This window comes from Diabrotica virgifera, chromosome 5 (assembly GCF_917563875.1).
Source record: "Diabrotica virgifera virgifera chromosome 5, PGI_DIABVI_V3a".
In the NCBI taxonomy this organism is placed as follows: Eukaryota; Metazoa; Arthropoda; class Insecta; order Coleoptera; family Chrysomelidae; genus Diabrotica; species Diabrotica virgifera.
In genome coordinates, this window is record NC_065447.1 from 147,065,785 (window position 1) to 147,642,500 (window position 576,716).

The 576,716-nt window shown below is 33.2% G+C and overlaps 3 protein-coding genes across 4 annotated transcripts; 2 read left to right on the top strand and 1 right to left on the bottom strand.

Moving 5' to 3' along the window:
• Nucleotides 1-36,723: 36,723 nt before the first annotated feature.
• Nucleotides 36,724-429,690, bottom strand: LOC114336692 (MOB kinase activator-like 2). Its single transcript, XM_050650430.1, has 7 exons — nucleotides 429,316-429,690; nucleotides 390,943-391,109; nucleotides 373,193-373,289; nucleotides 366,541-366,665; nucleotides 364,145-364,465; nucleotides 50,521-50,775; nucleotides 36,724-36,980 (listed from the first exon to the last, which is right to left on the bottom strand). The coding sequence occupies exons 2-7, from the start codon at nucleotides 391,007-391,009 to the stop codon at nucleotides 36,787-36,789; spliced, it is 1,059 nt and encodes a 352-aa protein (XP_050506387.1). The 5' UTR covers nucleotides 391,010-391,109; nucleotides 429,316-429,690; the 3' UTR covers nucleotides 36,724-36,786.
• LOC126884494 (uncharacterized) lies at nucleotides 182,978-241,077 on the top strand. Its single transcript, XM_050650431.1, has 3 exons — nucleotides 182,978-183,127; nucleotides 222,483-222,749; nucleotides 240,872-241,077. Exons 1-3 carry the CDS (start codon nucleotides 183,113-183,115, stop codon nucleotides 240,941-240,943), a joined length of 354 nt encoding a protein of 117 aa, XP_050506388.1. The 5' UTR covers nucleotides 182,978-183,112; the 3' UTR covers nucleotides 240,944-241,077.
• A 21,645-nt stretch (nucleotides 429,691-451,335) lies between the features above and the next one.
• LOC114336693 (centrosomal protein of 97 kDa) lies at nucleotides 451,336-564,094 on the top strand. Of its 2 annotated transcripts, XM_028287053.2 has the most exons (14): nucleotides 451,336-451,485; nucleotides 451,540-451,691; nucleotides 451,965-452,123; nucleotides 456,796-456,897; nucleotides 465,680-465,876; nucleotides 472,153-472,236; nucleotides 492,686-492,888; nucleotides 495,757-495,831; nucleotides 514,351-514,536; nucleotides 530,465-530,762; nucleotides 541,054-541,341; nucleotides 541,840-542,071; nucleotides 557,784-557,918; nucleotides 563,519-564,094. In XM_028287053.2, the coding sequence occupies exons 1-14, from the start codon at nucleotides 451,482-451,484 to the stop codon at nucleotides 563,813-563,815; spliced, it is 2,412 nt and encodes an 803-aa protein (XP_028142854.2). In that variant the 5' UTR covers nucleotides 451,336-451,481; the 3' UTR covers nucleotides 563,816-564,094. The 2 variants fall into 2 exon arrangements, with proteins under 2 accessions (XP_028142854.2, XP_028142857.2); XM_028287056.2 differs by lacking the exon at nucleotides 451,336-451,485 and having other exon boundaries at nucleotides 451,550-451,654.
• Nucleotides 564,095-576,716: the final 12,622 nt, after the last annotated feature.

The window sequence follows — 576,716 nt, forward strand, 5'->3', positions numbered from 1 at the left end:
ATATTTAAAAATGACTAAAAACATCTTTTTTTCTATTTTCATTGCTTATAATTTTAAAGCGATTCATTTTGGAGCTAAGCCGTACAGAAATAATATAATGATAATTGAATTTTCTATAACATACGACTGGTTAAAGATGTTTTAATTTATTACCCTTTCTGCAAAATAGCAATAAATATAAAAAGAAGAGGAAACAAGCCCTCTCTTATTCAATGTTTTCCAACCACTTACATTGCACTTAGAATTTTCATAATTCACCTAGAAAACCTTTATTATTATAATAAAACAGTCCACTAAAGGACCCCGCAACACTCCTTATGGAAAAGTGGTCCCGGTCAAATTTGACGAAACTTTGGTCAATGATAGTCCTCAGTAAGTAGATTAAAAAAGTCCAGGGCACCTAGGTCTGAAAAACTATTATTCTCGAGCTACAACCTGCTGAAATTCTTTAATTCAAGTACCTACGTGGTTTACATTAAGTGCACTAATTCACTGCCAAGTGAATGAAAATATCTATTACTGAAAGAAGACACACTCATTTTCTTCATGTATATTTGCGTGTTGCTTATGAATTCGTGTCCAAAAACAGATGCATCGTATTTTAGTCTTCAGAAAACCTCCGAAAAGTCCTCAGAAAACTGAAGAAGTGCGATAGAAAGTGTCCTGATAGAGTGACATAACAATTACAGTGAAACCCCGATAAGTCGGCCCCCGATAACCCGGAAGTCCGGCTAACCCGGACCGATTTTCATTAGACAAACATTTCAACAATAAAAATGTACTATCGGCGGCAGAGCAACGGTCATTGTCTCGGATTTATCGGAAACAACAGACACCTGTTATTTCTTTATTTATTTCAAACTGTCTTAGCATTGTTTAAACAAGGCAAAAAGACTATTTAAAAAATTCTTTTTTAAACAATGGTCTTAGTTTTCACTTTTCATAACATCGTTCCGATTGTGACTGTATTGTGTGTAGTATAGTCTTGTATTGTTTGCTTCCGTTTGCTTAGGTTTGTGCTTGCGTGTTTTTATTAATTTAGAAGCGTAGGTACTGTGCATATACATATATTTATTTCATGTTATTTCAATTATAACGAAGTTTATCTGTAAGTATACAGTATTTTATTAATTTTTACCATATTCTCCGGCTAACCCGGATTTTCGATAACCCGGATCGACCGCGGTCCCGATTAATCCGAATTATCGAGGTTCCACTGTATCATGTTTTCATGAATGTTTCACACTTATCTAATACCAGCATAGCTGCAGTTCCACCGTATTTTTAGAAAACTACTGAACAGTAGCGGGTTTAGGGAAGGGTATAGGGGAATTCCCCCCGTAACACGGTCCAGAATTAAAGAAAAAAATTTTTGAAACATGGTTATTACACGTTGAAATATGTTAGCTTACATGCAACTTACTAGAAACAGGCAAATTCAACCCAACTTGAATTGTGTACTTGGAGCATTATTATTTATTATTTTCATCAACTATGTAAATTATCTTGAGGGTCTAATTTATTAGGTAGTCTTTTTGCGGATGACACATTAATTGTGTGCAGTGGTGATGATATTGTTGAGGTTGTTAGAAGGATGCAGTGGTTGTTAAAAATAATTGAGATATTTTTAGATGCTAACAAGTTAAAACTTAATGCGAGTAAAACAAAGTCAAAGTCTCTAGTCGGTATAAATTTAACAATATAAGTATGGAAAATTTTAAACTAAAAGTTAATAATGATTTATTTTTTTTCGTGTCCCCCTTAACGAATTCCCTGTATTAAGATCCAATATATGGTAGGGGTACATTTACAGGGTATAAGGTTTCTCCCCATGTGATAATCTGACGCGCTCGAGCAACGGCCAAAATCCCCGCTTAGGCTCCCCTACTAGTTAAACAGTTATCTACCCTATTTATGGCAACTATTATAAAGGACTACATCGACGGAGCACCACGTTTCTGATTATTTCAACATAATATATTTGGATAAAACAGTCTTACAATGGAGCAGAAAATACAATGACAAATAAATTACCATATTATGTTCCGTATAGGCGATCGTATGGATGATGCAATAATAATTTTGAACAAGTTATATCACCCTTCCTTAGAGGTCGGACTAAAGATTAACATCAACAAGACGCAAATAATGACTAATCTGGTGCTAAATCGTGATATTGTTGATGATGGAATAGATATTGAGCAGATTATTATAAGTACTTGGGACATGAAATTCGGTTGGGAAGAGATAACTAAACGTGCGAGCTCCCACGTCGCATAGGATTAGCTTGGGCAGCGTTTGGTAAACTGAACTACAGTCGGAAAAATGAAAGAATACTCATGAACGAACATATAAAACACGCTGTATTTTCCTATCACCGTGTCACAAAGAAAATTGCCCAGCGCAAGTATATATGTAATAATAATTATGACATGTACTTGCGCTGGCCAATTTTTTGTGTGACACGGTGACAGGAAAATACAGCGTGTTTTATATGCTCGTTCATGGGTATTCTTTCATTTTTCCTACTGTATGTATTTAAATCAGACCATATGCCTGAAAAGGAAAATCTTTGACCAGTGTTTATTACCTGTACTCACTTAAGGAGCGGAAACATTAACATAACACTCACAAAAAAGGTAGTGAACAAGATTCGCATAACTCGAGGGCTATGGAGCGCCAGATGTTGGGTGTCTCCCTGTGGGACCGAATCCCAAACGAAGAAATACGTCGTAGATAGTGATGGGTAAATACCCGGTAAATATATTTTGGGTAAATACCCAGGGTTTTTACCGGGTTTTTACCCGATTTGTGTATTTATATGGGTTTTTTTATTAAAAAATTACTTGTTAATAAAAAAAAATTTCAAGAAATTGAAACATTAACACATATTAGGGGAGACCGGGGTTGGTTGTTACAGATTTGGCTAAAAGAATAATATAACAAAAACTATTTTTAAGAAATGTATTTTAAATAAATCAAGCAAAAGTTTAACACTTCTTTTACTTATTAAAGAACTGAAATAAAACTTAAACACTATTGAGTTAGACAAAAAGTGTAAAATATATGCTGACGACAAACGTATCAATCAACCCCGTTATGGGGCTGGTTGTTGTTACAACCAACCCCAAAAGCATGGTTTGTAAAAAATGCTGAATAACTTTAACAAAACTATATTTATTGAACAACTATATAATAAAAAAGAAACATAATATACTGATACATTTACACGTCACAAGAATATTTAATATCATTATGTATTACCAAAGATGTTAACACTTACTTCGGCACATTAAATTTTATTCGTAGGCATGAAAAACATAACCACACTACGGGATTATACGATGGACTGGCGCTGTGTCGTTTGGATATATTATAGGTAACAGACATGCGCGAAATTCTTCAGACTTGTTATGGAGTCAACGACTATTCGTAAGTAATAAAAGCGTCTGTAACAACCTGCCCCTGTAACAACCAACCCCGGTCTGCCCTACATACTAAAATCTAAATCACTGAGATTCTCATTCTCACTAGCTGTTGAGCTATCATCTCTATACGGGATATCCATCTCACTGATCTCACTCTCATTTTCACCCTCATCATCGCTAGTATCATCGCTGAGGTCAATATAGTCATTATTTGGATTTGGTGTCTCTTCAGTGTGGCCTGTTGTCAATTCATCAATTTCATGTTTCCCCTTTTCGTTTTCGTGTAGTAATTTCCAGTTGTGAGCCAAATATGTAATTTTCCCAGCCCTAGTGTTTGTCAAACGATTACGTTTTTTATTGTGGATCCAACTGAACGTACTGAACGATCTTTCAGTTGCTGCACAGCTAGCTGGAGCTGATAATATGCGAACAGCAACTTCCGAAAGACGACTACCTTTGCAGATCCATTTCCACCATACCAATGGCGATACTGATGCTGCAGAAATCCACACAAATTCTTTCCCCATAGCCCATCCTTTGCAATATAATTGGCCAAGTCACTGGATGCCGAAGTGGCAATATTCATTTTGTCAGCAACTTTTGTGAATTAATTCCATTGCGTCCACATGCTCGACTGGCGTTAAATGGCAACCCTGACTCGAGGAATCTAATAGTGCTGCAGCCAAATGAATTGGCCCTAGAGCCATATGCTTCCTCTCTTCAATTTTTTGTAAAATAGCACTCTCCTCGGCTTTTGTAAGTGGGGATTGTGGTAATAAAAGGACAAGATTTTTCTGCAAATCGTTAAAAGCGTAATGCACTTTATGGATTAAACATGCATTTGATTCAAATTGTTTTGTTAAAATTACAATTGGTTGTAAAATTAATATTAAATTCTTAACTCGAATCCAAAAAACATTGTCATCTAATATTCGAGACTTTAGTTCTCTTGGTAAACAGTCTGTGGCCTGTTCATTTACTGCTAATGTTTGCAGTGTGCTCTTGCAAGCAAGAAGGCTTTGTAGAGTATCAAGAAAACTATCCCAGCGGGTTTTCACTGGCAATTTTAGACTGACTGTTATATTTTTCTCTTTGTTAATCTTATTAAACAGGGTATTTAATATATGAACATTTTTTTGGCATTTCCCTATCTCTGTGCAACTGTTGAAGAATGTTTTGTGCTGATTTACAGTTAACTATGTCATTACAGAGTAACTGTAAGGTATGACAAAGGCATCCCAAGGGTACAAGATGGTCATACTTTTCAGTAAATAAAGTATGATTAAGCTCGTTTCAAATTGGCTGCATTATCCCCCATGACGACAAGGAACTTCTCAGAGTTGTATTTCTCAATGATTTCTGACATTTTTCAACACAAATAGTCTCCCGTGTGTTTATTTTCTTCACTAGCAAGAAACTCAACAAAAATCGGATCAGGCTTTGATATTACAAAGTTTACAATACTTTCCTTCCGTATATTGCTTCAGCCATCACACTGAAGATGTAAATTTTTGGCAATAGCCAAATCGGAGCTAAGATAAACTTTCATTTGGTTATAGGTATTCTTTATCCAATAAAGTAGTGGACACACATTTCCTGGTAGGAAGTTTATATGAAGGTCTTAGTTTCTTGAAAAAATCAATCCATAAGGTGTGTTCTACTAAAGATAATGGTGATCCACTTTGGCCAAAAGATTGATTTAGATTGCTCTGAAAACAAAAAGGAAAATATTACACTTTATATTACAAAACGAAACACGGCAATTTCATTATACAAAAGGTATTAAAATAAACTTACATTTTCTTGAGCACTCATCGTGTTCAGAAACCCTTTCAAATCAATTTGTCGTCCAGAGGCACAAGGAACCGCAGAGGCATGAGGTGAACAAGAACAAGATATAGAGCTAGGGGTCCAAGTCCTGTTTCTCATTGATTTCATTGGAGTTTCTGGAATGTGTGTACTTCTAAATGGAATGGAAGACCTTGAAGCACATCCTGACATTTCTGACAAGGATGAAGAAGCTAGACATGATGAGCTTGGAGTTGGACGGTTTTCTCTCGCAGGCTTGCTTGGATTCAAACATTGTGGTGGATCAATTATTACGTATTCATCTAGATCGAGCTGAAAAAATATGTCACCTTTACCTTTACGCCTTTACCCTTTACCTTTTAATTAAACAATTCAATTATTTGATTTTTCACTTAAACATAATGAGCGTGAAAATGAGCCAAGGCTAGTTAGGCGGAGGCCTTAAACCTTGATTAGCCACTGACTAATTGGTCTATCATATCATCATCATCATCATTGGCTCGACAGCCCTTTCTGGGTCTTGGCCTGTTCCAGGATTCTTCTCCACTCTGTTCTGTTTCGTGCTTTTTTTCTCCAGTTTTTTATTTTTAAGGTTTTTATATCATTTTCTATTTGTTCTAAATATCTCAGCTTCGGTCTTCCTCTTGTTGTTTTTCCTACTGGCATCTGTTTGAATATTTTGTTTGGTATTTCGCCTTCTTCCATTCTTTCTACATGTCCCATCCAACGCAGCCGTCCTATTTTAATGAATGTTATGATATATCAAGATTCCCATCTCTAGTGTGGGCAGATCAACACGTGAAAAATCAGGCTCTCTAAAAATTCAATTTTTTGGCGAATAAGAAATAGTTTCTAGTGATTTTAGTTACAGTGTGTCAAAGACGATTAGTGTTAAGTGAAGTTATAGAAATAAACTTTTGAAACAGACTGTAAGTACAATAATATTAAATACAATACATAAACTTAAAACAACAAATACAATTTAATTCAACATCAAGCCAAAAAAGTAGATCATTAGAACGTTGATTACAAGCTCCAGAAACTGGAATTTTGAAAGTTAAAGGTGGGAACTGTTGAATCGAACTGCTCCAAAATAACGTAAAATAATTTAATTTAATTTAATTCAATTTAGGGGTAACACATTCGAAAGAGAAACATATTGCTTGAGAAAATCATCTTCCTCTGGCGCGATAGGTGGGGAGGGTGATTTTATCGCGAGCAATTTCGGTAAGAAAATGAACCCCGACGATTACACATCCGACGATAATCGGAAAAGATATAGAGAAAATGAAGAGCAGTCTTTTTCGAAAAGCAAAAAAGTATCATGAACCCCAGATAAAAGGAACACAGAGGAAGACAAACTAGACCAAATATTAAATATGATGGCAAACTTAACGAAAGAGACACAAGATCTGAAAATTCACGTAAAAGAAATTAAAGAGGAGCAAAGGCAATACAGAGAAGAAATGAGGGAACTCCGAATTGAATTAGAAGAATTAAGACAAGAGAATGGTGAAGTGCGAAGAGAAAATGAACACATGAAAAAGGAACTGGAAGATGTAAAAGTGCGCCTTGAAAGACTCGATAGAGCAAGAAAAGAAAATAATGTTATAGTACAGGGAATGACAATAGATACGGGAGATAGAAGATTACTAAAAGAAACAATGGAGAACTTTATGAAAAAAGAACTAGATATTAATATAAAGATAGAAGAAGCTGTGAAATTAGGAATCAAAACATGTTTAGTCAGATTGCCAAACAAAGAGGAAAAAATAAAAGTAATGGAAAATAAAAGAAAACTTAAAGAAGTAAAAGAAGAAAGAATATATATAAACAATGATTTAACGAAAGAGGAAGTACAAATACAAAAAGAAATAGTCAAAATAGCAAATGATGAAATAAAGAAAGGAAAACGCGTCCAAATTAAGCACAACAAATTGATAATAGATGGACGGGAGAGGAAATGGAATAAGAACAAGAATCAGTTGGATGAGGTTTTTCAAAACGTTTCAAAAAACTAGCAACTGATGAGAGAATACAAGACAATACTTATTTGGCGACGGACGAGGCAAATAAAAAGGAAATGAGTGCAGATAAATTGATGTATCACAAAAAAGAAATAAATAAGAGCAGACAAGGAAACAAAAATACAAGACGAAAACAAAAAAATAAAAAACATAAAGAACTGAAAATAAGCACATGGAATATAAGAACGATGTTGGCACCAGGAAAAATGCTAGAAATAAGCAAAGAACTAGCAAAGTATAAAATAGATATTGCAGCACTGCAAGAGATACGGTGGGAGGGACAAGGACAGATTGATAAACAAGACTTTACACTATTATACTCAGGAGGAAAGAAGCAAGGACAAAAAGGAGTGGGATTCATGATGCTAGAACAGCTAAGAGAAAAAGTCATAAACTTTAAACCGATATGTGAAAGAATTGCGTATGTAAGAATAAATAATAAACCATTCAATATATCACTATTAAACCTATACGCACCTACAGAAACAAGCAACACAGACGATAAAGACAATTTTTATGATAAGATAGAAGAAGAGATGGAAAAAATACCCAAAGAAGATGTTATAATTATACTACGAGACCTCAATGCCCAGATTGGAAAAGAAGATTTTTTACAGCAAATTGCAGGAAAACACACCGTACACAAAAACACTAATGATAATGGTCTAAGACTATGTAACCTAGCAACAAGAACAAACATGATAATAAGCTCAACAAAATTTGAACACCCTAAAATGCATAAAGTAACATGGAGGTCACCTGATCAGAAAACGTATAGCCAAATTGATCACATACTAATAAACAAAAGAAAACAATCTTCAATGAAGGACGTGAGAACTTTCAGAGGTGCGTGTGCGGATTCAGACCACTATATGGTCGCAGCCACCATAAGACAAAAAGTTAAAATCCAAACTAAACAGAAAAATCAACAGAAAAAATGGAATGTCAATAAATTGCAGAATGCAGATATTAGAAAAAAATATGAAGGAGAAGTAACAGTGCAAATAAGAGAGAAATATAAAGCAGAGGACATCAAATCAGAATGGGACATGATCAAAAAGTCAATAGAAGAAGCTGCAAAAAAGCAGGTAGGCAAACACCAGAAGAAAACAAAAAACGAATGGTATAACAACGAATGTAAAGAACTAACAGCACAAAAGGTGCAAGCAAGAATTAAATGGCTGAGAACGGATAAAGAGGAAGACAGAGAAAGTTATGAAAAATTAAGAAAGGACGCTAAGAAAATTATAAGACAAAATAAAAGAAGATGGGCAGATGAAAAGATGCAAGAAATAGAACAGGAAAGAACAAAAAGAAACACGAAACATTTCTATAAAAATATTAAAGAACAAACCAAAAAATACAAAGGTAAAACAAACGGAATAAAAAATAAAGAGGGAATAGTCATTGTAGAAGACACTGATTATAGGCAGGTATGGGCAGATCACTACAGAGAACTCTTGACGGAGGAATACACTGGAGAAGAAATGCACGAAGAGGAAACGGTGGACGAAGATGCAGACGAAATACACATTGCAGTCTCAAAAGAGCCAACAATAGATGAACTCGAGGAAGTAATACAGAAGAGCAAAAATGGAAAAGCTCCAGGAAAAGACGAAATTAACATGGAACTTATAAAATATGGAGGAAAGGAACTGAAGGAAAAATACTATCACTATTGAAAAATATATGGAAGGAAGAGAAGATGCCAGAGGACTGGGAGATAGGGCAGGTAATAACAATACATAAAAAGGGAGACCAACAAATTTGTGAAAATTATAGAGGAATAACACTACTAAGCACAACAGATAAAATATTGACTTCGATAATAAGAAAAAGATTGTCAAAGATCACGAAGAAGAGAGTGGGACAGTACCAATGTGGATTCACAGAAGGAAGATCAACAATAGATGCTATACACACAATAAAACAAATAATGGAAAAAGCAAATGAATACAAACTGCAATTAGAAATGCTATTCATCGATTTCAAACAGGCATTTGATTCGATTAAGAGAAAACAACTAATGATTGCCCTGGAAAAATTAAAAATCCCACATAAACTCAGAAAATTAATAAATATGACAATGAGAACTACCAAAATTAGCATAAAGACGCAAAGAGGCGAGACAGATGAATTCATTATAAATAAAGGAGTGAAACAAGGGGATGCCTTATCCACGACACTGTTTAATCTAGCTTTAGAATATGTACTACGAAATATAAACAAAGGAAACCTAAGAACAAGAGGTGGACAAATAATCGCATATGCAGACGACATTGTTATTATTGCAAAAAATAGAAACATAATGAAAGAAATGCTAGAAGAAATAAAAGAGAAAGGGGAGACAATGGGACTCACATTAAATGAAGAAAAGACGAAAATATTAAGACTAGGGAAACCAGCAATAAAAGGAAAAACCAAAATAGGAAATTCAGAGTTTGAAGATGTAGAACATTTCAAATACCTAGGAGTGACAATAAGCAAAACGGGTGAAAGAATACCAGAAATAAAAGAAAAAATATTGGCAGCGAATAAAGCTTATTTTGCAAATAAAACACTACTTAAAAGCAAAATACTGTCTATTAAAACCAAGATGAGAATGTATAACACCATAATTAGACCAATATTATTATACGCAGCAGAAACAATGACGATGACTAAAAAAGATGAAGAAAACTTAAGAATAGTGGAGAGAAAGATCATGAGAACCATACTGGGACCAATCAGAACAGAGCAAAATGAATATCGAAGCCGAACAAATGCAGAGATTAAGAAAGTACTAAAAGAAGATATCGTGACCAAAATAAAGCAATGCAGAGTTAGATGGTTAGGTCACATCTGGCGGGCAGGAGATGAAGCAGTGACATATGCTATGATAGAATGGAATCCAGGAGGAAGAAAGAAAAGAGGAAGACCAAGATCAAAGTGGTTGCAAGAAGTTGAAGAAGACTTAAAAAACGCAGGAGTCAGAGAATGGCGGGGAAAAACTAGAGATAGGAAAAAATGGAGAGAAATCGTTAAGAAGATAACATAAGCAAAAGGGACTGATCCTCCTAAGAAATAGGATCTAGAAAGCTTACGCGACTTAGCCCCATATCGGGGTGTACAGTCACTATATATATATATATATATATATATATATATATATATATATATATATATATATAACAAGGAGAGGTTAGCGCGAGTTAATAAATATCGGCATGGCTCGCAATAAGTATGAAAAACAAAATATGCACAAGGTGGAATGCAACCATAGACACGTGTTTCTGACTTATTAGTCGTCATCAGTATGATATAGCTAAACAGGAGCAATGCAACCAATTTGTGGCTATAATGTTAGAAGACCCTCAGGATTCGAGAGCAACAACTAACAAATCCACGGAGGAAGCTACAGCTACCTGAGGCAAGGAATGCCAAACGTTTAGAACGTTTTAAACAATCAAACAAGGAGAGGTTAGCGCGAGTTAATAAATATCGGCATGGCTCGCAATAAGTATGAAAAACAAAATATGCACAAGGTGGAATGCAACCATAGACACGTGTTTCTGACTTATTAGTCGTCATCAGTATGATATAGCTAAACAGGAGCAATGCAACCAATTTGTGGCTATAATGTTAGAAGACCCTCAGGATTCGAGAGCAACAACTAACAAATCCACGGAGGAAGCTACAGCTACCTGAGGCAAGGAATGCCAAACGTTTAGAACGTTTTAAACAATCAAACAAGGAGAGGTTAGCGCGAGTTAATAAATATCGGCATGGCTCGCAATAAGTATGAAAAACAAAATATGCACAAGGTGGAATGCAACCATAGACACGTGTTTCTGACTTATTAGTCGTCATCAGTATGATATAGCTAAACAGGAGCAATGCAACCAATTTGTGGCTATAATGTTAGAAGACCCTCAGGATTCGAGAGCAACAACTAACAAATCCACGGAGGAAGCTACAGCTACCTGAGGCAAGGAATGCCAAACGTTTAGAACGTTTTAAACAATCAAACAAGGAGAGGTTAGCGCGAGTTAATAAATATCGGCATGGCTCGCAATAAGTATGAAAAACAAAATATGCACAAGGTGGAATGCAACCATAGACACGTGTTTCTGACTTATTAGTCGTCATCAGTATGATATAGCTAAACAGGAGCAATGCAACCAATTTGTGGCTATAATGTTAGAAGACCCTCAGGATTCGAGAGCAACAACTAACAAATCCACGGAGGAAGCTACAGCTACCTGAGGCAAGGAATGCCAAACGTTTAGAACGTTTTAAACAATCAAACAAGGAGAGGTTAGCGCGAGTTAATAAATATCGGCATGGCTCGCAATAAGTATGAAAAACAAAATATGCACAAGGTGGAATGCAACCATAGACACGTGTTTCTGACTTATTAGTCGTCATCAGTATGATATAGCTAAACAGGAGCAATGCAACCAATTTGTGGCTATAATGTTAGAAGACCCTCAGGATTCGAGAGCAACAACTAACAAATCCACGGAGGAAGCTACAGCTACCTGAGGCAAGGAATGCCAAACGTTTAGAACGTTTTAAACAATCAAACAAGGAGAGGTTAGCGCGAGTTAATAAATATCGGCATGGCTCGCAATAAGTATGAAAAACAAAATATGCCTCAGGTAGCTGTAGCTTCCTCCGTGGATTTGTTAGTTGTTGCTCTCGAATCCTGAGGGTCTTCTAACATTATAGCCACAAATTGGTTGCATTGCTCCTGTTTAGCTATATCATACTGATGACGACTAATAAGTCAGAAACACGTGTCTATGGTTGCATTCCACCTTGTGCATATTTTGTTTTTCATACTTATTGCGAGCCATGCCGATATTTATTAACTCGCGCTAACCTCTCCTTGTTTGATTGTTTAAAACGTTCTAAACGTTTGGCATTCCTTGCCTCAGGTAGCTGTAGCTTCCTCCGTGGATTTGTTAGTTGTTGCTCTCGAATCCTGAGGGTCTTCTAACATTATAGCCACAAATTGGTTGCATTGCTCCTGTTTAGCTATATCATACTGATGACGACTAATAAGTCAGAAACACGTGTCTATGGTTGCATTCCACCTTGTGCATATTTTGTTTTTCATACTTATTGCGAGCCATGCCGATATTTATTAACTCGCGCTAACCTCTCCTTGTTTGATTGTTTAAAACGTTCTAAACGTTTGGCATTCCTTGCCTCAGGTAGCTGTAGCTTCCTCCGTGGATTTGTTAGTTGTTGCTCTCGAATCCTGAGGGTCTTCTAACATTATAGCCACAAATTGGTTGCATTGCTCCTGTTTAGCTATATCATACTGATGACGACTAATAAGTCAGAAACACGTGTCTATGGTTGCATTCCACCTTGTGCATATTTTGTTTTTCATACTTATTGCGAGCCATGCCGATATTTATTAACTCGCGCTAACCTCTCCTTGTTTGATTGTTTAAAACGTTCTAAACGTTTGGCATTCCTTGCCTCAGGTAGCTGTAGCTTCCTCCGTGGATTTGTTAGTTGTTGCTCTCGAATCCTGAGGGTCTTCTAACATTATAGCCACAAATTGGTTGCATTGCTCCTGTTTAGCTATATCATACTGATGACGACTAATAAGTCAGAAACACGTGTCTATGGTTGCATTCCACCTTGTGCATATTTTGTTTTTCATACTTATTGCGAGCCATGCCGATATTTATTAACTCGCGCTAACCTCTCCTTGTTTGATTGTTTAAAACGTTCTAAACGTTTGGCATTCCTTGCCTCAGGTAGCTGTAGCTTCCTCCGTGGATTTGTTAGTTGTTGCTCTCGAATCCTGAGGGTCTTCTAACATTATAGCCACAAATTGGTTGCATTGCTCCTGTTTAGCTATATCATACTGATGACGACTAATAAGTCAGAAACACGTATCTATGGTTGCATTCCACCTTGTGCATATTTTGTTTTTTTATATATATATATATATATATATATATATATATATATATATATATATATATATATATATATATATATGATATATATATATATATGATATATCTGCATCCTGGTATATTTCGTACAGTTCAAAGTTGTACCTTCTTCGCCAAATTCCATTTTCTTTTGTGCCCTTATATATGTGTCGCAAGATTTTTCTTTCAAAGGTGGCTAGCAATGTTTCCTCTCTTTTAGTGAGTGTCCAGGTTTCTGAGCCGTATGTGAGTACCGGTCTTATTAGGGTTTTGTATATTTGGCATTTTGTTTTCCTTGCGACGTTATCTGATCTTAGTTGCCGAATTAAGCCATGATAACTTTTATTGGCAATAAATATTCGCCTCTTCACTTCCTCTGCTACGTTATTATCAGATGTGACTAGGGATCCCAAGTATGTAAAGTTTTTTACCCCCTCAATGTTGTATTCTCCTATTGTTATATTTTGTGGCTGCCTTATTTCTGTGTTTTTACTTACCTGCATATATTTTGTTCTGTTCTGGTTGATTTTCAGGCCACTATTTTGTGCAGCTCGTTCTATCTGATTGAATGCCTCTATCATTTCTCTTCTTGATCTTGCGATTATGTCAACATCATTTGCAAATGCTAGTATTTGCACGCTTTTATTAATTATTGTTCCTCGAGTATTGACTGTTGTGTCCCTCATTATTTTCTCGAGTACAATGTTGAACAAGATGCATGATAGAGCGTCTCCCTGGCGTAGTCCCTTTTTCACATCTATTGTTTCCGTTAGTTCGTTTTGTATCCGGATTTTACTTTCTACTTTTAGAGATTCTTTTATCAGTTCTATTAGTTGTGTTGGTATATTAAATTCTTTCATTGCTTTAATTAAGAATTCTCGGTTTATATTGTCATATGCGCTCTCATATGCGGTCTATCATATAATCATATGTAAAAGTTTATATGCTCAAAAAATTGTCATTTTTAATTTTAGTTGAATTTTAAACCTGCCTGCTCAGTTTTTCTATCTCTGTGCTCAATCTTGGCTTACTCGAAAGTTGAAGCTGATTTTAGGTTGATCATTTTCTTTGCTTCCTTGGGACACTTGAGGCACCTATTTATATGGCCCGTCATGTAACACTTCGAACAGTATTTACAACTAACAGATTTATTCTCGTTAATGTTCCACATTTTACAAACGCCATGCATTTTACGTGGCATGTTTATAACGGGGTAGGTACAAGGGGTGCAAGTGGAAGAATTTTTAATGAAAATAAACTTATAACAGTTCTAATTTCTTACTTGGTAAATATATTTTTGGGTATTTATCCGATAAATACCCGGTATATATGTATATATTTACCTATCGGGTAAATACCCACGGCACATCACTAGTCGTAGAAGAGAAACAACGGACGCCGTCGAAAGAATCGCGTCGCTTAAGTGGAATTGGGCAGGACACGTCGCCAGATTGTCAGACAACCGATGTACAAAACGTATTGTCGAGTGGAGGCCCCGAGAAGAAGCACTACGGAGAAGAGGACGACCACCAACCAGATGGGCTGACGATCTGAAGCGTGTTGTCGGCAACTGGATGAAAGCCGCACAAAACAGAGACAGATAGAAAGAGCTGAGGGAGACCTATGTCCAGCAGTGGGCGCGTACGGGTTGAGGATGATGATGATGATTATAATAGTCCTGGGCAGAAATGACTTAATTTTTCATATTATGATAGAGAGCATCATATGGTAATTTATTTGTCATTGTATTTTCTTCTCCATTTTAAGACTGTTTTATCCAAATATATTATGTTGAAATAATCAGAAACGTGGTGCTCCGTCGATGTAGTCCTTTAGTTACCATAAATAGGGTAGATAACTGTTTAACTAGTAGGGGAGATTAGGCGGGGATTTTTGCCGTTACTCGAGCGCGTCAGATTATCACATGGGGCGAAATCTTATACCCTGTAAATGTACCCCTACCATATATTGGATCCTAATACAGGGAATTCATTAAGGGGGACACGAAAAAAATCTATACTTAGGAGAACTCTAAATCGTCAGATTAAGATAAGGTATTTTAAGTAGGTACATACAGAACAGTGTATATTTAAAAAATCCGACGGTTGAGCGGGGGCGCAAGGAAATGGGGGAGTCACAAAGTTTTACAAGAAAAAAGCGAATATTTCGAGAAACAAACGTCAGATCAAAAAAATAAAAAAAGTGTTCAATATTTTTCAAAAATCTATCGAATGATACTAAACACGATACCCCCCGGAGAGGGGTGGGGGATAAATTTAAAATTTTAAATAGGAACCCCGCGATATTTCGCGAAATGAACACCAGATCGAAAACTGCAAAATAAACATATTTAATATTTTTGAAAAATCTATCGAATGACACCACTGAGTTGGGGTGGGGGGTTGCTTTAAAATCAATGCTTTAAAATCTTAAATAGGAGCCCCCATTTTTTATTACAGATTTGGATTTTTTACGTAAAAATAAGAAACTTTTTTTCGAGATATTTTTTCGAATTATTGATAGATGGCGCTGTAATTGGAAAAAACCATTGTTGAAAATGGAAAATTCAATTAAAAAATGGAAAGTTCCCACTTAAATGGAAAACCTTACTTCACTTTTTTAGTTTTAGGACCTAATCTTCACAACCCAATAGGTCCCCATAACGCTCGAGTAGATGCAAATTTAGCATGCTTTCCTCCCGGGCGCGCGACTTTTCCCCAACACGACTCTACCTTATCGGTAGAGTCTACGAGAAGTGTACGGTAAATTGAAGCTGTAATTATGAAGAAAGAAATATGCATGTCTTTGTACTCACTTTATCACGCTTAACGAATTACGGGATCTGGATTTCAATGCATATTTTTTTTATAATTCTCGTATCAAAGTTACGCGTGAAGTTAGTCGTATTGATGACAGTTGGGGAAACGTCCGCGACCCTTTCCTCCCCTACTATAACTTCGTTGCCTCACTTCACGCTAGTTCAGCATCCATGTCTCGCTTCCATAGGTATGTTATTGTGGGTCGAATTATGGTTTTATAATATATTCTTATTTAGATACTGTCACTAGAGAATAATATGTAGTTTTCTGAATTGACAGCAGCTTTCACATCATTTTATAACTATTTGAGCCGATGTAATCGCTAAGAGGTACTTGATATGAATTCTCTAACAGAATCGAAGTTATGCTTTTTCTCATGAGGATATTTCAGTGCGTCACAGTTTTTCGATTTCTTTCTAGCGCATTAAATTGCATGTGACAGAAAAAAACGCACGTCGGTGATTACATTTCGTCGGTGACATTTATAACATTTATTCTAGTTGTCAATAGATGGCGCTATAATCGAAAAAAAATTTATACGAATTATATAATATATCTACGAATATATTCTGTACAATTTATAAGACTATAAAAATCAAAGAAAATACCATTTTATAAATGCAATAAACACAATTGATTTGATTTTATGCCAAATTGCAAATAAAATGTGACAACTGTCAGATTTAACTAAAATTTCATGTCACTAAAATGTATATTATCACGGACTTACCTTTTTTCCTATCATTTGTGACGCACTGAAAAATGCTCATGAAAAGAAGCATACATTCATTTAAAGAATTTAATATATTATTATTAAAATGAAAAAGAATTGATCTCATTGTTTTATTTTTACGTGTTGAAATTGTTTTTAAAATACAAAACATTAATAACTTAAACACATTTGATTTTTTTACTTGGTAAAAGATTCGTCTAATAATTTTGAAAAATTTGAAAAAAAAAGAATAGATATACACTATGTAGAAAAGAAGGTGTCAGAAATTGGAAAGTATAATATATTACATAGATATAATATAATTTAAAATATCATCAACAAGGCTACTATTACTCTTACTCTTACTTAGATTACTCGCTTATTACGGTTGAATCACTCCGCAGTCAAAGTTTTTTGTATGACTTGGCTTTCCTTACAATTTTCTTTCGCTCATTTCGATTTGTGCATAGTTCCTTCCAGTTTCTCACTTTCAGGATTTTGATATTTCTTGCGCCAGAGAGGGAGATGAGAGGACCAGAATTTCAAATTGGACAGATTAAACTAATTTTCATTAAAGTCAGAATAAATTTTGGCATTTTTTGTTCTGTCCTGTATATGGCTTTTTCGATTATTGTATAATTTGTGTAATTTTCGGGAATTAAAAGACCTCTGTTAATAATAGATACATTTTTATTCAGGGATTTTTTAGGTTATTGTATAATTTCTGTAATTTTCGGTAACTAAACAGATAGCAATTAGCATTAGACCTTTGTTAATAATGTATACGTCTTATTCATAAAAAAACAAAGGAATGATAAGTTTCTTATAAGAAATTAGACTGTAGGTAGTAGTTCTAGTGAATAATTAATTAAACGTTTGGTAATGATCAGAAGCGAACTATCAATATAAATAGTACAAGGTTGACAAAATCAATATAATTTATGTTACACTTTATCAAAAACTTCGAATTGGTTACCCATTGTTTGCTGCACAAGTCTAGATATCAACGTTTTTATCGCTATTATGCTTCAAATTGTCCATTACAGAAGTAAAAACCTGAATACGAATATACCTACTTTGTGGATGTTCATATAGAAGTCACGCTATATAGCGTTTTTATAACTTGATTTAATCGGAAAATATTTATCACAAGTTGGTTTCTCAATCATATATGAGCTTGGAAGATAATATTAATAAAAAATATTGTTTACCTTTTTGTTTCTTATTTATTAAGCGCATTAACCACTTTGGGTTATTAGCGGGAGGACAAACAAAAATTACAATATAAAATTACAATTATTGTTGAAATGTTAATTTAACATTAAGTTCTATTATGTTAAGGTCTATCAATCATACAATTTATTTATAATTTGCTAAGGATATTAATGTCCTTTAGAGAGTTAAGAGTGCGGTGAAGATCGGAGACCAAATCTTTGTAGCAGAAATGGAAAACCTAACGGATAAGCTAAGTGTACTAAAACAAAGGAAAACTGAAGAATCTACAGGGACAAAAGGTGTATATAGGCGTATATGTGTATAAAAATTAGGAAAATGGCAAACGAAGAAAAAGACAAAGGTAATACTACGAAAATAGGATACAGTAACACCCCGCACTTACTCCATAGGTGGGACCAAGTAATAAGCGCGTAAGTCAAATTCGCGTAAGTCGGGGTGTAATTTTGCATATGTATGTATATAAATTATTTTTAATTGGGACCGGAAGCTAAGAAAAATAGCATATACAAATATAAAATTGTCAATTTAATTTATTTTGATGTAGATGGCTGCATAAAATCTAACAAAGAGACAACTCAAAGATTGGTTTTCTCCCTCAAAATTTCTTCATAGCAGGCTAATAATGTTTTTATCCCTTGTTTGGTAGAAGAAATGCGATCTTTGTTATAGTTTATATTTTCTAAAATTTGTAAGCCCTTTTCAATTAAACTGACACCTTCAGTCAGTCAAGTTTCCAATAGTTATTTGATCTTCAGTTTAAACTGGATCCAAACAATCAAGCTCTTCAATGTCTTGTTCTTCCTCATGCATTTCTATGAGGTCATCAATAGTTAGCTCCCGATTGTAGGAATTCAACAGTTCTTCAACGTCATCACTATTAACAACTTCTTTAATCGCATTACTAATTTCATAAAAATAACAAACACCCATTCGCAGAAAAATCTGTATATAAGAAAATACCTAATATATACAAAATAAATTCTAGTGATGTGCTGATTTCGTGCGAAAAGTCCAAATACCTACATTGGATGAGCTGATGAGCAATAATATGTGGGCGGTAATTCTATTTCATCGATAATATCGAGCGACTGTGTGGCGCTCAAATGACTAATTGACAATATTTGAAAATCGCGTAACTCTGGGTTCGCGTAAGTCGGGGTAGCGTAAGTCGAGGTATTACTGTATATGAAACTGGAGATTAATGGGAAGGAGTGGTAATGGGACCATAATAATGAGAAAATTATACAAATTCACAGAAATATCGGGGAAAGGACTCCAAAAAAGTAATAGAAAATAATGAGACTGGACCCACAACTATGACGACCAAGGCAATGAATGGAAAAAGCGATAGGGAAAAAGATAATGCACAGGTAAACAAGGATGAAAATAAGAAGAAGGGGAAAGCTGGATTGCAGAAAAAAGGAGAGATAAAAATGGGAACATGGAATGTGAGAAGCATCAATGGAAAAGAGGAAGAACTGGTAGAAGAAATGATAAAACAAAAAATAGAAATACTAGGAATAACGGAAACGAAGATGAAAGGAAAAGGTCTTAAGAAAATACACAAAGGATATTCGTTACTTTGGGTAGGAGCGAATACAAAAGAGAGAGCAAAAGAAGGAGTCGGGATAATAATTGCACCGAATAGAATACATGTTATAGAAGAAACATATGTTAACCAGAGAATATTATCGGTGAAAATGAAACTGATGGACGAAGAAATATGGACAATAATAACATCCTACGGAGTAAATGAAGATGCAAGAAAGGAAGAGAAAGATACATTTTTCGAGGAGCTCCAAATGCAAATTGATAATGGGGAAGAAACCATAATTGTAATGGGAGATCTAAACGGTAGAGTCGGAAACAACAACAGCGGAATAGAGGAGTGCATGGGAAAAGAAGGAGAAGAAATACTAAACAGAAATGGTAATAATAATAATAATATCGTATCCTTTCGAGATCCTTTCGGAGAGTTCCGGGCCATTTACATCTTTAACCCTGTTTTGCCTTTAACTAGTGCCGATGTACACTAGCCCAGGGGGACCGACGGTATCTCCGAGGCACGGTGAGACGGCTCGTGTCATTATTGGAAATGAAAATGGTCTGTCTTTGGCAGGGCTCGAACCCACGTGCACTGGTGTATGAGGCCAGCGATTATGCCGTTACTCCACGGCCGCTCACAACAGAAATGGTGAAAGAATAATAGAAATATGTATGGAGAACAAACTAGTTATAACAAATACAAAATTTAAACATAAAGAAGTACACAAATACACGAGAGTACAAGACAGCAGAAACGAAAAATCAACCATAGATTACTTTTTGGTAAGCAGCAATAAATGAAAAAGAGTACAGGATACGAAAGTGAAAAGAGGCTCAGAGATTAGCAGTGACCACCATCTAGTAATAATGAGAACGAGAACAACAGAGGAAAAAGAAGAAAATAGAAGAAAGGTAGTAAACGAAAAAATAAAAAGTTAAAATTAAAAGAAAGATATAAGAAGAAATTCCAGGAAAAATTAGATAATACTCTGAAAGGTAGGGCAAAAAATACAAATATAGAAGTGTGTGTGTGTGTGTGTGTCCTTGGTTTTCTTGACTGTGGACTAAATCCATTAGCCGAACTTATTTTGCTCTAGAGACATATGTTTACAAATATTGACTATGTTTTATATCATACTATCTACCGTGATAACAATGATTTACACTTCAATATTTTTATTTACATTTGCAGTTATTTTTAATTACTATGTATATAATCATGTATATAATTATTATTTTTTGTTGTTTATTTATTTTTTTTTTCATTTTTTTTATTATTTTATTTTATTATAATTTTTTATTTATTTATTTATTTATTTATTTATTTATTATTATATTATTTTTTTAACGATTAAAGGAATTAACGAGGAACACAGTTGCTCAGGGGTCTTTCAGAGCAAAAGACACGAACATGACCAGACCACGGAAAATAGGTACACAATTGGGTTAAACAAAGGAATCTTAAATATAGGTTTTCACAATTTTGGTTTAATATTAAGAATGTGTTTAATTAGGATCTCATATGTATTTATATTTTGACTGACAATAAGTGATTGTAAATTGAAAGGTTTTTGTATGTTACTACAGTTAACAATTTGATCAATAAAATTATTAATTTTCTGTTTTTTAATAATACAATTTAATATCATATGTTCTGCTGATCCTAATTCTCCACATTCACAAGAATTTGTTTCCTCTAATCCTATTTTATTTTTATGTTCAGGAACTAAGGAATGTCCAAATCTAAGTCTACACATATAAGAAATAAGTATCTTTTTTCCTTGATAATTATTAAACCAGCATTTAGTTGGAATATCTGGTTGAATATTGTTATAAAATTGCCCTTTATTAGATTTGTTATACCATTCTTTCCAATTCTTGACTGTGGTATTTTTAATATGCGCGAATGAATCATTTAATGTTAGTTTATAATAGCAATTATGTTCTTTTTCGGTGGCACTCTTGGCTAATCCATCTACAATTTCATTATTTTGAATATTACAGTGTGCCTTTACCCAACAAAATGCGACTTGCGTATCTTTGGATTTGAGGTCAATAAAAATTTTTATAATGTCTATAAAAATATAGTTCATACCATCTTGCCCATTTCCCAATTTAAGGAGAACACTTTTACTATCTGTAATATTATTACAAATTTATTGTCTTTGTTGTCTGCAATTCTAGCAATATATTGCATTGCCCTCCATATTGCAATTAATTCTGCTGTAAATGTTGTAGTATTTTCATCAAGTCTTATTCCTTCTTTATACTTCGTTCTAGGATCCCATATAGCGGCAGCTACTTTACATTCAAGTTTTGAGGCATCTGTATAAATTTGATGATACTGCGGGAAGAGTATTTCTATATCCCCATTAAACATAATATTTCTGAGGTTTACTGGATATATTGAATAATTTCTGAGATAATGTGGTTGAATATTAGGAATATTTTTTAGGTATAGTTCAAAATTTAGTGACATTCGTGATATATATAATTTATTTTTAATTTGTATTAAGTTGTTATAACTATCGACAAATAGTAACGTTTGTTTCTTTTTCCAATATTCACAGGTGAGATCGTATAAGAATAGTGTGTGGCATTTATCTCCTATTGAACACTCTTTGGCAACCATTTTAATTATAAACTTTTCAGTAAGGATTTGTCGTCTTATATTTAGAGGCCGTTCATTGCACTCTACACTCAAATTGGATGTTGGTGTACTTCTCAGTGCTCCTATACATAATCGAAGACATTTGTTTGCCAGCACGTCTATTTTTTTCAGGTGTGTTTTGGCTGCTTGATTGTAGAATATGCATCCATAGTCCAAGATTGCTCTAATGTAAGATCTGTACATGAGTAGTGATATATGTATTTGCATCTGCTCCCCAGGTTGTATAACTTACTGCACGTAATGCGTTATATCCTTTTTCAGCTCGTGTAATTAGGTACTCAATGTGCTCTTTCCATTTCATTTTTGTATCAAGTATTACACCCAAATATTTAATTTTAGATTGGATTGGGAACTGTTCGTTTTGTATTTTTGTGAACGTTGGAAGTTTTTGTTTCCTAGAAAATATACATACTTGTGTTTTCTTTACCGATATAGATAGCCCTATTTGGTACAAATCCTCACATAAACGATTATATAAATATGTCATTTATTTTTTTACAACCCTTGTCCACATCTTTTTGATCGACATATATACAGATATCATCAGCGAACTGTAATATTTTGCCTTCATTACTACTTATTATATCTTTCCCTAAGTCTACCGTGTAAATAGCGTACAATAATGGGCTTAATATACTTCCTTGTGGTATACCATTATTTGCAATTCTAGGGCGTATTAACTTGTTGTTAATTTGCAAACAGAGAATTCTGTTACAGTATAGTTTGTATATTTTCCAACAAAAGTTATCTGGTAATCCTATTTTCTTCATTTGTTGACATAGAATTGTGAAGTTAACATTATCATAGGCATTTTCTACGTCTATAAATGTAGCTACCAGCGATTTATTGTTTGAGAATTAATTATATACATCTAGTACTAAGTGTGTTAAGTTTTCCATTGTGGAATGCGATTTTCTAAACCCAAATTGTGTTGGGGACAATTTTTTATTAGTTTCTAACCAAAATTCTAACCTGTTTTTAATCATTATTTCTAATGTTTTTAAAATGCATGATGCTAATAATGTTCCTCTGTAGGAGTCTGCACAGTCAGCAGGTTTATGTGGTTTAAGTACTGGTATTAAAATATATTCTTTCCATGAGCTGGGTATACACATGCCGACCCATATTTGATTTATTATTTTTAGTAAATGTAGTTGTTTATTCATAGGTAGTTTATATAACATCCTATAATGGATGTTGTCCATTCTTGGGGCTGAATTGTCTTTGTTTCTTAAACAATTTTTAAATTCTTCAAAGTTAAATTCTTGAGTAAGGAATATGCTTCCTTCATTTGATTGATTTATTGTAGTGTCTAATGTATGACTAAATCCTTGCTCAGCTGCCCATGGCTTGGCAATTTTGTTAAAAAATCCTTCAGTCCAATCGTTTTCATTTATTGGATTCTTCGGAGGGTTATAGACATTTTTTAGTTTTCTTATCTCATTCCATACTGTTTTTATTGATGTATTTTTATTTAAACTGTTACATAGGGTTTTCCATGAGGCTCTTTTACTATTTAAAATAATTCTTTTTTTACAAGCTTCTGCTTGCTGATATTTTAGATAATTTTCATGATTTGATACTCTTTTGAATTGTAAAAAAGCCTCTTTTTGTTGTTTTATTGCTAACTTACATTCATTGTTCCACCAGGTAAATTTTGAATTAATCACTTTTCTCTTCTCTGGAATACTGCTTCTAATAGATGCATTTAATGATTCATAAAAGATTTGATACTCTTGCTCAATATTTTCAGATATGTCGTCTGTATTCTCGTTATTTAACAAATAAGAGAAAAGTGTCCAATCCGCTTTTTTCATATCCCATTTTGTCCTAAATCTATTAATATCATTATTATCACTATAGCTAGTTGTTTTAATATTGTCATTACTAAGATTATTATTATCATTTATATTATTATTTATCATTTCCATGATAATTGGATAATGATCTGAACCTAAGCTTATTGTTTCTGTGTGCCAATTAAATAAGTAATATATATCTCTAGAGCATATTGATAAATCTATAGCCGATTTATTTTTTTTTGTTCCCCGAATTAATGTTTCGGATCCATCATTTAAAACATTAAGTCCACATTCGTCCATTGCTTCATATAAATTACTTCCTTCACGATCATTTATATCACATCGCCACACTTTATTGTGGCAATTAAAGTCACCACCAACTAGGAAAGGCTTACTTAAGCTATTGAAAAATTTTACCCATTCAATTTTTTGATATACCTAATTTAGGTTTCACATATATGGAGTATAAATACATGACCCTGTTTTTTAAATTAACCTGTAGTGCTATTGGGACCGTGCAAGTTCGGCAAAGCGACCCCTATTTCTACGCTCTATTCGCGGTGTGCAAGTACTTGGAAAGGGAAACGAGAAACGACCGTGCGCGAGTCGCGGAGAAATATTGCAACTATCTTAAATAATTCCGAAATTGTCAAATTGACGTATATTTCATACCTTCTGTCATTGAAGCAGAAAAATTATATATTGCTCCACAATATTGATATGATATGCAATTATTATATAAAGGCAACTTTAAATAATTCTATTTTGCTTGCAGTACTGCATTTTAATAACTAATTTTATTTACTACATACACTTGTTTACGTTTTGATAGCATAACCTGAATCTTATTTTTTCTTCTTATTATTTTTTTGGGCTATGGCCTTGATAGTCTAAGAGCTAGTGAACCTTTTGACTAACGGTCGTCCTGTAAGGCTAAAAATTTGTAGAGTGATAATTCATAGCACACCAAAGCTAAAAACCATGACCTGGCAGGCCTCAGCGGTGCACGTGTGTCTACCAGGTGAATCGAAAAGTGCAAATTTAGGGGGTAAAATAAACTTTCTCCTGTAAGGTTTAAATTTAAGTATGTGTTTGAGTAAGTCATTTAGAAGAAATGTGTACAATGACAGGCGATTCTGAAGAGCATAAGACCTTGCCAGGCGAGGGGAAAGATTAGGGGTTTTTATTAAAATTATTCTTTTTGCATCGAACAAATTTTTTTTAGGCTTTTTGAATCATTCCAAACAGAAAAGGTCCTTAGTTATTTTTCTCTTAAGTTAATAGTTTTTGTTATATAAGCGATTGAAAATTTTGAAAATTGCGAAATCGGCCATTTTTAACCCAAATCGGACATTTATCTAAAAATTTCAATATTGGCAAGGTACACAGATATTCCTTAAACATTGATTGATGAAATCCCGAAGAGTTTTTTGCAATAAAATAACGAAAACCGCTTTGTTTTTTTAATTGCTAATCAAGCGGACGCTACACGAGAGAATGGGCAAATTTGAAGAGAAATCCTCAGACAGGTCGATTTTTATTTTTGAATTAGGACTTTTTGGTATATATATAATACTAGTGACGTCATCCATCTGGGCGTGATGACGTAATCGATTATTTTTTTAAATAAGAGTAGGTGTTGTGTGATAGCTCATTTGAAAGGTTATTTAATTCTCTATTCAGTAATATAAACATTAACATAATTATTTATACAGGGTGTACAAAAAAATTTTTTTCTTCTATTTGTCAAATTTAATCAAAGTTAATTTAATAAAAAAATTTTTTTTGTACACCCTGTATAAATAATTATGTTATTGTTTATATTAGTGAATAGAGAATTAAATAACCTTTCAAATGAGCTATAACACAACCCCTACTCTCATTTAAAAAAATCATCGATTACGTCATCACGCTCAGATGGATGACGTCACTAGTATTATATATATGCCAAAAAGTCCTAATTTAAAAATAAAAATCGACCTGTCTGAAGATTGCTCTTGAAATTTGCCAATTCTCGAGATAATGAATTTATGCCAACTCAAACGTCCTCACTTATACTACAGTGAAGCGTCCGCTTGATTAGCAATTAAAAAACAAAGGGGTTTCCGATATTGTATTGCAAAAAACTCTTTGGGATTTCATCAATCAATGTTTAAAGAATATCTACCTACCTTGGCAACTTTGAGATTTTTAGATAAATATCCGATTTGGGGTTAAAAATGGTCGATTTTGCAATTTTCAAAATTTTCAATCGCTTATATAACAAAAACTATTAACTTAAGAGAAAAATCACCAAAGACCTTTTCTGTTTGGAATGATTCAAAAAACTTAAAAAAAATTTGTTCGATGCAAAAAAATAAATTTAGGAAAAACTCCTAATCTTTCCCCTCGCCTGGCAAGGTCTTATGCTCTTCAGAATCGCCTGTCATTTTACACATTTCTTTTAAATGACTTACTCAAACACATACTTAAATTTAAACCTTACAGGAGAAAGTTTATTTTACCCCCTAAATTTGCACTTTTCGATTCACCTGGTAGATACACGTGCACCGCTGAGGCCTGCCAGGTCATGGTTTTTAGCTTTGGTGTGCTATGAATTATCACTCTACAAATTTCTAGCCTTACAGGACGACCGTTAGTCAAAAGGTTCACTAGCTCTTAGACTATGACAATTATCCAGTAACCAGGACTAATATAATTGGCCAATATAATTAAAAGTGCGAATAAAGTTGCAGAGCGTAGAAATAGAGGTCGCTTTGCCGAACTTGCACGGTCCCAATACTAAAATTCGCACTTTTAATTATATTGGCCAATTATATTAGTCCTGGTTACTGGATAATTGTCAAGGCCATAGTCCAAAAAAATAATAAGAAGAAAAAATAAGATTCAGGTTATGTTATGAAAACGTCAACAATTGTATGTAGTAAATAAAATTAGTTATTAAAATGCAGTACTGCAAGCAAAATAAAATTAATTAAATTTACCTTTATATAATAATTGCATATCATATCAATATTGTGGAGCAATATATAATTTTTCTGCTTCGTTGACAGAATGTATGAAATATACGTCAATTTGACAATATGAATTATTTAAGATAGTTGCAATATTTCTCCGCGACTCGCGCAGGGTCGTTTCTCGTTTCCCCTTCCAAGTACTTGCACACCGCGAATACACATTACATTATTTATATTATATAAATTTAAATTATTTTGATAATTTATGTTTTTCCGGAGTAAAATTGCAATTCCTCCATACCCGTCTAATCGATACTCGCGAAAAACATTATAATGTGAAAATGAAACATTTAATTTTGGTGTTATCCACGTTTCACTTAATAGTATAGCTAAAAATTTGTTTTCATTTACGAATTTTTCAAAATGTCCCTTATTATGTATTATAGATCGTGAATTCCATTGTAAAATTTTACTACTTGTTAGTTCCATTGATTATTTCATTCATAGGAGATTCTGACCAATAAAAAGCTACAGACATGCAAATTAAGGTGAAAATTTTTTGCTCAATTAGAAATCCAATGAAATCAATTAATTTGTGGTCATCTGATTGAATACAACTAATAAAACCAACATTATACTGAAAACAGATCCCATGGGCTGTTTTCACTCAATCATGTAGCTATGGATACCTACATTTCGTTTCATTTCTATTTTGACATTTCAAATATTCAATATTTCAAAATGTCACGATTTGGTTGTAATACTGATGAGAATATTAATGAAATTATCGAATCAAATATACCAAAGAATACTGTTTACAGTAAAAAATTTGTATGGAAAGCGTTTATGGACTTTTGCAATGATAGAAAATATGAATTAGATGGAAATCGGACGGTGGAAGAATTGGCGTCGATTTTAAAGGATTGGGCTGTGAACATGAGAAGAAAAGATGGTACAGAGTTTAAAGAAGCTACTGTCAAAACCATGTGGAACCTAACAAGTAAGCTTTTACAAGAAAAGTATTATAAGGAAATGAAAGTAAAATAAATAAATTTTTCTAATTGTTCCTTTGTTAATTGCACATTTAAATAAATTGTTTCTGCTCTGTATTTTTTTTTCATAACCAGCAAAAAATTTTCTATCCGAATAACCCTCGAACATTGATAAATGCTCAAAAATTTTTTAACAACTTTCTCAAGCTTGTTGCTTACAGGCAACAGACCTCCGCCTACGGCGTCGGTCTGTTTCCAAGCAACAAGCTTTCGAAATCTGTTTTTTTTCGAAAATTTTTTCGAACAATTATCAATGTCCTTGGGTTATTACTACTGATAATTTTTGATAATCTCCCGTCGTTAAGCATATTACGTCAGATGCCCATCGTTGCTACGAAAAAATACATTCAGTGACATTAATGACAAATGTTTTAAAAATTATAAAAGTGATGACTTTCAACCGTCAAATACATATTTATAACAACTGTGTGTTTAATTTCACTAATTGGTACTTACATATCTAAATTACAATAAAATTTTGGTTTTGAACAGTTTTATTCATGAAATAATCGCAACAAATTGCACTCGAACTCTAAAATTAATATAGAATTTTTGCCCTCGTGACACTTTGACATAATTTCACTCGCCTTCGGCTCGTGAAATTAAAACTGCCAAAGTGACATTCGGGAAAAATTCAATAATTTTAGAGCTCTTGTGCAATTACTACTGAAAATTTGTTTAAGATTCGATTTAAATTCTTCCAAAACTTGTTTATTTTGTAATATTATTGAATTTTTTTATAAAATGCTTTTAATTAATACTAATATAGTTTCACTAATTATTAGATATTATTAGTCGTGAATATGGACTTAAAATTAATATGCAGAAGACCAAGGTAATGATAATCGATCGAATTAGAAATAACCAGCCGGAAATACGAAACGTAGCGGGGTTTGAAGTGGTAAGCCGTTTCAATTACTTAGGTTCTGTTATCACAAACAATGGTGGATGCGAAGAAGAAATACGCCGACGCCTTACAATGGCCAGATCAGCAACGGTCAAACTCACTAAAATATGGAAAGATACGGCCATACACATCCTTACGAATGATAAAGGATAGAGGAGGAGGAGTTTCACTAATATTTTTATTTGGATTTTTAGTTTGTTCTACCGTTTTATTGTGATACATTGGGATGTTTTTGGGTACTGGTAGAGACGGAAACGAAGAAGTGCCAGGAGTTTCTAAAATATTTTTATGTTCTTCCATGTATGGATACACTTATTTAGTTTGCGTACCTTCATTCCACTTTCTTTTAGTAGTTATTGTGTATTTGTTTCCTGAATTTGAGGATTGTATGGCTGCCGTGTAACTGTTGGTATATTTTATTTTACCTTCATCAAATGGTAAATTTTCATTTACCATTAAATACTTAATACCTTTCTGTTCTGCAAATTCGGGGCATTTTTCTCTTTCCAGTGCAGAGTGGTTTCCTAAGCAAAATACACACTTTGTTTCTGTTAATTCACATTCTATCAAATCATGTTCTTGTCCGCATTTTCCACATCTTTTCTTGCCCCTAGACTGTGTTGAGCTGTAGCCATACCTAAGACAATTTACACATTGTATCACTCTTGGTATATATGGTTCTACTTGATAAATCATCTTCTCTATGATTACCTGTTGTGGTATCATTTGGCCCCTGAACGTCACTACTATAGTACCCGTCTTTACCCGTTCATCATTTACTTTTCTAAGCATTCTTTTAACATTTAAAACTTTAAAATTTCCATATCTAGGTACAATAATGTTTTTTAATTCAGTTTCAGTTATTTCTTTTTCAACACCTTTTATTACTCCGCTTTTTTGTACAAAAAAGTTTGGAATGTATAAGTCGTATTTTTTCTCTATTAAATTTTTACTCTCTACTAGAATGTTCGCGCTCTCATAGGAATTGCATTCTATTCTGACCTTATTTCTACCAATAATATTAATGTTCACTATACTATCTTTATAATTGAGGGTTCAGCATGCAAAATCATAAGCGCAGTCGCAATGCGATGCAACTTCCCAATGTTTCTATCAGTATTCTGCAAAAATACAAAATATGGACCTTGGTCTCCGCGATTATATTTATTTTTCGGTTGTGAAATTACTGACTGGCCTATTTTATTAATATTGTTGTCGTTTACCTGATTGCTCGGAAAAAAGTTGTTGTTATTTGTTTTTACTACTACCTGTGACTGTGGAACTTGTTGGTTTTGATTAGCAATTGTATTTGTGGTTTGTTTTTAATATTCGTCTAGCTCCATATCATTGATAATCTCTGTTGTCCTTCCTCTGTCGGGGGGGGGTCTTTGCCATTAACACTCGCCATTTCTCAAAACTTAACACTCGAAACACTATACGGACCGATCACACAGAGAGCTGTATACACTTCAACTGTTGAAATCGAACTGTGCAAATATAGAAGAAAAATGGGAATATCTAAAAACCAGCATAATTAAAGCAGCTGAGGAAACTTGCGGGAAAGCAAAAATAGCAAATACTAACATAAGGAGAACGGAATGGTGGACGGAAGAGAGACGAGAGAAAATAAAGAACAAAAAAGACAAATGGAAGAGATACCTAAGCACAAAACACCCGGAAGATTACGAGGCATATAAAGAAAAAAGAAAAGAGGTTAAAATAGCGGTGAAAGCAGGAAAGGAAAGGTCATGGGAGAGATTTAGACAAAAAATGACAAAAAATTATAGGGAAAACCAAAAACTCTTCCACGGCGCATTAAAACAACTCAGACAAAAGAAAGAGCACACGATGCCGAATATAAAAGACAAGAATGGAAACATACTAACAGAAGAAAAACACATAATGGAAAGATGGAGAGAACATTTCAAAGAGCTAACTCATGCAGACACGGACAATATAGGGGAGATACAAGAAAGGAATGAAGAACAATGAATGAGAAAGGAGAAAGGAATGAGAAAGCAATAGAAAGAATAAAATTGGGCAAAGCTCCAGGCAAGGATCATATCACCCCGGAAATGATAAAATTCATGGGGACAGAGGGAATGGATATCATGAAAGAACTAATGAATGATATCATAAATAGAGCAGAATTACCAAATTACTGGAAGAAAGGCATTATATTACCAATACACAAAAAGGGAGACAAGAGAAACTGTAATAATTACCGAGGTATCACCATATCAAGTATTCCTGGGAAGGTATTTGCAAGAATAATAGAGACAAGAATAAAAACCCAACTAGAAACAACTATGGAAGACACACAGTGTGGATTCAGGAAGGACAGAAGCACGCAAGACCTAATATTCACATTAAGACAAGCAAGTGAGAAGGTAATCAAGAAGAATAGAGAGATACATATGTGCTTCATTGACCTGGAAAAGGCGTTCGACAGAATCCGAAGAAAGGACGTATGGAAGACACTAAAAGAAAGGGGAGTCGACAGACACATAATAGAAGTAATAAAGGCTTTGTACAAAAATAATACAAATAGAGTAAGAACCAATAACGAGGAATCCAGAGAATTTACTACAAGTCAAGGCGTCAAAAAGGGATGCGTGCTGAGTCCACTGCTATTCTCAGTGGTACTTAATGAAGCGATAAAGAAAGCTAAGAGAAAAATGAGAAAACTCACATTAGGATACTGGCAAATGAAACGGACTCAACTATCGGAGCTACTATTTGCAGACGACATGGTATTGATAGCAGAAAACAGAGAAGACTTACAGAACAATCTTCAAATCCTAGAAGAAGAATTATCAAACATAAATATGAAAATTAATACAGAGAAAAAAACAATGATAATTTCAAATACGAGGAAGACACACGCAATAGAATTAGACGGGAAAAAACTAGAGCAAGTGGAATATTTTAAATACCTAGGAGTAATAATCGAATGAAATGGTAAACAAGACATGGAAATAAACGAGAGAATGGGACGAACAGGAAGCTTATTTAACGCTATGAAAACAACATTTTTGGGGAAAAAAGAGATACCGGAGAAAGTAAAAACAGCAGTCGTTAAATCAGTATTTAGACCAACAATCATGTATAGCAGCGAGACATGGACATTGACGAGGAGACAAAAATCCAGAGTCAATGCTATGGAAATGAGGTTCCTGAGGAAAATAGCAAACAGAAAGAGGACAGACAAAATATGAAACGAAACAATTAGACAAAAACTAAAACTAGAACCAATCAATGAAAAAATAGTGGAGGGACAACTTAGATGGTTCGGACACGTGTGTAGAATGTCGAACGAGAGGCTAACAAAACGAGTGTTCGAAACGAGAGTGCAGGGGAAAAACAAAAGAGGAAGACCAAGAGTTATGTGGGTAGATGAAATCAGGAACGAAGTCGAGAAGAAGGGATTGACATTGGAAAGTGCAAGAAACCTAACGCAAGATCAGAAAGCATGGAGACTACAATGCTAAACTCAACTTCACCAGCCTTACACCTAAAGGTAGAAAGGCTTAGGACTAAATAAATAAGTAAGTGAGTTAAGGGAGAATCGGATCCTCCTGAGGAAATATTTTTTTAACCATACTATTAGCCTTTAAACAAATTTAAATATTTCTATATGAAGGTTTTACATGCATATTTTTGTTATGCCGAGTCCGCATTGGTAAATTTTTCGAGCGTACCAACTATTCGTCGCAAATATTTGTGTGCTCGAAGTAAATTGTGCTAGTGTGGACGTGTTCGTCGTATAAATCGGACGCAAGAATTTTCGACGCACACAACGCACACGCTCCATCGGTTATCGTTTTCGAACGAAGATCAAATAATTTGAACACCGCGTCCTCACTGGTACAAAGCGACGCAAATTCTTGCGGACGCGCCATTATATGTGACATTTTTTAAATAAAAAAATTATAATAGAATTTATTTAAATTTTTTTTAAAGGATTATACCCATCATTCGGAAGAGCATAGGCGTAACATTGAGGCCAATGCTTTTTAAATGCATTCTTTTTTTTTCGAATATTGATAAGACTCATAAGTATTCTTGAAAAAATTAAATGCAGACTGAAAGATTACATTTCAGGGTTCAAAAAAGAAGAGAAAATTAAGTGTTATTTTTAATTTCAAATATCTCATTAAAATAAAACTTTTTGTTTATTCTAAGGGACTTTCTGCCCTCGGCAACAATGTAATTTTTTATTCTGCGTTTAAATTTTTCCAAAAATATTTAAAATCTAGTTTTTCAGGATTCGAAATAAATGAATGCGTTTAAAAAGCATTAGGCCGAAATTTTGCGCCTACGCTCATAAAGTAGGTAAGGATCATTTCAAACAAAGGTAAAATAATAAACTACATATAAAGAAAATGGTTAAAACAAAAACAAGAACAAAAATGAAAAAAAAAAAAATAAAAGCCACAAACATTATTTACGGCTCTCTGCATCCGAACATTTAGAATGTGTTCAAATTTCGTCACAAATAATAGGTAAATGAATACAAAAAGACTGTATGACTTGTATACACTTCTACATAAATCAAAACGGCAAACGGGTGTATGTTTTCAAAAAACTGATAGGGTGTAAAAACTTTATTAATAAAGTTTTTACACACCCAAACTTTATTAATAAAGTTTTTACACACTATCAGTTTTTTGAAAACCTACACCCGTTTGCCGTTTTGATTTACAAACAATAGGTCATACATCGAATTCTGTGATTATCAAGATCATTAATTATTGACGGGTATTAAAACCCTTTTGGATATTCAAACGATGCTTTATCTTAAGATTTTCTTCGCATTTGTAGACAAGGCGACAACATTGACATCTCGATAAATCATAGAAAATGTTGAAAAGCTTAATTAGATGGGCAGTCATTTCTTTTCCTTGTTCGATTGTAAAACAAGGACGTCTACCCAATTGTGCCGGACATTGCAAGTTGCCGTTCTCTCGAATCTTTTTTGGAATATTTGTCAGGAGATTACATTGAATGGCTATTTTTCATATACCCATTCCCTTAGTCACCAACCTAGCACCCCTTTGGGTCTTTTGATGTTCACGAACCCTTATCGGTTTTTCTTTTCCATGTCCTGGATTCCATGTCAAATTTAAAAATGGGCACAATATTGGGGTAATGGGGGCAACAGTGGCTCTCTTTTTTAAGGGTTTATTCGGCTTCGTTTGCTGGAATAGTAGTAGTACATTCATTCAAGCAATTCACCTCTCAATTCTAAAGACCTTCATGGATTTGTTTGAAATTTTGGCAGTACCTCAAAAATGATACAAATAGCAAACCTGACTTAATGCCAATGTATGCTTTCACCCCGGGGGTGAATTCCACCCTTTCTCGGGGGTGCAAATTTAAAATTTCAAAATGACACCGGGAATCGATAGATAATTGAATTCTATGAAGAAAATATATAACAAAATTTTTTACTTAACTTAATAATTTCTGAGTTATTCGCGATTGAAAATTCCAAAAAAAAACACGTTTTTGAATAGTTCTTCGCAAGTAACTCAAAAATTACGCATTTTCAGGAAAAAATCATCCTTATTAAAATTGAAGCTTATAAGAAAACAAAGAAATTATTCAGTTTTAATTAAATTTTTTAGATAATATTAAGCAAATTATGAGTCATTGAAAACGAATTTTTTGTTTTTCGTAAATTTATGCAAAGGTTTGAGCTCAAATAACAGGAAAATGATTAATTTTTCATAGAAAATATTAATAAACATTTTTAAAGTACTTTTTTAAACCTTCAAAATAAGTTTTGATAAAAGCCTCTATTACCATGAAAATTAAGCAAATTATGATGAAAATTAGTAAAATACCTCGAATTTATAAAAGAAAAATGGCGGTAAAATGTATTCCATGTGCGCCAAAATTAATATTAATCGTAGACGTTGTAAAATTAACTTTATTTATGTTCTGACAACACGTTCCAAACGTTTGAATTATTTAGAACAATTATGTTTTGAAAAAACTTGTTTTAAGTAAATTTCTTTTTTTTTCGATTTTTCAAAAAATATGTTATTTTTTCAAAATATATCAAAAACTATTGGATTTATGAAAAAAGTGTTTTGATTAAAAATTTAGCTTTTTTCTTAATGAGAATTGTGCTTTTTATAACTACCGTAGCTTATAAATTAAGCGAGATATAGGCGTTTAAAATATTGATGTCAATGCAAAAGGAGCGTCTTTTTAGCCCTTTTACATTAAAATTCTCTTAATAAAACGGGCTATAAAGATTGAAACTCCACGATCTTATAGCTTATGAAATTCCCTATAAAATGATGTGAGAGTGAATGCAAGAAGTTTAAAGGGAAGCTGAGTTATTGTTGAAAAACCAAATACATTTTTCTAGAGATAATGTTTGAAAATTACGGAGCGTCTAAATTTTGATGTTTTTGGAGTATTTATTCATTTATACATGCAGCGTCTGCTTTGTATTTACATATCGGACAACAAAACTCTCATTTTTGCTGATTGCGGATGGACAAAAGTGAATAGCACCTTGGTACCAAACAAAGTGACGGATATTTCTGCACCAGAAGAACTACATAAAATAATATTTTTCAATTGCAAAAAAAGGATGTGGCTCAACTTGTGGGTGTCGCAAACTTGGATTATATTGCAATCAATCTTGCGGTTCCTGCTCTGGTGATAGTTGCCAAAATTGTCCTCCTGTCGACCAAGAAGAAAAGGAAGTTGATGCAGAAGAAATACACGAATTTGGGAGTTGAAGTTAAATTATTGATGTATACCTTAAAAATCAGATTAATTTTATACTTAATTTAATGTTGTAAAATAAATATTATTCATTATCATCAAAATGTGAAGTTTAAAAAGTTTAACTTCCCTCGAACGTATATTTTTATTGGATACAAATTTTATAAATATATCATTACATCATAAGCAACAATTAATTTACATTTTCTTAACGAATTACATTATTTCAAGCATTCAAACAGATTTTTTCCCTAATTTTTATGATAAGAGGTAGTTTTTAGAGGTTGAATCAAATTAAAAACGTGTATATGTATCAGGTTTTTATATTTAAATAGTAAATATTTTTTCTATTTAAGATTGAAAATAAAATGATGTCATAATCTCAGCCATTTTTTAAAAAAACTGTATAAGGGGTAGTTTTTAAGGGTGGTTACATATAAAAATATCGAACTATTAGTTACATTGTAAAAAAAATAACAAAAATTTAACATGTTTAAACATATTGATATCTATAACTGCTTCCATTTTATAATTTTTATTTTTTCATAAGTTTCATTCTTAAGGGTGGCTTTTGGTGGTTACATAATTAAAAAATTAAGTGCCAGATTTCTTGTACTTGAAGGAAAGAAATTCTCGTATTACGATCCAAAATAAAAAAATTTCATCTTTCTTGACCATATTTTTGAAATAATTTTTGTATGAGGGGTTATTTTTAAGGGTGGGTGAGCTGTAAAATATCAAAATGTTAAAGTTACGATTTAAAACAGTCAACATTTAACATATTTGAACATAATTATAGCCCATTACCGCTTTAATTCATTAGTTTTCAATTTATTGGAGTAAGGGGTAGTTTTCACCCCTTAAAAATAAAAAGTAAATTTGTGACCAAGTCAGGTTTGAAGTGGAGGGTAAAATGAACTTAATTCCAAATTTTCAAGAAGATCTATGAAGGCAATTAGAATTGCGAGGATTGGATCCATTTTAAGCTTGAATGATTGTACTATAGGATTTAACAAGTATTATGATAATATAGTATAAGTATTATGATTTATAAATTTAAAAATAAAAGACATTTCTTAACAATAATATACCAAAATAATTTATTCATACAAAACAGTTATATTGAATTACAAATTTAATAATAGTGTTTTTTCTCGCAACACGGCAATAAATATAAAACTCCAAACACGATTTCTGTTGTAGCCAGCATGCTCGTCAGAGAATTTAAGATAGTTTCTAATTTTAGAACAGGACTTTGTATGAAAAATGAATACATCAGTGCTGCAACAGTAACCATCGTAAAGAATACGGCGATTGCAGTGACCAATCCTATAACAAAAAAATTTGATTATTATTTCCTATAGGTACAAAAAGGTGTACCTACTATCATGTTAGTGCAGTCACTGAAGGTGGATACGAGCTATTACCTCCGATTTCGGTGACCCTTCATTGATATTCATGAAAATTGGTGAGTGGATAGAGGATACCTCAGGAAAGAAAGTGACATGGTACCAACCTGTGCTTTCATCCTGGGGATGGATGTCACCCTTTCTCGGAGATGAAAACTACTTTATTAAAAGTATAAGGAGTATAGGTATTCGATTTTTTATAAGCTTTAATGTTGATAATGATATCTTTTTTAAAGAACTTTTAGTTTTTAAAGTTATTTATGAAAAACTGCTGTAAACATGCATTTTTTTCAAGAAAAATTAAAATCTCTGATCTTCAATAATTCAAAAAATATTGTAGTCCAAGCTGTGGGTGAAAAATAGGTCGATTTTAGAATATAATTCAGGAATTTTTGAAACCTATCAGGTGTTGTAAAGGACGATGGCAAGAATAACCTACTAAAATGTAACCAAAAATTTTGATTTGGAAAATATCACCAGGGACATTTTTTTCCAATCCTGGAAAAACTAATACATATATGTATATTTTTTTAAAAAATTTAAACGTAGAATGAAAGATTACATCATTTCCGAGGGTAGAAAGTCCCTTAGAATAAACGAAAAGTTTCTTTTGAACAAGATATTTGAAATTAAAAATCACACTCAATTTTCTCTTCTTTTTCACCCCTGTAACTTATGGTAGGGGAGCAAAGTATGCTAAATGTGCAGTAACTCGAGCGTTACGTTGACCTATTGGGTTGTGAAGAGTAGGTCCTAAAACCAAAAAAAGTTAAGTAAAGTTTTCCATTTTAGTGGGAACTTTCCATTTTTAATTTAATTTTCCATTTCCAACAATTGTTTTTTTAGATTATAGCGCCATCTACCCATAATTCGAAAAAATGTCTCGAATAAAAGTTACTTATTTTTACGTAAGGAATCCAAATCTGCAATAAAAAATGGGGGCTCCCATTTAGGATTTTAAAGTAACCCCCTTCCACCTCCGTGAGGGGGGGGGGGTGTTTGGTGCCATTGGATAGATGTTTCAAAAATATTGAATAAGTGTATTTTCAGTTTTTCGATCTGATGTTCATTTCGCGAAATATCGCGGGATTCGTGCTTAAAATTTTAAATTTAACCCCTACCCCTCTCCGGGGAAGCCGTGTTTAGTATTATTCGATAGGTTTTTGAAAAATATTGAGCACGTATTTTTTAGTTTTTCGATCTGTCATTCATTTCGCGAAATATTCGCTTTATTCTTGTGAAACTTAAGGACCCATTTCCTTACGCTCAAATCGTCAGATTTTTTAAATAATATACTGGGTCTATTGAATAAAAAGAAGTATTTGCTTTTACTTATAAATATTTAAGTATTAACTTAATAGTAACGGAATAAAGTCATTTCCTTAATGCTTTGTTCAATTACTATTAAGTCAATACTTAAATACGAGGAAGTAAAAGCAAATACTTATTTTTATTCAATAGACCCATTGTTTTAAATGTACTTAACTTGCTTTATCTTAATCTGACTATTTCGAGTTTTTCTAACGATAGATTTTATTTTCGGCCTCCCCTTAACGAACTCCCCTGCATTAAGAGCCAATATATATGGTAGAGGTACATTTTCAGGGTACAAGTTTTCTCCCCATGTAATAATCTGACGCACTCGAATTACTGCAAATATCCCCGCTTGGGCTCCCCTACCATTATTAGAATAAACATTATAGAAGTTTTAGGGACTTTCGACCCTCGGTAATAATGTAATTTTTCATTCTGCGTTTAAATTTTTCAAAAATACATATTAGTTTTCTCAGGATTCGAAAAAAAAAATGAATGCATTAGCATCGGAGCAGAAAGTTTGTGCCTATTCCCTTAACAATCATATTTAAAATACAGTGCACATAATTCTTAAAATAAAATAAAAATCTTGATATGGTACATATTTATTGTGTAGGTAATACATATTATAAGCGGTACAACGCGTCGTTTTATTACTAATATTCTTAGGACTAAGAAGTATTTTCAATTCAAATTACATCTTAAAATTTCTGTTTTAAATTGAAATCCAAGACACACCAGTAGCGATAAATAGTTATTTTCCTAACTAGTGCGGAAAGTGATACTTTCACGCACGAGACTGCCGTTGGCCCGAACGACGCGATAGGGGAGTTCGGGCAAGCAGTCGAGTGCGGGGAAGACACTTTCCGCATGAGTTAGGAACAATATTTTTTCTAGAGCAGTACGTTTGGAAAAAAGCCACAAAAAATAAAGTCATATCAATTTTTATTTAGGAGTGAAAATACACAAATTAATTCTTTGACAAGGTTGTCAAAACCAAACTTTCAATATAATGGGTTACCACGACGACGATATTGGTTTCCATGACGACGATTTAAAACCATTGTAATTGTCTACTGATTTGACTTTTAAATATTATGTCAAAATAATTTTATTTCATCGAATTATTGCGTTAATTTCTTTAAAACATGAACACAATGAGATACATTTGAAATAAATTAGTAAATAATATCTAAATATTAGTTGATTGCATGTATTATAGTATATTATAATGCCATATTAGAAGGTATTCTACTTTCTCGCACGCCGTGCGGGAAAATTTACTTTTACGCACGCCGTGCGGGAAAGTGCAACTTTCGGAAACGAAATTCGTGCTAGAAAGTGGCTGTTTAGGCACGGCCGTAGAAAAATAACTATTTTCTACAACCGTGTTAAAAATGCAATTTTTAGCACTCCATAGGAGCGTTAAAAATGCTACTTTAAAGCACTAGTGCTTTAAAATTTTTAAGGCACTGCAGTTAAAAGTGAATTGTCAAATTGTGAAACGTCAAAATATTTATATTTCATTTATTAACATTAATATTAATAGTACAACTTGCGCAATTTGAAAAAAGGTGGTTTAAAAGGTTCTTTAAAATTTAATTTAAACTGTATTATTGCATTTTTAACACGTTTGTAGAACAAAATTATTAAAATTTGTTAGAATATACAACAATAAAAGTAGATATTATTCTATAGTTGTTAATTTACGTATTGACAGTATAGGCAGGTTTGATGTAATGTCAAGAAAAATATAAAAATGGAATGTCAGTCAAATTCAAGTAAAAGTTTTTGTAGATATTGTCCTGTAATTGAGAATGAATAAATTATAATTGTTGATATATTAGACGTTTGTAGAAAAAATATTGTATGATATACGTGTTAAAAAGTACATTTTTAAGGCACTCATGTGAATTGCAGAATTCGCTTCGCTCATTCTGCAAACTTTCACATGCGTGCCTTAAAATTGTACTTTTAACACATATCATAAATAACTACAAATTAGTCGAACACGTTAAAAATGGGACATGTTTGATGTCTCGTATTTCATAAACCAGTGGTCCGATTTGAGTGATTCTTTTAGTATGTTATAGCCTTATTATTTAAGAATATCGTTGTAATAATATTGTTGCTAGACAGGTAAATACCATTTTATAGCGGGTGTACCAATCATACTGTGTTTTTTTCTTAAAGTTTGGAACACCCTGTGGAATATTCTAGCATATGTAAAATATTAGAATTAATACTCGATTCTAGACTTAGGATTGCTTAACATTTTCCTTTTCGATTCATTTACTTATGTGCGATAATAAAAAAGTTATGTGCGTTAACAGCTATCCATGTTTTTCATCAATAAATCCTCATAGTAGGGGAGGAAAGTATACTAAATTTGCAGTTACTCGAGCGTTATGGGAACTTATTGGATTGTGAAGAGTATGTGCTAAAATCAGAAAAAGGTTAAGTTAAGTTTTCCATAAAGTGGGGGACTTTTCATTTTTTAATTTAATTTTCCATTTGAAACAATAATTTTTCTCCGATTATAGCGCTATCTATCCATAATTCGAAAAAATATGTCGAATAAAAGTTGCTTATTTTTACGTAAAGAATCCAAATCTGCAATAAAAATTGGGGGCTCCTATTTAAGATTTTAAATTAAATCCCCCACCCCACCTCCGTGGGGGCTCGTGACACCCCACGGAGAGGGGTGGGGGTTAATTAAAAATTATAAATACGAACCCTGCGATATTTTGAGAAATGAAAATCAGATCGTAAAACTGCAAAATATACCTATTCAATATTTTTCAAAAATCTACCGAATGGCACCAAACACAAACCCCCCACCGAGGTGGGGTGGGGGGTTACATGAAAATATTAAATAGGAGCCCCCAATTTTTATTGCAGATTTGGATCCTTGACGTAAAAATAAGCAACTTTTATTCGCAACATTTTTTCCTATTATGGATAAATAGCGCTAAAATCGGAAAAAAACGATTGGTGGAAATGGAAAATTAAATTGAAAAATGGAGAGTCCCACACTTTATGGAAAACTTAACTTAACTTTTTTTGGTTGTAGCACCCACTCTTCACAATCACTCCAGGTCACAAGAACGCTCGAGTAATTGCAAATTTAGCATACTTTTCTCCTCTACTATGAGGATGTATTGATAAAAAACATGGCTAGATGTTAAAGCACATAACTTTTTTATTTTCCAACATAAGCAAATGAATCAAAAAAGAAAATGTTAAGAAAGCATAATTCTACAATCGAGTTTTAATTTTAATATTTTATATATGCTGGAATATTTCACAGGGTGTTCCGAACTTTAAGAAAAAAAACACAGTATGCTTGTTACACCCGGTATAAAATGACATTTACCAGTCTAGCAACAATATTATTACACCGATATTCTTAAATAATAAGGCTATAACATACTAAAAGAATCACTCAAATCGGACCACTGGTTTATGAAATACGAGACATCAAACATGTCCCATTTTTAACGTGTTCGGCTAGTTTTGCCGGTGTGTGTATTATAGTCATCCGACATAAATAAAGACAACTAAGCGCACTCCAAAAAAGTTTTAAGATTAAAAATTAATCAAAAATACTTTATAAAGGGTATATTAATTTATACTAAAAAAGACCCTTTCGGGCTACATCACAGAATGCTTTTGGAATAACAATTCTAATGTATCATAAGTGCTGCTTAAACATGTTTTGAGCAACCAAAAATATCCGGGGAAAATCCTAGTATAAATGGTGTAAATAATACACTGAGCAGACAAATTTCGAAGTTCCTAAACCTGTTGTCCGATTTCAGTGATCTTTTTAGTATGTTACAGCCTTATCCTTTAAGAATATCGATATAATAGGTAATAGTGTTGCTAGATAATAATAGTAAATGCTATTGCAGGGTGTAAAAATCATACTGTGTTTTTTCCTTAAAGTTCGGAACACCCTGTAGAATATTCTAACATATATAAAATATTGAAATTAAAACTCAATTGTAGCCTTAGGCTTTCTTAACAATTTGTTTTTTTATTCATTCGCTTACGTTAGATAATAAACTTTTTTATTATCCAACGTAAACAAATGAATAAAAAAATGTTAAGAAAGCCTAAGGCTACCATCGAGTTTTAGTTTCAATACTTTATTTATGCTGGAATATTCCACAGGGTATTCCAAACTTTGAGGAAAAAAGCACAGTATGATTTACCTGCCTGGCAATAATATTATTAGGTACATAGATATTCTTAAAGAAAAAGGCTATAACATACTAAAAAATCACTTAAATTGGACAACAGGTTTAGGAAATACGAGACATTAAAAATGTCCCATTTTTAAGGTGGTGCATTAATTTTGCTGCTTAGTGTAATATAAAGTATTAAAAAGTTACATTTTTGTATAAAATATTTTGATTTTGGAACTTTTCCTTAATTTTACATCACGGCAATTGGTAACGTCTCGTCAAGTATAATAGTAATAATATCGTATGACATTTTTGCCGGGGAGATCCTTTCGGACAGGTTCCGGCGCCATTTACATCTTTAATCCTGTTTCAAGTAACTAGTGTCGATGTATACACTAGCCCAGGGGGACCGACGGCTTAACGTACTTTCCTAGGCACGGTGAATATCATTTTTAGAAATGAAAAATGAATGATCTGTGCTGGGGCTCGAACCCAGGCGCTCTGGCTTATGAGAGCAGTTGTCATGCCGTTGCGCTACGGCTGTTCACTCTCGTCAAGTAAAATACCTGCACGGTACCAAAAAACAAATTCAGAAAATATGGAAAAACCGAACGTCAACAACAGTGAGCATCCAAATCTCAAATACAAAGTGAATCTGGTCGTTCTGTAGAACCTCCATACAGTGTGAGTTGCTGATCCTGAGAATAAAAAATATTGCTATTTCTTATGTAAAATCAAGGAAAAGTTCAAACACCACAATAATATTTTATACAAAAATGTAACTTTATAATAACTTTATACCATTTAAAATGTTTTCATGGCTCAAAACATGTAAGTATACCTACCTACGTGTAAGCAGCACTTATGATGGCATTGTTTTTCCGAAAACGTTTTGTGTTGTAGCCGGAAAGGGTCTTTAAGAATATAAATATTAAAAGCTTTTTGATTAATAGTGTTACACTTCTTGTAAATATCTTTATTGAACTCGAACAGAAATTACAATACTTTAACAAACTGATAACTGCAAACTTCAAAATCTGAATTACAACCGAATCTGAACTATAAAATGTCAAACACATATATTTATATAGATTTCTGACACCAGACATTTCTGGATTATTCCATGACATCCAGAACATTCTCGTACGTTAATACTTCTTCTTTCGCGTCGAGGGAATCTTTCTATGTAGGATCAATCTACGGAACTGTCATAGCACTGCTCTCTCCTTTATAGTTATTCGCCTCGAATAACTGGTCTATCAGGGTCTGGTTGAAGCCAACAGGGTGGATCAGTTCTATGATATGGGGCTAATCTCTCAATATGAACTACCTTGGGTTTACTTCTAGCTGAAAACTGAATGGGGTAGACTAGATCATTTATTTTCTTTAAGACGGTGTACGGGCGTTTCCAGTTTCGTTGAAGTTTCCGGCAAAGTCCTTTCTTGCGTGTGGGATTGTATAACCATACTGGGTCACCTCTTTCGAAAGTTGTCCCAGTAGCTTGCACATCGAACCTGGACTTGGCTTTATCACTTTGAAGCTTCAAACTTTTACTAGCAAATTCGTGGACTTTTTCCAGTTTTTTTCTTAAGTTTTTTAGGTACGTCAGAGATGAAGGTTCTTCTTCGCAGGTAGGCAATTTTCCGAAAATAAGACGTTGACGAAGCTTCATTTCTCTTCCGGTGATCATCATTAATGGAGAATAACCGGTTGCTTCATGTTCAGGACTTCTGTAGGCTAACTGGAATAGAGGAATTAGGGTATCATAATCTTTTTGATTATCAGCAACAAACATTGAGAGGTATTGACAAATAGTTCTCTTATGTCTTTCGATCATTCCGTCTGATTGTGGGTGGAGAGGCGTAGTTCGAGTTTTCTTAATACCCAAGATTTTCATTAATTCTTGCCATAATTCTGATTCAAAATTTCGTCCCTGATCAGAATGCAACTCTAAAGGAACTCCATGTCTTGATACGACGTGTGTTATGAATGCTTCTGCTACAGTCGTCGCTCCTTGATTAGGAAGGGGTACAATTTCAGGCCATTTTGAAAAATAATCCATTGCAACCATTAAGTACTTGTTACCTCTCTATGTCGTTGGAAGTGGACCGAGAATAACAACTTCAAGTCGTTCAAAAGGCTCTCCGGAAAGATATTGTGCCATTTTACCACGACTTCTTGTTCTAGGGCCTTTTCTACCGTTACATAAATCGCATTTCTTACACCAATCTTCTACATCTCGGCGACAATTTATCCAATAAAATCTGTCTCGAACTCTGGCAGTGTCCTTTTTACTCCAAAATGTCCTCCAGACAGGCTGCTATGAAGTTCTTGCAACACACTTTTAGTGTGTGATCTTGGCAGTACCACTTGTGGAACTATACGTACTCCATCGGGACTTTTCCACTTCCGATATAGCAAACCATTCGAAAGATGCAAGGATTCCCATTGAGCCCAGTATGCCTTTATAGTTCGACTGTATTTAGATATTTCCTGCCAAAGTGGTCTTACTCCATTTTTAAGCCTGTATTTTATATAACATTTACATCTCGTATAACTCTTTCTGTTATCGTATCTGTCTTTTAACTCTTCTTAAGGTTTTCCAGAGAAGTCTGGTCATTATCTTCTTGCTGTTCAACTGTCGTCATCTACACACTTACTTCTTCGGTTACATTCTCTTTTTGTGCTATCTGACATTGGCTTTGAACTTGTAATTCATTTAATGCATTTTGGAATTCTTGTAATTATTTATTTAACATATTTTTATCTTTCATGAGTTTCTGGTATTGGTTTTCATTGGACTGTGTAGTCATAACATTGGTTCGAATTACCTTACACTCTTCTTGCAATATTGACATCTGTTCTCTTAACCTTTCTATTTCATTTTTACTAATCGCTAATTGCTCCTTGAAATGAGTAACTTCAGATTCTAGTGTACTTTCTTCCGTTCTATCGTCAGCTGTAGGAAATCTGTTTCTTAGTGACCATCTATCATCATTTCTAGTGGAACTTTGTGACAGGCTTCTGGATGTCGAACTAGGCGACCTCCTAATCTCATTATTTGATTCTTCTTTCGTCGCCTGGAATTTATTTCTGCAATTATTTTGCAAATGTCCCATTCTTCCACAAATAAAACATCTTCTGTTCTGATTTTGAGATTGTTGTTGCATATTTTGCAGTAAGCTTAATATCTGGGACAAAACTAGTTGTTCGTTATCTGTGGTAGTGACTTGCTTATTTTATGTAAATCTTATTTCTTTTAATTGTGGAAGAGACCTGGAAATACTTTTCGCCGCTTCAAACTCCTGAGCTGAGATTAGTACTTTATTTAGTGTGTTGTGGTGTTGTAATCTAAGAGACTGTTGCATTTCGATATCATATAGTCCATCTATAAATGCATGTATACCGATTTGTTCCAGAAAATCTCTAGGTGCCTGAGGGTACGCCAAATGCAATAGTCTTTTAATATCGGCCTCAAATTCTTGCAGGCTTTCGTTGTGTTTTTGATATCGACTTTCAGTTGACTTTGGAAAACCTGTTTTAGATGTTGCTGCCCATATCTTGTCTCTAAAGCTTGTACGAGAGAGGTATAACTGGGTGTACCCTGGGGAAGAAATTGCAAAACAGTCGCTGCTTCTCCTCGAAGCGACACCACCAAGGAAGCTGCCATTTCGTTTTCGCTGCATAAGTTTCCCACGCTGTTTGGCCATCGAACGTGGGTGGTTTTAAAATTTTGCTACTTCTAATTGTATCAGAGACTGTAGAAGACGATGAAGCTGTTTGCTCTGGTTCTACATGAGTAATGGAAACAATATTAGACAAAGAAGCATGGGTATTAATCTTTTTTTCTAATTCAACTATTTGTCTTTCTAAATTAAATTTCAAATTGTTTTGTTGTTGTTTTATTTTATTTTCTAAATCGTCTTGTTGCTGTACTAGTCTATGCTCTAAATAATTTTGTTGTCGTCTATTTTGTTTGTTAAATTAGTTTTTATTTTGTTTTGTTGTTCTACTAGTTTATTTTCTAAATGGTTTTGTTGTTGGTCTATTTTACTGTCTAAGTAGTTTTGTTGTTGCTCTATTTTGTTGTCTAAATAATTTTGTTGTTGTTCTATTTTATTATCTAAAGAGTTTTGTTTTTCTTCTAATATATCTATTTTATTAGTAATTCGACTTACCTCTAACTGAAAATGTTCGTGAATTTGGGACAAACTATTTATAATTGCTACCTCTGCTTGTCTACGCCTCTCTTCCTTCTGTTCCTCTTCTTGTCTACGCATCTCTTCGACTTCTTGCCTACGCTTTTCCTTCACCTCCTTACGCTGCTCCTTTTCCTCTTTCTCTTCTTGTCTACGCTTTTTTCATCTTCTTTCATTTTTTGCCTACGTTTCTCTTCATTTTGTTTCTCTTCTTGCCTACGTTTCTCTTCGTGTGTGTGTGTGTGTGTGTGTGTGTGTGTGTGTGTGTGTGTGTGTGTGTGTGTGTGTGTGTGTGTGTGTGTGTGTGTGTGTGTGTGTGTGTGTGTGTGTGTGTGTTTGTGTTTGTGTGTGTGTGTGTGTGAAAAAAATGGCTTGGATGCGAGTCCGTTAGCCACAGATTTTTATTTTATTTTTACCTCAATTTATTAGTTTTGTTATATTTATACGTATTTCACTTAAATGATTATTTTGTTTCTTTCAAGTAGTTTATGAGTAATTCAAATTTTTCCATTTTATGACAACTTAGTAGATATTCTATACTAATTGGAAAATGAACTTGTGTTTGTCGTAAATTGTAATATAATTGATTTATATATCTCTCGTTAATTTTGCATTCCAAGAAAATATGGTTTAAATCTCTAATCGAAACATTATCACAAAAACATACTGATGAATTAATTATTCCTAATTTGTGCAGATGTGCCTCATATTTCCCGTGTCGAGTTTTTAATCTGACGATAGTAGAAATATCTTGCTTTGGCAGGTTATATTTAAATATGTATTCAGGTGGCGGAGGAAGTTCTTGATGTAAAGAAAAATATAAATTTTTTGACATGCTTGTAATATTTTTCCATTCTTTTTTCCATATTTTATTTATTCTAACTTTGACGTCATTTATTGCATCTGTCGATAAGATGTGAGTTAGTATCTCACCTTTTTTTATTGTATCTTTGGCCAACTCATCCACTTTCTCATTACCCAGTATACCGGCATGCCCTTTTGCCCATATAAATACTACTTCCACTTTAGACAAATTATTTTTTATATTACATAAAATTTTTGATTTGTATGAGCTAAAATCAGTATTTTCAATTGCATATATTGCAGATCTGGAGTCTGTTATTATCACAGCTGTTTCAATATTATTCTCTTTGATCCATTCTAGAGCTTTTTCGTTTCTCTTCATTTTCTTTCATTTTTAAAAACCATGCTGGAGGTCCGGATGTATCCATTTCCTTAGTAAATTCTGTAGATCTCGTATTAACCATTCAAAAGTAATTAAATACTTCTTCCAACCCACCGCTGTCGCCAAGGTTACACTTCTTGTAAATATCTTTATTGAACTCGAACAGAAATTACAATACTTTAGCAAACTGATAACTGCAAACTTCAAAATCTGAATTACAACCATTACAACCGAAACTGAACTATAAAATGTCAAACACATGACTTTTATATATATTTCTGGCGTTCTAGACGTCACCAGACATTTCTGGGTTATTCCATGACATCCTTCTTCTTCTTCTTCTTCCTTTATTGGGTTATATCCCTCGGGATAATTCGCCCAGCTTACACCAGGGAATATATATGCTAAAGCATATATAATATTTCCAAATATATATGCTAAAGCCTCAATTTTTTTTTTTAAATATAAGTAGAAACATCTTCTTATAGGCCAGACAGTCCCTACAGGAAAGGCAATATTATAACATAAGGGTTACAACTATTATCGTTTGGAGGTCTAATATCTTTTTATATCTTTATCTTCTTAATTTTTTAATTCAAAGTTGGGAATTGATTAATTTATAAGTTAAGTTTAGCTAAGTTAAGGAATTTAAGGATCAAGTTAATCCTACGTGGATTAAGGTTGGACATAAGTAGGCAGATTTCAATGGGGGTAGGGATATTTGTTTTAGCTAATTCTTTATATAGGTCAAAATTGGGTGACATATTTATAGGGCACTCAAAAATCAGATGATTCAAGGACCCAACCCGGCCACAGTCACAATATGGGTTGTCTTTTACTCCTATCCTGAATAGGTGAACTGGAGTAGCACAATGACCTGTCCTCATTCTAATAATGGTGGTTATATGTCTTCTGTCTTGGTATGCAAAATTGTGGTACCAGGGGAGTTTGTCTATCTGACCTACAATTTTAGAGTAAAATGAATTATTTCGATTTTTCCCCTGCCATTCTTGCTTTCACCGATTCCAGATGGAATGCTTGATGTCTGGTAGAAAGTTGGAATAGTGAAGAGTGATACCAGCAGCTACATTTAAGGTTCTACCTATATTAGCTAGTTTATCAGCCACCATGTTCCCTTTAATATTCGAGTGTCCTGGAATCCATGCCAGACTAATATTAACGTTATTTTCTTTCGCTTCAATGATGCCTCTTTTGGTCATGAACGATGAGTGTTCTGTTTCCATAGAATAGGTTGATCTGCCTATTTTCTGTATGGCACTTTTAGAATCCGAGCAGATGATTGCTTGTTTAATCCCATTTTTCAAAATAATTTGGAGGGCATGATTAATTGCGACAATCTCAGCCGTACATATTTGGGTATACTTAGGTAGTTTACTAGTATAAGAATAGTTGATCTCTGGGCTAAAGACACCAAAGTCTGCTGATCCTTCACCATCAACCGAGCCATCCGTGAAGAATTTGATGTGACTAGGTTTATTTAGAATTATTTTTTGGAGTTGAACTGAGGCAAGTTCATCTGAACGATTAGATTGGATATTTATGATTGGAATTGTTGATAATTGATGGTCTAGTTCAGAGTTATGGCATGGGTATAAGTCACTTAAATATAAGTTGGGATAAGTACTTTTAAATTTGTTTTTTAAAAGCACTAGAAATGGAATATTTCTGTTTTTCCAATGATTTTGGTTCCTTTGAATTGCCAAGTCTAACAGGTCGAGAGCGGAAATAATTGGGTTGCCATGACATCCAGAACATTATCGTACGTGACTACTTCTTCTTTCACGTCGAGGGACTCTTTCTATGTAGGATCAATCTACGGAAGTGTCATAACAGTAGTATAATGATGATACTATAAATAAAGAGATAGCATTTTCCAGTATCGAAAATACGTTCGAGTTCGCGCATTGATGACGTAACTGGAGACCGGAAGTTGAATTTGAATTCTTGTTAAAGTTAAATGGGATTTGTATTCATTATGTGATGAAATTATTCAATTAGCAAAATAACATTAAACTTTAATGTATTCGAAAAAAAATTAGTGTCGAGATTCCAGTCAAAATAACTGTCAAAGATAAAATATAGCTTATAACTTAGCTTACAACCGCGAACAATTCAAACTCATCGGACATTACGAATTATTCCGAACCATTACGAACTTGCCGGACTCCACTTACGTGACGACTTCCGGATGTGCAATATATTATCTTGTTATTTATAGTATCATGGTATAAATTATCTACCTACTGTCTTCTGACTACAGGAAATTCTTTTTCCTTGGGGATTTTTTAATTTTAGGTACACCCATAAATCATAAGATACTTAACTACAGTTAAAATTAACACATTAATAGAACAAACAAAGATTGAATAAGACGCAAAAATGTTACTATAAAATTTTATATTGGATTATTGCTAATTTATGTTTGAGAAATTTGACTCTTACAAGAAGCTTAAAACTTTTTGGAGTGCGGAGAGCATTTTCTTGTTTATCCTTGACTTCAATTTAAAATAGAAAAGGAACTAGTAAATAACTCAAAATATATCTACTTACTTCTGTGATTTTCCTTAAATCTTCTAAAAATAAGTATTTTAAGCAATTCTACTGCCAGCTTAGTAAACACAACAGCTGCATCTCTTCCAATGTCAGGAGTATCGATAATACTTTTATATTTGGCTGCAGTCATAATACTTTCACAAGTAGCAAATACCGAATAATAGAAGATGTTTAAGTAAATTAGGCATTCGAACATTAATTCTGTGTCCACATACATCGCTAAAACTGTCAAAACTGCTAATTGCTTAAGATCTGCAAGAAAAAATATTTATCATTGAAAATTTTATCTATATTTCATGAAAACACACTTTATAAAAGATTTAGATACAGTGAGGACGTTTGAGTTGGAATAAATTTATTTTCTCGAGAATGGGCCACTCGGGAGATAAATCTCGAAACAAGTCGATTTTTATTTTTAAATTATAATTTTTTGCCACTTATATCATACTAGTGACGTCATCCACCTGGGCGTGGTGACGTAATCGATGATTTTTTTAAATGAGAATAGGGGTCGTGCGTGATAGGTCATTCGAAAGGTTATTCAATTCTCTATTCATTAATATAAACATTAACATAAGACAGCCTGTGGAGTTAACGAAGACAGTAACAGCAATGGTTACCAGAATAACAAACGAGGAAGTGGCTCAAGCCCTTTAAAAAATAAAGAAAGGAAAAGCAGTCGGACCAGATATTCCTGGGGAAGTAGGGAGAGCATTGGGAGAGACAGGAATAAGTTGGCTAGCAGGTCTATTTAATAGAATTATGGAAGTGTGACAAATGCCAGACGAATGGAGAAGCAGTATATTAGTACCTGTCTACAAAAACAAGAGAGACATACAACAACTTACAAACTACAGGGCTATAAAACTACTTAGCCACACCATGAAAATATGGGAGAGAGTAATTGATAGACGGATACGTGAAGAAACCGAAATATCCGATAATCAATTTTGCTTTATGCAGGGTAGATCAACAACAGATGCAATTTTCATTGTAAGACAACTGATGGAAAAATACAGGAATAAAGAGACCAACGCTCATATGATATTCATTGATCTTGAGAAAGCATATGATAGAGTTCCTCGAGAGATTCTGTGGTGGGCATTCAATAAGAAAGGAATCCCTGGCGAATATGTAAAGATTGTGAGAGATATGTATGAGGGAGTAACGACTAGTGTTAGGACAGGTGTGGGAGAGACTGATAAATTTCAGGTGAAAGTAGGATTGCACCAAGGCTCGGTGCTTAGTCCTTATTTATTCTCATTAGTTTTGGACCAGATAACAGCGAAACTACAGGGTAGCATTCCATGGTGCCTAATGTATGCTGATGATGTAGAGTTAATAGGAAATAGTGAAAGAGACAGAACAAAAACTGGAACAGTGGAGACAAGCTCTGGAGGAAAAAGGTTTAAAACTTAGTAGCACAAAAACAGAGTATTTGGAATGTTCATTTAAAGATGGAGTTACTACAAATAAAATGGTATCTTTGGATGATGAAATGATTGTGAAAAGCCATGGTTTTAAGTACCTAGGATCGGTATTACAGAGTAATGGAGAATAGATGGAGATACATGCAGTAGAATTAGGGCTGGATGGATGAAGTGGAAAGAAGCGAGTGGTGTGTTGTGTGAGAGAAAAATTCCAATGAAGCCGAAGGTTCTATAAAACAGCCATAAGACCGGCTATGATGTACGGAACTGAATGTTGGGCAGTGAAAAAGAAAGAGGAACAACGAATGCATGTGGCGAAAATGAGAATGCTTAGATGGATGAGTGGAGTGACAAAGAAGGATAAAATTAGAAATGAGTATATTAGGGGAAGTCTAGGTGTGGCACCAATTGATGCCAAAATGAGAGAGCATAGGTTAAGATGGTTTGGCATTGGAAAAATACAGGAATAAAGAGACCAACGCTCATATGATATTCATTGATCTTGAGAAAGCATATGATAGAGTTCCTCGAGAGATTTTGTGGTGGGCATTCAATAAGAAAGGAGTCCCTGGCGAATATGTAAAGATTGTGAGAGATACGTATGAGGGAGTAACGACTAGTGTTAGGACAGGTGTGGGAGAGACTGATAAATTTCAGGTAAAAGTAGGATTGCACCAAGGCTCGGTGCTTAGTCCTTATTTATACTCATTAGTTTTGGACCAGATAACAGCGAAACTACAGGGTAGCATTCCATGGTGCCTAATGTATGCTGATGATGTAGAGTTAATAGGAAATAGTGAAAGAGACTTAGAACAAAAACTGGAACAGTGGAGACAAGCTCTGGAGGAAAAAGATTTAAAACTTAGTAGGACAAAAACAGAGTATTTGGAATGTTCATATAAAGATGGAGTTACTACAAATAAAATGGTATCTTTGGATGATGAAATGATTGTGAAAAGCCATGGTTTTAAGTACCTAGGATCGGTATTACAGAGTAATGGAGAAATAGATGGAGATACATGCAGTAGAATTAGGGCTGGATGGATGAAGTGGAAAGAAGCGAGTGGTGTGTTGTGTGAGAGAAAAATTCCAATGAAGCCGAAGGTTCTATAAAACAGCCATAAGACCGGCTATGATGTACGGAACTGAATGTTGGGCAGTGAAAAAGAAAGAGGAAGAACGAATGCATGTGGTGAAAATGAGAATGCTTAGATGGATGAGTGGAGTGACAAAGAAGGATAAAATTAGAAATGAGTATATTAGGGGAAGTCTAGGTGTGGCACCAAAATGAGAGAGCATAGGTTAAGATGGTTTGGTCATGTTCAACGTCGAGACGTTAATCACCCAATATGAAGAATAGCTAAAGTGCAGATTCCTGGAAGGAGTAGGAGAGGAAGACCAAAGAAGACCTGGGGGAGACGATAAGGCAGGACATGTTGGTAAAGGGGATTAACATTGATATGACCCAGGATAGAATTGTGTGGAGAAATGCAATTAGGGAAGCCGACCCCGCATAGGGATAAGGCAAAGAGAATGATGAAACATTAACATAATTATTTATACAGGGTGCTCAAATATGTTTTTTAATTAAATTAATTAAGACAAAAAGAAAAATGTATGTAATTTATTTAATGAAAAATACATTTTACTGTTGTCAGAAACAGAAAAAATGTTAATTTGAAAAATAAACATTGCTTTTCGCTTAAATTAAATGTTCAAAATTCTAAGAGGCAGGTCGGTGGCAGGATTAATATTGAACTTAAGCAAAAAACAATATTTATTATTCACATAAACATTTTTTACTGTTTTCGGAGAACAGCAAAATGTATTTCGAATTAAATAAAATATATCTATACATTATTCTTTTTGCCTTAATAAATTTAATTAAAAAAAATCTGTTGCCGCCCTGCATACCTAAATAATTATGTTAAGGTTTATATTAGTGAATAAAACATTGAATAACATTTTGAATGAACTATCACATGACTCCTATTCTAATTAAAAAAAAATCATCAATTGCGTAGTCACGCCCAGATGGATCCCGTCACTAGTATGATATATCTACCAAAAAATTATAATTTAAAAATGAAAATCGACATGTTTCGGAATTTATCTCCAGAGGCTTCCATTCTCAAGAAAATGAATTTATTCCAACTCAAACGTCCTCACTGTGTATAACACCAAAACAATTTACAATTTTTGTAAAAACGAAAAACCTTATGAGTATTTAAGCAAAGTTACTAGGGAACAAATAAATAATTTTGTTTAGTTAAAGAACTACACCTGTGATTTCTTTATTTATTTATTAAGCTTAACAGACCTCGTAGGCCTAAAAACGTAGCCGATAAAACGTTTACATTTCTGATTACATTTTATTTTAGTCTTATAAATTTTGTTTAATTACAATTCAGTCTTTTTATACACTCCTTCACCACCTCCCTCTATCTCCTTTTGTCCCATGCTAGTTCTTTCCATCTGTCAATGTTATTTTTCTTCATGTCTTCGTACACACTCTCCTTCCATCTTTTTATTAGTCTGCCTTTCCTTCTCTTTTGTATTGGATTTCATGAGAGTACCATTTGTGGCATTCTTTATTGGTTCTTCTTCTCCACTGCCCTTCTATTTCCACACCTCCATATATTCCTTTTTGCATTTTCTCTCCCATCTTTTCTGACTTTCAGCACCCATGTTTCCCATGCGTATGTTACTGTAGGTCTGATATTGTTCGTCCGCTATAACTTTTTCCATTCGTCATGATTTATTTTCAAACAAATTAAGTCAAAACATAAAGTGAAACGTACGCCGATGTGTGTAGTATATAGTATACAGTATACAAAATGTATATACACATCGACGTTCGTTTCACTTTATGTTTTGACTTAATTTGTTTGAAAATGAATCGTGATACATGGGAAAAGTTATAGCGAACACCTGGTATTGGTCTTGGTCTTGGTATTGCGCTCCCGGTCTTGGTCTTGGTCTTGCAGCAAGAGTCTTGCAAGTCTCGCAGTTGCCCATTAGCATATTGCATATCTTAGAACAACGTAACAGAGTAGGTACATTTTAAGATTGAATATCATAGCCATAGGAAAAACCATCCAAATTAATAAATATCTGACACCGGGTGGGGTTTGAACTCACGGTGTAAGTGATCCGTGTCCATATTCTAACTATCTAAAGTTTATTAGAAACATGCATTTTTTAGTGTATTTGCTATTCACTATCTGTGATTTGAAAAGCATTCAATTCGGTAACAGATCTGCACAGTATGTTAATGCCAGTTCTAATTTTTATCCACTACGTTGGGTTGGACAGACCAGTATGGGTTTCAGATTTTATGGCACGTCAGCTGCTTCACAAGCAGAGTGAAACTTACTCTTCAATATCTCACTTGTTAGCCTTATATATAAGGCTATATAGCCGTATTCTTTAACAATATCGCTGGAAAAATATTGTTGCTAGACAGGTAAAGTGTCATTGTATACCGGATACCGGGTATACCAATCAAACTGTGTTTTTTTCTCAAAGTTCGCATTATTTTGTGGAATATTCTAGCATATAAAATACTGAAATTAAAACCCAACTATAGTCTAATACTAGCCATGTTTTTCATTAATACAGGGTGTTTTTAAATAAGTATGGCAAACTTTAAGGGGTAATTCTAACGAGTCATGTTAAAATGACGTATGCATGCCAATGGTGAATATTAAATTCTTAATTGTATGTCAAAAATGCGCAATAACTACCTCATAAAACTCACCAAATTTCATTTGCATATCTCAACCGGTTTTAGAGCAATAAATAAATCCTCAGTTTGTAAGAAAAATTTTAACCCGCGAGTAGTCGGGCGGTGAGATAGAATCTCAATTTTTATCCTTTTTCGCGATAACTTGATGAACAATTTTGCAATTTTGAAAAAATTTCGTAAGTGCCTCGAGGAAGGGTGTAGTAATGCGTAGGAATTTTTTTTCTTCTTCTTCTTCTTTTTGTGGAATTTATGGCTTTGGGGAGAGCCAATTAGCTTTAACCCGCGAGTAGCCGCGCCGTTAGATAGAATCTCACATTTCATCCTTTTTCGTAATACAGTAAAACCTGTCAGTAACGGCCACTAAAAATGAAAGAATTATTGGCCGATTTAGAAAGGTGGCCGCTATTGCCAGTTTTTGTAGTCTACATATAATTGGTGTGGGAAATTTTTAAACTGGCCGTTAGGACAGGTGGCCTATGCTGGCAGGTGGCCGTTAACACAGGTTTTACTGTACAGTATAATTTGTCAGTAACGGTCACTAAAAATGAAAGAACTATTGGCCGATTTAGAAAGGTGGCCGCTATTGCCAGTTTTTGTATTCTACATATAATTGGTTTGGGAAATTGTTAAACTGGCCGTTAGGACAGGTGGCCGATGTTGGCAGGTGACCGTTAAGACAGGTTTTTTAATAAAATTGTTAGAAATACATATTTTCAATATAAAAAGTAGATAAAAATAGTACAAAATAAAAATTTGTTTTAAATTCGTGTTTTGAGATAGAATCTCACACGCGACTATCGACGTTACAGTAGTTAGCGCGACTACTCCCGGGTTAATACCCCTATTTTGGAAACGAAGCATTTGCGGACATACCCTCCTATTAGAAGTGAAACTCACAAAGTGCACTTTTTTGAGATTTTGACATTTTCATCAATTTGAACTCAATACGGTACTGTCCAGCTCTGAAGAAATCAACTGGGGCTCTATTCTAATTGCTGAGATCATTTATGGTATACTTCACTAAGTACATGATTGTGAATTTCGGTTTCAAGGTAAAACTCATTAAAACTTATTATTGTCCTTAGTGAATTTTTCCTTACAATCTGGAGTGCCGAATCGGTAATACATATTATTTAGTGATCTTTCAAACAATACATTATTAAACATAACTGTTTATTATTTTTGTGTTCATTATCTATTCGGCGACTGATTAAAGAAATGAGCTTAAATTATTTCTTTGTAGCAAATATTTTACATAATCTATTTTGCGATCAAGCAGGCGACTTGTGTGTTATATTGTATTGTTGAAACTGTATATTATTCGTATGCATTATCTGTTCTGTTCGGCGATTGATTAAAAAAATATGGGTTTAAATTTCTTTGTAACAGATAGCCTACACATAATGGGTAACATTATCTATTTTATGGTTAACACTTTAACTGCCAGGTAAATTCAGAGTAAATTTTTTACCGGGTTTTCTGGGCCAAAATATTTTTTTCATCTTAGTTACTCTATTTGTGTTTGTTTTTAGCAAAAATCATAAAATCAGATTTATTTTTTGGTTATTTTTGTAAAAATTGCTGTGTCCTCATTTGGTACACGCGGCCTGCGATTGTGAAATTGTTCCTAATATCTAGTTGCAGGCCATGAGTACCATAGATGGACACTTAAGATCAAATAGTCTGTTATCTTAGGGAAGGTCCTAAAAGAAAACGTGCAGCCATTGTTGAGTACAATAACGCAAAAGCATTTGTGGACATGTCAGATCAAAAGACAGCTTACTCAAACTGCTTACAAAAATCTCTCAAATGGTACAGAAAAGTGGTATGTGAGATGATTACTGGTACTTCACTGGTGAATACTCTAATTATTTTCAATAACATCACCCAAAGCAAAATGTCAGTTATAAAATTCAAAGAAAATGTGTGCATGCAACTTCTTCAAAGTAGTAATCTACTTCTTCCTGTACAAGTTCAAGCCAAACATGAACTTACTCAAAATGCTTTGAACAAAAAAAGCAGATGCACGATTTGTTTAAAAAAAAAACTATGAACTCCATGGTCGAAATTATGCTGTAAAAAACAAAAAATGAATAACATGAGTATGCAACGGATGTGAAGACAGCCCTTTTATGTGCTTAGAATATTTCTTTGCCAAGCATGTTTTCACAAAAACATAACTAAAACAAACTCAGTACCTAATTTTCTAGTTCAAAAATACTACATTCTATGTTACTTTTGATTATAATATGCTGTACTGTCATAAAAATAAAAAAAAGTTAATGTATAGTTAATTTTCATTTTATTATCTCTTATACCTTTAAAAATTAAAAAAATCGCAGGATATTTTTAAATGTTACAGTTCTACGCCAGACTTAATGATATTCCCATTTAAATACACGATAAATGTGTACCAACCCCGGACACATGGCTGAAACGCAGACAAAACCTGTGTCCAATATATGTACACATGTCAGAGAACTAAAATTGCATGTGTCCATATATGGTACACATGGCAGTTAAAGTGTTAAGCAGGCGACTTGTGTGGCTGTCGCCGAAAATAATGGCATTTATTTTCAAACAACGAAACTTATTGTTAATTTTTTAAAGAATAGACTGTTATTTTTGATAGATGGTTAGTAGTTGTAAGTCAGCAAAATTTTGTATAGGTACCTTTGTATGTATAAAATGGATGTTGATATTTTAACAGTAACATTACTTCTACTTCTGTTTTTATCACATGTGATTTTCTGTAGAGGCAACTGTTTTGTATAAACTTATTTATGTACTTAATAATTATTTATTAACATTGTATTCATTACCTATTTCATTTTGAATCCCAACGTCATGATACTTTATGGAGATAAATTCATTAACTTCTCAATATCCAATAATTGTGTTCATGAAAAAACTCATGTACAAAGTGTAGCTATTGAATTTTACCTCTAATAGGACATACCTATGTTTATAAATCAAATCAAACTGTCATTATTTTTCGTGCTGAATTACCCTGTAAGGTTACCATACTTATTTAAAACACCCTGCATTGATGAAAAACATGGCTAGTTAAAAAAGTACTTAAGTTTTTTATTATCCAACATAAACGAATGAATTAAAAAACAGAATGTTAAGAAAATATGTATTTAAAAACACAGTTTGATTGGTACACTCGTACCAAAAACCTGGACAATTAAGTTCAGGGCAAAGAAATCGTCTGCTGTTAAAGATGTGCAAAATATTTTATTCTCCTATATACTCCCTAAAACGACTTTCAGTTCTAACCGCAAGAGTCTCGCAGGCTTAGTCTTGTTCTTGCTTAAGTCTTGCATGCTAAGTCTTGGTCTTGGTCTTGCTAAAATTAGGCGGTCTTGGTCTTGGTCTTGCGAAAACGCAAGAACAAGACCAAGACTGCAAGACCAAGACCGATTTTGGGCAACACTAACTATAACAATCTTATAAATTCTGATTTTTTTTCTTGATACATATTTGGATTGCATTAATGTTCGTAATGCTCCATATTTTTATTTCCTTGAGCTGTTTTTAACTTTATCTCCCATTCCTCATGACCATTTTCGTATTTTGGATCCCATGTAATTAATTTCTTTTGCTCTTTTGAACGAGTATGTTTTTTCTCCATATATTTGTAATATGATGTTATTTTGTTTCTTTTTGAATCTCTCCCATTACCACATACTTTGTCTTTTCTTCATTTATTTTAAGTCTTCTTTAATTTTTTAGCTTCTGTTATTATGTTTTTCATAAAATATCTTATAACACATTACTATATTTTTCATTTCATCTACTCTAAACTAACTATATTGCACCGTTCCGGCCTGAGATTGGACAGGGTGAGCTCTATAGTAAGTAGGACTTCATGCATAACAGACTGGATGTGAAAGTTCTTACCCCTTAACAGGGCGTGTTACGATGATTAATAGGGAACTACATACGGATATATAGGACAATATGGCATGTATGAAAAAGATATAATCAAATAAACAGCAACGAATCATCTAAGAAGGTGACATAAGGATAACAGCTAGGCCATGAAGACAACTGTAGCCTTCTTGATTCATAAATTCATAAACACACACAACTACAAAATAAACATGTATCATCAACATCATATTTATGTACTCGCCTAATCACCAGATAGCAGCGCCATAACTGGCTTATAGTACGGCGACATTTTTGTGCTGCGACTAAGTATGTACCTACTGCATCCCCAATTACCATATCAATGCTACAATTTGCCAGAGTTCCCCAAACTCTCTGAAACATAGTCTTGACAACACTTTTTAACAAGTAGGTAATTCTTTCGGAAAACAGACTTATTAACACGCAGGTTTAATTAAAATAAAAATATATTCTTTTATCCCAATTCAATAGAATAAAATCAATGTAACAAAATAATAAAATAATATTTTATTCTTCGCTTCTGCTCGAAGGAATTTAGGAATTGCGACAACCTTGATTCGAAGAGCGCAAAATGCTAATGACCGAACTATGCTCATTAAAGGAAAATGTCTTAGGAGTAAACCGTCGCCGATGCAACCTGCAGGAAGAATGTGACCATCTGCTGTAGAAAAGCATTGACACACGACACCAATGCGTTTGAGGGGACCACGCCAAAAATCTACGGAAGGAAGCATCTTCTTGTCAGTCATCCAAGACCAATTTGCGAAGTTCCAAAGGACCGAAAAAGACTACAACGTTGATGGGACCACATCATGTAGGAAAGTGATGTTTGTCAAATCAAAATGTCTTCAGTCGATACGTCGCCAATGAAACTAGCAATAAAATTTGGATCCACCGTAGAAAAGCCTTGGCCCACCACTGTCCCAATTAATGTGAAGGGACCTCGCCTAAGATCTACACAGGAAAGAATCTTCTTGGCAGTAATCCAGTTCACGAAGCGAAAGCCGATAAACACCGTTTAAAGAAAATGCCTTAAGAGTTGCAGCCAGCAGAAAGAATGTGACCATCCGCTGTAGACAAGCATTGGTACACTGTCCCGATAGATTTGACGGGACCACGCCTAAGATTTACAGAAGCAAGCATCTTCTTGGCAGCCATCCAAAACAAGTTTACAAAGAAACTAAGAACCGACTAAGGCCACACAATTTATGGGTCCAAGCCGTGTAGCATACACGCCACAAAAAAGTATGCTACTTTTTTTTGTTTTCCAAAGAGAAGAGGATGTAACTATTAGTATGTAACGATTAGCGATGTAACGCCCGCAGGAACCGTACGCGCATCGATACCAACGCAATCCCACTAACTTCCACCAAGGAGTGATGGGCCACCGAGAGTGTATTTAAGAAGAAAACCGAGGAACATGAAATCAGTTCCAAATAGCGTACTGAGCTGAACGGAACTCAAGGCGGCCAGCCGGCGGCCACCCAGTAACCCAACTGATTGAGTTGTAAACAAACCGCAGTGATGCAACAGATTGAGTCGGAACCGGCTGGTGCGGAGCAACTCTATATTGAAGAGGCGCTTCGCTTGTAACTGTAACCGCGTAGTGAGTGGTTGCTTTCATCTCCGCTCCGTAGTCGTTGTATAGGTATCTGTGTATATATTTGTTGATACTTTGATTCCGTGATGGCGAGAGTATGTGTAGTTATACCGAATTGAGGTATAACGAAGCTATGAGTCAGTGTGTAATTATGTATACCTACATTTATTCCGTATAGCGGAATTGCTTTCTGTATTGTACTAATATTTTTATGGCACTTTTGATAATAGTAATTATTTTTCTTTCACCGACGGGCGCCAATGGGGCTTTTTTGGGGGCGGAGCGAATAACCGTTTATTGTTTTATTTTATCATTTTGATTTTACTTTGTATATAAATATCCAGAATATATTTATTTGTTTTGAACCTGTGTTTTACTGAGTCTGTTGTCCGAAAAGAACTACCCGTTACAAATCAACTGCACGAGATCAGCATCAATGGTGGAAAATAGTAAAACGGTCAAGAGTCACCTAGAAATGTATAGCCGATGTTAATCATGATGATAATCTTAATGATGATTATTCAAATCTGTCATATAGCATAGAAGGTTTCCTATTAGACATTCTAACGTGACATGCCGAGAATGAAAACTTCTCCACCCAGTCTGTCCCCTGAGGAGTACTAACCTGAGGAGTACTACTCAGTTTAGAACTCCCCGCCGGCATGGCCCAAAGATATTTAAAGATATTAAATATGTAGTTAATTACAAAAGTCTCAACAGAGAAAATGTGACTTGGTAATAATTTTTTGATAGTCACATAAACAAATCAGATACAATAAGCACATAAAATTAAAAATCATATAAAAAATAGGATAGAAACTAAAATAATTAGGGCTAATTTAGATGAGATGATGAGTAGAAAGTAATAAATCAAATACATATTCTCATTATAACGGAAATAAGTCCATTTTGAAAAAGCTAATGTCTTTTATTATTTGTCTAAAAAAGCCTTTTAACTCAGAAGCTACTCAATATAGTTCACGGGGCTAATGACCGACCGGTCATTGCAAATTACATGGAAATAAAAAGAAAATATTGTCGTACATTTATAGGTGAATCCAAATATCGAACCATTGTTGTGAAATTACTTTGCTATGGCAACTGATGGACATATCGTGAAATAAATAGAAGGTGTTCTACCCTTTGTTCATAGAAAAATATTTTTATATATGAAATATATGAATAATTTTCTATATAAAGGCATAAAATTCCCGATAGTGACAAAAGAGACAAATAATCAACTTAATAAAAAAATATGAAAAAATATTTTTAAGAAAAGCTTTTCTTTAGTTACGAGTGACTAAAATTAAACATAGTATAAAAAAATCAATTAAAAAGCAAAAAATAAAAAAAATTGAAAAAATCTAACACACTCGTCAAACAAAAGCGTCAAAAACTCGATAAATAATCGACTTAATAAAAAAATATGAAAAAAATATTTTTAAGAAACGCTTTTCTTTAGTTACGACTGACTAAATTTAAACATAGTATAAAAAAATCAATTAAAAAGCAAAAAATAAAAAAAAAATTAAAAATCTAACACACTCGTCAAACAAAAGCGTGGCGGTTCTTCATCGAATAAACGGTTTTCGCACCACGCTTTTCTTTAACGAATGTGTTAGATTTTTCATTTTTTTTATTTTTTGCTTTTTAGTTGATTTTTTATAATATGTTTAATTTTAGTCACTCGTAACTAAAGAAAAGCGTTTCTTAAAAATATTTTTTCATATTTTTTTATTTTTTACTTTTAAGTCTTACACTTTTCAAACATTAAAATATATCGTCATGTTGATTAAAATATGAATAAAACATATGATGTACAAACATGAAAAGTAGTCGGAATCAGCAAAAAATTTGAAATTTCATTTTTTATTTATGAAGCATAACGTAAAAAATTACCGTAAAAAGTGAAATTATGTATAGTTCATATAATTAGCTACAATTTGTAAAAGTTTCAAGTTTCTTCATTTTAAAAAACAAGAGAATTTAAGATTTTTAATTCTAAAAGATTTTTAAATCGAAAACTTATTGGTCCATTTCCTTGGTAACACCTCCAAGGCTTCTAAAATTTGCAAGCCAAATGGATGCTGAAGCGAAGAAGACAAGAGCGAATTCAAAAAACTTACAATTCACGACCCCGTGTGTTCAGCTGGTAAATTCCAACAGAAAATGGACCTAGTTACTCGAAGGAGTAAAGACCAATATAAAAATAAAATAAAAATTTTATTTTTAATTCAGTTGCAATGCGAAGGCAAAACAATCTTACTTTTCAATTAGAATACGGAGCGCAGTCCAGTCCCTTGAATAGCGATTTTCGGCTCTTATTGGAGCCTTATCGGAAAGAACGTAGGCTTGTTCTTCATATCCCAATTGATCCGCACTGAGAGGTTTTCCCACCCATTGCAACTGAAGTGAAAATATTAGGTGACTAGCGTCATCTGGCAATTAAAAGATGAAGTTTTCGATCCTAATAGCATTATTAATAATATCTAGAAAATATTAAAATATTACTAAAATATTTTTAAATCGAAAACTTATTGGCCCATTTCCTTGGTAACACCTCCAAGGCTTCTAAAATTTGCAAGCCAAATGGATGCTGAAGCGAAGAAGACAAGAGGGAATTTAAAAAACTTGCAATTCACGACCCCGTCTGTTCAGCTGGTAAATTCTAACAGAAAATGGACCTAGTTACTCGAAGGAGTAAAGACCAATATAAAAATAAAATAAAAAAAAATTATTTTTAATTCAGTTGCGATGCGAAGGCAAAACAATCTTAATTTTCAATTAGAATACGGAGCGCAGTCCAGTCCCTTGAATCGCGATTTTCGGCTTTTATTGGAGCCTCATCGGAAAGAACGTAGGCTTGTTCTCCATATCCCAATTGATTCGCACTGAGAGGTTTTCCTACCCATTGCAACTGAAGTGAAAATATTAGGTGACTAGCGTCATCTGGCAATTAAAAGATGAAGTTTTCGATCCTAATAGCAATATTAATAATATTTAGAAAATATTAAAATATTACTAAAAGATTTTTAAATTGAAAACTTATTGGTCCATTTCCTTGGTAACACCTCCAAGGCTTCTAAAATTTGCAAGCCAAATGGATGCTGAAGCGAAGAAGACCAGAGGGAATTCAAAAAAATTACAATTCACGACCCCGTCTGTTCAGCTGGTAAATTCCAACAGAAAAAGGACCTAGTTACTCGAAGGAGTAAAGACCAATATAAAAATAAAATAAAAATTTTATTTTTAATTCAGTTGCAATGCGAAGGCAACACAATCTAACTTCTCAATTAGAACACGGAGCGCAGTCCAGTCCCTTGAATCGCGATTTTCGGCTCTTATTAGAGCCTCATCGGAAAGAACGTAGGCTTGTTCTCCATATCCCAATTGATCCGCACTGAGAGGTTTTCCCACCCATTGCAACTGAAGTGAAAATATTAGGTGACTAGCGACATCTGGTAATTAAAAGATGAAGTTTTCGATCCTAATAGCATTATTAATAATATTTGGAAAATATTAAATATTACTAAAAGATTTTTAAATCGAAAACTTATTGGTCCATTTCCTTGGTAACACCACCAAGGCTTCTAAAATTTGCAAGCCAAATGGATGCTGAAGCAAAGACGACAAGAGGGAATTCAAAAACTTACAATTCACGACCCCGTCTGTTCAGCTGGTAAATTCCAACAGAAAATGGACCTAGTTACTCGAAGTAGTAAAGACCAATATAAAAATAAAATAAAATTTTTATTTTAATTCAGTTGCAATGCGAAGGCAAAACACTCTTACTTTTCAATTAGAATACGGAGCGCAGTCCAGTCCCTTGAATCGCGATTTTCGGCTCTTATTGGAGTCTCATCGGAAAGAACGTAGGCATGTTTTCCATATCCCAATTGATCCGCACTGAGAGGTTTTCCCACCCATTGCAACTGAAGTGAAAATATTAGGTGACTAGCGTCATCTGGCAATTAAGAGATGAAGTTTTTGAACCTAATAGCATTATTAATAATATTTAGAAAATATTAAAATATTACTAAAAGATTTTTAAATCGAAAACTTATTTGTCCATTTCCTTGGTAACACCTCCAAGGCTTCTAAAATTTGCAAGCCAAATGGATGCTGAAGCGAAGAAGACAAAAGGGAATTCAAAAAACTTTCAATTCACGACCCCGTCTGTTCAGCTGGTAAATTCCAACCGAAAATGGACCAAGTTACTCGAAGGAGTAAAGACCAATATAAAAATAAAATAAAAATTTTGTTTTCAATTCAGTTGCAATGCGAAGGCAAAACAATCTTACTTTTAAATTAGAATACGGAGCGCAGTCCAGTCCCTTGAATCGCGATTTTCGGCTCTTATTGGAGCCTCATCGGAAAGAACGTAGGCTCGTTCTCCATATCGCAATTGATCCGCACTGAGAGGTTTTCCCACCCATTGTAACTGAAGTGAAAATATTAGGTGACCAGCGTTATCTGGCAATTAAAAGATGAACCTAATAGCATTATTAATAATATTCACAAAATATTAAAATATTACTAAAAGATTTTTAAATCGAAAACTTTTTGGTCCATTTCCTTGGTAACACCTTCTAAAATTTGCAAGCCAAATGGATGCTGAAGCGAAGAAGACAAGAGGGAATTCAAAAAACTTACAATTCACGATCCCGTATGTTCAGCTGGTAAATTCCAACACAAAATGGACCTAGTTACTCGAAGGAGTAAAGACCAATATAAAAACAAAATAAAAATTTTATTTTTAATTCAGTTGCAATGCGAAGGCAAAACAATCTTAATTTTCAATTAGAATACGGAGCGCAGTCCAGTCCCTTGAATCGCGATTTTCGGCTCTTATTGGACCCTCATCGGAAAGAGCGTAGGCTTGTTCTACATATCCAAATTGATCTGCACTGAGAGGTTTTCCCACCCATTGTAACTGAAGTGAAAATATTAGGTGACTAGCGTCATCTGGCAATTAAAAGATGAAGTTTTCGATCCTAATAGCATTATTAATAATATTTAGAAAATATTAAAATATTACTAAAAGATTTTTAAATCGGAAACTTATTGGTCCATTTCCTTGGTAACACCTCCAAGGCTTCTAAAATTTGCAAGCCAAATGGATGCTGAAGCGAAGAAGACAAGAGGGAATTCAAAAAAATTACAATTCACGACCCCGTCTGTTCAGCTGGTAAATTCCAACAGAAAAAGGACCTAGTTACTCGAAGGAGTAAGTAAAGACCAATATAAAAATAAAATGAAAATTTTATTTTTGATTCAGTTGCAATGCGAAGGCAAAACAATCTTACTATTCAATTAGAATACGGAGCGCAGTCCAGTCCCTTTAATCGCGATTTTCGGCTCTTATTGGAGCCACATCGGAAAGAACGTAGGCTTGTTCTCCATATCCCAATTGATCCGCATTGAGAGGTTTTCCCACCCATTGCAACTGAAGTGAAAATATTAGGTGACTAGCGTCATCTGGCAATTAAAAGATGAAATTTTCGATCCTAATAGCATTATTAATAGTATCTAGAAAATATTAAAATATTACTAAAAGATTTTTAAATCAAAAACTTATTGGTCCATGTCCTTGGTAAGAAATCCAAGGCATCTAAAATTTGCAAGCCAAATGGATGCTGAAGCGAAGAAGACAAGAGGGAATTCAAAAAACTTACAATTCACGACCCCGTATGTTCAGCTGGTAAATTCCAACAGAAAATGGACCTAGTTACTCGAAGGAGTAAAAGCCAATATAAAAATAAAATAAAAATTTTATTTTTAATTCAGTTGCAATGCGAAAGCAAACCAATCTTACTTTTCAATTACAATACGGAGCGCAGTCCAGTCCCTTGAATCGCGAATTTCGGCTCTTATTGGAGCCTCATGGGAAAGAATGTAGGCTTGTTCTCCATATCCCAATTGATCCGCACTGCGAGGTTTTCCCACCCATTGCAACTGAAGTGAAAATATTAGGTGACTAGCGTCATCTGGCAATTAAAAGATGAAGTTTTCGATCCTAATAGCATTATTAATAATATTTAGAAAATATTAAAATATTACTAAAAGATTTTTAAATCGAAAACTTATTGGTCCATTTCCTTGGTAACACCTCCAAGGCTTCTAAAATTTGCAAGCCAAATGGATGCTGAAGCGAAGATGACAAGAGGGAATTTAAAAAACTTACAATTCACGACTCCGTCTGTTCAGCTGGTAAATTCCAACAGAAAATGGACCTAGTTACTCGAAGGAGTAAAGACCAATATAAAAATAAAATAAAATTTTATTTTTTATTTTTAATTCAATTGCAATGCGAAGGCAAAACAATCTTACTATTTAATTAGAATACGGAGCGCAGTCTAGTCCCTTGATTCGCGATTTTCGGCTCTTATTGGAGCCACATCGGAAAGAACGTAGGCTTGTTCTCCATATCCCAATTGATCCGCACTGAGAGGTTTTCCCACCCATTGCAACTGAAGTGAAAATATTAGGTGACTAGTGTCATCTGGCAATTAAAAGATGAAATTTTCGATCCTAATAGCATTATTAATAGTATTTAGAAAATATTAAAATATTACTAAAAGATTTTTAAATCAAAAACTTATTGGTCCATGTCCTTGGTAAGAAATCCAAGGCTTCTAAAATTTGCAAGCCAAATGGATGCTGAAGCGAAGAAGACAAGAGGAAATTCAAAAATTCTTACAATTCACGACCCCGTCTGTTCAGCTGGTAAATTCCAACAGAAAATGGACCTAGTCACTCGAAGGAGTAAAGACCAATATAAAAACAAAATAAAAATTTTATTTTTAATTAAGTTACAATGCGAAGGCAAAACGATCTTACTTTTCAATTAGAATGCGGAGCGCATTCCAGTCCCTTGAATCGCGATTTTCGGCTCTTATTGGAGCCTCATCGGAAAGAATGTAAGCTTGTTCTCCATATCCCAATTGAACCGCACTGAGAGGTTTTCCCACCCATTGCAACTGAATTAAAAATATTAGGTGACTAGCGTCATCTGGCAATTAAAAGATGAAGTTTTCGATCCTAATAGCATTATTAATAATATTTAGAAAATATTAAAATATTACTAAAAGATTTTTAAATCGGAAACTTATTGGCCCATTTCCTTGGTAACACCTCCAAGGCTTCTAAAATTTGCAAGCCAAATGGATGCTGAAGCGAAGAAGACAAGAGGGCATTCAAAAACTTACAATTCACGACCCCGTCTCTTCAGCTGGTAAATTCCATCAGAAAATGGACCTAGTTACTCGAAGGAGTAAAGACCAATATAAAAACAAAATAAAAATTTTATTTTTAATTCAGTTGCAATGCGAAGGCAAAACAATCTTAATTTTCAATTAGAATACGGAGCGCAGTCCAGTCCCTTGAATCGCGATTTTCGGCTTTCATTGGAGCCTCATCGGAAAGAATGTAGGCTTGTTCTCCATATCCCAATTGATCCGCACTGAGAGGTATTCCCACCCATTGCAACTGAAGTGAAAATATTAGGTGACTAGCGTCATCTGGCAATTAAAAGATGAAGTTTTCGATCCTAACAGCATTATTAATAATATTTAGAAAATATTAAAATATTACTAAAAGATTTTTAAATCGAAAACTTATTGGTCCATTTCCTTGGTAACACCTCCAAGGCTTCTAAAATTTGCAAGCCAAATGGATGCTGAAGCGAAGAAGACAAGAGGGAATTAAAAAAACTTACAATTCACGACCCCGTCTGTTTAGCTGGTAGATTCCAACAGAAAATGGACCTAGTTATTCGAAGGAGTAAAGGCCAATATAAAAATAAAATAAAAATTTTATTTTTAATTCAGTTCCAATGCGAAGGCAAAACAATCTTACTTTTCAATTAGAATACGGAGCGCAGTCCAGTCCCTTGGATCGCGATTTTCGGCTCTTATTGGAGCCTCATCGGAAAGAACGTAACCTCTCAGTGCGGAACAATTGGGATATGGAGAACAAGCCTACGTTCTTTCCGATGAGGCTCCAATAAGAGCCGAAAATCGCGATTCAAGGGACTTGGCTGCGCTCCGTATTCTAATTGAAAAGTAAGATTGTTTTGCCTTCGCATTGCAACTGAATTAAAAATAAAACTTTTATTTTATTTTTATATTGGTCTTTACTCCTTCGAGTAACTAGGTCCATTTTCTGTTGGAGTTTACCAGCTAAACAGACGGGGTCGTGAATTGTAAGTTTTTTAAATTCCCTCTTGTCTTCTTCGCTTCAGCATCCATTTGGCTTGCAAATTTTAGAAGCCTTGGAGGTGTTACCAAAGAAATGAACCAATAAGTTTTCGATTTAAAAATCTTTTAGTAATATTTTAATATTTTCTAAATATTATTAATAATGCTATTAGGATCGAAAACTTCATCTTTTAATTGCCAGATGACGCTAGTCACCTAATATTTTCACTTCAGTTGCAATGGGTGGGAAAACCTCTCAGTGCGGATCAATTGGGATATGGAGAACAAGCCTACTTTCTTTCCGATGAGGCTCCAATATGAGCCGAAAATCGCGATTCAAGGGACTGGGCTGCGCTCCGTATTCTAATTGAAAAGTAAAATTGTTTTGCATTCGCATTGCAACTGAATAAAAAATAATTTTTTCTTATTTTATTTTTATATTGGTCTTTACTCCTTCGAGTAACTAGGTCCATTTTCTCTTGGAATTTACCAGCTGAACAGACGGGGTCTTGAATTGTAAGTTTGTTGAATTCCCTCTTGTCTTCTTCGCTTTAGCATCCATTTGGCTTGCAAATTTTAGAAGCCTTGGAGGTGTTACCAAGGAAATGGACCAATAAATTTTCGGTTTAAAAATCTTTTAGTAATATTTTAATATTTTCTAAATATTATTAATAATGCTATTAGGATCGAGAACTTCATCTTTTAATTGCCAGATGACGCTAGTCACCCAATATTTTCACTTCAGTTGCAATGGGTGGGAAAACCTCTCAGTGCGGATCAATTGGGATATGGAGATCAAGTCTACGTTCTTTCCGATGAGGCTCCAATAAGAGCCGAAAATCGCGATTCAAGGGACTGGACTGCGCTCCGTATTCTAATTGAAAAGTAAGGTCTTTTTGCCTTCGCATTGCAACTGAATTATAAATAAAATTTTTATTTTATTTTTATACAGTCGAACCCGCTTATTGGAATAACCTTTGTGCAAGGCAAAAATATTCTTATAACCGGGATATTCTAATAACCGATCATTGGTGGCTAGTCGAAATAAGTGTTACCGAATATACGTAATAATATTATTTACATACTGTGCCAATGTGTAGTTTTACATACTATGGCAATATGTAGTTTTATTACATACTATGCCAATATGTATATCATATTATATGTACCTACATATTCAGTGTATGTAAATGGTTTTAGGTCTTTTTATGTCAATAATACAGTAGTGTAACTAGTACTTATCTATGTATGTGTTAAATACCAAATTACATTACATGTATGTGAATGAATACATTATATAATTAATATGAAATGTATGCAATATGTAGATATGTAAATATTTTCTTATTAAAATGCATACCTATATAACAAAATTACTTTTTTTTCTTGAGAAATTATTGGTAATTATAGCTTTTTCGTTGTTAATCCGTGTTGTCATCCTTAATCCATTGGTTGAATAGAAGTTTTATTGGCGTCAAGAAATGGATTGTTACATTCTTGTTCTTTTCTCTTCTTTTCGAATTTAACAAAGCCATAATTCCATCTTGCAAACAAGTAGGTACTCTCTGAGTGAATTCTAACTAAACTGCTTCTAACAATTTTATAACAGGCAACAGTGCCTTTGTGTAGACAAATAAGAATTATTTTATGACCCATGCATTTGTCGGCTATGCTAAAGATCGAATTGGTATTCCTAACAAAGTAATAAATATTTATTACCCTAATAATATCTAATCCAGCACTACCGGCCGTTGACGACAAACCATAATACCAAACATAATTTAAATTTTTAGTAAATTGTAAAAAAAAATATTCTTTGACCTGCAAAATATGCTAATAAGCGGTATTATCTAGTTAGATCCTATTCCAATAAACAGATAAATTTATTAAGGAGTAAATGGAAATGTTTCGGGAACTTGAATTTATATTCCATAAACCGGGATATTCCTATAACAGGGATTCTAATAAGCGGGTTCGACTGTATTGGTCTTTACTCCTTCGATTAACTAGGTCCATTTCTGTTGGAATTTACCAGCTGAGCAGACGGGGTCGTGAATTGTAAGTTTTTGAATGCCCTCTTGTCTTCTTCGCTTCAGCATCCATTTGGCTTGCAAATTTTAGAAGCCTTGGAGGTGTTACCAAGGAAATGGACCAATAAGTTTTCGATTTAAAAATCTTTTAGTAATATTTTAATATTTTCTAAATATGATTATTAATGCTATTAGGATCGAAAACTTCATCTTTTAATTACCAGATGTCGCTAGTCACCTAATATTTTCACTTCAGTTGCAATGGGTGGGAAAACCTCTCAGTGCGGATCAATTGGGATATGGAAAACATGCCTACGTTCTTTCCGATGAGGCTCCAATCAGAGCCGAAAATCGCGATTCAAGGGACTGGACTGCGCTCCGTATTCTAATTGAAAAGTAAGATTGTTTTGTCTTCGCATTGCAACTTAATTAAAAATAAAATTTTTATTTTATTTTTATATTGGTCTTTACTCCTTCGAGTAACTAGGTCCATTTTCTATTGGAATTTACCAGCTGAACAGACGGGGTCGTGAATTGTAAGTTTTTTTATTTCCCTCTTGTCTTCTTCGCTTCAGCATCCATTTGGCTTGCAAATTTTAGAAGCCTTGGAGGTGTTACCAAGGAAATGGACCAACAAGTTTTCGATTTAAAAATCTTTTAGTAATATTTTAATATTTTCTAAATATTATTAATAATGCTATTAGGATCGAAAACTTCATCTTTTAATTGCCAGATGACGCTAGTCACCTAATATTTTCACTTCGGTTGCAATGGGTGGGAAAACCTCTCAATGCGGATCAATTGGGATATGGAGAACAAGCCTACGTTCTTTCCGATGAGGCTCCAATAGGAGCCGAAAATCGCGATTCAAGGGACTGGACTGCGGTCCGTATTCTAATTGAAAAGTTAGATTGTTTTGCCTTCGCATTGCAACTGAATTAAAAATAAAATTTTTATTTTATTTTTTGGATATAGAAGAGTTTTTTTTTCTACCTCATATATAGGATTGATTTTATATCTAATTATGTTTTTTGTTTTTTTAAGTATATTTGTATATGCTAGTGAGTAATATGGTATGACCTTGTTTCTCCAGAATCTATTGTTTGCATTTATTGCTTCGTTTAGCTTATTTAGACTCTTCACTATGATATTGTTTTTTTCAGGCATTTGTTTGAGTATATATTTATGTGCTCTAGTTTCTCCCTTCTAACTTTTAATGTTGTTACTGAACATTCTGCTTGCAATATTAAGATGGGTGTAGAACGTAGACAACCCGTTACGATTCTCAAGGCAACATTTTATACTTGTTCCAACCTCATCATCAAACTTTTACTGCAGGGGTTTAAAAGATTGGCTGCGTAATCTAAATGAGATCTAACTATTCCTTTGTATAAACTCAAAAGGATGTTCGGGTCAGCTCCCCATTTTGTACCACAAATTGCTCTCATGACATTTATTCCTTTGTTTGCTTTAGTTATCATGTCGTTTATTTGAATTGTCATATTCAAATTGCACTGTAAATGAAATCCCAGATACTTTATTTCATTTTTCCATGGAATTTCCATATTTTGATATATCAAATGTGGGAAGTTATAAGCCTGAGTTCTTTTTCTAAATATTATTGCTTTTGATTTGTGTGCTGAAATTTTAAAGTTGTGTTTCTCAAACCACTCCTGTAAATTTATTATATGGGTATTTAAGGAATTAATTAACTTGTATATATCAGATCCTTGCATCAAAATTACAAAATCATCTGCATATTGAAAACACTCCATCTCATGGTTTATTAAATCATGTAGGGATCTAGTATAGAGATTAAATAATATGGTGTGACCCTTGTGGCAATCCAGTGGATGCTTGCATTGGGCCTAATATATTATTTGATTTGTCTTTAATGTAGATATTTCTGTTGAGCAAAAAGTGCAAGATCAAGTTTGCATAAGTTATTGGGATGTCATACTTTAATAAATATTTATAAAGCAAATATATATTGACTGTATCATATGCCCTACTCATATCCAAAAAAATTCTAATTGTATTTAAATTTTTACTTAATCCAGTTCTAATATAATTAATTGTTAAAGCTAAATTATCGTTGCATCCTTTGTTTCTTCTGAAACCTAACTGCTTAGGGCTCAATGTCGATTTTTTCCGTTATTTGTTCTATTCTTAATTTAATTATATTTTGCAAAATTTTGCCTACACATGACTCTAGAGCTATGTTTCTATAATTATCCTCACATAGAGGGTCTCTATTGGGTTTTAAAAAGGGAATGTCAAGGGTGTTTTTCCATTCTTGTGGAAGACCTGTTTCTTTTAACTATTTGATTAAATATTTTTGACAATGCATCTAGCGCCACCTGGGGAAGTCTGTTTATCATGCTATATGTTACAAGATCTTAACCAGTAGCCTTATCCTTTTTATTTATGACACTTAATATTTCTTGCCTTGAAATGTCCTCCACATCCTCTTTAGTTAGGGTAACCGTAAACTCAGGATCTCTTATGTCAATTGTCAAATTATTTAATATGTTCTGAGCTATGTGTTTGTTGGGAAGTTTTGCAGGGATTACAGCATTTTGATATGTGGAGAATAATTTAACTGTTCGCCATATTTCAGTTAGAGGAGTGTCCCTTGTCAATCCATTGCAAAAGCTTTTGAAGCTATTTCTTTTTTTTTTGTTTTAAATATTTTTTTACTGTATGCAAATATTTTTTTGATTTCAATATAATTTTCATTGCTTGCTTCTTCCTTATATTTCTTAATTTTTTCTTTTCTTGTTTTTATTAAATTAGAGCATTCCTTATCCCAACAGGGAGGACTTTTCTTTTTTCTTATAAATTTTTCTGTTTTCAAAAGAGGTATTTCCTCATTGCTCACCATTTCCATAATTTGTGTAAATGAATTATAGTCTTCACACCCATTCTTCATCAAGTCTTCTATTTTTGAAGCATAATTCTCCAATTGACATTCTTTGTATTTCTTTTATGACTTTTTGTATTACTATATTTTCATTTACAATTGCGATTTTGCAAGAAGTTGGGAAATGATCACTGCCTCCAGAATCCTCTAACACATCCCATTGGCATATAAACTCCTGGACAAAATTAACGCACCACTCACATTTTTCTCAATAATCTTTATTTCTTGATAATTTACTGTACAACAAGTTGCCTATGGACCTTGTTTGACAGTAACAGTTGTTATGTAAGCTAATAATAATCTTATTTTAACAATAATTTGTATTAAACTTCGTTTTAGACTAAAAGTGAGTTAAACTTTTCATAAAAAGTGTCGATTAAAGCAAAGTTTTTGTGAGAAACAAGCTTTTTCTTGTGACATTTTTCATCACATGCATGTTTGGAAGTTCATTTGCATAAAAATAAAATAAAAAAAGGAACCACCAAAGAAATTTGTAAATGGAGGAGGCAGTGCGAGCATCGACTGTCCCAGATGAAGGATATTCAATGCGATACATTGCAGGTTTGTTAGGAAGACATCATTCCAGCATCAGTCGCAAGGGGAGGTGATATAATGAAACAGGGTCGTACTATCGAAGACCATGGCAAGGGCGAAAACGTTGCACTAATCAAATTGATGATCGTTTTTTGAGACAACGTGCTCTCAGAGATAGGAGAGTCACCAGCAATTTGCTAAAAAATTAACTAGCAGATGTTCGAAATGTCGCGATATCGTCTCGAACAGTTAGAAGACGTTTACATGAAGCAGAATTGAGCAACAGGAAACCGGCCAAAAAACCCTTGCTTACCAGAGAACACAGGGTTCAGAGATTGGATTTTGCAAGATTGCATCAAAATTGGACCATCGATGATTGGAAACGAGTTCTTTTCTCCGATGAGACTAGAGTAAGCCTAAAAGCTCCAGATGGTCATGATCGTGTCTTGAGAAGGCGAAGAGAAAGGTTTGCAGCTCCAATATCTCTCCTAAAGTACCTTTTGGTGGTGGCTCTAAAATGTTTTGGGGGGAATTTGTTTTGAAGCTCGTACGGAGTTGGTCCCCATACGTACGAGATCTATGAATGCCCATTATTACTTAGACAACATTATTGTCGAACATGTAATGCCTTTTGCTCCGTTTCTTGGACCTAATTTTTTATTCCTGCAAGACAACGCTCGTCCTCATGTGGCTAGACAGGTTATTGGCTACCTAAATGATGTTGATATTCCATTATTAGAGTGGCCACCTAACAGTGCGGACACGAATCCTCTAGAGCATATATGGGACTATCTCAAAAAAAAGATTCGAAGTCGTAGACCCCCTATTGCCAATCACAACCAACTCATTGAGGCCGTTATTGAAGAATGGGAGAATATTCCGCAAGCTTTTGTTGAACATTTGATATCAAGCATGCCTCGACGCATAAATGCAGTCATAAGAAGTAGAGGAGGGCCTACACGCTATTAGTGTTGACCCAGATGCATTTTATTGTGTTAATTTACTGATTTCTTTCTTTTTGCAATTTGGAGTTACGCTAGCTTATTTACGCATTTCCGACAAAACAAATTTTTAAAGAAACAATAAGGCAAATTAAGGTCATGATAAAGTCATGTTGGACTTATTTGTAGGTGTTTATTATTATTTCAATGTAACTTAGTTTTATTTTGTGTTCATAGTATAAATATTTAGATTAATTAAAGTGGTGCGTTAATTTTGTCCAGGAGTTTATTTGCAATTTCCGAGGAAATTAGTGTTAGGTCTACCGCTGAGGCATTCTGTCCAGGTAGGGTAATCCGCGTGGGTCTTCCATCATTGCAGCAAACTAGATCCAAATCCTCTAAGGATTCAGCAATTATTCTTCCATTAACATTAGCAGACACTTCACTTCCCCAAAGTGCATTATGTGCGTTCATATCCCCCATTAAATTTTTATTTCCCCTGATTTTATTTATGCGTCCAACCCAACCATTTAAATTTATTTTTGCCCTAGAATGGATATAAATATTAATAACTGTAATGTCCCAATCTATTATTTTTGTTGCTAAAATTTGAATTTTACTAACGTTATTATTATACCTGTATACTATTTTGTGATCCAGACTATTATGAATCACAGTAGCTAGGCCACCATAACCATCCCCTCTATCCAACCTATGTATTTCATATCCTCTTAGATAGAAGAGATGATCATTTTTTAGCCAAGTTTCATTTAATGGAATTAATTTGGGTCTATGTTCGCTTATGAAATATTTTAGACTGTTATAGTTACTGCTTAAACTTTTTATGTTCCATTGGATAATAAGTGGATTCTTGATATCCATCTAAATCTAGCAACTTTTGGTTCGATGAGCTTTCATGTATAAATAGCTGGTTCAAGTAATTGATTATATGTTCCTTATGTTTCCAATCTAGTTTTTTTATTATCGCATTCAGTGTTTTTTCTGTGTCCCTCTCCAGTTGCTCTGTACGGGAACATCCAGGAGTCTCATTGTTTACTGCACGAGCTCTCTCTTCGCTTCTCCCATTTGGAGATAATAAATATTGATTGTGTACTTCTTTATTGTATGTCTTATTTGTTTCATTAGCCTTTCTTTTATTTTTGTTTGAGTTATTCTCGATTTTTCTACTAAACAGGTGTTCAGGGTTACTCTTTACATTTTCTATCCATCGCTTATTAATGGGAATTGTCTCTAAATTATTTGTTTGAGTTTTATATAATGTTGGGAATTCCTCCTGGCTCATTCTGAATGTATTATTCTCTTGCGATTTTCTAGTAGAAACATGAGGAAATTTCTCGCATGCCTCGTAGTATGAAAGATTGTCCAGAGACATGACAGCTTTAATATTCCGCTGTCTCACATACTCTGGACACTCCTCATAGGTACTTTTATGAAAGCTGCTATTACAATGAAAACATTTCATCGAACATTCCCCTTCATGTATTTTGTCCGCACAGTTTTTACATTTTTCTCCCCCTCTACATTGATTTTTTATGTGGCCAAAAAGAAAACACCGATAACATTGAACCACAGGTATCATTTATGGTTTTACCCTAAAAGGGATCCCATATATATTCACTTCCTTCGGGATTACTTTTCCCGAAAAGGTAAACGCGACTGTTTCTGTATCAATATATTTCGTCTTGTCGTATTTAGACTTCCGTTTAAATCGTCTTATCTCTAGTACTTTAATGTTGACCGAAGCCAATCCCGAAAATTTGATTAGATCAGCATCCGATATACTAGTATCTACATTATTAACGACTCCCCTACATGTTACGTTATTTGCCGGAATAAACAATTCATATCCATCATTTCTGACCACGTCATTTAAAACAAATTTAAAACAAATTTATTAGTATCCTCCCATTTCTTGAAAGCAACGCTAATTCGGTTTTTTCCTTTTTTGTTAAGTTTAAGTACATTCTCGATTTTTTTGTCATTTATGTATTTTGCTAATTTCAAAAAAATTATAATTACCAACGTTATCGCCTTTTGATTCCATATATACCTCAAATTGACCGGTATTTGTGTATTGATAAAAGAAATGTTTTTTTCCTTTTTTTGTTTCATTTTTATTAATAGTATTTGAATTATCATTGCTATCAAGTAATGGTGTATTATTTAAACTAATATTATTTTCAGTGTTTTCTATATTATCTTACATCTCCTCATCACCGGGGGTTAGTCCCCCCGTGCTATCCCCCATAAATATCCGTGTAATGCAAAGCTGTCTCTTTTTTTACCTAACTAGATAATGTATAATTTATTTTATTCCAAGAAAGTACAGGAAATTTAGGAGTTCAACAGATAGGAAATTTGTTAGTTACCTCTATTATGTAGTTCCGATTTTGTTTTTGCCGCCTGCGTTTTTTGAATCTCTATCACTTCCACACTGAACTGTCACACAACCGTACGTTACGAAAGCTCATACAGAAGTCCACACGAATTTTTTGAATTCGAGTTTTGGTTGAAGTTTTGTTTCCTATCGTATTGAAATTTGACACGAATAAACGCCGATTTATATATAAACAAATATATGAGCGTTCAAAATTTGAAACTTTATTGTTTATTTATGAAGCATAACGTAAAAAATTAACGTAAAAAGTGAAATTATGTATAGTTCATATCATTAGCTACAATCCGTAAAAGTTTCAAGTTTCTACATTGTAAAAAACAAGAGAATTTAAGTATTTTCCATTAAAATCGTTTTTTTTTATTTAAACAATTAATAAACATCATTTTAATTTTATTGACTCTTCGTGTATTGTTCCCGCGAATTCACATGTCTGCAAATTTTCATTCATTTGCATTGAAGAAAAGTCAGTCAAATTAACGTCTAAATATTTGATGCAAACTATTGAAGTAAAGAAAAGCGTTTAAAAAATGGAATGTTAGATTATTGAAAAACCCAAAAAAGCAACAACAATACCAGCATATGCTGCCCAAATAAAAATTAACAAAGTCAGATAGAAAGATACTGCGAAAGAGGAATCTTCTTCTTATTGCGCCGTCTCCTTTCGAAGTTTAGCGATCAAAATGGCAATTGTATTTCGGAAAATACCCCATGAAAAATTTCTGAGGATGAGCGGTTAAACCAGCTTCTTAGGTCATTCAGCCACGATGAAGAGGTGTGGAGACTTGGAAGAAACAAGTACAAGAAATCCTAGATGATACAGAATAACGGACACGAAAGCAGAACATTCTACAAAAGAATAAAAGAGAGCACAGTCATTTCGGCCAAGACTGATAATATGCAAAGACAAAAACGGAGAACTACTAACAGAGAAACAAAAGATTATAAATAGATGGAGAGGATACTTCGAAGTAAATCTAAACAAAGCAGATAATGAGAATGAACAAAACAAGACAACGTAACATTGCGGAGCAACATTTTGAGAATCCGAGTTATGAAGAAGTGGTACATGTAAAAAAGAAATTAAAGAAAAATAAAGCCCCAGGGATGGATGGAATTTCGGCAGAATTATTAAAAGACGGAGAATCTGAACTGTGAGGAATAATCCATTATTTAATAATATTAATTCGGACAAAGAAGCAAATGCCGAAGATTGAGCAGTTGGCCCTATAGGTACAGCTAATATATGTATATACCTACAAAAGGAGATAAGACGGAATGCAAGAATTGTAGGCCATTTACATTGAAAAATATAGTAGATATACAAAAAAATTTCTGGTATAATCTATATTAAATTATTAGAATATTCAGGGAATATAATCGGCGATTGTCAAAGTGGATTCAGACTGACTAGAGCCACCACAGACAATAATATATGCGTATTATGTACTAACAACGATTCAAGAAAAAGGTTATAAATACAACATAAATATAATTTGCCCTACCCATGGGGGGGGAGGGGGAGGCGTGTCGCCCCTAGCTTTTCGATTGCTTTAAACTATATATTGTCATTCAATGTATACATACAGGATGTTCACGTCTGGCCCCCACGTGCAACATCTTCACGTCTGCTCCCCTAAAAATTTTTATATGAGCACCCTTGATTGTGTCATATTACTGTCAACAAAAAGTTGTTGTAGACTATGATGGTTGTAGACAACAGCCAGCTATAACTGGAGAGGTATGAGGGTGGATGTTTTTTCTGCTATGTGATACATCCAATTCTGATTAATTTGTGTATTTGTGCAATAAATCTGTGTGTTATGTGATTCTGTATTTGTAAGTGTTCATAACAATGAGTTTTTGAGGTAAAAAGTTGTAAGTTAATTTTATGTATGGTGTGTTGCATATGTGTAGTGTATGATGGAGATAGGTATGTACCTCATATTTCCCTGTCCTCTATGATTGGTATGTTCTTGTTTTTCACTTCTTTAATTTAGAAAATCTCATTATAAAGAGCAAGTATTTTCAAGAAAGTCCTGTGTGGAACGTTTCCATCTACAGTGCGTAGTTTTTTCACAATATTGAATTGAATGGAAAAAGTCGCCTTTTTTGCTTGAATGTTAATAAAAAATCAGGACGCAGTTAAAATTTTGATGCTTACGAGATGGTACGCCTTTTCTATTGACTTTGTTAAGATATTCCAGTTAATAAATAATATCGGCCAGTAATTTTTCGATTTTTCAAGTTCTTTCCCGGCCTCGTTTCTTGGCATAGGTAGGTAAGTATCTATAATCGTATTTAAATCAATTGAATACTCTTACACGGACCTTCACATAGAAAATACCATATAATATTTCCAATTTAATTATCTTTCGAGTTAACCTTAATTTGATTAACAGCTTGGCTGAACATCAAATGATATAAAACGAATTCTGATTCTAATTTCATAACTAAAAATCAGATCTATGTAGTGTAATTGGTGCGTTGCCAAATACTTAATGGATGATTACTCCTCTATTGTTTCTGAATACTTTTAAAAAATCATATGTATCTTTTATATCATTAATAATCTAGAAATATTCCAAAAATTATGTATTGCTGATTATGAATTTCGAGGGTGGATTTCAATGCGAGTGGTCAAAAAATTATTATAAACAATTTAATTGTTAAGTTTTTTATAAGGCTCTAACTCATAAACTAGAAGAGATAAAAATTTTTTTTCAAATATAATTTGTTCCGTAATAAAAAACAAAGTAAATGGTGTTTACCAAACTTAAAAAATCCAATAATTAGAACTCAAGATATTATAAAATTAGTGCCTAATGCAAATTGCAATTTGCAAAATAAATATTTTGCTAATAACTTGGCTTCTATGCATGCCAATGAGCTTTACAATGTTTCATTTTAAAGCTTAATTCATAAACTTTGAAGTTATAATAATTTTTTTGAAGAATTTGTAGAAGAATGTCTTCAACCGACTTATATACAGGATGTCCCGAAAGATTGGTCATAAATTATACCACACATTCTGGGGTCAAAAATAGTTCGATTGAACCTAACTTAGTACAAATGTGATCATAAAAAAAGTTACAGCCCTTTGGGGTTACAAAATAAAAATCGATTTTTTTCAATATATCGAAAAATATTAAAGATTTTTATTGAAAATGGACATGTATCATTCTTATGGCAGGAACATCTTAAAACAAAATTATAGTGAAATTTGTCCATCCCATAAAAATTTTGTGGGAGTTTTGTCCTTTTAAACCCCCCCAAACTTTTGTGTCCGTTCCGAACAATTCATTATTGTGGTACCATTAGTTGAACACAACGTTTTTAAAACTTTTTTTCCTCTTAGTATTTTTTCGATAAGCCAGTTTTTATCGAGATGCGCCTTCTTTTTTAATATATTTGCATAAAAATTTTATGGGGGTTTTGTTCCTTTAAACCCCTCAAATGTATGTGTACGTTCCAATTAAACTATTATTGTGGTACCATTAGTTAAACACAGTGTTTTTAAAACTTTTTTCTTCCTAGTCTTTTTTTGATAAGTCAAATTTTATAGAGATGTGGCTTCTTTTCAAAATACACCTAAAAATGTAAATTATAAAAAATACATTTTCAGTGAAAATGACCATTAAAAAGTGTCTGCTCCCATTGTTTAAAAATATACAGGGCGAGTTATTAATTTTTACAGAAATTTGTATTTGTCATAATTTTTGAACGATAAGGTCGATGTGTCTCTTATTTTGGTCAATCGTTACACTATTACCACCTAATCAACTGATTTATTCAAACTAGAAAAAAATCGGGTCCGGCTTTAAAAAATTAGTTCGTTAGAGTCTTAGAAAAAATTTCACCCTGTAGATATACGGTTTTTGAAAACTCTAATAAGAATTTTATAAATTAGACAAATAAGCATTAAAACGTCATATATTTATTTTTTCCCACACGATTACTTAATTTTTTATAAAAAAATCAAATTTGACTATGAATTAAAAGTTTGGTGAAGTGAACCATAGATTTGAAAAAATTAACTTTTATTACAAAAATTAATTTTTTTAACAAATATTTAATTTATAAGTCACTACCCAATCAACTGATTTATTAAAACTAGATAAAAATCAGGTCCGGCTTTAAAAAATTAGTTCGTTTTGGTCTTAGAAAAAACTTCACCCTGTATACGGTTTTTGAAAACTCTAATAAGAACTTTACAAATTAGACAAATAGGCAATTAAAATGGCATATTTATTTTTTCCCCACACAATTACTTAATTTTTTATTGTTGTTCTGAAGCTATTTTCTTGTGGCATTTTTACAATTTTAACTATTTAATGGGAAATAAGCCACAATATTATTAAAAAAAAATAATAAAAATAATAAAAATCATTTTTTTAATAATATTGTGGCTTATTTCCCATTAAATAGTTAAAATTAATTTTTGTGCTGTGCGCATGCGTCAGAGAATGTAAAAATTCACCCTCGTGCCTAGAGAAGTATAACTTCAAAACTACAAAAAAAATTAATTTTTGTAATAAAATTTAATTTTTTTAAATCTATGGTTCACTTCACCAAACTTTTAATTCATAGTCAAATTTGATTTTTTTATAAAAAATTAAGTAATCGTATGGGGAAAAAATAAATATGCCATTTTAATTGCCTATATGTCTAATTTATAAAATTCTTATTAGAGTTTTCAAAAACCGTATACAGGGTGAAATTATTTCTAAGACCAAGACGAACTAAATTTTTAAAGCCGGACCTGATTTTTTTCTAGTTTGAATAAATCATTTGATTGGGTGGTAATAGTGTAACGATTGACCAAAATAAGAGACACATCGATCTTACCGTTCAAAAATTATGACGAATACAAATTTCTGTAAAAATTAACAACTCGCCCTGTATATTATTAAACAATGGGCGCAGACACTTTTTAATGGTCATTTGTTATTCCCCATGGGGGCCTCCATACAAGGTAGGAGTATGTACAGTTACTCATGACTCACCCGGTATAGGTAAGTAAGGTTCAAACTATTTTTGACCCCAGAATCTGTGGTATAATTTGTGATCAATCTTTTCGGGACACCCTGTATACAGGGTGTCCAGAAACTCTACCGACAAACAAAGACAGGAGATTCCTCAGATAATTTTTAGACAATTTAACCCAATTCATCTACGAGTAGTCCAAAAATGCTTCCTAAAGGAGCTAGAGCTATTTGGCGTCTGGTAATTAGTTTTTCTTAAATATCTCCAGAACGCTTCAATTTAGAAAAACGAAAATTGGTGCACATTTATCTTCTAGAGGTAAATCGATTCCATCCAAGGAAAATTTCTAGTACCGGTTATAGGCGTCTGTTTTGTGTAGGGCAACAGTTATATTATCGCATAAATTTTTTGTTTTTAATTTTTAAGCATTTTTGAGTCTGGATTGTTAAAATGTAAGGTATTATAGTAATAAAAGCTACTCTTACTTTGCTTTAAGTCGATAGAATACAACGTTTTCGGGGAAAATAGATTTGGAAATTTTTGGTTTTTGAATATCAAAAAGAATTAAAAAAAAACTATTTAGAAAAACGAGAACTGGTACGTTTATTTATATTCCAGAGATGAATCGATTTCGTTAATTGCGAATTTCTAGTACCGGTCATATGCGTCCGTTTTGGGTGGGTCAACGTTATTTTATCGCAGAACTTGTTGTCTTTAATTCTTAAGAATTTTTGACAATAGACTATTAAATTATGAAGTATTCTAATACTAAAAGTTACTCTTGCTTTGAGTGGTAAAATACACCGTTTTTTTAATTTATAATTTTTTTTTTCAAATTCAGGAAACGAAAAATTTTTAAATCGATTTTTCTAGAAAACGGTGTGTTCTACCGACACTACACAATACCGACAATAGATGGAATCGATTTATCTCTAGAAGATAAATATGTGTAGCAATTTTCGTTTTTATAACTAGAAGCGTTCTGGAGGTATTTAAGAAAAACTAATTACAAGACGCCATCTTCAAAGAGCTCTAGTATTCGTTTGTAGGTAGAGTTTCTGGACACCCTGTATATTTTCAAAAACCTTTTTATCACATAGTGGTGTAAGGCGACAATACATTACATTATGTTACATTATAATACAATACAAAACAACCTAATCTTAAATTTAACTAATAACTGCTATACATTTATATTAAGTACAAATTTGACCCACTCCTTCTTATTTCTAGCCAGCGTCCTTGCTTCTATCCACGCTGTTCCCCTTTTCTCGAATATTTTGCCTAGTGTTCTATCCCATGTTTGTCGTGGTCTACCTTTCTTCTTTCTTCTTTGCGTTTTTGCCTGCCAAACTTCTTTCACTGGTTTTGTCTGATCCATTCTCTGAAGATGACCCCACAAACTGAGTTGCCTTCTCTCTATAAATTCTAACGTTGACTCTATTTCCAAATCTTCTCTTATTTGAGTGTTCCGTAGTCTATCTCTTTTGGTAACTCCTCGAACTCGTCTAAGGTATTAACTTCTTTTTTATTTATGAATTTATTACTCATTGCATGGTATAGGTTAATGGTTCTTTGAATTCTATTATTAATTTCTGTTTCCTGTCTTCCGATGTATTCTAATTCTACTCCTAAGTATTGGAATGTTCGTGTTTGTTCTATATTTACTTCTTCTATTTTATGTTTATCTTTTCTTCTTCTTCCTTTTCCCCCATGACCATAACTTTTGTTTTATTTTTATTAATTGTCATTCCATATTTTTTTAGTGTTTCATTCCATATTTCTATATTTCTTTGTAGTTATTTCTCATTTTCGGCCAATATGACGACGTCATCGGCTAATGCTCCTTCTGAAATGTCTACTCTTCTTAAATTGCTATAAGCCACATGCATTTTTTTCACTTTTACTTTACATTATTTAATTATCTCATCCATTTAAATTATAAGCAGTGTTGGACTTAATCCTCCTCCTTGTCTCAGTCCCTCGTTTGTAGTAAATGGTTTTGATGTTCTGTTTTGGCTGATGATATAATTCACATTTTTGTTGTAAATGTTCTTAATTACCCTTATTATTTTGTTACTTATACCTCTCTTCTCTAATATTTCCCATAATTTTTGCCATGGTACCGTGACAAAAGCCTTTTCAAGATTTATGTAAGCCATATACATTTTTTCTCCTATTGCTGATATTTTTCTATTATTTGCTTGATTGTAAATATATAATCCTGGGTGCTTCTTCCTTTTCTGAAACCGCTTTTTGATTCCTCGAGTGTGCTGTAAATTTTTCCGATTTTTCTTTTGTTCAGTATTTTTTCGTATATTTTCAAGGCGGTGCTTAACAGTGTTATTCCTTTGTAATTGTTGCAATCTGTTCTATCGCCCTTTTTATAAATCGGCACTATCTGTGCCTTCTGCCAATCCGTCGGTATCTGTTCTTCCCTCCAAACTTCATTAAATATTTTTAATAACAGCTCTGTTGCATTTTGTCCCAATTTTGTTATCACTTCACTGGATATTCTGTCATACCCTGGTGTTTTTCCGTTTTTCATTTTCTTTATGGACGAAATCATGATAGAGTGCACACCACAACTAAAGAAATTGCATGTAGGGTACAGGAATCTCCATAGCGTAACCATTTCGGAATGTGCATTCGCAGATGATGTAGTAGTTATCTCAGAAAAAGAAGAAGACCTGCAAAATAACCTGCAAGCATGGAATCACGCATTATGTAAACAGGGTATGAAGATAAATACACACAAGACGAAGACAATGGTAATATCGCAAGAACCAGTCGTAATAAATATGCAAATTAATGAGGAGGCAATAGAACAAGTAAACCATTTCCAATACCTGGGCGTTACAATCGAAAATAATGGAAGGCAGGACAAAGATGTTGAAGAGAGGATAAGTAAAACATCAAAACTATTTCATGCAATAAAAAATAGCTTCTTAAACAAAAAGGAAATCACAAGAAAAACCAAACTAACTGTATTCAACACCATATATAGACCAGTGCTCACATACGGCTGTGAATCATGGATACTAACTAGAAAACTAAAAAGCAAGATACAAGCCCTAGAAATGAAGTATTTACGAAGAGTTAGAGGAGTGACAATGAGAGACAGAATAAGAAGCACAGATATACGCACAGATCTTAAGACGAAATCTGTACTTGAGTATATTGAAGAAAAACAACTAAGTTGGTGGGGACACATGAAAAGAATGAAAGACAACATACCGGTGAAGAAAATATGGGAAGCCAGGATACAAAAGAAAAGAAGTAGAGGAAGACCTAGAGAAGATTGGGATACAGTAGTCGCTAAAATCATCCAAAGGAAGGGGAAAACAATAGCAGAAGCAAGCCGATTAGCATACAATAAGAAACAATGGTCAACATTTGTACACACGTGAAAGGATGTGCCAGTCCCGACACTGAAAAGTAAAAGGGACTCAAAAGACTATATGTATATGTTCTTAATTACCCTTATCATTTTGTTACTTATACCTCTCTTCTCTAATATTTCCCATAATTTTTGCCTTGGTACCGTGACAAAACCCTTTTCAAGATTTATGTAAGCCATATACATTTTTTCTCCTATTGCTGATATTTTTCTATTATTTGCTTGATTGTAAATATATGATCCTGGGTGCTTCTTCCTTTTCTGAAACCGCTTTTTGATTCCTCGAGTGTGCTGTAAATTTTTCCGATTTTTCTTTTGTTCAGTATTTTTTCGTATATTTTCAAGGCGGTGCTTAACAGTGTTATTCCTCTGTAATTGTTGCAATCTGTTCTATCGCCCTTTTTATAAATCGGCACTATCTGTGCCTTCTGCCAATCCGTCGGTATCTGTTCTTCCCTCCAAACTTCATTAAATATTTTTAATAACAGCTCTGTTGCATTTTGTCCCAATTTTGTTATCACTTCACTGGATATTCTGTCATACCCTGGTGTTTTTCCGTTTTTCATTTCTGCAAGAAAGCTGCTTGGTATGCTACCCCTGACTGCTACCAAACAGAATTTAAAGAGAATTGCCCAACTGTAATAAAGGAAATGATTGCTAGAAAGAGAAAAATAAAGGAGGAGTGGCGAAGAAAAAGAACACCTGAGAACAAGACAAAATTAAATAAAATCACCAAGGAACTTAAACTACAATTGCATAATATCAAAAATAATAAAATACAAGAATATCTTACAGGTTTATCAGCAAACGCAGATAGTGAATATTCCCTTTGGAAGGCCACGAGAAAAATCAAACACCCGAAACAACAAATACCACCAATACGGAACCAAGAGGGAAACTGGTGTAGAAATAATAAAGGAAAAGCCGAAGCATTTGCAAATCACCTCACAAATGTATTCCAGCCACATCCCATGGAAGATGGTGACACAGAGGAAGAAATAAATGACTTCCTGGAATCGCCCTACCAGATGGACTTACCTATACAAAAAATCACCACTAAAGAAGTTAGAAATATTATCCAGCATAAAATCAATCCAAAAAAGCTCCAGGGTATGACCTGATCAACGGGAAAGTACTGTAGCAATTGACCTGCAAAGGTCTGAAAATGATAACGCAAGTATTTAATGCAATATTAAGGCTAGGATACTACCCAGAACAATACAAAGTTGCTCAAATTATTCTCATACCTAAGCCAGGGAAAAATAAAACTCAGGTGACTTCATACAGACCAATAAGCCTGCTACCTGTTCTATCAAAAATCTTGGAAAAACTTCTCCTTAAACAATTATCCTTAGTTATAGAAGAAAGGAAACTAATTCCCCAACACCAATTTGGGTTCAGAACACAACATGGAACGATAGAGCAGGTACATAGACTGGTAAAACACATCAGAAGTGATTTAGAAAATAAAAGGTATTGTTTTGCTGCATTCCTGGACATTGGTCAGGCCTTCGACAAGGTATGGCATGCTGGTATGCTCTTTAAACTAAAGAAAAACCTTCCCCATCCTTTTTATCAAATCCTAAAAAGCTATATTTCCAACCGACATTTCTTAGTCAAGCAGGATAATGAATACACAAGCCTAAGACCAATAAAAGCCGGAGTACCACAAGGAAGTGTCTTGGGACCGAGATTGTACTTGCTCTACACTGCTGACCTACCCACAAGTAACAGAGCAACGTGTGCAACTTTTGCTGATGACACTGCTGTACTAGCCTCTCACCATGATCCAAATACAGCATGCGGAATCCTTCAGAAAGACCTTAATAATATACAAAGATGGCTTAAAAAATGGAGGATAAAGGCAAATGAGAGTAAATCCATCCATGTAACCTTCACCATGAAAAGACAAACATGTCCATCTGTAACACTAAATGAAACGCAACTCCCACAAACCGATACTGTCAAGTACCTAGGAATCTATCTTGATAGGAGATTAACTTGGCAAAAGCACATTTTTACAAAAAGAAAACAACTAGAAATAAAATTCCGAGAAATGTACTGGATCATCGGTCGTAAATCTCAACTATCTCTTGAAAACAAACTGCTGATATATAAATCTATATTAAAACCAGTGTGGACCTATGGTATCCAACTTTGGGGGACAGCCAGTCAAACTAACCTAGAAATACTGCAGAGATTCCAGAACAAAGTCCTTAGAACAATGCTGAATGCCCCTTGGTACGTGCCAAACTATGTGATAGAGCAAGACCTCAATGTGCCATCCATAAAAACAGTAATAACAGAATATTACAAAAAATATTCCAAGAGACTAGAATCTCATCCAAACAAGTTAGCCAGCAACCTCACTGATGATCACAATGATGTACGACTCCTGAAGAGATTCAAAGTAGTGGACCTAGCAAGAAGATTCGAATAATCTGTTATAACTAAACTTTTAACTTGTTTTAATTTAATTTATGTAAAGAGGGTGATCACTGGATCTCCCTCTACAGGACAAATTTTCAATTTTTGTCAAAGAATTTACCTATTGTTCTCAGTTAAGGACAGATTGTAAATATTACAACAATAAAAAAAATTTCTGCAAGAGCTTCTTGCAGTTTATTTATGGTTATAGGGCCTACATTGTCTACTTCTATTCTTTGGTTCGCTACATGGTTTTCTTCTTGATAGCAGTGAGATTGTAGGTTTACTGTAAAGAGACCGAAATAATTAGACCGAAAGGAGTAGACCGAACTCATTAGACCGAAAAGCACTTTACCGAAACGTCACTAGACCGAACAGTAGGAGACCGAAAAGCAGGAGACCGAAAAGCATTAGATACACAATACAGGGTGCTCAAACAGGATTGTAATCTGAGCAAGGGTAACACCAACCTTCTTTCACCCTTTATCCATAGTGATTGTTGTCATAATCATTAAATTTAAATTAGAAGCAAATAAAATTTACCCTTAATTTCTTTTTACTTGTCGCAGTAAAAAAGACAAATGTAATTACAACTAAATGTTATAGGTCTGGATCCCGCGTATGAAAAAAAAGTTGATTAATAACAAGCTGAAAATTTGTTAATAGCTTAAGGGTGTCTAGTCGGATAAACTTTGATATATGGGAACACTGGAACAGGGGCAGTTTTAATTTCGGAACAGGTTAAAAATTTGGAACGGTCAGACCGCGAAAACGGCACATTTATTTTGTCCGACAGAATAGACTTAAACTCTCCGAACAGAGATTAAACTCTCATGCAAAAATCAGACTGCTATTTATCACCTGTCATAATTCCTGTCATTTGACATATTCTACATGTTCCACTCATTAAAACGCCCATTTAGTGATAAATAGCAGTCTGATTTTTGCATGAGAGTTTAATCTCTGTTCGGAGAGTTTAGGTCTGTTCTGTCGGAAAAAATACATGTGCCGTTTTCGTGGTCTGACCGTTCCAAATTTTTAACCTGTTCCACAATTAAAACTTCCACTGTTCCAGTGTTCCCATATATCAAAGTTTGTCCGACTAGACACCCTTAAGCTATTAACAAATTTTCAGCTTGCTATTAATCAACTTTTTTTTTCATTCGCGGGATCCAGACCTATTATTTGGATGGTTATTAGAAGTAATTAAAATTAATTTATTTTTTCTACAACCGTGTTAAAAATGCAATTTTTAGCACTCCATACAAGCGTTAAAAATGGCACTTTAAGGCACAAAAATTTTATGGCACTGCAGTTCGTATTGACCGTATAGGCAATTTTGATATAATGTCAAAAAAATATAAAAATGGAATGTCAGTCAAGTTCAAGTAAAAGTTTTTGTAGATATTGTCCTGTAATTACGTTTGTAGAAAAAATATTGTATGATATGCGTGTTAAAAAGTACATTTTTAAGGCACTCATCTGAATTGCAGAACTCGCTTCGCTCTTTCTGCAAACTTTCACATGCCTGCCTTAAACGTGTACTTTTAACACTTATATCATAAATAACTATTTACCTTCACGAATTTGTTTAACGGATGAAAATTATTTCATATCAGACTGTACAGTACAGTACTGTATTGTACACAGCCCATATATAAAATAATACAAAAAAAAAACACAATAAACAAAAAGACAGATATACAAAATCTTAACATAATTTACTGCAATCTTTTTTAATTTATGTATCATTTCGGTCTAATGCTGTTCGTTCTAGTGAGGTTTCGGTAAAGTGCTTTTCGGTCCAATGAGTTCGGTCTACTGCTTTTGGTCTAATGATTTCGGTCTAATTGTCATGTACCGAGTTGGTAGTATCTCTTGGAAATATTCTCTCCATCTGTTCATTATCTCATTTTCTTCTGTAAGAATCTCGACAGTTTTATTCTTTATGTTTTCTATTTCTTGAATTCTTTCTTTTCTCATTGATTTTAATACTCCATAGAACAGTTTTTGATTCTCTTTTCTGTTTGTTTCCATATTTTCTCCAAATTCTGTTCATTTGTCCTTCTTTGCCTTTGTAACCAGTTTTTTTACTAGTCTCCTGTGTTTTTTATATTCTTCATAGTTTTCTGGTGTTTTGTTTTGTAAGTATATTTTCCAAGTATTTTTCTTTCTTTTAACTTGTTGTTTTATTTCTTCATTCCACCATGCAAATTGCTTTCTTTTATTGCTCTTTTTACTTGTTCCACATATTTCTGTCGCTATATTTAGTATTATCTCTTTAAAGTAGTTCCATAATTGTTCAACGTTTTGACACTCTCTATTTTCTTTAGTATTTTCTAGTTTTTGATTTATGATCATCTGGTACTTTTCAGTGTTCTCTGTATTTCTCAACTTATATGACCTAATATTTTCATATTCTTGCTTCTTTTCTTGCATTTTGTGAGTGTTGTTATTATTTGACATATTTTGTTTTATTTTCATTATTACTAAATAATGGTCACTTCTTATTTCTGGATCCCTTCTAACTTTTGTGTCTGTTACATTTTTTTTGTTATTTTTTTTTGCTAACTTGTAATCAATTATCGATTTTTCATCTCTACTTTTAACTTCTCTTGTGTATCTACTTATGTATGTTTTTGTGTTCAAAAAATGTATTAGTTATTACTAAATTGTGCATCATACAGAAATCTAGCATTCTTATACCATTATTGTTTCGTGCTGTTTCTCCATATTTTCCTAATACCTCTTTATATTCCTGGTTATTTGCTCCTACTCTGCTATTAAAGTCTCCTGCTAAATATATATTTCCTTTTGCTTGTTCCGTGACCAATGCTAATTCTTCCCAGAATTTATCCTTATTATTAGCCGAGTCGTTTTCGTTTGGACCAATTATTATTGTTTTTAGATTCATGCCTGTATCTTTCATTTCAACCGATAGTATTCTCTCTAGCCAGGCTTTCCAATTACTTATTTGGTCTGTTAATCTGGTGTGCACTATGCATCCCACCCTGCCGGCTGCTCTCTTGTTTTCTTTTATTCCACTATATATTAAGACATGATCATTTTCTGTTTTTACCATCCCTTGTCCTTTTTTCTTAGTTTTAGTTATTGTTAGTATATCTAGTCCTGTTTCTTCAAACTCCATCTCCAGTTCTTTTTCTTTGCCTTGTATACTTCTAATATTCCAGGTTCCCAGCTTCCACATTTCTTTTCTGTTTTCCTCGTTTCTTTCTTCCTCTTTTCTTTTTTGTACTTCTCTTTCCTGTCGATTAGGATTTATTGTACTTATATCTTTATCCATTGCCAGGTTCGTTACCTTATGTTCCAATCTATCATTTACTCTTAGTTTTTTGTTTGTTCTAGTTTTCTTTCGCTCCTGTTCCATTTCCATTCTTCCTTTCCTATAGTTAGTTTGTTGAACCCAATTGTCACTAGATTCCCTTTAATTTTTTCTTCCTTGGCTCTTTGTCTTATATTTTTCTGCATTTCTCTTTCTGTTGCAGTTAGGTCTTGATTGATATACAGGGTGATTGATTAGTAGGGTAAAGCTCAATAGCTCCGCTATAGTAATAGATAGCAATAAAAGTTAATAACAAAAATTTTAGCCACCTTTGAGCTTCACATTACAAAATTAGTTAGAATGTTACAGGGTGTTCGATAACACAGTGGCAGACCTAACTTATGTTTTTTTAAATAGAACACCCTATATTTTATTTTATATTCGAAATCCTGTTAACTTCTCCATCACAAAAATATAAAGGTTTGTAATGTTATACAGGGTATTTACAAAGTTATAACCAATTTTGTATGAAAATCGTAACAAGTTCAACTCCCTGTATAAATAAAAATAAGCACAACAGCAATGGTTTATTAATTCCATATTTTTTATTTATTGTCAAAATTTTTAAGAATTATTGATATTGCTAATTTTTTTTATATCAAATACAGGCTGAGTCAAAACGGAAGTACATTATTTTCTCAGTAATGTTAAATGGAACACCCTGTATTTTATATCATTATTAAAAAATAACATTAACGTACTTTAATTTTTAAATAACATTCCCTATGCCCAAATTTATTAGTTTTCGAGATATTTTCATTTTTCAGAGCAAATTATTTTAGGTGTTTAAATTTATCTAAATTTTAAGTAAGCCATGACTGAATTGACAATTGAAGATTACCGATTATCAATTCGGTAATCAATGTAACACTGTAGCAAATAAAGAAATAAAAATAATTTATTAGTAATACATTTTACAAACAAAAACACAACCACTATATGCAACATTTTTGAAACAATTAAAAACTATCTTTTAATGTAAATGCAACGAATAAACAAAGAAAATTAGTAATAAATTTTACAAAAAAAACACACAAACACAAAATACAATATTTTGTGAAGACAATTAAACACTGCTTTTGTATGTAAATGTTACAATGTAACAAATAAAGAACGAAACATAATTTATCAGTAATACATTTTGCAAAAAAACATGTTTGAAAAAATTAGAAGTTACTTTTAATAAAATATTTTTAATATTTAATTACATAAGGTATTCAAAATTATCTCCTAACACATTTTTGTACGCCTAAAAACGATCATTGAATGAGCTACTTACTCTACGGAGCATTTGTAAATTAACACATCGAAATACACTTTGTATTCTATTTTTCATCTCATTCCTTGTTGTTGGAGGTATTTTATAAACTTCATTATTAACGTAACCCCAAAAAAATCAGTCCAGTTTATTAGATTCTGGTGATTTGGGTGGCCACGCTACTGGTCCATTGAAAAATGAAAATATCTCGAAAACTAATAAATTTAGACATAGGGAATGTTATCTAAAAATTAAAGTACGATAATGGTACTTTTCAATAGTGATATAAAATACAGGGTGTTCCATTTAAAATTACTGAGAAAATAATGTACTTGCGTTTTGACTCACCCTGTATTTGATATAAAGAAAATTAGCAATATCGACCATTCTTGAAAATTTTGACAATACGTTAAAAAATATGGCATTAATAAACCATTGTTGTTTTGCTTATTTTTATTTATACAGGGAGTTGAACTTGTTACGATTTTCATATAAAACTGGTTATAACTTTGTAAATACCCTGTATAACATAACAAACCTTTATATTTTTGTGATGGAGAACAGGATTTCGAATTTAAAATAAAATATAGGGTGTTCTATTTAAAAAAAACATAAGTTTGGTCTGCCACTGTGTTATCAAACACCCTGTAACATTCTAACTAATTTTGTAATGTGAAGCTCAAAGGTGGCTAAAATTTTTGTTATTAACTTTTATTGCTATCTATTACTATAGCTGAGCTATTGAGCTTTACCCTACTAATCAATCACCCTGTATATGCGTTGGTCTCTAATTTTTTGCAGCTTGAATTTATTTTGCATGATTTTCTAGAATCCGAATAAAAGAATCCGAAGATTAAACAGGACGAGCATATCAAGGAATTAAGAAGAAGAGTCTGAGTGATGACACAAATTTGATCATCCCAACTCATAGTGTGAAACGAGTAGATAGCTTGCTTTCTATCTTTGTTTGTCTTGAGCTTACCACTATCTTCAATGCAGCGAAATATGTCATAGAGTAACACTAGAGTACACATACTTGAATATTTATGCATTTTAGATGCATAATAGTAGCAGTCTCCCATCGCCAGTTGGACACAAGTATTCCTTTACGAGATGTCTTTCTTGAGGCGGCATAAAAAATGGTACACAACAATTAGACCGAAATCATTAGACTGAAAGCAGTAGACCGAACTCATTAGACCGAAATGATACATAAATTAAAAAAGATTGCAGTAAACTATGCTAAGATTTTGTATATCTGTCTTTTTGTTTCTTGTATTTTTGTTTGTATTATTTTATGTCTAGGTAGACTGTGTAAATTGTTACTCTGTACAGCCTGGTATGAAATAATTTTCATCCGTTAAACAAATTAGTGAAGGTAAAAATAAATTAAGGGTAGAGTAACGTTAACACCATTTGAACTGTTTCTAATAACAATCAAAATAACATTTACTTGTAATTACATTTGTCTTATCTCTTACTGCGAGAAGTAAAAAAGAAAAAGAAAAAAATGAACAAAAACAAAGCAAAAAACAACCTCTAAAGTTGCCAGTACTTTGTACTGCCAGTCTTAAGTCTGGGTAAAGGGTGAAGGGAGGTTGATGTTACCCTTGCTCAGATTACAATCCTGTTTGAGCACCCTGTATTATGTACCTATTGCTTTTCGGTCTCCTGCTTTTCGGTCTCCTACTGTTCGGTCAAGTGAGGTTTCTGTAAAGTGCTTTTCGGTCTAATGAGTTCGGTCTACTGCTTTCGGTCTAATGATTTCGACCTCTTTACAGTAAACCTAAAAAAATGGAATATACAAATATCAAACAAAGAATTAAATTTTGAAACTAGAAATTAAGTGTGAGCTTATATAATTGGTGGCTGGAGAAATAGATCCAATGTAAATCTTAAAAAATTTTGCCAAATAGAAAGAAAAATTACCGGTAGCCAAAGCTAGATAGAACAGGAACGTTTAAAAATGTGTACGATGAACGATATGTACAAAGAAGGTGTAAACGAGATGAAAATAATAAAAAATACTGTCACATAAAAAGGATGTAAAAAACTTATTATATAATAATACTATTATGTTCTTTTATTATGTTTTCTTATTGTTTCTTTGCGAATTTCTGTTAAAAAATGTCACCATTGAACAAATCACAAGGGTGCCAGGGCGATATTTTTGGGCAGACTATCAACACTAGGGATGGACTCGACTCGAGCCGAGTTTTTGACAAGCTCGGCTTGAGAAAGTTCGACTATAGGAAACTGTAGCAAAAAAACTAAAAAAGTCAAAATACAAGCAGACAAGGTGCCAATGACAACTGGATACAAAAACAATAGAAACAGAAACAATAGAAATAATATAAAGAAGAAGATATACTGGGATCAGTAAGACAAAATAGAAAAACAGAGAGATACAGGTCATTTAAAAATAATTGATATTCATTGATTCATAAAGATGTAAGATGAAAAAGACCGAACTCAACCAGGTCCATCTTGGGAAACTACAAATTCGACAGTATGAGAACGGGACATCAGATTATAGGATATGCTGAAATGAATAAACGTGGTAATAGATAAGAAGCGCAAAGTCGAAAGAAATATTAAAGTAAATGAATCTTCGTTAGAAGTGTTTAAAAGCAGAATAGGAATACCATAGGCCATAGAGATATGTGCTATATTTCCCAAGTTTGATTTCTATTCTAAGGAAGTGTTTAGCGAAGCTTTATAGAAAGTAAATGCAAACCAAAAATTAAGCTAATTGGTAGGTGGTGTCAAATTTTAGTAGTAGTCCATAGTACCACATAGTCTGGGAGGCAGTCTTAAATTTTTACGGTGATTTTAGCACGGATTCTATTGTTATATGGCGGAATATATTTTGGTACTTGTATGATAGCGAAAATGTCTGTCAGCTGGCGTGACACCGGGGCTTTTAGACAAGAAAAGATAAAATATGAAAGTAGATGGAAAACCCTGCAACTTATATGTCAAATATTTATCTCTATGGCTTACATCCATAATGGTCTAGTGCAAGTGGTTAGAGTACCTGGCTCCTGGCTTTCACCTAGGCGAGTCGCGTTCGATTCCGGGCGTAGGAAATCCTTTTTGTTTTTAAAATTGACATTTTGATTTGAAAAATAATTGTTTTTATAATACTTTTTATATTGTGTCGTATAGGTATATAATAAACACCTGGTATTATAAAAAGTGTTTTTTATAAAAGTGTAAGTATTATTATTATTAATTTTTATAATTAACCCTCGTAAGGCGGTGCGGGGTGCAGCTGCACCCCAGACCTCGTTTTTCTCACCTATCTTTTTTAAATTTTTTTTTTATTTTTGTTCATTTTTTATTCGTACTAAAGGGTACCCCCCGTTAAGATAGGCAAAATGCCCTCACTCTCAGAATTCAATTTTTTAAATTTTTTTACGTTCTGTGCAATTAAAAAATAAGATAACGCGTATTTTTAGCTCGCCACCCCCCTTACCCCTCCCCCCAGAGCCAAAAACGTAGATTTTTAGATTTAATTTTTTTTAGTTGAGTTGCAATTGATTTAAAAATTTCAAAAAATTCACACGTGTAGCTGAGGCTTTTACAAAACATCCATTTTTTATGGACCCTTAGGTCGAGTGTACATAACCTCAAATTTTTTTTTAACTTTTTTAAAACCTATAACTTTTTTTGGAGGGGGCTGCAGGTCCAATTTGTTTTGAATTTTATGTATTTTATCTAAAGCTTTCTCTCTGATTTTTTTCAGATTGTTCCGTCAGGTGTGCCATCTTGAAAAATCCGGAAAACTGTTTTTTTAGGGGTTTTTTTTGGGATTTTCTCCATTTTATAGACTACAACATAGATCAACTCAAGGTTTTGTTAATAGATTATGTATAATTTGAAATAACTGATATATTAGGATATTCAAAAATTGGGCGAAACACTTTTAAACCCCCCAAAAACCATGTTTGTTTAAAGTTTTGTAAGGATTTTTGAGGGTCTAATTATTTTTTTTTTTTGAGGTCGATACAGCCTGAATATATTTTTTAATTTTTTTACGTTCTATATGATTTTAAAAAATTAGGACTCAACGCAATTTTAGCTCACTTCCCCTATTTCCCCTCCCCCACAGTCAAAAATATCAATTTTTCGATTTTATTTTTTTTTTGCAATTATAAATGTTGTTCTGAAGCTATTTCTTTGTGGCATTTTTGTAATTAACTATTCTAAATGGGAAATAAGCCACAATTTAACTAAAAATGATTTTATTTTCCATCTGTAATGCGATAGAGAGAATTCGATAATCTGTGACGCACTGAAAAAATGGTTTGGGACGATCTATATAAATAAGTTAGATTAAATTAAATTAGAATATTTTTTTACAAAACAACATTTTTGTTTAATTTATTAATATTTTGTATTTTGACAACGATGTCCGTGGCGGACATCGAAACGTTAATTAAATCATTTTTTAGTTAAATTGTGGCTTATTTCGCATTTAGAATAGTTAGTAATTATTAAATTATAAATTATAAAAAATTCACACGCACAGCTGAGGCTTTTAGAGAACATCTGTTTTTATGGACCCGAAGGTCGAGTGTACATATTATAACCTCATTTTTTTTTGTTTTTTAATAGGTACGTCTAACTTTTTTTGGCGATGGCTGCTAATTTTTTTGTGTTTTGTGTATTTTACAAACTATCTACGTTTGGCTCATAATGCAAATAGTCCCCGCTGTATGCTTGTCCCGTTAGGTAAATTATTCCGATTAATTTTTTTGCACAAATTTACTCAAAAACAGGTCTTTATAACAAATCCACAAGGTGCCAGGCAATACCGCGGTAGGAAATTTTTTTAAACATTTTCTTAAACGAATTCAAAAAATCATTTTTTTTTCACTTCGGACAAATTTGTTTTAGATTCTCTGGATCACGCTGAGCAAAAAGGGTATCTTGTGATTTTTCTATAAAATTGACTGTTGTCGAGTTACATGTAATTTTAAATTTGAAAAACGCGAAAATGCCCATTTTCAAGGCTTAATAACTCGATTAAAAATTATTATTATGAAAGTCATAAAGTGACCAACTCAAAGTTTAAAGCCTAAAAATAGCCTTTAAAGCCTGCAATAGCCTAAAGAAATTTTTGTCATTATTTTATTACTAACTATTATTTTTAATAATTAAAAATGAGCGCTAAGCATGTATTGAAGCGGCCGTCCGCGAGAGAGAGATGTACAATATTCATTGGACGTTTTAAAAAAATATCGATTGAAAGTCAAAAATACGTTTTAAAAAAATAAAAAAGGAATTTTGAGGTTATATGTATTGTACACTCGACCTACACGGGTCTATAAAAAATAGATATGTGTTGTAGAAGCCTCATAAAATTTTTAAATTAATTGCAACTTTAAACAAAAAAAAAAAAAAAAGAAAAATTGACGTTTTTTGTGGGGACAGGGGGAGGGGGTGGTGGGCTAAAAATGCGATTAGTCTTATTTTTTAATCCCATATAACGTAAAAAAATGAAAAAAAAAATATTCAGGCTGTATCGATCTCAAAAAATATCATTAAGCCCGCAAAAACCCTTACATAACTTAAAAAAACATGTTTTTTTTTGGGGGGTTTAAAGGTGTTGTGCCCAATTTTTGATAATCCTTAAATACTCATTTATTTCAAATTATACATAATCTATTAACAAAACCTTGAATTGATCTATGTTGCAGTCTATAAAATGGAGAAAATCCCTAAAAACCCCCTAAAAAAACAGTTTTCGGGATTTTTCAAGATGGCGCACCTGACAGAAAAATCTGAAAAAAATAAAAAAAAATTGGACCTGCAGCCTCCTCCGAAAAAAAGTTATAGGTTTTAAGAAAGTTAAAAAAAAATTTGAGGTTATGTACACTCGACTTAAGGGTCCATAAAAAATGGACATGTTTTGTAAAAGCCTCAGCTACAGGTGCGAATTTCTTGAAATTTTTAAATCAATTGCAACCCAACTAAAAAAAATTAAATCTAAAAATATACGTTTTTGGCTGTGGGGGGAGGGGTAAGGGGGGTGGCTAGCTAAAAATCCGCGTTATCTCATTTTTTAATTGTACAGAACGTAAAAAAATTTAAAAAATTGAATTCTGAGAGTGAGGGCATTTTGCCTATCTTAACGGGGGGTACCCTTTAATTCTAAACGTATTCCACCCATTACAGCATTTAAAACTCTTGGCGATAACGTGCTTTTTTGAAAAAAAAAATGACTTTTGGGTACAAATAATGAAAATTTCGCATCCTGAATTGAACGTTTCTGATGTTCTACCTGAAGCTAACAGATCTACGGGACAAGGAGGTCGGTGTTAATTACTATGTCAGAGAAAAAAAACCGAAAATTACGGCATAACTGTAGTGTGTAAAAACTTTGTGTTGCTCATTCTGTGAAAAATTTCATGTGTTTGTCTTGCGACGATAATAATTTAATTTAAGAAGAAATGAGTACTTTTTGTAAAATTATGTTTCGTTCTATAATAAATAAGTCCTAATTATCTTTCAAATTAATTTCCCCGACGTTCACATATAAAAAAATGGATATACAGATGGGGTGCAAATGCACCCCACACCGTTGTTTACGTAAGAACGTAAGCACCGTATTACGAGGGTTAAACAATTATTTTTTAAATCAAAATGTCAATTTTAAAAACAAAAATGATTTCCGACGTCGGGAATCGAACCCGACTCGCCTGGGCGAAAGCCAGGAGCCCGGTATTCTAACCACTAGGCCATTATGGATGTAAGGCAAGGAGATAAATATTTGACATATAAGTTGAAGGATTTTTCCATTTACTTTCATATTAATTTTATCTTTTCTTGCCTAAAAAGTCCCGGAGACGCGCCAGCTGACAGACATTTGTTATCAAACAAGTAGTATCTACCTCCCTTTTGACATTTAACATTTGACACTACCTCCCAGACTAAATAGTAACAAGAATAAAAATCCGCCAAACGCCGTAAAAATGAGTGGCGCATACAATATTCCATTTACAAAAGATCTGATATGGATATGAATATTACGTGGCGCGAAAATGTATTTTCATTTTGATGCAAAACAAAATTCTAGTTTTATTTTAAAATATTTTTCCATAATGTTTGCTAAATTTGAAGTAAACGCGCCACAAAAGAGTTTCAAAATTCAAACTGTATCAAAGTTACTCTTTTGTGGCGCGTTTTACTTCAAATTTAGCAAATATTATGACAAAATCTTTTAAAATAAAACTAGAATTTTGTTTTGCATCAAAATGAAAATACATTTTCGTGCCACGTAATATTTATATCCATAACAGATCTTTTGTAAATGGAATATTGTATGCGCCACTTATTTTTACGGCGTTTAGCGGTTTTTTATTCTTGTATCAGGAGTTTTTAAAGTTATTTATACATTAAATGTATGAAGTTAAATGCAATGTTTCTCGATTAATCGTTAAGCTTTATAAATAGTCGCCTTTGTCGCATTATCTCCCAAATGATCTAGTATCCATCAAATGTACACTAGATTCTTTTCTATTCGAAATAGATTGAAAAAAAATATTGAAATGGCCGGTAAATGAATTCGAATTGCCCGTTGTCAGATCAAATTTAGCTTCCTAACCACTACAACTACATAAACCATTTAGGGAATAATCGTTAATTGAATTATACTTTTGTAGCTTAATAACTTCTAAACGGCTTAACCGAAATCTAAGGTCAAGTATGATAACTGAAGCTATTACAGGAATTATTGAGCTTGAAAAACCCTTTTTTGGTTTAATTCAGATCGGTTTAATTTTTCCACATACATACTGATGTGATCTTACTTTTAAAATTTAATGATTTTCTCAGATGTAATTTATCTTAATTAATTAATCAATAATTATCTCATCAATCAAACAGATCAAATACCAATATAGTGTCAATCTCAGGGCTAAATTATAATATCAATTACTTACTTTCGTGGCTTCAAAGTATTTCTCAGTGGATTCCTAATCAAGATACATAAAAGAGAGTAAAATAATACACACATACGGATTTCAATTAGAAATTATAAAAATCGATTATTTTATCTAAATGGCAATAACTGCTTAATATTTCTTATATCTTATCTTTCTATCTTTATTTAATACAACAGTTACAAAAATGGGAATCTTATTTCTTTATGTCTCCAAATTTATTTTACAGTCGAACCCGCTTATTAGAATCCCTGTTATAGGAATATCCCGGTTTATGGAATATAAAAACAAGTTCCCGAAACATTTCCATTTACTCCTTAATAAATTTATCTGTTTATTGGAATAGGATCTAACTAGATAATACCGCTTATTAGCATATTTTGCAGGTCAAAGAATATTTTTTTTTACAATTTACTAAAAATTTAAATTATGTTTGGTATTATGGTTTGTCCTCAACGGCCGGTAGTGCTGGATTAGATATTATTAGGGTAATAAATATTTATTACTTTGTTAGGAATACCAATTCGATCTTTAGCATAGCCGACAAATGCATGGGTCATAAAATAATTTTTATTTGTCTACACAAAGGCACTGTTGCCTGTTATAAAATTGTTAGAAGCAGTTTAGTTAGAATTCACTCAGAGAGTACCTACTTGTTTGCAAGATGGAATTATGGCTTTGTTAAATTCGAAAAGAAGAGAAAAGAACAAGAATGTAACAATCCATTTCTTGACGCCAATAAAACTTCTATTCAACCAATAAATTAAGGATGACCACACGGATTAACAACGAAAAAGCTATAATTACCAATAATTTCTCAAGAAAAAAAAAGTAATTTTGTTATATAGGTATGCATTTTAATAAGAAAATATTTACATATCTACATATTGCATACATTTCATATTAATTATATAATGTATTCATTCACATACATGTAATGTAATTTGGTATTTAACACATACATAGATAAGTACTAGTTACACTACTGTATTATTGACGTAAAAAGACCTAAAACCATTTACATACACTGAATATGTAGGTACATATAATATGATATACATATTGGCATAGTATGTAATAAAACTACATATTGGTATAGTATGTAAAACTACACATTGGCACAGTATGTAAATAATATTATTACGTATATTCGGTAACACTTATTTCGACTAGCCACCAATGATCGGTTATTAGAATATCCCGGTTATAAGAATATTTTTGCCTTGCACAAAGGCTATTCCAATAAGCGGGTTCGACTGTATTTATAATGAACTATTATGATTTATCAGTAACAAATTGATTTAGGTTTGATGAAATTTTTTTAATAGTGATTGTGTGGCTCAATTTTCAATGTGGTATTTAATGCACAAACCATACATTCATGTCATAACAAATTAGACTGACCTTTACTGATGATTTGACAATGTCTTCACACAAAACACGTTTCCTATTGGCTTGGGTTGCGATCCAACGACTCGTCCAAGTCTCCCAGTAATGCCTCGGCTCCTTTGAAAACTACGCCTCGTACAGCACTCGTTCCTGCCTTCTCCTGATGCCGTGTTCCAACTTTTTTAAACACTTCAACAAACCGGGATACTCTAGACTCCTGGAGTTATACACTATCTCCTCTCGGCCTATCACTCGTTCCACGATATCTTACTTTTTAATTTTCAAAAACAAAACTAACTAACCCGGCGTTTCACTTTTTTGTACACTCTTCTCGAAAACTGGACTTCGCCTCTCGATCGCTCAAAACACACTGACTCTCATTGCTTATTCATTCTCCTCCTTCCAAAATACCCCTTCCAGCATTCAAAAATCAACCAATCCCAAGCAACTTTCAATTATCCGTATTTACCAACACAAACTTTCCTTTTTCTAAATATCTTAATGGATTTCAAGAAAAAATAATATTCCCCATTTCAGTTTTACTTTCCACATTAATCCTCTTTACAAATTTAATAACCTATTATCTTATTTACTAGAATATGAGTTATCGGTGGTTATTGACAACCTTTCCACGAACACTGTCTTTTTAAACATCACTCTAATTGTTTACTTGAGTCGTATTGTTCCTGAGATTCGTAAACACTTCTCCGAAACACTTTCTTAAAAACTACCTATACAAAATTTGTTTTTTACAGGGTGTTCCAAATTTACATGCCCGCGGTCGAGAAAAACGAAAACCTTTATTTTTATTTGAATTTTAAATATAACTATAGACTTTTATTTCTTATGTCAAATAAGAATATAACAAATCCCCGCCTTTGTATTCGATAAAATTTATCTACATCTTCAACTAAATTTTCTCGAGGCAAAACCAACTCCCCGTATATTACCTTGCTTTAATCTATGTCTTATACCCTAACTTACTATCTACTTTATGCAGTTCTGTCTTTTATTCGTGATATTTGTACACATCATGAATATTATAAATTCCTCGGATCTTTTCCGAGTTCCTATGCCTCAACTCATAACTGTTTATCCCATCTTCATTATTCACGATGTACGGGCCTTCGAAAACAGGCATTAACTTTGCGCAAATGCCCCCAGGAAGATTTGATACTCGTAATGCCCTCACAAGTACTTTTTCACCCTTTTGGAAAGTCACTGGTCTTCGTTTTCTATTATGTTCCTGTCTTTGGATATACTTTTCATTGCTTCGCCGCAATCTTCTCTGTACTGTTTCAATCACCTGTTGATATTCCTTTGGCTCTGGGTCTTCCCATGGCCTTATCGGCATTACACCCTTCATGATGTATTCCGGGGTCTCTTTTGTTACTGTGCTCGGAATGGTATTTAGATACATTTCTATTTCCGCCATTTTCCTGTCCCAGTGGCGATGTTGACCATCCGTTGCAATGCGAAGAAATTTCGTCACTTCCTGTATGAATCGCTCCGAAGGATTACTCTGGGGATGCCTGATGCTAACAAAATTTGTCTCTATTCCCCGTTCTCGAAGTTGTCCCTTGAAACGATCATTTCGGAAATACGTTGCATTGTCTAGTAGAATCTTTTTTGGTGTTCCTACTGTGGCTATAAAATTGTCGATTTTTCTTAATATTTCTTCCCCCTTTGTGGTGCGGCAACTATATAATTTTACGTATTTTGAAAACACATCCACCATCACCAGAATATGTTTGTTCCTTTTAGTGGTCATAATTAGATCGCTTAACATATCTATTGCTACAATGTCCCATTTGTTCCGGGCTTCAATATTTTTTGCAATATTTTCGTATTTGAAATTCCTACTCTTATATTTTTGACATACATCGCACTTCTGGGTAATTTCCTTTGCAATGCGGTAATCTTCTCGGCTGATGTAATTTTCCCTAAAAACGAGCCAAACCTTTCTGCTACCGATATGTCCATTGTCCTCATGTAATTTCTTTATTATCTTTTCTGCCAATGTCTGTGTCACTAAATATAGTTCCTTTCCGTCTATTCTCTTAAAAAATATGTTATTTTCTACCTCCGCTCTTCTTTTCTCTCTTTCCTCTAGGTCTTCCTGGTTTGTCCTTATCTCATTTAACGAATATACCCCTTCTTCTTGTATTAATCTATTTAGTCCCACCTGTAGAGTAATTGTTTCCTTTTTTCCGGTGTCCTCATCCCGTGTTATAGCGTCGGCTATTATGTTGTCTTTTCCTTTTATATATCGGAATTCAAAATCATACTCCTGTAATAATAGAATGCCTCTATGTATTATATTATTTACTAATCGATTCTTCATGATATGTACTAAAGCTGCATGGTCTGTTTCGATTGTGAATTTCGCTCCCAATAAGTAAAACCTCAATTTGTTTACGCAATATAGTACACTGGCAAACTCCAATTCTGTTACACTATATTTTATCTCAGGTGTTTTAGTCACTCGAGATATAAAGCATATCGGCACTTCTTGGTCGTTTTGTATTTGAGACAAAACTCCTGCAAATTTCTGTATGGACGCATCAGTTCGGAGTATAAAAGGTATATTGTAAATGGGGTGATATATTTTCGTTCCTTTTGCGAATTCTCGTTTTAATGTTTTGAAAGCTTCCTCCTGTTCTTTTTTCCAATTCCATTTTATTCCTTTTTTCAGCAATTTTATCAGAGGGATTTCCTTTTGGCTCAAATCGGGAATCAGCTTTTTAAAATAATTAATCGTGCCAAGAAAACCTCTCAATGTTTTCAAATTCGTTGGCCTTGGGTATTCATCTATGAGCTTGACTCTGTCTTCGGCTAATCTTACTGTTTTGGTGTCCAATTTAAAACCCAAATAAATTACTTCTTTTTGAAAAAATTGACATTTTTCAATGTTTAATTTTAATCCCGCTGTGTCCAATTCCTCCAGAATTATTTTTATGTGTTCCAAATGACTCTGTGTATCTTGTGAAAAAATTAATAAATCATCGATATAATGAAATATGAAATCTTCATGGCGATTTAAAATGGTATGTAGAGCTCGTACGAGTGCTGCACAAGCACTCTGCAATTCAAATGGCACTACCTTAAACCGGTAGACAATATCATCAATTGAGAAAGCGGTATAGTTTCTACACTTTTCAGCTAAAGGTATCAACCAAAAACTGTGTTTTAAGTCAATTTTAGAAAATATGTGTGACCCCGTAATTCTTCCAAAAATGGCCTCGATGTTTAGAGGTGATTCATATTGTGATACAGTGTGCTGGTTGATATTCCTGGCATCTAAACATAATCTCAATTAAAAATGAATAACCATTTTCAATTTCGTTGCAAAACGAAAATACAGCCGAACCATATTCCAGTCCAATCAGAGAGTGCTGCAAGCACCCCTACCGGTTTCGAAACTTATTAGTCTCTCATCAGGAGGCACATATGCTGCTCTCCCCGATCCAACCAAAACAAACCCCAGCGTGCAGTCCCGAATTGCAACGAACGAAATGGCATAGATGCCCTAGCGGCAACTGCTAGCAAAAGACTAAGTTTTCACTCTAATGGCATACAACATATCCCACCAGAATGAAAACAATGGGAACCTTCTCTGGTTACACCTCCGAGGCTTCTACAATTTGCAAGCCATACGGATGCTGAGACTAAGGAAGATGAGGGAATTCTACAATTTGTAGAATTCCCTCATCTTCCTTAGTCTCAGCATCCGTATGGCTTGCAAATTGTAGAAGCCTCGGAGGTGTAACCAGAGAAGGTTCCCATTGTTTTCATTCTGGTGGGATATGTTGTATGCCATTAGAGTGAAAACTTAGTCTTTTTTCTTTTTATAATCTCAATTCTCCATTGCTTTTCTTTACTATCACAATTGGGTTAACATACGGTGAATCACATCTTTCGATGATTTGATCTTCCAATATTTTATTAATTTCTTCTTTCACCTCTTGTCGATACTTATATGGAATCGGGTAAGTCTTTGATCGAAAATTTCCCAAGTTTTTAACCTCAAATGAATGTTCGTACTTTTTAGCCACTCTGTTTTCCTCATTGATCAAAGTTTCATAGTTTCTTAACATCAACCGCAATTCTTTTTCTTTTCCTTCTCCACATAGAGTTGCACAAGTTTGACTTGAATGTTTGAACTTGACTTGAGTTTGACTTAATTAAGTCAAACTCAAGTCAATCCTTCTGTCAATTAATTCAAGTCAAGTCAAACTGGTCAATGGTTAGAGGTTTGAAAATTCAAACTGTTTGTCAAACTAGTTTGAAAGAGTTTGAAAATTAATTTATTAAATAGATATACTTTTCCTCGAGATAAAAATGTTTAGTAATTTTTCAGGAACGCAACTCATAAATATTGGCAGTATCATTTGAAAGTTTTCTACTTTAAAATGTATAATATTATATGTCTGAATTGCCGATATAAATGAGTCAGATTAAATAAATTATTAGAAGAATTTTTTACTAAGCAACAACATTTGTGTTTAGTTTAGTAATATTTTGTATTTTGACAACGACACCCGATTTGGGCGTCGAAAGTGTTTGAAATGTGGTGCCTACGTCGAATACATAGAATATCATGGATGGACAGAGTCAGAAAGGAGGAAGTACTAAGAAGAGCCGGTTTACAGGATAGGGAACTTTTTAATTATGTTAAAAGTAAGACTACATACTTGGGGCACATACTACGAGGACGACGATACACTTTTCAGTAACTGATACTCGACGGAAAGATAGAGGGTAAGAGAGGACTGGGACGTAAAAAGATGTCATGGCTGCATAATCGCCAATGGACAGGAACCCACAGCTATGAAATGCTTCGCAATGCTGCTAAAAACAGAATTATGTAATCCTGACTATCTAACGTTTCACCGTCTATGCAGAAATGCACAGCATCTTAAGAAGAAGAAGAAATATGAATTTATAATTGCCAGACATTTTTGCACGTTTTATGCCTGGTTGCACCAACAGATCTTAAGCTCCAGCTTAGCTAAGCTCTACTTATAGATAGGGCCTCCTTGAGTATCACTTACGTTGCACCATAATTTTAGATTCTTACCTTATTATCAATTATATCTATTATTATACAGGGTGTATCCAAAATACAGGTCATAAATTAAAGTACGTATTCTGGGACCAAAAATAGTTCGAATGAACCTAACTTACCTTAGTACAAATATGCACATAAAAAAAGTTACAGCCCTTTGAAGTTACAAAATCAAAATCGATTCTCTCGAATATATCGAAAACTATTGGAGATTTTTTATTGAAAATAAGCATGTGGCATTCTTATGACAGGAACATTTTAAAAAAAAATTATAGTGAAATTTGTGCACCCCCTAAAAATTTTATGGGGTTTTGTTCCCTTAAACCCCCCCCCCCCCAAACTTTTGTGTACGTGACAATTAATTTATTATTGTGGTACCATTACTTAAATTCAATATTTTCAAAACTTTTTTTCCTCTTAGTATTTTTTCGATAAGGCAGTTTTTATCGAGATGCGGCTTCATTTTTTAATACGTTTACATACAAAATTTATGGGGGTTTTGTGTCTTTAAACCCCATAAATGTTTATGTGTATGTTCCAATTAAACTATTACTGCGGTACCGTTAGTTTAACACAGTCTTTTTAAAATTTTTTGCCTCTTTGTATTTTTTCGATAAGGCACCTTTTATCGAGATGTGGCTTCTTTTTTAATATGGTTCAAAATATACCTAAAAATGTAAATCATAAATAAATTTTCATATTATTACCAAGTGTCCATAATCGTACTTAACCATATACAAATATGTGGTGGATTTGACAAATATTCAAAATATCTCGATAAAAACTGTTTATTCGAAAAAGTACTAAGAGGCAAAAAAGTTTTAAAACATTGTGTTTAACTAATGGTACTATAATAATAATTAAATTGGAACGTATACAAAAGTTTGGGGGGGAGGGGTTTAAAGGAACAAAACCCCCATAAAATTTTTGAGGGATTTCCAAATTTCACTATAATTTTTTCTTAAGATACTACTGCCATAGTAATGCCACATGTCCATTTTCAATAAAAAAGCTCTAATAGTTTTCGATATATTGGGAAAAATCGATTTTCATTATGTAACTTCAAAGGGCTGTAACTTTTTTATGTGCACATTTGTACTAAGGTAAGTTAGGTTCAATCAAACTATTTTTGGTCCCAGAATATGCGAATCAATTTATGACCTGTATTTTTGTTACACCCTGTATATGTTATGTATTATGGTATTCTTATTGTATTGTAATAACCTGTATTATGGTATTCTTATTGTAATATATTATAATTATATTATATTAATTCTTATGGTATTCTCGACTTAAGCTTTTGCTGTGTTTCATAGATTATAACAAGGCCTTTGATAAAGTGCGGCATGATCATCTAATCAGACTCCTGGCAGAAAAGAATTTAGATAAACCAGACATCCGACTAATAGCAAATATGTACTACAATCAGAAAGCAGTAGTGAGAGTAGAGAATAATACCACTGAAGAAATTGAAATAAAGCGAGGTGTGAGACAAGGGTGTATACTGTCACCAACCCTGTTTAATCTCTATTCCGAAGACGTAATGAATAGAACACTCTCTGAGCAATCCATAGGTATTAAAATAAATGGTGTTAGATTAAACAATCTGAGATTTGCCGACGACACCGTTCTGATCGCAGAAACACTTGAAGAGCTACAGACATTGGTGAATAAGATAGCAGACTGCAGCGAAGAATATGGACTATCTTTGAACATAAAGAAAACTAAATTTATGGTAATATCGAAATCAACACGAAATGTCCAAAATTTATATTTACACAATGAAATTATCGATCGAGTTAGCAAATACAAATATTTAGGTACTTTTATAAATGAAGACAACGATAGCTCAGCAGAAATCAAAATAAGAATAGAAAAAGCCAGATCCATATTCACTAAAATGAAGAGAGTGTTCTGTGGAAGAGATTTGAGCCTTGAAATGAAACTTCGCCTGATGAGATGTTACGTACTTTCTGTGCTGTTCTACGGAATGGAGTCGTGGATGCTGAAAAAGATTGATACCAAAAAATTATAGGCATTTGAACTGTGGATGTATCTCAGAATCTTGAGAATATCATGGACGGAGAGAGTCACAAACGTCGAGGTCTTGAGAAGAATGAATAAAGAAAAGGAAGTCATATTTACGATCAAAAAACGAAAACTGCAATACTTAGGACACATTACAAGAGGCGAAAGATATGAACTGCTTCGAATAATTATGCAAGGGAAGATAGCAGGAAATAAAAGGTCCATAGGAAGAAGACGAAACTCCTGACTAAAGATTCTACGGGAATGGTATAGCTGTAGCAACAACGAATTGTTTCGGTCAGCGGTTTCGAAAATACGTATAGCCCTGATGATCGCCAACCTTCGGAACGAAGATGGCACTTGAAGAAGAAGAAGACTTAAGCTTAAGATCTGTTGGTGCAACCGGGTATTATTTATCACAAACTATTAGTTGATAATGATAGATTTAAATTAAATATTAATAACTAAAATTTATCGTCAAAATTTTCAACAAAATAAAAAATACCGGGATAAATTATTTTTGTTTTAAATTAAATAATTATAGAATACAGACAGGACAAAATGAAATTGAAGTCGTATCAAAATTTATGCTTATATTTAAGAAAATGACATACATATCTTTATTATTTTCTCATTTTTTTCCTTGCAGAACACACATTGCATTTTTTAGCTATTATTGTATTAAAATTTCACTTTCACTAACAAGAAACACGACTTTAAACTCAAACAGTGACTGGCCCATTTTAAATACATGTGCCTTCCCGCATTTGTCGAAACTTGGGTAAAAATGGGTACCTGTCAGTAAAAGGTTCTTTGATATTTTACAGTATTTGTTGCTTTATTGTTGTATAAAAAAATCCTACTATTCTTTATTCTATTATGAAAACGAATTGGCAGAACGATGGTCCAGAAATACACTTTGGTAGTTTTATATTTGTTAGATGACTAATAAAACTACTGCCATTAAGAGTATAAAGTACCTGGTATATATAGTTATAGGAATCGTTACAAATAGTCAAAAATAATGAAAATTTACGTCACTGCTAAATACATATTATTTTTAAGCTTTTAAATCCATCTGGCTGGTGACTAAAACCGAATTAAGTCTGGTAATGCACTTATTTTTGTACATATACAAATATTATAATATTAAAATTATAGACCTACAAAAATAATTATTAATTGTTTAATTGTTTATTTAAATTTTACCATTAAATATATTTTTCATAATTCATTTGTTACTTTCTTAAGTTGAAATTTTGAACAAGTACTTAAGACTTGCATAGAAGTCACCTGTTGCAAGAAAGCGGAGGGTTAGCAGCATTCTTTCTTTAACAGTACAGTAGAACCTCGATTATCCGTCAGGGCACCGGACCAAGGGTATGACGGATAATCGAAAAGACGGTTAACAGAACATTAAAAAAAATTGAGAATTCATAGTACAACTCTCAAATTTCATTTGTATGGTTTGTTTGACAATATAAGAGGGATTTGTGTTCATACAATCGAATCAATTTAAAATATTCTGAAATCTGTATTTGTTTTACTGTTGCTTCACATTTTGCGACGGCTGAATTTCTTAATCGGCATAAGATCATGCAATCTACTTTTTCGGCTTCTTCTTGTTGAGAATACCACTCAATGAATTATTGCATATGCGATGCAGTTTCTCTAGATTATTAACGCATCTTTGTCAGTTACAATAGGTGCATCAACATATCTACAGTCAAATTCCAAGTTTGTGTCAGCTTCTGAATCGGTTTGGTCCGCCTTTGCTGCCATTTCAACAATTTTTTATCTATTAGCAATGGATAGCCGTTTGTGTCCTCATCACAAATCAAATTAACTTTTTTTTTTTTATTTTTTTACATTAAAATTTTTGCTTATGTAGTCAATACAACTTCTGTATGTGCCCTGACGGTTAACAGAGGTGACTCCAAATCTTCGATAGACATTCTACAGAAATTTGTAACTTGGAATAAATTGTTAGTCATTAAATCACTTAACAAGGCATCGCCTCCTCCTTCTTTTCCCTTTTGTAACAAACTCGAACAGCACACTCTCTTCTTCCTTTTTTTTCAGCAAGTCCTGCAATAACTGTAAAACTAGCAACGCTAACAATTATATCTTCACCTGTATCCGACAACATTGGTTCGACAACATAGTAAATATAAGATACACATCATAGTAAATATAAGTATATATTAGAATATATTAGTATATATTAGATTAGAATAAACATAATATTAGATTTTATTATTCTGTGGTCCTACTTTGTAGCGAACGAATAACCAAGCGAACACCTACGAATTCGTTCCTTCGTTCGTTCGTTCGTGTTCGCTTTGATTTAAATGCACCTTCAGATGTTTTAAAGAACTACATAGTTCCACTATGTCATTTTTATAACACTGTTTTTATTTTTACATAATGTACACTTTGCAATTTTCATTGTTTTGGAATCGCCTGCCAAAACATTAAATAAATCAGTATACCTACATATTTATTTTTCCTGTTAATTAATTCTGCTTCGTCTACAGATTTTTCTCTCTTAATTGTTGCAGTGGGGAAATTTTCAAAATCATACTCACTTTGTTCTGGTACGTATTCTGAGCGTAAAAAAGTTCAGGTTCAGACATTATTGCACAAAGCACACCTTTCAAAACTAACGTATTACAACAAACAAGCAAAGCGTATGCTTCTAAATATGAATATAACCTATAACCAATATAACTAATTTGCGGACTAGCAGAGTACAGGTAGCAGTGTAGCAGAAAACCAAATCCGCAGAACAGACAACATAGATGAAAAATTGAAGTATATAAACACTATAATAAGAACTACGGGAAAGAAACACCTAACCAAATCTACAAAGAATCATAAGGTGTGGATGACATCAGACATACTAGAACTAATGGATGAAAAACGCAAATTGAAGAATAATTCAGAAAAATACAGAGAGGTTGATAAGAACATAAAGCAAATAATAAAGAAGGCCAAAGAATCATGGATTAAAGAACAATGTGTAGAAATGGAAGACTATGAAAGAAAGTATGACACATTCAATATACATAAAAAAGTAAAAGAACTGACAGGAACCCAAAGAAGACATGAAATAAGTTTGCTTAAGGACAAAGACGGAAATATTATTCTAGACTTAACAGAAAAAATTAATAGATGGAGTGAATACATAAGAGAATTGTTTGAGGGCAACATAAATAACATTGTCCAGGTAAATGGTGTAACGGGACCTGAAATCCTAACATGTGAAGTAGAAATGGCACTGAGAAATTCCAAAACTGGAAAGGCAAATGGACCCGATGGGGTTCCTACTGAATTACTAAAGCTCTTGAATGATGAATCAATAGGTATAATATTGCACTTATTTAACACAGTATACAATACTGGTATTATACCTCAAGAGTGGCTGCTGTCTACATTCGTTACACTGCCAAAAAAATCCAATGCAAAAGAATGTTCAGAACATCGAACAATATCTTTAATAAGCCATCTACTAAAGATATTTCTAAAAATCATCCACAACCGAGTTTATCAAAAGTTGGAGTCAGATATTAGTAATACACAGATGGGGTTCAGAAAAGGACTAGGTACTCGAGAAGCTCTCTTCGGTTTGAATGTTCTTGCACAAAGATGCCTAGACATTAATCAAGAAGTAGATGCATGTTTTATCGATTTTGAAAAAGCGTTTGACAGAGTACGCCACGATAGGCTAATAGACATTCTTGAAAGAAAAAACATAGATAATAAAGATCTGCGAATAATTCTCAACTTATATTGGAATCAGAAAGCTAACATCAAAATAGAAAATGAGATAGAATAGAATAGAATAGAATAGAATACTTTATTTGTCCTGCAAGATCATTTACATGATATAGGATACGTCAGTTTAAAATACAAATACATATATGCATATATAAAATATTACTTAAAAATTATTATAAGATAAAATACAAACAGTACATAGAATTAATTATTTACATCACCCATATATTCGCTTACACTATAGAAACAATTTTGCAATAGGTACGATTTTAGTTTGCCTCGAAATTTATTTATGTTTATTTCAGATCTAATACCATTGGGAAGATGATTGAAAAGTCTTATACCCATATAATACTGGGATATCAAAAGCAATAGAAATACGTAGAGGAGTAAGACAGGGATGCATTTTGTCAGCACTGCTATTTAATGTATATAGTGAAAGCATCTGTCAGGAAGCCCTTTTGCAAGCAAATGAAGGAATCGTAATCAATGGAGAGGTTGTAAATAATATTGGATACGCAGACGACACTGTACTAGTTGCAAGAACAGTAGAAGAATTACAACGATTACTTACAAACATAAATATTACTTGCAACAATTATGGCATAAACATTAATATCAAAAAAACCAAGTATATGGTCTTCAGTAAAATCATGACACAACCAGCATATATTAGTATAAACGGCATTCAAATTGAAAAAGTATCAAGTTACAAATACTTAGGAACTTTAATAAACGAAACTGGAGACGAAAACAATAAAATAAAAAGACGTATCGAAATTGCCAGGGCCACCTTCATAAAGATGAGAAAATTCTTCTGCAACAGAGATATAAGCATCACTCTACGATTAAGAATGCTAAGAGGCTACGTATTTAACACGCTATTATACGGTGTAGAGGCCTGGACTCTCAAACAGAACGACATAAAGAATATTGAAAGTTTCGAGATGTGGTGCTACCGTCAAATGCTGAAGATAAGTTGGGTTGAAAGAATCACAAATCTTGAAGTAATACGAAGGATAGAAAGAGACCCAGAAATTTTATTAACGATAAAACGAAGAAAACTCGAGTATTTGGGTCACCTGATGAGAGGTCATAAATGCGCATTACTTCAAAATATAATGCAAGGAAAAATAGAAGGAAAACGGAATCCAGGCCGTAGAAGAATGTCATGGATGCGGAATTTGAGAGAGTGGTTTGGCTGCACCACTAATGAACTTTTTAGGTCAGCTGTAAACAAAGTCAGGGTAGCCTTGATGATTTCCATCTCTGATAGGAGTAGCACAAGAAGAAGAAGAAGAGTACAGGTTCAGATCTGTCCAAATAAGTCAAAACAAAAGGCGGAATGCTGTCAATTAGAATTAAAAATAAACACGTTGCACAATATGATATTCAAACTTCAAACTGTTTGAAGAAGTTTGATTTCAAGTCAAACCTAAAGATATCAAAATCAAGTCAAGTCAAACTTTTTTACAAAAAAAGTTTGGTTTTCAAGTCAAGTCAAGTTTGTTGAAAAAAATCAAACTAGTTTGACTTGATGCATCTCTATCTCCACATATCAATTTTCTGTCTTTTTCCTCAGATTCTTCACATATGTTTACCGTGCATTCTGCATCCTCGTTTGCATATACCTCCTCTTCAAATACCACTGCTTCAATCATATTTTTTTCACTTTCATTTGTTAGCGTTATTTCTTCTTCTCCTGAGCTCGTCTCTTCTTTTGAGGAATCCCAGGTTTTATTTTCTTTTATCTTTTTCTGACCTTTTCTCCTTTTTCTTCTTTGTCCTTGCTTCGTTGCCAAATTCATTTCCACTGTTTGTTCTTTACCTGATTCGTCCGTATTTTGTTCCCCATGTTCCTTGTCCTGTTATTCTTCTTTTTCTTCTGTTAGTTTCATCGTATTATTTTTAAAATCTATCACTACATGTTTTTCTGCCAATTCGTCAACTCCTACTATCATGTCATGTGACATGTTTGGCATTATTACACATTGTAGTGCATACATATTCTTACCCAGTCGTACCATTACTCGTATGCCTTCATTTATAGTTGCCAATGTCCGTTTGTTTGCGCCCACTAAATTTACCCTAGGTATTTTGTAAATTAAATTTGTTAAGTTAACTTCTTCTATTAGTTTTCTGTTGACCAGTGTTATTTCAGATCCAGTGTCTATCATAATTTTAATTGGTTTCTCGTTGATAAATCCATCCACAAATTTTAAATTAACTACATTTTTCTTTTCGTTGTTTCCTGCCAATTTAATAAACTCCTTGGGGTGACAAAATATTCCTGTTTGGTTTTTTGTTTTTAGTGAGCGCCTTCGTGAAAAGACGCCGGTTGCTCCCCGTTGTTTATATTTTCGTCATAATGTCTCTCTCCGTCATATCCTTCTGTCTGGATATTATTTACCTCTCTTCTATTGTCTCTTGGTCTGTCGGATCTGTTTCGGTTTTCTCGATATCCCTGTTCATTTTGTCTACCATTATTTCTGTTTTCTTGATTTGAGCGTGTGGTGTTTCTATTCTGGTATTCTCGATTTCTGTCCTCATTCTATTGCCTATTTCTTTGTTCATAATTTTCTCTTCCGTTGTCTCTATTTTCGTTTTCCCTTCTGGGATTAAAATCTCGTCTTGTATAGTCCCTCCTATTTAGATTTCTATCTCTGTAATCCTGTGTTTCTCGGGGCCTGTAATCTTCTCGCGACCTTCTTGATTTTCTTTCTCTTAGACGTGATTCTCTTATTTGTAGGAATTGGCATAAACTATCTATGTCTTTGTAGTTTTGCAATGTGATATGGTCTTCCAGCGTTTCTTCGAAATGTCTTGCAATCAGTTCGACTAATTGTTCTGATGAATAATTATATTGTAAATGTTTTGCATTATTGTAAATTTGTAATGCATATGTCCTTTCTGAGATACCCATCCTATCATTGTATTTCCCATTTTGCAATTCCTTGTTAATTTCCAATTGTTGGACTTTTCCCCAGAAATAATTCAAACATTTTTGTTCAAATTGTTGCCAACTGCCAAATTCTTCTTCTTTGCTATCAAACAATAGACCTGCCTCATACTTAAGGTAGTTTCTGATTGTTTCTTTAGCTGTTTCGAAATTTCCGATGTGCTGTACTTTCTTTTTCAGGCTATTTATGAACGGCACTGGGTGTAATCTTCTTACATCCCCGCCAAACCGTATTTTCACGTCATCTGTGCTATGTATAACCATTTCTCTCTTTCTCCGACATTTTGTTGAGTATTGATTTGCGCAATTTTTCTTTCGTTTTCTTTGATCTTTCTTTCCACTTCTTCTATGTCTGCTTGAATAGCGTTTTCCAACTTGTTTTCCAAATTTTCTATTTCCTTTTTCTGGCAATTCGTTAACTCCTTCATTTTTTTTGAATTTTCATTTCTTGTTCTTTCATCTCGTTTTTCATTGTTGTCAAACATGCTTTCATTTCCTTTTCATATTTTCCTATGCGTTCCTCCATTTTCTTGTTGATTTTTTCTATTGCTTGTTTTGTTTCCTCCTGATTTTCTTGCATTTTTTGTTGTGTTTCTTCCATAATTCGATTTGCTTCTTCCTGATTTTCTTGTATTACTCGTTTTGTTTCACGTTGATTTTCATCCATTTTTCTCGATGTCTCTTCCATGGCTTGTTTCGATTCTTCCTGATTTTTATCCATTTTTCTCGATGTTTCTTCCATGGCTTGTTTCGTTTCTTCCTGATTTTTATCCATTTTATGAGACTGGAGTTGCATCAGTTGTAATATCTTTTCTAATTCTGATAATTCTTTTTTTCCTGTTTCCATGATTGTTGTGTCTAAAATATCTTCTTGGTCTAAATTTTTCTCTTGATCTGAATGTTCTTCTTGTTTTTTGTTGTCTTTGCTTTTGCTTCTTGTCACGGGCATTTGTTTTCAAGAAGTACTATCCCCGCCAAATATGAAATTTGAATAATATGTTACCAAGACGAATTTTTCTCACCCAAATTTAATAAATTGTCAATAAATATATCAAATGTAAATATCGATAAATTAAATCAATTATGGCAAATTTGTACCTAAAGAGATCTAAAATTTTATGTCATCAAATGTAAATATCTCACTTTTTACCACGGGCATATAAATTTCCAACCACCGGCTTTTCCCTTTCTATTCCTTCAAATTTGCCACTAGAAATACTTTTCAATGCTTTCCACTTTGGGCGCCATTTTGTTGTGATCTTACTTTTGAAATCTAATGATGTTCTCAGATGTAATTTATCTTAATTAATTAATCAATAATTATTTCATTAATCAAACAGATCAAATACCAATATAGTGTCAATCTCAGGGCTAAATTATAATATCAATTACTTACTTTCGTGGCTTCAAAGTATTTCTCAGTGGATTCCTAATCGGGATAGATAAAAGAGAGTAAAATAATACACACATACGGATTTCAATTAGAAATTATAAAAATCGTTTATTTTATCTAAATGGCAATAACTGCTTAATATTTCTTATATCTTATCTTTCTATCTTTATTTAATACAACAGTTACAAAAATGGGAATCTTATTTCTTTATGTCTCCAAATTTATTTTATTTATAATGAACTATTATGATTTATCAGTAACAAATTGATTTAGGTTTGATGATATTTTTTTAATAGTGATTGTGTGGCTCAATTTTCAATGTGGTATTTAATACACAAACCATACATTCATGTCATAACAAATTAAACTGACCTTTACTGATGATTTGACAATGTCTTCACACAAAACACGTTTCCTATTGGCTTGGGTTGCGATCCAACGACTCGTCCAAGTATTCCAGTAATGCCTCGGCTCCTTTGAAAACTACGCCTCGTACAGCACTCGTTCCTGCCTTCTCCTGATGCCGTGTTCCACCTTTTTTAAACACTTCAACAAACCGGGATACTCTAGACTCCTGGAGTTATACACTATCTCCTCTCGGCCTATCACTCGTTCCACGATATCTTACTTTTTAATTTTCAAAAACAAAACTAACTAACCCGGCGTTTCACTTTTTTGTACACTCTTCTCGAAAACTGGACTTCGCCTCTCGATCGCTCAAAACACGCTGACTCTCATTGCTCATTCATTCTCCTCCTTCCAAAATACCCCTTCCAGCATTCAAAAATCAACCAATCCCAAGCAACTTTCAATTATCCGTATTTACCAACACAAACTTTCCTTTTTCTAAATATCTTAATGGTTTTCAAGAAAAAATAATATTCCCCATTTCAATTTTACTTTCCACATTAATCCTCTTTACAAATTTAATAACCTATTATCTTATCTACTAGAATATGAGTTATCGGTGATTATTGACAACCTTTCCACGAACACTTTCTTTTTAAACATCACTCTAATTGTTTACTTGAGTCGTATTGTTCCTGGGGTTCGTAAACACTTCTTCGAAACACTTTCTTAAAAACTACCTATACAAAATTTGTTTTTTACAGGGTGTTCCAAATTTACATGCCCGCGGTCGAGAAAAACGAAAACCTTTATTTTTATTTGAATTTTAAATATAACTATAGACTTTTATTTCTTATGTCAAATAGGAATATAACAATACATATCGACAAACATGTTCCCCTTTTTAAATAAAAATTGAGTCATATTTCTGAGCTCGGTAACTTTTGAATGGTATAACCGATTTTCAAAATTGGACATGCGTTAGAAAGGTAATGATCAGTAATATCAGAAGCCGTAAAGGTCGGAGTTAAATTTTCGAAGTTTTTGGGAGTTTTGGGGACGAGAACGAAAAACAGACCCTAAATAGGAAGAGCCGTAAAATCCACACCCGTGGACCAAAATGGATGGTTGACATATGAATAGGTGAGTCTTTTCCTGAACATTAAGATGGGAGTTGGCCCAATTTTCAATTCAGTCAGATTTAGAAAATCGAAAATTTCGTGTATATATAGTGTCGTGTTTAGGGGAGTGTGGATGTGCGCCACTGGCGAGAACTGCCGTTCTCTGGTAATAAACACTACTCTATTGAAGCTTCAAACTTTCATGGACACTCTCTTTTCCAAAACTAAACTGGTAGTATCCTAGCAATACAAAAACACACTGGAAATATAAATAAGAACCTAACCGATATTACTGAAATATTAAGGTATCTTACATCTGTGGGATAAAATATGTATAAGTATGCCAATAGTTTATGTGTGCCATTTACTCACGGTTTTTGCTCCGGATTTTAAAAAACCGCTTGGATTGACATGAAATTTAGCATACACATAGCTAACATATTAACGAAAAAAGTGGCATTGTGCCGATGTCTGCTTTTGCCTTCTTGGGTGTGAAAAATTATACATTTACAAGTTCTGAAATGGATAAACTGACTACTTCTAAGCAACTTTTGTTCTGTAGACCTTTCACTAAGTCAATACTTTTCGAGTTATTTGCGAGTGAATATATCCATTTTTTCAACAAATACGGTTTTAGTTTATAGACGGTTTTTTTATAAAAAAAATCGTGAAATGAATTAGCATCCCAACTGAAACTAATCGTTGCCTCTTCACAAGTTACTTTACTTGTATTGTTTATATATGATCTGTAAGTTTCATCGGTTCAAAGTGCCTATTTTTGAAAAAAATTGGGTTTAAAGTAATTTTTTTTATTTTGATAAAAAAATGCAAATTTTTCAAAATATCTTAAAACGATTAATTTCGGTGATAGCGAAAATCTCAAAGAGTAAAAAAATATAGGTTTTGCTTTTCTAAATATTTTAGATTTTTGTTTTTCTCTGAAACAAAAGTTGGTTGAGAAATGTCTGTTCAAAATTTGTATACTCTCGTGATTAGCGAATCTTTGAAGCCCTTTCAAATACAGTTCTTTCAAAAATCATCACTTTAAACCGATGAAACTTAGCGATCATATAAAAAATATTTAAGTAAAGTAACTAGTGAGGCCGTAACAAATATTTTCATTTGAGATGCTTATTAGGGGTTATTTTCATGGTTTTTTTACCAAAAAAAAAAGGACCAACTTTATTTTGAGCGTAACTTGCTTACTTTTGATGCTAGAAACTTAAAAAACAAAAATAAAGCTTTTTTAACACTATACAAATTTGTGATGAGTATTTCCCGAAAAGTGCTTCATTTTTTGAATATTTCACGTTGAAGTATTCGATTTGGAATTGGGCAAATAATAACCTATTTTTCATTAGCTACAGCCCTCCTTGTACTGGGTCAACATACTTTATACATACACTTTTTTTATTTTTTTTATAGGCTATATTTTTGCTAATATTTTTTTGGTTGAATACTTACTTTTTGAGTTATTTACAAACACCCGTCTAAAAACGTGCTTTGTTTGTTGAAAAATGAACATTATTCACCTGAAAATAACTCGAAAATATTGACTAAGTGAAAAAACTTTATATACCTACCAAAAAGTTGCTTAGACTTAGTCAGGTTTATCCATTTTTGGACTTATCCAAAACGTATATTTTTTCACCCCCGAGGAGGGGTGAAATTCGCCCCCAGGGCAAAAGCACCCATCGGCGCAATATCACTTTTCTTCTTTGGCATGTAGTCCGTTCTTTAACGGTAAAATATTGCAAAACCTCTAAATTTTAAAGAACCGCTTGGATTGACATGAAATTTGGCATACACATAGCTAACAAGTCAAAGAAAAAAAGTGATATTGTGCCGATATGTGCTTTTGCTCTGGGGGTGGTTTTCACCCCCTCTTGGGGGTGAAAAAGTATTCGTCCAAAGTAAGTCAGGAAATGGATAAACTGGCTAATTTTAAGTAACTTTTGTTCTATAGAGGTTTTTCACTGAGTCAATACTTTTCGAGTTATTTGGCAGTGAATATGTTTATTTTTTCAACCAAATAAGCACGCTTTTAGACGGTTTTTCGCAAATAACTCAAATAGTAAGAATTTTGTCGAAAAAATATTCTTAGCAAAAATATAGCCTGTAAACAATTTAAAAAAATGGTGTATATATATCACGTCTCTACACCTAGTAGAAGCAGAGTTATAGCTAATGAAAAATAGGTTCATATTCGTCAAATTCCAAATGGAATACTATAAAGTGAAATAACCAAAAATGAAGCACATTTAGGGGAAAACTCATTACAACTTATTTGAAGTGTTTAAAAAAAGCTTCATTTTTGTTTTATAAAAAAAATTTCTAGCATCAAAATTAAACAAGTTACGCTCAAAATAAAGTTAGTCCCTTTTGGTTTTGGTAAAAAAATCGAGAAAATCACCCCCTACTTAGTATTTTAAATGAACTTAATCGTTACGACTTCACAAGTTTCTTGACTCGTGTATATATTGTTTATATGATCTGTAAGTTTCATCGGTTCAAAGTCCTTATTATTGAAAGGGCTGTAGTTAAAAGGGGTTGAACGAGTCACTGATCACGAATGTATGCAAATTTAGAAACACCAAATCTTAATCAATTTTTGTCTAACAAAAAACAAAAAATACATGATATTCAGAAAAGCAAATCTGACTTTTTTGTTTTTCGAGATTTTTGGTATCTCTAATAATTTTTAAGTTATTTAAAAAAAACATATTTTTCAAAATTTTAATTTTTAAAAAAATTTTTTTGAGACCATATTTTTTTCAAAAATAAGCACTTTGAATCGATGAAACTTACAGATCATATATAAACACAACATAAGTAAAATAATTTGTAGAGTGGTAACGATTAATTTCATTTAAGTTGCTAATTAGGGGGTGGTCTTCCCGATTTTTTTTTTGCAAAAACAAAAGGGACCAACTTTATTTTGAGCGTAACTTGCTTAAATTTAATGCTAGAAACTTTTTGTAAAAACAGAAATAAAGCTTTTTTCAACACTTTAAAAAAGTTATAATGGGTTTTCCCCAAAAAGTGCTTAATTTTTTGGATATTTCACGTCGAAATATTCTATTTGAAATTTGGTGAGTATGAATCTATTTTTCATTGGCTATAACTCTGGTTCTACGAGATCCAGAGACCTAACGCGTACACTATTTTTTTTACTTTTTTATAGGCTATATTTTTGGTGAAAACGTTTTTTCGACAAAATACTTACTTTTTGAGTTATTTGCAAAAAAGCGTCTAAAAATGTGGTTATTTTGTTGAAAAATTAACATATTCACTCGCAAATAACTCGAAAAGTGTTGACTTGGCGAAAAAGCTCTATAGATAAAAGTTACTTAAAATTAGTCAGTTTACCCATTTCCGGACTTATTTTGGACATATATTTTTTCACCCCCAAGAGGGGGTGAAAGTCACCCCCAGGGCAAAAGCACACATCGGCACAATATCACTTTTTTTCTTTGACATGTAAGCTATACGTATGCCAAATTTCATGTCAATCCAAGCGGTTCTTTAAAATCTAGAGCAAAAACCGTGAAAGAATGGACTAATGTTAGCTATGTGTTATGCCAAATTGCTTGTCAATCCAATCGGTTCTTTAAAATCCGGAGGTTTTGCAATATTTTACCATGAGTGAATGGACTATAGACGCTCCTTATCAAAATCAAAAGGAGATAATAATTAATTTAGATTTATTATATTCTCTGTGAAAAATTGGTTTACAAAAAAGTGTAGGTATTTTTATTATTTTAAGCGGAAGTAAAATATTTGTCTATAACTTACTTTATATAAATCCCAAAATATTTAACTGACTCACAATTTTTTTTTGCGGTTCAAACACATAAATTTTTCCGTTTAAAAAAGAAAATATTACTGATGACCAGAAACGTTAACATAGATTTACACCGCAAACTACATTCTCCTAATTAATTACACCTTTCTAGATTAACACTGATAACCGATTAACCATGGTATTTAAATATTGATAGAGTGCTATGCAAGCTTATAGCGGGAGGAGTTATTTTTAAATAAAAAGGGGCCTATTTTTAGACGCGTGTTTTACTGGATATATTGACAGCAAGGTTCATACATCTTTGTGAATCGTGTGTACTCAAAGAAATGAACACTACTTGCAGTAAATAAAGAATTTTATTTTTTCTAATTTCTGTTTGAGTAGGTTCCTATTGTAGTAGTAAAATAAACAGTATTAAGTTTGAAACAATATATTTATTTATCTATCAATGTATAAAATGAATATGTTTAAAAGAAGTGTGCAGTGTAGCAGCATAAACAAGGTTCACAGCCAATTTGGCTGATGCGATTTTGTTAATAAAAAAAGGTTCACAGAACTCTAATTGAGCATTCTTAGTTTTATTCAGTATTTAGTTTTGTAATATTCATCCGAAACTGATTTTGAAGCGAAAATGTATTTTATCATTGTCTTTGCAAGCCTCATCTTTGTATGTATGGTATGATTGTTTTTGCAAGCCTCATCTTTGTATGTATGGTATGGTTTTTCATATTTTGGTGAGCTTTGTTATTCCTTTTTGGTGAGCTTTGTTCCAGAGTTGGTTATGAAAGGATTCAGGTACGTACACAAATTAATTCACCACTGCGATGCCAGTAATTCTTCCCATTTCTAGCTGGTTCTTATTATTCTTATTATTTATTATATTATGATCGTAATCTCTGTTTTAGATTTATTAATGAACAGGCTATCTTCAAAACTCACTCATTCTACTCGCTCTAGCAACTTCGTCAATTCCTGCAAGGATTTGGCGAAAAGCGGTATATTATCTGCGAACCTACCTTATTCTGCCGTCAAAAGATATGCCATCTTATCCCAAACAATTTTGAAAATTCTCCATGTAGCCTCACTTTTGTCGACCCAGAGTAAAATACCCTTGTATTTCCACATTTTGTCCCATCTGACACAGTTAAATTCTTTACCTCCTGTATTAAATTCAGGCCAACTATTTAGTACTTGCATTTAACCGATTATTGAAATAATCGTCACAAAATCGTCTGGACGATTACAATTTTTGTTGGAAAGACGATACGATGAACGAGCATTTTTTTGTTGGAACGTATTTTGTTTACTGCGCAGGAGTGTGATATGTATATTGAAAAATGAGCGAATCAGAATATGAATAAGCAAATTTGTCAGAAAGCGGGTCAAAATGAAGAGATAAGTCGTAAGTAATAAGTAGAAAAAGGATTCTATTTTATACTTGAATAAGTAAGTGTTCTAGCTTACAATCAATAAGACAATTGTTTGTTTTTTTTACTTTCACGTTATTATTTTTAATTCTCGATTGTATTCACATGTGAAAAATTATAGCAACACAAATACAACGCCGCTTGAATTATCTCGATTGTGCACAGTTTGGTCAGTTTAGCGCACTCGAGTTAACTCGAGCGTGCACGTTAAGGGGCTAGTATTATATAATATCTCAAAAAATCATAATTTAAAAATAAAAATCGACCTGTTTCGTGATTTAATTGCAAAATCCCCCATTTAAGAAAAAATTCATTTATTCCATAATTTTGCCACTCTCTCTATATTGTAGATTAAATGCAGTCCATTCAGTTCATAATTAATTTATACATTACTACTTTACATTTCAATGCAATGCATTGAACAATCGATGTAATGAATATCGTCTTTTAGTCCAGGGTAATAAGGTTTTTTCCATGACACTTGAACAGCCAGGGTACTGAAGCGTTTTTTTTGACAGGTAATACCTATAAGAGCAAATTGTAACTATTTCCTGCGGAGGATCTGTCGGCCATTTTTATTTATAAACAATTAAGTGTCAAAAAATGACATTTTTCACTTTTTTTCAAATCAATGGAAAACAGGTAAACTTATGGTTTTTTTAGTACAAATGTCTTCGAGATTATGGAAAAAGCTTTAAAATGACGTATTACAAAGTTTGATATACTCATTTATTGTTAATATGATTGCGAAAATTGGTCGGAATTGCAAAAAATTATTTTCGCAATAACTGTTGTAAAAATTAGTGTACAGCTTTGAAATTTTTGTCAAATAAGGGTTCTTTGGTGTTTAATATGTGATAAAAATTTCAAAGCGATTTATTCACTTGTTTAAATTTTATTCAAATTGTTTATACCAGAGAGCATTTTTTTGCAATAACATAAGTCAAAGGAAAATGACGTTAGAACCATTCCACAGATGACAAATGAAAGAGCATGAGCTATATTTTTAACTTGGTTTAAATAAGTGAATAAAAATTTATTAGTAATAAATAATCATGCAAAAGTATCGTAAATCTTTCCTTATAAACTTTTTATTTTGTTATATAAGAAATTATACATATTTATTAAAATTTTTTATCAATTATAATATAGATAACATTACTTGGTAGTTGTGCACTTAAAACAGGGTAAAAAAGTTAATTTTTTTGGAGAAAGTTATTCAAAAAGTTTATAAAGAAAAATTGACGATACCTTTGCATAATTATTTATTACTAATAAGTGCATTTTTTATTCACTTTTTTAAACCATGTTGAAAATGTAGCTCATGCTCTTTCATTTGACACCTGTGGAATGGTTCTAAGGTCATTTTTTTCTGACTTATGTTATTGCAAAAAATGCTCTCTGGGATAAACAATTTGAATAAAATTTAAACACTTAAATGAATCGCTTTGAAATTTTTTATCACATATTAAGCACCAAAGAACCCTCATTTGACAAAAATTTCAAAGCTGTACACTAATTTTTATAACAGTTATTGAGAAAATATTCTTTTTGCAATTCCGACCTTTTTCTCAATTATATTAACAATAAATGAGTACATCAAACTTTGTAATACGTCATTTTAAAGCTTTTTCCATAATCTAGATATTTGTACTAAAAAATCATTTCACTGTTTTCCGTTGATTTGAAAAAAGGGGAAAATGCCATTTTTTGACAGTTAGTTGTTTATAAATAAAAATGGCCGCTAGATCCTACACAGGAAATAGTTATAATTTGTTCCTATAGGTATTACCTGTCGAAAAAACGCTTCAGTACCCTGGCTCCTGAAGTGTCCCGAACATGGCATATTTTTGTCTTATTATCCTGGCCTATTTCGTCACTGCCTGATATTTACTGAGTATACAGTAAATCTAATTCCACAAATGGACACTGATATACGGAAACATAGTTAATGAATGCAATTGTACATCTTTAAAAATACAAAAACATACCATTCGCCTTGAATTGCTCAACGATTTACTTCACTAACATTCTCTTCGTGATGTTTCTACTTATCTACTTATTTTTTTGTAATCAACGTTATCATGTATCGGGATATACCTACTCTTGTACATATCAGGCAGTTATTGATTATGTCGTATTCTTTATTAAATTTTTATCTCTACTATAATCTCCTGTTGATATGAAAGTATATAAGCGTATAAATTGAAAGCGCAAGTATAAGGGAGTCAATAGAAATTTTGACTACGGAAAAAATCAAACAAGATAGAACTCTTTGTAATTTGATTAAGAAATGTTTAACAATCAACATATCAAAAAGTTCTACTCCAGAAGTGGGTGCATCATTTTTTATTAAACAAATGAACTGCGAAATTAGATGTTTTTTTAAATACATAACTACGAAAATATAAATCTTAGAAAAAAACTGACTAGACCATTAAAAAATTCAGAAAACATTACATAAAACACCTTTTATAAAGTTTTTTCTAAAATTAAATCTATAGCTTCTATAATTTTTTTATTTATAACGCTATAGCCACCCTTCTCACAAACATTGGCGCACTGTAGGTATACTAGCGTTCGGCGAAGCGCACGGTTAAGTAATTTTAATATAATTCTCCAACTAATGGATCAAATGAAATTTTACAAACTAGACATGAAAGAAGAACAGTTAGGCTATCTTATAGCTATAATAAAAATAAATAAAATGTTTGAGTACTGTGTACTGTGTGGGCGGAAATTGAGACTTACCTACGTGAAATTTGTTTAAAAATGTGTAACTACAGTAAAACCTGCGATAACCGAAACATCGTTTAACCGAAACGAGCCGTGTGAAGTTGGCACCTCTAAATACGATTTTTTCAATTTTTTTTTTATTTTTTAATTGTCCATCAAATGTCCACTCTTGTCCAGCAAAAATTTTTTTTGTCCACCTTTTGTTTACGAGATACTAAAAAAACGTAAAATAAGGCCCAACACCCCGAAGTCAAAAAAACGTCGTAAAAACTGATAAGTTTGATTGTCCAACTTTTGTCCACACTTGTCCAGGCATTTTTTTTAATAGTCCACCTTTTATTTATTTAAATTAGCAATAATTATCGTTTGTTAGTAAAAATTCCAAAAAAATGAGAATTTTTGGAATTTTTTTTCACGTTTGATTGTCCGTCCAATGTCCACCCTTTTCCAGCAAACATTTTTTTTGTCCACCTTTTGTTTACGAGATACTAAAAAAACGTGAAATAAGGCCCAACACCCCGAAGTCAAAAAAAACGTCGTAAAAACTGATACGTTTGATTGTCCAACTTTTGTCCACACTTGTCCAGGCATTTTTTTTAATTGTCCACCTTTTATTTATTTAAATTAGCAATAATAATCGTTTGTTAGTAAAAATGAAAAAAAAATGAGAATTTTTGGAAATTTTTTTTCACGTTTGATTGTCCATCGAATGTCCACCCTTGTCCAGCAAAAATTTTTTTTTGTCCACCTTTTGTTTACGAGATACTAAAAAAACGTGAAATAAGGCCCAACACCCCGAAGTCAAAAAACGTGGTAAAAACTGATACGTTTGATTGTCCAACTGTTGTCCACACTTGTCCAGGCATTTTTTTTAATTGTCCACCTTTTATTTATTTAAATTAGCAATAATTATCGTTTGTTAGTAAAAATGAAAAAAAATGAGAATTTTTGGAAATTTTTTTTCACGTTTGATTGTCCATCGAATGTCCACCCTTGTCCAGCAAAAATTTTTTTTGTCCACCTTTTGTTTACGAGATACTAAAAAAACGTGAAATAAGGCCCAACACCCCGAAGTCAAAAAAACGTCGTAAAAACTGATACGTTTGATTGTACAACTGTTGTCCACACTTGTTCAGGCATTTTTTTTAATTGTCCACCTTTTGTTTATTTAAATTAGCAATAATTATTGTTTGTTAGTAAAATGCCAAAAAATGAGAATTTTTGGAAATTTTTTTTCACGTTTGATTGTCCGTCGAATGTCCACCCTTGTCCAACAAAAAGTTTTTTGTCCACCTTTTTTGAAAAAAATTGTTGAAAAAAATTTTTTGGACAGGGAAGAAGTACAAGTTTCCGAATTCGAGAAAAAGTTGTCAGGACTAACAGCTTTGGATTGTCCAATAGTTGTCCATTCGTGTTCAGACATTTTCATTACTTGTGAAACATTGGTTTTTTCTCAGCAATATTTTTTAGTTTGGTAGCAACAATTGATCATGAATGCGAATTCCAAAAAATGATATTTTTATTCAACGCCGTGTAGGAACGGTTACTTTTCCACACGCTCGAGCGATGCAATATTCGCATTTTCACACATTGTTGAATAAAATATCGTTCTTAACTAGTGTGGAACAGTTTTTTTAACTCATCTGATTACAATGCTCGCCTTCGGCTCGCATTGCAACCCTCAGATTCGTTTAAAAAAACTTTTCCAGACTAGTGAAGAAATATATTATTGTTTGTCTGATGTTTTTAACTTTTACTATTGCTTAGCAAGAAAATTTTCGTTGTCCATTTTTAGCCTAAGAAATAATTAGAAAATGATACATATATTTGACCCATAATAAGGCCAAGCACCTGGACTTTGAAAAAAGGTCGTAAAAACTAATAGATTTGACTGTCCAACTAATGTCTAGACATATTTTGGCATTTTTTTTATTTGTACACTTTCTATTTTTTTTGTTGATCGCAATTGCGATCATAGCGTAAAAGCTATGAACAGGCAACTTGCTCATCAGTTATAGTTATTTGAAAAAGTGTTCAATTCACTTCCTAAAATATATATACTTGAAAATATTCTATTTAGTTATATTACATGTAAAATAGTTCAGTTTTTTATCCGCAGCGTGGACGAAAGTGAGATTTTTAGCCTGTGTTCGAATAAATATTTCTTCGCATCATGGACAGAATTTTTATTCACTTGTATGATTATTTCATGTGTACATACGAACACAACTTTTCACACATGCAAAAGAAAGCATTTTCATGCTTCAGCCACAAAAAGCGTGATTTTTGTACGTGTGCGTAACGCAAAATCACAATTTTTGAGCCTTCACCATGAAAAATTATGTTCGCACCTGTGAGCAATCGTCGATTTAGGCTCAGACGATTTTACGGCTCGGCTACGCCTCGCCTTAAAAATTTCGTCTTCGCCAAAATCGACTTTTTGCTCACACGTACGAAAATAGCTTTTTATCCGTGGTGCAAAATGTACTACCATTGATTTTGTTTGACTAAGTTACGACCAAGATATTTAGTCTCTTGTAAATATTACTGAATTTGGCATTATAGTTGCTGAGAATATACATCTTAATTACCGTTGGGGCAAGCTTCTTGGATAATCATACCTTTCGATTTTGAACGGCTATTTCCAAAGTCGAATTGCTGCGCTTTTTGTCAATCTCAAAATATTGTTGAAACCATATTTTTCATAAACGGTCAACAAAAAAAACTTCTTGCTGGACAAGAGTGGATATTCGATAGACAATCAAGCGTGAAAGACAAATTTTTCAAAAATTTGCATTCTCTGAAGATTTTGATAACAAATTAAAACTATTAAAGATGGACAGGTATATATTAAAGATGGACAGGTAAAAAAAATGCTTGGACATGTGTGACATGTATGTGGAAAACTGTTGGACAATTAAACGTATCGGTTTTCACGACTTTTTTTTTCAATTCGGAGTGCGGTTATTTCTTGTTTTTTTTTTAATCTCTTGAACAAAAGGTAGACAGAAAAAACTTTTAGCTAAACAAGGATGGAAATTTGATTGACAATCAAATATAAAAAAAATTTTTAAAATAGTATATTACATAACTAGGACTTATTTTATTTACACAGGAGTGTGAAGTTTGTACACAGAGGCGAAGCCGAGATTTACAATCATACGAGTAAATATTGGATTTGCTTTTTTTTGTCTCGACATTTTTATTAAAAAACTACAACTATTCCTATAATGAAGAAAAAAGTGGAAAAGTAAAAAAAAATGCCTGAACACGTGTGGACAACTATTGGGCAATCGAAACCTGTCAGTTTTGACTTTATCTCGAATTCGGAAAACTGTACTTTTCCCGGTCCGAAAAATTATTTTAAATTATATTTTTCAAAAAAGGTGGACAAAAAAACTTTTTGCTGGACAAGGGTGGACATTCGACGGACAATCAAACGTGAAAAAAAAAATTCTAAAAATTCTCATTTTTTGGCATTTTTACTAACAAACGATAATTATTGCTAATTTAAATAAATAAAAGGTGGACAATTTAAAAAAATGTCTGGACAAGTGTGGACAACAGTTGGACAATCAAACCTATCAGTTTTTACGACGTTTTTTTTACTTTGGGGTGTTGGGCCTTATTTCACGTTTTTTTGTATCTGGTAAACAAAAGGCGGACAAAAAAATTTTTGTTGGACAAGGGTGGATATTCGATGGACAATCAAACGTGAAAAAAAATTTCCAAAAATTCTCATTTTTTGGCACTTTTACTAACAAACGATAATTATTGCTAATTTAAATAAATAAAAGGTGTACAATTTAAAAAAATGCCTGGACAAGTGTGGACAACAGTTGGACAATCAAACGTATCAGTTTTTACGACGTTTTTTTGACTTCGGGGTGTTGGGCCTTATTTCACGTTTTTTTAGTATCTCGTAAACAAAAGCTGGACAAAAAAAATTTTACTGGACAAGAGTGGACATTTGATGGACAATTAAAAAATAAAAATGTATTTGAAAAAATCGTATTTAGAGGTGCCAACTTCACACGGCTACCGAAACGGCTGACAGTTTCAATAATTTCGTCAATAAAAAGTAATTTTTTATCGCAAAACTGAAACAATTCAATGTTAATTTGTCAACATCTCAACATTACTTTCATACAACTAAAGAACGCAATTAAATATACAACACATGAAATCACCTCACAGTATTTTTTAATATCAGCTTTGACCAAACATACTCTGTAATTTGATACAGGAAGAATACAAAAAACAATGTTATTTTTAACCGAAATTCTTGTTATCCGAAACGGCCTTCCCCCAATTATTTCGTTTAACAGAGGTTTTACTATAATACAGTTTTACTTATATAACTCTCAAATTTGCACAACTTACCTTTCAAACATTTTACTAAATAATGTTTTATTCAAAAAAAATCTCAAAAATTTAATTCAAATGATACGACGTCTCAAAAAATGCAATTTTTGAAAACTTCGTAGGTTTACAGAATTATTTCCATTTTAAGAGTGTATTACTCAAGTTTGAACAGATATATTACAACTTTATAGGTGTTTTTTAAAGCTTAAGATGTAATATTTGAAATGCACTACATTATTTTACTTTAGAGATAAAATAAATAACTTCTTTTTGAGAAAATTAAGAAAGATAAAAAATGTAATACAAAAACCGAAAAATATCAGTCAAAAAAAATTTTTGTACACAGTCATCAAAACCTTTTTCTGTACAACTTACCTAAAATTCGTTTAATAACAAGCTTAAAATTTTTTTGAGCCCATACAATGTCTGCGTAACTTGGAACCTATTGATAATTTTTTTATTATCAGTTTTACGAAAAACAGTTATTCCTTATAAAATGCTTTGCATCGTATATAATCTAAGATGCAACCATCAGATATATCAAGGTTTATTAATTTTATACGAGGTATGTCAAAATATATGAATTTCGCTCAAGAGTAAAGCAAACAGTAGAGCGTCGATTATCCGAACTAATTGGGGGACATGGGTGTTCGGAAAACCGATTTGTTCGGATAATCGATATAGTCATACATATTTATCCACAAGTGTATATAAGCCATATTTATATACCTACATATTTATTTATATCTTGATAATGACAAATAGCAATTAAACAAAAAAGTGCAGTCTTCGCAACAACATATTTTTGGATACAATATTGAAGAAAATTGAAGATATTTTAAGCGTTAATTACTAACGCTTGCTGGGTACTCGAGTGCGGGGCGCGGTAGTCGGGAGTTCGGTTAACCGGTCGTTCGGTTGATCGACGTTCGGATAATCGACGCTCTTCTGTACCTTTATATTTCACAATATCAAAAATTGTTATTAAGAAAAGTTGTTTGAAATTAAGAACCATGTTTCAATATTCAATGACATCGTTCTAATTGAAATATTGTGAACTATAAAGGTATCTGCTTAGCTGTTAAGCGAAATTCATATTTTTTTACATACAGATTTTAGACTAGGTAGAGCATTTTGTAAAGAATAGCTTGTTTTCGTAAAATTGATAATAAAAGGTTTCCCATCATATGGTTCCTAGTTACGCAGACATACTGTGTAGGATCTCAAAATTTTTGAATTTTCAAACTGTAATGCCATATTCGGATTCAGCATAATCAAAAACAAAATAGAAACATATTATTTTATCAAAGTAAAATGATCAATTCAACGATATTCTTAAAATTATTTATACAAAATAATTGTTATTGTTTAAACAATTAATAAAAAAATATGAAAAAAAAATTTTTAAGAAACGCTTTTCTTTAGTTACGAGTGACTAAAATTAAAAATATTATAAAAAAATTAACTAAAAAGCAAAAAATAAAAAAATTTAAAAAATCTAACACATCCGTCAAAGAAAAGCGTGGCGCGTGTTCATCGAATAAACGGTTTTCGCCCCACGCTTTTCTTTAACGAATGTGTTAGATTTGTTTAATTTTTTTTATTTTTTGCTTTCTAGTTGATTTTTTTATAATATTTTTAATTTTAGTCACTCGTAACTAAAGAAAAGCGTTTCTTAAAAATTTTTTTTTCATATTTTTTTACTTTTTACTTTTTAGTCTTACACTTTTCAAACATTAAAATATATCGTCATGTTTATTAAAATATGTATAAAACATAATGATGTACTAACATGAAAAGTAGTCGGAATCGGCAAAAAATTTGAAATTTTATTGTTTTATTAATGAAGCATAACGTAAACAATTAACGTAAAAAGTGAAATTATGTATTGTTCATATCATTAGCTATACAATCTGTAAAAGTTTTAAGATTTTACATTGTAAAAAACAAGAGAATTTAAGCGTTTTCCATTAAAATCGTTTTTTTTATTTAAACAATTAATAAACATGAAAAAAAACTTGTATTGACTATTCGTGTATTGTTCCCGCGAATGCATATGTCTGCAAATTTTCATTAATTTGCATTAAAAAAAAGACAGTCAAATTAACGTCTAAAGATTTGACGCAACCTATTGAACTAAATAAAAGCGTTTAATAATAAACAACTAGCGGCTAAATCTATGAGTAGAACTTTTTACTTTAACATGTATGACCTACATGACCTACCATGAACTAACAAAACATGTTTTAGAAAAATATAAGCTTGTTTGAATTTTTCCAAAACAATGCATGTTTTCGTTCTTTATTGACTCCCCTAGTAATAAAATAAGCTGCGAGGCATAAGTTAGGGATATAGAAAATTATGCTCATTTTCATAGTTAATTTTTTTGTGAATAGATTAACGGATTCTGGGGTGCACAAATTTCACTATAATTTTTTAAAGATGTTCCTGTCATAAGAATGCCACATGTCCATTTTCAATAAAAAATCTCTAATAGTTTCCGATATATTGAAAACATCGATTTTCATTTTGTAACTTCAAAGGGCTGAAACTTTTTTATGTGCACATTTGTACTAAGGTAGGGTAGGTTTAATCGATCTATTTTTGGTGCCAGAATATGTGATTTAGTTTATGACCTGCATTTTGTTACACCCTGTATAATCTGTATAATAATGAAATAAAATAATAAGTTATATCTTAGTCTCATTTAACAAAAGAGGACTGTATGATAATCAGAATTTCTTGGTTGATTGATATATATGTCACGCTTTTATACAACACGACAGTGTCATTAGTAATACCATCATTTTATTATTTATTAACACAACAGTGTCAACGCTCGCATATAGGTATATGAAACGGATACCGGAAATGTATGTTAATAGTAAATCAAAACTTATAGTAAATTAAAATCATACATTTCCTCTCAACAAAATAATGGAACGTTTAAAGTACGTCTTCTTCTTATGGTGCCGAAACCCCTTGTCGATCGTTGGCTCTCATGTTGCCCAGCATATTAACAATCATTATTGTCTTATTTACAGCCGCACGAAATAGTTCAGTGCTAGTTTTCCCAAGCCATACTTCTTTTCCCTTTCCCAGATATTACTCTGTCTGTTTTTCAATGTGCCTCTAGTAAGTTCCATTCCATTATTTTCGTGGTCTTCCCACTGATCTTCTTTCTATTGGGAAAGACGATCTCGCCGTCCATACTACTCTATTTGTTGTCATTCGGCTTATGTGGTCATTCCATTCTACTCTTCTGTTTTTACCCAGTTATTAACGTTGTCCACCTTGCATCTCCTTCGTATATCTGCACTTCTAGCTCTATCCCACATCGTCTTACCATCGATTTTTCGCAATGTTTTCATCTGTGCTGTTTCTAGCATTATTTTTGTTCTTTCTGGATCAGGTCGTGTTTCTACCGCGTATGTCATTATTGGTCTGATAACTGTTTTGCAAATCCTGCCTTTCACTTCTTTTCCGATATTTTTATTTTTCCATATTGTTTCATTCAGGCAACCTGCGGCTCTGTTTTCTTTATGGTAGGGGAGCCCAAGCGGGGATTTTTGCAGTTACTCGAGCGCGTCAGATTATCATATGGGGAGAAACGTGGTACCCTGCAGATGTACCTCTGACATATATTGGCTCTTAACACAGGGGAGTTCGTTTAGGGTGGCCCGAAAAAAAAAATCTATCCTTAAAAATACTCGAAATTGTCAGATTAAGATAACGTAAGTTAAATACATGCAAAACAGTGTGTATTTAAAAAATCTGACGATTTTAGCGGGGCGTAAGGGAATTGGTGGGTCACAAAATCTCACAAGAAAAAGGCGAATATTTCGCGAAATGAACGTCAGATCGAAAAACTAAAAACTACACGTTCAATATTTTTCAAAAATCTATCGATAGATAACAAACACGACCCCTCACAGAGAGGGGTGGGGGGTAAATTTTAAATTTTAAATACAAATCCCGCGATATTTAGCAAAATAAACATCAGATCGAAAAACTGCAAAATACACTTATTTAATATTTTTGAAAAATATATCGAATGGTACCAGACGCTACCCCCCACGGAGGTGGGGTGGGGGGTTACTTTAAAATCTTAAATGGGAGCCCCATTTTTTATTGCAGATTTGAATTCTCTGCATAAAAATTAGCAACTTTTATTCGAAACATTTTTTCGAAGTATGGATAGATGGCGCTATATTCGGAAAAAACGATTAATGGAAATGGAAAATTAAATTAAAAAATGGCAAGCGCCCGCTAAAATGGAAAATTTTACTTAACTTTTTTTGGTTTTAGGATCTAATAATCACAACCCAATAGGTCCCCAAAGCGCTCGAGTGACTGCACATTTAGCATACTTTGCTCCCCTACCATTATTCACTTGATCTTCCACCTCTGCTTCGAGCTTTCCGTAGCTAGATAGTGTGATGCCTAGATATTTAAACTCCATCACTTGTTATATTATTTGACCCTAATTTACACCTTATTGGATTTGCTGTTATAACCATACATTTAGTCATTTTTGGGGAAATTAACATATTAAATATTCTAGCGGTTATACTAAATTGTTGCAGCATGCGTTGTAAATCATCCTCATTTTGAGAGATTAGTATTGCGTTGTCTGCAAAGCAGATTATTTTAAGTTGTTTTTCTCCCATCTGGTATCCTTTTTTTGTTCTTACTTTTTGTATTATTTCATCCATAATCAGGTTGAACAATAGAGACTCGGGGAGTCTGCCTGTCTTATCCCATTGCCAGCTTCAATTGGGTCAGTTAGTTCTTCATCTACTTTTACTTTTATTGTGTTGTTCTGGTAGATGTTTTCGATCGTTTTAATTATTTCTAAAGGTACCTCTCTACCGTATAATAAATGGATAACATCCTTTAAAATGCCTTCTTAGTCTTAAGGTCCACGAAACATAAGTATGCTGGTTGAACCTCATTATAAATATAGCGTCGGTGCATGATCTTCCCGGCCTAAAACCTTGTTCTTCTGCTAATGTTATAATTTTATTTAGTTTGTTTATCATTTTGGTCGTTAATTTTAGTGTTGTGTTTAATAAATTAATTCCTCTGTAATCCTCCGAGTCCGATTTTTTCCCTTTTTGAAGAGAGGTATTAGGATGCTTGATCTCCGTTCTTGTGGTATTTTATTTTGTTTTATTATGTGTTGGATTAGTTTTAATAGTTGTCTGTTCAGGTCTTGTGTCTTGTCCTCCGTACTTTAACAGTTCATTCGATATTCTGTCCTCTCCTGGAGAGTTTCTATTTTTTAATTTCCTTAATAATTCCTTCGTTTCTTCGTTTGTTGTACCTTCGGGTGTTGGTGGTTGGTTATCGTCACCTTTAGCAAATAGAAATCGAAAATAGTCTGTCCAAGTTTCCTTCTGAATATGTTTCGTTTTTATTAGTTCGTTCATCTCTTTTCTTTGTCCCCTGCTTATTCTCCATATTTCCTTTTGTGTTCCATATAAGTTATGTTCCATCTGTTTTGAGAAGCACTTCCAGTGTTCCCTTTTTATTTGTCTAACTAAAGTGCTCGTTTCTTTTCTGATTCATTTATAGTGGTTGTATTCCTGTTGTGTTTGTTTTGTTCTGTATTGTGAAAAGGCTTTCTTCTTTTCTTCACATTTTACCTTCACTTTCTCTCTAAACCATGGGGTTTTCTTTTTTGACATATTAGTATTCGTTATTTTTTACTTTCCAAGTGATTCCGTTGCTGCGTTAATTATGTTACTTTTGATTTTTTCACACCTTTCCTCGATGTTATCGTTTTCTAATATTCCATTCTCAGCAATCTTCTCTATATATTATTTTTCTGTATAAGTATTACGTGGATACCGTATTTAGTCATTCAAGCTATATGGTCTAAACTGGTCTAAGTAGTCATTATTTATATTAACCATATACGCCATTATACGCACACCCAAAATTGTTATTTGCATTTCTCTTAATAAAATCGTCATTGTAAAAAAACGTTCTCTTTAAAATTCGCATTCATAATTTTTGTGTATAAATATTGGTAATATTCCTATTACTGTCAATTGATATTTCCTAACTGCTGATAGTTCAGGATGTATGCTCGCCCCCGTAAGGTAAATTATTCCGATTCGTTTTTTTGCACAAACTTACTCAAGAGAATCCGTATAACAAAACAAACCCCAGGGTGCCAAGCGATACCGCGGTCGGAAAACTAAACAATTTTTTTTAAACAAATTCAAGATATCAATTTTTTCACTTCGGACAAATTTTTTTAGTCTTTGGCTCATTCTGAGCAAAAAAGGTGTCTTGTGATTTCTGTCTAAAACTGATTGTTGTTGAGTTATATGCTATTTAAAATTTGAAAAACGCGAAAATGGCCATATTCAAGGATTAATAATTCGATTAAAAATTATTATTATGAAAGTCAGGAAGTGACCTAATCAAAGTTTAAAGCCCCCCTACAAGATCCTAAAGAAATTCTTGTCATTATATTATTACAAAGCTATTATTTTGAGCGCTAAGCGCGTATTGAGGCGGCCGTCTGCAAGAGAGATGCACCATTGGACCGTTATGTTAGGTAAATTATTCCGATTCGTCTTGTTTTTACGCAACTAAATATAAACGCCACAAAATAGTTATTTATGAAACAGTTCGTGAAGTATGCTTTTTGCGAACGCACGCGATATTTAGAGCACGAGCGACAGCGGAGCGAGTGCTATACATCGCGTAAGTTCGCGAAAAGTACTTCACGCACAGTTTCATACAATATTTTATCTACTCTACCATAAACAAATAAAAAAACTGTAACTCTTCGTCACTGGAATTTATCTCTATTCTACAATTTTTAGAACTTTGACATTTAAAAATTCTAACTTCTTACACATAATATGACATAGAGTAGATAAATACGAGTTAGAATAATAAGCTCCTTTCTTTCAGAGTTGTCCATCATTATACCTAAAAAGCATATAAAGATACTATTTTAAAACTTTTACGTTTTGTTATTACACCAACTTTACTCCAATGAATATATTATAATGATATTATGTTTTCCTCTCATATAAGAGAAATAGTGGTATATTGACGTTGGCTATAGAATATACACACAACGCAAAAGTCTAAGGATATTTTAATAATTTGACAATACCAATGACAGAAATTTCATGATCATATTTTCCTTGTACTATAAAATTGTTGATACAGACACTCACTTCTTATCAAAAAAAATTGTAAAACTGATAGCAATACGTGTTTTAGAATGTTTTTTATAAGGGACAAAAAAATCGACATTTTTATAAGTATTTTGTTTATTTTTAATTTTAGTCAGTTTATACCATTTTTGCTTAATAGGTGAGCTAAAGATATTGTCTTTTTACCATGCAACGACAACATTTAACGTTGGACGAGATGAATAGAGCCGTGGGCCTCCTTCAAGCTGGTATGCGACAAACTCAAGTTGCTGACCAGCTGGGTGTCTCCCAAAGCGTCGTAAGTCGTTTTGGCGTCGGTTTAGAGACACTGGGAGTCCAGCCGAGCATCATCCAGGACGTGGTCGCTCTACAACCGTCGCTCAAGATCGATATTTAATTTCAAATGCCAGAAGGCAGCCAACAATCACAGCACCCGAGCTGGTTAATGAATTACAGCTTGCACATAATATAACAATTAGCCGCAGTACTGTGAGGAATAGTCTCCATGAAGCCAATCTTCGTAGTCGGCGACCATTGAGATGTCCACCTCTACCTAGAGGCAATCGCCCTGCAAGATTAACCTGGTGTCAAGAGTTTCAGAATTGGACTGACAATGACTGGGCCACAGTTTTGTTTAGTGACGAGTCTAGATATGGATTTCATCCAGATTCTCGTCGGACAAGAATTTGGAGACGACCCGGAAATGGAGAACGATTACGACATCTTCAAGAAGTGTATGCATACAGAGGTGGTACATTAATGGCATGGGGCGGAATCATGATTGACGGAAGAACTGACCTCATTTTCCCACGTGGCTTTCTCAAAAGTCAGCAATATTTGAACACTATTCTTGAACCTGTTTTGCGACCGTTTGCTACTGCTGTTGGAAAAAATTTTTACTTTATGCATGATAACGCTCGACCACATGTTGCGCATATTGTAACAAACTGGTTGGATAACGAGGGTCTTGATGTATTGCCGTGGCCAGCACAATCACCGGACTTGAATCCCATTGAGCATGTATGGGACATGCTCCAACGAAGAATTACTCCACGTATGGGCAATATCTACAATGAGTTTCAATTAAAAAAGCTTCTGAGAGAACAATGGACACAACTACCTCAAGCAGACATTAACAATGTGATTCGGAGCATGAACAGTAGATGTAGAGCTGTGATAAACCAACGTGGTGGCCATACTTTATTTTAAGTTTATATTTCGTATTTTTGACATTGTATGGTGGTATGTGAAACATGGGTGATTTGCAATATATTTTTTTTTGCGTTGTGTGTATATACAAAAATTTATTTTTAATTGATGTATTTTGTACCTATAGTCGAGGAAACGGCAAAAAGGAAACTGAAAAAATGACAAAACCTCGCCATTTTTTCGTCCAGCATCGATTTCTACAAAAATTTGGGATTAGGCTCATTTCACACTCTAGTTCATTTTCTATATTGAACCGTTGTACGCTTTTGGTTTTTAAGGGTGAAAACTACCCCTAAAAAAACTACTTGTAAAAAATTATAAAATAACAGAGAAGGTTCCCATTGTTTTCAGTCTGGTGGGATGTGGAATAACATTATGTTGTTTTTTATGCCATTCGATTGAAAACTTAGTCTTTTGTAGCAGTTGCCGCTAGGGCATCTATGCCATTTCGTTCGTTGCAATCCGTGATGGCACGCCGGGGTTTGTTTGTTTGGATAAGAGAGAGCAGCATATGTGCCTCCTGATGAGAGATTAATAAGTTTCGAAACCGGTAGAGGTGCTTGCTGCACTCTCTGATGAGACTAGAATACGATGCGGGTGTATTTTCGTTTTGCAACGAAATTGAAAATGGTTATTCATTTTTGATTTACATGTTTACTCTGATTGGAGTACGAAGGGAACCATTCTCGTTGGAACTTTACCGCGCTGAGCAGATGGGACGTGAATTATAAATTGTAAAATTCCCTCATCTTCCTTAGTCTCAGCATCCGTTATGGCTTGCAAATTGTAGAAGCCTCGGAGGTGTAACCAGAGAAGGTTCCCATTGTTTTTAGTCTGGTGGGATGTGGAATAACATTATGTTGTTTTATATGCCATTGGATTGAAAACTTAGTCTTTTGTAGCAGTTGCCGCTAGGGCATCTATGCCATTTCGTTCGTTGCAATCCGTGACGGCACACCGGGATTTGTTTGGTTGGATCAGAGAGAGCAGCATATATGCCTCCTGATGAGAGATTAATAAGTTTCGAAAACGGTATGGGTGCTTGCTGCACTCTCTGATTGGACTAGAATATGATGCGGCTGTATTTTCGTTTTGCAACGAAATTAAAAATGGTTATTCATTTTTATAAAATTTAAACTTTAATATTGTCAACATTTGGTTCTTATTAGTTACATAATGATTGTTTTATGCTTTAAGATATACTCTCATAATATTTCAACCCTTCAAACCACCTTTGTTGGAGCTATATATAAAAAATTACTTATCCCAAAAGAATAATTTCGGCTTGCATCGATTTACATAAAAATTTGGAATTAGGATCATCTCACCCTGTACTTCATATTCTGTAACATCAAGCTCAAGGGCGTCGATTCTTTTTAGGGGTGTACACTACCCCTTATTTTCAAAAATTATATAAAAACATTGTAAACTTTAATATGGGTAAAATTTGGTTTTGATTGACTAAAAATAATGATTGTTTTATGCTTTAGGATATAATATCATAATATTTCAACCCTTAAAACCACCCTTAAGAACATTACAATATTTATAAGTAGATAATTTAATAGATCTATACAGAAAAAAAAGTAGAATTAAAAAATTACAAAAACATTTATTTACACAAAAATACTAATTTACAAATATGTAGAAGTACAAATGCAAATAGTTTTTAAGTCATCTTTCAGTATACGAACCAGTTCTGTGGTATTATAAATACATGCATTGAAAATGTTCCATAAGCGGACTATTCGAATATTTCGAAAAAAAAATCGTTTTATAAATATAGCTCCTTTATTTTTGGCGATAGAAAGTTTTTTCAAAAATGATTTTGTTGGATTTTTGAAGAGCTATAATACTGTGTATATTAAATTCCGTTAGATCCCTTAGTATTTAATTGGGGTGGGTTTAAAGGACTCGAATAAGGGGGTGTTTGCTCGTAAATAGAGGTTTTAAACAGCTATATCTCGCTAACTATTCACCGTAATGAAAATATATGCACAATATAATTTTAGCTATTAAAAAAGCTACAATTTAGTAGTCTACTATTTTTTCGTGTCTCCAGTATTTTCGGAGATATTTTAAAGTAAAAGGTGAAAAATACGAAATTGCAAAATATCTTTTTTCCTTTGAACTCCAATTTTTCTAAAATTAGGCCTTTTAAATAAGTCAAACTTCTTGGTTGTATTAACAATACAAATATACATGGAATTGCAGAAAGGTGAAGATCATTTTTTAATTAGAAGGGTAGTTAGGGGGATATTTTCACTGATTTTTTCGTAGAGAAAAGCAGGTACGGACCATTTTTTTGATCATAACTCGCTCTATTTTCATGTTAGAAATCTTTATTATTCTTCTTTGAAAGGTATAATTGTATACTTGAAGAAAGATAATTTAAGTTTTCCTAGAAAAATGCAAAGTTTTCCCGTTATTTGGCTTTGAATATTTCAAATTATGCATTTGACGAGAAAAGCTAAACTTTAACATGCCGTATCTCGGTTTGTATTGGTACTAAAGATATAGTTTAGTTTTTGATGCTAAAAGATACAATTTTGTTATCTACAGTTTTTTTGATTAAATTCATATTTTTCGAGGTATTCTCAAAAAACCCTCTAAAGTCGATTTTTTCGACGAAAAACTGTTACTTTCAAGCGCGAATAACTCGAAAAATATTAGTTTTACGAAGAAAATGTAAAACCATTTTTTTCTTAGAATTACATTTTACATCGATTTACATGGTTAAAATGTAATAAAAAATTCCCACACCCGAGATGGGGTGGCAACCACCCCCAAGGTTTTAGCGTACAGCGGCATGATATAGAAAATGATTCTTGGACTATTCCCTACCTTCTGTGAAAATTTCAAGTAAATCCATGCTGGACGAAAAAATTGCGAGCCAAAATGCTTCATTTCCTCGACTACTAAATTTTAGTCAATTCACTCACGGTAAAATATTGCAAAACTTACAGATTTTAAAAAACCGCTCGGATTGCCATGAAATTTGGTATGTCGTTTAAACACAGCGATAAATCAAACAACTTATCAAGGTCAATCGAGTTGTTGCAACTTATCATTGTGTGTAAACGGTGCATCGCACAACTTATCAAAGTTGGAGTTGAGTTGAAGGTGGTATCGCATTGAATCGCAGCGTCTAAACAGTGTTTCAACTTGTCATCACAACTAGTTGCTGTGACTTATCGTTGTGTTTAAACGACGCTTAAGCATAGCTAACATGCCAAAATAGTCCAGAGAAATAAGATTTTTCTCGTGACACATCCCCCTCCAGGCCGAAACCAAATTTTTTGATTAGTATGGGCATCTATATTATTAACCTATATATTTCCTGCAGCCGATTTTGATGATATACATAGTTATAAACAAATTAAGATCAAAAAACTCTAAATTTTCGCTTTTTTCGTCTATTACCAAAAAGTTAAGCATTTTAAACAAATTTGAGTGTAAGAAACTCATAAATCTTATAAAAAAATTCAATATGGCGTTCGCTGAATATGTCCATCCTTATTGGTTGCTTAGAAAATTGCAAAATAAATCATAAATTTTGAGTTTTTAAAAATATTCATAACTTATGTAAAAATTAACTTAGAACCTTCTTATTACACGGAATGCTGATACTTCCTGTACTTAAATTATATTTTTAATTTCAAAGCAATTGGTCAAATAGTTTAAAATTTATTTAATTTGTTTATCCCAAATTCATTTTTTTTACAACACTACAAGTCAGAAAATTATGAGGCTACAATCATACTTCGGACAGTTTATGAAAGAAGAACATTTATAATATTACCATTATTAAAAATAAATGACAAAAAACAATTTTAAATAGTGTAAAATTATTTTGAAAAAACTTGTCGATTTTTTGCTTATTTATAAACAATTAGAATAACTTTTTAACTGTTACCTGTAGAAAAATTATTTTTTCATATTTAGAAAGACTGAATTTTTATACACATTTAGAAAGAAAAACAACTGTCCTAGGATAATTAGGGACAAAGTTAGCCCCCCCCCCATTTATTTAATTCACATGTTTTTGCAAAATAATTTTGCAATATTTATAATTATTTTTTGTTATTTTTTTTTAATTAAATTAATACTGTAAATTTCCTTCTTCCATAAACTATCCAAAGTATTACTGTAGCTTCATCATTTTCTGACTTACAGTGTTGCAAAAAAAATAAATTTGGGAAAAACAAATTAAATAACTTTTAAACTATTTGACCAATTTCTTCGAAATTTAGGGTATGAATTAAGCACCATAAGTCTCAGCATTTCGTGTAATAAGAAGGTTCTAAGTTAATTTTTACATAAGTTATAAATGTTTATAAAAACTCAAAATTTATGATTTATTTTGCAATTTTCTAAGCAACCAATAAGGATAGACATATTAAGCAAACGCCATATTGAAGTTTTTTTATACCGTTTATGAGTTTCTTACTCTCAAATTTGTTTAAAATGATTATTTTCTTAGTAATAGACGAAAAAAGCGAAAATTTACCGTTTTTTGATCTTCATTTGTTTATAACTATGTATATCATCAAAATCGGCTGCAGGAAATATATAGGTTATTATTATAGATGTCCATATTACTCAAAAAATTTGGTTTCGGCCTGGAGGGGGTTGTGTCACCAACAGGCTATTTTTTTTCCTTATTTCTCTGAACTAAAAAAAGAATTATTATGCCAATGTGTAATTTTGCCCTGGGAGTAAGTTTCATCCCTTCTTGGGGGTGAAAAACCATACGTTCAAAATAAGTCCGGAATTTGATAAACTTACTGGTTCTAAGCAACTTTTATTCTATAGAGTTTTTTCACTCTTTTTTCACAAGTCAATATTTTCGAGTTATTTGCGAGTGAATATGTTCATTTTTCAACAAAAAAGGACACGTTTTTAGACGGTTTTTCGAAAATAACTCAAAATGTAAGTATTTTATACAAAAAATATTATTAGCCAAAATATATCATAAAAAGGTGAAAAAAAGTGTTGTATGAAGTCTGTAGACCCAGCAGAAGCAGAATTGTAGTAGCTACTGAAAAGTAGATTATTATTCGTCAAATTCCAAATCGAATATTTCACCGTGAAATAACCAAAAAATTAAGCACATTTCCGGGAAAACTTATTCTTATTACAATTTTTTTAAATTGTTTAAAACAAGCTTCTTTAAAAAAAGTTTTTTAAAAAAGTTTCTAACATAAAAAGTAAGGTTACGCTCAAAATAATGGTTCCTTTTTTTGGTAAAAAAAGTCGTGAAAATCGCCCCTAATTATAAATTCCCAAATGAAATTAATCGTTACCGCTTCACAAGTTATTTTACTTTTTACGTATGTATTGTTTGCATGGTTTGCATGATCTGTAAATTTCATCGGTTCAAAGTGCTTATTTTTGAAAAGGTGGTATTTAAGAGGGATCAAACGAGTCACTAATCACAAGTGTATACAAATTTTGAACAGTCATATCCTTAACCAATTTTTGTCTTATAGTAAAACAAAAAATCCAAAATATGCAGAAAAACAAAACCTACATTTTTTTACTCACTAATAATTTTGAAGTATTTAAAGATTTTTGGTATCACTAATAATTATGGAGTTATTTTTAAAAAAAGATTTTTTTTTAATTAAAAAAACTACTTTAAAATCAATGTATTTCAAAACTGAGTACTTTGAACCGATGAAACTTACAGATCATATAAATAGGTCTGGATCCCGCGTATGAAAAAAAAGTTGATTAATAGCAAGCTGAAAATTTGTTAATAGCTTAAGGGTGTCTAGTCGGATAAACTTTGATATATGGGAACACTGTAACAGGGGCAGTTTTAATTGTGGAACAGATTAAAAATTTGGAACGGTCAGACCAAGAAAAACGGCACATTTATTTTGTCCGGCAGAACAGACTTAAACTCTCCGAACAGAGATTAAACTCTCATGCAAAAATCAGACTGCTATTTATTGCCTGTCATAATTCCTGTCATTTGACATATTCTACATGTTCCACTCATTAAAACGCCCATTTGGTGATAAATAGCAGTCTGATTTTTGCATGAGAGTTTAATCTCTGTTCGAAGAGTTTAAGTCTGTTGGATAAAATACATGTGCCGTTTTCGTGGTCTGACCGTTCCAAATTTTTAACCTGTTCCACAATTAAAACTTCCCCTGTTCCAGTGTTCCCATATATCAAAGTTTGTCCGACTAGACACCCTTAAGCTATTAACAAATTTTCAGCTTGCTATTAATCAACTTTTTTTTCATACGCGGGATCCAGACCTAAAACAGAAGACATAAGTAAAGCAACTTGTGAAACGGTAATGATTTATTTCAGCCGGGATGCTAATTAAGGGGTGATTTTAAGGATTTGTTTTTACCAAAAAAAAGGACCATCTTTATTTTGAGCCTAACCTACTCACTTTTGACAGAAACATTAAAAAAATAAAAATAAATCTTTTTGAGCTAAATAGCTCAATGTTGCTAAGGGCAATCGACACAATAAATCACAATCATAAAGAAACATAAATCTCCACTCCACTTTAAAAATAATTTTTAATAATTAAATGTAATTTTCTTTTAAAATATTTTTTATTTTAAGATAATATAAAGATAAATTATTTCTTTAGTCAACGACTGTGAAATAATTTCTTAATTGTTATACATAAAGTGTCTACGACTTAATAAAACAAAAACAATTATCTCGGCTTCAATTGGTCGTAGAAAATTTTTATTTTGTTAACAACAATCTGCAAGTTAGAAACTCATAGAAAGTATAGGGTCCGTTTCAGTTCTAAATGTTTATAACTAAATTTGCCCCCTTACTGTCAAACCCGAAATAAGAGGTTTAAAAACGTTTTATACATTTATTTATATCAGAATATGAAAATATAAGTTAAAATATAATTGAAAATGGTTATTCGTTTTTGAAAATATAAGTCTTTAGAAGGAGAGTTGACCTAGAATTAACTCTATATTTTTTTATTTTCAAAAAGTTATAGCCTTCGACATTTGACCTCTCGGGGTAAACAATTTATAATATCTAAGCAACAAGTTCGGGCTTTACAATTTTTTTTATGTTTAGAATTGAAAGATTTGCATTTTGAAGTGAATAAAAAAAATTATTTTTCTACGGCCGTGCTAAAAGAGCCACTTTCACGCACGCATTCAGTTTCCGACAGTTGCACTTTCCCGCACGGCATGCGTGAAAGTAAATTTTCCCGAACGGCGTGCGGGAAAGTAAAATACCTTGTAATATGGCATTATAATATATTACAATACATGCAATAAACTAATATTTAGATATTATTTACTAATTTATTTCAAATGTATCTTTTTGTGTTCATGTTTTAATGAAATTAGCGTGATTATTTCATTCATAGGAGATTCTGACCAATAGAAAGCTACAGAAATCTGAATTAAATCGATAATTTTTGATAATCTCCCGTCGTTAAGTATATTACGCCAGATGCCCTTCGTTGCTACGAAAACATACATTCAGTGACATTAATGACAATTAATGTTTTAAAAATTATAAAAGTGATGACTTTCAATCGTCAAATAATATTTATAAAAACTGTGTGTTTAATGGTACTTACATAAATAAATTACAATAAAATTTTGGTTCTGAACAGTTTTATTCATGAAATAATCGCAAAAAATTGCACTCGACCTCTGAAATTAATATAGAATTTTTGCTCTCGTGACACTTTGACATAATTTCACTCGCCTTCGGCTCGTGAAATTAAGACTATCAAAGTGTCACTCGGGAAAAATTCAATAATTTCATAGCTGTTGTGCAATTACTACAGATAATTCGATGAAGTAAAATTATTTTGACATAATATTTAAAAGTCAGATCAGTAGACAATTACATTCGTTTTGAATCGTAGTCACGGAAACCAATATCGTCGTCGAGGCAACCCATTATATTGAATGTTTGGTTTTGACAACCTTGTCAAAGAATTAGTTCAGTTCTAAATAAAAATTGATAAAACTCTATTTTTTGTTGCTTTTTTCCAAACGTACGGCCCTAGAAAAAATATTGTTCCTAACTCATGCGGAAAGTGTCTTCCCCGCACTCGACTGCTTGCCCGAACTCCGCTATCGCGTCGTTCGGGTCAAAGGCAGTCTCATGCGTGAAAGTGTCACATTCCGCACTAGTTAGGAATATAACTATTTTACAATAAATAATGCAATTGCAAAAACGGGCATTTTGAACCTTTGGCAGGCTGCTTTGCAATAACAAATTAACGAAATTAAATTTGCCATAGCTCAAATTGTAGGTTTTTAAATTTACTTCTATTGAGAAGTGTTTCTGTAATAGTTATTTTCCTAACAAGTGCAGAAAGTCATATTTTTCCGCACGCGACTGCATTTTGCCGAACGACGCGAAACGGGAGTTCGGCAAGCAGTCGAGTACGGAAAAGAGATTTTATGCAAGAGTTAGGAACAATATTTTTTCTATGAGTCTTTAAAAAATGACCAAATCTTATTTAATTAATTTAATTAATATAAAATACATACACAAATTAATTATTTGACAAGGTTGTCAAAACCAAACTTTCAATATAATTAGTCACGATGACGACGATCTTGGTTTCCATGACGATGGTTCAAAATGACTGTTATTGTCTACCGATTTGACTTTCGAATATTATGTCAAAATAATTTTATTTCATCGAATTGTCGCGTTAATTTAATTAAAACAGGAACACAATAAGATACATTTGAAATAAAATAGTAAATAATATCTAAATATTAGTTTATTGCATGTATTATAATTATTTTAAGGCCATATTAAAATATCTAAACGCGTGCGGAAAAGTAAAACGCGAACGGAAAAGTAAAACGCGTGCGGAAAAGTAAAATGCGTGAGGAAAAGTAAAACTTTTTAAACTAAAACGCCTGCGCGAAAGTAATTAAAAATCTTTACAAATTGCAAATTAAGCAAATGAAAACTGTCATAAATAAAAAATTTATTATTATATCCTGAAAGCGCCTTATTTTTCACCCACAGCTTGGACTATCAATGATCTTGAAATTGGCTTGCACGATTTTTATAGATTTTGGTGTGTAAAGGCGCGTATCCACTACCCTTGTGCTTTGGGCTCCCTACAACTACTCCAATGCATGCGGCATGCGCTCCTCTACCTGAAAAGCCCACCCTCCTCGTGATACACGAGACGTACGCACTTCGTAAATATCTTGCTCGGGTTCACAAACAGACTGAACGCACTGTTGCAGGGAGTGCGGAGCGCCAACATAGTAAGGTAATTATCCACTATGTTGGTGCTCCGCGCTCCTGCAACTGCTCCACATAGCGGATATGTTTGCGCTCCCCCTTGGTGCAACAGTGCGCGAGCCGCCTCGGTGCTCCAATCCGTGGCGGTTTATATGTAGAGGAGCGCATGCCGTATCGATTGGAGCAGTTGCAGCGAGCACGAAGCACCAACCTAATGGATACGTGCCTTAAGGGTCTTCTAATGCGGCTGATCTTATGGTGGTATTTACGTTGTTTACAAGTATATGTTACCTATACAGGGTAATTGATTATTGGGGTAAAGCTCAATAGGTCCACTATATTAATAGATAGCAATAAAAGTTAATAACAAAAATTGTAGCCAATTTTGAGCTTCACATTACAAAATTAGTTAGTATGTTACAGGGTGTTCGATAACACAGTGGCAGACCAAACTTTTGTTTTTTTAAATGGAACATCCTATATTTTATTTTATATTCGAAATTCTGTTAACTTTTCAATCACAAAAATATTTGTTATGTTATACAGGGTATCTACATAGTTATAACCAATTTTGTATGAAAATCGTATCAAGTTCACCTCGCTGTATAAATAAAAATAAGCACAACAGCAATGGTTTTTTAATGCCATATTTTTTTATTTATTGTCAAAATTTTAAAAAATTATTGATATTGCTAATTTTCTTTATATCAAATACAGGATGAGTCAATACGCAAGTACATTATTTTCTCAGTAATGTTAAATGGACCATCCTGTATTTTATATCATTATTGAAAAGTAACATTATCGTACTTTAATTTTTATATAGTGCGGCAGATTCGTGCAAATATTATTAGAATTGTGAATTTAATGATAGAAGCATATAATTTGGACCACATATTATACTACACATATAAACGTTCAAAATTAGAGAGGAAGCCCTCTCAGATTTTGCCTTTTAGAAAAATGGCGGGGATTCAAAATGGCGACTATATATATGTGACTAATAGCACGATAACTTTTGAACGAGACTTCAGATTTTAACCAAATTTGGTATATAGGTTCTTTTTTTGATGTATAAGATCGAGGTTGTGAACCGGAAGAATCGGTTTACCAGAAGTTGTGTTTTTCCTGGTTTTTATGTAAAAATATGTTGGTTTTTTTTCAATTATTTCACCCTGTATGTATTAATTTTTCAAATAGTTAATACGGCCATTGAAAAGAAGGTAATAATCTTTTTTAGGAAATATTTTTAACTTTTTAGTTATGTTAATTACCATTTATTAAGTGCAAAACGTATCTTCACATGTACCTATATGCGGCAGATTCGTGCAAATATTATAAGAAATATTGTGCATTTAATGGCAGAAGCATTTAATTTGGACCACATATATTACACATATAGAGGTTCAAATTTAGATACGAGGCCATCTCAGTTTTTGTTCCTTTTACAAAAATGACGGGCATTCAAAATGGCGACTATACATATCTGACTAATAGCACGATAACTTTTGAACGAGATGTCAGATGTCAACCAAATTTGTTACATAGGTTCTTTTTTTGATGAATAATATCGAGGTCTTGAACCGGAAGAATCGGTTTACCAGAATTTGTGTTTTTATTGTTTTTTTTTTTATTTAAAAATATGTTGTTTGTTTTTCAATTCTTTCACCCTGTATATATTAATTTTTCAAAAAGTTGATACCGGCGTTGAAAAGAGCGTAAAAATATTTTTTAGGAAATATTCTGAACTTTTTAGTTATATTAATTACCATTTGGTGATGGGTGAGGTTCCCATCTCTAATTGAATTGGTAAGACGTGTTTATGAGTGCTCGTAACTTTTATCCAGTTTTGTGATTATTACGGATATAATTAAAAAGCTTTTAAAGCGCCAAAGAAACGATAAAGTGACAAAGTGAAATTGTGCATAAAGTGAGCCAAGAAAACAAGCGGAATAATTTGTAAGTACAATTTCTTATATTTACATTGATCATTTATTGAACAGAACAAAAATATCGCTTGCAAATTAAAGAACTATAAAAACCAGAAACTAATTAGTTCTGATAAGGTGACTTGATTTTGAGCCATCGAGGCGGGCTCGCCACTTTTTCGCAAACCGAACTGTTACAAAATAACGATTGGACTATTAAGTAACGGGAGTGAATATAAGTAAGTGAAAATAATCTGTATGTGTACAATTTCTTATATTTATTGGGAAAGAACAAAAATATCGTATGCAAATTAACGAACTATAAAAAACAGTAACTATTTAGGTTTGATAAGGTGAAGACCCTCCGCGCTTTTGAGGCGGGCTCGGCACTTTTTCGCAAACCGAACAGTGACAAAATAACGATTGGACTATTAGTAACGGGAGTGAATAATACATGCACGCTGCGCCACAAAAAATGGCTTCGAATTTGTTAACACCGGTAAAAATAATGGATAGATACAAAGTGGATTCGGACGACGACACATCCGAAGACCATAGAAAGAGGAACAGAGAAGGAGAGGAAGAATTGTTCCGAAAAAGTAAAAAAGTGTCTAGATCGCCTAACAAAACCCGTAACGAAGATAATAAGCTCGATCAAATTATTAAAATGATGCATGACTTAACCAAAGAAACAAAAAATTTAACAACGGAAGTAAAAGAGATAAAGAATGAACAAAGAAAGTATTGGGAGGAATTAAACGACCTGAAAACAGAATTGGAGAAAGTTAAACAAGAAAACCAAACTAAACACAAGGAGAAGGAAGAAATGAAAAAAGAACTAAACGATATGAAAATACGTGTACAAAGACTAGAAAAGGAAAGGAAAGTAAATAATGTTGTAATACAAGGCTTGCCAATAGATACAATGGATAGAAATGCACTGAAACAAACTTTAGGAAACTTCATGGAAAAAGAAATGAATATCAATGTTCAAATCGAAGAAGTTATCAAACTGGGAGAAAAAACATGTTTGGTCACACTACAGAACAAGTTTGAAAAAGAAAAGATCATGCAAAATAAAGCTAAACTAAAACACATAAAAGGCAATAAAGTATATATAAATAATGACATAACAAAAGAAGAACTATAAACACAGAAAAAAATAAGACAAGTCGCAAATGAAGAAATTAATAAGGGTAAAAGTGTTACAATAAAATATAATAAATTAATAATAGATGGAAAAACACACAAATGGAATCAATAGAGCAACCAGCTAGAAGAAGACCAGGGAAATCCAAAAAACTAACAGAAGATGAAAATACACAAACAAAAGCACAAATCACGACAGACAAGGCACAGAAAAAGGAATTGAGCAAGGACGAAAATAGAAATTTTTAGAGCAAAAACGATAGATAAACATGAAATAGACATAGGTGACCTACAGCTAATGATATATTCTGTGAACACGGATGTAAATGACAAACACGAAAAGGGAGTGGCAATACTGCTAGCCCAAAAGGGGAGAAAGGCTCTAGTAGAGTGGGAACCAGTGTCAGAAAGGATTATTTGGGCGAGACTGAAGTTAAGCTATTATAACACAATAGTAATAAATGTATATGCTCCCACAAATAAAAACGACGAAAATGAGAAGGAAGAATTTTACGAGCAACTACAAACAACGTTTAATAGGATTAATAATAAATATAGAAGAGATATAAAAATAGTAATCGGAGACTTTAATGCAAAAATAGGAAATGATAATAAAGGACATGAACATGTGATGGGAAAGGAGGGAATCGGAGAGAGAAACGACAATAAAAATCGATTAATCGAATTTTGTGAGCAAAATGAAATTTTAATAGGCGGAAGCATCTTTAAACATAAGCGGATACATAAGGAAACATGGAAATCACCGGGAGGGAGATACAAGAATCAAATAGACCACATAATAATTGAATATAAATGGAGAAGCTGGCTGCAAGATGTCAGGAGCTTAAGAGGTGCTGATGTGGGATTAGACTACATGGTAATCAAAGCGAGACTAAAAATGAAATTAGCCAGAGATAAAAACCAAAAAATCAGCAGAAGGAACAAGTACAACGTTGATGCCCTAAAACAAGAATGTATAAGAAATAAATTCAGTGAGAAACTGGCAATTAACCGAACAGTATCACAACAAACTGGAGAGTCAGTCGAAGAAACATGGAAATATTTTAAAGAATTGATGATGAATACAGCAAAAGAAACAATCGGATTAAAAAGAAGACAAAATAAAAAATGGATTACCAAAGACACTCTATTACTGATAGAAGAAAGAAAAAAAACCAAAGAAGAAATTCTACAAAAGGAAGGATCGGAAGAAGAGAGGGCACTTGAAAGGAAATACAAGGCAAAAAACGCAGAAGTAAAAAACAAGCCAGAAAAGATAAAAGAAACTATATAAATGAGATGCTAAATATATCAGAAGAAGCAGCGAAAGAAAACGACTTACGAACACAATATACAATCATACGAAACTTAACAGGAAAAGCACAACGAAATATACGAGAAGTAAAGGATAAAAAAGGAAATAGAATAAAAAATGAGAAAGAAATAATACAAAGATGGAAGGAATACTTCGAAGAGATATATGTTAAGCATGAAATAACTCAAATCATAGAAGATGAAGTAGAATCACCAGAGCTAGAAGTGAATATTGGAGAAATTACAATGGAAGAAATTGGAAACACCCTAAAACTACTAAAAAATGGCAAAGCCGCAGGAATCGACAATATACCCATTGACATAATAAAAGCAGACACCGAGCAGTCAGTAGAGATGCTACATACACTTTTGAATAAAATATGGACGGACGAAGAATTGCCAAAGGACTGGAAAGAGGGATTGATTATAAAAATACCCAAAAAAAAGGAGACCTGAGCAAATGCAACAATTGGCGTGCAATAACACTACTATGTGCCACATCCAAAGTGCTGACCAAAATCATTTTGGAAAGATTGAAGCCGGAACTAGATAAAAAACTGAGAAACAACCAAGCAGGCTTCCGTTCCAACCATTCCACTATTGATCACATTTGCACCCTTAGAATTATCTTGGAACAAACAAATGAATGGAATAAAGATATAGATGTGAGTTTTATCGACTTCGAAAAGGCCTTTGACCGTGTAAATAGGGCACAGATGTGGAAAATCCTTAGATTATATGGGATACCACAAAAAATCATAAACTTTATTAAACTCTTCTACGAAGTATACAAAGCCAAACTAGAACATGCAGGTGAAGTAACAGAAGAAATATCCATAGAAAGTGGAGTCAAACAGGGTTGTGTACTATCCCCTACCCTATTTCTTATTATGATAGATTGGGTAATGAGGAAAGTAATCGACGATCGAACAGGCATCAGGTGGAACCATGGTACAAAGACGCCAGGTACGATAGCCGGAATATCCGAAATTCTGATGAGTTCGCGCATGACGTCACAATGAGAGTGATTTTAAATATTCCCTATTTAAAACATTAGCGCTCGCGACACAATTAGTTTTAAATTGGTCATAAAGAGTCATTTTAATAGATTAATATAATTTCTGTTTAAGTATTTCGGATTTATTGAACTGTAGGTGTCTTAGTATTTTGATTTAAAAAATTAATTAACAATACAATGAACTAAAATAAATTTCTAAAATAAATTTGTGAGTTATATTTAAAAATTTCTTTGTATTCATCGATTTTTAAATAAATTTTACGATCTTGTTTTTGATTGGCTTGTCTTATTGGGCGCCAGTGTTAAGGAGGGGATCGAGCCATGGGCGTACATATAAAAATTTGTAGGGGGGCTAGACGTGAAGATATTGCACATTACATTTTGTATACTTTGGATGACAATATATAGTTTTAATCTCCCGAAAAGCCATGGGAGGCCACGGCCCCCCTACCCATATGTATGGGCGCCTATGAATCGACCCTTCATTTAGTTGTACGTAAACAGATGAAAATAATTGATTATTAATGGTCTCAAACAAAATCACAAAACAAATAAAACACAAGACTTCAAGTTACAATTTTCTTTAATTTTCTCCTATTTGTCATATTTTTCAAGTGTTAAGTTTAATTTCTTAATTCTAAAATACATGCGAGACCAAAAGAACAGGTGTTAGGTTTTGTAATCACATTCAATCTTTTCAGACAAATCAATCAGTCTTTGTAAATAATTTTTCCTTGACTTTAACTGAAGTCCAGATCCATTGAAATTATTAAATATAGTATCCAGTTGATGCATTTTTACCACCAATTTTTCTGAAGGTTTCTTTAAGCCCCCTTCGGAGACTTGATCAATCCACGTGTAAGTGGAAGTAACCGTACTTTCAGGCAAATCTAATTTCATGCAGATATACCCACTGACATATTCCAATACATCATATTGTAATTGGTTTAATTCTTCGACATCTGCATCCACTTCTTCTTTTTCTGCTTCTTCATATCTGAGAAGTATGTTTTGCATAAAAAAACTTCACCTAAATTATCGATCGGACCATCCCTGACCTCATCAGCTTCTGTGTTACCAGCTTCGAATAAAGTCCCTTCATTCCTTCCCAAAATATAGTTTTTAACGCGGTAGCGAAATTCCACCGCATCGGGATGGTCATGTAAGCCACCAGCCCTCCTCATGTTGCCAAAAAAATTCTCATGTACCTACATCTTGGTTTAGATTGTACGTATAGAATATATTTTATACCGACTTTGGATTTTATATCCCCAAATAAACCTTTTTTTAATGCGTTATTGGTTTGAATTACTCCTAAAAGTAATAACGGAATTAAATTTAAAATCAAAAGGGAGATAACATTTATATTGATTATTAGCTCCAAAAAATAGTTTTAATTAGAATAAGTTAAAAGCAAAACAACTTACCTTTCTGAAAAGGCAACAATGATCGTTTTCCTTTAACTTTTAAAGCTTTCATAGCTTCTGTCATCTCGTCAATAATTTTATTTTTACCTTTTTTATTGCCCAATGCCCAGCCGGTGTTGAGTCACTGTAAGACGATATTTATTTTTTATCAAATAACGTCCAGTCGGAACTACTGATAACTGATATGAATTTATGTCAGAATTTTGTTTTGCGATAGGGCAAAATTTGATGAATAATAATTATTACTTTAGTCTTCAATATAAACCATATTATACAATACCACAGCAATTTTGAAATTTGAACTACTTAGCATAGGAAAAATATTGAGTAGGTATATACCGACATATATAGCGTAAATTGTAATTAAGAACATTGGATATAATTTATAGAGTATATCAAATCATCAAATCACGAATATAAAAATATATATCTTTATCCATCTTTAAGTTTCAATAATTTCTGTAAAATTCAATAATTTGTCGACCCAATGAAATTTCGAAAGTAATTTGTACATTATTTATTTATTTATTTATTTATTTATTTATTTATTTATTTATTTATTTATTTATTTATTTATTTATTTATTAACGACTTCCATTTACAAAAGTTTTAAGAAAGCTATACTTTATAAACAATAAATTTTAAACTATGACACATCTCAGAATAATAAACTACAACAAACTTATTTTAAGATACCCTTCAGTTGTTTCTTAAATAAACTAATTTTGGAGACAATACATTAAGGGGTAAATAATAATTCTTTCACACTAACAAGCCTAATAAACAACTTAAATCTCTCAAAAATCTCCCCAAAAGCTAAAAAATCGATAAAACTTCCATATAAACATATGTATTCCAACAGCGGATACTCTCATTGTGACGTCGACAGAACGTGGTCAGCTGATAGTCGAATGCGCAATATCGTACCTGAGGTGGAACCTTTTCAAACAGTTAGAAGATCTCGAATTTGCAGATGACATCTGCCTGATAACTGAACACCGAAATGATATGCAAGCAAAAATTGACAAATTGGCACAGTACTCCGACACGATCGGACTTCGAATAAACACAGAAAAAACTAAACTTCTAAAAAATAATAACCATCCAAATAATAAAATAATGATAAACGGTAAAGAAGTAGAAGAGGTTCACATATCTGGGATCTGTCATGGAAAGGAGCGGGGGTGTAAAAAGGATAAACAGACGAGAATAACAAAGGCGCAACACGCATTCAACGCTTTAAATAGAATTTGGCAAACAAACGAAATATCGGAAACAACAAAAATTTAAATCTTTAAGCCCGACCGCACATCAAAGAAACATGAAACGTAAATTACGTTTCATGGAAATAAACCACTGCTAAACAAATATACGACCGGCTATTTATGAGACTATCCGAAAATAAAAATGTGTCATGAGCATGAATCACATTCGTTTCATTGATAGCCGGACTTTGAGATTTTTTTAGCAGTGTTTTAGTTTCATGAAACATGTTTTTCGTTTCATGTTTCATGTTTTTCGTTTCATGTTTCTTTGGTGTGCGGCTTGGCTTACAGTTGCATTAAAAGTATTCTGCTCTATGGAGCAGAAACATGGAAACAGGACGAAAATACAATTAAAAAACTACAAACATTTGTAAACAAAACTCTAAGAAAAATCCTGAAAATATACTGGACAAACAAAATAACTACCCCCTCCGTGGCTCAGTGGTAAGAGCGCCTGCCTTTGGATCGAAAAAATCCGAAAGGTTGTGGGTTCGAATCTCACCAGGGTCAGAAATTTTTCATTTATTATAAATTAATGGATGAATATAGTTTCTGTCCTTGTGGGATCGGTACTCACCGGAGGGACCGCAGACGTTCGGATACAATTAGCGTCTCTTTGCAAAGACAATGACGTCGACTTTGCAAAGTAACAAGACACTTACTCAACACACACACTACACATGACACTAGGTACCTAACTGTTCAAAATTACCGTACCTACCATGCCAATGGCCATTAGTTGTCGAGGCATTAGCTAAATAAAAAAAAAACAAACAAAATAACTAATACAGAACTATGGGAAAGGACAAAGCAAACTAACGTATCTACTACAGTAAAGGAAAAAAAATGGAAATGGATCGGCCACACTTTAAGGAAAGACCAAAGCAGCATAGCAAGACAAGCACTTGAATACCAACCAGAGGGGAAAAGAAAGAGGGGCAGACCAGACAACAGCTGGAAAAGAACAACAACGAGAGAACACGAAAAAATTGGACTAAGATGGGGCGAAGTCAAAAAGAGAGCAAAAGATAGAAGAGAGTGGAGGGAATTAGTTCACAATTTATCCAGAGAGTAAAAACAAAAGAAGATGCGCTGTCCCGGCCAGACAGTAATCTTACACTTTTGGCCAAGAAACGCATAAGCGCCCAATACTCCACAAGTAGGGATGGAACGAGAGAGAGAGAGAGAATTACCATTTAATACATGCATAACGTATCTTCATATGTAGTTACCTATGTGCGGCAGATTCGTGCAAATAATAATATAAGAATTATTGAGCATTTAATGGTAAAAGCATATAATTCTGACCACACATACTACACATACAAAGATTCAAATTTAGATATGAGGCCATCTTTACAAAAATGGTGGGCATTCAAAATGAATCTGCCGCCCATAGGTACATGTGAACATACGTTATGCATTTAATAAATGGTAATTAACACAACTGAAAAGTTCAAAATATTTCCTAAATACACTCTTTTTAATGGCGTTATTACATTTTTGAAAAATTTATATATACAGGGTGAAAGAATTGAAAAAAAAAACAACAAAGGCCATCATTTTCGAGGCCTCGACTTTTGCGCCCTCTATGATATTAGTGTACGTGCATAAATGACAAAAGATATATTTTTTGTACTCTTTATGAGTTAGTTATTAATATGTAAAAAGTTTTATGTTCATTTTTGATAAAGGTACTGAGAAAAGAATTCTTGAAAAAAAAAGATTATTTTTGGTCTTGTAAAGTGTACGAGTACCTACCTTTATCTAATCTGAATAAATTTTACAGTTTTCTTTTTCTTCAGACCTTCTTTGGATTACCTACACCATGCTTACGGGTAATAAAATTTTAACAAGATATGAAGAAATGAGGGAAAATTTCTTAGTTCTTAATTTGGTAAAAAGGTGACAAAACAATTTCAGCAACTAAACGAGATTTTACGCTACTAGAAGTTTTTCGCAAAAAACTAGTTTTTTTACTACACCTGAACGTACTAGGTCGTGATTAACAACCATCAATATGTATTTACGTAGTTGTTTATAGATTAAAAATGTAAAATAACACAACTTGTTGTTTGTCGCCTCCTTGGAACATTCCACCAATCAATCAACTTTACAGTTATTAGTTTATAACAATTAAAAAAACATTAAGGGCAATTAAAAATAAATCAATAGCCGAAGCTGTAGAGAGCTGTAGATATGTAAATAAATGATTTTGAGCATTAATTAGTGAATTATTGACCAAGCGCGGCTCCTCCTTAGGGTCAATTGGTCAATGACCCCCCTAAAATAATCTCATAAAAATACCAATTTTATTAAAAATATCTTTTATCTAAAACTTCACTCTGAAATATAAAATTCTCTCTCAGCAGTCTGCATTGGCAAAACAAATATAATAGATATAATAACGTCGCGCCTCGCGCTATACACAAGCCCGTGGCTGGGCCGTATTTTAAATTGTCTATATACAGTTCTTATGGCTTATGGACAAATGCATGTAAAATAGAAAAGAGACGGCAGATAGCAATTTCGTGGGCGAGAGTGGGAGTGACCTTTCCGTCGTATACCTCTAGTAGAGTCGACGGCCTCACGTTTAGTTAGTTACCGTCTGCTGACCGCACTTCACGGCAGGTCTATATCGATCGCGGCGTATTTGCGTAATTTATTTTGTTTTGTTGGATTTTTTTGTGATTGTAACAAAAACAAGATGAGTGTTGTTGACGAAATAATTGCCTTAAAATCTGCTGGAACACTAAATTATGAACGGCGGCTTGAGAAAAAAGAAAGTGGTCGACCAAAACCAAACATGAATTTAAAACAAACAACAAAGGATAGGGGTAAGGACATTCAAAGATATTTTAAAGAATCAATGTACAATTTGTGTGATTGGATTTGTGGCTGCAGTGTGAGAAATGCATTTTTTTGCTATCCGTGTTTACTGTTTTCGAATGACGCTGTATGGGCGAAAAATGGAGTAACTGACATTAAGCATTTAAAAGTGAAAATTACAAAACATGCCTCTTCAACTACTCATATAAATTCATCAATGAGTTACGCAAGTTTAGGACGTGTTAACATAAGACAGCAACTTGATAGTGTATATCGTAAATCTGTGCATGACTTTAATGAATTGGTATCTAAAAATAGGTATATTTTAAACAAACTAATCGACTGTGTAAAATTTTGTGGAGTTTTCGAAATTGCATTGCGCGGTCATGACGAAAGTGACAGCTCCAATAATCGTGGAATTTTTCTGGGCCTTATCGATTTTGTTTCTGAACTGGATTTAATGTTTAAAGAACACATTGAAAAAAGTACAGTATTTAAAGGAACATCGAAAACAATTCAGAACGATATTTTAGAATCAATGTTAGCCATTGTGCATACTCATATCATGAAGGAGATTGGCCAGACAAATTTTGTGGCCATTCAAGTAGATGAGACCACAGACAGCTCCAATAAAACGCAGATGATTATCATATTGCGATATGTATTAACTGGTATTGTACATGAAAGATTTTGGAAATTTGTTAACCCCCTAGGTACTACAGCACAACATTTAACTAATGTAATATTGGAAGAACTTCAATTATTAAAAATTAATGAAGCACCTGAAAAATTGATTGCCCAAAGTTACGATGGTGCATCAGTCATGAGCGGTAAACTGGGAGGAGTACAAACAAAAATTAAAGAAATATACCCAAATGCACACTTCATTCACTGCTATGCCCATCAATTTAATCTTATCCTCCAAAAAGCGGCGAGTCAACACAAACCGATAAAAATATTTTTTGCAAATTTACACGGATTTTCGTCCTTTTTCGGCCGATCTCCAAAACGTACGATGGTTCTGGATAGAGTGGTTAAAGTAAGGCTACCTAAAGCTGCGCCTACTCGATGGGCTTTCAATACAAAATGTGTTGAAATTGTATACACTTATAAAGATGATTTAAAATCTTGCTTAGAGGAAATTATTGATGAGGAGCAAGATGGTAACAATATAAATCAAGCAACTGGTTTAAAAAGACATTTGGAAGATGAGCATTTTTTATTTTGGTTAAATTTTTTCCATAAAATAATGCCCCATGTTGATATATTGTTTAAACAATTGCAAATGCGAGACATTGATGTTATATCTGTCAAAAATTGTATCCTGTCTTTTAACAACAATATCCAAATAATTAGAAATACTATTTTGGAATCAGAAGTACCAAGCACATCAACAGCAAAAAAAAGAAAAACTACTGCAGAGGATCCAAAGCGACGAACTGCACTTGAAATTTGTGATATTATTATATCTGAAATAAATCACAGGTTTAGTTTCAATGATCATCTCATGATTTCACAGTTATTCTACATAGAGAAATTTGAAGCATACACTACCAACTTTCCGCAAAATATTTTAAAAATGGTGACGGCTAATTATCCCACAGTGAATATTTCCAAACTAAAATCGGAACTTGAAGTCTTATATTGTCGTGAGGATTTTCGCAATAGTGCTGGTGCAGTAGCCATACTTCAGCTTTTTATTAACATGAATTTGTCTGAAACATTTTCTGAAGCAGTGAAGTTATTAAATATTTTGTGCACACTCCCTATGACAACCGTGGAAAGTGAGAGATGTTTTTCTACTTTAAAAAGAGTAAAAACATTCCTGCGTAATACGATGGGACAACCTAGACTTAGTGCCTTGTCTATGCTGAGCATCGAGAAAACGCTTGTCAAGAGCATTCCAAATTTCAATGAGAAGGTCATAGACTATTTTGCAGAACTAAAGGATAGAAGAATTGACTTAAAATATAAAAATATTTAAAGTAAGTTTCGTTTTAATAAATTTACAATTTATTATACTATAAATATTCCTATCTATATATCAGTCAATAACCTGTTCATACCATTTTTCCTATATTTTTTAAAAGATTTACTCTAAAAAAAGACAAATTTAATTTTCGGAAAACTAGGGTAAATAGTATTGAGTTTTATCTAAGTCTGTATTTTTTATCTAAAATATAAATGCTAAAAGATCTTTTAAATACTTTAAAAAATCAACAGTTTGAAGTTTTCAAACCAAAATGACCCCCCTGAAGATTGACCCACGAGCCGCCGCTGTTATTGACACTAGCACAGCGTTATAAAGCACATACAGTGCCTGGAGTAACCTCCAAGTGCAGGTTACTCAAAAGACACGTATAAGGTGCAAAAATGATGTATTTTAATATTTTTATTGTATCATATCAACATTTTAGGGTAAAGTACGTACAGTTGACAGATTCTAAAGGTGCTGGTGGGGGATGGCGTCCATGTCCAGTATTATAGATGGTGTATGAGAGAGAACGTATTCGAATTAATGGAATAAAAAATGCTATCTTATTTGTTATTTCATTATTTCGAATACTTTCTCTCTCATACACCGACTATAATATTGCGCATAGACGCCTTCCCCCACCGACACCTTTAGAATCTGTGCACTGTACGCGTGTACGTACAGTATGATAGTCTGGGCAAATTATCGGTAAATAGGCCATTTTCGGGAAAAAATTGTTAACCAGCAATTTTATTGCTGCAATCGAATCGTCTATATTAATAATTTATTTTGCTCAACAGGCCATGTAGGCCTTGGGCGTGGAAAACACAATTACATTTTCTTTACTATACATATCTACAATATACAATATTAATTTGTCTATTAAAAATACATCATATAAATATATACATATTTATATAGCTCTCATTTTACAATCCATGGCACATTCTTTTGTTACAATTTCTCTTGCGCTCTTCTTACCACTCTGTATATGCCCTCTTAATTCCTTTATTTTTGCCTTTTTTATGACGTGGCAACGTGGTAGTTTTATACCAATATATCCACATATCATCATACGATAAATCCCAGTCGCCTACAGGCAGTCGGCAAGCAGTTGCTCAAGAAAAGGCTCGTAAAGGCATACGCGTCAAAACACCACGGCTTGGGCGAAACAATCCCATCTTATCGTGCATATCTATTCAAAGTGTCGTGTCGTGTTTTATCAAAAACTTTAGACAGTTCAAGTGTAACGGACTTATCTTATATTTTAGTGTTTAAATGTTAGTGCCTTAAAGATAATAAAGTCAATATTCTTCACACGTTGTAATCACTTAACCAGCATCTTTTACGAGTTATTTATCGCGTTAAACTCATCGCGTTTATCGTGTTAACTCAGTCAAATTCATACGGTTTCGATCCGTTTCCATGGTCCTTAACGAGCCAAATAAATACTTAACGTGAAAGAAGAAGATAAAGAACTTTTCGAACGTGCCTTTTAAGTGCGACAAAAACAATATAGAACTGGCCGACTGCAGATCTTAAGCAACGTTGCGAGCGGCGAGCGACGGCTAACGCGATCCAGATGTGCATCGTACTCTTATCTCAAAATTCGAGCGTTAAGAACACTTGTTTATCTGTGTTGTGGTTTTTTGATGACAGCATTCTGGAAACCATGGTGAGAATTCCTTCATTTATGACCAAATTTTTCCTTGCTTTGTTTGTATAGTCAACGAAGGGATTTGAATGAACGCTTGGTGGGCAATTTTGAATAAATTGCAAACATTTCATTTATTAATAATTTGCGGATTTATTTTGAATAAATTATATTGTCATTTTGTCGAATAATCATTTTTGCGGGTTATTTTGAACAAATTACATTTAACAGTTCATTTATTAATCATTTGTGGATTTATTTTGAATAAATTATATTGTCATTTTATTGAATAATCATTTTTGGGTTCTTATTTTGAATAAATTACCTTCGCAATTAGTTAGATAATCATTTGCGATATGGAAGGTTTTAAAAGAAAACGAGGCAGTTGTAAAAGCAAATTAACGATTTTTAGCAAATATATTTCTCCATTACATGACAAAATAAAAAGGGTGACAGCATCTCCGACTTAGAAGTTTTACAAACGATCGAAATGCTAAGTAGTATTGAGAGCTTAGTTGAGTTTGATGAAATTCAGGATCAAATCGAAACTTCGGTCCAAGGAGATCAATTACCTACGGATGTTCTTGAGCGGGAGGAATTTTATAACAAACATTCTTCTTTAGTAGCGATTGCGCGAAAAATCATCCGCGACTATGGGGCGATAAAGCTAGTGAGCGCTCTAAAAATTCATACGCGGGTCATTATATAGAGCTCAAACAGATATAGCTACAAAAATTTAACGGGGATATGAATAATTGGCTAGAGTATGCAAATATTTTTGAGTCATTGGTCAACAAGAATGAGTACTTAGATGATATTAGGAGCTTTCATTATTTACGAAGTTCGCTACAAGGCGGCGCGGCTCAAGTTATACGAACTTTAGAATTCACTGCGGAAAATTACGAGATTGCGTGGAAATTAATCAGGGAAAGATACGACAATAATAGACTATTAATATCTAATCACGTCAATGCACTATTCACTATAGAACCGATAAATAAAGAGTCATCTAGTAGATTGCTGCAGCTAGTTGACATTTTTTCAAAACATCTATACGCAATAAAGCAACTAGGCTTACCTACAGGATATTGGGATGTTCTCCTCATTCATATTATTTCGAGCAAATTTGACACATATACTTTACGCGCGTGGGAGAACAGCAAAACGAGCAACGAAATACCTAGTTTCGACGATTTTAAGACGTTTTTAAAATCAAGAGCGGACCTCTTAGAATCAATTGAGGCAAATCAAGCGAAAAAACAGAATACGCGAAATAATTCGCAAGCGGGCGCATATCCGCGAATTACAAAACATTCGCAGAATACTCACGGTCTATACTCATCGATGGACACGCCAAACAATACAGATAGTGCGAGATGTTGCCCTATGTGCAAAGGGGAACATGCTATATATCAATGCGGCGACTTTTTAAGGCTTCCATCGAAGAAAAGATTCGATAAAGTACGAAAGATGAACCTTTGCACAAATTGTCTCAAGGGGGGACACTACTACAGGCGGTGTAAATAATCAACGTGCAAGAGGTGTTCTTCTAAGCACCATACGTATTTGCACCCCGATAGGTCAAGCGAGCGAAACACACCTTCAATGCGACAACCTGTTGTAAACGCGAGCGAAAATCAAGCGGTAAATGACCTACAAGGCACTCTAAATACTACCAATTTGACAGCTTCTGCTGTTAGCAGCAAGGCCAGCCCTGAACAAAGCATACTATCTACAGTATTGGTCAATATTGTCGATGGCCGGGGCAACTCATACGCGGTGCGAGCGCTACTAGACTGCGGCTCGCAGAGTTCATTTATCACGGAGAATTTATGCGATCGACTTCGAATTAAACGAAGCAGAGTGGACATCTCTGTCTTAGGAATAGACAACGCGTCATCTCCCGTTCGTTTCAGGTGCGCAATAAAAGTACAATCCCGTAGCAACACGAGCTTTTGTACAATGTTAAGCTGTTTCGTAATTTCGGAAATTACAGGCTTCATACCAGCGGTTAAAATAGATATTAGCGATCTAGGGATACCCAGTCATTTGCAATTAGCGTATGATTACTTCTATAAACCATAACGGGTCGAATTATTAATAGGAAGTGATCTGTTCTGGCAAATTCTGGGCACGAATAGAATCAGTTTAGGGAAGAATAAACCATTTATGCAGGAAACTTCATTTGGTTGGATCATAGCAGGGCAGTACTCTACCCGAAATACCTCAGCAGGAAACGGAACAACCAAGTGTAATTTTGCCAACACTATGGAAGTCACAGAGCAGTTAAGTAAGTTCTGAGACCTAGAAGAGGGTTTTAGCGAAAAACCGGCCTTCTCAAGCGAAGAAGTTGCGTGCGAGAAACATTTCGCGAATACCGTAAAACGCGATGCAGCGGGAAAATTCATAGTATCCTTACTGTTCAAGGAACCGATAAGTTCACTCGGAGATTCTTTTCGGCAAGCAAAATATCGTTTTTGCGAAAATTAAGTAAAGACGCTGATTTAAGAACTCTTTATAGCACATTCATTGAAGAATATAAAGAATTAGGTCATATGAAAAGTTTGTGTAAAGTTTCGGAAGCGGTAACAGACTTTAGCGAAAAGGGCACATTTTACTTTATGCCACATCATCCAGTTCTAAAGAAAAGTTCTCTGACCACACGTTTGCGCGTCGTGTCCGATTGTAGCGCTCCAACAACAAGCGGCGTCTCATTAAATCATATTCAAATGGCTGGGCCAACCCTGCAAAATGATCTACTCTCCATTTTATTGCGGTTCCGAACCCATCTATATGTGGTGAGTGCCGACATAGAAAAGATGTACCGCCAGGTGTTGGTTGAAGACGAGCAGAAATCTTTGCAATGCATTTTGTGGCGAAATCGTCCGAAAGAGGCTATTGAGGTTTTTCAATTGCAAACAGTGACGTATGGTATGAAATGCTCTTAATATTTGGCGATAAAGTGTCTAATGATATTGGGTGAGGAGCTAGAAGCTAAGAACCAGGACCTTGCTAACATTATAAGGAACAATTTTTACGTGGACGATCTATTAACGGGTTTTAATTCAAAACAAAAGGCGTGCGAAACCTGTAAGCAACTTTTTGAGGTCCTCAAGACAGGAGGATTCACATTGCATAAATTTTATTCAAATGAACCGGAAGTATTAAGAGATATTCAGGATACTACTGTCGCGGGCTCGGTTATTCAATTCGGCGAAAATGAAAACGCGAAAACTTTAGGTTTGTTATATTCACCTCAATCGGATACTTTATTTTATAGTATAAATTTGTCTCTATGTCGTACCATTACGAAGCGAATTTTATTATCGGAAATAGCTCAAATTTTCGATCCCTTGGGTCTGTTAGGCGCGTGTACAATTACCGCAATTAGGCTGCAAACGCTATGGCTGGAGCGTCTTTCGTGGGATGATCCCATACCCGAGCATTTAGCGAAAAATTACCTGCAATTCAGGAGCGCACTACGGCATTTAAATAAGTTAAAAATACCGCGGCACGTCATATGTTCTCGTGAGGTCAATATTGAACTGCATGGATGTTGTGATTCATCTGAAAGAGCATACGGCGCTTGCATATACGTAAAATCTATCGATACGTTAGGTAATCACATTCATATTTATTATGTGCGAAGAGCAAGGTTGCGCCCGTAAAACCCGTTACCTTGCCGCGTTTAGAGCTCTGCGGAGCAATAATTTTATCGCGTTTGACCAATAAGGTCAAAATGTCATTAAATGTTCAATTTAACGCATGCTACCCCTGGACAGACTCCTCAATAGTGATTAGCTGGTTGAAAACCCCGGCTAATTCATTGAAGACGTTTGTGAGCAATCGCTTAGCCGAAATACAAGAAACCACGTCATTTGCGCAATGGCGACATGTTCCCGGTAAAGATAATCCTGCAGATTTAGTGTCCAGAGGGGTGGAGCCAGAAAAAATAATGGAATGCAACTTATGGTGGCATGGACCCGAGTGGCTCATGCAAGAATCTGATAAATGGCCAAATTTACAAGTTGCGCCTACTGAAATAAGCGAAGAGCGAAAAAACATAAAGGTTTTTGTCAACAAGCTGGACGCAACACACAATGGGGAAGTATTTTCGTTTGAGCGCTTTTCCAATATTTTGCGATTGAAGCGAACCGCCGCGTATGTGTTCAGATTTATTCACCTTTGTAAAAGCAAAGAAAAGACTTCCGATCCCCTTTCGGCAGAAGAAATAAATTCCGCTTTTAATGGAATTTTAAAAATATGCTAGGCACAAACGTTCTCTAGCGAAATTGGTCGTTTGAGCCAGAAAAGGTCTCTGGAGAAAAACAGTAAGCTCATAAACTTGTCTCCATTTCTTGATGGTCAGGGCATTCTGAGAGTAGGGGGTCGTTTAAAACATTCGGAATTTGCGTATGATAAAAAGCACCCAATCATTTTAGGGGCAGATCATGTAGTTACGGTTTTAATATTTAATAATTTTCATAAGGACTTAATGCACGCGGGTCCTCAACTTTTGCTCTCTACAGTAAGAGAAACCTTTTGGCCCATATCGGGTAGAAATTTAGCACGACGTTCAGTGCATAAATGTGTGAAATGTTTTCGTTTGAAATCTAAGCCCATTCAGCCAATAATGGGAAATCTACCTGCGTCGCGCATAGCAGGTGGTCCACCGTTCATCGTGACCGGTGTGGATTATGCGGGACCTTTCTTAATTCGCGATAGAAAGGGTCGAGGTTGCCGATTAATAAAGAGTTATATGTGTTTGTTCATTTGTTTCTGTACGAAGGTCATACATTTAGAATTAGTTACCGAATTATCTAAGGAATAATTTCTGTTGGCTTTTAAAAGATTTATTGCGCGTAGGGGCAAGCCTCAAAAGATGGTTTCCGATAATGGAACCAATTTCATAGCAGCTAGTTCGGAATTGAGAGCGTTGAAAGAGTTTTTAGAGCAGCACACTCCAGCGATAAGAGAATCCTTGCTTCCTTGCTAAAGGATGATATTTCGTGGTCTTTCATACCTCCGTATTCTCCTCATTTTGGCGGCTTGTGGGAAAGCGGGGTAAGAACAGTTAAGCATCATTTACATAGAGTCTTAGGAAATGCCCACCTAACGTTCGAGGAATTTTATTCGTTGCTTGTGCAAATTGAGGCCATAATAAATTCCCGACCTATTCATCCTTTATCCTGTGATCCTAATGATCTCTCCCCCTTGACTCCTGCACATTTTCTCATCGGAAGACCACACTACCAATCCAGATCCAGATCTTCGTCATATTCCAGTTAATCGTCTCTCGAAGTTTCAACATATCCAGCAGCTTTCCCAGCACAGGGAACGCTGGAACAAGGAATACATCTCCGAACTACAGAAGCGTACCAAGTGGACTACTACTCATGGTGAAGTGACGGAAAACGCGTTAGTGCTTATTAAAGAGGACAATTTGCCTCCATTAAGGTGGAAGTTAGGTCGCGTGATTGAGCTGATTCGCGGCAACGATGGTGTAGCAAGAATTTTTAAGATAAAGACAGACAATGGTATTATTACTCGTTCCTTCGCCAAAGTGTGTCCGTTGCCTATTTCGGACTAAGTTAGTTAAGACATTTGAACAGTTGTTTAGCGGTATTTGTTGGCAGTGTTTGCCAAGGCGGGGGCCATGTTTATGCCCTCTTAATTCCTTTATTTTTGCCTTTTTATGACGTGGCAACGTGGTAGTTTTATACCAATATATCCACATATCATCAGCGTACGATAAATCCCAGTCGCCTACAGGCAGTCGGCAAGCAGTTGCTCAAGAAAAGGTTCGTAAAGGCATACGCGTCAAAACACCACGGCTTGGGCGAAACAATCCCATCTTATCGTGCATATCTATTCAAAGTGTCGTGTAGTGTTTTATCAAAAACTTTAGACAGTTCAAGTGTAACGGACTTATCTTATATTTTACTGTTTAATGTTAGTGTCTTAAAGATAATAAAGTCAATATTCTTCACACGTTGTAATCACTTAACCGGCTCTTTTACGAGTTATTTATCGCGTTAACTCAGTCAAATTCATACGGTTTCGATCCGTTTTCACACTCCTTTCATTTCTCTTCTGTCTAATACCTTGTTTCTCCAGTTATCTATTTTTAATTCTCGTAAATCTGCTTGGACGCTGTCAAACCATTTTTTACGGGGTCTTCCTTTCCTTTTTTTCCCTACTGGTCTCCTGTTCAATATCATCCTGGTCATTCTATGCTTTTCCAATCTTTGACATTCCCAGTCATCTTTAGTGCAATCACTGAAAGTGGATATGAGCTATTACCTCCGATTTCGTTGAACCTCCATCGATTTGCATGAAAATTGGTGAGTGGTTAGAGGATATCTCAAGGAACAAAGGTGACATGGTGCTAACTTGCGCTTTTACCCTGGGGGTGGATGCCACCCCTCCTCCGAGGTGAAAATTATTTTATTAAAAATAACCCCACAATTCGATGGAGGGACAAATTATAAGCAAAATTTGTTATATAAAGTTATTAAAATAAATCAAAACTTTTTGAATTATTAAATATCAAAGATTTTAATTTTTCGTCAGAAAAATGCATGTTTTTAACCGATTTTTCATAAATAATTCAAAAACTATAAGTTTTTACAAAAAAGTTATTATTACTAAAATTGAGGCTAATAAAAAAACAAATAAACTCCCTACTAGAGAAACTTTTCAATATTAAGTAAAAGTGAGTTATAAGTAATTGAATATATATTTCTTTCGTCGAGTACCCAAATCTAAGTATTCAAGCGAAAATAACGGGAAAATGATGCATTTTATAACATAAACTTATAAAACATTTGTCAAAGTTCTTAGAAATATCTATCAAATAAGCCCTCGAACAAGTTGATAGCATTAAAATTTATGCACCAAAATGTTTCAAAATTTATCTTTTAAAAATGTTTCCAAAAAATGTTATTCTTTTTTGTAAATAACTCCGTTAATTTTTAAGATATCAGGTTTAACTAACAATTGTTTAAAATATGATTCCAAGAGCTATTAAAAAACGTCGAATTTAGTCTTTTAAATCTCTTACTTTTTTTAAAAATAAAAGGTTAAATGGTCCCGGTTACATGGTTCTCGCAGCAAAATTTAAATTTTAAACGTTTCTATCTCGGTTATTTTTTACTCTATGGAAATAGTAAAATAGGTAAAATATTTCGAATAGAAAGAGATAAAATTTTGTTATTTATCATTTTTTACGTATATTGAGTATTTTTGGAGCTATTATCAAAAGAAAATGAAAAGTACGATAATTTTAAAAACTCTGATTTTTTAAATTATATCTTTTTTTTCAAAATTATGCATTCTAAACCAGTCAAAATTGTGAAAATCATTAACTATGTTAACCTAAAGAAATTCTTGTGAGGATTACTACAAATTTAAATTTTTGTGGAAATGGCGCATGTTTTATTTTTCACTTTTTCCTAAAAAAATCGAAATGGTTCTCTTATTTTCATCATAACTTGCTTAATTTTGATGATGTTTACTTTTACTGGAGCTCATTTGATAGGTATTCCGAAGTACTTTGGGAAGTGTTAAACAAGTATATTCTATAAATTGCATCGTTTTCTCGTTATGTAAGCTTGAATATTTAGATTTGAGTACTCGTCGAAAAAAATTTACATTCAATTACCCATAACTCACTTTGAAATAACATTAGTCTAGTTCTTTAAATGAGAAAGGTATTCAATTTTTTATTATCTTTAATTTTGGTAATAATAACTTTTTTACAAAAGCTTATAGTTTTTGAGTAATATGTGAAAAACAGCTTTAAAACATGCATTTTTTTCAAGAAAAAATAAAATCTTTGATATTTAATAAATCAAAAAGTATCGATTTATGTTAATAACTTTATATAACAAATTTTGCTTAGAAGTTGCTCCTCTCTATCGATTTCTGGTATTATTTTTAATAAAAAAAAAATTTACCCCCGAGAAGGGGTGGCCTCCACCCCCAGGGTAAAAGCGCAAGTTGGCATCATGTCACCTTTGTTCCTTGAAGTATCTTCTAACTACTCACCAATTTTCATGAAAATCGATGAAGGTTCAACGAAATCGAAGATGAAAACCTTCAGTGACTCTACTACTTATTCTATGCGCCTTTATTATATAGGGTGAGGCAGATAAAGGGCCTATTAGAAATATCTTGAGAACTAAAGGTAAGAGAATCATGAAAATTGGAATACAGGGGTTTTGAGGTATGAAATATTTAATGAAAATATTTTGGTCTCTTTGCTACTTCCGGTTATACCGGAAGTTGATTGTAACTTCGTTTTTTCAAATGGGACACCCTGTATATTTTTACATTTTTGGATTCTGCTCGATGTCTTCTTTCTTAAAATATGAGGTTTTGTAATATTATACAGGGTAGTTTAAAAGATAATTACGGTTTTTTATAAATTTTGTAGCAAACTTAACACCCTGTAGAATTGTCCTGATTTGATATCAAAAACTTTATTTATGTTCGAGTGATTTTTAATATAGTCTATTATTATAAAAAATTATTAATATAGCGAAATGTTTAATTTTAGTATACAGGGTTGATCGAAACTCGGAATGAGTATTATCTGAGTTTTCTTAAATGGAACACCCTGTATTTTAGTATTGTAATAAAATGATATTTTATAGTACTTTTTTATTTCTTAAGCATTCCCCATACCTAACTGCTTTAATTTGTATGGTATTCGTAGTTCTTTAAGGTGATACAGTAGCGATCAACAGTAGCCAAAACGCGTTCCAAGATTGCGGCTGTAATTTTGAATATTTTTTCGAGATATTTGGCACACGTATTCGTAATATAATAAAGAATGGCGGTACAGAGCCCAATTTGAAAAATATATTAATATGTGGAAATTACTCTGTAATTAAATACAATATTAAAAAAACGAGGCTGTACCGCCATTAAGAAGAAAAAAAATACATTTTCTTCAAATAAACTTTTTTATCCGATGCCTAGATTTTGTGTCATTTTGGAACTACTAATGAAATAAAAAATTTTAGTAGTTCCAAAATGACACAAAATCTAGGCATCAGATAAAAAATTTATTTGAAGAAAGTGTATTTTTTTGTTCTTCTTAATGGCGGTACAGGCCCGTTTTTTTAATATTGTACATAATTACAGAGTAATTTCCACATATTAATATATTTTTCAAATTGGGCTCTGTACCGCCATTCCTTATTATATTACGAATAAGTGTGCCAAATATCTCGAAAAAATATTCAAAATTACAGCCGCAATCTTGGAACGCGTTTTCGCTACCTGTTGATCGCTACTGTTTCCTCTTAAGCCAAACATTAATTGCAACAAAAATTACGTGAAATTTTATTAAGTTTGCCGTGAAAATAATCAATCATAAATAATTTTTTTAAAATAAGTACATGTTATTCTAGAATGACCCTTAATTTATTAATATTGGATAAGATACCAAAATGCCTACGTTGTTAAGATGTTGGTGCATAAAATATTAATTAAACCATACCATTAAACCATTTAAATAAAAACAAACCATATTCTACCCAGTTGGCTATGGCTTTGACACTAAACTTGATTAAACATTAGACATTATATTATTTTTATAGTTCCAGTTGCTTTGTTACCATTACTAATATAAATTTTTGTAATGGGGAACTGATTAGTAAAGTTTTTGTTTTAGGAGAGTATAACAAAAATGTATTACTAGCAATAAGAATTTATCATCTGCATCTCCCTGATAGATGACAGCCAAGAAGAGAAACTTTTCAAAGTTTACTAGAATAGTTTCGACGTACTGGATACTTAGATTACGAGAACGTTCATACTAATATGCAGATTCTCAGTAATACTAACATTTAATTCATTTTAATTTCAATCATTTAAAATAGTTTTTGTTCGATCAGATTTCTCGTAATCTAAACTTCCAGTTCGTCGAATCCGCTCTAGTAAATTTTGAAAAGTTTCTCTTTTTGGTTGTCATCTATCATGGAATTGCTGATCATAAATTCTTATTGCTAGTAGCACATTTTTATTTGTTATGTTCTCCTAAAACAAAAAAACATCTAAATCAGTTCCTCATTAGAAAAATTCATATTAGTAATGGTAGCAAAGCAACTGGAACTTCAAAAATAGTAGAATGTTTAAGCAAAGCAAATGTTTAAGCATATTTAGTGTCAAAGTCATAGCCAACTAGATAGAATATTGTGTGTTTTTATTAATATTAAACACACCAACAATCTTAACTGCGTAGTTATTTTGATATATCAACCAGTATTAATAAATTAAGGGTCAGTCGAGATTAATATGTATTTATTTTCGAAAAATTATTTATGATTGAATATTTTCACGGCAAACCTAATAAAATTTCACGTAATTTTTGTTGCAATTAATGTTTGGCTTAAAGAACTACGAATACCATTCAAATTAAAGCAGTTAGGTATAGGGAATGCTTAAGAAATAAAAAGGTACTATAAAATATTATTTCATTACAATACTAAAATACAGGGTGTTCCATTTAAGAAAACTCAGATAATACTCATTCCGAGTTTAGACCAACCCTGTATACTAAAATTAAACATTTCGTTATATTAATAATTTTTAATAATAATAGACTATATCAAAAATCACTTGAACATTAACTGGGTTTTTGATATCAAACCAGTACAATCCTACAGGGTGTGAAGTTTGCTATAAAATTTATAAAAAACCGTAATTATCTTTTAAACTACCCTGTATAATATTACAAAATCTCATATTTTAAAAAAGAAGACATCGAGCAGAATCCAAAAATGTAAAAATATACAGGGTGTCCTATTTGAAAAAACGAAGTTACAATCAACTTCCGGTATAACCGGAAGTAGCAAAGAGACCAAAATATTTTCATTAAATAGTTCATACCTCAAAACCCCTGTATTCCAATTTTCATGATTCTCTTACCTTTAGTTCTCAAGATATTTCTAACAGGCCCTTTATCTGCCTCACCCTGTATATAGGGTGTCCCAAAAGTAGCGGAACGGTCGAATATTTCGCGAACTAAACATCGGATCGAAAAACTGAAAAATACGTTTTTAATCATTTTCAAAAATCTATCCAATGACACCAAACACCAATTCCCTCTACACCCCCTGGAGGTGGGGTAGGGGGTAACTTTAAAATCTTAAATGGAAACCCCCGTTTTTCTTGCAAATTTGGATTCGTTATGTAAAATTAGGCAACTTTTATTCAAGACATTTTTTCGAACTGTGGATAGATGGCGCTATAATTGGGAAAAACGATTTATCCTGATACCATAGGTAAAATTATAGAAACGGTCTAATATCTCACGACGTAGACTTCCAAATGAGAAGCCAAAAAACAGATTTTTAATCTTTTTCGAAAACCTATCGAATAACACCAAACATGACCCTCCAACCCACCCTCTGGAGGTGGGGTGGGGGGTAACTTTAAAATCCTTAATAGCAATCCCCACTTTTATCGCAGATTCGTATTCGTCATATAAAATTAAGCAAAATTTATTCGAAACATTTTTTAAAATTTCTGATAGATGGCGCTAATAAATCGTATTTTTCCAATTAAAGCGCCATCTATTAACAATTCTAAAAAATGTTTCAAATAAATGTTGCTTAATTTTTCATGACGGATCCGAATCTGTAATAAAAAGTGGGGGTTGCTATTTAAGATTTTAAAGTTACCCCCCACCCCACCTCCAGGGGGTGGGTTGGAGGATCACGTTTGGTGTTACTCGAAAGGTTTTCGAAAAATATTAAAAATCTGTTTTTTAGTTTCTCATTTGGAAGTGTATTTCGTGAGATATAAGACCGTTTCTATAATTTACCTATGTTATCAGGATAAATGGTTTTTCCCAATTATAGCGCCATCTATCCACAGTTCGAAAAAATGTCTTGAATAAAAGTTGCTTACTTTTACGTAACGAATTAAAATCTGTAAGAAAAACTGGTGGTTTCTATTTGAGATTTTAAAGTTACCCCCCACCCCACCTCCAGAGGGTGTAGTGGGGGTTGGTGTTTTGTGTCATTGGATAGATTTTTGAAAATAATTGAACACGTATTTTTCAGTTTTTCGATTCGATGTTTAGTTCGCGAAATATTCGACCGTTCCACTACTTTTGGGACAACTTGTATATTAATAATATAGGTATGCAAAGTCCGCAGATAGTGTGCTATTCTTTTATAAACAAAATGTCGCTCGCAAATCGTGTTTTTTTTTTCAATTATTGCTCTATAGTCTATAGCTACGAAAATTTTAACTTTACATCAAAAACACCCAAATAAAAATTCACCGTAGTCACCCATTCTGCATAGGGACATGTTTTTCCCAATTTGCTTCGACGAAAATATTTCTCGGAAAATGTTGGTTTTCCCAACAAAATCTTTAATTTTCAACTAAAATTTTAGGTAAGTAATTATTTATTAATAATTAAATAACTTGGAGACATAAAGCCTTTTTAGTATAGATTATATTTCCAGAAGCCGATAGAAATTGAATAAATAGTTTAGCAACAATTACTTACTTACTTACTTAGTCCTAAGCCTTTCTACCTTTAGGTGTAAGGCTGTTAGCAACAATTAAGTTGTTAATTAACAGTTTACAGTCGCAATAATAACCATAATAATTACGATTCATCAGAGTAACTGATTGGCACTAAACCTGCCTAACTTACTTCACCGAATTGAAATTCGACTATTTAAGCGGTCTTAGGAATGTTTTAGAGAACTATAAACAATTTTTTGGCTTATTATATAGCAAACATTAGGTTAAAGAAAATAGAATCTTAAAGTTCAAAATCGGTCTACGTTAAAAATATATATTTTCTCGGCTTCTGATGGAGCAATTTTCTTCCCAAGTAACTCGAGTAGGGCCACCTAATTAACGCATTACTATCTGTCAAAGTTGCTTTAATTTTGTTATAATAAATTTATTTATTTATTATAACAAACATTTTTAATTTGTTTAAACAAATATTGTTTAAATAATTATACAGCTTTCAAATGAGAATATTTGTATTTGGAAGGTTAAAAGGTACACCTGCGTTAAGGTTTCTTTTTAAAGTCCACGATTGGAAAAAATATGTTTTAAGGCGGGTTGACATTACTAGTGAATAACGAACGTGGCTCACGCTTACGTATTTTACCTGTGCTATTGTTAGATATTTTATTATCTATTTTAAAACTCGAGCAGTACATTTTGTATCTATGCATTGCATAAATACAAATGTACTTCTCTAATGAGAGATATATAATTTTATTTTTAAATTAAATAAGCATATTAAGTATAATTCAAAGAATATTCAAAAAAAATTCAAGAAAAAATATTGAAAAATAAGCCAACGGTGGCAAATTTTTTAAAGTCACCTCTAAAGAACAATGAATTTTGCGGTGGACATCATAATTTATCATTGGTTCATGGTAGACAAAAAATTCAAAAAGATTTTATTACCTTATTAGTTTCTCGAGGTAACGCTGTCAAGTTTCTTTTAGGTTTAATGATTTTTGACTTTTTAGTATCATTCAGAAATCAAACGAACGAAATTTTTTACAGAAAAAAAGGGTGAAAATCAACATATTTATTATTGTTAAACAAAATATAAGCACAAAACAAAAAATATCTCGACAGTGTTACCTCAAGAAATGTCTAAAGGAAAATATGTAAAAAATTCCAGGTGAGTTGGTCAGGTATTTACAATGTTACAGGCTTGAAAAAAGCAATTTTGAGAAAAACGCTTTTAAAGTATTGTCAACATTTATTTTCAATTTTTGTTTGTCTGTCAAATCGTAAAGTGATCCATACCGGAATATGATTTTGAATCGCGGGGTAATTTACGAAAGAAAATGAGAACAGCTGTTGACCGTTTCTCACTACGCTCAATCGAGCTAGCGCGAAGATGCTGCAAAACGAGTCGAAGGTAGGGAGATAGTGTTGAATATCGCTATCTTCGACTCGCTTTGCAGCAGGTTCGCGTCAGCACGCTTGCACGTAATGAAAAACAGTCAACAGATGTTCTCATTTTCTTTAGTAAAGTACTCCGCGATTCAAAAAGATATTCCGGTGTGCATCATTTTACGATTTGATAGACAAAAAAGAAATTGAAAATAAAAGTTGATAATACTTTAAACGCTTTTTCCTCAAAACTGCTTTTTTAAAGGCTGTAGACATTGTAACTCAAAAACTGCTTGACCGACCCACTTGGAATTTTGTATATATTTTCTTTAGATATTCCTTGAGATAACGCTGTTGATATATTTTTTGTTTTATGCTTATTTTTTGTTTAACAATAATAAATAAGTTGATTTTCGCCCGCCCCTTTTTTGTGCAAAAAATTTCGTTGTTTTGATTTCTGAGTTTCGTTGTTTTGATTTCTGAGGGATACCAAAAAGTCAAAAATCGTTATAACTAAAAAACTCGACAGAGTTATCTCGATAAACATATAAGCTAATAAAATCTTTTTGAATTTTTTGTTTACCGTGATCCAATGATAAGTTCAGATGTCCACCGCAAAATCCATTTTTTTTGAGGTGTCTTTAAAAGTTTGCCACCGTTGGCTTACTTTCAATATCTTTCCTTCAATTTTCTTGTGTATTCTTTGAATTACATTGAATACGCTTATTTAATTTAAAAATAAAATAATTTTATCATACTATAAAAAAAATCACACAAATGTGCTTGAAATGTTGATTTCAATCCCTACGGCCCCCTTAAGGATAGCTATGACACGATTTTGATAGACAAGCCATGCTAGTCGTGTTTGTATCTGTATGAAATTTAATAAAAAAAATGTTTCATCCGGCAAGCAGATGGGTACATTTAGACCTCCTATTCGGATCTTAGACTATAACAAGTAATAATTAAGGTATGTACTAGAATTACAAAGATCAAAGAATAATACCTAATGAGAAGAGTATGTAGACGACAAAAAAGAGAATATAACGAAAAAATAGTGCAAGAAATAGATGAAAGATTTCAGACAAAAAATATTGTCATTTTATCAATACTTAAAAAACTGAAAGCGTAATTTTACGCAGAGCCGATTCAAATATACCGGTCTTAGCCGGTGCCATGCGCGCACGTCCAAATGTCTAACAAAGCATATCAGTTGGATGTCAGTCAGAGATATTGCTACACGTGCTTACGAATTTCGGTTGTTATGGAGACTTTAATAATAATACATAGATTCCTATAAGAAATAGCCGTGCAAAGTGTAACAAAGTAAGCGTTAATCTTTCTTGTAGGGGAGAGCGGGTATAATTGTAACGCGGTACAAATGTAACATTGCTCATAAACATGTTGTTTCTGGTCTACTAAAGCTGGCAACGCTGCATGTGAGAAAGTATAGTGATGGAATGTTGACCGTAGTTTGGCGATGTTAAGTGAGGGAGTTAAGTTGTTAGATGAAAATATTGGTTTTTATGCCTGGCAAGTAAGATTAATTAAATTTTGTATTTTTTTGGATTATTTCATTCATAGGAGATTCTGACCAATAGAAAGCTACATAAATCTAAATTAAATTGATAATTTTTGATAATTTCCCGTCGTCAAGTATATTACGTCAGATCCCCTTTGTTGCTATGAAAAAATACATTCAGTGACATTAATGACAATTAATGTTTTAAAAATTATAAAAGTGATGACTTTTAACCGTAAAATATTTATACCTGTGTTTATAACTGTGTGCTTAATTGTACTAATTTGTACTTACATAAATAAATTGCAATAAAATTTTGGTTTTGAACATTTTTATTCATGAAATAATCGCAAAAAATTGCACTCGATCTCTAAAATTAATATAGAGTTTCTGCCCTCGTGACACTTTGACATAATTATTTGACACAATTAAAACTGTCAAAGTGTCACTCGGGAAAAATTCAATAATTTTAGAGCTCTTGTGCAATTACTACTGATAATCGTTCTAGTTTTAGAGTTATTTTTTAGAAAGAGTGGCATAAGAATTGACTTATATTATACATTTATCAATATATTTATTAAATTGAGATTAGATTTCGTGATGTGTTATAAAATTCTGCTAAACCATTGGCATGTCGTTGTGGTACAATTGTAACACTAGCAACTGGTACATTTGTAACATTGTAACGTGTATTACCCATACCAGTATTTATATACATACGCATTATATTATGTATGTTTCATTATGTATGTGATATATGTATGTATGTGTATCACTATGTATGTGAAATACATATGTAGTATATTATATATAATGTTTGTGTGTTTTGGAATACAATTTTGATTTATATGTTCATTTCAAGTAGTAGTAAGTAGGTCTTTATGTAATATTTAATTGTTTATTCGTTTACAAGACACCTGTTTATAAATACTTATTTTGGGAATAGGTTAGATAAAATTCGATGATCTTGACATTGTTACATAATTTGTCCCATTTATGTGTTACAATTGTCCCTCAAATGGGTACAGATGTAACACTTGTTAAGTTAAAATGATGCATTTTTCTAGTTACCTAATCAATAAGACTTACAAAATAAAATTGGACATTGAAGTTAAATGTTCAAGCTATATTCCCCTATTTTTATATCCCACTTATATGGAACCCATTTTTCAATAAAATATTACAAGTAAAAAATTTGACAATTGTACCCACTCTCACCTACTCTTGTTTTTATCTTATCAGATGGAAACATGATCCTTACTGGGAATTTGTTTGTTAATTGTATGTTCATTAGAATAATAGGCTTTCTAATATTTTATAACATTTAAGTACGTAGTTACTGTTGTATGGGGTAATATTACGCACACAAGATTAAATTTCTAGAAAATGAAACTGAGGAATCGGAATATGACGAGAAAGATATATGTGATGATGATGAACTAGATTACTAGATGATGTGGATCAGACTAGCCCCGAGGACATCTGCCTGATTTGTGGAGAATTCGGGAAGGACAGAGATTTGTGCATCTTGTTTAGGTTGGGCCCATGTCCCTTGCACTGCGAGAGAAAGTTCGAAGGACTATATATTATGGCATATGTGTTGAATAATTACTCAGTTTCAATTATAAAATGTTTTGAAATAAAAAAATCATACTATATAATTTTTATAATTTGCGTAAATTTGCCCGATACACTGCGTAAAATTACACACATAGATGGGTAATTTTCCGCATCAACCAAAAAAATTTAATTGATAATTTTAGAATGTGTATTTACCGTTTGAATCTGTGTGTCTTATTTACATCTAGGATTAACTTTCGTCAGTTGACTATATTAATTTGAATAGTTTTAATAATTTAATAAACAACAATAAAGACGATTTTGCTAAGTGCGTAGAATTCCCCCACCTTCCCCCATACATGAAAAAAAAAAGATAGAACACTAACGAGTGAAAAAGAATCAGTGATGGGTATATGGAAGCGACATTCCAGTGAACTACTGAATTAGTAAAATATAGATGAGAATGAAAATTTCCTTATAGATGATGATAGCATAATAATAGATCTGCCTAGAGAAGCAAAGATTAAACGTATAACCAATGTGCTCAAAAATTACACAAGACTGGGAGAAAACGAAATACATAGCTGCGAGATGAACATTACCAACAGTCAGGATTAGTAATAAATATGGATAAGTCAGAATACTTCATAGTGGGAAACGAAGACATTGAAAACCTACCATTGGAGCAAGGACATATTGTTGGTGTGAAATAATGCAAATATCTGGGAGGTATATTTAACAAACGAGGAAATAGTGAAGACGAAATACAACACAGTGTCAATAAAGGTAGAAGCATCACTAGATCCCTCAATTCAATCTTATGGGATAAAGACATCAGAAAGGAAGCTAAGAGAAGAATATATGAAAGTATAATGAAGAATGAAGAGCGCTACAATCTATGGTGCAGAAGTTTGGGACATAAGTGCAAGAAATAAAAAGAAGCTACTTAGTACAGAAATGGACGTTTTAAAGAGAAGTTGTCAGGTTTCGAGATTGGAACATGTAAGAAAAGAAACAATTAGAGAACGTATTAAGGTGGAAAAAACTATAATAGACGATATTGAAAAGAGACAGCTGACATGGTTCGGTCACGTTTAAAGAATGAATGAGACTCGCTGGTGGAGAAAAATATTAGAGTGGGTCCCACCGGAGAGAAGAAGAAGAGGACGACCACGGAAAAGCTGGAGGGACACTATTCAGGAGGCAATGGATTCGAGGCAGTTAGATGAAGATATGTGTTACGATAGACAAAATTGGAAGCTGGGTATGGAGAGGCGGCGACAGCTGTAGAAATCCATTATATATGATATTTAACAAGTTGATACCTCTGTAGTTTTCTGGCTGCTTTTTATCTCCCTTTTTGAATAGTAGAATTATTTCGCTCGTTCTCCATTCTTCCGGTATTTTATTCTGTTTTATGATTTTGTTAATTGTTCTGTCATTGCTGCTCCTTAATATTTCAGTAATTCGTTTGATATTCCATTCTTACCTGCAGCTTTTCTGTTCTTCAGCTTTTCAAGTTTTTTCCGAACTTCTTGTGTACTTATATTAACATCTTCATTTGTGGTAATTTCTAGTGTTTCCGGTTCTAGCATCATTTGTTCTTAGTTTCCATTGTTTATTATATTTCAAGCAATTATGCTCTTTTAAAAAAAGATTATAAGTCATATATATGTGGTGGAATTTATTAGGTTTCAACGAATGCTTGTAGTTTATGGGAATGCATGACGGCCTGCTGAAGACCATTAAGTATCATTGCCCAATGAATCGAGATCGAGATCAATGCAACGGCTTTGTCGGACAATATAAAAACACCACCAAGGAAGGATAGTTCTCAGTCGCTTCTTTTTCTTTTATATCGGTTTTACTTTGTCTATTTATTGTGAATAGTTTGAGAATAAAATGATGCTGTACTTGGTAAGTTAAAATCATATGAATTCAAATATATGGAGATCTAATACAAGAGCAAGTCTTAATCTTGTGGTAGAATGTAATATCGTTTAGTCTTAATTTTTGCGGTGTTCATGTTTAGCATTATTGGCTAGCGGTTATCCCCATAAGCAGAGCATAATCCGAATAATTCTTTTATGCATTTCCACCACACCAAACAATTTTGTGGTCCGGAAATTGTTCAAAAGCAAAAAAAACAATTTCCCGAATCGCTGCGAATAAAATTTTTTGAGCGACTCCCATCGAAATAAATACTTTTAGTCCGGTAAATGAACGGGAAATAAGGCGATACCGTGTAATTTTTAGGGTCAACTCCGAATTGCATGAAAATTTGGCTTTTGGTTCTACTTACCTTACCCTCCGCTTCAAAGTTGAACTTGTGCCGTTGGGTGCTTCTACTTGGGGGTGACAGTTAACCCTTTTCGGGGGTGAAAAACGCGCGTTTAAAATAATCCGGAAATGGATAAATTGACTAATTCTAAGTAACTTTCGTTCGATAGAGTTTTTTTAAGTCAACACTTTTCGAGTTGTTATTTGCGATTGAAAATGTTTATTTTTCGACAAAAAAAAAAAAGATTTTCAGGCGGTTTTTCGCAAATATCTCAAAAACTATTTTATCGAAAAAAGTATTCTAAGCAAAAATATAGAACAGAAAAAAACGAAAAACATTGTGTATCCGTGAAGTCTACAGACCCAGCAAAAACGAAGTCGTAGCTCATGAAACATACCTTTTTATTCGGCAAATTCCACATCGAATATTTCAACGTGAAATAACTAACAAAAAAATTAAACACTTTTTGGGAAAAAACCCCATTAAGTGTTTAAAAAAAAGCTTTATTTTTATTTTATATAAAAGTTTCTAGCATCAATACTAAGCAAAGTTAGACCTAAAATAAATTTGCCCCTTTTTTTTGGTAAAAAAAATCGTGAAAACCGTTTCGCACCCCAAATAAAATTAGTTGTTACAAACAATTAGCTTTACTTATGTTTTTTTATACGATCTCTAAGTTTCATCGGTTTAGAGTGCTTATTTTTGAAAGGGTTATAGTTGAAAAGGCTCGAACGAGTCACTAATCACGAGTGTATGCAAACTTTGAACAGCCATATCTTAACCAAATTTTGACTTAAAGAAAAACAAAATAAAACTAGCATATTTATAAAAGCAAATCCTACACTTTTTTATTCTTGCAGTTTTTTCGTATCACTAATACTTGTTAATTTATTTTGAAAAAAGAGCATTTTTACTATAAAACCAATTTTTTTTTAAATAAGCACTTCGAACCGGTCAAATTACAGATCGTATAAGCAATACACATACATATAAAGTAAATGGTAAAGCGGTAACGATTAATTTTATTTAGGGTGTTAAATAGAGAGAGATTTTCTTGATCTTTTTTTACCGAAAAAAAAGGTAAACTTTATTTTGAGCGTAACTCGTAGAGTTTTACCTATATAAAAAATAAAGCTTTTTTAAACAATTTACAAAAATTGCTTATTTTTTGCTTATTTCACGTTGAAATATTCAATTTGGAATTTAACGAATAAGAACGTATTTTTCATGAGCTACAACTTTGCTTTTACTGGGTTTGGAGTTGACCCTGAAAATTACACTCCCAAACGTTCATTTACTGGGCTATTTTTTTTCTTGGTAATTTTTCGAAAAATGTTTCCTTTTCGAGTTATTTGCAATTTTTTGGTTATTTTGCAATTGTTTTTCTAAAAAGATACTAAATGAATTGTAATCTTTATATTATTATGTAAGCTTTATAATCTTTAAACCTTTAAGTACAAGTAAGAATATTTTGGGAAGGATAAGTTGTTTCTATCTTGCTAAAAATATAGTTTTAAATTTAAACAAAGATTTCAGCGAGAGAGAAACTATTGATCCTTGACAAAATATACTTACCTGCACTTTAAGGTTTATAGATTATACCTAAAAGTTTTTGTACAATTCATTAAGGATTTAAAAAAAAATCCAAAAGTCACTAAAAGGCATTTTTTCAACAAAAATTTGCAAGTAACTCGAAAATAAGGCATTTTTCAAAAAAGTTACCAAGAGAAAAAAGTATTTATTTCGATGAAATTCGCCTAAAAAAGTTTTATTCAAACCGTTTCGGGAAATTGTTTTTTTTTTGGTAAGTTATTTGTTAATCTCAATTTCCGGCATTGAAAAAATTTAACAAAAATTTTTTGAGCTTTAATGTTTAGTGCGGTAGAAATACAAAAAAAATAGTCTTTTTAGGGGTAAACCGCTCGCCTAATCACCTCATAGGTAATCCTCTTGGTAATTTCTTCGTGTCACATTTAATAGGTTTTTAATTAATTTTATTGTAAGTTCTGGTCTATCTATTGTATAGACATGCGAGGTTTTCATGTTCACATCATAACATCTTATATACTCCGTGACAATAGAAGTGTGACACCCTAAACGAATAATTTCTTTAACTTAAATTTTTGGTAACATGGTAGATGTACATCACAAATTAACATGTAGGTAATAAAAAAAAATAGGAATATGTTTGGCGACCCCGTAGCTGAATACACTCCTGTACACGTCTAGGCATTGACAAAATGAGATGATCGGTGTCTGCTTGCGGCAACTCGTTCCAAGCAACTTGAACTTCATGGATTATGAAATATATTGAAGAACAATATGAATGTCAGTCAGAATGCAACTGAATAAAAATGGTATACATTTTTATTTAATAATATGAATATAATGAAGAATATTAAATCCGGTGAAGGGAGTGGCCACGGCAAAACATTAACGCCAGCTTCTTGGAGACAGTCAATAGTTCGATGAGCAACGAATATGTCATCAACATAACGCGCAGCTTTCATACTGCTTCGAAAAGTGATGATCGGCTACCATACGTGCCATAGGCAATATCCTCACAAACCATGATATGCCGTTCAACAGCAAACCTGATATCTCGTCACTCTCCACGGTGGCGTCTTACCAACCTACGACCATCGTGCATTCCTAAACAAAATCGCGATTCATCGCTGAATGCTACATGCTACATTATGCCGTTCTGCCACCCAATGCTGACGTTCTCTGCACCAATTCAAACGTTGATGACAGTGGTCCACAGTTCAAAGGAAGCAATTAGGGCTTTTTATTTACAGTCATTTGTTTCGAGCTTCTGTCATATGTTGTATAATCTGTGTATAATATTAATATATATGATCGATGAAAAGCCCTATAGTCCGGAGCCGAATAAAACCAGTCCAAAGGCTCGAATGCGACGGTATACGCTGTGAGCTCGTACGTAGAGGGGATATTTAAAAATTCGCGAGCGCCAGTAGTGACAAGTCTGTAAACGTTTACTGGAAATTTGACATAAATGTCTAAGTGATTATTTTAAATTTAAAAATAAAAACATTAATTATAAAAAATATTAGTTGGTCAAAGCTGTGGTATATATTTTTACCTTAACTATACTTACGTTTTAAATACTGAATTTAAGTTTTTTTAATGTTCCGTAATATGTAATTATAAATTAATCTATTAATCTTAGCGCCATCTACACGATAATTGTGAAAGTATCCGAAGTAAGAAATTAATATTTCATCAATAGAACGTCAAAATGATAAGCAAAATCTTAAAAAAAATCGATTACAATTTAATTACTTTTTTGCGTTGTAAATATTAAGCGATAACAATTAAATAATAAATTTAAAAATTACTGGTGAAAGTTGCATTACTATTCCGCTAGGAGCGACACCAGAGAAACTCAGAGCGTATACGCTCTGAGCTTCGCTGGTGTCGCTCCTAGCGGATTACTAATGCAACTTTCACCGGTAATTTTTAAATTTATTATTTAATTGTTATCGCTTAATGTTTGCAACGCAAAAAACGTAGTTAAATTGTAATCGATTTCACTACGATACTTTCACAATTATCATCGTTCTATTAATAAAATAGTAATTTCTTACTTCGGATACTTTCACAATTGTCGTGTAGATGGCGCTTAGATTAATTTATAATTACATATTACGAAGTATTAAAAAAACTTAAATTCAGTATTTAAAACGTAAGTATATTTAAGGTAAAAATATACACCACAGCTTTGACCAACTAATATTATTTCCTATTAATGTTTTTAATTTCAATGTTTTAAATTAATCACTTTGACATTTATGTCAAATTTCCAGTAAAAGCTTACAGACTTGTCAATACTGGCGCTTGCGAAGTTTTAATTATCCCCTCTACCTACGAGCTCATAGCGTATAGTGTACGATTGCTTAGCGATTTGACGCGTAGTAGCAAGATGGGGTAGCGGGTAGACTCTCTTTACGATCCCAGTAAAGACAAGTCTGCTTCAGGGATGCGCCCCTGCCCTTGCGTACGCGAGCTCGGCTTTTTCTCCCAATCCTCTTCCGGGAGAGAAGCGGATCCTAGTCCCTATATCCTACCCACCAACCCAAACCTACCCAAATCCTTCCCTCCTCAACCCGCACTGGACCAGCGTGAGGAGATAACGGTCCAAACCTTCAAGTCAATGGATAGCACAAAAAGAAAAGGCCCCCAGTCCCCAGCACTTCCCAAAGTCTTGATCAAGGCAGCGATCAAACAACAGACGGAAGAGGGGGTGCCAAGAATCCCTGGGCAGGACCCGGCTTCCACAAGATGACAATTTGGCTATGTTCTTACAATATTCGAACTTTGACGGACGACAATAGATTTCCAGAAATAGAAAATGAGCTAAAGGATATAAAATGGGATATCCTGGGTATATGCGAAACCAGAAGAAAAAGTGATGAGTATGTAATACTAAAAAATGGCACACATTTTATGCATAAAGGTGGCGAATACACTGGAGTGGGATTCTTGGTAAAACAAAACCTCACACAGTGTATCGAAGAATTCAAGCCCATATCAGACAGAGTAGCATACCTTATCATCAGAATTAATAAAAGAACCACTCTGAAAGTGATCCAAGTATACGCCCCAACCAAAAGCCACGATGAAGAAGAAGTAGAAATATTTTATGATGAAATAAGAACAGCTATAAAAACAAATAAAGCAAACTACGAAATACTATTAGGAGATTTTAATGCTAAATTGGGCAAAAAAAAAGAAGATTATGAACATTTAATTGGCAAATATGGCTACGGGCAAAGAAACGATAGAGGAGAAATGCTTCTCAATTTCATGAATGAACATAACATGTACTCAATGAACTCCTTTTTCAATAAAAAACCAAGCAGAAAATGGACATGGATGAGCCCCGATAAAAAGACAAAGAATGAAATAGATTATATCTTAACGAAAAATAGAAACCTAGTAAAAGACGTATCGGTATTAAATCAGTTTGACCTAGGAAGCGACCATAGACTAATAAGAACAAAACTAGTAATAAACAAAAAACTAGAAAGAAAAAGAATACATGAAAAAAGATACAAATGGACATCTGAAGAAATAAAAAATAGTGAATTTAATAAAAAGATAATGCATGCATTAAATCAAGTTAACATGCAGCAGATAAACTCCAATGATATTGATGATTTGAATAACCTTATAACCGAAACAGTGAACAAAAGCATTCTGCAACTGAAAAAACCAAAAACAACACACAATGAATTAGATAAAGAAATATTACAACAGATATAAAAAAGGAAGATCTTAAATAAATCTAACAAAAAGGGAACCGCAAAATATAGAGAACTTAATAGGCAGATTAGAAAAGGAATCAGAAAACAAAAAAGAAAAGAAGAAGAAAAATTAATAACAACAACTATTGAAAAAAATAAGAGTGTGAAATGCCTCAGACCGACACTAGGACGACGTCAGATAATATCATTAATGGGAAAAGACAAAAATGAAATTACAACTAGAGAAAACATACTGAAACGAATAGAAGAATTTTACACGGAACTCTACAGAACACATCAACAAGACGATGAAATGAGACCAGCACGGAAATTAATAAAAAATGTTGGATCGGAAATAATGCCAAAAGTAACAATTTCAGAGGTAACTACAGCATTGGGAAACATGAAGAGAAATAAAGCTGCAGGAGAAGATACTACAGATATGATATTAGAAGGAGGTGAGGAACTCATTGCAATTGTAACTAAGCTTATAGACAGTTGTTTACACCAGGGCAAAGTCCCTAAGAGCTGGAACAACTCTAAAGTAATCTTATTACACAAGAAAGGTGATAATCGAAAGTTGAAAAACTACAGGCCCATCAGTCTATTGTCACAACTATTTAAAATACTCACCAAAGTCATAACTACCCGACTAACAAGAAAATTAGATGAATACCAACCACATGAACAGGCAGGTTTTAGAAAAGGCTATTCAACTTCCGATCACCTGTTAACCACAAAAATATTAATAGAAAAATGTAACGAATACAAGTTTCCAGTTTTTATAGCATTTGTAGACTACGAAAAAGCTTTCGACACTATAGAACACACGGCCGTAATAAACGCAATGCAAAATTGTAGAATAGACAGCAGATATATTAACTTAATAAAAGAAACTATGAACCAAGCTACAGCTACATACTACCTAAAAGAAAATGAATACTCGAACCCTGTACCATTAAACAGGGGAGTCAAACAGGGAGACACTCTATCACCCAAACTGTTCACCTTAGTTTTGGAGGACGTTTTTAAAAATCTAAATTGGAAATATAAGGGAATAAACATCAATGGCCGCTATCTCAGTAATCTACGATTTGCGGATGACATAATCCTGATAGCTACTGACCTACAAGAACTGCAAACCATGCTTTCAGAACTACACACACAATCTTCTAAAATAGGACTGAAAATGAATTTAAACAAAACAAAAGTCATGCACTCCGAAGAAACAATGACAATAATAAACAACAAAGTTATAGAAAAAGTTGAAGAATATATATATATATATATATATATTGTTATATTTCCATTTGATATGAAAATTAAATTTTGATAATTATAAACAGAGTTCAATTTAATATAAAATATTTTCAATTTTCTCAACCACGGGCATATAAATTTAGAACAACCTGTATACAACAAATTGTTATATTTAATTTTAAGACGTGATTAGAATAAGCGTACGAAACTCGGAACAATGTGCTTAGATAAACAAAGTGAATGACGCGTGCCATTATCGTTCTTCTCGGAAGGTCAATCATTAGCCTATGCTAAATAAAACTCAGTGAAATAGATGATAGTTCATTATCGTTTTTCGCGGAAGGTTTCGATCATTAGCCTATGCTAAATAAGACTCATTTGAAAGAGAGAATAGGTCATTAAAATTTGTAAATAGTTAGAAAGTATTTTAGAATGGGAATTAAATATTTTCTTTTGAAATCCATTAAGCATATTTAGAAAGATTAAAAATTGGTTTTGAGGAATATTACGAATGAGAGTTGGTGGTGGAAGATTGATTTGTGAATCTGGAAGGGATATTTAGAAAGTAGGGGAATGGATGACAAAGTGAGATCAGAATGTTTTGAGCTGTCGAGAAGTGAAGTCGAGTAGTAGACGGTAGTGTTCGAGGAGTGAGATAGCCGGTGTAGTTCCGTGAGTGTGGAGTATCTATCGTGGAACGAGAAGTAGGCCAGGTCGAGAGTAAAAGAACCTCCTTGAGCCCAGAATGTCCCGGTAGCTGATAGCAGTTTCGAAAAAGGTAGAACACAGCATCACGACAAAAGCAGGAACGAGAGCTATTCGAGCTAGTTTTTCAAAGGAGAACATCACTGGAAGCCAGGACGAGGTTTGATCGCAGCCAAGGATAGCAGGAAAGGTTTTTGTGTGAGGACATTTTCAGTTCACCAGGAAAAGGTCAGTCTCATTTGTTTGGACATGAATGTATGGGTTTTTCGTATTAAATTCCACATAAAAAATTGAATAACATAATCAATAATATCAGAAAAGCTTCATCAAACTTAAATAGAGTTGTTCCTAATAACTCCTAATAGTTAAATGTTAATAAAAACTTTCAATTGAAAACCAAAAGGAAATAAGATTCCCATTTGTAAATGTTATGTTTAAGAATAATAAGAAATAGCAAATATCAAGCATTGATTGCCTTTTAAATAAAATAAAAAATATTTTGATTATAATTGTAACCCAGATGTGTATTTTTTTTACTCTTTTCTTTTCTATCCCGATTAGGAACCATTAAGAAATATTTAGAAGCCACGGAAGTAAGTAATTAATTTATAATTCGCCCTGAGATTGAAAACATATTGATATGTGATTAAATTAAGTAACATATAAGAATATTATCTCATATCAATAATCAAGATCATATCAACTGTCGTCCAACGTGGAAAGCATTGTAAAGTATTTCTAGTGGCAAATTTGAAGGATAGAAAGAGTAAAGCCGGTATTTGAAAATTTATATGCCTGTGGTAAAAAGTGAGATACTTACATTTGATAACATAAAATTTTAGATCTCTTTAGGTACAAATTTTACATAACTGATTTAATATTTTATTTTTACGATATTTACATTTGATATATTTATTGACAATTTATAATATTTGGGTAAAAAAAAAAGTCGTATTGGTAACATACTAGTAAAATTTCATATTTGGCGGGGATAATACTTCTTGAAAACAAATGTCTGTGACAAGAAGCCAAAGCAAGGATAACAAAAAACAAAAAGAACATTCAGACCAAGAAGATATTTTAGACACGACAATCATGGCATCAGAACAGCAAGAATTATCAGGAATAGATAAACTATTACAACTGATGCAACTCCAGTCACAAAAACTGGATGACAATCAAAGAGAAACAAAACAAGCAATGGATGAAGCAAAAAGGACGATGGATGAAAATCAACGTGAAACGAAACAAGCCATGGAAGAAACATCAAAGAAAATGGATAAAGTGGATCAAAAAATGGATGAAACACAGAAAAAAATGGATGACAATCAAAAAGAAACAAAACAAGCAATAGAAGAGAACAATAAGAAAATAGAGGAACGCATAGAAAAGTATGAAAAGGAAATAAAAGGATGTTTGACAACAATGAAAAACGAGATAGAACAGCAAGAAATGAAAATTAAAGATCACATGCAAGAACAAGAAATAAAAATGAAGGAGTTAACGAATTGCCAGAAAAAAGAAATGGAAAGTTTGGAAAACAAGTTGGAAAATGCTATTCAAGTAGACAGAGAAGAAGTGGAAAAAAGAATCACAGAAATAGAAAAACAAGTCACGGAAAACAGGACGCAACAGAATGTCGGAGAAAGAAGAGAAATGGTTATACATAGCACAGATGACGTGAAGATAAGGTTTGGCGGGGATGTAAGAAGATTACACCCAGTGCCGTTCATAAATAGCCTGAAAAAGAAAATACAGCACATCGGAAATTTCGTACAGCAAAAGAAACTATCAGAAACCATCTCAAATATGAAGCAAGCCTATGGTTCGATAGTAAAGAAGAAGAATTCGGCAATTGGCAACAATTTGAACAAAAATTTTTGAATTATTTCTGGGGAAAGGTCCAACAATTGGAAATTAACAAGGAATTGCAAAATGGGAAATACAATGATAGGATGGGTGTATCAGAAAGGACATATGCTTTGCAAATTTACAATAATGCAAAACATTTACAATATAATTACTCATCGGAACAATTAGTCGAACTGATTGCAAGACATTTCGAGGAAACGCTGGAAGACCATATCACATTGCAAAATTACAAAGACATAGATAGTTTATGCCAATTCCTACAAATAAGAGAATCACGTCTAAGAGAAAGAAAATCAAGAAGGTCGCGAGAAGATTACAGGCCCCGAGAAACACAAGATTACCGAGATAGAAATCAAAATAGGAGGGACTATACAAGACGAGATTTTAATCCCAGAAGGGAAAACGAAAATAGAGACAACGGAAGAGGAAATTATGAACAAAGAAATAGGCAATGGAATGAGGACAGAAATCGAGAATACCAGAATAGAAACACCACACGCTCAAATCAAGAAAACAGAAATAATGGTAGACAAAATGAACAGGGATATCGAGAAAACCGAAACAGATCCGACAGACCAAGAGAAAATAGAAGAGAAGTAAATAATACCCAGACAGATGAATATGACGGAGAGAGACATTATGACGAAAATATAAACAACGATGAGCAACCGGCGTCTTTTCACGACGGCGCTCACTAAAAACCAAAAATCAAACAGGAATCTTTTGTCACCCCAAGGAGTTTATTAAATTGGCAGGAAACAACGAAAAGAAAAATGGAGTTAATTTAAAATTTGTGGATCGATTTATCAACGAGAAACCAATTAAAATTATGATAGACACTGGATCTGAAATAACATTGGTCAACAGAAAACTAATAGAAGAAGTTAACTTAACAAATTTAATTTATAAAATACCTAGGGTAAATTTAGTGGGCGCAAACAAACGGACATTGGCAACTATAAATGAAGGCATACGAGTAATGGTACGACTGGGCAAGAATATGTATGCATTACAATGTGTAATAATGCCGAACATGTCACATGACATGATAGTAGGAGTGGACGAATTGGCAGAAAAACATGTAGTGATAGATTTTAAAAATAATACGATGAAACTAACAGAAGAAAAAGAAAAAGAACAGGACAAGGAACATGAGAAACAAAATACGGACGAATCAGGTAAAGAACAAACAGTGGAAATGAATTTGGCAGCGAAGCAAGGACAAAGAAGAAAAAGGAGAAAAGGTCAGAAAAAGATAAAAGAAAATGAAACCTGTGGCTCCTCAAAAGAAGAGTTGAGCCCAGAAGAAGAAAATTTGAGAGTATCAGAAACAAAGGAAACCTGGGATTCCTCAAAAGAAGAGACGGGCTCAGGAGAAGAAGAAATAAAGCTAAAAAATGAAAGTGAAAAGAATATGATTGAAACAGTGGTATTTGAAGAGGAGGTATATGCAAACGAGGATGCAGAATGCACGGTAAACATGTGTGAAGAATCTGAGAAAAAAGACAGAAAATTGATATGTGGAGAAGGGAAAGAAAAAGAATTGCGGTTGATGTTAAGAAACTACGAAAATTTGATCAATGAGGAAAACAGAGTGGCTAAAAAGTACGAACATTCATTTGAGGTGAAAAACTTGGGAAATTTTCGATCAAAGACTTACCCGATTCCATACAAGTATCGACAAGAGGTGAAAGAAGAAATAAATAAAATGTTGGAAGATCAAATCATCGAAAGATGTGATTCACCGTATGTTAACCCGATTGTGATAGTAAAGAAAAGCAGTGGAGAATTGAGATTATGTTTAGATGCCAGGAATATCAACCAGCACACTGTATCACAATATGAATCACCTCTAAACATCGAGGCCATTTTTGGAAGAATCACCGGGTCACACATATTTTCGAAAATTGACTTAAAACACAGTTTTTGGTTGATACCGTTAGCTGAAAAGTGTAGAAACTACACCGCTTTTTCTATTGATGGTATTGTCTACCGGTTTAAGGTAGTGCCGTTTGGATTGCAGAGTGCTTGTGCTGCACTCGTCCGAGCTCTACATACCATTTTGAATCGCCACGAAGATTTCATAGTTCATTATATCGATGATTTATTAATTTTTTCACAAGATACTCAGAGTCATCTGAAACACATAGAAATAATTCTGGAAGAATTGGACACAGCGGGATTGAAATTAAACATTGAAAAATGTCAATTTTTTCAAAAAGAAGTCATTTATTTGGGTTTTCAATTGGACACCAAAACAGTAAGATTATCCGAAGACAGAGTCAAGCTCATAGATGAATACCCAAGACCAAGGAATTTGAAAACATTGAGAGGTTTTCTTGGCACGATTAATTATTTTAAAAAACTGATTCCCGATTTGAGCCAAAAGGAAATCCCTCTGATAAAGTTGCTTAAAAAAGGAATAAAATGGAATTGGAAAGAAGAACAGGAGGAAGCTTTCGAAACATTAAAACGAGAATTCGCAAAAGGAACGAAAATATACCACCCCATTTACAATTTACCTTTTATACTCCGAACTGATGCGTCCATACAAAAATTTGCAGGAGTTCTGTCTCAAATACAAAACGACCAAGAAGTGCCGATATGTTTTATATCGCGAGTGACTAAAACACATGAGAGAAAATATAGTGTTACAGAATTGGAGTTTGCCAGTGTACTATATTGCGTAAACAAATTGAGGTTTTACTTATTGGGAGCAAAATTCACAATCGAAACAGACCATGCAGCTTTAGTACATATCATGAAGAATAGATTAGTAAATAATAGAATACATAGAGGCATTCTATTATTACAGGAGTATGATTTTGAGTTCCGATATATAAAAGGAAAAGACAACATAATAGCCGACGCTCTAACACGGGATGAGGACACGGGAAAAAAGGAAACAATTACTCTACAGGTGGGACTAAATAGATTAATACAAGAAGAAGGGATATATTCGTTAAATGAGATAAGGACAAACCAAGAAGACCTAGAGGAAAGAGAGAAAAGAAGAGCGGAAGTAGAAAATGACATATATTTTAAGAGAATAGACGGAAAGGAACTATATTTAGTGACACAGACATTGGCCGAAAAGATAATAAAGAAATTACATGAGGACAATGGGCATATCGGTAGCAGAAAAGTTTGGCTCGTTTTTAGGGAAAATTACATCAGCCGACAGGATTACCGCATTGCAAAGGAAATTACCCAGAAGTGCGATGTATGTCAAAAATATAAGAGTCGGAATTTCAAAAACGAAAATGTTGCCAAAAATATTGAAGCCCGAAACAAACTAGACATTGTAGCAATAGATATGTTAAGCGATCTAATTATGACCACTAAAAGGAACAAACATATTCTGGTAATGGTGGATGTGTTTTCAAAATACGTAAAATTATATAGTTGCCGCACCACAAAGGGGGAGGAGATATTAAGAAAAATCGACAATTTTATAGCCATAGTAGGAACACCAAAAAAGATTCTACTGGACAATGCAACGTATTTCCGAAATGATCGTTTCAAGGGACAACTTCGAGAACGAGGAATAGAGACAAATTTTGTCAGCATCAGGCATCCACAGAGTAATCCTTCGGAACGATTCATACAGGAAGTGACGAAATTTCTTCGCATTGCAACAGATGGTCAACATCGCCACTGGGACAGGAAAATGGCGGAAATAGAAAGGTATCTAAATACAATTCCGAGCACAGTAACAAAAGAGACCCCAGAATACATCATGAAGGGTGTATTGCCGATAAGGCCATGGGAAGACCAAGAGCCAAAAGAATATCAACAGGTGATTGAAACCGTACAGAGAAGATTACGGCGAAGCAACGAAAAATATATCCAAAGACAGGAACAAAATAGAAAAAGAAGACCAGTGACTTTCCAAAAGGGTGAAAAAGTACTCGTGAGGGCATTACGAGTATCAAATCTTCCTGGGGGCATTTGCGCAAAGTTGATGCCTGTTTTCGAAGGCCCGTACATCGTGAATAATGAAAATGGGATAAATAGTTATGAGTTGAGGCACAGGAACTCGGAAAAGATCCGAGGAATTTATAATATTCACGATGTATACAAATATCACGAATAAAAGACAGAATTACATGAAGTAGATAGTAAGTTAGGATATAAGACGTAGATTAAAGTAAGGAAATATACAGGGAGTTGGTTTTGCCTCGAGAAAATTTATTTAAAAATGCAGATAAATTTTATCGAATACAAGGCGGGGATTTGTTATATTTCTATTTGATATGAAAATTAAATTTTGATAATTATAAACAGAGTTCAATTTAATATAAAATATTTTCAATTTTCTCAACCACGGGCATATAAATTTAGAACAACCTATATACAACAAATTGTTATATTTAATTTTAAGAAGTGATTAGAATAAGCGTACGAAACTCGGAACAATGTGCTTAGATAAACAAAGTGAATGACGCGTACCATTATCGTTCTTCTCGGAAGGTCGATCATTAGCCTATGCTAAATAAAACTCAGTGAAATAGATGATAGTTCATTATCGTTTTTCGCGGAAGGTTTCGATCATTAGCCTATGCTAAATAAGACTCATTTGAAAGAGAGAATAGGTCATTAAAATTTGTAAATAGTTAGAAAGTATTTTAGAATGGGAATTAAATATTTTCTTTTGAAATCCATTAAGCATATTTATAAAGATTAAAAATTGGTTTTGAGGAATATTACGAATGAGAGTTGGTGGTGGAAGATTGATTTGTGAATCTGGAAGGAATATTTAGAAAGTAGGAGAATGGATGACAAAGTGAGATCAGAATGTTTTGAGCTGTCGAGAAGTGAAGTCGAGTAGTAGACGGTAGTGTTCGAGGAGTGAGATAGCCGGTGTAGTTCCGTGAGTGTGGAGTATCTATCGTGGAACGAGAAGTAGGCCAAGTCGAGAGTAAAAGAACCTCCTTGAGCCCAGAATGTCCCGGTAGCTGATAGCAGTTTCGAAAAAGGTAGAACACAGCATCACGACAAAAGCAGGAACGAGAGCTATTCGAGCTAGTTTTTCAAAGGAGAACATCACTGGAAGCCAGGACGAGGTTTGATCGCAGCCAAGGATAGCAGGAAAGGGTTTTGTGTGAGGACATTTTCAGTTCACCAGGAAAAGGTCAGTCTCATTTGTTTGGACATGAATGTATGGGTTTTTCGTATTAAATTCCACATAAAAAATTGAATAACATAATCAATAATATCAGAAAAGCTTCATCAAACTTAAATAGAGTTGTTCCTAATAACTCCTAATAGTTAAATGTTAATAAAAACTTTCAATTGAAAACCAAAAGGAAATAAGATTCCCATTTGTAAATGTTATGTTTAAGAATAATAAGAAATAGCAAATATCAAGCATTGATTGCCTTTTAAATAAAATAAAAAATATTTTGATTATAATTGTAACCCAGATGTGTATTTTTTTTACTCTTTTCTTTTCTATCCCGATTAGGAACCATTAAGAAATATTTAGAAGCCACGGAAGTAAGTAATTAATTTATAATTCGCCCTGAGATTGAAAACATATTGATATGTGATCTGGTTAATTAATTGGATTAGTATTAATACATTGATTAAATTAAGTAACATATAAGAATATTATCTCATATCAATAATCAAGATCATATCAATATATATATATATATATATATATATATATATATATATATATATATATATATATATTTAGGACAAAAAATAATACTAAATAGGGAAATTCAAACGGAAGAAATAAAATGAAGAAGAAAGTTAGCATGGGCAGCATTCGGCAAACTGAACTATATACTCAGAAATCAGCAAATTCAACTACATCTTAGATCTAAAGTCTTTGATGCATGCATTATTCCGATATTAACATATGGGGCACAAACATGGACAATCACAAAAAAGAATATGAACATACTCAGAGTCACTCAACACGCGATGGAAAGAGCAATGCTTGGCATATCACTTAAGGACAGAAAAACAAACACATGGATAAGACAGAAAACCAAAGTCACCGATGTGGTACAAAAATCACTAAAATTGAAATGGGAATACGCTGGACATGTAGCTAGGAGCGATCTTAACAAATGGCACAGAACAATTCTAACCTGGAGACCATACGAACACAAAAGACCCAGAGGCAGACCTCCTATGAGATGGACAGATGATCTTAAACGAACTGCCGGGAAAAATTGGCTACAAGTAGCGTACAACAAAAAACAATGGAAAGGAAGACTTGAAGAGGCTTATGTTCAGATGTGGACCTGAATGGCTAGACGAAGAAGAAGAAGAAGAAGCAAGACCTGTCACGTCTAATGTCACTGAGTAGGTATATTTCAACTTTCTGAGTGCTGGGTGTTCTCGTGTCTCTAATTCTGTTTCTAAATTGAATTCGTCTAATGGTTACCACTTTTATTTTTATTAGACTGATCATCCTCTTGGTTTATGATATTTTAATTATTCTAGTTTCGACTACCTATGTTAGTGTTGAATATAAAGATTTATACGTATGTCAATTTTAAAAGGTGACACCCTCTATAATTTGGACCCTATACAAAATCTAAAAAAATGAAAAACACGTCAAATTTATTTGTGAGGGGACATTTTGTAGACCAGTTTTCAACTAAATTACATCATTAAAAATATATAAACATTTTCAATTTCTTTGCAACCTGAAAGTCGCGGAGGTAGTAACCAGAGAGTTTCCATCTGTTGTCACTCTAGTGGTATGAGAACGATGTTTATTGTCGTTTTCTGTACTACTGGATTGAGAACTTAGTTTGTTTCTTAGCAGATGTCGCTACGATATCCGTGATATTTCTTTCTTTGCAATCTGGGAAGGCACAGATCAAGGTACCTGGTTGAATCGGAGAGAAGAGGATATGGTACTACTGATGAGTGGGCAAAAAACCCCGATACCGGTATAGACTCTTCCTGCACTCTCCGATTTAACTAGAGTATAATGCTGCTGCATTTTCAGGTTGCAAAGAAATTGAAAATGTTTATACAATTTTTTTTTTTTATTTTATTTATTTTTAATAATTAAGAAGCGTAATTAATCTCAATTTAAAAATAAATTGAAATTATAATTGAATAGAAAAAATGAAATTTTATTATATAAATTTTAAAAGGGCTTGAACTAAAACTCTGTGAGATTTAAAAAATGCGGCTGTACTAGCTAAAGTTCAAAAATTGAAAAAAAAAACTTCAAAATACTCCAAGTTTCTGAATCTTCGTTCTAGTTAATGGATTTTTAATTTGTATGTACTTTTCGCGTACATTAGAAATATGAAGTGTGTTAATATTAGTATTAATAAATAAACAACGTAATTTGTTTAAATATTGAAAAAACCAAAAAGATTCAAATTTGTTATTGTATTTATAGTAGGGGAGCAAAGTATGCTAAATGTGCAGTCACTCGAGCGCTTTAGGGACCTATTGGGTTGTGATGAAGGTCCTAAAACCAAGTACAGTTAAGTTTACCAAGTACAGTTAAACCAAGTTAAGTACAGTTTTCCATTTTAGTTGGGACTTTCCATTTTTAATTTAATTTTCCATTTCCAACAATCGTTTTTTTTTTATATTATAACGTCATCTATTATTAATTCGAAAAAATGTTTCGAATAAAAGTTGCTTATTTTTACGTAAAGAATCCAAATCTGAATTAAAAATTTGGGGCTCCTATTTAAGATTTTAAAGTAACCCCCACCCCACCTCCGTGGGGGGTCGTGTTTGGTACCATTCGATAGATTTTTCAAAAATATTGATTAAGTGTATTTTGCAGTTTTTCGATCTAATGTTTATTTTGCGAAATATATATCACGGGATTTGTATTTAAAATTTTAAAATTACCCCCCACCCCTCTCCGTGGGGTTCATGTTTGGTATCATTCGATAGATTTTTGAAAAATATTAAAAAGCTATGTTTTAGTTTTTCGATCATTTTTCGTTCATTTCGCGAATTATTTGCTTTTTTTTTGTGAAACTTTTTAACTCGCCCATTTCCTTACGCTCCGCTCAAATCGTCAGATTTTTGAAATATACACTTTTTTGCATGTACTGAACTTACCTTATCTTAATCTGACAATTTCGAGTATTTTTAAGGATCGATTTTTTTTCGGGTCCCCCTTAACGAACTCCCCTGTGTTAAGAGCCAATATATGGTAGAGGTACATCTGCAGGGCACCAGGTTTCTCCCCATATGATAATCTGACTCGCTCGAGTAACTGCAAAAATCCCCGCTTGGGCTCCCCTACCATTATAACTTATACAGCGTGTCAAAGCCAAATGGTAATAAATTCATTATTTCGTGGATGAGCGACTTTAAAAATAAATCTCCAAACAAGTTGATTTTTATTTTTAAACTAGCTGTCCCGGCGAACTTCGTACCACCTTAGAAATATATAAAATTTACTAAAGTTCACATGCTTTTTAGTTCCCAAAAATTGCGCTTTGTTTATCGTCATGGTAAAAGCCAAGGGCACGGCACATTGTAGATATCTGAAATCAAATGGCAAATCTGTTGGAATCATCGGAATACGCGGGACAAAGACATCCTCTCCTTTGTATTTCTCCTTGGTGATTGTGGCCCAGCAAATTAATAATAAATTTACTTGAGGGTTACATTGAGAAAGTAAACTACCAATTAATCGCCACTACTACTTTCGATACATAAACAACTGTATTGCTTTTTACTGAGTAAGAAGTGACACCATTAGACGTCTATTGGGATGACTGGTCTTTCAACTGATAATTATTACTGGTCAGTTATCGAACTCGGTTAGAAATTATTAAGTTACTAATCTGGCTATTAACAAATAAGAGTAGGTCATAAAAGGGCAAAAATTCAGTGGTGTATGTATTTTTTAATTACTCTTGTTCCTTGACACCATAAACCTATATTGGTCTCTGCCTGTATAGTTATGTCCTTGTCCATTGTCATACATTCATAGTTTTCAGGTCGTCTTCAACGTCAAACAACCATATGGTTCTAGGCCTTCATTTATTTCGTTTTTATGTCGACATCTATTGTAATATTTTCGTTATTGTTTTTGTATCTTCTTGTCTCTAGACATATACCAGCCATAACAGTCTTTCACTTCTCACAAATTTTACAATATCGTACCCTCCATTGAATTCATTAATTTCGCCGATTCTCGATACTCGCGGAGTTGGCATATAGGTTCATGACTTTAATTAAGATCATCATACGATCAAATGCATAGTTTGCGAGTCTATAAGGAACATACATACATACATACATACATACATACATACAAACATTCATTTTTATTTATATAGAAGAGGTAATATTTAGATAGCTGTTAAAAAATAACGGCTGGTGATAGAAAAGTGAAAATTTAGGATTGTATGTATCTTTTGATTCTACATCATATAAAATTAACAAAGAACAGTTTGTCCAAAAAAATAAAAAATAATTATATGGGGGCAAGCCCCCTTTTTACTTAGATTGGTAGTACCAACTCAGAAACCACCCCGGGTTCATGTACAACAACTTCGATTAAGGTCATCATACGATCAAATGCATAGTTTGCGAGTCTATAAGGAACATACATACATACATACATACAAACATTCATTTTTATTTATATAGAAGATGTAATATTTAGATGTCTGTTAAAAAATAACGGTTGGTGATAGAAAAGTAAACATTTAGGATTGTATGTATCTTTTGATTCTGCATCATATAAAATTAACAAAGAACAGTTTGTCCAAAAAAATAAAAAATAATTATGGGGGGCAAGCCCCCTTTTTACTTAGATTGGTCGTACCAACTCAGAAACCATCCCGGGTTCATGAACAACAACTTCGATTAAGGTCATCATACGATCAAATTCATAGTTTGCGAGTCTATAAGGAACATACATACATACATACAAACATTCATTTTTATTTATATAGATTATGAGTTTTTGGCATATGTATCATATTAGTGACGTCATAACGTAATCGATAACTTTTTAAATGGGAATAGGGGTCGTGCGCTAGCTCATTTGAAAGGTAATTCAATTCTATATTGAGCAATATAAACATTAACATAATTATGTATACAGCGTGTCTAAAAAAAATTTCTAATTAAATTAATTGACACAAAAAGAAGAATGTGTGTAATTTATTTAATTCAAAATACATTTTACTGCTGTCAGAAAACAGAAGTAAAATGTTTATTTCTCAAATAAACATTGATTTTAGCGTTGATTGAAATATTGATATACCTCAATCAACGCTTTTAGCTTAAATTCAATGTTCAAATTGCGAATAGGCTGGTGGTTGGCAGCTTGAACATTGAATTAAAGTGAAAAGGAATGTTTATTTGAGAAATAAACATTTTACTTCTGTTATCTGACAGCAGTAAAATGTATTCTGAATTAATGAACGCACAATATCTTTTGTGTCAATTAATTTAATTAAAAAAAAATTGCACACCCTGCATAAATAAATATGTTATTGCATTGATTAAAAACTACCCACTACTGTGTAGTTATTAATCAATGGTTATTGTTTGTATCACTGAATAGAGAATTTAATTACCTTTCAAATGAGCTAACACACAACCTCTATTCTCATTTAACCTTCGGATGACCAAGTGGGATAAATTTTGACCCCAATGCATGTTTTTATTTATCTAATAAATTCAGAAATATTTTCAATTTTTAACTCATTACTTTTTTAATTTAACTTTAATATCATTCTAGATATCCTCATATTTTGTAATAAAAAAAATTCCCTATAATTTACGAAAAAAATATTTTTTTTCTGAATTTGCGGTCAAAGACGAACTCCCTTGGTCTTCCATGTTCCAATTTTATATTAAGTAAATACCGTTCTATTATGTGGAATTGTATGTAAGAAACATTATAATATTGAAAAAAATTGTTTGTTAAACCTGTGGCGACGTAAATTAGTGTATATTTTAAAATTTCTTTTGTTCCAAGTTCAGAATGATGATTCCTGTTTTTGTTCAGTTGTAATTAAAAATATGTTTTACTAATGTTTTTTTATCATTTATTGATACAATAGTAACATTAAAATTACGAATACATTATTTTATTTCTTAAAACAACTACATTTTTTGTCAATTGTCATTTTTAACTAGGGGTCATTTTTGACCCCCGTTGGTCATCCGTGTAACAAAAAAAGGTTGGTCATCGGAAGGTTGAAGAAAATAATCGATTACGTCATCACTTCCAGACGAATAAAGTCACTTGTGTGATAATATACCAAAAACTCATAATTTAAAAATAAAAATCGACCTGTTTCGGGATTTATCTCCAAAATCGCTTATTCACAAAATAATGAATTTATTCCATTTGCCATTGACACATTGTGTAGTTATAATAACTTTAAATATTTATGTTTAAAGTGAGACTTATTGATTTTCTTAATTATTATAAACAAATTAGCCTGGATTTAACAAAATCCCAACGTAGGTATTATCTAATCGTACGAGAATAGATAACTTTTTTTATTTAAATTGGTGGAAGGCCAAAATTTGTTTATCACTACAAGACTCCGCTTTAAGAGCAATCACAAAAGCTTTTAACCCTCGTAAGGCGGTGCTTAGATTGTTACGTAAACAACGGTGCGGGGTGCAATTGCACCCCATCCGTATATCTATTTTTTTATATGTGAACGTTGGGGAAAATGATTTGAAAGATAATTAGAATTGTATATTATACTATGAAACATAATTTTACAAATAAGGTAATTATTTCTTGTTTAAAAAATAGTTATTTTCCTAACAAGTGCAGAAAGTCATTCTTTTCCGCACGCGACTGCAGTTTGCAGAAAGACGCGAAGCAGGAGTTCGGCAAGCAGTCGAGTGCGGAAAAGAGACTTTCTACAAGAGTTAGGAACAATATTTTTTCTAAGAGTCTTTAAAAAATTACCAAATCTAAGGGCCGGTTGTTCGAACGCTAATCAAGAAGTTGATTATCATTAAGTCCCCTTAACAACCATCAAATAGCAACACCCATCATTCGTACGTCAATCATTTGATTGTAATCAATTATGTTAATTATCATTATGATAATTAACATAATTGATTGATTAATTAATTATTAATTAATAATTAAAATAACAATTATTACCATAATTGATTAATAAATCTCATAATTGTAATCAATTATGTTTTCAGCAACCCAAACAAAGTTGACATTGACAGTTGGTGACAGTAATTAAATATTTGATAATGATCAGTTGATTCCATTTTTGATTAGCGTTCGAACAACCGGCCCTTAATCAATTAATTTAATTAATATGAAAATACATACATAAATTAATTCTTTGACAAGGTTGTCAAAACCAAACTTTCAATATAATTAGTTAGCATGACGACGATCTTGGTTTCCATGACGATGATTCAAAATGACTGTTATTGTCTACCGATTTGCCTTTCGAATATTATGTCAAAATAATTTTATTTCATCGAATTGTCCCGTTAATTTCATTAAAACAGGAACACAATAAGATATATTTGAAATAAATTAGTAAATAATACCTAAATATTAGTTTATTGCATGTATTATAATTACTTTAAGGCCATATTAACATATCCAAATTAACACGCGTGCGGAAAAGTAAAAACCGCGTGCGGAAAAGTAACACGCGTGCGGAAAAGTGAAACTTTCTAAACTAAAATGCGTGCGCAAAAGTAGACATTTTTGCACGCTCGTAGAAAATAGTTATTTTCCTAACAAGTGCAGAAAGTCATTCTTTTCCGCACGCGACTGCAGTTTGCCGAACGACGCGAAGCGGGAGTTCGGCAAGCAGTTGAGTGCGGAAAAGAGACTTTCTGCAAGAGTTAGGAACAATATTTTTTTAAGAGTCTTTAAAAAATTACCAAAATTAATTTAATTAATATGAAAATACATACACAAATTAATTCTTTGACAAGGTTGTCAAAACCAAACTTTCAATATAATTAGTTAGCATGACGACGATCTTGGTTTCCATGACGATGATTCAAAACGACTGTTATTGTCTACCGATTTGACTTTCGAATATTATGTCAAAATAATTTAATTCCATCGAATGGTAGCGTTAATTTCATTAAAACAGGAACACAATAAGATATATTTGAAATAAATTAGTAAATAACATCTAAATATTAGTTTATTGCATGTATTATAATTACTTTAAGGCCATATTAACATATTTAAATTAACACGCGTGCGGAAAAGTAAAAACCGTGTGCGGAAAAGTAACACGCGTGCGGAAAAGTAACACGCGTGCGGAAAAGTGAAACTTTCTAAAATAAAATGCGTGCGCGTAAGTAGACATTTTTGCACGCTCGTAGAAAAAATTAATTATCGTTGCAAGACAGACACATGAAATTTTTCACAGAGTAAGCAACACAAAGTTTTTACACAAAATACAGTTATGCCGGGACTTACGGTCTTTCTTCTCTGATATAAGTAACACCGATCTTGTCCCGTAGCTCTGTTAGCTCCAGCTGGAGCATCAGAAACGCCCAATAGGGAACTTGCACTAAAAAATTTTTTTGCATAAAATTGTTAATTTATGTTTTAAAATGTTATATTCAAAATATTACGTCTTAACAATGAATAGTGTACGTACAACATCTGATCAAAGTTCCGCGCCAAAAATTTCCGTTTCAAACAACTTCAAAAGCGAGAGCTGGGGTCTGACGTCATAGGCCACTCGTATCGTTTGCCCGTTCGGTGGGCTATTGCATTTAATGTAGTTTGCCCATAGATAAATAATATAGTTGAAATATCTTGTTTTACTCTGTGGCAAAAATTATTTTTTCTGTGACATGCAAAATATTAACATTTTATCTCTGTCGACATGTATCAAAAAGTTCTTTTTTATGAAATTACTTTTGTCGTTTCTTGTGTTGAAGAACAAAGAAGAAACAAGTAACTTAAAAATAAACAAAACTTTTAGTAATAAAAGTAAGAGTAACTAAAAAGTATTGGTGCTACTATAGTATGCGGTCTATAGTCAGGTTTCTACTATAGCTTGCGGTCTACCGAGGGATGCGGTGTAAGTAATGATTCTTCTTATTTATGCGTATTATTAACTTTGTAAAGAAGGATTTTGTTGACTATGTACACGTTCTATCGGTACGTCTGCTAATCATCATAATCTTTTCTCAGAAGGCTTTGAACACAATAATGAAAGGCTCCAGTAGGTACTAATAAACATTACAATAAAATATAATCTTTATTATAATGCAAATTACACCGTAATATTTTCCAGGATATACAAAATCCTTCGATTAGAGGTAGGTAGATCAAACCCACGGGGTAAACCGTGTACTATAATATAATGGTACATACCAAACTATTGTTATAAACGGTTTAAACATGCTTATTAATAACTCTTACTTATTTGTCTTGACACCTCGCATTTCTCCAATAGAATAACTTTCACTACTTTTTATAAAAATTGCCACCATGAAGACATCAACGGTAGGTAAGTTGTCAGACTTACCCTCGCCCGTCATATTATGTTTCATAGATGGATATTTATTCATTTAAATATGTTACCCTAATATACAATCAATGTAGAGAATAGATATTACAAATAATTTACAAAATCGAATATAACTAAGCAACATCAAATGAAATTGAAACAAACTTTAAATAAATCCCATAAAACCCATAAAATCCATTATGCGTTTTAACCTTTAACTACCCGCGCATCAAGTTATAACATAACTACACGCGTGGCACACTTTGTACGCCACAAGAAAATCCACTTAAAAACAGCGGATTTTTTTTAAATACACTTAGTTGTTTGTTATAAACCTTATTCGGCATCAATGAATACTTGGAGTTCCTTCTCAGTAAGATAATTGGGATTTATAACTGGAATCATGGAATAACTGGATTCCATGATAAATAAAATTACCAATAAAAATTTTTTTAAAATGTGATTTTTTACAGGAGAAAAAGAATGTTTATAAAGAAAAATATATTTTGTGCCATAATGACCAAAAAACAATTGAAATATGTACTTATATTACGACTTATATTAATATAATCGTGACGTATATTGTCCACCACCGGAAACAACAAATAATAAACTGTAAATTACGATCTTCCCAGAACGCCGATTATAACGAAACTAAAACCAAATTGCAAAGCACATTCCAGTAATAGGTTAGGGAGATAAACAAGGTCAAAAATTAAATTTTTAAATATATTTGCAGTAGAATTCTTATATCTGGCGTACAAAATACGCCAGCGCGTGTAGTTAAAAGTTAAACTCTTTACAAAGTAGCACTCAACTTTATCAATTTCAGTTTAAAACTAAGCTGATTGGGGAACTACTTATTACAATATATAAGATGAACATAAATAATACCTAGGAATTTTCCATTCAAGACGATTAAAATGTAATATACTCGTGATACCTACCCTAATCGCGTTGTTTCCGACTGCTAGCCCGTGGCCTGTGACGTCGGACCAATAGAAGGACGTTCAAGAGCCTCCTAAGATATTTTATAGCATTTTCAAAGCGTCGTAATTAGCGGACGGGTTAAAAATATTTGTTTTTTTTTTCGCATGCAAGTGTTTTAAGATCATGTTACCTTATGTTTTTAATATCATTTTAATATTTAAAACTTTATGCAAGTTCCCTATTCAGGATAATATGAAATTTTCACCATTTGCAGTCTACACTCATTTTTCCAAAAAAAAACCGTAAACGCAGATTTTTAAATGCTGTAATGGGTGGAATGTGTTTAGAATTGAATTTAATGCGAATAAAAAAATGGACAATAATAAAAAAAAATATTAAAAAAGATAGGTGAGAAAAACGAGGTCTGGGGTGCAATTGCACCCCGCACCGCCTTATGAAGGTTAAGTTAATTTTTACAGAAGGTATAAACATTTAACCATTTTACCATATTTTGCTGTTTTTGGAGCAGTACATTGATTTAAAAAAAGTTATATTACGTCATTTCGAAGGTTTTTTTCTTTAGCTTAAATGCCTAGACAAATAAGGCCATTGGCGTGGCACCGTTGATTTCGCAATCAGATTATAGTGTAATTTGTAGTGTCTGTATTGAGTAAACGTCTTGTTGCTAAGTAAAGTCGACTTCATTATTTTTACAAGGAGACACTAATTGTATCCGAACGTATGTAGTACTCACTATCTCATAAGAAATTAAATATTTAGTTTTCAGTATAAATAGATACTTTTAATTTTGAATAAGCGAAAATTTAAAAATATCGCATTTCTCGCACAAAGTTGGCGATAATTAAAAAACAACGTAAAAATCGCAATAAACAAAAATGTAATCTTAAAAAAAACTCTAACGATTTCTCACAGATATACACAGAACTCAATACTAAACATAGTAAAAAGTGGTGTAGTGCATTATTTGACGGTTTTTGCTGTAAATTTTAAAGAACCGTTTGGATTGACATAAAATTTGGCATACGCATAGCCAACATGTCAAAGAAAAAAAGTGATATTGTGCCGATGTGTGCTTTTGCCCTGGGGGTGAGTTTCACCCCTTCTTGGGGGTGAAAAACATACGTTCAAAATAAGTCTGAAATTCGATAAAATGACTAATTCTAAGCAACTTTTATTTTATACAGTTTTTTTACCAATTTAATACTTTTCGAGTTATTTGCAAGTGAATATGTTCATTCTGCAACAAAACAAACACGTTTTTAGACAATTTTTCGCAAATAATTCAAAAAGTAAGTATTTTATCGAAAAAACCGTTGTTAGCAAAACTATAGCTTGTAAAAAAGTGAAAAAAATGTTGTATACATGAAGTCTCTAGACCTAGTAGAAGCACAGTTCTAGCAAAAGAAAAATAGGTTCATATTCGCCAAACTTCAAATAAATATATTTCAACGTGAAATAACCAAAAAATGAAGCACTTTTTGGAAAAAACTCATTACAACTTTTTTAAACAGTTTAAAAAGCTTTATGTCCATTTTTATAAAAAAATATTCTGGCATCAAATGTGAGCAAGTTACGCTCAAAATACAGTTGGTCCGTTTTGATTTGGCATAAAAAAATCGGAAAAATCACCCCCTAATTAACAACTAATAGAATTAATCATTACCGCTTCACATGTTGCATTACTCATGTTGTGTCTATTTGATCTGTAAGTTTCATCGATTCAGCGTGCTTATTTTTGAAAAAAAAATGGTTTTAAAATAAAATTTTTAAAATTTTTAATTTTGAAAAAAATGCTCTTTTTCAAAGTAACTTAAAAATTATTAGTAATACCAAAAATTTCAAGAAGTAATAAAATGTACGTTTTGCTTTTCTTAATATTTTGGACTTTTTGTTTTCCTGTTAGACAAAAATAGGTTATGCTATGGCTGTTCAAAGTTTGCATACACTCGGGATTAGTGACTCGTTCAAGCCATTTTAACTACAGCCTTTTCAAGAATAAGCACTTTGAACAGCTGAGACTTACAGATCGTATAAAGAATAAATAAGTAAAGTAACCTGTAAAGCGGTAATGATTAATTTTATATGATATGCTAATTAGGGGGTGCTTTTCGCGATTATTTTTACCAAAAAATAAAAGGTACCAACAATATTTTGAGCATAACTCACTTACTTTTAAGGGTATAATTTTTTTTAAAAAACAAGAATAAACTTTTTTTAAACACTCCGACAAGTGTTTCGTTTTTGGGGTTTTTCTCGATGAAATATTCGATTTGGAATTTGACGAATAAGAACCTAATTTTCATTAGCTACAACTTTGCTTGTACTGGGTCTACAGACTTAGTATATGAACCATTTTTTTCATTTTTTATAAACTATATTTTTATTAAGAATATTTTTTTCGACAAAGTATTTACTTTTTGAGTTATCTGCAAAAAACCGTCTACAAAACGTGGTTATTTTGTTTAAAAATGAACAAATTCACTCGCAAATAACTCGAAAAGTATTGACTTGTTGAAAAAACTCTATAGAACAAAAGTTGCTTAGAATTAGTCAGTTTATCGAATTCCGAACTTATTTTGGACATATACTTTTTCACCTCCGAGAAGGGGTGAAACTCACCCCCAGGGCAAAAGCACACATTGGCACAATATCACTTTTTTTCTTTGACTTATTAGCTATGTGTATGCCAAATTTCATGTCAATCCAAGCGGTTCTTTAAAATTTAGAGGTTTTGCAATATTTTACCGTTAAAGAACGTACTAGTGGGGGAGCATTTATAGAATTGAATCTTGTTTCCGATCTGCCCCAAATTTTATAATTCTAAATGCAATTTCCTATAATTTCTTTTGCACAATTTTTTTATGCGATCAATATTTTTCGAGAAAATAGCAATGAGAAAATAGCAGTGGCGGCTCGTGATTTTTACAATAGGGGAGGCTATACCTAACTGTAAAATATCTAGACAAATTTGCACTAGCAAAAAAATGCGCCAAAAAATGTAATTTAAGGCCCCATTTTTTGACCATTTTTTATTTACATTTCATAATATCATCCTAATTCATAATTTCATGATATCATATCATTTTAAAAATAGTTAGTCTAATTGTAAAAGTTTAATACCAAAGTTTGTGTCGTTTATTTGTTAACAATTGTGTGTGTGTGTTTATGTTTTATTGGCACTGGTTTAAGCAACCAACTGGCCAGTCAATGTGTTTTGAATTCTCTCTTTTACAAAATATATGCTTAGTATCTAAATTTAAAACTATTAGTACTACTGTTTTTTTTTTACTCTGTTTTTTTTTTACTCTGTTTTTTTTATTATTTTTTTTTTATTATATTTTTTAACATTTTTTTTATTACATTTTTTATTTTATTTTTTTTTTTTGTATATTTTTTTATCGCGCTAAGACCTAAACCCGATTCAACCTCGCGGAGGTTTAGATCTTAGTATCTTTTTATTTTATTTAATTATTTTTTTTTTTTTTATTTTTTTTTCTTTTTTTCTCAGAGCTTTAATTTTAAACAATTAACATGGTTGTACAAAATTTTATAAACATCTAGATTGTTTGATTGTAAAAGGTATATAAGATTAAAAGGAAATTGTACATTAACTTGAACTAGATTGGCAAAAAAGTTTGATATTTCAATAAAATGTAAAGGACATTCTAATAGCATATGTTGTAGATCAGCTAGCTCTCCACATAAACATTCATCATTATCTACAAGTCCTATTTCTCTTTTGTAGACTGGAGTCAGACAGTGATTACTTCTTATTCGACAAATAGTTTTGATAAAGCCTTTGTTGGAAACTTGATTAAACCATGTCTTGATGGGAAGTGTAGGCTGGATTTTTTTGTAATAATTTCCTTTGTCTGAATTATTGTATTGTTCCTGCCATTTCGTCCGTTTGATAGATCTCATAATAGAAATTATGTCTCCCATAGGAAGTTGATAAGTATGCAGAGTGGATCCCTTCGTTGTTGCTTTTTTAGCCAGATCATCTACTATTTCGTTGTTTTTTATACCAATGTGTGCTTTTATCCAACACAATATTATATTTTTGCCCGATTTCAAAGCTTCACTGTTCATTGCTATGATGTCACTGATGATATAATTTTCTGCAAAATTATGTACATTATATTTCAATGTCTTTACAATGCTTTGGCAGTCTGTAAATATAACATAATTGAGTTCTTTTTGATTAATACATATTTTGTATGCTTCTTTGATTGCAATGAGTTCAGCTGTGAAAATTGTCATTTTATCAGGTAATCTGTTGTTTATTTTTATACTTTTTTGTGGGTAATATATAGCATATCCAACTTTTCCTTCCATTTTTGAACCATCCGTATATAATTTCTGATAACTCCCCCAGTTTTTTTGTACACACTGAAGGTGGTCTATTTTAGTAAGGAAGTCTGTCGCACGAATATTACTTAAATGACAGTTAACTGGAGATAAATAATCTTCATAATTTAGCTTTCGAGACGAGCTTTGTTCAATTTGGTGTATGTCGCCAATGGAATTAGAAACGTTGAGGAAGCTTTCCACAACTAAAAGCAGTTTCTTTTTTTCCCAGTAATAATGAGTTAGGTATGAGGTGGTTAAATGAACAATTTTATTTAATAGCAGTTTATCGTTAACCGCTGTTTTAACTATAAATTTCTCACTTAGGTATTCCCTGCGTAATGAAAGTGGAGGTTCATTAAGCTCACATTCCATGACCAATATAGGTGTGCTACGAAGATAACCAGTGCATAACCTAAGTGCCTTATTTTTGATCCTCTCGATTTTTTGGAGTACAGAGTTTGATGCTGAGCCATAAAAAATAGATCCATAGTCTAAGATTGATCTTATCAAATTTCTGTATAGTAATATTGATATGTTTGGATCAGCTCCCCAGTTACTGACACTTACAGTCTTCATGATATTCATTGCATTTTCCATTCTTCGTAATATGTAATTTGTGTGTTCTTTCCAATTTAATTTGGAGTCTAAAAATACGCCAAGAAATTTTATTGAAGTTTTATAAGGAATACTAGTATTATCAAATTGTAGATGGCTTTGAGGAACATATCGTTTTTTAGTAAAGGTAACAATGGTTGATTTACTCTCTGATATTGTTAAGTTATTATCGGTAGCCCATTTTTTTATAATATTCAATGTCGATTTAAGGTAGTTATTACATCTATCTATTGACTTATTTTCTGCATATATCGCAACATCATCAGCGTACTGTAGGATTTTTATGTGTTGAGGAAGTTTAGTTTCTAAGTCAGCAGTATACAGTATATATAATATAGGACTTAGGATGCTACCCTGAGGTAGTCCCAAAGATGTGTATCGGGAGTTAGATTGATCTCCATTTAATCTAACGTGAACTGCTCGATTAATGTATAAGTTAATGATGTTCCATGTTACTATCTCGGGTATTCCTATTGCCAACATTTTCGCGTATAGTATGTGAAGATTAACGTTGTCGTAAGCCCCTTTTATATCTAAGAACAAAGCACTAACTGCTTTCTTATAAGTAAAGGAACTATAAATGTCTATTAAAAAGTGGCAGAGGCTATCTTGTGTGGATTTACCTTTTCTAAAACCAAACTGACTTCTTGGTAATAGGTCGTTCTTTTCTAGCCAAAATTCCAGACGGTTTTTAATAAGTCTCTCATATGTTTTTAGTATACAGGAAGCCAGACCGATTGGACGGTAAGAATCCCAATTCTTTGATGATTTTCCTGGTTTTAAAACCGGGATAATAGTGTAAACGTGCCAATCGTCAGGAATCTTTATGCGGCGCATCCAAATTTCATTATATATATTTAGTAGTGCAGCCTTACCAATTCTTGAAAGATTTGATAGCATCGAGTAATGGATATTATCGGCACCTGGTGCTGAATTTGAGTTTTTCTTCAACGCAAAGTTTAGTTCAGTGGCAGAAAATGGTTTGACTAGGAAACGGATTGGTTCTGGATAGTCGTATAGAGCATTTAGTTGTAAATCAGGAATTACTAATTCTGCAGACGGCGGTGTGATATTTTGATGGAACTCTTCTATCCACGAAGCTTCCGACAGAATAACAGGGACTTTGTTCTTTGTTTTTCTATTTTTTATTCGGTTAACTTTTGACCATACATCTTTAATAGGGACTGACCTATTTAGGGATCCGACATAATCTCTCCAGCTATTTCTTTTAGTTTGTTTAGTGATCTTCTTGACATGTGCATCATCTTTTTTATACTTAAGTAGGTTTTCATGGTTTGGATTTTCTTTGAATATACAAAAACTTTCCTGTCTTTTCTGACTGCTTCTTCACATTCTAAATCCCACCAGTATTTTCCTCTGGAAGTCGGTTTTTTTATTTTAAATTTGGGGATGCAGTAGGATGCAGTTGTATTTATATTGTGCAAAATTTGTTCATAAGAATTTATATCTTTAAATTGAGAGAATACATCTTCCGAATACTGTTCATATAATTTCCAGTCGGCATTCTTTAAATTCCACTTTTGTGAATATGGATTATATGTATGAGTTGGTTGATCCTCTAACTCTACTCTTATAGGTGTATGGTCTGAACCAAATAGGTCTTGAAGTGTTTTCCAAGTGATCAGGTGGTTTAAGTCAGGAGTACAAATGGTCAGGTCTATTGCCGATTTCGAGAAGTTCCTAAAGAAAGTAGGAGAGCCATCATTTTTGAATATTAAATTATTATCGTCTATACAGTCCATCAAGATTTTACCTTTCATATCTGTTTGGTTGTCTAGGCCCCAGGCAATGTGGTGAGCATTAAGGTCACCTCCTATTATAAATGGTCTTTCTATAGATGTTATGAAATTGTTCCATTGTTGTAACAATAACTTGGTTCCTGGGGGAACATACATAGATATAAATGTGACAGTATATGACTTAAACTTTATTTTTATTGCTACTTTATTGACGTTTATTAAATCTACTTTCATGGTGACTTCCTCGTAATATAGGTTTGAATTTATTAAAATTGCTGAGCCACCGCCAACAGTTACTGAAAAGCGGTCGTCTCTGACAATATTGTACCCGTGAAAGTTATAATACTTTTCTGGTTTAAATCTAGTTTCTGATAATAATGCGATATCAACTTTCTGGTCTTCTAATAGGTGGATAAGGTTTTCTCTATTAGAGTTAGCCGATCTACAATTCCATTGACAAATTACCAATCTATTCATTATTATATAAGAGAGAACTTAAAACTGATTGAATTGAATTTACTAGAACTGATTTTTCTGGAATTTCAAAATTTTTGTGATTTATATTAGAGATAATACTTGTAACTATATTTGATATTAATTCTGTTAATTCTTTTGATGGTTCATGTATTTTAGATCCTTGTTCTGGATTAAATGTAGATTGATACGAAGAAGAGGTGATAATACCACCAGGTCTGTTGGACATGGGGTTTAACTTTATTATTTTTTGATGTTCCATTGTTACTTGGTCTGGTGAGGAAGAGATAAGTCGTTTGTATTTTGGTGGTTTTATTATTGTATATCTATTTGAAACTGAAGGTAGAGCGAACTGATTGGAAGATGTTTGAGACGTGGACAATTGAGTAAAGGAATATGAAGAGGATGGTGCATTCATATTTGGAGTTTGATGAGAATTTATTGAGGAATTATTGGCTGCTATAGATCCATAAGTTATCTTAGGAAAGAGTTTAATTGTTTCCTTAAAAGATAAGCTGTTTTCAGACATATAATGTTTTATTTTCTTTTGGCGATCAAATTCCGGGCATATCTCCCATTCATTAGTGAAGTGTTCACCTTCACAGGATAGACATTTTTTGTTAAACGATGATAAAGGACAAGAATCGGAAAGGTGAGATTCATGACACTTAAAACAGCGAGGATTACTTTTACACTGCTTACTCATGTGCCCATACCTATAGCAGTGGTAACAGATAATTACCTTTTGCTGGTATTTTTCAACAGTGTGTAAGACATGATTAATTACTACATACTTTGGTATATTCTGGCATTTAAAAGACACAATAACTGATTTTGTTGGATTAAATATTACTTTGTCATCTGCTACTATTTTTCTTGTTATTCGTTTCACATACTCAACCGAGAATTTGCAATGGTGATCAAATTCCTTTATTCTATTTTTAAGATATTCTTCCGATATATCTGAATCTATATCCCTTACTACACCTAGTTTAAACAATTGAAATTTTGGAATGTATGCGGTCAGATTTTTTTGAATAAGGAATTTGGAAGTAACTAAAGCATTTGCGCTACTATAATTTTTAAATGAGACCCTAACTCGGTTGCGTCCGATTGAGTCAATTTTTTTTATATAATTGTCAATTTCTGGATGTAACGTAAATAGGATCTCGCCTATTTTAACAGCGTTTAATTTTCCTGTAAAATTTAAACTGGAGTTTTCAATGAAAATGTAAAAAGGTCCTAAATCAATTTTTTCGTATAAATAAACAGGCCTGGTTTTTTCTGGTTGATCTGAGTTTACTAAAGTATTTTGTTTTTCATTAATATTGTTAAGATTAATACTACTACTTATCTTATTTTGAGGCTGGTTGGGTAGAAATCCATTTAAATCTTGTAAATCACAGCTACTATCCATCGAATTCTCAATATCAGGCGGTTCGCCTCCACTAGATGACTCCATAGAGGAGTTTTCAAGTAACGTTTAACTTATGAACACTTTCAAAATGTAAACTAAATAAGGAAAAGTTTAACAAAACTAAACAAACTAAATTAGAACGGTATAAATCAAATAATCCGCCAAAAATTAATATTTTTCGGAGAGATTTCCAAATTTAAATTAACTTTGACAATTATTTTGACGTATCTGTTTGTTAACAATTCCAACTATTTGTAAATAGATACCTCGCATATCAAAATAAATACAGATTTGAAGTTATGCAGTCCATACATAATGAAGCTTCAAATTTTTTAAGATACTCAACTGAATTTTTTTAATTCTAAACGCGGCCTACTGCGAATTCAAAAACACCATAAATTACCGATATTTTGCTTTGAGTTAGAGATATCGGAAAAAGTTATTTGAGCAAGTTGTTCCAAATATTATTATAATTCCACATGCCAAATTTCATAACAAAATTTGCACTTTTAGATTTTTCATTATTTTTAGTCAGGACCCTAAAATTCGTTGTCCCGAGACGCACGCAACCACGCAACGGAGCCGAGAAGCTATTCTGCCTCCCTTGGTATATCTCCGGGCAGCGTGTGATGGCACCGTAGATGCCACTGTTAGGAGACCGGGTCTCCTTAAACGCCTGCTGCGCTGCACGGAGCATTAGCAACGGAGACTGTTGGGCTTCTCGGCTCCGTGCTCCGTTCATGCATCTCGGGATAACCCAGGGTCCTGCCTACAATAATATGTAATAAAACTGAGACGCGATCATGCGAGTTGTACTTGTTGTTTTCGCGATTCATGATAAACAAAACAGTGTAGAGTGTGTAAAAAATTTATGGGGAGGCTGAGCCTCCCTTGCCTCCTCTGACTGGAAAATAGTGGAAGCGGAGGGGAAGCATAATTATTGAATTGTCTCATTTATTATCAACTTTACGACATATTGTACATAAACAAAAATAAAGATAATTATATTTTATAGAATTTTTAAAACTTCCAATGAAACACCAACCAAACTAAGTACATAAAAGATATAAATAATAACTTTTATACATTAAGTTCACTTAATTTTATTAACTAGCGGGTTTTATTGGTTCAATTTGTCTGTCGATATTTTAAGTTTCATGTCAGTTTTTTTAATGTTGAACCCTGTTAGGGGGAATAGCGCTCCCTCGTGGATTCGCCACTTTTTCTCTCGAAAAATTGTAGTTAATCGTAATTGCAACAATTTAAGTCCTTACACTTTTTTTTCGAAAAGTTGAAAATGGCGGAGATATTCAACAAAAACAATTGCTATAAAATATATCGGGTCTTACGCTCGCACCTTTACCAAATAAGTACTACCTTAAATATTGATTTTATCAAAAAATGAAGAAATCAAAATTATACAAAATTTAATTCTCTTCATTTTTGTATAGGTACATATTTGTTGTAAAACTAATAATAAACGAGATAATTGAATAATTCAAGAATTATGCTTTAACTATGACAATTTTCCCCCCATAACTCGGAACATATCGACCGCACAAAAAAATTATAATAAGCGAAATTATGGAAAATTGCATTTTCAACAATTTTAGTTTCTACACTTTTTGTCGAAAATTTGAAAATGGCGGAAATATTGAGCAAAAACAGTTCAACAGTTGCAAAAACGCAACGGTGAAATTTAGTCGAGAGTTTAAATTTACACTACTATTGACCCCCTTAAAGATTAGAAAAATAAAATTTGTGGCAGCTCGTAATGCAAGGTCAAATGCTATCCCGACTGGGCTACATAGTTACTGTGAAAATATCAACTAAATTAGGATGGAATTCGGAGTCAAATAACGACATAATTTTTGTTAGTACGCTACTTCCGGTTTCACCGAAAATACCCTGAATTTATTTAATTTGAATGGGACACCCTGTATATGATTTCAGAAGATTTTAAAAGAACTTGCTATTATGCCTCAAGCTTGTATGCGTAATGCTTCGAAACGTACTGAATGGTTTCCTAACGTCGTTATAACTTATGTGAATGTCGTGTTACGTGAATGTTAGGTGCTTCATCAGGACTCAGTTTTTCAGTTTTGCAGAAAAAAACTTTGATCGTGGAGTACCTACTATTTTAGGTCATACGGAAAAGGTCCAAACTTAAAATCGACAATGGCTTCAGCAACCTGTCACACGGCAAGGGAGTATTTTCGAATACTGCGCGATCATTATGGGAGATCTCCACCACATCTCTGCTCACCAGACTTAACGCCACCTGATACGTACATATGGGGAATTCTGAAGGAGACAGACCGATCCACCGTCTAAACTTCCAGAATTGCGGACTAGCATTAAAGATTTTTTTCGTGCCAGAGGAGAGGCCATCTTTAACATCGGTTTTATTGGGAAAGTCGTCGTGAATAATTTTTGCAAAGCTATATTATTTATAAGTACTAAATATACAGGGTGTTTCATTGAGAAACGAAAATACTTGAACGGTGAATAGAAATCACTGAGGCTGTTCTAGATATACCACATTTATTGCCTCACCGATTTTTATAATTGAGTTACAGAGTCTTTTTTCGATTTTGTCCATTTCTTTCTGGACCCATAACTTTAGAACCACCCAGTATATTTTTTGGTACACATATGTGTCATTTACAACCCAAAGAATCCAACTACTAAGCACAAGAAAAATCCAGGTCCAGACTAAAAATAATTATAAATTCATTTTGACTTTGAAACAACACCCTGTATATTGAAATGTTTAAAAACTTAGTTTGATGGTTCGCTTAAATTTTTCGTCAAGACAATTTAGTGACTTTAATTTTGAAACTACATATATTGAAGTTTTTAAGAACTCTTAGATTACAAAGCAGATACATATCTACATATTATAATAATAAATTATTAAAGTTAATGAACAAATACTCATTGTAAAAATAATCAATATTTATTTACTACATTAGAACGACCCATTTAATAATGACAAAAAAATCCAGGTTCGGATTAACAAAAAAATATATAGTAATTGTAACCTTGAAACAACACCGTATACCGGGTGGTGAATTGGAAAACGGGTTGAATTCCTGCTTCCCTAATTATTTTACATCAAAAGTCATGAGAAACTATTTGTAGAGGATTAAAATCTGTATTAAAAACAAAAGTTAAAATTGTTCTACGATTTAAACAGAGTCCAAAATTTTGAAAAATAGAATGCATTTGCCATACCTAAGTAAGTGCGTAAAAGTAAGGCCACACGTTACTATTTCTGACAGTACGCAAACTATTGACTGAATAAAACATCTTTATTATTACTACTTTCTCCTCAACTGAGGACATCTTTTCGACTTTATTGTTTTTTAAACAATAAAAACGATAAAACAAAAATACTGACAGTTCAAAATATTGTTATAGTCGGTTCGTTAAACTCAGACGCAACTGGCTAGATATTTTAGTCGATAATTTTTTTGTTTTTTGCCAATTTTGCAAAAACTGGCAAAATTACTAACTATTTAGTGATTATTAAGTATTTAGTAATTTTTTGTGGCAATTTTGCTAAAATTGGCAAAATTACCGACTAAAATATCTAGAAAGTTGCGTCTGAGTTTAGCGAACAGACATAATATAATAATTTCATTGTGAGCGAATGCAACCTTATACACATTCTTTCACTGTGTGTGGCCTAAATTTGGCAAATACTTTGATAAAATTTATTATATTTTACAAAATTTTGGAATGTGTTTAATTCGTAGAACAATTTTAACAATTGTTTTCAATAAATATTTCAATCCTCTACAAATAGTTTCTCTTGTCTTTTGATGTAGAATAATTAGGGAAGCAGGAATTCAACAGTTTAGAATTTTACATTGAGTTTCCTATGGCCCGTTTCCCAATTCACCACCCTGTATATTGAAATTCGTTTGAATATTTGAAAAGAGCACAACAAATTGAGTTTATAGGTTCGCTTTAATTTTTTACGCAGAAAATTTAATACCAATATTTTGAAATTATATCGAAATTTTTGTTGAGTTCTCAGAGTTCTTAAAAATTTCGGCATAATTTCAAAATTAAAGTCATTAAATTGTCTGCATAAAAAAATAGAAGCTAACCATTAAACTTAGTTTTTTGTGCTCTTTTCAAATGTTCAAACGGACTTTCCATATACAGGGTGTTATTTCAAGGTCACTATTACGTTATATTTTATATATTAATCCGGGCCTGGATTTTTGTTGTGATTAGTATATGGGTCATTCCAATGTAGTAAGTAAGTATTAATTATTTTTTTAACTTACTTACTTTTTAACTTTAAAACTTACTAATTCCTGCTTTTTAATCTGAGTTCTAAAAAATTTCAATAGATTTAATTTCAAAATTAATTATTTCAAAGTTATTAAATTTTATGCGTAAAAAATTTAATCGAACCTATAAACTCAGTCTTTTGTGCTCTTTTCAAATGTGCAAACGATTTTTGAAAATTTTAATATGCAGGGCGTTGTTTCAAGGTCACAATTACTTTATGTTTTTTGTTAATCCGGACCTGGATTTTTTTTGTCATTAATAAATGGGTCGTTCTAATGTAGAAAATAAGTATTGATTATTTTTAAAATGAATATTTGTTCATTAATTTTAATAATTTATATATTAAAAGTTAATAATACCTGCTTTTTAATCTAAGAGTTCTTACAAATCTTTAATATAATTTCAAAATTAAAATCATTAAATTGTCTGGCCGAAAAATTTAAGCCAACCGTTAAACTTGGTTTTTGTGCTCTTTTCAGGTATGCAAACGGATTTTGAAAATTTTAATATACAGGGTGCTGTTTCAAGGTCACAATAAATTTATAATTTTTTTAGCCCGGACCTGGAGTTTCGGTTATAAATGAGCCATATGTGTACCAAATATCAAAAAAATTTACAGGGTGGTTCTAAAGTTATGGGTCCAGAAAGAAATGGGTAAAATCGATAAAACACCCTGTAACTCGGTTATAAAAATCGGTGAGGCAATAAATGTGGTATATCTTGAACCGCCTCAGTGACCTCTATTTACCGTTCAAGTATTTCCGTTTCCCAATGAAACACCCTGTATAAATAATCATAAACATTTCAATATTTATTTCAGTAGGTACTTATTTTACCGCTGTTTATTTTGTATTATTTATTTATTATTTTTGTATTTACTGTATTGTAGTATTTTGAAATTTTGTTGTCGGCGTCATGAGCATAGATATAATAAAAATATATTAGGTAAAGTATGGACCGCTCTGTGCATCGAGGTGTAACGCCGATATCAATGACGTCATTGGTTGATATTCACTTTGAGTGGTCTAGCAATCTTTGTCACATGCGCGGGATCGCTTGGTTAAAAGAGATAGATAGATAGACCACCGATCGACTGCCCCCGTGTTACGCTTTTTAGCTCAGTATGCCTTGTCTATCCTTATTATGTCTATGGTCATGAGTCCATTCTCGTGACGACTTCATTTAAAAAACATCATTTGATTATGAGACTAACTTTCACAAAATAATCTCTATGTATAGGTTATATTTACATAAAAATCGCACTTTTAAAAATTACATTTTTTCTTAAGCTTCAGTAGCTTAAAATTTTGCTAAGATAAAAATCTAAAATGTTTTTGTTTTAATCAAGTATATTCAAATGGGAAATAAGCCACAATTTTACCTAAAAATGATTTTATTAATGATTTTATTGACAACGACACCCGACTTGGGCGTCGAAACGTTAATAAAATCATTTTTAGGTAAAATTGTGGCTTATTTCCCATTTGAATATACTTGATTATAAAAATGCCACAAGAAAATAGCTTCAGAACAACATGTTTTTGTTTGTTTAGATTTTTGCCAGTTTGTTTGTTACCTATGCATCAGCTGCTCCCGGATATGGTTATCATGGTCTGGATTTATATTCTCCACCAATTATACACGAACCTATCATCAAAGCTCCACTTATTGCACATGCACCGCTTCTAGCTCATGCTCCCATTATAGCTCCAGCTCCTATAATTAAAACAGTAGCCCCAATTCCAGTAGTAAAAACAATTTTACCCGCTACAAGCCATGCAAGCGTTGTTAGTTACCATGTAGCGCATCCGGTTGTTAAGGTATGTATACTAAAATTTACCTGATTGCTATAAAATTTTAAAAAAAAATGTTGGCTATAGATATTATTTTTCTCATAGGCATCTTTCAGTGCGTCACAGTTTTTCGATTTCTTTCTAACGCATTAAATTGTATGTGACAGAAAAAAGGCACCTCCGTGATTATAGACATTTATAACATTTATTCTAGTTGTCGATAGATGGCTATAATCGAAAAAAAATTATTTACGAATTATATAATATATCGACGAATATAATCTGTACAATTTATAAGACTATACAAATCAAAGAAAATACCATTTTATAAATGCAATTAACAAAATTGATTTTAGGTCTGGATCCCGCGTATGAAAAAAAAGTTGATTAATAGCAAGCTGAAAATTTGTTATTAGCTTAAGGGTGTCTAGTCGGACAAACATTGATATATGGGAACACTGGAACAGGGGAAGTTTTAACTGTGGAACAGGTTAAAAATTTGGAACGGTCAGACCACGAAAACGGCACATGTATTTTGTCCGACAGAACAGACTTAAACTCTCCGAACAGAGATTAAACTCTCATGCAAAAATCAGACTGCTATTTATCACCAAATTGGCGTTATAATGAGTGGAACATGTAGAATATGTCAAATGACAGGAATTATGACAGGTGATAAATAGCAGTCTGATTTTTGCATGAGAGTTTAATCTCTGTTCGGAGAGTTTATGTCTGTTCTGTCGGACAAAATAAATGTGCCATTTTCGTGTTCTGACCGTTCCAAATTTTTAACCTGTTCCACAATTAAAACTTCCCCTGTTCCAGTGTTAATATATATCAAAGTTTGTTCGACTAGACACCCTTAAGCTATTAACAAATTTTCAGCTTGCTATTAATCAACTTTTTTTCATACGCGGGATCCAGACCTATTTGTTTTATGCCAAATTGCAAATAAAATTTGACAACTGTCAGATTTAACTAAAATGTCATGTTAGAATAAATGATATAAATGTGTATTATCACGGACTTACCTTTTTTTCTATCATTTGTGACGCATTGAAAAATGCCTATGAAAAGGACCATACATATTATATTTACTTTCTGTAGTTTTCCGGGTTTGACTCCGCGTAGAATAATTTAGGTTTTGAGAAAAACCATTATTTTGACGACGTTTCGACAAGATCACACTTGCCATTATCAAGTCAGGTAGTTCCGCTTCTCGCAGCTGCTTGAAGTAGACTGAATTTTTATTTACGATATGGCTACTTACATAGTTGATCGTGATGCGTTCCCTGGCCTGCACGGTATCTGGCTGTTGTTATTGGCCCAGTATACGTTGGAGGGGCAGGTCGGGTAGTACGCGTCGATGCCGTTGGCTGATTTATTTTGGTCTTTTTCTTAAGTACCGATTTCCATGTTGTAGGAAGCCTTTGAGCATCATCTCTTTGGTTAAGACTGTTGGGATTTTTTTCTATTTCTATCGATTCTCTGATTTTTCACGTTTTCTTTTGATTTCTATGTTAGCTAGGATCGTCGTTTGGTTCAGGTTTATTGTATGTCCTGTATTTGTGGCATGTGCAAAGGATGACGATGTTTCTCCCCTTTCGATGGCATTTCGGTGTTCTCGTCTAACATGAATTCTTCGGTTGGTCTGCCCGATGTATGGCTTTTCACAATCCCACATAGAATCTCATATACTTCTTGGTTTTCTAACGATATTTTAGTTTTTGCTGTTGGTAAAGTAATTGAGATTTTTCTCTCCGTGTTAAAAATCGTTTCTATTTTGTGGTTTCTCAGCACTCTCCCTATTTTCTCGGTTGTATCCTTCACATATGGCAGAATGGTTTTGCCTATCGATTTTTCGTTTTCTGTTTGGTCCCTAATTCTTCTCCGAGCATTTTGAGCTTTGTCGATGGTGTATGTTAGGAAGCCGTTTTTTCTTAACGCTTTTTTCACATTATGCATTTCTTCATTTTGATGTTCTTGGTCTGTCTTTCAAATCTTGTAATCAAGGTTTTGATGACTGAATGTAATTGTGCAGGATGGTGATGTGAATCAGCATTTATATATCTGTCGGTATGTGTTGGTTTCCGATATACTGTATGGCCTATGTGTCCGTCTTGTTTCTTTATTTTTAACACATCTAAGAATGGTATTTGATCGTTTTCTTCCAGTTCCATAGTAAACTGAATTTTATGGTGGATATTGCTGATGTGTTCTAAAAATGCCTTAAGTTTTTCTTCTCCTTGGGTCCAGAGAATAAAATTGTCATCCACATATCTAAGCCAAAGTTTGGGTTTGTATTCAGCTGTTTCTATTGCCCGCTGTTCTATTTCTTTCATAAACAAGTTCGCTATTACTGGTGACAGTAGGGAACCCATAGGTGCTCCCTCAACTTGTTTATATCTTTGTTCCTTATAGATGAAATATGTATTATTTAAGCAATGTTTTATTAGGTTTAGAGTATCCGGTGGTATTGGATACGAACGAAATGGCTCGGGTGTCGTAGCCACATCTGCTAAGAAACAAACTAAGTTCTCAATCTAGTAGTACATAAACCGACAATACTCGTAAATATCGTTATACATACCACCAGATTGACAACAGATGGGAACCTCTCTGGTTACATCCTCCGAGGCTTTTAAAAATTATAAACTATGCGGTTGTCAAGACGATCAGAAGATGAGGGAATTTTAAATAATTCACGTCCCATCTGCTCAGCGTGGTAAAGCTCCAACGAGAAGGTTTCCTAAGTACTCCAAAAAGAGTAAATAAATTAAACATTAAAAATGTATAAACATTTTCAATTTCGTTGCAACCCGAAACTGACTACCCTAGAGAACCTACTGTCTTACTCGCCGAAGTCAAAGATGCAATTAAATCACTAAAGAGAAATAAATCCCCAGGCATTGATTCAATACCATGTGAAATACTACAGTTACTAGGTGACAAAGGATTACATATCATCCATTCTATCTGTGTCGCTGTTTGGAATTAAGGAAAATGGCCATCTGAATGGTGTACCTCAATTTATATTCCACTACACAAAAAAAGGAACTACTACCAGATGTGAAAACTACCGCACACTGTCACTAATAACACATGCTAGTAAAATCTTGTTGCATATCATCAAAAACAGATTAAAAACCTATCTACATTACCAAATACCTCAGGAACAAGCGGGGTTTGTAAAGGATAAAGGTACAAGGGAACAAATCCTGAACCTGAGACAACTCATTGAAAAGTCTAGAGAATTTCAAGTACCTATGATTATATGCAATTCAAGACCGAGAGAGGTGTTAGACAAGGATGCGTGTTGTCACCTGACTTATTTAACATTTATGGTGAACATGTCATGAGGATGGTTTTAAAAGGATGGGCCGGTAGTAACAGTAGCTGGTAGGAAAATCTCCAATTTAAGATTTGCTGATGACACTACACTTATAACAACAAATGAGCAAGAAATGGTTGATCTTCTGCGAAGAGTTGAGTACGAAAGCAATAAAGTTGGTCTGAAAATCAATAAAGCTAAGACAAAAATAATGGTGGTCGACAGATTCGATACTATTCAACTGACTAACATGTTACAGGAATACCAGATACTAAACACCTTTGTCTATCTCGGGTCTAGTATAACTAACGATGGTAACTGTGAAGCAGAAGTTCGGAGACGTATTGCTATGGCGAAAAATGCGATGAGTCGCCTAACTAAAGTTTGGAAAGACAGATCTGTCTCTCAAAATATCAAGATAAGACTGGTGAATGCCCTTGTATTCTCAATATTTCTATACGGAGCAGAGACTTGGACACTTCACGTATGCGAGAACCAAAAAATTGATGCCTTTGAGATGTGGTGCTGGAGAAGAATGCTACGCATACCTTGGATAGCTCATAGGACAAACATTTCTATTCTAAACCAACTCAATATTAAAAAAAAAGGCTGTCCACAATATGTCTGCAACGAATTCTGCAATTCTTTGGTCACGTGGTTCGCAGAGGTGACGACAGTTTAGAGAGATTAATTGTTTCTGGAAACGTTCCGGGGAGAAGATCAAGACGACGATCACCAACTAGATGGTCTGACCAAATAAAGCATTCAGCTGGAAATTCATTCTACGAAGCTCTTAAAGCAGCTGAAGGTAGAGACCAATGGAGAAACATTGTTAGGAATATTGGAAGAAATCACGATCCTCAGTAATGGGGAAACGACAAGAGAAATAGAGATGTACTACTAGATTGAGAACTTAGTTTGTTTCTTAGCAGATGTCGACACGACATCCGAGCCATTTCGTTTGTTGCAATCCGGGACGGCACGCATCGAAGTACCCTGGTTCAATCGGAGAGAAGAGCCAGATATGGATCTACTGATGTTGGGGTAAAAAAGCACCGAAACTGGTATAGACTCTTCCTGCACTCTCTGATTGTACTAATCTTTTTCTCATGAGCATCTTTCAGTGCGTCACAGTTTTTCGATTTCTTTCTAACGCATTAAATTGTATGTGACAGAAAAAACGCACGTGCGTCGGTGATTACATTTCGTCGGTGACATTTAAAACATTTATTCTAGTTGTCAATAGATGGCGCTATAATCGAAAAAAAAATATTCACGAATTTTATAATATATCTACGAATATAATCTGTACAATTTATCCAATTTATACAAAATCAAAGAAAATAATACCATTTTATAAATGCAATAAACACAATTGATTTGTTTTTATGCCAAATTGCAAATAAAATGTGACAACTGTCAGATTTAACTAAAATGTCATGTTAGAATAAACGTTATATGTATATTATCACGAACTTACCTTTTTTTCTATCATGTGTGACGCACTGAAAAATGCTCATGAAAAGAAGCATAGAATATAATGCTGCTGCAGTTTAGGGTTGCAACTAAATTGAAAATGTTTATACATTTTTAATGTTTAAATGATATTAATGTTTATATTACTGAATAGAGAATTGAACTCCTTTTAAAATGAGCTGCATCAAGACCCCTATTCCCATTTAAAAAAATCATCGATTACGTCATCACGCTCAGATGGATGACGTCACTAGTATGAAATATATGCCAAACAATAATTGCAATATAAAAATAAAAGTCGACCTATTTCGGCATTTCCTTAAAATCTAATAACTACTGCCAAATATCAAGGTGGACTTTTTTCTTTGGCCTACCCTGTATAGGTACACTGTATTTTACAATTAAAAAAAAAGAAGGAGAGATGAAAAAGATCAAATAAAATCAGAAACGTGCCCAAAAACCACTTATTTATTTTAATAACGTATGCTAGAAAATAATTGAGCAAAGTTGCTCAAAGTCCACCCGATGGAAGAGATATTGAGCAGACTGCATCATATAAGTAGGTAGCTAATTAGAACATCAAATTCGGTTGCATAGAGATAGCCGGATATGTGAGCTCCCAAGTCACATAGGATTAGTCTGGACAGCGTTTGGTAAATTAAACTATATCTACTATTTAAATTGGACTTACTCATATGCCTCAAAAAAATCTTTGACCAGTATGTGTTACCTGGTTACCTAGGGAGCGGAGATATTATCACTCACAAAGAAAATTATTGAACAAGATTCGCTTGACTCCAAGACGGCTATGAAGCGCCAGATATTGGGTGTCTCTCTGAGAGACCAAATCCCAAACGAAGAAATACGGCATAGAAAAAAAAACGGACGCTATCAAAAAAATCGCGTCTCTGAAATGGAATTAAGTATGTCGCCAGATTATCAGATATCCTTTGGACAAATCGAGTGGATGCCAAGACAAGAAGCACTACGGATCAGAGGATGCCCACCAACCAGATGGACTGCTCTGAAGTGTGTTAGCAGTAACTGGATACAATCCGCTTAAGACAGAGGCCGATGGAAAAAGCTGCGGGAAACCTATGTTCAGCAGTGGACGCGTACAGGTTGATGTTTATGGTATATTTATAATATGTATCGTCTCGACAATTCAGTTGTACTGAAATCTGTGAGGTCTACTAACTACTACTAACTCTAACTTTTAACTTATGAGTCGATAAGAGCTTGGAACTGTAAATCGTCCCTTAATTGGCAGAGCACAACAAAGTAACTCTGCTTGAAGTTTCAGGGTATAAATGAATTCTTAGTAATTATTTTGCTGACAGTCTTGCTAAGGAAGAGCAAATAGTTCTTTTATCGGGCCAGAACTATTCTGCGCTGACCAAGTAACAAATATATCTTCTAATCTAAACGGATAATACGCTTTAGATCTAGATAATAGACTCATAGATCTATTGGACCGAATATAGATGTAGGGGTAGGTATACACAAAAGTTCTTACAGGTCGCACTTTGCAAAGATCTACTAGTACTAGACCAATCGATTTCTCTGAAATCTAAAATCTATAATCACAGCTAATCCAAATTCAGGTTATTGCAAACGATAATTTAAGGAAAATATACGTAAAACCCAGTAGAAGTCTAAAGGCCGGTTTTCACGCTACGTCTTATTGTACGTTTTGTTGGATAGGACAAATCCTATACAATAAAACGTAGCGTGTAAACAGCAAAATTATGGTAGGGGAGCCCAAGCGGGGATTTTTGCAGTTACTCGAGCGCGTCAGATTATCATATGAGGAGAAACGTGGTACTCTGAAGATGTACCTCTACCATATATGGGCTCTTAACACAGATAAGTTAGTTAAGGGGGGCCCGGAGAGGGGTGGGCCGTAAATTTAAAATTTTAAATACAAACCCTGCGATATTTCGCAAAATGAACATCAGACCGAAAAACTGAAAAATACACTTTCAAAATGTTTTTGAAAAATATATCGAATGGTACCAAACACGACCCCCCACGGAGGTGGGGGGATACTTTAAAATCCTTAATGGGACCCCAACTTTTTATTGCAGATTTGGATTCTTAACGTAAAAATAAGCAACTTTTATTCAAGACATTTTTTCGAATTATGGATAGATGGCGCTATAATCGGAAAAAACGATTGTTGGAAATGGAAAATTAAATTAAAAAATGGAAAGTCCCCATCCCACTAAAATGGAAAATTTTACTTAACTTTACTTTGGTTTTAGAACCTAATAATCACAACCCAATAGGTCCCCATAACGCTCGAGTGACTGCAAATTTAGCATACTTTGCTCCCCTACCATTATGTTATTTTTGCTGTTTACACGGCACGTTTTATTGTATAGGATTTGTCCTATCCAACAAAACGTACAATAAGACGTAGCGTGAAAATCGGCCTTACAATGATTTCATAGTTGTTTAATTTGTAAAACAGAATTTTTCTGCATAGGTCAATGGAGATTGTTAAATATTTCCAACTTAGTTTAAATAAAAACCAAATAAAATTTTTATATCAATCTGAGTTTTTACGAAATTGATTATTTCTTGTAACCTAATAGTCCATTCTTTCACGGTTTTTGCTCTAAATTTTAAAGAACCGCTTGGATTGACATGGAATTTGGCATACGCATAGCTTACATGTCAAAGAAAAAAAGTGATATTGTGCCGATGTGTGCTTTTGCCCTGGGGGTGACTTTCACCACCTCTCGGGGGTGAACAAATATAAGTCCAAAATAAGTCCGGAAATGGATAAACTGACTAATTTTAAGTAACTTTTGTTCTATAGAGCTTTTTCGCCAAGTCAACACTTTTCGAGTTATTTGCGAGTGAATATGTTCATTTTTCAACAAAATAACTACATTTTTAGAAGGTTTTTCGCAAATAACTCAAAAAATAAGTATTTTGTCGAAAAAAACGTTCTTAGCGAAAATATAGCCTGTAAAAAAGTAAAAAAAAAATGATGTACTCGTTAGGTCTCTGGACCTCGTAAAACCAGAGTTATAGCCAATGAAAAATATATTAATATTTTTTAATATTTTTTTAGCCAAATAGAATGTTTCGAAGTGAAATATCCAAAAAATTAAGCACTTTTTGAGGAAAACCCATTTTAACTTTTTTAAAGTATTTAAAATAAGATTTATTTCTGTTTTTATAAAAAGTTTCTAGTATTAAATTTAAGCAAGTTACGCTCAAAATAAAGTTGGGCCCTTTTGTTTTGGCAAAAAAACATCGGGAAGACCACCCCCTAATTAGCAACTTAAATGAAATTAATCGTTACCGCTCCACGAATTATTTTACTTATGTTGTGTTTATATGATCTGTAAGTTTCATCGATTTAAAGTGCTTATTTTGGAAAAAATTTGGTTTTAAAGTAAAATTTTTAAAAATGTTAATTTTGAAAAATATGCTTTTTTTCAAAATAACTTAAAAATTGTTAGAGATACCAAAAATCTCAAAAAATAAAAAAAGTCACCATTGCTTTTCTGAATATCATGTATTTTTTTGTTTTTCTGTTAGACAAAAATTGATTAAGATTTGCTGTTTCTAAATTTGCATACATTCGTGATCAGTGATTCGTTCAACCCCTTTTAACTACAGTCCTTTCAAAACTAAGTACTTTGAACCAATGAAGCTTACAGATCATATAAAAAATACATACACGAGTCAAGAAAATTGTGAAGTCGTAACGATTAAGTTCATTTGAGATACTAATTAGGGGGTGATTTTCCCGATGTTTTTACCAAAAAAAAAGGGACTAACTTTATTTTGAACGTAACTTGTTTACTTTTGATGCTAGAAATTTTTTTTTGTAAAACAAAAATGAAGTTTTTTTTAACACTTTAAATAAGTTGTAATGAGTTTTCCCCGAAATTTGCTTCATTTTTGGTTATTTCACGTTAAAATATTCCATTTGGAATTTGACGAATATGAACCTATTTTTAATTAGATATAACTCTGCTTCTACTAGGTATAGAAACGTGATACATATCATTTTTAAAAAATTTTACAGACTATATTTTTGCTGCAAATGTTTTTTCGACAAAATACTTACTATTTGAGTTATTTGCAAAAAACCGTCTAAAAGCGTGGTTATTTTGTTGAAAAAATGAACATATTCACTGGCAAATAACTCGAAAAATATTGACTTAGTGCAAAAACTCTATGGAACAAAAGTTACTTAAAATTAGTCAGTTTATCAATTTTCGGACTTACTTTGGACGAATACTTTTTCACCCCCAAGAGGGGGTGAAAACCACCCCCGGGGCAAAAGCACATATCGGCACAATATCACTTTTTTTCTTTGACTTGTTGTTTTTTGTTGTTTGTTTGGGTTTATATGACTGCGGACACTAAATCCATTCGCCAATTTTACTATTTTTTATTTTATTAGTCATTTTTTCGTATCTTATCCTAAAACTAATACTAATATAATAAACAATTCTACTAATAAATAATTATTTTTGTATTTTTTTTTAATAATTTTTTATATATATATATATATTTTTATTAATTTTTTTCCAAATGATGTTCTCAGAGTTCCACAGTAAAAACTGCAACATTCTTCTTTAGCCCTCTACTTCATTCGAAAGCTATTTTACTATGGACTGTCCAAGTTCGTCATTCATTTTTATCTACATATTTTTTTTATATTTTTTTAATTATTATATTTTTTTTCTATTTTTTTTTATATATCTTTTTTTATATTTTTTCTTTCTTTTTTTTTTATTATTTTTTTATTTTTTTTTTTTTTTAATTTTTATTTTATTATTTTTTTTTATATATTTCTTTTCTTTTTTTTTTCTTTTCTTTTCTTTTCTTTTTCTTTTAACATATAACAATTTACAAAAAATACTTACTCTATATTTTACAATTACAATTTAAGCTTAATATCTAAAATATGTTTATACAATAGTCGGTATACCAACTCATTATTTTCTAATGTTAATAAATAATTTAAATTAATGGGATGGTGGACATCAGTCAAAGAATACAGTGAATTTAAAAACATATTAACTTTATTAGAGATAAGAGAACAGGTCAAAATTTTGTGTTGTAGATTGCCCAACTGTCCACAAATACATTGTGGACTATCAGCTATATTAATTTTAAATAAATATGATGGAGTAAGACAGTGGTCAAATCTCATTCTGCATATGGTTCTTATCATATCTTTTGTCGACTCCATTTTAGAAAACCAAGGTTTATCCGTTATATAGTTTCTGATTGATCTGTAGTGGTTTCCTGTATTTACGTTTTCATCAATATACCTTTCTTTCCATTCTTTCTTAATCTCTTTGAATAAATTTGATTCAATATCTTTTGGCGTACAAAGATAATGAGTTAATACTCCTTGTGTCACCGCGTTTTTAGCCAATTCATCTACCATTTCATTTCCAGTTATTCCACAGTGGCTTTTAACCCATGCCAACTTAACAGACTTTCCTTGTTGCTGAAGTTCTTTAATTTTATTTATGATATATAATTCAATGTAGTTCACTTTTGATTTAGGATTTATAGCACTAATTTTACTAAGAGAACTTTTACTGTCACTAAAAATTATAAACTTTGAATGATTTATATTAGATAAATATTTTAGTGCTTCCATTATCGCTATTAATTCAGCTGTGTATATACTCATAATAGAATTTAGTTTAAACATTTTACTAATTTTATTACTGCTATCCCAATAGGCACATCCCACACCTTCAATATTTTTTGATGCATCTGTATATAGCATACAATAATCTTTGAACATTTGTGAACTGTCGGAGATAAACACTAATTTTCTTAAAGATATAGGCAACTTGCTATAGTCCCTTAAAAAGTATACCTGAACTTGTTCCATACTATTAAAGTCAATATTATAATTTGGGTTTATGTCATATTTATAAAGTTGTTTATCATATATTGTCATTTTTGAATATAAATCTACCATATTTAGAGTTTTCTTTTTTATCCAATATTTTTCTGTCAAGTCTGCTAAAAACAGTTGATGTATTTTGGAAATTAAACTTGCCTTTTTTTCATACAATCTAACTAAAAGGTTGATGCCAAGTTTTTTTCGTCTTATATCCATCGGCATTTCACAGCATTCAACTTGTAGATTATTTATCGGTGTACTTCTTAGGGCTCCTATACACAATCTAAGGGATTTATTAATGATTTTGTCTATTTTATTTAAATGACACTGTGATGCGTCACTGTATAATATTGATCCGTAGTCGAATATAGCTCTTATATTATTTTTAAATAACAACAAAGAAATATTTGGATCTGCTCCCCAACGTAAGTGTGATACGAATCGAAGAAGGTTTATTCCTTTTTCTGTTTTTTTAACTATATGGTCTATATGTTCTTTCCAGAGAAGCTGTCTATCCAGAGTAATACCCAAATATTTAACATAACTTTGTACAGGATAGGATATATTGTTTATTAAGATGTGATTGGGTATTTCTTTTCGTTTTCTTGTAAAAATACATAATTTGGTTTTGGAATCAGATATATTTAGTCCATGTAATTCACTCCATATTTTAATATGTTTGTCTCCTTCTTCAATGGATTTGACTGCATTTTCTATTTTAATGTTTTCTTGATAAATAACTATATCATCTGCAAATTGTAAAATTTTTGTTGAGTTTAAATTTTTTTCTATATCAGAAGTGTAAATTAAATATAACAAAGGGCTTAATATTCCTCCTTGAGGTAAACCACCCATCGCTAGTCTTGGACCAAATGTGTTATTATTTACCGATATATAAATTTTTCTACAGTCATACAATTTTATTATTTTTTGACAGAAGCATTCTGGCAGACCTATTTGTATCATTTTGTTATATAGTATATTTAAATTAACGTTGTCGTATGCTGCTTCAACATCTAATAAAAGAGCGATTACTGAAGAATTTTTCGTAAACGCTAAATTTATATTTGTTACCAAATGACTCACAGCTTCCACAGTAGAATGATTTTTTCGAAATCCAAATTGTGTTTGTGATAATTTATTGTTTTTTTCTAGCCAACTTTCGAGCCTAAGTTTTATCATTCTTTCCAGTGTTTTTGTTATGCAGGAGCTCAATGAAATACCTCTATAAGATTCTGCTGAATCAGGATTCCGATTTGTTTTGAGAATAGGAATCACCCGGTACTCTCTCCAGTTATCTGGAATATCTTCTGATAACCATATTTGATTAAAAAAATTTAATAGTGTTTCTTTCCCTTTTTGATGTAAATTGGCCAACATAATATAATGTACATTATCTATACCTGGAGAAGTATTTTTCTTATTCTTAAGGCTTATTTCTAATTCACAGAAACTAAATGGAATTGAAAGTGGATGCATAGAGTTTTTTCTTTCCATTACATTAATTTTTGAAAATATATTATCTGGACATAATTTTCTTAAAAACTCCTCAACCCATTCTCCTTCAGTCACTGGATTTACTTGTGGTTTAAAAATGTTTTGTAATCGTTTGGCTTGATTCCACATATCTTTAATTGGTGTATTTTTGTTTAAAGTTTTACAAAAATTTCTCCATGCATTACGCTTACTCTCTAATACAACTTTTTTGGTTTTCGCTACACATTTATTATAATTTATATAATTTTGTATATTAGACTGTAGTTTAAACTTGCGTAAAGCTAGTTTTTGTTCTTCTATTACCTTTTTACAATTGTCATTCCACCAAGTTTTTCTAAATCGTGGATTAGTCCCTGTTCTCTTCTCCGGTATACATATCTTACAATATTCGTTTAATTTATTTATAAATTGTTGGTAATTTAAATTATTATCTATTTCCATGAAATTATTAGTGATAGAAGAGAAAAGAGACCAATCCGCTTTATTTATGTTCCATTGGAATTTTGTATTTACACATTCCGCTTTATTAACATTAATATTTGACTTAATAATAATAGCAAAATGATTTGATCCTAATGTCTCGTCCACAACATCCCAATCGAAAAAATGACTAATATTTGCTGAGCATATTGTAAGATCTATTGCAGATTTATTATTGCTATTCGGTCTACGCATCAAAGTTTCTTTACCATTATTTAAAATTACAAGATTACAGTCCTCAATAGCTTCTAACAGATTTTTTCCTATAGTATCTACAGTACTACAACCCCAAACATAATTGTGGCTATTAAAATCACCACCAATTATAAAAGGCTTCTCTAGACTATTAAAAAACTTTTTCCATTCATTTAGAGTGATTTTAAGATTTGGTTTTACGTATATTGAATAAATGTTTAACTTTTTTCCGGATTGAATTTTAATTGATATGCTATTGCACATTATGTCATTAATTTGGTAAAAAGTAGGACTGTTGTAAAATTTTATTAATTTTTTCAAAAGGATGGCTACTCCACCATATCCATCATCTCTATCATTCCTAAAGACATTATAACCAGTAAAGTTAATAAAATTACTTTTTTTTAACCAAGTTTCTGATATTAATCCTATATCTATTTTATTGTCATACAAGAATTTTTCTAAATAACCCTTATTTGTTTTAATTGATCTCGCATTCCATTGAAGAAATGAAACGTTAGCCATCACGAGGTAATAATAATTGTGAAATATTGTTTTTTAATAATTCCAACGTTTTTTGATCTAAATTGTGATTAATTTGATTTAATGTTGCTGAAATAAAGTTTACTATTATTTCTCCTATATTATTTTGATTATCGTTTTGTGTTTGTGTTGTGTTAGAATAAATGGGATTATTAAAATTATAACAAGGCTGACTTTGTATTCTTGGTGTTTGCAAAATTTTTCTGCGTGCTTCCATTGTTTCTTTATCTACACTACTAGAATCAATACTACTTGATCTTTTTCGTTTAGATATTGTATATTTATTTGAAGTATTTTCTTGGTCTTTACTTACTGTTGAATAACATTTTTTATATTTATTATTAGCTTCATAATATGTTATATTTTCATTATTCATAACTTTTTTAATATATTCCTGTTTTTGTCTTTCTGTACAATCTGCTCCCTTGTCAGTAGCGCTGTGTTTTCCTTTGCACAATACACAAAGTAAATTATTCGGATTGGAACAATTAGATTTGTTGTGTTCTTCGCCACATCTTTCACACCTATCTTTTCCTCTACATTGGGCACTTATATGCCCAAATCTCAAACACTTTAAACATTGGATTATTCTGGGTGTATAATTTTCCACCTCGTATATCATTTTTTCTATTATTACATTTTTTGGTATAGACTGACCTTTAAAAGTGACAATTACGGTTCCTGTTTTTACATAATTAGTATTACCATTATCTTGAATCACTTTCCGCATAATTCTTTTTACATGTAATACTTCGAATTTAATTCCAAATCTAGGTTTAATTAATGATAATAAATCATTATCTTCTATCTCTTTATCTACCAATTTTATAACACCTTTCTTTTGAGTAAAAAACGTTGGAATATATGCCTCATACTCTTTGCTTTTAAGAATTTGAGAATCAATTAATTTATTAGCACTAGCAAAATTATTTAGTTCTACCTTGATTTTATTTCTACCAACTACTGTAATTTGTGTGATATTATTTTCAATTTCAGGTACTGCACTTAAAATCAAACGGGCCGTGCCGATCCTGTGTAATCGACCAATGTTACCGTTTTTATTTTCTATGTGTACTATATAAGGTGCATTATCTCCAAATTGATATCTATGTTTTAATCTTAAATTTATTAAACAAAAATGAATAACCATTTTCAATTTCGTTGCAAAACGAAAATACAGCCGAACCATATTCCAGTCCAATCAGAGAGTGCTGCAAGCACCTCTACCGGTTTCGAAACTTATTAGTCTCTCATCAGGAGGCACATATGTTGCTCTCCCTGATCCAACCAAAACAAACCCCAGCGTGCAGTCCCGAATTGCAACGAACGAAATGGCATAGATGCCCTAGCGGCAACTGCTAGCAAAAGACTAAGTTTTCACTCTAATGGCATACAACATATCCCACCAGAATGAAAACAATGGGAACCTTCTCTGGTTACACCTCCGAGGCTTCTACAATTTGCAAGCCATACGGATGCTGAGACTAAGGAAGATGAGGGAATTCTACAATTTACAATTCACGTCACATCTGCTCAGCGCGGTAAAGTTCCAACGAGACTGGTTCCCTTTATACTCCACACAGAGTAAATGTAAAACAAAAATGAATAACCATTTTCAATTTCGTTGCAAAACGAAAATACAGCCGAACCATATTCCAGTCCAATCAGAGAGTGCTGCAAGCACCTCTACCGGTTTCGAAACTTATTAGTCTCTCATCAGGAGGCACATATGTTGCTCTCCCTGATCCAACCAAAACAAACCCCAGCGTGCAGTCCCGAATTGCAACGAACGAAATGGCATAGATGCCCTAGCGGCAACTGCTAGCAAAAGACTAAGTTTTCACTCTAATGGCATACAACATATCCCACCAGAATGAAAACAATGGGAACCTTCTCTGGTTACACCTCCGAGGCTTCTACAATTTGCAAGCCATACGGATGCTGAGACTAAGGAAGATGAGGGAATTCTACAATTTACAATTCACGTCACATCTGCTCAGCGCGGTAAAGTTCCAACGAGACTGGTTCCCTTTATACTCCACACAGAGTAAATGTAAAACAAAAATGAATAACCATTTTCAATTTCGTTGCAAAACGAAAATACAGCCGAACCATATTCCAGTCCAATCAGAGAGTGCTGCAAGCACCTCTACCGGTTTCGAAACTTATTAGTCTCTCATCAGGAGGCACATATGTTGCTCTCCCTGATCCAACCAAAACAAACCCCAGCGTGCAGTCCCGAATTGCAACGAACGAAATGGCATAGATGCCCTAGCGGCAACTGCTAGCAAAAGACTAAGTTTTCACTCTAATGGCATACAACATATCCCACCAGAATGAAAACAATGGGAACCTTCTCTGGTTACACCTCCGAGGCTTCTACAATTTGCAAGCCATACGGATGCTGAGACTAAGGAAGATGAGGGAATTCTACAATTTACAATTCACGTCACATCTGCTCAGCGCGGTAAAGTTCCAACGAGACTGGTTCCCTTTATACTCCACACAGAGTAAATGTAAAACAAAAATGAATAACCATTTTCAATTTCGTTGCAAAACGAAAATACAGCCGAACCATATTCCAGTCCAATCAGAGAGTGCTGCAAGCACCTCTACCGGTTTCGAAACTTATTAGTCTCTCATCAGGAGGCACATATGTTGCTCTCCCTGATCCAACCAAAACAAACCCCAGCGTGCAGTCCCGAATTGCAACGAACGAAATGGCATAGATGCCCTAGCGGCAACTGCTAGCAAAAGACTAAGTTTTCACTCTAATGGCATACAACATATCCCACCAGAATGAAAACAATGGGAACCTTCTCTGGTTACACCTCCGAGGCTTCTACAATTTGCAAGCCATACGGATGCTGAGACTAAGGAAGATGAGGGAATTCTACAATTTACAATTCACGTCACATCTGCTCAGCGCGGTAAAGTTCCAACGAGACTGGTTCCCTTTATACTCCACACAGAGTAAATGTAAAACAAAAATGAATAACCATTTTCAATTTCGTTGCAAAACGAAAATACAGCCGAACCATATTCCAGTCCAATCAGAGAGTGCTGCAAGCACCTCTACCGGTTTCGAAACTTATTAGTCTCTCATATGGTTCGGCTGTATTTTCGTTTTGCAACGAAATTGAAAATGGTTATTCATTTTTGTTTTACATTTACTCTGTGTGGAGTATAAACGGAACCAGTCTCGTTGGAACTTTACCGCGCTGAGCAGATGTGACGTGAATTGTAAATTGTAGAATTCCCTCATCTTCCTTAGTCTCAGCATCCGTATGGCTTGCAAATTGTAGAAGCCTCGGAGGTGTAACCAGAGAAGGTTCCCATTGTTTTCATTCTGGTGGGATATGTTGTATGCCATTAGAGTGAAAACTTAGTCTTTTAAATTTATTACTTTATTTAAATTTTGCTTACCTGACTTATCTGTTTGATTTAAATTTGTCAAAGTTTCATCGTTATTGCAACTAAATTTGTTACTTACCTCAATAGTACTACTTGTTTGGTTTTGTTTGTTTGTTACCTTATTATTTACTCTATTGTTATTTTTATTTAATTCCTCATATTCCATCATCCCATCTCCTTCCATTTCTACATAAAATTTACCTTTATCTGGAGGTTCGGGTGGTATACCTTCCATATTATTTGTTTCCTGAAATTTAACTTCTAGGCGCTAAATTTCACACTTTCTTACAGATCACTGGTTTAGTACTTCTTTATACTACTCGTAATACTCAAAAAGTTAAGAAAAAACCTTAAAAATTAATAATTTTTAGGAGAACTTCTAAATAAACTGCCTTTCAATTTGACGTTTATTTTGTTTCTTTGACTTGTTAGCTATGTGTATGCCAAATTTCATGTCAATCCAAGCGGTTCTTTAAAATTTAGAGGTTTTGCAATATTTTACCGTTAAAGAACGTACTATAAATCAAGTTAAATGTTGTTTATATGGGATTAAGCACAGTTAGGTTGCAATGACAATTACCTATTTTACCAAAAAATACTTAAGAGGCAACAATAGCGCGCGGAAAACGCGGTCCAAGATTGCGGCTGTAATTTTGAATATTTTGTTGAGATATTTGGCACACATATTCGTAAGATAATAAAGATTGGCGGTACAGAGCCCAATTTGAGAAATATGTTAGTATGTGAAAATTACTCTATAACTAAATAAAATATTGCACATAGGAGCCTGTACCGCCATTAAGAAGAACAAAAAAATAAACTTTCTTCAAATAAACCTTTTTATCCCATACCTAGATTTTGTGTCACATTGGATCTACTAAAAATCGATTTTCTATAACAAGAAATCGAACGTGACTGACTCGGCAACATTTAGCGCGCCTATGAGTATAAAAAGTATTTTTTTTGATAGTATAATGTCACTATCAGTGTCGAATTACCGACGCACTGTTGCCTCACTGTTGAAAGTTCGCAGAACTTTAGAAAAACAAAAATATTGATGACGCGCTACTGTTTACTCTTAAGGTTTTGGTGGTGGTACATACCTTGGAACCATGGAAATCGAAACGTTAAGTATGTTTAGGTAAAACATGTAATTGACATTACAACCTAACTGTGGCTAATCCTATATAAACATACCATTTTATTTAAACATGCCACAAGTCAACAGATTTAGAACACTGGATCAAGTTATGATGAACTTTACAAATTAAGTATAGTCTTATTTTATTTATCTATTGTATTTTTCTTTTTTAGACGATTGTGGCTCATCCACCAATTTTGAAAGTAGCAGCGCCCCTTCCCCTTTACCATCATGGATTCCATTAACTTAATACTGTAATTACTTAATTTAGTACCTAAATAATGTAATTAATGTAGATATTAATTATTTTTGTTACCTATTTATTACACAGAGTGTTAAATGTTAGGCACAGAAAATTTAATAAAAAGTTGGCAATTAATTGTTTTGTGACTAAACTCTGCCGTTCACAGGAGGATATGGTCTGGGCAACAGAATCGAAAGGGGCGACAGTCTTATCGAATTTTGCCAAAACAATAATTTTGTCATCACTAATAGACATTGTTTAAAATGCCATTAAAATCTACATTGTTTAAAATGCCAAAGAGAAGACTATATACCTGGAAGTCACCAGCAGATCAAGAAGGAAGAATTGTAAGGAACCAAATATATTATGTACTTATTAATTAGACAGCCAAAATTCAGATCTATCCTGGAGAACAAGGTGTCTCTAGACATTCCACTAAAAACCAAAGAGGACCTTTTTCTTGCTGTGGAACAACTAACTACAAATATCCAATCAGCTGCCTGACAAGCAACACCAACAATACAAAATAAATGCATAATAAATGACTGCCCACAAGTTGTCAAAGAAAAAATTTTGTAAAGAGAAGATTGAGGAAAAGATGGCAACAGACCAGAGATCCTGCTGATAAGCGTAGATTCAATAGTGCATCAAAGGAATTAAAAAAGCTCTTCGAAGATCTCAAAAACCAATCACTTCAGTACTACTTGGAAAATTTAGATTCCACTAAAGATACCGATTATTCGCTATGGAAAGCCACGAGAAAACTGAAACAACCCTAGAAACCGTCACCTCCAATTAGAAAATCGGACAGAGAATGGGTTCGTAGTGCACAAGAGAAAGCAAGTTGTTTTGCAGAGTATTTCTCCGAAGTATTTACTCCCAATCAAGTGAATTCACCTGTGGAAGTAGACGTATTCTCATTTCTTCAAAGTCCATATCAAATGAGTTTGCCTATTCCGAAATTTAAATCGTCCGAAGTCATCTTAGCTATTAATAATTTAAACGATAGAAAATCTCCAGGGTAAGATCTGATCAGTGGAAAAGTGTTGAAAGAATTACCTATCAAATGCATAAAACTTATAACGTTTATATTCAATGCCATATTAAACTTAGGTTACTTTCCTGATCAATGGAAAGTATCTCAGATAATAACCATCCTAAAACCGGGAAAACCTCAAGAAGAAACTACATCGTACAGGCCAATCAGCCTCTTGCCAATCACGTCTAAAGTTTTCGAAAAACTATTAGTAAAAAAACTCGAACCCTGGATCAAAAATCTAATTCCAGACCACCAGTTTGGATTTCGATCCCATCACTCAACAATCCAACAAGTTCACAGAGTGGTAAAACATATAAATGCTGATTTTGAGGCCAAAAGGTACTGTTCAGCGGCATTTCTTGACGTTAGGCAGGCATTTGACAAGGTATGGCATGAAGGCCTCCTATACAAGCTAAAAAGGACATTACCGCACAGCTTTTACATTCTTCTTGAGTCATATTTGTCAGGTAGGTGTTACTTTATTAAATACCAAGATGCAATTTCCAAACTCTATTCTATCAAAGCTGGCGTACCACAGGGTAGCGTGCTGGGACCTACCTTGTATCTCTTGTTTACCGCAGATATACCTCAAACTCTTCAGGAACCACTAGAGGAGAGACCACCTACAGAAGAAATGATGCTAGGAACATTTGCCGACGATACTGCAATCCTAGCCTCACACACAGACCCTATTTATGCCTCGCATCTCCTTCAAGCGTATCTAGACAGAGTACAAGTTTGGTTTTTGGAATGGAAAATTAAAGTCAATGAAGGAAAATCTATTCATGTTACATTTACAACACGAAGAGGAACTTGTCCTCCTGTAACTTTAAACAATCACCAATTAGCCAACGAGGTAAAATATCTTGGTATTCATTTGGACAGAAGTCTCACATGGAGGAAACATATCTGGACCAAGAGAAAGCAACTAGGTCTCCAATTCAGAAATATGTATTGGTTAATGGGCCGTTCATCAAGACTATCTCTGGATAATAAATTGCTGCTCTATAAGGCAATACTTATGCCAATCTGGACATATGGGTTGGAACTATGGGGAACAGCCAGTCACTCCAACATCGAAATCATCCAACGCTTCCAATCAAAAACCCTCAGAACCATCACTAATGCACCTTGGTACATCAACAACAGAATTATTCATCGAGACCTTAAAACTGATATGGTACAAGAAGTCATCACAAAACGTAGCGCTGCATACATTGCCAAGTTGGAGGATCATGAAAACCAGTTTGCACTTAACCTCCTAGACAATTCCCAAGAACAACGTAGGTTAAAGAGGTTCAAACCATTGGACTTACCATTTAGAATAAACTTTTAAACTAATTAGTTAGTAGTTATGAAATGTAATTATTTTGTACACAACTTTATAAAAATTGTACTTTGATTTTGCCAGTGGGTAAAATCTTTCTTGTCCTTAGTCAATGTAATTACTTTTGTTTATTGTTGACACTCAATAGATTGCAAAATACTTTTAAATAAAAAAAAAATTAATTAGACAAACATACAAGAACGGAAATGATATGTAAACATCAATACAAGTAAACTAAGAAACCCACTCATAAATCAAAGCCTGACAGATGAAACTAATAACCGATTAATGAATGTTAAAGAACAAATTCTACAAAATACTGAAACGGAGACAAAATGGTTGTAACGAGGTCGTTGCGTTGTTGCTCCAGGTAACTAAATCAGTCGAAGGAAAGAGTTCGCTTTTTAAGACATTTTTATTTGGAATAAAAACGTACAAACGATAAGATTTTTTTTTGTGTGAATTTGATGGCCTTGGCCGTGCCAATAAGCCAGACATTTTGTTATTTTAAAAACAAACAATTTTGTTTTTTCAATCAGAGGAATTTTTTCTGTATTTCTAACTCTAAATACATAACAAACTAACATATTACATACAATTATTATCTAAATAATACACTGTTTTGGTTGTAAATATTTTTTTTGTACAAATTTATTTTTTTGTATTTTTTATATCTTTATTTTTTTGTTTTTTATTATTTTTATTATTATTTTTTATTAATTGTTTTTTTACTACGTTAAGACATAAACCCGATTCAACATCTCGGAGGTTTACATCTTCTTAGTTTTTTTTTTTCTTTTTTTTTTGCTTTTTTTGCTTTTTGCTTTTTAAAGATAAGATAATTAGCCTTAATTACTCGTTAATTCCGTTAATAATATATGTTTATAATCTACGCATCGAGCTTTCTGTTCGGGCCGATGTGACCATATTTTGTACATGAATGAATGATTTTGACGATCGCGTGAAATAGGAATTGCTTTTATTAATACGACAGGAATGTATAAGGAAAGGGAAGAAAGGTAATCTCGCTCAGCTCGCCAGATGAAAAGACATATTAGGGATATACGATCACCGCTCGTATAAGGATAGGTAAGAGGAAAACTGTCGGATTCGCTCAGCTCGCCAAAACGACAGCGGAAAATGGTCGGGAACTACTACCTACATAAACTCACCTCTTATACCTCGCAGTTGTTTATTATTCTTCGATCAACGCTCCAAGAATAATCATCAACTAGGCTTTTCGATCCGACTTTTATATCGTCCAAGACGGTACAAAAACACGTTTTACTTAATTCATTGGCGTACTCTAGACGATAAAATTATATTATCGTCACATGGTTATTAATAGAGACGGAGGAAATCTTAGATTTAATGGAAGAATAAGACCTCAGCATAAAAACAAACAGAATCAGATGTACAAAAAATAGTTTTAACACACATAAAAAAATTAAAGAATTAACCCAGAACAACAGAAAAAGAAAACCGGGAATACCAAAAGATACAAATGGGAAACTTGTGTTGAGTACTAACGAAAAATTAAAGAGATGGACAGAATACATAAATGAATTGTTCAAAGACAATAGAAACAGAACAGATGGAAGTCGAAATAGAAGATGATATGGTTTTAAATATATTAAATGGTAAAGCGGTAGGTCCAGACCAAATACCAGTAGACAGCTTAAAAACTTAGACATTATCGGAGACTTGTTTAACACAGTGTACAAAACAGGAAACATACCAAAACAATGGTTACTCTCCACCTTTTGTGCTATTGGGACCGTGCAAGTTCGGAAAGCGACACCTGGTTTCTTCGCTCTGCACTTTTATTCGCACTTTTAATTATATTGGTCAATCATATGGTCCTGGTTACTGGATAATTGTCAAGGCCATAGTCCAAAAAAAAATAATAAGAAAAAATAAGATTTAGGTTATGTTATTAAAACGTAAACAATTGTATGTAGTAAATAAAATTAGTTATTAAAATGCAGTATTGCAAGCAAAATACAATTAATTAAATTTACCTTTATATAATAATTGCATATCATATCAATATTGTGAAGCAATATATAATTTTTCTTCTTAAATGACAATAGGTACGAAATGTACGTCAATTTGACAATTTCAATTGACAATATGAATTATTTAAGAAAGTTGCAATATTTCTCCGCTATTCGCGCACGATCGTTTCGCGTATCCCTTCCGAGTATTTGCACACCGCGAATACCTAAAAATACAAATGCTACAGATTGCAGTAAATACAGAGCAATACCATTAATAAGTCATATTCTTAAATTATTCTTGAAAATAATACATGGTCGTATAAATAAAAAACTGGAAGAAGGAATAGATGATAGTCAGTTTGGGTTCAGAAACGGACTAGGAACCAGAGAGGCGTTATTTGCTTTTAATGTGTTAGCTCAAAGATGCATGGACATGAATGTGGATGTGCATGTTTGTTACGTTGATTTTGAGAAAGCATTTGACAAAGTAAGACATGAAAAATTAGTCCAAATTCTAAAGACAAAAACATAGACAAAAGGGACTTACGAATAATATCACACTTTTACTGGAAACAAAGAGCACACATTGTAATAGATAACGAACCCAGTCCAGAAATTGAAATCAGGAAAGGAGTTAGGCAGGGATGTATTATGTCTCCATTACTCTTTAATGCATATAGTGAAGCCATTTTTGAAGAAGCATTACTATCTCAAAGTGAAGGAATAATAATTAACGGAAGATCTATTAACAACATAAGATATGCAGATGACACCGTGATTATGGCAAGCTCTGCTGAACAACTCCAATTTCTACTAAACAAAAACAGTTTCTGTGAAGAAAATGGACTAAAAATAAATATAAAAAGACCAAATACTTAGGAACCTGGATTTCAGGGAAAAATGATCAACAACAGAAATAAGAACCAGGATAGAAATAGCAAGAAATTCATTTGTAAAAAATGAAAACAATTCTCTGCAACAAAGACTTTAGCTTACAGCTGAGAGTAAGAGCTTTGAGATGCTAAGTATTCTCTATACTGAAATATGGACTAGAAAGCTGGACATTGAAGCAAGAACACATAAATACAGTCATTTGAAATGTGGTCAGGGACGGATTTAGGGAGGGACAGGCTGGGCAGCTGCCTGGGGCCCCCACATTTCGGGGGCCCCCACAAAGAACCAAACGTAAAAAAATCAGCACCTTATTCACATAGAATAATTTTTGTCAATAAATTAACTGTGATATTTCGTTACATGGAAGTTTTCACTCCTGTTAAAAGGTTTCTCAAAATTTTGCCAAATCAAGGTCATACAGCAGAAGATTTATTTAATTATCTAATGACATTCCTGCAAGAACATGATATCAATTTGAAAAACTGCAGGGGACAGCCTGTGACAACGCGTCTGTTATGAGTGGAAAATATAATGGTGTTCAGTGTTCAGGCTAAAATTAGAGAACATAATATCTTGGCGTTGTGGATTCCGTGTGCCGCCCACTCTCTAAATTTAGTTGCAAAAGCTTTGTGATTTCTTAAGGCAGATCCACATCAATAAAAATTTATGTTGTGCGCTGTATTTGACGCAAATTTGCACGAGTGCGCTGAACTTTTTGTTGATGTGAATTGTGCGCCGCATAGAAAAACGCAAAATATTTTCGTGGCGAACAACGCACGCTATCCATCGTGCTGTCAGTTTTTCAGTCGACTTCAAAGAAATTTGCGCCGCACAGCGATGTTAGTGTGAATTTTATTATCCACTTGTCGCTAAGTGAATTAGGCGGTACAACACACGAACTAAATATTTACGTGGTAAAAATACTTACCAGATTTAAATGTGCGCCACAAATATTTTGTCTCTATTTTAAAATACAACACATACATTTTTCACTTTCTCTACATATGTATAGATACAACTTGATAATCTAATGTTTAAAAGCTGCGTCTTTAAGCAAGAGCAACGCCGACCATGGCAGAAATATTATTATCATCTAGAAAGTGATGCCGCAAAAGTACTAGTCGAGGAAATGAAGCATTTTGGCTCGCAATTTTTTCGTCCAGCATGGATTTACTTGAAATTTTCACAGAAGGTAGGGAATAGTCCAAGGATCATTTTCTATATCACGCCGCTGTACGCTAAAACCTTGGGGGTGGTTGCCACCGCATCTCGGGGCGGGAATTTTTTATTACTTTTTAACCATGTAAATCGATGTAAAAAGTAATTCCAAGAAAAAAATGTTTTTTACATTTTCTTCGTAAAACTAATATTTTTCGAGTTATTCGCGCTTAAAAGTTACAGTTTTTCGATGAAAAAATCGACTTTTTTAGAGGGTTTTTGAGAATACCTCGAAAAATGTGCATTTGATCAAAAAAACCGTAGATATCAAAATTGTATCTTTTAGTAACATAAACCAAATTATTTTTCTGTAATATCTTTAAGACCAATACAAACCGAGATACGGCATGTTAAAAGTTAGCTTTTTTCGTCAAATGCATAATTTGAAATATTCAAAGTAAAATAACGGAAAAACTTTGCATTTTTCAAGGAAAACTTAAATAATATTTTTTCAAGTATATAGTTAGTACTTTTAAAAAATAATAATTAAAAGTTTCTAGCCTCAAAATTAAGCGACTTATGGTCAAAAAAAGGTCGGTAGTTGCTTTTCTCTATGAAAAAATTAGTGAAAACAACCCCCTAACTGCCCTCCAAATTAAAAATTGGTCTTCACTTTTCTGTAATTCATTTTAAATTTGTATTATCAATACACCCAAGAAGTTTGACCTATTTAAAAGGGCTAATTTTATAAAAATTGGAGTTTAAAGAAAAATAAATTTTTTGGAATTTCCCATTTTTTACCATTTGCTTCAAAATATCTGCGAAAATACTGGAGATACGAAAAAAATGATGAACTACTAAATTGTAGCTTTTTTAATAACTAAAATCCTTTTGTGCATAGATTTTCATTACAGTGAACAGTTAGCGAGATATAGCTATTTAAGGCCTCTATTTACGAGTAAACACCCCCTTATTCGAGCACTTTAGACCCACCCTAATTAAAAACTAAGGGATCTAACGGAATTTAGTTTACACAGTCTTATAACTCTTCAAAACTCCTACAAATTGATTTTTGAAAAAACTTTTTATCGCCAAAAATAAAGGAGCTATGTTTATAAAACATGTTTATTTTTTTTTTTTCGGAAAATTCGGATAGTCCGCTTATGGATAATGTTCAGTGTATGTATAATACCACAGAAAAGGTTCGTATACTGAAAGATGACTTAAAAACTATTTGTATTTGTATTTGTATTTGTACATATTTATAAATTCGTATTTTTGTGTAAATAAATGTTTTTGTAATTCTTTAATTCTACTTTTTTTTCTGTATAATATAATAAAATATCTACTTGTAAAAACTGTAATGTTATTAAGGGTGGTTTTTAAGGGTTGAGATATTATGATATTTTATCCTAAAGTATAAAACAATCATTATTTAACCAATCAAAACCAAATTTTACCCATAATAAAGTTTACAATGTTTTTATATAATTTTTGACAATAAGGGGTAGTTTACACCCCTAAAAATAATCAACGCCCTTAAGCATAATATAGAATATGAAGTACAGGCTGAGATGATCCTAATCCCAAATTTTTATGTAAATCGATGCAAGCCGAAATTATTCTTTTAGGATAAGTAAATTTTTTATATATAGCTCCAAACAAGGGTGGTTTTAAGGGTTGAAATATTATGATAGTATATCTTAAAGCATAAAACAATCATTATGAAACTAATAAGAACCAATTGTTGACAATATTAAAGTTTAAAATGTTATTTTATAATTTTTTACAATTAGGGGTAGTTTTCACCCTTAAAAAACCAAAAGCGTACAACGGCTCAATATAGAAAATTAACTAAAGGGTGTAATGAGCCTAATCCCAAATTTTTGTACAAATCGATGCTGGACGAAAAAATTGCGAGGTTTTGCCATTTTTTCAGCTTCATTTCCTCGACTATACTAGTTAAAGGTTATAATCAGATTATAGGAGCATAATCCAAAATTTCAGAAGACGATGAGCAACAATTTAAAACTCGTAGCTATGCAAATGGTTTGTATAATCGAATGTGTTAGTGTTAAACTAGAAACAGGAATATTTGCATTGTTTTGGAATGAAATCTTAGAGAGGATAAACAGCACAAGTCGTATACTTCAATATTCAAATATTGACCTTAATTTAGGAGTGACACTTCGTTTATATTTGATTCTGATATTTTTCTGATGCTAATTAACTCCAGTGAAAAGAGATCATTCTCAAAACTTAAGTTAATTAAAAATCGACTTCGGTCTATGATGGGCCAAGAGCGTTTGAGTCATCTCTCTATTATGAGCATTGAACACGATGTCTTAAAACAACTAGACATGTCCTACATAATCAAGGAATTTTCGATTAAAAAATCTGGGAAAAGTACCCGAACTTTAACCATACATCTATGTTTATTTTAAAATAAATATTTTTTTGTAACAAGATACAGTATTTGTATTTTTTATTATTTAAAAATATATTTACAAAAGTAGATCAACATTTTTTTTATTTATAAAAGGCAAAACCTTGTAGTTGGCTGTATACCATAGTTATAATAAAAAAAATGTTTTTAATGGTAGGAGGTAAGGCCCCACACCAATTCTTTTCAGTGGCCCCCACTGCCTTAAATCCGGCTCTGATCAATTGTAATATTATTAAGCTTGGGCGCCAAAAATTGTAACGCCATTAAGCACTAAAAATGTATTCTTTAACCAACCACATAATTTTACCGTGACCCGACATCTCGTAACGCGACAGTTCGTAACGGCGACAATTCGTAACCGCGACAGTTCGTAACTATACATATTCGTTACTGACAATTCGTAACGTTAATAGTTATTTATTATATAAGTGTTAAAAGTACACGTTTAAGGCACGCATGTGAAAGTTTGCAGAATGAGCGAAGCGAATTCTGCAATTCACATGAGTGCCTTAAAATGTACTTTTTAACACGTATATCATACAATATTTTTTCTACAAACGTCTTATATATCAACAATTATAATTTATTCATTTTCAATTACAGGACAATATCTACAAAAACTTTTACTTGAACTTGACTGACATTCCATTTTTATATTTTTCTTGACATTACATCAAAACTGCATATACTGTCAATACGTAAATTATAACAACTATAGAATAACATCTTACTTTTAGTGTTGTATATTCTAACAAATTTTAATAGTTTTTTTCTACAAACGTGTTAAAAATGCAATAATACAGTTTAAATTAAATTTTAAAAAACCTTTTAAACCACCTTTTTCAAATTGTGCAAGTTGTACTATTAATATTAATGTTAATAAATGAAATATAAATATTTTGACGTTTCACAATTTGACAATTCACTTTTAACTGCAGTGCCTTAAAAAATTTAAAGCACTAGTGCTTTAAAGTAGCATTTTTAACGCTTCTATGGAGTGCTAAAAATTGCATTTTTAACACGGTTGTAGAAAAAATATGTTTATTTTTGTTAACGTGAAAACTAACTTTTATTAGTTACAGTTACATACCTACGATTAAAATTTCATTTATCAATGTAACGAACGAGTATCAGGATAAACATTTTTAACACATTTTATATTTCGTATAGAAATAAATTTTTAAAATTGTCTTAAAATATAATATTATTTTAGTGCGGTAGATTCGTGCAAATATTATAAAAATTGCGCATTTAATAATACAAGCATATAATTTGGACCACATATACTACACATATAAAGGTTCAAATTTAGATATGAGGCCATCTCAGATTCTGCGTTTTACAAAAATGGCGGGCATTCAAAATGGCGACTATACATATGTGTCTAATAGCACGATATCTTTTGAATAGTCTGATTTCAACCAATTTTTTTACCTACATAGGTTCTTTTGTGATTTATAAGATTGATGTCGTGAACTGGAAGAATCGGTTTACCAGAAGTTGTGTTATTCCTGATTTTTTTTTAATATGTTTTTTTTTTCAATTTTTCACCCTGTATATATTAATTCTTTAATAAGGTAAAGCCTCCATTCAAAAGATCGTATAAACACCTATTTTTTAGGAAATATTTTGAACTTTTTAGTTATGTTAATTACCATTTAATAAATGCATAACATATCTTTACATATATATTCTTATGAGCATATTTTTCTGTAAACTACACATTTTAAAGTAAACCTAAGTTGGGTAAATGTATGCATTGAAAATTATAAATTATTATGGGTCGATGGGAGGTCCAATAACAATTGATAGGAGAGAGGTCGGTGGGGCAACTTCCCCAGATGTAAAATGCTCAAGGGAGTTTCATGTTCGAGTGTCAAGGTTCAAGAAGCATGTTTTTGCGACAGGGTTATTAAAAGAAGTAATTTAATCATAATACATATATTTATAATACTCTAATTATAACAAAGTGGACTGAAAGATACAATGTATAAAGATAAAATTCGAAGTAATATGTGATTGGAAACAAATATCGCCATAAACACAAAGTGCGGTGCACTGCAAGGCAGCCTTATTGCACCGACACTGTCGTGTGCAGCCTTTTTTGCAGCCACACCGAGTTAATTCTCTGCATAATTGGTAAGCCTTTGGTAATGATAGGTAATGAGAAGATATGTGTCATGACGAGTAACTTCATTAAGATTCCTGCCATCAAAACAAAATGTAAATTCACCTGACTTTTTCTTTACAAGCAGAACCGGACTACACCAAGGACTGTTAGACGGTTCTATAACTCCAAGTTTGAGCATCTCATCTAATTCGCGATTTAAAATATCAGACATGTAGGGAGACATAGGGAAAGTACGTTGTCGAAAAGGTTTCGCGTCGCCAGTATCAATAGTCATTTTGATCTTATCTGTTCTTCCTATTCCATTATTTTTGTCTACCTCCTGAAAACTATGAATTACAGCATCCGCTAAAGGTCTCAACTCGGGAGCAAGGGAATCAATCGAGCACAAAGACTGTGGAAACAAAACATCACTTTCAGGTTTTGAAGATACTATCTCGCAAAAAGGATTTCTGACACTCCACCTATTTTGTTCAAAAATTATCGCTAAAGAAAATTTTTGAAATTTTGAAATAAAGTTACTTCCTAGAATAAAATTTAGTGGCAGCGATGGCACTACAAGACAACTAATCACATGACAAACTCCATTCGCCACAAACGGTAAATCTACAATATCAGAAACTCTTTTACTCGATCCATCGGCTAAAGATACATTCTGACTATATGATAAATCGATCTGAGTGTTATTTTTCTCAAGAAAATCTAATCCCTTAGATCCTACTACCGTGGTTGAACAACCCGTATCTAATAAAAGTGTAAAGGTTTGCGAGAGAATTTGGACCTCTAAGTAAGGTCTGTTATCGACTAGCTTTGAAGAGATGACCGGAGACAATGTCGACGACTGTTTATAGGAATTTTTTACTTTACTTAGCCACTTGCACTAATCAGAGACATTAAAATTTTTTGAAAACCTACTATCGGCCACAAAACATGTATGTTCGGATTTTGATATTTTATTGTGAAGACTCCTACGGAACCCTGGGGTGTTTTTTACTGTTTTTTTTTGGAGATTGGAGACAATTCGTGCACGATTTCACCGTTACGTCGTCCGCACCGCACCGAAAACAAAAATATCTGTCAAATATTTGTCGACATTCATTAAAAACATGTCCCTCCTTTCGACAATTAAAACAAACAACCATTTTCGATTTGTTTGGAGTATTTTTAATCGGGTTCTTTGCCTCGGAATTTTTAGAAGTGTTTGCCTGGGAGCAATCGTCATTACTCTTAAAATTTGCCTTCCCTGTAGGAACATTGGCCTGGAGGGACCAGGGGAACCATGACACACATAAGCGACGGACGTTTCCTTCTTGATACTAGACGGAACCACATTATTCTCTAATTTACGAATGACAGTAGACAATTCCTCAACAGCATTGGTATGGACTAATGCAATTAACGGAATATATTCAGGGAGAATATTTTGCCTCATATGTTTCACGGCAGTTTTCTCCAAAGGCTGTACCGTCAACTGTTTTGCTAAAGACATAACTTGTGCTTGAAAGAAAGCGAAAGACTCATTTTTCTTTTGTTTTCTGGATTTAATCTGGCTCCATAAATTATCATCATAATCTTGGGGAAGAAACGTAGCCTTCAAAAGACCAACCAAATCGTTCCATGACGAAGCAATACCACGAACACTCCTGAACCACACAGCGGCGCTACCTGTAAATAGCTTAACAGCTGATCTAAAAAGAACTTCCTGTCCTACATTACGGGATTCAGCCAGGTCTCTAATTTTCTCTAAAAAATTGAAAACTCCTTTGGAATCTCCATTAAATTTGATGTTCCAATCGGCTAAATTAATTGGATGCGACACCTGAACGACGGGAGCTGGAATATTTACGACCGGTTGTGAAGAAATTACATTTGAAGAACCAGATGGCCCATCAAAAACGATTTTGTCATCTAATTACCCTTCTAAAAGTAAACAATCCGCAGAAGCCTCTGCCTTATACTCCTCTTCTTCTTCAAACTCGACAGGTCACCTAGCTATTCTAAGAGATAAATGAGTAAGATGAGCCTTTGCCCTACGATAGACCGAATCTCTAATATCACCTTCGAAATCTCCAATTAAACTACGGACGTCAGCGGCGGTTGCATCTATCTGCTTCTTCTCATCAATGAATGTTAACCTATTTTCATCTAAATCAAAACTAGCATTTTTATTAAGTAGTATACGAAGCATTGTCTTTTTATCACTAAGATTTTTCTTAGTTTTAACCCCTCGTATAAATAATTCATAGTCAATTTCCTTATTTTTCAAATATTGAACCACAGAGGATTCCATTTTGAACTACATATTTTTAAAATAATGTAAAAAATTCTACAAAAAGATATTTTCAAACTCAAAATTTACTGTCGTAATTGAAATTGAAATCTAGCAGTTATTAGTTTAACTTTTGGAATTTCTCTTTTCATATTCACATGATCAAAATAAATACTATCTATTGTTTATTTGCACATATTTTTTAAAATTCATAATGAATCAAAATCTCTGTACAGACACCTTTAGACAGCAATGAGCCATATATCAGTACGGGGAAAATATCCTTTACATGTAAAAAAAAACTAGAAAGAAAAGAATTGGCATGACAATGCAAGCGTCATTTCTATGTAGGTATTAAATAACGAACAAAAACAAAAAGAATAGAGGCCTTACTGGTTGGCAGCGCCATTTGTGTAGCCCGCCTAGACACGTTAAATTAAATAAACAAAAAAATATATTCAAACAGTGTAGTTATGTAGCAATCCTAACCAGGTGCAAAATTTATGTTGGTCATAGGCATGATGTTTTTGGTGCTACTTTTCGGGATGCCCCGGTAAGCTACGGTTTTCAGAGGTTGAAAGGGGTGAGTTTTTAAAATAACAATTATTATTAAAAGATATTATTGGCCGCCATTAATAAATCAAAATAATAATACTGCAATGTGATTATCCAAAATTAAAGAAAGTTACTTGCAATGTCGTTCCATCTGATGTAGGTTGGTACTTACCATTTCGGTCGTAAATTGTCTGTACTCCTGTCCAACAATAAGGATAAGAGATGTAGTGTGCAAAAGAAAAAATACTGATAAAAGTTATAACATAATAGTCGTTTATTTATAACAAAAAATTAAGAAGGTAAAAAAGAATTGTGTAAAATTAAGTCCTTCGCGAGTATGATTGTTCAAAAGAAAGAATAAACAGTTTATTACGAGTACCTGGTGACCTGGGACTGCATTGATGATTAGAGCTAACGTGGATCTGGTATAGCTCAGCTGGAACTATTGTTACCCAACACTTTTCACTTGACACTTTACATTTGTTTGAATCAGAGTACTGCTTCACAAAATTTTGTGATATAAGAATAAAATTCCAAAGTTTTCGTTTTATTTTTACAAAAAGGTAACTGCTAATTATTGATTGTTAATGGAACATTCCAACATTGGAATGATGTAAACACTGTTCACTTGAACATAGCAAAATTTTGAGTTTTTTTTATTTTATAACAAACTTGGAAAACTCGCTCCGCGAATTTGTATTAATTTTTTCTTAAGAACAACATAACAGACTGTTCCTTCTAATACACGGAACTAGACACAAAACATACTATCGTGGTATTCACTGTAAAATACTAAATAGATTGGACTTCACTCCATCTGGTAACTCAACTTGTCTTACAGACAAAAACCAAAACTGTCTCGCTGACTAGACCAATGAGCCCGCGACGCTACTCTGTCGTAGCTAGATCTTGACTCCTTCTCTCGTCCCAATTCAAGACAAGATTCCAGATAGTTATCCAATTAAAAGAAACCAAAAATTTCTTCTACCAATAAAATAGCCAGGATATGTTACTAAGTCACACCCCACTAAAAGTTGTAAACCAATAAGAAAATACTCAATATTCGTAAGCAGTTTTTTTCGGTTCTCACCAAAATGTCAACTCAGCTCAGTAGAATAACCTCGACTCAAAGACACTTGAAAATCTTATCGCTTCTATGGAATGTATTTGTATAAACATTCTAGCTCTAAAGTAAATAGAATTCAGACTCTAAGACGCCTCATTGAAGAAATTATGACCAAAATGCTTTTGTAGCTTGCCGCGCTAACGAACTTAAAAGATAAATCATATATACAGACCGTGGGATATAAAAAAAAAAGGATTTCGCGGTATTACACATGCGTTTATTATTCGCCACTACAGGATCTGGGCCTCGATTTTTGACCCTTCGCTTCGTTATCAAACGTATTCGTTTCGTATGTGTTTAGTATATGAAGCGAATACGTTCGATAACGAAGCGAAGGGTCAAAAATCGAGGCGCTGACCTGATATATTTATACGACGATAAAAATATTCATCGGGACCGTTACAGCACATTGAAAAACAGACAGAGTCATGTCTACACAAAAAGATAAAGAAGAAGAAGATTAGAGATGGTCAAAAGCTCGAGCATAGCTTGGCTTGGCTCAAGGTTCGGCTCGTTTGGCGAGCCGAGCTTCGACCTCAAGCCGGTTTGTTTCTTGCGAGTCGAGCTTCGAGCCGAATCAAATGTTTTCGAGCCGAGTCGAGCTGAATTCGAAACGAGCCGAGCTTTTCTTAACGAGCTTGTCAATATTTTTGCTAATACCGTTGATTATTAAATACAGATTGATAAATATACGCTAATGCTCTATAGTCCGTGGAAATGTTACATTTTTTAGGCTATACCTTGCATTTGTTAGAGGAGTCAAAAAGCTTAAGTTCCAGTTTTTGGGGTCGCCACCCTTGTTCCCCGGCCGCCATCTTGGAAAAGGTGTGCAAAAAAGGGTTTCGCGCTATATCTCGTAAACTACCAACCCTATGGAAAATCTAATAAACATAAAATGTAGCAAATTAAATTTTATATAATTTTGTTTCTATTACTTTTTATCGTCAAGTGACCAACAAAAAAGATCTAAACAAAAATAAGTAAAAAGTTTTTAAGAAGTTTCATTTTGGAGGTTATAACTTTTTTTCAGTTCATTTTAGAATAAAATAACATTAGAGGAATTTTGTAGAGGGTTTTTCAGTGAACAGTTTTCAGTATAAAGTTGTTTAATTCTATTTATTTATCTAGGCTTTACAGCGCTCCAAACTTGACCAGATTCTTGATTGCTCATAGGATACAATAAAAACAAAACGTTAGGCTTATTTTTCTATCTATTTATTTTTTTATTCATACAGTTTATTATGATTTTAACATTCCTATGCTATTATTAATCTATTTTGGACCTTTCTCCCCAGTATAACACTTAGAACCCTAAGCATATATAGAAACCGCTCAAGAAGTGGCTTGAATACAAATTCGCCGGTCCAGAAGAAGAATGACGCAACCGCAAAATGCAAAATTCTTCAGAAGAGCAACAAAACAATTTTTAGATATTTAAAATAGGGATTAAATGAAGAGTAATCGTCCAGGAGTATCGGTATGGCGTTTGTTTTTTGACAACGGTGGCTTTTATTTTCATCGATATTGGTTCGAATTTTATTATCTTAATTTAATCGCCCCATTTTCAACCCTATCTACAGTTGCGTAATTATGCATCTGAAACAAGGTTTAACATAGCGTGTATTTCAGTAACGACTCAACTACCCTATAGCTCAACACATTTTTACAGTTCGGTCGTTTCTGTATCATCTGTACATAGTATTTTAGAAGTTAATTACGCAATAAACAGGAATTGACAAAATTTGCAGTTACGTCATTATTCTTCCGCACCGGACTGAATATCTGCCTGCTATTACTTTTATTATTATAATTTATCCTAGGTGGCACAGCAGTCGGTTCCCCTCTACTTAACTTATTCTTACAGTTGTGCTACCTATTTGGCCACGTGCAGTCGTATTAAAAATTGTGAAAAGTATTTTGAGTTTTATAGATAATACTATTGAGAGTCTTGTGGGTAGAATTTATATTTGTGTGATTAGATAAGCATTTTGGGTTTTTTGTAAGCGCGCATTATGAGTGGTGGTTCTTTTATTTGTAAGAAACCTCTGGGGAAAATTATTTGTCAGTGAGAAAGTCGAGCCATCTTTACTCACTGTTGTCGGCGAACGTTTTTCGTCTCTTTATATGGCGGAAATAAAGACGATTCTCTGTAAACCCTGAGATACAAACGATTCGCTAAAACAATGACAAAAAATGCATTTAATCTCTTTTCACTACCTTCAACACAAGATGCAGCCCGTTTCCATAGACTCCGAGTGTATCATCAAATTCAGTCATGGCTCGGTAAACAATGTGGTCTAGAAGTTTTGGGCTGGAAAAAGCATGGAAAATTTTGGATACCAATTCCAACTTCCAAGCCTCCAGTACCCCCGATCTTATTAAATTCATCTTTTGCAGATGCAATGGAAACTGGAAGTGCATGTGGTTGCCGAAAAGCAGGCCTCAAATGTGTGGTGAAAGTTGAAGCAACATCGTAGACATATCAACATTATTTATTGAAGAAAATGAATTGAAAGATTAATTACCGACAATGACGCCAACTCTAACTCTAATTATACCACAAAAATTCACCTCGTATACTTATTCATATCTTGACTAATAATAAATAATATTATTTTGTCTAGAAATTGTCCGTGGATTAGGCCTATTGGGGATATTATACAAAAACGCCTCTCTAGACTCTACTTCCTAGGTGGCGGGTAAAAGAGTCAAAAATAGCTTAATAATAGCATAGGAATTTTAAAATCATAATAAATAAATATATAGATAGAAAAGTAAGCCTAAGGTTTTGTTTTTATTGTATTCCTATGAGAATTCGAGAATCTGGTCAAGTTTGTAGCGCTGTAAAACCTAGATAAATAAATAAAATTAAACAGCTTGTAGTGAAAATTGTTCGTTGAAAAATCCTCTACAAAATCGCTATGATGTTATTTTACTGTGAAATGAACGGAACAAAAGTTATAACTTCCAGAAGGAAACTTCTTAAAAAATTTTCTCTTATTTTTGTTAATAACTTTTTTGTTGGTCACTTGACGATAAAAGTAATAGATATAAAATTGAGGGATTCGACCGTTACTATCTATGGAAATTAATAAATTGAAAAATACAGATATAATTCTGAATGACCAACTCGAGACAAACACCTCCCCACTCCTCAACCTCTTCAGTTAAAGACTTTAAAAAGGCAAAAACATAGTAAACTAGATCACTTAAGAAAGGCACTCTGCCGAAACAGCTGTAGTCACATAGTTGTAATAAATTTTGTGGAAGTATAGAAAACAAACCATTTCAGTATTTTATTGTTAGATATAAAATTGTAGAAAATTTAATTTGCTACATTTTATGTACGCCATTAAAATGTTACATTTTTTAAGCCGTACCTTGCATTTGTTAGAGGAGTCAATTTTATTTCTTTAATGTGTAGAAGGGGTCAGTAGAAGCTTAAGTTCAAGTTTTTGGGGTCGCCACCCTTGTCCCCCGGCCGCCATCTTGGAAATGGTGGGCAAAGGGGTTTCGCGCTATATCTCGTAAACTACCAACCCTACGGAAAATATAATTAAACATAAAATGTAGCAAATTAAATTTTCTACAACTTTATTTCTATTACTTTTTATCGTCAAGTGACCAACAAAAAAGATATAAACAAAAATATGTAAAAAAATTTTAACAAGATTCCTTTTGGAGGTTATAACTTTTTTTTCAGTTCATTTTAAAATAAAATAATATTATAGCAATTTTGTAGAGGGTTTTTCAGCAAATAATTTCCACTATAAATTTGTTTAATTCTATTTATTTATATAGGTATTACAGCGTTCCAAACTTGACCAGATTCTCGAATGCTCATAGGGATATAATAAAAACAAAAGTTAGGCTTATTTTTCTATGTATATATATTTTTTATTCATACAATTTATTATGATTTTAACATTCCTATGCTATTATTAATCTGTTTTTGACCTTTCTCCCCACTATAAAACTTATAACCTGAAGCATATATAGAAACGGCCCAAGAAGTTGTTTGGGGACAAATTCGCCGGTTCAGAAGAAGAATGAGGCAACCGCATATTGCAAAATTCTTAAGAAGAGCAAAAAACGAATTTTTGTTATAAAATCATAAAGTATGATCAAAATTAGCCATTCACCACACCGTGGTCAGGATCTCGAGATATAAGCATTTTTTGGGGTGTGCCGCTTGTTTATGAAGTAACATAACTTTTTTCGTATTGTATATTTTGACTTAAAATTTTCCAAAAAACTTCTTCATGAATTATATTTTATTGTTGTGTTGGTTAAAATTATAAACTAAAAAGTTTGTCACTCAACTTTTTTAAGTAAACATGAAACTAACGAAATATGATGACAAAATGTTTAAAAACTAACAACTCCTTTTTTAATGTGTTTAAATATTTAGGACAAATCCCATTGTTATCTACATACTTCAGAGATAAAACAGTAAAATTTTCAAAAGGCAGCGACCAAAGATACAGCGAGGTAAATTTAAAAAATCATCAAAATTGATTTTCGGCGTTTTTGTACAAAATTTGATTTTTGAACATGTTCCACCAAATCTACATAAAAATAAACTTCATATTCAGATTCAGCGACCTCGAAAACACAAAAATAGACCAAAATTGATCATTCACCTTAAATTTGATTTTCGTGGTCGGCATAAAGATTGCTGCCACTCGACTAATATATAGATAGAAAAGTATTTTTTTTATTGTATTCCTATGAGAATTCGAGAATCTGGTCAAGATTGGAGCGCTGTAAAACCTAGATAATAAATAAAATTAAACAACTTTATAGGGAGAATTGTTCATTGAAAAATCCTCTACAAAATCGCTATGATGTTATTTTATTGTGAAATGAACGGAAAAAAAGTTATAACCCCCAAAAGGAATCTTCTTACAAAATTTTCTCATATTTTTATTTATAACTTTTTTGTTGGTCACTTGACGATAAAAAGTAATAGATATAAAATTGTAGAAAATTTAATTTGCTACATTTTATGTGTAATTAAATTTTCTGTAGGGTTGCTAGTTTAGAAGATACAGCGCGAAAATACTTTGCACCTCTTTTTCCAATATGGAGGCCGGGGGACAAGGGTGGCGATCCCAAAAACTTGAACTTAAGCTTCTGCTAAACCCCCCTATACATTAAAAAAATAAAATTGACTCCTCTAAGAAATGCAACCTAAATGTAACATTTTAATGGACTAATGTGTAATAAAATTTTATGTATGGCTGCTAGTTTAGGAGATACAGCGCGAAAGCCCTTTCCACCCCTTTTTCCAAGATGGCGGCCGGGGGACAAGGGTGGCGACCCCAAAAACTTAAACTTAAGCTTCTACAGAACACCTCTACACATTAAAAAAAATAAAATTGACTTCTCTAAGAAATGTAACCTTAAATGTAACATTTCAATGGACTACTAATACTTTTTCTAATTCATTTATTTTTGCTACGATTGATACTTTTGTTTGAGAATAAGTAATTCAGGATATAAATATATGTATTTACTAATATACAGTGTGTCCAAAAATTGCTACGAATGTTACATTTTATATTCATTATTATGTTTTCAAGCTCGGCTTGGCTCGAACTATTCGAGCCGAGCCGACACGAGCCACGATCTCAAACTGCAGTTCAAAGTTCAAGCCGAGCTTCTATCTCGAACTCGGCTCGAAATTTCGAGCGCAAGCTTGTCAAAGGCTCGGCTCGGTTTGGCTCGAGTCCATCCCCAATTTTGTACCATTGTACTTTGGTCTTGTAAATTTATAAAAATAATAGTCTCCCATTTTATACCACTGACGCGGTTTTGAAATTATAGCAGGGTAGTCTGCTGTCTCTAGGGCCTACGGTATACAAGAAGGTAACATGGGCAGTGCTACGCTTCATGTGTCTATTATTACCCCTGGTTTTATCCAAGGTATTCATTTTGGTCGATCGGATAGCTCAGTGCGACTAGCGGCTGACCCACACTTCACTTCGCCGTGAGGTATGTGCGTTCAAGCCCAGCCCAGGCCATCGCAGAAACAAAAAGGCTAACGCGTCAGTATAAAATTCTAGATGTGAATGTGGCGCTTAGACTGGAATATGCGGGCATCTGATCGACTTATGAGGGAGCAGTACGGCAAGGGAATAAGGGCTTGCGGCTCGGTGAAACTCCCCCATAGATCCGGCGTTGACGCCTAAGAACGGTGTATACATACATTCATTTTATTCAGGCTGGTCGACCTGAGGCCTATCTTCTTCTTCTTCACGTGTAATATCAGAATTATCCGACGTTGGCGATCACCAGCGTGAAGGCTTCTCTATCTTCTGCAATTAAGAATCAGTTGTAATATTTTATATCGATTTCCCCTCACTGTATGTCCCATATACGACATTTTCTACATTTTTTGACCCTACTTAGTACTTCTTCATTAGTTTTTCTTGCTGTCCAAGGTATCTTCAGCATCCGTCTATGAATCCACATTTCCAATGCTTCAATTCTGTTTATGATCGATACTTTTAGCGTCCACACTTTTGCATCATACAAAAGTACAGACCAAACAGCACTTAACCTGGGGCCTATAGACATTTTAAAAATGTCTAGATTTCTAGATGTTCTCGCCGGCGCTGCTGCACTGGGATTCAATCCCCGGCCTACCTGCTTGGAAGTCAGAAATCCTATCGCCTGAGCTATCCTGGTCTAATAAATTTATGATTTGGATATTTTGACCTGAGTAATGAATGACGTCTTCTTCTTCTTTAAGTACCGTGCCCAAATTTTTAGGCGTGGGTAGATCCATGACTATTTGCCGATATCGTTCTCGATCTTGTGCGGCATGTAACAATTGATCTGCTGATAAGCCAGTCCATTGACGAAGGTTTCGGAGCCATGAATATTTCTTTCGACCAATTCCTCTTTTTCCGTCGATCTTTCCATTGAGTATTAACTGCAGCATCCTGTATCTGCTACCTCTCATTATATGCCCCAGATATTCAAGTTTTCTCTTTTTTATCATCTTCATTAAGTCACCTTCGCCTTGACCTACTCTGTTTAAGACTTCTCTGTTTGAAATGCGTTGAACCCAAGATATTCTGAGCATTCTATTTACGACCACATCTCAAAGGCTTCTAATTTGTTCATCATGTTAACCTTCATGATCCAGGTTTCACATCCATATAGTAATACAGAATACACATAACATTTTAGGAACTTGATTCTTAGTTGTAAATTCAGCTGAGAGTTGCTCAGAATAGATCTAAGTTTCATAAATGCTCCTCTTGCAATTTCTATACGAGTTTTAATTTCTTCATCCGGATTTAGTGTCTCGTTTATCCAACATCCTAGGTATTTAAAATGGTTAACTTTTGTTATTGATTCATCACTGACAATTAGTTGCATAGGGCCGACGTCTTGTTTACTAACCACAAGTAACTTTATCTTTGTTGCATTTATGTTAAGTCCGTTATTGGAGCATTCTCTAGTGACTCGATCAATAAGGAATTGAAGATCTTCGATATTTTCAGCCATGATCGCGGTGTCGTCTGCATATCTGATGTTGTTAATAGTTTCTCCCCCGATTCGAACTCCACATTGTCCTTCCAAGGCTTCATTAAAAATTATTTCTGAGTATACGTTAAACAAAGTTGGGGATAACACACAACCCTGTCTGACATCTCTTTGAATGCAAATTTTGTCTGTTTCTTTGCCGTCTACCAGAATAGAAGCTTCTTGATTCCAATATAGATGTTGTAAAAGTCTCAGATCTTTATCATCTATTCCAATCATTTCTAGATATTCAAACAACCTATCATGTTGAACTCTATCAAACGCCTTCTCAAAATCTATAAAGCAGACGTAAATTGGTTTCTGTACTTCCCATGATCGTTGAAGTAATGTTAACATTGAGAACAAAGCTTCCCTTGTTCCCAATCCTTCTCTGAAACCGAATTGTTTGTTTCTCATTGTCTCTTCACATTATTTCTGCTTGATTCTATTAAGAATTATCTTAAGAAGTAGCTTGAGAGAGTGGCTCATGAGACTAATTAGTCTAAAGTCTTTACATGATGATGTATTAGGTTTTTTTGGGAGTGGAATAAATGTAGACTCCAACCATATCTGTGGCATCATGCCAGTCTCGTATATATGGTTATAAATGTTTGTTAGTTGTGAGACATTGTCGTCATCCAGAAGTTTGAGCCAGTCTGATGGTATTTGGTCAGGGCCTGGAGATTTCCCATTTTTGCTCTGTTTGATGGCTTTCTCTACTTCCGCTTTTAAAATACTAGGACCAGTATTCGTATACTTTGTGGTGTTAAGTGGTGGCCTCGTATCCAGGAAGAGCTCTTTTATATAGTTAGTCCATTCTTCCTTTTTTTCATCCAATTGGAGAATTATGTTACCTTTGGAGTTTCTCATAAAGTGAGGAGTTCTTTTTCTCTGAGTGTAGGTAATTTCTTTAAGCTTTTTATGTATATTAAACTCGTCATGTTTTCTTTGTAGTTCTTCCATTTCACGACATCTTTGTTCCATCCAGTCCTCTTTTGCTCGCTTAACCTCGTATCTTATTTGTCGATATATCTCTCTATACCGAATCTCGTCTTTGTTTTTCCAATTTCTTCTTTGTTGAATAAGGTCTAGTATTTTATCGGTCATCCAATCCTTTTTCTTTATTGGGTCTTTTTCTGGTTTCAAAACTTCGTTTGCTATGGTGACCATGGCGGAATTCATGATATCTAGATTTTGACCGATATTTTCTTGTTCAGATCTTTCTAACTGTTTTTAATCTCACGATTTATCTTATTTCCGAACTCATCTGCTATTACGGCATTTCTTAGGAGTCGAGTATTAGGTTTCTTCTGCGTTGTGGGGGCTTTTATTCTTTTTAGTTTTAGTTTGAATCCAGCACAGAGCAGATTATGGTTAGTTGCTGCGTCTGCACTTGGGTATGTTTTTGCAGATGTAATACTGTTTCTAAACCTTCTATTAATGATAATGTAGTCAATTTGATTTCTGACTATCTTTCCCTCTTGATCAGCTGGAGATTTCCAGGTATATAGTCGTCTTTTAGGTTGCTGAAACAAAGTATTTGCTATAATGCATTTCTCTTCTTGGCAGAACTGTATTAGTCTTCGCCCTCTTTCGTTCCTTTCTCCAAGTCCATACTTTCCGGTTATATCTTGTGTGATTTCGGCACCAACTTTTGAGTTGAAGTCTCCCATAATAATTGTAGCTTCATGTTTTTTTGTGCTCCGGAGAATTTGTTTAATTTCGCTGTAGAATTGCTCAATTTCTTCATCTGGTTTGTCAGCTGTTGGTGCATAGACTTGTATTATATTAATATTCAGCAGTTTATTTTGCAGCTGAATTATCATGATACGATCATTGAAGGGGACGAAATTTCGGATACAGTTACGAATTTCTTCTTTGACAATGATTGCGACTCCGTTACGTCTGGGTCCTTCTGCCTTTCCCGAGTGGTATACAATGTATCCATTACTCTCAAATATGTTTGACCCTAGCCATTTCGTCTCGCATATACCTAGGATAGGAATGTCTAGTCTGGCCATTTCTAGTTGAATATTTTGTAATTTTGCACCTTCAAACATAGTTGTTACATTCCACGTAGCTATCTTGTGGATTTCCACGACACGGGGTTTTCGTGTGTTGACGACCTGAGAGGCCCCGTGGTCTCGTTGTGATCTTCCTCCCCTGCCGGATCTTGGATTCCATGATCATTAAATGTATGTATAGTTTCCTTATCTGTCATGGGAAGCTGTACTAGAGATATCCACAAGGATCTTTAATGTAGTGGTTTCTCCTGGCCTTCTACATCCTGATGCCGTTGACCATTTCCTGGTTCCTCCGCCTTTGAGACCGATTTCTCGGTCTCAGGACAACAGAGTGCCCTACCACTTCCCAACTCATCCGCCCGAAGCCGTTGGTCAGTAAGTGGGGGATTGCTTATACCGGCAATCATTCGGTGAGAAGTATTGATAGAGTGATAGAAGTAAAAAATAGTGACCCGTCTGCCCTCGGAAACCTAATAGCCATTCGGGGTCGGAAAAAGTAAGAATTGGCCAAGTGAGGCCGATAAGAAAGATTAAAGAAATTTTACTCAAGACAAGTTGAAAGAGAGTAAAATGTGAAGGCCCTCATGACTCGCCAGATGCGACTCATGAGAGTATGAGTATTTTTCACCTTTTGTTCCCGCTCATACATCGGGGTGTTGACTACAGACTGTATGGCTTGTCCAGCGTACCATAGCATGATGCAACGAAATGCATGCACTCCCATATAATTTTGGAGCCCACACATTCCCAACATCATGGCCTGACTTGAATCTTTTATTTTAGTATTGTCTAAAAAGTCCATTATTTTATAATAATTGTTTCGACTCGTAAACATATTGTTTATCATCATCAATCATCAATCATATACAGGGTGTCCAGAAACTCTACCGACAAACGAAGACAGGAGATTCCTCAGATAATTTTAAGATAATTTAACCCAATTCACCTAGTCCGAAAATGCTTCCTAAGGGAGCTAGAGCTCTTTGAAGATGGCGTCATGTAATTAGTTTTTCTTAAATACCTCCAGAACGCTTCTATTTAGAAAAACGAAAATTGGTATACATATTTACTTTCCAGAAATGAATCGATTCCATCCATTGCCAATTTCTAGTACAGGTCATAGGCGTCCGTTTTGGGTAGGGCAACGGTTATTTTATCGCCTAACTTTTTTGTCTTTAATTTTTAAGCATTTTTGACTCTGAATTATTTAATAGTGAGTTATTCTAGTACTAAAAGATACTCTTAGTTTAAGTCGATAGGATACACCGTTTTCTAGAAAAATCGATTTGAAAATTTTTCGTTCATTGAATTAAAAAAAAAGATTCAAAAGAAAACTATTTAGAAAGATGAAAACTGGTACATTTATTTATATTCCAGAGATTAATCGATTTCGTTAATGGCGAATTTCTAGTACCGGTCATAGGCGTCCGTTTTTGGTAGGTCAACAGTTATTTTAAAGCATACCTTTATTGTCTTTAATTTTTAAGTATTTTTGACACTAGATTATTCAATTATGAGATATTTGAGTACTAAAAGTTACTCTTGCTTTAAGTTGGTAAAATACATCGTTTTTTTTTTAATTTTTTTTAACTATTTTTTTTAAATTGCCAAAACTAAAAACTTTCAAATCGATATTTCTAGAAAACGGTGTATCCTATCGACTTAAAGTAAGAGTACCTTTTAGTACTAGAATACCTCACAATTTAATAATCCAGTATCAAAAATGCTTAAAAGTTGAAGACAAAAAAGTTATGCGATAAAATAACCGTTGCCCTACCCAAAACGTACGCCTATGACCGGTACTAGAAATTCGCAATGGATGGAATCGATTCAATTGAGGAAAGTAAATATGTATACCAATTTTTGTTTTTCTAAATAGAAGCGTTCTGGATGTATTTAAGAAAAACTAATTACATGACGCCATCTTCAAAGAGCTCTAGCTCTTTTAGGAATCATTTTCGGACTAGGTGAATTGGGTTAAATTGTCATAAAATTATCTGAGGAATCTCCTGTCTTCGTTTGTCGGTAGAGTTTCTGGACACCCTGTATATTATTGATCATGTTTTAATTTATAATTCTCATGCGCTCCAATAATTTTCTAAATTTCTTTCAATTACCTACAGAATAATAAATTTCAGTAAATTTTCTTGTACAAAAAGACAATTAATTAAAATAGAGCCACAATTAGGGCAGTTAATGAGGGTATTTGGCTCCGAATTCCATCCTACTACATCGATTAACTTGATATTTTCACAGTAAGTAGGGAATAGCTCAAGAAATAAAGTCTACCCTATGCCGATGTGTGCTTTTATCTTGGGGTGGTTCCCACCCCTTCTCGGGGGTGGAAAATTTTTTGGTTAAAATAACTAGGGTAGTGGCTAGAGCACCTAATTCTAAGCAAAAACTGTTCTATAAGTTTTTTTTAAACACAATACTTTTTGAATTATTCTTGGTAGAAAATTGGTCATTTTCATTGAAACAGTAAGCGAATGGGATCAGTAAGCGAATGGGATTAGAGATTATTGTTACTAAAGCTGATAAAGGTAACTGCCTCATTATTATGCATCATAGTATTTATATTCAAAAAACTGAAGAATTTTTAAGAAATAACAACTTTGATATTTTAGATAGAAGCCCTTTAAATAAATTAGTTACCAACTTAAAAGTTACCTTATCTAAACATAAAGATTTCCTTCTTTTACATAAGATGAAAGAAAAAACCTTCATTTTGTCAAATCCTCAAATACCAAGACTAGGGGAGACCGGGGTTAGTAGGCCCACTTTTTGGATTTTGATTTTTTACAATTACATGAAACTAGTTTCATGAGACATATTAGACAGAAGCATTTGTCCTCTTCTGAAGATGAATCTATCTCTTTAGCTTTCGTTTTTTTAGAATATATCTCTTTTTACATTGTTTAAACGTGCTTTACTTTGCTCTGTATTCTTCTTTTTTCTCTGCTGCTTCTCTAACTCAAGCTCATCTTTTATTGGTGTATCCGTCAAAATTGCTGTGGTTCTACGTTTTCTGCCTCCTGTTTTACTTGTTCTCTCCCGTGCTTTTGGTAAGGGTCTGATTTCTTCCAAAGATATCTCACAAATGGGAGAAGGAACATGTGACGGTCCGGCTTCACAAATATAAAGAATGGAGGGATACTGTTACCTGAAGCCGAAACAGCTACTGCTAACGTAAGAGTTCCTCGCTCTCCAGATGTAATTCTGCCTATTTATTTAAAACCCCGCCTAACTTCTACCCTACTTGGTTTTTGAACATTAGTCAAGCCGGTCTCGTCCATGTTCCAAATGTCTGCTAGATCAAACTTGTGCCTCTTAATAGAGAGATATCGAAACCGTCGTTTGGTAATAAAAGATCCTTTATTTTGACACTTTTGACATATAAGCATGGTTATTTATGTCAAAATAAAGGATCTTTTATTAAAGGACGATGTTAAATAGGGTTTCGATATCTCTCTAATACTGTTTCCAAATTGTAAAAAATTTTTAACATTCGTTGGGTTGAAGCTAAGCCTGCAACATGAGCCTGACTGGTTGCCTCTGGAGTTCGAATAGATAAAGAGGGATTTCTCTGTAAGAAATTGGAAAACCAGTCCTCTCCTGCCATCTTTTTATTTTTCCAAGGCTCAGGAAATATCGTGTTTATTTTGGATGCATATTCAAAGGCAAGTTTTCGGACGTCTTTAGGGCATGGACCATAATAATTATCGTTTTTTAAATAACCACACAAAAGTTCTTCCTGTTCAGTAGAAAATACCTACAAATTTTAATAGGCTGAAGAAAAAGAGAACAAAATTAAGTTAAAGATTACCTGTCGGCTTTTAACTTAACCTATTTGAATATTTATCAAATTTCCATTTTATTCCTGAACTGCCTTAAATTTTTTGCAGTATTTTTCTAAGGTTTTTCTTGATATCTCAAAATTTTTTGCAGCTTTTCTGACCGAATAATTTTCTTCAAGAACGGTCTTCACTGCTCGCTTCATAATATCGTCCGGGGTTTCACCCTTCGCTGTTTTCCTTTTGTATGTTCTCATTTTTTTTTTCTAAAAAGTAAAATATTTCGTTTTGTATGTAAGCACAATAAAAGAGCAGGGTTTAGTTCGCCATATGGCTAACTAACCCCCGCTAATATGGGCCAACTAGCCCCGACTAGAATACTTTACAAAAATGGTAGCCAGTTAACAAAATAAGCGATATTTTAAAACTACAATTCTACCAATATATTACAATCGTAGCATGTATTTGCAGATTTAAAAATAAAAACTTCTAGAATACCTATACCCACACAAACATAAAAATATAACAGAGGTAGAATTTACTCACCAATTCGAAAAACACTTAAACAGCGGTATGCACGCAACAAAGTCTTATAGAGAACTAAAACGGAACTCGCAGTTGCCGAGCGAGGTAACAAAGGTGTGGTCAAGCCATTGGCGCATTATCGTGATTTACATCGGAAATACGGCATGTGGGCGAACTTGCCCCTATGGCACACTAACCCCGGTCTCCCCTATATGGTTTACCAAAGATTCATAAACCAAATGTTCCTATGAGACCAGTGGTTAGTTTTTATAACACTCCAGTTGTGACACTGTCTAAATTCATTAATACCACTTTACAATCTTCAATATCTTTGCAACCTAATTATTCTGTTAAAAATTCTACTGATCTAGTTAATAAGTTGTCAGTTTTCAATTTACCCAGAGATTTCTTTCTAGTTTCGTTTGATGTTAGTAATTTGTTTACGAACGTACCAAGAGATGAAACCATTCCTATAGTGGAGAATTTACTTATTAACAATAACATTAATAAAGATACAATTTCCCACTTATTGGGTTTACTTAAAATTTGTTTATCACAAGATTTCTTTTCTTTTACCAACATTATTTATAGACAGGCACAAGGCCTTGCAATGGGAAATCCATTATCACCTTTTCTAGCAGATCTATTCCTTAACAACCTTGAGATTAATATATTTGATAATAATTCTTCAAATCACAATCCTTTACAAAAAATCTTGTATTGGTTTAGATATGTGGTTGATGTGTTGGCTATTATAGAAGGAAATTCCTCAGATGCAGAAAATATTCTAGTTTCACTCAATAATTTACATCCAGCCATAACTTTCACTTTAGAAACAGAGTCTAACAATTCTATTAATTTTCTAGACTTAACATTGACTAGAATAGAGAACAAATTAAGTTTTTCAGTCTTTAGAAAACCAACTCAGACTGACCATACTATCCCTAGATCTTCGAATCATCCTTTTCAACAGAAGATGTCTTCTTTTTATTGCTATATCCATCGTTTACTTACCTTACCATTATCAGATACAAATTTTACTTCTGAATTGGATATTATTAAACAACTTACACATAGTAACGGTTACTCCCCTACTTTGGTTGATAACATTCTCAACAAATTAAGGAATAAAAGAAACAGATCTCTAGCTTATATTGCGACCCCAGACAACTCCAACTCAGCAGTTATGTATAGATCTATATCATACATAGGTTATCCTTCAGACAATATAGCAAAAATCTTAAATAACATTCCTAACTTAAAACTTTCATTTAAATGCAAAGATAACATCAAGTCAATTTTCTCTCATACTAAAGACATAATTAAAAAACTTCAAAAAGTGGCATTTATAAATTGTCATGTGGTGAATGCCCTGTGACTTACGTGGGTAGAACGATGCGACCTTTGGATACTCGTATCAAAGAGCATCTATCAAAGATCGATAAATCTAGCTTTGGTCATCATTTACATGCATCGAAACATAGCTTTAGTTCACAAAGAGATAGTAGGATCTTACACAGCATACCTAATAATAACTATACCAAAATGAATCTACTAGAAGATCTAGAAATAAGTAGAGAAATGAAAAGAAACCCTCAAAACTGTGTTAACACCCAGATTCAATTAAATTGTAAATTTGATCCTATCTTTAAGAAATTTCTTTAATAATTTTGGTTTAGTATACAGTATACCCAACAATTTATGAAAGTTTTTTGAACATTACTTTTAGGTATTCTTGAGTTTTCGTTCATTTTTTACATATTTTTAAACAAATAAATATTTGTTATTTGTCTGAATTAATCAAAACGATTTTTAAAAAATTTTTTTAAATAACAGCTTTCGAACTCTGAGCTTGTCAAATGATATTTCTCCTAGGTATGATTTCATCTAACTTCTTCTACACTTGGTCGAACTATAACAGTTTTGTTTTTGGGAGAATTTTGATAACTTATAATATACACGTTAACATTTCACTTCAATAGTAATAATAGTAATCTTTTGAAAATTTAACTTTAAAATTTAGTATCTTAACTTTAAATTCATTTAACCTATACATGGCTTTTTAGTCATTTTCAATTTTTTAATTAATATTTATGAATATAGAGGTCGCACAAGATTGTAGTTCCTTCTTTACCATTTTAATAAATGACAGTCTTCCTCAGCTGATCTGCTATTCACGTGGGCTCAAAATGGTCTGACTCAGCCATGTTGTCTTTATAAATTAATAAAAGAATTTAGACGTGATTATATTCACTGTAAAGGGTTATTATACCCTATATCTGTGGCTTTTGCCCAGTATTCATGTTTTTTGTTGTGTTGTTAAGCAATTGCTCTTCTATGAAGGTATTTTAAGAGGACTTAAGTTTCTCACTCATTTTTTATATGAAAAAAATCTTATCTTAAATATGTCCTTTTAGGAAGCTCTGATGATGGCACGTTATGTGTTGAAAGTACTTAGCTGATATAAAATATATTTTTTACACACTATCAAAAGTTTTTTTGAAAACATACACCTGTTTGCCGTTTTGACCTATTTAGAAGTGTGTACAAGTCTTACAGTCTTTTCCAATTTTTAATACCAAAAAGACCAAATTCATGATCATCTCCAGAAACTTGAATGCATTTGAAAACTCCACCATAACACTGAATACTAAGTCCATTGAGAGAGTGAGCAAATTCAAATACCTAGGAACGTGGCTTTTTGAAGACTGGGCATCGGACAGGGAAGTAAAATGTCGCATTGAGCAAGCTCGACAAGCTTTCGTAAAATTCAGGAAGGTACTGACCTGCTCAGAGTTCGACCTTACACTGAGACTAAGGTTTACTAAATGCTACGTGTGGTCGGTGCTGCTATATGGCATAGAGGGCTGGACACTCAAAACGAGGGATATAAACAGATTAGAAGCCTTCGAAATGTGGCTTTATCGCCGTATCCTAAAGATACCATGGACGGCGAAAGTCACAAATGTGGATGTCCTTAAAAGAATCAACTAAGAACGTCAGCTTTTCGAAAACATCAAGAAAAGAAAAACGGCGTATTTGGGTCACATCATGCGAAACGAAAAATACCAGTTCCTTCAACTTATAATCCAGGGTAAAATTGAAGGCAAGAGAGGAACAGGACGCAAGAAAATGTCCTGGCTCCGAAACATAAGGCAATGGACAGGGATTAACGACATACAATCTCTGATACACATTGCAAGAAACAGAGAGTTAATGGAAAATGTGATCGCCAACATCCATTAGTGGATTTGCATTTGAAGAAGAAGATTGAAAAATGACACCTTTTCGGACGGTTTTTTGCGAATACCTTAAAAACTATGCACCTAACGAAAGAACTATATAAAATATTCTTGTAGCTTATAAAAAACAAAGAGATTAGTTTCTTCATAAATCTTCTAGTTATAATACAAAAAGAGATATGGTAGGTGAGATGAGTTTGTTTTTTTGTACATGCTCATATCGGTGTATTCAACTTAAAATACCAGAGAAACGGTCGATTTTGGGTGTTTAGTGCTACCAATACCTTTTGTAGTGCTTGAAAAGACCTTTAAAATGAGCAATATTAAATGTCGATTACATTCTAACTAAGCAAGATATGCTGAAAAAAAATTGATGACTAATGTATTTTAAGAAAAAATGAGAAGTATATTTAACCCCTCATCCATCAGAATTTAAATGGACCGTTTTTCTTCTACAATACTTTTTCTTATAGTGTTATTTCTATGTTTAAAGAGTTGGACGGGTTTAAAATGAATGGTTTTTGAAAAAAAAATAAGATCAAATTAGAGAGCGTATTTTTAAATTTTTTTAAAAATCTTTCTTATTCTCCATGTAACTTGAAAATGATAAGAGATACGAAAAAAAGATACCGCACAAAAATGTACGGTTTTTCTAGATAAAAATTTTGTTTTTGTTTTTCATTACTGTATTTCTTATAATTTTCAAGTTACACAGAGAAAATGGAAAATTTTTAAGAAAATTTAAAAATGATCAGTAGTAATTGCACAAGAGCTCTGAAATTATTGAATTTTTCCTGAGTGACACTTTGACAGTTTTAATTTCACGAGCCGAAGGCGAGTGAAATTATGTCAAAGTGTCACGAGAGCAAAAATTCTATATTAATTTCAGAGGTCGAGTGCAATTTGTTGCGATTATTTCATGAATAAAACTGTTCAAAACCAAAATTTTATTGTAATTTATTTATGTAAGTACCATTAAACACACAGTTTTTATAAATATTTGACGATTGAAAGTCATCACTTTTATAATTTTTAAAACATTAATTGTCAGATTTAATGTTAATTTAATTCAGATTTCTGTAGCTTTCTATTGGTCAGAATCTCCTATGAATGAAATAATCTCTATAATTTTCTTATTTTTTTTTTTTCAAAAACCATTTATTTCAAACCCGTTTAACTTTTTTAACATAGAAATAACACTATAATAAAAGATGTTGTAGAAGGAAAACGATGCATTTAAATTCTGGTGAATGAAGGGTTAAATATACTTCACATTTTGTCTTAAAATACGTAAGTCATCAATTTTTTTGGAGCATATCTCGCTTAGTTTGAATGTAAAGGGCCTATAATATTACTCATTTAAAAGGTCTTTTCAAGCCCTATAAAAAGTATTCTTGGAATTATAACCTAACATCGACTGTTTCTCTGTTATTTCAAGTTGAATACACCGATTTGAGCATGCACAAAAAAAACAAACTTTCTCACCTACCATATCTCTTTTTGTGTTATAACTACATGATTTATGAAATATCGAGTTTCTTTGTTTTTTTATAAGCTACAAAAATGATTAATATAATTTTTTAGTTAGATGCATAGTTTTTAAGGTATTCGCAAAAAACCGTTCGAAAAGGTGTTGTGTTTCAATGAAAATGGCCAAATTTCAACCACGAATAACTTAAAAAATGTTAAGTTTAAAAAAAAAATAGAACACTTTTTGCTTAGAATTAGGTTCTCTAGCCACTTCCGTGGTTATTTTAACCAAAAAATTTTCCACCCCCGAGAAGGGGTGGGAACCACCCCCAACATAAAAGCACACATCGGCATAGGGTAGACTTTGAATTAGGAGATAAGGAGAGGCTCCTCCCAAAATTTCATTAAAATCCATGCAGTAGGATAGAATTCGGAGGTAATAGCCTATTCTTGCTCCCATTGACTGGCGTAAATTTTGGAGTTTAGCTTTATGATGCAATGCGAATGTAAACATTTAAATAAAGGCAAGAAGGGTATGTTACAGTAAACAAACACCATTATGTAAAAACCATTAATGTGATCACATGCTTTAAAATAGCAAAACGTAATATTTCGCCATTTTCTGCAAAGTAAATTTCTAAATTCATTAAATAAACTTATTAATGACAAATGCTTAACACAAAATTAAATGGAATCTTTGTGTGGATGTCGAAAATGGATTAACAATTTCATACAATAACTCGAGCTGTCACAAAATGGAAGGGATTTTTAATAATTAAATCTTACTCAAGATATAGTTGACAGTTGCATATTTATCATTATTATTATTTGTTATAGAATTAGTTGTTCACGTTTGTCTGAACCATTATGAAAGTATAAAATTGAATACTTAGTTAAAAAATTCAGTGTGACTGAAAATGACGTCGAAAGTAGTTTTGGTTCTTGTGTTAGCGGTAAGTAGCCAAAAATACAACCCAGTTTTTCGGTGTACGTTTTATGTTAACGTACACTAATAAATATGTTAAAGTGAATTGTTTATTATTTAAATTATTTATAGTTCATAGTTCATACCTTTTGATTTACATCACACTTTTACTTTTCTCTAACTCTATCCCTGAGTTTAAACATTCTAAAGCCATTACCTTTCATTTCTGGTCACCGAGTTTTAGTAAACATTTATGATCAGTTTATTCTTATGCATTTTTAGTGTGATAAAGCTCTGTAGACCCGCTATAGTAATAGATAGCAACTTTGAGCTTACAAAATGAGTTAGAATGTTACATAATATGTCGATATGTTCGGACCAAACTTATGTTCTTAAATGCAGTTTATTTTATATTCGAAATTTTCTTAACTTCCATATCACTAAAAAATAAAGGTTTGTTATTTTATACAGGGTATTTACAAAGTTATATTCAATTTTATATGAAAATCGTAACAAGTTCAACTCACTGTATAAATAAAAATAAGCACAACAGCAATTGTTTATTGGTGCCATATTTTTTTATTGATTGTCAAATTTTTTAAGAATTGTCGATTACTAATTTTCTTTATATCGAATACAGGGTGAGTCAAAACGCAAGTAGGTACATTATTTTCTCAGTAATTTTAAATGGAACACCCTGAACTTTATGTCACTATCGAAAAATACCATTACCGTACTTTAATATTTGTTTAATATTCCCTATGTCTAAATTTGTTTTCGAGATTTTCTCATTTTTCAGAGCAAATTATTAATAAGGTGTCTTAATTTTTCCAAATTGTAAGTAAGCCATGACTGAATCCTCTAGAACTGAGGGTTACTTACTGAGTCGACTTAAAGTCGACTTTACACTACATGATATAGCATGTGATTTATCATATGATTTGGCTCATGACGAGCCACATGACAATGCTTATGATAAAACACAATGCTTATGACAAAATCATATGACAAATCACACAGTGTAAACATGTAAATTTCACTCCATGACCAAATCATATGACAAATCACATGATAAGTCATGTAATGTAAAGATAAAATCTATTGACAGAGAGATTTCTTCGATTACGGTCTTTTATTTTTTAGATGAAGCTACGTTTCATAAAAACGGTTCAGTTAAAGGCATAACTTTATTATTAGGTTAGACACCTAATTAATAATTTGCTCTGAAAAATGAAAATATCTCGAAAACTAACAACTTTGGACATAGGGAATATTGTATAAACATTAAAGGACGATGATGGCACTTTTTGATATATATATATATATATATATATATATATATATATATATATATATAAAAATGGGGTTGAGGTTTATTGGGTATACAGCTGAATAAAACCAAGTGGTACTCTGTTTAACAAATCGTTATATTTCGCTGATTTTCATCAGCATCATCAGACGAAAGCTACAATATTTAAAAAATGGTACAATGTTATAATATGATCTTTTTTTAACAATTTTTATCTTACCTAATTGAGGTTAACGGTATTAAGATATTAAGATGACATCGAGATACTGCAATTTTGATATAAAATGGATGAAATTTTGTTAATAGTGATGTATTAGGATTAATAAATAGCATTTATCATTCAAACAGATAACTTAATAAATAAAAAATCAGACGTCGAACATCTAAGTGAAATTTATGCTTATTTATTACAATTAGAAAAACAACATCAATAAATACATATTTTAAATAAATAATTAACATACAAAAAATAATATTAAATTTTCCAACTAAAAGAAAACCGATATAATAGATTTTATTCAAATAAGCTTTTGTGACATTAACGATTTATACCTAACTTATTTCTCACATAAAACACTCAATAACATTCAATATTTAGTATATCTAATACTTCACCTTATTGACATTCAATCAACTTCAAATCAAAAAATTTTCCTTCTTGTCAATATAAAAATAATTTAAATTAATCCTAATACATCACTATTAACAAAATTTCATCCATTTTATATCAAAATTGCAGTATCTCGATGTCATCTTAATATCTTAATACCGTTAACCTCAATTAGGTAAGATAAAAATTGTTAAAAAAAGATCATATTATAACATTGTACCATTTTTTAAATATTGTAGCTTTCGTCTGATGATGCTGATGAAAATCAGCGAAATATAACGATTTGTTAAACAGAGTACCACTTGGTTTTATTCAGCTGTATACCCAATAAACCTCAACCCCATTTTTATCTACCAGGTCAGCTGTTATCTTAAAAAAAAAAAAAAAAAAAAAAAAAATATATATATATATATATATATATATATTTCATTTGTTTGGTTTATATATATACAGTCGAACCCGCTTATTGGAATAGCCTTCGTGCCAATAAAAAGTATTCCTATAACCGGGATATTCTAATAACCGATCATTGGTCACTAGTAAAAACGTTTCGGGACCTCAAATTTTTATTCCTTAAGCCAGGATATTATTTTAAGCGGTATTCTAATAAGCGGGTTTGCTTTACTATATATATATATATATATATATATATATATATATATATATATATATATATATATATATATATATATATATATATATATATATTGTTATGCTCTACTTTATCTCTTTTATTAGATTGATTATCAAATTCTTAATTTAATTAATCACTCAATTATTTTAATTTCTGCCTATGTAAAAACAAAACCAAATTCAAATTAAATTTTCTAATAAACTTTATTCTCAGGGCTAATTTTGAAGTCCATGTCACCAGCCCTCCCTTTTTCAATTTGGGGGTCAAAAAAAGCTCATTCGTTTGTATTGCGTTAGTACTGGATTGTATCACCCTTCATTCGTTTGTACTGCCCCCACCCTTTTAAATTTGCCTGGAGGGGCTGGTGACATGCCATCCCCTCTTTTTCGATTTGAGGGTCAAAAAAAAGCTCATTCGTTTGTATTGCGTTAGTACTGGATTGTATCACCCTTCATTCGTTTGTACTGCCTCCACCCTTTTAAATCTGCCTGGAGGGGCTGGTGACATGCCATCCCCCCTTTTTCGATCTGAAAGTCCGGGATGGGTATGTTCGTTTGTACTGCGTTAGTATCGGATTGTATCGTCCTTATTTTGTTTGTACTGCCCTCACCCGTCTAGATTGGCGGGGGGGGGGGCAGTGACATGCTACCCTCTACTCTGCACTTTTTGCCTTTTGAATGTCGAAAATAGACTATTTCGTTTGTACTGCGTTAGTACTGGATTGTGTCACCCTTCATTCTTTTGTACTGCCTCCACCCTTTTAAATCTGCCTGGAGGGGCTGGTGACATGCCATCCCCCCTTTTTCGATTTGGGGGTCCGGGATGGGTATGTTTGTTTGTACTACGTTAGTATCGGATTGTATCGCCCTTATTTTGTTTGTACCGCCCCCACCCGTCTAGATTGGCCTAGGGGGGGCCAGTGACATGCTACCCCTCTAATCTGCACTTTTGCCATCTGACGTCGAAAGTAGGCTATTTCGCTTGTACTGCGTTAGTACTGGATTGTATCACCCTTCATCCGTTTGTACTGCCCCACCCTTTTAAATCTGACTGGAGGGGGATCCCTTTTTTCGATCACGGGGTCTGGGATGGGAATGTTCGTTTGTACTGCGTTAGTATCGGATTGTATCGCTCTTATTTTGTTTGTACCGCCCCCACCCGTCTAGATTGGCCTGAGGGGCCAGCGATTGTTCGATTATGGTTTTTGGATAATCTTCATTAACAAACCATTTCGATCCATTTAATTTCCATGTAGCTTTAAGAATTTCCGTTCTTTTATTCCCACTTCTTAGCTCTACCAGGACCGGTCTTACAGAATTTCTAGTTTTGTCTCCTATTCTTCTAATTTCTGTGACCTCTTGGTTGGCTTTGCAAGGTATTTACATTTTTTTAATGATGTCTTGTACTTTGTTTACCAACATTTGTGTGTCCTCATCGCTTGTTTCTTCAATGCCGTGTATTATAAGGTTTTTTCTCTTCATATCTCTTTCTATTTGTTCTATTCTATTTTTCTGCTGATGCAGCTCTTGTTTTAGAAGCGCATTTTCATTTTTTAGTTCCTGATTCGTATTTCTTAGTTGTTCAAGCTCACTTTGGATCTCATCTAATTTTTCTTCTATTCTCTTTGATAGTGATATGAAATACAGGGTGTTCCATTTAAAATTTCTGAGAAAAGAATGTACTTGCGTTTTGACTCACCCTGTATTCTATATAAAGAAAATTAGTAATATCAACCATTCTTAAAAATTTTAACAACCAACAAAAAAATATGGCAATAATCAACCATTGTTATTGTGCTTATTTTTATTTATACAGGAAGCTGAGCTTATTACGATTTTCATAGAAAATTGGTTACAACTTTATAAATACCCTGTATAACATAACAAAACTTTATATTTTGTGATAGGGAAGTTAAGAGGAGATACGCCTGAGGCCGGCGCGGCGTAGCGAAGCGGTAGTGTGCTTGGCTCGCGTGCCGGTGGTCCGGAGTTCAAATCCTACCGCCCCGGCAAGAACAACTAGACATTTTTAAAATGTTTATAGGCCCCAGGTCGACTCAGTCTGAATAAAATGAGTACCTTGGGTAAAACCAGGGGTAATAATAGGCGGTTGAAGCGTAGCACTGGTCCTGTTACCTTCCTTGTATACCGTAAGCCCTAGATATAGTAGACTACCCTGCTATATACTCCCAAAGTCACAGCGGTATAAAACGGGAGACTATTATTATAAGAACACCCTGTAATATTCTAACTAATTTTGTAATGTGAATCTCAAAGTTGGCTATAATTTTTGTTATTAACTTTTATTGCTATCTATTACTGTAGTGGATCTACTGAGCTTTATCACACTACTTAATCACCCTGTATGTATGAAATTATTTTATTTTTACAGTGATTTGATCATAATTTCCTATTTTATTCATACGAAGCTATCAGATTGGGAGGGGATTATGCCTCTTCCCAAACAAGCATTGAATATTTTTTTAAAACATTTATCAACGTTTTTCCTCCTTCTTTGGTTTGTTTAATGACTATCTTATTTTCTTCAGGTTGTAAGGGTTTATCAACATCCAAAATTAAGATCAAGACATATTCATTTAATTCTTAAATGTACTAGAAACAAAACCAAAACATACACATTTGTTTACAATTAAGTAGGTCACCTAGACTTGTTAGAAACATCAGTCAGCAATAATGCATAGTCAACTAATCCATATTTTCGTAAGTCATGGCCAAAGCTGAGTCGGCAATATAAACAAACTACATGTTACAAGTTTGTTTATATATACATGAAGGCATCGTGATTCATTCTAATTCATTCGTTTATCAATTATCATTCTTAATTCAGATGCACTCGCAGATGGTTTTACCGTGAGCACATCAACTATTTACTGTGGTCTTTATAGTTGGTAATAAACAAGTAGTTATCAATAGTGTTTAATTCATCAACCCCTAGTGGTCGGGGGTAACTACCCTAAGATGTTTTCCGAGGGTGAATAGCCGCATAAGGTGATTGATTGATTTCAATCAGATTTTCATTTGAGATCTCTTTTTATTTCCGCCGTTGTGATACCTGGTATTTCCCCTGAGCTTACATTTTAGACTTTAATACTTGGCTCTAATCAGGATCTGGACATTCTCCTTGTTTATATAATTCTTGCTTATTTGTTTTAATGTCTCCCTCTTTACCTACAAGTTTTCAAATATTTTTCGATTCCTCAGTCGTTTTCTTATTTTTACATTGTTGGTTCTTTTTAAACAATGAGTCCATCTTATAGAGCCAATAGAGACTTATATTCTTTATATATAACATAGCGTTAAAATCGCCCATTATAGTTATGTGGTTGTTTTTATCTTTTCCACAGCTTTATAGGTATATGCTTTCTTAAAATTTTCCGACTTCGTCATCACTATGGCCAGTCTTGTATAATTTTAATATAGTCTCGTTTTAGTCTCGTTTAATATATTCTAGTTTAGTTTTAATATGAGGTATACACCTCTTGAGCTTATACTCTCTATTTTATAAATTTTATCTTAGTGTTTCTTGTACACGATATACCCTACACCCTCAACTGCTTTATCACTTTCTCCAGTGGAATGCAATAGATGCTCAGATTTGGCACTCGCCTTTGCTATTGACTGACACTCTTCATTAAATCAAACTTTCTCTTGAAGTCGCGTCGCCCTTAACTATTTTCCCTAGGCTTTTCCTATGGCAGATTTAATTTGTTTCCAGACTTGCTCTCTTTGTAAAATTTGGTCACACTGTTGGAGAATTTTATTTATTTCTTCTATATTTATTTTTTAGTTCTTCTTTCTTAAATTTTTCAATATTGTACTTTTCATTCGATTTCACTATTTCTTCCTGCCTCCTCCCATATGTAACTTTAGGGAGATAACGGTCCGAATCGATTTCCATCATAACCTGATCTATTTAATTCACCGTAATTCCATGTGCCTTTATATATCTCTTTTGGTTTTAGTTGTGAGCTTGTGATTACCATGTTTTTCTCCATCTCAAATCCAATAAGTATTTGACCATTATCATTTGATACCTCAAGTTTTACTGTGATTACCAGTTACTGCAGTGTACTGAGGTTCTTTTCCCATCACATTACAATCATTGTAATTAATTAATTACCATCAATTCTTTTCCCATTACAATCTATTTTCACATCATGTTTAGGTGGGCGTTCGTATTAATCATTTAGCTGTTCGTAGTAAAGATCTTTTATTTCGTCGTCCTTATCTTCTGGCGGTTCATGCATTTTGATAATACTCCAATTTTTTTTATTACTTTTAATTCGTATTGAACACATCCTATCAGAGACAGGATAGAAAGCTATCACTTTTTCCTTGATACATTTAGCTACCAAAAAACCAGTGTCGAGCTTTCTCTCTTTTCTTCCACTTTTAAAGAGCACCATATCTTCTATTTCAGTTATTTCCGACCCTAATTATTTTGTTAATCTCCGATAACGAGGATAATCTACAGCTAATGGCACAAACTTTCAATACAGTGGCGAAGAACTACAACATAAAAATATCAACAGCTAAGCCAATATCCCTGGTAGTGTCAAGGGAACCCATAAGATGCAAATTAGTAAATAACAACGAACTAATTGAACAAGTCTCGAGATTCCAATATCTGGGAGTCGAAATATGTAGTTATGGAGATGTTAAAGAGAGCGTCCGAAAGCAAGCAAATAATACCAATCACGTGTCAGGAGGTCTGAGGGATGTCATCTGGAGAAACAAAGATATGAGGCTGGAAGGAAAAGTAAGCATATACAAATCATGTGTAAGACCGATAATGACGTACGCGATAGAAACAAGATGTGACACAGCAGAAACCAAGAGGATACTGAGAACATCAGAAATGAGAACGTAAAAGTCAATAACTGGAAAAACACTGAGAGACAGAATACCGAACGACAGAATAAGAGATCTCTGTAACATACAAGATATAGTACGGTGGGGAAGACAGAGACGAGGAGAGTGGACGCATCTGTCAGCATGTGACGAGAATAGACAGCGAGAGAATAGCCCGTATAGCCAGGGATTCGAAGCCAACAGGCAAGAGACCAATAGGAAGGCCCTTTAAAAGGTGGCGAGATAGCTGGCAGTCAACATCACAGCTACGAATACAAGCTCAAAATCGGTTAAGAACATGCCAAGAGGCCTAATATAAGAAGAAGAAGAAGAAGAAGAATAATTATTTTGTCTCTTTCAGAGCCATTATATTGATTTTTTACTTCCTTGCCTCATTGACTATTTCCTTTTACGCACCTTCCTAAAAGGTTCCTCTGACATTCATTGTTGCTAACTGTAGCTTGTCCTTTTTCGGCTTTTCTCTTTTATTCTTGACTTGTTTTATTTCATTTCCGTAGTTCGTAATCCTTTTCTTCGCATTGTTCGTCGCCATTTGTTTTCTTTTTCTACTGGTGCTTAGCTTTTGCTTTGGTCTCTACCACCAACGTTTGTTTCATGCCATCCCAGCGACATATTTCATGATCTGAGTACCTACAGGGTGATTGATTAGTAGGGTAAAGCTCAATAGCTCCGCTATAGCAATAGATAGCAATAAAAGTTAATAACAAAAATTTTAGCCACCTTTGACCTTCACATTACAAAATTAGTTAGAATGTTACAGGGTGTTCGATAACACAGTGGCAGACCTAACTTATGTTTTTTTAAATGGAACACCCCATATTTTATTTTATATTCGAAATCCTGTTAACTTCTCCATCACAAAAATATAAAGGTTTGTAATGTTATACAGGGTATTTACAAAGTTATAACCAATTTTGTATGAAAATCGTAACAAGTTCAACTCCCTGTATAAATAAAAATAAGCACAACAGCAATGGTTTATTAATGCCATATTTTTTTGTTCACTGTCAAAATTTTTTGGAATTATTGATATTGTTAATTTTCTTTATATCAAATACAGGGTGAGTCAAAACGCAAGTACATTATCTTCTCAGTAATGTTAAATGGAACACCCTGTATTTTATCATTATTGAAAAGTAACATTTACGTACTTTAATTTTTATATAACATTCCCTATGCCCAAATTTATTAGTTTTCGAGATATTTTCATTTTTCAGAGCAAATTATTTTAGGTGTTTAAATTTATCTAAATTTTAAGTAAGCCATGACTGAATTGACAATTGAAGATTACCGATTATCAATCCGGTAATCAATGTAACACTGTAGCAAATAAAGAAATAAAAATAATTTATTAGTAATACATTTTACAAACAAAAACACAACCACTACATGCAACATTTTTGAAACAATTAAAAACTATCTTTTTATATAAATGCAATAAATAAACAAAGGAAATTAGTAATAAATTTTACAAAAAAACACACAAACACAAAATACAATATTTTGTGAAGACAATTAAACACTACTTTTGTATGTAAATGTAACAATGTAACAAATAAAGAACAAAACATAATTTATCAGTAAAAAAACATGTTTAAAAAAATTAGAAGCTACTTTTAATAAAATATTTTTAATATTTAATTACATAAGGTGTTCAAAATTATCTCCTAACACATTTATGTACGCCTAAAAACGATCATTGAATGAGCTACTTACTCTACGGAGCATTTGTAAATTAACACATCGAAATACTAGGTCTGGATCCCGCGTATGAAAAAAAGTTGATTAATAGCAAGCTGAAAATTTGTTAATAGCTTAAGGGTGTCTAGTCGAATAAACTTTGATATGTGTGAACACTGGAACAGGGGTAGTTTTAATTGTGGAACAGGTTAAAAATTTGGAACGGTCACAGCACGAAAACGGCACATTTATTTTGTCCGACAGAACAGACTTAAACTCTTCGAACAGAGATTAAACTCTCATGCAAAAATCAGACTGCTATTTATCACCAAATGGGTGTTCTAATGAGTGGAACATGTAGAACCTGTCAAATGACAGGAATTATGACAGGTAATAAATAGCAGTCTGATTTTTTCATGAGAGTTTAATCTCTGTTCGGAGAGTTTAAGTCTGTTCTGTCGGACAAAATAAATGTGCCGTTTTCGTGCTGTGACCGTTCCAAATTTTTAACCTGTTCCACAATTAAAACTACCCCTGTTTCAGTGTTCCCATATATCAAAGTTTATTCGACTAGACACCCTTAAGCTATTAACAAATTTTCAGCTTGCTATTAATCAACTTTTTTTTCATACGCGGGATCCAGACCTAACACTTTGTATTCTATTTTTCATCTCATCCCTTGTTGTTGGAGGTATTTTATAAACTTCATTATTAACGTAACCCCAAAGAAAGTTTATTAAATTCTGGTGATTTGGGTGGCCACGCTACTGGTCCATTGAAAAATGAAAATATCTCATGAAAATATCATAGGGAATGTTATCTAAAAATTAAAATACGATAATGGTACTTTTCAATAGTGATATAAAATACAGGGTGTTCCATTTAAAATTACTGAGAAAATAATGTACTTGCGTTTTGACTCACCCTGTATTTGATATAAAAAAAATTAGCAATATCGACCATTCTTGAAAATTTTGACAATACGTTAAAAAATATGGCATTAATAAACCATTGTTGTTTTGCTTATTTTTATTTATACAGGGAGTTGAACTTGTTACGATTTTCATATAAAATTGGTTATAACTTTATAAATACCCTGTATAACATAACAAACCTTTATATTTTTGTGATGGAGAAGTTAACAGGATTTCGAATTTAAAATAAAATATAGGGTGTTCCATTTAAAAAAACATAAGTTTGGTCTGCCACTGTGTTATCGAACACCCTGTAACATTCTAACTAATTTTGTAATGTGAAGCTCAAAGGTGGCTAAAATTTTTGTTATTAACTTTTATTGCTACCTATTACTATAGCGGAGCTATTGAGCTTTACCCTACTAATCAATCACCCTGTATATTTTTTATAACAACGCCTACCCTATATACTATGGCGCTTTTATCTTGGGGCGGTTCCCACCCCTTCAAGGGGGTGGGAAATCTTTTGGTCAAAATAACCACGGAAGTGGCTAGAGAACCTAATTCTAATTAAAAACTGTTCTATAATTTTTTTTAAACTCAATATTTTTGAGTTATTTGTGGTTGAAAATTGGCCATTTTCAATGAAAAATGACACCTTTTCAGACGATTGTTTGCGAATACCTTAAAAATTATGCATCTAACTAAAAAACTATAAAAACATTTTTGTCGCTCATGGAAAAACAAAGAGATTCGTTCCTTCATAAATCTTCTAGTTATAACAGAAAAGGAGATATAGTAGGTGAAAAGTTTGTTTTTTTGGTGCATGCTCAAATCGGTGTATTCAACTTGAAATAACAGAGAAACGGTCGATTTTAGGTGTATAATACTACCAATACCTTTTTTAGTGCTTAAAGAGACCTTTAACATATTATATGTCGATTACATTCAAACTAAGGGAGATATGCTGCAAAAAAAATTTATGACCAACTTATTTTAAGAAAAAATGAGAAGTATATTTAACTCCTCATATACAAGAATCTAAATGCATCGTTTTACTTCTACAGTACCTTTTATTATAGTGTTATTTCTTTGTTCAAAAAGTTCGACGAGTTTAAAATGAATGGTTTTTGAAAAAAAAAATAAGAACAAATTAAAGAGCGCATTTTTAAATTTTTTTTAAAATCTTTCTTTTTTTTCCATGTAACTCAAAAATGATAAAAAATAAGAAAAAAAGATGCCCTTCAAAAATGTGGTGTTTTTTAGATAAAAATTTTGCTTTTATTTTTCATTACTGTATCTCTTATCATTTTCAACTTACGTAGAGAAAAAAGATTTTTAAGAAAATTTAAAAATGCGCTCTATAATTTGATCTTTTTTTTTTTTCAAAAACCATTCATTTTAAGCCCGTCCAACTTTTTAAACATTTTCCTTTTAGAAGGAAAAGGATGCATTTAAATTCTGGAGGATGAGGGGTTAAATATATTTCTCATTTTTTCATTAGTCATAAATTTTTTGCAGCATCTCGCTTAGTTGGAATGTAATCGACATTTAATATTGCTTATTTTAAAGGTCTTTTTAAGCACTACAAAAGGTATTAGTAGCATTATATGTACCTAAAATCGACCGTTTCTCTGTTATTTCAAGTTGAATACATCGATTTGAGCATGCACCAAAAAACAAACTTTTTTCACCTACCATATCTCTTTTTGTATTATAACTAGAAGATTTATGAAGGAACGAATCTCTTTGATTTTTTATAAGCTACAAAAATATTTTATACAGCTTTTTTAGTTAGATGCATAGTTTTTATTGGTATTTGCAAAAAACCGTCCGAAAAGGTATCATTTTTCAATGAAAATGGCCAATTTTCATTCACGAATAACTCAAAAAGTATTGAGTTTTTAAAAAAATTATAAAACAGTTTTTTGCTTAGAATTAGGTTCTCTAGCAACTTCCGTGGGTATTTTGACCAAAAAATTTACCACCTCGAGAAGGGGTGGGAACCACCCAAGATAAAAGCGCACATTGGCATAGGGTATACTTTGTATTAGGAGATAAGTAGAGGTTATTCCCAAAATTTCAATAAAGGCCTTGCAGTAGGGTAGAATTCGGAGGTAATATTCTCTTCTTGCTCTCATTGACGGGCGTATATAGCCTACGTTCACTTTTCTCCCTTCCTTTCTTAGTTCTTGCGCTTTATGTCTGACATATTTCTGTACAATTCTGGGGTTATTCCCAAAATTTCAGTAAAGGCCTTGCAGTAGGATAGAATTCGGAGGTAATATCCTGTTCTTGCTCTCATTGACGGGCGTATATAGCCTACGTTCACTTTTCTCCCGTCCTTTCTTAGTTCTTGCGCCTTCTGTCCGACATATTTCTGTACAATTCTGTCGTTCTTTGATAGGTCATCGTTGATATGACTTCCTTTTAATTTCATTTAATTATCGTTCCTTTTAATTTAATTATCTTCTTTTTAATCTTCTTCTTCTTTTGTTGGGCTAAGTAGGGCTAAGTAAGTCTTGGGTTTTGTTTACGATGTTCGACACGACCTGGCCAAAAATATAATAATTTGTAAGTTATCAAATACGGAACGTAGAAGTACCCCGTATATTATTTGAAAGGGCAACAAGATTTGGATTGTTTGTCTGCATCCCTTTTTTTCATATTTCTTCTCAAGTTCCATGCCACTTCCGATACCTGTGTTCCATTCTTATATTAATCCACTAGATCTCGCTTTCTTCCAGTACATACCTAATATTAAATATAATTTTTCCGGTGCTCTAGGTGCACTGTTTGTCCAAATGGGGTTTAACTAAATAAGATTTATATAAAAAGTTTAATCAAATAATTTCGATACATATTGATCTGCTAAATGTTGTTGTTATTCTGTGTAACTAATGGTTGCAATAGCAAAGTTACATTTTAACAGAATCACAGTATAAAGAGGAACCTCTTTATACTGTGACAGAATATTCTATACCTACTATTTTCAAGATAGGTACTAAAACATGACTTACTAGTGAATATTTGTGTTCGAGCACAAATAATTTTCAACGCAATTAGGTAAAAATATTACCGACTATAATCTTTTATATAGGGTGTCCCAAAAGTAGCGGAACGGTCGAATATTTCGCGAACTAAACATCGGATCAAAAAACTGAAAAATACGTGTTCAATCATTTTCAAAAATCTATCCAATGACACCAAACACCAATCCCCACTACACCCCCTGGAGGTGGGGTGGGGGTAACTTTAAAATCTCAAATGGAAACCCCCAGTTTTTCTTGCAAATTTGGATTCGTTACGTAAAAGTAGGCAACTTTTATTCAAGACATTTTTTCGAACTGTGGATAGATGGCGCTATAATTGGGAAAAACGATTTATCCTGATACCATAGGTAAATTATAGAAACGGTCTAATATCTCAGGAAATACACTTCCAAATGAGAAACCAAAAAACAGATTTTTAATCTTTTTCGAAAACCTATCGAATAACACCAAACATGACCCTCCAATCCACCCCCTAGAGGTGGGGTGGGGGGTAACTTTAAAATTTTAAATAGCAACCCCCACTTTTTATTGCAGATTCGGATCCGCCATAAATAATTAAGCAACATTTATTCGAAACATTTTTTAAAATTTCTGATAGATGGCGCTAATAAATCGTATTTTTCCAATTAAAGCGCCATCTATTAACAATTCTAAAAAATGTTTCGAATAAATGTTGCTTAATTTTTCATGACGGATCCGAATCTGTAATAAAAAGTGAGGGTTGCTATTTAAGATTTTAAAGTTACCCCCCACCCCACCCCCAGGGGGGTCACGTTTGGTGTTATTCGAAAGGTTTTCGAAAAAGATTAAAAATCTGTTTTTTAGTTTCTCATTTGGAAGTGTATTTCGTGAGATATTAGACCGTTTCTATAATTTACCTATTGTATCAGGATAAATGGTTTTTCCCAATTATAGCGCCATCTATTCACAGTTCGAAAAAATGTCTTGAACAAAAGTTGCTTACTCTAACGTAACGAATTAAAGTCTGCAAGAAAAACTGGGGGTTTCCATTTAAGATTTTAAAGTTCCCCCCACCCCACCTTCAGGGGGTGTAGTGGGGGTTGGTGTTTGGTCATCGGATAGATTTTTGAAAATGATTGAACACGTATTTTTCAGTTTTTCGATCCGATGTTTAGTTCGCGAAATATTCGACCGTTCCACTACTTTTGGGACACCTTGTATATTAATTTTTTATGTAAATTATATTTTATACTTTTTAGATTAAAATAAATTTTTCTTATAATATCATTTATTAACTTTTAACTTCTGGCTTTAACCGCAGCAGAGAAGCAAGAAACACGTTCAAAAGAAATCGAAAATGCATTAGATGGCATCTTCCGATCATTCATACCCGCAGAAATATCTTCAAGAAACGCTGAAGAACACCTTCGAAGATCTGTCGATTCCCAAATTGGTACAGATATTAACAACACTGTAGAGAAGCTTGTGGAGGCAGTTAGTGAACTCATACACATCAACGTAGAAGTAAATAATAATCCCCAAAGTCGAGATCTACCTCTCAAAGCTGCCAGAGATGTTGTCTTCGAGATTACTTCAAACTTAAATGAGTTAGTGAAGTTCATACTCAACTATTTCCTTAACAGCTTAACACAAATGATTGGCCAGCTGATATTGTCGCCTGTACGATCATTACTGGACTATCTTTTGGACTTTATGCTACCATGTGGTGTAACCTGCACCGTTTTAGCTGATTGAATATTTATTATTTAATGAAAACGTTATTAACATTTTAGGGATGATTTTAAACATGCCATTAAAGTAATGATATCAATTGTTTTTATAATTTTTGACTCATTATTGTCTAAGTACCTCCCAACAGTTCTTTTTTTGGTTTTCCTCTCGTCCTTTTTCCAGACACTTTACACTGAGCGCTTCTTTTTATTAAGTGGTTATGATTTTGAACTTGAGCCAATCCTAATTATCTTATGTACTCTCTTAGCTTGGCATCAACTGATGCAACACCTAGACGTTCCTAAAATGTTATTTAGTTATTCGTTCTGTTTAACTGTCCAACATTAAGTGCCAAACATCATAGATGGACTAATAAGAATCTTATAGAATTTGCATTTCAGTTTCATTGGAATTTTTTTCACCAACAGATAGATAGGGTAGGGTGGGTAGTTTGGTACACTTTTTATGGGGAGCTTACATTTTGGTACTGTTTGTATTAGCAAGTCCAGTAAACATGGGAATATTAGTATGATGTCTAACGGTATTATTTTTTTGTGAAATAAGTATAAATTTTTAAATAATTTATGAAAAAAATTAAAATAAAATTATGTACCTACATTATTTTTCCAATGTGTCCCATGGTGGGTCAGTTTGGAACAAATAGTCTCCAACTGTCCCAATTAATGGTGAGTAACATGGAATTAATAATAAAATTGATCTTTTTGATAAAGTTTTTTGTGATTTTCATAAAACAACACGAAGTGTATAAAACAGTTCAAAAACGAAACAGAAAAGTTTAATAATATAAGATGCCAGGCTTCTGGTATTCCCTGGTACTTCATTGGGATATGGCAATTTAGCTACAATAGCGTTTGAGTATACCTAGAGCTAATATCATTCTGTATCGTGTAAAAAATCCACAATTTTGCTTGAGGGGCAGTTTGATATACTGTACCAATCTGCCCCCGTCTATTTAATCCAATCTGTCCCAACTGACCCTGGCGTCCAAAAAATTAAGTCGTCAGTTTACAATGCACTCTACAGGACCGCGCCGTCCACGTGTGCAATGTGTGCGGCGCACACAGGCGCCAGCAATGAAGGATAGCAACTAGAGTGGTTACAAAAATTTTACGCAGGTCAAAACAACACTTACCCATTTAACGACCTTGCATATCTCAACTTCAAAGGTAGGTAAATTACGTATTGATTTATACAATCTGCATAAACAAGGAAAACCCTGTAAAGACGTATAGCCACCAGTCCAGCAGAATTTATGCTTTAAAACCATTGCACAAAAATTTGATAAAAGTGTATGATGCTTTATGTGATATAACACATTCGGATAAACTTAATCTTAATTGAAAATATCAACATTTATATTAGGAGATAAAATATCAACATTTACATTCACATGCTCAGTCCACATAATAACAGGTATGGTATGGTATTATGAAGTATGGTATATATAGGTATGGTATGAAGTTCTGATGAAAGTTAACTTCGTCAGCAAAGTTTTACGATCAAAAACAATGATTATGCAGCCTACCTTAATGCTTTACAAGAGTTAAGGACGTAGGAGCAAATTTTTGCGCCAATTTGTTTTAAATTCATTTATTTTTTTTTTAATTCTGAGGAAACAAATAGGTGTTTTTGAAAAATTTAAACCTAGAATGAAAGATTGCATTACCTATTACCGAGGGCCGAAAGTCCCTGAAAACTTCTATGATGTTTATTTTATTTTATTTTATAAAAAAAATTTAGTGTAATTTTTAATTTCAAATATCTCATACTTTTTGGTTATTCTAAAGGAAATTTCTGCACTCGGTAATAATGTAATCTTTCATTCTGCGTTAAAATTTTTTAAAAATTCTTATTAGTTTTCTCGGACTTAGAAAAAAATGTATTCATTTAAAACACATTGGAGCGAAATTTTGCGCCTACGCCCTTAAAACAATTATTGCTCTAGTTTCGGATAGATAGCAAATTTAATGATGTTATTACTACAGCTGGCGACTAAATGGTCGGGAGGGCCTCGGAGCGGGTAGAGGATGTCCAGGCCTCTACCCCATTAAAACTCTGAGAAATGCCCACAGTGTAGCAAACACTAACCGATAAACCCTACCCCCACGTCCAAGAAGGCATGAGCCGCGTGGTCGCTGGGCAATGCACGGCATGCAATGGATGTATGTCGTGTAGCTGACGGGGGAGGGTGAAAGGCGAGTCTCCGGCGCCTAAAAACAGGAGCAGCTGGACTAAGGGAGAAAACCCTGACAGAAAATCCCGTTCCTACAGGATGGAGGTTGAGGCGTTAGACTAGCTCTCTAACACTCTTAAAAAGTTTTATTGCTAAAAAACCTAACGAGAAGCCTCGGAATCGATCTGATGTTAATGGTAATCGACACACGCAACGACAAAGGACATTGAGAATTGGAACCTGGAATGTCCAGGGAATATCCACAAAATACAAGGAAGTAGTGACTGAAGCGAAACGATATAAGATGGACTGCATTTGCCTAACGGAAACTAAAAAGAAGGGACAAGGAAATCAAAATCTTGAAGATTACGTACATATTTGGTCAGGTGTTCCCAAGTCAGAAAGAGCAAGCTCTGGAGTAGCTATTCTAATTAGGAAGACTTTGTTTCGGCACATTATTGACATACAACATGTAAATGAACGAATTTTACGAATCGTGTTACAGAAATTTGGAAGGCAAATTGTAATCTTCTCAATATACGCGCCTACCGATGACGCTTCAATACAAGTAAAAAACGATTTCTTCCAGGAATTATGCGACCAATTGGATACTGTAAAAAATGAACAGTCTTTATATCTAGCGGGAGACTTTAACGGGAGAGTAGGTATACGAGATAACGACGATGTTGTGGGACAATATGGAGACCCAGCATTCAATGATAATGGTGAACGAATAATAAATGTATGTAAGCAGTACAATTTAAAGGTTAGCAATACATTCTTCCCACATAAGCGTATACATCAATATACGTGGACACGGCCATCACTTAATCAGAAGTCTATAATTGACTTTGTTATTACGAGACAAGTATCGAAGGAAGTGGTCAAAGACACAGTGGTAAGAAGAGGGGCTAATTGCGGGTCTGATCATCTCTTAGTACGGTCAGAAATAGCTTTTCCCTTCTTTAGGCAACTACACCCCTGCAATGCTCAAGGAAAAAGTAATGATATAAATATCCCACAATACAATATACACCTCACTAGAGACGAGACTACTAAAAAGCTATATGAAAATAGACTTCAACAGCAGCTGGAGAATCGTGAAGTGGTGGACGACGTGGAAGAAGAATATAATAATTTGTTAACAGCGTTACATCAAGCCGCCAATGAAGCCTTTGGACAAAAAAGTAAAACGAAATACAATCCGCTCTGGATGTGTCCTGAAATAGAAGATAAAATAAAAGAAAAGAACAAGCTTTATAATACTTGGCTATCAAATAGTACACAAGAAAATCGAATAAAATACAAAACCATCCAAAGGCAAGTTCGAAATGAAATAAAGAAATGCAAGAATGAAATGTGGTCTAGGAAGTGTGCTGAAGTAGAAAGCAAATTAGGTGGCACCCAATCGACAGAAGCCTGGAGACTATTACGAACGATGAAAACTAATAAAACAGATAGACGCCCATCCACAATCCGAACTCAAGACTGGAAAGAATACTATCAGGCCTTATTTAGTGAAGATCGACAAGAATTTATAAAGCAGGCGACACAGGTTGTACGTAGAGAAGAAGATAGCCTTATAATAACTGAGGCAGAACTAGTTAAAGCACTTAATTCGATGAAAAACGGCAGGGCTCCAGGCCCAGGAGGAATCATGATAGAGATGATTAAATATGGAGGGAAAATGCTTATAGAACGCTTAACTAAGTTAATGAATAGATGTGTTGCAACTAATTATTTTCCTCGAGAATGGAAAATATCCTACATTTCGAGCATCTACAAAAAGGGGAAACATAGTAATCCGTCTAATTACAGAGGCCTTAGTGTTAACAGTACTATTAGTAGACTATTTAGCAGAATAATAAAGAACAGATTAGACGTAGAGACAAGAGGGAGAATAAGTGAAGATCAAAGTGGTTTTACTGCGGGACGCTCATGTGTGGACAACCTTTTCGTCATCCAACAACTTATAGAGAAAAGGACGAGCGTAAATGAAGAAACTCACATTGCCTTCATAGACTTGGAAAAGGCATATGACTCCGTCCCTAGAAACAAGTTGTGGCATGCCCTTGTTGAAATGAAAGTTAGTCCGGCTATTATACATATTATCAAATCATTGTACAGCGATAATGTGGGATATGTCAAGATTGGCACACAACTATCTGAAGGAATAAAAATAGAAAAAGGACTGAAGCAAGGGTGTAGCTTATCACCGTTGCTATTTAACATATACTTGGAAGTCGCTTTAAAAGAATGGAAAAGAAGTTGTGGACTAATGGGAATCATGATCAGAGATGACTGCCTGTTTAACATCCACTTTGCTGACGATCAAGCAGTACTGGCACAAGATTCGTATGACATGGAATTCATGTTAACCCGCCTGTATTCAACCTACAAAAAATGGGGATTAAATATAAATATAGAAAAAACAGAATATCTAGTCGTGAATTCTGACGCCCACTTTGAAATCCTAATTACAGAGAACACATCAATTAAACAGGTTGAAGAATTCAAATATCTGGGAGCTGTAATAAACAGAGAAGGCCTAGGCAACAAAGAAATTCAAAGGCGAGTTGAACAAAGTAGGAAGGTAGTAGGTTGCTTGAATTCCGTGTGGTGGGATAAAAATATATCCAGAACTACAAAATTAAGAATAGGGAAGACATTTGTGGAATCGGTACTCATGTATGGAAGCGAAGTCTGGACATTAACAGCAGAGTCCAGAAGAAGGATCAATGCTGTGGAAATGGACTACATACGTAGAAGCGCTGGAATCTCCCGATTGGACAGAATACGTAACGAAGAAATAAGAAGAAGGATGCAGGCACACGATACAGCGGTAGACAGGCTCGAGAGAAGAAGCCTAAAATGGTTCGGTCACTTACTTAGAATGGACGACCAACGATGGCCAAAGAAACTCCTGAAATGGAAACCCCCAGGTAGGAAGAAAAGGGGAAGACCAAGACTATCCTGGAATGACACGATAAGGAAGGCCATGGAACACCGAGATTTGGAAGAGGAAGATGCCCAGGATAGAAATAGATGGCGGTTAGGTGTGGGGATGCGGCGTCAGCCGATATGACACCCCGGATATATATATATATTACTACAGCTAATAAAACTGCAGAGAAACTGGATTGGAGCTCAGTTTTCAACCAGGCACACAATTCGGCGTCGGAATAAAAGCAAACAATTCGATTACGAACATAAAGACGAACCGATTTTGTATCCTAAAATGTCATACAAAGTTCATTTCTTTGATAGTGTTCTCAACCAAGCATTAATTTCAGTAAATGAAAGATTTTCCATCCTGTTGAATCTTTCAAATTTTTATATAATTTAAACGACAGTACAGAACACTCACAATTAAAACTTTTATGTAGTTTGTAAAAAATGAGATTTAATGATCATCTAGATATAGGGGGAGACGAGTTAATTGAAGAAATTATTCAGCTTCAGCATTTGTTAAAAGAATTAAATAATGTTAGTACAATTTTAAAATTCCGTAAATAAAAAAAGGGCGGTTGATAAATTTATCTACCATCTCTATAGAGTCGTCAGTATTAAATCAAATTGATATTCAAAGATTTATTTTTACTTAATTATTATAATTTACTTTATTTTCCTGTTACATGTGTAAGAATTTTTAGTTATGTTTTTTGGTTACAATAAATAATTGTTCATTTTGGGCGCCATTAAACGTTTTGCACACAGGCGCTACCACGTGCTGGCGCGGCACTGGCACTCTATACTTGAACTTAAATATGTAATTTAACCTATAACCGTCTTAGATTATTTCATTAAGTCACGAATAGCAGCACTCTTAGTTTTGCGGACTATATTACCATATGATAAAATGATAGATTTACTTTTGACGCCTGAAATTTTCAATAGACCAGACATTTTTTAAATGTACCCCTATGCATACACGAGTTATGATGGCTTCATGTCGACTGACAGCGCGCCCATAACTGAAATACCGGAAAGATTGGATTGCATTAAGACGGTAAATTCGAATTGTCTCATGGTGACCCACCTACCAATGTACCCCACTCTACGGTAATAGAAAAAGCGAGGGAACACAATAGGTTCTCTCCTACACCAATGCTGCTGTTTCATAGATTACACAAAGGCTTTCGATTCAGTAAAATGGGATCTACCCGGAGCGAATGAAATCGAAACCATTACCATCACCGAACGATTATGCCGGATAATCACCAAGTGGCGAATTTCGAAGTAGTAGACAGATTTGTATACTTAAGCTCACAGAAAACCAAGAATACGCGATTGCTCCACATAAATTAAGCGTAGACTAGCAATGGCCCGAACCGTAACAGCTAAATTAATTAAAATATGGAAAGACCGAAGAATAACAAAAAATACTAAGCTTAGGTTGGTCAATGTTTTTATTTTTCACATTGCTAATTACACAGCTTAAACCAGGACTCTCAAAAAAATCGATAGAAGTATATTTAAGCCTTCGAAATGTGGGTCTACCCAAAGAATTCTTCCATTGACATATTAAGCGTAGACACGGCATACTCACCAAAAAAGCGTAACGCGGAAACAGCATGGAAACAGTCGATCGGTGGTCTATCTATCTCTTTTAACCAAGCGATCCCGCGCATGTGACAGACAAATATGACTAGACCACTTAATCCTATGTCGGCATTACAGCTCGATGCATTGAGTGGCATATGACTAGCTAGACCGGTCTATCCTTAACATGTCTCTGAATTCTTCGCGTATCCTGGACAAAACACAGAACTAACCTGTCAATTCTGAAAGAGCTTCATATAAAAGACAGGCTATTAAAAAAAGTAAATCGGGTATACCTACAATACTTCGGCTACATAACAAGAAGAACGCGGAATAGAGACAAATATGACTAGACCACTTAATCCTATGTCGGCATTACAGCTCGATGCATTGAGTGGCATATGACTAGCTAGACCGGTCTATCCTTAACATGTCTCTGAATTCTTCGCGTATCCTGGACAAAACACAGAACTAACCTGTCAATTCTGAAAGAGCTTCATATAAAAGACAGGCTATTAAAAAAAGTAAATCGGGTATACCTACAATACTTCGGCTACATAACAAGAAGAACGCGGAATAGGGAAATATGGATACCAGAAGGAAAGATAAAAGACCGAAGACCAAGAGGAAGATCTTCAACACGATGGGTCGACAAAATAAAGACTCTGGTGGGAAAATTTGGCCCTAAATAACATGGCAGATACTTCAAAATACGGTCGGTTCAGACACCGGTTCAGATTCATGAAATATCTGCCAATGGTGTATTTACAGAACAAAGTCAATTTATTAGGTCGTGAGATATATTGGAGAGATTCTAGATATCGGTCCAGATGTGAATCATCTCCAATATACATCTTTTGTTGTAGATCTGTTCTTTTTCTTAAATCTGTACATTTCCAAAGTCAAAAGCATGGTTATTTTGTATATATAATGTTTGGCACCCGTGTTGAGCTGCCTTACCCCACTTGCAAAAATTAAAAAACAAATAGCCCTGATTTATGAGCTCTCATATTCCGCAAATTAAAAATTTTGAGCTCGTTCCACTGAGCAGGAACTTAAAATTTTAGGGGGGGCTGAGTCAGCCCCCCCCCCCCACTACATAAAAATAGGAATATTGAATCGATTTTTGCAGCAGAATTACAAGCTATTTATAAGCTCTTGAAATGATATAGTTTCGATTTTTGAGCTCATCCCCTTCACCCCCAAACAATCCTTTAATTGATTTAACTTAAGAGAAAAATGCTGAGAAAACTTAAAATATATCGTATTGCGGATATAATTCCTATAGCGTATACATTCTAAAAATAAACTATTAAATCACGTGAATTTCGATTATTGAGCTACACGTAACAAATGATAGATAACGAAATTTGAGTTTTTTGAAGATATTCTTCTTTAGCGGCGAATCAATTGAGGGTAAAATTTGATTGATCCCCGCGCATGCGCACACCGACAGTATGGTATAAGTTGTTATACGGGCTCTGATTGGGTGTTGAAGTTTTGAAATGATCTGTCAATATTTGTTCAATATGGAGGTTATCGGTAAACAAAAATATTGTATAATATTAGTTTTTATTGATGTGTGGAAACAAATAAAATCAAATTTATAATTATAGTGACTTTTTAAATAGTTTTGAAAAGCCGCAGGTACGTAATTCTAAATGTTTCAGTTGGAAATACCTAATAGTTTCAATACCTATCTATTTGGAAAATGTAAACAAAATAATGTAGTTACCTATTAGTAGGCAATGCTTTAATTTACATAATCGGATTACGAACAAACTTTCTACAAATCTTCATCTCATATATCGTTTTCTTACTCTATATTTTGTTGTATTTTATTTCGACAAAAATCAAACTAATAATTTTATTAAATTCATATAAATTTATGGTGTAAACGTTTAGTTTGTGTATATTCCCACATGACGTATACGAGAGTTTGGTGCAGTTTGAAATGGCGTCAACTTTCGTACGGCGCGGTAGACGTGAAGTGGGTTCAAGCCCCAAGCAAGTTATTATTTTTTATTTTTTTTTATAGATTTTATGATTGTAAGTATATTATTATATAATTTTTGAAGATATTCTTCGTTTTTGAAAGTGGTAGATAAGAAAGTTAGTTTGATTTTTAAATAAAATAAGTACAAATAACCTTTTAAGTATATTTACTTCGTTTAAATTACCTATTATATAATAGAAGAATATCTTCTTACGTGTGTACAAAGTATACACACATTCTTTTTTTATTATCAAAGGTTTTACTTGTCTTTTGATTTCTGTATGAATCAAAATAACGAAGATAGAAACGTTTAAGCCTAAATTTTACTACGAGAACAATGTAACAGGAGCCCTTTACTATTATCCTAAAAAAAAAATAAAGTATTTGAAAGATTAAATGTAATACAGTTTTATAGCTCTTGAAATTACCTTTCAAATAGTTGGATGTGCCTGATATAAAAATTAACAGAGTTATTCAAAAAAAAATTCATTTTTTTGAAAAAATTTTTGGAGTATAAATTTTGATGCTATCAACTTTTTCTGGAGGTTATTTGATAGGTATTTCTAAGAACTTTGACAAGTATTTAGTAAGTGTTACCTAAAATGCACCTCTTTCCCGTTATTTAAGCTTGAATCCTTAGATTTGAATAGTCGCAGAAAAAATATACATTTAATTACCTATAACTTACTTTAAATTAACCTTATTTTAAAGTAAGCAATTTATTATATTTTTTATTAGCTTCAATTTTAGTGGTGAAAACTTTTTTGTAAAAACTTACATTTTTTGAGTTATTTATGAAAAATCGCATGCATTTTCTTTCATAAAAATTAAAATATTTGATCATTAATAACTCAAAAAGTATTGATTTATTTTAATAACATTATATAACAAATTTTGCTTAGAATTTGTCCGTCTCTCGATTTGTGGGGTTATTTTCAATAAAGTAATTTTAGACCCCGAGAAGGGATGACATATATACCCCAGGCTAAAACCGCAAGTTGTTATTGTTTATTTCGTTTCTTGAGGTATCCTCTATCCGCTCACCAATTTTCGTGAAAATGAATGGAGATTTACCGAAATCGAAGGTCATAGTTGATTTTTACCTTCAGTGACTGCACTATAGAAAGAAAATTGCAATTCAATAATTGAGATGCGTATATTTTGCGATCTCATAAATTATTAAACGATATGTAGTCGCCAAATAATTAATTTAAATTATTTTAAGTACAACTCTCTCTTAAGCCGGGAATATGGGATGGTTTTCTTGCGAAGGGGTTACAGCTCCATAGTCGAAATGCGCGTGATTTAAGAGTTTATTCTTAGAATATAAGCTATACGAATTGAACCACTATTAACTTTTCTGTAAAAAGTTACAGTTTTTCAGTGATTTACGAAAAACCGCTTCAAAACATGCATTTCATGCATTAAAATCTTTGATCTTTAATAACTTAAAAAGTATTGACTTATTTTAATAACTTTATATAACAAATGTTACTTATAATATGTCCTTTCATTGATTTGTGCAGTTATTTTTATAAAATAATTTTCACCCCCGAGAAGGGGCGGTATCCACCCTCAGGGTAAAGGCGCAAGGTGGCACCATGTCACCTTTGTTTCTTGAGGTATCCTCTAACCACTGACCAATTTTCGTGAAAATCGATGAAGGTTCACCAAAATTGAAGGTAATCGTTGATTTTTACCTTCAGTGACTGCACTATACCAAATAAATTGCAATTTACTAATCTAAATGCGCGTAATTTGGGAGCTCATAAATTATTAAATGATATGTAGTCGCCAAATAATTAATTTAATAAAATAAAAATGTATACCATTTTTATCTATCGATTAATTTAATGTATTTTAAGTACATCTCTCTCTTAACCCGGGAAGATGGGGTAGTTTTCTTGCGACGGGGTTGTAGCTCAATAATCGAAATGCACGTGATTTAATAGTTTATTCTTAAAACATTTAAGCCATAGGAATTATATCCGCAATACGATATATTTTAAGTTTTCTCAGCATTTTTCTTCTAAGTTAAATCAATTAAAGTTGTTTGGGGGTGAAGGGGATGAGCTCAAAAATCGAAACTATATCATTTCAAGAGCTCATAAATAGCTCGTAATTCTGCCGCAAAAATCGATTCAATATTCCTATTTTTAAGTAGCCCCCCCCCCCCCCCCCCCCACTAAAATATTAAATTCCTGCTCAGTGGAACGAGCTCAAAATTATTAATTTGCGAAATATGAGAGCTCATAAATAGCTCATAAATCAGGGCTATTTGTTTTTAATTTTTTGCAAGTGGGGGGGCCAGCTCAACACGGGTATGTTTGGCTAAGTCTGTAGTCTTTAATTTATTGGTTTGTGAACTACGTTTGTGTGGAACAATCCTTTTTGTAGATATTGGTGGGTTTGCCCAATATATGTTGAATTGCAATCCCTACAGTTTACTTTATAAGCAACACTTATTGAAGACTCGTACAATGTGGTGCAGGGACGTATTTAGGGGTTGGCGAAAGAGGCGCCCGCCAAGGGCGCAAGAGTGAGGGGGCGCAAAATTAGTGGAAGAAAAACTTTTAGGAAATCCAAGATTTTAATTTTATAAACTAAGCATTTTTCATACTTTCGATGAAAAAATATGATGCCGTATTCTAGCAAAATTAAAAAGATATGATAAGATAATCGAACATGGCAGGAATTTACAACGGCGTACAAGCTCACATTGGCAACATCAATGACTTAGCTAGATTTGTGCCATGTGCCGCGCACAGCTTGAATTTGGTTGGTGTTCATGCAGCAGAAGTATCCCCAATGATGATCACTTTTTTTGGTATTGTACAGAGTATATTCTGTTTTGCCAGTTGTTCAACGATACGATGGGAATGTTTTAACAAGTATTTGGGTAGCACTCTGAAGGGACACAGTGACACACGATGGTCTTCACACAAAAAGACAGGCCATCACTTCTATTGAGAAAAACATTATGGGATTATACACTGCTCTAAAGGAGATTACCAACAATCATGAATGGAATAATGAAACGGGTTTTGGGGCTTCAAGCATAATCAAAAACATTGATTTTAAGTTTATCTGCCTGCTCTATTTGTGGTCTGAAATATTAATATCAATTGATTGTACAAACAAGTCATTACAAGCTAAAGACACGTCTCTTGACATTGCATCAAAACTGTTGAATGGCATGTCCAAGAAGCAGGGCCGCCGAGAGGGATGAGCGGGCCCCGGCAAGAAGTGACGAACGGGCCCCCGACAAAAAGTGAATAGCGAAAAAAATTGTTTAACTTTTACAGAAATAAAATTATCAATAGTAAAAATATGTAATACATTGAAACATTTCAAATATAAATTTTATTAAATTTTGATTATATTTATAATAGTGAAAATATTTATTATACCGGTCCTTTTCGGGTTTTCTGATTAAAAAAGATGTCTATAACTTTCGAAAAATCGCATGATTTTACCAAAATCATTCTCAATGCACAAAGTTGATAGGTGAGTTAATCAATCCTGTTTCATTGTAGATATTACAGCATTCTTTATGCGGGAAAGAAAATAACGACACTAGGAAATAATGAATCTAATTTGAGATGTTTAATTTTATTAAGTAAATCTATTGGAGAAATTGCAGGGAAAGGTTCAAGGAAGGCGCAGCATAGGTAGAAGAAAAATGTGCTGGCAGAGAAATCTCAGAGAATGGTTTGGATCCAGCTCAACTGAACTCTTTTGGGCTGTAGTCAAAAGTTAGAATAGCAATGATGATTGCAAACCTTCGTCGCAGAGATGGCACGTAAAGAAGAAGATTGGAGAAAGTTGAGATTTACCAATATTATCCTTGTATATCGCTCTCAAATGAAAAATTTCATCTATCAATTTTTCACTGATGTCTTCTTTATAAAACTCGTGCACTATATCAATTTTTTTCTTACTATTCTCGTCATCGTCATCTCGGAATGTCCACAAAATGTTAAATACCGAATGAATTTCATTTGCCGCATTAAATATTCTGGTTAAATTGCTTATTATTTGACAATATTAAATAGTTCACAGCGAAATATTGCGTCGGGCTCAAAATTATCAGTCTCATCACTACTAGGCCGAGGCAATCATCAAAAAATCTTACAGGCTTCTTGCGCCGTTTTCCTTTATTTTATGTAAATTCTGGATTTATTCCATAATTGCTGGTAACTAATTTAGATTCTTCAACAATGGAAGACCTAATCCCTTTAGATTCTGACCCTTTATATCCTTCAATCAATTTCTGATTTTTTGTAAATCTTCTAGAAACCCTGATATATTTTTAATCTCTATATCCATAGTTATCTGACTGTACTGCAGCATTTAACTTCTGTGATTTATTGCTGTTAAAATTTTACACCAAATCAACTAAAGGATTAATTAAACGTATTATGGACATAAAGTGAAGGGCAAAAAAAAAACAGGAAAAATTACGTCTTTGGTCTGGTCGACGCCGGGCCCCTTACATCGCCGGGCCCCCGTAAAATGTACCGGCTGTACCGCCCTCTCGGCGGCCCTGCGAAGAAGATTAAGAAACGGCGTGATGATGGTGTGGATGATATAATTTCCAAAGCTGTATCAACATGTGATGAAATTGGCATTGAGAGTGCATTTCCAAATAAACGAACTAAATATTTTATAAGTAAGTAAAATAAATAATGTTTCAAAAATACCTTCTTTATTGTTATTGGTTTTTGAACCCAGGCCTAACACATTTTATTACAGTCCCACTGCATAGTGAATGTGAATTGTGGTTGAAATTAATGGGAGTCTCGTTTTTTGTGGGAAGGGGGGGGGCGGTAGCATTGAATTTCGCCAAGGGCGCAGGAATGGCAAGATACGTCCCTGATATGGTGTTATAGAATGATGCTTAGAATAGCATCAGAATAGCACAGAAGAAAATGAACGCAGGGAAGTATTGCAAGAAATAGGCAAAGAATGCGAAGTAATAAACACAATAAAAATAAGCGAGTTACAATATCTGAGACACGTAATGAGGAGACAACGATATGAACTGCTAATACTGATAATACAGGGAAAGGTAAGAGGAGGAAGAAGTATAGGAAGAAGAAGAGGGTCATGGTTGAAGAATTATTTAAGGGACTGGTTTAAATGTAGTGCTATAGAACTCTTCAGAGAAGCGGTAGATAGAGTAAAGATAGTGATTAGGAGACGGCACTTAAAGAAGAAGAAGGCATAACCGTCGGATGACTTGAATGTTTAATATTTTCGGTCTTGAATCAGGATATATGTGAATGTATATAGGTTTAGATCGAAACTCTATCCAATTTAAAATACCACAACATACAGTACAAAAAAATCTTCCAATAAAGTGTAAATACGATTGACGTGCTAATGCAATAACAAGTACAATAAGGAAACTTGAAAAAACTATCTAAAAAGTATGAAGCAAATAATAGCTATTTGTATAACAAGGGAGGAAAGTGCTACTTTTCCTCCCGAGGATGAAGTTTACTCCCCGACGCGTAGCGGAGGGCAGTAATCATTCAAGGGAGGAAAAGGCACTTTACTCCCATGTTATACATATGGTTTTTCCACCTTCCTCAAATAACAAGTCATTTTTTCATTTTTACTTAATTTATTTATGTAACTAACCAACAAAATTTATTAAAACTAAAACTAACAAGTAGGTAGAATATAACTGTCAACTGTCAAATATAAGTCAAATTATTAATGTAAACATTGTTAAATCAAAATAACAATTTACTGTTTTTTACCATTCTGCAAAAAAAATACAGAGTGTTTTATAAATAAACGTTAAAATGTATAGATACTTACGTAAAAATGTAAGATATTGTACAGGGCGTCAATAAGTTATATTTCATGAATGAAATACCATGACGTCACTTTTACTTTTCCTCCCTAGGGAGGAAAAATATTTTCCTCCCTAGGGAGGAAAAGTACAACTTTGCTCCCTACAATCTGGTCCGGAAAACTATACTTTCGGTAGAGGTAGGTGGAAAACGTTATTCCGTGTAGGTGTAGACTGCAAATATGGGCAAAGTACGGCCCGCGGGTCAAGTGCGGCCCGTCGGCTATTCAATCAGGTCCGCGACATGACTTTGACTAACCCTAAAAATTACATTTACCAATTACTCCAACACAGGACTGTATTTTAAATGTTTCCCTCTTTGACTTCTGTGTTCCCCCACCACAATATTGCAAAAAGTAACAAAGCATTGCCTGATGGTGAATTTGCAAAAACTTGTATGCTCCAAGTAAATGAAGTATTATTGTGCCTAACGAAAAGAAAGACTTTGAGACCGTAAGTTTGTTCGGAAAAACAATTACTTCTAAGCTTGTCTTACAACTGGAGTCAAAGATAGGACAGTTTAAATTTTGTTCTTTTGCGTTGAATGAAAGTACAGACATAACTGACACAGCTCAACTACTTATATTTTTTATAAGAGGTATTAATGAAAACTTTTGTGTTATTCAAGAATTATCTTGTATGCGTTTTGTGTATGTAAGAATTTAAAGAAACTATCACATCTTTTGAAAGTACTTGTGAGCAATATTTGTACTACTGATGGAGCACCAAATATGACAAGAGCAAAGCCTGGTTTCCTAGTCATGTTTAAGGGATCATTTCCCGGCTACACACACCGGCCAAATTAAAGGAACGCCTTGAAAATGGGACATGTTTGATGTCATGAATCTCCTAAACCAGTTGTCCGATTTGAGTGATTTTTTTGGTATGGTGTAGCCTTATTATTTAAGAATATCAGTGTAATAATATTGTTGCTAGACAGATAAATCTTTATATACTCTATGTCATATTATGTATAAGTTTTTAGTTTGTGAAAACTGTCGTCATTATAGATAGCAGTGCGTGAAGGGTTTAAAGTGTGCGTGAATTAACAATGTATTTTAAATGGAATTTACTTTTTCGCACTGTTTTTGGCATACTTTCATATAATCAAATATCCTTAACTTTCGCGTTGTCATGTTGATGACATAATAAGCAATAAATTACAACAAAAGTTTTGACAGATTTGTGGTTTGAAAAAAGTTAGAATTTTTAAATGTCAAAGTTCTAAAAATTGTAGAATAGAAATGAATTCCAGTGACGAAGAGTTAGTTTTTTTATTTGTTTATCGTAGATAAAATATTGTATGAAACTGTGCGTGAAGTACTTTTTGCGAACTTACGCGATGTATAGCACTCGCCCCGCTATCGCTCGTGCTCTAAACATCGCGTGCGTTCGCAAAAAGCATACTTCACGAAATGTTTCATAAATAACTACACTCAGGTGCAAAAAAATCGATCCACTGAAAATTTGGTCAATTTTGATGTCTCGAATTTAATAAACCTGTTGTCCGATTTAAGTTATGCCATGTTATAGCCTTATTAATTAACAATGTCGCTGTAATAATATTGTTGTTAGACAGATATACTGTCATTGTATACCGGGTGTACGAACCAAACTGTGTTTTTTTCTCAAAGTTCGCACCACCCTGTGGACTATTCTAGCATTTATACAATACTGAAAATAAAACCCAACTATAGCCTCAGGTTTTCTCAACATTCTGTTTTTAGATCCGTTGACTTATGTTGGATAATAAAAAAGTTAGGTACTTTAACAACTGGCCATGTTCGTCATCAGTACAGGGTGTTTCTAAATAAGTGCGACAAACTTTAAGGGGTAATTTTACATGAGAAAATAATGATAGTTTGCTTTATAATCATATGTCCGGAAACGCTTCGTTTCCGAGATACGGCATGTTCAATTTTTGTTTACAAAAATGTTGTTTACAAAAAAAGATGTTTTTTTGGTGTGTTTTAAGACGTAGTTATTGTACATTTTTTCTACATACAATTAAGAATTTTATATTCACCATTGGCGTGCATACGGGTAATATGATCGGTCATAATACCCGTTTGCGCGCCAATGGTGAATATTAAATTCTTAATTGTATGTCAAAAAATGTGCAATAACTACGTCTTAAAACCCACCAAATTTTATTTGCATATCTTAACTGGTTTTAAAGCAATAAATAAATCGTCATTTTGTAAACAAAAATTGAACATCCCGTATCTCGGAAACGAAGCGTTTGCGGACATATGATTATAAAGCAAACTGTCATTATTTTGTCATGTAAAATTACCCCTTAAACCACTTATTTAGAAACACCTGTACTGATGACGAACATGGCCAGTTGTTAAACTACCTAACTTTTTTATTATCCAACATAAGCGAATGAATCTAAAAACAGAATGTTGAGAAAACCTGAGGCTATAGTTGGGTTTTAATTTCAATATTTTATAAACGCTAGAATGATCCACATGGTGGTGCGAACTTTGAAAAAAAACACAGTTTGGTTCGTGCACCCGGCATACAATGACAGTTTATCTGTCTAACAACAATATTATTACAGCGATATTGTTAATGAATAAGGCTATAACATGGTAAAAAAATCACTTAAATCGGAAAACAGGTTTAGGAAATTCGAGCCATCAAATATGACCAAATTTTCAGTGGATCGATTTTTTTGCACTCGAGTGTATTTTATACCGCGTGTGACAATCATACTGTGTTTTTTCGTTAAAACTTCGGCACACTCTGTGGAATATTCTAGCTTAAATGAAATATTTAAATTAAAACTTCATTGTAGCCTTAAGCTTTCTTAACATTCTCTATTTTGATTCATTTGCTTATGTTGGATAATAAAAAAGTTAGGTACTTTAACAACTAGCCATGTTCTTCATCAATACAGGGTGTTTCTAAATAAATGCGACAAACTTTAAGCGGTAATTCTGCATGAACAAATAATGACAGTTTACTTTATAAACATATGTCCGCAAATGCTTCGTTTCCGAGACACGGGACGTTGAATTTTTTCTTGCAAACTGACGATTTATTTATTGCTCTTAAACCGGTTGAGATATGCAGATGCAATTTGGTAGGTTTTAAGAGGTAGTTGTTGCGCCTTTTTTGACATACAATTAAGAATTTTATATTCACCATTGGTGTGCATACGGGATATATACAAGGTGTCCCGAAAATATTGGTCATAAATTATACCACACATTCTGCGGTCAAAAATAGTTCGATTGAACCTAACTTACCTTAGTACAAATGTGCTCATAAAAAAAGTTACAACCCTTTGAAGTTACAAAATGAAAATCGATTTTTTTCAATATATCGAAAACTATTAGAGATTTTTTATTGAAAATTGACGTGTATCATTCTTATGGCAGTAACATCTTAAAACAAAATTATAGTGAAGTTTGTCCACCCCATAAAAATTTTATGGGGGTTTTGTTCCCTTAAACCCCCCCATACTTTTGTATACGTTCCAATTAATTCATTATTGTGGTAACATTAGTTAAACACAACGTTTTTAAAACTTTTTTGACTCTTAGTATTTTTTCAATAAGCCAGTTTTTATCGAGATGCGGCTTCTTTTTTAATATATTTACATAAAAATTTTATGGGGGTTTTGTTCCTTTAAACCCCCCAAATGTTTGTGTACGTTCCAATTACACTATTATTGTGGTACCATTAGTTAAACACAGTGTTTTTAAAACTTTTTTGACTCTTAGTCTTTTTTTGAGAAATCACCTTTTATCGAGATATGGCTTCTTTTTCAAAATATACCTAAAAATGTAAATTATAAATACATTTTCAGATTATTAACAGGTCTCTATAATCGTATTTATAGTCCTGTCGCCAGGGGGGGCACAACGGCCTCCTTAATTCAGATGGACTTACCCAAGTTTTTTTTATATATTTTGACCCGTAGAATACGAATTTTTTGGGTAACAGTTGATCCGGATGTCGATAAGATTGTTATAGACAAAGAACTTGAGGAATCACATAACAGCGATTTCTCGCAAAACAAAACATCTTTTTGTATTTTTTGGGTCATTTTAAGCAAAAAATATTCCTACAAGTTTTTTCGTAGAATGCATAGTTTTCGAGATAACCGCGGTTGAACTTTCAAAAAATCGAAAAATTCCAATTTATAAACCCGAATAACTTTTGATTAAAAAATAAAGTAGCAATTCTGCTTACCGCATTTGAAAGTTTAAGTCAAATTATATCGGTTTTGATTATTTGCATTGCTAAAAATTAATTTTTTTATTGTTAAACTAATCTATAAACACATAGTGTTTCCCGTGCCTAATACATACGTTTTAACGCATGCTACGTAGAAATTGCCTCGCTTGCACTTGTAGCTACTCTACCTACTCGTTCGATTTTAAATGAGAAATCATAGAAAACATCACTCACATACTAGGTGTTTATAGCTTTGTTTAACAATAAAATAATAAATTTTTAGCAATGCAAATAATCAAAACCGATATAATTTGACTTAAACTTTCAAATGCGGTAAGCAGAATTGCTACTTTATTTTTTAATCAAAAGTTATTAGGGTTCAAAAATTACAATTTTTCGATTTTTTGAAAGTTCAACCGCGGTTATCTCGAAAACTATGCATTCTACGAAAAAACTTGTAGGAATATTTTTTGCTTAAATTGACCCAAAAAATACAAAAAGATGTTTTGTTTTGCGAGAAATCGCTGTTATGTAATTCCTCAAGTTCTTTGTCTATAACAATCTTATCGACATCCGGATCAACTGTTACCCAAAAAATTCGTATTCTGCGGGTCAAAATATATAAAAAAAACTTGGGTAAGTCCATCTGAATTAAGGAGGCCTTTGTACCTCCCCTGGCGACAGGACTATTAACCATATACAAATATGTGGTGGATTCGACAAATATTCAAAATAGGTCGATAAACACTGACTTATCAAAAAAGTACTAAGAGGCAAAAAAGTTTTAAAAACATTTTGTTTAACTAATGGTGTCACAATATTAATTTAATTGGAACGTACACAAAAGTTTGGGGGGGTTTAAAGGAACAAAACCCCCTTAAAATTTTTATGGGTGCACAAATTTCACTTTAATTTTTTTTTAAGATGTTGCTGCCATAATAATGCCACATGTCCATTTTCAATGAAAAATCTCGAAGGGTTTTCGATATATGAAAAAAAATCGATTTTCATTTTCTAACTTCAAAGGGCTGTAACTTTTTTTGTGTGCACTATTGTATATAGGTAAGTGAGGTTCAATCAACATATTTTTGACCCCAGAATCTGTGGTATAATTTATGACCATTCTTTTTGGGACGCCCTGTATAAAATGTTTATACCCAGAAACAGTAAACTTATAAAGTAAATGTTCATTATTTTTTCATACAGAATTACCCCTTTCAGTTTGTCGCACTTATTTAGAAACACCCTGTATTGATGAAGAACATAGCCAGTTGTTAAAGTACCTAACTTTTTTATTATCTAACATAAGCAAATGAATCAAAAAAGAAAATGAAGAAAGCCTAGGGCTATGATTGAGTTTTAATTTCAATATTTTATATAGGCTAGAATATTCCACAGGGTGTTCCGAACTTTAAGGAAAAAACACAGTATGATTGTTACACCCGGTATAAAATGACATTTACCTGTCTAGCAACAATATTATTACACCGATATTCTTAAATAATAAGGCCACAACATACTAAAAAAAAAATACTCAAATCGGACAACTGGTGTAGGAGATTTGAGACATTAAACATGCCCCATTTTTAAGGTGTTTCTTTAATTTTGCCGGTGTGTGTAGTATTTCTTCATTGTATCATACATCAAGAACCTCTGTGTAAATCTGCTCTAGACATGAATTATGTGCTTGATGTTATTTTTAACCTTGTTACTAGCAATCGTTCACGAGCTCTCAATCATAGAAAATTACAAAAGTTTCTTGATTCATTGCAATCCGATTATTCTAATGTACTTTTACTACACTAAAGTAAGATGGCTAAGTAGACAAGACGAAAACGGCGGGTTCGTTGGGAAAAATATTCCCATGAGATTTTTTTTGCATGATGACATTCGTGAGACATTCCAGAATAAGGTTCAAGAAGTCGCCCACTTGAAAAGTGGTCCAAATTTTTTTTTAACAATTTTTTTAATCAAATTGCAAAAATCAATATTTTTGGCCCGGCAATGTTTTTTTATTGTTTTGGACCATTCTGGACAAAAAAGGTCTCTCATAATAATTTTTCTCTAAAGTTGATCTTTTTCGAGTTAAAAGCAATTTAAAATTTCAAAAACGCGAAAATTGCTATTTTTAAGACTTATTTAGGGGAGTGCATATTATAGATTTTCACTTCGGAAAAAATCAAACAAGATAGAACTTTTTGTAATTTTATTAAGAAATGTTTAATAAACAACATATCAAAAAGTTCTACCCGAGAAGTGGGTGCTTCATTTTATCATTTTTTATTAAACAAATGAACTACGAAATTAGATGTTTTTTTAAATAACTCGGAAAATATAAATTTTAGAAAAAAACTGACGACCCTTGAAAAATTCAGAAAATATTACAAAAAACCTTATATAAATAATGTTGTTAAATTAAATCTGTATCTTCTATAATTCTTTATTTATAACGCTAAAGTCACCCTTTTCACAAACATTGGCGCACTGTAAACTAACGTACGGCGAAGTGTACGGTTGAGATATTTTAATGTAATTCTTTAACCAATGGATCAAATGGAATTCTACAAATTGAACATGAAAGAGGAATAATTAAGCTATTTTATGGTTATAATAAAAAGAAATAAAATGTATGGGCATAAGTACGGTGTGGGCGGAAAGTGAGCCTAACATGAATTTTGTTTAAAAATTATTTAAAAATGTGTAACTAATACAATTCTCCTTATAAAACTCTAAATGTTGCACAACTTACTTTTCAATTTAAATGATGTTTCATTCAAATAAATCTCAAAAATTTAATGATATGATGTCTCAAAAAATGTAATTTTTGAAATCTTCGTAGTTTTATAGAATTGCCACCACTTTAAGAAGGTATTACTCAAGTTTGAACAGATCTATTACAGTTTTATAAGTGCTTTTTTTAAAGCTTAGGACGTAGTCTTTAAAATGCACTAAATTATTTTACTTTAGAAATGAAATAAACTATTTCTTTTTGAGAAGATTCAGAAAGATAACAAAAATGTAATACAAAAACCGAAAATTACCAGCTAAAAGAATGTTTATACAAAGTGATCAAAACTTTTTTCTGTAAAACTTACCTAAAATACATTTAATAATAAGCTTCAATAATAATAAATGTTCAGCAAAAAAATTGTTTTTAGCTCTTATACAGTATGTCTGCGTAACTTGGAACCTATTGATAACTTTTTTTATTATCAGTTTTACGAAAAAAAGTTATTCTTTATAAGATACTCTGCATCGTATATTATCTAAGATGCAATTATCAAATATCAAATTTAATTAATTTTATACGAGGTATGTAAAAAAATATGAATTTCACTCAAGAGTAAAGTACCTTTACATTTCACAATATCGAAAATTGTTACAGTCAAACCCGCTTATTAGAATACCTGTTAAAGGAATATCCCGCTTTAAGAAATAGAAATTTGAGGTCCCGAAATGTTTCTACTAGCCATCAATGATCGGTTATTAGAATATCCCGGTTATAGGAATACTTTTTCTTGGCACGAAGGCTATTCCAATAAGCGGGTTCGACTGTATTAAGAAAAGTTGTTTGGAATTAAAAAATTTGTTTTAGTGTTCAATTACATCCTTCTAATTAAAATATTGTGAATAATAAAGGCACTTAACTCTTAAGAAAAATTCATATTTTTTACATACCTCGTATAAAATTAAAAAAGTTTGATATCTGATGGTTGCATCTTAGATTTTAAACCAGGGAGACCATTTTATGAAGAATAACTTTTTTCGTAAAAGTGATAATAAAATAGTTATCATAATTGTAATAAAATGATGATGAATATCTGTAATTTGAGAAAAAATTGAAAAAATTTTTTTTCGATTAGAATGATGTAATTGTATATTTAAACATAGTTTTTAATTTCAAACAACTTTTCATAATAGCATTTTTTGATATTCTGAAATATAAAGGCACTTACTTTATTCTTTAACGAAATTCATATTCTTGACATAACTCATATAAAATTGATAAAATTTGATATCTGATGGTTGAGTTTTAGATTTTTGACTATCCAGAGCATTTTATGAAGAATAACTTTTTTTTCGTAAAATTGATAATAAAATAGTTTTCCATGTGGTTCCTAGCTACGCAGACATATTTATTATATAAGAACTTCTGTATAAGAATTTTCAAATTGCAATGTCATATTCGGATTCAGCATAATCAAAAACAAAATAGAAACATATTTGATCAAAGTAAAATGATGAATTTAACGACATTTTTAAAATTATTTATACAAAGCAATTGTTATTGTTTAAACAATTAATAAACAATTAGCGGCCAAATCTGCGAGTAGAACTTTTTACTTTAACATGTATATACATAAACTAACAAAAAATGTTTTAGCAAAATATATGCTTGTTTGAATTTTTCCGAAACAATGCATATTTTTGTTCTAATTGCACTCCCCTAATTATGAAAGTCAGAAAGTGACTTAAACAAAGTTTAAACGCCCCACTACATGATCCTGAAGAAATCTGTCATTAATTTATTACTAAGCTGTTATTTTTAATTAATAACATGAGCGGTTAGATCGTATTGACGCGGCTGTAAATGTGAGTACGAGTAAGATGCACAATTGGACTGCCGGAATGGCATCTCTCTCGCACTCAGCATTTACGGCCGCCTAACACGTGCATGGCGCTCATTATTATTACTTAAAAATAACAGCTTAGTAATAAAATAATGACAAAAATTTCTTCAGGATCCTGTAGGGAGGGCTTTAAACTTTGATTTAGTCAATTTTTGACTTTCAGAATAATAACTTTGAACCTAGTTGTTAAGTCTTAAAAATCGCCATTTTTCGTTTTTTTCAATTTTAAATTGCTTACAACTCGAAAACGATCAACTTCAGAGAAAAATTATAAGAGTCCTTTTTTATCCATAATGGTCCAAAAAACCTAAAAAAAATTGTCCGGGCCAAAAATATTGATTTTTTACAATTTGACTAAAAAAATGTTAAAAAAAATTTGGACCACTTTTCACGTGGGCGACTTCTTGAACCTTATTCTGGGATGTCTCACCAATGCGATTATGGAAAAAGATCTCATGGGAATATTCTTTCCAACGAACCCGCCGTTTTCGCCTTGTCTAAAGTACAGGTCAAGTTTTTGATCTAATTTGAGATCTTAAATGCGAAATAATCTCTCGCATGAAAGAAAAAAGAATGGATTAGTGTGAAATTTTGAAAGATATTTGTGGCTTTCGGAATTTGCCTTTTTTTACAGATCTTCTCAATTACATCAATAAATTATGTACATGATATTTGGGGTCCTATCAGAGCTTTCAAAATGTAATTGAATCTATGTTCTAAACAAATAGGCAAGAAATACCTTACTCATATTCCAAAGCTAAAAGCTATTACAGTTAGGAAAGACAATCTTAAGAGCTATGAGAAAAGCGTTAAATGTCTTTATGAAGCGTTTGAGCGAAGATTCGCTAGTAAAACCAGAATTGCAGCTCAAACTTATTGAGTTGCAATGTAACACTAAATTGAAGCAACTATTCCTCAATGTTTCTAAAACGGAATTTTACAAGGTCCCATCAAAATCAAGTTTCCCAAACCTCAAATCTCATGATCAGAAGATAATTACGATGTTTGCATCTTTCTACATCTATGAACAGGTGTTTTCTACTATGAAGCTTCGCAAAAACAACATTAGAAAACAATTGAGTGACCAGCACTTAACTTCATTCCTGCGAATCAGCTCATCCCAGTTTCTGCCAGGAACAACTTTTAGAAATTCAGTCTCAGTTTCGTATGTCACATATAACTTCATACTCTGCTAAAGAATATATTATTTATCTATTTATGTAACATTTAATCATTATTTAACAGGAATCATTGCACGTGAAATGTTGGAATCAACATTTATTCGTTTACCAAAGAAAGTAAATGCTAAAGAATGGAGTGATTATCGAAAGATCAGTCTAATGTTACATACCTTAAAAAAACCTTGCTAAAAATCATTCATAATAGAATACATGCTATGCTAGAGATGGATATTAGTGATTCCCAGTTTGGATTTCGGAATGGAGTGGGCACAAAAGAGTCACTATTTTCTTTTAATGTGCTGACCTAAAGATGTTTGGATGTTAACCGACATCTTTCCTATGCTTTATAGACTACAACAAAGCATTCGATAAGGTAAAACATGACCGACTAATAGAAATACTCAAAAACAAGAATCTGGATATGAGGGATGTAACATTGATATCAAATTTATACTACAGCCAACGATCAAATGTGAAATTCGGAATAGAAGTGTCAGAAGAAATGGAGATAAGGAGAGGGGTCAGGCAAGGTTGCATACCGTCGCCGTTATTGTTTAATGCTTATTTTGAAGAAATCATACAAGAAGCTTTGGTAAACGAGACAATCGCCATAAAAGTGAATGGAAGTTTAATTAATAACATTAGGTATGCCGACGATACAGTCATAATAGCCGAAACTTGGAATACTTAAAAAGAATAATGAACAAAAGATTAAGATATTGTTCTGAAGCTATTTCTTTGTGACATTTATGTAATTTACTATTTTAACTGGGAAGTAAGCCACAATTTAACTTAAAAAATTATTTTATTGACGTTTCGACTACCACCTCGGACGTCGTTATCAAAATACGTGTACTGTCACCATTACATGTGGTTGTCTTTTTAAAGACGAATCACATGTTATGATTTTTTCATATTCATATTTCACGGATATTCTTGAGTTAAAGTTGATTTCATGTAGAATGAACTTCTTTCAATAAAGTCGCCCCGTAACTAATAAAACAAATATTGGCAATATCATGTTGTTTTCTACTTTAAAATGTATAATATATGCCTGAATTGCGGATATGAATGGGTTAGATTAAAATAAATAATTATTAGAAGAATTTCTTTACTAAGCAACAACATTTTTGTTTAATTTAGTAATATTTTGTAATTTGATAACGACGTCCGAGGTGGAAGTCGAAACGTCAATAAAATCATTTTTAAGTTAAATTGTGGCTTATTCCCAGTTAAAATAGTAAAAAATATTAAGATATAGTCGCGAATACGGATTCTTAACATAAAAAACCAAATTTATGAAAATTAGCAAGAACAATAGACACGAAATATTAACGGTAGGCGGCCAGCAGGTTGAGAGAGTAAAAAAGTATACTTACTTGGGAACGATAATCACAGAAAATAACGATTATTATTGTAAGGTAAAGTTTTCATCCTAATAGCAACATTAATAATATTGAAAAATATTAAAAATATTACTAAAAGATTTTTAAATGAAAACTTTTTGGTCCATTTCCTTGGTAATACCTCCATGGCTTCTACAATTTGCAAGCCAGATGGATGCTGAAACGAAATGGAGGTGTTACCAAGGAAATGGACCAAAAAGTTTTCATTTAAAATTATTTTAGTAATATTTTTCAATATTATTAATGTTGTTATTAGGATGAAAACTTTACCTTACCTTTCAGTTGCCAGATGACGCTAGTCACCTACTCCATACACGTCAGTTGCAATGTGGGGATAAGCTTTCATGGTTGGTCACTTCGAGTAGAGAGCAGCAGGTCACGCCTCTCAGAGGATGACTCCAACAAGAGTCGAAAATCATCGATTCAGAGTGCTGGTCTGCGCCCCTATTCTAAGTGAAAAATAAGATTGTTTTGCCTTCGCATTACAACTGAATAAAAATGGAATTTTTATTTTATTTTTGATTATTATTGTATTTACAAATTATGATATTGAATCTGAAATAGTCATTTTCCTAACTAGTGCGGAAAGTCATACTTTTCCGTACGCGGTTGCAGTTTGCCGAACGACGCGAAGCGGAGTTCGGCAAGCAGTCGAGTGCGGAAAGATACTTTCCGCAAGAGTTAGGAACAATATTTTTTCTACGATGAGCGTTAAAAAAATGACCAAATCTTAATCAATTAATTGAATTAATAAAATAACGCTAATAAGTTTAATAACGCAATGCGGTGCCTAAATACCTGTTATGCAGTAATGAATGGTGTATGTATATCAATACAGGTTTTAATATTTTAAAGTCATAGCAACGATGTCAAACAAAGGAAAAGTAATGCGGAAAAGTAAAACTTTCCAAACTAAGACGCGTGCGGAAAAGTAGACTTTTTTGCACGCTCGTAGAAAAACATATAAACGAACACATATATAAGTTAAATAGATACAAAATAACATGAGATAATTAATTATTATTAAGTCCAAGCAAGCGAGTCAGATATCATCAAGCAGCTGAATATGCTTTTATATTGTATTTAGTACCCAATAAAGTAGTAATAAGTACTTAATGTGTATCAAGTAATAACACACCCCATTCTAAGGGTAACATCCGTTTGTATAATACCATATGATGTACAATTAAAATATAAAGTTTGTCACTAATAAAAACTTGTTTTATTAATTTTTTTCGGCCAGCCTAGAGAATGTTTTTATTTTATATGAGTCTAAGCTTAAATAGTTTGCCCATATCTGGTATAGAGTGTAGAGAGTGTGAAGCTCTACTCTATTGGTATAGAGTACTATACCTACTACCTAGAGTACTACTAGAGTAATAAAACCTGACAAGAAGTAATATCCATAGTCCATAGGACTGGTAGGTATAAATAATACTAAATATAACACTGAATGACAGAACAAAAATGTTCAAACAAAAGACTACCGATTTGAAACGTTACATCTAATACATTAGACCAGAGGTTGGTAACGTTTTTAATGTAAAGAGTGAAATACAAAATTAAAAATTCATGGCGGGCGCCAACTATTTTTTGTCCTAACAAATATATAAATATAAACGTATAAAACATATACGTTTTGAATTTATTGCTAAATCAACAATAGTTTAAGGGCACACTAAAATTTATTGAAGGGCGCAGTGGCGCCCGCGGGCGCCGCGTTGCCGACCTCTGCATTAGACTATTAGACTGTATTATTAGAGTCTAATGTATTTGGTTACATTTATATTGTGTAAAAATAAGTCTTATAGTGTAGTTATAAAATTCAATTTTGTTTTTTGGTTTTACACTGCTCAGCGAAACATCTATCACTTCTTCTTCTTCTTTCTTCACTTTTGGCATGCATACTAGTGCATTTGCCAGCACATTTTTTAGTATTGCACTTGGTCTTGCCCATGGTAATATGCAGTACTATTTCTATGATATTAATGAATTATTTAATGTTATTGGTGAAGATCAGTAAAACACAGATAGCACAATAAAGGAGTTTAAACATTTCCCTCTCAAGGTAATAGCGGAGAATTACGCAGTTTAAAAAGTTGCTTAGGGTTATAAGAACCCAGAAGAGTTATAACTAGACTTAGGCAAATATGCAAATAAAAAGGTATGAAATATGCGCATAAATATGCAGTATTTTACCCAAAAATATGCACGTTTCTCTAGAAAATATGCATGTAATTAAAAAAAAATTACAGTATTTTTTTATTTAAAAATATTTTTATTTACAATATCTCCACATGGTGTATTAATTAACATGTATATATTTTACTAACTAAGCTAATTAATTAAATATTTAATTATTTAAGTATTTTAACAAATAAATAATTGATATTATTTCGAATTGTGGTAACAATAAATAATTATCAAATGCTATTCAAAATTTTCTAACAAATCCTTATGGCTTCTATCCGATTACATAGAAAAACTTCTTTTGAGATTAACTTATGTAATTGGGGCATTGTTCAAATTTACGATAATATAGTTGGTTCTAAATTAAGTGCTTCGAAAAATGTCCCAGCTAGTACTTGAACCACTTGAGAAAGAATCTGGTATTAACCACTGTTTTTTTCCCATGGTTGCTTTGAATTTTTGAAAAATTTCCTATCCAATATGTATTACTTTTAACGTTTTGAAACAAAGTATTTTACCAAATAAATAATTGATATTATTTCGAATTGTGGTAACAATAAATAATTATCAAATGCTATTCAAAATTTTCTAACAAATCCTTATGGCTTCTATCCGATTACATAGAAAAACTTCTTTTGAGATTAACTTATGTAATTGGGGCATTGTTCAAATTTACGATAATATAGTTGGTTCTAAATTAAGTGCTTCGAAAAATGTCCCAGCTAGTACTTGAACCACTTGAGAAAGAATCTGGTATTAACCACTGTTTTTTTCCCATGGTTGCTTTGAATTTTTGAAAAATTTCCTATCCAATATGTATTACTTTTAACGTTTTGAAACAATGATTCAAATTCTTTTATTTAAAATGTACTGTCTAACAATGATAATTATTTGGAGGATTCTAATTGAGTAATAGTTTTCTGAACAAAACTATAGTTTGATTTTATGAATGACACCACGACACTGAACTGTTTATTTGCGGCATTTTCAAAGCACAATAATTATTCACAATTACGAAGACACGTGTTCACGGCTTATTTTACAACAAAAGCGAAATGGGCCGACAAAATAAAAATTTTTACCTAGAGATATAAACTGGCTGATTTTGCTCTTATATAATAAGCCGCTCTTTTATTAGTTACTACATTCAGGTACCCAAAATTTGAATATGTACCAAGAGAGTATAAAATAAAATTAAATATTGAGATTTTCAAGCTACTTGTTACAGTAATATAAAAATATATGTATAGTTACAACCAAAATTTAAAATTATATGCACTTTATGCACACTTATATAAGAATATGAAAAATTGAAAATTTTTGCATATTTTATGCATTATATGCAAAATATGCAATTTGCATATTTGCCTAAGTCTAGTTATAACATTGGGTTAGCTTCTTTAAAAATAATCTTCTTTTATTTATATGTTCATCTGGCTGATGCTTACTTTTTCATTTACGTAAACTTGACATTTATCTGTTACGAGGATGGTGTTACGTATATTTTGTGTATATCGATATTTTTCTTCTATTAGGTACCTACCACTAATACTGCAATTAAAGTGAAAACTAATTAATATTATATTAAATAAAACACAAGGCATATGTAACATTTGGTGATTTATTATCTGTAATCTTTCAACAAATGCTATATCTAATAGCGTTTACAGAATCTAAAAAATAACAAACTAAATTCATTATTATATACATTAATAGCGTTTCAGGAACAACAACACTGTACATAAGAAAAATAATATGAAATGCCTCTTTTTAAGATCACATAAATTTTTTGTGTTCCAGTCAAATAAGACTAAGAGCAGAATCGTTTCATATATAAAATTGACTATATAGTATCATTATGCCATTTTTACCAACGCGCAAGCAAAATATAGAGTGTGACGCAATTATACAACCAAACTACAATTATAGGTGATGTCTAAATATTATAATTAATTTTAAGCTATTTTTATATAATATGTAATAGATCATGACGATAGATACATATTTTAAAGGTCATGAATAATTGTGTATTTACACGGATTTAATGACACTAAAAGGGTTTCTTATATTTCAAGGTCACCAAGATTTTATTTGTACCTACATATATATGTATTTTTAAGAATTTATGTTATGTCGTAATATTCGACGGCTTTAGCATGCGTGTGCAGTCGTAAGAGCAATTATCTAAGCTAGGTTTGATCTTTAAGCTTGTTCAATTGAAATATATCTTTGGTCAGGTTAGCCTTGGAAACAATTGTAATCACTCAACTGACGTTCTGAAAGGTTTTTGTGTTTGTACATGTTACAATGATGAGTTCCTATCATTTGTATTTCACCTATTTTAAGGATAGTGACTTCAAAATGGCGTTTGTTCTTAACAATCCGTCCAAATATACTCAGCGTGCGATCATACGAATTTCAACCTTCTGCGGGCAAAGTTATGTTAACATGTTTCTTCAACCATGAAGGACCCTTGCTCATGGCGTTTACGGAACATAGAGTGCATATCAACCGAAAACCTGTATACAGTGGCGTAGCTGACAGGCCCGCAGGGCCCCTTAAAGCCTTCAAGCTTAACACTTCTACTTTCTTTAAATTGGCGACCAAAATATATTTTCCTAATAAGCACCGAAATAGGGAATTTGGAAGAAAGTAATGAAGCGGGTAATTGACGTAATCCTTACTCTTTCCAGGTGCAAGGTGCAATTTAGCGTTTCGCGGGCATGTTGGTAGTTTAGATGAAAGTGAATCGCAAAAAGTTAATTTTTTGTCGGTGGATCTTTCACTAGCTAAAAATCCTGTTTTAGCTAAATTAATCGATAAAAACAATAACTTAAACAAATTACTTGAGCCACCAAATACAAAACGTAGTTATAAGTTTGCTGCCTCAAGAAACTGAAAACAAATGTACTAATTTAATTTAAAAAATTGTTTTTATTCAATAATTATTCTTGATATCACTCAAGATATTTCAAAACACGATCAGCTTAGTTTTATTTTCCAGTATGTAAAAATAACTTGCGATGAAAATAATTTACCTTCCAAAGCAGAAGTTGTTAAAAATTTTTTGGGATTTATTTGCATATTAGACCAAATTGCAGAAGGTCCTGTATATGAAATTTTAAAATTGGTTTTAAAAGGGGTATGATGGGGCAAGCGTTATGAGTGGTGTATATTCAGGCGTACAAAGGCACATAACTGACATTGAAAAAAGTTTTCTGAACCTAGTGTTGAATGATGCCGTTGCTGGTGTACAAGAGTTGGTTTTTTACGACTAAGAGATTATATGTTTTTTTAGTGCAAGTATTAAAATATGGAATGAACTACATATGTACTATTATCACTGTGGATTCATCGCGTTTGCCAACCTTAAAAATGATATGTGAAACCCGGTGGTCATCCAGACATGATGCTGTTATGGCTTTGCGTCGAGCTTTCCAACATGTAATGAAATATTTAACGAAAATTTCATTGCTATCAAAAAACTATGAAAAATTAGAAGCTAATGCATTATTAGAGCATCTGAATAATATTGAATTTGCCGTTAACATTACTATTCAATCTAAAATACTTAACTTTATTCAACTAACATCAAAACTTCTGCAATCTGCAACGGCAGAGTTTAGATACGGTTTATCAACTTTTTGAAAAAACTCGTGATAATTTTCGAGAAATGAGAAATTCGTTATCCGAAATTTTAGCAGGAGCAGGAATAGCAGAATAGTGGAGATTAAACCGGAATTTCACTTTGACATTAATAAACGTCAAATACGGTTGCATCTAAAATAGCTCCAGAAAAAATTAATTTTTTAGTAGTTTAACTTAAATTAATTTTATAGTGGTTTTAATTATCATTGATAAGAAGTTTCAGTCCTATGGGTTAAACAGCCTAGGCTTCTTTTCACGGTGTTTAACTTTTGTGTGAACAGTTTAAAATTTGGCCATGGTTAAACGTACCTAAATATTGACTTTCAGCTCGCAGTTTTTGTGACAATTAAAACATTTAAATTTCATCGTGGGTAAAAACATTTACATATTTGTAGAATAGTGATACAAAAGTGAAAATATTCTCCCCAGATGGGGGAGAATATAAAAAAGACGCCAGTGTGCGAACTAAATACTGCTGAAGTTATTAGTGATAGTAATCAAGACATGGATACAGGAACTATCACCACAAATTCTTCTGCTACAAGGGAGGTAAAACTTTTTAATATTAATTGTAATAGTTACGACTTTCAAAATTGTTGTGTTTATGTTGAGAAGACCAATGATCAGAATATTTCCCGTTTGCATCCAATGGTTGTTGCAGATATTTTACATCAAAAATTAAAGATTAATAATATTAAGCAAATTAAAAGTATAGGAAGAAACCGTGTTAAAGTAATCCTCAAATCTATTTTGGATGCAAACAATTTAGTCAATAATAGTCACTTAAAGGACGATAATTTAAAAGCGTACATTCCAAATCACCTCTTGGAAATCAAAGGACTGATACGCGATGTTGATACCAAATATAATATTGACTATTTGAAAAAATATATGAGCTCTAGTTCACCAATTATTGATATTAAAAGAATGCACAGGAAAGTAGAAAAGGATGGAAATACAGAATACGTCCCTAGACGTAATGTTATAATTACTTTTGAAGGCAATTGTTTGCCAAACTATGTTGTGATAAATTATGTATTTTTCCAAGTGGAAAAATTGTTGGGTAAAGTGACGCAATGTTATAAATGCCTCAAATATGGACATATTTCTAGACAGTGTAAAGGTACACAGGAATACTGTATACAATGTGGACAAATTAAAAATGACATACATACATGTGATGAAACAAAAAAGTATTGCATACACTGTAAAACTGATAAGCATATATCGATCTCTAAAAACTGTCCTTTTTTCGAACATCAAAAAAAAAATAAAAAATATCATGATTGAACATAAAATCTCATATTTGGAGGCAAAAAATTTGAGTGACTCATCATTTTCTGGTCTTATTTCTAATAACAGATTTGAAATATTGTCAAATTCAGACAAAGAATTTCCAAAATTAACTAACTCCTCTGAAGTTAGTACATCTCCTTATTTCAAGCCATTGAGGCCTCACCTACAGAAACCCAAAAGTTTTAGCCAACCAAGCTGTAGTACATCAAGCACTGAGTATAGTGCAAATAAAAAAAGAAAAGTATCATCTCCAACTTCCGAAGATCCTACACCATATCTCATCCCTTTCAGATTTGGACCGTCTCAACCTTTACCTCCCTTAAATAAGGAAAGTTTTCCTAATACAGACAATGATAAAAATAAGTTAGTAGATTCCTTAGTACTTCTTTTCTCAAGTTTTATTCAAAATATTAATTGTTTAGAAGAGGCAAAATCACTTGACATGAATTTGTTAGCCAAAGGTATTAATAATGTTCTAGATAATATTTTAAAAAATAACTCATCTAATGACGAACAAATCTAAACTCAAAATAATACAATGGAATGCTCGATCAGCTGTTGCTAACAAAAACAGCCTTATTAACTTTTTAATAACCGAAGATATTGACATAGCTTTAATAAGTGAAACTTGGTTTAAACGGGATGTTGTATATATTTATAGAGGTTATAATGTGATACGCGAAGATCGCGATGACGGCTATTCTGGAGTTGCTATTTTAATTAAAACTGGTATTCCTTTTGAGCGCATAACAATTAAAAAAAATTATATTCAAGACTTGCTTGCTTGTGGTATTAAAATCAACTATAAACAAAGTTATTTAAGTTTACTCTCTGTATATAGGTGCCCAAAAACTAAAACCAAAACCGAAGATTGGGATAAGTTATTTTCTCAACTAAAACACCCTTGTATCATTGGAGGAGATATGAATGCACATAATTCTTTGTGGGGCTCATATAAAAATGATAATATAGGCCATCAAATTGTGGAGACAATTCAGAATTTAGATTATGTAGTAATGAATAATGGACAACCAACTTGCCAAACGAGTCCAGGAAACTCAGATTCCATGATTGATGTCACGTTTTGCTCACCATCCCTTTTTGATAAAACTTCGTGGTCTGTAGATCTTGATACCTTGGGATCAAATCATTTCGTTATAAAGGTTGTGATCGATGTCTTGGGAACTAATGCTAATACCATTTATCCCAGTACTAAGTGGAACATTAAAAAAGCAAATTGGTCATTATACTCTCAGCTTGTTGATACCTTATTAAACGAGAAACCTCACACATCCTTAAATACCCAAGAAAAATATAATTTCCTTATTGACTGTATTAAAGAAGCTTCTAAACAATCTATTTCTGAATATAAACCATTTAAATGCAAACGGACTCCCCCTCCGTGGTGGGATTCGGAATGTGATCAATCCGTTGCAGAAAGAAAGAAGGCATTAATAAACTATAAAAACAATTCTTCTCCTGAAAATTTTTGTAAATGCAAAGAAGTAAATGCTCGTGTCAAAAAATTCCTGAAATTAAAGGCCAAACAAAGTTGGGTTGCATGGTGTTCAAAATTAAATAAACAAACTCCATCTAGTCTTATTTGGAATCAAGCAAGAAAAATGAATAGGAAAAAAGTTAATTTTTCATTACCTCTAAGTAATTCATGGGTAGACGATTTTTTCAATAAAATAACTCCACCTTACGTAAATAACCAGTTAGATGTTATTAATTCTAAAACGCTTCCATCTGATCAGAATCATTTTCTCCTTACACCTTTTTCGAGAACTGAATTAGAATTTGCCCTTGATAATCGCGTTAGTACCTCACCAGGATACGATGCAATCAAATATCCTATGATACAACATTTACCAGATAACGCAAAACAATTACTTTTAAATATATTTGACCAGATAATTATTGAAGGCAACAGCATAATAGATTTTAAGCGTATTATAGTCGTTCCTATTCCCAAACCGGGGAAAGACCCTAAATTAGCTGAAGCTTACCGACCGATATCATTATTATCATGTATATTGAAGACTCTCGAACGGATGGTTAAGATTAGGTTGGATTGGTGGCTAAGGGATCAAAATCCTTTACCCGCTAACCAACATGGTTTTAAAAAAGGTTATGGAACTTTAGATTCCTTAACAACTCTTGTTGTAGACATTCAGAACAGTTTTTCCAGGAACAGTTATGTGCCCGCTTTATTTTTAGACATCGAAGGTGCTTATGACTCTGTCTCTCTTTCAATTCTCCAAGAAAAAATGATTACATTTTTTAATATTCCATCACAGTTTGCTTCTAACATTGTAAACCTGTATAAAAATAGAATAATTTATTTAAAAAATAATCATACTCTTATAGGCCCTAGACTTAATAATAAAGGATTACCTCAGGGCTCCGTTTTGAGCCCTATTTTATTTAACATTTACACAGCAGATCTACACAACATCACTATTAACAATATTGCATTTAATGTTGTACAATATGCTGACGATTTCTGTTTGTACACAGAACACAAGAAATATCAGCAATCCATTGAAAACTTGAATAGTGTCTATGGTCTCCATAAAAAATGGTTTATTGAAAATGGCTTTGAATTATCATGCAGTAAATCACAAGTTTGTTTATTTACCAGACATAACTTTCCTAATATTAGCACAATCACCTTAGGTGGGCATAAATTTTCTTTTAAAAATAAAATTAAATATCTTGGAATGATACTCGACCAAAAATTGACCTGGAAGTTACATATTGACGACATGTTGAACAGGTGTAATAAGGGAATAAACTTTCTTAAATCAATTAATAGAACTTGGTGGGGATCGGATGTTGAAGTAAGTTTATTATTTTATAAAGCTTACATACGATCTATTTTCGATTACGGCAGTGTTTTGTATGGATCAGCAAGTAATGCACTACTAAACAAAATCAACGTTTTACAGAATTCAGCCTTACGAATATGTCTAGGAGCTATGAGATCCACTCCAGTACAAGCTTTATATTTGGAAGCCTTGGAACCTCCTTTAAATCTAAGACGAAGTTTTTTGTCCAAAAAATATTTAATGAAAGTATACTTAATTAACCCTCTTCTATACCAAAAAATAGTGACTTTAAGTTGCCATGATCTAACCAATAAATATTGGCAAAAAAAGAAATCTCCCTTACTGTGTGAAGCTTATAATCAAAATATAGTACTCTTAAAAAATATAGATAAAACGAACGACTTATTCAAAAACTACGCGTACTCTTCTTTCTTTTCTCCTACAGATATTATTGTACCAAATTATAGTGAAAACATATATTTAAATAAAAATATTCTTTTATCCATAACGAATAGTTACAATGAGTCAATAGCTCTATATACAGATGCGTCTAAATCTGCAGATGGAACTGGATGCGCCTTTTTTATACCATCGGGACATATAGAAAAGAAATTCAAACTGAAACCGGAGACTTCGATTTATACAGCAGAGGCATTGCAATATATGAAGCTTTACTATATGTAGCTGAATTTGATTTCGTCCATATTATAATTTTGTCTGACTCCTTAGCAGTATTGAAATCTCTTGGTAAATATGGACCCCCAAACATCCAAGACTGCCCATACATTTATAAAATTAAACATATTAAACAAAATCTTTTAACCAAAGGAATCAATGTACATTTTATCTGGATTAAAGCACACGCAGGATTTGAACATAATGAGTATGTCGACTTATTAGCCAAAGAAAGCGTTTCATCCGATACCAGTATTCTACATAAAATAACACTGACTGATAGTATAATCTCTTTCAAGTCAACACTGCATCGGGAGTGGAGCCACCAGTGGAAGGAATACTCTTTTGTGAATCAAAATAGATACTCGTTAATTCAGCCCGATATTCCCAAATTTCCTTGGTACAAGTCTTGTAGAGCTTCTAGAAAGTACATAACTTCTATTATTAGAGTACGATTCGGGCACGCATGTTATCCAAAGCATTTATTTAAAATACAGGTTTTGGATAATGATAAATGTGAGCATTGTGAAGAGGAAAGTGATTTAGATCATATATTTTTTGGTTGTTCTAAAAATACAATTTACTCATCTAAATTAATAGATGATTTATTAAAATGTAAAGTAGCAACTCCTTGGAATATACTATATTTATTATCACTTGGTTCTGTAGATGTATACAACTCTTTAATTAACTTTTTAAAAGACAGCAAATTATCATTATAATTCCCTTAAACATTTTTAATTAATACCTTTGGTAGTTAGTAGTTTTAGCTGTTAAGCTTAGTGTTACTTAATACCTTTTAGTTGTTATCTTTGTTTTAAACCTGTTTTGTATAACTTGATAACTTGTATTCCTTATGTGTCTGGCAGTATGACGGTAAGTCTAAGCCAAAATAAAAAAAAAAAAAAAAAAAAAAAAAAAAAAAAAAAACCGGAATTTAAAAATAAACGGAGAAAACGTTTAAAAAAATTTACGATGAGCTCAGCTGCAACGAAAAAATAACTTGTAGCAAAAAAAGTTTTGAAGTTAATGTTTTCAATGTAAATTTAGATATAATATTGCAACAACTTACTAATAGTTTAGATTTGTCGGATTAAGAGACATGAAGGTATAATAGGTTTTCATGTCTATTCCGAAAAAATCTATTAACACGAAACGATGACGAGTTATTAAAGAAAGCAAAATATTGTCATTTACTAATATTTTAGTAAATGTTTATAATACGGGAGCCCACAAAGATTGTTGAGGGGGCCCCAATCTTCAGCTACGCCACTGTCTGTATAATGAAACTTTAAACAAGGTTAATCAAGCAATATGACCAAAGCGTCCAGAAAAGCTTGTCATTCCTCTGCACGACAATGCTCGGCCTTATGTCGCCGAAGAAGTGAAAAAATCTACAACGAAAGAAATAGAGGATATTAGAGTATTCACGCTATAGTTCCGATTTACCTATCTACGATTTTCACATCTTTGGGCCACTGAAAATGGCGTTAAAAGGTAATCGTTTTCAGATGCACGAAGAAATACAGAATGCCGTAAAAGAATTCTTCGACCTACAGCCACAATAATTATTTAAACACGGCATGCATAGGGAACTTGCATAAAATTTTAAATTCGAATAAAATGTTATAAATCACAACAGAACATAATTTACAACATGTATCAAAGATAAAAAAGTTTTGTTTGGCTTTCGTTTGGCCCCTAAAGACGATTAAAAATTCAAATTATTCCAGACAGGCCAAAACGCGTCGCGACGTCATCCGTTTATATGTTTACATTCTTCCAACAAAGTAAACATAATTTTAAATTAGACGTTATAAACGTCAGTAGAAAATACAGTTATGTGACGTTACAAGTATTTTTGATCGTTTGAACTATTCATAGAAAACTCATAGTCTGAACTTTTGTAAAACTACTTTTACAAAATGGTTTTATTTTCCGTAGTAAACCTTCTTTCCTTTCCTTCAATAACTATATCAAACTCCAATGTCAACAAACTGGTATATATTATTACAATGACATACGATAAATGTTAATAGAATATAAATATTTTTCCTTTATTCCGCGACGAGGTATACCCAAGTAGGTGGAGGCCAATAAACTAAAGAAGAAGAATATACCTAATTATAACCATAAACGGAACCATATAGTTAAACTGTGTGACGTCACGGGTCGTTTGAACTATTTTAAAATACAGAAGACTTTAAATTTGTACTTCCAAGTTATTATGAGGTTTTGAAGCGTAAAATTTTGGATATCTCATTTTTATAAAAAACTGAACATTATTATGTAATAAAAAAATGTGCAAGTTCCCTATTGGTGTAACAATTGAATATGTGCCTTAAATGTTAATAAAGTTGTAATTATTTGTAGTTATGTTTGTCGATAAATTTTTTCTGGATCAAAGATACGTTTTAATTGAACAATCCCAGTATATTGGCACTCATAAATTAAACAGATCCTTTTGTAATTGAACAAAAAAATAAAAAAGTCCATTAAGTGTCAAGGTAAATTCTAATAAAATTACTTGTTCAGTTAGAAATCTTACGAAGAGATAGTTAACAACATATGCTAAGGACTTTGAAATAAAAGAAACTATTTTAACACTTAAAAATCCCTATTACAGCTTATATTTTCGAAAACCATACGCTAATTTTCATAAACTAATTAATAAACTACATTTAAAGTTCAAATATACCCGCAATCTTTTAACAAATTCTTACTTTTCTTCGTTTTTGCTGATTTCCAATCCGGCAATTTACATATACATATATAGTACCGCGGTTTTTCAAATGCTTACAAATACATGACTAGATAGAAGAAAATAGTAATTAATACATTAGTAAGTTGATCTAGAATTGACGAATGTATCGAATATTTGCTCGAGAAAATAATATTTGACCGTGCGTAACTAATTTCTTAGAATATAACAGTGTGAGAAAATGATGAATAAAGTTATGATAACAACCTCTACTTCACAACACTTTTAAACAATTTCAGCATATGAGAATATGAGATTATGAGATATTCAGAATTCATAGAATAATAAAGAAACGAATGTTGGTATTAAAAATTCCATCAGTAACTTTTATAAATCATCACTTCCTGAACAATATAGTGTGTTCAAAATTAAAAGTATTACAAAAACTTGAATATTTTTTAATTGACTGTTCAATATTATACCTACTTTAATTTTGAATCTACTGAAAAGATTTCAGAAGTTTAAAACCGAATATTGTATTCACCAAGGCATTATTTGTGCTTCACATACAACTTATAAAACATTCGACTACTGCTATTAAAACTCTTACTTAAGTCATCTAAACTTACAAGGAAATAATAATTGTAAAGTAAGGAATTCTTTAGTACCTAACAGAATAAGTAACAACAGATACAATATTTCAGAAGGCAGTCAGTATCAGTGTCAGACAATACTTAAATCCGTAACGGATCAAACTTATTCGGTTATAAAAAGTTTCCAGTAAAAAGCAGAAATCGATTATACCAATAGCCACTTGAACTAACCACATTACTGTTGATTTTAATAAAGAACACAAAAATAAAAGAACTCTGTAAAATCAAACTCCCTCCAGCTTTATGAAAATCAAATATTATGTGTATACAACTCTAACATATACCTTCCGCACGTAAAGCTAAATATTTCCTCGGAGCGAGAACGCCAAGAACATATCGGCAGAACTGACACCGTTTACCAACATATAAACTCCACTGTTAAAGCATAAGCCAAACGTTTACAAGTCAAGAAAGAAGCAAAAATATCTGAAAACTAGCATGGAGTAAACACGATGTAAACTCAAAAGTTCTTAAGTCAACAGTTGAGGCCTTCTGGTTCTTAGTGAAAGAACCATAGCAAAATGCTTGTTTTACATGGAGCAAAAACCTGGAAGTCCATTAAATGAAGGAAAACAACGAAGAGATTTATGGAAGAGAACCGTTAACATCGAACCCCCAGAAATGTACTCTACTCACCCTGAATGTGTCTCTTCCTTCACCCTGAATGTGTCACTCTTAGGTATGTATGTAATTGATAAAAAGCAGTACACTGTTTCAGAAGAATGTGGTCATTTCTCTTCCATTCCTATTCCACTGTCTTGTATTTCTCGGAGAACATGAGTCATACTTTTGCTTATAGCCATCATTGTTTTTTATGCTTTTTTGGTTTAGATTAAGTTGCTTTTTCCTCTCATAGATGATATGATTTATTTTTACTCTTTTAAAAATGTATGTAAAAAGGTATTCATCATCATTCATCAATCATTTGAGTCTAATTTGTCCATTGTTAAACATAGGCACCTCCAGATATTTCCCAATTATTGGTCACGATTCTTTTGAGGTCGTCCCGCCCATCTCCATTTTGGCCTTGTAATACGTTCGATCATGTCTTCCACACTGGTTCGATTACGAACTTACTCGTTTCTTAGTCTATTTCTTAAGCTTATTCCAAGCATTGGTCTTCCATTTTACGTTGTGTCCTTCTCAATTTTTCCCCTGATGTTCTTGTGAGAGTTAAGGTTTTTGCTCCGTATGTGAGGACTGGTAGAACCAGAGACATGTTAACAATAGACCAGGCTAGGGATATGCCACTCAATGTGAGCGTATCTACCAAGAGGTGGGAGTAATGGAACGACACAGACACAGAGGCGGCGGCCATCATATGCTAGAGAGAGAAAGCTAAGCGCCGGTAGAGAGAAATAGATAGACCACCGACCCGAACTGCTCCGCGTTATGCTATTTTTCGGACCTGGCCTAATCTATTGTTATTATATCTATGGGTAGAAGACACTGTTTGAAAGCTTTCCTTTTTAAATGGATTGGGGCATTTATTTTAAACACGTCTTTAATTTTTCCGAATGCAGCAGAACCTAAACTTATTTTTCTGGTTAGTTCACATATTTGATTGTCTATCGTTAATCTTATTTCGTGACTCAAATACACATATTTTTTAACAACTATGAGCGATTTTTCGATCTGAGCTACAGTAGGAAAAATGAAAGAATACCCATGAACGAACATATAAAACACGCTGTATTTTCCTGTCACCGTGTCATACAAAAAATTGGCCAGCGCAAGTACATGTAATAATAATTATTACATGTACTTGCACTGGCCAATTTTATCTGTGACACGGTGACAGGAAAATACAGCGTGTTTTATATGTTCGTTCATGGGTATTCTTTCATTTTTCCGACTGTATGTTCGATCTATATTAGCTTATTAGCTCATTAGATTCGTCATCATTTTTGTTTTTCCATATTTTGATTTTAGATTTAAAAAAGTGCGGAAACGTTATCAAATGATACAAAACTCCTTTATGTAACAGCAAATCACAAATAAAAGAATAAATAATTAAAAAAAAAATAGTCTCAAATTTAATAGTGACCCGCGTTATGGTCGATCTTCAAGGACAACTCCGGGAAATATTGAACGTGTGAGACCTGCGTTTGAAGTTCATCGTTTGACTGGACACTGCATTTTTTAATGAATAGTAAAAGGTTTCTTCATCACAATAACGCATCACCATATTCATCGACATAAACAGTTTCTGTGAAGAATATGGACTAAAAACGAATATAAAGAAAACCAAATACATGATAATAACTAAGAAAACAAACATACAACAAGTCGATACCTCAGAAGCCAATCGGTGTAAGTAATCGGCAGAATTATAAGTAGTTATTAAAAACAAATAAACCGTCTTTATTTATCATAATACAGGTAACATATTCATAAATACAAGCAAGGAAATAATAATATTATTATATATAATAATATGTGTTATATCTCATGAGTTATTTTTAGGGATAATGTCACTTACACCGTTTGACTTCTGAGGCATCCGAGTATACATCTGGGAAATGTACCGATAGAAAGGGTTGATAAGTCAACCCTAGGTGAACCTACAAATACCTAGGAACCTGGATTTCAGAAAAAAATAATAAAACAAAAGAAATAAGAACCAGAATAGAAATAGCAAGAAATACGTTTGGAAGAATGAAAACAAATCTCTGCAACAAAGACCTTAGATTAGAATTGAGAGTAAGAGCTTTGAGGTGGTACGTGTTCTTGATACTGCAATATGGACTTGAAAGCTGGACATTGAAGCAAGAACACATTAATAAGCTAGTCATTTGAAATGTGGTGTGACAGAAGGATGCTTAGAATAGCATGGACACAGAAGAAAACGAAAACGGAAGTATTGTGAGAAACGGGCAAAGAATGCGAAATAATGAACACAATAAAAATAAGAAAGTTACAATATCTGGCACACGTACTGAGGGGACTACGATATGAAATGCTAAGACTGATAATACAGGGAAAGATAAGAGGCGGAAGGAGTATAGGAAGAAGGAGAGTGCCATGGTTGAAGAAAGAGTTGTAGAAAGAGTAAAGATAGTGATGATGATATCCAACCTCCGATTAGGAGACGGCACTTAAAGAAGAAGAAGATATTCATCGAATCTTGTACAAGACTTGGTTGTATAATACAAGACCAAACTCAGCGAGTTGCTTTACAATCCAGAAATAGGAGGCGGCGACTTTTTCGTGTTTTCCAAGTTGAAAATACCGCTGAAAGGAAACTGTTTTGATGATATAGAAACGATTCAAACAAATGCGGTATAGCAGTGAAGGCTATTATAAAAACTGAATTTTAGAACTGATTCAGTGATTTTCGAGTTCCGATGGGAGCGTGTTGTTAAGTCCAATAATAATTACTTCCAAGAATGCCAGGAGCTGCATGACCAATAATAGAATATTGCAAAGTTATAAACGAAGTAAAGAGATAATATAAGAAAACAACAGAGATAGATTGAAAAGATACGCATACAAGCCGATACATACATGCACAATATGCAATCTTATTAAATTTAATATAAGAAGCGAATATGATTATCTCAGTAAAGCTACATTTATTTATACACCATACTTAAATTCCGCACGTTGTAAATATAAAATATAAGATTTATATTGCGCCAAATATAAACTCGCATTTATAGGTAGTAAAAATATACATAGGCGGAATGTTTTTTACAATGGTAAAAATGACAAACATTGCGATAAATATATTTTGTGTTCTATCGAATGATTCTTATTTGATTGGATATTTTACAAATAGTGCTTTATATCTAAATATTTATGTATAGGTGAGGGCGGAAGAAAATCATGCCATGGACTTATAACCAACCGCCATTTTCTTAGTAGGCGACATCACACACCATTTATACTAAAATTTTTGTTTTCTTAAACTAACCAACCTTCTATGTATCATAATTTTTTGGTTTGAAATATTATTCTTAAAATTAAAACAGGAAAAATTCTTAACAAAAAATCAGAAATTATCGACAATGTATCACTAGATTATTTATTATAATTGAGGATGTTAAACCCCTGGCGTAAGTCATATTTTTGAAAAGATGTAGGTCTTGCTTCATAATTTTGATATATAGACCTCTTAACACGTTGACGGACATTGCGTCAAATGTATAAGCAAGTGTTGTGACACTATATGCATTTTCTAAAGTAGAATAGGGGAAAATGTAACGTCTATAGACGTTGTGTCACATTACATCAATGGAAATTAGACGTCTATAGACGTTCTGTCCGTCAAAGTGTTAAAAGAAAAAGTGGTATGCGTTTTTACTGTATTACTTACTGTATTGCTGTCAAGACTTACACCACCTTTGCTGATTTTCCTGATGACAAGAGGTCTATATGGTGATTAAAAAGCGGGACTTTCATCATTTCGAAAATATTACTTACGCCACTTTCGTTTTAACACCCTCAATTGTAAAGTCTGGCGTTTTCTTAATTATCTCACTCAGGTAACCTTCCCAACCAAAGTATGGCATCAAGACCGAAACAACAAGAGATAAGTGTTAATATAAGTCATTGTGGCGCAGAAAATTACCAATGTTATCAGGGAATCTAATATAAATTACGTCCATAACAAGAAAAGAACAAAACAGTGAGGTTAAATATACAACTGATATACACAACTATCAGGTCGATCATATAGCCTAGCGGAACAAGAGGTGGCTCGCATATCACTTCGCCGTGATGAATGCGAATTCAATTCCCAGCCCGGTGAACGAAAAATAAAAAGGCTAACGCATCATTTTAAAATTCATAGAAATCTGAGGCTTAAACTGGAATATGCAGACGTCTGATCGGCCTATAGGGGAGCAGTACAAGAGATAGGCCCTTCTCCATTGGAAGAGCGTGGACACCTATTCTTTACTACCTCCTCTCGGTCACTCGCATGGACTACGACAAGAGATAGGCCCGTCCCTATTGGAAGAGCGTGGACGCCTATTCTTTATTACCTCCTCTTGGTCACTCGCATGGACTAAGTCATGCCTAACCAATAAACTGCAATTTACATTCGAAACTTTAAGTCATAATTTTAAAAATTGATGAACATTTTGAACCTTGGCTTGGGATTAAAAAGTTCTCAAATATAAACATAAGGGTTTATAGTAAGCAGCTTGTAATTGTACGAGTGCAAAAAGTAACGTAATCATTCTAATAGTCTAATCCTTCCAATGAAAATGTATGGTAATTTCTGAAATTTTGTTAAGAACGCCTATTTAACTACTACTTTGTTTCAAAATTCATAAGCAAACTCCTTATATTTAATAAATATCTACAAAGAATAGACTTCAAATATGTTTGTCAAGCTTTCAATGAACATATTTCTAATTATCAAAAATCTGGAAATATACTATACTTTTGTAAAATATAATGCTCAAAATAATCAAGGGAACACACATTTATACTTTATCAATACAACCATGCAAAAATAGTATGTATAATTCGAATTATTATATAAAATTAAAATTGTTTAAAATGTGTTTATTGTAGCATCGGTTCAAGGGACCACATACCAAAAAATATAATATATCAAACAATTTACAGTGCCGAGAAATGTAAATAATTCACTGTCCAGTATAAACTAAGAGCGCAGGCGCAAAATTTCGAGCCAATGCTTTTTAAATGTATTCATTTTTTTCGAATCCTGAAAAAAAGTAATAAATATTTTTGAAAAATTTAAACGATGAATGAAAGATTACATTGTTACTGACGTCAAAAGTCCCTTAGAATAAACAAAAAGTTTCTTCTGAATGAGATATTTGAAATTAAAAATCACACTCAATTTTCTCTTTTTTTTTCTAACCCCTGCAACTTATTAACATAAATATTATAGATATTTTCAGGGACTTTCGGCCCTCAATAATAATGTAATCTTTCATTCTGCGTTTAAATTTTTCAAAAAATTTTATTAGTTTTCTCATAATTCGAAAGAAATGGGTTTCACTTGCCCGAAATTTTGGGCCTACGCTCTTAAAATGTTAAAGTTATAGACAAGGAGGAACAAAATAAATAATATAAATAACATTTTAAAATGAGATACAGCTCTTAAACAAAAAACATCAGTTTTTCGATAGTGTTTTAATAATAAAGTCCTTTATGATTTGTAGAATTATATTTTTTTCACACATCTCTATCAACAGTGATACAGGTAAACGTGTTTGGAAATAGCTCTGTGATATCACTCAATTTTTGGGCTATCACAAGCAAAATTTCAAATTCAGTGGTGTCTAGTGAAGAAAACAGTTGGCCGCAGTGCATAGAAAGAGGCAAAAAATTAGGGATTCGTAATTATATTACTGTAAGTAGACGTACAATATCATTATGCTTAACCTATACAGTTAAAATCTAAATTAGCGTAAAAACTGAAACTGATAATTTGGTCTTTTGGAAGATAGAGGTGGGACCTAACGTTCCAAAATAATAGTGAATTAATAAAAAAAAATTTTAAATTTAAAATACGGTAAATTTTATTAACACTGATAAGGGTCACGTCTCTGAAGGATCGACCTGGACGGGGCTCTTATGTATAACGCACAATTCAAAAAGAACTGGTATTGATAGGTGGATAAGGGTCTCGTCTCTGAGCGGACGAAGCAGAATATACTTTCTACGCTAGTTTCGATAAACGACTTATAAGTGGCTAGAAGCATGTAAGGAAGACCTGGAAACAATCGGGATATCAAATTGGAGAAATGCGGCCATGGACAGGAGAAAATGGAGAAAACCCATGGAGAAATTCCAAGCCATGGGCCTTTAAGGCCTGTTGAGCTATATTATATATATTTTTGTAATTTACTAATGAAATTCATAATTATCTGTTCATATAATAATTTTGAGCAGTATACATAACAGTTTTTTATTTCTTATACGTTTAAGTTATTGAGAATAGAAAGTTCGATTATTTAAGAATTTTAATCCTCTTTACAAGAGTTGTCTTATCAAAATTTTTCTCATTTCTTTTCAAGCGCAAAGTAGTTATCGAAGACTTTGTATAAGCAAAACAACAAAAGAACATTAACTGGTTTTTACACACTTCGGTTAAGCAAAACAAAAAAGAATATTAACTGGTTTTTACAGATCTATGAAAAAGAATAATCAGCATCACTGGTCAAATACAGAGATTCTTGTAGATATTTATAGGCTTTCTCTGTTATTTTTTAATACTTTTAATGGTCGGGACTGACAGTTAGAATTACGTCACTGTCAATCTGTTAAGAATGTTCATTTTAAGCTCACTAGGATCTGTCAATGTTTAATATTGAAACTGTAACACTCCAGTATTCAAATGACTCGAACTTACGATTTCCCCCTACACAATGCTGGCATGTATACACCATTAAAATTAAAGTAATAAAAGAAGCATTCAGATATATAATAAATTATACTACACAGTAAAACTAAAATTACGAATTTTAAATATTTTGTCTACTCTTTTCTTTTGCTGAAAACAAAAACAGAAATTTTGTTAAGACACCTACTACTTCGCTATCGTGTGCAGATAAAAGATAAGAGAGTTAGAGGTAGAATGTCCACATTAAACAGAAAATTTTGATACCAACAGAATGTTTTAAAATTTTGTGAAATTTTCATTACAATTATACAGTATGTCCTATTTAAGTACAATTTTACAATTTAGGGTCTGACCAATTGTAGTAAATTTAAATGTACTTGTTATTAAAAAATTGGTTTTTGATTTTTATTACCTACTGATTAAATCGTAAAAATCCTGTTAGTACTTTATAGTTACAACCATCATTAATTGGAATGTTTAAAGATTATATAACGATATACAGTAAAACTTACAATTTTATTAAAACGTAACAACGGTGTTAAAATTAGCACATCCAAAATTAAATCGAGTAAAATCTACCGACATCCAATTTTTAAATTGTCATGATACAACCATAAATGGCTTCTGAAGGGATAAGAAGATATTCAGTCTCTTTGTTAAGAGGCAATTCCGCGCTCTATTTAATGTGAAGCACATAAGAGCATCATGTAAAGCAAATGAATACTTCATACAACATTGTATGAAGAAGAAAATATTTTGGTACAGTGCTTTAGGTACAGTACTGATCAGCCATACAGGACAATTATTCGGCACAACTAGTGGTGACAACAAACAACGCACTACAGTAATATAAGATAAATCTGTTTTAAGTGAGGCTAAGAGTACACTAAAATCAGAAGTACTGTTTTTATGGGAATAGAACAATTTTACTTAAAACACCACAACAAAAACCTATGATGAGAATCTTATAGAAAGAGTATTTTATAGAAATAGAAGAAATTATATAAATACAAACCGATGTGGCATAGTCTTTAGTTAAGCCGTTTACAAAATATTTTTGGCTTAATGGCGGTTTAGCATGTAGTGCGGGATTTTCTTGAAGCTTTGAAAAGTGCAAAGGCGCTGTGGCTGAATATGACATTATTTTTCGTCAGAAATGTTTAGTTCCTGATGAAACTCCGCAAGCCATGAAAACCTTAGGCTTCGTTGAAGATTTTTTCCGGTTATTCTTGTCGAAAGCTTTATCTCTCTAGTTTCGGATATTTATTTGTGTTTTTTAAATCTTCCACTGCCAGTCATTTCTTTCTGATTTTACCTTACGTAAACTGTTTTCGTTTTCCTGATAGTAATCGACTGTATGATTCCCAACGCTACTAGTAATAAGACTGGAATAGGATGGAATGTTTTTGACCAACTTAGAATTGGAGGCACGGAATTAGAATCGGTAGAGGAATTTAACTACCTGATCAATATTTTGAACAACAAAGGATGAACGGAGAAGGACGTAAAACAGAGAATAGGAATAGCTTAAAACGCATTCAATATGCTAAGGAAAATGTATTCACGTCAGATGACAAGTGAAACCAAGATACGATTATTCAACAGCAACGTGAAGACTGTGCTACTATACGGAGAAGAAACTTGGAAAGTGTCAAGAAAATGTATCGGACAGATGCAGGTAGTGATTGCAATTGCTGGATCCAGGATCCAGCAGTACAGCTGGATCCAGGATCCAGCAGTACAGCTGGATCCAGCGGTTTTTTTTACATGCTGGATCCAGCATACTGTGCTGGATCCAGCATACTGTGCTGGATCCAGCAGCGCGGATCCGCAAACGTGTCAAATTCGTCAAACGTTCATAAAATCACCTTCCAAAGACGATATGTTATTGTAAAAATATGTCAAGGAAGGGAAAGGCAAGGAATTAAGTTTGATTCTTGACTGCCGTATCAGGTGGAACAGTTTGCTCAGTAGGCTGGAACGTTTCTACAGCCTAAAAGTTTGCATCGATAAAGCGTTGATAGACATTGATTCTGAGATCAAATTCTCTACTGGCGAGTAGCCAATAATCAATAAGTTGATCGCTACTCTTCAACCATTGAAACTGGCTGTAGAAGCTTTTTGCAGAAGAGAGCCCACTTTAATAAGGGCAGACACAACCATGAAAATTGTCTTAGACAAACTACATAGCCAGAACTTTAGCCTTAGTGCCGAGTTATCGGAAGAACTACGCAACAGAATCGCGGAGCGGCGCCTCTCGGAAATTACAGGTACATTAATGTACATACTTACAAAATCCAAATAAGTTTGACGAAGGACTAAACAATCCTGGTAATTTCCTCATGCCGAAAAAGAATGCAATGTGACGAGAGATGAAAAATTTGTTGAGTCGTATAAATAAACAAGTGATTGTGGAACCAGTGCAAAAGGACATAATGGAAGTAGAATACGGGCCAACTAATCCGGAGCCCGTGAATTTTACTTTAGAACAAGAACTTGAGATTGAACTGAAACGAGAGAGAGAGAGAGAGAGAGAGAGAGAGAATGAGAGAGAGAGAGAGAGAGAGAGAGAGAAAATGTTTATAAAAAAAAACTGGTTCTCAAAAAGATTAAGAAAAGATTTTGAAAAAGGAATGACCGTTTATGAGACCGAAGTAGAGAAAAGCGATCATTTGTCCATGGTTTATGCCTATTTAATGACCTTAAAATCGATCAGCGTAGAGGCCGAAAGGGCTTTCTCTGTAAACTCCTACATGTGCAGCTCTGTGAGAAGTAGGTTTATTTGATAAGACTATCGTCGTATCGCCCAAAATCGTGTTTTTATTTCGATTCCACACTTTGCTGGATCCGCGCTGGATCCAGCTGGATTCAGGCTAATCTTGCAAAAATCCAGTTGGATTGAAAACGCTGCTGGATTGCAATCCCTAGATGCAGGTGTTCATAAATAAATGCCTAAGGAAGATTCTTAACATTTACTGGCCAAACCGCATATCAAACCAAGAGTTACGGACAAGAACTAACCAGGAACCTATATCTAAGACAATATGCAAAAGGAAATGGAGTTGAATGGGGAACACACTACCTGACCTGACACAGACATAGCGAGGCAAGCCCTAGAATACACACCATATGGAAAGAGAAGACCAGGTAGACCCATAGAAACGTGGAAAAGAAGTATCGAGAAAGAAATTAATGCTATTGGGAAAGCCTGGGGAGGAATAAAGATCAGTGCAAAGGACAGAACAGAATGAAGGCAGACAGTTGAGCCCTATGCTCCGCATGGATTGAAGAGGAATAAGTAGGTAAGTAAGTAAACTTTTTTCGTGCCTATTTAAAATCGTCTTAATTATTCCCGTTTTCAGGTTTATTTGCTAACACTGCAAGAACTTTTGATATCCGAATTACCTATAGATATCGAGAAATCGAAAAAAGTGACAAAAATGATGAGATCGAGAGATTTGGGTACAACCAACTGAGATACAGCACAATTATTGAGGTTTTGTAAGGTTTTGTTAGGGTAGGTTATGGTAGATTAGGTATGATAGTCTAGATTAAGCTACACAAACATAAGAAGATTCACCTGACTCAGTTCATTTTTAACCCAGCTTGCCGCCCATTTTAATGTTGTTCTGTCACACCGGAAATGTAGGAGTGGGACATCAAATTTACCAGAAAATACAGTTTGAACTAAAAATTTAAAAATCAACTTTGAATACAAAATTGATTTTGTACATATACCTACATACATTGCGAAAAATCAAACACGTTTTTCTTGTGAAAATTACTTTTTTTTTAGCTAGAATTCTTCTTTTCAATTCAAGTTTGCATAAATTACTTGGTACTTTGTCGTCTTCTTTCTCAGCTTTTTACCCTTTCGGGTATCGCTGTTCCTTACTCATCTCTTCACTCATTTCTGTCCATCGTGTTTTCTTCATCTAAAACCTTTCTCTCTCAAGTCCTCTGCCACACACTCGTTCCATCTTCTCATCGGTTTAACTCTACTCTTTTCCTCTTTCCATCAACTTGTAACATCTATCCTTCGTCACACATAGTTTTCATTGCTACGTCTAACGTGACCAAACCATTACTTCTTATCCTATACAGGGTGTCCTCGAAAATAGTGCGTTCCTTAAAGGTATAGGTAGAAGGCACAATGTACAGCAAAAAAGTCTAATAAATTTTTTTTCTAAATTGATCCGTTTGACCCAAAAAACGAAAATACATTTTGATAAGCAAATTGAAGTCTGGCAACAACGCGCAACCCAAAAATCTAAAGATTAAAAAAGTAGGTTTGTAGGTCAGTTGCATCTGGTAGGTAAACTAATGTAAATATCGACCAAACCCATATCCGGTACCTACGATGTTAACAACCCCAAAAATCACACCTCAAAGTAAATAAACAAGGGGTTATTAGGCTAAATTTCCACAGTCACAGCAAGTTCTTCTAGGATACGTTGCCATGTCATTCAAATTTATGAAAATAAAAATTCACTTATATGGAGAACAATGTAATTTTTTTCTTGGAAACTATTAACTTTAGAAAAAAATGTTATAGGACTTTTGTGTTCTAAATTGTGTATTATATCCATACCTTAAAGGAACGCACTATTTTCGGGGACACCCTGTATACATATACTTATTTTTCATTGTATTTGACACTCTCCTATTGCTTTTACTAAAGTTGTCACCAAACCATAATCGCTTATCCTCTGTATTTAATGAGTAAAATTTGTTTATTTTTCAGTTGGTCATTGAAACTTGATTAAAGAGACGATGAAGAAACAGTTCTTTAATAAGAAATTAAGTTCCTGATTCAAGTCTCGTAAAAATATTCAAAAGAAATAATTGTTAAAACTGATTTCATGCACTAGTTGTTTCAATTAGAATTTACTTTAGTAACAATTTAGCAGTTTTAAAATCTTTGGCATTGTTTATATTTTATGTTATTTACAGTTTTTTCGTTTTATAGTAGTAGAAATAGTTCACACAGCAAATTTCAGCACAAGAGGTGATACATTTGTATATTTAAGATTGCTTAAAATTAATTCAACTGATTTGATAAAACCACAATTCTAAACTTGACTTGCAGTAATAAACCTAATTATCATGTGAATTCTGAAATATATATAGTTTGCTAAAATGTCAGACCCTGTGTTTATACAGAAAAGTTCAAATGCAAATTATGCAATAATTTAAGCCAAAAATAAAAAATAATAATACAAAGTACAATACAAACATTATACAGAGAGCTATTTATAATTAAATATATGTTAAAATAAAAAGTCACAATAAATTATGCTAATTTATCAAATGTCATCAAATTATATCACCAACCAGCTAAGAAAATCAGTGCAGATCCTCATTTTCGTGTCGTACTAGACTTAAGAATGTCAGCCATCAACAGCTTCTTAGCAACATTCGTACTAAATACTAAAGAATTGTGGCCTAAGATTACTAGAGCCGTCCGATAAGTAGTTAGCCTTCAAAAAATATCGAAAATTTTGGAAAAGTGGTGATTTATTTTTCAATATTGTCTCCTTTTACGTTGATACACTTGATCCAGTGATGATGCAACTTCTTTAACCCATATGAAAAATATGTTTTGTCGAGGTCTATAAAGTAGGCTCCCATGGCGGTGATGAACTCCTCATGTTAAATTTCTGCCCCGCGAGTGACTTTTTCAAGTTTGGAAACAAAAAGAAACCGTACAGGGCCAAATCTGGAGAATACGGTGGATGGAACAGTAATTCGTAGCCCAAATTGATCAGTTTGGCAATGACGACGGTGGAAGTGTGAGCCAGCGCGTTGTCATGATGAAAGGGCACTCTTTTCTTCCCCAATTGGGGCTGTTTTTTCTGTAAGCCGGCGTCGAATCGACCCAATACTGCGGAATAGTAAAGCGCTGTGACCGTTTTGCTCTTTGTCAGGAAGCTAATATACATCATACTTTGTGAATTCCAGAAAACGGTGTCCATCATCTTTTTCGACTGATAGGACAGTCTTCGCTCTGTCCGAAGTATGTTCGCGGGGTGACGTCCACTGTATCGACTGTTCCTTGGTTTCTTGTGAGTACCGGTGGATCTAAGTTTGGTCGACGGTTATGAACCAACTTAGAAACTCCTTCAGATTACGCTTAACCCTCCGTTAGTCGCTATCGGTGTCACACACCGACGACAGAATTATTCATTCGGGATTTACAAAATAACTGGTTTTTTCTATCGCCACTTTCTGTACCTCTTCCTATCAACTAACCTCGTGTTAAGTATTTTCTATGGGAAATAAGCCACAATTTTACTAAAAAATGAATTTATTAACGTTTCGAAGCCCAAATCGGGTTTCGTTGTCAAAATACAAAATACTATTATTTTGTATTTTGTATTTTGACAACGAAACCCGATTTGGGCTTCGAAACGTTAATAAATTCATTTTTTAGTAAAATTGTGGCTTATTTCCCCTAGAAAATACTTAATTATAAAAATGCCACAAGGAAATAGCTTCAGAACAACATTAACCTCGTGTTAGTATACATTCTTACCTACTTGGGTACAGTTGTGCGAGTTGTATAGCTATTTTCGGTGCAAGACTCCGTAGCGACTAACGGTGTGGTTATTACTTTATTGGCATAACTTGCAGTTCAGGTAAAGATTTAGCATCTTATTATTGCATTTTATCGGTAAGTTTTGGTCAAATCTTATTTATAGATGTCCTTTGAAGCCGAACAAAAACGTTTGTTGGAATTATGGGAATGGTTCCTAGCGAATATTTTTATATTACAAATAACAATATGTATATTGTTATACTAGGGTTTTTCATTTTATATCTGTTGTTTTTCAATAAAACATTTTCAAACATATTTTTCAGTCATTCCTATACACAATATAAAATATTTGTATGAATTTTATAGCAATAACTATTTTTTTTAAATTGTCGGTCTCCGACACCGTAGCGACTCTTGATGCTCCGCTTGTCCTAGCGACTAACGGAGGGTTAAACAGCTTCCGACATTGCTCTGAAGTGGTCTCATGGTGACGCTTGTTGGGCTTAGTGCGAAAACGCGGCACCCATCGCGACGACAGCTTTCTCAGGCCCAAAATTTTATGCAGGATACAACTCACGCGATCTGTTGAGATGCCTACTGTCTTAATTATTTCACTAACCTTCAATCGACGGTCTGCCAATAGGCGATCGTGGAATTTTTTCACATTATCCTCCATGGTATCCGATTTCGGGGCACCTGTGTGTGACTTATCACAAACCGACGTGCGACCACGTTGAAACTCGATAAATCAATTTTTGTCGGTCGCCATCGAAGAAGAAGAAGAGTCACCGTACACAACACTCAAGTGCTCTTTAATTTCACTGTACGGTTTCCCTTCAAAAAACAAGAATCTAATCACCGGCCAATATTCACCTCTCTTTTTATTTTTCTAAAATCCCCAGGCCGTCTACAAGAATGTATTATACGATAATAGATTTATCTTGCTATTGTAGCGCCATCGGAAGGAGAGTTTAGGTACTTATCGGAACCCCTACGTACTAGCCATGTAAAGTCATGTTCAACTTTTCTCGTTATTAATAAAGGAATAAACGTAATTCATAAAAACTAACTAAAAATCATTATAAAAGTTATCAGTGAAGAGCCAAAAGAATATCAAGAATAACAAAAGTAGTTCTTAAAAAAGACCGTACCTACTTAAAATTAATAAATGATCAAAGCAACTGATATATCTTTGCAACACACACTGCTAATTATTGTAGTCATTTAATTTTTATTATTATACTTAAAGGTAGTAACAACAGTGTACATAATAATAATATATGTACACTGTAGATTTTAGTAGAAATAAAAGGACATAAAATATTTGTATGAAAATAATTTTTGTAATAAAATAATATTTGTAATAAAATATTTGGAAGTAACTGACCTAAATAGACATTTGAAAAATCTCTACTCAACCAACAAAATAATAAATAAATATTTATATATTTTTGAACTTTTCTGTATAAAAGTATCTTTCTCAGACTCGTAAGTTCCTTTTTCTTTATCTGCATTAATTTTATAACAACGTCGGCTAAATATAAATAAAACATGTTAAAACAATAAATAAAAGTTACCACTAAAAAATTAAAAGTCACTATTGTGTCTTAAATCACATGCTCTAATAGCCAAGTGGTTAGTGTACTTGGAGAGACAAAAAATTGCATTATTTTATTTTATTACATAAAATATACATATTTTTTCGTGTCCCCAGCAAAACTAGGATTTATTGTCACCACCTGAAAAATAAATATATTATTACTATATTATTTGTTCTATTACTAATTATATTAAATTGTATGAAGTAATATGATTTCAGTTTCGCAAAACCGAAAAAAATATGTGAAAAGGGATCAATAAACGCAAAACACGAACAGTTGGAAATAGATCATGCCGGAATCCCTAGGATGTACAGTTGCAAAACAAAGAGAATAAATTAACAGTTCATTACCTATAATTTCTACAGACAAACAATTCGAGGATTAATGCATAACTGAATTTTAAAATTTTCGAATATCGTATTATTTTGAAAAAAAAATTTTCAAATTAAAAAAACGAAAAATTTTCAAATCGATTTTTCTAGAAAACGGTGCATCCTTCCGATTTAAAGCGAGAGTACCTTTTAGTACTAGAACACCTTGCAATTAAATAATCCAGTGTCAAAAATGCTTAAAAGTTGAAAACAAAAAAGTTATGCGATAAAATAACCGTTACCCTACCCAAAACGGACGCCTCGGACCTGTGCTAGAAATTCGCAATTGATAGAATTGATTTATCTCTGGAAGATAAATAGGCGTACCAGTTTTCGATTTTCTAAATAGAAGCGTTATGGAGATATTAAAAAAGAGTAATTACAAGGCGCTATCTTCAAAGGGCTCTAGCTTCCTTAGGAAGCATTTTCGGACTGGGCGAATTGGGTTAAATTGTCTGTCTTAAAATTATCTGAGGAATCTGCGGTCTTCGTTTGTCAAGAGAGTTTTCGAATAGCCTGTATATGGTCAGTTTAGTTAGCAAACTGCTTACAATAAAAATAATTTATGCTGGATTCTATCCATTATGTGTATACAAAAAAAATTATCTCCACATGTTCTTCAAAAAACATTAACTGAAAACACAAATAATTTCACATAAAAACAGAATCCCCATACGCCACGATATACAGATCAATGAACAAATAACTAGCACACACATACATATTACCCCAATTAAAGGTGTTAGTTGGTGTAAACATATTCACATAAATATGTAGTACGCAAATATATCCATTGAAGATTCAATTTAATTAAAATGATTTAACTGAATTTTTGTATATAAAACACTAAAAACTACTTTTTTAAATTCTCACGATACATGTTTCGGTGTAACGGTAGAATTTCTACTTGAGTAAGCCTTTTGCAAAGTTTTAAAATGGACACTACCTTCTTCTTATATCAGACAAGACATTACTTGTCTCTGGTACTTTTTTTTTCTAGAAGCTGTCTGTGCATGCACCCAGGTCGCACAGCAGCCTTTTGGCCTATTGTGCTTTCTTTCATTTGTTCGCATGACACCCAATCCAATATAGTAGTGCCCTTCACTAGCCTGTAAAGGTCCATTGGATTACTGCCATATTCATATACTTTCGGACTTGGTCTGCACTCTCCATAGATTGTTTGTCTCTTGCGGTCCAGAGCCTCGCAAGCACACAATATAATTATGTCTGACTGTCTCGGTCTCTCTATTGCATAGTCTGCAACTGAGATCTCCATTGTATAGTCCTATCGTGTGTAGGTGTCCTTTTACTGGAAAATATCCAGTTAGGAAACCTATAGTGATCTTGAGATGATTCCTGTTCATTTTGAGCAGTTCTTCAGCTCTTTTTGCGCATGTCTGAGGTATAAATCTCTTCGCATGCTTTTGCGAGTGAATTTCTTCCCAGTATTCTTTGTATTGTCTTCGTATCCAGCCTCTTAATCGGTCTCTGATTGTGCTTTTGGGCACTCCCAGTGCCGGTTTTGGACCGAAATATCTTGTTGCTAATCCTCGTCTAGCAAGTTCGTCATCTTTCTCATTGCCAGCGATCCCTTGATGTCCAGACACCCAAATGAGTTTTACCTCATTATGTTCCGCCAAGGTGTCAAGTTCTTCGCGGCATTCCCATACAAGCCTTAAGGTTATCCTTGTGTTCTTTAAAGCCCTCAAGGCCGCTTGGTTGTCTGAACAGATATTGATTCTCTTACTAGTATAAGTCCTCAATCTGTTTATCCGTGCACAGTGCAAGATTGCATATACCTCTGCCTGAAATACAGAGGTATATTCTCCTAGTGGGATGGAACCGTTATAGCTCCTATCCTCACTATGTACTCCTGATCCCGAACCATCATCTGTCTTGGACCCATCCGTATACCAGGTGTGGCCATCATACTTCAGATGTCTGCTAGATTCTCCCCATACCTCCTATCCTTTGCCCACTTCAACTTGTCTCTGGTACTTGATAATGACATATTTCTTCTAAACCTCGTTCACTAAGAATTTTTCTGGTCTTGCTAAAAGCCGACAACTGTTTTATGGACAGTTTAAAAATGTCTCATACTTCTATACTTGTTTTGACGATGTATACCTGCCTCATGTTGCTACACTTCATATTTACAGAGGATATGAATGACAGAGGAACGGTTGACAGGAGCCAGTTACCATATCCGTGACAGTTTTCAGTTCTCCTCTGCCACGATTCAATGGACAAGACGAAAGCCTGTCAATGTTTCTAATGATTTTCTTCATATAGGTTTGCCACTGAAGAGCTGTGTGTGATATTTGTTATGATTCTTTTCCAGTCATGTTGGAATTTAATTTCTGAATGCTTAAATATTCAAAAGTCTAATAAGTCAGGAAATAAAATTCGAAATTATTTATCCTCTGAGCTTTTTAAGTTGGAAAAATAAAGCATAACAGACTGGCGAAATACTCGACAAGGGAAATCTAAATTGCATTTCACGTCCTGTCATTCACCGTGATAATAATTTTAGCGAACTATTTCCTTTAATATTCACCAAAGGTGAATAAAGTATAAACTAAAAGAAAAGAAAAGATGGTTCAAATTTGATTACAGTACAGAGCCTCTACTATGTGCTTATACGTATTTTGGAATAACCGTTTCCTCATCGGAGCACCTGGGTAGAGGCACTGAACTGAAATCAAATCCTTTCATCCTTTCCGGTTATTAGACTTTTGATTCATAGATGGTGCTAGTAGCATCTTTGGTAATTATTTTGATAATTAACCGGAAAGGATGAAAGGATTTGATTTCAGTTCAGTGCCTCTTCCCAGATGCTCCGATGAGGAAACGGTTACTCCGAAATACGTATAAGCACATAGTAGAGGCTCTGTAATGTAATAAAATCTGAACCATACTTTCTTTTCTTTTAGCTTAAATATTCGTTTACTTACGTACTACTACTAACGTACGAAGTCGCTCGGATTCCTTCCTGGCACCCTGACTGCTTTTTTTGTTACCTTATCAGCATTGTCTTCTACTCCGCTATAATCCAAAATTTAATGGATGATAACAAGACTTCTGCTTATTTCATTTTATTGTAGCAACATACTTGTCAGACACAAAGCCATTTTTTGTTTCCAATAATGTGTTTGTTTTTGTTTTTTTTTTAATTTGCATTCATCCAACTACGCCGTACTACGATTGGTATCAATTCGTGATTATTACCATTGCAACGCTTTCGTCGTTAAATTCCTAATACAGTTATTTTTACTAATATCAGTTTCAAAAAACAGTTCAGTGCCTACTTGAATATATGGGTGATCCAGACGTTCCAAAATGAAAATAAATGAACGAAGGTGTACACATCCTTATCATAATTCTTACTAACCAAATTTAAACTCAGTTGACTAACAACATGCCTCTGATTTTTAATCATTCACCAGATTAAGCCATACGGCTCACCGTCACACTAGAGACCGACCGATTAATCGGCTTCGGCATCGGCTTCGGCCAGCTTCGGCCAATATTTAAACCTTCGGCCAAAATTCGGCTTCGGCCAAAACGAAGCCGAAGGTTTCGCCGACAGTGGAATAATAAAATGCTCCGAGTATACTATACTATATAAATAATCTCTAAACAATATGCTTCGGCGAGCCTTTGATACTTTGAATAATATTTACACCCTATTTTTACACCCTAATAAACCAAAACGTTTTACAAACTTTCAGGTAGTAGGTAGGATATAAATTTTAACAGTAGGCCAAGATGTCTCAAAGATCTTCATTTGAATATTTGTCACGTAGTGAAATTCTGAGAAACTATAATAATTTTATTGTATTTGTTAAAACTCAAGATTACTGGTGTTTTGACTACCTAAATATTAATGGCAAAACATCGACCATCGACTATCTCTACTATAAATGCAAATATTTAGTCACCTTCGGCTTAGGCTTCGGCTTCGGCCGAAGGTATCCTTCAGGCCGAACTTCGGCATCGGCTTCGGCTTCGGCCAAAAAAGTCACATTCGGTCGGTCTCTATGTCACACTCCCTCTAAGGGGAAAATTGACTCATCCCAGATACCTACGGTATCAAAAGGATTGAGCTCTGGTGGGACTCTTTCCGTGTTATCGAGCCCTACGTGACTTGGTATGCTGGAGTTTCTCCCAGAAATTTTCGTACGCATCTGGCCGTCGCGAGTAGTACAGCTTTCTGCATGGTCTTATAAAGGTGTTCATTTAGACCCAGCTTTTTTATTCTTTCGAGGAGGGTCTTCGGAATGACTTCAGTAGTAGACATAATAATCGGTATCGTCTGTGTACTTTGCATTCTCCATTGCCTTCGTATTTGAATTTCCAGATCTCTGTACTTGGCGATCTTTTCAGTAAATTTACTACGTAGATTATTGTTGTTAGGTATCGCCACATCAATTAGTGTTGTTTGTCTTGTTAATTTATTAACGAGTACGAGATCCGGTCTATTATGTGTCACTGTTTGGTCTGTGAGCACAGTGCAGTCCCAGTATAGCTTGTAGTTGCCATCGTCAAGCATACTCTCGGGGACGTATTGATAATACGGGAGATGGTCCGTTTGGAGAAGTCCCAGCTTGATAGCTATCTCTTGATGAAGGATTTTTTCCACTGCGTCATGCCGTTCCTTGTATTCAGTTGCAGCAAATGCCTGGCAGCCCCCTGTAAGATGTTGGATGGTTTCTTGGGCTTGACATCCATATCGGCATCTGTCGTTTTGAACCTGAGGGTCTTTGATGATATATTTCAGGTAATTTCTGGTTGGTATAACCTGATCCTGAATGGCCAGTAATGAACCCTCTGTTTCAGGGAACATCTTTCCTATTCACTATTTTTGTATTAATTAACTAATCATTCACTATTTATGTATTATTATTAGTATTAAATTTTGAAAATAGCAGTTTTTAGTATTTCTTATATAAAAAAATATTTTAAAGAGTAAAAGTGACTACATACAGATGAATATGTTCAAGGACAGAGAGATAAGATTCTAATATTGTTATGAAAGAATTTTACGTATGTAAATTGTACCTACCCACAGAGATATTAGGTTAGAATAAAAATAAAAAATTCAAATAAAAAAGAGCTCAGTTCTCTGTGGAATTTTTCGTTAAATCTAGCTTTGGAAGTGGTAGCTGTTATAAAATGGAACCTAAAAACATAGAGTATATTGTAGAAAAAATATAACACTTCATTTTTGTTCAAATCAGAACAGTTTTGTTCAGAACAAAGAAAACAATATTTTTTAAATTATTTTAGACGTATTTACTATCTCTAATGGGAATTAACCACAATTTCGGTTGAAAAAAGTTTATTTTGGCATTTCGATTTCCACTTCGATGTTTAGATGTTTCTGAGACAAAAATAACAAAATGTTGCTACATGACAAGGTTGTAAAAATGAGCTGGAAGAAATACTTGACAATATATACAACAATAGACCGGGCAGTATCGTCGCCCCCGCTAGCGAAATTATTCCGATTCGATTTTCTTGCACAAACCTACTCAAAAAGAAGTCCTTATAACATATCCACAGGGTGCCGGGCGGTGCCGTGGTCGAAAAATTGTTTAAACAATTTTTTTTTAAACAAATTCACAAAAATAATTTTTGAAGTGAAAACTTCTTTAGGGACGTTGTGCACTTTTTCGATAGGGGAAAAAGCATTGAATTGGCGACCGTCATCGCAACCGTCATCGCAACCGTCATTGCGACCGTCATCGCCTATGCTATATATTATGTGTATGTATATAATAAATTGTGTAGAAGTATTTAAATTTCAAATTAAATAATTGTAAAACATATTTTAAGATGGGGAAAAAGGATTTATTTCGCGACCGTCATCGCGACCGTTATCTCTTCGGCTAAATAAATTTTGTACGTATATACATTATTTGTACGTATATATAAATTCTATAGAAGTATTTAAATTTAAAATAAATGTAAAACCTATTTTTGGATGGGGAAAAAGGATTTATTTGGCGACCGACATCGCTTCGACGAAATAAATTTTGTACGTATATTATTATAATGTACATACGCATAATAATAGTAATATTATTGACGTGAAAACTTATTTGACGTTGTGCACTTTTTGGATGGGAAAAAAGCATTGAATTCGCGACAGTCATTGCAACCATCATCGCTTCGGCGAAATAAATTTTGTACGTATATTTATTATGTGTATGTATATTATAAATTGTGTAGAAGTATTTAAATTTAAAATAAATGTAAAATCTATTTTAGGATGGAGAGAAAGAATTGATTTCGCGACTGTCATCGCGACCGTCATCGCTTCGACGAAATAAATTTTATACGTATATTATTATAATGTCGTACGTATAATAATAGTAATATTATTGAAGTGAAAACTTCTTTAAGGACGTTGTGCACTTTTTGGATGGGAAAAAAGCATTGAATTCGCGACCGTCATTGCGACCATCATCGCTTTTGCGAAATAAATTTTGTACGTATACATATACTATTATGTGTATGTATATATGTATAAATAGTGTAGAAGGCGTATATAATATTAAGCGTATATAATATTGGTATAACACCTATTTTTGGATAGGGATAAAGAATTGATTTCGCGACCGTCATCGTTTAGTCAAAATAAATTATGTATGTATATATATTATCTTCTTCTTAAGCCTGTTTGCATCCACTCCGGGACAAAGGTCTCCCCATGAGTTCTCCATTTTTCTCTGTTTTGTGTTATTTGGTGCCAGCTTCTCCCCATTTTTGCTTTGATGTCGTCTAGCCATCGTTTTTGCGGTCTTCCTCTACTACGACTGTGCTCGCGTGGTGTCCAATGTACAATTTTTCTCGTCCACGTTTCGATGTTTTGTCGTGCCACGTGTCCTACCCAGGTCCGTTTCATTTGCATTTCAATTCTTCCAATTACATATTCCACTTTCGTCCTGCTTCGCACGTCATTTTGTATAAATATGTTCCCTCAGAGATCTGTGTCGTTCTCAATCTATTGGCTGATACTTCTGTAAGTGTCATCGTCTCCATTCTATATTAGGGTGGTGCGAAAAAAGTCAAGTTGATAATTCCGAGTCGCTATAGTGCGGAAAAGTTGCGATTGGTAATTACAAGAAAAACAAAAAAATGATTATTCAAATCGGACTATATCTTCCGATCCCGCAAAGGGCCTAAAGATTATGAAAAAAATGAAATTTTATCTTTTTTTCAAAAAATTTTATATACCCTCCATGTACGTTTTATTTATCGCTATAGTAAAATTTATTTTCAGTTTGCATGGCTGAGTAATAAGAAAAATAGTTCTACGCTTTTAACGAATATCTTCCGATCCCGCAAGGTCAATCAAAATCTATAAAAAAATGAAATTTATGATGATTTTGGTGAATTAAAAAACATTTAGTTTTCTCATTTTTCTGTTACATTGTGAATGAAGCTCTTCGCTTGTTTAGATATTTTATGACAATATTTAAACAACCAAGAATAACTCACAATGAGGAGGTGGTTGCACATCTAGCTCCACCCACACCCTTCTCTCCAACCAACTAATGATAGTGAATGAGTGTGTGTTTTTTGCAATATTTACATATAGGTATGTTCATTTCTTTTTGCTCTGTTTGTGTCCAGCTTTTAAACGCCAACTTTGCATTGTGATTTGGTGGTAAAATCTGGCATCATGGACCTTGATTTAAGTGTTGCCCTGATGAATCCATCTCTTGATTGGAGCCCACATACATTAGACATTAGACGATGCTTTCGTGACCAACTCTACGCACCGCTCGTCAGCTTGCGTGTGACAGGGATAGTTTTGTGCATTCCAGTCTGGCATGTCGCCCGATGTAATGCAATAACTTATATCTTCATTTGAAACTTTTCGAAGAAGTGATGGAGAATATAGTTTTGCAACATTCCAGTCTATTATTTTAGTTTAGTCCTGTACTTCAAAATTTTAAGTAGTTAGGAGAGAGGAAACACGTTAGAGATCTAGGGCTACGGAGAGCGTTAAAAGCCAGACAGACTAAAGCCAAGGGCTAAAGTATTAGAAATTTCATTCCTCCTACTTTAAATTTTGGAGCATAAGACTACACTGAAATAATAGAGTGGAATGTTGCAAAACTGTCTTATTCACCAGTTTTTCGCAGAGTTTCGAATGAAGATATATGTTCCTGCATTACATCATGCCAGACTGGAATGTACAAAACTATCCATAGTATCCATGCCACCCGCAAGCTGTCGAGCGGTGCGGAAAGTTGGTCACGTTGGTTGCATCGTCAAATGTATGTGGGTCGTGGGTCCCAATCAAGAGATGGATTCATCAGGGCAACACTTAGATCAAGGTACATGCTGCCAGATGCCACATTTTACCACCAAATCACAATACAAAGTTGGCGTTTAAAAGATGGACACAAACAGATCAAAAAGAAATGTACATCTGTAAATAATGTAAAAAACACACACTCATTGGTTGGTTGGAAAGAAGGGTGTCAATGGACCTAGAAGTGCAACCACCTCCTCGTTGTGAGTTCAGGGTTGTTTAAATATTTTCATACAATATCCAAACAAGCGAAGAGGTTCACAATGTAACAGAAAAATGAGATAATTAAATATTTTTTAAAAATGAATAAAAAGTCATGCCATTAGAGTGAAAACTTAGTCTTTTGCTAGCAGTTGCCATTTCGTTCGTTGCAATTCGGGACTGCACGCTGGGGTTTGTTTTGGTTGGATCAGGGAGAGCAGCATATGTGCCTCCTGATGAGAGACTAATAAGTTTCGAAACCGGTAGAGGTGCTTGCAGCACTCTCTGATTGGACTGGAATATGGTTCGGCTGTATTTTCGTTTTGCAACGAAATTGAAAATGGTTATTCATTTTTGATTTACATTTACTCTGTGTGGAGTATGAAGGGAACCAGTCTCGTTGGAACTTTACCGCGCTGAGCAGATGTGACGTGAATTGTAAATTGTAGAATTCCCTCATCTTCCTTAGTCTCAGCATCCGTATGGCTTGCAAATTGTAGAAGCCTCGGAGGTGTAACCAGAGAAGGTTCCCATTGTTTTCATTCTGGTGGGATATGTTATATGCCATTAGAGTGAAAACTTAGTCTTTTGCTAGCAGTTGCCGCTAGGGCATCTATGCCATTTCGTTCGTTGCAATTCGGGACTGCACGCTGGGGTTTGTTTTGGTTGGATCAGGGAGAGCAGCATATGTGCCTCCTGATGAGAGACTAATAAGTTTCGAAACCGGTAGAGGTGCTTGCAGCACTCTCTGATTGGACTGGAATATGGTTCGGCTGTATTTTCGTTTTGCAACGAAATTGAAAATGGTTATTCATTTTTGATTTACATTTACTCTGTGTGGAGTATGAAGGGAACCAGTCTCGTTGGAACTTTACCGCGCTGAGCAGATGTGACGTGAATTGTAAATTGTAGAATTCCCTCATCTTCCTTAGTCTCAGCATCCGTATGGCTTGCAAATTGTAGAAGCCTCGGAGGTGTAACCAGAGAAGGTTCCCATTGTTTTCATTCTGGTGGGATATGTTATATGCCATTAGAGTGAAAACTTAGTCTTTTGCTAGCAGTTGCCGCTAGGGCATCTATGCCATTTCGTTCGTTGCAATTCGGGACTGCACGCTGGGGTTTGTTTTGGTTGGATCAGGGAGAGCAGCATATGTGCCTCCTGATGAGAGACTAATAAGTTTCGAAACCGGTAGAGGTGCTTGCAGCACTCTCTGATTGGACTGGAATATGGTTCGGCTGTATTTTCGTTTTGCAACGAAATTGAAAATGGTTATTCATTTTTGATTTACATTTACTCTGTGTGGAGTATGAAGGGAACCAGTCTCGTTGGAACTTTACCGCGCTGAGCAGATGTGACGTGAATTGTAAATTGTAGAATTCCCTCATCTTCCTTAGTCTCAGCATCCGTATGGCTTGCAAATTGTAGAAGCCTCGGAGGTGTAACCAGAGAAGGTTCCCATTGTTTTCATTCTGGTGGGATATGTTATATGCCATTAGAGTGAAAACTTAGTCTTTTAAATATTTTTTAATTTATCAAAATCATCAAAAATTTCAATTTTTTATAGATATTGATTGACGTTGCGGAATCGGAAGATATTAGTTAAATGCGTAAAACTATTTTTTTATTACTGAACCATACAAACTATAAATAACTTTTACTATAGCCACAAATAAAACGTACATAGAGGATAACAAACAATTTTTGAAAAAAAGTAAAATTTCATTTTTTTCATAATCTTTAGGCCCGTTGCGGGATCGGAAGATAAAGTCCGATTTGAATAATTATTTTTCTGTTTTTCTTGTAATTACCAATCGCAACTTTTCCGCACTATAGCAACTCGGAATTATCAACTTGACTTTTTTCGCACCACCCTATTCTATATGTCATAATTGGTAGAATACAACTGTTGAATACCCTTTTCTTTAGATTTATTGGTATCTTTTTGTTCTTCAACACATCACTTAGTCTCGCTACTGCTGCTCAAGTCATTCGGATTCTTCTAGTTATTTCTGCCGTTTGATACTGTTTGTCTAGTTTGATCGTGTGACCTAGGTATACTTTTCGACACTTTCGATATCACTTCCATCTAAATCGATTGTGATATATTGATTTGTCATCACTTTTGTTTTATTTGTTTTTGTCCTATGTCTAACTTATCTCCCCGTTCTTATTTTGCTTGTTGTACTTATTGTTCTTATTTTAGAGCTTCTGATACATTTGTTTGCATAGTTGCATTGTCGTATATGTATTTGAGGAGTATTCTATATCTAGAATCAATCCTTGCGTTTATTCATTCCTTCTAATACGGCCCAGAGTTTTATGGAATTGAATGCCTTATTGTAATCTACAAATACCAAACGAAGAGGTTGATTGTATTCGTTGAACTTTTCGATAAGTGTCGTTATTGTCTGTAGGTGTTCTATGGTACTATGTTAACAGGCTGGTAACTATCGAATTTATTTGATACTCTTAGTAATTATTTTGGTAAGCATTCTGTACGGATGTGGCAACAGGCTTATTGGTTTGAAATTTTCGCGTTTGTGGTACCTACATATTAGGTGTATGTATATATAAATAGTATAGGACGCACGCAACGCGTTTATAATATAGGTATAGAACTTCTTTTTGGATTGAGAAAAAGCATTGAATTCGCAACCGTCATCAATACGGCGAGATATTAGTACCTAATTTATATACTACAGGTTGAATTGCGTATGTATAAATTCAAACGAAGTTATAATGGTTGGAGGAGGGATAGAGTGTGTACCAGAAGGAGCTTGCGAAGCAAGCGCATAAGGGTCCACACGGTCCCTACTCCAATAATTATAAGTGATTAGGGTTTAAAGTATTTTTGAAGTGAAAACTTCTGTAGCGATTTTGTACACTTTCTGGATGGGGAAAAAGCATTGAATTCGTGACCCGTTATCGCTTCGCCGAAATAAATTCTGTACGTTTATGTATTATGTGTATGTATATATAAATAGTATAGGATGCACCCAATGGGTATATAATGTAGGTATATCACTTCACTTTGGATGGGGAAAAAGCATTGAACTCGCGATCGTTATCGACACGGCAGATATTAGTAATTTATATACTATAGGTTGAATTGCGGATAAGTTCGACCGAAGTTATAATGATTGGAGGAGGGATAGAGTGTGTACCCGAAGGGGCTTGCTTCATAAGAAGTTTTCACTTCTGTCGGCACTCCCACGAGTGCCCTAACTTTTTTTCATTTCAAACAAATTTTTTTTAGATAAATTGGCTTATTCTGAGCAAAAAAGGTTTCTTGTCATTTTTTTTTCTAAAATTGATTGTTGTCGAGTTATACGCGATTAAAAATTTGAAAAATGCGAAAATGGCCATTTTCAAGGCTTAATAACTCGATTAAACATTATTATTATCAAATTCAAAAAGTCACCAAATCAAGTTTCAAATCCCTTCTTCAAGGTCCTGAAGAGATTTTTGTCATTATTTTATTAGAAAGCTGTTATTTTTAATTATTAACAATTAGCGCTATTGTCCAGGATTTACCGTCGCCCCCGTTAGTAAAATTATTCCGATTCCATTTTTTTGCAGAAACTTACTCAAAACGAGGTCCTTATCCACAGGGTGCCGGGCGGTGACATGGTCGAAAAATTGTTTAAACAAATTCACAAAAATAATTTTTTCACTTCGAACAATTTTTTTAGATAATTTGGGACATTCTAAGCAAAAAATGTCTCTTGTGATTTTTTTCTAAAATTGATTGTTGTCGAATTATACGCGATTTATAATTTGAAAAATGCGGAAAATGGCCATATAACTCGACAACAATCAATTTTAGAGAAAAATAACAAGAGACCTTTTTTGCTCAGAATAACCCAAATTATCTAAAAAAAATCGTTCGCAATAAAAAAAATATTTTTGTGAATGTTTAAAAAAAATTGTTTAAACAATTTTTCGACCACGGCACCGCCCGGCACTCCTGTGGATATGTTATAAGGACCTCGTTTTGAGTAAGTCTCTGCAAAAAAATGGAATCAGAATAATTTCACTAACGGGGGCGACGGATACATCCTGGACTATAGCGCTAATTGTTAATAATTAAAAATAACAGTTTTGTAACAAAATAATGACAAATATCTCTTCAGGACCTTGAAGAAGGGGTTTGAAACTTGATTTGGTCACTTTTTGAATTTCGTAATATTAATGTTTACTCGAAGTTATTAAGCCTTGAAAATGGCCATTTTTGCATTTTTCAAATTTTTAATCGCTTATAACTCGACAACAATCAATTTTAGAAAAAAATGATAAGAGACCTTTTTTGCTCAGAATAAGCCAATTTATCTAAAAAAATTTTGTTCGAAATTAAAAAATCATTTTTGCGAATTTGTTTAAAAAAAATTGTTTAAACAATTTTTCGACCACGGCACCGCCCAGCACCCTGTAGATATGTTATAAGGACCTCTTTTTGAGTAAGTTTGTGCAAAAAATCGAATCGGAATAATTTCGCTAGCGGGGGCGACGATACTGCCCGGTCTACAAAGACATTAATAAAAAACTGGTACAAAATAATAAACGACAAAGTTGCTCAAGAACTACATAAAAAAAAAGTTAGACCGGATGATACCACGAAGAAGAAATATAGTTAACGTTTTGGGAAACAAAAAAATTACCGAGGAGGTTCGTTGAATAGAATTATGAAAAAAGTATAACAAATGCTACGTTAATGGAGATACAGCACCTAAACTGTGTACAAAAATAAAGGCATGTACAGCAAAAACCGCTCTCTATGTAAAAAATAAATAAAATATTAATTCGAATCATACTTTAAGGTACGGTTTTACTGCAGCGGCTGTTGCGCCCATCTCTGAACGATCGTAGCTGAGCGGTGATCGCGGTGTACTGCTTAGGCTACGGCTCCACGGGCTGGAAATTGACGCTAGCAGTAGCCGCAAAATGAACTTAAGGTTCCGCGGAACGGAATGGGAATAGCCGAACTGAACCGACTACGCACAAGTCCTGTAGTCGGTACAGTTCGGCTACTCCTATTCCGTTCTGCGGAACCTTAAGTTCGTTTTGCGGCTACTGCTAGCGTCAATTTCCAGCCCGTGGAGCCGTAGCCTTAAGGTACGTTTTTACTGGCGCGGCTGGCTCGTTAATCGCTGAAAGATCGTCGCTGAACAGGGTTGCCAGATCGGGGTATTTTCCCACAATTTTAGGGTAATTTGAATGCGTCTAGGGGAATATTCCTAAGTAGAAATGGTTGGGGGATTTTTTGGTGGGGGGAAAATTATGTGGGATTTTAAGAGGTCATGGTAAATTAAATTTGCGAATGTACATAGAACTGTATATTATACTCTCATATAATCGAAGACGATAGGACCTATGAATTATTTCCAGGGCCCTCTGTTGATAAGTAGTATAATATTGGTTTACTGTTCTTTACATATATGACTACCAATTTATATATGACTACCAATTTATTAGAATGCGGTAAAAATTTAAATTTGGGGGATGTGAACTTCAATTTGAGAGAATTTCAGTTTCTAAGAGGGGGATTTATAAAATCACATCTGGCAACTCTGTAGTTAAGCGGTGTACTGCTTGTATGGTTTATTGGCGGTGTGTGTTTCGCGGTTTTTTATTTGAGAGATTTTTAGCAGTTAGTGAAGTGAAGCTTGTTTTTATAAATATGTCTCATTTAATCATTTCCTGATAAATGGTTGTTTATCACAATTTTAAAGGATCTTTCTTCTGGCCTTCTTTTAAATATTGCATATTTTTCTCATCTTGGAGCACTTGTCATTTTTAACATTTTTTCTTCGCCCTCTATTTTCTCTGCTCGCAGGTATTTTAACAATAATTGTTTTCTTTTAATAATAATAGGCTTGTTCTAGCATCAGTTTTAAACGCTTTGAAACCATCAGCGAATAGTGGACCAGCGCGAGTAGAAGGGATAGCACTGGTGACTCTATTATGTTTTCTCACTGACCAACTGTTTGCTGACGGTTTCTGACTAGTTTGACTGTTTGCTAGAACAAACCTAATATGTATTAATATTGTCCGTCTGTCCGTCCGTAAACACAAATCATTCGTCATTATACCAGGTAGAATGACAAATGAGGTGTCGAATGAAACTTATGATCCAAGGATAGTACTAAAGGTGAGAAATTTGACATAGGACTTCCGGTTTTAGAAATGCAACCGGAAGCACTGTTTTAAAATTGCCGGAATAGTACAAGGGATATATTATTCGACGCACCTTAGCAAGACGAGAACAAATGTATACTTCCGGTTTCATGACTGTCTGTCCGTCCGTGAATGTAACTCCTCCGTCATTATACTAGGTAGAATGAGAAATGAGATGTCGAATGAAAGCTTATGATCCAAGGACAGTACTAAAGGTGAGAAATTTGAACTAGGATTTCCGGCTTTAGAAATGCAACCGGAAACACTGTTTTGAAGTTGCCGTAATAGTACAAGCGATTTATTATTCGATGCGTCTTAGCAAGATGAGAACAAATGGTTTCATGACTGTCTGTCCGTCTGTTTGTCGTCTGTGAAAATAATTCCTCTGTCACTGTACTAGGTGGAATGACACATGAGATGGCGAATGATAGATTATGATCCAAGGATGGTACTAAATGTCAGAAATTTGACCTACGACTTCCGGTTTTAGAAATGCGACCGTAAGTACTGTTTTAACGTCGCTGGAGGAGTACAAGCGATATATTATTCGATGCGCCTTAGCAAGACGAGAACAAATATATTTCCGGTTTCATGACTGTCTGTCCGTCCGTCCGCGAATATTACTCCTCCGTTATTAATGCAGATAGAATGACAAATGAGGTGTCGAATGAAAGCTTATAACCGAAGGATGAAACTAAAGTTGAGAAATTCGACATGCGGTGTCAGAGTTGCTTGTACCATTCCAGCGACTTTAAAACAGTACTTTCGGTCTCATTTTTAAAACCGGAAATCCTAGGTCAAATTTCTCACCTTTAGTACCATCCTTGGATTATAAGCTTTAACAGCACATCTAATTTGGCATTATACTTAGTGCAATGACGGAGGAGATATTTTCATGGACGACAAACAGATGGACAGACAGTCATGAAACCGGAAGTCCTAGGTCAAATTTCTAACCTTTAGTACTATTCTTGGATCATAAGCTTTCATTCGAGACATCATTTGTCATTCTACCTGGTATAATGACGGAGGAGTTGTGTTTACGGACTGATAGACCGACAGACGGACAATATTAATACTATTATTAAAAGAAAACAATTATTGTTAAAATACCTGCTAGCAGAGGAAACAGAGGATAAAGAAATGTTAGAAATGTCAAGTGCTCTATGATTAGAAAAACACGCAATATTTAAAAGAAGACAAGAAGAGGTATACTTCAAAATTGTGATAAACAACCATTAATTAGAAAATGAGATTAAATGAGACATCCTTATAAAAACAAGCTTCACATCACAAATTGCTAAAAAGTTCTCAAATAAAAAACTCCGAAGCACTTCACAAACTGCTAAAAATTTCTCAAAAAAAATAAATTTCGAAATAACAACGAAATACGCCACTACAACCGCCCAGCGTCTACGACTGTGTTTACTCTAGGATCAGTCACCAAAAATCGACGCTATTTGCCCCTCGGTAAAACGGCTGTAGACGCTTGAGTCAAAAGGTCTCCTACAAACCACACAAGTATTACATGCACAAGCAGATGCACCGCAATCACGTTACAGCTACAGAGTTGCAGGATGTAATTTTATAAATCCCCCACTTAGAAACTGAAATTCCCTCAAATTGAAGCTCAAATCCCCCAAATGTAAATTTTATGCCGCATTTTAATAAATTAGTAGTCATAATAGGTAAAGAACAGTAAACCAAAATTATACTACCTGGAAATAATTCATAGGCCCTATCGTCTTCGGTTATTATGAAAGTATACTATACAGTTCTATGTACATTTGCAAATTCAATCTACCATAACCCCTTAAAATCCCACATAATTCCCCTCCCCCAAAATCCCCCAACCACTTCTAGAAAAATTTATCTAGACGCTTTCAAATTACCCCAAAATTGTGGTCAAATACTCCAATCTGGCAACCCTGTTCCGCGACGATCTTTCAGCGGTTAACGAGCTAGCCGCGCTAGTAAAAACGTACCTTTATGTGGTTTGTTAAGGAGCCGTTTTGACCGAAGCGTCTACAGCCTTTGTACCGCTGGAGACGCTGGCGTCGATTTTTGGCGACTGGTTTGAGAGGGGACACAGTCGCAGAGGCTACGCGGTTATAGTGACGTGTGTACGTGATTTTGAAAGTTTTTTATTTGAGAGATTTTTAGCAGTTTGTAAAGTCAAGCTTGTTTTTACAAGAATGTCTCATTTACATCATCTCCTAATAAATGGTTGTTCATCAAAATTATGAAGTATCCTTCTTCTTGTCTTCTTATAAATATTGCACGTTTTTCTAATCTTTGTGCACTTAAATTTTAACAATAATTGTTTTCTTTTATTAATAATATCATTACATATTAATAATTAAAATATTATGACTTTTTTTATAAATTCTATTATTTTTTTTTCGGTCCGGGCAGATGTTATTTTAGATTTATGGATCATTCGACACAAAAAAGATTTTTGTAATTTTTCTCTTAATTTGATCGTTTTCAAGTTATAAACAATTTAAGAATGGAAAAAATGACAATTTTCAAGGCTCAAAAACTTAAGTAAAAATATTACTTTTGTAATCGTCAAATACCTAAATTCAAGATCAAACCTTCTTCCATCAGATTTCGATAAGAATTTTTCCCATGTTTTATTCTAAAATATATTTTTTTAAATTTTTAATGAGGAAGGTTCCTTATGGGAAGACGGGCGATCGGGCTACATTAACAACTAAAAAACAATGTTTTAAAGTGGAATACGCTCAAAATACTTATCAATAACTGATAGAATAAGGTTTGAACTTGAATTTAGGTAGCTCGTAATTTCAAATAATTTTTTACTTATGTTTTTGAGCCCTGAAAATCGTCAGTTTGATTTTTTTTAAGTTTTAAATTGTTTATAACTCTAAAACGACCAACTTAAGAGAAAAATTACAAAAAAGCTTTTTTGTGTCGAATGATCCAAAAAATTTAAAATAATTTCTGCCCGGACCGAAAAAAATTTAGTAGAATTTATAAAAAAGGTAATTTTTAATTGTTATTTATTATAGTCTGGACAAAATTATATTGGGCACCTCTTGTTTTTTCACAATTTTTAATATACTAAATTACATATTATCAAATGATTGTTATCCATTAAACAGATCGGTCAAGGTCGTTCTTGTATCGGATGTTAAGGAACTGACTTAGAAGTATTTTAGTCCTATGTACCTGCTCCAATCGCCCAGATACTTTGTGGGACGTCACGTCTTTTTCACCAATAAAGTACTGGCGGATTGAGAGGTTGAAAACTATAATCATCACTTCAATAAAAAGACTTCGGTGGCGATCGTCGCATAGGGATCATCGGTCTGCGACGATCGTTCAGCGATGAGCGCAACAGCCGCTCCAGTAAAAACGCACCTTTAGAATTAAAAAATGACTTATACTTACAGCTTCCTTCAGTTAAATTAGATTTCGAGTCTACATCCGACGATTCGGACTTGTCATTATTATTACCGCCCTCTTGCGTACTATCCTCTGTCAGCCTGAGAGCAACTTCAAGATCTCTTAAAATTTCCGTTTCTTTCAATTCGATCAAAGAGAACCGATGATGGAGGGCCGTCAAATGGGCGAATGTCAGATTAAGGTGGGCGTGAAGACCCAACATTACCACTTCTTTAAAATGAGCGGCGTACAGATGCGCCATCACGTGGAACAACAGCCTAACTATCTTTCTCACTATTGACTCGAAGGATGAAGGAAATTCATTTGCTAAAATTATAAAAAATTGTTAAAGGTAAATCTCAAGTTAAGTATCACAATTCAAAATTAATACGTTCAATAGGGGACTCAATGGAGATTTTGCTTACGGAAAAAAAGTCAAACAAGAACTTTTTGTAATTTCATTAAGAAATGTTTCATAAACCACATATCAAAAAGTTCTACTTCAAAAGTGGGTTCCTCACTTTTTATTAAACAAATGAATTGCAAAATTAGTAGTGCGGCAGATTCGTGCAAATATTATAAGAATTGTGCATTTAATGATAGAAGCATATAATTTGGACCACATATAAAGGTTCAAAATAGATATAAGGCCATCTCAGATTTTACCTTTTACAAAAATGGCGGGCATTCAAAATGGCGACTATACATATGTGACTAATAGCACGATAACTTTTAAACGAAAAGTCCGACTTCAACCAAATTTGGTATATGGGTTCTTTTTTTGATGGATAATCGTATAATGACACAATTCGTTGATTTTGGATAATCGTATAATGACACTAGTGTCATCTAACGATAAATACTTGACCTATAGACGTGACACTTGTGAGATAGGAGTTAAAGTTTTATTAAACTGTTGGTACAATAAAACCGATTTTAAAATTTTTTGAGTTATGACACTCTTTGAGCGGAGGTGCAATATTAATTATAAATAATATGTATGTTTTACAATAAAAGTTACATCAAATATTATTTAAAAAATTGAAAAAAAAAGTTGTTTAAACAAATTTGATGGTGTATATAACAATTTATTTATTTAAATAATGCATATTCGTAATGTACGAAAAGTACATACAAATTAAAAAAGAAACGTCGAAATCCATAAACGAGAACCAGAGATACAGTTAACAGCTCCTTCATCGCTCTCCCAAGTTTTAAGGCCGGCCGATTTTAAGGGCCACATTTTGAAGATTCCTGGACGATTTCCTTGAAAGGAAATCTTTTTTAATATCTGGTACATTAAAACTCTCAAGTAAATTCTTTCAAATGCGGCTAATTTTATTTCTTAATTGTTATAAACAAAGCTGCTGTGAATTAAAAAGGGGGGGGAGCAACTTCGTCCCTAATTGTCCTAGAACAATTTTTTCTCTTTCTAAATTTGTAAAAAAATTCAGTCTTTCTAAATATGAAAAAAAATATTTTTCTACGGGCAATGGATAAAAAAATTATTCTAATTGTTTATAAGAAAAAAATCGACATAATCCTGCAAAATAATTTTGCAATATTTAAAATTATTTTGTCATTTTTTTTTTTAAATAAAATTAATAGTATAAATGTTCTTCTTTCATAAACTGTCCGTAGTATTACTGTAGCTTCATCATTTTCTGACTTATTTTGTTGCAAAAAAATTAATTTGGGATACACAAATTAAATAACTTTTAAACTATCTGACCAATTGCTTTGAAATTTAGAGTAGGATTTAAGCACCAGAAGGCTCAGCATTCTATGTATTAAGAAGGTTGTAACTTAATTTTTAAATAAGTTCTGAGCATTTATAAAAGCTCAAAATGTATGACTTATTTTGCAATTTTATAAGCAACAAATAAGGATAGATATATTCAGCGAACGCCATATTGAAGTATTTTATGTAATTTATGAGTTTCTTACTCTCAAATTTGTTTAAAATGCTTCACTTTTTGGTAATAGACGAAAAAAGGCGAAAATTTACCGTTTTTGATCTTCATTTGTTTATAACTATGTATATCATCAAAATCGGCTGCAGGAAACATATTATTATAGATGTGCATACTACTCAAAAAATTTGTTTTTGGCCTGGAGGGGATGTGTCACGAGAAAAACCTTACTTCCCTTGACTATATTCTTGGTGTTTGAATAAAGTTATTTTAAAGCAGAGTAATAATACTATTAATTAATGCATTTTTTGTATGGAAAAACAATTATTTTTAATAGCTTCTTGACGGTAACATGACAGGAATGAAAGTCACATCTGAGAACGGACCGGATTAACCCATAAGCATAGCAATTAGCTACCTACCCATGTATCTAGTAGGGTGGCCCTTACTGTATATAATGAAATATTCTGACATATAGAAATAACTTACCATATTTTGTAGGAAAAATAGTTTCATCACTAATAGTTTTCTGGATAAATGTCATCACATAGTCTATATACTGGGGTGCTGCAACCTTTGTCTTTTTCCCCTTTTCGTCAAACCATAAATAAGTCCTACAAGTAAGAAGTAAAATTATTTATAAACTATACATTGACTTCAGAGAAAAGAAATATACGCAAATTATTGTTCATTGGGTCCATTGAATTCGGCATGACTGACGCGATACCTAGTGTAGTCACACGACATTTTTGGCGACAACAATTTGAAGTTAAGCATATTTATGATAAATAATTATATAGTCCAGGACGCATCTGTTTTGAGATGGACTTTGAGAGGGGACTCATATTTTTTTGCAGAAATTGCTTGGAAATAACTCATATAATAATAATTGAGTTATCCTCCCGCTCAAAAAGGCCCGGAACATTTTTTAACCTTCCGATGACCAACCTTTTTTTGTTACACGGATGACCAAGGGGGGAAAATGACTCCAGGTCAAAAATGTCAAAAATGACATTTAACCAAAAAATGAAGTTTTTTTTTAATGGCATGGACTTTATGTCATTCAGCCAGTCACAACATGAGTATTAGTGTCATGTGTAGTGTGTATGTTGAGTAAGTGTCTTGTTACTTTGCAAAGTCGACGTCATTAGCGTAAAACTACTTGGAATTACACATTATAGACGGTATTTTACTAAACATCAACTTCAGAATATATTTTTTATTCGTAAAATATAGGGAATTTTTTTTATTTTAAAATATGAGGATATCTAGAATGATATTAAAGTCAAATAAAAAAATAATGAGTTAAAAATTGAAAATACTTTTGAATTTATCAAAGAAAAACATACGCTGGGGTCACAATTTCCCCCGCTTGGTCATCCGAAGGTTAAATAATCAAAATGTCAAAAAATGAAGAAGAAATTCGATTTTTTTCTTCGTTATTTGATTATAACTTTAAAAGTATTCATTTCCGAGAAAAGTTGCGTAATTAAATTTCCTACAGTACAGGATTGGTTAAAAATTTTAAAAATTGTCACCCTTGTTGCAAAATAGCAATAATTGCGAAAAAACCATAAAAAAACAAGTATTGGCATTTTACGTTTTTCAACTATTTCTGCTACCCTTAGGACCTTCATATTTCACCTAGAAAAACTTTATGATATTATATTAAAACAATACTGTAAATTTCGTTAACATCGGTTCAATAGATTTTGCAAAATAAATTTTGCAATCCAGCTTTCGCAAAAAAAATGCATTTTTTCAAAATGTTGCAGGACTGAAAATAAAGCACGTAGCAAGTTGAATTTTTTTGTATGTAGAAGAGTACCTTTCATTTGCAATTTGCAAAATTAAAATCAGTTAATTACCACAGCGTCAAGAATTTTTTTTAAATAAACACTAATATTAGGTGCTACCTATCCGCTGTGAGCTCGTACGTAGAGGGGATATTTACAAATTCTCGAGCGCCAGTAGTGGCAAGTCTGTAAACGTTTACCGGAAATTTGACATAAATGTCAAAGTGATTAATGTAAAATTAAAATTAAAAACATCAATTATAAAAAATATTAGTTGGTCAAAGCTGTGGTATATATTTTTACCTTAAATATACTTACGTTTTAAATACTGAATTTAAGTTTTTTTAATGTTCCGTAATATGTAATTATAATTTAATCTAAAAATCTTAGCGCCATCTACACGATAATTGTGAAAGTATCCGAAGTAAGAAATTCATATTTTATCAATAGAACGTCAAAAAGATTAGCAAAATCTTAAAAAAATCGAATACAATTTAATTAATTTTTTGCGTTGTAAATGTTAAGCGATAACAATTAAATAATAAATTTAAAAATTACCGGTGAAAGATAATTCCAGTAATCCGCTAGGAGCGCCACCAGCGAAGCTCAGAGCGTATAGGACAGCGGATACGTTTGCTGTGATTGGACATTCCAATGACCTGTCAAAAATTATCGAATCTTGCGGCTACCAATGTTTATCTAATATATTATTTTCTTATTCTATATTTTGTTGTATTTTAATATTTTAATTCCAAAAAATCAAACTAATTTGATTATTGTTTGTGGAATATTGTTTAAACAATTGCATATGTTTAAGAATAATAAACTTTTATTCTCTAAGTTAAAATATAGGAACAAAGAAAGTTTTTGCTAAAAAGAGTATTATTTCAAAGGACAGAGTATGTGTTTTTATTTTGCAATAAACAAATTTATTTATTTATATCGAAATGTACTAAAAATTAAAATTTATCAATCATTATCAAAGGTCATTGGAATGCCCAATCAGAGCAAACGTATCCCTGTCGTGTGCGTAGCACCAAAAGTTAATGTTTATTTAAAAACACTTCTGACGCCGTGGTAGTTAACCGATTTTAATTTTGCAAATTGCAAATGAAAGGTGCTGTATTCTTCCATATGTTAAAAATTTTTTAACTTGCTGTCTGCTTTATTTTCAGTCCTCCAACATTTTGAAAAAAATGCATTTTTTTGCGAAAGCTGGATTGCAAAATTTATTTTGCAAAATCTGTTAAGCCAATCTTAATGAAATTGTATTGTTAAGCCAATCTTAATGTATTGTTTTATTATGTCATAAAGTTTTTCTGGATGAAACATGAAGGTCCTAATTGTAGCATAAATGGTTGAAAACCGTAAAATGCAAATACTTGTTTTTTTGAGTTTTTTTCGCAATTATTGCTATTTTACAACAAGGGTGACAATTTTAAAAAATTTTAACCAATGCTATATTGTAGGAAATTTAATTACTCAACTTTTATGTCATTGCAACTTTTCTCGGAAATTAATACTTTTAAAGTTATAATCAAAAAACGAAGAAAAAAATTTTTTATTCATCTTTTGACATTTTGATTATTTAAACAATGTTCTGGGCTTTTTTGACTGGGAGGATAACTCAATTATTATTACATGAGTTATTTCCAAGCAATTTCTGCAAAAAATATGAGTCACCTCTCAACGTCCAAATGTACATATCTACTAATATTTTTACAGATGCGTCCTGGTCTAATATTATTGTGAAGTTCCAAATTATTAACAATTAGTTTTTTAGCCATACTTTTCCAATTTATGTATAAAATGGATGTAGTATAAAGAACTGGGTTTCTAAAAATTTATCAAAATTTACCTTTTCAACCCCAACCGGAACAAAAAGGGAAAAATATATCCTCGTTTTTAAACTAGGAGTACATAATTCAAATTTACCGCGCTGTACCTAATGATTGTTTGTAATATTGGTTCAGGCAGGCAAGTTTACTCCACTAAATTATGAAATTTTGACAAATTACTCCACTAAATTATGAAATTTTGACACTATTCACATTCGTGAAATTTTAACACTATTGACTTTTAAATTTCTTAGGTTAATTAATTATATCGACGATTTTTTGTGTTTTCTGAGTTATTTCTTTAATTTTCAGATTTTTAGTCTGCCTTTAGATATACAGGGTGTCCAGAAACTCTCCCGACAAACGAATACCGGAGATTCTTCAGATAATTTTAAGAGAATTTAACCAAATTCACCTAGTCCGAAAATGCTTCCTAAGGGAGCTAGAGCTCTTTGAAGATGGCGTATTTTAACTAGTTTTTCTTAAATACCTTTAGAACACTTCTAGTTAGAAAAACGAAAATTGGTACACATATTTATCTTCCAGATATAAATTGATTGTATTTATTGTGAATTTCTAGTATCCGTCATAGGCGTCCGTTTTGGGTGGGCCAACGGTTATTTTATCCCATACCTTTTTTGTCTCTAACTTTTAAGCATTTTTGATACGGGATTATTAAATTGTGAGGTATTCTAGTACTAAAAGGTACTCTTGCTTTAAGTCGGTAGGATACACCGTTTTTGAGTGAATTTGAAAAAAAAAATTATTTTCAAAAAATTGTATTTAAAAATGTATTTTACCAACTTAAAGCAAGAGTAACTTTTAGTGCTAGAATACCTCATAATTTAATAATCTAGTATCAAAAATTCTTAAAAATTAAAGACAAAAAAGTTATGCGATAAAATAACCGTTGACCTACCCAAAACGGACGCATATGACCGGTACTAAAAATTCGCAATTAATGAAATCGATTCATCTCTGGAATATAAATAAACGTACCAGTTTTCGTTTTTCTAAATAGTTTTTTAAATTTTTTTTTTTTTGATACTCAAAAAACGAAAAATGTTCAAATCGATTTTTCTAGAAAACGATGTATCCTATCGACTTAAAATAAGAGTACCTTTTAGTACTACAATACCTTATGTTTTAATAATCCAGACTCAAAAATGCTTAAAAATTAAAAACAAAAAGTTATGCGATAATATAACTGTGGCCCTACACAAAACGGACGCCTATGACCGGTACTAGAAATTTGCAATAGATGGAATCGATTTATCTTTGAAAGATAAATAAGTGTACCAATTTTCCTTTTTCTAAATAGAAGCGTTCTAGAGATATTTAAGAAAAACTAATTACCAGACGCCATCTTCAAATAGCTCTAGCTCCCTGAGGAAGCATTTTCGGACTAGGTGAATTGGGTTAAATTGCCTTAAAATTACCTGAGGAATCTGCTGTCTTCGTTTGTCGGTAGAGTTTCTGGACACCCTGTATATAAAAAAGCTGTTGTTTTTAGAACTCTTTAGCAAATTGTTATTAGTCTTATAAGTTCGATATTGATTACTGGATTACCGTCAACCAAAAAAGAAGATGAATCTGGTGATTTTTATAGTGACATTATTTGGTATAAATCTGTCTTTTGAGTTTATTCCTCCTAGTTTAAATTTTTTCTTTAATTCATTTGTCATTACTGGAGATCTATAAAAATTACGCTTACTTTTTTGGCTATTATTAGCACAATTAAATACTTCCGCAACATTTATTTACCATTTTTGTATCCCCACCATGGTCACGCACGTAGCGAATACCTACACACACACCCAAACTTATGTGGAATCACCATGTATTTCAAAAAAATATTTACTTCTTTTAAAAAAACTTGTTATTGCTGCGAAGAATAAAGGTTTTTATTGAAAATAAACAAATCGATAAGACAATCAGATAGTACAGCTCGGTACGGTATAGGTTATTTGCTTGAGTTGCAAATTGAACGAAAATAAATAAACTAACTTTTGCGTCCAAAAACGAAAATATGTCTCATGTGGGGTTATAGAACCTACAACGGGGAAAGACTATTGGTCTTGTGGAGCAAGTAATGTTCTCAGAGGGACATAGCTGCAGAGCTAGGTGTAACACAGGGCGTTCTGTCTAAAACCTATGTTAGGTAACAGGAAATAGGAAAGCTCAAAAATAAAGAAGGGAAAGTTCGCCAAAAAGTAATAACTGCTCACCACGATCGTTTAATTGTCCAATCAGCTGGAAGACACCCAATCATTTCTCACCAGCAGCTCCAAAGGGAGCTTTTGGAAGCTACAGGTGTAACTCTTTCAGTTGAAACGATAAGAAGAAGAGTTCGTGCCAAGAAGTATACAGCAGGAGACAGTTATAGGTTCCCGAGTTATCCAGGGAGCACAAGATTGATCGTCTAAATTGGTGTCTTCACCACCAAAACTGGAACATTGGCAATTGACAAAATGTGCTATTTTCAGAAAAAGTCAGGATTTGTGTAAAATCAGATGACCCACGAAATCGTGTACTTAGAGGTCGAAGAAGACAAGCAAGAACGAAAACTATCAGATCTGTTCACAAATATAAAAGGGGAAGTGTAATGTTCTGGAGAGGAATTGAGATCCATAAAAAAAACTCCTTTAATTTTCATCAATCAACGTTAACTGCTCACAGGTATGTTGATAACCTGTAGTCAGGTTCTGGAGAGGTGCAACAAGAGAAAATTTTTTGGAGTGGCCTGCTTGCTCACCCGAGCTTACCCTATTGAGTATTTGTGAGATATGCTTAAAAGAAAAAATTAGAGCTCGCCGGGAAAATCCACAAAACACCGCAAGGCTAGTACAAGCTGCTCTTGAAGAATGGAGCAACCTAGCACAACAACATGTTGATAATTTGATTAGGAGCGTGCCCCGCAAACTGAAGCTTGCATAAGGACTAGAGGTGATAACACTGACTACCAAAAAAACAAAAAAATTAATAAAAACAATTTAACATTATTAGTTTTACATTGAAATTTTTGATGCTATTGACTTTAAAACAACTAGTTTCAATTTGTTGTTTAAATACATTATTGTTTTATTTAATTGTTATGTATTTTTGACTAAATTGCTTTAAAATTAATATTCTTTGTCTCCGTGTGTTCGTTTTTTTAAATCCACACGAAATAATAAGAAATATCAGTTAATTCCATATAAGTTTGGGTGTGTGAATATCTAATACCTATTGGTATTTTTATTAAAGCTGTCTAATGACATATTTTTGTAACTACGTCAACTGATTTAAAAATTATTTGCAAAATATACGCATTATTCATACTTTTTGTTATTATTGATAAGTATATTTACATTATGGTAGTGATGCTTATATTATGAATGTATATTTAACTTGTCAAGTATAATATTATAATTTAGAGATAACGGTTGTTGTCCGTAATTTTTTAGAATTTTTCAGACAGAATTTGAAATACAGTCTTAAAAAATCTGAGAATGCTATATAACTTACCTTTGACCTGGACCTGTCATGTCTGGACAACCGGATGGAGTACAAAATTCACTAATTGAACCATATACTAGATTTACATGGTCAAATAGGGCCATAGCTGCAAATAATAGTTTTTTATTATTAAGGCTTCGTATATTTGGCTTGTAAGTTTATACAAAAAGTTAAAAAGAAAGGAATAAGTTCGAAACAAAGCCTTTTATTAATTGCTTCTTTAAATATTCGTTTTTAAAGTTTATATTTTTTCATTACGTTTGCATTAAACAAATTCTAGAAACATTCTGAAAGAAAGTGTTTCTTGAACGAACAACTTTAGTGGGATTCGGTTAATTGTCGAACACCTAAATAATTGACTGTTGTTTGCTTTTATAAGGTTTATATAGGTTAATACGAACATATCAAAGTTTCATCTATTGCAATGTTCTATACGGATTTTTTACGTCTTTGGTCGATTTTTTTTATCATTTCTTATAGTCCATGTGGTGAGACCGCTTCCATCTGAAAAAAATTTCTGATTCGGTTTCTTTGTGGATTCCTATTCAAAAATGTCCCCTTTAAACAAATCTGAAGGGTGCCGGGTGGAATTTTTGGGCAGAAATTGTTTAAACAAATTTTTTAAACAAATACAAAAGATCATGTTTTTTTGCTCTGGAACATATATTTTTAAATTTTTTGGCTCAATCTAAACAAGAAAGGTATCTTGTAATTTTTCTCAGAAATTGATAGTTTTGGAGTTATAGGCGATTTAAAATCTGAAAAACACTCACATTCCCTAAGGTGGAATAGGTAGTGTGGGAATATCAAGATGAACTTGAGAGACTGGCGGAACATAACAGTGTCACACTGGTATGGGTTCCAAATCGCCGAGGAATATATGGGCATGAAAGAGCTAATTACTAATATTAATGCTCCAACAAAGCGTAATTTTGTATTTTTTGTAATGTCAGTGTTGTTCCATATATTTGTGAAATTGATTTGGAATGAACTAAACTACGTTTGAATTAAATAAAAAACAAAAACAAAAATTACGACGAGGATAATCCATTCAAAACCAAGGAAAACTTTTTGTAAAAACAAAAGTAAAGAAAAATAGTTTAGAGAAAGGCCCCATAATAATATACGCTGGGTGCATCAACTCAATGAAATTGTTATCGGCGGATTTAAAAAAGATTTTCTAATGTCCCAAGACAGAAACATGTTAGCAACCAACTTCAGTTCAGATCACACTCTCCCGAGAGTAAACAGATATTTTTATCCCACAAAATCGATTTTTGTTCCACTAAAACTATACCGTCTAAAAATCCATCAGAAACAATCTCCAATAATATAACCTTAAACACAATACAGTTCTTGATTTCCACGGAATATAGTCAACCTGGCATACTTCTCTCATCCGACATGAGCTTCCCTAGAAAAATAATTATTTTAAATCGGTGTAAGCTTGTCTCGCACGGGGAAAGGGAGCTATACTACAGGGTGTAACAAAAATACAGGTCATAAATTTAATCACATATTCTGGGACCAAAAATAATTCGATTGAACCTAACACACCTTAGTACAAATGTGCACATAAAAAAAGTTACAGCCCTTTGAAGTTACAAAATGAAAATTGATTTTTTCCAATATATCGAAAACTATTAGAGATTTTTTATTGAAAATGGACATGTGGCATTCTTATGGCAGTAGCATCTTAAGAAAAAATTATAGTGAAATTTGGACACCCCATAAAAATTTTATGGAGGTTTTGTTCCTTTAAACCCCCCCAAACTTTTGTGTGCGTTCCAATAATTAAATTATTATTGTAGTACCATTAGTTAAACACGATGTTTTTAAGACTTTTTTGCTTCTCAGTACTTTTTCGAAAAGTCAATTTTTATCGAGATATTTCGAATATTTGTCAAATCCACCACATATAATTTGTCAATTTTTCAATAGAGACAATTTTATCTACTCTATCTCATATTATGTATAAGTTTTTAGTTTGTGAAAACTGTCATTATAGATAGCAGTGCGTGAAAGGTTTAAAGTGTGCGTGAAGTAACAATGCATTTTAAGGGATTTACTTTTTCGCACTGTTTGTTGGATTTACTTTTTTGCACTGGATTACACTTTCGTATAATCAAATATCCGTAACTTTCGCGTTGTCATGGTGATAGCATGTGAGCAATAAATTTACAACAAAAGTTTTGACAGTTTTGTGGTTTGAAAGAAGTTTAAATTTTTAAATGTCAAAGTTCTTTAAATTGTAGAATAGAAATGTGTTCCAGTGAAGAAGAGTTGCAATTTTTTTATTTGTTTATCGTAGATAAACTATTGTATGAAACTGTGCGTGAAGTACTTTTTGCGCAGTTACGCGATATATAGCACTCGCTACGCTCGTGCTCTAAACATCGCATGCATGCGCAAAAAGCATACTTCACGAACTGTTTCATAAATAACTATTTTCGGCCCGGACAGACATTATTTTAAGTTCTTTGGATCATTGGGAACAAAAAATGTCTTGTAATTTTTCTCTACAGTTAATCATTTTCGAGTTATAAACAATTTAAAACTGAAAAAAATCGAAAAAAGACGATTTTCAAGGTTTAAAACACAAGTAAACATTTTTACTTTTGAAATTACCTAAGTAATTAAGTACTAAATTCAAGTTCAAACCTTATTTATCCAGTTCCCGCTAAGTAATTTGGGCTTATTTAATTTTAACACATTGTTTTTTTAGTTGTTAATTCAGCCCAGCCCGATCGCCCGTTCTCTCAAAAGCGTTTCATTCACAATTAAACAACAAATGTTTTAAAATAAAATGCGCTAAAAACTAATGAGCTAATAGAAAAACGTTTGAACTTGAATTTAAGTACTTCGTAATTTCAATAATAATATTTTTTTCCATCTACCTCTACCGAAAGTATACTTTTCCGGACCTGATTGTACGGAGCAAAGTTGTACTTTTCCTCCCTAGGGAGGAAAAGTATTTTTCCTGTAAGTAAAAGTGACGTCATGGTATCTCATTCATGAAATATAACTTATTTACGCCCTGTACAATATCTATTTTATTATATTACGTAAGTATCTATACATTTTAACGTTTACTTATAAAACACCCTGTATTTTGCAGAATGGTAAAAACAGTAAATTGTTATTTTGATTTAACAATAGGTTTGTTCCAACTCGATACAAAACCGTTCTTGAATCGTTACTAGCATGCGCAATAACGAATAATTATGCGCAGTAACACATTTTTCGTTACTGCGCGGTTCACGAACCGTTCAAGAACGGTTTTGTATCGAGTTGGAACAAACCTAATGTTTATATTAATAATTTGACAGTTGACAGTTATATTGTACCTACTCGTCAGTTTTAGTTCTAATAAATTTTGTTGGTTAGTTACATAAATAAATTAAGTAAAAATGAAAAAATGACTTGTTATTTGAGGAAGGTGGAAAAACCGTACGTATAACATGGGAGTAAAGTGCCTTTTCCTCCCTTAAATGATTACTGCCCTCCGCTACGCGTCGGGCAGTAAACTTCATTCTCGGGAGGAAAAGTAGCACTTTCCTCCCTTGTTATACAAATAGCTATTATTTGTGTTTTAGCCTTAAAAATCGTCATGTTTCGTTTTTGTTTTAGTTTTAAATTTATAACGTAAAATACTACTAACATAAACAAAAATGTTGTTGCTTAGTAAAAAAGTTCTTCTAATAATTTATTTAATTTTACTCATTTATATCGGCAATTCAGATACATTGATACATTTTAAAGTAGAAGACTTGAAAATGACATTGCCAATATTTATGAGTTGCGTTCCTGGGACGACTTTACTGAAAGATAGTTCATTCGATTACATGAAATCAACTCCAACTCAAGAATATCCGTCACAAAAAAATCATAGCATGTGATCTGTCTTTAAAAAGACATCCACATGCAACGGTGACATTAAAATTCTCGCGTTAGAGATCTCATAGTAAATCACGAAGGAAAACCAGGAAAAACCTCGTGATACTATCCCGACATCGTAAGTATTTGGTCTTACATTTAATTTACTCTCAAAATTAATACCAAATTCTGACTTTACTATAATTTTGTTTAAATTATAAATAATATCAATAATAGATGGATACATAAGTAATACTAAATTATAAAATATGTACTAACTCGACTATTGACTTACTATATATAGAAAGAAAATACCACAATTAGTAAGTCAATAGTCGAGTTAGTACATATTTTATAATTTAGTATTACTTATATATCCATGTATTATTGATATTATTTATAATTTAAACAAAATTATAGTAAAGTCAGAATTTGGTATTAATTTTGAGAGTAAATTAAATGTAAGACCAAATACTTACGATGTCGGGATAGTATCACGAGGTTTTTCCTGGTTTTCCCTCGTGATTTACTATGAGATCTCTAACGCGAGAATTTTAATGTCACCGTTGCATGTGGTTGTCTTTTTAAAGACAGATCACATGCTATGATTTTTTTGTGACGGATATTCTTGAGTTGGAGTTGATTTCATGTAATCGAATGAACTATATTTCAGTAAAGTCGTCCCAGGAACGCAACTCATAAATATTGGCAATATCATTTTAAAGTCTTCTACTTTAAAATGTATCATATATATCTGAATTATAAAAAATAATATTATGCAATTTAAAGCAATAAATGAACGTATGGCTTACCTGAGAATTAACGCCAAACCATTTAATATATCAATCATAAACGTATATGCCCCAACTGAAAGTGCTACTGCGGAGGAAAAAGACAAATTGTATGAGGAACTCGAACGAGAAATGGAGAAGTTACCTAGAGAAGACACAATACTGGTAATGGGAGATTTTAATGCCCAAATAGGTAAGGAAGACTACATTAACCAAGTAGCAGGTAAGCACACAATACACGAAAAAACTAACGACAATGGCCAACGATTATGTAACCTAGCAGCTAGTACCAATATGATTATCGTTAATACAAAATTCGAACATCCTAAATACCATAAAGTGACGTGGATTTCCCCAGACCAAAAAACATGGTCACAAATAGACCATATTCTGATTACAAGAAGGAAGCAAACATCGGTAACAGACGTGAGGTCCTACAGAGATGCACATGCAGACACAGACCATTTTATGGTGACTGCAAAGGTAAGACAAAAAGTCAAAAGAACTCTAAAAAACACGACAACAAAAAATAAATGGCACGTAGAAAAACTGAATACTCCATAAATAAGGATTAAATATGCTGATGACATGAACAAAAAACTGAAGGAACAATCTAAACCTACAAAGGATATAGAAACAGAATGGAGAAATATAAAAAAATGTATAAATGAAACAGCGGAAGTACACGTAGGGATAAAAAGAAACAAAAAAAGACAAGAATGGTATAACGAAGAATGCCATAAAATGCTAAAAAAGAAGGTAGAAATCAGATAAATGTGGATAAGAACAAATAGACAGGATTATAGGGAAGAATACAATAGAATAAGGCATGAATGTAAGAAAAAAATAAGGAAAATTAGACGTGAATGGTTGGATGATAAGATAAAAGAAATAGAAAAAGAAAGTAAGAACAGAAACACAAAAGAATTCTATAAGAAAATTAGTGAGCAGAACAAAACCTTTAAAGGAAAGATAAAAAGCATAAAAGATAAAAATGGAAAAGTATCAGAAAACGATGAAGAGTATAAAGAAATTTGGACTAACTATTTTAAAGAATTATTAACAGAACAACAAGATCAAGACCTAAATGAAAACAGAGGAGAAGAGACAATGATGTTAGGAAACCAGCTACAAATACCAACAAAAGAGGAAGTTGAGGAAATTATTAATAGCAGCCGTAATGGTAAAGCCTCAGGATCGGACTGTATCAATATGGAGCTTATAAAATATGGTGGTGAAGAATTAAAAGATAGATTATACAATTTAATAAAAGACATATGGGACGAAGAAAAAATGCCGGAAGAATGGTACAAAGGACAAATTATCACGATTCATAAAAAAGGAGATCAACAGATGTGTAATAACTACAGAGGACTGACGCTATTAAACACAGCATATAAAATCATGTCCGCCTTAATACAATGAAGACTGACCGAAGCTACCACGAATATCATAGGACACTATCAATGCGGATTTGTTAAGGGAAAGTCTACAACAGATGCCATACATACGGTTAAACAAATTATGGAAAAAGCTCATGGATATAAAATAGAAATTGAACTGCTTTTTATAGATTTTCGACAAGCATTTGATACAATAAAAAGATCAAAATTAATGGTAGCTCTGAAAGAAATGGGAATACAACATAAATTAAGAAGATTAATACAAATGACAATGAGTAGAACTGTAGTTAGTATAAAAACTCAAGTAGGCGACACAGAAGAATTTGTCATCAATAAAGGGGTGAGACAAGGAGATTCATTATCAGCAACTCTGTTTAATCTTGCCCTAGAATACGTCGTCAGGAAGATCAACAAAGGCACCCTCCGAACGAGAGAAGGACAAATAATAGCATACGCTGATGATATTGTGCTAATAACAAAAAATAGAAAAACAATGGAACGAATGTTAAACGAAATGGTAACAGAAGGAAAAGTAATGGGATTAAAAATAAACCAAGAAAAAAACAAAATAATGAGATTTGACAAAAACTTTGAAAACAGAAAGGTTAGAGTAGGAGAATACACTTTTGAAGAAGTCGAAAAATTTAAATATTTAGGAATATTAATAACAAACAATGGAGAAAGAGAAACCGAAATCAAAGAAAGGATTATTACAGCAAATAAGAGCTTCCATGCAAATAAAAAATTACTTAAAAATAAGTTATTGAGTAAGAAATCAAAAATGAAAGTATACAAAACAATAATTCGACCGACGATGATGTATGCAGCCGAAACTCTTAGCATGACAAAAAAACAAGAGGAAAACCTTAGAATACAAGAAAGAAAAATACTAAGAGCAATATTAGGACCAATAAAAATAAATGACAATGAATTTAGACAAAGAACGAACCTTGAGTTACTGGAAGAAATTGAGGAGGATATAGTATGTAAAATAAAACAGCAAAGAGCAAAATGGCTAGGACACATATGGAGATCCGGATCAACTACGACGATATACTCAATATTGGAATGGACACCAGCTGGCAAAAGAAGACGTGGAAGACCAAGATCTACATGGTTACAAGAAGTAGTAAGTGATCTCAACAATGCGGGCATACGACATTGGAAAGGGAAAACCAGAGACAGGAAAGAGTGGAGAAAAATAACAGAGAAAATTAAATAACGAACATGAGGACTGATCTACCTCAAAACATAGATCTAGAGAGCGTAAGCGGCGTAACCCCTAAAGGGGTGTTTAGCCACTATTATAATACATGGATATATAAGTAATACTAAATTATAAAATATGTACTAACTCGACTATTGACTTACTATATATAGAAAGAAAATACCTCAATTAGTAAGTCAATAGTCGAGTTAGTACATATTTTATAATTTAGTATTACTTATATATCCATGTATTATTGATATTATTTATAATTTAAACAAAATTATAGTAAAGTCAGAATTTGGTATTAATTTTGAGAGTAAATTAAATGTAAGACCAAATACTTACGATGTCGGGATAGTATCACGAGGTTTTTCCTGGTTTTCCCTCGTGATTTACTATGAGATCTCTAACGCGAGAATTTTAATGTCACCGTTGCATGTGGTTGTCTTTTTAAAGACAGATCACATGCCATGATTTTTTTGTGACGGATATTCTTGAGTTGGAGTTGATTTCATGTAATCGAATGAACTATCTTTCAGTAAAGTCGTCCCAGGAACGCAACTCATAAATATTGGCAATATCATTTTAAAGTCTTCTACTTTAAAATGTATCATATATATCTGAATTGCCGATATAAATGAGTCAAATTAAATAAATTATTAGAAGAATTTTTTTACTAAGCAACAACATTTTTGTTTATGTTAGTAGTATTTTGTATTTTGACAACGGCACCCGATTTGGGCGTCGAAACGTTAATAAAAATCATTTTTTAATAATATTGTGGCTTATTTCCCATTATAAATAGTTAAAATTGGGAAAATGGAAGAGCTGGCGAATGAGATGGAAAAGTACAAGATCGAAATCTTAGCGCTACAAGAAATTCGATGGAAAGATCAAGGAGCAATAGTAAAAAAGAAATATACAATGTTTTATTCCGGAGATACCAAACAAGGACATAATGGTACAGCCTTCCTAATTAGCAGCAAATTAAGGGACAAGGTGATAGATGTCAAAGCAATATGTGGAAGATTATCTTATATCAGAATAAAGAAAAAACAAAATAATTTAACATTCATTGATGCATATGCTCCCACCGAGAATGCGAATGAGGAATACAAAAACGATTTTTACGAGAAACTTGAAGAGATATATGAAAATATACCCAAGAATGACATATTAATTTTACCAGGTGATTTAAACGCAATGATAGGAAAGGAAAATATAAACAAGGATGTAGCTGGTAAGGAAACTCTCCACACAATTACGAATACTAATGGGAGAATGCTTTGTAACCTAGCAGCATCAACAGACACATTTATAATGAGCACACACTTCAAACACAAAAAAGAACATAAGGTAACATGGCTAATACCAGGATCAACGGAGGGTAATCAAATCGATCATATTTTGATTTCAAAAAAGTGGAGGAGAACAATTCAAGATGTCAGGTTGTATCGTAGTGCAAATGCAGATTCTGACCACTTCCTAGTAATAGGAAATATGGAAATGAAAATAATTGAAGACACAAAGAAATTCACGAAAAGAAAAAATTGGAACGTAAGGAAACTAGATTCGGATACTGTTCAGAAAGATTATTCTAAAGCAAATTTAAAAGTTTCGAACCCTAATAACATAGAAGAAACGTGGAAAGAAATAAAAGGTCACATTTCGATAGCAGCAGAAAAAGTAATAGGATACAAAGAAATAAAAAGGCAAAAAGAATGGTATGACGAAGACTGCGAAACAGCAACCAGGGAAAAAACCTAGCTCGAAAGAAATGGCTGAAGACAGGTAGAGAAAAAGATCTGGAAGAGTATAGGCGGAAAAAGAAAGGCTCAGACAAATGTTGTACAAATAAAAAAAAATGGATTGATGAAGTTATGGAAGAGTTGGAAGTAAATTACAAGAATAATGTAAAGCTTTACTTTTATATAAAATCACAAAACAAGAAGAAACCAACAGTTAAGATTGATGCCAAAATATGGGAGAAATACTACGAAGAGTTATTTAAGGCGAGAGAAAGTTCTCCCGAATATACAGAAGAAACAGACCTTGATGATGAAATCGAAATCGAAACGCCGTCATATGAGGACTTTCTACGTGTGATAAGAAATCTAAAACAAAAGAGAGCAGCAGGCCCAGATGAAATCTCAAATGAGCTAATAAAACGAGGCAGAGAAGAACTACAACGGAAAATATACGACCTAATAATAAGGATTTGGGAAGAAGAAAGAATGCCCGAAGAATGGAAAACTGGATGGATATTTCCGATTCTTAAGAAAGAGGACACCACAAAATACAACAATTATAGAGGAGTAACACTGTTAAACAGCTGCTACAAAATATTGACATCATTAATCAGACAAAAACTCTCAATACACATTGAAACTAAAATAGGAGACTACCAGCACGGATTTAGAGAGGGAAGGTCAACAATAGACGCAGTTCACATAATCACACAGTCAATTGAAAAATGTTACGGACATGATATCGACTTACACATCCTTTTCATAGATTTCAAGCAAGCCTTTGACAGCTTAACAAGACCCGACCTAATAGAAGACATGAAAAACCTAGATATACCAATGAAACTTATAAAGCTTACCAAAATGACAATGAAAGGATCGACTGCAGCAATAATTACATATAACGGAATCACCAAAAATATAGAAATAGCAAGTGGAGTACGACAAGGCGACTCTCTATCAACGTCACTATTTAACGTCGCTATAGAAGGAACAATAAGAGTTACAGAAATAAAAGGTACGATTATAACATCGACGTCGCAACTTGTGGCGTATGCTGACGACATAGCATTAATTAGCAGAAACCTAAACAGTTTAAAGGAAGAATTTATGAAATGCAAAGAAGCATCCAAAATGGGTTTAGAAATAAATCAAAACAAAACAAAATACCTAATATGCTCAAGAAAAAACCCAGTTAATATGATAAGCTTAAATATTGGTGAATATAAATTTGAAAAGGTAGAACATTTTAAATATCTTGGAGTCTCAGTTAATGGAACTAATGGAAGAACCTACTGGAAATACAGTAACTTCCTCAAAGATAAGAAGCTTACTCAGAATACAAAACTGAAAATTTACAAAGCAACAATTAGACCAGTAATCACATATGGTGCTGCAGTAATGTGTCCGACACAGAAAGAGGAAGAAAGATTGAGGATCCTAGAAAGGAAAATAATTCGTAGGATAGCAGGACCACTAAACTTAGGTAATAATGAATTTAGAAAACTCATGAACCACGAAGTAAGAGAACTTCTGAAAGGGGAAGACATCGTTTTTGGGGTTCATCTAGAACTTAAATAACCGGGACGAAATAGGTCACAAACCATAAACAAACCTCACTTCGGATTGGTAGACTAAAAAGTAAGGTGGAGTATAGCGGGGAACGAAATATGTCCTAATATAAAATATAAAATACATATCGCTCACAACGAGGCATTCGAGATATACCATAATATATCGCACGTACTATGGTTTCTTGTTTGTAGGCTCACGCATTATTATTGTGAGCCATATTTCTGTAATATTAATACATATTATATAAGATAGTATAGCTCCTCGTAACTGACAAGCTTTAAACGTTTTGTAAATTTAATTTTAAATATTCAATTCTTGTGAGGAAGCTAATGTTGCAGCGAAATTTTCTTAAGTTGCGTTTTTTTGTAGAAATTAAAAACAGTGCTATCTTTGATATTTTATGTTACATTACTTAACAGGAATTTTCATCAAGTAACTGCAAATTCCATAAATAGGAAAATCTTACACATTTGTCGCTTATTGGACGACCATTCTATAATATACCAATGACATCATGCTGCAATGTAATATAATGTAAATACATACTAACCTCGAATGCAAACCAAATATGCTTCAATCAATTTTGTGCATGTTTCTTTGCTATATAGGCGATGTATGAACCATTTATAATAAAATATCTGGGTTAACCAAAGAAATGAAAAATATGGAGTCGTGATGTCTGAAGTTTATACAACAAATTGGTTTTATTTCGGAGATTATAATACTATCAGTGCAGTGGTTTATACGAAAAATTCAACACTATAAATATATACCTTATACGGATGGAAAAAATAAATGGGTACACAATAAAAAAATATCAAAATAATATCGCAAATGACAAAACAATAGATGAAACCTTAACATCAATAGAATAGAATAGAAATATGCTTTATTGTCATAAAAAATTTAACAATTTTATAGACAAAGCTTACCAGAATCATAAATAAAAACAATAACAAATAGAATTTACTAAAATTATACAAATCGTCAATATAAATAAAACATAAAGTGAAATAAAAAAAATCAGTACCAATCTATTGCAAAATTAAAAAAAAATGCAAATTGCGCAATCTACCTCAAGAAATTTAATAAGTAATTTAATAAGTTATGCTGCTGCATATGACACTCAAATATATGTAGATTAAGATTCTACTTGTACATAAGAATACTGTAATTTCTTAGTTATTGGTTAAGAAACTCTGCTATTGAATAATATGGTCTTTCAGATAAATAGGCTTTTGTCATTTTACGGAACTTGGGGAAAGATGATGCAGATTTAAGTTGTAGAGGGAGATGGTTGTATAGTTTTTTTGCAGAATATAATATAGATTTTATAGATATTTATAGATCCCACAGAAAATGTTCTCGAAACATATTACATATATCACATCACACAACGGCTTATTCAATGAAAGCAAGAATGTTAGGTCTGGATCTCGCGTATGAAAAAAAAGTTGATTAATAGCAAGCTGAAAATTTGTTAATAGCTTAAGGGTGTCTAGTCAGATAAACTTTGATATATGGGAACACTGTAACAGGGGCAGTTTTATTTGTGGAACAGGTTAAAAATTTGGAATGGTCAGACCACGAAAACGGCACATTTATTTTGTCCGACAGAACAGACTTCGAACAGAGATTAAACTCTCATGCAAAAATCAGACTGCTATTTATCACCTGTCATAATTCCTGTCATTTGACATATTCTACATGTTCCACTCATTAAAACGCCCATTTGGTGATAAATAACAGTCTGATTTTTGCATGAGAGTTTAATCTCTGTTCGGAGAGTTTAAGTCTGTTCTGTCGGACAAAATACATGTGCCGTTTTCGTGGTCTGACCGTTCCAAATTTTTAACCTGTTCCACAATTAAAACTTCCCCTGTTCCAGTGTTCCCATATATCAGAGTTTGTCCGACTAGACACCCTTAAGCTATTAACAAATTTTCAACTTGCTATTAATCAACTTTTTTTTCATACGCAGGATCCAGACCTATGTGACAAAAAAAGAATAATGCATATAAACTTTGCAGCGAAGAAGAGCTCAGGATAAGGAATTAAGGAAAGAAGATAAACAAGTACATACAGGAATTGTTGAGAAAGAGAAGTGCGAAAGGGTCAGAACAAAATTACAGACAAACCCAATTATCAATGTCAGTGGGAACTAGGAGTAGGGGCAGATTGCGAGACTGGCAATATATAACGACAAAATGATATACATTAATGGAGTGAAAGAAAATAGGATCGTTAGAATGGCCAGAGATAATTTACCACTCGGAAATAGAAGCACGGGTCCATATAGAATGAGATAAAATAAGAAGATTCTAAAGGAATATATTGAAATCCCTCTTTACTATAACTTATACAGAGTGTCCCAAAAGTAGTGGAACGGTCGAATATTTCGCGAAATAAACATCGGATCGAAAAAGTGAAAAATACCTTTTCAGTAATTCTCAAAAATCTATTGAATGACAGCAAACACGACCCCCCACTCGACCCCCTGGAGGTGGGATGGGGGGTAACTTTAAAATCATAAATGAAAACCCCCAGTTTTTATTGCAGATTTGCATTCCTTTCGCAAAAGTAAGCAACTTTTATTCGAGTTATTTTTTGAATTGTGAACAGATGGCGCTATAATCGGAAAAAACGATGTGTCGTGATACCATGGGTAAATTATAGAAATGGTCTAATACAGTGGTGGGCAAACTTATTTAACGGGGGGCCACAAAATTTAAGAAATTCTAGAGGAGGGCCATTATTATAGAAAAAATGCGTTTTGGGTTAAAGCGGGCCATATACTATCCATTTCGATGGATCCTCGGCGGGCCGGATTAAATACTTACACGGGCCGGAGTTGGCCCGCGGCCGTACTTTTCCCATCACTGGTCTAATATCTAGAGAAATACACTTCGAAATGAAAAACCAAAAAATACATGTTTAATATTTTTCAAAAAACTATCGAATAACACCAAACATGATCCTCCACCCCCGGAGGTGGGGTAGGGGGTAACTTTAAAATATTAAATGGGTGCCCCCATTTTTTATTGCAGATTTGAATTCCACATGAAAAAATAAGTAACATTTTTTAGAATTGTTGATAGATGGCGCTATAATCGGAAAAATACAACAATTCTAAAAAATGTTTCGGATAAAAGTTACTTAATCTTTCCTGTGGAATCCAAAACTGCAATAAAAAATACCGGTTTCTATTTAAGATTTTAGAGTTACCGCCCACCCCACCTACTGGGCGGGGAGTGGGGGCTCGTGTTTGGTGTCGGTCGATAGGTTTTTGAAAAATATTAAACACGTGTTTTTTGGTTTTTCATTTCGAAATGTATTTCTTAAGATATTAGACCGTTTCTATAATTTACCTATGTTATCATGATAAATCTTTTTTTCCGATTATAGCGCCATCTATCCACAATTCGAAAAAATATCTTGCAATAAAAGCTGGGGGTTACTATTTAAGATTTTAAAGTTACCCCCACCCCACCTCCAGGGGTGGAGTGGGAGGTCGTGTTTGCTGTCATTCGATAATTTTTGAAAATTATTGAACACGTATTTTTTAGTTTTTCGATACGGTGTTTATTTCGTGAAATATTCGACCGTTCCGCTACTTTTGGGACACCCTATATAATAGTTGACAGTAACCATCCCTGTTAACTGCTTTGTTGCTAAATCTGCTACCGGAACTTCGTGTGCATATCGCTGCCATCACGGCTAACCTGGTTAGCCAAGTCTACGACCAGTCCACAGTGGTACATGGTCATGGCAGCAATGTCAAACTGACCTTCCACTCCAACCACTAAGCGCACCCCTTATGGATTTCACCCTAGGCACAGTCAACTCTCCAAAAAGAGACCCCTCATCAAGAATATCCTGTCGAAGCATAACATCCAGATCCTCGCACTCACAGATACTTTGTCGAAAAGCGATCCACACTTCGCAGGATATTCGACCATTCATCGAAACCGCTGTCAGGTTTCAAGTGGGAATGGTATCTCGTCAAACACGGAATACCACACAGCGCACATACATTCCCACCAAATTTTCGTCCACCTGATGTGGACTTCCTGGCAATTGACGTGCATATTCCCAACAACGAAACCCTAACGATAGTCTCTTACTACAAACACCCGGATCAACCACTCAGCAGGCATTTGCTAGAGTATTTTTCAACGATCGGCAAGGCCGTGCTGATGGGAGATCTAAATTGTAGACACACTCAGTTTGGTGATCACCGACAAAACCCCGAAGGCATCCGCCTCGCGGATTTACTACTAGACCTTCCAATCACAAGAATCACCAACACTGAATTCACGTTCCTGAACGCCAATGGGGCATCTATTGTCGACCACATCCTAGTTACGAGTAACATTTTGGATCGGTTTGAGGATAGGTGCCACATTGGCGACTCAATAACGTCAGACCACGTACCCCTTCTTGTCAATACCGACATACTAATTCCGAAACAACCCAACCCTCCAAAATCTATAAGAGACTATCGTCACGCTAACTGGACTGAATTCCAAAACTTCATCACACAAAATCTTCCTATGTTAGGCGAACTCGACACTAATGATAGTATCGACACAAGTGCATCCCAAATTGAGAGCCTCATCACCGAGGCTATCACGCACGCAATCCCACTCAAGCAAATAACTTATACATCTCCGGCACTTCCACAATACATCATAGCCGCCAATACAAGGCCAACAGAAATCCGTTAATCAAAACAGAATACAACCGAATCTGTGCCAGGATAAAGAGAGATATATCCGACCTAACGGCTCGCCGGTGGGAGGATACTACCTCAAAACTGGACTACAGGGACGGAAGTAAATTCTGGAACAAATTCAAAGTCCTAACGAAACAAAAACAATCTCAACCATCCCATCTGTTGGTCAACAATCATATTATCAATTCCCCAGACGGGAAAGCCGAAGTATTCAGAAACTCGCTTCAAAACAATTTTCAAACACCTGATAACCCAAACTTTGATCGCTTATTTAAACTCCACACAGAATACATAGTAAATGTTACTCTCAACTACCACGTTCCAGTCTATGATCCAATCATGGACCCTCTCACAAACAGGGAAACGGAGAGCTTTTGCCAACAAGGTAAAAACAGCGCTCCCGGACCTGATGGCATCAACCGAAGGTGACTCAAGAAACTTCCTGGAGTATCACCCCTCTTCTCACTAAAATATTCAATGCATGTCTTAAAAACAGCCACTTCCCTACTCCTTGGAAAGTGGCTAACACTATCATGCTTTTGAAAAAAGGCAAACCCCGAACCGACGTGGAATCCTATAGACCTATCTCTTTAATAAACACTCTGGGAAAAGTTCTTAAGCTAATCCTAAAAGAAAGGCTCAATAACTTTCTCGAAGCCCACAACATCATTCCAAAATATCAATATGGATTCCAGTCCGGTAAATCTACTAAACATGCATTAATCGATTTCACAACTAAAGTTACTCAAACCATCAACGATGGTTCATTCGCCATAGCCACCTTCCTAGATGTGCAGAAAGCTTTCGACCAGGTCTGGCACGACGGACTTGTTCGGAAGCTTATGGACATCGGGCTACCATTACAATTTACCAAAATTGTACACTCATACCTTCACAATCGAACTGTCAGAGTAAAAGTAAGCGATCACAAGTCTACCCCCTTCACTCCACAAGCTAAAGTCCCCCAGGGTCCAGTCCTAGCACCACTGTTGTACATCATCTACAACAGTGACCTCTCTAATCAAAATATCCCAGGTACTCGTCTGTTCCTGTACGCTGACGACACGGCTCTGCTCGCAACAACCTCGCGATATAACCCACCACTTATTCATAGAAGAGCACAGACTCTGTTGAACGTGGTCGAAGAATGGTGCAATAAGTGGAGTCACACTAAACGCGAATAAAACAACAACCATTGTGTTTCGCGCTCCCTCTGTGTCACACAAAATCATCAGAAATGATCACGACCAATACCCACTGAGTTTGATGGGAGAAAGGCTCTTGCTCAGCCCGACTGCTAACTACTTGGGAGTCCTGTTCACCAAGACTCTCAACTGGGACGCAGACCTAAAGGCAACTTTAGATAGGGTAAGGAATAGAGCCAGACTCCTTAATCCTCTCGCTGGGGCAATTGGCAAGACACACAGAAAGACTCTCATACACACTTATAAAACCTATATTCGACCCGTCATCGAATACAAATCAGGCCTTTACTGCCTATTCAATCGTATTCAAAATCGCGCGTTGTTGCGAGCGGAACGTAAAATCCTGCGTGCAGTGAACTACAAGCACTGGAGATATCCCAGCAACGAAATCCATAACATTTCAAACGTCCCCAAAATCACTGAGAGGATACCCTCACTGAACAGGAACTTCACAACAAAAGTTATCAACGGTCCCCAATCCGACACCCAAAACACTAAAATGTTCCTGTTCTTCTTCTGGCCACGTACGCAGCCGAAATCCCAAACGGAAAAAACTACATCCACCGTCCATTCTAATGCAAACATGCACTGACGATCTCCCGGCTGAGTACGAAGACATCCTCGAGGCTACCCCGCTAGGCTTCCGCACCCTCTACGTCTAATCCTGATCCTTACCCCGAACAGGGAGAAGTTGGTTTTTTGCGGTTTCCCAACTTCATTGCACAATTATACCTGTTCGTCCCAAGAAAATAACCGCAACTATTTTCTACACTCGAACTCACACTGTCCACGCCGCGCTCAAAGCCGCCTCTTGACCGCCGATGAGGGCCGCTGGTTCTGCCAGTTGGCGTACAATGGTTTCTAGAGGGGTGGTCGAGGGCAAAGCACGGACAGTACACACAAATGTCTATGGAACCAACATCAACTCCATCATGCTTTCTTCTTTGTTTCTGATAGCCTTCTGGACCACCACCGTCCGGCATAACCCAGAAACACCAGGAACACCACACGCCCCTATGGTTTTTCGGACTGTTTGCTTTTGCGACCATTGTTTATTTGTTGTTCGACTACAAATCACATTCACCACAAACCCTGAAGAGGACAAAATCCTAAACGGGGACACTCAATGTTAGCATTTCTACAAAGCATTATAAATCTTTACACGCAAATCTATACATTGATGATGATCCCTGTTAAGGTAAAACATGTTTCTACTTACTGTGTGATGCTAGCCATTCATTATAGTCAAGACCAGGTGGTAAATCTACTAAAAGTCGCATATCCATTTCTGGTAATTTTCGTTCTAAAACGGTTGCCTCTAAATACAATTTTGAGTCATTTGATGATGATGATTCACTTCCTTCCTTTTCTTTACGCCGTGCTTTTCTGTGGACAAACAATGATTGTTTTTAATATACACTAAAAAATGATAATATTTTGATAGTTTGATAATAAGTATATTATATGAAAATAAATGTAGGCTTGTAAATATTGTATCTTAGATGTTAAGTTTCGTGTATAAATGTTAATTATTAATCTGAAGACAGAACGAGATCTCAGGCATATGGACATATGTCGGCCCAAATTGGGGAAACGAATTATAGGGATTATTACGCTAGCGGGATGTGTGGTGTGGTGAATCTTAGTTAAGAAGTAGAAATAACATTCGCCGACCCTTGAACCAATTTTAATTACCTAGTAGTTTAGGGAGAATTAAATATCCTTAAGCTTTTCGTTCTTCTTGGGAACAAGTCGGAAAACACAGAGAAAAGAATTAATGAATGAAGAGGTGAAGAAATGAAACAATTCTGGTTAACGTAGTTATCGATACAAGTTAGTCGATTTTGAAGTCTGAACGAAAGAGGTTGTATTTGACGATAATCAAAAAGACGCTAAGTTTAAGACGTATTATGACAAAGCCGGTCATATCGATAGTACATAGACGCGATTATTTAAAAAGGCATTTTCTTTTGCAGGAACCAGTAAATTGTGGCCGCTTTAATTTCACATAATCACTTTTACATTTCGTCAACTTATCTGATTTTTCTGGTCAAATTTTGAATTTAAATTCTGAAATTATGTGAATTTCGAGAGCTCTAAGTAGAAAAAATTGAAATACAGCTTACAACTTGTCAACCGCACTGTATGTTCATTTTATATTTAACACGCGAATATTCTTTTAGGTGTCCAATCAATTAATTTATTTACAAATAAAAAAAATTCAGGTCCAGATTAAAAAAATATTGTATAAATGTTCCGACCCAAAAAAAAACACCCTGTATATTATTTTTTTTAATGGATTTTGCATTTGAAAAGATGCTGAAAACTAAATTTAATGGTACACTTTGAATTTTCGGAAAAATAATTTTTCTGGGAAAATTTTGAATTTGAATTCTGAAATTATGTGAATTGCGAAGCTCAAAGTAAAAAAAAAATTAAAATATGATTTAATTTTAATTAATACCAATATTTAATCTAAATTGGTAAAATATTAACATTTTAACACATAACAATAATTTTTGATGGTGGTAATTTTGAATAATTACTTTAGTTTTGAATAGTTATGCTGCATATTTTCTCTGTTTTGTTATAATTTTTAGATTACTTTGTTGATTAAAGTGATGTATTCTTTATTGACTCTTTATTATTATTTATTCATTATTTAAAGATGAATATTCGCCATAAACTATTTGTCACAGATAATAAAAAACACTGAAATGTTTTAACATTTTACCAATTTAGATTAAATAATGGTATTAATTAAAATTAAGTCGCATTTTAATTTTTTCTACTTAGAGCTCTCGTAATTGACATAATTTCAGAATTCAAATTCAAAATTTTATCAGAAAAATCATTTTGCCGAAAATTCAAAGTATACCACTAAATTTAGTTTTTCATCCTCTTTTCAAATGCAAAATCCATTTTAATAAAATTTAATATACAGGGTGTTTTTTGGGTCGGAACATTTTTACAATATTTTTAATCCAGACCTGGATTTTTATAATTGTAAATAAAATAATTGATTGAACACCTAAAAGAATATTCGCGTGTTAAATATAAAATAAATATACAGTGCGGTTAACAAGTTGTAAGTTGTATTTAATTTTTTTTCTACTTAGAGCTCTCGCAATTCACATAATTTCAGAATTCAAATTCAAAATTTGACCAGAAAAATCATTTTGCCGAAAATTCAAAGTATACCACTAAATTTAGTTTTTCATCCTCTTTTCTACTAAAAAATCCATTTTAAAAAAATTTAAAGTACAGGGTTTTACATTTGTAAATAAATTAATTTATTGTATACCTTAAAGGATATTTGCGTGCCAAATATAAAATAAATATACGGTGTGGTTAAAAAGTTATGAACCAAATAAGAAAATGGCAAAATAGATAAAACACCCAGTATCTCTGTTGTTAATGGAGTAAGACCCATTAAGTATGGTATTATTGAGAACGCCCAAGTGTCTGCTTTCTACAGTTAACGTATGTTACTTTCCCAATGAAACACCCTGTACAATAAGACATTTTCGCTGGTTGCGATTTCTGATCAAACAGTTCACAGAATTTTGCCGAAGTAATGGTTGATAAATACTTGTGTCATTTACTAATAGGAGAATGAATAAAAAATCATCTGGGACTATTAATTGAACGACAGTATTATCCCCGGAAGAGGTTAAACATCTCTTGGGTTAAACATCTCTTGATAAGAAACTTATGTAGAATGTTCACCAAGCAAATATCATCACTAAAGCAACAAAGTTCTCTATGAAGAATGACGAAGAAGATGATGAAAACGACGACGCGGATGACGAAGCTGCAGACGTTTATAAAGATCAAGACGCTTATGACGATAAAGACGCTTATGACGATAAAGATGCTTACGACGATGAAAACGATAAAGACGTTATTGACGATTCCGACGATAAATCGAAGATAGAAGGACGACCGACGGCTTTAAAAATCAGTTAGAATGACGGCATGTGGAATAAATGATTCATTTGCCTTAACTTTTAACTTAATAGACGTAGAAGACAGTATAAGGACTTTCGATTGAAAAAACAATTAACCTATAGGATTGCCGATTTTGAAGAAATTTCAAAGTTGACGGGATGGAATCGTTTAGGTACAAATGCTAATTTTTGCTAAATGATCTCTAAAAGGAATTTTAGGAAATTTAGTCTGTATATATCAAACTCTATATATACAGTCAGAGAAAGGAGTGAATAGCTGGAAGGTCATGAAGAAAATAATTATAATGGAGTTCCAGAACGAAATAAGTAGTGCTAAAATACACATAGATATTAATTGTGAGGTATTTTAGTACTAAAAGGTACTCTTGCTTCAAGTCGGTGTAATGCACCGTTTTCTAGAAAAATTGATTTGAAAATTATTCGTTTTTTGAATTTGAATTTTTGAAAATTTTGAAATTTGAAAAAATCTGAAAATAAATTTAAAAAACGGTGTATTTTACCGACTTAGCAAGAGTAACTTTTAGTACTAGAACACCTCATATTTTGATGATCAAGTGTCAAAAATGCTTAAAAATTAAAGACAAAACGCTGGACGGAAGGGCCGCCCGAGAACTTTATCGTACCGATATATTATCGTTATCGTACTAGATACTGGCATTCTATAAAAATAACAAAGTTACTCGTTATTTTGATATTTTAGAAACACCTTGTATACTTGAAAATATTTTATGGTTCTACGCATCATTAATTCCCGCATTTGAGAAAATGTTCGGGGACACACTATAGATTATTGCATAAATCAATAGAATATTAGTCATACTTTCATTTCAAATTAGTCCATTTTTCTGAGAAATTAATAGTTTACAATATTTGCATTTTACTGCATGGATTGTAATGAAATTTTGGGAGTAGCCCAAAGCCCAATCTCCTAATTCAAAGTCTATCCTATATACTATGGCGCTTTTATCATGGGGGCGGTTACCACCACTTCTCGGGGATAGAACATTTTTATTTTCGAATTGCATGGAGCAAAAGGAAGAATTTTAAGAAAATTTAAAAATGCGCTCTATAATTTGATCTTATTTTTTTCACCCGTCCAACTTTTTGAAAGTAGAAATAACACTATATTAAGAGGTATTGCAAAAGAAAAACAATGCATTTAAATTCTGGTGAATGAGGGGTTAAATGTATGTATGTACTTCTCATTTTTCCTTAAAGTACATTAGTCATATATTTTTTTGCACCATATCTCGCTTAGTTTGAATGTAACCGACATTTAACGGTGCTCGTTAAGGCCTTTTCAAACACTACAAAAGCATGAGCACTTTGAGCATGCACCAAAAAACAAACTCTTTTTACCTACCATATCTCTTTTTGTATTATAAATAGAAAATTTACGAAGGAACGAATCTCTTTGTTATTTATAATTAAAAAAAAAATTATATAGTGTTTTCAGTTTGATGCATAGTTTTTAAGGTATTCACAAAAAACCATCCGAAAACGTGTTATTTTTAAATGAAAATGGCCAATTTTCAACTACGCATAACTCAAAAAGTATTGAGTTCTCAAAAAAAGTATAGATCAGTTTTTGTTTAAAAATAGGTTCTCTAGCCACTTCCATGCTTATTTTGACCAATAAATTTTCCACCCCCTTGAAGGGGTGGGAATTGCCCCAAGATAAAAGCGCCATAGTATATAGGGTAGATTTTGTTTCTTGAGCTATTCCCTACTTACTGTGAAAATATCAAGTACATCGATGTAGTAGGATGGAATTCGGAGCCAAATACCCTCATTGACTGCCCTATAATAATGCTCTGCTATGATCGCGTGAGAGGGGACACACACAAGATTCTAGCAAAATTTCAATTGTCTGTAACTTTTCGAGTTTTTGAGTTACAGCAACGAGTTTTATGTAATTGGAAAGATAATTTTACATTCTTTCAAAATATGTAAAAATATACAGGGCGTATGTAAAAAATTAAGATTTTTTTTTCATTTCCGGTTAAACCGGAAGCCATATTGTGGGTAAAATTTATTTTGCTAATAGATAACAAAGTACTATATATGTCTGCCAAATTTCAAATTTTAGTTTCTATTACAGAGGTAGTTACGGGCACTCGAATATTTTTTTATAAAAAATTCATAACTCCCCTCCTATGAGGAGTTAAGAAATCTGACCAATGTTATTCAATTTACCGATAGGATATCAAAAATATATTAAAAAATAAACAAATTCCTTGGAGTCATTTTTGAGAAAATTTAGTTCAAATTTATGTCAAATTTTGACCCCTTAAATATAGGCAACCCATAACTTTTTCTGAAAAACGATAATATTCTTGTTATAGCCCCATATTTAGGCTATATAAATGTTTTTTCAAATTAAATTTATCTTAAACAAGTTTTTAGATTGGTAGGGAAATGTATCGGGTGGGCGGTCGGCCATGCTGGCCGCCATTTTGGATTTGGATATGTCAAATTTCGTATTTCTATTTACCTATCGATGAGCTAACTTTAAGTTAAATTTCATTCGTTTCGGTCAAAATTTGCAAAAATGGGCCCCAAATAACCCCCCTATTTCGGCCCCCCTTTGAGAGGTTTTTTTCAAAAGCTTAGTTTCTCGACAAAATTCTCTTAAACTTACTCATACCGAATTTCATCGAAATCGGTCCAGTAGTTTTTGCTGGGCGGTGGCGACATACGTACGTACATACGTACATACTTCCGACATGTTTTTTTATTTGCTTTTTAGACTCAGGGGGACTCAAAACGTCGAAAAAAAGTGAAATCTGAAAAAAATTTTTTTGCACGATCCTAGAACTTTATCTATTATACTCATACTGCGTATGTAGTATGATAAAGTAAAAAACTTATGCGATAAAATAACCGTTGACCAAACCAAAACGGACGCTTATGACCGGTACTAGAAATTCGCAATTGAAGAAATCGATTTATCTCTGGCAAATAAAAAACGTACCAGTTTTCGTTTTTCTAAATAATTAGTTTTTTTTGAAAATTTTTTTCAAATTCAAAAAACGAAAAATTTTCAAATTTACTTTTCTAGACAACGGTGTATTCTACCGACTTAAAGCAAGAATAACTTTTAGTAGGTACTATAATACCTCAATTTAATAATCAAGTGTCAAAAATGCTTAGAAGTTAAAGACAAAAAAAGTTATGTGATAAAATAAACGTTGCCCTACCCAAAACGGACGCCTACGACCGGTACTACAAAATCGCAATTGATGAAGCCGATTTATCTCTGGAAAAAAAATAGGCGTACCAATTTTTCGTTTTATAGACTAAATAGACGTTCTGGAGACATTAAAAAAAAACTAATTACAAGGCGCCATCTTTAAAGAGCTCTAGCTCCATTAGGAAGCATTTTCGGACTAGGTGAACTAGGTTAAATTGCATTATACACTGAATTCGCTCTGCCGAGATTCACTTTGGCACATTCGGAATACGAAACATACAACATAAAAATTGCTACCTCACATTATTAACTGCTCAAATCAACTTAATCTTTCATTAAAAAAAGAAGAATTATTAGAAATAGTGGCAGTGTATACTAATCTCATAAGATTTTGTGGAGTTTATTTCTACACAATATTTTTATTTTGTACAATAAATAATTTTCTCATTTGTTATCAATACATTATAATGGTGTAAATAAATAATTATTGATTGGAGTAAGGTTTGTTATTTATGTCTGTTTACTATTAATAATATTGGCTAAGAGCAGGTATGTTTGGTTGTGTAGTAATTTCCAGTCATGTCTAGCAACTGAACTTCCCAAAAAAAATTACTAACGTCACTAGACAGTTGTTTCTCAGAAAAGCGAATCGACTTTACTTAAAATGATCTAAGGAATCGCCGGTCTTCGTTTATCAGGAGAGTTTCTAGACAGCCTGTATATGCACGCAAAAGTTTTGCACCACTAAAAAATATGCTCGATTTTTTTTTATTCCTATACTTGTCGTGGAACCTTTAGCCACGTAATTAGTAATGGTTAATGTGTAGTGTGTATGTGTTGAGTAAGTGTCTTGATAGTTAGTAAAGTTGACGTCTGCGATCCCTCAGGTGACTACCGATCCCACAAGGGTAGAAAATTTTAAAGGTTGATTTTCTGGTGAACAGGTTAACGGATTTTCCTAATTTTTTTTATTATTTTAGATTTTTCTTTCGTATTTACACAGTTGGGCAAAAGTTGATACCTGGTGAAAGAAAAGAAGCTTTTTTCTTATGTTTAGTTTAAGATGAGTTAGTTTTGCGAACATTTTGTTTTTTGAATTTCTCTGATAGCAAAGGATAGAAAAGCAAAGAAAATAGACGGTTTTATTCAATAACATGTGTTTTAACTGAAACAATACTAAATTAACAATAAAAAATAACAACAGTTAACAAAACTTTAAAAACAGAAAGAAACATAACATAAACAGTTCTGATTGACATTTATAATAGTTATTTGGAGATCAGTGGAGCAGTATTCACAGCACAAACATAAGAGAGACGAGATTGTTTAATGGAGGTTCTATGATGTTTTAGGGTGGAATTTCCTTGACAGCAAGAATGTATTTGGTGTCTTTACGTGGAGGCTCTTTAAATAGCGAAAGGTAAATTATAGAAATTTTCTTAAAAAACACATCGTTCTTTTCGCTTCTTATATAATAATTAATTTCATTTTAATGCATGATAAGACAAAACCTCCTCACGTATCGCGTGTCGTTATTCAATATTTCAGTTAGGTAAATATTCGGATACTGAATTGGCCCGCTCAGAGACCCTACATGAATCCTATTGATCACTTATGGATATTGTCGCTAGACAATGAAGAATTCATCTGCCCTTTCTGTTTCTCTACAAGATATAGAAACTACGGTTATCGCTAGACAATGAAGAATTCATCTGCCCTTTCTGTATCTCTACAAGATATAGAAACTACGGTTATTGCTATCTGAAACTCCATTCAAAAAAATGAAATAGCCCGCTTAATATCCAGCATAAATAGCTTCATAAAGCGGTTATTAGAAGTAGACACTAAGAGGACTTACAGGCAGAAAAAGCAAACTAAGACTAAAAACAAGGTTAAGATTGATAAACAGCATTATACTACCGGTATTAACATACGCATCTCTCGCATGGGGACAAGCATGTAACACCCACAAAAAGAAGATCCAAGCGGTCCACAACAGCAGCTTGAGAGAAGCCGCCAGAGTCCCAAGATACGTCGCAGAAAGATTCCTGTTCAGAGAACTCCAACAGGTGAGAGTCACCGAAATCATGACAGACAAAGCAAGGGTCAAATTCGCGGAACTGGAGCACCACCCAAGTCATATACTGCGAGAGATGCTAAGGTATGATGAGTTCCACCGATGGAAGCATAGAAGACCGAAACAGCAAATAGTGGAATAAAGTGATCAAAAGTGAAAAGTGATAGTAGTCTGTTCGTAGCTCAAAACAAGTGCCGAAGATAGCGTTACATACGGAGATCCAACACCACGATCACCTCCAAGGTAAGACAATTTTAGAAAATTATAGAAGGGCGCAGGCCCCCAAAAAAATATATATAAAAAAATAAAAAGGCGTAAGCCCCCAAAAAAATATAAAAAACCATAAAAAACACATAAAAACTCGAGCAACAAGTCATTGGGCGGAGCCCAATAGGGCTCAGCACGATGACTTGGGGCCCAAGCAAGCAATTTTTAGTACCGCGGTTAAGTAAGTAAGACGATAAAGGCATAGAGCGCATCACGCTGAGCCTAAGATTTTTTTTGAATTCGATTAGGGTACCACATGGAATCTTATTACCCAGGATTCCATTGTGAAGAGCATTTGGCTACGATAGTTGTGCCCTCATCGCGCATCAGCGTGCTATGGGGGGGGGGGGAAAGGGATGGCCTGGGGCATTGGAGCGAGGTGGGGTGATCCCTGTTTACACTCGGGTCAAAACACCTCGCCCCAATGAATTGTTACACCCGAATGTACTCTTTCGAGAGGGTGGACATTCCCACAGGTCGGGTTAAATCAAATTGCTTGCTTGCTTGCTTATTAGAAGTAGAAGGAGAACACGTAATATTAGTTTACGTTATGTTCCTTTCTGTTTTAAAGTTTTGCTAACTTGTTAACTTTTTATTGTTAATTTAGTATTGTCTCTTTGTAAAGACAATGAAGTCACACACACTATACATTAGTCCCCTAAGCTAGTGATCAACTATAATCTGATTGGGACTGGCTGAATGATTAACGTCCATGCCATAAAAAAATAGTATTGTTTCAGTTTAAACACCAAAGTAAAACAAAGAAACATTTAGACAACAATAAAAATTAGCAAAATCCGTTCAGAGGATGGGTACGTATTTTCGGCTGCAATGCTATTCAAATGGGGATTCATTTTTTTCGAATCCTGAGAAAACTAATAAGTATTTTTGAAAAATTTAAACGCAGAATGAAAGATTACGTTATTAGCGAGGGCCGAAAGTCCCTGATAACTTCTATAATGTTTATTTTAATAAGTTACAGGGGTGAAAAACTAAGAGAAAATTTAGTGTGATTTTTAATTTGAAATATCTCATTCAAAATAAACTTTTTATTTATTCTAAGGGACTTTCGGCCCTCGGTAATAATTTAGTCTTTCATTCTGCGTTTAAATTTTTCAAAAATATTTATTGGCTTTTTCAGGATTCGAAAAAAATGAACACAATGTCCGTGGTAATATTTTCCAAATATATCTTTGTCTTACAACGCACTCAGTCGAATATAATGTCAGTCAGACAGCGACAATCATGCAGTGGCAATTTTAAATATTTGACATGGCATCGGGAATATTTTGAGTTATTGATTAAATAATATTAATATATAGTGTATTTGATAAATAATTGATTTAAGACGTGAACTTAATAAAAAGTTATTTATTGTGTATTATTTGTGGAAGATCCAAGCAGAGAATACATCAGAATAATATATTCTGTGATCCAAATCCAAGTATTTTGTTGTTAAAGATGTTCAAAATTGTAAGTGTTCCATAGTAACAATATATTATTAAAAAATCACTTTAACACTTTTCCTTTTCTTTTCTCTATTGAGTATTAGTTTTTTTTGTACATATAAATTATTACAATCACATTATTACAATTACATGTATTATTACAATACGTAGTTAGTGAAAAAATTATCACATTTATTAACTGAATTAATAATTTGCAATTATACAAATATAACACTTATCCAAGAACATTCAAAAGCCATCTCTTTAAGTTAATGATGACATTTTCAAGTAGAATGACATTCTAGTAATGTTTACATATCCATACCAGTGTGAATTTGACTACACGTAATTTGCCGTGGTGGTGCAAGACTTTTGCAGTTAAGTTTATACTAGCAGTAATAGTTTACTTAGGACTAAAATAGATTATTCAATAAATATAACATTTCAAACACAGCATATTTTAGTATTATGTTTATTAATAACTTAATGTTTTATTTAATTGACTATAAAGTTAGTGAGTGATGTCATTACAACAAAAATTAAAGATTAACATGTCAGGTAATTTTGTTCTGAAGCTATTTCTTTGTCGCATTTATGTAAGTAATTTATTGTTCTAAATGGGAAATAAGCTTCAATTTAACTTACAAAAATGATTTTATTTACGTTTCGCCTTCCACTTCGAACGTCGTTGTCAAAATACAAAATATTAATAAATTAAACATAATTTTACTAAGCAACAACATTTTTGTTTAATTTATTAATATTTTGTATTTTGACAACAACGTCCGAAGTCGAAACGTTATTAAAATCATTTTTTTTAAGTTAAATTGTGGCTTATTTCCCATTTAGAATAATAAAATGTCAGGTACATAATTGTATCCAAATAGTAGGAAATTAGATCAATCTTTGCAATTCTTTTTATTATATTTTTCATCTTTTAGTTACCTATTAAGTATATCCACACAAAATTATCTACACTCACCGGCACAAAATTCCGCCACTAAAAATTTTTGATTAACACGTTGACGGACAGAACGTCTATAGACGTCTAACTTTCATTGATGTAATGTGACATAACGTCTATAGACGACAATTTTAAAATAACGAGTTGTGACAAAAAATCGGTGTCAATAAATGTCACATTACATCTATAGATGCATATTAAGATGGGTACATAGTTTCTGCTCCAATGATATTCAAATGGGATTAATTTTTTTCGAATCCTGAGAAAACTAATAAGTATTTTTGAAAAATTTAAACGCAGAATGAAAGAATACGTTATTAGCGAGGGCGAAAGTCCCTGAGAACTTCTATAATGTTTATTTTAATAAGTTGCAGGGGTGAAAAACTAAGAGAAAATTTAGTGTGATTTTTAATTTCAAATATCTCATTCAAAATGAACTTTTTATTTATTCTAAGGGACTTTCGGTCCTCGGTAATAATTTAGTCTTTCTTTCTGCGTTTAATTTTTTCAAAAATATTTATTAGTTTTTTCAGGATTCGAAAAAAATGAACACAATGTCCGTGGTAATTTTTTTAAAATCTATCTTTGTCATACAACGCACTCAGTGGAATAGAATATTGTCAGCACAGTGTCACTCAGATAGTGACAATTTTAAATATTTGACATGGCACCGGGAATATTTTGAGTTGTTGATTAAATAATATTGATAGTGTATTTGATAAATAATTCATTTAAGACGTGAACTTAATAAAAAGTTATTTATTGTTTATTATTTATGGAAGATCCAAAGCAGAGAATACACCAGGATATATTCAGTGATCCAAGTATTTTGTTGTTAAAGATGTTCAAAATTTTAAGCGTTTCATAATAACAATATATTATTAAAAAATCACTTTACCACTTTTCCTCTTTTCTCGAATGATTATTAGTTTTTGTTGTACAGTAGATAAATTATTACAATCACTGAATACATAGGTAGTGAAAAAATTATCATATTAATTAACTGAATTAATAATTAAGGCAATTAATTATACAAGTAACAGTTATTCAAGAACATTCAAAAGCCATCTTTAAAGTTAATGCTGACATTGTCACATAAAGTTTACATATCCATACCAGTGAGAATATTACTACACGTAATTTGCCGTGTAAAGACAGAAAAAGTAGGGATAGCCGTAAAATATTTGCGAATTATGTACCGAAGGCCTTAAATGTGATATGATGTCCGTGGTCGTCGTCCACATGTGTAAAATTTTTTTAAAAAACTCATTGTTTCCATAAACTACTATAAGCGCTAAAAGAAATTCAGCAATTTCCCAATTCTACTTTGCAAAATACATATAGTGTCACAACACTTACTTATACATTTGACGCACCGTCCTTCAACGTGTTAAGTTTGACAATTTACAACTTTATTATTTCTACTCCGACTTTCAAGATTCTTGCATCAGTTTGTAGATACATGTATTGATATCATTTGTTATTATTCCGGTAACAAGTTTTTTTTTGCTTAGGTGGCATTATACGGGGGTGAATGGAAGAGTTGTATTTTACTTTGTACTTTTATTAACTTTAAAAAATTCTGTGAAAATATTGAGGAGCTGATTCTGTTTCATACTCATTTCGTATTATCTCGGAGACATCCCTAAGATTTTGTTTTTTGAATTATCCGAATATCTCTTTTCTTGTAAAAGATGTAAATAAAACCACAGCTTTGAATGTTTATTTGATTAAAAATATCAAACGCACTAAAATTAACAACACAAAACAAAATTAACAACAAAACAAAACAATTCAATAGCGGGTATGTCCACCTCTCGCAGCAACGACTGCTTCCAACCAGTTTGGCATCGAATAAATAAGATGTGTAATCCTTGTCTGGGGAATAGTCCGATATTCCTCTACCAGAGGCCATAACTGTACCAAATTTTCTGGAGGCCTAGGATGACGGTGAATAGCTATTTTCAATTCAACAAATAAATGCTCGATATGATTGAGATCTGCATGAGGGCTGCATGTGGGCCATTCTAATCTTATCAATCCAACCTCTATTTTTAAGATTTTTATGTTTATAAGTCAACCAGTGTTTTTATTTACAAAAAATTGTGTAGCTCTTACAAGAAAAGAGATATTCGGGTAATTCCAAAAACAAAATCTTAGTGATGCCTCAGGGATAATACTGTAACAAAATAATTAATGACCGACCCTCGTATAACAGATCCCATCTCCACATACACATTCCACGTCAATCTTTCTAGATAAGACGCGATGTAGCGGGACGGAAGACGAGAAATTCTTCGAATGTGTGGACAATAACTAGAGATGAGCGTCGATTGTTCCAGAATAACGACTGGGTTATAAATACGGATAAATTTTGTAAATAGAGTTAGTTGATAATATAAATTCGATCTGTAACTTGTATAAATAAATTTGTATAAACGAACCGAGAGTATTATTTTAAACCGTAATCACACTACAGTTTGGTGTCGCTGTGGAGTATAGATAAATTTAAAGACTTTTGAACTTTATTCGTCGGGAATAACTGGAGTGCGTTAATTGTTCGGTATTCGAAAAGACTTAAAAGACATTTTGGAAAGTACGTGTGTGCCGACCAAGGATGTTGCTACAAGAACTTTCCGTAAAACAAATCCGTGAAGAGCTAGAGGAACGGGATGAAGACAGCAGTGGGTCCAAGAAAGTCTTACAAGCACGACTCGAGGAAGTCCTCAAGAAGAACGGAGATGACCCAGAGACGTTCCATTTCCAGTCAGCAGAACAAGCAATTTTAGCGAAATTAAAAACTGTTTCTCAAACGATTGACGAGACTTCTCAAAAGATCGATGAAACGTCTAAGATAAATAATAAGAGATTCGACCAGAAATTCGAAAATGTTGCTAAAAAATTTGACGAGACTTCTCAAATAATTAAAGACGTTTCTCAAAAGATCGATGAAACGTCTAAGATAAATAATGAGAAATTCGACACCATTTCTCAAAAGATCGATGAAACTAGTAGAAAGAACAACGAGAAATTTGAAGAAGTTTCTAGAACATTCGATAAGATACAGAAAAGTGTAGATGACAATAAAGATATGTTAGAAGAGAAGATCAAACAACTAGAGACCGTAGAAGAAAAGTTCAAACAACTAGAGAGCATGATAACTGATACAAAAGTACAACCATCAGTTAATGCAGTAGCGTTAGATCCTGTAGTGAAAGAAGAATTACCGAGAGACGAAACGTCGCATCATATGAGATTTAAATTACCACAATTTGATGGAAAGTCTTCTTGGTCCATATACCTTAGACAATTTGAAGCTATTGCGGCCGCCAATCATTGGACCGAACAAGAAAAGGCTGTTTCCTTGAATGCTGCTTTACGAGGTGATGCTGCAGATATATTAAGGTCAATTCCTAAGGGTCAAGAAAAATGTTACCAGACCTTGTTCACTCGTCTAGAAAAACGCTATGGAGATGCCCATCTACAACAAGTATACAAAGCACAACTGCGAAGTAGAAGTCAACGAGCAAGTGAGAATCTGCAAGAATTTGAAGCAGATGTGGCTCGTGTGGTGCGGTTGGCTTATCCAGAGGTGCCAGACAGCGTTTTAGAAGAAATTGCAGTAGACACCTTCGTCAATGGGCTGAAAGATAGTGAACTACAGAAGGCTTTACGACTAGCAAGACCGAAACTTTTAGATGAAGCACTTGCTATTGCATTGGAACACGAAACGGCTAGTCAAACTTCACGAAGCCATAGAGTAAGAACCATTGAAGAAAGTGACGAACACAACGATGATCGTCTGGAGGAAATGATACGGAGAGTATTTCGTAACGAGATGCCAAATAGACGCGAGCCTAGATGTTGGAATTGCGGCGAGGTAGGCCACATTCGTCGTAATTGTAAGAAGATCGTACAGCCGTCGGAAAACTAGAGCGGGTCGACCCCAAGGGGCAACTGCCGGCTTCGAGAACTAGAGCCCCCATAGTAACTGTCAACCTTACGTCCTCCGGTGGAATCCACAACTTATACATCGAAGGTCGTATCAATAATAGAGGTAGATCGTTTTTGGTGGATACAGGTGCAACGAGAACTATCGCACGTCCAGACGTAGTACGAGACCATCATAAGTTATCACATGCAACAGTAAAGCTTAGAACAGCGACTGGTGAGCTAATTAATACAAATGGCGAGGCTAGTATGTCCATATCCATTGGCCAGACCATTATCTCCGACGAGTTCATATTGGGGATGGACGTACTAAGAAAAGTGGGGGCAATATTGGATGTTCAAAATGGAGTTCTCATGATCAATGGTGAAGAGTTGCCCTTTCACGACGACAAAGAAGATGTCATCCGCTTACTAACTACATGCGACGTAACCATACCCGGTAATAGTGAGACAATTCTGATGACCAGACTTGATGGACACTGCCGACAGGGAAGTTTAAGGATGGTCGAAGATGTGGATAATGTCGAGTTTCTAACAGCGAAAACTTTGATGAGAGTTCGAGATGTCATCCCTGTAAGAGTTATGAACTTAAGGGAAACTGCTATCAAGCTGAGTAGAGGAGCCTTGATCGGACAGTGTGTTCTCGTGGCTTCAATTTGCTCTGTGAATACCAATGAGAAATCATCGAAGGCGAAGTATCCAAAGAGCTTGTTGAGACGATCATTGAAAGATGCCAAGATCTTGATCATGAACGAACGGAAAAAGTGACGTCTATGCTGATAGAGTATCAAGATGTTTTTGCTATTGATAAGAAGGATAAGAGCAAAACAAGCATAGTAACGCATAAACAATCAGACAACGGCCTAGACGACTTCCATTTGCGAAAAGAGATGAAGCCGAAGAGATTATTAAGGATATGGACAAACAAGGGGTAATTGAACCATCGAACAGTCCATGGACATCACCAGTAGTTCTGGTAAAGAAGAAAGATGGTTCAACGCGTTTTTGTATCGACTACCGCCAGCTCAATGCGGTAACAAAAAAAGATAGTTATCCTTTGCCCAGAATAGACGATACATTGGATACTCTCTCCGGTTCTCGTTGGTTTTCCACACTCGATTTAAAAAGTGGATATTGGCAAGTAGACATGGAGCCAGCCGATCGGGAGAAAACCGCATTTTCGATAGGATCAGGGCTTTGGCAGTTTACGGCTATGCCGTTTGGTTTATGTAATGCCCCTGCCACATTTGAAAGATTAATGGAGGCAGTTTTAAGAGGTCTAACATGGAAAACATGCCTGGTTTACTTGGATGATGTAATTGTGGTTGGAAGGTCCTTTGATGAACATGCCAAGAATCTAATAGAAGTCTTTCAACGATTGAGGGCAGCGAAATTGAAGTTAAGTCCGAAGAAATGTCACATGTTTCGACGAGAAGTTAAGTACTTAGGACATATTGTATCGAGCAATTAGCTAGTGAACCTTTCGACTAACGGTCGTCCTGTAAGGCTAGAAATTTTTCTAGTGATAATTCATAGCACACCAAGGCTAAAAACCATGACCTGGCAGGCCTCAGTGGTGCACGTGTATCTACCAGGTGAATCGAAAAGTGCAAATTTAGGGGGTAAAATAAACTTTCCCCTGTAAGGTTTAAATTTAAGTATGTGTTTGAGTAAGTCATTTAAAAGAAATGTGTACAATGACAGGCGATTCTAAAGAGCATAAGACCTTGCCAGGCGAGGGGAAAGATTAGGGGTTTTTCCTAAATTTATTTTTTTTGCATCAAACAAATTTTTTTTAAGTTTTTTGAATCATTCCAAACAGAAAAGATCCTTAGTGATTTTTCTCTTAATAGTTTTTGTTATATAAGCGATTGAAAATTTTGAAAATTGCGAAATCGACCATTTTTAACCCTAAATCGGACATTTATCTAAAAATTTCAAAATTGTCAAGGTAGGTAGATATTCTTTAAACATTGATTGATGAAATCCCAAAGAGTTTTTTGCAATACAATATCGGAAACCCCTTTGTTTTTTAATTGCTTATCAAGCGGACGCGACACTGTAGTATAAGTGAGGACCTTTGAGTTGGCATAAATTCATTATCTCGAGAATAAGCAAATTTCAAGAGCAATCCTCAGACAGGTCGATTTTTATTTTTAAATTAGGACTTTTTGGCATATATATAATACTAGTGACGTCATCCATCTGAGCGTGATGACGTAATCGATGATTTTTTTAAATGAGAGTAGGGGTTGTGTGATAGCTCATTTGAAAGGTTATTTAATTCTCTATTCACTAATATAAACATTAACATAATTATTTATACAGGGTTTACAAAAAAAATTTCATTAAATTAACTTTTATTAAATTTGACAAATAGAAAAAAATTTTTTGTACACCCTGTATAAATAATTATATTAATGTTTATATTACTGAATAGAGAATTAAATAACCTTTCAAATGAGCTATCACACAACCCCTACTCTTATTTAAAAAAATCATCGATTACGTCATCACGCCCAGATGGATGACGTCACTAGTATTATATATACCAAAAGTCCTAATTCAAAAATAAAAATCGACCTGTCTGAGGATTTCTCTTGAAATTTGCCCATTCTCGTGATAATGAATTTATGCAAACTCAAACGTCCTCACTTATACTAGAGTGTCGCGCCCGCTTGATTAGCAATTAAAAAAACAAAGAGGTTTTCGATATTTTATTGCAAAAAACTCTTCGGGATTTCATTAATCAATGTTTAAAGAATATCTACGTACCTTGACAACATTGAAATTTTTAGATAAATGTCCTATTTAGGGTTAAAAATGGCCGATTTCGCAATTTTCAAAATTTTAAATCGCTTATATAACAAAAACTATTAACTTAAGAGAAAAATCACTAAAGACCTTTTCTGTTTGGAATGATTCAAAAAATCTAAAAAAAAAATTAATCGATACAAAAAGAATAATTTTAGGAAAAACCCCTAATCTTTCCCCTCGCCTGGCAAGGTCTTATGCTCTTCAGAATCGCCTGTCATTGTACACATTTCTTCTAAATGACTTACTCAAACACATACTTAAATTTAAACCTTACAGGAGAAAGTTTATTTTACCCCCTAAATTTGCACTTTTCGATTCACCTGGTAGATACACGTGCACCGCTGAGGCCTGCCAGGTCATGGTTTTTAGCCTTGGTGTGCTATGAATTATCACTAGACAAATTTCTAGCCTTACAGGACGACCGTTAGTCGGAGGGTTCACTAGCTCTTAGACTAAGGGCCGGTTGTTCGAACGCTAATCAACAATGATCATTATCAAATATTTAATTACTGTCACCAACTGTCAATGTCAACTTTGTTTGGGTCGCTGAAAACATAATTAATTATAATTATGAAATTACTTAATCAATTATGTTAATAATTGTTATGTTAATTGATTAACTAATCTCATAATTTTAATCAATTATGTTTTCAGCAACCCAATAAAAGTTGACATTGACAGTTTTGGTGACAGTAATTAAATATTTGATAGTGATCATTGTTGATTAGCGTTCGAACAACCGGCCCTAAATGGTGTAACAGCTGATCCTGAAAAGATTGAAGCAATTAAGGATTGGCCCGTACCAAAAGATAAACATGAAATTAGAAGTTTCCTTGGCCTATGTACATATTACCGACGATTTGTCCAAGGATTTGCCAATATCTCCAAGCCTCTAACCAAGTTGACGGAGGAGGGCAAAGAATATACATGGAGTGAAGAGTGTCAAAAAGCTTTCGAACAACTACAAAGCGCTCTGATCAGTGCACCGATATTAAGATACCCGGGACAGGCAGGAAAATTTGTTTTGGATACCGATGCTAGCAACAGTGCCATAGGAGCTGTTCTCTCACAAATCCAGGAAGGACAGGAAAAAGTCATCGCTTATTTCAGCAAAGTCCTGTCGAAACCAGAAAGAAACTATTGCGTTACCAGAAGAGAACTGCTGGGTGTAGTGAAGGCTTGCGAACATTTCCATAAATACTTGTACGGCAGAAAGTTCCTTCTTCGAACAGATCACGCTGCTCTAAAATGGCTCATACAATTCCGTAATCCAGAGGGACAGATGGCAAGATGGTTGGAACGACTTCAAGAATATGATTATGAGATAGAACACAGGGCCGGAAGAGTTCATTCAAATGCTGATGCCCTTTCGAGACGACCATGCAGTGCCAATTCTAATCACTGTGTCAAATTAGAGGAACGATTTTGCCCCGTGAGACGAACCACCGTAGTTAATGAGCAATGGCAGCCCCAACAGTTACAAGACGCCCAAAAAGAGAATCCATGTATAAAAAGAGTATTGGATTGGATGCGGCAAGGTGAAAGACCTAGTTGGCAAAACATTAGTGCATGTAATCCGGAAGTTAAGGCCTACTGGAGCCAATGGAATTGCCTGGTACTAAAAGATGATCTTCTGTACAGAACCTTTGAGAGTGATGATGGTACAGAATCCAAGCTTCAGTTGATTGTACCTAAAAGTAAAGTGTCAGAAGTATTGCGTCAGTTGCATGACGGTGCATCAGGTGGACACTTTGGTATTACGAAGACTCTACAAAAGGTTCGAGAACGGTTCTATTGGGTGAACTGTAAAGATGATGTACGAAGATGGTGCCGGAAATGTGAACTGTGTGCATCCAGTAATGGTCCAGTTGGTAAAAAGAAAGCACCCATGAGACAGTACAACGTTGGCAGTCCTATGGAAAGAGTAGCAATCGACATTGCAGGTCCATTTCCAGAAACCGATGTTGGAAATAAATACATCCTGGTAGCCATGGATTATTATACGAAATGGACTGAGGCCTATGCATTACCAAATCAAGAAGCTGCTACCGTTGCAGAGGTACTTGTTAAATAATTCTTTAGTCGATTTGGTGTTCCCTTGGAGATCCACTCCGACCAAGGGCGAAACTTTGAGTCAGCCCTTTTCCAAAACGTTTGTAAATTGATTGGTGTCAATAAGACCAGAACGACACCCCTGCATCCTCAATCAGATAGAATGGTCGAGAGGATGAACCGAACGATGGGTAAACACTTGTCCAAAGTTGTATCTGAACATCAGCGAGATTGGGACCAACACATTCATTTATTCCTGATCGCCTACCGCACCAACCTGCCTGATGTTGGGTCGTGAAGTTCGTTTGCCCTGCGACCTAGAGTTTGGCTGCAGACCTTCCGAGGAACGTGTTGCAGGCGAAGAATACGTCGACCGCCTGAAGTTACGAATGAACAACATTCATGAACTTGCCCGATAAGACATCCAGATAGCCAGTGACAGAATGAAAGATCAATATGATTCTCGATGCAAGAATGAAAGCTTCAAAGTAGGTGATCTTGTCTGGCTGTATAATCCACAACGTCGTCGAGGCTTGTATCCTAAACTTCAAAGACAATGGGAAGGTCCATATGAAGTTAAGAAGAAAATAAATGACGTAATATACAGAATTAAGAAGTTGCCAAACGGTAAACCAAAAGTTATTCACATAAATCGTCTTGCACCATATGCTGACTCAAATAAAACAGAAGAAGCACGAGTCCTCCAACAGGAGATGAAAGATGCCGCACAACCAAGTTTTAAGGAATTTATGTCAAATTACGCAGAGAGAAAGAGTGCTAGATTCGGCGTGACCACAGAAGTTCAGCAAGATCTGTTTAGTGTTCCAGAAAACGTCTCTCTAGCCCACTGTGTTGAAGAAAATCAAAGATTTGGCTTTACCAAAAATAGGCCATGCAGTAGAAAATCTGGATTGGAAGATCGTGAGGAGCATGCTTGAAGTGATCTTCAGAGAAACTGCCGTACGAATTACTGTGTGTTGCATGAACCCGAAGATGTCATACCCTTCAAAGACAGTAGACTGCTACTTCTTTTCTATGTAGATTCCGCCATCCTGGGCCATCTAGAGTTGCTGATTGGGACGCTCAGATCTTAAGAGGGGAGCAGTGTAACAAAATAATTAATGACCGACCCTCATATAACAGATCCCATCTCCACATACACATTCCACGTCGATCTTTCTAGATAAGACGCGATGTAGCGGGACGGAAGACGAGAAATTCTCCGAATGTGTGGACAATAACTAGAGATGAGCGTCGATTGTTCCAGAATAACGACTGGGCTATAAATACGGATAAATTTTGTAAATAGAGTTAGTTTATAATATAAATTCGATCTGTACGATTTAATTTTGAATATTTTGTCGAGATATTTGGCACATATATTCGTAATATAGTAAAGAATGGCGGTACAGAGCCGAATTTGAGAAATATGTTAGTATGTGGAAATTACTCTATAATTAAATAAAATATTAAAAAAGCGAGCCTGTACCATTAAGAAGAATAAAAAAATACACTTTCTTCAAATAAACTTTTTTATCCGTGGCCTAGATTTTGTGTCATATTGGAACTACTGAAAATCGATTATCTATAACAAGAAATCGAACTTAACTGACTTATCAACATTTAGCGCGCCTATGAGTATAATATAGTAAGTACTTCCACTCTAACTTTTCCCATCCATGAAATTATTCATGAATTACTTTTTATACTAGGTCTCTTCTTAACTCACCAAACTAGTATCGCAAAATTAAGCCGCTTTTCCATAGAAATCACAATAAGTTAAACAAGGATAAACAATACAGAATGTCTTTGATAGCTTATGAATTTTGACGTTTATAATTTTCAATGACAGTGACAGTTTATTGGTTTATTTACATTTATTGTTTATTTGGTTTTATAAATCGATATACACACCTAGTTTTATTTATTTATCAATAAAGTTTATTTGGTTTTATATTTACTTATAAAAAATAAATATATTTCAGTTAAATCAAGGAAGAGTTACAATGCTGACCTTTGGTTCTCCAGACAAAAACGAGTATTAGTAATATCGTAGTGTTGATAACTCAATTTGTGAAAAATTTGCACTTCTTGTATATTCCCCAAAGGTACGATATAAGTATACTTATTAAAAATATTAATAATTTATTTATGACTAGTAATTCTAGTAGTAAGTAATTCTTGACCTAGGTAATATTAAATCTTCTTAACAATAATTAACTTTTTTGTGGTGACTAAGTATTTTTTAATTTATATATTACCGTTCTATATTAACTTTATAGGTCCTATCTTTATGGTTAATTTGAGTCCATCAATCTCCTTAATAGCGAAAAAATATTAAACACTTCAGTAATATAACTTTATAAAATATGTTCACGGGATAATAGCCATTTCCTAATTATTACCACTGACACTCTGATAGTACGTATCAATCATCTACATACACATCGACGTACGTTTCTCTTTATTTTTTGATTTATCTTGTATGAAAATGAATTCTGACGCATGGGAAAAGAGTGGAAGAACTATAATTATTATTGTTTTTAATAGTATTAGTGTCACTGTCACTGTCGTACTACCGACTCACTGTTGCCGCACTATTGAAAGTTCGCAAGAACTTTCGAAAAACAAATATATTGATGACGCGCTAATGTTGCTACTTAAAATTAGGAGAAAATACAACACTTCCAATCAGCCCCGTATAATGCCATCTAAGCAAAATTTTTTCGTTACCGGAATAATCAAAAACGATATCAATACATGGACCTACAAACTGATGCAAGAATTTTGAAAATCGGAGTACAAATAATGAAGTTATAAATTGTCAAACTTAATCAAAAAGTTTTAGTAGCGGAATTTTGTGCGGTGAGTTTATATTAAAAATCACAACCAAATTTGAGAATTCTACCTTTGATTTGAACTTTTTATGGCTAGTGTTAAAATAATATAGAGAAAATGGAAAAACAGTTTGAAAGGATCGAAAAAAAGAGAAAATAGAAATGTGGAAGAAAAGTGGATCCGATTTAAAGCAATACTATTAGAAACAGAAGTACAAGTTTGCGGGTATACCAGAAGAAATAATCATAAAAAGCAGACAAGCTGGTGGAGCAACGATATTAAAAAAGAAGTCAGAGAAAAGAAAAGGCTATGGAAAATGTACATACAAAAAAGAAATCAAGAGGCCTACGATAAATACAAGGAGCAACGCAACAAACTTAAAGTAAGGATAAAACAGGAAAAGCAGAATGCCTGGGAAGAATTTGGAAGAACTATGAAAGAAAATAGTACCCAAAATACAAAATTATTTTATAGAGTATTATAGAATATGAGAAGCAAAACGGAAATTAAACTACAACAGATAAAAGATAGAAACGGAAATATACATAATAACTGAGGATGAGCCCATTATAGAAAGGTGGAGAGAATATTTCAAGGAACTTTTAAACAATGAAATTACAACAGCAGAAAATTGCACACAGATAACAGACGAAACACCTGAAAGAGGTCAAGAAGACGTTCATGAAACTAAAATAAAGATGGAAGAAGTTGAAGATGCACTGGAAAAACTAAAAGTTGGTAAAGCAGCAGGGATCGACGGAGTAGATGCTGAATTATTGAAATATCTTGGACAACAGGGTAAACTAGAATTAAATGACCTACTAAATTTAGCGTGGATAAACAAAAAAATCCCAGAGGATTGGAACATTGCAATAATACTGCCTATACACAAAAAGGGAGACACTAACGAGTGCAGTAATTATAGGGGTACCTATATCACTTCTCTCCTCGGCGTTGAAAATCTACGAAATCATTCTAGAAAAGAAACTACGAGAAATAGTTGAGCCTCGACTGGCAGATATACAAAGTGAATTTAGTTAGACAGCGTACAAGATCATCTATTCACACTACAGCAAATCACTGAAAAAACTCTGTTAAAAAACGATACACTGTACCTGGCGTTTTGGGATATGAAAAAGGCGTTTGATATGGTAATAGAGAAGGAATATGGCAAAGCCTGATAAACAAGGAAGTAGATGAAGAACTTGTAAGTGTAATAAAGAGTTTGTATGTCAACAGAAAAAACCAGGTCAGGACAAGTAACCTAATCTCAGGCTAGTTTTCTAATAACGACGGGGTTAGACAAGGTGGAGTGCTGAGCCCACTGTTATTTATTTCTGTTATGGATGAAGTTATTAAAAAGTGTTGGAAAAAGAACAAAAAAATGCGCTATAGGGTATAGAAATCTGCAGCAAATAAAAATTGAGGCCTATGCATTTGCTGATGACATTGTTTTAGTTGCAAGAACTGAAAAGGCTCTCGCAGATAACATAAAAATCTGGGCAGAAGAACTAAAAAACTATAATTTAATAATAAATATGGATAAAACTAAAGTAATGACAATAGTCAACTAAGAAGCAACTGTAAATATTGAAAGCGAAGGGCAAAAAATCGAGCAAGTAGACCTCTTTAAGTATTTGGGAATACTGTTAAACAACAAAGGTAAAGGTACACAAGAAGATGAAATTGGAAAGAGAATAAAATTGGCAACGAGAACTTATTATTCACTGTATAAAAATTTCCTAAACAAGAAGGAAATATCGAGAAAAACCAAAATGACAGTATATAAAACCGTATATATGCCGATTACAATATATGGGACAGAAAACTGGGTACTTAATGACAGACAAAGAAAAAGGTTACAAGCTACAAAAATGAGATACTTAAGAAAAAAGTGGTGGCAGCAAGAAGATTAGACAAAAGAAGAAACGAAGATATAAGACATGAATTCCAGGTAAAATCGCTCAACGAAAAAGTTGAAAAAAAGAAGTTAAAACGGGCTGGACACATGATAAGAATGAGTGCTGACAGACAAGTGAAAATGACATGGGAGGCCAAAACAGTCGGAAAAAGCATGACGGGCAGAAAAAGGAAAAGCTGGAACACTAGTCAACGAAATACTTAAGAAAAGAGGAACATCGTGGCAAGAAACAAAAGTTTTAGCAGCAGATAGGAAGAAGTGGCGTAAATTTGCAGAGAGTATCATATAAAGGAACGGTGGGCAGGGCACGTGGTCCGCATGCATGAGAGTAGAATCCCCAGAAAATTGCTGAATGCAAGAATGCAGGGAAGAAGACCTGTTGGAAGACCTAAAAAGAGATGGGAAGACGAAGTCGATGAGGATGCCAGGAACTTTCTGGGAACGCGTTCATGGAAAAGAACAGCGGTAAATCGAAATGATTGGAGAAGCTTATTGAAGGAGGCCAAGGCTCGATTTGGGCTGTAGTGCCATTGGATGGATGGATGGATCATATAAAGGAGAAATTTTCGACACCTAACGGTAAAAGAGGCAATCGATTATGTATGTATGTTAAAATTAATGTATTTACCTACCTACAAAAACAGTTAGTAATAGTCTGTTCATCAAAAACAATAAGCTTGGCACTATTATCTATTTTAACCTTAGAAATAGTTCTACTCAACCACATAATGAATTGTCTACTGTATCAATCACATCATTTAATGGTTCTAATTCTGACACAACTAACAGGATCAATGTTAATTAAGCTTTGAAACCTGTAAGAGCTAATAAAAGTCAGCCTTTATTAGATTTTTATCATTTAAAACCTAATAAATTCAGTCCCTCTTAATTAAGTTAGTGTGGTTAAATGTGTTAGGAAATTATATTCTCTAGGACAGATCAGAGTCTAAATTAACTAAAAAGGTTATTAACTAATTAAAAATATCCAATCCTCAGAATTAATTAATTAATTAGGTAGGTATAAGTTATTATCTAGATCTCTAATTTGAGAATTTTTATTAAGTTCGATAAATTGCACTAATATTAGCAATATTTGGGAACATTTTGTAAAATTGTTAATATCCATATTTACTTATTTACAAAATTATGACTTTTTAAAGATTATATTTTTCTACATGTTTAATTTTATTGAATGACTGGAAAATGAAATAAAAAAAGCCAAAATAGTATTTTCTTCTCTCTAAAGCTCTATTCACTCTTGCATATTTGAAATTTCACTGAACTTTGTTGAATAGATCTACATTAAGTATTGTGGATTATAAAATCATAGTTAGATAAAGTACTTAATTAAGTTTAGATTTCAAAATTGAACTAAGTACCAAAAAAATAATACATATATTCATATTCTGTTATTAAAGTTTTGTAGTAAATCTAGAAATAAAATGTAGAATAGAGAAGGCTAGGAGTGCATTCAATAACATGGCCAAACTCTTTAAAAGCCACAACCTTAATCTGGAGATAAAAATAAGGCTCCTACGATGTTATATCTTCTCAATATTGTATTACGGAGTTAAATCCTGGACACTCACTGAAGCAATGGAGAAAAAACTTAAAGCCTTCGAGATGTGGCTATACAGGTGAATCCTAAGGATATCATGGACGTACAAGATAACCAATGAGACCGTATTATGAAGAGTGGGCAAAGAAAGAGAGGTTATGTATACCATTAAAAGGAGAAAGTTAGTATATCTCGAAAACATAATGAGAAACGACACTAAATACAGATTACTGAAGGTAATCCTGCAAGGTAAAGTATTCGGAAAGTGAGGAATTGGGAGAAGAAGAATATCATGGTTACAGAACCTGAGGAAATGGTTCTCCACAACAACAACTAATCTATTTAAAGCATTAGTTAATAAAATAATTATAGCCAGAATGATAGCCAATATTCGAAACGAATAGGCACTAAAAGAAGAAGAAAGTCTTGAACAAGATGAATTAAAAGTATTATGAGAATATGACTAGTGCAATAAATAAATCTTTAATCAATTTTTACTTATAAATTTCTGCTTATAAAGAACCCAGTGGATGTGTCAAAGAAATATAAAATGTGTGAACAAATTTACAATAATATTAAGTCGCAAAAAAGAATGGGACACAATTCTTGGACAGCTTGGTCCAAGACCAGGATTCCTTGGTAATATGCCTCAAGTATAAACACCTTATTTGAAGATGTGCAAAGTTAAACTTGGACTAAGTAAATATACTAGGAACAACATATTGTCATAAGGGCCAATAGTTAAGCAGCCATCAAAGCACTAAAATAAGATATAATCAGTTCTAAAATATTATGGGAAAGCTTTTGAACTGAGGTGGATCACTATGTGCAGAGGTATTTAAGTAGTCATGGGATATCTTAGAAGCTCTAAGGTGAACTCTAAGCTAGTGTGGGAATACCAAGAAGAATTTGAAAGACTGGCAGAACCTAACAGAGCTGATGAACTCACCAAAGAGGATCAGCTACAAAATACTTTCATCCAGAGCCGGCTGTACCACAAAGCATGGTCCAGACTTTTTCTGGTCCTTGACCAACATTGAAATAACATGGACCAAAGAACCAACACTGGAAAAGTATACTCAGGCATGTACATGGCAAAATGTATAGTAGAGAAACTTGTGCTAATATGTATGAAACAGTGGAAAACAAACAAGAATCAGCTCAAGGTCATAAGAGACTTCCTTACTGGACATGCACCAGTCAACAAACACCTGCATACAATGGGGCTGCACAAACACTTTTTGGAGGGTACCAAGTGACTTTAAAAACATATGGTACCATTAGACATGTATAAGCTTGTACAGGGTTTCAGAATTCCGGAATGGGTATACGAATGAATTGAAAATGTACAATAAGATTAGCTTCAGTAGGTAAAAGCAAAGTAACTATCAAATTAAGTAGAGAGCTACAGAAGAGTTTGTTGTGGAACTCTAAGTACCTCATCAACTTGTTTACATCAATAAATACTTTTTGAGGAAATGCGACTGGTTCAATATCAAATGGTATTAATAAAACTAACTTAAGTACTACTTCATGATCTTGGTGCTACAGCCCTTAGAGGGCCTCGACCTTCTCAAGCATTCTACGCCATTCTGTTCTGTCAATTGCTTGCACTTTACCGTTGCTGACTCCGATCTTCTCGGTATCTTGTGTTACCCCATCCTTAAGTAACTTAAGTACTAGTAACTTACTAAAATACTGTAATAAATTTGTTATGCTTAAGTTGTAACAGTTATGTTATGACACTCGCTACACCAGTCAAACAAACTTTGGTTAATTGGTCCTAACCAAAGCCATCAATACCATGAAGTTTATAATGAGATCAGTTTATAATAGACAACTTCCGTAAAAAAATAAGGAATTTAGTTACATGAGTTGACTACAAATTAGCCAAAAAGAGGTATAAAAGAAACAAAAAGGACCTAGAACCCATTTGAGGAATTATTAACAGTTTAATGCTGGAAAAATTAAAAGAGAAATATATCTCAAAGGATCGAAAATTAGAAACAATATAAGAAATAAGATAATCAAACTTCTAGTGAACTGTAAAGTATACATATAAAGAGACATAGCACTGGTTTAAACAATAAAAGTTGTATATATTTTAATATACCCTATTCCACGAACATACGCCTGTTTTGGATTACTTCGACAACAAATATTTTACTGTGCAAAATAAGAAGAACGAAAGTAAATTGCAAATTACATTGTTGTTTATTGGAATAATTATTAGCGCCATTTACTTTCGTACTTCTTATGTTGCACAGTAAAATATTTGTTGTCAAAGTAATCCAAAACAGGCGTATGTTCATGGAATGGCCCATAGGTAAGTATATGTATATTATGCCATTGACTAAGAAGCACATGAAAACATTAAGGTGATAATAATAATAATATCGTATGGCATTTTTGCCGGGGAGATCCTTTCGGATAGTTCCAGCGCCAATTACATCTTTAACCCTGTTTCAAGTAACTAGTGTCGATGTACACTAGCCCAGGGGGACCGACGGCTTAACGTACTCTCCGAGGCACGGTGAGACGGCTCGTGTCATTATTGGAAATGAAAATGGTTTGTCTTTGGCAGGAATCGAAGCCACGTCTACTGGCGTATGAGGCCCGCGTTTATGCCGTTACCCACGGCCGCTCACATTAAGGTGATAGATATGAAAGAATTCAGATACTGTACGTAATGTAATGTTCTGAAGCTATTTTCTTGTGATCAGTACATGAGTTAGGATATAAGTTGCCCGTCTGCAAACCTAGCATAGACGCACTTCGATTCGTTTAAATTAGTACTGTGTACAACACCAGCATGATACAATAACCCAAGATATGATATGGAGCGTTCCTAATTTCGTTCAGGTCGCGCATGACGTCACGTTGTGAGTAGATCCTTTAAATTTCGAATGCATTGCCATTATGATTTGGAGATTTTAGCTTTTAATATCAGTTGTGAAACTTTCTAGAAGTGCTGTTTTCTTTAGTATGATTAAATATAATTATTGAGAACATATTCTAATAATAAAAATCAATCAGAAACATGATTTTTTTATTATTAGGCAACATACATCTAATTATACAGTGTGGAAGGCACTTGTAGAATAAAATGATTTCTGTCCTTGTTTCGAAAAATTATAAAAAACGCTGATACTCGTCGATTTTTAAATAAATATCTGCACTTTTTAAACACAAATTTAAATTTATGGGGTGATTCATAAAAGTCAAACAGAGTCCATAAGCTTTATTTTTAATAGAACACCCTGTATATTTTTATATTTTTAAAAGCTGCTTAACAACCTGATTTTAACTAACTAAATCATGTAGGGTGAATTATGAACAATACAGGATGAAATTTTGAAATTATTAACTATGGAATCCACTTATGGAATAAAATTGTTTGTTTCCTTATTTTAAAAATTAGAAAAAATGCCGGAACAGGTCAACTTTTAAACTTAAATGGTGATTTACAGGGTGATTTACGCAAGTGCAGCATAGTCCATGATCTTTAGTTTTAATGGATCACCCTGTATATTTTTATGTGCTTAGAAACTACTTTATCACTTTATCTCAAAAAAAATGTATTATTCGGGTCCATTATGAATAATACACGGTGAAATTTTGAAAAGGTGAAATTTTTAAATTATTCATAAACCCCATTAAAGATACAAAACCAAAAAAAAAAAATATCATTTATACTTAGTTTAGAAAATATATGTCTTTATTTAGCTAAAATACCATTATTATATACATAATTTACTATTATTTACAGTATGATAAATTATTAGATAATTTCAAAATTTTATGTATGTACCTATTTAATATCTTGACGAAAATTTAACCTTTATAATTTTAAAATTTCATCATGTATTATTCATAATAGGCCCTATACAATACACTTTTTTGTGATGAAGTTATTTAGCAAATTAGAAAAACATAAAAATATACAGGGTGTTTCATTACAATTAAAGATCATGGACTATGATAGACTTGTGTGGATCACCCCGTATATTTTAATTAATGTTTAAAGAGAGCATATCTAAATTTAAAAGTTGACGTATCTTAGCGTTTTTTATAATTTTTTAAAATAAGGACACAAACAATTTTATTCCATAAGTGGTTTCCATACACTGTAATTTCAAAATTTCACCCTGTATTATTCTTAATACACCATACGTGATATGGGTCGTTGAAATCAGACCGTTAAGTAGCTTTTGATAATATAAAAATATAGGTATAGGGTGTTCCATTAAAAATAAAGCTTATGAACTATACAGGCTTATGTGAATCACCCTGTTTAAATTTAAATTCAGCTTTAAAAAGCCTACATTTATATATAAAAATTAACGGGTTTCAGCGTTTTTAAAAATTTTTTAAAACAAGGACAGAAATAATTTTATTCCATAAGTGCCTTCCACCCTATATATAATACATGTATTATACACCCTGTATAATACATGTACTGACAATGAAATAAAGGTAACAATAAAATTGTAATGTGTTAAATGATAAAAAAAGTTAAAGCTGCGATAGTCATGAAGCCCATCAGTTATATTTTTTTATTACTTAAGTTCTCTTATTCATTAATTATATTTATGATCACACCTCCTAAGGACTATTCAAATCTAACTATGAATATAATATTTTTGATAAAAGTGTAACAAATTATAAGTAAAATTCACCTTAACCTTTAACTACCCGCGCATCAAGTTATAACATAACTACACGCGTGGCGTACTTTATACGCCACAAGAAAATACACTTAAAAACAGCGGATTTGTTTATTTTTTTTTTGAAAAAATACACTTAGTTGTTTGTTATAAACCTTATTCGGTATCAGTGAATACTTGGAGTTCCTTTTCAGTAAACCAATTGGGATTTATAACTGGAATCATGGAATAACTGGATTCCATGATAAATAAAATTACTAATAAAAAATTTTTTTAAATGTGATTTTTTATAGGAGAAAAAGTATTGTTTATAAAGAAAAATAATTTTGTGCCATAATGACTAAAAAACAATTGAAATATGTACTTATATTACGACTTATATTAAGATAATCGTGGGGTATATATTGTCCACCACCGGAAACAACAAATAATAAAATGTAAATTCCGATCTTCCCAGAACGCTGATTATAACGAAACTAAAACCAAATTGTAAAGTACATTCCAGTGATAGGTTAGAGAGATAAGCAAGGTCAAAAATTAAATTTTTAAATATATTTCCAGTAGAATTCTTATATCTGGCGTACAAAATACGCCAGCGCGTGTAGTTAAAGGTTAAACACAAAAATAAACAGTGTTTACTATATGACAACACTGAATATAATGCTGACCTACTCACAGAGTGACGTAGCTATGTTGGCCCCGCCTACCTGCTCCATGTCATATCTTCTGTTATTGTATCATGCAACACCAGCAGAAAAAAGCTCATATTGGCAACCCCCAAAACAGGTGTGACTGCATGCAGTGCAAGTCCATTATCGACTGCCCTGATTGTGGCAATCTGTATAATTGTATAAAATTGTGGCCAAATCCCAGTAACAATAGTAAATTACTATAGGTTTGTTCTAACAAGCAGCCAAACCAGTTACAAACTATCAGTGAATAGTCGACTAGCACGATTAGAGGGGATACTACTGATAACTTTATTAATGTTCTCTCACTGACCAACTGTTTACTGACGATTTCTGACTAGTTTGACTGTTGGTTGGAAATACACATATACTCCCAAAATTACTGTTCTCTAAGGAACTGAGGAGCACATTACCTGGTATAACATAAGAAAGTTACAAAAATATATCGCATCATCAGTGCAAAAGTGTTGTAAGTCAAAATTTTTATGAAAATGAAGTAATCATGGGATTCGCTTGTAAACATGCATATCTATCCCGTATAAAACTGTAGTATCTTTTAAATGCTCAACCGGCTAAATATCACAACTACAACAGTTTAACTATTTTGCATTTTTGAACATAAGTTCCGTGCAAATCTGTTGTAACTCTAATGTAAGGGAGCGTTCAAGTATTACGTAACGCAGTTTTTGAAGATTTTTGACCCCCCCCCTCCTACCATATAACGCACCGTAACGTTTTTCTGTACCCCCCTCCCCCACCTCCAAGTGGCCATTTGAACCTAAATGGAAAACGAGATTGCGAAAAGTACCAGTAACTCGGTAAAAGAACTTTGTTATTATTTTAATCGCATTTGAGGTAATAATAAAAACTAACAATCATCATTCAGCCTTAAATGTCCACTGCTGAACATAGGCCTCCTTTCCTCGTTTCCAACCACGTCTATCCTGCGCCGCTCTCATCCAGTTTTTATTTAGCTTTCTTAAGTCGTCAGTCCATCTTGTAGGCGGTCAACCGACGTTTCTCTTGTCTTCTCTTGACCTCCATTCCAATAACCTTTTTGTCCATCGCCCATCTGTCAATCTGGCAATGTGTCCTGCCCATCTCCACTTCAACCTGGCTAGCCTTTCAATGACGTCAGTCACCTCTGTTCTTCTCCTGATTTCTTCGTTTTTGATTTTGTCTTGCAGAGTTATTCCTAACATTGACTGCTCCATTCTTCTCTGCGTTACTCTTAGTTTGGTAGTCGAGGTTTTAGTTAAGGTAAGTGTTTCTGATCCGTATGTTAAGACTGGGAGGACGCACTGATCAAATACCTTTCTTTTTAGGCATGTGGGCAACTCACTTTTAAAAGTTTCTCTCAGTTTTCCAAATGCTGCCCGCCCAAGAACGATTCTTCTATTCAGTTCATGTGTCTGGTTATCCCTGCCAATCGTAATTTCCATGACATGAAATATGTTCAAAACTTACAATAATAATCTTTTATTATTAATTGTACATTTAAATTTACATTTTCCCTACTTGGCCCCATCCTTAAATACATTTTTGGCTTCATTCTTTATTGTTCTTCTAATGCATTCTTCTATTTTATCTTTTTTAATAAAAGCTTAAAATAAAATAACCTATTTATTATTTCAACATTTTATTTTGCTTAATAAAAATTTTTGTATAACGAATAATATACGATGTTACCAGTAGTTTCGAAAAAATAGTGAAAAAAACGTGTAAAACTTTTTGTTCTTCGACGCCCTGTATCGTGAAAACGCATGCCGTTACAAAAATTATTTAGTAAGCAAACCCAAATTATTTTTTAATTTTTCACCTATCCTAGAGATCGTGTTACTTACCTTTTTCTGAAACACCCTGTATATATATAATATATAAGAAGGCACTTATGGAATAAAATTATTTCTGTCCTTGTTTTAAATAATTTTAAAAAATGCTGAGACCCGTAGATTTTCATATATAAAAATGTGTGCTTTTTAAACATAAATTTAAATGTACAGGGTGATTCATGCAAGCCTAGCGTAGTCCATTATCTTTAATTTTAATTAAACAAACTGTTTTTCCAATTTTCTAAACTACATAAGTATCAATATAGTGGGTTTTGTATTTAATGCTTTTTATTTAAAGACATTTTTAAATAATTTGAAAATTTACGTATTTAAAACATTAATGAATACCTACTGCTGAAAACGATACTGCATGTTATGGACTTCAGAAAACATACATGATTTATGAGCATGTCGTTCCCTCTGCAACCTCTTAATCCCATATGTGTCTTTTCATCTTTCCATCATTCCCAACAAAAATATAAATTATAAAAATTAATTATTATTCATTTCTAATTAATAAATTAAAAACAAAGTACTGCTTATCTGATATTTAATTATTAAAATCAGCACCGCAAAGTCTAAATACCACAACTTAACAAAACACGCTCTGCAGTTATTGGAAATTGGAAACAGAATAAGTACTAAACCAAAGAAAAGACAAAAATTACCCATTTCATTTATACCAAAATATAAAGTAGCTACCTATCTATTTATCAGATAAACCCTAAACTCATAAATAACTCCGAGGGAACAGTTCCGGATATTGGAAACATAATATGACACATGGTCTATTCAAAACAAAACAATTCTCAACGAAAGAGTCCCTTGTTAAAGTCACTTGACATCATTTTTACCCTGAAAATCCTATGTCGCTAACTTTACCATCAAATATAATTTAGGTGAAGTGAAACGAGAGAACAATGCGCTGTTGGATGTTGGGCTTTGGGTTGTGTAATATGAATGAGAAATGGTTTATATTTGAGCAATGAATTTTTTTTAGATTTTTCGGTACATTTTATACAGTTTTCAGTAGATCGGAGTTCAAATCAGTAGGTCTACTGAAAAATCAGTACACCTAGGTAACCCTGCGTGAAGGTGCAACATAATAAAATTCAGGGGTCTATGTAAAATATAAAAGAAATTATGTAGTTTTTTTTATTAAGTTAAAAAGAATGTTACGTAACGCTTTGTTCGAACCCCCTCCCCCCCATGTAATGCACCGTAACGTTTTACAAGACCCCCCTCCCCCCAAACTGCGTTACGTAATACTTGAACGCTCCCTAACAGAGTTACAACAGTTTTGCACAGAACATTTCAATGGCTTCGATATCAAGCAGCCTGTTGTAGCTCAATTACTAGTGCATTAACACTAAATGTGTATCTCATAATAATAATTTTGATTTACGGTTTATCCACTAATAATTTTCCAACATAATCAGCAGTCATATTGATATCAAAGAGACCGGCTTTCGAATCAATGTTGTCAGATATATTTCCAAAAATTACTAAGTTTATATATTCTGAAAATGTTTTCTCTACTTTACTATTCAATTGTTATTCAATGACACTGTTGGAAAGATAATATCAAAATATTCTTAAAAAATATATAAATTAGTTAACTAGGTACTTAAAATTTCAATGGGCCTTCACTAATAAATTGAACCAACTTTGTATATATTATACTTTAAAGAAATTTTAGAGTATCGGCAACACTGTAGGAGGGACAAAATTAAGAAGCCCCTTTTAAATTGACGTTGCCATGTTGATGATTTTAACGAGATATTAAAAATTTGCTTTAATGTTAAAACAAGTTTAAACATTGAAAGTATCAAATTTTAAGTAATAAATAACCAAACTGTGATGGTCACATCCATTACTTATATATTTCGTTTCAATTCAACAACAAAAGAACACTATTAGTTAGTTCGTCCCTACTCTGCCTAGCGTTAAATTGGCATCGTATTTCGGCCATCGTTGGTGGCAACACAGCACAGCGGAACACCTGTCTCTACAAACAAATTTTGTCGTTGTCCATCCAACAGTGGCGTAGTTGTAACTGGAAGGTTAGGTTATATTTTGCTACTATATAAATAATAAATCGAATTAAAAAACAACGATTTGCACGTCCAATGGTAACTCGTTTCAAAAAAGAATATACTGGAATGACTGATAATGCAATTGTTTCGAGAATTCAGGAATTAACAAAAATCGGGTATAAGACGATCTAAAAAATTGTTAAATTAGGAACTGTTACATATCATTCCTTAAAACGAAAGCGACGAAATAAAAAATTGGGTAGGGTTGACACCGCTGCAAAGGACGTTTATCAATGTTTATAAGACAGTTTATAACTTATTAGTTTATTACAAAGAAATTAGGTAGATATTCCATATTGTGAGGACGTTCCAATCTGAAAAAAATTATAATTCGATTTATTTGCAAATTCCTGTTCAAAAATATCCCCTTAAACAAATCTGAAGGGCGTCGAGCTAATTTTTTGTGCAGAATTTGTTTAAACTTTAAAACATCGCCTTTTTTGCTCCAAAATATAATTTTTTAAATTTTTTGGTCATTCTAAACAAGACAGGTACCTTGTCATTTTTCTCAAAAGTTGATAGTTTTCGTCTAAGAAAAAACTCATATTTAAATTATTATTTTTGAAGTTGTCAAGAGCTTAAATTGAACACATTCATTTTCAAGATTCTGAATAGTAATCGGGTCTAACTTCAATTTAGAACCGTTATTCTTTAAATGTTAATTATGCGCGTCCATCCGATTTTATGCGGTATACTATTTCAAAAAACATTTTTTTTAGATTTTGTAGGCCATTCTAAACACAAAATATTTCTTTTCATTGTTCTGAGAAGTTCATAGGAGATTTCTGAAATGGTATACGGCATAAAAATCGGATAGACGCGCATAATTACCAATTAAAAACAACGGTCTAAATTAAAGTTAGGCCCGATTTCTCTTTAGAATCTTGAAAATGAATGTTTAAAATTCAATTTAAGCACACGATAACCTCAAAAACTATAACTTACATATGAGTTCTCAAGCCTCGAAAATGCGTATTTTTTGCATTTTTCAGATTTTAAATCGCTTACAACTCGAAAACTATTAACATCTTAGAAAATTACAAGAAACCTTTTTTGTTTAGAATGACACACAAAATAAACAAAAAAATGTTTTTCAGAACAAAGCAAAATAAGAAATTTTTGAAATAGTATACGGCATAAAAATCGGATGGACGCGCATAATTAACAATTAAAAAACAACGGTCTAAATCGAAGTTATACCCGATTACTGTTCAGAATCTTCAAAATGAATAGGTATTTAAACTTCAATTTAAGCTCTTGACAACCTCAAAGATAATAATTTTAATATGAGTTTTAAACCTCCAAAATGCGTATTTTCGCATTTTTCAGATATTAAATCGCCTATAACTCGAAAACTATTAACTTTTGAGAAAAATGACAAAGTACCTTTCTTATTTCGAGTCACCCAAAAACCTAAAAAAATATTTTTTGGAGCACAAAAGGTGATATTTTGAATTTGTTTAAAAAATTGTTTAAACAATTTCTGCCCAAAAATTGAGAGATTTTCCTAAATATAATTATGCAAAAATTAATAAAAAATTATGATTTTTCTTGAAATATGCGAGTGATGAACTGATCCTTTTTCTTAATTTCCACGCCAATGGTCGGCATCGGCATCAACGAATCTCAAAAGCCGACACTTGGCAAACTGACTTTGGAAAAAGAATACACAAAACGTTATTGCCGCTAGTGATAAGCCGTTTTATTAGGTATTTAATCTAGGCACCTATCTGATTTCTTGGAATCCATTAAAATGTAAAGTTTAATACCAGACGAATGAAATTTTTTAATCTAAAAAAAAAACATCCCGGACTATGCATAATATGCCAGAAGTGCTGCTTACACCTGCCTACAAGGAATAGCCAAAAATTCAAATGGTCAAAAAGAAAGATTTGGTATACATATGCCATTCGAATATGATGATACCAGAAGGTCATCATAGTTTGTATGAAAATATTTCGACACAACATGATGTAGGAGAAGAGGACAAATAATAGTAAATATGTAGTGATTAACAATTTTCTCCGTGCAAAATTGTTGTAACTTTGAAATTCATAATTTTTTTTATCATTAGTATCATTTTATTTTTACTTTTATTTTTGGTTAATGTAATATAGACTGAAATGCGTGCAAAAACATAATTACTTAAATGTTAATTTTTATTAAAACCTGTGTTTTATTTCACCGATATTAGCACCAAAATAAACAAAATCAGCTTTATCTCGAAGATTCCTTAATTTGACTTACAACAGTTTTGCACTGATGGTGCAATATATGTAAAAATTCTTTTTCTTCTAAAATTAAATAAAAAATTAAATAGTAACAATCACATTGACCTCTGTCACAGTTACAGTAACTGCAAAAAAACAGGAAAATATCAGCCAGAAATGAACTTGTTCCTACTACGTTTTTGATTAGAAGATTGTTATATTATACCCGAAAAAATGTGATCATATCAGGTGAAAAAATTATAAGATAAACAGAACGAAATTTCCTTGATAAATAAATTGTAATATGAATAATAATAATGACAATACAATACATACAAAAATATTTTTAAGCATTTTGTACAGGAATGTTCTAAATAAACAAATATATGTAATTATGAAATGAGATGCAACAATAACAGTTTATGTTAGCACTGCAGGGTAAGTGAGGAGCATCCTGTAATTTATAACAAAAACTTTAACAATAAAACAAAGAAAATGATAATTAATTTTATAGTACAAAGTCTCAATCCATATACAATTTATTGCTGATAAATACAACAAAACAATAGAACAAAAGAAAAATACCAGCAATAAAAACTAACATTTGTGTAAAATGAAAAACATTGGGACTAAAAAAATATATCACAACAATGAATAGATATAAGAGAACGCAGGAAAAATAATATGTTGTGGTAAAGGGTTGGTAAAAGCATTCTATGAGCAGAAAATATATGGAAATATAAAATAAATTAATGAGGACCCAAAAAAGGGGCAGACTACAATGACCATAGAGAGATGAAGCATTTAGTGAAAGAAAGATCATTATAAGGGTTACTGAGAAAATGGAAATCCCTGGCTAAATAATTACCCTTTTGTTAAATATAGAACTACTGAATCTAGAATCTTTCATGATGGTAGTTATAAAGTACCTATACTATCTAGATCTATAATTTAGGTAAACTGTATATTGGGAAATATTCAGTCTTAATAAAATACATGTGTATTTGAAAGAGGAAACAAAGGGTAGATAAAATCACATACCCTATAAACCAATCCACGGTGTCGCGGAGGTACTCTGGTAGTCGCTCCAGTTTGTTGTAGTTTTTAAGTTTTTACAAATAAGAAATTGCTGTCTACAAATTATGAAATGTCTCTCAGCTGATGTCCAAAACTTCAAAATCGCCAAGCACAGAATTGATGTATATTGCACAACAAATTTTAAAATGATTTCTAAAAACACTTAGAATTACTATAAATACACTATCACACTCGAATCCAAGTTCTAATTCTTCATTATTTAGATATTTATTCTTAATTTAACAAACTGAAATCACGATTTTGCAAGTAAACTCCATATTTATTAATAATAGCACTGTTGTCATCGCTAACCTTTGACTTCTGTGTTATTGTTCCGATTTATTTAATTTATCCAATTAAAGTCAAAACATACAAAGTAATAAACTAGTTTAAGATATTTATAATATAAATATTTAATTTTTATGTTGAATAAATTACTGATAGCAAGATTAATTTAGAAGAATATATACCGATATGGCAACACCGTCATACTGTCATGTTCATTTTTGGCAAGTACAGAATGTCCATGTTCTGTGTTCTGTGTCACCAAAAATTGTATTGTCCGTAAACAACTTTCATCGATTGTCATTTGTTTCGAGCTTCTGTCAAATGTCGTATGATCCGTGTATTCGCTCTGTTAACCCGCGAGTAGTCGCGCGGTGAGATAGAATCTCAATTTTTATCCCTTTTCGCGATAACTTGATGAAAAATTTTGCAATTTAAAAAAAAATTCGTAAGTGCCTCGAGGAAGGGTGTAGTAATGCCTAGGAATTTTTTTTTCTTCTTCTTCTTTTTGTGGAATTTATGGCTTTGGGGAGAGCTAATTAGCTTTAACCCGCGAGTAGTCGCGCTGTTAGATAGAATCTCACATTTCATCCTTTTTCGTAATACAGTAAAACCTGTCAGTAACGGCCACTAAAAATGAAAGCACTATTGGCCGATATAGAAAGGTGGCCGCTATTGCCAATTTTTGTAGTCTACATATAATTGGTTTGGGAAATTTTTTAACTGGCCGTTAAGACAGGTGGCGTTAAGACAAACTTGGAGAAGATCCATCATGTACGAGATAAGAAGTGAAGGAAAGTCTTGGAATGAGGTGAAGGCCCTAGCGCAAAATAGAACCCGATGGCGCGTTTTCACTGAAGCTCTATGCTCCACTTAGGAGTTCAAGAACATTATATATATATATATATATATATATATATATATATATATATATATATATATATATATATATATTATTATTATAATATATATATATATATATATATATATATATATATATATATATATATATATTATTATAATATATATATATATATATATATATATATATATAAAACAAATGAAATAGAGAATGTGGAAAAATCCCCTTACGAATAACTCACACATCCACTATTTCTGGCTGGGAAAAATTTTTCGAATAGAATCAAAGATCCAAACACCAGTTCTTAGAAATGTGTTTCGCCCTCTTCAACCTCCGTGGGCTCATCGGTAAAGATGAGAGGTTGAATATCTTTAGACACATTCCATCAAAAAACAACATCCGAGACATAGACATAACAGGAGCGTAAATCTACGCCCAACCTGAAAATGACAGTCTCAAGTTTTAATTCCCTAATTACTTTAGAGTAAGTAAGATAATGTTTATGAAAAAACAAAAGATGTAGATCTTTGAAACACACTCAGTGATCAAAAGATCCACAGGTACTGGTTTAACGAAATAGAGAATGTGGAAAAATCCCCTTACGAATAACTCACACATCCACTATTTCTGGCTGGGAAAAATTTTTCGAATAGAATCAAAGATCCAAACACCACATTCTCTATTTCATTTGTTTGATTTCGTACGAGTGGTCGTTAAACCAGTACCTGTGGATCTTTTGATCACTGAGTGTGTTTCAAAGATCTACATCTTTTGTTTTTTCATAAACATTATCTTACTTACTCTAAAGTAATTAGGGAATTAAAACTTGAGACTGTCATTTTCAGGTTGGGCGTAGATTTACGCTCCTGTTATGTCTATGTCTCGGATGTTGTTTTTTGATGGAATGTGTCTAAAGATATTCAACCTCTCATCTTTACCGATGAGCCCACGGAGGTTGAAGAGGGCGAAACACATTTCTAAGAACTGGTGTTTGGATCTTTGATTCTATTCGAAAAATTTTTCCCAGCCAGAAATAGTGGATGTGTGAGTTATTCGTAAGGGGATTTTTCCACATTCTCTATTTCATTTGTTTGATTTCGTACGAGTGGTCGTTAAACCAGTACCTGTGGATCTTTTGATCACTGAGTGTGTTTCAAAGATTTACATCTTTTGTTTTTTCATATATATATATATATATATATATATATATATATATATATATATATATATATATATATATATATATAGGCAGATTGAGACCCCGAACTCGAACGGAACCATACCCCTCTTGATAATGGCTCCAAAAAGGGTGCCGAAACGTCGAGTTATAAATTCTCAACGCGGTTCTTCCCGAGAACTTAGTAATTTTCATTTACCTGACCGCGGAAATCTTTCCGAACATTTTATTCGCCTCTACGGGGAGGAATTTTTCATTCTTACAAAATCCTTTTCTAATCTTCTTTCACGCAAATACCGTCTTCTCTGCGACCTTGCTTTTCTCAAATCATGTCGTGACCATCAGGTTATTCCAATATCTCTTCAAGTAAAACATCATACTAAATCTCCATCCATTTCCAGAATTCTTAGAACAACGGGCTTTTCACTTCTTCGAAATTCAATTCATTCCACCCGCCGCAACTTAGACACAACAAATTCCCGACTTTTCAAAACCTACAATGATATCCACTCTCACAATATACATCCATTATTATGGGACACTTTCGATCGCCTTTCTCATCAAAAAGCTCAACACATTTCTGACACCAAAACCCAAACCCAGAAACGCAAACTAGCCACACTCATCGCTCATCAAAATCCACAGCCACCTTCAAATCAACAACCTTCTACTGTTGTACGCAATTTCTCAGATGTTAACATATCCGATTCAGCTACCAAAGCTCTGTCTAAAGGCTTCAATTTTTCTGTCACTCCTCTTTCAATCCCAACGGAGAAAATTATTTGTCAAACTGAAGAAGCTATTTCTCATCTTCCTTCCGACCAAGCCGAAATTGCCAGACAAGATGTCGCCAGAATTCTCCGTACTTCCAAACCCCCACCGACAAATATCAGTCTTTCAGAAAGACGTGCCCTTAAAGAACTCTACAACAACCCTGACATCGTCATCCTTCCGGCAGACAAAGGTAATGCCACCGTCATTCTCAACACTTCTAATTATTTCGACAAAATGTCCGAACTTCTTAATTCTACAGAATACAAACGAGTCCCAAACGATCCCACTACCTATCTAGAAAAAACGACCAAATCTATCATAAATAAGTCCACTCTACCTCCAGACATCAAAAAATCTCTTACACCCAGAGAAAAATCGTCCCGAATTCCAAGAATATACGGACTTCCAAAAATTCATAAGCCCAACGTTCCTCTAAGACCCATCGTCAGTGCATACAATTGCCCCACTCAGAAATTGGCAAAACATCTCGCCTCATCCCTACAACCACTAGCCGAAAACGCCTTGTCATTCGTCAAAAATTCTTTCCATTTCATTGATCTTCTGAAAAATATTTCTATCTCATCCTCAGATATTCTAGTCAGTTTTGACATTGTTTCTTTATTTACCAACATTCCTATTGATGAAACCATTTCCATCTTGGACTCCAAACATCAAATCCCCCAAGACACATTATCTCTTATAAAACATTGCATGTCTAACACATACTTTTCATTCCAAAATCAATTCTACCGTCAAATCAAAGGTGCCCCAATGGGATCCCCTCTCTCTCCCGTAATAGCTGATATCTACATGGAGCATTTCGAAACAATAGCCCTGTCATCATCAAATCTCAAACCCACTTGCTGGTTACGGTACGTTGATGACACTTTTGTCATTTGGCCCCATGGTAAAGATACGTTAGATCTCTTCCTCTCCCACCTGAATGGAATACACCCCAGTATTCAATTCACGATGGAAGTTGAGTCTGAGGAGTCTTTACCATTCCTTGATGTACTTATTCAAAAACAGCCACCTCACAGTTTTTCCTATTCCGTGTACCGAAAACCCACCCATACAAATCGGTATCTCAATGCCCAGTCACATCATCACCCCGCCCAACTCAGTTCAGTTGTCAACACTCTTGTTTCTCGCTCTATAAAGCTTAGTGACGACAATCACAGACCATCTGAAATAAATTCAATAAGGCAAACACTCTTACAAAACGGCTACCATAAAACCCAAATCAATAGGAGCATTCAGAAACATCTAAATCCCATTCCATCTAATAAAGAAAACTTGCCGCCCGATCAACCCAAAATCTTTCTACCTTTTATCAAAGGTGTCACTGACAAGATTAGTAGAATTCTTACCCCTCTAAATATCAAAACCGTCTTCACTACTCACTCCAAGTTGTGCAATCTTGTCAGATCCGTAAAAGACCAAATCCCCAATGAAGACCATGGTGTCTACGAGATACCTTGTTCCAGTTGCCCACGGACATACATAGGACAGACAAACCGACGAATCCAAAACCGTATCTACGAACATTCCATATCTGTAAAACATTCCGACACTACTTCAGCCCTTGCCCAACATCATATTCAGACAGGTCACCAAATAGATTTCGAGAAAGCAAAAACCATCGCCCCTGTCCGCTCCTTAAAATCGAGAATCATCCGTGAAGCCATCGAAATTGAAAAACGCCCTCACAGCCTAAACACACGCGATGACGCCAAAAGACTGCCGGCAACATGGCGACCGCTGCTTCGGCGAATCCCCACGTCAGTCGATCCCACTCAGGCCTCTCCCGCGCATACAGTTCCCGCGCGCACCGAGAGTATAAAAGGAGCTACACAGGCGAAGACAGGTCGTCACTCGACACTGAGGAGTAGGCAGATTGAGACCTCAGTGCCGCTTGACCGTTCTCCTAGAGAACAAGACACTACTGGTACGTCACGAGTGAGGGGAGTAGGCAGATTGAGACCCCGAACTCGAACGGAATCATACCCCTCTTGATAATGGCTCCAAAAAGGGTGCCGAAACGTCGAGTTATAAATTCTCAACGCGGTTCTTCCCGAGAACTTAGTAATTTTCATATATATATATATATATATATATATATATATATATATATATATATATATATATATATAGTTTAGCTCTCCAGGCCTAGAAGGCCCATGGCTTGGTTTACTATTCCTTTCCAATCTCTCCTATTTGCTGCTTTATTTTTCCAATTTGTGATTTTCAGTTCTTCTATGTCTTTTTCAACATCTTTCTTCCATCTGGTTTTCGGTCTACCTTTCTTCTTCTTTCCTCCTATTCCTCCCGTTAGTATTTTTTTGGGAAGTCTCGTGTTTGGCATCCTTTGGATATGTCCCAACCATCTCAGTCTTTGTGATTTTACGATCCCTACTATGTTTGGTTCACCATACATCCTCTCCAATTCCACATTTGGTCTTCTTATCCACATTCCATTCCATATCTTTCCGCCAAATATTTTTCTTAGGACTTTTCTTTCCCATACTTTAAGCATGACTTGCTCGGATTTGTTCATCGTCCATGTTTCACTGGCATACAAGACTATAGGTCTTATCACTGTCTTGTATATTCTTATCTTAGCCCCTCTAGATATGTTCTTATTTCTCAATAAGTTGTTTAGAGCAAAGATACAACGATTGCCAGCCATAATTCTCGCTTGGATTTCTTCTTTTATATTTGGTCTCCTAGTGAATGTCGCTCCTAGATATTGGAATCTCTCTACTTCCTCGAATTTATATATTTTTGCCTCTGTGTTTATTGTCAGGTATTGTCCTTGTGTGTATTCTCGTTCTGTCCATTCCATATATTTAGTCTTTTCTTCGTTTATGTATATCCCTTTCTTTCTTCCTATCGCCTCTAGTCTTTTTAGTATTTCTTTTAATTCTTGTTTGCTTCTGGCTATCATTACTATGTCATCAGCGAATGCCAAGCATTGGTGTTTTCGTTGGTATACAAGTCCTGTCCTGTTAATTTCGGCTTCTCTGATGACTATTTCAAGAAGGATACTAAACAACAGTGATGACAGTGGGTCTCCTTGTCGTACCCCTTCACCGACCCTAAACTTATCTGTTTCCTTTCCATTTATTTTAACCCTGTTCTCTGTTTCTCTGAGTGTAACTTTTACCATCTTTATTAATTTTTTACTAATTCCAATTTCACATAGTGCTTTGTATATTTCTTTTCGTTTAACTCTGTCAAAAGCTTGTTTAAAGTCAATGAATAGGGCCATTGTAGATTTTCCGTATTCGTAGCTTTCCGCTTGTATCTCACGCAGCAGGAAAATTTGATCCACCGTGCTGCGTCCTCTTCTGAATCCACATTGATATTCTCCTATGTCATTATCTATCTTTTGTGTTATCTTGTCTTTTATATGTACTGCAAGTATTTTATATGCAACGTTTAGTAGGGCTACTCCCCTGTAATTATGGCATAAACTTTTGTCGCCTTTTTTGTGAATTGGACACAGTGTGGCTTCAGTCCATTCTTTTGGTATGTGTTCTTGTTCCCAAATTTCTTTTATCAGCTTTTCCAAATGCTTAATTAGTACTGGTCCTCCATATTTAAACATTTCAGCTGTTATTTCATCCTTACCTGGGCTCTTGTTTTTCTTTAGTTTTTCTATTATTTCTTTTATTTCTTTTTCATTAGGCGGTCTTTCCTGTATTTCTTCTTGATCAATATTTTCATTCGGTCCTTCTTCTTCTTCTTCTGCATATTCTGTTGTGGGAATTTCATTTAGAAGCTCTTCGAAGTATTCTCTCCATCTGCTCAGTATTTCTTCGTCGCTTACTAAATTCCTTCCATTTTTGCTTTTGTAGTGTACAGGTTTTCTTTGGAACCCCTTTTTCTCATTTTTTACTCCTTGATATAAGTTCCTGACTTCTCCATTTTTATAGTTTTCTTCTATGCATTTCAATTTATCTTCGTTGTACTTTCTTTTCTTTGCTCTTATGATTCTTTTAGTTCGTTTTCTTTGTTCGTTGTATTGTATCTCCATCTCTGGTGTTTTCACTTGCATCATTTTGAGTCTTAACTTATTTCTTTCATCCAGTTCTATTTTACATTCTTCATCAAACCATTCTTTGAATCCATCTTTTATATTTCTATTACTGACTTGCGCTGCTTTGGTCATACATACTTTTATTTGCGTCCATTTTTGTTCGATGTTTTCATTTTTTGCAATATTTTCCAGTTCTCTAGTGACTAGTCTTTCATATTTACTTTGTTCTTCTTCTGACAGTAGTCTAATAGGTTTAGTTACTTTGTACCTTTTTTTCTGTTGATTTCTAAGAACTGGTATAACCTGTTTAAGTTGTATTCCGACTATAAAGTGATCTGTGTCTGCATCCGGTCCTCTATATGTTCTTATGTTCTTTATACATTTTTCCATGTCTTTTTCGATGAGCACATGATCTATTTGATTTATGGTTTTTCCATCTGGTGATCTCCATGTTCCTTGATATATTCTTTTGTGTTGAAAGTACGTGCTCATAACGATCATGTTTTTTTCTTTTGCAAAATCTATTAAGAGGTGACCATTTTCATTCGTTGTTTCATGCAGACTATATTTTCCTATGGTGGGTGTGTATATTTCTTCTTTTCCTATTTTGGCATTAGCATCACCTAGTACTATTTTTATATCGTATTTGGGAATATTTTCGAATACTGTATCTATTTGACTGTAGAAGTCTTCCTTTATCTCTATGTTTTTCTCTTCAGTCGGTGCATGTATGTTTATAAATGTTATTTTTTGGTATTTTCCTCTTATTCTTAGTATGCATATTCTCTCTGAAATTGGTTTAAAGTCAACGATTAGATCTTTCAGCTTTTTGTTTACTACAAATCCTGTGCCTAACATTCTATTTTCGCCTCCGCTATTGAAAAATAAATAGTCATTTATTTCCATTGAGTTTTGGCCTAGTTGTTTCGTTTCTTGTAGTGCTACTATTTCGAATTTATATTTTTTACATTCATCTACTAGGTGTTTCAGTTTTCCTTCTTCGTATGTTCCTCTTACATTCCATGTTCCTACTAATATATGTTCTTTTATGGGCTGCTTTTCATTAATAATCTGTACATTTTGTCTATTTCGTGTACCTGTACTTTGCCATGTCGTCTCCGTTATTTCAGTCTGCTTTCGTTGTATTGCTAGTTTTTTGGTTGTATATTTTTCTCTTTTATGAGTTGTTGTTGGCTGTTATTCCATGTCCATATTTCACCATTAATGATTAGCTTCTGGTATCCTATTTTTACATTTTTTCCATTATGCCTCTCTACCATAGCCTTGCTTCTAATTTCTTTCTGAATAATTCTTTCTTCTTTTGACATATCATCATTAATATAGATTCTTTCGTCCTTTTTGGTTTTTAATTTACTTTTATTTTTCATTACTTCTATTTTGTTTTTTACGCTGTTGAGTTCCACTATGACAGTATTTTCTCCTATTTTCCTTGCTCCATTTACATCTACTGAAACTTGTAGCTCTTTTTCCATAAAATTCTCCATAGCCCCTCGTAAAACTTTCTGATCATTTGTATCAATTTTTATTCCTTGTATTATTACATTTTTTCTCTTTCTTTCTCTTTCCAATTTCTCTATTTTTTCATTTGCTATACTAATTTCTTTTTCTAATTGACCTATTTGATTTATAGCTTTTTCGTTTGTTTCTCGCAGCTTTTTTATTTCATCTTTGTAGCCGCTTTGTTGATCTTTCAGTTCTTTAATTTCATTCTTTAGTTGTGTGATTTCGTCTCCAGATCTATATTGTTCTTTTTTTATGTCTTTTATATCCATTGCTAATTCCCTCATCATTTTCATCATTTGTTCCATTCCACTTATGTTATCTTCATCTGTTTTTTGTGATGTTCTAGCTGTTATTTTTGATTTTTTGCTGGGATGTTCCTCCTCTTCCCTTCTCCTTTTCATTTCATCATCTAATTCGCTATCTGAACTCATTGTTCTTAATTCCTAGTTATTTTTCGTGCTAGAGTTATTAGTCAATGCGTCACGGGTGAAGTTTCGTGGAGAACTCTACTCACAGTTCAAATTCCCACCCGCACCCGCGCTAGCCGTTACTAATTTTCCAGCACTTTTATTCCTAGGTAAAATCAAAATCAAAATCCGGCCCTGGTTATCTGTTTATAATAAAATTAATTATATTATAATAAAGTTTTCTACTTACAGCTGATTCTGTTTATTAATATGCTTTATTTTCCTGTAGAAATACACCATTCACAATATTGTTTTGTTTCCACCTACTGCAAAACCTGCTTTGTTTATATTTGATATCACACAAGTTTTTATCACTTTACACAAGAATTTAATTCCTTATCGTTGGAATTACTTTTTTCCGATTTTTTCACTGTATAATTAGTTAACTAATTAGGTTGTTTATTTATGTACCTACATATATTGGTTTATAGTTACACTGCACTTTTGTATAACACAATTGTTTTATTGCTATATCTGCCCGAGAATCGAGTTAAGATACGAGCTAAACACGTGTGTTCTATTCGCTGGTCAGCGACCGAATCCCACATATATATATATATATATATATATATATATATATATATATATATATATATATATATATATATATATATATATATTGTTATATTTCTATTTGATATGAAAATTAAATTTTGATAATTATAAACAAAATTCACTTTAATATAAAATATTTTTAATTTTCTCAACCTCGGGCATATAAATTTAGAACAACCTGTATACAACAAATTGTTATATTTAATTTTAAGAAGTGATTAGAATAAGCGTACGAAACTCGGAACAATGTGCTTAGATAAACAAAGTGAATGACGCGTACCATTATCGTTCTTCTCGGAAGGTCGATTATTAGCCTATGCTAAATAAAACTCAGTGAAATAGATGATAGTTCATTATCGTTTTTCGCGGAAGGTTTCGATCATTAGCCTATGCTAAATAAGACTCATTTGAAAGAGAGAATAGGTCATTAAAATTTGTAAATAGTTAGAAAGTAATTTAGAATGGGGATTAAATATTTTCTTTTAAAATCCATTAAGCATATTTAGAAAGATTAAAAATTGGTTTTGAGGAATATTACGAATGAGAGTTGGTGGTGGAAGATTGATTTGTGAATCTGGAAGGGATATTTAGAAAGTAGGGGAATGGATGAGAAAGTGAGATCAGAATGTTTTGAGCTGTCGAGAAGTGAAGTCGAGTAGTAGACGGTAGTGTACGGAGAGTGAGAAAGCCGGTATAGTTCCGTGAGTGTGGAGTATCTATCGTGGAACGAGAAGTAGGCCAGGTCGAGAGTAAAAGAACCTCCTTGAGCCCAGAGTGTCCCGGTAGCTGATAGCAGTTTCGAAAAGGGTAGAACACAACATCACGACAAAAGCAGGAACGAGAGCTATTCGAGCTAGTTTTTCAAAGGAGAACATCACTGGAAGCCAGGACGAGGTTTGATCGCAGCCAAGGATAGCAGGAAAGGGTCTTGTGTGAGGACATTTTCAGTTCACCAGGAAAAGGTCAGTCTCATTTGTTTGGACATGAATGTATGGGTTTTTCGTATTAAATTCCACATAAAAAATTGAATAACATAATCAATAATATCAGAAAAGCTTCATCAAACTTAAATAGAGTTGTTCCTAATAACTCCTAATAGTTAAATGTTAATAAAAACTTTCAATTGAAAACCAAAAGGAAATAAGATTCCCATTTGTAAATGTTATGTTTAAGAATAATAAGAAATAGCAAATATTAAGCATTGATTGCCTTTTAAATAAAATAAAAAATATTTTAATTATAATTGTGACCCATATGTGTATTTTTTTTACTCTTTTCTTTTCTATCCCGATTAGGAACCATTAAGAAATATTTAGAAGCCACGGAAGTAAGTAATTAATTTATAATTCGCCCTGAGATTGAAAACATATTGATATGTGATCTGGTTAATTAATTGGATTAGTATTAATACATTGATTAAATTAAGTAACATATAAGAATATTATCTCATATCAATAATCAAGATCACATCAACATATATATATATATATATATATATATATATATATATATATATATATATATATATATATATATATATACGTCTTCATATCAAGGCGAGATCCGACTAAATCGAGGACAACCCGAGATCCACCAATAGGAAATTAATTATTGGAGTATATTGTTCATAAGTATCTTTATAATTAACATATTAATCATGGCACACTTAGAGGGGAAAAGATTTTTGTACTTAAATTTTTCTGATAAATTTACAGCGAAACGAGATCCGTCGCTGAAAAGTAAAGGGGAGGACTTATATACGAAATTTTAGATATTTACCGTTCAACGCGAGATCACACACTGATGCCAGCTCTAAAGAGTATTAGTCGAGCGGTTGGAGCTCGTGTTGTATTGTATATTTCCCACGATATAAAGATATATAATGGGCGTAACTTTTAAGTATCGCTTCTTTTGTGTCTTTAAAATCTACGATTGACCTTTCAGAAAGTCCCTTAGTTTTATTACATACATAAGGGTGTGAAAAAAGAAAAAGAATACTTGACAAATAATAACCATTTAATAATGATAATTATTTGCAATACAATATTTTAAAACTATACATTAATATTCTTAAAAAACAGTTACTACGAAACCAAAATGTAATTATTATATTCTTAAATAATACAAATTGTTACAAAATAATTATTTAAATGATTGCTTGTTTTAAAAATACATTACAAGAAAGTAAAATTTTTTATAAATATTATTAAAGTTTAAAAAATAAAATAACTCAATATGTAATTATTATTTGATAGTTAAAAATGATTTTAAGTAAAATGATTTAAAAGATAAAAAGAAACACACATAATTTTCAGGGTCAACTCCTAATTGCATGAAAATTTGAATTTAGATTCTACCCATCCCCCACTTCAAAGTTGAATTTGTGCCGTTGATTGCTTTTACTTGGAGGGTGAAAAAAATATACGTTTAAAATAAGTCCGGAAACAGATCTGACTAAGTTTAAGCAACTTTTGTTCTATAGAGTTTTTTGAACTTAGGTACTAGGTTAATTTAGTAGTAGGTACTAGAGTCACTTGCGACTAAAAATATTTATTTTTCAACAAAAAAAAAACACGTTTTTCGGCGGTTTTTCGCAAATACTCAAAAAGTAAGTATTATATCGAAAAAATATTCTTGGAAAAAATGTAGCATATAAAAAAAACGAAAAAATGGTATATTCTTAGTCTATAGAACCAGTAAAAGTAAATTTGGAGCTCATAAAAAGACGATCTTATCCTTCAAATTCCAAATCAAATATTTTAACGTGATACATAGTACCATAAAATGAAGCTCTTTTCGGGGAAAACCCATTAAAAATTTTTTAAAGTGTTAACAAAAAGCTTTATTTTATTTTATAAAAGTTATATACGGGTAGGAGAGACAACGGAACGAATTTTCGAACGTTTAAACAGACGACATCCCAGATTTACCAATTTCTGGACAATTGATCCAAAGGCTGGATTCTAACAACGAAAGAGTTGTGGATTTTCAAGTTTTCAATGAGAGTTAGAATGAAAAAACATTAGTGACCTCGAGTATGATGGTTTGGAGAATTTGTCTGGTTATATCTGCCATAAATTGAAGGACTCCAGTATTCAATCCGAAGATGTTTCAACGTACACGTGGGTTGATCATTTGAGTAAGTGTGGTTTATGTAAACCATCAGACACTCTCTTGTCATTAAGTAACTGGAGACAATTTTTCCTTCCACATGAATGGTGATTCCATTTTGGTAACTAAAAATTATTTAGAAAACCTTATGTCCAAAAGTGCAACTGTAGACTGTTCTAACAAAGCGAACAAGTTATTTTTTAGGTCTCGGTTGTACTTCCGAATTAAAGAATTAAACAAGTCTCTTAACAACCTGACATTGCGTAAAAGAAAAATTATGAAAACTGCTACATAGTTGCTGTATGTACGTCTATTTCACATGCACAAAATTTAAATAAAGTGCATGGCATGAAAACTGTAAAACTTATTTTTGTCTTTTCCAAGCCTCTTACTTAAATCTGATGAAATACATTATTTAAAAAGTAAAAAATTTTGTTTTTTTATCAATCCATTAAATTTATGGTTTTATTTTGAGGCTTTTCTTCCCCTTGGTAAAAATTATATTTACTAATGTGTAGGCCACTAATCAATTTTTGCCAACTAACGAAATATAATAATTTTAGTAGATATCGATTATATGAATATTTTTATTTTCCGGATACCAATATAATCAAGAAACTGGGAACTTTACAAATAACTGAAAATCAATTTAAATAAAAGTAAATAGTTTAATAATTTTCCTCTAAACTATAAAAATCACTTAGTTTCTTTTAGTCATAATTCATTCATTTGTACTATTCTCAAATTTCATTCGCGTTCGTATTACGAACGCATAGACGGGACTATGCTTTACTCTGTTGTTAACGTCATGCGCCAATCGGACGAGCTTACGTAACTAGAATATCAGGGTGTGCATATTTCCGGGTCCCGGTGAATTCGTATCTATTTTAATCCCCATCCTAATTACAGACCAACTGGCAACTCTGGTGCGCAGGTAATTTTTAAATAACGCATTAACTACCGGTGAATTGGTAACTTTCATTTTTTAAGTATTGTTGATAATCTAATATCGGTATTCCAGGTATTTAGCGCTGCGCTCCTAGAAAATGGAAAAAATGTCACAAAAAATTAAACCGATGATGAAACGAAACGCAAAAGAGAAAACTTGGATGATTGTTTTAATAGAAGTAAAATTAAAAAACGGTCACCAAGCAAAGCAGGCAACGAAAACAAGGAAGACATGGAAAATGTTATGATTACAATAATGAAAGAGCTAATGAATAAAAACGATGAATGGCTTCAGGAAATAAAACAAATAAGGAAAGAATAACAACAAACCAATAAAGAGTTAATGGGTGTAAAAGCAGAGAAACAAAAACTAAAAAAAGAATTAAAACAGCTACATGAATGAATGGAGCAACTGGAGAAATTTAGCAAAAAGAAAAGCTTGATCGTAACTGGGTTGAAAGTAGAAACAAATGATTATAAGAAATTAAAAGAAGAAATGGAAAGTTTCAGAGCCCAAGAGTTAAAATACAAATAAAACTAAGAAGTGCAAAAAATAGGAGAAACAGTATGCGCAATAGAAACAGAAGCCCTCACGCATAAAATAGAAATCCTAAACAAGAAACGTAAACTAAAACAGCATAAAGATCGTATCTATATAAACAACGATTGGACATCGAAAGAAAAAGAAATACAAAAGGAAATAACTAAAATAGCAAAGGACGAAAGAAGCAAAGGTAAGCAAACGAAAATCGGCTACAAGAAATTAATAGTGAATGGCAAAATCTAGATATGGGACGAAGAGAGAGAACAGCTGATAGAAAATTCAAAAAACTAATAAACGAAGAACAGCGGCTGAAATATGATATTGACATGGCAAAAAAAGACTCGGAAATGCAAACGGTTAACGAAAACAAAATAACGCACACAAAATAAAGAAATAATCTTAATAAGAAGAAAAGAACAAAACCCATTAGAATGGGCTTTTGGAATATTAGAACCATGCTGGCAGCAGGTAAGATGCAAGAAATAGCTCTTGAAATGAAAAAATACCAACTAGAAATCCTAGCCGTATAGGAAATACGATGGAAGAAAGAAGGAAAAATTGAGAAGAAAAACTTTAGCATGTATTATTCGGGAGAAAACAAACAGGGAACGAATGGTACGGCATTTATGGTGAACAAAAAAATGAGGGAAAAACTGATACAATTCAAAGCAGTTAATGAAAGGATATCTTACATAAGAAAATAAACAAGCCCACATCTCGATAGTCAATTGCTATGCATCCACCGAAGAAGCAAACCAAGAAGATAAAACAGAATTCTAAGACATCCTGGAAGAAACCTGTGAAAATATTCCGAGGAATGACATATTAATAATATTGTGTGATTTCAATGCAAAGATCGGAAAGGAGGACTATAATCGTAATGTAGCTGGCAAAGAAACCATTCATGAAACTACGAATGATAATGGAGGAGAAATCTGCAACCTAGCAGCAGCAACAAATACATATATAGTTAGTACTGGGCATAAACATAAAAAAGAAAACAAAATACCATGGATGATACCAGGAAGAATGGATGGAAAAAAAATAAATCATACTCTAATTTCGAAAAAGTGTACACAAATAGTACAAGACGTAAGGTCATATAGAGGGGCAAATGGAGGCACTGACCACATATTGTTGATAGCAAAACTTAAGATGAAAATAATCAAAGCAAATAATCATAAGGAAGGAAAAAGGAGGAAATGGAATATAGCCAATCTGAAAACCCAAGAAACAAAGCAACAATATACAGAACAACTGGAACAGAAATTGGGTCAGTACGAGCACATAGAAATAGAAGGAGAATGGAAAAACATAAAGAACAGCATAATAGAGACAGCAGAACAAATAATAGGATTCCAAAAAAACAAAGAATCGAAAGAATGGTTTGATGAGGAATGTCACCAAAAAAGTCAACTGAAGCACCTCGCAAGAAACAAATGGCTACAAAGTGCCGAACAGGAACAACTGGACCAATATAGAAAAGAAAAACAAGAAGCATTGAAACTCTATAGAAGAAAGAAGAACACATGGATCTCTGAACAAATGCAAGAATTAGAAACGAATAATAAAGACAACAAGAAATTGTTCGAATAGATAAAACAACAACACAGTACCAAAAAATCTGTCACAAAAATAAACAAAAAAGATTGGGAAAAACATTTCACGGACCTATAGAAAAACGACAATAAGGCATATTCAGAGGATGAGGATATAAGAGATAACAGAGATGAAGAGGAAGTAGCACCTACTTATTAGGAATTCATGGAGGTATTAAAACAACTAAAAGTAAACAAAACGCCAGGGCCAGATGAAATCAACAACGAACTGATCATCAACGGCGGAGAGGAGCTCACGAAGCGAATGCACAAGTTAATGGTTACAATTTGGAAGGACGAAAGCATGCCCATAGAATGGAAAAACGGACACATCGCACCAATCTTTAAGAAAGGGGATCCAACTAAGTACTGCAACTACAGACCAATTATGCTACTAAATACAACGTATAAGATATTGACCACAATTATAAGAAACCGACTAAATCAATACACAGAAAAAATTATAGCACCATATCAACAGGGTTTTAGAACAATAGATCAAAGGAAGATCAACAATAGATGCAATACACGTACTGACACAAACAATTGAAAAAAGCTACACATACTATTCATCGACTTCCAACAGGCCTTCAACAGCATATACAGACAACAATTATTAAAAGAAATAAAAAAAATGGAGATACCGGCAAAATTAATAAGACTAACTAGAATGACAATAAAAGACTCAACAGCAAAAGTTAAAACAAATGAGGGCGATACAAATGACATCAAAATAGAACTTGAAGTAAGACAAGGAGACAGTCTGTCAACAACAAACGACACTATTTAATATCGCTCTAGAAGGAGTAATTAGGGACACAGGGCTGAAAAAGACAATTATTCAAAGCTCAACACAGATCATAGGATATGCAGATGAACTGGGACTGGTAGCACGAGATAAAAAAAGACTAGAAGAGGCACTTTTAACCCTGGTAAGAGAAGCAAAGACGAGAGGACTAATAATCAATCAGAATAAAACAAAATATCTTATAAGCACACGAGACAATGTAAACAGAATAGCAGAAATAAAGATAGGTGAAAATACATTCCAGAGAGTAGATTGCTTCAAATACCTGGGGGTGATGGTGGACGGCAAAAACGGAAGGACTATAGAGATAAACGACAGAATTAAAGCAGGTAATAGAGTATATTGGAAATATCACCAACTACTCAAGGACAAAAACCTGAGCAAAAAAAAACAAAATCAAAAATATACACAGCAGCAATCAGATCAGTGATAGCCTATGGAGCAGAAGTAATGTGCCTTACGAAAAAAGACGAAGAAAAGTTAAAAATAATTGAGAGAAAAATTATAAGGATACATGGCCCAGTAAAGACAGAAACAGGGGAATATTGAAAGCTGATGAACCATGAAATAATAAATATAAATAAAGGAGAAGATATAGTAAAATTCATTAAAGCACAAAGCCTCAGATGGTTTGGGCACACACAAAGAAGAGGGGTAGAAGAACTGATCAGGAAGATAATGAACTGGAAACCAGTAAAAAATAGACCAAGAGGAAGACCAAAAATTAGATGGGAAGATCAACTGCTAGACGATATATCAAAGATGGAAATTGCAAACTGGAGAGAAAAGATTCAGGACCGGAGAGAGTGGAAGAAGATAGTAGAGAGGGCAAAAAAACATCACAACCTATGAACTAAGACCTAAAGGAAAAGCGGACTAATTTACCGCGTGAAATGGATTAAAAGAGCTCATATTTGAGGGAACTATACTCTAACAAGAGTGAACGGTCCATATAATAATTCCAGGTATGTACCTGTATAAATTACCCTCCTTGAAGTTGGTGTAAAAGTATTCACCATTTATGTATTGTCTTTTGGAAGGATAACTAGAGAAAATCCAAATAAATTTTGAAAAAATGGCTGAAATCGCTGAAATTCTTGTAACAGATTCCGTAATGAGTGTACATGGGTGGTAAATGATTTTAAATTTCACTTAAAGAAAGTGCTAAAGAGTCTAAAACATTTATGGTACTGTTCTGCATCTGGTTTCCAGGCAACCTGTTATACCGACGGTTAGTTTTTTTAATATTTTGAGTAGTAACTATGTTGGTTATCAACAATTTGATGTCAAAAATGCACATTTTGCATTTTTTGTCTACCAGTAAGAAGAAAAACATTCAAAACAAAATTTAAGATAACCGCATTATAGAGCATGTAAAACAATTTAAACAAGGTTTTATAAATTTCGCTATACTTAATTGTTGCTCATAAAACTATAAATTAAGTCAGTTTAACGTTAATATAACTTATGTAAAAAATACAACTTATATCTCGATATTACGTGAAATAGCTCAAAGAAATGAGTAAAAATACACGGTTTTTATGACACTCAGTGTAACTACGTAACAATTGTTTTAGTTTCTATATGGACGGAATAACTAAATTTATGTAAATCTGACCAATTTTTTCTCAATTTAATTATTTATTGACAATTTAAATGAAAAATAGCCGATTTTAAGAATTTTCGTCTATAAGTTACAATGTTTTACCAAAAAACTGAAAAAAGAACCGATTAGTTTATTGAAATAGCCTTAAAATGAGTTGAAGTAAAATAGAATTGGAGCTTTGTTTATCAATAAACATTAACTATTCAAATTTATTTCTTACGTTTTAAGCTAACTACCTGAGGTACCCCTAAACCCTAAAAATGTCATCAAAACGACGATTTTGAAGCTCTTCCGACTGGATTAAAGAAGCTATTATCGATTCAAACAAAAGTTGTGTATTTTTAATTCTAAATTTCAACTATTTAATTAAAAATAAAGTGTTTCAGTTGAAAATTCAAAGTTGCTACACCCACCGCTTTCGCAGGCAGAATAAGAACCCTGCTATTGCGTAAGTATATAGATTTTGAAAAACCATTCAAAAAGCATTCCAAAGTTTTTTCGATATGCCGTCTAATTCTCGAGATATTTGACAATCGCCTTTCTGGACAGAGCCCTTAAATAATGTAAACATTCTTATTCAAGCTAGACAAAAGCCGAGTGAGAGAGCTGACCGTGAAATTCATTTGCGATGTTTCCAAATTTACCGGATCTCGGGTTGTCTGCAAAATATATATTTACCATATACACAACGGATCGCGCGCTGCCCTCTACAGCGGATTTAGTGGAACCACTGCAATATAAAATTCACCAAAAGGGGTGCAAAATGAGGTCCAGACAAAAATCGATTTCCTTGTACCCTAACCATTGGTACATCGAGATGTCACTATATACACGTGAATACAAGGTGAGATCCAAAATCGGATCTCGCCTTGCAAAACGGATCTCATCTTGTATAGCTTATGATATATATATATATATATATATATATATATATATATATATATATATATATATATATATATATATATATATATATATATATATATATATATATAATACAGGTGGCCGATGTTGGCAGGTGGCCGTTTTTTACTCTACAGTAAAATTTGTCAGTAACGGCCACTAAAAATGAAAAAACTATTGGCCTATATAGAAAGGTGGACGGTATTGCCAGTTTTTGTAGTCTACGTATAATTGGTTTGGGAAATTTTTAAACTGGCCGTTAGGACAGGTGGCCGATGTTGGCAGGTGGCCGTTAACACAGGTTTTTTTAATAAAATTGTTAGAAATATATATTTTCAATATAAAAAGTAGATAAAAATGGTACAAAAAAAAATTTGTTTTAAATTCGTATTTTGAGATAGAATCTCACACGCGACTATCGACGTTACAGAAGTGAGCGCGACTACTCCCGGGTTAACAAAGTGTCAAAGCAAAATCGACCGACCTGCTCATGGTAGCGGGTTTTTGAAATTTTATCAGGACGCTTTGTGTATGTTTAAATGAGACATTTAAAAAAATGCCGTGTCCCGCTAGTGATATTATGTATTAATATAAACAGAAAATAAAAACGCACAATCTGATATAAATTCTTCTATTTCCAATATTGATTATCAGTTTGATTTTGTATACATAACCTCACTATCGCAGTTTATGTCAATAAATCTTTATTAACGAAAAAGAAAATATTTTTGTTGCACTATAAATTACAGTATAAATTAATAACTAATGAATTCTAACAATTGTATTCGGTTATTATGACTAAAAAATAAAATATTCAAGTTTAACAAAATAATCCCATGACTCAATGTTAAAACGTCCTGACAAAATCTGACAGCGTGTCACGTGACTGTAAGTAGAGGGGAGACGCACGGAGCCAATATCCTTAAAACATAATGTACATTGAAATTCTATGTACATTTCTCACAAATTAAATTCTAAAAAATGTAGTGTAGTTAAGAAATCACAGGACACGAAATGAAATAAAAAACGCTGTGTCTAGGTACACGCTAACGTGTACGCAAATAAAAAAGTTAGGTACACGCGAATTAAACTTGATCAAGCCAGTGACGTCATTATTTAGCGTGCGCAGTGACTTTATATTTTGGTACACGCTATTTTGATATTTTTAGTGTTTGTTGTTTGTTTGATAGAAAATATTTTTATTAAGGGAAGGGGAAGGGAAGCAAAACTATTTAGATGTTTCAAATTTAATTATTCTAATAAAAAAATACCTATGTATATAAAAGTATACCTATATATTCAGGTTAGCAAAATAAATATTAGTTAACATGATATATACAAAATACTGCTAAAATCATTTTTATACGTATGTTAATTATACCAGTTTATATTGGTGTTTGCTGTGGTGTTTATTTTTATTTATACAGCGAGTTGAACTTGTTACGATTTTCATAGAAAATTGGTTATAACTTTGTAAATACCCTTTACATAATAAACCTTTATATTTTTGTGATATGGAAGGTAAGAAGATTTCGAATATAAAATAAAATATAGGATGTTCCATTTAAAAAAACATAAGTTTGGTCTGCCACCATATTATCGAACGCCCTGTACTAATTTTAGTAATTTTGTAATATGAAGCTCAAAGTTTGCTAAAATTTTTGTTACTAACTTTTATTGCTATCATATAACCATAGCGGATCTACTGAGCTTTATCACACTAATCAATCGCCCCGTATATTTTATCTTATTACTTCTGCTACCCTTAATCATGAATTTTTGTCTTATCTTTTTCATACTGTTTTAGAATGTTGTTAAACTCATTAAAAGAACTAAATGATTGTCCACACTACATAGTTAATTGAAAAAAATCACTAAGCCAGTGATCTCTTATCTTTTTCATGCTGTTTTAGAATGTTGTTAAACTCATTAAAAGAATTAAATAATTGTCCACACTCTATAGTTAATTTAAAAAAAAAACACTAAACAAGTAAAAAATAAGAAAACTCTTTACAAATCAATATTAAAGTTTAAACATAACGCGATTAGACAAATTCTAACCACACTCTGACACTCGCGATACTTACAGATATTCTCCTTTTCATGAACATTTTTCAGTGCGTCACAAATTATAGAAAAAAAGGTAAGTCCGTGATAATACACATTTATGACATTTATTCTAACGTGACATTTTAGTTAAATCTGACAGTTGTCAAATTTTATTTTCAATTTGGAATAAAACCAAATCAATTGTGTCTATTGCATTTATAAAATGGTATTTTCTTTCATTTGTATAGTCTTATAAATTGTACAGATTATATTGATAATATTATTATTTTATTTAATAAATAATTCTTTTTTGATTATGGCGCCATCTATCGACAACTAGAATAATCACCGAACTAGAATAATTACCGAAATATTCCCAGACGTGCCTTTTTTTCTGTCACATACAATTTAATGCGTTAGAGAGAAATCGAAAAACTGTGACGCACTGAAAGATGATCATGAGAAAAAGAATACCTAATACCACAGCATACACGCGGCTCAAATTAGCGTGTACCAAAAAACCCAGTCATAGTACACGCTAAATAATGACGTCACTGAGTTGATGACGTTTAAGCGTGTACCTAACTTTTTTATTTGCGTACACGTTAGCGTGTACCTAGACACAGCGAATAAAAAAACGCCTGCCGGCCTTGGGGTTACCAAACAGAAGTGTCAATTCTATGAATATTTGACGTTGACGTACGTACGTCAAACGTCAAAATTGTATCTACAAACGTCAAAGTCAAATGAACATACAATAAACACATTAAAATTAAATGAACATTATTTCATTCTCTCGAATTTTATGAATTTTACAAATATTTACTATTAGTAAATAAGTATTTATTGACACATAAAAATGTATTATTAGTGTCAAATGGGTAAAGCTCAATTCAACATGTTTATTATTCCTTTTAATAATGAAACTTTTTTAGAGGGTACACAAGAAATTTTAGATCTATCAAATAAGAAATTGAAGAAGCTAAATAAGCCCACTGCTACAGAATCACAAGTTACAGCCCTTATTCTAGATGATAATGAATTACAACGGTTAGATAATATAGATTCATTTACTAAATTACAGAAGGTATAATTAGTGTAATAGCTCCTCTTTGCAATAGCCCACTTTATTGGTCATTAGGATAGCTACTTTATGAGTAGTGGCACTCGTATGTTTGGTCAAATATGGGAAATTCATTTATTATACTTTTTCTCTCAGTTCTTGTTTGTAGATCCCATAAGGTTGCAGTTTTGTTAATTTTTTGGTGGTAATAAAGCCATCCATGATTTTATTGATGATGGGCCATTGTTTAGAGGCACTAAAAGTAAATAATCGTATAATAGAATAAGTTTATTTTAGCTTTCTGCTACCCGTAATCAACTATTGCGAATGTATGGTGTTTGTCGGCTTCATTTTCTTCATACTCTAAACTTATCTTATAATGGTATACTTACTATTGAGGGGCTAAAGGAGCTTACAAGCTTAAAGAGGTTGTGTTTAGCTGGAAACAGCATTAAGGTGGGAGGAATGACTACATTTATATATAAAAAAGTAACATTGAAGTAAGACATTTACTTACAGATTAATATTTGAAACTTAAAACTATAAACAATAAAGAACATATAACTCAATTCATTGAACTGTGCCTTAAATGGCTAGTCAATTTTACAGCCAAATTCTGTAAGTACTGTACAGCCAAGCATGCATGCTCACAGCCAATATTAATTGTATTTAAAAGTAAAATCATTCAGATGCAATTTATTAGCAACATAAATCTGAATCGATTCAAACAATAAAACAAAGGTGTATATTTATATTTTGGAAATTTAAAAAAAGTTTGTTATAGATTAGTGTACATACAAACAGAGTTTTTAATAAAAAGTAGCAAAATTTCATTTTTGTGTAGTCAGAATTTGTTTGCTTGTTTGTTTAAAAATGGTACTCCTACTGCCAAAAATAAAAATTTGCTATTAGTAAATCACCTTTTAATGTAATGTGTTGTAACATACTTTAAATATAAATTCCATTCTTTTATAAATTTATTAACATACTACAACACAATAAAATAAAATTTAACATTATTTATCATTCACACTTGACTTTTTACAAGAAAAATTTTATATTTATTTAAATTAAGAATCACGAATTATATAGGAATGTTACACAGTATCCGCTGCCTAGATGAAATATGATATGTGAAAAAGTTAGTAAAATAAAAGTTGTGTCATGCCATGCCATATATGAATTATGAAAACAAATATATATGAACCACAAATATATGTATGAACCATGTTAAATTTTCTGGCAATTACAGTAGAACCCCGATTATGTGTGTGCAGATTATCCGTGCTATGATTTTCTATTACTCAAATTGCATTTTTGAGATATTATCAAAATAGCGTCACCGTAAATCACTCGACGAAACTCTATACGCCGCGAGGGAGACTTATAATGAAAGATTTATTTTTTTCTGTTATCTTTTTATGGTAGGTACATACCTGTATAAACGTACATAATGTATTATGTATAAGAAATAAATGTTCAGATTATCCGTGCTTTTCAATTATCTGTGCCACGTCAGGTCCCGAGGAGCACAGATAACCGGGGTTCTACTGTATATTAAATTAGTGAAGTATACATTATAAATCATCTTCAATTTGAGAGATTAGTATTGTATTGTCTGCAAAGCATATTATTTTAGTAGTACATTCATTCAAGCAATTCACCTCGCAATTCTAAAGGCCTTTATGAATTTGTTTGAAATTTTGACAGTAGCTCAAAGATGATTGAAATTAAAATTCTTTATTGAAATAGAAATCCTACTAACAATATTTAAATATGAATTTGCTTAATTAAATGTAACATACAATATACAATACATGCAATATTATACAACACATACAGATTTATTAAAAATTATTTTTTTTATCTAGGTAAAATATATGTCTTCAGTAATTTTTTAAAAATTTGAACTGTCAGTGCATTCTTAACACTGGGGGGTATGATGCAAATAACAAACCTGACTTGGTGCCCATGTATGCTTCCACCCCAGTGGTGAATGCCACCCTTTCTCGGGGTTGGAAATTTAAAATTTTAAAATGACACAGAATCGATAGAGAATTGAATTCTGAATAGAATACAATTTTTTACTTAACTTGATAATTTCTAAGTTATTCATGATCCTTATTAAAATTGAAGCGTATAAAAAACAAAGAAACTAGTCAGTTTTGATTAAATTTTTTGGATAATATTAAGCAACTTCTGAGTCATTGAAAACAAATTTTTTGTTTTTCGTAAATTTATGCAAAGGTTTCAACTCAAATAACGGAAAAATGTTTAATTTTCATAGAAAATGTTAATAAACATTTTAGACTTTCAAAATAAGCTTTGATAAAAGCCTCTAGCATGAAAATTAAGCAAGTTATGACAGTAAAATGTATATGCCATGTGCGGGAAAATTAATATTAATCATAGCCCATGTAAAGTTAACTTTATTTATGTTCTGACAACGCGTTCCAAAGGTTTGAATTATTTAGAACAATTATGTTTTGAAAAAACTTGTTTTAAGTAGGTAAATTTCTTCTTTTTTTTTCGATTTTTCAGAAAATACATATTTTTTCAAAATATCTCAAAAATTATTGGATTTATGAAAAAAAGTGTGACCAAAAATTTAGCCTTTTTTTACTGAAAATTTTGCTTTTTTTATAACTCACTTAGCTTATAAATTAAGCGAGATGTAAGCGTTTAAATTATTGATTTAAATGCAAAGGGAGCGTGTTTTTAGTCCTTTAACATTAAAATTCTCTGAACAAAAGGGTCTAGAAAGATTGCAACTCTCACGATCTTATAGATTATGAAATTCCCTACAAATGATTTAATAGTGTAGGAACAAAGCCAACAAATCGATTAATGACGATTTTCATGGTTCAAAAACACAAGTAAAAAATAATTTTTAAAATTACGAAGTATGTACCTAAATTCAACCTTAAACCATCTTCAATCAGCTCCCCATAAGATTTTTTGGCACGTTTTATTCTAAATATTGCTTTTTAATTGTTAATGAAGCGCATATGGGAGGACGGGCGATCGGGCTGCATTAACAACTAAAAAACAACGTTTTAAAATGAAACAAGTTCTAATTACATATCGGTATCTGATAAAGTAAGGCTTGAGCTTGAATTTAGGTACTCCATAGTTTCAATAAGAATATTCTTTATTTATATTTTTGAACCTTAAAAATCGTCATTATTCGTTTTTTTTTTAAATTTAAATTGTTTATGACTCGGAAACGATTAATTTTAAAGAAAAATTACAAAATTACAAATTTCCAATGATCCAAAGAACCTAAAATAATCTACCCGGGCCGAAAAAATTGATTTTTTAATTTATTTTTTTTTAATAATTGTAGCAATAACTTCGATATTATGGCAATTAGGTATACGGAATCTACCATGGAAAATATAATCAGTATGTTTTAAGGACTTCAAAACGCAAAAAATATACAGGTTGTTCCATTTGAAATAATAAAGTTCATTAGATTTCCAGAAAAACAGAATATCTGATAACAATGTAGTTACTACTATAATATCGGCCCGAATTAGAAAACCCTTTACCCAGCAAAATCTATTATAATCGTGCAAGGCCTTTCCGAGATAATTGAGAGTTTCCATACATAAAACTCACTCTATATGTTATTATGTGCCTTATTCTTTAACAATATCGCTGTAATAATATTGTTGCTAGATAGGTAAATTGTCATTGTATACCGGGTGTACCAACTACCAATAAAACTGTGCTTTTTTTCTCAAAGTTCGTATCACACTGTGGAATATTCTAGCATAGCATTTATAAAATTCTGAAATTGAAACACAACTATAGCCCCATATGTTTTCTTAATATTCTGTTTTTTAATTCATTCGCAACAGATAATATGACCCGTAGTTATGTGCGCCAATGGACAATATAAAATTCTTAATTGTGTGTCAAAAAATTCGCAATAACTACCTCTTAAAACCCAGCAAATTTCATTTTTATATCTCAAGCAGTTTTTGGAGCAATAAATAAATCGTCAGTTTATAAGAAAAATTTCAACACCCCCTATCTGGGAAACGAAGCATTTGCGGACATACGTTTATGAAGCAAACTGTCATTATTTTTTCATGCAGAATTACCCCTTAAAGTTTTCCATACTTATTTAAAAACACCCTGAATTGATAAAAAACATGGCTAGTTGACTTAACTTTTTTATTATTTAACATATGCGAATGAATTAAAAAACAATATTAAGAAAACATGGGACTATAGTTGGGATTTAATTTCAGTATTTTATAAATGCTAGAATATTCCACAGTGTGATGCAAACTTTGAAAAAAAAAACACAGTTTTATTGGTAGTTTTTACACCCGGTATACAATGATAATTTGCCTATCTAGCAACAATATTATTACAGCGATATTGTTAAAGAATAAGGCTATAACATAATAAAAAAATCACTTCGGACAACAGGTTTAGGAAATTCGAGACATCAAAAATTACCCATTTCTAAGTGGTGGTGCGTTAATTTCTTGGAGAAGTGTTATACTCCTTGTTCTCTCCCATTTCATTAGTATTAAAAAATAAATATCACAAATTTAGTCATGGTGTACATAAAAGAGGCAAAATAATTTTAAAGTATTCTCTTTATCTACCTTTTAAAGGAGTTTTCCTTTTAATGGAGTTTATCTTCCTTTTGTATTTTTATTTTTTCAAATGATATTCTATATCCAATAACAAATTGGAAATATGTTGCTAAGGATAAAGATTAATGGAAGGCATTGGGAGAGGCCTAGGTCCAACAATGGACTATAAAAGGCTAAGAAGAAGAAGAATACTTATGATTTCTTTAAATTAGTTCGTTTTATAAGATTACAAGCCATTGTTGTCAAAATATAATATTTGTTCATTTTGTTTTTGACTGTATATTTTTATTATTTCAAATATTATTCTATTTAACAGTCGAAATAATATCAAGATTTTATTTCATTACTGTGGTGTTGTTCCTAGAAATATTACAATTTTACACTTAGTTATGATGATGGAATTGATATAAATACAGATACTATGATTTACTTCTAATGTTACTTTTTTAATTATATCTACTACATGATATAGTGTCTATGTTGTTAATAACTAATAAAATTTTATATTTTAGACCATCGAACATCTTCACACAAACGTTAATTTAGAACATTTGGATTTATCAGAAAATAGCATAACACATATAACAGATTTATCTTTTTTAAAAAATCTTAAGGTAAAACAATTAGTTTTATTATACTCATATTTGATTTACAATAAAGTTCTGTCTGTCCAGTTTTATATCAATATTTAATCACTAAACATATTTTCATTTGACTTAAGCAAGGAAAAATTCCCAGTGACTGGCTGTATACCATAGTTTAAAAAAATGCAAGGAAGTACAAAAGTATTTTTGTAATTGGTATATTTAATTCATAATAATATTGTAATGTTAATTACTTTATTTATATTCATTTATTAAACACAATTATTATTATTTAATCCATCTATTATTTACAATAATTTATATTACACAAAATATATACTAAAACTAACACATAATTAATTTGCCCGCGAGTACATTAAAAATTTATACTTTTCAATTTGATTCAAAATATACTTTTAATTGCCTACAGGCAGCAGGACTTGACCACTACGATATAAGACTGCTAAAATACTTATACTACAATCAAGTAGCATCTATCCAAGTTGGAGATAGTCGTACTCAAAAACTACGCATCAAACGTGGAGTGCGACAGGGTTGTGTTTTGTCACCTAGTCTCTTTAATCTGTACTCTGAAGAAATCTTTAGGGAGGCTTTGGACGACAGACAAGAGGGAGTACGACTGGGCAGAGAAGTAATCAACAATATCAGATATGCTGACGACACAGCCATTCTTGCAGAAAATTTAGAAGTTCTCCAGACATTAGTAAATCTAGTCAGTGAAGCAAGTTATCGAAGAGGCCTAAAAATCGATATCTCCTTGATGGAGAGGAGATAGAACGGGTAAACCATTTTAAATACCTTGGCAGTTGGTTAAATGTAAATTGCGATTACGATGAAGCGATAATAACCAGGATTGAAATATCATGTAAGGCTTTTATGACCTGGAAACCAATTTTATGTAACCGAAGCCTGTTGATGAAGATTCGCAAGAAGGTCCTAAAATGTTACATGTGGTTTATATTATTGTATGGTTGTGAGACATGGACATTAAAAACCACAATGATAAATAAATTAGAAGCATTCGAATTGTGGTGCTATCGACGAATCCTAAAGAAATCGTGGGTTTCGCACACTTCCAGTGAAAATGTTCTCCAAATGATGAATTCAGAACGTCTGCCCATAAACATCATAGAGAGGAGAAAAACAGAATACTTCGGCCATATCATTAGAGGGCCTAAATACCATCTCTTCGCCTTATAATACAAGGAAAAGTGGAGGGAAAGAGATGGATTGGTCGAAAGAAACTTTCATGGTTGCGCAATATTAGACAGTGGTGTGGTTCCACGGTAGAAGAATTATTTCGCGCAGCAGCCGACAGAGAAAGGTTTCAGGCACTTGTAAAATTGATGACGGCCAACGTCTGAATACGGACACGGCACCTGAAGAAGAAGAAGACATTAAAAACAATAAAATACAACGCGATACAGGCAATCCGACATTTATGTCACAACTAAAAATCCGTTTGTAACAGTCCTCTCTTTTATATACTCCTTCTCAGAGGCATCTCTCTGTGCGTCACAAGTGTCAGAAAAAAGGTAGGTCCGTGATACATACACATTTATGATATTTATTCCAGTTGTTGATAGATGGCGCTATAATCGGAAAAAAAGATTTAGGTATTTACCCATTATTTACCTATTACATATCTATAAGACTATAATTTAAAATTCTTCTCAGTCTTTCTTTGTGTCATTAATGATGTAATGTATGATTTTAAGAATTTAGAGAATCATAGCATGACATTTTAGTTAAATCTGACAGTTGTCAGAATCGTAATCTTAATTTGGTATAAAAACAAATCGATTGTGTTTATTTCATTTATAAAAAGGAACGTTGTTTGATTTGTATAGTCTTATAAATTGTACAGATTATAGTCGTATAGATAATACATAAATCATTTTTGTTCGATTATAGCGCCATCTATCAACAACTAGAATAAATGTTATAAATGTCTTTAATCACGGACGTACCTTTTTTCTGTCACTTCCAACTTAATGCGTTAGAAAGAAATCGAAAAACTGTGACGCACTGAAAGATGCCTTGGAGAAGGAGCATACTAATATGCTTATGTTCGAAAATGGTACAAAAGCCTCGAAGCAAATTAACACAGTTTTATACCTTCCAGAACAGTACGGAACATAAATATACCATTAGTTGTGGCACCTCATTATGACTAGGGGGTTGGCAGACGCAACAATATTATCCAAAATGATGTAACCAGAATTTTAAAACGTTTCGGTCTTACTAGGCTATCATTAGTGATACTTGAACATTTGCAAAACATCACTTAAAATTCAGTTTAAACCTTTGATTTACATCTAAAATGTTATTTAAACTTAAAATTTAATAACACAATGTTGATGCTTATGGATTTAACTCAAAGGGAGTTTCCCATCCCAATCCATAATCATCGACATCATGACATTAAATTTTAAGCTTAAAAAATAACATTTTACATTTGTAAACTAAAGATTTTTAAATTAAATTGTACTTAGCGAGTAGCTTTTCGCGAATTTTCAACTGTTATTGATAATGATCTAGATCCTAGATAAGACCAGAAAGGTATTGTGAAATTTTTGTTAATCCTTTTGGATAATTTTATTATAAATTAAATATATTAATTACACAGGACATTTGATAATTCTTTGTAAGATTTTCATTTGATTCAGAAAAAGATATCCATTTTTTTAAGTGTAAGGTACATAAAAGAAATTTCACTACTCACTTTTCTTCTTTCTTATAAATTTGCAACAGTTTATGAAGGTCATGTGTATTAGCTGTAGTTTCTTTAGCTATCTTGTAAACTCGAAAGAAGCAGGTAAATTACTTGTTTGATTATTTGAATGATCTATTAGCTCAGTAACGCAGTTTATTGTGATTCTGTTTAAATGTATCTATTCTAGTCTATTCATAAACTTTTTACTGCGCCTAATAAGATTAAACGATCATGGAACTGGCTGTATGGCAAACTGCCGAAGCCATATTAAAAAAAAAATGTGATTCTGTTTTTTGTTTCCTGTGACTTATTTCCAGAAAACTGAGCACTTCTTTTTTGTTTTGTTTAGTTGAATTTAAGGAATGATGAGAGTTTAGATGTTTCAGCTTAGTGTGTTAACTTTTTTAAAAAATTGTTGCTCCTGTGTTGTTTTCTTTTAGGATTGTAAGTTAATTTTACTGAGTAGTCTATTCTCCCTCTCCTATGGCGCTACAGCCCAAGTCGGGTTCTGGCCTCCCCCAGCAACCGCCTCCAAGAATATCTGTTCCTGGCTGCTCTTTTTCAGTTATCCACCCTCAATATCTCTTTTTAGACGGAGAGGCAGCGCTGAAAAATCCCTATGAATTTATTAAAGCTAGATTTTCACAGTTGATTACTGTGAGTGTGTAGAAAAACATACTGCGGTCGGTCAAGCGAAACGTAGAACAGGGGTTACTGAGAGGGTATCAAAGTTGCTTTTCTACGAAGGTAATTAAATCCATTTACTAAGGCTGAAAATCAGTACACACATTCTAAATTAAATATAAATAAAAGTTATTATAGTCGGTCAGCTGTATGACGGAACAGAGCCGGTCGGTCGGCTCCAATAGTCGATTGAGGAAATGAAGCATTTTGGCTCGCAATTTTTTCGTCCAGCATGGATTTACTTGAAATTTTCACAGAAGGTAAGGAATAGTCCAAGGATCATTTTCTATATCATGCCGCTATCATACGCTAAAACCTTGGGGGTAGTTGCCACCCCATCTCGGGGGGTGGGAATTTTTTACTACATTTTAACCATGTAATTCGATGGAAGAATTGATTCTAAGAAAAATTGTTCTTTACATTTTCTTCGTAAAACTAATATTTTTCGAGTTATTCGCGCTTGAAAATAACAGTTTTTCGACGAAAAAATCGACTTTTTTAGAGGGTTTTTTGAGAATACCTCGAAAAATATGCATTTAATCAAAAAAACTGTAGATATCAAAATTGTATCTTTTAGTATCACAAACCAAATTATTTTCCAATAATATCTTAAGACCTATACAAACCGAGATACGGCATGTTAAAGATTAGCTTTTTTCGTCAAATGCATAATTTGAAATATTCAAAGCCAAATAATGGGAAAAATTTGCATTTTTCGAGGAAAACTTAAAAACCTTTTTCAAGTATACAATTAGACCTTTAAAAAAACATTAATAAAAAGTTTCTAGCATGAAAATTAAGCGACTTATAATCAAAAAAATGTCGGTACCTGCTTTTCTCTACGAAAAAATCAGTGAAAACAACCCCCCCCCCAACTATTTTCCTAATTCAAAATTGGTCTTCACCTTTCTGTAGTTCATTTTATATTTATATTATCAATACACTCAAGGAGTTTGACCTATTTAAAATGCCTAATTTTGGAAAAATTGGAGTTTAAAGAAAAATTGATTTTTTGTAATTTGGTATTTTTCACCTTTTACTTCAAAATATCTCCGAAAATACTGAAAATACGAAAAAAATAATTATAAACTACTAAATTGTAGCTTTTTTAATGGCTAAAATTACCCTGTGCATAGATTTTCATTACAATGAATAGTTAGCCAGATATAGCTGTTTAAATCCTCTATTTACCAGCAAACACCCCCTTATTCGAGCCCTTTAAACCCGCCCCAATTAAAAACTACGGGATCTTACGGAATTTAATTTACACAGTCTTATAGCTCTTTAAAAATCCTACAAAATCATTTTTGAAGAAACTTTTTATCGCCAAAAATATATAGAATATTTTTCGAGGTATTCTTAAAAAACCCTCTAAAAAAGTCGATTTTTTCGTCGAAAAACTGTTATTTTCAAGCGCGATTAACTCGAAAAATATTAGTTTTACGAAGAAAATGTAAAAACATTTTTTTCTTAGAATCACATTTTCCATCAAATTACATGGTTAAAATGTAATAAAAAATTCCCACCCCGAGATGGGGTGGCAACCACCCCAAGGTTTTAGCGTATGATAGCAGCATGATATAGAAAATGATCCTTGGACTATTCCCTACCTTCTGTGAAAATTTCAAGTAAATCCATGCTGGACGGAAAAATTGCGAGCCAAAATGCTTCATTTCCTCAATCGACTATTGGGGCCGACCGACCGGCTCTGTCCCGTCATACAGCTGACCGACTATAATAACTTTTATTTATATTTAATTTAGAATGTGTGTACTGATTTTCAGCCTTAGTAAATGAATTTAATTACCTTCGTAGGAAAGCAACTTTGATACCCTCTCAGTAACCCCTGTTCTACGTTTAGCTTGACCGACCGCAGTAAGTTTCTCTACACACTCACAGTAATCAACTGTGAAAAATCTAGCTTTACTAAATTCAAAGAGATTTTTCAGGCTATTCGCGGTGTGCAAGTACTTAGAAAGGGAAACGAGAAACGACCGTGCGCGAGTCGCGGAGAAATATTGCAGCTATCTTAAATAATTCATATTGTCAATTGAAATTGTCAAATTGACTTATATTTCATACCTTCTGTCATTGAAGCAATATATAATTTTTTTGATATGATATGCAATTATTATATAAAGGTAAATTTAATTAATTGTATTTTGCTTGCAGTACTGCATTTTAATAACTAATTTTATTTACTACAAACAATTGTTTACGTTTGCTTAACATAACCTACATCTTATTTTTTCTTCTTATTATTTTTTTGGACTATGGTCTTGACAATTATCCAGTAACCAGGACTAATATAATTGGCCAATATAATTAAAAGTGCGAATAATAGTACAGAGCGTAGAAATAGGGGTCGCTTTGCCGAACTTGCACGGTCCCAATAGAGGGTTCTTTGTAATATTATAACTGGTGGTTGAACTTTATTCTTCATATATCATTATCTGAGTAATCTATTATGTGACATATGTTGCCAACCTATTGGGACTCATAATCGTTAATACCTAGAGCGAATTTGGTTTTAAGTATTATCCTTATTCTGGTTTTTTAAGCATGCCCTCTAGAGATCAATGGATAAGTATCACCGAGCCGCAAGTCTTCATCTCTTACTGCTCATTCCTAGGTCGATCCCATACACTCGCCTGACTTACTTGATTACCTGACCGACCACGACTTACTAAACGTGCAAATATACTCCCCCTCCATTCTTTTATATGGTTACTGTCATTGTCTCACTCTGAATGTTAAAGTCACACAGTTTTCTCTGTTATAATCATGTTCGGTGACAACATATTTCTGTAGAAATATGTTGTCACTGAACATGATTGGATAAAACGGGATAGTCAAATAGAACAGGATACCCAGCCTAGAGACCCAACTAGTTCTGCTATCAATCGGACAATGACGGAAACTTGTTATCAGTCATCATTTCATCATTCTCAGTTCGTTTTATATTCGGAGAGATAGAAGCGGATTTTGTGCGTGATAAGTAATATGGAAAAACTATATGGGGATATGTCGAATTAGCTGTGTACATGACTTTCACCAACGGCCGGAAACCATAGGTGGGGCCGAGGGTAGTTGTAAGGGGTCAGAGTCGCGTTTTTATTATTTTTTTTGTGACGCTCATGATCGAGATAGTGCACTAAAATTTGGGAATAAGTAGGTCATGACGTACCTAAGTAAAATCTCTAGGGGCGGAACGCTGCGTGGCCGACAAAGGGGTGGGGGTAGGGGTGAATATAAAAAATATAAAGGGATTTTTGCGACGTTTGTGATTGAGATAGTGGACCAAAATTTAGGAATAAGTAGACCATGACATTACTAAGTAAAATCCCCAGAGCTGGAAACCAGAGTGGGGGACGAGGGTATTTATAAGGGGTCAAAGTCGCCGTTTTTATTATTTTTTTTGTGACGCTCATGATCGAGATGGTGCACCAAAATTTGGGAATAGGTAAGTCATGACGTAACTAAGTAAAATCTCCAGGGGTGGCACGCTGCGGGGCCGACAAAGGGGTGGGGCAGGGGTGAATACAAAAAATATAAGGGGTGTTTTGCGACGTTCGTGATGAGAGAGTGCACCAAAATTTGGGAATAAGTAGACCATGACATAACTTAAGTAAAATCCTCAGAGCCGAAAACCCGAGGTGGGGGAAGAGGGTAATTATAAGGGGTCAAAGTCGCCGATTTTATTATTTTTTTTTGTGACGCTCATGATCTAGATAGTGACCAAAATTTGGGAATAAGTAGGTCATGAGGTAACTAAGTATAATCTCCAGGGATGGAACGCTGCGTGGTCGATAAAGGGGTGGGGTAGGTGTAAATATAAAAAATATAAGGGGTTTTTGCGACGTTCTAGATTGAGATAGTGCACCAAAATTTGGGAATAAGTAGACCATGACTTAGCTAAGTAAAATCCCCAGAGCCGGAAACCAGAGTTGGGGATAAGGATAATTTTAAGGGGCCAAAGTCGCAGTGTAATATTTTTTTGTGACCTGGCACAGCATTTGTCCCCCACGCAGCGTTCCGCCCCTGGAGGTTTTACTTAGTAATGTCATGATCTACTTATTCCCAAATTTTGGTGCACCATGTCGATCACGAACGGCAAAAAAACCCCCATATATTTTTATACTCATCCCTGCCTACCACCCCTTTGTACCCCAAGCAGCGTTCCGCCCCTGGAGATTTTACTTAGTTACGTCATGACCTACTTACTTCCAAATGTTGGTGTACTATCTCCATCATGAGCGCCACAAAAAAAAATAATAAAAACCGTGAATTTTATCCCTTATAACTACCCTCGTCCGCCACTCTGGTTTCGGCCTCTGGGGATATTACTTAGTTATGTCATGGTCTAGTTATTCCCAAATTTTGGTGCACTATCTCAATTACAAACGTCGCAATAAACCCCTTACACTTTTTTATATTCACCCCTGCCTCACCCCTTTGTCGGTCACGCAGCGTTCCACTCTTGGAGATTTTACTTAGTCACGTCATGACCTACTTATTCCCAAATTTTGGTGCACTAACTCGATCATGAGCGTCATAAAAAAAATAATAAAAACCGCGACTTTGACCCCTTATAACTACCATCGGCCCCCACTCTGGTTTCCGGCCGTTGGTGAAAGTCATGTACACAACTAATTCAACATATCCACGTATAGTTTTTTCATATTACTTATCACGCACAAAATCCGCTCCCAGCTCTTAGACTATTACCTCGAGGCCACTATTTGATGAAAAGTTGTTGTGTTTAGAATTGTTTGACTCTATTTTTTTGGTACTTTGTACGTTTAAGTGTGATGTTTTCTACATTATACTGCCTACACATATCAAAATATAATTCCGGTGACTATTAAATTTAATTAAGGATTAAACGGGACACTTATAAGTTGATAAAACTGGATACAGTTTCTTTATGTAGGTACCGTTTTATCCACCTATTTATTTGTTGGTCTATTATTCTTTAAATAGCAATACGAAGCATGTTCTCAAGCCGCAGAAGAAGCCCTGGTATGCTAAAACGGGATATGTAGGACTTTAATAAATATTTTTTTTTACTATTTTTCACTCATTAAAAATAGCTAAAAATATGTTTTGTGTGCTTCAGTAAATGTTATAGCTACAAAAAAATGTGATGATTTCTTTAACATATTTTCTGTAGTAAAAATAAACAAAAATGGTATCCCGTTTTGTCCAACTCTCGCCTATATGTTGTAGGATGTAATCTAGTTTGGCTCAATCTCTTTGTTAAGTTTTTATAAAGACCATTTGGACACTAGACAGAAATTTATTGTTTACCACAATCATTACCTATAATAATTGTTAACGTTCTCAATAGAACTAAAGTTTTACCTTTTTTTTGAGTAAATTTTTTTGCAGGAATTGTTTTTACATAAAAATAAGATTAACCACTTAAGTCAGTGTGATAGGTTTTTACCAACAAGCTTAACAGTACTAACACTCGCTAATAACAATATTCAAGACCTAAATGAAGTGTCTAGGCTTGTCAATTTGGTGAATTTGACTAAAATATCCATGGTTAACAATCCGTGTGTAAATATGACAGGCAATAATGTGTATCCTTTTTTAACAAAAATAATTATTTTATAATTCTTGTTTTAACCTTCAGACGAACGTGTCGCAGCAATTTGCTGCGCAAACTGAATTTTTCCAGGTAAAGTGTTAACGGGATGTGCTATGTACGTGATCTTTGTAAAATTCCCTTATTGGTTAATCCTCAGGGGTATCCGGTAATACTATATTATTTATCTATGGGGGTACCCATCATCGTCTCGTGAAATTCAAGTACAATTAGTTAGATATCGCACTTTGTTGTAAATAGTTCATACTTCCACGTGATATAACCGATTTAACTGAGTTCTGAGTTCCTGTTCAGGATGTTTCCAAAGCAACCAATTCTTCACCAAGAAGACGAAAATCGTGCTAAACGTGGTAAATGCTGCAGTTGTTACAGTGAACAAATTAAGTCGTATAGGTACGTCTATGAAATGTAAAAAATGTAGTGCATTTAAGTACTTGTAAACGACATTCTAAATCTAATATTGTATGTACAAATTGTAATGATCAAATAAATTAAAGCTTTTTTTGTACAATTTTTTATTTTTTTTATATACAAATCTTTTTTTATTTTTTGACAAAATAAATAACGATAGAGTTAATCAATAATAAAAAAAGTATCGAACATAATAAGGAACTACATGGCAGCAAATAGCTGCGACGCGCCCGACGGTGTAATTTTTTAAGGCGCGCCCGGCTGAAGGTTAACAAGACTGGTTCTATTATTATAAGTGGAATAATAAAGATACCCATTATTCCAAATAATGGGTTAAAGTTTTATTAGGTATTTAGACTCATTATTGTGACACCCGCCACAGTTTTCTTCTTTTGCTTTTACTTAATTTATCTAGTTGCAGATCTTTTAGTACTTATGACCACTTCCACCTAGATATTCGCCTTTTATTTTAACCTTTTCAGGACCGTACCGATTTCAGGCGGCTGTGCTCGCTGGACCTCAATGTGCTTGCGAGTTTATTCGGCTCTGGTCCACAAACGCGGTTTCAGATGTTATATTTTTTAGTATTATTTCAAGAGCGTAGGCGCAAAATTTCGAAGGCAGTAAGAAAACTAATAAACATTTTAAAAAATTTTAAACGCAGAATGAAAGATTACATTATTACCGAGGGCCTACAGTCCCTTAGAATAACCAAAAAGTGTATTTTGAATGAGATATTTGAAATTAAAAATCACAATACATTTTTTCTTCTTTTTCACCCCTGCCACTTATTAAAATAAATATTATAGAAGTTTTCAGCGACTTTTGGCCCTCGGTCATAATGTAATCTTTTATTCTGCGTTTAAATTTTTCAAAAATACTTATTAGTTTTCTCAAACTTCGAAAAAAATAAATGCATTTAAAAAGCATTGGCGCAAATTTTTCCTCCTATGCTCTTAACTACATTTATGGAAATAAATAATTTTTGAGAAGCGAATCAAAATACATTTTATTAACAAGAAAAAAAATTGCACAACAAAATTAAAATTTTAGTACCGTATGGTATCGCTCAAAACATCCAATAACACAGCGCTACGTTACATGGTCAACAATTATAGGCTGTTTCTCTTCTCTTATTCTGCTTTGCATAAACAACACACCGCTTGACAACAGATTTATTATCAGGCTTTTTGGAATAAATTGAAGGAAAATGTCTTTCAATAAGGCGTAAAGGATTGTGAGAATTTTCTGGTCTGCTGGTCAACTTCTAGGTGTCACCTTTTTTATTTTTCTATTATAAATTTAACTAAAGTCCTCTGGAAGTCCAATAATGGAATATTATTTCCTGTTTTCATTTTATATATCACATGGGAATTCAACAACGCTAAATCTAGTAGATGAAAAAACACTTTCTTATACCACTTCACTGTTTTTCTCACACTTTCTATGGTAGGTACTCAGAAGCATATCCGTTTTGTCCACTCCTCCCATATTTTGATTAATTTCAAAAATCGCCTCTGGTTTCTGAATTTCTTCACCTCTTTTATTTGTTGCAGTTTTTATTTTATTACTGTGGATTGCAGATAACATATGGACGTCTCTTTTATCTTTCCATTTCAAAGCCAGTAAAGTTTGGCTTGAAAAATAATCAATCGAACCTTTTTCAATTTTTTCAAACTTCGGCATGAACATTCTATTTGGTCTCACTGTTCCACAGCAATAAACTTTTCTTTCTAAAAGACTCTGATACAGAATGGGACTGGTATACCAATTATCTGTGTATAGATGATGTGCTTTGTCGAAATAAGGCTCCATCAAAGTCATCACTATGTTGCCTGAAGTTCCTAGATTTTCGTCGAACTTCTTCATTTCTGTTGTAGTACCTGTGTATATCAGTAGATCAAGTATATAGCCCGTTTCACAATCCACAATAATAAAAAATTTGATCCCAAATCGATGCCTCTTGGAAGGAATATACTGACGAAACGATATTCTTCCTTTGAAAAGCATAAGGCTTTCGTCAATCACGAGGTTTTGAAAAGGGTACATACATTTTTTAAATACTTGTCTGTAATGGTCGACAACGAACCTCATCTTAAATAGTTTATCTTCTTTGATAACGTTGGAGTTATCTGAAAAATGCAGAAATCGTAAAATTTCTAAAAATCTCGCACGGGACATTATTTGACCAAATGCAGGAGTCTGAATTATGAAATCTTGGGACCAATAATCCTTTACTCTTTGTTTTTTCACTTGAGGCATGAGTAGGCAAAGACCCAAAAACAGGTAGATTTCATCCGTAGTTGGTGATGTATATTTGTGAATTCTTCGTGATGGATCTTCACTCACAATATAATGGTAATACATGCTTGTCTGTACCGCTATTTCTTCGACGAATTCTTTAGTAATAAAATTTTCAAAAACCTCCAAAATCGTTGGAATTTCAGGCAGGTTTTCAAGTTGACACCCAGAATAGTTCGCATCGAAATTCTCTAAAGAAGGTTTGAGGTCAACTTTGCTCCAAATAAACTTGTTTGTCAGCTTATCAGTTTTCTTTTTTTTTTTTACTGAGTGGTGGATTATCTTCCTGATTAGGTTGAGTATTCTCAGCATCTGAACTATTCTCATCACAGGGTACCTCAGCTTCGGCTAGTACCAAATTATTTTCTGCAATTTCACAATCACTTTCACCAACTTCATTGTCCCAACCGTCAAACTGATCTTCTAGACGCGTAAAATCTTCATCATCACTTTGATTTAATAAATCATACAGTTCTTGTTCCGTCAAATATTTGCGAGCCATTGTTAATTCAACGATAACCACATTATACTAAATTCCTGCACAAACAAGTTGAAACTCCTACCTAAAACTGATAACAAAGATCACGTCATAATCCATTCTCAAAATTCAATGAATAGTACTCATCCATATTAGATCCGCCTGCTTCACTGTTATGTTCTCTGTGTATCCGCTTGAATCGCGCCAAAACTCGGAATGTAATTCAATGAATAGTACTCATCCCTATTAGAAATGCGTGCTTCACTGTCATATTCTCTGTATCTCCGCTTGAAGCGCGCCAAAACTGGGTAAGTAATTGTCGATTCCATATTTTTTTCATTGGGGCGTGGTTAATATAATCTAACCAATAGAGAAAAGTCAATAAATCCGTTAGATTTCGGTTCCTACATACGCCTCCATCAATCCGAGTTTGTACGTCTCCGGTCCGACCGGCTCGAAAATGTTTTGCGAGTACGCTCGTCTTTGGTCCTGAAAGGGTTAACCTTGTGATATTTTTCAAGCCAAGTTTTTGTTATTCTTTATTTCTACTTTCTCCTACCTTCTTTGTGACTAGGTAGTCAATTTTCTAGTCTACAGTAAAAATCTCTTGTCTAATCTATAGCGAGTTTGAATTTAGTGACCTCTAAATAATGTGAAATACTTCTTGTCTCTGCCACTTGGTCACGGAATCTTTGTACCAAACACTGTCAATATTACTGTATCATAATTACATCAAGAAGTCCTGTAATCTGTACTTTTTATAACAGCCAGCAATTTTCTTATGGGAAGTTAATAGATTTCTCCTGGCTCAAAACTTCCTTTGTGGATGTACCCACCTTATGTCACTCAGCATCTCACATTTGTAAATAATATGTATGACAGTTTTTTCCTTCATTTCTTATTTCCTGTACCATGGTTTATTCATACTACCTATGTTTTAGAGATATTTCATCATTGAGTGACTTCATGAATACTATTATATCCTACTAAATTGCTATACGTGATGTAAGGATCACAATATTTTTAAACTGTTAGTCAGAATTTTATCCCACTTATAATTAATGTTAATGTAAAAAATATGCTTTTGTAATATTTTTTGTTGGTGTAGGTATTGCTTTAATTGTTGTGAAACAATTTGTTTAATAACATCCATAACATAATATTTGATATATACAGTAGGGTGAAATGAAATAGGGCAGTCAATGAGGGTATGTGGCACCGAATTCCATCCTACTATATCGATTTACGTGATATTTTCACAGCAAGTAGGGAATAGCCCAAGAAACAAAGTCTACCCTATGCCGATGTGTGCTTTTGTCTTGGGGGCGGTTCCCAGCCCTTCTCGGCGGTGAAAAATTTTTTGCTTAAATAACTACGGAAGTTGCTAGAGAACCTAATACTAAGCAAAAACTGTTCTATAATTTTTTTTCGAAAACTCAATACTTTGAGTTATTCCTGGTTGAAAATTGGCCATTTTCATTGAAACATAACAACTTTTCAAACGGTTTTTTGCGAATACCTTAAAAGCTATCCATCTAACTAAAAAAACTATATAAAACATTTTTGTAGCTCATAAAATAACAAAGAGATTCTTTCCTTTATGAATCTTCTAGTTATAGCACAAAAAGAGATATGGTAAGTGAAAAAAACTTGTTTTCTTGGTGCATGCTCAAATCAGTGTATTTAACTTGAAATAACAGAGAAACTCTTTTTACCTACCATATCTCTTTTTGTGTTATAACTAGAAGATTGAAGAAGGAACAAATCTCTTTAATTTTTTATGAGCTACAAAAATGTTTTATATGATTTTTTTAGTTAGATGCATTGTTTTTAAGGTATTCGCAAAAAACCGTTTGAAAAGGTGTTATATTTCAATGAAAATGGCCAATTTTCAACCACGAATAACTCAAATAGTATTGAGTTTTCGAAAAAAAATTATAGAACAGTTTTTGCTTAGAATTATGTAGGTTCTCTAGCAACTTCCGTAGTTGTTTAACCAAAAAACCCCGAGAAGGGGTGGGAACCGCCCCCAAGACAAAAAGCACACATCCGCATAGGGTAGACTTTGAATAAGGAGATATTATCAGGCTATTCCTAAAATTTCATTAAAATCCATGGAGTAGGATAGAATTCGGAGGTAATCTGTTCTTGCTCTCATTGACTGCCCTAAAAGGAATAAATTCGTTATTTTGTAAGCCGGTGATAAGGAAACATCCTGAGAAACAGATCTATTTTTATTTTTAAATTATGATTTTTTACATATACTAGTGACGTCATTATCTGATGAGTATATAGGGCGACACATGTCATAGTACGGCCGAAGTACCTACATATCTTTAGACAAAAACATGTTTTTATCTTCTTTGGTGCTGGAGAACCTTCGTGCGTCCAATATTTGTTTTGTCCTTTGGTCTAAGTCCAGGTTGGAACGGCGAAAAATCCTTTGGATTGTATCGAAAAGGTTCCACGATGTTTTCAGAGAATTTTTATTCCAGCGTGATCAATCGTAGTGGGTACCCAACGTTTATTTCAAATTCTGAAATTCAAGTAGGTACACACTCATTTGAGATATCAACTATATCTGCTATCTCGCGTATTTTTATTCGACGATTATCCAGATTTGATAGGGTTTGAAGTGAGGCTTTGAGCCTCACTTTCAATCAGATTTATATGTTTTGTTGGGCGAACTAGTACTATGTAATAATGAAATTAAGGGAATGATCACAGTCAATATCAAATCAAACTGACTTTGAAATTTGTAGCTTTGAAAAATGTGTCTGAAGTTATGTTTATAACTTGTACTCGCCGGAGGGACCGCAGACGTTCGGAAACAATTAGCGTCTCTTTGCAAAGACAATGACGTCGACTTTGCAAAGTAACAAGACACTTACTCAACACACACACTACACATTACTCCCCTGACTTAGTGATAAGTTATACAATTACGTGGCTAAAGGTTCTAGTTCTAAACCAAAGCCAGAATCAGAAAAAAAATGTTTATTTTTGTTGATAATAGCAATCGTTATGAAAATGTTTAATATTTCCTTATTACATACACAGAGGTTTTGATTACCGTCCATTTATTGTAAACTGGTGTTTAAATGTCAACGTCATCGATGATTATGTTGTTGACGCTATTGAAAGGTAATTATACAGTTTATGAAATATTTTTTGTTTGTGTAATTGTTCATTTAAAATTTATTATTATTCATGTAAGTAGTGTACAAATTACCAGCTTTTTATATAAATTAATGTAGAATTTTTCAAACGACAGGTTTTGCCTTTTTTGTAAGCACAATATAATTTTCCAAAAAGTAGAGAAAATATCTTACAAAGTAGTAGGTATATTCACATCCATTTTAATTACTTCTTGGATTTTGAATAAAAAACACGAGATAAATCTTTCCATACTGGAAAACCGAAACACATTGGCTCATTGAATGCTTAGACCACCGATCAATACTAAAATTGTGGAATAGATTATGGTCAATGAATTACGAAGATAATAAAGACAATATGTCTTCAGAATATTAATTATGCGTATAGATTTTAAGATCAAAAAAGAAGCTGATAACGTAACTGTCTCTAAAGATCGAGCATAAATTGTCCTTGGAGTTATATAAACTAACATTTTATGTACAATATCGTAAAAGACCACAACAGGATTAACAATTTAGTATAAAATTATTAGAAAGTTTTATTATGTGGAGCAGAATAATGGAAATGCCACAATTTGTTACTTAGAATATAATCCTTAATAGACAAGGACATTTAGCACAAAATAAATCGATTTTTAAATACAGCGGCTAGAGACTCTGCATTATTTTTAGGATGATGTCAAGAAAAAAGTTTATTATAAAAAAAGGGTGAAAATGCATAGTTGCATTTGAAAGTGCATACAATGCATCCAAAAGTGCATAAAAATGTCAAAAAAGATGTATTAAGGGCCAGATTTTGTAACTAGGAGGGTTTTTGGGGTCGCTGTAGACGAATATGCTATCAAAACAGACCAACGTAGCACCTGATGCCCAGGTCCACTGCTAAGACACGTCATCTGGAGATTAGACGGTTTTCGGTACCAAATTCATGCAAACAGATTACTCGGGGGTTTTTGGGATTGTTGAACAAGAATACGCCATCAGAACTGACCTCCTGATGCATCTGGTGCCCAAAAACCCTCCCAAACTCTAGAAGATAACATCCCTTAGCAGTGACTTTGAGTACCAGGTGGTCCGAGGGACAGTTCTGGTGGCGTATTCGTATTCACCGACTCCAAAAATCGCCTATTCGCGATCTATTCGCAAGCATTCAGTGCGGAAAGCCTTTGAAACTCCAGAAGATGACGCCCTTAGCAGTGATCGTGGGCACCAGATGCTCCTGGAGTCGGTTCTGATGTCGTATTCGTGTTTAGCAAACCCAAAACACACCCGAGAAATCTGTTTGCATCAATTTAATGCCGAAAACCCTCGAGACCCAAAAAGATGATGTGCCTTAGCAGTGACCAAGGGCACCAGGTGCTCCGGGGTCGGTTCTGGTGGTGTAGTCTTGTTTAGCGACCCCAAAATCCCCCAGTAACAAATTCCGGCCTTTAATATGCTTATTTTGACATGTTTAAGCACTTTTGGATGCATTTCATGCACTTTAAAACGCAACTAACTATGCATGTTCACCCATTTTTCTATTTTCAGACATTTTTTGTGACATCTAACGAACACAATTCAAAAAGTTGCAAGTCTCTAGGTGCTGTATTAAAAAATCGACTTATTCCGGTGTTTTTAGCGCTAAATGTCCTGGTCTATAAACAAATGTGTATTTACTCTTTTAAATGCTGAATATTTTATCCAAATAAAATCACAAATGAAAAATTAAGGCAGTTGAGTGATGAATAAAAAATACAATTTAAAATTAGGAAACAGATAACAAAGAACCATAGAAAGGAAACTACGGCAAAATAAGTTGGAATGAAGCACAAAGGAGAGCAAGAAACAGGAAATAATAGAAAAGCTGGTAAATAAACTCGGGTGGCACCCTACAAGTGTTATACAGGGTGTAACAAAAATACAGGTCATAAATTAAACCACATATTCTGGGACCACAAATAGTTCGAATGAACCTAACTTCTTCTTCTTCTACGGCACTACAGCCCAAATTGAGCCTTGGCCTCCTTTATTTTTTGCCTTCACCCTTGCCTGTCTGTGGCTGCTCTTCTCCATACACGGACTCCTAAAAGGGCTTGTGCGTCGCTGTTTACTGTGTCTTCCCAGCGCTTTCGTGGCTTCCCAACCGGTCTCTTTCCTTGCATTCTAGCATTCAGTGCTCGTTTTGGTAGCCTATCCTCTCCCATTCTTATCACATGTCCGGCCCATTGCAATATTTATAATCTAATGAAGTTTGACAGGGGCGTTTCCTTATAAAGTTGATAAAGCTCGTTGTTGTATCGACTTCTGAAGATTCCGTTTTCCCTCACAGGTCCTAGTATTCTCCTAAGTACTTTCCTTTCGAATGTGTCGAGTTTGTTTTTGGATGTTTCTTTCATCACCCAGGCTTCACTGCCATAGCATGTTATTGGTCGAATTAAGGTTTTATAGATTCTCATCTTTGTATTTCGGTGGACACTTTTAGACCGAAATATATGGGAGAGGGCAAAATAAGCTCTGTTTGCCTGCGTTATTCTCTTCCGTATTTCTCCATCTTCTGATCCGTCGGCATATATTTCTACTCCCAGGTATGTAAACTTTTCAACCGTTTCAATGTCATCTTCATGTATAATGTTTTCTGGGACTATATTTCGTCTCGTCTGAGTCATTATTTTTGTTTTTTCTGTGTTAATTTCCAGACCTAGTATTTTTGTTTGTGTTTTTAACTCTGCATATGTTTCCTGTGCTCCTGTTGATGTTCTACTCATAATATTAATATCATCAGCATAAGCGGCCAGTTGAACCGTTCGGTTGGTCAGTAGATTTCCTCGTCCAGTTTGCATTTGCCTAACCGCATACTGCAGTGTCAGGTTAAACAATGTTGGGGCCAGCCCATCTCCCTGTTTTAGTCCCTGCGAAATCTTAAAAAAGTCTGTCCGGTGGTTTTGTATTCGTACACATGCCTGAGTTTCATCCATTGTGGCTTTAATGAGTCTTATTAACTTGTGTGGTATTGCCAATTCAGCCAATATATAGTATAGTTTGTTCCTTTTGACTGAGTCGTATGCCTGTTTGAAGTCTACAAACACGTTGTGAACATCAACATCGTGTTCCCATGCTTTGCTCAAGATCTGTTTCACTGTGAATATTTGATCCAGTGTCGATCTTCCCCGTCGGAAGCCCGTCTGATACTCTCCAATAATATTTTCTGCTAGTGGTTGGAGCCGCTGGTTTATAATGTACGTGAGGACTTTATATGCTGTACATAGTAGAGAGATTCCACGGTAGTTTTTGCACTGGAGTTTGTCTCCTTTTTTATAGATCGGGCATACTATACTTTTCTTCCAGTCGTCGGGTATTTTCTCTTCTTGCCATACGTCTTTGATGAGCGCGTGGATGTGACTTGCTAGGTGGTCGCCACCTACCTTATATAGCTAACTTACCTTAGTACAAATATGCACACAAAAGAAGTTACAGCCCTTTAAAGTTACAAAATGAAAATCGATTTTTCTGAATATATCGAAAACCATTAGAGATTTTTTGTTGAAAATGGACAGTGGCATTCTTATGGAAAGAACATGTTAAAGAAAAATTATAGTGAAATTTGTGCACCCTATAAAAATTTTATGGCGGTTTTGTTCCCTTAAACTCCCCAAACTTTTGTGTCCGTTCCAAATAAATTATTATTGTGGTGCCATTAGTTAAATTCAATATTTTTAAAACTATTTTGCCTCTTAGTATTTTTTCGATAAGGCAGTTTTTATCGAGTTGCGGCTTCTTTTTTAATATGTTTACATAAAAATTTTATGAGGGTTTTGTTCCTTTAAACCCCCCAAATATTTGTGTACGTTCCAATTAAACTATTACTGCGGTACCATTAGTTAAACACACTGTTTTTAAAACTTTTTTGCCTCTTTGTATTTTTTTGATAAAGCGTCTTTTATCGAGATGTGGCTTCTTTTTTAATGTGGTTCAAAATATACTTAAAAATGTAAATCATAAATAAATTTTCATATTATTACCAATAGTCTAAGAGCTGGGAGCGGATTTTGTGCGTGATAAGTAATATGCAAAAACTATACGGGGATATGTTGAAATAGTTGTGTACATGACTTTCACCAACGGCCGGAAACCAGAGTTGGGGCCGAGGGTAGTTATAAGGGGTCAAAGTCGCGGATTTTATTATTTTTTTTATGACGCTCATTATCGAGATAGTGCACCAAAATTTGGGAATAAGTAGGTCATGACGTACCTAAGTAAAATCTCTAGGGGCTCAACGCTGCGTGGCCGACAAAGGGGTGGGGGTAGGGGTGAATATAAAAAATATAAGGGGTTTTTTGCGACGTTCGTGATTGAGATAGTGCACCAAAATTTGGGTATAAGTAGAACATGACATAAATAATTAAAATCCCCAGAGCCGGAAACCAGAGTCGGGAAGGAAGGTAGTTATAAGGGGTCAAAGTTCCGTTTTTTATTATTTTTTTTTGTGACGCTCATGATCGAGATAGCGCGCCAAAATTTGGGAATAAGTAGGTCATGACGTACCTAAGTAAAATCTCCAGGAGTGGAACGTTTCGTGGCCGACAAAGGGGTGGCGCAGGGGTGAATATAAAAAAATGTAAGGGGTTTTTTGCGACGTTCGTGATTGAGATAGTGCACCAAAATTTGGGAATTAGTAGACCATGACATCACTAAGTAATATCCCCATAGGCGGAAACCAGAGTGGCGGACGAGGGTAGTTATAAGGGGTAAAAGTCGCGGTTTTTATTATTTTTTTTGTGGCGCTCATGATGGAGATAGTGCACCAAAATTTGGGAGTAAGTAGGTTATGACGTAACTAAGTAAAATATTCAGGGGCGAAACGCTGCTTGGGGTACAAAGGGGTGGTAGGCAGGGGTGAGTATAAAAATATATGGGTTTTTTTTGCCGTTCGTGATCGAGATAGTGCACCAAAATTTGGGAATAAGTAGATCATGACATTACTAAGTAAAATCTCCAGGGGCGGAACACTGCGTGGGGGACAAATGTTGTACCGGGTCACAAAAAAAATAATACACACTGCGACTTTGACCCCTTAAAACTACCCTCATCCACAACTCTGGTTTCCGGTTCTGGGGATTTTACTTAGCTAAGTCATGGTCTACTTATTCCCAAATTTTGGTGCACTATCTCAATCTAGCACGTCGCAAAAAAACCCTTATATTTTTATATTCACACCTACCCCCACCCCTTTATCAGCCTCGCAGCGTTCCACCCCTGGAGATTGTACTTAGTTACGTCATGACTTACCTATTCCCAAATTTTGGTGCACCATCTCGATCATGAGCGTCACAAAAAAAATAATAAAAACGGCGATTTTGACCCCTTATAACTACCCTCATGCCCAACTCTGGTTTCCGGCTCTGAGCATTTTACTTAGTTATGTCATGGTCTACTCATTCCCAAATTTTGGTGTACTCCCTCAATCACGAACGTGGCAAAAAAACCCCTTATATTTTTTCTATTCACCCCTGCCCCACCCCTTTGTAGGCCACGCAGCGTGCCACCCCTGGAGATTTTACTTAGTTACGTCATGACCTACTTATTCCCAAATGTTGATGTACTCTCTCGATCATGAGCGCCACAAAACAAAATAATAAAAACGGCGAATTTGGCCCCTTATAACTACCCTCATCTCCAGCTCTGGTTTCCGGCTCTGGGGATTTTACTTAGTAATGTCATGATCTGCTTATTCCCAAATTTTGGTCCACTATCTCAATCACGAACGTCGCAAAAAACCCTATATATTTTTTATATTCACCCCTACCCTCACCCCTTTGTCGGCCACGCAGCGTTCCGCCCCTAGAGGTTTTACTTAGTTACGTTATGACCTACTTATTCCCAAATTTTTGTGCACTATCTCGATCATGAGCGTCATAAAAAAAATAATAAAATCCGCGACTTTGACCCCTTATAACTACCCTCGGCCCCCAACTCTGGTTTCCGGCCGTTGGTGAAAGTCATGTACACAACTAATTCAACATATCCCCGTATAGTTTTTCCATATTACTTATCACGCACAAAATCCGCTTCTATCTCTCCGACTACAAGTCTCCATAATCGTACTTTACCATATACAAATATGTGGTGGATTTGACAAATATTCAAATATCTCGATAAAAACTGACTTTTGGAAAAAGTAATAAGAGACAAAAAAGTTTTTAAAAACTTGTGTTTAACTAATGGCGCTACAATAATAATTAAATTGAAACGTGCAAAAAAGTTTGGGGGGGTGTAAAGGAACCAAACCCCCATAAAATTTTTATGGGGTGTCCAAATTTCATTATCATTTTTTCTTAAAATACTACTGCCATAAGAATACCACATGTCCATTTTCAATAAAAAATCTCTAATAGTTTTCGATATATTGGAAAAAATCGATTTTCATTTTGTAACTTCAAAGGGCTGTAACTTTTTTTCCGTGCACATTTGTACTAAGGTAAGTAGGTTCAATCGAAGTATTTTTGGTCCCAGAATATGCGATTAAATTTATGACCTGTATTTTGTTACACCCTGTATATGATTATGACTAGAATAGGAAGGATCGATTAGAAAACGATATTTGACCAAACCAGGAATACATTAATAAAGTATTCCTTGACTACCAACATGACAGGACAATATAATACGCTTAAAATAAAAATATTTTGGTAATATGATTATTTGAACTTTAATTTTCGTTTGTTACGTTGCCATATTTACCATTTTTCTGATATCATTAGTCACTTTGGTTTGTTAAATACAACATCCTGTATGTCGTACCTTTACTGAAATCTCCACTTCAATATCAGTTCAACCGTATAAAATACTTTCGATTTTATGTAGTCAGGAATAGCTTAAAGATAAGCAAAAGCCTAGAAACGAAAAACCATCGCAATACATTTTTTGATTCATACTATGTACAGCTGGTTCCAAAAAAAACTTATACGACTCTTAAAGCGTATTTTGTAGAAAATTGAGCAGTGTATTTTGTTCTTCTTCTTCTTTTTGCTTTTGGTCTCGCTGCAAGGCAATTACTAGCACGTTTTATAGGCGATCTTGATGTATTCTGGCTCTAAGCCATATCAAAATCTCTCACTATGTTCTTGTAAAAAGCTTTTGGTGAGGTGTGATATAATGAATATGAGTTTAATTATATTTAATTTATTATATTTTGAAGGATAAACTTATTATTTACATACTGTCACTGTCACTGCCAAATCTTAAAATTTGTCAGATAACTTCAACCTCAAAAAATGGCTGTTTGTTTATTTTATTATTTCTCTGTCATAATAAATATATTATAATGTCAGATCAATCATACACTGCTCAAAATGATCAAATCTTACTAAGAGTCGTATCAGTTTTTTTAGGAACCAGCTGTACAACTAAATTATTATTATTATTTTAAAAGTTTACTAGATTTCTGAATTAATGTCTATCTAATCAAGTGTTCAAAATGTGCTCCGTTGTTAATTTGTCAGCATCCTGAAGGATTTTAGAATGCGTCTATTTCATTTCTCCATGTTTCTCTAGGAATTGATATGGATTTATCGATAACTCTGCCTTAGCTCTACAACACTTGCTGGTTTAGTTTTATAAATTCTACTTTTCAAGTCTCTCAAAAAAAATAATCTTTATGATTCAAATCGGGTGAACGAGGAGGCCATTCAATACTACCTAATCGATCAAACCATCGTCCGGGGAAATGTCTGATCTAAATAACGGCCGAACATACATTTATACCAAAACGAGTCATTTATACCAAAACAAACCAAATAGAGTCAACGGAGACAGTAGCAGCAATGGTCACCAAAATAACAAACGAGGAAGTGTCTCAAGCGCTTCAAACAATAAAGAAAGGAAAAGCGGTAGGACCAGATGATATTCCTGGGGAAGTATGGAGAGCATTGGGAGAGACAGGAACAAGGTGGCTAGTAGGTTTATTTAATAGAATTATGGAAGTTGGACAAATGCCAGACGAATGGAGAAGCAGTATACTAGTACCTGTCTACAAAAACAAGGGAGATATACAACAATGTACAAACTAAACTGGATATGTATGAGGGAATAACGACTAGTGTTAGGACAGGTGTGGGAGAGACTGATAAATTTCATGTGAAAGTAGGATTGCACCAAGGCTTGATGCTTAGTCCGTATTTATTCTCATTAGTTTTGGACTAGATAACAGCGAAACTACAGGGTAACATTCCATGGTGCTTAATGTATGCTGATGATGTCGTGTTGGTAGGAAATAGTGAAAGAGACTTAGAACAAAAACTGGAACAGTGGAGACAAGCTCTGGAGGAAAAAGGTTTAAAACTAAGTAGGACAAAGACAGAGTATTTCATTGTTCATTTAAAGATCGAGTTACTACAAATAAAATGGTATCTTTGGATGGTGAACTGATTGTAAAAAGCAATAGTTTTAAGTACCTGGGATCGGTATTACAGAGTAATGGAGAAAAAGATGGAGCTGCATGCAGTAGAATTAGGGCTGGATGGATGAAGTGGAAGGAAGCGAGTGGTGTGCTGTGTGAGAGGAAAATTCCAATGAAGTGGAAGGGAAAATTCTATAAAAACAGCCATAAGGCTGGCTATGATGTACGGAACTGAATGTTGAGCAGTGAAAAGGAAAGAGAACAACGAATGCATGTGGTGGAAATGAGAATGCTTAGATGGATGAGTGGAGTGACAAAAAGGGATAAAATTAAAAATGAGTATATTAGGGGAAGTCTAGGTGTGGCACCAATTGATGCCAAAATGAGAGAGCATGGGTTGAGATGGTTTGGTCGTAGAATACGAAGAATTGCTGAAGTGCAGATTCCTGGAAGGAGTAGGAGAGGAAGACCAAAGAAGACGGGGGAGACGATTAGGCAGGAAATGTTGGTAAAGGGGATTAATATTGATATGACCCAAGATGGAATTGTATGGAGAAATGCAATTAGGGAAGCCGACCCCGCATAGGGATAAGGCAAAGAGAATGATGATGATGATTTATACCAAAACGAGCTGGATCTCCGTCTTGCTGAAACCATGTTTCATTAAAATTGGCTCCAGGCTTGTTTTTCGGGCCAGGTACAATTTCAGTTCTAAGTATCATTTCATAATTATCGCTTGTTAAATTTCTTTTTATAAAAAAAGGGCCAAATTATTTGAGTACCCACTATACCCGACCATACATTGAGTTTTTTTGGTCTTTAAGTATGGTTTTCACATATCCTGTGGATTTACCTCTCTCCAATACCTTAAATTTTGGCTCACAATATTTACACATTGTAAATATTGGTTCGTCGGAGTTATATTGGAAGTTCTCAGTTATAATCATTTAAGTTCTCAGTTCGTCACTTACAATTGTATTCATCATTACCTCACTCAACTGTAATCTATGGTCGTAGTCATCTTATTTAATTTTTGCAACAACTGGATTTTGTAAGGCTTAAATTAATTCGTATGTAATACACTACTACTACATGTCGGTTTATAACGTTCTCCGCCGTTTTCCGGCTTCCAGTCGCCACTTCGTCCGGTTGTTCCATAGGTCCTCTCCTATGTCTCTTTCTCTTAGCTCTTTATTTATTCCTTCGCTCCAACTTTTTCTCAGTCTACCTCGTTTTCTCTTTCCTTCTGGTTGCCATTTTATTCTTTCCTTTGGTATTCGTTGTTCATCCATTCTTTGCATATGTTCGAACCAGATAAGTTGTTTTGTTGTTAGGTCATCCGTGATTCACATTATTTCTCTAATGCGTTCGTTGATAATCCTTTCTCTTCTAATTAGATCTTGCTGCGGCTCTTCTCCAAAAATCCATTTCCGTTGCTCTCAGCGTTGCCAGTGTTCTTTCTTTCAGTGGCCATAGCTCACAGCTGTATAAAGTGATATTTTTTAGTATAGTCTTATATACAGGGTGATTGATTAGTGGGGTAAAGTTCCGTAGATATATTATAGTAATAGATAGCGATAAAAGTCAATAACAAAAATTGTAGTCAACTTTGAGCTTCACATTACAAAATTAGTTGGAATGTTACATGAGTAACATTCCATAAAATATAAAGGTTTGGTATGTTATACAGGGTTTTTACAAAGTTATAACCAAGTTCAACCCCCTGTATAAATAAAAATAAGCAAAACGGTAATGGTTTATTGATGCCATATTTTTTATTTATTATCAAAATTTTTAAAAATGAATAATATTGCTAATTTTCTTTATATCTAATACAGGGTGAGTTAAAATGCAAGTACATTATTTTCTCAGTAATTTTAAATGGAACATCCTGTATTTTATATCACTATTGAAAAGTACCATTACCGTACTTTAATTTGTATACAACATTCCCTATGTCTAAATTTATTAGTTTTCGAGATATTTTCATTTTTCAATGGACGAGTAACGTGGCCATCCAAATTCCCAGAATTTAATAAACTGGACTGATTTTTTTGAGGTTACTGAATGAAGGTTATAAAATGCCTCCAACAACAAGAGATGAAATGAAAAATAGAATACAAAGTGGATTTCGAAGTGTTAATTTACAAATGCTTCGTAGTGCATGTGTGCAATGTGTTAGAAGGTCTTTTTGAACAACTTATGTAATTAAATATTTAAAATATTTTATTAAGAGGAAACAGTAGCGATCAACAGGTAGCGAAAACGCGTTCCAAGATTGCGGCTGTAATTTTGAATATTTTTCGAGATATTTGGCACACGTATTCGTAATATAATAAAGAATGGCGGTACAGAGCCCAATTTGAAAAATATATTAATATGTGGAAATTACTCTGCAATTAAATACAATATTAAAAAAACGAGCCTGTCTATCCAAAAAAAGTGTCTATCCATTCATAGTTGGTACATTTAGGGGAAGGTGAAGGGATTCTTTGCATCTTTTTTGCCTGTTGCCATATTTCCTTAGACGGAGTATTTTTGTTAAGTTTAGCGCAGTAGTTAACCCAGTACTCCTTAGCCTTGTTCTTTAAAAATTTTTTTGCTACTGCCATTTTTTCTTTAACAAGTATATAATTTTCCATATTACTATTGTTGATATATTTTTTTAATGCTTCTTTTCTATAAAAAACGACTTTATCACAGTCACTACCCCACCAGGGCGGGGGTGGCAGTTTAGCTTTTTTGAAAGGCTTATTGATTTGGATTGAACATGCAGCGGCATATTCAATGCCTTCCATGAAATATTTATATTTATCATTTACATTTAGTAGTTGCGGTTTATTACTGAAATATATAATGCAAGTTCGTTCGTATTCCATCCAATTAGCTTTTTTAGTGTTCCATTTAGTTTTTGGTTGTATTGTATTACTAAACTGTTTCCTCAATATGTTGATTTTCATAAGAATGAGAAATTGATCCGATCCAAGAGTATCTGTTACCACACTCCAGTTAGTTTTATCAGCGATGTCCGGAGATACTAGTGATAAGTCGACAGAAGAGTTTTGACCCGACCGAGATATTTTTGTAGGTGACCCATCATTTAAAATTACCAAATTATTTTGATTTAATGCATTTACCATATTTTTTCCAGATTGATTGATTTTATATGAGCCCCACAGATCGTGGTGCGCATTAAAATCTCCTCCAATTATTAATATACCATTTATGTTATTAAAAAGATTGGAAAAATTGTGCACAGTAACTGCGACATTTGGAGGACAATACACAGAAACACAAGTAATGGATAGATTTTTAGAAACAAAAATTTCTGCCGCACAGACTTGCATACCATCTGCTACATTATTAATAGATACTTCTTTGAATTTGATATTATTTTTTACAAGAATAGCTACACCTGTCGTACCATCTATCCTATCTTTACGCACAATAGAATATCCATAAAATGTATAAGTGACTTTTGGTTTAAACCATGTTTGTGATATTAGAGCAATATCAACATCATAATCTGATAATATTTTTACTAAGCTATGTTTATTGGATACAGCGGAACGTGCGTTCCACTGACAAATTTTCAATTGATTGAGGTTAGTATTCGTCATCGTCACATATACTTTCATTACAATTATACGCAATATTTTTAATATAATCTGCATCAATGGCTGTAAGTTCTTCAAAAGATTTTAATTCACTTAGTACTTTCTGTAAAACCGCGAAGAATCCTTTAATAAATTCATCTGACATATCAGATTCAAAATTTTCTCTTGGTGGTATATTAATAGGTTTTTCGGGTCCAAATTTAAATGGGAACATTGGAGGGAGTTTGATATTTGAATGGGAGAATTGGGTTTTCGCTTCTTGTTAACTGTTTCGATCTGAGTTGAAGCATTGCGATTTCGAGCTGTTTGTAAGGTAACAGAATTAGTTGATTGAGATGAAACTGGTTGTCTAGGATATTTGATATTATGTCTTCGTGAAGGCAAAGGAGGGAACTCTTCCTCTGATAAATAAGATAGAGCTTGAAATTTATTGTTAACTTTTAATGTAGAAGCATATGATGTTTTATTTAAATTTTTTGCTTCCGTAAAAGTTAAATTCTCTTCAGCCATTTTTTTCTTTATTTCACTTTGTTTTATATGTGTTGGACATGATTTAGAGATTGATTTATGTGAATTAGTTTTACAGTAAATGCAACAATTATCCTGTGGATCCCGACATGAATGAGTTTCATCTTTTGTTTTACCACAGTTTATGTAAGAGCCACTGTACTACAACACTGCTTCGCTACATGACCATATTTAAGACACCGGTAACATTGGGTAACACTGTGAATATAAGGTTCAACAGGGCAAGATACCGAATTAATGAAGATGTTTGAGGGTAACATGTTGCCCTCGAAGGTGACTATGACTGTTTGTCGAGGGACAAATATTGTTTCTCCATCAGAAATAACCTTTCGCTTGATTCTACGAATTTCGGTAATAGTTACGGCAGATAGAAAATTGGTAAAAAGATATTGCTCATCAAAAGAAGTATCAACATTTTTAACAACCCCCTTCCTCGATAATAAATTATTTGGTATATAAGCAATTAGATTTTCGTTTTTTAACTGTTCATTAGCTACTAGTTTATTAGCATCTTTAATTGTTTTTAATTGAACCCTTATTCTGTTTTTGCCCACTATATCAATTCGTACAATATTCTGAACATTCAGTTTCTTATGGAGCACATGGCCAATTGCCATAGGATGCAATTTTCCTATTGCAAGCTCATTATTGGTGCTTTCAATAAAAACATAGACAAAATCTGAATACAGGTTCGGTTTTTGTAGATTGAAAATCTTACTTTTTTGCTTAGTATCTGAAAGTGTCAACTTATCTGTATCAGCTGCGGTTTTACCATCTTGATTTCTAGTTGTCGTAGTGTTGTCTATGACCATATCTACATTTTCTCCTCCATTATCCACTGTTCCCCCTTTGTCAAAGGGTGGTTCATCGGCCATTTTTACACCTTATTCACCGCACTATTTGTTTATTTATTAAACGTAAATATTACTATTTTATGCTTTATAAAGTTTAAAAAGTTTTAAAGTAATTTAACCAAAATATGACCTTATTCACCACACTATTTATTTATTTATTAAACGCAACTATTACTATTTTATGTTTTATAAAAGTTTAAAAAGTTTCAAAATAATTTAACCAAAATATCACATTTTTATTCGTATCACCTAAAATACTTATTAAGTGATAATTAGTTTCTAATGTGTATTTGATAACGGTAGGTAATTATTATTTAGCGAAAGAAATATTTTAAACACATCCGCTCATCACAGAAGTTTAAATGGTACTGTATTTAACAAGTTATGACCATTTTTATTTCGAAATCCCTATGAGATTAACACCATGTATATAAAAAAGTAATTCATAAATAATAATTTGTTTTATATAATGAGATAAACAATATACTGTAGTTTTTAAATTTAGTTTAATTGAAATCATTGACGAATATTTGTATACAGGGTGAACTACAAAACCAAATTACGATTTTCTCAATTTTTTTAAATGGATCACCCTATATTTTTTTCTTAAAACATTATATTTATGATACTCTTTAATTTTTATATAGCATTCCCTATACTTAAACTCATTACTTTTTGAGATATTTTTAGTTTTCTTCAAATATCGGGAATACATTCAATTTTTCTAGTAGAAATAAGTTAGTATTGAGCGATAATTATACAAAATTATTTTTATTCTATAAATAATTAACACAAAATATAAACCATAACAATATGCAGTAAATGTCCCAATAAATGTGATATTAAAAAATTATCATATTTCCCTAATATACAAGAATCGTAAAATTCCTACAAAAAAAAATATGTCTTGTGTATAATAATATAACAAGATTATTTTTATTTAATAAACAGCTCACACAAGACATAAATCAAAACAATATCAACTGATGTAATAGTTTTTAGATTGTTATATCAACAGTATTCTAAGCCAAGAAGTTTTTAGTAACACATTCCTAATTGCAGATTGTGGCGCGCAGTTATTAATAATATAATTCTCATACTATTTTTCATTACTATGCATCAATAAATCCCTACTTGGTTAACACTCATAGTCAAACTAGGTGATTTATAAATGTTTAAGGTGCTATTGTTGGCGATTATGTGATTGGCCCACATTTTTTTGACGGTTGAGGTTTTTACACGACGACGGTGCTCCAGTTCTTCCAAAATTGTTTTTTTCATCTGGGGCTATATAAAAAACCTTGTATACCAGAAGCATCCAACAATGCCTGATGATATGAAAAAAAAAAAGAATAGGTGGAGCTTTTAATAATATTGACTTACAAAAATGTTAAGAAATGTGGCTCGGCCGTTTGAATATCAGTTACAAAATTGCATAGACGTTGAAGGTGGGCATTTTCAACATTTACTTTAGACTTATATCTTTAACATCACATTAATTGGTACATTCATTAAACATTGTTATGGTTTATATATTTTGTTAGTTATTTATTGAATGCAAATATTTGTTATTTTATTACACAATACTTATCTGTTATTATTTCTACTTATAAAAATTGAATGTATTCCCGGCAAATAAAGAAAACTAAAAATATCTCAGGAACTAATAAGTTTAGGAATAGGAGATGCTATATAAACATGAAAGAGTATCATAAATACAACATTCCTAACAAATAAAATATAGGCTAATCTATGTAAAAAAAAAATGAGAAAATCGTAATTTTTTTGTAGTTTAAAAGTGCTTATAAAATTGAATGTTTCACTAAACACTTCTTGGCTTAGAATACTGTTGATATAACAATCTAAAAACTGTTACATCAGTTGTATATTATTTTGATTTATGTTTTGTGTAAGTTATTTATTGAATAAAAATAATCTCGTTATATTATTATATACAAAATAAATTTTTATTTGTATGAATTTTACGATTCTTGTATATTAGGGAAATATGATAACTTCTTAATATAAAATTTATTGGTACATTTACTGCATATTGTTATGGTTTATATTTTGTCTTAGTTATTTATTGAATAAAAATAATTTTGTGTAATTATCGCTCAATACTAACTTATTTCTACTAGAAAAATTGAATGTATTCCCGATATTTGAAGAAAACTAAAAATATCTCGAAAAGTAATAAGTTTAAGTATAGGGAATGCTATATAAAAATGAAAGAGTATCATAAATATAATGTTTTTAAAAAATTCAATATATGGTGATCCGTTTAAAAAAATTGAGAAAATCGTAATTTGGTTTTGTAGTTCACCCTGTATACAAATATTCGTCAATGATTTCAATTAAACTTAATTTAAAAACTACAGTATATTGTTTATCTCATTATATAAAACAAATTATTATTTATGAATTACTTCTTTATATACATGGTGTTAATCTCATAGGGATTTCGAAATAAAAATGGTCATAACTTGTTAAATACTCTGTATAATAATACAAAACCGTATATTATATGAACAAGAATTATGAGAGAAATATAAATATGAAAAAATATATAGGGTGTCCGATTTAAAAAATTATATGTTTGATATACCACGCAGTTATTGATCACCCTGTAGAAATGAACATATTTTCCAAGCCTGTAGAATATCATTGCCTACATATTTTCTTAATAACTGTTTTCGATATTCTATACCATTATGGAATTATCGACCGATCCCGCACTAAAAACTCACCCTGTATGTACAAAAGTATTTTTAATTGTTTCAAAAATATTGTATGTTATGGTTGTGTTTTTTTGTAAAATTTATTACTAATAAATTATTTTTCTTTCTTTATTTGCTACATTGTTACATTTATTACCAGATTGATAATCAGTAATCGTAAATTGTCAGTTTTAGACAATTCAGTCATGGCTTACTTAAAATTTGGAAAGATTTAGACTCGTAATTAATCATTTGCTCTGAAAAATGAAAATATCTCGAACACTAATAAATGTAGACATAGGGAATGTTATATAAAAATTAAAGTACGGTAATGATACTTTTTCTACAACCACTATTCAAAGTGCACTTTTCTGCACGGTTTTATGTTAGCAAACTTGATATTTTCTCACAGTATAAGATATTTGACATTAGTGTGCAGAAAATTGACGTTTCTGTGCCGCAAAGTGACGTTTCTGTGCCGCAAAGTTCTTTTCTGCACAGTTGATTACCTCATTCTGAGTAACGTTATATTCTGTTTACATCCGTGGACTACCGCATTCTGAGTAACGTTATATTCTGTTTACATCCGTGGTTAAACTTTAGACAAATATATAACCTATAAGACAATTATTATATTTAACTATAGCATAGAAACTAAATTATGGATGTTACAACTGTTTTATTTTACAATTTTATTCTTATTAAACATTTTATAATTATCAAATAACCAATAAAGATTTAGCAACCTGTGCAAGAGGCGTCGAATGAAGTAGGTTTTGTGTAAATCCGTGACTGCATAAATATAATGTCAATAATGTGTAATAATTGTTTAAATTTAAACAAATTAAGGCAGTGTATTAATTTTTTAACTGATTTCTGTGTAATTTATTTAGGTATAAGGAATTTAAATTGATTAGTAGGTATTAATTAAATACAGTTTAAAATTTATCACATGGGTACCTATTATAATTAATCGTCGTTTGGAAATTGTGATTTTTATTTTTAGGAAAAACTGTGCTTGTAGAAAAAGTATAGTGTGAAACACGTGCAGAAAGGTAATTTCTCACTCGTTTATCTCACTCGATATAGAATATAGTTCCATTTAAAATTACTGAGAAAATAATGCACTTGCGTTTTGACTCACCCTGTATTCAATATAAAGAAAATTAGCAATATCAATAATTTATGAAAAGTTTGACAATAAATAAAAAATATATCATCAATAATCCATTGCTTTTTTGTTTATTTTTATTTATACAGTGAGTTGAACTTGTTACGATTTTCATATAAAATTGGTTATAACTTTGTAAATACCATGTATAACATAACAAACCTTTATATTTTTATAATTGAAAAGTTGGAAGAGTTTGAATATAAAATAAAATACATTTAAAAAAAAACAAGTTTGGTCTACCACTATGTTATCGAACACCCTGTAACATTCTAATTAATTTTGAAATGTGATACTCAAAGTTAGCTACAATTTTCGTTATTAACTTTTATTGCTATCTATGACTATAACGGAGCTTTCCCCCACTAATCAATCACCCTGTATAGCGTGTAATACACGCCAGACTGAAAAATTACCTACATCTTGTATTTGTGCAGCTCTGTGTGAGGATTTATGTGGATGTTCAATTTAGTTTTTTTGTAATTTATAAAACTTTTTGGTCTACCTGTTAGAATGTCATCTGTTACTAGTCAAGTTTCCTCAAAGCGCTTTACAATTTTTTGCACCATCGCCTTATGAATAGGAGAATGGTTTGGGAAAGTATCGTTGTAAGATCTTTTTCTATCGCCGCCCGTAGCCACTCATCATTAAAACAGTAATTCCTTCTTTTTCATTAAAAATCATCTTTTTAGAGCTTTTAAAACACATAAAACAATTGTCATTATGGTTATTAAGGTACCAAGGGTATTATAAGGATAATAATGCTTGAGGTCAAAGGTGTGTATACCGAGGGCCTTTTGCCCGAGGGATATACGGCGACCGAAAGCGTTATTATCCATAATACCTGTGGTGCCTTCAACGTTTAATGTCCGACTAAATATTATTTATAAGTAAAACATTTGAATTAATTTTGAATTAATTAGTTTTTTCAAATAAGTACATTTACCAGCAATGGTCGTAACGTAATTGTGGTAACCATAGTTTTACTTCAGCTTTGTCTGAGGTCTATGTGCTACGTTGTCAATCCCATAATATTTTCATTTCACACGTTTCCATCAGTCTTTTTGTTCTTGTGGTGTCAGGTCTTGGTTGCGCAGTGTAAGTCATAATTATTGGCCTAACTACTTTCCTATAGATCTTGGCCTTTGTTTCTGTCCGTGGATGTGTGTTTAAGACATCCTGCCATTATGTTGGCTGTGTTTACTTGTTGGGCAACTTCCGCTTCTGTGTCTCCATAACTGTGCATTAGCACGCCCAGGTAGCTGATACTTATTTCTTGCTGGATTATTTTGCTGTCCACTTCCAGCTTGCAACTTATTGGATATTTAGAGATTACCATACTTTTTGTTTTATTTGGTGATATTATCATGTTGAACTTTCTTGCTGTTATATTAAATTGATATAAAAGTCTCTGAAGGTCATCTTCACTCTCTGAAATAAGTACGGCATCATCTGCATTGCATTATACAGGGTGAGGCAGATAATTGGCCTATTAGAAATATCTCGAGAACTAAAGGCCACAGAATCATGAAAATTGGAATACAGGGGTTTTGAAGGATAATCTATTAAATGAAAATATTTTCATCTCTTTGCAACTTCCGGTTATACCGGAAGTTGCTTATAACTTCGTTTTTTAAAATGGGACACCCTGTATATTTTTACATTTTTGGATTCTCTTCGATGTCTTCTTTCTTAAAATATGAGGATTTGTAATGTTATACAGGGTATTTTAAAAGATAAATACGTTTTTTTTATTAATTTCGTAGTAATATTCACACCCTGTAGAATTGTAGTAGTTTGACAACTAAAACTATACTTACGTTCAAATGATTTTTAATATAGTCTACTATTGTTCAGAATCGTTAGTAAAGCTAAATTTTTAATTTTAATATACAGGGTTGGTCGAAACTCGGAATGAGTATTTTCTGAGTTTTCTTAAATGGAACACCCTGTATTTTAGTATTGTAATGAAATGATATTTTATGGTACTTTTTTATTTCTTAAGCATTCCCTATACCTAACTGCTTTAATTTGTGCTTAATTGTTAATCGCACCAACAATCTTAACTACGTAGGTATTTTGATAGCTAAACCATTATTGGTAATTTTAAGAATCAGTCTGGATTAATATGTATTTATTTCTGAAAAATTATTTGGGATTGAGTATTTTCACGGCCAACCTAATAAAATTTTACGTATTTTTTGTTGCAATTAATGTTTAGCTTGAATCACCAATAACTCACAAATTAAAGCAGTTAGGTATAGGGAATGCTTAAGAAATAAAAAAGTACTATAAAATATCATTTTACTACAATACAAAAATACAGGGTGTTCCATTTAAGAAAACTCAGAAAATACTCATTCCGAGTTTCGACCAACCCTGTATACTAAAATTAAAAATTTAGCTATACTAATGATTCTTAACAATAGTAGGGTATATTAAAAATCATTTAAACGCAAGTAGAGTTTTAGATGTCAAACTACTACAATTCTACAGAGTGTGAATGTTGCTACGAAATTAATAAAAAAACGTATTTTACATATATTACGTAATAAATATATTTTAAGAAAGAAGACATCGAAGAGAATCCAAAAATGTAAAAATATAAAGGGTGTCCCATTTAAAAAAACGAAGTTATAAGCAACTTCCGGTATAACCGGAAGTTGCAAAGAGATGAAAATATTTTCATTTAATAGATCATCCTTCAAAACCCCTTTATTCCAATTTTGATAACTCTGTTGCCTTTAGTTCTCGCGATATTTCTAATAGGCCAGTTATCTGCCTCACCCTATATACCAAGGGCCTTTGGCCCGAGGAATATACGTTGATCGAAAGCGTTATCTACAATACCTGTGGTGCCTTTAACGTTTAATGTCCGACTAAATTATTCTTTATATGCAAAAAATTTGAATGAATTTTGAATTAATTAGTTTTCAAATACATAAGTACATTTACTAGCAATAGTCGTAACGTAATTGTGGTAACCACATAATTATTTGTCTACTTGACAGTATTTAACTAGTTATTTAAATTTAATACCCTAGGGCGTTATTTTTCAAAATAGCGCCCTAGGGCATTATTTATCATACTTAACTGACTTCGAAATCATGTCATTATGTTCAAATAATATACCAGTCGGACATTAATATTATTTTTGTTTTATTATAGTTTGAGAGCGGAATGGTTATATTCTCAAGGTAGAGGAAGACATTATAGAGTGGGTGATCAAAAAGAACTTGTTCAGTACCTTGCGACTGTGTGTCCACTTACTGGAGAAACATTGGAAACTGAAGAAGATAGGAAATTACGACTTATATTAAGTAAAGCACAACATCATCAACAACAACTAAGAGAGCAATCATCAAATAATGGCGAGTACCTATTTATTTCTGTTTATACAGTTGATCCCAAACTCATTTTTCAGTGCGTCATTAATTTTGACGTCATATAGGATTTTAATAATGTCTCAAATAATTTCATTACATTTTAGTTAAATCCGACAGATGTCAGAATATTTATGTAAATATCATGATTTATACAAATATTTGCCACAATATTAATATTTAAACCAGTTTAATGTAAAAAATAAATAAATTTAAAATCAAATTTCACTATACAATGTCCGAATATAGGTACCTACTAATGACATTTATATTTACGTCGCTGAAAAATACTAACCTAGAAATTACAATTGTCATTTTACCATATGATATTGTAAAAATACTGTCACTATCGATTACTTTTGTGTCAAATTATCTTTATTCGCATGATTGATTGGTTATCTATTTAGAGTATTGTAATCTCCAACCAATTATGCATCTTTAAGTATAAGTCGTTTTAATATGCAAATACCCGTCAAGGAATACATAATTATCTAAGTTCAATATATAATAATCACAGAGGTGCGTTTTTTTCTGTCACTTCCAACTGTAATGCGTTAGAGAGAATTCGATAATCTGTGACGCACTGAAAAAAGGGTTTAGGATGATCTGTACAGAGTGTGTCTATATTCGTCCGACAATATTCTATCGCAGATAGTTATTGTAGTCGGGATAGCATTTGACCTTGCATGCCGAGCTGCCCCAAATTTTATTTTTTTAATCTTTAGGGAGGGTTAAAAATAGTGTAAATTTAAAATCTGGACTGAATTCCGCTGTTGCGTTAGCCACCACCTTTATTTTAAACGAGAACCGTTTTTGCTCAATATCTCCGTTATTTTCAACTTCTCGACAAAATGTGTAGCAACTGAAATTATTGAAAATGTGATTTTCTATAATTTTGTTTATTATAATTTTTTCCGCGGGGTCGATATTTTCCGAGTTATGGGGGAAAATAGTGACAGTTAGAGCATACTTATTGAATTATCTCGTTTATTATTAGTTTTACAACAAAAATATGCCTAAACAAAAATGAAGAGAACTAAATTTTAAACAATTTTGATTTCTTTAATTTTTACGCAATTACGCGCGAGCGTAAGACCTGATTGGTTTTATAGCAATTGTTTTTGTTCAATATTTCCGCCATTTTCAACTTTTCAACAAAAAGTATAAAGACTGAAATTGTTGCAGTTGCGATTTACTACAATTTTTCGAGAGAACCAGTGGCGGATCTACGAAATGAATGGAATTACCACCAACAGGGTCCAAATTAAAAAAAATTGTTGAAACATAAAAAATATTAGCTGACATGAAACTTAAAATATCGACAGACAAATTCAACCAATAAACCCGCTAGTTAATAATATTAAGTGAACTTAATGCATATAAGTTATTATTGATGTCTTTTATATAGTTTGGTTGGTGTTTCATAAGTTTTAAAAATTCTATAAGATATAATTTTCTTTATTTTTGCTTATGTACAATTATGTTGTAAAGTTAACAATAAACGAAACAATTCAATAATTATGCTTCCCCTCAGCTTCCAACATTTTCCCCTTTAACTCGGAAAATATTGATTGCATAAAAAAATTGTGCAAAAGAAATTGTAGGAAATTGCATTTACAACAATTTTAGTTCCTACCATTTTTGGCGAAAAGTTGAAAATGGCTGAGATATTAAGCAACAGCAGTAAACAGCAACGGCGGAATTCAGTGGTGATTTTAAATTGATACTACTATTGACCTCCCCTAAAGGTTATAATTATAAAATTTGGGGAAGCTCGGAAACAAGGTTCAATTCAATAATTATGCTCCCCACCCCTTTTTACTATTTTGCCGCTTAACTTTCGAGATTTTAAATTTACACTACTATTGACCTTCCCTAAAGACCAGAAAAATAAAATTTGGGGCAGCTCGACATGCAAGGTTAGGCCTGTTATTCGTCTAACAATCTAACCCGACTGGACTATCGGTGTTTGATGAATTTGTATGTAGAAAACTGAACCATTATAAGCCTTAAAGAGCTTAGTTGGTGATTAAAAGTTTAATATCGAAATTAAAAATAATTTATTAGAGGTCAAAAACGGTTACAAATATATTTTTTAATTTGGTGAACAATATGCTCTACAAGAAAGAAATTATTTGACATTAATTAAGTTCTGGAATATTTAACCGGTGGTACGCCAATACAATGGTGCAATTTTTTTTAAATGCTATTATGTAGTTATAAATGCAAGTTAATACTCGCAACCTTTAATTTCTTAAAAGGGGGCTACCGGTTTTGAGACTTACATTATTTGCTTCATCATCAGGCCCAGTCAAAGTCTTCGAGAAAAATACAAACTACGGGAGTTCAGTTACAAGAGCTGCTCTACAACTATAGATGGTCCTACATGTCACCAACTCCATCAATGAACTCACTAGCTTAGATATAGGGATATTTCAGTATGAATTATTTATTAGAAAAAATACCCAGTTTTCGTCTCTATCTTCTAATAATTTACAATTGTATTTTGTCAATACAGTTTTTATAGTTGTTTTGTAGTTAAAAATAGTTAAAAAGGTAAAATAAAGAAAACACATACATAAAATCACGAACACGATTTTAAAATATAGTGGTGGCAAAGGGACATTTCTTTTCTGTCATTTTTTAGAGGTTGCGTGGACACAACCCTTTATATTGTTATTATATCAAGACCTCAACTATTTTGCTGATTTGACATTTTTTAGTTAACTATTCGTCATTTTATTTGAAATTTTCGTACTACCAAATTTATTATTCTATTGCTTAGTCTCATTTTTTTCTGATGATGAATATTTTACCAGTTTATATACCTAATTTAAGATATGTCAATATTTTTAGTTACACCAAATCCAAGTCCTATGACGAGAAAAAAATTAATGGGGGCAAACAGACAATCTCCAAGATTTTCAGGTGGTAAGTGAACAAAAAGTTGTATGTATAACTTCGAACCAAAACAAGCGCTATCGTTTAAATCAGCAAAATAAGTAAAGTTATAGCTTTTGCATTTTGCCCTGTTTATTTGAGCATCTGTTTACTCTTTCTATTTGAATACTGTTGATATGTAATGCTTCATTATCACGTGGATGTTTTATAACAATGAATCTTGTGTTGCTTAACTTCAATCTGATGCCATATTTGTTGCCAATAGATTACCTATAAATCGAGCCCAAAGGGGCTGTTCTCACCAAAAGCAACCGACGCGACCGCAACGCAACAAAAACGCGACTCGGCGCTAATAGGTTTGTTCTAGCAAACAGTCAAACTAGTCAGAAACCGTCAGCAAACAGTTGATCAGTGAAAGAACATAATACAGTCACCAGTGCTATCCCCTCTACTCGCGCTTGTCCACTATTCGCTGATGGTTTCAAACCGTTTGAAACTGATGCTAGAACAGTCCTAATGTTTAAATACACGTGTTTTCCCCTATTAGAAGGCAACTCAACTACAACTCAACAAGTTGCTCATTGTTTGTTGGCAGCGCGGCGTACCGCCGCGTACTGTATAGTTGCCAAGAATAGCTTAGTCATCGCGGACGAGACAGCAAGAACTTTGAATTTTGTAGCCCTCGTCGAGCAGAAGAGACTTCAAAACAGTTGATTTCACTAAGTACGCAAGAGCAACTCAACTAAAGTTGCTGTTTCATTGTAATTCCGTTGCGGTCGCCGAGTTGCTTTTGGTGAGAACACGGCCTAAGAAGTCCCCATTCTACAGACATCGAAACCATAAATTATTCAATTACAGAAGCGCTGATAACTGCATAAAAACAGTACTGCCTGGAACCACCCGGAAAAGATGAGATACTGAGTGAACAAAACAGCTCATTAAAGAAAGAAAAAACCAAGAAAGGGGAGCAGAATGGTGACTCAATGCAGACTGAATGCAGAGATCTCAAAAGCAATCCGTAAAGATCAATAAAATTCAATAGTAAAATATTGAGAAAATACAAATGTGGTTGAGGAAAATGAAAGTATGAAGAAAGTCTTGAAGCGGTAGAAAAGAAATTGTTAAACTGAAAGACAAGGAAGGTAATATAACCACAAACAGAGAGAGAATACTGGAGATATCAAAAACTTTGTGTGAAGAATTATATAAAATCGTTAACAGAAGAGGATAATTCAAATATTTATTAGAAACCGCAAAGTTATAAATCAAGGATCCGAATTTCTGCCAAACATAATAAAATAAATATAGTAAAAATAAAATAGTAATAGAAGTTGTTAGAGTATAAGGCGAGAAATTGATGGAAGTAGTAACTGAAGTATTTAAATATGGCTAAACCAGAGTATAGTCCCTACAGGATTGAATAATACATTCACTATCCTAATACACAAAAATGGGGATATATCAGGTCTAGAGCAATCACAAATTACTCCCATAATTTTTAATCTCACATGAATCTTAACTTCCTAATGTATTATAGTTTTCCTGTGTATAATTATAAAAGATATCGATTAATAATTTAATTATGAGTTTATTCAACTTCTTGCAAATTGAATAAATTACCAAATAATGTTGCAATACCATCCTCGTTTAAATTATATTTGTGGAATCTTGAACTCCTAAGTGGAGCATAGAGCTTCAGTGAAAACGCGCCATCGGGTTCTATTTTGCGCTAGGACCTTCACCTCATTCCAAGACTTTCCTTGGCTTCTTATCTCGTCCATGATGGATCTTCTCCAAGTTTGTGCTGGGCGACCTCTTTTTCCTTGGGGATTCCACCCTAGAGCAGTTTTTGCAATACTGGAACTATCTTTTCGGAATGTGTGACCTGTCCAGTCCCACTTTCTGGACTTTATTTCATTTTCTATCATCTTCTGTTGGGTCAGGTGTAGCAGATCTTCGTTTATGATGGTGTTTGGCCAGAAAATACGGACAATTCTTCGTAGACATTTGTTAACAAAGACCTGCAATTCATCTGTAAGGATTTTGTCACTTTCCAGGTTTCACATCCATAGAGTAGAACAGACATAACATTTGTCTGGAATATTCGGATCTTTGTCCTTGTAGTATATTCCCCAGACCTCCAAACAGGGTTAAGCATGCTGAATGCTTGTTGATCTTTTCGTATCCTCATACGAACATCGTCTTCTTTACCTCCGCTTTCTGTTATGACACTTCCAAGATACAGTTGAGTTCCTGAATCTTTACCCGTGCGTCATCATTTAAAGCATACGAAATAAGTCGATGATAAGTCGGAAATTGAAATTTACTAAACGCAACAGCAAATCACTTACTGTCACTTGCTGTTGCGTTTAGTAAATTTCAATTTCCGACTTATTTCGTATGCTTTAAATGATGTCGCACGGGTAAAGATTCAGGGACTTAACTGTACGTAAAGTTTTCCACATTCTCAATCTGCATGGTGTCAATATTAAATAGCGTGTTATTCCTTGTATTTATTCTCATGGATTTGGTTTTACTAATATTTATTTTCAAACCTATTTTATTGGCCTCAGTGGAAAGTGATTCCAATTGGTCGGCCACATCCTGGAACCTTTGTCCCAACAGGCAGATATCGTCGGCGTATTCTGGATCACTTAGTCGTGTGGTTAATGTCCATTGTATCCCTTTTGTGTCGAAGTCTAGTTTGGAGAGAACATGGTCTAGAGCTATGTTAAACAGAAACGGAGAAAGCACGCATCCCGGTCTGACTCCAGTAAGTACGTCAAATTCGTCACTGTTGATCCCATTGTGTGTCACGCTGCATGTCGCCTCAGTGTACAGTGACTTTATGATGGAAATGATTTTATGAGGAATGTTTCTTAGCTCTAAAATTTTCCATATACGCTGTGAGCTCGTACGTAGAGGGGATATTTTCAAATTCGCGAGCGCCAGTAGTGACAAGTCTGTAAACCTTTACCGGAAATTTGACATAAATGTCAAAGTGATTAATTTAAAATTAAAATTAAAAACATTAATTATAAAAAAATATTAGTTGGTCAAAGCTGTGGTATATATTTTTACCTTAAATATACTTACGTTTTAAATACTGAATTTAAGTTTTTTTACTGTTCCGTAATATGTAATTATAAATTAATCTAATATTCCTTAGCGCCATCTACACGATAATTGTGAAAGTATCCGAAGTAAGAAATTCATATTTTATCAATAGAACGTCAAAATGATTAACAAAATCTTAAAAAAATCGATTACAATTTAATTACTTTTTTGCGTTGTAAATATTAAGCGATAACAATTAAATAATAAATTAAAAAATTACCGGTGAAAGTTGAATTAGTAATCCGCTAGGAGCGCCACCAGCGAAGCTCAGAGTGTATAGCAGCATGAGATAGGCTGTCAAAGGCACGTTCGAAATCAACAAAAACCATGTATAGGGGTGTGTTACATTCAACCGATTGTTCCATTATTACCCTCACAGTATTAATGTGGTCTAAGCAGGAAGATCCTGGTCTAAAACCTGCTTGATTAGCTCGAAATTCAACCTTGTTTGATAATCTTTTATGTATGATGGTCGTAAAAATTTTATTTATGACGGTAAGCAAGGTTATTCCTCTCCAATTTTTGCAGAGTGTGAGGTTGCCCTTTTTTGGAAGCTTAATAATGTTACCTTTTTTCCAGCCCGCTGCAATGCGGTTTGTTTCCCACACCTCTTGGATTATGGGGAGCAAAAGTTCAGCGGTTAGATCCAGGTCAGTTTTAAGTAATTCGACAGCAATGTTATCGATTCCCGGGGACCTGTTATTTCTCAGAGATTTAATAGCTGTTATTATCTCCGTTTTGGAAGGGGACTCGCAAGATATATGCAAGTCTATATTCTTTCCATCTCTCTACTTGGTCATCTGTTGTAGTAAGTAATTCACCTGTCTTGGATCTTACAATGTTCGAACAGTTTATCCCATTTTTTGTTAATCGTCTAGTAATTTGGTACAGCTCTCTAGTCCTGTTGTGTTGTGCAGCTGTTTCTGCTTGTTTTGCCAGTTCTTCAGCCCACCTTCTTTTGTCTCTTCTTGCATTCCTTTTAACTGCTTTATTTAGTGTTTCATATTCTTGTTGTCGGTTTGTTTTTCCTTCTACAGTTCTTGCTTGCAAGATATCTTTTTTTCATTGTTTTCTTTCCTCGATAAGATTCCAAGTTTCATCTGATATCCATTCCTTTCTATCTTCCTCTTTTTTACCCAGTTTGTCTTCAGCTATTTCTGTAACATCTGCCAAATCTTCCCAGCTACTTACTTCACGTTCTCTTGTTTTTACTTGAAGCTCCTCCCTAAACATGTGTTTTCCTGGGAGCGTTTTTAATTTGTTTAGATTATAATATGTGGGTCTGTTGGTGTTTCTTGTGATTTTGTTTTTTGCCATCTTGATTTTAATGGTACCAATTAAGAGATGGTGGTCACTTGCGATGGCTGCTCCTCTTTTATTACGTACATCAAGAAGAGATGATCTCCATCTTTTTTTATGGCAGTGTGGTCTATTTGATTTTCTCTTGTATGACCAGGTGCAGTCCATGTTACCTTGTGAATATTTTTATGTGGGAAGATGGTTCCACCAATAACTAAACGATGATTGGAGCAAAAATTTGTAAAGCGCTCTCCATTTTCATTCATCACTCCCAGATCATGTTTTCCCATTACGGTTTCTAAATTAATATTGTCTTCTCCAACTTTAGCGTTCATATCGCCCATCACTATTAGGATATCGCCTTTGTTTACTTGTTGGGTCGTTTGTTCTAGTTGTTCGTAGAAAATGTCTTTATCTTCGTGGAGAGATGTGTTTGTAGGAGCATAGCACTGAATAACTGTTTACGGTATCTGGTATAAAATCTGGCAGTTATAATAGGGAACTTGCATAAATTTTTAAATTCGAAAAAAATGTTATAAATCACAACATAACATACCTAATTTAAAACATGTATCAAAGATAAAAAAGTTTTGTTTGTCTTTCGTTCGGCCCCTAAAGACGATTAAAAATTCAAATTAAAACAGGTGGTCCAAAACGCTTCGTGACGTCACTTGGTTTTACATTTACATTTTTCCAATAAAGTAAACAGAATTTTAAATTAGACGTTATAAACGTCAGTAGTAAATACATTTATGTGACGTTACAAGTGTTTTTGATCGTTTGAACTATTCATAGAAAAATTCGTACTTTTACAAAATGGTTTTATTTTCAATAGTAAACCTTCGTTCATTTCCTTCAAAAACAGTATAAAACTACAATTTTAACAAACTGGTATATATTATTACAATGACATACGATAAATGTCATTAGAATATAAATATTTTTGACTTATTCCACGACGATGAGCTTGCCAAATACCCAAGTAGGTGGAGGCCAATAAACTAAAGAAGGAGAAGAAGAATATACCTAAATATAAGGTTGTGTCTAGGTATACGTTACCGTGTACGCAAATAAAAAAGTTAGAGTGTCAGTGATTTCTTATTTTTTATTTGTTTAGTGTTTGTTTTTAAATTAACTACGGAGTGTGGACAATTATTTAGTTCTTTTAATGAGTTTAAGAACATTTTAAAACAGTACGAAAAAGATAAGAGACTATAAATTATTATATATATTTTTTAGTTATAAATGAAATAGTATGTATTACCGTAAAAGATTAAAATAAAAAGAAGACCTTAAAGCTTTCACAATAATAATTAACTTGTTCTGAAGCTATTATCCTTGTGGCATTTTTGTAATCAACTATTCTAAATGGGAACTAAGCCACAATTTAACCAAAAAATGATTTTACTAACGTTTCGACGTCTAAATCGGACGTCGTTGTCAAAATACAAAATATTATTAAATTCAACAAAAATGGTGTTTCTTAGTAAAAAATTTTTCTAATAATTTATTTAATCTGACTAATTTTTGTATTTTGACAATGACATCCGATTTGGACGTCGAAACGTTAATATAATCATTTTTTAAGTTAAATTGTGGCATATTTCCCATTTAGAATAGTTGATTATAATAATTAACTTACGTATAAAAATTATTTTAACAATATTTTTTACGTGTTATGTCAACTAAATACATATATTTATTTTGCTAACCTAAATATATACTTTAATATATACATTGATGTATTACAATTAAGTTTGAAACATCTGAATAGTTCTGCTTCCCTTCCTTTAACAAATATTTTTCTATCAAACACACGCTAAACATATCAAAATAGCATGTATGGTTTGTTCGACAGTAAATGGTTTGAATTCAATTAGTGCGGTCGTAAATATTATTAAATTTATCTGACCTGGCCCATTGTTAAGACCCACCCGGAGCGATAAGCCACCGAGGTAGACAGAGTTGGTCTTTTGCAATTAACACTGACTAGACGGTACTCCCATAATAAAGCCTAAAATAAATTTTACCTGAAACCGGGCCTTTTATACTATTATCGGTTAATCCGGGCTGTTTATAGTGGTATCTAATTGAACTTAACCATTTACTGTTTAACATACCATACCAAAATATACAGTCACTGCGCAAGCTAAATAATAATGTCACTGGCTTGATGAAGTTTAATTCGCGTGTACATACCTAACTTTTTTATTTGCGTACACGTTAGCGTGTACCTAGACACAGCGAAATATAACCATAATAATAACTAATGTAAAACTATGTGACGTCACGGGTCGTTTAAACTATTTTATACCGCTGAAGACTTTAAATACGTATTTCTAAGTTATTACGAGTTTTTGAAGCGTGAAATTTTGGAAATCTTATTTTTAAACAAAACTGAACATTATTATGTAATAAAAAAAAATTGTGCAAGTTCCCTATTCTATCATTAATGGGTTTCCATGAAGTGAGGCTTTTTTTGGCTTGTCTGCTGAGTAGAAGACCCACTCCGCTCTCGTGACTTCCATTTTCTTTACCACTATATAATAGAAGTTCTCCTGTTTCGGTATGGTGTTCACCATTGCCCAACCATGTTACTGCGATAGACCAACAAAGCTTAATTTATATCTATTTAATTCTTTTATTGCTTGAGCCAGTTTAGAAATCTCATACAGAGTTTTAACATTCCAGCAACCAAATCGTGACCGTGTTTTCGGTGATGCCAAAGTCGTCAACATTTGATCCGTCCGGTTTGTTTCTACCAAAGTTTTCGTAATAATATAAAATTTAAGATGTGTAGGTTATTGGCCTTCCGCACCCGAGTCTGGTGCCGGGGCTGCCGACTGTAGCTTCCAGACAAACCTCAGGGGGAGTGGTCCTGGAGGTGGCAACGACATTTCCTTCGTGCGAGATGTTAAGGTTATGCTCGGTCGTGTGGGGAAGATATAGGGGAGGAATTTAGGTTTTGGGTACGATAATACTGGGGTTTGGGCCTGGTTTCTCCGAAGCAGGGAGTGGGGGAAACCAGGAGCTCGCGTGGGTAGGGACGCTACCTCCCTGAAGTAAGTCTACCCTCTATTGGGATCATAGAGAGGAACCTACCCGCTACCGCGGGAAGGTACCTCGTGCTCGTGGTATCGCGTGGAAGTATGCAGGTTCAACGTTTTTGTTACTATGCTAAAAATAATAATCTTTGCGATGAGTTGTACGTAAATTGTGAGCATTATTAATTAGGGGATTGGGACTCTTTTCAGTGCAGTCTTTATTGTAATTTTACTTAACCAACAACTATAGTGTAATCAGTAGCTGCCAATAAAACCATTTTTTTAGTCCACGACTTCAACATTTATTTATCATCGACGATTGAGAAGAAACGGAGACAGGGCATTCGAATCAATTCGAAACTTATAGTCGCATTGTACAGCTGGTTCCTAAAAAAACTGATACGACTATTAGTAAGATTTGATCATTTTGAGCAGTGTGTCAGTTTTTTTTTGGAACCAGCTGTACATTGGTTTATTACATAGAGAATTATAGGCCAATAAGTTTATTGTTCGAACAAATGGTTTATCAAAATCACCACAAAACGTTTAGAATGAAAATTAGTTTTGTATCAGCTTAAGGGTCAAGCTGAGTTTAAGAGAGGCTATGGAGCATCATATGTTAAGTCCATGACTTTAAGTATAAATATGGAATTGAGCGAGAAATTACACAGGGAGAAAGGAACTACAATATATTGGGCTAAATAGGAAATAAATAATATTGAATGTGAATACACTTGCGTTTTGCAGATGTAATAATTGTTATTACCATTAAAAGTTCAAATAAAGCTACAAAATAATGAAGGAACTAAAACAGGCAATAGAACAAGTAAAAGAACGGTGGAACAAGATGGAGAGGACCTATATCCAACAGTGAATGCGAGAATTTGAAATGACAAAATTAAAAATGAATAATTGAAAAATACTGATATGTTTTTGTAAACACTTATGACAAATGAATGAATAGGAAAAATGTATTTTTGAAGTGTGTAATAGCTATTTGTAAACAAGGGAGGAAAGTGTTACAAAGAGGAAAATGGCAGTTTACTCCCATGTTATACATATGGTTTTTCCACCTTCCTCAAATAACAAGTCATTTTTTCATTTTTACTTAATTTATTTATATAACTAATCAACAAAATTTATTAGAACTAAAACTAACAAGTAGGTACAATATAACTGTCAACTGTCAAATATAAGTCAAATTATTAATGTAAACATTGTTAAATCAGAATAACAATTTACTGCTTTTTACCATTCTGCAAAATACAGAGTGTTTTTAAATAAACGTTAAAATGTATATATACTTACGTAATAGAAAATAGATATTGTACATGGCGTCAATAAGTTATATTTCATGAATGAAATACCATGACGTCACTTTTACTTTTCCTCCCTAGGGAGGAAAAGTACAACTTTGCTCCCTACAATCAGGTCCGGAAAAGTATACTTTCGATAGAGGTAGGTGGAAAAAATATTTAATTCCTAGCTGCCATAGCTTACCAAGCTATCTTCAGAGCTATGATCAAAAACTATAAAGTACCACTACTAAAGAGGGATCCCATTTTTGATTAAAAAATATACACACAAAAAATGTAAGAAATACAGTAATGAAGGAAAAAACAAAATTATTATCTGAAAAACCCTACATTTTTGTACTGTATCTTTTTTCGCATCTCCTATCATTTTCGAGTTATAAGGAGAAAAAGGAAGATTTTTAAGAAAATTTAAGAATTAGTCCTGTCGCCAGTGGGAGTACAACGGCCTCCTTAATTCAGATGGACTTACCCAAGTATTTTTATGTATTTTGACCCGTAGAACACGAATTTTTTGGGTAACAGTCGATCCGGATGTCGATAAGATTGTTATAAACAAAGAACTTGAGGAATCACATAACAGCGATTTTTCGCAAAACAAAACATTTTTTTGTATTTTTTAGATCATTCTAAGCAAAAAATGTCTTTACAAGTTTTTTCGTAGGATGCATAGTTTTCGACATAAATGCGGTTGAACTTTCAAAAAATCGAAAAATTGCAATTTTTGAACCCGAATAACTTTTGACTGAAAAATAAAATAGCAATCCTGCTTACCGCATTTGAAAGTTCAAGTCAAATTCTATCGGTTTTGATTACTTTCATTGCTAAAAATTAATTTTTTTATTGTTAAACAAAGCTATAAACACATAGTGATTGAATGATGTTTTCAATGCATTTCTCATTTGAAATCAAACGAGTAGGCACGTATCGCACATACAGGGTGTCCCGGAAAATAGTGCGTTCCTTTAAGGTATGGATAGAATACACAATTTAGAACAAAAAAGTCCTATACCATTTTTTTCTAAAGTTAACCGTTTCCAAAAAAAAGATTACATTGGTTTCCATATACCTGAATTTTAATCTTCAGAAAATTAAATAATCTGGCAACATGTTACGCACTGGTGAATAAGAACTCGTTTGTGTCTTACAGTATTTAAAATAATCCAACCTAATACTTACTATTTTTGTTTACTATAATTTTTTTTAAATGTAGTTGAAATATGGCATAATTTTAAACGAATTATACTTACATATTTTAAGATGAAAACACATGTTTTAACTGAACCACCACTTTTGCGAACCCATGAATTCATAGAGTAACATGCACTCATACGACGAGAAATTCCAGCAAAACATTTTGAAAGAATTTTAGTAAGTATTATGCCTCTCCATTTATTGATCTGCCATAAATAAACAACATAATATCATAATATTACTCATGAACACACGATTCAAAAACATTTTCGGCGTTGACACTAAACAGGATTCTTCCAAATTATCTGTTTACTAAACATGGGACTATTTACGTTTAGATTTTTGTACTTCACAGAGTTGCCAGATTTGAATTTGCGTTCCAAAATGTTTTATAGTTTTTTGGTCAAACGGTTGAATTTAGAAAAAAATGTTATAAGAGTTTTTTGTTCTACATGGTGCCTTCTACCTATACCTTTAAGGAACGCACTATTTTCCGGGACACCCTGTATACAGACAATTTCTACGTAGATTACGTACATTAAAACGCATGCATTGGGCACGGGAAACACTATGTGTTTATGGCTTTGTTTAACAAATAAAACCTTAATTTTTAGCAATGCAAATCAACCGATATAATTTTACTTGAACTTTCAAATGCAGTAAGCAGAATTGCTATTTTATTTTTTAATCAAAAGTTATTCGGGTTCAAAAATTGCACTTTTTCGATTTTTTGAAAGTTTAACTGCGTTTATCTCGAAAACTATGCATCCTACGAAAAAACTTGTAAGACCATTTTTTGCTGAGAATCACCCAAAAAATACAAAATAATGTTTTGTTTTGCGAAAAATCGCTGTTATGCGATTCCTCAAGTTCTTTGTCTATAACAATCTTATCGACATTCGGATCAACTGTTACCCAAAAAATTCGTGTTCTACGGGTCAAAATACATAAAAAAAACTTGGGTAAGTCCATCTGAATTAAGGAGGCCGTTGTACCCCCCCTGGCGACAGGACTAAATGCGCGCTCTATAATTTGATTTTATTTTTTTTCCAAAAACCGTTACTTTTAAACCCGTCGCAACTTTTTGAACATAGAAATAACACTATAGTAAAAGGTATTGTGTATGTTTAATAGCGACTTGGAATATTACAAGTATGTTTGAGTCTGGAAAGATTCACAATACGATCAAGGAAATGCGAAGGTTAAATATAAATATCTTAGGTATAAGCGAGATGAGGTGGCCGGGTTGTGGCCATATAACGATAGATAATTATGAAATTTACTACTCTGGTGAAGAAGGTCCGCAACATAGAAATGGTGTGGCATTTATTTTAGAACAAAATGTCGCAAAATCAGTAAAAAATATCGTGCTATACTCAGATAGGTTAATAATGTTACAAATAAAAACAAATCGTACAGACTTAAACATCATTCAGGTATATGCACCTACACAACAATATGACGATGAAGTTGTCGAAAGCTTTTATTCAGATCTAGACTATTTATTATCACTCACAGGAAGCCAAGATATAAACATTGTATTGGGGGATTTCAATGCCAAGGTTGGAAGAGGTAGTGAAGAAGATGTCGTTGGCAAGTTTGGTTTAGGAACGAGAAACGACCGTGGAGATAGAATGATTAGATTTTGTGTAGAAAAACAATTAGTAATTTCCAACACTTTTTTTGACTTGCCTAAGCGACGACTTTACACCTGGAAATCTCCTATGGACACTTACGGAAGAATAGTAAGAAATCAAATTGATTATATCTGTATATCAAAAAGATATAGAAATGCTATCTTGTCCTCCAAAACATATCCAGGAGCGGATGTACCCTCCAACCACAACTTACTAGCAGCTAAAGTATTACTTAAATTTAAAAAGATTAAAAAACCCAAAATATCTCCTAGGATCAGCAAAGATAAACTTTCAAATGCGGAAGTGAAAGAAATAGTAACCGATAAATTAGAAGATCAGTTTCAGAAATTGGGAAATAAAAATTCAGAAGAACAATTATGGGAGTCATGCAAAGAAACATTGGAAAAAGTCCAAGAAGACCATCTAATGGAAAATCAGCGTAGGAATAAGCAACAGTGGATGACAGAAGAGATATTGAATTTAATGGATGCAAGAAGAAAATATAAGAATGCTAATCTGACAGAATACAAAAAGCTAAACAGTATGATTCGAAGAAAAATAAGATCAGCTAAATCAGAGTGGCATAAACAACAATGTAAAGAAATTGAGAACTACGAGCGTATCTATGACGCATTCAATATGCACAAAAAACTGAAAGAAGTTGCAGGACTGAATAAAAAATGTAATCCTCCACTAATCGAAGATAAAAACGGAAAAATTATAATCGATATCGAAGGTCAACTAATACGATGGACAGAATATATAAAGGAATTATTCGATGATGAAAGAAGCGAACTAGAAACGCTAAATGACATAAGCGGTCCTCCAATATCTAAGGAAGAAGTGCAATACGCTATAAAGAACGCAAAAAACGGGAAGGCGATCGGACCAGATGGGATTTACGTAGAAACACTAAAGCTTTTAGGTGTCGAGGGCATTAAGATACTTACGAAATTGTTCAACTTAATCTATGAAAGCGGAAAAATTCCTAAAGATTGGCTTAAATCCTCATTTGTTGTACTACCAAAAAAACACAGAGCCACAAAATGCAGCGACTATCGCACCATCAGCCTAATGAGTCATGTATTGAAAACGTTTCTTAGAATCATTCATCAAAGAACATATAGAAAAATTGAGGAAAGAATCTCAAGTACTCAATTCGGTTTTCGCTGTGGCCTTGGAACGCGTGATGCACTATTCGCAACCCAAGTTTTAATTCAGAGATGCAGAGATGTAAATCATGACGTTTTCATGTGCGCGATTGATTTTGAAAAGGCCTTTGATAAAGTTCGCCATGAAAAAATGCTACATATTCTCAAAACTACCGGTCTGGACGGTAGGGACATTAGAATAATCGCAAATTTGTATTGGGGCCAGGCTGCATGTATTAGGGTTGCGAATCAGTGCTCTGAAGAAGTAAAAATCAAGCGCGGAGTTCGACAAGGCTGTATATTGTCACCAATGTTGTTTAATCTTTACGCTGAAACAATCTTAAATGAAGTCTTGGAAAACGCAAAAGAGGGAATACTCATTAATGGTATGCTTATGAACAATATCAGATACGCAGATGACACCTTGTTGCTGACTGGATCAATTGAACATCTTCAAGCGTTATTGAATCGAATGGTGGCATTCTGCGCGATATATGGACTCAAACTCAACGCAAGAAAAACAAAGTTTATGGTTATTAGTAAACAGGCAGCCGTAAATAATAATAACTATAACGTAACAATCGGTAATGACTCAATTGAACGAGTAAGTAATCTTGTATATCTGGGTACTCATATTAATGAAAGCTGGAACCCTAGTACAGAAATAAAAAGTAGAATTGCCAAAGCAAGAACAAGTTTTATGAAATTTAAGAAAATCCTGTGCAGTCATGATCTAAATTTGGAACTTCGCATAAGAATGGTCCGATGTTATATATTCCCAGTACTACTTTACGGGGTTGAAGCATGGACACTGACAGAATCGCTTTTAAAAAACCTAGAAGCATTTGAAATGTGGGTCTACCGCCGTATTCTGAAGATCAGTTGGGTAGAAAGAGTCACAAACGAAAGGGTTTTGCAACGTTTGAATAAAAGTTGCGAAGTAGTGAACACGGTTAAAAGGCGCAAATTGGAATACTTTGGTCATATAATGCGTCACCCAGAAAAATATGACATACTTCACCTTGTCATGCAAGGTAAAATAATGGGAAAAAGAAGTGTGGGCCGCCGTACAACTTCTTGGCTTAAAAACCTACGCCAATGGTTTGGGAAAACTAGCACTGAACTATTTCGTGCGGCTGTAAATAAGACAATGATTGTTAATATGCTGCACAACATGAGAGCCAACGATCGACAAGCGGTCTCGGCACCTTAAGAAGAAGAAGAAAAGGTATTGTAGAACTAAAACTATGTATTTAAATTCTGGTGGATGAGGGGTTAAATATACTTCCCCTTTTTTCCTTAAAATACATTCGTCATCAATTTTTTGAGCTCCATACCTCGCTTAGTTTGAATGTAATCGAAATTTAACAGTGCGCGTTTTAAAGGTCTTTTCAAAAACTACAAAAGGTAGGTATTTGTAGCATTATACCCCTAAATCGACCATTTCCCTGTTATTATAAGTTGAATACAACAATTTGAGCATGCACAAAAAAATCATTTTTCACCTACCATATCTCTTTTTGTATTATAACTAGAAGATTTATGAAGAAACGAATCTCTTTGATTTTTCATAAGCTACAAAAATGTTTTATATAGATTTTTCTTCAGATGCATAATTTTTAAGCTATTCGCAAAAACCGTCCGAAAAGGTGACATTTTTCAATGAAAATGGCATATTTTCAACCACGAATAACTCAAATAAAATTGAGAAAAAAGGTTATAGAACAGTATTTGGTTAGAATTAGGTTCTCTAGCTATTTCCGTGTTTTTTTACCAAAAAATTTTCCTCCCTCGAGAACGGGTGGGAAATTGATAACAGCAGTGGCGGTTGGTATATAAGTGCTGCGGAGCTGCAGAACCACCAAAATAGTCCAAACAAAATTACTTTGAAAATTAAATAAAAAATATCACTACTTATAAAATCTAAATTCATTTAGATGGTTTTCGTGCATGGCCGCCTTTATTTTAATCTGTCGTCCGTCGCATCTCATGGCGATAGCAAGTCCCACTTATTTGACCGGACCGGTGCTACTCCGAGCTGTGAACTGTTAAAGATATCCCCGATAACACCCGCTCAACCCTCGCCTACACTTTTCAGGCGACGACTGAAAGCAATATTTGAGCTGCATTTGTCGCAGTTCGAACTAGTGTGTAGAAACCTACGTTTATTGTAATTTTAAATAATCGGTGATCGCGACGCGACGACTGTTAAAATAAGTTGTCCTGCACGTAATTCGGTATTTATATTAAGTATATGAGAATAAAAGTGCTGTTCAGGATGGATGTTATTTATAATTTGATTAATGTTAAGAGATTCTTTAAATATTTTTATGACGAAAAACTAGAATTAAAATGCAAAGGACGTCCTTTGCCGGATATTAAAATCGAAAAAGAAGGATCAAGCCGAGGGAAAAATTACAAACGACAATTTAATTGCGATATTTATACGAGAAATAGTTGGATATGTGGCTGCAACAGAAAAAACGCTCTTTTCTGTTTTCCTTGTGTACTCTTTGGAGGTGATAAGTCATGGACGCAAGTTGGTGTAACAGACTTAGTACATTTAAGTGATAAAATAAAAAAGCACGAAACTTCTAAGCATCATTTGCACAATCAAATGGAATATGCTTTATTAGGCTCCGTGAATATTAAAGAACAGTTAGATTCTGCATACTGGATAAATATTCAAAATTCAATGAAGCTGTAACAAAAAATAGGTATGTTCTCTCAAAAATTATAGACTGCATAAAATTTTGTAGTGTTTTCGAATTGGCGCTTCGGGGACACGACGAGACACAAACATCCGACAATCCTGGAATTTTTCGCGGCCTCATAAATTTTACTGCTGAATTGGATAGAACTTTAGCACAACACTTGGAAGAATCGACGGTTTTTAAGGGCATTTCTAAAGAAATTCAAAATGATATTTTGGACTGCATGTTGAAATTATGCCAGGATAAAATTTTGGAGGAAATTTGGGAATCTCCATATCTAGCTGTCATGGCCGACGAGACTACAGACATTTCAGCAAAATCACAAATGGTTGTAGTATTTAGATATTGTCGAAATGGAGCACCGGTAGAACGATTTTGGACATATTTGGTACCTTCAAAATTAAATGCAGATACTTTAATAAGCAAAAACATTTTCAGTGTTTTGGATCCTATCCTGGAAAACTCAAATAATAAACTAATTGCTCAGAGTTATGATGGGGCAGCGGTCATGTGTGGACAGCACGCAGGAGTTCAAGCCAGAATCAAAGAAAAATATCCATTTGCTCATTTTGTACACTGTTACGCGCATCAATTAAATTTAATAATGTCTAAGGCTTGTTCCGAAAACTCTCAAGTTAGACTTTTTTTTGGAAATTTAAATGAAATCCCTACCTTTTTAAAAAATCGCCACGAGTGGCAGTTTTAGATAAAATCGTCCAAAAGAAAATTCCTCATGGCGCTCCAACTCGCTGGAACTTCAATATTCGAACTGTTAATGTTGTGTTTGAACATCGATCTTCTTTTATCGAATGTATGGAAGAAATAGAAGAATCGTTTGATAAGGCAGCTGTCTGTAGTTCAGCGTCTTCCATTCGAAGAATACTAGTGGATCAAAATTTTGTTTTTTGGTTAACATTTTTCCATCGCATAATGCCACAAGTAGACATTTTGTATAATGCCCTTCAAAAGACTAAAACGGATCCTTTGGAAATCAATAAAAAGGTGACAGATTTCGAAAGATACATGAATTCAGTTAGAAATTCAATAGATGATACCATTGACCAAGGTTCTAGTTTATGCGTTGAACCATTACCAACTAAAAGGTTACGGAAGGATAACAGTCCAGTAGATCATCGGAGAGCATCTATCGAAGTTTGTGATATAATCATAAATTGTGCAAATGATAGATTTGCTTTTAAAAATCACCTACTTGCAACTTCATTGCTTTATCCTGAGCAATTTGATAATTATTGTGCTAATTTCCCAGATGATAATTTAAGCCTGACTTGCGCTTCATATCCAAATTTAGATAGAGAGCGCTTGAAGACTGAATTATGTTATTTATTTTAGAAGAGACTGTAGAGACATTAATGGGGCAATACCTTTTTTAAAATTTTTAATTGAAAATAATTTAACAGAGCCTTTTCAAGAAACTGTAAAACTGCTTCAAATTCTAATTACAGTGTCCATGAGTACGGCAGAAGCTGAAAGGTGCTTTTCGAGTTTAAAACGGATTAAAACATTCTTGAGAAATTCCATGACTGAAGACCGACTTGTAGCATTAACCATGTTGTCAGTAGAAAAAACACTTATAAAAGAAATACCAAACTTTAATGAAAAAGTTATAGACAAGTTTGCTTTAAAAAAAAATCGACGAATCGAGCTTATTTATAAAAAAAATATATATTTGGCTCTGTGTGTAGTTAGTTCGTAAGACCCTATAATGCAATTATTGTTGTGGCGATTTTGTTTGTAGTGTTTTTTCGTTTGCATTCCTTAGTTTCGCGTATTTATCGATAAAATTCTACTAAAAACATAAACTATAAAACAATTACTAGTGTGCCATAATGTACCATTGCTATTTTTGATATAATTGGATTTATCTTCAATTTGAAAAGAAGAAAATCGGTAAGTTCTTTATTATTTTTTAATAGATATATAATGAATAAATATATGGTGTAAAATATCAAACTAAAAGCCTCGTTGTAAAATACAACGATTAAAAGATATTGAATTAAAAAAAACCAAAAAATACTGCAGAACTACCAAATTTTTGAGTCACCAGCCGCCACTGGATAACAGTAATTGATAATTGAAAAGTGAATTGATACAGTAGGATGAAATTCGGAGCCAAATACCCTCACTGACTGCACTATTAGGGGTAAACCGCTCGCCTACATGCCTAGAATATGTAAATTTTAAAGAATCAAGTATTTTAAGATGTGGCCTACTCATTGAAACTTTTTATGATACAGTAGAGCGTCGATTATCCGAATGACCGCTTATCCGAACTCCCGACTTGTTGTGTAAAAACTCAATTAAAAATGCCTAAACGTAAGCGTATTGTTTTTTTTTTATGAAAAATAAACACGATATTAACAAACGGTTAAAGGAAGATGAATCTGCAACCAATTTATCCAATGAATACTGGTAGGCTGGTAAGACGGATAAAAAAAAACAAACGACGGACATAAGTAACTTTATGTTACAAATCGTAATACGATAAAACTTGCCTTAAACACGGATTTGGATGATGCTGTATATAAGCGGTTTACTCAAAAGAGATCCTGGGGAGAACCTTTTTCTCCTCCCTGGATCCCAGGGAGATTTAGCTTTGTTGCCTATAATTTGTGGTGCCAACTGACACCGAAAATCAAATTTCATATATTTTTTTAATCCATTCTGAAATACTTTGCCAGACACATGCTTAAAAAATACGTAACCCAGCCGCTCGTAAACGGGTAGGATTGCTTAGGCGGAAGAAAATTGAAGATTTTTTAATGCTTAAAAAATCGTCATTTTGTTGCAAATATTTTTTGTTTAATTTCTATCCTATTTGTCACTAAAGTTATACACGTATGTATGTAAGTATGTAAAGATGTATGTAAATAAGGCTTTCATTCGCCTATGGATAAATAGTATTGCTATATCAATACAGTTCTATTATCCGAAAAAATCGATTTTCCGAACACACCTGTCCCCCAGTTAGTTCGGATAATCGACGCTCTACTGTATAATGAAATTTTAAAAATAGGAGAAAATGCGAATATATGACATGACATATTTTTCTATGATTTCAGGTTCCAAAGGATCCAATAGAAATAAATCACCTGACAGAATGACCGCCAGTTGTTACAGTCCTTTTAACGATTCCAATAATTCGAATATAATGACTCAAAGTTTGGATCCATTACTGTTACGGATGAACGTAGTACCACGTCCAGTATCGAACGATTCAAACAGTATTATAGCCGAAAAATGTTTAGGTAAATATTACTACATATTTTTAAGATGCTGTTTAATCTCTTATCTTATATAAACTTGTATTTACTATTGATGTCAAGTATAAAATTGCCTATTTGTATCCCCAGTGTCAATTTGACAGTTTTAATTTCCCGATCTGAAAGCGAGGGAAATTATGTCAAATTGTCATGGGGGCAAAACAAATCAGCATGAGCATGGTTTAGCAAACATTTATACGAAGATATCAATGAAATATTAGTTAAAATTATTTATACAGTTTTATTCATGAAATAATCTTACCAAATTACACTCGAGCACTTAAAATTGCCGATTTGTATTTCCCTCGTGACAATTTGACATTAGTTGCAGAACTAAAAGTTTATTTTGGTTAATTTTCTTAAGTACTTGATGACTTTCATTATTTTTTGTCCAAACCTCTCCCATGACCTTTCCTTTCCTGCTTTCACCGCTATTTTAACCTCTTTTATTTTTTCTTTATATGTCTTGTAATCTTCCGGGTGCTTTGTGCTTAGGTATCTCTTCCATTTGTCTTTTTTTGTTCTTTATTTTCTGTCGTATTTCTTCCGTCCACCATTCTGTCCTCCTCATGTTAGTATTAGCCATTTTTGCTTTCCCGCAAGTTTACTCAGCTGCTTTGATTATGCTGTTTTAACTATTTAGAATGGGAAATAAGCCACAATATTATTAAAAGATTATTTTTATTAACGTTTCGACGCCCAAATCCATAAGAAAATAGCTTCAGAACAACATTGATTATGCTGGTTTTTAGATATTCCCATTTTTATTCTATTTGTATTTTTTGCCCTACCTTTCAAAGTATTATCTAATTTTTCTTGGAATTTCTTCTTATTTATATCTTTCCTCTTTTAATTTGTAACTTTTTATTTTTTCGTTTACTAGCTTTCTTCTCTTTTCTTCTTTTTCCTCTGTTCTCATTCTCATTATTACTAGATTTTGGTCACTGCCAATCTCTGAGCCTCTTTTCACTTTTGTATCTTGTACTCTTTTCCATTTGTTGCTGCTTACCACAAAGTAATCTATGATTGATTTTTCGTTTCTGCTGTCTTGTACTCTCGTGTATTTGTATACTTCTTTATGTTTAAATTTTTTATTTTTTATAACTAGTTTTTTCTCCATACATATTTCTATTATTATTTCACCATTTCTGTTTGGTATTTCTTTTCCTTCTTTTCCCATGCACTCCTCTATTCCGCTGTTGTTGTTTCCGAATCTACCGCTTAGATCTCCCATTACAATTATGGAAAACTGCAATAATTGTTTTAAAATATTAGCAATTAAATTTAAAAACATTGTAAATTTACAAAATCTCTAATGCTTAGATTACTCTAATACTTTATACTAATAGAGGATTTTGTTAACATTATGTGGACAACTTTGATATAATGGACTGTAATATATTCAGAAACTTCTTGTATTTAACTAAAAAACTAATTACAATTGGTAAAACTAAAATTATATGAATGACAATTAATGTGACAAAAAATATATTATGTATTTTTTCTATGCTTGCTTCTTTGGTCATAGAGTAAGTGCGGAATTGTCTATTCAGTAAATAAATAATAATTTTTCGTCCATTATGACTTATTAAAATACATGGCGTTTACTTGAAAATAAGTCCTATGTAATATATTTTATTATCTAAATAATGAAACTGTAAATGTTGAAAACTCTGTAAATAGATGTCTTATATCATCATCATCATCATCATCACTGGCTCGACAACCCTTTCTGGGTCTTGGCCTGTTCCAGGATTCTTCTCCATTCTGATCTGTTTCGTGCTTTTTTTTTCTCCAATTTTTTATTTTTAAGGTTAATATATCATTTTCTATTTGTTCTAAATATCTCAGCTTCAGTCTTCCTCTTGTTCTTTTTCCTACTGGCATCTGTTTGAATATTTTGTTTGGTATTTCGCCTTCTTCCATTCTTTCTACATGTCCCATCCAACGCAGCCGTCCTATTTTAATGAATATTATGATATCCGGATCCTGGTATATTTTGTATAGTTCAAAGTTGTACCTTCTTCGCCAAATTCCGTTTTCTTTTGTGCCCTTATATATGTGTCGCAAGATTTTTCTTTCAAAGGTGGCTAGCAATGTTTCCTCTGTTTTAGTGAGTGTCCAGGTTTCTGAGCCGTATGTGAGTACCGGTCTTATTAAGGTTTTGTATATTTGGCATTTTGTTTTTCTTGCGACGTTATCTGATCTTAGTTGCCGGATTAAGCCATGGTAACTTTTATTGGCAATAAATATTCGCCTCTTCACTTCCTCCGCAACGTTATTATCAGACGTGACTAGGGATCCCAAGTATGTAAAGTTTTTTACCCCCTCAATGTTGTATTCTCCTATTGTTATATTTTGTGGCTGCCTTATTTCTGCGTTTTTACTTACCTGCATATATTTTGTTTTGTTCTGATTGATTTTAAGGCCACTATTTTGTGCAGCTCGTTCTATTTGGTTGAATGCCTCTATCATTTCTCTTCTTGATCTTGCGATTGTGTCCACATCATCTGCAAATGCTAGTATTTGCACGCTTTTATTAATGATTGTTCCTCGAGTATTGACTGTTGTGTCCCTCATTATTTTCTCGAGTACGATGTTGAACAAGATGCATGATAGAGCGTCTCCCTGGCGTAGTCCCTTTTTCACATCTATTGTTTCCGTTAGTTCGTTTTGTATCCGGATTTAACTTTCTACTTTTAGAGATTCTTTTATCAGTTCTATTAGTTGTGTTGGTATATTAAATTCTTTCATTGCTTTTATTAAGAATTCTCGGTTTATATTGTCATATGCGCTTTCGAAGTCTATGAAGAGATGATGTGTGTCGATGTTATATTCACTTGTTTTTTCGAGGATCTGTTGCAGAACAAATATCTGGTCTATTGTTGACTTCTGTCTACAGAAACCACTTTGGTATTTACAAACTATTTTTTCAGCGTGTGGTCTAAGTCTTTCATAAATGACGTTGGACATTATTTTGTATTCTGCATTCAGCAGCGTGATTCCGCGGTAGTTTCCACATTCTAACTGATTTCCTTTTTTATGTAATGGTACAATAATACCGCTATTCCACTCCGCTGGTAGCTGTTTATTTGACCATATCTTTGTTATCAATTCATGTATTGTTTTCTGTAGTACGTCTCCTCCTTCCTTCAGTAATTCCGATGCTACTTGATCCGATCCCGGTGATTTATTGTTCTTTAATTTGTATACTGCTGTTCTAATCTCGGCTATTGTTGGTGGACTCTTTTCTCTGTTGTCTGCTTGGTCTAATGGTATATCAGGGTTCGTCTCACTCCCATCTCCTTCAAGCTTTTCCGTAAAATGTTCTGTCCATCTTCTTAGTATCTCTTGCTGTTCTGTCAATATATCACCTTCCTTATCTCTACACATCGTTGTTCTCGGTTTGAAGTCTTTTCTGCTTTTGTTCAGTTTCTGATAAAATTTTCTTGTCTCTGTTGATTTACTTAGTTCTTGCAGTTCTTGAAGTTCTTTGTTCATATATTCTCTCTTTTGTCTTCGGTGAGTTTTCTTTTCTTCTTTGCGTAGTTGTTTATATTCTTCCTCTGCTTGTCGGGTTCTGTGCCCCTGTTGCATCAGTAAATATGCTCTGTTTTTTCTGTCTGTTATAATCTGACAATCTTCGTCAAACCAGTCATTCGTTCTTGTTCTTCTTTCTTTACCTTCTATGCCTAATACTTCTTTAGCTGTCTCTTTTATGATTTCTCTGCACTCTTCCCACTCCTTATTTGGGTTTTCATGTTTTAGTCTATTTTCTAGTTTGATGCTTATCTTTTCTTTATATTCTTTATTTTTATTTGTTTCTTTGAGTCCTTCTACGTTCATGTTTAGAGCCTCTTTCCTTTTTGATGTTTGAAATTCTAGCCCTTACCCTACTTTCGACCAGGTAGTGATCAGAATCTGCATTTGCCCCTCTTCTGGTGCGGACGTTTATTATATTCGATTGGTGACTCGAGTCTACAATAACATGATCTATGTATGTTTTACTCTCTTGTTTACTATGAATCCAGTGCCCAAGACGTGATCTTTAGGATCGCAGCTGTAGAAAATCGTATGGTTTCTTTTTTCCATTATATTGTTTCCAATCCACCTTATTTCTTGTATGGCAGTTATGTCTATTTTGTATCTATTTAGTTCATTTAAGAGATTTTGGAGAGCTCCCAATCTATACAAGGTTCGAATATTCCATGTCGCAACACTCAAATCGTATTCCTTTTTCTCGCACAGTCGTCGTCGTTTGATCAAGTCCGGCTTTTCTTCCTTTCACGTTCATAACTCGTAGTTTTTCTAGGAGGAGGTAGTTAACCTTCAGCCCAACCCCCTATTCATCGGAGGACCAGGACTCCCTTCTTCGTCAGCCCTGACCCCACCTTCCACTGGGGTTGGTTACCCAATCTCCAGTGGGGTTGCTCAAGTTACCGGTGTGTACCAGTTTGGAGGTGAAGATAGGAATTGAGTAGGAGAGGCTAAGTGATGCCAACAGGATACGACATCATGTATTGCGCTTCACTACCCCTTTACACACCAGATGATGTCTTATATACTCAACTATATATATATATATATATATATATATATATATATATATATATATATATATATTGTTTTGATTCTACTTATTGATATCTACTTTAATTGGGCTAGCTCAAATTAATAAATTTATCTCAAGGTTTTACATCATCCAATCGCAGAAATGCAAAACCAATACTCAGAAAAAACTCATGGAAAAATAAAAATCAAAAAAAAATTAAAATATAACCGTATATTAAAGAAAAATTAATTATACCAAAAAAAATTAAAACACAAATTTTTAATAATAGAATAAACTAAAAAAAAAACAGACAATCTATGAAATGCTTGTGCAAAATAATGAAAACAAATCTGAAAAATAACGCAAATTATTTTGAAATCGAAATTACCCAGTATGAATACAAATTGAATTATAACTACCTAGTAAACAAAAGTCCATTTAAAAATCGCGAAAAAGTTTATGTGAAAGTTTATGTCCTATTTCACTGGAGTCTTTACGTATAGGTCGATGCAACCAAATGAAACCAAAAGCGTGGCAAACAGAGACTATTTACGGAGAGAATAATGTATATGTTTGGATACCTTTGTACAGCTGTGTTCACTTGATGTTGAATTTACTTTTGACTTTTAAAATAACATTTTACTTTGTACTTTTTATATACGGGTGCCTATAAGGCTTTTTTATTAACGAAGACCGACATTCTTGTTACTTATTCTTCAACAGTACCTTCTATTTCAGCTCTCTAAAACACACCCTGACTCTCGTTCTTTTCTTGTCAAAAAAAATTAAAACTTCTGACATCCTTCAAACTATATCCTCCCTTCAGTTCCATTCGTCCAAACAAATATCCTTACTACGTCATATATCAACGCCTCCAAACGCTTTTGCCGCTAATTGTTCGTAGAAACACTGTCTATTGAATGTAACCGCACTGTTAACATGATAAACGTATTTGTCCAAAATTCATAGAATTATTTTAACATTATAAAAAAAACTAATACCTTACAATACAATACTGGGTAATTGAAATCGGTATCTAATTTACATGGTGAATGAAAACATTAAATATTAAAAAAATTATTTTAACGTAATACAAAATTATCATACAATTAGATAATTAGATTTTCTTCTTTTTCCTCTCTGCTTTTCTTTATCTATGACAACTTCCCCGACCTTTAGTATGAACAAATTTTTAGATAAAAAAAAATTTTTTTATACCCAAATTACTCAATCCTTTTGCTTTTATCCTATCTCCTATTTCTATACTTAGTATCTAAATTATTTACATGTTTCTACAAGTTTTTATTCAAAATACCGGTATATATCGTTTATATTAAATATACCCCTAATATTGCCATTCTCTATGTGCCCTATCCTATAGCTATTTACCCCATTTGCTGTTTGCACGACGTATGGACCTTCAAATACTGGCATCAATTTCGCACAAACACCGTTATTCAAATTTGACACTCTCAGTGCTCTCACCATTACTTTATCACCTTGTTGAAATGTAACAGATCTTCTTCGCCGTTGTCTTTGCTTTCTTTGGATGTATTTTTCTCCACTTCTTCTTAATCTTGTAGTTACTTTGTTTATTACATCTTCGTATTCTCTTTCTGTTGGTTCTTCCCATGGTCTAAGTGGCATTCTTCCTTTCATAACATACATCGGAGATTCTTTGGTTATTGTGTTTGGAATAGAGTTTATGTATTCTTCTACTTCTTCCAGCTTTCTATCCCATCCTGTATGTTGTCCATTAGATGCAATTCGTAAAAACTTGGTTACTTCCTGTATATATCTTTCCGATGGATTGCTCTGGGGATGTCTGATGCTTGTAAATACAGCGTCTATTCCTCTTTGTTGTAGCTCACCTGTAAATCTATCGTTTCTAAAATACGTAGCATTATCTAGCAATATTTTCCTCGGTGTCCCAACTTCTTCTAAAAAATTGTCTATTTTTCGTAATATTTCATCTCCTTTTGTTGTTCGACAAGGGTATAATTTTACAAATTTCGAAAAAATATCCACCATCACCAAAATGTGCTTATTTCGACGGGGAGTTCTTATCAGTTCGCTCAACATATCTATGGCTACTAGATCTAATTTTTGGCCAGATGTTATATTCTTAGGTATGTTTTCATTTTTAAAGTTCCTCGATTTATATTTTTGGCAAACCTCGCATCTTTTCACAATGTCTTTTGCTAACTTATGATCGCCTTTGCAAATATAATTTTCTCGGAATACCAGAAAGCTTTTCCTACTTCCAACGTGTCCATTGTTTCGGTGTATATCAATCAATATTTTGTTAGCCAGTTCGTTTGTAATCACATACAGTTCTCTTTCCTCCTTTCTTTTTATATAAATTCCATTTTCTTGTATTGCTCTGTTTTTTTCCTGTTCTGCCAGATTCTCTTGGTCTCTCATGACCTCCTCTAATGAATAGATTCCGTCGTCGTCTCTTAGAATGTTCATTCCAACCTGAAATTCCATTTTTTCTTCTTTATTAAAATATTCATCTCTGGTGAGAGCATCGGCGACGATATTATCTTTTCCTTTGATATATTTGACTTCAAAATCATATTCTTGTAGTAATAAAATACCACGGTGTATTCTGTTGTTTACTACTCTATTGTTCATGATGTTAACAAGAGCGGCGTGATCTGTTTCTATGGTGAACTTTGATCCCAATAAATAAAAACGTAGTTTATTCACGCAGAAAAGAATACTGGCAAATTCTAGCTCGGTCGCGCTATATCGTCTTTCGTATGTTTTTGTTACTCTGGACACAAAGCATATTGGAACTTCTATTTCTTCTTGTATTTGGGATAACACCCCTGCAAACTTATTCATCGAAGCGTCTGTTCGTAAAATAAACGGTGCTGTGTATATCGGATAGTATATCTTACTTCCATTTGCAAATTCTGTCTTAAGATTTTGAAATGCTTCTTCCTGCTCTTTGCCCCATTTCCATCTTTCATTTTTCTTCAAAAGACCTATCAATGGCAGTTCCTTTTGGCTGATGTCTGGAATGAGCTTCTTAAAATAGTTTATCATTCCCAAAAATCCTCTCAGTGTTTTTAAATTTGTTGGACGTATGTATTCTTTTATGATCTTGACTCTCTCTTCATCTAGGCTTATGCCTTGCCTGTCTAGTTTGAAACCTAAGTAAATCACCTCTTTTTGAAAGAACTTGCATTTTCCTATGTTTAATTTTAAACCTGCTTTATCTAGTTCTTTGAGAACTATCTTTATGTGATTCATATGGCTAGACATATCATGGGAATAAATCAACAAATCATCGATATAATGTAAAACAAAATCACCGTGTTTATTTAAAATCGTGTGCAATGCCCTTACCAAAGCCGCGCATGCACTTTGTAAACCAAATGGCACTACCCTAAACCTATATACCACTCCGTCGATAGAAAAAGCAGTATAATCCCTACATTCATTTGCTAAAGGAATTAACCAGAAACTATGTTTTAAGTCCAATTTTGTAAAAAAACTAGATCCTGTGATTCTACCAAAAATTGAGTCTATATTCAACGGGGCCTCGTATTGGGGCACTGTACATGAATTCAAATTACGTGCATCTAAACAAATCCTTATGTCCCCATTACTTTTTTTAACAATAACTACTGGATTTATGTATTGTGAATCACATCTTTCAATTATTTTATCCCTCAACATGTTATCTATTTCTTGACCTACATCTTTTCTATATTTAAATGGAATAGGATATGTCTTCGAGCGGAAATTAGATAAGTTTTTCATTTTAATCGTGTGTTCGTATTTTGTCGCTGCTCTATTTTCTGTATTGATTAATCCCGTATGTCTTGCCAGTAATTTTTTTAAGTCATACGTCATTTCTTCTCCACAAACTATTGATGTCTCTTCTTCACTTTCGCAATGCCTTGTCGTTGTACACATATTTAACTCCAATTCTCTCTTCTCCGATTCTTCTTCTTCAAAAACTACAGCTTCTTCATCCAATATTTCAACTTCCTTTTCCGTCATATTTGTACCCACCTTTTGCGGCGCTGTACTGATATCTAAATTTCCTTCTTCCTCTTCTTTCTCTTCTTGTCCTAAAGATGTGTCCACCTGTATCGGCGTCACACTTCTTTTTTTTCTATTTCTTCTCCTCCTCTTCTTCCCCTCTTTTCTTTCATCGGTGTCCATCGTTTGCGATGCCACACTTCTCATTTTCTTATATTCAAATTGTGTTGTCAAAACATCTACTTCATTTCCTGTGTCATCTTCTTGTACCTCTTTATTTTCATCTTTCTTGTCAGTTATTGATGTGCGTACCTTATTCGGCGCTGTACTGACTTCCTGCTCATCTTCTTTTTCCTTTAAACCTTCTTCCATTATGTCCTCTCCAAATTTTATATATTTGTTTGCAAAATTAATTTTCGTTCCATACTTATCCAATTCATCCACTCCAATGACAATATCATACTTCATGTCCTCAATTATAAAACAATTAATCAAATATTCTTTATTTTTAAATCTCAATGTCAAAACAATAGCCTCATTCGTAGTCGAAATCTTTTTTGAATTAGCACTCACTAACCTTATTCGAGAAATATTATACCTGTGAGAATCTAGTCCTAAATCCTTTATCAATTGTTTATTAACTAATGATACCTCTGAACCAGTGTCCAAAAGTATATCAACCTTTTTATTTTTAATATACCCCTGTACCATAACCAAATTATTACGCACGTATTCAACCTTTTTTCCCGCTAAAGTGATAAATTCCCTAGGGTGAGTATATATTCCTGAATTAAATTTTATCCTTGTTTTTAGTGAGTGCCCTCCTGAAAAGACGACCCTGCTCTATTGATTTCTACTTCCACATTGTCTATTTCTTGGTGTCCTTGTTCATTTTCTCCTTCTCTGATGAAACTTAGGCTGTTTATTTCTTTGTTCTGTTCTCTTCCTTGTCCATTGTTGTTGTTATATTGGTTTCCTCTATTACAATTTTCCCGACCTGCATTTGGCTGATATGGTTGATTGTTATAATTTCTCCCACTGTTTTGAAATCTATTTTGATGATATCCATTTCTATTCTGTTCATACCTATTTTGATTAAAATTGTTTGTATATCTTTGTCCCTCATTATCCCTATATCCATTGTATCGGTAAGGATTTTCATTACGAGACTGTCTGTAGTTGTTTGTGCGGTTTGTTTGGTTGTTCCCATTGTTTTCCGTTTGTTTACCGGTCCTTCTTTCTTTTCTTCGAGCTTCTCTTACAACTAAGAACTGGCATAAACTGTCCATGTCCCTATAACCTTGTAAGGTGACATAGTCTTCCATTGTATTGTCAAAATGTCTTGCTATCAATTCAACTAGCTGTTCTTCCGAATAATTATAATTTAAATATTGCCCACTGGCGTATACTTGCAATGCATATTTCTCTTCAGATATTCCTAGTTTCTCATCATATTTTCCATTTTGTAGTTCACTATTCACGACCATCTGTTTCTCTTTTCCCCAATAATATCTCAAAAATTTTCTTTCAAATTCTTCCCAATCTTGCAACTCATTTTGCTTACTCTCGAACCATAATGCTGCTCCATCCTTAAAATGAGTCCTTATCATATCCTTAGCCTCTTCAAACTCTTCATATCCTTGTTTTTTATTTTTAAGCATCCTAATAAACGGGACTGGGTGCTGTTTCTTTATATCCCCGCCAAATTGGACCTTATTTTCTGCTCCATTGTGTATAATTACTTGTCTTCTTTCTCCAGTATTATGTTGTGTTTTTACTTCCAATAGTTTCTTATCCAATTTTCTAAATCTATCCTCTATTTCCTCGTCTCTATCTTCTACATGTTTCTCCAAATTCTGTAGTTTCTTGGTATGTTTTTCTAAATTTTGGCTAATTTCCTTTGTTTTCTGCTCTACTTCATGTTTCATCTGTTTTACATACATTTGTACCTCCTCTTTATGCTGTTCTAGTCTCTGCTCCATTTGTTTAAAACCTAGATCTTGTCGTTTACTGTTTTCATCTATACTTTTTTTTATTTTTTCTGCTTGTCTTCTACTGTTTTCTTCCTGTATCTGTAGCATTTGTAATATCCTATCCATTGTTGACATTTCTGTGGTAGTCTCCTTGATTGTTGTTTCTGTAATACTAATTTCTTCGTCTACATTTTCTATTCCTTCCTCGCTATAACGTTCTTCTGTTTCCTTTTGTTTTTTGTTGAGTCTTGTCTCCATTTTCTTTCCTTTTTCTGGACTTAACAATGTGAACTTACAAACCAACCGAACTATTATCTTTGCCTATTCCACAAGAATGTTGATCAAATAAAAATATCTGGTTATGTAAAAAATTGTTCCAAGATTATTCAAAGCGAAAAAGGTTTGAATAATAAAAATCAAAAATACTTTGTCGAAATTTGGCAGAGAGAAAAAAAATTAGAAAAATCCTGTAAGAATTTATATATTTTCCAGTACACTTTGTCTGGGTATTGGTGTTTCTGCTTTTGCCCCACGTTGGGCGCCAATATTGTTTTGATTCTACTTATTGATATCTACTTTAATTGGGCTAGCTCAAATTAATAAATTTATCTCAAGGTTTTACATCATCCAATCGCAGAAATGCAAAACCAATACTCAGAAAAAACTCATGGAAAAATAAAAATCAAAAAAAAATTAAAATATAACCGTATATTAAAGAAAAATTAATTATACCAAAAAAAATTAAAACACAAATTTTTAATAATAGAATAAACTAAAAAAAAACAGACAATCTATGAAATGCTTGTGCAAAATAATGAAAACAAATCTGAAAAATAACGCAAATTATTTTGAAATCGAAATTACCCAGTATGAATACAAATTGAATTATAACTACCTAGTAAACAAAAGTCCATTTAAAAATCGCGAAAAAGTTTATGTGAAAGTTTATGTCCTATTTCACTGGAGTCTTTACGTATAGGTCGATGCAACCAAATGAAACCAAAAGCGTGGCAAACAGAGACTATTTACGGAGAGAATAATGTATATGTTTGGATACCTTTGTACAGCTGTGTTCACTTGATGTTGAATTTACTTTTGACTTTTAAAATAACATTTTACTTTGTACTTTTTATATACGGGTGCCTATAAGGCTTTTTTATTAACGAAGACCGACATTCTTGTTACTTATTCTTCAACAGTACCTTCTATTTCAGCTCTCTAAAACACACCCTGACTCTCGTTCTTTTCTTGTCAAAAAAAATTAAAACTTCTGACATCCTTCAAACTATATCCTCCCTTCAGTTCCATTCGTCCAAACAAATATCCTTACTACGTCATATATCAACGCCTCCAAACGCTTTTGCCGCTAATTGTTCGTAGAAACACTGTCTATTGAATGTAACCGCACTGTTAACATGATAAACGTATTTGTCCAAAATTCATAGAATTATTTTAACATTATAAAAAAAACTAATACCTTACAATACAATACTGGGTAATTGAAATCGGTATCTAATTTACATGGTGAATGAAAACATTAAATATTAAAAAAATTATTTTAACGTAATACAAAATTATCATACAATTAGATAATTAGATTTTCTTCTTTTTCCTCTCTGCTTTTCTTTATCTATGACAATATATATATATATATATATATATATATATATATATATATATGTATATAATATATTCAACTAATATCCAAATGTTCCGCAAAGCTAGTTAACGTATACAGGGTGCCCAGAAACTCTACCGGCAAACGAGGACAGGATAGAATTCCTTAGATAATTTTAAGACAATTTAACCCAATTTAATTAGTCCAAAAATGCTTCCTAAGGGACCTAAAGCTATTTGAAGATGGCATCTTGTAATTAGTTTTTCTTAAATACCCCCAGAACGCTTCTATTTAGAAAAACGAAAATTGGTACGCATATTTATCTTCCAGAGATAAATCGATTCCATCCATTGCGAATTGCTAGTACCGATCGTAGGCGTCCGTTTTGGGTAGGGCAACGGTTATTTTATCGCACAACATTTTGTGTTTAATCTTTAAGCATTTTTGACTTTGGATTATTAAATTGTAAGGTATTCTAGTACTAAAAGGTACTCTTTGTTTAAGTCGACAGGATACACCGTTTTCTAGAAAAATCCATTTGAAAATTTTTCGTTTTTTGAATTTGAACAAAAATAATTTAAAAAAAAACTATTTTGAAAAACGAAAAGTGGTACGTTTATTTATATTCCAGATATGAATCGATTTTATTAATTGCGATTTCTAGTACCGGTCATATGCGTCCGTTTTGGGTAGGTCAACGGTTATTTTATCGCATAACATGTTTGTCTTAAATTTTTAAGCATTTTTGACACTAGATTAGAATCTGATTAGAAAATTGAATAGATACTCTTGCAGTTGCACTTGCTTTAAGTTAGTAAAATACACCGTTTTCTTGAAAAAAATTTTATTTTATTTTTTTTCAAATTAAAAAAACGAAAAAATTTCAAATCGATTTTTCTAGAAAATGGTGTATCCTCTCGACTTAAAACAAGAATACCTTTTAGTACTAGAATACCTCAGAATTTAATAATCCAGAGTCAAAAATGCTTAAAAGTTAAAGACAAAAAAGTTATGCGATAAAATTACCGTTGCCCTACCCCAATCGGACGCCTATGACCGGTACTAGAAATTCGCAATGAAGTCGATTTAGCTCTGGAAGATAAACATGCCTACCAATTTTCGTTTTTCTAACTAGAAGCATTCTGGAGGCATTTAAGAAAAACTAATTGCAAGTCACCATCTTCAAAGATCTCTAACTCCCTTTAGGACGCATTTTCGGACTAGGTGAATTGGGTTAAATTATCTTAAAATTATCTAAAGAATCTCCTGTCTTCGTTTGTCGGTAGAGTTTCTGGACACCCTGTATATTTGTTAACTTACCCAAGAAATATTACCTAACAGAATCCATGCCACACATACATATCTAGTCTCGATTCAACGAGCAACAAATAATGTAACATGCTTCCCTTTTATGTGTTTTTGACTATTCATTTTTGACTGTTCATTTTTGACTGTTCATCTTTGACTATTTTGACATATTTTATGGACTGGCTGAAACCCTATCTATATCACCTATGAAGAGGCATTTGAAATGTCAAACATGGATGTCGTTAAAAGAATAGGAAAAAGGTTGTAAGGTTACAATTATACTCAATTAAAACACTCTTCTTCTTCTTCTTTTTGTATAGACATGACTCTGTCTGTTTTTTCAATGTGCCTCTAGTAAGTTGTCGTTCCATCGTTTTCGTGGTCTTCCCACTGATCGTATTCGTATTGGGGAACCGTCTCTCGCTGTCCTGACTACCCTATTTGTTGTCATTCGGCTTATGTGGTCATTCCATTCTATTCTTTTGTTTCTTACCCAGTTGTTAATGTTATCCACCTTGCATCTCCGTCGTATATCTGTACTTCTAGCTCTGTCCCATAGAGTCTTACCATCGATTTTTCGAAGGGTTTTCATCTCCGCTGTTACGAGCAATCTTTTTGTCCTCTCTGTGTCGGGTCGTGTTTCTGCCGCGTATGTCATTATTGGTCTGATGACTGTTTTGTAAATTCTGCCTTTCATTTCTTTTCCGATATTTTTATTTCTCCATATTGTGTCATTCAGGCAACCTGCAGCTCTGTTTGCTCTATTCACTTGATCTTCCACTTCTGTTTCGAGTCTTCCGTAGCTAGATAGTGTGATGCCTAGATATTTAAACTCCATCACTTGTTCTATTATCTGACCTTCCAGCTCCAATTTACATCTTATTGGATCTGCTGTTATAACCATGCATTTTGTCTTTTTTGAGGAAATTAACATGTTCAATTTTCTGGCGATTGTGTTGAATTGGTGCAGCATACGTTGTAAATCATCTTCACTTTGAGAGATTGGTATTGCATCGTCCGCATAGCAGATTATTTTAAGTTGTCTTTCTCCCAGTTGGTATCCTTTTTTAGTTCTTACTTTTTTATTATTTCGTCCATGATCAGGTTGAACAATAAAGGACTCAAGGAATCCCCCTGTCTTATCCCATTGCCGGCTTCAATTGGGTCAGTTAGTTCATCTTCCACTTTTACTTTTATTGTGTTGTTCTGGTAGATGTATTCTATCGTTTTAATTATTCCCAGAGGTACCTCTCTCGAGTATAACAAGTGGATAACGTCCTTTAATGTGACCCTGTCAAATGCTTTCTTAAGGTCCACGAAACATAAATATGCAGGTTTGTTATATTCCAATGATTTCTCTTGAACTTGCCTCATTATAAATATAGAGTCAGTGCATGACCTTCCCGACCTAAAACCTTGTTGTTCTTCTGCTAATGTTATAATTTCATTCAATTTGTTTATCACTTTTGTTGTTAATTTTAATGTTGTGTTTAATAAGTTAATCCCTCTGTAATTCTCCGGGTCTGATTTGTCTCCTTTTTTGAAGAGAGGTATTAGGATGTTTGATCTCCATTCTTGTGGTATTCTGTTTTGTTCTATTATTTTTTGTATTAGTTTTAATAGTTGTTTAGTTAGATCTTGTTCTCCGTACTTTAGGAGTTCGTTCGATATTCTGTCCTCTCCTGGAGATTTTCTATTTTTTAATTTTCTTAATGCTTCCTTTACCTCTCCTCAGCCTTTTCCTATATAAATATTCCGTGGATTTCGTATGTAGTCCTTCGACTTTGATTTTTGTTTGTGTTGGTGCTGCCCTCTTAGGTGTGAAATATTTCATAGTGATTCCTATTTTACATAATACTAGGCTATGGTCGCTACCTACGTCTGCTGAATTGAGGCATCTTACGTCGATTATTTTTGATGGATGTATATCTCTGTTGGTTACAACATAATCTATCATAGATCTTTGTCCACGGGTGGTATTGAATGTGTATTTGTGTTGGTCTTTGTGGTCAAAGAATGTGTTGTTTATTCTAAGTTCGTTATTTGTGCAGAAGTTTATCATCAGTTCTCCATTTTCGTTTTTAACATTTTCATTGTGTTTTTGCTTAATTTCGGGTATTACTTCAATTAAAACACGTAAACTGAAATTTCAGGCTCCTGTTATGAGAAAAAGGACTGCTTCAGTTAGTTTTACAAGAAAATGTTTTTGTCCAGGAAAGAGACCAATTTTGTGGCTTAAAAATTTTAGAATTTGATTATTGCATATGATTTTAATATGATACCCACGAAACTTTTACGTACACTAGTTAATTAAGTGCTAATTGCTATGATGGTACCCAGATGAAATCCAGATAGGTACCGCGAGAAGAAGAATTTAGACATAATATAAGACTAAACTTGTTATAATTAGCTGGTATATATAGTTAGCTTCGACTATTTAATTTTTTTATTGTTAATTTCTAGATTCAGAACCAATCAATAGTCCTCTGCAGGCTCTGTCGAAAAATGTACCGGTTCCAGAATCATTGATGAGCCCAGATTATCATCCGTCATCGTTAATGGGTACGAAGAACGCTCAAAATATATCTCTGCAACCCAATAACGTAGCCAGAGTTCATTCAGCTCAAACTACGCATACTTCTAAATCACCTAAATTTAACAGGGCCATTCCGAACAGAGCTAGAACAGACAATTTAAGAAAAGTTGGTTCCCCTTCTCCAGTAAGGCAAAATAGGATGAACACAAAGACACCGACATCGAAGTAAGATGTTTCTTATTTCTTACGACCATTTAATAACATACACATTAACTTTTGGATAGGTAATAACACTCATTATTTTACCCGTGAGTAATAGTTCATTACTCACGGCTCGTCACTCACGGATTGAAGTTAGATTCAAGTGGTGCATGTCACTTTAATATATTAGTCGTATATAAACTGCAAATAAAATTACTTAAACTTGTTTATTTAATACAATAATTATTGTAATTTATATCAATAATTAACTTCGAAAATTTTTTAAAGGATATTTAACTGCAACAATGAGTAACAGTATATGTTTTACGTTTAAATTTCATCATTTGAACATTTAAGATTGAGATTATTAAAAGGTAAACATAAACGTCAATATACATTAGTTGCGTTCGCGGGTACCTGAAATTGTCATAAAATTGGATAAATTGTCAGAAAACGCATGCGCACTTTAAAATGATATAAATAATATCGTTAATAGATAAATATACAAGGTATATTTACCTAGTATAATTTAATAATTAGATATTAATATTAATTAAAAGTAAATATACCTTGTATATTTATCTATTAACGGTATTATTTATATTAAGTGAGGTTAGAAATTGTCGGCGACAATTTGTCAACTGTACCCGCGAACGCACCTAATGTTTATCATAAACGTAAACATTTAGAATTCCAATTGCATTCATATCCACAGTGACATACAATTAATTAATTAAATTCACTTTAATAATTGCACATTATATTTATATTTTGGAGCAATAAATACCTAGCGCCTAGGGAGCGCCTACAAACCTGTTAGGTATAGACAGTTTCACGTCGGATTACGAAAACTTCCCATGAATTTTTTCGGACGGAACTTCCAATTGATTTTTACCCTTTGATTAAACTCTCATACAAAAATCACACTGCTATTTACCAACAATATTCCTGTCATTTGACATGTTCTACATGTTGAAGACTGGTAAAAATTCCCATCATTTTTGTTATATAACGTTGGCTATTGAATAAACTTAAAAACAGCCTGCTATTTTTCACAATCATAAACTTGTCCGGATGACACGTTTATCATGTTCCACAATTAAAGATTCCCTTGTTTCGGTGTTCCCATACATCAAAGTTTGTCTTACTCGACACCATTAAGCTATGGACAAATTTTCAGCTTGCTATTAATAATCTTTTATTTGGTACGCGGGACCCAGGCCTAAATCTCTACCCTGATGTGGTTAAATGTTCATCTACCCATCAGTATATTTCCTGTTATTCCTCACTACAAATTTCTATATGCGTCCGCGTTTTCGTTGATAAGTTTAGATGTTTGTTTCTCCATATTGTATCGTTAATGCATCTTGCTGTTCAATTTGCTTTTGCCACTTGTTCTCTGACTGCTTCTTTGATATTTTTCTCACTTGATAAATTGATTCCAAGATATTTAAATTTCATTACTGGTTCTACCATTTTCTTTTCAATCTCTAGTTTGCATCTAAATTGGTTCTTTTGATATTACTGATTTTAGACATTTTATTTTTTGGGTCGATGTTATCATATTGAACTGCTTAGTCTTCATGATGAAATGATTTATGATTTTCTGTAAGTGGTCTTCATTTCCCCTCTCAGGACTGGTGCCATATTATTTTTATTTACTCACTTCCCATTTGACATCCTGTTTTATTTTTTTTCTTTTTTATCAAATTATCCCATATGAGATTAAATATTATTGGTCAGTTTTATGATATCCAATGGTACTTGTCTATTAGTAGATGTACATCGACTGATAGTCGCACTCTGTTAAGTACCTTTTCTAAAACGACGAAGCCCCGCATCGCTGGAAGATCTTTCGTTTCTGAATCTTTGTTGTTCATCTGACATATTAAGTATTTTTGATAACTTACCCGTTAGTAAGAAAAAGATAACAGAAGGTCAACTTTACATCAACCAAACCCCTATAGAAAGAGTTACGCAATATAATTACCTCGGCACCATAATATATGAAGAATGGACCAACAACCAGTGGAGACACGTGACTTTTTCGACAGTGTTACCAAAACCAGATGTAAAAAAATCTTATTTAAAAAAAATTATTTTGAACCTCCCAAATATAAGTTTTTGTTTTTAATCCTGTGGGATAAAATTAAACAAATCACTATTCCCAAATTATATGTATGTAATTATGTATATGTAATAGGTATAACAATAAATAATAAACAAACTAAACAGATTATTCTACCATAAAATTAACAAAAAAATGAACAAGTAGGAAAAAGAACATATTTTGAAAACTATTGTTTATATTTTAAGTCTTCCATTTTCAATAATCCCATTTTTTTCTTCAAAATTATATATAAAAAAAATATACAAGGAGAATGACTTTTCAAGTAGTTGATCGATTACGCAATACGCAGCAACACTCTTCCATGTTTAAATACCACGCACACTGTAATCTGTAATAGGTACAAACCAACGTTACCAAACCAAAATATGGTTACAATACTGATATACCGTCTCTGTAGCCGTCGCTCCTTCAAAATTTTCAGAAACGAGCTGGTCCCGAGCGACAGCGAGGATCCTCCTGCGTTACCATACCCAAATGTGGTAACAGCGTATTATAATAACGTGCAACGGATTCACATAATCTCGCCAATATTTTCATGCGTCTAGTTGGCTATTTACTGAATTAGGTACTGTTAACAAATATTTCTCTTGGTAAAAAAATATAAATGGAATTATTTCATAGTAGTCACAAAATATTTATTTGCAAGGTTTTTAACTGTTACCAATGGTAACAGTAGTTACATGGACGCTTCGCCAGTACCACCTTGTAACATGGAAAGGTGAATAGAATTTGACGCGATGTAGATATGTCATATAAAGATGTGACGTGCTAACACAATTTGGAGAACAAGTCCTCGGTTGCTCAGAATCGGAAGAGATATGGGGTGGTTATTTAAGGGATGTTATTAATATACTCTTATTAGCTTAGAAATAAAAATAATAGGAAAATCAAAGTAAGAATGTCAAATAAAAATAAATAAAATATTGGGCGCCACTGGTTACCTTAAGGGAACCAAAAATTATACAAAATAGAAGCTTGAAAGGAAAGATATCTAAATAAAAAAAAATTAAACAAAAAAAACATAGTCACGCAGAATATACACAATATACAAAATACTTATAACGTAACTTACCTTATCTACTCTATACTCGGCCAATTCTTTATTGTTCTTACGATACAAGAGAGAAGGAAAAGAGAAATAATAAATTTGTATTTTGCAAATTAAACATTATTTATTAAAACAAAAAATTAATTTATGGATCTGTGATCTCACGGTGTTAATAGAGTGTAAATAGAGATCGAGATTACCAAACAAAAAAATGAAAGAAAAGTTTTACATAACAAAAAATAATACCTTGTACAATCATTGCCCTGATTCTTCTTGGTGGTTGTTAAGTCCAAGGCGCGATTTCACTTCACTAAAGTCACTCCACGATATTAATAGATACAGCAACAGTACATAATTGATGAAACCATAGTTCATAGAAAAAATTTTATAGAAATATTCAGCATTGTATGCATTCAGCATTCTCAAAAACAAATTAGCACTACCCGAACAAAAATATTAAAAATTATTTGTTTTCTAGTTCATTAAACGGGATCAAAATTATACAAAAATAAAAGTATCTTCATGCTTTAAAAGAAAACTTCTACTACTGCTTGCATGTCAAGAAAGATGGTACCAAACGGGGTACTAAAATATTGCGTTCGCTTAAAAACAGCTGAACGCAGTGGCCTGCAGATTGCTTAAGCCATACTGGAACAAACACTAACCAAACACAAGAACTTATGCAACAAAAATGGCACAAAACTTCTTGATTTGTCGATAGCTCTAACTCCTCTATGACAGCCCAAACTTAACTCTCTGCCAGACAAAACTCAACTCTCTGCCAGACAAAGCTTAACTAACCTTTCAGTTCTCCTTCAAGCCCAGGTTCCTTCTCTCAAAAAAAGAATTCACCTCCCACTTCGGCAACCATAAGATACACTATCGAATAAGAACAAACCAAACATTTTTTCTGCCAATAAGATAGCGAGAGAATGATAATAAGAACATCCTACTGAAGCTATAATTCTTCTTCCTAACCAATGAAAAAACGCTCATTTTCCCCAAACAGATTTTTCGTTCTCACCAAAACTGCTGACTCTATCCTAACGGCTAATTTTGAGAATTCAGACACTTGAGAATTTTATCAATACTATAGACGTTATTTATGTCGACATTCCAGCTCTAACATAAACAATTTCCAGACTCTTGTCTCAAAAGGTCATTAAATCTTTTTGATACTTAGCCAAACACACACGTACTCTTTCTCGGTATAAGATAGATTAGACCCAACAAGGTCCCTTAGACGAAAACAGATATGCTATTCACGCTAAAAAATCCTGAGAACGTACGATCGACAAAATACACAATATTTAACATTGTGAGAAAACGAATTACGTAATACTCTAAAACACAACACATGATTAACGGACTGAGTATACAGGGTGGAGTAAAAATAATACTGACTTTCGGAATACGAAACTATTAGACAGAATGCCTATACCGGGGTCGTAATTTAAATACGGTCTTAAGATAAAAAAATTAAGGCGTGATATATCAATGACCTTTGTACCCGTTACAACCTTCAACCGGATGGGGGCCTTCTTCAAGAGCCAGTAAGAATGCTACGTCTTCTCTGTCCTTTTTTATGGTGTTGAATCGTGGATCTTCAACGAAGATATGTGCAGAAATTTGAAAGCATTTGCGATGTGGCTATATTCGAAAATACTTAAAATCGCGTGGATTGATCGGGTCACAAATGAGGAGGTCCGCAGAAGAATGAAGAAAAACCGAGAGGTACTGACCACCATCAAATCTATAAAGTTAGAATACTTCGGACACGTTATGAGAAATGAATCCAGATATGCCCTCCTACAAGCCATCCTACAAGGAAAAATATGTGGAAAGCGAGTTCCAGGAAAAAGAAGAACATCCTGGTTAAATAACTTAAGAACCTGGTTTAAGGCTATGGGTACATAATTCGCAAATATTTTACGTGTATCCCTACCTTTTCTGTCTTTACACGGCAAATTACGTGTAGTAAAATTCACACTGGTGTGGATATGTAAACATTACTAGAATGTCATTCTACTTGAAAATGTCATAATTAATTTAAAGAGATGGCTTTTGAACGTTCTTGGATAACTGTTATTTTTATAATTGCAAATTATTAATTCAGTTAATAAATGTGATAATTTTTTCACTAACTATGTTTTCAGTAATTGTAATAATTTATTTGTACAACAAAAACTAATAATCAGTCGAGAAAAGAGGAAAAGTATTAAAGTGATTTTTTAATATGTTGTTATTTTGGAACGCTTACAATTTTGAACATCTCTAACAACAAAATACTTGGATCACAGGATATATCTGATGTACATATTCTCTGCTTGGATCTTTCACAAATAATACACAATAAATAACTTTTTATTAAGTTCACGTCTTAAATCAATTATTTATCAAATACACTATATATCAATAATATTTAATTAATTTCTCAAAATATTCCCGATGCAATGTCAAATATTTAAAATTGTCACTGATTGTCAGTGTCTGACTGACAATATATGCTGACAATATTATATTCGGTTGAGTGCGTTGTAACACAAAGACAGATTTGGAAAATATTACCACGGCATTGTGTTCATTTTTTTCAAATCCTGAAAAAACCAATAAATATTTTTGAAAAATTTAAACGCAGAATGAAAGACTAAATTATTACCGAGGGCCGAAAGTCCCTTAGAATAAATAAAAAGTTTATTTTGAATGAGATATTTGAAATTAAAAATCACACTAAATTTTCTCTTAGTTTTTTCACCCCTGTAACTTATTAAAATAAACATTATAGAAGTTCTCAGGGACTTTCGGCCCTCGCTAATAACGTAATCTTTGATTCTGCGTTTAAATTTTTCAAAAATACTTATTAGTTTTCTCAGGATTCGAAAAAAATGAATCCCCATTTGAATAGCATTGCAGCCGAAAATACGTACCGATCCTCTTAACACATATGTGCAGCTTTTCCGCGCTGCTGAAGATAAGATAAAGATTGCCATGATGATCGCCAACATTGGTGACGGATAAGCACATCAAGAAGACGAAGCTTTTCACATCTCTATTTTATAAGTTCAGCATTTATTCCATTATCTCCTGGACTTTTCCTGTTTTCTATTTTTGTATTTTCCGTTCTTATTTTTCTAGTGATTTAAGAGATGCGGTTATTTCATTTTTTTTTTCATTTATTTCATTTTTATTTGAACGTGGATTTGGAGGTGGACGATGCAACCTAACCGTTAAATGGAGGCCGTTGATAGCTGCTACATTTTGATGTTTGGGTAGCAAATTGAAAAAGACTCCGATCACCTATCTTTGGAATTGTCGTAGGCCTATGTTGGCCAGAAATTATTAAAATAATTTAGACCAGGAGAATTCGCCTAAAAACGAAATAGTCCATTAGCCCAATAAATGACCGTTTTTGAGTGTAATTTTCAGGGACAACTCCGAATTGCATCAAAAATTTGGATTTAGGTTCTACTTATCCTCCACTTCAAAGTTGAATTTGTGCCGTTGGTTGCTTTTACTTGGAGGATGACAATCACCCCTTCTCGGGGGGTGAAAAACACGTGTTTAAAATAAGCCCGGAAATGGATAAATTGACAAATTATAAGCAACTTTTGTTCTATAAAGTTTTTTACTTAAGTCAATACTTTTCGAGTTATTCGCGATTGAAAATGTTGATTTTTCGACAAAAAAACTACGTTTTCAGACCGTTTTCCGCAAATAACTCAAAAAGTAAATATTTTATCGAAAAAATTTTCTTAACAAAAGTGTAGCTTATAAAAAAAAAGAAAAAATTGTGTATCAGCAAATTCTATAAATTGAGAAAAAGCAAAGTTGTAGCTCATGAAAAATACGTTCTTATTCGTCTAATTCCAAATCGAATAATTCAACGCGAAATTACCTAAAAATTAAGCACTTTTCGGGAAAAGCTTATTAACATTTTTAAAGTATCTAAAATAACCTTTATATTCGTTTTTTACAAAAGTTTGTAGCATCAAAAATAAACGAGTTATACTGAAAAAAAGTTAACCCCTTTTTTTTGGTAAAAAAAAAATCGTGAAAACATCCCTCTATTTAGCACCCTAAATAAAATTAATCGTTACCGCTTTACCATTTATTTTGACTGTATGTGTATTGTTTATATGTGATCTGTAAGTTTAATTGGTTTGAAGTGCTTATTTTTAAAAAAATTTGGTTTTATAGTAAAAAAAAGTTTCCAAAAATTTTTGAAGAATTTCCTTTTTTCAAAATAACTTAAAAAGTATTAGTGATAAGAAAAATCTTAGACAGTAAAAAAATGTAGGTTTTGGTATTATAAATATGCTAGTTTCATTTTGTTTTTCCGTAAGACAAAAATTAGTTAAGATATGGCTGTTCAAAATTTGCATACACTCATGATTAGTGACCTGTTCAAGCTTTTTCAACTATAAGCCTTTCAAAAATAAGCACTTTAAACCGGTGAGACTGACAGATCATATAAAAAATAGATAAGTAAGTAAATTGTTTGTAAAGCGCTAGCGATTAATTTTATTTGGGGAGCTAAACACGGGGAGGTATTCATGATTTTTTCCAAAAAAAGAAAGAGGGCCAACTTTATTTTGAGCGTAATTCGCTTATTTTTAATGCTTGAAACTTTTATAAACAATTAAACTAAAACTTTTTATAAACACCTTAAAAAAGTTTGAATGGGTTGTTCCCGAAAAGTTCTTAATTTTTCGGTAACTTACCTTGAACTATTCGATTTGGAATTAGACGCATAAGAACGTACTTTTCATGAGCTACGACTTTGTTTTTACTCGATTGATAGATTTTAGTGATACACCATTTTTTTCGGTTTTTTATACGCTACACTTCTACAAAGGATATTTTTTTCGACCAAATATTTACTTTTTGAGTTATTTGCGAAAAACCCTAAAAACGTAGTTTTTTTGTCGAAAATTAAACATTGTCAATCGCAAATAACTCGAAAAATATTAACTTCTATAAAAAACTCAAAAGTTGCTTAAAATCAGTCAGTTTATCCATTTCCGGGCTTATTTTAAACACTCGTTTTTCAACCCCGAGAAGGGGTGACTGTCACCCCCCAAGTAAAAGCAACCAACGGCACAATTTCAACTTTGAAGTGGAGGGTAAGTAGAACCTAAATCCAAATTTTCATGCAATTCGGAGTTGCCCCTGAAAATTATTTTATTTTTATTTTATTTTATTCAATAAACGGCAGAGCCAATTTACAAAAAATGTATAAAAAAAATGAAATATTATGGTAAACAGTAAAGATAACCAATTTTAACCTAAAATAACAAATAACAAAAGATAATAAAAATGACAACAATGACAACAATAAAAACCAACAAAATTAAATTAGTAACAATAATAAACAATTAATAAATTATAGGAACTTAGTACTTTACTTCAGTTACTGAATTATGTATGCTTCTTTTAAATACACGAAGACTGTCCACAAATGGATCAAGACTGTTTTGATTATGATTAATTAGACGCAAGGTGCGTGACAATGGGGAGTAAAAGCAAAAGTTCGTATTATGATAAGGTATGCGAAAAATTGGGGAAAAATTACACGGTATAGCCGTATTTCCCGTTCATTTACTGGACTACATGTGGTGAGACCGCTCCCGTCTGAAAAACATTTCTAATTCGATTTCTCTGCGGATTCATATTCAAAAATGTCCCCTTTAAACAAATCTGAAGGGTACCGGACGGAATTTTTGGGCAGAAATTGTTTAAACAATTTTTTAAACAAATACATAAGATCACCTTTTATTGCCCCAAAAAATATATTTTTAGGTTTTCTGGGTCATTCTAAACAAGAAAGGTAGGTATCTTATGATTTTTCTTAAAAATTGACAGTTTACGAGTCATAGGCGATTTAAAATCTAAAAAATGCGAAAATACGCATTTTAGAGGCTTAAAAACTCATATTTAAATTAGTATTTCAGAGGTTGCCGGATACTTAAATTGAAGTTTCAACATTCAGCTTCAAGATTCTGAAGAGTAATCGCGTCTAACCTTAACTTAAACCGTTGTTTTTTCAATTGTTAAATATGCATGTCCACCCGATTTTTTGGCCGGTGCGGCGGGCTCTATTTCAAAAATCTCCTATTTTCCCCCGAAAAATATTTTTTCTAGATTCTTTGGGACATTCTAAATAAAATAAGTTTTTTGACATTTTTCTCAGAAGTTGCTAGTTTTAAAGTTATAAGCGATTTAAAATTCGAAAATGTATTTTTTTGTAATTTTTCGGATTTTAAATCGCCTATAACTTTAAAACTATTAACTTTTGAGAAAAATGTCAAGAAACTTATTTTATTTAGAATGTCCCAAAGAATCTAGAAAAAATATTTTTCGGATGAAATAGGAGATTTTTAAAAATAGTGCGCGCCGCACCGGCAAAAAAACCGGATGGACACGCATAATTAACAATTAAAAAACTACGGTCTAAATTGAAGTTAGACCCGATCACTCTTCGGAATCTTGAAAAGGAATGTTTAAACTTTAATCTAAGTTATTGGCACCCTTAAAAATACTAATTTAAATATGAGTTTTTAAGCCTCGAAAATGCATATTTTCGCATTTTTTAGATTTTAAATCGCCTATAACTCGAAAACTGTCAATTTTTGAGAAAAATCACAAGATACCTTTCTTGTTTAGAATGACCCAAAATACCTAAAAATATATTTTTTGGAGCAATAAAAGGTGATCTTATGTATTTGTTTAAAAAAATTGTTTAAACAATTTCTGCCCAAAAATTCCGTCCGGCACCCTTCAGATTTGTTTAAAGGGGACATTTTTGAATATGAATCCGCAGAGAAACCGAATTAGAAATGTTTTTCAGACGGGAGCAGTCTCACCACATGGACTAAAAACAAGAGAATAATTAGCAAGTGAAAAGGCTTAGGTTATGAATGGATAATTGAGGATGAAGATAAGATGCGCGGTAAAGTAGGTATGAGAAGTTAAATCGAACGTTTTAAGGTTACAGGTGGTAATATTCATCGAATATAATTCATCAAATCATGGTACCGAAGAATGTTGAAATCATTTCTGTATTTGGCTATTTGTTATTAGGTTTTTATGTTTGCTAATATTATTGTCCAGATTTTTATGTTTTAAATGATTTTTAGTAAGCAAGAATCCAATAAGAAAGCATCAATCCTTATGAACAGATCGGCCAGTAGTGACGAGGAATCAGAAATTTGCGATTCCAAGTTACAGACAATTCAAATGAAAGCAGAAGAACGGAGGTTGCAGAAAGAAGAAGTGAATAGTAATTGCAGTAGTGAAGATAAGGTGGAACAAGCTGCCGTTTGTATTCAGAGGATATGGAGAGGATATTACACTAGAAACAAAAATAAGGAAGTTCAAGAAATGTTTAAGGAATTGCAGAATCAGAGAGCTAATCAGTATATTCAGTAAGTTATTTTACGTATCTATACTCTGTTTTTAAACTAGGAGGAGTAAATTCAAAAGACAGATTCACACCCAATAATGTCGCTAGAAAAATCACCAGATTCGTCTTCTTTTTGGGTTGATCAAGTCAGCCTTCGACGGTAATCCATAAATATTATACTAATAAGTCGCTAAAAATTTCTAGAAACAATAGTTTTTTTATATAAATGCAGACTAAAAACCTAAAAATTAAAGGAATAACACAGAAAACACAAAAAACGCCGATATAACTTAATTAACCTATAAATTTAAAATACCAATACCGTCAAAATTTCATAAATGTCAATAGTGTCAAAATTTCATAATTTAGTGGAGTAAACTTGCCTGCGGCTGGACCAAATACAAACATGCGTTACGACGCGGTAAATTTCAATTACTCCTTCTTTTTTAAAAACGAGGTATAGTTTATTAAAAACTGCAATAGTTACAGGTGATTTACAACTGATTTAAATGCATTTTAGAAAACTAGCTACTGATATGGAAACTACCAAAGCAGCGTTGGAAAGTGAACGTAAAATCCAAATGTTACAGACAGAAGCTATTAGTGCTTTGTGGAAGAAAATATCGAACATACAACCTACAGCCGATGGCGAGGGAATGTCTAACGGAAATCTTAACATGACAAATTTATCGTTAAATAATTCAGAGGTGGTGAAAGAATTAGCACAAACATGTACGATGTTACAGTCACAGGTAAGTTTAATCAACAGATATTAGTTATATACGGAGTGTAACAAAAAGGCAGGTCATAAATTAAATCACATATTCTGGGACCAAAAATAGTTCGATTGAACCTAGCCTACCTTAGTACAAATATGCACATAAAAAAAGTTAGAGTCCTTTGAAATTACAAAATAAAAATCAATTTTTTTCCAATACATCGAAGTAGAATAGTTACATTTTTAGACATTTTTATTGAAAATGGACATGTGGTATTCTTATGGCAGGAACATCTTTAACAAAAAATAAAAGTGAAATTTGTGCACCCCCTAAAAATTGGGGATTTTGTTCCCTTAAACCGCACCAAATATTTGTGTACGTTCCAGTTAAATTATCAATGTGGTACCATTAGTTAAATCTTAGTACTTTTTTAGTTTGATTTTACAAATGTTCAAAATATCTCGATAAAAACTGACTTATCGAAAAAGTACTAAGCGCTAAAAAAAGTTTAAGAAACACTGTGTTTGACTAGTGGTACCACAATAATAATTTAATTGGAACGTACACAAATATTTGGGAGGGGTTAAAGGAAACAAAACCCCCATAAAATTTTTAAGGGGTGCACAGATTTCACTGTTCTTTTTTTTAAGATCCTGTTCCTGCCATAAGAATCCCACATGTCCATTTTCAATAAAAAATCTCTAATAGTTTTCTACATATTGGAAAAAATCGATTTTCATTTTGTAACTTCAAGGGGCTGTAACTTTTTTTTATGTGCACATTTGTACTAAGGTAAGTTAGGTTCAATCGAACTATTTTTGGGCCCATACTATGCAATTTAATTTATGACCTGCCTTTTTGTTGCACCCTGTATATTTAGATAATTTAGTCGTGTTATAGGCCTGGATCCAGCGTACCAAAAAGAAGTTGATTAATAGCAAGCAGAAAATTTATTAATAGCTTAACGGTGTCTAGTCGGACAAACTTTGATGTATGGGAACACTGGAACAGGGAAAGTTTTAATTGTGGAACGTGTCATCCTGACAAGTTAATGATTGTGAAAACTGTCTGGTTGTTTTTAAGTTTATTCAATATCGAATTTTATATAATAGATTAGCAAAATAAATATATGTATTTAGTTGACATGCCACGTACAAAATATGGTTAAAATAATTTTTATACGTAAGTTAATTATTATAATCAACTATTCTAAATGGGAAATAAGCCACAATTTAATAAAAAAAATGATTTTTTTAACGTTTCGACGTCCAAATCGGATGTCATTGTCAAAATACAAAAATTAGTCAGATTAAATTAATTATTAGAAAATTTTTTTTACTAAGCAACAACATTTTTGTTTAATTTAATAATATTTTGTATTTTGACAACGACGTCCGATTTAGACGTCGAAACGTTACTAAAATCATTTTTTTAGTTAAATTGTGGCTTAGTTCCCATTTAGAATAGTTGATTACAAAAATGCCACAAGGAAATAGCTTCAAAACAAGTTAATTATTATTGTGAAAGCTTTAGGTCTTCCTTTTATTTTAATTTTGGACGTTAATACTATTTCACTTATAACTAAAAAAATATATATTAATTTATAGTCTCTTAACTTTTTCATACTGTTTTAAAATGTTGTTAAACTCATTAAAACAACTAAATAATTGCCCACACTGCATAGTTAATTTAAAAACAAACACTAAACAAATAAAAAATAAGAGATCTCTTTACTAATCAATATTAAAATTAAAGTGTTAAACACAACGCGATTAAACAAATTCCAACACTCTGACACTCTAACTTTTTTATTTGCGTACACGTTAGCGTGTACCTAGACACAGCGTTATATTTAGATATATTCTTCTTCTCCTTTAGTTTATTGGCTTCCACCTACTTGGGTATTTGGCCAGCTCGTCGTCGGGGAATAAAGGAAAAATATTTATATTCTAATGACATTTATCGTATGTCGTTGTAATAATATATACCAGTTTGTTGAGATTGAGAGAAAGTATCGACCCATCTGCCTTCTTCCGTGCGTCGGTAAGCTGTATGAAAGAATGCTGCGGGGACGTATCGATGGCATGATTGAGAGGTCGGGAGGCTTGTCCCCGAGGCAGTTTGGTTTCTCTAAAGCGAGAAGCACGATTGATGCAATCGTGAGTGTATTCGACGCATTGCGCAATAAAGGGGATGAACACCGTTGGGCGGCCCTGCTGTTGTTCGATGTTAGGAATGCATTCAATGCGCCGCAGTGGAACGAGGTAATGAAGGCAATGGAGGAGAGAGAATGTCCTGGATACCTGATGGACGTGGTAGCGGAATATCTGTCTGAAAGAAGAATTATGGTGGAGAAAGGCACGATCGTGAATGTGACGGCAGGTGTTCCCCAGGGATCTGTCTTGGGCCCGACGCTATGGAATCTAGCATATGACGGGATTCTGAACTGTGAATATGGAGATGGAGAGGGTACGTCTCCCTTCGCATTCGCAGACGATCTCGCTGTGCTGGTAGTGGCGCGGGACGAGCCAGATCTTAAATACCGGGTACGGAAAGCAGGCGGCGTCGTGAAGAAATGGATGACACAGCACGGACTGAAACTCGCGGCAGAGAAGACCGAGGCCATCATTCTGAAGGGGAAAAGGAACAGGCAGGGTGTGGAGCTACAATGTGCAGGAGCGTTAACACCCAAGAAACACGTAAAGTACCTAGGAGTGACGTTGCACCAGAATGGAAAATGGGGGGAGCACGTGCAGGTAGTGACCCGGAAGCATATTTACAGATGCTTGCGTGTGTAGACACCAGGGTGTTGAAATCAGTTAGGGTTTGGAAAAACAGTACATTTACACATGCTAGCGCGTGTTGACACCACGGTGTTGAAATCAGTTAGGGTTTGGAAAAACAGTACGTTTACAGACGCTAGCGTGTGTTGACACTAGGGTGTTGAAATCAGTTAGGGTTTGGAAAAACAGTACAGTTACAAATACTAGCAGATTTGGACACCAGAGTGTTGAATCCAGCTAGCTTTTTTAGTAATTAATATACATGCATAAATGCTAACGGCTATTGACTTTGATTTTATATACCTACTGCTGTGGAAAAATATTTAAGTGATTTAGGTATTAGTAAATAATTAAACTTGTTGGGATATAAAAAATAATATATTAACACAAAAGAACAACATAAAAAATAATGTTGCTCTGAAGCTATTTGCTTGTGGAATTTTTATAATTAACTATTTAGATGGGAAACAAGCCACAATTAAACTGAAAAAAATAATTTTATTAACGTTTCGACGTCCAAATCGGGTGTCGTTGTCAAAATACAAAATACATACTACTAAATTAAACAAAAATGTTGTTGCTTAGTAAAAAAATACTTTAAAATGTATAATAATATATTATGTCTGAATTGCCAATATAAATGAGTCAGATTAAACAAATTATTAGAAGAATTTTTTACTAAGCAACAACATTTTTGTTTAATTTAGCAGTATTTTGTATTTTGACAACGATATCGGATTTTGGAGTCGAAACGTTAATAAAATTATTTTTTTTAATTTAATTGTGGCTTATTTCCCATCTAAATAGTTAATTATAAAAATGCCACAAGCAGATAGCTTCAGAACAACATTATTTTTTATGTTGTTTTTTTGTGTTAATATACAGAGAGAGTCTGTAATTTGGAATAAATTCAATATCTCAAATACTAATTGTTTTTTGAAAAATGCTCAGACCCGTTGATTAGTATTTCAAATTGTACTTTTTGACATACAATAATAATGTATACAGGGTGTCCCAATTTAGAGATATGACGTCATCGTTGATTTTCTTAAATAGCAACACTGTCATTTTGATAGCAATTTTGATAGAGTGTGTAAAGTTATACACAACTGCAAAATATCAAATTTTTATTCTCTACCATTTAAAAGATAATAGAAAATAACAAAGTTATGTCTGTAATTTGGAATAAATTCAATAATTAAAATACTAATTGTTTTTTTGAAAAATGTTCAGACCCATCGATTAGTATTTTAAATTGTCATTTTTGACATATAATAATAATAATGTATACAGGGCGTCCCAATTTAGAGATATGACGTCATAATTGATTTTCTTAAATGGCAATACTGTCATTTTGATAGCTATTTTGATAGGGTGTGTAAAGATATCGACGCTGTCACGCCAAAACGGCATAAACGACATTAACCTGATTTTTCAGGAAACACAAAAAACTGATTATTTTTATTTTTACCAATTCTGCTTATCTGCAAACTGACTCAAAAAAATTGGTGATTTTTTTTTCAAATTTTAACATTTTGTAAACATTAATGTGGCTGAAAATACTATGTGAAATAAATTAAAAACTAGAAAATGGCGCTTGTGTCCAATCAATATATAACATTGGTGAATATGCCAAACTTACCTCTGGCGTTTGCGTCGATCGCATTGTTGTAAGGTTAACCGAAATGGCGCTTAAAAAGGATATATGCCATTAATGAAAAAAAAACGAAAATTAAAAATTGTCGTTTATGCCAACAAGAAAAATTATGAAATTACGAAGATTTTTGATTGGTTTTATTTTTTATTAATCAAAAATACATTCTAAGTTAAAAACAAAACTCTAAATTCTTTAAACATGTTTTTGGTGCTAGGATGAAATACTTAAAAATAAGTAATACTCAAATAGAAGAGCTATACAAAAATTGGTATAAAAATAAAACTCAAAAAACACTTTCAAAGAACAACAACTTAAAACCTAAGAAAACACAAAAATCAGAGGTACATAAAAATAGTTATTTTTTAATTTCTAAAACAAATAAAAAATAATTATTCACAAAAATAACATAAGATTTACTTCTTTTATATAGTTCAAAATAAAAGTTAGTAAAAAAAACAGAAAAATAACAGAAAAATATTTAACAACTTTTAACTTTTAAACAATTTAAAAAAAAATTCACTCCGTTTCATCTTCTACATCTGTTTCATCCAGTTGATCTGGAACTATGTTGTTCATTTTTAGAGATAAATATTCTGCATGATACTCTGGTTTAATAATCAATTCTGTTGCTAAGTTGAAACATGATGTGAGATCGTGACTAAATATTTATTCTTCTGCTGCAACGTCTGGTGGTTCCTCAAAGATGATAATGTTATTGCTAAAAGCTTCTGCAATGTTGGCATTATAAATGTCATAAACCTCTAAGGGGAATATAGGGGAATTATTGCCAGTCTGTATATCATTTTGTGCTACTTCGGTATATGACTTATTTTCATTTAGTAAGACCATTATTTTTTACTTCTGCTAAAATACTATGGCATAAACGCCAAAAATCGATCGCCATTTTTAGCTATATAAAATTGATTTGAACTATATGCTGTAGTACAAAAATAATTGTTCATCACACTAGTACAAAGTTATAATAAAACATTTTAAAATAAACTTTTTATTTGCGCAATTTTTAAAAAAGAAACCTGCATAAGAATACCATTGAGGAATGGCGCTTGTGTTAACCACGATGTAAATATTTGGTTTTGACATAAACGCCTCATAGTTTTTAAAGAAATTCAGGGTGTTTACGCTTCAAAAATCAATACAAATTGAAAATATTGCAGAGGTAAGTAATATCATATTACTTATCCATAAAAATTGTAAAAATACATACCTTTACTATTATTACTGGACCGAACTGTACACAATGATAATCTTATGGGCACTGGCGGTTGTGTCAATCATTGTTCACGTCGACCTTCACGTGCGTGACTAGACTGGCGTTTATAAAAACTTTAAACCAATATTACACCTATTTCACTTTGTTTTCGGTTATGCCGCGGTGACTGTCTGGTGCGGAAATTAAAATCCTATTTTTTCGTGCATCTACCTCAAAACTGGCCATTTTGGCGTTTATGCCGTTTTGCCTTGGCAGCGTCGATATACACAACTGCCGAATTTCAAATTTTTATTCCCTACCGTTTACAAGATAATAAAAAATAAAGTTATGAAAAACAAGTAATCAAATAATAATTGAATTTAATAATTATGTATTTCAATTAAGCAAATACTCATAATGTTGCCCTCAATTATTGTCAAATTGTCAATGGGCAACGTTATGAGCATTTGCTTAATTGAAATAATTAAATTCAATTATTATTTGATTACTTATTGCTTTTCATAACTTTGTTATTTTTTATTATCTTGTTAATGGTAGGGAATGAAAATTTGAAATTTTGCAGTTGTGTATAACTTTTTACACCCTATCAAAATAGATATCAAAATGACAGTGTTGCCATTTAAGAAAATCAACGATGACGTCATATATCTAAATTGGGACACCCTGTATACATTATTATTGTATATCAAAAAGGACAATTTGAAATACTAATCGACGGGTCTGAGCATTTTTCAAAAAAACAATTAGTATTTGAGATATTGAATTTATTCCAAATTACACACTCTCTCTGTATTATTGTTTATATCCCACCAACGTTTAATTATTCATTAATACCTAAATCACTTAAATATTTTTCCACAACAGTAGGTATATAAAATCAAAATCAATAGCCGTTAGCATCTATGCATGTATAAGCACTAAAAAAGCTAGCTGGTTTCAACACTCTGGTGTCCAAATCTGTTAGTATTTGTAAATGTACTGTTTTTACAAACCCTAACTGATTTTAACACCCTAGTGTCAACACACGCTAGCGTATGTAAACGTACTGTTTTTTCAAACCCTAACTGGTTTCAACACCGTGGTGTCATCACGCGCTAGCATCTGTAAATGTACCGTTTCTCCAAACCCTAACTGATTTCAACGCCCTGGTGTCTACACACGCAAGCATCTGTAAATATGCGACCCGGAAGGCTGCAAACATTGCGGCTGCGTTGGGGAGGGTGATGCCCAACATTGGATGACCCAAATCCGAAAGGATGAGGGCCTTGCACGGTGTTGTGCAGTCGATCGTCCTCTATGCGGCACCAGTCTGGAGTGAGGCGGTAGGGATACGGGCCTACAGGGGGCTCATTACACGAGTGGACGAACAAGTCTGCTGCTAGTGGCATGCGCCTACAGGACTGTGTCTGCCGCAGCCTTGTGGGCCATCACTGGGTGTGTTCCGCTGCATGTGTTGGTAGTAGAAAGAAAAGAACTGTATGAGAGAAGAGACCTTGAGCTCACTATGGCCGAGAGAAGACAGGAAAGAGAAAGGTCAGTTGAAAGATGGCAGCAAGAATGGAACAACACGGAGCATGTGGCACAGTGGACAAAGATGTTGCTTCCTAACTTAAAGGATTGGATGGACTGTGTTCACAGGCGACTGGACTATTTCCTGACGCAGGTGCTCACAGGACACGGGTGTTTTAGAGCCTACCTCTCTAGGTTTGGAAAGGCTGACACTGATGAATGTCTATAGTGCAGACAACCGGACACTGTTACACACACGATGCTAGAGTGCAACAGATGGAATGTAGAAAGAAATAGAATGGAAAGAGAGACAGGTGTGAATTTTGTGACAGTGCGAGAAATGATTGAGAGAATGATTGAAAATAAAACTGGTTGGACTAGCATACACAACTATATCCGTGTAGTGATCAAGAAGAAAGAAGAAGAGGAAAAACAGCTGTACCAACGATAGGGGTGAGAGGGAAATATATTGTGAGCAGAAGGCAGAGGGAATAAGTTTTGGCGAGAGGCGAATAAGTGAGATATATTGTATGAGACCGACTATGGGAAAGAAGCTCTAATTAAAAAAAGAAAAAGCCCAATCTTGGGACCAAAAAAGGGGGGAACGGGAAAATGAAGGGCCTCATTGCGTACAGTCTGTGGATAAATGAAGTGCTTCGGAAGCGATGTCGACCTTGCAGCAGCCATTCCGCTTTCGGAGCGCTGGATGACAGAGGAGGGTCTGGTTTAGCAGGTAGGCATTCGGCGTAGCCTCGGCGACGAGAGAGCGTCTTAAAGCACCTCGGGAACTATCGCTGGTACTACGAAGGATGAATCCTGCACTAAGGTCAGTCAGGCGGCGTTCTGGACTGAGGTGTCTTTTGAAGATTCCAGACCCCCCCCTCTTTAAAGACGAAAAAAAAAAGTTTGTTGAGATTGGAGTTTGATACAGTTTTTGAAGGAAAGGAAAGAAGGTTTACTATTGAAAATAAAACCATTTTGTAAAAGTACAAATTTTCTATGAATAGTTCAAACGATCAAAAACACTTCTAACGTCACATAACTATATTTTTTACTGACGTTTATAATGTCTAATTTAAAATTATATATACAATTGGTGTAGAATGTAAACATACAACGGCATGACGTCACGACGCGTTTTGGGGTGGCTGGTATAAGTTGAATTTTTAGTCGTCTTTAGGGGCCAAACGAAAGACAAACAAAACTTTTTTATCTTTGATACAGGTTCTAAATTATGTTCTGTTGTGATTTATAACATTTTTTTCGAATTTAAAATTTTATGCAAGTTCCCTATTACATGTAGTAGTTCATCTTTCGGATTTTTCACACATGGGCAAAGTACTTCAAGTTTTTTCTTTTTTGAGTATTCAGTCTTTCTTTCTTAGTGTAGATGTTGTAAAACGGCTTGATTCGTTACTCTTTTTGTACACGATATTCTTTGCAGTAAGCTCACATCTTGAAAGTCTCAAGTCTTTTAAATACTGTTTCGATGAGAGTCTGCGGAATACAACAAACCGTTGGCACTGATATTCGTGGACTACGAAAAAGCATTCAATACCATGAGCCAGTAGAAAATGTTAAAAGCATTGACAGAATGCCGAATACATCATCGCTACACTAACATGATTAAATATATCTACCAAAATGCAACGGTTAGCGTAAGACTATCTGAACAAATAACAAATAAATTTTGTATACAGCGAGGAGTACGACAAGGAGACACCATCTCACCAAAGCTATTCACGACCCATTTAGAACACACTTGTAAGGAGGCAGATCTAAACGAATATGGTATCAACATAAATGGAGAGAAGCTTTTTCATTTGAGATTCGCAGATGACATCGTCCTTATAGTCGATCGTATGGATTAGTCCTGTCGCCAGGGGGGGTACAACGGCCTCCTGTATTCAGATGGACTTACCCAAGATTTTTTTATGTATTTTGACCTGTAGAACACGAATTTTTTGGGTAACAGTTGATCCGGATGTCGATAAGATTGTTATAAACCAAGAAGTTGAGGAATCACATAACAACGATTTCTCGCAAAACAAAACATTTTTTTGTATTTTTTGGGCATTTCTACAAAAAATGTTCCTACAAATTTTTTCGTAGGATGCATAGTTTTCGAGATAAACGCGGTTGAACTTTCAAAAAATCGAAAAATTGCAATTTTTGAACCCGAATAACTTTTGATTAAAAAATAAAATAGCAATTCTGCTTACCGCATTTGAAAGTTCAAGTCAAATTTTATCGGTTTTAATTATTTGTATTGCTAAATATTTATTATTTTATTGTTAAACAAAGCTATAAACAGCTAGTGCTTGAGTGATGTTTTCAATGATTTCTCATTTAAAATCGAACGAGTAGGTAGCCGAGGTAGAAGTGCAAGCGGGGCTATTTCTATGTAGCATGCATTAAAACGCATGTATTAGGCACGGGAAACACTATGTGTTTATAGCTTTTTTTAACAATCAAAAAATAAATTTTTATCAATGCAAATATTCAAAACAGATACAATTTGACTCAAACTTTTAAAGGCGGTAAGCAGAATTGCTATTTTATCTTTTATTCAAAGGTTATTCGGGTTCAAAAATTGCAATTTTTCGATTTTTTGAAAGTTCAACCGCGTTTATCTCGAAAACTATGCATCCTACGAAAAAACTTGAAGGAACATTTTTTGGTTAGAATGACCCAAAAAATACAAAAAAATGTTTTGTTTTTTGAGAAATCGCTGTTATGTAATTCCTCAAGTTCTTTGTTTATAACAATCTTATCGACATCCGGATCAACTGTTACCCAAAAAATTCGTGTTCTACGGGCCAAAATACATAAAAAAAACTTGGGTAAGTCCATCTGAATTAAGAAGGCCGTTGTACCCCCCCTGGCGACAGGACTAGATGATGCAGTAATAATTGAATGAATGATGAATTTTTAGGAATCTTTAGGGATTACTCCAGTCTTGTGTATACAGTTGAGCAAGCCTAAACGATGTAAGGTAGGTATATTTTCTTCAAACGCTTTCAAAACCTCCATTTGTACTCTATCTGGTCCCGGCGCCTTTCCATCTTTAATGCTTGCTATGGCGTTATCAAGTTTTTCCATAGTAATATCCGTACCGTCTCATGCGGTATAGTAGTATTGTGTGATTTTCAATTTATTTTTTTCCATTCTTGCAATTGTTCTTCTGTACTACTAAGAATTTGCCGTTGTTTATTCATAACAATGTTAAAATTGCTCTTTTTATATTGACAGTCTGATTTGCTTATACAGTATAAATTAAAGAAATATGGAACATAGCTTTTTAAGACACAGTGTTTGAACTGCATTTGAGATAGTGGACCAATATAAAAGTTCCAGACATTAAAACCAGAAATCATAGCAACATTAACATTGGCATGTAGAAAATATCTTTGAACTAGAACCTCCTACTTCTATCTCTCTTTTTGGGAGTTTACTAAAATAGCGAGCCCAGCCGAATGAGCCGAAAGTACATAATCGGACTTAAAGGTCCGCACCGCGCCAAGGAATAGAACCGAACCGAACCCACTACCTACATGCACAGACAAGGCGATTGCAGATACGCGGTACGAATGGGTGATTATTTTTATAAGTTTTTGGATATGTATTTAAAACATATAATTTAACCTAAAATATTTATTTTAATATTTATAGTGCTAAATATTTCATGTGTATCTATTTACGGATAGTGAGGATTGGCATTATACATAATATTATGTATATTGTTCTAAAGCTATTTTTTGTGGCGTTTGTGTAATTTATTTTTATAAATGGGAAATAAGCCACAATTTAACTTAAAAAATGATTTTGTTAACGTTTCGACCTCCACTTCGGACGTCGTTGTCAAAATACACAGTATGTATTAATAAATTAAACAAAAATGTTGTTGCTTAGTAAAAAAAATTTCTTCTAATAATATAATTTATTCTAACTCATTCATATCGGCAATTATTAGAAGATTTTTTTTACTAAGCTACAACATTTTTGTTTAAATTATTAATATTTTGTATTTTGACAACGACGTTGGAAATAAAAGATAACGAAATAATTTTTTAAGTTAAATTGTGGCTTATTTCGTATTTAGAATAATAAATTACATAAACGCCACAAAGAAATAGCTTCAGACAATATTTTAGATGAAAAAATATGTTTTAAATATGTACGTATCCATAAACTTAAACTTATAAAAATAAAATAATCTATTCGTACCGCGTATGCACAAAAAGCTAGAAGGATCTGCAAATTCTGCAATCGCCTTCTGCATGTAGTCAGGTCGCCGGTCGGTTCGGTTCTATTCCTTGGCGCGATCGCGAGGCGGACCCTCGGACCCGACCCATAGGAACCGGTCGTATAATAATTCTTATACCTGATTCTGACCTAGAGGTGGGCTAGAAGTATTTGCAATCATGTAACCGTAACCCATCGTAATTTTTATCTGTGATTGTGATTTAACAGAGCAACAAAATAGTTATTATTAGTCTAGGTCATGATTATAAAATTAGGTCTGTTAGAATGAGAAACAATTTTATTCAAAAAGTAGTTTTTGTAATGAAAATAATATTGCATTAATAAATAATTTCATGTTTTTTCATTGTCTTAATTGTTATTAGAAAATCTAACAAGAGCATAGGCGCCAAATTTCGGGCCAATGCTTTCTCAATGCATTCATTTTTTTCGAATTTTAAGAAAATAATAAGTATTTTTGAAAAACATAAACGCGGAATGAAAGATTACATTATTATCTAGGGCCGAAAGTCCATTAGAATAAAAAAACTGTCATTTGAATGAGATATTTGAAATTAAAAATCACACTCAATTTTCTCTTCTTTTTACCGCTGTAACTTATATTAGAAGTTATAGAACACATTATAGAAGTTTTCAGGGACTTTTAGCACTCGGTAATCATGTAATTTTTTATTCTGCTTTTAAATTTTTCAAAAATACTTACTAGTTTTCTTAGGATTCGAAAGAAATAAATGCATTTAAATAGCATTGTCCCGAAATTTTGCGCCTACCCTCTTAAAAACGAAATACAAAGTAAACTTTAAATATCAGTATTTGCTACAAATACTTATTAGTTACTATTTGGTACTTTTAAATTAAAATTTCAGAATAGCAGCCTTTTAACCTTTTTATAATTAACTCGAGTTCTTCAATCAGAAATAATTAGATCAGCTTTGGAAATAACCGTTCGCAAGGCACTGATGTTCCAATGACACTAATTCGTTCTTGAGCTACTTGTGCATGATAAGGAAAAATATATTTATTTTCTCTCCGCCATTTTAACGAATCTTCATTTCGCGGCAACCGATCGCATTCCCTAAATCTTTGCATTTCTATTATTGCCCTGCTTGTCGTAGTGCCTCGTGGCTGATCCTGCGATCCCATAATATCATCCGGATCTGCAGATGTTTTCTCATGTTCTAATAAAATTTGAGTCGTAAATCCTTTATCTTTTTGTTCCATTCCAAGTTTTTCTGCAATAAGAGCGATTCTATTTTCTGTGCTATTTCCGCATTTGTTGGATCCTTAAAAGGAATTAGTCGAAACCTTATTCTGCCAAGAAAAGTTGAAACAGTTTATCGACAGTTTAATAAAATACTCATACATTGTTGAACTAGTGTTTACGTACATATTTGTTATGCTTATAATAGCCTTAACAATTTCTTCTTGCTGAATAAATCTTTCCAACATATAAAATGTCGAATTACAACATGTGGAAACATCTTGCAGTAATTTGAGAGGATTCCCGTTTCCTGGATTTTTTCAAAATCTAAAAGTTTAGCAGTTGCTTGTAGAACTCTTTTTAAAGTGGCTAATGGTATTTTTTATTTTGGTTAAATTTTTAATGATTTTCTTATATCACTTTTGATAACAACATCTGAGGTAGAAGTTGAAACGTCAATAAAATCATTTTTTTAAGTTAAATTGTGGCTGATTTCCTCATCCTTTAAGCCATCGTTCACAATAAAGTTTATTTATTGTGTGTGCAAAGCATCCAAAATGTTTCATTTTCACATCATTTTGTACCACCTTTAACATTTTGTGCATTATAGGAAACAATAATGTATTAAAATTTTGTTTTCTAAGTTCTCTAAGTTTGATAAGACAGCTTTATCTTACAAATATTGCATGATGCATAATTATCATCCACTTATATAAAAACGTTCCATAAACTACTAAATTTTTCTATTTTTGTTTGGCACTAATGGCATGGTATGCGTTCTAATAGAAAACCCATTTTGTAATAGTGACCTAGACAAAATAATAACACGTGTAGAATTTTACGATGGTCCACAGTGGTAACACTTTTTATTAGGAGTTTAATATACGAATATTTCGTTGCTCTGTTAAATCCCAATTGAATCGGTCATTGCGAAAACAATATAAGACCATATTTTGGGTAAAATGACGACGCTTTTCAACGCCATTAAATTTACAATTACATTATACATAAACATTTAAACTTGTTTTGCCTTTCGGAAAGATTCATTTATAACCCATAATACTTATACAGAGAACACGTAAAGGTTGGAATAAATTAATTTTCTCGAGAATGGACAATTTTGGAAAAAAAATCCCGAAAGAGGTCAATTTTTATTCTTAAATTACGACTTTTTGTCATATATATATATATATATATATATATATCATACTAGTGACGTCACCCATCTGGGCGTGATGACGTCATCGATTATTTTTTTTAAATGGGAATAGGTGTCGTGTGATAGCTCATTTGAAAGGTAATTTAATTCTCTATGCAGTAATATAAACATTTACATAATTATTTATATAGGGTGTCCAAAAGAAATTGTTTTGAATTAAATTTATTGACATAAAAAGAAGCATGAATGTAATTTATTTAGTTCAAAATACATTTTACTGTTCTCAGAAAACAGAAAAAATGTTTATTTGGAAAATAATCATTCCTTTTCGCTTAAATCAAATGTTCAAACTGTTAAGAGGAAGGTGGGTGGCGGCTTTAATATTGAGTTTATGCAAAAAACAATATTTATTTGTCAAATAAACATTATTTCCTGTTTTTTCTGACAGCAGTAAAATGTATTTTAAGTTAAATATATTACACAAATTCTTCTTTTTGTCAATAAATTTAATTCAAAAAAATTTTTTTTTGGACACCCTGTATAAATAATTAGTTAATGTTTATATTACTGAATAGAGAATTGAATTACCTTGCAAATAAGCTATCACACGACCCCTATTCTCATTTAAAAAAATTATAGATGACGTCATCACGTACAGATGGGTGACGTCACTAGTATGATACATATGCCAAAAAGTCGCAATTTGAAAATAAAAATTGACCTGTTTTGGGATTTTTTACCAAAATCGTCCATTCTCGAGAAAATGAATTTATTCCAACCTTTACGTGCTCACTGTATAAAATATTGTATTATCTCGGAATATCCAACTATTAATGAAAATATTTTTACGTTTCCTTAAAAGTTTACACATTGTAACATGAATTGTTTTCACAATGACTGATTCAGTTACAGACAAAAATCACAATGAATAAAATATCACTATCGTAAATTAGCCCACCTCTAGACTCGTTCGGTTGATTTAAAACAGAATGAAATGGTAAATGTAGGCGGGCTTTTGCATTTACGTAGCTTAGTTCAGAATCCAGCAGTCGACTGAGGTATTGTACTTGTATAATATAATAATTATTTGAAAATATTTTGTTGGCCAACCGCCTAGAGCCGAAATTCATGTATTGGCTATGATCCGTTTAAATATCGCTGGACCTGTATATACTAAAAGAGTCGAGTTTAGCCTCTAACTTTTCTATATTCCGTTAATCATTCTTCTTTCGCTTGTCTAATCTTAGACCTGATTTATTTCTTTATACATATCTGGTGGGATTTTCCTTGTATTTTTATGACCTGCGAAGGTCCAATAATTGTAGGATGTCGTGGGTTATCTATCCTTCGTTTGGTGTCGTGTCTCTTTTTTTACTTACCTTAATAACCTCCACAGCGGACTTCTTGTCCGTCTTCACGTATCTTCAATTCTTTTTTAGCTATTACGTTGTTAATGCTATTCAATCTTGCGATTGTTCGAGCGTTCACGAAAATGAAGAGTACGATCTTGGCTCTAGGCGATGATACCATCCGATGGTCTCCGTTATGAACGCAACTGAAGAGTTGCTCGAATATATATTAAAGTTACAGCCTTTCACCTACGGTATTTTGTGAGTTTTCAGGATTTATAGGCCGTCGTCTACAATCATTTATAACAGACGTTTCGTCTGCAACTGCAGCAGTCATTATGCATCGACTGTAACTGATCAATCAGCGGTAGACATAGACAATTAGAACATACAACAATTATAGCCAAGTCTTGTGGTCTTGTCTATAAAAATATTTCATATATTATATTCTAAAAAGAAAAGGAAGGTAAATAATATACTGAAATTTTGTAAGCATCAATAAATTAAGTTTAAATTGCCAAAATGACTGCCTATGTCCGAAACTAATATCACATTATATTTACTTCTTTTACATGTTTTATTTAATTTTATAGATTCAACAGCTGCAAACATCAATGCAAGATATCGTGAAAGTTATGACAGCTTTTAGTCAGACTGCAGGTATAAATCAGCAGCTGAAAGATGGTATTGCTACTCAAACGGAAATTATTGCTGTTCATACACCACAGGTATTTAAATAATTTCATTTAAGCTTTAGGTGGATGTTATAAGATCCAATAAATATTAAACAAATCCTAATATACATTGTAGTTAAATGTACTTACAAAAATATCTTTGAGAAAAGCGTCCTCTAATTTATAAGCAAAAATGTTTGACCACTATGATTTTATACGGATCAAAATTTATACTACTTGTAGATCACTGTACTAGTTGAATAAGTGGTAGGGTATTTTAGATTTAATTTTGATTGCGGGAGAAAATTTTTTACATATTCAAATTTTGACGCCCTGTTATGACGTCACTTCAAAATGCGCGTAGCGCCACAGTTGTTAGAAATCAAATATATATGTCTAATAAGATAAAATTTCGAAGATAGTTAGCGTCCTCTAAAGAAATATTTATTCAAACAATTTTTATAATACACACTGGCAAATTTAAAGGCACGTGTTAGATTTTATTAAATGAAAAGAATATCTTTTATTGTTTCATTTACCTATTTTAAGTAATTTCATTAATCTTAAAGTCGGAGTCAACATGTAAACGTAAATGTTTTGTTGAGTTGTTATTAAAACGAATTTGTTTCAATAGCAATTTCAAAGATATTAAACAAGAAAAACTCAATGAGTATATAAAAAAACTAGAAGGACTATCACAAGGAAAAATTCCTGTAACTGGATGTATTCGCGGTGTGCAAGTACTTGGAAAGGGAAACGAGAAACGACCCTGCGCGAGTCGCGGAGAAATATTGCAACTATCTTAAATAATTCATATTGTCAATTGAAATTGTCAAATTGACGTATATTTCATACCTTCTGTCAATGAAGCAGAAAAATTACATATTGCTCCACAATATTGATATGATATGCAATTATTATATAAAGGTAAATTTAATTAATTGTATTTTGCTTGCAGTACTGCATTTTAATAACTAATTTTATTTACTACATACAATTGTTGATGTTTTCATAACATAACCTGAATCTTATTTTTTCTTCTTATTATTTTTTTTGGACTATGGCCTTGACAATTATCCAGTAACCAGGACTAATATAATTGGCCAATATAATTAAAAGTGCGAATAATAGTACAGAGCGTAGAAATAGGGGTCGCTTTGCCGAACTTGCACGGTCCCAATACCATAAATCACAAAAAATGAAAACCTTATTTTGTAAAAAAAGTATATTTAAAATCCCTAAAAAAGGGCTATATCACAACAAAACGTTTTCGTAATCAATATTCCATCATCAGTGTTATCACAGGTTTACATGCTTTAAGCCACCAAGATATACGGGTAAATACTCTTGAGTTTTAAAAAGTTGAGGTTACATTATATTGTCAGATTTTTAAAGGATGTTAAAAATATTGCCAGATTAACCCCTGGCATTACATGACATCAACCATATTGGTTGGAAAATTTGAAGGTAGGACCTTACATGGCAGTGTTTAGGTGATAACTCTCAACTCTCAGAGAATAATTTCTCCTTTCTCCTTCCTAACCATGGTCTCCATTGTTGCATTTCGTAATTCCATCTTTTATCCTTCAGTCGGGCATTGTGTCATGCGAAGCTCCATTTTAATTTGACAGCATGTTCTCCTGCGTGTTTTACTTTGGTTTTGTTTCTAAACTATTTGTTTGTTTTTTGTTTGTCTATAATAGGGCAGTCAATGAGGGTATTTGGCTCCGAATTCCATCCTACTACATCGATTTATTTGATATTTTTACAGTAAGTAGGGAATAGCTCAAGAAACAAAGTCTACCCTATGCCGATGTGCGTTTTTATCTTGGGGGTGGTTCCCACCCCTTCTCGGGGCTGAAAAATGTTTTGGGTTAAAATAGCCACGGAAAAGGCTAGATCAGCGGTTCTCAACCTTTTTTACTCAGCGACGCACTAACGTACTCCTTACAGATTCGCGACACCCTTATATGTACAAATTTTTGCTAGTGGTAGGTAAGTACAGATGAATATATTAAGTTAAGAAAAACAGTTAGAGAGGAAACAATTATTACGGATTGGCACTTTACTGATTGGTATAACGTGGTATATACCTAATAGTTAAAAAAATGGTTGAATGCATGATTGGTATATTATAACAAGTAAAAAAATATAAATAAAAATATCGTATTCGTAAATCTCGCGACACACCTGATAGGTTCTTCCGGCACACCAGTGTGTCGCGACACGGTGGTTGAGAACTGCTGGGCTAGATAACCTAATTTTAAGCAAAAACTGTTCTATAATTATTTTTTGAAAACTCGATTTTTTGAGTTATTCGTGGTTGAAAATTGGTCACTTTCATTGAAAAATGACACATTTTCAGACGGATTTTTGCGAATACCTTAAAAACTATGCATCTTACAAAAAAACTATATAAAATATTTGTGTAGGTTATAAAAAAACAAAGAGATTCATTCCTTCATAAATCTTCTAGTTAAAATACAAAGAGGGACATGGTAGGTAAGAAGAGTTTGTTTTTTTGCTGCATGCTCAAATCGATGTATTCAACTTGAAATAAAATAGAAACTGTCGATTTTAGGTGTATAATGATACTAATAACTTTTGTAGTGCTTGAAAAGATCTTTAAAATGAGCAATAGTAAATGTCAATTACATTCAAACTAAGCGAGATATTCTGAAAAAAGTTGATGACTAATGTATTTTAAGAAGAAATGAGAAGTATATTTAACCCCTCATCCATCAGATTAAATACAGTCGGAAAAATGAAAGAATACCCATGAACGAACATATAAAACACGTTGTATTTTTCTGTCACCGTGTCACAAAGAAAATTTCCCAGCGCAAATACATGTAATAATAATTATCACATGTACTTGCGCTGGCCAATTTTTTGTATGACACGGTGACAGGAAAATACAGCGTGTTTTATATGTTCGTTCATGGGTATTCTTTCATTTTTCCTACTGTACATCGTTTTCCTTCTACAATACTTTTCATTATAATGTTATTTCTATGTTCAAAAAGTTGGATTGGATTAAAATGAATGGTTTTTGAAAGAAATAAGATCAAATTATAGAGCGCATTTTTAAATTTTCTTAAAAATCTTCCTTTTCCTCCATGTAACTCGAAAAAGATAAGAGATACGAAAAAAGATACCACACAAAAATATAGGGCTTTTTCAGATAAAAATTTCATTTTTATTTTTCATTACTGTAGCTCTTATCATTTTCAAGTTACATGGAGAAAAATGAAGATTTTTAAGAAATTTTAAAAATGCGCTCTATAATTAATTTGATCTTCTTTGTCAAAAACCATTCATTTTAAACCCGTTCAACTTTTTGTACATAGAAATAATACTAATAATAAAAGGTATTGTAGAAGGAAAATGATGCATTTACATTTTGGTGGACGGGGGTTAAAATTACTTCTCATTTTTTCTTAAAATACATTAGTTATCAATTTTGTTGGAAGCATATCTCGCTTAGTTTTAATGTAATGGACCTTTAATATAGCTCATTTTAAAGTTCTTTTCAAGCACTACAATAGGTATTAGTACCATTATACACCTAAAATCGACTGTTTCTCTTTTATTTTAAGTTGAATTCACCAATTTGAGAATGTACCAAAAAACAAACAATTTTCAAAATAAAAATGTATACCATTTTTATTCAGTTGCAATGCGAAGGCAAAACAATCTTACTCTTCAATTAGAATACGGAGTGCAGTCCAGTCCCTTGAATCGCGATTTTCGGCTCTTATTGGAGCCTTCCAATTCCTTCCAACAATTTTCACCTACCATATCTCGTTTTGTATTATAACTAGAAGATTTATGAAGGCAAGTGTATTTTTTTATAACCTACAAAAATGTTTAATATAGTTTTTTTAATTAGATGCATAGTTTTTAAGGTATTCGCAAAAAATCGTTCGAAACGGTATTATGTTTCAATGAAAATGGCCAATTTTCAACCACGCATACCTCAAAAAGTATCGAGTTTTCGAGAAAAAAAATATAGCACAGTTTTTGCTTAGAATTAGGTTCTCTAGCGAATTCCGTGGTAATTTTAACCAAAAAATTTTCAACCTCTAAGAAGGGGTGGGAACCACCCCCAAGATAAAAGCACACATCGGCATAGGGTAGACTTTGAATTAGGAGATAAGTAGAGGCTAGGCCCAAAATTTCATTAAAATCGATGCAGTAGGATAGAATTCGGGGGTAATATCCTATTCTTGCTCCCATTGACTGGCGTATAAGTCTCACCCCGATATCTGTTGTTAGTTAAATCAAAATACATATAATAATATATTTTTTGTTATTCGATGATTTAACTTTTTTAAAGCGGCGATTAGAGCATTTAAAACTATATGCAGAAAAACGGATTACTTATTCGGATTCGCCATTAACCGTTTTATAAGAAAATTACAAAGCTAAAAGGTTTTTATTACCTGTCCCGAAAAATTGGAAAAACACATTTACCAATGTTAAACTGTGATAGCAAAGTAACGTGTACTATAAACTAAACTACCTCAAATTGCGGCATCCAAGTTATAAGGAGAATAGGGAACTTGCATAACATTTTAAATTCGAAAAAAATGTTATAAATCACAACATAACATAATTTAAAACATGTGTCAAATATTAAAAAGTTTTGTTTGGCTTTCGTTTGGCCCCTAAAGATGATTAAAAATTCAAATTAAAACAGGTGGCCCAAAACGCGTCGTGACGTCATTCGTTTAAATTATGTTTACATTCTTCCAAAAAAGTAAACAGAATTTAAAATTAGACATTATAAACGTCAGTAGAAAATACAGTTATGTAACCTCACAAGTGTTTTGATCATTTGAACTATTTTAAAAACTAAAGGTTCTCTAAACCAAGGCCAGAAAACAAAAAAAATATATATATATATATAGATTTTAAATTTGTACTTGTTATTATGAGGTTTTAAGGCGTGAAATTTTGGAAATCTTATTTTTAAAGGAAACTGAATATTATTATGCAATAAAAAAATGTGCAAGTTCCCTATTAGGTTTGGCATTTGTTTTGACACTTACACTATTAAATGACATTTAAAATAGTTCAAACGATCAAAAACGCTTGTGAGGTTACATAACTGTATTTTCTACTGACGTTTATAATGTCTAATTTTAAATTCTGTTTACTTTTTTGGAAGAATGTAAACATAATTTAAACGAATGACGTCACGACGCGTTTTGGGCCACCTGTTTTAATTTGAATTTTTAATCATCTTTAGGGGCCAAACGAAAGCCAAACAAAACTTTTTAATATTTGATACATGTTTTAAATTATGTTCTCTTGTGATTTATAACATTTTTTTCGAATTTAAAATTTTATGCAAGTTCCCTATTACTTGAAATCAATTGAAACTCTACGTTCACAGTTTCGAATCCCGTTCATAGCGTAATCTTTGTTGTTTTTATATAAAATTAACTTAAAAAATATAACAGCGAGATCAATTTTGATAACGGATTTAAACAACAAAAATGATATTTAATATTTTACTTTAGATGATAAAAATAAATCGTTAAGAAATAGCTCTATGTTCAGTAAGTTACTTATTTCGATCGATAAGCTTTTATAAGAGTTACAATTGTCCTTTTCTACAATATTTTATGTTTTTGTATTATTTTTAGGGAGATGCAGCTAAGTCATTTCCATTTCAAAAGCATTCCAACCAGTCAAGACCTTCTTCTCTGCCACTTCCAGTCCATCAAAGGAAAAAAGAAGTGCATCAAAATAATGGTAATAGCAACAACTCCTCAACAGTTCCATCAGAATTAACGCAATATGCAAGAACTCTTGTAGATGGCGTCATAAGAACCGTTTCGGAAAGTAATGCTGATAGTCTGGGTTCTAATACCGAAATTACAGTCACCGATACTGAAAAAATCGGCGAATACATAGACGATAACCGCGAACAAGATATTTAATGTAAGGAAATTGAACATATAGTGAGCTTGAAATAAAGATTGCGAACAGATTATTTGGTTGTTGGAAGCTGTTGTCTTTTGATAGGCAAATGTGGTGATATGCTCGTATTATATTAGATTAAAGAAAGGATGTTTTAAATTTTTAAGATAATCTCATGAACACATTAGTGTAAGCTCTAATTTGATCTGTTTTTGTTCAATTATATCGAATTATAAACTATTTATAAATTTTCTAAAAATAAGTTATTGTCCTAATTATAAATATATTTATTGAATGTACCACGTTTTCAAAGTATTTCTAATAACTTTAACTACGAGAACTTTAAGCTGGATTGTCCAACTTATATTAAGAGCGTCTACTAGAAATTCTGAAGTGGAAATTGAAACGTCAAATAAACCTAATTTCACACTAAAATTATGGCTTATTCCGAATTAACATAGTAAATTGTTTTAAAATAGTTCTCTTCTGCATAGGTCTTTGCATATTCCTGTAATTTGATCGATCCATCTTTTTGGTAATCTTCCTCATGATCTTCGGCCTTCCACCTTTCCTTGTATAATGAGTCTTTCCATGTTTCATTTGATCTCATAACATATCCAAAGTATTTTAATTGTTGGAGATGGACTTTACTGGAGAGTCGTTGGTTAATTTTTAGCTCTCTTAAAATTGAATTATTTGTCCTTCGGTCGGTCCAAGGAATTCGTAGTATTCGTCTCCAACAAAGCATTTCAGTGGAATCTATATTTTTTCTTTACGATTGTCTCATGGTCCAAGATTCACATCCGTAGATCAGTATTGGAAATATTGAGCAGTTGATCAACCTCATCTTTAACGCTCTTGAAATTTGACAGCCCTTCCATTATTTGTTATGACCCTTCCTGTTATGACCCTGTGATTGTGATCAATGATCTCAGATATAATTATGAGCTCACAAACTCAAACCAGTCAATTGTGGTTATGTGTGGATGATTGCTATATTATAGTGTATCCACTATCATGAGCTTTACCTTGCAGACTCAGTATTTGACTTTCGTTTTCGACCAGTCGTATAAGATCAATCAGCTATGCTTGCATATTTGCAAGAAGGACTGTGTCATCTGCGAAACGTAAGTTGTTTATTTTATGACCATTTATTGATCCCTCAAGTGTTGTCATTATGGATCTACGAAAAAAGGTCGCCAACAATTGGTCGAGCGAAAAAATGTCGCGCACATTTGAGCGCGTATCAAAAGGTCGCCGGCGAAAAAACAGCGCGACGAAATAAGGTCGCGTGCAATTGATCGCGCGAAAAAAGATCGCGTCAGAAAATATGTTTTCATTTGCATACTTTAACTTTCCTTCACACTTAATCCAGGCTTAGGTCAGATTTAGATGATGCAATAGAACTAAAGGATTGCTGTTAAATAATGACCCAAACAGTTAAATATTTTCTTATTAGTCATTTTAACCTATTGGTAAAAAATATTTCGTCAACCCAATATTGACTTCTAAATGACTTTAGTTTTATTTTCCACTTTAAATAATAGGAAAATAATTGGAAGTAAATAATCCTATTTGAAATTGATCATGTAAAATGTTCGACCAATTTAATGGTCGAATTAAGGTAATTTTAACTGTAAATGTTGTAGGGAAAGTACCTAGAGGTATTATTTCACGACTTGGCAGTGTCGCAAAATTTACCCTTGGTTATTTAAGAGTAAGTTTTAATATAAGCTTAATATATTTTACAGGGTATATACTACATATAGATAGGGTAGGTTAAGGGCTACCATCTTTATTAAAATAAAATTTCCCAAATAAAATAATGATATTGTGGTTAAAAATTATATAACAGGCACAATTTCATTAATACATTGTCACTGGTGAGTACTTATTGAAGATATCATAGTTAAAGAATACATTTATATTAATAACAGATTTGCATACTTTAACTTTCCTTCACACTTTATCCAGGCTTAGGACTGGCAGTTAGTAACTGGCGTGTTTAAAAGTTTTTTTAATTTTAATTTTTTTATTTTTTTCTAATTTTTTTTTTTTTTTTATTTTTATTTTTTTGTGTTTTTTTAATTTTTATTTTTTTTTTGTTTTTTTTTAATTTTTTTTTTAATTGTTTTTTAGTTTTTTATACTTGCAGTTGAAAATTTTGGGCAATTCCTCTTAAATATTCTAGATTTGGCCGGTTCCCGTATTGCAAACAAATCGTTTTTATTCGCCGCGCTGTATCTTTATAAATTTTTTTTTGAGGTTGTTGGTTTCCAGCTATGTATTGCTCCACTTTTAATCGATTTAAACTCTCTTCTTTCTTTAGCCCCGTAATAAACTTCCATAGATTTGGGTGTGCTGCATTTAATATCGAGGAGAAGCTGTTGTGCCAACCTTCGACAGCATTATTAGTACGCGGTAGATCTTCCTCTATAAATTCGAAGCAATTCCAAAGATTCCTTGGAAACATTGGCGGTCTTCTTTGTTGTCGTCGATCCAATCTGCCTATCCATACATCCTCAAAGTAGTTTATTAAAGGTGTTAGTAAATTTTCATTTTGAGTGTAAAACTCGCTGTCCAGTAGCTCTCCGAATGTTGCAACAACATCTACTTCAGGTACGAAGGCTAGGGCTGCCAATTGTCGCAGATGTAGAGCAAAATTCGCGTCTTCTGTATAAACTTGTTGCAGTCCTGTACCTTGCATGTTTCTCCACAAACATTGTGTGAAATGAAAGAAACATCCACGGATTCTGACTTCAGGAAACTCTTGTTGTAAAGCATTAATTGCTGCTTTTTCATAATCCACCATTATTGTTGTAGGACGTAAACCTGGTCGTAACGTTTTTAATTCATGGAAGAGTCGAGTGTATGTTGCCTGAGTTTTATTAGGAAGTAGAGCAAAAACAGTTGGAATAACGTTGCTATACTGTACGCCATGTATTGTATACAGCTGACCAAACAATAGAGGAGTACATGTGAATGTTCCATCGGCATACCAGTGTTCACAGCTCGCCATCAAAGTTAAATTTCTTTCAGTGGAAAATATTAAAATTCTCTGTTCGTTTGGACCACTGTCAAATAAAAGAAACGGTTCGCCGTTATTGTTTCTGGTGTATTCTTCCGGAATAATAAGCTCTGTTAAGCTTCTTGGATTTGCCGGAATAGCTTCCACTCTTTGGCGTGTGTTCTGAATAGTTCGCTTTAGGGATGAAATAGAAGGTAGCTGCCCAGTTGCACCCACAGACACTTCTTGTGAAACGGTAGCTATGATTCCTTGTGTTGTTAGTTCAACTTGATGAGCCAGTTCTTTCATTCTGTTACAAGCCTTTTTTGCTTCTAATATTGACGCATCGGCAACGTGGTTGTGACTTGTACTTTTCACTACTTCATCTCCCACTGTGTGAACTCTCCCGGTACATTTATGCTTATTGTACTGAGCGCACTTCCAAATTGTCTTTTGATCAATCGTTTTTTCCTTTCTATGGATATATCCATTATACACCAACATATTGGCACCTTTTTGACTCTTTACGTAAGTTAAGACCATCTTGACAAATCGACAAGCTAATGAATAATGAGATATACGATATTTTTCCCATCTTCTTATACATCCAAAATACATTAAAAAGTAATAAAAGTACGTTTCACGAATATGGAATAATAATTACCACATTAGTGAATAACGCACAATTAGACAAAGAACTTTTGTACAATATTTATTTTAGCATTTCCAATAATGTCTTATCGTAATGACTTCATGGAATTCCTAATAAATACCTACACAATAAGGTGCCCTTATCTAAACTACTTATTCTTCACTAATCTGCATAACGACTTTCTACTAAGAACCAATTATGCTAATTACCGGTCTCTGAAAATACCAAAAATAGGTAAACTGGTACCTGGTATTCGTTTGTATGTAATATATACTGTAAATAGAACTATTATTACTGTACATTTTTAACGATATCCGATTAGGAAGAGCAAACACTTTTAAACACGCCAGTTTTTTGCTGACAGTCCTAAGCCTGTAAAAAGTGTGAAGGAAAGTACCTTTCTGAATTTAGATCCATATATTAAAATTATTCACGTAGAACAAAAAAAATACTTTCTTCATGTTAAAAATTGTTCAATTTTCAAGTATATTCACTTGAATAACCTGAAAATACCATATGAAATAATTTCCCATTCTCCTATATTTCCCATCTTCCTACACATCCAAAATACATTAAAAAGTATTTAGATATACGTTATTTTTCCCATCTTCTTATACATCCAAAATACATTAAAAAGTAATTAGATGGAATTCCAAGACTAATCGGCTCATAATGCATAAAGTTAAAGTATGCAAATAGAATTTCTTTAGAACCTTTTTGAAAACCAATTGAATGGTTTTAATAATGTAAAACATGACGCGATCTTTTTTCGCGCGATCAATTGCACGCGACCTTATTTCGTCGGCGCTGTTTTTTCGCCGGCGACCTTTTGATACGCGCTCAAATGTGCGCGACATTTTTTCGCTCGACCAATTGTTGGCGACCTTTTTTCGCGACACCTGTCATTATATGCTCCCCATATAATTGAACTATAATGATATATTATTTGGAATAAAAAAATAGGAGATTCTTTCCCTAGAGTCGATTTTGTACAGGTTAAAGCAGCATTATTTGTGTCAGGAATTAAGACTTAAAGATGCTATAAAATGTAAATTATGTTGAAGAAATTTATATATTAATATAAAGCTGGAAATGACCATGGAACTAACTAAGTTTAATAGTATACACATACATGTTTTTAAAGCTCCCGTGGTTATAAAGCCTTATTCAATTATTATCAACAATTGTAAGACGTTACCAAAGACTGTATTTGCAATCTGCTGTGATTGAAACTTTTCAAGCTCATACTATGTAAATAAATATTTCACTATTAGTGCATATTAAAAAATGCACATATGTGAGGCTTGCTTTTGATTAGCAAAATTGTGCATGGACGTTGTAAACTATTTAAAACAATTTAAACTGAAACTGCAGTTTCACGAAATATGTTGTCTGTCTATGAATATCATCTGCTAACGGCCGGTTTCACAAAGTAAAGTTAAGAAATAACCAGAGCTTACCCCAATATATTATAATGGAGGAACCTCTGGTTATCTCTTAACCACAAGTTAACTTTACTTTGTGAAACCGGCCGTAATAGTCCAATCAACAGCCATTTTTTCGTGGAATTCTGAGAATCAAGGTCGATTTCTTTGAAAATTTTTTGATTTAGGTAGTATGTATTTATAACTTCTGTCAAAATCTCCCCTACGCCGAAGCGGGCTTTTGCCCTGGGGGGAAAAGAACCCCATCTAGGGGATGAAAATTTTTTCAATCAAAATCACTATAGAAGTCGATAGATCGACCAATTCTGAGTAAATGTTCTATAATTTTTTTTTGCAAAGTTAATACTTTCCAAGTTATTAGCGATTGAATCTATGCATTTTTCTTAGAAAAATCTCACGTTTTATAGCCGTTTTTCATGAATAACTAAAAAATTTTAATTTTATAGAAAAAATCATTAAGAACAAAATTCTTTGCGTCAGAAAGACCTATGTAAACCCAATAACCACTGAGTTATTGCTCTTTAAAGGATGGTTATCTTCGACGAACCTCGGAATGGAGAACATTCAATCTCAAAGAACTCGAATGTGGTGCAATTTTGTGGGAAAACTTACGAGACATCTTTTAAATACCATTAAAAAACCTTTCAAATGAGCTGTGATAAGAGTTTTTGCATAAGAACTGAGGACTTATGACGAAAATATTGTCGCTCCCTGCTTTTTTTTTAATGTAACAAAATTAAACCCTCGTCATTACACTCCTAATAAAAATGAATAGCTTCCCACTTAAAATTAACTTTATTTAGGTATAATTGATACGATCCATGTGATTTGACCGGTTTGGAATGCTTGGTTTAGAAAAAATATTTAATTAAATCGAATATTACATTTCTATAATTTAAAAAAGGCCCCTTTTCTGAAATAAACCTAAAAGTATTCATGATACAAAAACAAAAAAAAAACAATCTTTTTAGTAACAAAAATCCTACAATTAATATTTGAAATATTTTTTCATATTATGAATACTTTTAGGTTTATTTAAGAAAAATGCACTTTTTTTAAATTATAAAAATGCCATATTCGATTTAATCAACTATTTTTTCTAAACTAAGCATTTCAAACCGGTCAAATTGCATGAATCGTATTAATTATACCTAAATAAAGTTGATTTCAAGTGGGCAGCTATTCATTTGTATTAGGATAATGACGAAGGTTTAATTGTTACATTAAAAAAAAGCAGGGAGCGTCTTTATTTTCATCAGAAGTCAGTCAGTCCTTATGCAAAAAACTTTTATCAGAGCTCATTTGAAAGGTTTTCTAATAAACTTTAAAAGGTGTCTGTTAAGTTTTCCCAAAAAATTGCACCACATTCGAATTATTTGAGATTGAAGGTTCTCCATTTCGAGGTTCTTCGAAAATAACCATCTTTTAAAGAGTAATAAGTCGTTATTGGATTTACATAGGTCTTTCCGACGCGAATCTCTTTGTTTTTTTATTAGCTACAATTTTATTTTTAATGATTTTTTCCAAAAAATTAAACTTTTTTAAGTTATTCATGAAAAACGGTTATAAGACATGAGTTTTTTCAATGAAAAATGCAGTTTCAATCACTAATATCTTAGAAATTATCAACTTTGTAAATTTATAATTTATAAAACAAAATTTACTCAGAATTGGTCAATCTATCGACTTCCATAGTTATTTTGATTGAATAAATTTTCATCCCCTAGATGGGGTTGTTTTCACCCCCAGGGCAAAAGCGCGGTTCGACATAGGGTAGATTTTGAAGAAGAGGGTCATCATAATCATCATCACACAGCCAAATTTGTCCACTGTCGGACATAGGCCTCCTCAAGATGTCTCCACCCTTCTCTGTCCTGGGCAGCTGCAATCCAGTTTGTCGCTATTCTCTTAATGTCGTCGGTCCATCTGGTAGGTGGTCTTCCACGACTTCGTTTGTCCGCCACTCTAAGATCTTCCTTGTCCATCTGTTGTCTCTCTGTCTTGCGACGTGTCGTGACCATTTCCACTTGAACTTCGTAATGCGCTTTATGATGTCTTCCACTCCAGTTCTTCGCCGTAACTCATCATTTCGTATTCTGTCTCTCAAAGTTAGGCCAAGCATGGATCTTTCCATTTTTCGTTGTGCTACTTGTAATTTTCTTATTGATGTTTTAGTCAATGTCAGTGTTTCAGCTCCATAAGTAAGCACCGGAAGTACGCACTGGTTAAATGCTTTTCTTTTTAGCTTTATTGGGATGTTTTCCTTGAACACGTCTCTTAGTTTGCCATACGCTGCCCATCCTAAAGCTATTCTTCGAGATAATTCGCATGTTTGGTTGTCTCTACTTATTTGTATTTCGTGGCCCAGATAGATGTATTTGTGAACTGTTTCGATATGGCAGTTTTCTAGTTTCAGTGGTCCGCTAGGTACTAAAGTGGTCATCATTTTAGTTTTCCCAAAGTTTATTTCCAACCCTACTTTTTAAGAAACTCGTTGTAGTTCTTGCAGCATTTCGTGGGCTTCCTTTAAGTCGTCGGTTATTAAAACTATATCATCTGCAAATCGTAGGTGGTTCAGCCTTTCGCCATCGACATTCAAACCTCTGTTTTCCCATTCTAACATCTGGAATGCATGCTGCATTACGGCATTGAATAGTTTTGGTGACATGTTGTCTCCTTGTCTAACTCCCCTTTTTAGTTTTATTTTTTGAGTTTGGGTATAGAGATTTATTGCTGTTGTGGCATTTGCATATATATGTTGAATAATGTTGGAATATCGGTAGTCGATTCTACACTCTCTCAAAGCTCTTAAGATGGCTACCATTTCGATAGTGTCAAAGGCTTTTTTGTAGTCAACAAATACTAGAACTAGCGGCTGGTTGTACTCTACAGTTTTTTAGATTAGGACCTTTAGGCAAGTTAGATGGTCATTTGTACCATACCCAGGGCGGAAACCTGCCTGTTCTCTAGGTTGGCATATTTCTAGCTTGTTCTCAATTCTGGCAGTGATTATTCGAGCAAACAATTTATATAGGTGGTTTAGAAGACTAATTGGCCTATAGTTTTCGAGGTCTGTTTCATCTCTTTTCTTATGTATGAGGAGCGTTATAGAATTATTCCATTCAGCTGGTATGGCTTGGTTTTCTAAGCATATATTGAAAAGGTGTTTGATTGCCCCGATGAGAGCAGAGCCTCCGATTTTTAGCGCGTCTGCCACTACTCCATCCTCTCCTGGTGCTTTGTTATTTTTCATTTTCTTTAAAGCATGATATATTTCAGCCGTTGTTATCTCGGGAATATCCTCTGAACCTTGAAGAAGAGGGTCAACCGAGCTTAAATCCATATTTTCATTAAAATCGGTGTTGATTCTCAAAATTCCACGGTTTTACAGTTTTTTTACCGCTGTTGAGTGGTCTATACGAGACAAAATTTAAAATAGATGTCTTAGTTTACATTCTAGTTTTTGAACAACTAATAATAGGCAATAGCATGACTATTCAGAGACTAGTTTATTTGAGCACAAATACACAAATATTCTTATCTAAAACATTCTTATATTGTTCATTCTCATATCCATAGCAATACCTTTTAAACGAGTGTCCTGATATGTTTTCCATCACATATTTTTTCGCGTATGTCTCAAGAAACTTTTCAACTGTTCTATTGAGTCATTTTGGTTTCTACATTTAAGACCTTTCTCTTGTCTATATACATGTACAGCTCCCGGAGCGAAACATGGCCGGTGAGAGAAATCCTGTCTCTGTAGAGACTGTAGGAGTTTAGGTGGGCGTACGACCGTCGACAGCGTTTCTTATCGGGCATGGTTCGTTCCGGGAGCTGTACTGTTTTATTCATCTTATTATTTTCTTGGTTCGTTGTTCTACTAACGACTATCATGTTGACTAGCATACTAACAATTTTGGTTTTATGCACTTAGTCTCGATGCAATTAAGTTGTGTTGCTGCCAATCCCTTTAACGGGAAAATTCACTCATTCTAGATATTCATCTAAGAACCCTTCGAGGTTCCTATTCTCTACTCTTCTATGTGGGATTGAGGTGTGAGGACGGAGAATGAACGGTAAATAATATTGAATATTGACTGTCAAAAGAAGAAAACTTGCGGCTGTAGTGGTGGTCAATCAATCCACATATTTATGAATGTTTCCAGCCTTCGATAAACGATACCTAAGATATCAAAAGTATTGAGCTCTGGCCCATTAGTTTGGCCCCAATGTATGTAGTTTGTACATGTTTTGCATTAATATGTTCTAGATATTTTTGTTGGGATCATCTGCTACTAAATTGCAAGTAGAAAACCTCCTGTTACGCGAAAGATCCTGATGCAAGTCAGATGCTGTATTGTCGACAAAGTCATCGCTGATCTCATTGATAAGGTATCACTTATTCCGATTCTCCATTCAAATGAGTATTTGTTTATAAATATTATGATGTATGTATACTCATTGTTTCTGTCATTTTTATTTCGTGTTTCCTCAATGTAATATTGCCGATTACATAGACCGCGTGTTCACTTTTAAATTAGATATAGGAGTACACCCAATACATGACAACACTGCTTCCCCGTTTCCCACACCCGAGTCGCGCGGATCTATTCAGTCATTCGTCGGTTCTACAGTGGCAATGCAAGTCATTCTCATAAGCAATGTTGCTAATTTTAGCGTTTCCTCTGAGATCAAGCCAAAAACTACTCAGAAGAATACTTCTAAGTATTCTAACTTTGAGGTATATCCATGAAAACTTTTATCTTAAATATTGTTCATCTGCTATTTATGTAGTTACTTTTTATATTGAATAATACATATTACATTGTAAGGCAATCTGCATTTCTTATTATCTGTAGAATAATCCTTATTTTTTATTACTAACATTTATAGTGCTATGAAACCAGCGGTGATCTAGCAATATTATACTGAAGTTCACATTCAGATGGCAGCGTTACAGAGATACGCGTGTGCTTTCTATATGGTAGAAATAACTACAATTTTGTCAAAGTTTTTAATCGTACGTTATGGGCCGGCTCCTATAAAATAATTACAATTTAGGAAATGTTTATGAATATAAAATAGAAAAATACTACATTTTTGTGCACTTTTTTAGTTTGGTCCTGCTTATTTTAAAAAAGTAGCAACATTTACAATGGCAGTAGAATTGGCAACACTGTTATCCTATATTCGTACACTGCCATCTGAATGTGACTTCCACTATACAGGGTGACCCGGAAAATAGTGCGCTCCTTTAAGGTATGGATAGAATACACAATTTAGAACAAAAAAGTCCTATACCATTTTTTTCTAAAGTTAACCGTTTCCAGAAAAAAGATTACATTGTTTTCCATATACCTGTATTTTAATGTTTAGAAATTTAAATTGCCTGGCAACATCGCGATCGTACGCACTACGGAATAATAATAGATCAGATAATAAGAACTTATTTGTGATTTACAGTACATGTATTTAAAATAATCCAACCTAATAGTACTTAATGTATTTACTATTTGTCGTTTTTTTTTGTTATTCGTTTACTATAATTTTTTTAAATGTACCTATTGCACAATTTTAAACGATTTTGGTATACATCTTTTAATATAAAAACACATCTTTTAATTGAACTAGTAGGTATTATGTATTTAGTAAGCTTTAAATGTGTTGAATTCTGAGTACTTTGACTAAATTACATAGTTTACAGTGGAAATTAAATACACCAGATTGATAATGTGTCAGTAATTTGTTTACTTGTGAACTAAAATAATTAAGTTGTCATCATCATCATCATCAACATCAACCCGTACGCGTCCACTGCTGGACATAGGTCTCCCTCAGCTCTTTCCATCTTTCTCTGTTTTGTGCGGCTTGCATCCAGTTGCCGACAATACGCTTCAGATCGTCAGCCCATCTGGTTGGTGGTCGTCCTCTGCTACGTAGTGCTTCTTCTCGTGGCCTCCACTCGACAATACGTTTTGTCCATCGGTTGTCTGACAATTTGGCGACGTGTCCTGCCCAATTCCACTTGAGCGACGCGATTCTTTCGACGGCGTCCGCTGTTTTTGTTCTACGACGTATTTCTTCGTTTGGGATTCGGTCCCTCAGGGAGACACCCAACATCTGGCGCTCCATAGCCCTCTGAGTTATGCGAATCTTGCTCACTACCTTTTTTGTGAGTGTTAATGTTTCCGCTCCATAAGTGAGTACAGGCAATACACACTGGTCAAAGATTTTCCTTTTCAGGCATATGGGTAAGTCCGATTTAAATACATAGCTCATTTTACCAAACGCTGCCCAGGCTAATCCTATGCGACGTGGGAGCTCGCAAGTCTGGTTATCTCTTCCCAACCGAATTTCATGTCCCAAGTACTTATAAGATGCAGTCTGCTCAATATCCATTCCATCAACAACAATATTACGATTTAGCACCAGATTAGTCATTATTTGCGTCTTGTTGATGTTAATCTTTAGTCCGACCTCTAAGGAAGCGTGATATAACTTGTTCAACATTATTATTGCATCATCCATACGATCGGCTATAAGGACGATGTCATCTGCGAATCTCAAATGACTGAGCTTCTCTCCATTTATGTTGATACCATATTCGTTCAGATCTGCCGTCTTAAAACTGTGTTCTAAAAGGGTTGTGAACAGCTTTGGTGAGATGGTGTCTCCTTACCGTACTCCTCGCTGTATACAGAATTTATTTGTTTGTTGATCAGATAGTCTTACGCTAGCCGTTGCGTTGTGGTAGATATATTTTATCATGTTAGTGTAGCGATGGTCTATTCGGCATTCTGTCAATGCTTTTAACATTTTATGCTGGTTTATGGTATCGAACGCTTTCTCGTAGTCCACGAATATCAGTGCCAATGGTTTGTTGTATTCCGCAGACTTCTCGATCAAGTTTTTTATTACCAGTAAGTGGTCGTTAGTGCTATATCCGGATCTGAAGCCAGCTTGTTCTCTAGGCTGATAGAAGTCTAACTTAGCCTTAAGTCTTTTTTTGATAATTTTTGAGAAAAGTTTATATATGTGTGATAGCAGACTGATAGGACGGTAGTTTTTTAGATCTGTTATGTCACCTTTCTTGTGCAATAAAACAATGACTGCATCGTTCCATTGAGAAGGCGTTTTTCCTTGGTAAATGCATTCGGTGAAAAGTTTGGCCAAAACCTGGATAATTTTATTTCCACCTTGTTTGATTGCCTCAATCACTACTCCGTCATCGCCAGGGGATTTATTATTTTTCATTTCTGAAAGTGTCTTTTTAACTTCGTATGGTGTTACTTCTGGCATTAATTCTGATCCCTGGTTTGTGATTTTGGGCAGGAGCTGATCTTGCCTTGCGTTGGTGCTCTCATACATTTCGCGATAAAACGATTCGACAACCTTAAGGATTTCGGCTCTTGTCCGATAATTAAGTTGTACTTACTTGAAAATAATTATTACACTTTCACGAACACATTCACTCGTACGACGAGACATAACGGCAAAACATTTTGAAAGAAATTATAGTAAGCCTCTCCATTTAGTGATCTACCATAACTAATCGACATAATAACATAATAGGTAATGAACTCACGATTCGAAAACATTTTCGGCATTGAGACTAAACAGGATTCTTCCAAACTATCTGTTGTATGTTTACTAAAAAGAAGTCTACGTTTAAATTTTCATACCTCGCAGAGTTGCCAGATTTTAATTTGCATACCAAAATGTATTTTAATTTTTTGGTCAAAGGATTGCATTTAGAAAAAAATGTTTTAAGAGTTTTTTGCTTTACATGGTGCCCTTTACCTATACCTTTAAGG

Excerpts from the sequence above, each read along its gene's own strand:
- LOC114336693 (XM_028287053.2), top strand. Across the intron at positions 451,692-451,964 it reads CATTTACTAAATTACAGAAG|CTTTCTGCTACCCGTAATCA; the intron begins GTATAATTAGTG and ends AGTTTATTTTAG. Across the intron at positions 530,763-541,053 it reads ACAAAGACACCGACATCGAA|TAAGCAAGAATCCAATAAGA; the intron begins GTAAGATGTTTC and ends AATGATTTTTAG.
- LOC126884494 (XM_050650431.1), top strand. Across the intron at positions 222,750-240,871 it reads TAGCGCATCCGGTTGTTAAG|ACGATTGTGGCTCATCCACC; the intron begins GTATGTATACTA and ends TTTCTTTTTTAG.
- LOC114336692 (XM_050650430.1), bottom strand. The coding sequence starts at position 391,009 with ATGGATATGCGACTTTTAGTAGATTTACCACCTGGTCTTGACTATAAT. Across the intron at positions 364,466-366,540 it reads TATTTTTCCTACAAAATATG|CAAATGAATTTCCTTCATCC; the intron begins GTAAGTTATTTC and ends TTATAATTTTAG. Across the intron at positions 36,981-50,520 it reads ATTTAAGGAAAATCACAGAA|GATTGGTCACTGCAATCGCC; the intron begins GTAAGTAGATAT and ends TTTTTGTTATAG.